Raw genomic sequence first — 492,190 nt, 5'->3', positions numbered from 1 at the left:
AAGAATGAGCTGGATTGAGCTAGGAGAAGATTCGGGTGAGAGGAAAGGGTGAGGGACAGACGGAAAGGGGGTAACTGAAAAGCTTGGTGTCAGTAAGGAAAGGTTTGGCTGAAGAAGAAACCCCGTGGCCAAATCATGAAGAGTTTGGATTTCACCCAGAAGAGAAGGAGCAACCATCGAACACTTTAAACATGAGAGTGCCAAGCTAAAATTTGTTTTTAGAAACAAGATGCCAGGAGAGTTGTTGGGGGCATTGTGGTAATCCAGGCAGGAAGTGAAGAGGCCAAGAAGAGCTGATCTAAAAACCTCCTTTCTGTTTTGAATTTATTCCCTCTATCAAGGCATCAGCAAGAAAGATAGGGAAGTAGAGGAAATCGCTTTGCAAAATGCTGAGGATTCCTTTATTACTAAGCAGATGATTTTTTTTTTTTTCCAGAATAGCCAAAGTCGACAGAGGAGACAAGTGCAGTTCTCTGAACCTACTCCTCCTGCTATAAATTCCCACAGGACTTTGGTCTCACAGGAGAATTATCCCTTTGAACAAACCAGTTTGCAATTTTATTGTTCTCTTCTCCCAAGAAAGGATTCAAAGGAGTTCGAAAGATGGGACCAGCCAAGAAAATAGGAAGATGATTCTAGAATCTCTTGGCCCTACCCTGAGTATATAAAGGATTCAGTAGTAATATAGATGAAGGTAACAGTCTTATACCATTTGTACCACCGGCTTTGACACTCATTCATTCACTTAATACCTACTGGTATTTAATCTGAACAAGATTCTGTGCTAGGTGCTATGATGATGGGGCAATATGAAACAGTGAATCAGAAATAGATCTGACCTGCAGGAGGCTATTGGTTCTCAAACAATAAGACATGTATTAAATTACTATGTTAGATTGAAAATGCCTAAAAATGGGTATAGATCAAATGCTGCGGAACTGAAAGAAGATGGGGGCTATCCCAGATAATGAGGAACAAAAAGTGGAGAAAAACTTTGCATTTAAAGTGTATAATAATTGATATATAAGATTTGGACTTGCAGAAATTTGGAAAAGAGCAATTTTAGGTCACCGTTTCCCAAAGTGGAGGACAAAGTTCTGAGGAATGTTACTGGGAATTCCACATGTAAAAAGCGTTCTTAGTTGTACTGGTAATTTGCCTATTTGTTCTTAGATTAATTTCCTTCTCTCCCTCTGCCCTATTCTGTATTGTGAGAGGTTGCTTCTTACAAATGACATTTCTCAGGCTCTCTTATGTTTGGTTTGGCCAATGGAGGCAGGGGTGGGGGATGGGGGGCCATGGAGGTCTTTCCTTCTCCCTGTGTTTGTGGCAGTATCTTCAGTAGTGGCTGCATCTTCTTTGTGCCTCCAGTCGTAGCCAGACAGCCCCTCTCTGCTAGGCAGTCCTGGCTCTTGGGGCTGGTATTATCTATTGCTGCATAATAAATTGCCTTGAAACTTCACAGCTTAAAACAACAAAATTTTTATTAACTCTCACAGTTGCTGAAGGTTAGTAATCTGAGAGTGACTTAGCCGGGTGGTTCTGGCTCAGGGTCTCTCATGAGGTTGCAGTCAAGATATTGGCTGGAGCTACTGTCATCTCAAGGCCAGAGTAGAGCTGAAGAATCCACTTCCAAGTTCACTAACATGGCTGTTGGCAGAGCACAGTTCCTAGCTGGTCATTGGTCTGAGGCTTAAGTATTCTGCCAGGTGCTCTTCTCCTTAGAGGTGTATTCAGCATGGCAGCTTGCTTCTCCAACAGGGAGTTATTCAAGAAACAGAGATGGGGATGGGGATGGAGACAGAGATGATAGGGATAGAGATAGAGATCATAGAGATAGATAGAGATGATAGATAGAGATACCAGAATGAAAGCTGGTATCTCACAAGTAACATACTGCCACTTCTGCCACATGCTGTTGGTCATACAGACCAACCATGATACAGTGTGGGAGGGACCTACACAAGGGTGTGAATGTTAGGATACAAGGACAATTGAGGGCTCTCTTAGAGGCTGGCTAACACAGTCCATCCTCTGATCCCCAATGATTCATGTCCCTCCCAAATGCAAAATACACTCATTTCCTCCCAAAGTCATCAAAAGTCTCATCTCATTACAGCACCTGCCTGAAGTCCAGCATCTCATCATCTGAATCAGGTTCAGGTGCAGTTGAGAGGCTCCTTGGGTGTAGTCCCTCTTTGAGTACAGTTTCACTCCCTGTGTGAAACTAAAACTTATCTGCCCACCCATGCACCCAACATACAATGGTGAGACAGTAACAGAGTAACTGTTACAGATACTCCTGTTCAAAAAGAGGAGAAATAGCAGACACAAAGGAGTCACTGGTCCTTTGTAATTCTGAAATTCAGCTGAGCAAACATTGAGAGTTTCTTGATTAAGTTGCAAAGCCTAGGAATAATTCTCCCTGGTTCTTAGCTCCATGTTCTTGCGTCTTGGTTCTGATTTCTGATTCATCCTCCCTCTTTCATGAAAGATAGCCCATGTTTACAACTGAGAAGTTCTCTTTCTACTTCTTGCCAGGGACCTTTGGGGATCCAAAGGCCTCTTTTCATTTTGTATTATCTCTCTCTCTTTTGGTCCAAGGAGGCAATGTTTATACATACATACTTCTTTTAAAAATTTTGTGCGTCTTCTGTGAATCTTATTGGGATTCACTCCAGCAGATGAAAGCCACACCTACACCTGTCTGTTAGATAAGCTCTTCTCTACCTTCAGCTTCTGATGAGATGGCTGAGGGACAACGCCTCTAAGCTTCCAAAATGCTTTATTGTTTTATTGAGAGACTATGTGAGACATACCTTACAGGACCTTTTGTCTAATCAAATAATACTTGGATGCACAACCTTAAATCTTCCTGAGGCATTAACAAAAGATTTTACAGTCACATGCTTGGCTTCATCTTTGGACCATATTTTACCGGCAGTACCCTGGATTTGATCTTTGCTCAGAAGCTGTATCTTAATTTTAGCATTGTTTGCCACTTGGAGAGGCTGAGAATTTTCAAACCCAGAAAATTATATCTCCATCTTGTTCTACAGTTTCTGCTTTAGTTTACCTCTCTCCTCTCACATTTTAGTATAAGCGACAAGAAATCTTTGCATGGAAATCTCCATAGCTAGATCACCCAATTCATTAGACACATTTTCTACCTTACAGTTACTGCAAGAAGCAATGTTGCTAAACTTTCTGCTACTGTATAATAAGGATCCCTTCCTCCACTTTTCAATAACATCGTGTCATTTTCTTAAAATCCTTCACCTGTAGCCATATCAAAGGTTAAGATGCTTCTATTAACAGTTTCTTCAAAATACTTTAGACTCTCACTAACACTCCTCTCAAAGCCCACTGCCCATTTTAGGATTTTTGTTACAGCAGAATCCCACTTCCAGGTACCAACATCTATATTAGTTATCTATTTCTGTGGAACACATTATTCTGAAGCTACCAGTTTACAACAACAAATATTTATTATCTCACACATTTTCTGAGGATTGGGAATCCAAGATCTGGCTTAGTGAGGACACTCTGGTTCAATGTTTCTCATAAATTGCAGTCAAGATGGCAACCAGGCCCTGGCCAGTTTTGCTCAGCGGTTAGAGTGTCGGCCTGTGGACCAGAGAGTCCCAGGTTTAGTTTATAGCATCTTAGTTTATAGATGCTATAAACTAAGGGCACATACCTTGGTTACAGTTTGTCCCCAGCCCCGGTTGGGGTCGTGTGGGTGGCAACCAGTTGATGTGTCTCTCTCACATCGATGTTTCTCCCCCCCACACACACACACTCTATCTGAAGATAAATGCAAAAAATGTCCTTGGGTGAGGATAAAAATTTTTTTAAAAATATGTCAACCAGGACTGCAGTTATCTCAAGGCTTAACTGGGGCTGGAGAATCTACCCCCAAAAAATCTGTTACCACATCTGAACAGCACTGCCTCCTTTAGTCCTAAAGCCCTAGGGCAGCATTTCCTTCATATTGCTCATCTCTGGGTTGTCCCACCATCCTCCTATTAACCCTTTTAATTCCTCAAAAAATTTTAAAACTAGTTTCTCACATTAGATTCCCTAGCATAGGTTCTGTTTTCTGTTCTGGATCCTGACCCATGTAAGTCTTGTGTAGAAAAAAATTTTTGTTTGAGTTGAACAGATTTCTTTACTTTAAGACTTCTCAGAGCTTCTCAGAGTACACTAATACGCACTATAAATGTCTCTGAGGAATCTACAGCATGCAGCATTTCCAAAGCTCTTTTGATCACAGACCTGTTTTTGTTTTGTTTTTACGTGCACCTAATAACTAGGGTACACAAGCCATGCACTAGAAACTATGAGTATATGAAGGAAAGCAGTAGAAAATATGGTAAAAAGAGGGTAGAGGCTGAATCTTATAGGGCAAGGTGATTGAACTGGATCCTGTAGGCACTGGGGAGTCATTGAATGTTGTCTTCTGCTGGGTGAAAAGTTAGAATGGTTGAGCTAAACTGTTTAATCATAGTAATACAGATTTAAATTACTAAAAGGACTTATATTTTTCTCACAAGAACAACCTTAACCTTTACATAGTTCTCCTTTTTTTAATCCTTACCCAAGGACATTTTTCCATTTTTTGTTCAGATAGAGTGGGAGGGAGAGAGAGAAACATCAACGTGAAAGGGACACATCGAGTGGCTGCCACCCGCATGACCAACCAGGGCCGGGGACAAACTGCAACCGAGGTACATGCCCTTAGTGGGAACCGAACCTGGATCTCTCTGGACCACAGGCTGACGCTCTAACCGCTGAGCCACACCAGCCAGGGCTACATAGTTCTCCTTTATGAGACTATTCCAAAGGTAAAGTACTGCCCTTTCCTTCAGTGATTTACCAAACAAAGGCAGTATGGTGCATAAGCTTTGGAATGAAAGATTTGTATCTTGAATTTGCTAGCTGTGTGAACTTGAGCAAGTTATCTAACTTTTCCAAGCCTCTGTTTACTAATCTGTAAAATGGGGATAGTAACTACAAACTGTCATGAGAATTTGATGCTATAATGTAGTTATAGTGCTTAGCACAGTGACTGTTAGAGCAAAGGCTTGATGAATGATAGTAATTAACAATTTGAGCAAGCAATGTACCCACGAGAAGTTCACCTTCCAGTCTTCAGTTCCTGTCTACTCCTAGTTCTACATAGCATCTGTGATTAGTGATCTTCAAATGTTGAAGCAAAGGAAATACAAAAGTAACAGTGATTAAAGACCTCAATTTGTGGGTGTGTTGTCCTTTACTTTTATATTTTCTCTGGATGCAATGCAGTCCATTCAATACCCAATTCAAATATGAACTAGAAAGCTTTTTTAAAATCTGCTTTTTCCTATAATAGTGACTTTCAAAAAATATATAAAATACTGCAACACCACGAAATGATCATTAGATGATCAATCTGGGCTTTATTTTCCCAAAGACTTTGGAAAATAAAATGCTATAAATCTTGAGACATTTTGAGAAGTATTAAAAGAACTTTGGAGGGCCCAGCCAGTGTGGCTCAGTGGCTGAACGTCGACACACGCACCAAGAGGAAGCCGTTTTGATTCATGGTCAGGGCACGTGCCCAAGTTGTGGGCCCAGTTCCCGGTGGAGGGCATGTAGGAGGCAGTCAATCGATGTTCTCTCTCATCATTGTTTCTCTCTCTCTCTCCCTCTCCCTTCCTCTCTCTCTAAAATTAATAAAGAAAGAAAAAATTTTTAAAAAAAGAACTCACCTTTGTAACACTTTCTCTATTTTCCAGATGGAAGAAGAAGGATACTATTTTCAAAAGCCCTTTTGTATATTCAAATGCATAATAGCCATGATCCAAGAGATGAATTATAAAGAATCATGAGGAATCTAAATGTGTACAAATTTTAAATCAGTAGTAAGAGAGTTAGACAGTTTTTGATGCAAACCTATTTCATACTTTGTATATGTTTATATATATATATATACATATATATATATATACATATATATATACATATATATATATGTATTTTTTATCCTCACCCGAGGACATTTTTCCATTTTTTGTTCAGATAGAGTGGGAGGGAGGGAGGGAGAGAGAAACATCGACGTGAAAGGGACACATCGAGTGGTTGCCACCTGCACGACCCAACCAGGGCCGGGAACAAACTGCAACCGAGGCACGTGCCCTTAGCAGGAACTGAACCCAGGTCTCTCTGGACCACAGGCCAGTGCTCTAACCGCTGAGCCAAACTGGCCAGGGCGTATATATTTATACTTTAACCTTTTAATATTCTTTACAAAATGAAAGAACAACACTTAGAAAACAGACAAAATGAGCAGGTCTACTTTTAGAAAAAAAAATATGACCCAGCTGGTGAGGCTCAGTGGTTGAGCGTCGACCCATGCACCAAGAGGTCACCCGTTCAATTCCTGGTCAGGTCACCTGCCCAAGTTGTGGGCCCAATCTCCCGGGGGGGGGGAGGCATGCAGAAGGTGGCCAATCAATGTTCTCTTTCATCGATATTTCTATCTCTCTCCCTCTTTCTCTCTAAAATCAATAAAGACAAAACATTTTTTTAAAAGAAAATATGAGTAACCAGATTAAGAATATATGACTTTTTAAACATAATTTACAAAGCAACTATAGATATTCTTATTATTTTATTATTAAAAACAGTTGACACAAAGAATTAGTGTTGGCTTGTTTTCTTTCTTTGTGCAACTGAAAATGATGATTCTTAAAGGAACATAACCTATGTGGATATGATAGAATGCCATGTAGCTATAAAAAATAACAAGAACTTGGCTTATGTCCATGGAAATGTGCATTTAGAGTAATGTAGGCAGAAAAGAAGAGACACAAAATAGCACATATAGTCTGATTAAACTATGTATATAAAGTAGCGCAGAGGAAAGAATAGTGGGATGAGGACAGCTGATCTAGTTGTGACCGAGCCTTCATTTGGCTGGGTTTCAATGTCCAAGCAATTTATCTACTTGCTCTTGGTTTCCTTATTTGTGAAATGAAGGAGTTGATTGAGACCGATTCCAAGAACATTCTTAGTGTTCAAGTTTACTGGTTCTATAGTTCAAAAGATTTGGAGTGACATAGTATAGTTTTACTGTTTATTACCTTCTTTCCTGTAAAGTTGTTCAAGTTAATAATGTTAAAAGGTCATCGCATGTCTTTAGTGAGACATAGGAGAGAAATTATATTAGTCAATAAACAAAGTTTAGAGACAGATATGCATGCTATTTTCTTTAAACTTTGCTTAGAAAAGAAAAAGGCAATCGGAAGTCACTGAAAGTTCTGGAGTAGAATAGTGACATGGTAAAAGCAGCATTTTGAATCAGGTAGTAGTCGCCCTCAGCGGTTAGGACCAATGAGTCAGGGTTCGATTCCAGTCAAGGGCATGTACCTCGGTTGCAGTTCAGTTCCCAGCCCTGGTCGGGGTCATGCGGGAGGCAACCAGTCGATGTGTCTCTCTCACATCAATATTTCTCTCTCTCTCTCTCTCTCTCTCTCTCTCTCTCTCTCTCTTCCTGCCTCCCTCCCACTCTATCTGAAAATATATAGAAAAATATCCTCAGGTGAGATTAAAAATAAATAAATAAATAAATAAATCAGGCAGTAGTATATATCACACCTGAAAACAAGAGAGAATGAACTCAGAATGATCTATTAGTGGGTGACTGACAATAAACTAGGCATGTAGTAGTGAGGGCTTTAACTTGGGAGGAGGCAGTTATTTCTTCATTTATTTATTTGTTATTTATGCCCCTCACTGTGCTAAGTGCAAGGGGGAAAGATATTGTGAGTACACAACCGTTCACCATCCCTTTCCCCAATTTAATATTCTTCATAGAATTTATCATTACCTGAAATTCATTTATTTTTGTTTATTTTTTTTTGTCTGTCTCACCTTCCAGAATATGTTTCATGAGGGCAGACAGTACCACATATCCAAGTACTCAACCAATACTTGTATACTTGCTGAATGAAAGAATAAATGAAAATTATATTGAATTTTATAGACACGGTCAAGCATCTTTTCTGATACATTTTTCTGGCTTTGTGGCTTCAGACTAATTTAACACCAAAAGCCTTTACAGGCCCTCCTGTCGTGTTCATGATCAAATTAACTAAAGAATTATTCATATGACTGCCTTCCTTTCAGCCTACTACCAAAGTATCTCCCCATAAATTTTGCTCCCCTTCTGTTCAGAAATCCTTCTGTCTCTGATACAAATAAAGGTAGAAGAGACAGATGATTATCTGTGCTTTACTCTCTGCTCTCCTTTCTGAATGATCTATATCTAGATATTTGTTTATTCGTTAAATACTTATTAGCTCTCTCCTTACAGATTCAGTTCACAAACTTGATTTGAAGGTAAATGACCTGTTGGGGGATAGGACAGAGGTGAGGGTCGGAGCCATGGTAGAGAGCTCACAAGGACAATAGTTAGCTTTAAAACTGCTCAACTCAGCCATGGGGCTCCAACACCCCTCCTTCTCTGGGTGACGCTTAAATCTGCTTTCCTTAAAAAAAAAAAAAAATAGCATTTCACATTTGTTGAGCACTTAAAAGTTTACAAAATGCTTTTGGCTCCCATGATCTTACTTACATCTTACTTAATCTCATTATTCTCAAACAGATCATTGCTTTTTAAAAATTATTATTCTAGGAGAACTAAGGGGAAAACTAGAGTAACAGATGTGGAAAAAAAAAGTTTATAGACAGTGAGTTATAAACTGACTACATGCTAACACCATAATTGTGATGAGGACAAAGTTGTTTTGATTGGCTTGGTTTCTTACTCTGGATAGAGTTGATTTATTACCGTCCAAGGGCTTTTTTTTCCCTTTGTCTGGATCATCCATAATTAGCTGTGCTGGAAGGTTCATACTACTTCAAAGGGAATGTAGGTCTCACTTATCTCTCAGTACAGTTGGTACCTGACTGTGTCTTCCTTGCAAGCTGGACCCTGGCAGCTCCTCATCACATTCCCCCCATCCAAGTAATCTCTCTGTTAGTTTGGCTTTATCGCCTATTACGGGCCTTTTGCTGACTAAGAAATAAATGACTTTTCCTTTTGTTCTAATATCATTCCTCCAAATTATCTTTCCTATTTACCCGACTTCAGACTATTTCTATTTTTTCTTGTTGTTGTTATTGTTTTTCTGATACTTCCCACAATTGCATCTGTTGATTCTCTTTTCATCTTGTATGTGGGTGGCTGATAATCTGTTCTGTCCCCATTATCTCAGGTTAAAAATTCCACCAACTTTCTTGGATATTAATCACTCAGGTGCCCTGGGGAATGTTGACTTCCCAAAGTCATCTCATTACATTTTTTTACCAAGGCCAGCCCAATACCTTAGGGACCTTGGTCACAATAAAATAATAACAATTGCCATTACTGAGCATTTACTAACATGTAGTGTCAGGCAATTTACAGAAGTGATTTTATTGAATCCTCCACACAACCCAGTGAGGTCAAATTGGAGCAGGTGGATCAACAGAGGCTTTATTTGCATGATTGTAAATTAAATCACATACTCGAGATAATTACTGGATATGTTGGCATATATGACTAGCCCTGTACACTAAGATCCCCCAAGCTCTCAGGAAACACTTTATAGAGATTGTACCATATGTAGAAAAAACTTACCCTGAGTGGGAAGAGAGGTAAGTCTTGGTGAACATTTACCAAATCTAGATATTGCAAATAAAACTCATAGTAATATTTCTTATGGAAATCAGTTCCATTGGTGGCCTTCAATCAACCAGCCCTCCTGGCATTTACACCCATATGCAATCCCTCCCCTGGAATCATGGCTGTGACTGGGTTTTTTTGTTTGTTTTTTTAATTGATTAGAGAGAGTGAGGAAGGGAGAGAGATAGAAACATCAGTGAGAGAGAACATCGATTGCCCACCTCCTGCACGCCTCCCACTGGGGATTGGGCCCACAGCCTGGGCATGTGTCCTGACTGGGAATCGAACTGGCAACCTCTTGGTGCATGGTCGATGCTCAACCACTGAGCCACACTAGCCAGGCTGGCTGTGACTTGTTTCAAGGAACAGAATATGGCAGAAGGAACACTGTGTCAGTTCCAGACATAAGCCTTAAGAATGTTTGGCAGTTTCCACTTTTAGGCTTTTGGGAGGCCTGATTCCCCATCTGATGGTTCACATGAGAGAGGAAAAGCCCTGGGAATACATGGTGAGAAAGAGGGACCTTGTCTTGCCAGTGCCCAGCTGAGTCTGGCCTTCCCGACATCCAGGGCGAAGTGTCTGACACATGCGTGAAACCATCCTGGAGACCCCAGCCCAGCTGCCATTGACTTGAATGTGAAAAAAAACAAATATGACCAGCAAAACTGACGAGCAGAGCACAAACCAATCAACCCACATAATCATGAGAAATTAAAAAAAAAAAAAAAAAAAGATTGTTTTAAGCCACTCAAATTTGGAGTGGTTGATTAAGCAGTAGTAGATAATCAAAACACTATTAATATTAACAATGCTAAAGGTTATGGTTGGTTTGGAGTCCATTAGATAATATTAAGAGGCTTAAGAATACCAGAATCCGCCCTGACCAGTTTGGCTCAGCGGTTAGAGCATCAGCCTGCGGTCCAGAGGGACCCTGGTTCGGTTCCCACTAAGGGCACATACCTCAGTTGCAGTTTGTCCCCGGTTCTGGTTGGTCGTGTGGGTGGCAGCCACTCGATGTGTCCCTTTCACTTCGATGTTTCTCTCTCTCTCTCTCTCTCTCTCTCTCTCTCTCTCTCTCTCTTCCTCTCTCTCCCTCCCACTCTATCTGAACAAAAAAATGGAAAAATGTCCCCAGGTGAGGATAAATAAATAAATAAGAATACCAGAATCCTCCCTTAAACCACAGCCATACCCCCACTTCAAGGTCTAGAGGGAAAAATATACACTGGAGACAGTGGCAAAGGAAAACAAATAACACTTGAACTTTGGCTAGGCTTGTGCTCTCTGATAAGGTGGTCTGAGGTCACATGCCCAGAGCTGGAGGCTTCCAGGGCCTTTTCCAGAGGTAAAATTAAAACTATTTAACCACCACGACAGCCAAGATTCCGCCCAATCAAAACGGACACGGACTGCACCAGGCTGTACCTTCACAGGGTAACTACAACCTGGCTGTTCCCTCTCTCTAAGCCTGAGAATCCGCCGGAGTTGGAGTGTCACTCAGTCCCACAGGGACAAAGAGAGAAGAACCCGGAGGGATCCACACTCTTGTGCGTGATCCAAGCACATCGTGCGTGACCCTGACTGCCGGGAAAAATGGACTGGCCAATGTGTTGGAATCTAACTAACCAGATTAGCTATTTCTCTCACAGGTCGTAGGGAAAACACAAAGGGTGATAAGGAAGAAACGGTGACATGTCCCCCTCCCTAGACCCTTTACATATTATTTCATTTCATCCTCACAGAAACTCTGAAAGGTAGGTATTTTTCTTCCCATTATTACCTACCCATGAGAAAATGAAATATTAGAGAGGTTGAGTAACTCGTTGAGGTCACAGTAATAACTATTAGGGATTACAGATATGGGGTGGGGGAGGTCAATGAGGAGAGTATGGCAAACTGTGAAGTCACTCACGTCGTCACCTCAGTTGTTTTTTGTTCAAGTGAAAAACAAAGTCAAATGAAAGTGTTGTACCGTTAGAGGCACACTAAAAAACAGGGACCAGAGTTACCCTTTTTTGTGGCTTGATTATGGAACAGGTGGGAGGAAGACATGTCTCTCCACTTCAGCAAAGAGGTTGCACGCCAGCTGTGGTGGGTGATATGAGTCAGTGAATAGCCACTCAGAAATGCATGAGACCTCCCCCCCACACACATCCTTGAGAGATACAGAAAGGACCTGAGGCTCCAGTGATCTCCTGTGGAGGCTACTACTGTCCATATCACACTGCCAAACTAGAGCGGCCTGGAGAAATGTGCTTCACAAATGTTACATCTCTGACAGAAACTCTACATTTGTTCCACCCCCATATTCTCCATTCAAGTTCCCAGAAGTTTGCAATTATCCACAACAGACTTTTCCAGGCAAGGCTTACTCAACTTTGGTTTTCAGTAGGACGAGATTAATTTTGTTTTATTTTGTTTCCATTTCTTTACACTTTTCATCCACCCCATGCTGGTATAGAAAGGCCAGTCATGAACCACACACCAGTTTCATTCACACTTCACCTGCTGCTTCTTGCTCTCCTCATCCTGGCTTCCCGGGCTTCTATGCCAATCTGATATCTGCACCTCCTTCTTTCTTCTTATCAACTCCACTTCTTTCTCCCCTGGCCCCACGTTCTCCTTCCGGCTGCTTGGACGCTGACCTCTCACTCAGTTCTCATTGTACTAACTCCGCTGGTTTGATGTCAGATATATATTTTAAATCCTCATTTGAGGATATGTTTCTGTTGATTTTAGAGAAAGAAGAAGGGAGAGAGAGAAACCTTGATGTGAGAGAGAAGCATGGATTGGTTACCTCCCACATGCTCCCTTACCGGGGATTGAACCCACAAACTAGGTTTTGTCCTGACTGGGAATTGAACCTACAACCTTTCGGTGCATGGGACGACACTCCAACCAACTGAGCCACCCGGCCAGGGCTTGGTATCTTACATTAATTTAGCTGAGACTCTTTCTACTAAGCCCCGATATTGCAGAATTTCCCAGCCAGCTGCACCTGCGTGGCATGCACTGTCCAAGCCTGGTGCCTTGGGAGAGAAAACTACCTGACAAAAACAATGGCACAGGAGAGGGAACAGTTGCTTAACCTGCACTTACTTTGCTGGTGCCGCCAGCCAAATTCCTATCCGCCTGCCTCTGCACCCCTTTCCTTCTGGCTCCAAGAGATTTAGGAAAGATAAAAAATCCTTGCTTACAACTTCAGAAAACTGTTTGGCAGTATCTACTAAAACTGAACATATGCACATACTTTTATCAAACCATTCAACTCCTAGATACATACCCAACAGAAATGCATACATATGTTCACCAAAAGACATGTACAAGGAGGTTCATAGCAGGACTAGTCATAATTGCTAAAAACTGGAAGCAATCCAAGTGTCCAACAGCAGCAGAACAGATAAAGGTTAGTATATTCATACAATACACTAGATAACAATGAAAAGCAGACTTCTGCTATGTGCAACAATGTGGATAAATCTTACAAATACAGTGTTGACCAAAAGAGAAAAAAAAAGGCACACACAAAAGAATACATAACATATATTCCATTTATATGAAATTCTAAAACAGGCAAAACTAATCAATGTTGTTAAAAGTCAGAATAGTGGTTACCATATGGGGAGTGGTAACCAGGTGGGGACATGAGAGGACTTGATACTGAGAATGTTTTGTTTCTTAATCTGGATACTGATTAAACTAGTGTGTTCACTTTGCAAAAAATTCATCCAGCTGTACACTTGTGATTCATGGATTTTCCTATATATGGTCCATGTGAATAAAGTGAATGACAGAACAAAAAAATTCCTTTCTTTCTCCTGAAAATGTAGTTATAAAGGACCCTCAAGGTTAGTGGCGGGATAAATAGGTTTTCTTGTGCTCCTACTTGTCCTTTTGGAAAACTTAGCAATTCCTATGGAACTATAAATGCTTCCTCTGCTATAAAGGAGATATATTCCTATCCCCCGCCTCCATCACAGGACATGATCAGTGGTATGGCACACAGCCAACACAATATAGATCTCCTTCTCCTGATTTCCAGGTGGAATGGAAGGAACATCACTGTGGGCCTAGCTCTGAGAAGGATTCAGGGGGTGTTCTAGGACGAGTTAACCAGATTGGCTGGATGAGACAGCTTGGAGGCTACAGAGCACGGCGCCATGGCAAATCTGGACACTGTCAAGTGTAAAAGCTGGAGTAGAGGGCCAAGGAGATATCTCAGTGAACTGCCTAGCAAAAGAGACTAGGCAGAGCAGCAGAGGCTAGGTACAGGACAGCGGGATGTCAACAGAGACCATCCGAACAGAGCAAGTGGTTCTGGTAGAAAAGGGAGCATGGGAATGAGTAGCCACAGACTTTCCATAGGACTTCGACAGCTCGATAGATTGGGAAAGAACTACGGAAGGGCTGAGCTGTTTTAGAAAAAAGAAATCTACGCTCTTTCGACTACTCTACCCAGCCTCTCTCTCTAGGCTGTTTGTTTTGGTGACATCCCCAACTCCAGACTCTTCTTCCAAATTCTAGGATTTTGGTTTCTATGGTTTGGGTATCTCCCATTGTATTGTGTGAGAAATTCCACACTTTAGCCAACAACTTCCTGCCCCCAACATTGACTTTCCCAACCCCTGACAGGTCAACCATACCCCTCTCTTTCAGTTGCCATAACCCACTGGGGAAGGGTGGTGGTGGGGGTGGTTCTCAGACAGAAGGGACAAGAGCAGCTGGAACCAAACAAGCCTATCACCTTAGAACTCAAGGTCATTTATTTGCTTCTGGAGCCACTATACCTTCTCTGATTCTCTCTCTCCGCTCCAGTCTGTTCACTTTCAGACTGTGTTACAGTATTGTGCTTGGCAAACCCATGCAAGTTGGCATGGGAATCTTACAACGAGGCCCACTCATAAGATTATAGTCTGTCTTCCACACTGGGAATTCCTCCAGGCTATAGTCCTTTATGTCCCCTTTGCTTCTACTTATTTATTGGCTCCCCTTGTTTTCCCACCCACACTAGTTCCACAGCTTGGCACCACTCTATGACAGTGAGGGTAATAGGTACTCTACCCTGGTCCCTCTAGGTTGCTACTCAACTTGGCCACCTTTAACCTGTTTTATCCTATCAGGAGCAAGTAATCAAAATTCCCTTTGTTCTAAAGTATTTCTTGCTGTTTACCTGGCTATTTAATAGTCTCTTTCCTAAAATGTTGCAAACTAAGATCTGAGCCAACGGCAGCAATAAAAGATAATGGAAGTCTGGATTTTGCAAACTGATAAAATGGGGTTGAATTCCTGGATCTTTCTATCGCCTGCTAGCTAGGAAATTTTGGACAAGTTATTTGACCTTTCTAAACCTCAGTTTCCTCATCTGTAAAATAGTGATCTAATCTAGGAGAGCTGTTGGAAGGATTGAGTAATGTTATGTAAGGATAATATCTGGCTTATATGAACTACTCAATAGATGTTGGTTGTTATTGTTAGAAGATTTGTTATAAAAAAAAAACAACCAGTCATTATCCACCTTCCTAGTTACTGAATGATGTGATGGAGCCCAGCTGATCTGAAAAAGAAAATGCATTTTCTGAGAAGTAGACACACAAATCCCTCTCTATGGAGTATCCATCAAAAGAGGCATAAACAACAAGCTCTGCAAATAAGCACATTCTGAGGGACAGAAGAATGCATTCCAAGAATACAAATTAAGCACCAAAATCACATTATCCATGAAAAACTCGAAAACATTAAAAGTCACAGTCCTAAGATGTTGCTGATCTCAACAAATGGCTGTTGACAGTGGAGGGGCCTAAGGGAAGCTGGCTCCAAAGTAGTAAATGTTCGGTAAATCCATTCAGAATTCCAGAAAGAAATGGCATTCATGTTGAATGTGGCCACAGGCTGGGGATATGAGAGAACAAGGCCATAACAAGAATTGCAAGGGTTTGGGCAGCAGTAAGACACAGGCCAATTAATCAACAGAAATCAAGGGTGAGTAAATAAATATCAGAGGGCAGAACAAGATAGGATGACCAAAGTACACGCAAACAGTCTGCAGGGAGGAGAGCTGTTGATCGAACAGCTGGCCAAGGAGAGTTTCACAGGAAATGTGGAAGAGGCGGAGTTGGAGGGAGAACAGACAGTACCCAGACCCAACAGCGAAGGATTCTCAACGGAGAAGGCACACGTGCTCTTGGCCTCCGCAGCCATTATAGTTCTCTCACCTGGTGAGGATGTGTCTTTAATGTACCTGGTCTGTAATCTTGCTGGAATAGTAACTGAAGGGTTAGGAGTGGGGATAAAACTTATTAAAAACGTAAAAGAATTTGTAACTACAGTGAGCAACTACGGAATAACTGCTCCCCCAAAATGATCATGTCCTGATCCCTGTTACCTGGGAACATGGTATCTTACTTGGCAAAAGAAATTTTGTAGATGTGATTAAGGTTAAGAACCATGAAGTGGCCTGGCCGGTTTCGCTCAGCTTTGGAGCATCAGTCTGCGATCCAGAGAGACCCGGGTTCGGTTCCCGCTAAGGGCACGTACCTCGGCTGCAGTTTGTCCCCGGCCCTGGTTGCTCATGCAGATGGCGGCCACTCGATGTGTCCCTTTCACGTCGATGTTTCTCTCTCTCTCTCTTCCTCTCTCTCCCTCCCACTCTATCTGAACAAAAAATGGAAAAAAATTGTCCTCGGGTGAGGATAAAAAAAAAAAAAAAAAGAACTATGAAGTGAGGAGATTATTCTGGATTACCCATGAGTCCTTAAAAGCAGTGAACTTTTTCCAGCTGAGGTCAATCAGAAGGAGATATGATATAAAGAGGGCTAAATTTGCCATTGCTGGTTTTGAAGATGGAAGAAGGATACCATGAGCTAAAGAATGCAGGCATCCTGTAGCAGCTGGAAAAGGCTAGAGAAGAGATTCTCCCCAGAGCCTCCAGAAGGGAAAAAAGCCCTGCTGATCTCTTGATTTTAGTCTCATGAGGCCCTTGTTGAACTTCTAACTTACAGCGCTTTAAGATAATAAACTTGTGTCATTTAAGCCACTAAAGATGTGGTAATTTGTTACAGTAGCAATAGAAAACTGATATATATAATCACCAATTAACTAACTTATAATTCATAATAATCAAGCAGTAATTACTGATGATGATATGATAAAATTGATCTTCATAACTCTTCATTAATATTATTAGAAAATACTTTTTCTTCTCTCTTTTTTAAAAATATGTTTGTTTTGTTTTGTTTTTTAAGAGAGAGGAAGGAAAAAGAGATAGAAACATCAATGTGAAAAAGAAACATCGATTGGCTGCCTCCTGCACGTCCCACACTGGGGACTGAGTCCACAACCCGGGCATGTGCCCTGAAGGAGAATGAACGGACCTCTCGGTCCATGAGATGACACTCAGTGCACTGAGCCACACTGGCCAGGCTTATTTTTTCTTTCTAATCTTCTATTTTAAAATGCAGATATGGCCAAGCAAATTTGATTGCCCTTGCTCAAGTGCGCTAAGAAAAATGTTTTTAAATGGGGGTGGGGCATGTATAGCAGTTCTAGATTGAGCCTAAGCTATGTCTCTGCTCTGAATTCAAGCATGTCAGGACATCTCCACATGGGCTGGCCACCATTCTATTCACAGAACAGAACAATGTGCTTCATGGGAAAAATAGTAACTGCATTCCTTGGAGCTCGTGTGCTGTCCTCAGGCTCCCCAAAGCTGAGATTCCATGAAGTGGCAAGTCACTTATGTCAGTAAGAAATGGTTTATTGCATTGACAGCTATTCATGGAAACTCAGAGAAGGATGAGCAATCAGGGTCAGGAAGAACAGGGATAGGAGGGTGGCTATGGATTCAAGGCAGTTCTAAGACGTCAGCCACAGATTCTCAGAATCTTTACTTGTGACTCAGCTACTCCCTGTGTGTCTGCCACGCTCTCCACGCTCTGCTGCTGGCTCTCTCACCATCTACTCTGTGTGTCTTTTCTGCATCATAGCTTCTGCTTACTCATAACTTGGCTTACTCCTAACTTGACTTAGTCAAATCTTTGACTCATTCAAGTCCTTCCTAACTTCCCCAACTTTATTCATGCATTTACTTATTAATTTTTTAAAAAATACCTATTGAGTACCTACTATGTGCCTCCATGCAGTTTATTGTCTAGTCAAAGAGAGCAACATTCATCAGATAACCATGAAAGTGCTGCAGGTGCATTCTGATTGCTTCAGTTTGTTTGTTCAAATCAGGCCTCGGGATCAGTTTCTGGACACACCATGAACTAGCTGCCTTCAGGAGCAGCAGCAACAGGCTGTCGTGTTTATTACCAAACGACCCTCCCCCGCCCCCAAAGTCCAGACAGAGCTGATTGGACTAATGGTTGGCATCTGACCAAGGATAATTAACACATTGGCTGGCCAGCAATCTGCAGTTTAACTCAAATTAATATGCTTCCCTTAGAAGGAAGAAATAACAGCACAGCGGACATTATATAGAATTGACATGTTTACCATAGAGGACAAACCCTACACTCCCCAGCAGTAATCTAAATGAGGAAGAGAGGATTGAGGGTGGGCGAAAATGGGGAAGGGAGTAAAATGTATGGTGATAATAACTAAATTTTGGGGAATGATCACTTTGTAGTGTATACAGATGTCAAATTAGGTTGTACACCTGAAACTTGCATAACAACAAAAGCAGTAAATGTAGAAGCACTTCATTTACAGGGATCTTTCTCATTCATGAGATGGAAAGTTAGAGGGTACTTGTTTGATTCAAGGACTCTGAGTGGGGAGCAGGACACAGAGCAGGGGTGGTTTGAATGTAGCATAGGGCTGTGTTCATCACTCAGATGATGGCCAGAGTGAAGCTTAGTGAAACTGCCAAGTTCCTTGCAGGAAGATAGCACAGCCTTAGATAAGGGTAAATCAGTTACAGTTTCCATGGGGTTTGCCTACCAGGCCTGGCTGGGAGAAAGTGGCGAGGGCAAGAGGATTCTCTGGGACAGTCCTTGGTCTGGGCCAAAGTGCGATAGGTTTCAACATAGTACTGGCTCTTATGCCAGGATCAGGGTCATAGTGCTTACCTTAAAAAATTCTCAATGAAGCATTTTAGACAAGCCATGGTATGCAAACACATCATGACACAACTAACGCATATGATCTTGAGTTTTCCTGCTACAACCGCAGAGAGGAGTTATGTGGAGAAAGTCACAATGAGAGACAGTCCCCTACAATACTGCTCTGGGTTGGGAATAATGGCATGTCTCAATTGGCTATGGGTGTTGTGTTGTGAGTATTACTGGTGTGGCTGGAAAGGAGATACGGCCGCAGGGATGTTGAATAGTAACAGCCTACTGTCCTGCGTTCTCTATGAGGCAGACTGACTAAAGGGCTGGTAGTTCCTGGAAGTTTGTGTATTTTGTTTTTTGGAACAGGATGTTGGCACATTTGCTCTGTTGTCTGAAGATAGGCTTTATTTTGAAATAAAAACACACAGAGAGCTAAGTTTCCTCTAGGGCCATCTGGTCGTGTGTCCGAAGCCTGACTTGGAGAGAAGTATCTGGTGTTGTTCCAGAGTTACTTGGGGTTATGGCGACTTGTACAGGCCCTAGTCACAACCCTGGAACACAGAAGTAGTGCAGGTCGGCCCGGAGCAGGAGAGCACTGACCAAGAATTTGGATGTGTTAGCATTTACTGTGAAAGCCCAAGGGTTGGGGAGGGGCAGGCATGAAAAGTACTTCAGTATCTGGAAGACTCCCCACTTTGTACTACCCTTTACAGGCCATCCGGTTCAGCTTTCTCACGTTACTGGGGTAAATACTAAGGCCCAAAAAAGCCAAGCAACCTTGTCCACTTCAATTAGCAATTGAAGCAAGCATAGGACTCATGGGATGACCTCCCATTCAAGCAAGGTCTGGCAGGGAATGATCACGGTCAGTGCCAAAAAGCAGGCAATAAAATGTCTCTCGTGTGAGCATCACATTTACTTGCATGCTAAGAATACGTGTATTCAATGGTATCTTAGCATGTATTGATAACATTGTCCTAGGGACTTGGCACCAAGTGATATTGAATCATCAAGGAGCAAGCTGAAAACCTCACTGGCCCTAGATTCCCCAAACCACATCTAGTCCATCACCATGTCTTGTCAGTACCACCTTCTATCCCCTGCTCCTTTTGCTCCATAGCCTCTCTGGTCTGAGCTACCATCGCCTCTTGCCTGGACTTCTGAGACAGCTCTCTAATGGTCTGCCCATATTTCCTCTTCCTCCCATCTACTTTGCTCACAGCAGCTAGTGGTCTTACCCCTTGCTCCCATTTTATTCATTAGTAGACTTTATTTATTTATTTTTTGGTATGTGCCCTTAGCGGTATTCGAACCTGGGACTCTGGTCCACAGGCCGACTCTCCAACCACTGAGCCAAACCGGCCAGGGCTAGACTTTATTTATTTATTTATTTTTCCATTTTTTTTTGTTCAGGTAGAGTGGGAGGGAGAGAGAGGAACAGAGAGAGAGAGAAACATCGATGTGAAAGGGACACATCGAGTGGCTGCCACCCGCACGACTGACCAGAGCCGGGGACAAACTGCAACCAAGGTACATGCCCTTAGCGGGAACCGAACCCGGGTCTCTCAGGACCGCAGGCCGACGCTCTAACCGCTGAGCCAAGCCGGCCAGGGCTAGACTTAATTTTTTATAGTAGTTTTAGGCTTACAAAAAGTTGAGCACATGGTAGAGTTCCCTTACGCCCCCTCTACGTGACTCCCAGTTTCCCGTTATTAATATCTCGCATTAGTGTGACACATTTGTTACCACTATTGAACCAATGTTAATACATTATTAGTATAGTTCATATTGGGGTTCACTCTTGGTGATGTTATACAGTCCTATGGGTTTTGACAAAGGTACGTTGTCATGTATCCACCATTACAGTGTCATGCAGAGTGGTTTCACTGCCCTAAAAAAAGCCTCTGGGGCCCAGCTGGTGTGGCTCAGCAGTTAGGGCATGGGTCCACGGACCAATGAGTCTCGGGTTTTTTTTTTTTTTTTTTTAATCTTTATTGTTGAATGCATTACAGATGTTCCTCATTTTGCCCCCCATTGACTCCCTCCTCCCCACTCCCGCCCCCCTCCTGCCTTTTCCCACACTGTTGTCTGTGTCCATTGGTTATGCATATAAGTTCTTTGGTTTATTTCTTCCCACCCTCCAACCCCCTTCTCTTTGAGGTTTGTCAGTCTAGCAACCAATTTGTACTTCTTAATCCCTTCACCTTTTTCACCCATTCCCCCAACCCCCCTCCCATCTGGCAACCAACAAAATGTTCTCTGTATCTATGAGAATGTTTCTGTTCTGCCTGTTCATTTTGTTTGTAGATTCCATTGTCGATAGATATGTATTCATTGCCATTTTGTTTGTTCATATGTTTTATCTTTTTCTTCAAAAAGACCCTTCAACATTTCATATAATAACAGCTTGGTGATGAACTCTTTTAACTTTTTTCTTGTCTGGGAAACTCTTTATATGGCCATCGATTCTAAATGATAGCTTTGCAGGATAGAGTAATCTTGATTGTAGGTTCTTGCTTTTCATCATTCTGAATATTTCTTGCCACTCCCTTCTGGCCTGCAAAGTTTCTTTTGAGAAATCAGCTGACAGTCTTATGGGAACTCCCTTGTGGGTAACTAACTGCTTTTCTCTTGTTGCTTTTAAGATTCTCTCTTCGTCTTGAACCTCTTGCATTTTGATAATGATGTGTCTTGGTGTGGGCCTCTTGGGGTTCATCTTGTTTGGGACTCTCTGCGCTTCTTGGATGTGTATGTCTGTTTCCTTCACCAAGTTAGGGAAGTTTTCTGCCATTATTGTTTCAAATAGGTTTTCGATTTCTTGTTCTCTCTCTTCTCCTTCCGGCACCCCCAAGATGTGAATGTTGGCACGCTTGAAGTTGTCCTAGAGGCTCCTTACACTATCCTCCTTTTTTTGGATTCTTTTCTTTTTGCTGTTCCGATTGGGTGTTTTTTGCTTCCTTAGATTCCAAATCGATGGTTTGCTTCTTGGCTTTACCTACTCTATTATTGAATCTGTGTAAATTATTCTTTATTTCAGTTAGTGCCTCCTTCATTTCTGACTGTGTATCTTTCATTTCTGGCTGGTCCTTTCTTATACTCTTGAGGCCCTCACTAAGTTTGCTGAGGTTCTCACTAAGTTCACTGAGCATCCTTATAAGCAGTATTTTGAACTCAGCATCTGTTAGGTTGCTTATCTCCATTTCGCTTAGTTCTTTTCCTGGGGTTTTGTTCTGTTCTTTCATTTGGGACCTGTTTCTTTGTCTCTTCATTTTGGCTGCCTCCCTGTGTTTGTTTCTATGTATTGCTTAAGAAAAGGTATGGGGCTAGCTGAGACCAGATGCTGCTTGTTTGAAAGAATTTAGGAAACCCTGAAGCAGGATCCAAGACAGGCCAATCCTATGGTTAAGCAACTGGCAACAGCTTGGGTGGGCCTGAAAGTTGGGTGGGGCAGGGCCTCAGGGAGTCACCAGGGCGGGGCAACCAGTGTGAGCCAGGTTGCTGGAGTCCCAGATATGGCGACTGTCTGCCGCCCCAGGGAAGGGCTCACCAAAGGAACAAAGGCCTCTGACAGCACGTTTGTCCCGGAGAAAGCCCCCTCTCCAGCCCTCACTCCAGTGCCAAACAGCTTAGTTCTTCCCTGTATGTCTCTGGCGCCCCTCGAGCTGCCTCCCCTCCAAGCTTAGAGGGAGAGAGTCCGATAAGTCAGTGCGCGGGCCCTTTAAGGAGCTGCCTGGGGCTCCAGCCGCCTCAGCCCCCCTGAGCCTCAGTTCCCGCTGATTTTCCAGCCAGAAGTTATGGGGATTCTCTTCCTGGCACTGGAACCCTGAGCGGGGCACCTGGTGTGGGACGGGGACCCCTCAGTCCTCAGGGAGGACCTTCCCAGCCGAGGTGTCCTCCTGACTTTTATCCGCCACACGTGGGTGTGGGACCAGCCCGTCCCCTCCGCCCCTCCTACCAGTCTCGATTTGGCTGCTGCTTTAATTCCGTAGTTGTAGGACTTCCATTCAGCTTGATTTCAGGTGGTTTTGAATGATGGTTGTTCTGTAGTTTAGTTGTAACTTTGATGTGGTTGTGGGAGGACGCGATACCGCGATTACCTACCCGCCATCTTGACCGGAAGTCGAGTCTCGGGTTTGATTCCGGTCAAGGGCATGTACCTCAGTTGCAGTTCGTCCCTGGTCCTGGTCAGGGTCCTGTGGGAGGCAACCAGTCGGTGTGTCTCTCTCACATCAATGTTTCTCTCTCTCCCTCCCTTCCACTCTAAAGATAAATGGAAAAATATCCTCATGTGAGGATTTAAAAAAAAAGCCCCTGGGCTCCACCTCCCTACTGAGCCCTTGCCTGTAGTCTTTCCAAAATGCAGATCTTACCCTGTTTCTCCCCCTCTCAGCCTCACCTTGCTCCACTCTCTAGTTCTCTGTCTTCAACTATATAGGTTTTTTGTTTCATTTCCTCAAACCACACTCCATTCTGCCTCAGTGTTTTGCTCATGCTGTTTCTTCTTTCTGAAGTGCCCTTTTCTACCTCCCAGCCCCACCCCCAGGTCTTATCATGGTTTGTAATTATGTTTATGTGACCTCCTTGACTGTGAGCTGCTCACTGGCCAAGCTGTGCACTGTATCCACAGTACCTGGGACATAGTAGGTGTGTAATAAATGTTTGTTGAATAATAATAATGAGTAACTTAATAACTGAACAGAGAGTTTCACCTGATTGTGTGGAGCTTGGAAAAAGTAGTGAACCATGCAATGACTTCAGAGGGTGCAAGGGAAAACGGATGGGAAACAAGTATAAATGTTTACCCAATGGGCTGAGAACACCACTGAAAATTTGTATAGGTCTCAAGCCATCAGACGGTGTCAACGCAGAGTCCTGGACAGGTAGTTATAGGAGTTGAGAATTTATGGTGTCTAGGGTGGAACTGTTCTGGTGATGACAAAGTACAGGGTACGGCCATAGGAGGACACTGGAGTGGAGGGAAGTGAAGATGCTGAATTCGAAAGGTCAAGGAACTACAAAGTTTGGCCATTGCGTGGGTGGTCCACAGAGTCAGTGAAACCCCCACAGGATGAACAAATGAGACAGGCATTTAATAAATGTGAGTGTATAAACGAGGTTGGTAAATGCCAGGAGAAAAGGTGACCAGTTTAATGGCATAGACCTCAGTGGGATAGAGGATTTTCATACTAGAATAAAGGAGAAATTGCTTAGAAGGGAGCTAAAGAATGTTGCTCGAGCCTCTCTGTATGTGGGGCATGGAGGAATAAATAGCTTCTACTTGAAAGGACTGCAGGGGAAGTGGTAACCTCAGGGGAAAGCAAGGTTTCAGTTCAGTGCAAGGAGGTGGGAGATTAGCTAGGTCTCTGGTTGCATGTAAGAGAAATCAACTCGAGCTATCTGTGGCCAGTAGGGAGTGGAGGGTTGGAGGAAGTATCCAAGAGTATCTCGGACACATTAAACAAGATAGTAGCCACAAGCCCACTATGGGTGAGGAGAGGTGCTATGGAGGTCTTTGTGAGCTGGGAAGATACTCTCAAAGTCATCTACCATAAATAGTTGTAGAAAGAAGTTGAGGAAGTAGAGGGATTTGTTCACCAACAGACGGGTTCGTTCCATAGGACACAAACAGAAATGTCTGGTGGGATAAAGAGAAGCATAAGTACAGAGAAGTATGAGGATTAGAGCAGCTTGTGGGTTCTAAGTGGTGATATCAGGAAGGTGGTATCTAGAATGGTATCGATAGGAAGACCTAGTGACAGTTGTCCCGCCTGTCCAGTGTCTGAACTCCTGTTCTACTTCAGGTATCTGTCTTCTCCCAGACTCATTTGCATCCACTGAATTGGAATTTTTGACCTTCCCCCTCTCATTCCCTTCCTTTGCCCCAGAACATCTCTTAGATCCTCACAGTGCCAACAAACCCTCTGCTAACCTTCCTCAGAAGCTGCATCCTGGATTATTATTATTTTGTTGTTGTTGCTAATCCTCACCTGAGGATATTTCCCCATTGATTTTCAGATACAGTAGAAGGGAGGGAGGGAGAGAGAGAAACATCTATGTGAGAGAGACACATCGATCGGTTGCCTCCTGCATGACCGTGACTGGGGCTGGGGATAGAACCTGCAACCCAGGTATGTGCCCTTGACCGGGAATCGAACCCATGATCCTCCAGTCTGCAGGTCAACACTCTAGCTGCTGAGCCAAACTGGCCAGGGCTACATCCTGGATTATTAAACTAACACCCAGTGTGTAGGACTAATGCTGACCCAGCCTGCATCCCGAGTCCTGCCAAGCCCCCTCTACTCTAACTCACCACATTATTTGTGAGTATTTTTATGCCCTCTCCTCTTCTAATCTGAGTTTCTTCAGAACAGGGCTCATTTTTTGTTCTTGTTTATATTCCATCCCACTACTGCTTAACACACTGCCTGTGCCCTAATTTGTTGGATGAATGACTGACTGAGTAAATGGACTTATTTCCCTGTTCCTGTAGCCCAGAAATGTTCCAAGAGATGGCCTCTCTGATGAGACTTTTCGATTCTTGCCACCCTTTTCTATGATTATCAATTTCCTGGCCTTTATTCCAGGCTTGGCAGACATAGACCATCTGCCAGGCTAGACAAATCCAGCTCACGAGACACCCTGTCCTGATTTTCCCTGGTCGGCCTTCCCCACATCCTTCCAGAACATGGCCTTGACACATACTGAGCGTTTTCTCCATTTCCTACAATGACATTTCTTCAACATGGGTTTAGTCTCCATCCCAAACCAGGGTCTGGGTCCATATCCCCAAACTGATTCTTTTCCCACCCTCTACATCTCTACCATTCTAGCAGAGGGGAAGCCCAGGGTGAGTATAGAGAACAGCAGAGCATTTACATGGCCATAATAATCACTGAATTCAGGAAAGTGATTACTTCTGGAATAGGAGGGAGGCTGGAGAGACTGGGGAGGGCTATGGGTGCTTCAATGTATAATTGATATTTTATTTCTGAAGATGAGTCCACAAGCATTAATTATTCTTTCTACCTTTGTGTAATTCTGAAATGTTTCTATTTAAACATTTAGAATTAGAGATCCTTAGCTTTTACCTTAGTGAAATGCCTGCAGGTGGATCTGGGGATAGAGGCAGCACTGATGGACTCTCGAGGCTAGGGGGTATTCAATCAAAATGTTCAGCAGGGAGAGGACAGAAGGGCAAAGGAGGGAGGAGGGTTTCTGGGCTCAGAGCCAATATCTTAGACCACAAGGCTGGAGGTTCGTTTGACTATGAAAGCCTATGAATCTATTGTGTTTACTGGTGAAAAGCCTCAAAATAGGCAATTCCCAGCTTATAAATTTATTTGCTGGTCTGTTGTCTGGAACTGGGAACAAGTTTTCCTATAGAAACAATATTACAAAGGGTGGCTCTGCCCAAAGGCCAGCCCACAAAAGCTTACAGAACACTAATGTATCTAAAATATTGCACTAATAATACTAAAGACCTTGACCACTATTTATAACAGTATTTCTGTGGGAAAGTGCATTTAGAGTTTTAATGCCAGTAACACATATTCCTCAGCCCTGTGAATCCTCTGGACTCTTGACCTTATTCCCACAGCAGCTGATTCTTATCAGAATGGCTCCATGTGTGGGGGAGGGCAGACCAGTTGCTTTCAGTTGCTACAGAATTCAAGCAGGAGTTCCAGGCAATTCATCTCCACTGAGATGATCCCAACCCCCACCTGTACCCTGATCTAAATTTAGCCTCCCAAGCACAATATGGAACCTCTTGTTTGTATGTGTTTTGCACACCTTATCACAAGCCAACACTTAAACTCCGTTGCATTAGGACCTCATTTGCATGCTTCTGGGATGTCAAAGGAGACCTCATTTCATAAGAGAAATGGTGGGATGCTCTGGCTGGTTTTCTCGGTGGTTAGAGCATTGGCCTGCAGACCAATGAGTCTGGGGTTCGATTCTGGTCAAGGGCACGTACCTCGGTGGCGGTTCCTCCCAGCCTTGGTTGGGTCGTGCGGAAGGCAACCAGTCGATGTCTCTCTCTCACATCAGTGTTTCTCTTGCTCAGGTCAGAATAAGATGAAAAATGTGCCTTGGGTTAGCACACGGGTGGCTTTAGCAGGGAGCAGTATCTTCAGTGTGATGCAGAGGAATGCACTCAAATCCTCTCACTTGCAGAGTTCACTTGTAGAACTGAAAACTGAAAGACCCACATGGCATTTTGGGGGCCAGAAAGCAAAACTATCATTTCTTCAGAGGCAAAATGTCTTGCCCGTTGGCTGTAAACATTGTGATTGTAGGAAACCTTCTCATTACATCCAGAGTCTCAGCCACAGTGGTGGAGGACAATGACATGGATGTGGTGGTCCTGATGGCATGGTAAGGATTCCATCCTGCTATGGTAAGGATTCAAATTCGGAGTTTAGGGAGGGCTGCAGAAGCCACTGGAGGAGTGAGAGTCGCTGGGATGCCCAGCACTAGAGCAGCTTTGGACACTTGGGACTTACCGCCCTGGTACCACACAAGGCTTACTTTGATAATAGCACTCTAACTGGGGAACTACTTTCCCCAACTGTGCACAGACTTGATGGGATTATGTATCAGCCAGCCTTGTTCTCCCATAGTCAAGGATCTCGGTGAACAGACTATCCTGGAATGTGAAGTGACGCGACCTAAACACTGAAAACCTGGTTGGCACCCACTGTCCTAGCAGCTGTGCCCTCAGACTGTCAAGGACTTCCTGCCACCTAGACCTCTAGAGATGTCCTGGTCCCTGCCCTCCTCTAGGAAGATCCCCCAGCTTTCCCATTAGTTCCGTGAGCTACCTGTTATCTTTCTAAATCATTTCTTTTCTACTCAAATTTCCCAGAGTCTGTTTCTGTTGTGTACAATTGAGGAACTCTAATTAATACAGACCCTAATGGCAGCATGTTGATAAATCAGGGCAAATCTGCCACTACAACTTGTAAAGTAACTCCAAGCATAAATCAACTGAAGGCATAGTTATAGCACACCACCCCCACATACCAAAATGATCGTTCATATCATTGAGATGCGGTGGGCTCTACTTTTACCAGAGAAAGCAAAAGTGGGTGGGTAGAGGAACGGTGAGTATAAACCTTATCCTGGGACCAGGTTACCAACTCCTAGCCCTGCACTATGTTATTTACCATGATGACATAATAAGTATGATGGTATATTCCATTGTTACCATGGTTTTATCTCATTTATTTAAAGAAATAAATATATTTACTTATATTAACAGAAAGATTTTTAGCCTTGGCCAGTGTGGCTCAGTTGGTTAAGCATCATCCCATGCACCAAAAGGTCACCAGTTCCAGTCCCAGTCAGGGCACATGCCTAGGCTGCAGGTTTAGTCCCTAGTTGGGGTGTGTATAGGAAGCAACCGATTAATGTTTTTCTCTCACATGGATGTTTCTCTCTCTCTCTCCCTAAAATCAACAAAAACCCATTTTAAAAAATATATTTTTTTAAATAAAACAGGGAAATTGCAATATTGAATTAAAACTCATTGTTAGATTAAAAATAACAACTGAGCCCTGGCCGGTTTGGCTTAGTGGTTAGAGCCTTGGCCTGCGGTCCAGAGAGACCCAGGTTCAGTTCCTGCTAAGAGCACGTATCTCGGTTGCAGTTTGTCCCTGGCCCCGGTTGGGTCATGCGGGAGGCAGCCACTCGATGTGTACCTTTCACGTTGATGTTTTGCTCTCTCTCTCTTCCTCTTTCACCCTCCCACTCTATCTGAACAAAAATTGAAACAAACAAACAAAAACAACTACGACAAATGTGTCTGGAAATGTGTCTGCTTAATTAAACAAAACAGTTGGCCAAATAAAGTGAGGTATGTTTCAACTCAACCAGTTGGCATTTCCTATTATCTCCATGATTAGCAGACTGGGTGGCTGGGCTTCTTTGAGAGAGAGCAGGCCAAAGGTGCCTGATCCAAAGAGGTCCTATCTACCCCAACAAATAGTCTGCTGGCCACAGCCCATGCAGTTGCCTGGTCCTCAGGCTCATGAAGGGATGTCCCACATCCCAGTGGAGCACAGGTTTGTGTTCCGGTCATCAAACTGAAGCAATGATGTGCTCAAGGAGTCAGGCAGCTTTCTCTGGTCTAGCAGGTCACTCTCTCACCTGATGTAAGGCCACTGCATTTAAATAAATTCATGCTAAAAACACTGTAATCTAAATTTAGAACAATGGGTAAAAGACAATTCAAAACAGATGAAATACAAATAGCTAAAAATATGACAAAGTCTATAGTATTATTTATCCAAGATGTTAACATTCACTTAAGTAGATAACATTCTATGCTGGTGAGAATACAGAAAGAAGTGTAGATCTGATCAAATTTTCTGTAAAACAATTTTACCTTATATATCAAGAATCTTATAACATTAAGGCTCTTTGATCCAATAACTTTATTTTCAGAAATAGCTTCTCAGGAAATATACAAAAATGTGAGCACAGTTTTATACACAAACAATATTTATCATAGTATAATTTAAAATTGAAAGCAAACTAAATATTCAATAATAATGAAAGTGTTAAAGTAACTTATGGTACATCCACATGAAATTCATGGTTCCCATATGCAGTCATTAAGAATAATTTTGTTACATAGAGATACCTGAGAAATGATGGTAGATGTAAAAGACAGAATACCGCCCAGCCAGTGTAGCTCAGTGGTTGAGCGTCGACCCATTCACCAAGAGGTTACCAGTTCAATTCCCAGTCAGGGCACATGCCCAGGTTGTGGGCCAAATCCCCAGTGGGGAGCATGCAGGAGGTGGCCAATCAATGTGTTCTCCCATCGATGTTTCTATCTCTTGCTCTCTTTCCCTTCCTCGTCTCTAAGACAAAAAAAAAAAAAAAAGACAGAATACCAAATTGATTACATTAATAAATTATACATTTAAAATAAGATTAAAAAGATCAATTAAAATTGTGGTAGTACAAATCATTTTTTGTTTTATTCTTTTTAAAAATTTTTTTTTCTTTTTCTTTTTTTATCCTCACCCGAGGACACTTTTTCGTTTTTTGCTCAGATAGAGTGGGAGGGAGAGAGAGGAACAGAGAGAGAGAGAAACATCGACGTGAAAGAGACACATCGAGTGGCTGCCACCCGCACGACCAACTAGGGCCGGGGACAAACTGCAACTGAGGTACGTGCCCTTGGCGGGAACCGAACCCGGGTCTCTTTGGACCGCAGGCCGATGCTCTAACCACTGAGCCAAACCAGCCAGGGCTGTTTTATTCTTTATATAATTTTATATTTTCCATATTATTGAAGCCCAATAAATTTTTTTAAAATGTTTTCATTGATTTTTTTTTTTTAGAGAAAGAGACAGAAATATCAATGTGAGAGAGAAACGTTGATCGGCTGCCTCCTGCATGTCTCCCACTGGGGATCGAGCCCACAACCCCAGATATGTGCCCCAACTGGGAATCGATCCAGGACCTCTCAGTCCATGGGATGACATTTAATCCACTGACCCACACTGGCCGGGCTAAATGCTGTTTTTTGGGTTTGCTTTTTTACTTCTCATTTGCAAAATAGTCCTGAATTAAATGCTGTTTTTTAAATGGACTCTAGACTTCTAACTAGTAGTGCTTTCATTTTTTTTCCTACAACTTTTATGCCATAATGAATTTTCTGGTGGTACACAAAGAATTGCAGTTTAGATAATAACTGGCTGAAACATTTTACATATTAGATAATTACATATTAAATAATTTTTAGCTTTACTATTAATTATCTTGAAGCATGATTGGATTAATCAGTAGAGTTTCCTTTAAGACTGAAATAATCATTTGACAGTTTATCTGAATGCCCTGGCAGAGTTGCAGATTTGATTCCGGTCAAGGGCATGTACCTTGGTTGCAGTTCTATCCCCAGCCCTGGTCCAGGTCATGTGGGAGGCAACCAATCCCTCCCTCACTCCCTTTCTACCTGAAAATCAATGGAAAAATGTCCTCAGGTGAGGATTTTAAAAAATGGCTCTGTGGATAGTTTATCTGAACTGGTTTAATACTTTCAGCAGATCCTTCCTAGGTGGCAGCCTAGATGCTGTCAAAGGCTCCTGCCCTCTGCCAACTTTGCTTTGGGTCTTATCTCCAGGCTTCATCTTTGTCTTGCTCATTTGGCCTGGCCAGACTTCTGTATAGGTTCTTCAACTCAAGTCTGACTCTTAATCTCTCCAGACCCTCTTGCCTTGATGTTTTAACAGTTCCCTGCTTCTCCAGCAGATTCCTTTGAGACATGGTTGAGCCTTCACACCAAACCAAACACACACAGAGATTTCTTGAAGCTCTCTGGGTTTTTTGTCTTAGGTTTCCAGGGTCCCCACCTGGCATGGCACCTCCAAACCAGTAACGGACACATTACTTAATTGGCCCTCTTTCTTTCCCCTCCCTCATCTGATTCTCCATGAACAGTTTCCCCAGCCAGTTCAGGTGCATGGGCCAGGTCCCCATCCTGTGCTGACAGTCTGGCACCCTCCGGTGGCCATGAATGGGTGTGCCTTGGCTAGCAATGAGTTTTCAGAGCTCTGTCCTACTGAACATCCCCAGGCCTGTTCGCGCCCTCCAGTGGCAGTTAATAGGAGCTGCTATCAAAATCTACTATCAGATCTTGGCAGGCCTTACTTCAGCCTGGTTCCTTGCAATTCACCTCCTTCAACTTACTGATGGAGAAATTCATCAAAGGCCCTGTCTCCCTTTTTTTTGGTAAATGTATTTGTATCAATATATGCTAAGATCTACATTCTCTAAGGAAAAGCCTTTTCTGGTCTTGCATTTGGCAGGGAAGTAATAATAAGTACTAACTTAATTGAGTGCCAGATGCTGAGCTAAATGCTTTACATACATTATCACATATAATCTTCACAACACTGGGAGGTAAGAACCTATTTTAAATCTCCATTTTACAGAGGAGGAAACAGGCTTACATTCAAGGTTAAGCTTAAAGGTCAAGATCTCCTGCTGGTGATGGCTAAATTTAGATTCAAAACCAGCCCACTAGCCTTGGGGTCCATGCTTCCTAATCACTAAGCCATACAGTCTCTGTAGAAAACTGGAATACCCAGAGGCCATGTATCCTATCATGTATACATTAGTCTTAAGCAAGAAGAAAGAATAAAAATTATACAGAGAGAAGCAGAGACAAGACACAGAGCCAGAGTTCTAACAGGGCTTGAGTCCTAGGTTCCCATAGTTCCTGAGGCCCAGGAGCATTCTTGCCCTTCTCCAGACATGGTTACTTCATCAAATACAAGTCCTTCTAATAAGCTCCTCCTTTCAAGTCAGTCTGATGTGGCTTCCTGCTGCTTGCAATGCAGGAGTCCTGCTCAGATAGTAAACAAGTGGGGAACATTTATTTATTTATTTATTTATTTATTTATTTATTTATTTATTTATTTATTTATTTATATCATCCTCACCCGAGGACATTTTTCCATTTTTTGTTCAGGTAGAGTGGGAGGGAGAGAGAGGAAGGGAGGGAGAGAGAGAAACATCGACGTGAAGGGACACATCGAGTGGTTGCCACCCGCACAACCAACCAGGGCCGGGGACAAACTGCAACCGATGTACGTGCCCTTAGCGGGAACCGAACCCAGGTCTCTCTGGACCACAGGGCGATGCTCTAACCGCTGAGCCAAACCGGCCAGGGCCAAGTGGGGAATTTTTAAAGATAGTCTAAGGTCCAGCCGGTGTGGCTCAGTGGTTGAGCGTCGACCCATGCACCAAGAGGTCGCCAGTCCAATTCCCAGTCAGGACATATGCCCAGGTTGTGGACCTGGTCCCCAGTGGGGGGCATGCAGGAGGTGGCCAATTGATATTCTCTCTCGTTGATGTTTCTCTCTCTCTCTCACCCTCTCATTTCCTCTCTCTGTAAAATCAATAAAGGAAAAAAAAATTTTTTTTAAATAAATAAATAAAGATAGTCTAGATATTAACACCCAGAGCAGCATTAGACAGAATCGTCATGAATTGTGGGATCCATACTGGGTTATTTTGGTTAAAAGAAACAGAGACTAAGTGAAGTTACTCATGACTCAGTGACAAGTCAAAAGGAGAGATTCTAGAAAAACATATGTGCACTAAAACCTGAGTACACTGAACCAGAAGGCCTCAGGAAGAGTTGGAAATGCAGCAGTAGCACTAGGGAACAGTCACGCCCTCCTCTCCCTTAGGGCTCTTTGACCTCTCAGTGAATCAGCACCTCTCTCTCTGGATCAGCCTTCTCAGCTTACTCATCTTGCAGCTGGCTGCAAAAGTGGCCATTCTAGCCCCTACACCTCTATTGCTTTCCAGTTCCAGCACATACTGAAATAGTAGCTTCCCTTTGTGTTTCTTCTTGCAGGTTCCCAAGAGAGAAGATTTGACTTCTGCTTTTGTTTTTAAACCAAAGCACATGAGCCCAGCTGGTGTGGCTCCGTGGATTGAGCATTGTCCCGTGGACTGGGAGGCCTCAGTTTGATTCCTGGTCAGGGCACATGCCCAGGTTGGGGGCTCGATCCCCAGTGAGGGGCAGGCAGGAGGCAGCCAATCAATGTTTCTTTCTCACATCGATGCTTCTATCTCTTCCTTCCTCTCTTTCTAAAAATTCAGTAAAAACAGATTTAAAACAAATAAACCAAAGCACACGAGACATAGGTCACTGGGTCTAATCTATGGCCACTCCCTTGGACCAGGTATCCAATTAATTACAGTGATGGTCACGTGGCCTATTGAGAAGTCAGTAAGGTCAGTGGGTAGGGATTTTACTAGAAAGGGGTGTGAGCAGGCCAGTAATAATTGGTATCACTAATCAAGCCCACTTAAATGTAATTTGAACTCTTGCCAGTAACAAAAATTAAACACATTGCAGACATGGGCAACCCATTCCCCAAAGACCCTCTCTAATTATCTCAAGTTGGCAAGAGAGTTCACCTTCTGGTGCTTGTAGGCTTGTGTGCTACCCTCTACCTCAAAGTGCATCTTTTCCAAGTTTCCAGTCCTGCCTGCACCTGCCCTAAACACTGCAGTGAGCCAGACCACTCCACTCACTCACTTGGGAGTCTATTAATTTTTTCTCTCCTTAACCACACTAAAGACTTTGCTTAGTAAAGCATTTTGAAGATTTAGAAAGTGACTGCTCAGTCTGCTTAGGATTTATATCCCAAGCAGATGTGCCAAGAAGTCATAGGAATCAAACTGCTGTTCTGTGAGTAGAATAATATATTAACATGCCTTTTAGTAGTTTCGATTACACAGCTATACAAATTGCAATGGAGTCTTCATAGCTAAAGCTGCTTTTATCAAAAACACATCACTTCCTCAGGGTAGATAGAGGTTTTAACATAGCAGGCATCTTGAGGGGCATTAATCCTTGTACAATATTTCTCATTACTTGAGAGAAAATCATCCAGGAAATTGAGATATTGTAGTACTTAACTTTGAGGAAACCTCTGCCCTTTATCATAATAACTGAACTGGGTCATTTCATGATAAAAATAAGGAGCTCCTAAATAATGGTACCATCATCTTAAACTTTTAGACTCTGCGAGCCTCAGTCCCTTCAACTGTTAAACTGAATATTAGTATCCATCTTACAGTGTTGTTGTAAGGAGCTAATGAGAGGTGTTTTTTTTCTACTTATTATCAGATAGAGTGGGAGGAGGGAGAGAGAGAGAGACAGAGAGAAACATCGATGTGATGGAACCACATCAACTGGTTACCTCCTGCACGACTGGATCAGGGCCAGGGACGAACTGCAACTGAAGTACGTGCCCTTGACTGGATCGAACCCAAGACTCATTGGTCTACGGGCCAATGCTCTAACCGCTGAGCAAAACCAGTCAGGGCAAAGCAAGTGAGAGTTTTATGAACAGCTTAACAGACTGCTAAACACAGTAAGTGCTCAATAAATGTTAGTTAATAGAATTACCATTACATTTTGTTTTTCACCTTCCTATTTTTTTTCTGTGATACATGCCCCTAGCAGGAACCGAACCTGGGACTCTCTGGTCCGCAGGCCGACACTCAACCGCTGAGCCAAACTGGCCAGGGCATCACCTTCCTATTTTTCAAGGTGTGTTTTACCACAATTTCTCATTTTATCCTTACAATTTGTGGGTAGGTATGGTGATAAGTATATCCTGATTTTATAGTACAACAAACAGAAACAGAGAGGTTAAATAACTTACCTGGGATAAGCAACTTTTCCAAGGTAACATAGACAATAAGTCACATCGCTGACTTCCACTGAATATTCTTTCTGCACAGAACTTAAGTTCTGCGACAGGGGCATTAGTGACAGGAGAAAGTTAATATTATACTAAAGGAAGAATCCTCCATAACTTTCGCCCAAGAATTGTTACTCAGCTAGCAACGCTGTGTGGACATCCATTTTTTGGCAGGATGGAAAGCTAGATAATCCGAAAGGCCTATCAGCTCTGAGATAATTAAATCCTGATTTGAATCAAAACTCACATGCATTTTAAAGTTTTTCTCTTGTTTCATGAGAGGAATCAAAGAGAAAAAAAAAAAAGTGAGCTCAACCTAGAACAGGAAGCAATAAGCAAACACAAAAGCTAGAGCTGGCCTGGGCATATGCCAGAGCCAGCCCGGGACGAGCCTGGAGGCACACTACAAGGTGTAGGGATTACACCGGAGACTCCTGCTTTGAGCCTAGTTCTGCCAAAAAAAAACAAAAAACAAAATAAAAAGCTTCAGAGACCTCTAATTAGTTCATCACATCTCAGACCTCCCCTCAGAATCAAATGAAAATACTCTCTGGAGAAAAGCAACTCCCAGTTTGGGTCCTGGGGATGTCTATAAATTAAACTCAATAAAATATCAGCTCACAATTTTAAAAAATCACCAACACATAAGCCACCATGAGTTAGGACCAACAGAAACAGAAAGTAATACATATATAAGAACTAAAGAACTGGAATTGGAATTGTCATTTACAGATTATTAAATAAGCTATCATGAACCTTGTTAAGAAATCAAATATGGAACAAAACAGATTTAAAAAACAAGAGACTATTAAAATAACAAGAAAGCCCTGGCCGGTTTGGCTCAGTGGTTAGAGTGTCGGCCCATGGACCAGAGAGTCCTGGGTTCGGTTCCCACTAGGGGCACGTACCTTGGTTGCAGTTTGTCCCCAGCCCCCGGTTGGGGTCGTGTGGGTGGCAACCACTTGATGTGTCTCTCTCACATCGATGTTTCTCTTTCTCTCTTCCTCCCTCTCTCCCTCCCACTCTATCTGAAGATGAATGCAAAAAATGTCCTCAGGTGAGGATAAAATGAATAAATAAATAAATAAAAATAATTAAAATAAAATAACAAGAAAGATTAGTAAAAGAACCAAAGAAACATTTTTGGCCCAATAGATGTTATAGATTTTGAAATTAACTCAGTGAATGTGTTAAAAACAGAAAAAGCCCACGCTGGCCGGTTTGGCTCAGCGGTTAGAGCGTCAGCCTGTGGTCCAGAGAGACCTGGGTTTGGTTCCCGCTAAGGGCACATACCTCGGTTGCAGTTTGTCCCCGGCCCTGGTTGGTCGTGCAGGTCACAGCCACTCAATGTGTCCCTTTCACATCGATGTTTCTCTCTCTTCCTCTCTCTCCCTCCCACTCTATCTGAACAAAAAATGGAAAAATGTCCTCTGGTGAGAATAAAAAAAAAAAAAACAGAATAAGCCTTGGCTGGTTTGGCTCAGCGGTGAGAGCATTGCTAGGGACCAATGAGTCGCGAGTTCAATTCTGGTCAAGTACCTCGGATGTGGTTTGTCCCTGGCTCTGGTCCGGTTGTGTGGAAGGCAACCAGTTGATGTGTCTCTACCATCAATGTTTCTCTCTGTCTCTCCTCTCCCTCCCTCCCACTCTATCTAATAATAAGTAAAAAAATATCCTCAGGTGAGGAATAAAAAGAAAAACAACAAAGTAAGCCCTGGCTGGTTTTCTCAGTGGTTAGAGCATCAGCCCGCAGACTGAGAGGTCTTGAGTTCGATTTCCAGTCAAGGGCATGTGCCTGGGTTGCAGGTTCAATCTCCAATCCCAGTCAGGGTCATGTGGAAGGCAACCAAATGATATGTCTCTCTCATATCAATGTTTCTCTTTCTCTCTCTTTCTCCTTTCCACTGTCTCTAAAAATCAATGGAAAAATACCAAAGTGAGGATTAACAATAACAAAAAAGAATAAAAACAGCCCAAGATAGGATTAATGTCCTGGAAGTTATATCTGAGGAAATTACCCAGAATGCAGTACAGAGTGTGCAGGAGATGGAAGATATGAAAGAGGGGTTAAAAGACACAGAGGGTAGAACAAAGTTTAATGTATGTCTAATCAGAATAAGAGAATAGCCCTGGCTGGTTTGGCTCAGCGGTTAGAGTGTTGGCCTGCGGTCCAGAGAGACCCGGGTTTGGTTCCTGCTAAGGGCATGTACCTCGGTTGCAGTTTGTCCCCGGCCCTGGTTGGTCGTGCAGGTGGCAGCCATTCGATGTGTCCTTTTCACATCAATGTTTCTCTCTCTCTCCCTCCCACTCTATCTGAACAAAAAATGGAAAAATGTCCTCAGGTGAGGATAAAAAAAAAAAAAGAATAAGAGAATAGGAAAAAGGCAATATTGAAAAAGATAATGGCCAATAATTTACCTGAACTGATTTAAAATAAATCCACAGGTAGAGAAAGCACAGCATTTGTCAACCACGATAAAGGGAAATCCGCACCTAGACATATGATGATGAAACAGCACAACACTAAAAGTGAAGGCCTTAAAAATCCCGGAGAAAAAAGAGGACACTTAAAAGAACAAACAATAAACTTCCAGAAGACTTTTTAAAAAAGGAAGTATAACAGTAATTTATTAATGCTCACTAGTTACTATTATTATTGTTGTTATTATTTTTTAATCCTCACCCAAGGAAATTTTTCCATATTTTGTTCAGATAGAGTGGGAGGGAGAGAGAGAGAGAAAGAAACATCAACGTGAAAGGGACACATCGAGTGGCTGCCACCCGCACGACCCAACCAGGGTCGGGAACAAACTGCAACCGAGGTACGTGCCCTTAGTGGGAACCGAACCCGGGTCTCTCTGGACCACAGGCCGACGCTCTAACCACTGAGAAAACTGGCCAGGGCACTATTATTATTTTTGTTATAAGGTAAGAAAACTCTGGCTGAGAGAGAAAGCCCACAGTCCTACAGATACACAGCAACAAGGATGTAGCTTAAAAACACAAGAATGAGTGGGGAAAGTAGGTCATAGAGCCCTGCTTCAGCCATATGCAAAACAACATATGACTCTCAGAACATAACCTTAGGATAAAGCTTAGAAACATAACAGTAAAAAAAGCAGGTAGTGGAAAACCATATACAGAAGATCGTTCGTATAAAGTTAACAAACAAAATTAAATAATGTTTTGCTTAGAAATGCATACTTATATGATTAAATTATTATTTTTTTTATAATCCTCACCCAAGGATATTTTTCTATTTATCTTCAGATAGAGTGGGAGGGAGGGAAAGAGAGGGACAGAGAGCGAAATATCGATGTGAGAGAGACACATCAACTGGTTGCCCTCACACAACCCTGACCAGGGCTGGGGATGAACTGCAGCTGAGGTAGGTGCCCTTGACTAGAATCGAACCTGCGACTCTTTGGTCCACAGGCCGACGCTCTAACTGCTGAGCCAAACCGGCCAGGGCTTAAATTACTTTTTTTTTTTTTTTTATCCTCACCCGAGGACATTTTTCCATATTTTTGTTCAGATAGAGTGGGAGGGGGAGAGGGAGAGAGAGAGAGAGAGAAACATCGACATGAAAGGGACACATCGAGTGGTTGCCACCCACACAACCCAACCAGGGCCGGGGACAAGCTGCAACTGAGGTACGTGCCCTTAGCGGGAACCGAACCCGGGTCTCTCCGGACCGCAGGCCGACGCTCTAACCGCTGAGCCAAACCGGCCAGGGCTTACTTTTTTAAAGCAAGAGAGTATTTGCTATAGGCTGAATGTTCGTGTACCCCTGAATTCGTATGTGGAAACACAATGTTCAGTTTGACAGTACTGGAAAGTGGTGCCCTTGAGAGGTGATTAGGTCACGAGGGCGGAGCCCTCACACGTGGGATTAGAACCTTCATCAGTACGTGGAGCTCCCACAGCCTTGGTACCACGTGAGGTTACCGTGAATTGACAGCTGTAACCGGGCAGCAGCTTCTCAACAGACTCGGAAGCTGACTACGTGGGCACCCTGCATGTAGACGTTCAGACGCCATTATTGTGAGAAAGAAACTTTTGTTGTTGATAAGCCATCCAGTCTGTGGTATTTTGTTATAACAGCCTGAGCAGACTGAGGCAGGAAACACAACATTCAGGGTAAAGGCCCCTCTTCAGAGGTGAGAGCAGAGAGGGAGAGGGAGGAGCGCATGCTGCAAAGACAAAGGCAGTGTCCTCGCTCTCGGACTGGGTGGTAGGTAACTGGTACCCATTTTACCATTATTTATTTACACATGTAATTTTTACCATTTTGTATGCATTAAAAATTACATAATAAAAATAAAATAAAATAAATTGCCAAAGGGCTCATCTTTAACTGGATTTTTACAATATATATTTAAAAGCCACTGCTTAATCCTTCTGACTGACTGGTGAGGAATATGATCAGCCTCTAAAGTTTAATTGCCAATTTTTTTTTAGTGAATCTCAACAAGACTTCCTACATAATTAGTGAAAGATAATGGTGGAAGTCATCTTGTCTTGGGATTTTAAATTCCTGGTCCTGTATGTTCTTCCAAGTGAAACAGTCTATTCACACAGCTCTAGTAAGAGGTGTGCTAGTCACATCATTTGTATGGGTATTTTAAACCTTTTATTTCAGATGGTAAATAAACATTTCTACATAGGAAAAATATGTTTATAGAATAACCATATTAGAAAACAAGTAATTTCATTTTGTGTTTGATGTTAGATGGTTAAGTTAGTAAATAAAAGAAAAGTGATGCTTTCTTTGGGGGGGGGAGGGTAGTAGAAATATAAAATAAATTCACTCTCTCATATCGAAAATTTTATAAACCAATTAGCTTAATTTTAAAGTAAATAAATACATCTGAATTTCTATTACAGCAAGGGAAATTTACTCAATCAACTCTATATAGATATATTTGTACCAGACTAAATTTGCTATATTAGTAAATTCCTAATTGCTTTTGTTTTAGCCAATTTTATGCAGATATATTTAGTGCTATTTCAACATTTTTCAGAATGTTTGGAAAGTGTATAATCCAAAATCACTAATTAACAATTAGAAAGTGAAATAAAAATTGTTTGATATTTTCATGTTACAGCTTAAGAGCCAGAAGACTTTGAAATGATATTGTCTTATTTTTCAATCCTTATAACAAATTCAAAATTACTATACCAATTTAAAATTATTTCTCCTGTTCTCTATAATTCTTGCATACTTTAATAGTTTGTAATTATCATTAAAATGTCTTCGAGTTGGATGAGTTACCTGGCACCAACATTGAGTTTTACTTGTTTTGTGTGTGTGTATGTTTGTGTCTAATGTTATAATAGAGGTCTATACTATCTTCCTCTAATCAAAGTCCATAAACTTGATCTTCCCTCAAAAATGTTACCAAAATTCTCAACATCTCATACTCTTTTAGTATGGTAGAGTGTTTACTAGACATAATACATGCAATTTTCCCTTCATGAAAAATAAAGATTGACTTCTTTTCATAGGGTAAACCAGCTTAGTGGTTTATTAGGTTTAATGCATTATAAATGGGAAGATGTGATTTAAAAGATTTCTGTATAATTTTTCATTATTTTGATTAGTTATATAGTCTGAAATTAATACTATAATTTCCTGGAACATAAACAAAGATTTTCCCATAAGTAATTAAGATAAGCTCTCAAAATCCATCCTTACTGAATTTGTATTTACTAATATGCCAGGTCTTACGCTCTCCTACAGTTTTTTAGTTAAAAAAAATTTTTTTTCTTTATTGGTTTTAAAGAGAGAGGAAGGGAGAGGGAGAGAGAGATAGAAATATCGATGAGAGCCCTGGCCGGTTTGGCTCAGCAGTTAGAGCACTGGCCTGTGGACCAGAGAGTCCTGGGTTCGGTTCCCACTAGGGGCACATACCTCGGTTGCAGTTTGTCCCGGTCCCCAGTTGGGGTTGTGTGGGTGGCGACCACTCGATGTGTCTCTCTCACGTCAATATTTCTCTCTCTCTCTTCCTCCCTCTTTCCCTCCTGCTCTGTCTGAGGATAAATGCAGAAATGTTCTCGAGTGATGATAAAAAAAAAAAAAAAAGAAATATGGACGAGAGAGAACAGCAACTGGTCACTTCCTGCATGCCCCCCACTGGGGATTCAGCCTGCAACCTGGGCATGTGCCCTGACTAGGAATCGAACCAGCGACCTCTTGGTGCAGGGGTCAATGCTCAACCACTGAGCCACACTGGCCAGACCAGTTGTTTTAGTTTTTAAAAGTTATATTCATTAGTCTAGATATGTTTGTGAGAGTAGAGTAGACTTTGGCATTTGCAAGGCATTTGTCCAGAAGCCTTTATGATTCCCCAAATTTAAAATAAACAAAACATCAGTTACAACAACAAAAAATAAAACTTTACAGCATAAAACTTGGTCTATGATGAAAAAAATCAAGTTGTAAGGAGAGAAGCAGAACACAATAATTTCCTGAAACCTGGCTGCTTCCCAGCCTGATAACCCTTTACCTATGTAATAAATTCCTTTTTTAGCTTCAAGCTACTTTAAGTTGGTTTCTGTTACCTTCATCAAGAGTCCTAATACACATAATTATGCTGAAATATCTGGTAATACATATAATTCATTCCATTGCATGGACCCTTTGACATTCAGCTAATCTTTTTGATATCTTACTGATGTCATGGAGTTAAGAATCCTTTTGTTAAAGAAAGGTACCTGACCCAATTTGATTCAATCTGACTCTGGCAAACAAGATTTCAGGGCTCAACAAGCATACTAAGTAGAAGCATTCTTTATAGAAGGCTGCCCATTCTTATTTGGGCAATCTACAGTTTACACTGTGCAACTAGATTTGTGATAAATGAAAAGAGTAAAATTATTTCAGTATACCAGTTATCTGCAATATAGGTAGTATTTCTTTCTTTGAAGCCTAATACTAAAACCAGATGCTTAGCTTTATGACTTCCTTCTCTCAAACAACAAGAGGAAAAACATACATAAGTCAGTTAACATTATAAGGATTATTAGTTTTGCTGAAAACATAATGCCTTTGGGGCTTTGAATGAAAATACTAATTTAAACCATTCCTAGAATAAATAAATATTCAAAAAGAGTACTACATAAACTTTGCTTGCCTCAGGCTAACAAGTCTTTATGACTCTTATCATGTGTGTTCTTCTTTGGAATTTTTCTTTCATCTGAAAAGTGATTCTTTCACCTGGATATCTTTTAGAAATCAAATTTAGATACAAAGCAGTGACAGCCTAGATATTGCCCTATGTAAAATAAATCAATTCATACAACTCCTTTCCATTAAGAACAGATCACTAATAGCCTAGTGGGCATGCTTTAAATTAACCTGATATACAAGAGTCCAGTCAAGTTTTATGTCTATGGATTATAATCTCACCATCTAATCATATGTTTTGAAAGAGTCCCTTAAAGGGTGTACACTTTGTAATTAACATTTTAGCAACATCAGAATTGAAATTACATATTGTGTCTCAAAATACTCTGTAAATTCCTCGGAGTTGTTTAGCAGAATGTGGAGCTGGGTTAATAACAGCAATGGGAGAGTTGGGCTAGAAAAGAGATGAAACAATATGGAAAGAATGTGGTACCAGACTTGGTCAGAGGCCAAGGATAAGGAAAAACCTGGAAAGGGCAGGAGAGCACACAGGTACCAAAATTTTGTTCATTCTGAAATACAGGTATACCTAGATATGGAAACTGGCAAATTGCCTGAGCCCCACTGTTTTGGGGGCTATGTGGATTTCAGGATTAGATTGGATCTACTCAATGAATCAGAATGGCAGTGAGGCGCCCAGGCCGGTTTTGCTCAGTGGTTAGAGCGTCAGCCTGCAGTCCAGAGAGACCGGGGTTTGGTTCCCGCTAAGGGCACGTACCTCGGTTGCAGTTTGTTCCCGGGCCCGGGTTGTGTGGGTGGCAGCCACTCGATGTGTCCCTTTCACACTGATGTTTCTCTCTCTCTCTCTCTCTCCCTCCCACTCTATCTGAACAAAAAATGAAAAAAATGTCCTCAGGTGAGGATAAAAAAACACAAATCAGAATGGCAGTAAGGGGAGACAGAGAAAGATGCATTGCTATTAGTTAAACAGCAAGGATTCCGCTGATTATGGCAAAGTATGTATGCATCGCAACCATAAATTCACATGTGCAGGGAATGTAAGTTTATTTTCCTATAATACTTAGTTTCTATTATAAATTTTCATTCCACTGGGTGTATCAATCAGGATATAATAAGAAAACGGAAACCACTGTAGGTGTTTCAGGCAGGAGGGGATTTAATATGGGGAATAAGATGCTTATAGCTCTTTGAAAAAGGCTGAGGAAGGAAAGGTCAGGGAAAACTACCAATAATCTGAGGAAATAAGAAGTTGCAGACATTGTAAAAGCTATCGGAGCTGCCTGCATGGCCAAGGCAGAGGGAATTCAAGAGGACACCTAGAAGCCACTGCAATACTTCATTTTGCTGTCTGCTGGGTCCCACGTGCCCTTGATGTTGGAGAAACAACAATGGCTTCTGCTTCTCTTCTACCTTCCAAATCTCATTTGAATGCCTCCCATTGACTGAATCTCAATAAGGCTATTAACAGGGGGGTTTGGCAAAAGTGGTTGCTAGGCTTCCTGCTCCTGCAATATGGAGAAGAGCTTACAAGAATAGGGAAGGTTTTGAAAACTAATAGACAATATCTGGCACATGGTGGAAATTTAATCTCAGCTAATTCAGGGATCCCCTTACTCTCTCCCCAGGATTAACAAGTGTCAAGGCTTTGGGTTAATGGTTGGGAGCAGCTTGAATAAGACCTAAAGTTTATACAGCTGGGAGGGAAGGCCATTAAAAAAAAGAATACAAAAAATAAATTAGGTGTTAATGTGAATTTTTATTTAGAATGAGAAATTAAGCTTAAAAAGCTTACAAATACACAAATATAACAAATATAATATAATTAAGGTAATTAACTAGCCAAGGTGGTGTTGCAGCTTCAATTCAATATTAATAATGTCATGTAAATTTTTAGAATTATCAACTTCCAGAAAACTTCTATCAAGTATCTTTCATATAGGAGCTATTTTGTTTTTTTGTTTGGGGGAGGTGGGGCAGGAAGGTTTGAGCTGTGAGTATAATTTATTCATATTCTTTTAAAAAAAATTTTTTTTTATCCTCACCTGAGGACTTTTTGCATTTATCTTCAAATACAGCAGGAGAAAGAGAGGGAGGAAGACAAAGAGAGAGAAACATCAATGTTGCCGAGGACATTTTTTTTCGATATTTTGTTCAGATAGAGTGGGAGGAAGAGAGAGAGCATCATCAACGTGAAAGGGACACATCGAGTGGCTGTCACCCACAAGGCCCCAACCAGGGCTGGGGACAAACTGCAACCGAGGTACGTGCCCTTAGCGGGAACCCAACCTGGGACTTTCTGGTCTGCGGGCTGACGCTCTAACCGCTGAGCCAAACCGGCCAGGGCTATTCATATTCTTACATAGAAATTTGTTACACAGAAAATAGGAAAAAATACAAGTGCTCCATAAGAAAACTCATAAAATACTCATATCAGGCTAATAGTAACAAAAATAGCTTGTTTAATTCTATTTATTTATGTATTTCTTTCTTTTTCTTTTCTTTTTTTTTTTTTTTATCCTCACTCGAGGACATTTTTTTTCGATATTTTGTTCAGATAGAGTGGGAGGAAGAGAGAGAGAATCATCAACGTGAAAGGGACACATGGAGTGGTTGCCACCCACATGACCCAACCAGGGCCGGGGACAAACTGCAACCGAGGTACGTGCCCTTAGCGGGAACCGAACCCAGGTCTCTCCAGACCGCAGGCCGACGTTCTAACCATTGAGCCAAACCGGCCAGGGCTCATTTTATTTTTTATTATTATTATTTTTATCCTCACCTGAGAACATTTTTGCATTTATCTTCAGATAGAGTGGGAGGGAGAGAGAGAAAAACATCGATGTGAGAGAGACGCATCCACTGGTTGCCACCCACATGACCTCAACCGGAGCTGGGGGCAAACTGCAATGGAGGTACGTGCCCTTAGCGGGAACCTAACCCAGGCCTCTCTGGTCCGTGGGCTGATGCTCTAACTGCTGAGCCAAACCGGCCAGGGCTTCATTTTATTTTTTAAATTAATTTTTTTATTACAGATATTTCCTCCTTTTTCCACATTGACACCCTCCTCCTGCTTCCAACTCCCCCTTCACAGTATTGTTGTCTATGTCCATTTGTTATGCATATATGTATATAAATTCTTTGGTTTATCTCTTCCGCCCCCTACTCCCCTTCCCTCTGAGGTCTGTCACTCTATTCCCTACCTCCATGTCTTTGGATCAGCTATTTTGTTCACTATATTCCACAAATAAGTGAGATCATGTAATACTTGTCTTTCTCTGATTGGCTTATTTCATTTAGCATAATACTCTCCAGGTCCATCCATGTCATCTCAAAGGGTAAGCAATCTTTCTTATAGCTGCATAGTATTCCATTGGGTAATGTACCACAGCTTTGGGGGGAGGCTTTATTGATTTTTAGAGAGAAAGGAAGAGAGAGGAATAGAAACATCAATGAGAGAGAACATCCATTGGCCACCTCCTGCATGCCCCAAACTGGAGATTGGGCCCACAACCTGGGCACATCTCTGACTGGGAATCGAACTGGCAACCTCTTGGTGCATGAGTCGACGCTGAACCACTGAGCCACACTGGCCAGGCAACCACAGCTTTTTTATCCACTCATCTACTGATGGACACTTGGGCTGGTTCCAGATCTTAGCTATTGTAAACAGTGCTGCTATGAACATAGGGGTGCATATATTCTTTCTGATTGATGATTCAGGCTTCTTAGGATGTATTCCTAGAAGTGGAATCACTGGGTCAAATGGCAGTTCCATTTTTAATTTTTTGAGGAAACACTATATTGTTTTCCATAGTGTCTACAGCAATCTGCATTCCCACCAGCAGTGCGCTAGAGTACCTTTTTCTCCATACCCTGACCAGCAGTTGTTGTTTGAGGATTTGTTGATTGCAGCCATTCTGGCAAGTGTGAAGTGATAACTAACAGTCGTTTTAATTTGCATCTCTCTGATGATTAGTGACTTTGAGCATTTTTTCATGTCTCTTGGTTATTTGTATGTCCTGTTTGGAGAAGTATCTATTCAGGCCCTCTACCCATTTTAATTGGATTATTTGTTTTCCTTTTGTTGAGTTGTATGAGTACTCTACATATTTTGGAAATTAACCCCTTAACCTATAGTAGCTATTTTGATTTTCAAATACAAAATGTGAAGTGTATTTCAAATAATTTTTGTTTGGGGCATCATTTTATTATTATTATTATTATTATTTTAATTCTATGTATTTTTTTTAATCCTCATCCTAGGATATTTTTCTATTTACAGTGATACCTCGGTTCTTGAACATAATTCGTTCCAGGAGGACGGTCGAGAACCGAATTGTTCGAGAACCGAAGCAATGAAACCAATAGGAAAGCGTGACTCCACAAAGCGTGACTCTCTCTTTGCACTCACACTGATGATGCAAGCAAGGCGCGCTGGGCCGAATGAACGCCATTCGGCTCAACTCGGCTCATCTCGGAAGTTCGAGTTCCAAATATTTGTTCGGATTCCGAGACAAAAGTTTCTCGAATCTCTGGTCGAATACCGATTTGGTCGAAAACCGAGGCGTTCGAGAACCGAGGTATCACAGTATCTTCCGATAGAGTGGGAGGGAGAGAGAGAGGGAGAGAAAAGGAGGGAGAGAGAAACATCAACATAAGAAGGACACATCGACTGGTTGTTTGCCTCCTGCACGACCCCGACTAGGGCCTGGGACAAACCGCAACCAAGGTAGGTCCCTTGGCCAGAATCAAACCCGCAATTCATTGGTCCGCGGGCTGATGCTCTACTGCTGAGTCAAACCAGCCAGGGCATTATTATTTTGTTTTTATTTTTCTAGCTTTATTCAGGTATGATTTACAAGTAAAAATTGCATATATTAGATTATACAATGTGGTCTTTATAAGGTGTATAATGTGATGGTTTAATGCTGTGTACACTGTAAAATGATTACCACAATCAAGTTAATTAACATATCCATCACCTCAACTAATTACTTTTTTACCCCCCTATGGTAAGAGCACTTAGCATATACTCTTAGCAAATTTCAAGTATATAATACCATAATATTAACTGTAATCACCATGCTGTACATTAGATCCCCAGAACTTATTCATCTTATAACCGAAGCTTGTCCCTTTGACTAACATTGTCTCATTCCCCCATCTCCATCCTCTGGCAACGCTCTTCTACTCTCTGGTTCTATGAGATGACTTTTTTAGATTCCACATTTAACTGAGATCAAACAGTATTTGTCTGTCTCTGGTTATTTCACTTAGCATAACGTCCTCCAGGTTAATCCCTATTGCCACAAATGGCAGGATTTCCTTATTTTTCAAAGATAAAAACATTTATGTATATAAATATATATGCAGGATGGGGCAAATTAGGTTTATAGTTGTTTGCATGAGAAATAATACAATAATTAGTAAATAATACAAGAATAAAATGTGCTTTGCATACTCACAACTGTACACCTTTTGTCCCACCTTGTATTTATATACACATGATCACATTTACTTTATTTATTTTTTTATTTTTATTTTTTTTATCCTCACCTGAGGACATTTTTCTATTTTTTGTTCAGGTAGAGTGGGAGGGAGAGAGAGGAACAGAGAGAGAGAGAGAAACGTCGATATGAAAGGAACACGACCAACCAGGGCCGGGGACAAACTGCAACCGAGGTACATGCCCTTAGTGGGAACCGAACCCGGGTCTCTCCGGACCGCAGGCCGACGCTCTAACCACTGAGCCAAACCGGCCAGGGCTGATCACATTTACTTTAATAGACACTTAAGTTGCTTCCATATCTTGGCTATTGTGAATAATGCTTCAATGAACATAGAGTGCAGATACCTCTTTGAGACACTGATATAATCTTTGAATACATACCCAGAAGTGTGATTGCTGGATCATATAGGACAGTGGTTCTCAACCTTCCTAATGCCGAGACCCTTTAATACAGTTCCTCATGTTGTATGTGGGTGTACCTGCATGTGGGCGGACCCACCTGGAGACGGATAGAGGAGCGGTGTCTCGGTTCCTAAGACCATCAGAAATATGTATTTTCTGATGTTCTTAAGCGACCCCTGTGAAAAGGTCGTTCGACCACCAAAGGGGTCACAACCCACAGGTTGAGAACCGCTGATATATGACCTTCCATACTGTTTTCTATAAAGGCTGTACCAGTTTCCATTCCCACCAACAGTGTATAAGGGTCCCTTTTCTCCACATCCTCCCCAACACTTGTTATCTATCCTCTCTTCGATAACAGCCATTCTAACAGGTATGAGGTGTTATCTCATTGTGGTTTTGATGTATCTCCCTGATGACTAGTGATGTTGAACATCTTTTCATACATCTGTTGGCCAATTTTATGTCTTCTTTGGAAAAATACCTATTCACATTCTTCACCCATTTTTTAATTGGTTTATTTTAAGAGATCATTGGTTTGATTCCCAGTCAGGGCACATTCCCAGATTATGGGCCAGATCCCCAGTGGGGGGCATGCAGGAGGCAGCTAATCAATGTTCTCTCTCATCAATGTTTCTATCTCTCTCTCCTGCTCCCTTCCTCTCTCTCTAAAATCAATGAAGAAAAAAAAACACACAAAAAACCTCTTAGCCCTGGCTGGTTTGGCTCAGCAGTTAGAGCGTCGGCCCACAGACCAATGAGACCCGGGTTCGATTTTGGCCAAAGGCACGTACCTTGGTTGCGATTCGTCCCTGGTTGGGGTGGTGTGGGAGGCAACCAGTTGATGCATCTCTTTCACGTCAATGTCTACCCCCCACACTCTCTTCTCTCTTCCCCCATCCCCTCTTTCTTACTCTATCTGAAGATAAATGGAAAAATATCCTCTGGTGAGGATTAACAAATAATAATAAAAAAAATAAAAAACCAATTCTTAGTTTCATCGATCTTTTATCTTTCTAGTCTTTATTTCATTTATGCTTGCTCTAATTTTTATTATTTACTTCCTTCTGCTAACTTTGAGCTGAGTTTGTTCTTTTCTGGTTCCTTGAGGTGTAAATTAGGTTGTTTATTTAAGATCTTTCTCCCTCTCTCTCTCTTTTTTAATGTAAGCATCTATTCAAAAGGTCTGAGCCAGCGGGAGATCACATCCACAACACAAGGCCAATGTAGAGCAAAAATGATTTCATGGCATGGGCCTGGGTGCAGGCAGGCTGAGCCTGAAAAGGGGTCATCCTTGAATAACAGTTGGGGTGTAGGTTATATACTCTACTTCTAGCTTCCAGCAGTTCCTGCTGAGGTACTCTGCCTGACCCATTGTCCACTTTGCAGGTAGACTGGTCTGGTATCACATCCTGCATCTGCTGGGTGATTCACTGTCTTGCGCATAATCCTATAATCCGTACTCAACAGAAGTCTGAGCAAAGGTCATGTAAGCAACGCATTTTCTCAGTTTCTGCCTTTTGCAAGCTTTTACCTTTACCCTTTAAAATGTTACTAACCCCGCCCTGGCCGGTTTGGCTCAGCGGTTAGAGCGTTGGCTTGCGGTCCAGAGAGAAACCCAGGTTCGGTTCCCGCTAAGGGCACGTACCTCGGTTGCAGTTTGTCCCCGGCCCTGGTTGGGTTGTGTGGGTGGCAACTACTCGATGTGTCCCTTTCACATCGATGTTTCTCTCTCTCTCTCTCTCTCCCTCCCACTCTATCTGAACAAAATATCGAAAAATGTCCTCGGGTGAGGATAATAAATAAATAAATAGAAATTGGAATTTATTTATAAAAAAATAAAACAAAATGTTACTAACCCTTTCACCATTGCTATGACTTTCCCTCTTAGAAGTGTTTTTGCTGCATCCCTTAAATTTTGGTATGCTGTGTTTTCATTCTCATTTGTCTCAAGATACTTTTTTATTTTTGTCAATCCTCACCTGAGGATATTCTTCCATTGATTTTTGGAGAGACTGGAAGGGACGGAGGGACGGAGGGAGAGGTGGAGGGGAGAGATGGGTTGGTCGCCCCACACACAACCTGACTTGGAGGCCAGGGATTTGAACCCACAACCCAGGTACACTTGGCAACCTGACTAAAATTAAACCATGGACCCTTTAGTCCATGGGCTGATGCTCCAACCACTGAGCCAAACCATCCAGGGTTCAAGATACTTTATTTATTTATTTTTAAAAATTTTTTTTTTTTATTCCTCACTCGAGGACATTTTTCCTTTTTTTTTTTTTTTTTTTGTTGTTGTTGTTCAGATAGAGTGGGAGAGAGAGAGAGGAAGAGAGAGAGAGAAGCATCGACGTGAAAGGGACACACCGAGCAGCTGCCACCCGCACGACCCACCAGGGCCGGGGACAAACTGCAACCGAGGTACGTGCCCTTAGCGGGAACCGAACCCGGGTCTCTCTGGACCGCAGGCCGACACTCTAACCGCTGAGCCAAACCAGCCAGGGCTCAAAATACTTTTTAAAAAAATATCTTTTTAGCCCTGGTCGGTTTGGCTCAGCAGTTAGAGTGTCGGCCTGCGGACCAGAGAGTCCCGGGTTCGGTTCCCCCTTAGGGCACGTACCTCAGTTGCAGTTTGTCCTCAGCCCTGATTGGGGTCATGTGGGTGGCAACCAGTCGATGTGTCTCTTTCACATCAATGTTTCTCTCTCTCTCTTCCTCCCCCCCCATCTGAAGATAAATGCAAAAATGTCTTCCAGTGAGGATAAATACACACACACACACACACACACACACACACACGTATATATATCTTTTTTAATTTATTTGAGAGAGAGAGGAGGAGCAAGAGAGAGAAACATCGATCAGCCACCTTCCACACACACTCCAGCTGAGGATCAAGCCTGCAACCCAGACATGTACCCTGACTGGGAATTGAAGTGCAACCCTTTGGTGCACAGGATGACTGATGTCCAACCAACTGAGCCACACTGTCCAGGGCAAGATACTTTTTGATTTCCCTTTTGATTCGCTGGTTGTTCAGGAGTATGTTTTTAATTTCCACCTATTTGTGAATTTTCAAATTTTCTTCCTATTTTTTTATTTCTAGTATCATATCACTATAGTCAGAAAATATACTTGATATGATTTTAAACTTTTAAAATTTGTTAAGACTTGTTTTGTGGCCCAACATATTATCTATCCTGGAGAATGTTTCATGTGCACTTGAGAAGAATGTGTATTCTATTGCCCTTTAAAGAAAATTATTCTCTCAGAAAGGATTTCAAGAAAGGATTTCAAAGGTACAAATCAAGAAAATCTTATAAATAAATCGACCAGGTTTATTATAAAGGGACAACTGGTGCATCCATTCTCTCTGTCTCTGTCTCTTCACCCATGTTTCCTAATCTATCCCACCGTCTCCAGCTGCCTCTGCAGCAACCACATCTAGGATGAAAAATTTCAGAGCAAAATGTTCCCTGAATCTCCTTACAATGATGGCAGCAGATGGAGATGGCAAAGTTGAGGTATGTCAGGGAAATTAGGAGAAGGAGAAACTCTAGACTGAGGGAGAGAACAGGTGTTTTTTGGGCTCTTCATTCAGAAGCTATTCTCCAGAGCAGAGTCTATATTATGAGGTCCTGGGTGCCCACCTATACGCTGTAGGACTATGAAATTTTGTCATCCTTCCATGCTTCTTAGCTCCATCTTCTTTATTTTTTTAAAATTTATTTCTTTTTTATTCCTCACCTGAGGATATTTTTCTATGTATCATTAGATAGAGTGGGAGGGAAAGAGAGAGAAAAAGAAACAGAAAGAAACATCGATGCGATAGAGCCACATCAACCAGCTGCCTCTGCATGCCCCACACTGGGGACTGGGCCCACAACCTGGGCGTGTGCCCTGACCGGGAATCGAACCGGTGGCCTCTTGGTGCAGGGTCAACACTCAGCCACTGAGCCACACCAGCCAGTGAGCCACACCAGCCAGGCCACTCTGTGTTTCTTTTTTTTTTTTATCCTCACCCAAGGACATTTTTCAATATTTTGTTCATATAGAGTGGGAGGGAGAGAGAGAGAAACATCGACGTGAAAGGGACACATCGAGTGGCTGCCACCCACATGACCCAACCAGGGCTGGGGACAAACTGCAACCGAGGTCCGTGCCCTCAGTGGGAACTGAACCCGGGTCTCTCCGGACCACAGGCCGACGCTCTAACCGCTGAGCCAAACCGGCCAGGGCTATTTTTTTTACTCCTTTTTCTTTATTGATTTAGAGAGACAGAGGAAGAGAAAGAAGCACTGATGAGAGAGAACATTGATTGACCGCCTCCTGCATGACCCCACTGGGGATCCGGCCCACAACCTGGGGTCCGGCCCACAACCTGGGCATGTGCCCTGACCGGAATCGAACCAGCAACCTCTTGGTGCATGGGTCAACACTCAACCAGTGAGCCACACCAGCCGGGCTATTTTGTGTCTCTTAAGACCCATCTGCCCTCCACTGCCTAAAACTCAATTCTTCTTACCCTTAGGACCCTATCCCTCTTGCTTAGCCTTCACAATCCAACTCAAAGGATATGTCCTTAAATCTTCTACAGTCCCCTCTCCCTACCTCACCTTACCTTCACCATTCTTTCAGCTGGACTATCCTCCTCCATGAATTTCTATAAAGTATCATTTACCCTTTTTTCATAGCACCAATCACCCTGGAACTTGTGATATACTTTAAGCCCATGCCTTTATCTCCCTTGATAGTCTGGTGACCATCAGCACTCTTTGGTCAGGGTTTACGCTGATTTACATCTGTATCCCCCATGGTACCCTAGCGCAGTGCCTTAGACATAGCAGGTGCTCAATCATTTTCACTGAATCAACCTTTGGCCCTTGCTCCACTACAACTGCCATTCCCCTCATGGTTGGGACCCTGTAAGTGCTAACTGCCACTCACTTGACTCCTTGGGAACCTCCCTCTGCCCCTTTCCTCCCTTTCTCTATTCCCTCAGTGATGATTCTCATCTCCCACAGTTGCTTCCCTTCCCATCTCCTAGTTAAAAGCAGACAATGCTCCTTTGGAGACATGCCCTTTTGACAGCTGCTGATCTCTCTTTATACCCCCTGCTCTTCCTGATGTTTGCATTCTTAGCTCTACTGATATAGACTGCCCAGGAGGCTCACTCTAACCAGATTTCACCTGTTTAAAAATGACAGGCAGGAAGACCTCAAAGAATAACTTGCTCCCAGTTTCACCCAGCCTTAGGGAGGGTTTTTCTTGGAACTGAGCCCAACATTAATAACAGTGAAAAGGGGAGACGACAGTAGCATCTGCTTTATAATCATGGTGCATTAGCCTTTTTATGTAAGTGGTTTTTCTTGTGGGAAGCAAGAGCTAACTTGTTCTAGATATAAATCCATATACTAAACCAGGTTCTAGTATAACATTTATCCATTTGCTGATTTCAAAATACTAAACTTGAAAGAAGAAAATATACTTGTGAGGACTTAATACTATCAGTTGAATTTTCCTAGCCAATTCCTAAAACACACACACACACAGCTTTTTAGAGAAATTTTCTACCATGACTTGCTATAATTAGAGGGGAGGTGAAGTTGCTACAATCTATCATTGAGATTCCTGGGCTTAGGGAGGTTTGCTGATTGGTTCCATGGCCTACAGCAAGAAATTGAACCTGTCTAGATCACTTTGTACAGTAAATGAGCTCTTTTTGAATTCTCATCTCTCACTTTCTTATATATAACATCTCTTTCTTTTTCTCTTAAACTTTTTTTTCTTTATTGATTTAGAGAGAGAGGAAAGAAGAGGAAGAGAGAGATAGAAACATCGATGAGAGAGAGAACATCGATTGGCCACCTCCTGCATGCCCCCCACTGGGGATCAGGCCCACAACCTGGGCATGTGCCCTGACCAGGAATTGAACTGGCGACCTCTTGGTGCATGGGTCGACGCTCAACCGGCCGGGCTATAACACCTTTCTTTGAACACTCATCTCTCAGTTCCTTATACATAACACCTAAATTTCCATGTTTTTCCCTTCCTAGGAAGAAAATTTTCATTAGACAATGTGATAGATGGTGAACAATTATAATGAAAATCAATATATCTGTAGCAGACGCTACTAGTTGCTTACCCCAAATATGTTCTTTCTTTCTTCCTTACTAATAGAACTCCTATACTACTGGGGACATCAACATACTAAGCCAAAAGATCAGCTTCCATTCATTCATTCATTTATTTTATCCTCACCTGAGTCTTCAGAGCAGGAGGGAGAGAGGGAGGAAGAGAGAGAGAAACATCTATGTGAGAGAGACACATTTCACATTGACTAGTCACCACCCACACGACCCCAACCAGGGCCAGGGACAAACTGCAACCGAGGCCCGTGCCCCTAGAGGGAACCAAACCCGGCCTCTCTGGTCTGCGGGCCAGCGCTCTATCCGCTGAGCCAACCTGTCAGGGCAGATCAGCTTCCCTTTAAAACCATATGGCCTCACCCTGGTGGGTTTGGCTCAGCGGTTAGAGCATCGGCCTGTGGTCGAGAGAGACCCGGTTTGGTTCCTGCTAAGGGCATGTATCTCGGTTGCAGTTTGTCCCCGGCCCTGGTTGGGTCGTGTGGGTGGCAACCACTCGATGTGTCCCTTTCACGTCGATGTTTCTCTCTCTCTCTCCCTCCCTCCCACTCTATCTGAACAAAAAATGGAAGAATGTCCTTTTTCCCATCTGGAATGTGCAGGTAATGGATGGATTTCCAATAGCCATTAGAGACCATCACTAGCTATGCCCTAGAATGGTTGATCTGTAAATAGAAGGAAACTGCATATCTGATAACTGTGGAGATGTCAAATCAGCCCTAAAGATCTCTTTCTAAACTTCTTTCATGTCAAAGGGAAATAAACTGTCTTAAGTATAAGCCATTGTTATTTTGAATTTTTGTTTATGTACAGCTGAATCTAATCATAACTGACAAAATAAACAAGCCTGGTAACACATTTTAGTGAGTCCTAAATGGACAATTTAGGATTTACTTAAATATCTTTCTTCTCTAATATATTATTAAATGACTGATACTCAACCTATTTTAATTTATAAACAATATTCTTTACCCCTGAGGTGTAGGAACTGTGAAAGACATGAGGACAGCTCTGGGATACTGGTAAAGTTTGTTTCTTGATCAAGTGTGTTGTTTGTACAAATGCATTGAGTTGGACTTGATATATGCATACATCTCTGTATATATTTTATACATCAATAAAAAGTTTAAAAATATATCCATTGTAAATTTGTCTTTCTTAGTGGAATTACTAACCAGTTTAGCTAGGATCAGAGATTTTAAAAGGTCTAAGGTCCCCAGAGAAGTGTGAAGATTAAAAGAAATAATAAATGTAAATTATTCACTTTTAACCTATTGAGTTATGCATCTTATGAATATTTTTGGAGAGCCTACTGTGCACCAGGCCGCCAGAGTCAGCTATTACTATTAGTCCTAGTGTAACTTGTTTGCCTATTTGTGTTCCTCCCATAGACTGTAAGCTTCATGGGGACAAGGACTATATCTGTTTTGTTCATGTTGTAAACACAGTTATTTAACACAGTGTCAAATAGTGGCTCTTGATGGAATAACTGAGTAAATATATTATAAGTTAAATAACCTCTTGTGGACCACTGGGGAAAACCATTTCAGTTTCAAACAACTGACTTAGAAGTGATCTTTCAGAATTCATTTGTAAATTAAGAGCAATCTAGTGTTTTTCAGCATCAGTATTAAATCAAGAATTACAGCCCTGCTGGTAGCTCAGTGGTTAGAGCATCAGCCCAATGAATCACGGGTTTGATTCTGGTCAAGGGCATGTATCTCAGTTGTGGTCTGTCCCCAGCCCTGGTCAGGGTCGTGAGGGAGGCAACCAGTCAATGTGTCCCTCTCACATCGATGTCTCTCTCTCACTCTCTTTCTCTCTCTCTCTCCCTACCTCCCTCCCTCTTTCTCCCTCCCTCCCACTCTATCTGAAGATTAAAAAAAAGAAAGAAAAAAAAGAATTACACATAAAATTTCAGGCACTTCTCTTAATACTCCAGAAATTATGTAGTCCAAAACATAAAAGAGTGAAAATTATAATGCAATTATCACAAGAAACTATCAAAAGCCCTTAACTATACTAGTTAAAAAGACTGAAACAGATTAACTTCTTGATATCATAATGAAAATGCAAACACTATGACTAACACATACCATATCAAAATAGAACATTTCATTGCATGGCAAGAAAGAAAAGATGTCTGTGTTTTAAGCAATCAAAGAACAAATTGAAATGCAAGCAACTGGAAAATGGCAGTCCATTTAACATTTCCCTGTTAAAATACAGAAAATGTATGACTATAAATTTTCCATGTAATTTAGAATATACTCCTGGTGGTTTAAAAAAAAAACTGCCTAGATTTCAAAAGGAAAGAAACATCAGTTTGACATCTGCAGGAGACCTATTTTGGGAGTGCATACCCAGTCTACAATCCTTTCTGTGAAAGCTGCTTCCTTGGCAAAAGAGCAAGCCTACACAGCCATTTCTGTTGAGTAACACTCTAGCCACTGCTTATTGGACAACTGGAGAACTCTTGGCCTAAGCTGAACCAGTCAGAATCTTTCTCTTAAAAACCTGAATTAGTAGGCACTGAGTCTGTGTGTAGTGACGAGCTCTAGAACTGGAAGGTCAATTAGAGTTGGCAGGAGGGCTATCCAAAGTTTCACAAAAGCCAAAATTATGAGGAAGTAGAAGCCATAAATAAGCAAAGAAGGCTGTATGGAAAAAAGGAAAGAAAAATGGAATATTTATGCAAAAAATTGCAGAAGCAAGATATTATGGTAGAATGCAGGATTGCGGAATAAGCTCTATTCCTGAATTTTCAGTTTCCATGAAGTACAACCAACTTTGTTTCTTGTTTTGTTTTGTTTTTCTCAGTGGTCTCTGAATTTTTATTGGCCTTCTGCCCTGTTTCTGCTGCCTTAACACCTCAGAACTTTGGTGTCATTGACCTCAGAGACCACTTTGCTACCCATAATCCTATGGGTGGTAGTCTTTTGGATGGATTGTATGGAGTTGCTGTTGTCCAGGTCATCACCAAGATCTACGTTCTCCCCTTCTTCCAGCAGGCAGTAGTGGGTGATGTTCTCAGCCTCCAGCTTGACCTTGATGTTCAGCAGGTCCTCACACTGTATGGCATAGTGTGTCTCTACCTCTCTCAGGCTGTTCTCCAAACTGGCCTTCACATTTCTCATGGAGTCCAGCTCAATCTCCAAGGACTGAACCATATGTCTCAGCTCTACTAGTGTCATTTCAGCAGCTCCTATCTCACTGGTTTGCGAAGTGACCACTGTGATGCTCTCCTCAGTCTCCTGGGACTAGTACTTGTCCAGCTCCTCTTGGTTCTTCCAAGTCAGCTCGTCATACTGGGCCTGGATACTCTGTGGTCCTGAGATTAGGGGCATTCAATTCCATGGTCAACCCAGAGTTGGCAATCTGGCTTTGTAGACCATTTACTTCCCCCTCATGGTTCTTCATGAAGAGCAGCTCCTCCTTGAGAGCCTTGATTTCTGTCTTCATCTGCAGCTGAGTGATATTGGTGTCATCAGTGACCTTTCGGAGCCCACTGTTGTCACTCTCCACAGACTGGTGCATTGCTAGCTCCCTCTCAAACCTGACTCTGAAGTTATCAGCAGCAAGACAGGCACTGTCAATCTGCAAATCGATGTTATTATCCACAGAACTGGCAAGAACCTGAGCCCTCAGGTCCTCCATGATCTTGAAGTAATGTCCCCAGCCTCTGACCTGGGGTTCCTTCTTCTCCAAGTGTTCCCAGATATTGCTCTCCAGTCTCAAATTATTGACCTCCAGGTGCCTCACCCTCTCCAGGCAGGAGGCCAGGCAGTCACTCAGGCACTGCATAGTCTCCTTCATGCTCTGGATGCCGTTATTTCCACCAGACCCCTGTCAATCCCCATGGCCAGGCCCCCAGACCTCTAGTCACCCCACAGGCTGGTGGAGTGGGACATGGAGATCTGGGAGCTCAAACCCCAGCACTTGCACTGATGCTGGCTGCTCTACTGGCAGGCCAGCCCACTCGCTGGGCAACTTCTTGGAGCCCAGGATTTGGTAGTTGATGGAAAAGCAGGTGCAAGTGCTGAAGCTGGTGTTATTCAGAGAGGAAGGTGAGAGACCAAAGGTCAGATTCCAGCTGCCCTTGCTTTTTGTTTTTTGCTTTATTGATTTTAGAGAGAGGGGAAGGGAGAGGAGAGAGAGATAGAAACATCCATGAGAAAGAACATCGATTGGCCGTCCCCTGCATGCCCCCCACTGGGGATCTGGCCCACAACCTGGGGATGTGCCCTAACCGGGAAACAAACCGTCGACCTCCTGGTGTATGGGTCGATGCTCAACCACTGAGCCACACCAGCTGTGTTGCCTACCCTTGCTTTTTTTTAAATCCTGACCGAGGATATTTTTCCATTTATCCTCAGATAGAGTGGGAGAGTGGGAGGGAGAAAGAGAGAGAGAGAGAGAGAGAGAGAGAGAGAGAGAGAGAGAGAGAGAGAGACACTGATGTGAGAGAGACACATCCACTGGTTGCCTCCCATACAACCCAACCAGGGACGGGGGCTGAATTGCAAGAGAGGTACATGCCCTTGACCGGAATTGAACCCACAACTCTTTGGTCTGCAGGCCGATGCTCTAACTGCTAAGCCAAACTGGCCGGGGCCGGGGCCGCCGCCCTTGCTTTTTTTAATCATTAAATTAATCGACTAATTAATTTAAAAAAATTAATCAACTAACATCCCTGTTCCTGTCCAGTGTCCTCAACCCTACTTTTTACTTGACAAATATTTCTTCAGCACCTACCATTTATCAGATACTTTTCTTTGTAGCAAGAATATAGTAGTAAATAAAAGAGAAAAAATTATGAAGTTAATGGTGTTAAGTGGGATAATTATAATGAACATATAAACAGATCATTATAACACAGGGTGGTAAATGCAACAGTAAATACAGTGACAGATAAGTGCAAATATTATATGAGAAGAATACCTTACTTGGCTTAGGGTGAGCCTCATCCAACATTTTATTTAAAATAGTTTGAGTGCCGCCCAGCCGGTGTGGGTCACTGGTTAAGCATCGATCCATGCACCAAGAGGTTGATGGTTCGATTCCCAGTCAGGGCACATGCCCAGGTTTTGGTCCCAATCCCCAGTGGGGGGCATGCAGGAGGCGGCCAATCGATGTTCTCTCTCATTGATGTTTCTATCTCTCTCTCCCTCCTCTCTCTTCCTCTCTAAAGTAAGTAAAGAAAAAATATTAAAAGAACATAAAATAGTTTGGTGCAGTTTTGTATCTTGCAACCAAAAGAACAAAGAACCCCTGCTTGGACATCTTCTTGAAATACAATTATATTGTTTCCCCTTATCTCCCACCCTCAGGGAGTGGTTAAGAATGCCAACACCCTGCCAAAGTTAGAATTTAGGCTCCACCACTCATTGGCATATGACCTAGCATTCATTCCAGAACCTCTAAGTGCATCAGTTTTTCTTTACCTCATGGGGTTGCTGTGAAGACTCAGTGGGTAATTCATATGTGTAAGAACGAGGTAGAACAAGGCGGTGCAGGGTCCCCAGAAGTGCAGGTTTATTGGGAATCAGCCTGCAGGACTACCTCTAAGGAGAAAGTAGCAACCGGCTGGTACAGACTAGCGATTTTTAAACTCAGGGCTGAGGGGTGGTCGTTCAGCCAAGGAGACGTGGTCATCTTTGATTGGTCGGGCCTGGGGTCTCCCCAGTTCTTGATTGGTCAGGGGCTGGGATCTCCTGAAACTTGTTTTTCTTGTCCAGCGACCGCTTGCAGTTTTGAATAGGTTAGGGTGATTCCATCATTCCGTTCTGCCTGACTGGAGTGATGGGTTTTGGTTTCTTGGAACGAGAGGTTTAGGGCAGTAATATGGAAGTTAAGAGCTAACAATATGTAAGCTTTAGAAGTATGCCTGACATTTGATAAGTGCTCAACAATTGTTAGTTGCCATTATTGTTGTTGTTACTGTTATGTTAATCTTGTGTTTGTTATAACCTGAAGAAGCGTCAGTTGGGAAAAGTTGGGTGGCAGTCCTTGTTTGTATGTAATTAACAGTTAAGAAATGATACTTAGCTTTGCTAAACTTAATTGTGTTAGTACACACAGGGACTAGCTCACATAGTCAGAAAGTTCTGGTGAAGGTATCGGCTCCACTAATTCAACTCTGCTAACAGAGAACCAAGCTGACCACTCTCCTCCATTAACATATTCTCTCTAGAAATAGAGGAAGAGGCTTTTTTCTTAGTAATTGCTTCAAATCAGGCCTGCTCCTTGAGGGTACTTGATTAGGTTTGGGGTGTGCCCAATTCTTCTTCAATCTTACTGTAACCGTAGATTTCTTAGATCTCTCTTTCCTGCTGATGGATGATCTAATTCATCAAAAGAACTTTTGAGATTTTTCTAATTTTATTTCTCAGAGAGAAACCTTAACTTCACTTTTAGGGGTACATTGTAGTCATCTCCAATGTGAAAGATCATGTCAACAATTTAAACATAATTGTATTCTATGTAAAATTTCCATGTGCAGCCCGGCTGGTGTGGCTTAGTGGCTGAGCATTGACCCATGCACCAAAAGGTCGCCGGTTCGATTCCTGGTCAGGTCAAGGGCACATGCCCAGGTTGTGGACCAAATTCCCAGTGGGGGGCATGCAAGGGGTGGCCAGTCAGTGTTCTCTCTCACTGATGTTTCTATCTCTCCCTCCCCCTTCTTCTCTCTAAAAAATCAATAAAGAAAAGAAATGTAAAAAAAAAAATTTCCATGTGCTACTGGCCATAATGAAATGAACTAGTATTCCTTAAGATGAGTTGAGTCTAAAATTGTCTTCCTCCTATCTCCTTGGAATCCCTGCTATTTAGAAATCTCCAGAGGGGTAACTGCTTAAAGGTTTGACTCGTCTATATGAGAGAGAACCTGGCACTTAAGTATGTTTTAATAGCTATAACTCTACAGAACAGATGTTTGTATGTTTCGTGGGCATTGTAAATATTAAGAATGATGTTATATTGCTTGGAAAGCCTTCCCATTAATTGTTAATGCTCACTATGTGGATAAGAGAGGGAGATTCCTTGGGGGGAAATCAAAGTATATTTTATATTACTATATTTCAATTTCAGGGCTGAGGCTGAAGAATTAGTCTCTGATTTCCTTTTTTTAATATGTTTTTATTGATTTTTTAGAGAGAGAGGAAAGGAGAGACAGATAGAAACATCGATGTGAGAGAGAAACATTGATCAGCTACCTCCTGCACGCCCCCTACCAGGAACAAGCCTGCAACCTGGGCATGTGTCCTGATTGGGAATTGAACCAGGACCTCTCAGTCCATGGGACGACACTCAATCAACTGAGCCACACCGGCCGGGCTAGTCTGTGATTTCTTGAATATCATATGAAAATTGTAATTAATATAATGCTTGAGTGTCCTTTGTTCCTTATAGCTCCATAGAGAGATATATAATGAATAACTAACAGAAGATATGGTGGAAGGAGAAGGCAGAAATGAATTCAAAGGCCACATCCATCTCTTCCAGGCTCAATGCTCATGGACTTACTTAGCCTTTATGAATTTAGTTATTTAACCTATAAAATAGAGGCTAATAACACCTACCACATAGGGCTGCAATAATTGAATGAGAAATATGTGTAAGATTCTAATTCAGTACCTGGATTACACTTGTTTCTGTTTTGTATAAAATTAGAGATGGGAGTTCTTGGTGTGGACGATACACAAAAAGAAACCAATGTGTGACTCAATTCTTTGAATTTTTGGCAACTTAAGATTGCTCAGGGTCGCCCTGGCCAGTTTGGCTCAGCAGTTAGAGCGTCGGCCTGCGGTCCAGAGAGACCCGGGTTCGGTTCCCGCTAAGGGCACGTACCTCGGTTGCAGTTTGTCCCCGGCCTTGGTTGGGTCGTGTGGGTGGCAGCCACTTGATGTGTCCCTTTCACGTCGATGTTTCTCTCTCTCTCTCTCTCCCTCCCGCTCTATCTGAACAAAAAATGGAAAAATGTCCTCGGGTGAGGATGAAAAAAAAAAAAGATTGCTCAGGGTTTCTGACCATCATATAGAAGGCTTTGCCCAGTGAGATTTCAGATTCTTCATTGATGTCCCACATGTAGGCCTAGTGCCAGTCATCTTTTCTAGCTGCCCATGACATTTATTCATTCATTTATCGAGGGCCCACTGGTCATCGTGAAGACACTATGACCTAAGCAACCTTATGGTTTGGCAGAGGACAGAGACACAACAATTAGAATATCATCTCCAATAGAGGGCTGTGGAAGGCCCGAGGGAGCACACGGCTGTTTTTCTGAGGGACACAGCTGTAGTAAGGAATGAGAAATCCAGGTGCCTATCACAGACACCAGTACATAAAGAACACCACGGAAACCACAAATGTGCTAGTTAACTAAGGTTTCTGTACAAAACTCCTCACCTTCCTGGTGAAGATAATTTGGTTTTGCTTCTACCAAAGAAGACAATGCTTTCACATGGAAGTTTTAACAAACAAAAACCTCCTCTAGAGCTGACCTATGTCTGTTGATTAGTTTTGTCATGAGCAGCTGCAGATAAAGTCAACTGAAATTCTGAAATCAAATCATGCATAGAGCCAAGCTGTTTTTTCTGGAATGAATTTCAAACTGTTGAACAAAGCCTTAATTTTAAATTCTTTGGTATGTCTCCCAAGTAGTCTGATTCAGTGAATTGCAAAAGAAAATAGAAATGAGGACAAGAATTACAGAAAATGAGTTTTCTTTTTTTCCAGAACCTTGACTCTACTTCGGCCAGTGGGAGTGGTTGAACCACTTTTTAAAATATAATAATAAAAATATTGGTTTTTCCCTAACCCCATCTAAAGTGTTGAATAAATATTTTAAGTATATTGTTTTGAGGCAGCACCTCAAATTATTAGTCTGTCTGGGACACTTTCATGTCTCAATCTTTCCCTGGATGCGGAATGAGATGGAAAAGGCATCAGAGAGGAGAAAACTTGTAGCCACCTCAAGGGATGAGGTTTGTCTGGGAGGAGAAAAAGAAATGCTCCCTCTTCCTCCAGATTCATCATACAAGATCTATGATTTATTTTTAATTTTTTTCTTTATTGATTTTTTTAGAAAGAGAGAGAGTGACAGAAACATTGATGAGAGAGAACATTGATTAGCTGCCTCCTGCACACCCCCACTGGGGATTTGGCCCACAACCTGGGCGTGTGCCCTGACCAGGAATCGAACCGGCAACCTCATAGCGCATCAGTCGATGCTCAACCACTGAGCCACACTGGCTGGGTGGTCTATGATTTCTGGCACATGCTTTTTTTCCTCTCTGGAATGGCCTCTCCTACCTCTGCCCATTTCACCACCATGCTAGTGAGGCATAACCATTTGGTTTATAAGCATTTCTTAGAAACTTTCCCAAATTGGCAAACCCACTGAGTTAAATACAAAGATATTTTTTGACACTCTTTTTTTAACCCTCACCCAAGGATATTTTTCCTTTTTTCTTCAGATAGAGTGGGAGGAAGGGAGAGAGAGAGAAAGAGAGAAACATCAATGCGAGAGACACACATCGAGACTGGTGGCCTCCCACACGACCCCAACCAGGGCCGGGGACAAACCGCAACCAAGGTACGTGCTCTTGACCGGAATCAAACCTGTGACTCATTGGTCTGTGGGCTGATGCTCTAACTGCTGAGCCAAACCACTCTTGACATAAGGTTATTAGTTAGGATTCCCATGAGGTAGTAGATGTTTATTAGGCTCAGGCATGTGTGGCTTTAGAATATCTGTATCCAGTGGACAAATGCAGAGGAAGAAGAGAATAGAGCCATTGGCACAAGAATTTAGTCATTCATCCTTCTATATAGCAGGGAGTAGAGTCCGGAATCCCCTTCCCTTGAGCTTCAGAGAGGTTCCCCGTAATCCTGAAGTGGGGAAAGTGCCCCCAGGCACCAGCGGCTCTACGCCCTTTGCTCCATGGAAAGGAGCCAATGCCAGTTGAGCGGGGCTTATGGTTTGAGTTGAGGTCCCCCAGCACCAGGGTCTGTCTCCCCCAAGTTCAGCTAAATGATGATGGTAAAAGCAAAGCTGAAATGTGACTGAATGATCTGGCTTCAAGACAAGAGCTGGAGGACAGCTTTCTCCCAGACATAAGTGCTGGAAGAGGCCATTGATCCGTTGCTGAACCCTCCCCCCACAGAGCCAGCTGGCAGGGGCCATATCTGAATCTCCATCACTCTGGCTAACACTGTTAATCCCGCCCCCCAATCCGGTGATTTCCTGAATCTCCATCCCATCCAACTTGTAGGCCCATTCAAGCCATTTCTGTGGCTTTTCCCTACAAATGGCCTCTCCTGGCTCATGCTTTGGACTTTCCTAAAATCTCTCAAACAAGCAGTATCTGGGCTCTGTGTACTCTGTACCTCTGCTAAGTGGCCCCGGGCCTGGCACTAGTGGGACCCAGCTTTGGTTCACAGTTTGGCCTCTCCCAGGCACCTCCAAGCCCAACACAAATAGCATCAATCTGCAGATTGCTCTGTAGCTCATGTTGGGTGGCCCCGCCCAGGGCACACATGGTGCATCTTACAATCACTGACATCTCAGAAGAAATCAACTTGCCATTAACTCGCTATCAACATTTTGTGTCATCAGAAAATTTGAAAGGTGTACATGTTAAGTCATTTAAATTGTGAAACAAGTAAAAGAAAAGACAGAAGAATCTAACAGGGATAAATATCAAATACTAAATTTGTTCCAAAAAATCAGAGGCATAGGTTGAAGATGAGGAATATATGGCTCAACAACACTACAAGGGCAACAGATTTAGGAGTTTCAATTAACCGCGAACTTGAAAAGAATGAATCATGTAATATAAGTAGGCAAAAATCAATCCACGTGAATAGCGTTTCCAGCTCAAGTTAGACTCCTGTCTTCTCCTCTTCTTTCTGCCCTCTAACAGTACTGAGCTACTTCTGCCCATACACTGAAAAAGTGAAGCCATGCTCACAAGCAAGCGATCAGAATGAAAAACATACTGAAACCCTTATCATACAAAAAGGAGTTGAAGGAATTTGGATTGCTTGTCCCTCTAATGACTGAAAGGGTAGCATGTCTCCACATAGTTGAGTGTCTTGTGGAAAAACATTTTGGGACTGAGTTAGAACTGATGTGTGGAAGTTATCAGTGATATTAACTCAGTGTAAGTTAAACCATATTACTCTTCAAAAATGGATTGAGCTGCCTCTCAAATTAGCTACTCATCTCTGGAGGTGTTTATGCAAAAATTAGGCGACATCTTGTAGGGAACTGTGGTAATCAGCCTCCTAGATGCCCCCCAAAATCCATACCTCCTGGTATTCATGCCTTTGTGCCATCCCCGCCTTGATTGAGGGCTGGACTGATGACCTACAATGAATAGAATGAGGCAGTACGCTGGGACAAGGTCGTAAAAAGCCATGTGTGACACCATTCTTTTTCTTGTATCACTTGCTCTGGGGGAAGTTAGCTGCTGTATATTGAGCCCTGTGGAGAAGCCCACATAACGAACTGAAAGTTTCTTGTCAACAGCCACATGATTGAACTTGAAGCGAGTCATCTAGACTCAATCAAACCTTAAGTTGATTGTATCCCCAGCCAACAGTTTGACTGCAACCTCATGAGAGATCCTGAGTTGGGACCACCCAGATAAGCTTCTCCAGGGTTCCTGACCCTCTGAAACAATTAAAAAATTGTTTTAAGTTGCTAAAGTTTAAGGTAATTTGTCATGCAACAATAGACAACAAATACAGAGATGTTATAGATGGTTCGGGCATCTTGTTGAACTATTTTGTCTTTTATGGTCCCTTTGGTTTTGAGGGTCCATGATCAGAAATGAGATGATTTGCCTACAAGATTATTCCTCTATGGGGAGTGCATGCTAAACAGATGAAAAGAAATTGCCACAGATATGCATTATTTTGGGGCTGCAGAAAAAGTTTTGAACCTTACTTTAGTTGTGGTAATAAATCCGTTCCTCTACAGAGTTGGCGCCACCTGGAAGGTGTGACAGGGAAGGCTCCAGTCTCTGAAGGCTCCGAGATTCTAGAAGTGAGAAGGAGCACTGACTAGAAAACTTGGACACATAAAAACCATTCAAAGAATCCTGGGCATCACTCCAGTTCCCTGCTTAACTTCTGTGCTCCTTGTTCTGTCTGAACCCATTTTTGATATTCTTTCAACAATCTATTGTGGTAGGTTTTATTATTATCATCCTTTAACAGAGTAACTGATCTTGACTTTGTCTTTGTTTATCCATCCTAACTCGCCTCTCATTTCAGGCTAGCAAGGTCTCTGCTCTTAGAATCCTTCTTACAAGTAGACTCATCACCCAGCTCAACTCTACTATTTCTTAACTCTTGGTTCCACCCTTGCATCTCCATCTACCTGCGTCCAACGGACTCATCTAGGTTTGCTCAGATGTAGGCTTTGTTCCACCTAGTACCTGTGCTGTCCACTTCTGATCTGCCAGATCTTGAGGGTCATTATCTACTCCTAACCTTGTTCTAGGCCTAGGAAGCTCCCCATTCAGCCAATATTCCATCCCATCCCCTCCCCCTTGCTGCCCTGGTCAATTAATTCTAGAATATGGACTCTGATAGGCACAAAGGAATTAGTAAATTTCAGAGTCTTTTTTGGCAGTTTCCAGAAGGATGTCTTATTTTGAAAGCCTGTACTTTCATGATTTCTACTCTACATCTTGTTGTATGCATTGGAGCTTTCCTTTACTTATCATTTTAAATGATTATCCAAGGTCTTCTCTCTGACAGGGAAACAGTAAAACAATCTTTGGAGATTCGCTTTAACCATTTTTATAAAATATTAAAGATGGTTTTTGAAATATGGCACTAGGAATTGCCCCTAAGGCTTTTGATACAAGTTTAATAGTAATTTTTTTTTCTCTTAGAGCATAGAGCAGGGCAGAGCCCAAATAAATAGTTACTGCTATAAACATGTTAATTATGATCTACTTGGAAGTAATGAATTCATGAATCTGTCTACCTTGGCAACATCTATAGGACTTATGATTTCACACCTGACATTTTTCTTTTGCACTCCAATATGGAGATAAACCAGACAAATGCATACTTGTTTTCCTAAAGACTTTTGAACCAACTTTTGTACAAACCAATGCCAACAGTTACATTAAAAGTAGGCAAGAAAGTTATTTTGGATGAGTTTAGCACCTATAAAATACTCAAGTAAATTGTGACTACTACTTTTCAGTCAAATAGATAATCAATGATCTTTTCTTCTTTTGATCCTGATTGTTCAAATTCTATTGCCTTCCTCATCAGTACAATTCACTGGGTCTGTAGATAAAATCTGTAGAAACCTCAACAATCAACAACAACTCCACAACCTTTTAACTATATTGCGCTACCTTATTTTAGCACCTTATATTTCCCTACCACTTTAAACCATGACAGTCCTACACTGAAACCATTATGTAAGACAAAATGTGGTAAACGAAAGCAGTTGTCAAACTTAGCAAGATCTGAGCATTTACACGCCTGGATCTTTCCAGTGGGCAGTTCAAAGGCAAACCAATCTAGTCACAGAGGGAAGAGAATTATACTGAAATTATGACTATTCAGTGTCTTTATTACTTTGAAGTCCAAAGTGTGTTGATCCTTGTTCTGATACCTGCTTCTTGCTAACACTGTAAGGAGTTCATTGGTGGTACATCTCAGCATCCACTTTAGCATTTAATTCTTGCTCATCCCACCTTCCCAAACAATCAGGAGGCACATAAAGAAAGAAAATATTCTACTTAATAAACACAATGAGAGTGTGGGAAATAAAGGCTTACTTTTAAAAATAGCTTTTAATTCACTCGGTCAACATAAAATAAATACATCCTCATTATAAAAGATTTTGAAAATGTCAAAAGCAAGAAAGAAATAAAAAATCATGTTTATAGCCCCAATCCAAAAGATCATCGTTAATAATACTTCAGTGAATTTCCTTTGGGGCTTTCAGTCACGCACAGATTAAAAAAAAAACATTGCAGTGATCATCCTATATAAAGAATATATATATACTTTTGTGTCCTATTTTCACTTCCAATTATAACACAAGCAAAAATGCACACTTTGAAAGTTGATGTGAGTACAAGGTTTAGTAAAAATATATGTTTCATTTGAATTGGAAGTCAAAATCCTATTACTTTGAGCTTAAAAAACATACTTCTTGCCCTGGCCGGTTTGGCTCAGTGGTTGGAACGTCGGCCTGCAGACCAGAGTCTTGGGTTTGGTTCCCACTAGGGGCACGTACCAAAAAAACCCCACAAACATACTTCTTCATCATTTACCACTTCCTTTTGCATTATTTAAGTTGAACCATTACATTTTTTCTAGATTTTGGAGAGTTTTATCTTTTTGAACAGTAATTATGATTGCTAGCAATTATTATATTTTATGACAAATTTTAAATATTGTTTTAAATCTGTTAGTGTGACTAGGTCTGACATTTATATCATGGAATATTTTACTCAATTCAGTAACATATTACCAAAGATCTAGCATTACCTTTGAAATAAAATAATTCTATTTCTTATAATAATATCCTTCTTCTGTGACTCAATGACTTAAAAACCACAAATTACAAATATTTATTAAACTCTTCAATGTTACATCGGTTTTCCTCCCATTCACCCATACTGCAGTCCTGGTATAAGACACCATAAGGAGTAGTAATCAAGAATTAAGTTTCTCTTTTTAAAAACTGTCAAAAGCTTGCTACACCAGGATCCAGCAACAGGAGGAGAAATGTCTCCAGTCTACTACACTCCCCTCCAAGCCCAGTTTTAATTTGTTGAGAACGGGGGGAAGCCTATAAAAATCTTGGCAAAATACAGAGCTGCTAATTTAATCAATTTTAGTAGTTAAGGCAGTGATTTCAAGTGCTAACGCAATCTGTTGAAAGAACTAATTTCCAAGGTAGAGGAGATACATTTATTTCTACTTTTTCTTCCCAGTTTTCCAATCTAAGGGAATGTGGGTAGCCATCATGCAACCACTGAAAGACACCCCCTGCCCCATACACACACACCAAGATTTAGAAGGCTTAGGCTCTAACTCAAACCCTAAAGTAGCAGAGAAATATATTCTCCTTTTCCCTGGAGAGGGTTTTCAAGATACAGATGAAGTAGACCTCAGCTGATGTAGAAATATACACCTGTCTGAGAGTGCTGTTAAGAATTAAAATTGTGCCCTGGCCAGTTCTGCTCAGTGGTTAGCGCCTCGGCCCACGGACCAGAGAGTCCCAGGTTCGGTTCCCGCTAAGGGCATGTACCTCGGTTGCAGTTTGTCCCCGGCCCCAGTTGGGGTCGTGTGGGTGGCAGTCAGTCGGTGTGTCTCTCTCACATCGATGTTTCTCTCTTTCTCTTCCCCCTCTCTCCCTCCTGCTTTATCTGAAGATAAATGCAAGAATGTCCTTGGGTGAGGATTAAAAAAAAAAGAAGAAGAAGAGTTAAAATTGTGCTGAAAACACACGAAAGACCTGGGTGCCTTCTACATGTGGAGAGGGAGAGGGAGAGGAGGAGGAGAGCAGAGGGAGGAGAAATGCTCTGCTCTCCTCTGGGACTGAAATCTTCTCTCTCACTGCCTCATCATTACATTTACTTTATACCAGTATAGTGGCACTCTGCTTGATATATTAACAAGTACGTTTCTAATTCCTGGTAGTTCCTTTATGCCCTATTTAAAGCTATACTATGAAGCCTTGATTACTTTGGGGAAGGGCTGTTGCAGTAGAAAAGGATTTTTGAGTATGTCAAGCCCGAACCCTAAAGCTCTCCACGTGTGGACAGTTTGGAAGATCTGTAGGTGCTACCTCTGAGGCTAAATATAGTTTACTCGGACTGGAAGATAAAGAGAGGAAAATCAGAAGGAAAGAAGATCTAGACATGAGTGGGTTCTTAGGGAAATATTCAAGGTCCTTCCCCAATTCATCCCATCTCGTATGAGTAATCCAGGGGTAGAGGAAACCTGCGATGCACCCCAGAGAGGGCCCAGGGAGGTTTCAGTATACCAGAGTCCTCTTCACCCATTACGGTGAGGGCCAAGAAGAATTGCTTGCTGTGCTGTAGTAAAGAACTTTGTTTCTGACCCAGGAGTCTCACATCCTACCAGCATTCATAAAACAAAACAGGCTAATTCACTAGTTTGTAAGGAAGGTAAAATCCTAGTCCCTGACAGCAATGTGGGGGTTCTTCTAACTCCCAAGTTTGCCCATTTCATTATACATGTGGAGACTGAGGCCATCAAATGGGCCTCTGAACCCACAGTAAACTACAGTGTGACCTATTCATTATCTAGCCCCAATATATTCCCACTCTAACGGCGAGACTATGATGACGCTTTGAGTCCCCAAGTATCAATATCAACTTACACTTTGTATGCACTGCCTTTTTCTGAGATGGCCATTGGTTCCTTTGAAGAGGACTGAGGGAGTCAACCATCTATACCTGCAGCGATGCTTCTTCCAGGAGATCTGGTCTCTCCCTCAGCCAATGGCTTGTGGGTTATTTGACTGTTCTCAAACTCTGAATCATCCATCCTTGATTTCTTTTAGTTGTAGAAATTGTACAATTCACTTTTTGACTGTCTAATCTATCCTGCTCCTGGAAATACCATGTTCTTGTTAACCTCCTTCATAGCTCTCCTTGGATCAGATCCTCCTGACTGTCTCCACAGTGCTGCCATTCACTATTACAATTTGGCCCTGTGCTTCTGAGGTTTAAACGCTACCACCTGGGATCCTATCAGCCCCAATGCTCTTAAGGAGCCCAGTTATGTAACAGCATTTCCTACCATCAACACGGGTCTATACATAACAACCACACTAATTCCCTCAGTGAATACATTTCTTATTACTTTGGTGAACAGTGTCCTCCAGGTTCACATGGGATTTAGTTGGCTAGTGGTTTTCTGGCATTACACAGAATATCCACTCTAACATACCCACTTCTCTCAGTCTTGGTCTCTTCCTCCATGATTTGCCATGATAGTTTTAGCGTTTCTACCCTATTTGGAGTGAACTATTGCTTTTCAAGCTTCTAAGAGGCAACCAAGCAGCTTAATAGCATCATTTCCCAGGATCCTTAACAGGAATGAATCTTGTATCATGGGACATTGTGTCCTATACTGATAAACTCTCTGTTATCCAACCTTATTCAGTGCACTTTGAATAAGCAACCTCAGAGTCTTTCTCCCAGGGAATTCTATCTATGGTCTACATGCTCTCCTGGCTCCTAAGGGTACATGCTAGCTAGGTGTGGAGACTTTCTCCTTCAGCAGGCCTAACCCTTCCCCTGGTGGACTATGGTGTGACTTACCCTAGTTATCAGATTTGTGGCAAGAAGAGGAAATGAGAAGAGATCCTATGGAGGACAGGCTCAGAGAATTCAGAGGAATTTTTATTGCATAGACCCAGAGGATTTTCAATTCAATGATCCAGAGGTTCTTATCCCAAATATCAGGGTCCCACTCCTTCCCTATCAGGGCCCAGACCTTGGTACAGGAGACGTAACATGACAGAGAATCCAATTTCCTTTGGAACTCTGCTACTCTTACAATTAAGTCCTGCTCCTGCTCCTCAGCGTTTTCTGCCCTCCAGCTAGAGGCAGTGAGAGTCTCTTCATGTGCTGCCAAGTAGGGCCTCTGGTTTCACACTTCACCTGATACAGGTGAGGTAGCTCTCTCTAACCCTCAGCCTTTCGTTGTCTTTCTCTAAACGCCATCAATAGCCAGGAGAAACACCCATTCAATTCCAAAGTTGTTATCTAATTATGTCCCTTTAAATTTTCAAATGATCCTCCAGTGCTTCCCCTTCCCTAGTCTTCTATCCCACGTCTGCACTCATGGAGTTTTAACAATTACACCACAACCACTTGCCAACGGTCCACGCTTGCACTTTACTTCAGAGTCTGCTTATCATGATATCTCCTGGTACCAACTCTCATGAAGTCTCCCCAGTTAGCCCCCACCAAAAACTCTGTCCTTCCACAGAGCTCTCTTCATGCCTCTATAATACAGCATTTGCCACATTCTTCTGTATTTCCTACCTGTCTTTCCAACCACCAATCAAGACTATGGGTTATGTAGCTTTCAATTGTTATTATTATTTTTTGTGCTGTTATGGTTAATTTTATGTGTCAACTTGGCTAGACTAGGACTCAATTATTTAGTTAAATACCAGTCTAGATGTTGATATGAAGTTATTTTTTAGATGTGATTAATGTTTACAACCAGCAGACTTTGAAAAAAAAGCAGATTACCCTCCAGAATGTGTGTGTGGCTCATCAAATCAGTTGAAGGCCTTCACAGCAGGTTTGGGAAACTGAGGTTTCCAAAAGAACAAGGCAGTTCACCCTCAAGACTGCAACATAGAAACACTGTCTGCATTTCCAGCCTGCTGGCCTTCCCTACAGGTTCTCAGACTTTCCAGCTACCCACAGTCACATGAGCCAATTCCTTAAAATAAATCAATCTCAATCTCTCAATTCCTGTGTGTGTGTGTGTGTGTGTGTGTGTGTGTGTGTGTATGCGCGCGCATGAGCGTACGTGTGTCTCCCCCTCTGGGTTTTTCATTTTCTTTCCTCACATATTTAATAAGGGCCCACTGTGTACCAATGTTTTAGGCCCTGAGGATACAGCAGTGCACAAATTGGACAAAAATTCCTGCACTTATGAGCTTATGTACTAGAGATAGAGGCAGATCATAAATACATAAAATACATAGCATGTAAGATTGTGGTACGTGCTGTTAAAAACAAAGCATTGGAAGGACACAGTGAATACCATGAGTGGAGGCAGCATACTGGAGTATTAAATAGAGATGTCAGGAAGGCTTTATTGAGAAGATGTCATCTAAATAAAGACAGGAAAGAAGTGAAGGATCGAGCCATAAAGGTGGATTTCTGGAAGGGGTGGGAGGATGCTCTAGGCAGAGAGTACAGCAAATTGCAAGACTCTGAGGTCGGAACATACATTATGCATTTGAGAAACATTAAGGTGTCCAATGTGACTGTAGTTCAGTGAACAAGGGAGAGAAGAAGATGAAGTCAGAAGGTCATGTAGAAGCTTGTAGGCCACTACAAATATTTTTATTTTTACCTTAAGTGATATGGGAAGCTATTGGAGCATTTTGAACACAGGAGAGAGAGCGAGAGCATGAGCGCTATTTTTCTCTTTGACGTTACATTTCTTTAATTGTGAGTTCAGGTGTTGTTCCCTAGTTAGAGTTGCCAGATTTAGCAAATATACAGAACACCCAGTTAAATTTGAATTAAAAAAAAGAATAATTTTTAATATAAGCATGTCCCAAATATTGCATTATTTGTTGTGCATCTGAAATTCAAACTTAACTGGACATCCCGTATCCCTATAGCACTCCTAAATAAACGTCCTGCAGTAAATCTCCAAATCTGTTCCCCAGGGAACCCAATTTATGACAGTTGGTGCCGGGAGATATCATGAAATGGGATAAATGGAATTCTGATAAAAGGAAAGGGCATTTTAAGACTAAAGAAACACAGAGGCCTGAAAATGCTTGGAAAATAGCCATGAAAGCCAATCCTTGCTACAACAGCATCTACCTCCTGTACCTTTAATTCAATGCTAATATTATGCTGCTTTAATTTGTTCATTGTATTTATTTTCACATATATAAGTCTTGTTTCTTCATTCTTGAGAGCAAGCAGGGCCATATATTATACTTCTTTTTTTATCCTTATAATTCTCACTAAGTTAGGCTTGCCTGTCCACCTTAAAAAGGTCTTATCTCCTGTTTTTTTGTTTTAATTTTTTAATTTAATTTAATTGATTTTAGAGAGAGAACATCAATTGGCCTGCACGCCCCCCACTGGGGATCGGGCCCACAACCTGGGCATGTGCGCCGACCAAGAATCAAACCGGCGACCTCTTGGTGCATGAGTTGACACTCAAATACTGAGCCACACCGGCCGGGCTTGTCTCCTGGTATTAATTTTTCTTTGAAAAACCACCTTTCCTCTCGTTAAGTATGTATAATTTAAGTGGTTCCTTCCTCCAGTACCAGAAGTGAGCACGTGGTCAGCCTTGGCCAATGTCTCTTAGGAACCCAAAGCCTGAATGTCCAGCTTTTCTTATGAATATATAAACTACCCCACATCTTCCCAATAATTTCTTCCTTGCTTAATTTAGCCAGAGAACCCTAACTAGTACAGTCTTATCATTCAGATCAGACCACATAACAAAACACAAATGTATATATGGTAGAAATTAAATGCATGTAGAAACAAGTGTCCAAGAAGAAATAAGCAGTTTAGTCTTAGCTTGTCAATTGAGGCATAGCATACAAAGTTATTCATTCATAGAACATATTACTGGTCTTATATTACGTAATTGATTGCCATTGTGCTGGGTGCTAGGAAGATACAAATATGAAAAAGGTGCAGTCTTTGCCAGCAGGAGCTTGTAATTATATTAATTATATATGGGGCAGGCTCTTTCTGTTTAAAGTAGCAGCAACTAATTCACTCTGGCTCAAGCAATAAAGGGGATTTATTGGCTCACACAACTGGGAAGAATGTAGTAAACTAAGGGACTCAAACAAAATTGTTGGCTACACACACACACACACACACACACACACACACACACACAAATATCTCTTAATACTATTTCAGTTTTTGACCCAGACAAAAGAGAGAATGTCCTTTTTCTCACTTCTGTAAACGTAGATCCCAGGGAAAGACCCATTGGTCTGCTTTGGTCACATGCCCTGAGCCCCCACTAATCTTTGAGGCCAAAGCAGTAGGATGTTATAATGCTGGGTATATGTTACCCCATGTCCAGCATAATGGGGTGCTATGATTTATATCTACACCAGAATTCAGTGGCTGGAGTGGAAAGGAGAAGAGGTGGAGGTAGATCCTGTTCCTGGAGACAGTGGAAAGGGATGCTGTGCAGACCAAACAAATGTCCGTTACAAGTGACAGGAAAGTGACTTAAAGCACTTAGGAGTTTAGAGCAGGAAGAGAGGTTCCTTCTATGGTGCTCAATAAAGGATTCTAGGAAGAGGAACCTTGGACCTTCACATTAAAAGATAGGACTTGAACCTGACCAGTGTGGCTCAGTGGTTGAGCGTCAACACATGCACCAGGAGGTCACCGGTTCAGTTCCCAGTCAGGGCACATGCCCAGGTTGTGGGCCAAATTCCAGGTTGGGGGCATGCAGGAGGCGGCCTATCGATGTTCTTTTTCATTAATGTTTCTCTCTCTCTCTCCCTCTCCCTTCCTCTCTCTCTAAAATCAATAAAGAAAAGAAAAAGATAGGACTTGAGGAGGGAGAGGTGTTAAGGATGTGTAGGTGAAGAAAGAGTCATGAAAAAGATGTTGCAAGAAAGCACAGGGCTGATTTGGGATATGTTTCTAATGACTTTTAAGCAGGGAGAGAAGCACTGTAAGGTAGAAAGACAGAAGGCAGCTCAGGGGCATAGTGTCTGTGGAATACCTCATCCTCAATGATGCATGGTGACATCAGAAGGTGTCCTCGTAGTGTGGTTAGTAGTTGAGAGCTAGACTTTTGAAGCTGGACTTCTGGGGCTTTATCCTGGCATTGCCAATTAAGAGTTCCTACTGGTACCTTCTGTACAGGAAATTGTGAGGCTTTGATCAGGTAAGATACATGAACAGTGTGATCCAGTGTCTGGTTCATAGTAATCTTTAGTGTTATTTTTTTTTCCTTTTAAAAAAATTGAGGTATAGCCCTGGCAGGTTTGGCTCAGCAGTTACAGCATCAGCCTGCAGACCAAAAAGAGTCGCAGGTTCAATTCTGGTCAAGGGCACATACCATGGTGGTGGTTTGGTCTCCAGCCCTTATCGGGGTCATGTGGGATGCAACTAGGCAATGTATCTCTCTCACATCGATGTTTCTCTCTCTCTCCCTCCCACTCTATCTGAAGATAAATAGAAAAAATATTCCCTTGGGTGAGGATTAAAAATTAATTAATTAATTTAAAAATTGAGGTATAATTGACATATAATATTAATTTCAAGTGTAGAACACAATGATTTGAGATTTGTACACACTGTGATGTGATCCATCTTTAGTGTTATTATTCTTTTTTTTTTTTATCCTCACCCGAGGACATTTTTGCATTCATCTTCAGACAGAGCAGGAGGGAGAGAGGGAGGAAGAGAGAGAGAGAAACATCGACGCAAGAGAGACACATGGAGTGGTCGCCACCCACACGGCCCCAACCAAGGCCGGGGACAAACCACAACCGAGGTACATGCCCCTAGCGGGAACCAAACCCAGCACTCTATGGTCCGCAGGCCAACTCTCCAACCATTGAGCCAAACCGGCCAGGGCTAGTGTTATTATTCTTATTAAGGCATTCATCAGGATGTGGATACCATAGCAGAAAACCCTGCTGGAAAACAGCAGAGCCAAAGAAAAAGGAAAAGGAACCTTGGAAATAATAGGGATCTTTGCTGCAGTGGGGATGGGGCTGAGCTAGGAGAATGCTGTTTATTTTTGTGAAGGTGAGTCTGTTATTTTTATTTCCAGGCCTCTGAGTCCTCAGGAGACATAAGTTATTCAGGCCAGACAGGGAGTGAGGCTAGAATTCACAGTGGGTTTTGAATGCTTACCTGAAAAGCTTGATTTCATTTAAGAGGTTATGAAGAGCCCTGGCCAGTGTGGCTCAGTTAGTTGCTAGTTTGATTCCCAGTCAGAGCACATGCCCAAGTTGCAAGGCTCCATTCTGGTGGGGGGCACGCAGGAGGCAGCCAATTGATGCTCCTCTCTCTCTCCTCTCCCTTCCTCTCCCTCTAAAATCAATAAAAATATATATTTTTAAAAAAATAGGTTAAGATGAGCAATTGAAAGGCTTATATTAAGATTAATCCAGAGATCTATACAAAGAAGTCAGAGGAGGGGAAGCTCCATGAAAGAGAGACAAATTAAACGATCATTATCATAGGCTGTGGGAGAAGACATAAGGAGCTGAAATAGGTTGGTAGCATTGAGAATGGAAATGAGGGGACAGATGTGAAAGAAACGCTTGGTGACAAGAACTATCCCAGGATACATAAGGCATCTGTTTGCCCAAGTTTTCAATGTGTTCCAGTCCACTATGCAAACCAGCACCTTGCCATATACAATCCAACAATCTATTGGAGTTTTTCCATTGCTTGCATATATTGTTTTAAATAATAAAATGTTTTTTCCAGACCAAACTTCTAATTATTTTATTGGACGCCACCTTAAGTGATGCTTCTCGAGCACAGATACCTTAAATAATTTTCTTTTCCCAGTTCATTTTACATTTGTAAATTTTAAACTATTTTACCATCTGCTAACCCATTATAAATTAAATTATCATTGAAGTTTATAGTAAGTGGTAAGTATGATATTTAACAAAACTATTTCTGTGCTGTTCCTAACAAATGTCTATTTCTAACATCAATGGTTTATTTCCTTTCATATTGATTTAAAATATTTATTCTCCATTTTGAGAAAAATAAATGAAAAAAACAAGAAGAAAATAACATGTCAAATAAATTTATTAACAAATTATAACCAGATCACCAAGATTTAAGAAAACATATTGACATTAATGACTTTATTTACTGTCATTACTTGCCACTATCTTCCTGGAAGTAGAATTTTGATATTAAATTCAGAACTAAGAGTTAGAAACATTTTTTTTTTTTTTTTATCCTCACCCGAGGACATTTTTCCATTTTTTGTTCAGGTAGAGTGGGAGGGAGAGAGAGAGAGAAACATCGACGTGAAAGGGACACATCGAGTGGCTGCCACCCGTACAACCGACCAGGGCCGGGGACAAACTGCAACCGAGGTACATGCCCTTAGCGGGAACCGAACCCGGGTCTCTCAGGACCGCAGGCCGACGCTCTAACCGCTGAGCCAAACCGGCCAGGGCGAAACATTTTTAAATTTATTTATTATTATTATTTTTTATCCTCACCTGAGGACATTTTTGCATTTTTATCTTCAGATAGAGCTGGAGGGAGAAAGGGGGGAAGAGAGAGAGAGAAACATCGATGCAAGAGAGATACATCGAGTGGCTGCCACCACACGACCCCAACCGGGGCCGGGGACAAACCGCAACTGATGCACCCGCCCTTAGCAGGAACTGAACTCGGGTCTCTCTGGACTGCAGACCAGTGCTTCAACCACTGAGCTAAACCGGCCAGGGCAGAGTTAGAAACATTTTAAAGTGATAGTAAATCATAGATGCAGAGAACAGACTGATGGTTGCTAGAAGGGAGGCTGGTTGGGTGACTGGGTGAAAAAGGTGAAGGGATTGAAAAGCACAGATTGGTAGTTATAAAATAATCATGGGATGTAAGGTACAGCATAGGGAATATAGTCAGTAATATTTTAATAATTATGCATGTTACCAGGTGGGTACTGAAATATCAGGGGGCACACTTTGTAAAGTATATGATTTTCTAACCACTACGTTGTACACCTGAAACTAATACAAAATAATATTGAATATAAACTATAATTGAAAAAAATCCTCAAAAAATTATAGTAAAACTGTACAAATTTAAGCCTATAATTTGTCCAGTTATCAAGGAATGAAACTCTTTAATACTATTATGTGATACTGTGATTTATAATAAAAAATATATATTTGGTCTTTGTCCCTGTGCCTGGCACAGGGCTTCTAAAACACTTGGAATTTCCTGATAAGAATGATAAAGGGCCCTGGCCGGTTTGGCTCAGCGGTTAGAGCGTCCACCTGCGGTCCGGAGAGACCCGGGTTCGGTTCCCGCTAAGGGCATGTACCTCGGTTGCAGTTTGTCCCCGGCCCTGGTTGGTCGTGCGGGTGGCAGCCACTCGATGTGTCCCTTTCACATCGATGTTTCCCTCTCTCTCTCTTCCTCTCTCTCCCTCCCACACTGTCTGTACAAAAAATGGAAAAATGTCCTCGGATGAGGATTAAAAAAAAAAAAGAATGATAAAGGGTTTTTTTTTGTTTTTTGTTTTTTTTCAATCCTCACCCGAGGATATGATCTGAGAGAGAGAGGATGGGAGTGAGAGAGAGAAACATGGATCAGTTGCCTCTCTTATGTGCCCTGACTGGGGACTGAACCCCTAACCTAGGTATGTGTCCTGACCAGGGATCAAACCCACAACCTTTTTGGTGTATGGAGTAATGCTCCCACCAACTGAGCCATCCGGCTGGAGCCATAATATATTTTCTTAAACAAATATCAAACTAAACATTTTTTTTCTCTAGTGTTTATTTTGCTACAATTTCAGACTTACAGAGAAATTGCAAAAAACAATACAAAGAACTCCCTTCTACCCTTTACCCAGATTCCTTAAATGTTAACATTTGCCTATCCTTGCTTTTTCCTTCTCTTTTACTTTCTCTCTCTCTCATTCATTCTCTCTCTCTGAATCTTTTGAGAGTAACTTATGAAGCCCCTTTACTCACCAGTTCATTGTGTATTTCCTAAAAGCAAGGAATTCTCTTGCAATAACCACAGTACAATGATCAAATCAGGAAATTAATATTGATACAATACTATATCTAATCTTGTTCATGATTTTCCAATTTTCCCAACAATGTCCTTTATAACGAAAGAAAATCCAGGGTCATGCTTTGCTTTTGGTTATGTCTTTTTAATTTTTAGTCTTTCATAGCGTTTCATGTCATTGACATTTTTGAATAATAAAGACCAGTTATTTTGTAGAATGTCCCTTAATTTAGAGTTGCCTGATGTTTTCTCATGATTAGATTCAAATTATGCTTTCTTGGCAAAAACACCATAGAAGTGGTGTTATGTTCTTAGTGTATCCTGTTAGGAGGCACATGATGTCAATTTGTCTGATTATTGATGTTGACCATGAACAGTTGTGCCTGTTATGTTTTCACTCACAATACAGAATTTCTCACATATTCAAAATTAATGGAACATTATTTCAGTGTCTATACAGTATTTCATTTACGGACCTGTCATAATTTTTTCACTGATCATATTTCTGTTTCATGTATCATTGCATTAGTAAGAACTTCTAGAATTATATAACAACAAAGTTAGTAGATGCCTCATTTTAATGGAAATATTTTTAATGTTTTGCCATTAAGTATTTTACTGGCTGTTGATTTGAAATGTTTTTCAAATTGTTAGATAAATAGATGTGATTAAAATTCCACAACCAAGCCCTGCCAGTGTGGCTCACTGGTTGAGTGTCGACCCATGTACCAAGAGGTTGCTGGTTCGATTCCCGGTCAGGGCACATGCCCAGGTTGTGGGCCCAGTCCCCAATGGGGGGCATACAGGAGGTGGCCAATCGATGTTCTTGCTCATTGATGTTTCTCTCTCTCTCTCCCTCTTCCTTCCTCCCTCTCTAAAATCAATACAGAAAAAAATATTTAAATAAATAAAATAAAACTCAACAACCAAGAAATATCTACTTGGCCCTGGCCAGTTTGGCTCAGAGGTTAGAGCATCAGTCCACAGACCAAAGAGTTGGGGGTTCGATTCCAGTCATGGGCACCTACCTTGGTTACGGTTTGGTCCTTGGCCCTGGTTGGGGTCGTGCAGGAGGCAACCAATTGATGTGTCTCTCTCACATCAATGTTTTTTTCTTTCTCTCACTCCTCCTGCCACTCTATCTGAAGATAAATGGAAAAATATTGAGTGAGGATTATTAAAAAAGAACTATCTACTTGTTCATTACTCATTCATTCATGACCATATACCTGTAATTGCCTGGCCCATACCCTGGATACATACATAGTGCAATACTTGTGTCCAAGCTATATTTCTTTATGATGCTATGTTCTCTTGCCCCCTGGAAACTGTCTATTGGTTTGGAACTTGACATTCAAAAACTATCACTCTCAGCTCCTTCTGAGTACAATTATATTTCATCAGCAATTTCAAGTTCTACTCTCTCCACTCTGGACTCTGTCTAGCTGCTGACCTTGGCAGAGGGGTGAGAGAAGAGGACTTGGTAGCTGTAGTAGGCAACAATGTCTAGAAGTTGATAGGATGAACTTGCTACCTGAGGTTAAAGGTTCAACAGTTTCAAGCAAGTATAGGACAAAAAGACAAAGTTCTTTTATCATGGACAAAGTTCTTTTACCTTCTTTTGGATAGCTCTAAGAATTTTGGTCATATAAGAGAGTTTTTCACACCCTTAGACTTATAAAAATGATGTTCCACTGGATTGTCTTTGAAAGCAGGGTTCACTAGAAGACACCAAGCTGTTGTTGCACTCTAGAAATTGTTACTAATCACAAACTTTGGAACTATGTGAAAGTTTTATTTATATATGCTTAACCAGTTTACGAAAGAGTTTCAACTCAAGGGGGTATAAACATGAAACTTTTTTCTCTCTTGGGTCCAATTGTACTATGTTGAATCTCTTCCTTCCCTTTAACACCTTGGGCAAATCCTGAAACTTGCTGATCCCTTTTTAATGTTAAATGTCTATCCCTTAAAAAATGACTGTTATACCCATCAAACTAAAATGTTGCCTTTAGAAACAAGCAATATTTGGGATATACTTATACTAAAAAATATTGTTTATCTGAAACTCAAATTTAATTGAGTGTTCTGTATTTTTATTTGCTAAATCTAGCAACCCTAAATTTAACTTTTCTTCCTCACCTACCTCAATTCCCAGAGCCGGCTTGACCTAGAGCTGAGAGGATGTGTAGTGGGGAAGAAGCATGGTCTACTTTGGTATACCTCCCTCCTCATCTTTCTGGTCCTGCTCCCCTAATGTTGGTGGAATTCAAAAATGTCAAGGGGGGGTGGAAAAAGAAAACATCTCTGTCTCCATTGGGTATGGAAGTAGGTTGACATTATTTCTCTGGTAAATGCTAACTGGTCAAGGATATTGCGTCAGTCAAAGTCCTCTAAGAAGTAGATGCAACAGAGTGAGGAGGACAAGAGTTTTATTGAGGAGTACTACCTGCAAAAGATAAAGGACAGGATGAAGGAAACTGAATCTGGCAGGGAGAACCTAAGACTGGAATGCAGATCTGACAAAGTCCCAGCTAACCAATCAGGAGCTCTGGAGCAAAGATTGCACATAGAGGAGACTTGCATTGGACAGAAGTGGCCAGGTCTTAGTACCCCTCTCTGTGCTCTGTCATTGACTAGGAGATAACCAGAAAAAAGCATAGCCCCCAGCTCAAATGCTGAAGCTGATCCTGAAGATGTAGTAGCTGGAGGCTTTCAGCTAACTGCACTCCATGCAGTTGAAAAGCAGTTCTTTTTAAAAAATTAATTTATTTTTATTTTTTTCTTTATTGATTTTAGAGAGAAAGGGAGGGGGAGAGATAGAAACATCGATGAGAGAGAACATCGATTGGCTGCCTCTTGCATGCCCCCCACTGGGGATCAGGCCCAAAACCTGGGCATGTGCCCTGACTGGGAATTGAACTGGTGACCTCTTGGTGCATGGGTCGATGCTCAACCACTGAGCCACACCAGCCAGGATCTTTTTTTTTTTTTTTTTTTTTTTAATATGGAATGCTTCATGAATTTGTGTGAAGGGGCCATGCTAATCTTCTCTGTATCATTCCAATTTTAGTATATGTGCTACCAAAGTGAGCATGAAAAGCAGTTCTTGAATGGAGATCTGGACAGCTCACCATCATGACTGCCACAGGTATCTTCTATGTGGCAGGTGTTCAACTGCCCACTCCCTCCTGAGGCCACTGTGTGGGTTCTTTGGAGAGCCTGATGGGGCCTCATCAGAACTCAGCTCCTGGTCTTGAGATACCTGGTTCCAGCTCCATTTCTGCCACCTCTGTTCCCATGTCCCTCAGCCCCTTGCTGTTGAAGTACCTTCAGCCAATGGGTAGCTTCTGCAGCTCCCCACCTTGAAAAATGGTCACATCCTTGTCCTGATACAGGGACATGCAGACTGCTCCATTTTCCCCGTCTCTCCATTTTTCTCTTATTTACTCTTCCCTTACTCTTACAGGTATAGGTGATAGATCAGCTGTCTAAGCAGATGTGTGGACATCTGGGATACCAAAATGCCAGTCACCCCTTCTTGCAGGCACTCCCCTCAAAACACAATTTACAAGTAATCGTCTAAGCATCTCCATTTTATGTAGCTTGCTATGGGGGAAGGACTCACCCTTCACCATGAACACTACATCAGGCTCATGGCTATCTTCTCCTATGATGCTCAAAAGACCACAGATGTGCTTTCTTGAGTGAGTGACAAAGTGTACAATTTGAGAACACACTTCAGGATTGTATGTAACCTATGAATAAACTCATATGAAAATCATTCTTTGGTATATTGTAGTAGGAAAAAAAGAACTGAAAACCACTGCTGCAGAGATAGGATATATAAATAGACCAGAGAAACACATAAGAGTCAGGATCATCTGGACCTCTTAAGCCTTTTGGGAACAAATAGATAAACAAATATAATCAGAATAGTGGACGTTTGTAATTTGCCTCTCTGACATTATTCCTTTGCCAAGTCACACCTAGGGTGACTGCATACAGCTACATAGATTATGCAAAACTTCAAGGGAGGGGACCAATCAATCACACTGCAGATTTTGTGAATGGTGACTCTAGGAGTTGTGCGGGCCACAACTTGCACAACACTCACAGAAGACCTGGCCATGGTCCTAATTTTCTTTTGTGATTCACTGCTCTTCCTGTCAGAGTCAACATGATCTTATAGGTTCCTACTCCTGGCCCTGAAGTTAGAGCACATGATGAGACCTAATGCACCCATTCCTCTAGCCCCCGGGTAGGTGGTGGGCAAATAAACTAAACTTCAACTAGTCTAATCAGAGTGGATCTGAGGACTATTGTTGGGAATGTACATCCTTATGACATAATTTTCCAAACAAAAACCCTGACTTTTATTTCACACTCACAGTACCTAATGAAAACAGCAACTAATCAATTAAATGTGTCTAAATGAAGAACTTATGTCTTTTCCCAAGCAATGATAATGGTATCTTCATTAACATAGAGACTTCCCTGTTTGGTCTCTCTTGTGCCCATTTGATCACTGAGACTGGGTTGAAAAGAGTCTGATAATATGGCCTTAGAAAAAAGGTTTTCTTTAACCAAAATGAAGACTCAACTGGCATTGCCACAATCTCTAAGTAATCGGTCAAAAATAGAACAAAATAGCCTGGCCGGTGTGGCTCAGTAGTTGAGCATCGACCCATGCACCAAGAGGTCACCAGTTCAATTCCTGGTCAGGGCTCATGCCCAGGTTGTAGGCCAAATCCCCATTGGGAGGCATGTAGGAGGTGGCCAATCAATGCTCTCTCTTATCGATGTTTCTATCTCTCTCTCCCTCTCCCTTTCTCTCTCTCTAAAATCAATTTAAAAAAAAAAAAAAAAAGAATAGAACAAATAGACCATAATATATCAGAGGTCCTACGTTCCCATCAATGCAGGTGATCAAGCCCAGGCTCCATGATTGCTTATAAAGTAAGCAGAGGAGGCTCAAACATCCACAGGGAACGTGGACTATTATGCTGCCAAGGTGATGTCTTCAATATAGTCTTTTCAATAGTAAAGATATTCAAACATATGCACACAAACAGAAACATGATATTTTAAAAATTAAATAGATCATGCTATTGATCTGCTCCCAAATTTTCTGGAAGCACAAGAATGTAAAGATGCTTTCCTTTGCAGGGTATCATTCAATTGAATTATGGTGCCAGAATGTCAAGATTATGAACTTGATTCTTGGATGTTTTCTTTACAATGTTGTTGAGATAGCCTACTTCTTTGTGCATTATTATTTTCACATTACTAACTTTACATTTTATGAAGCCTCTCCCATATATTTTCCCCATGTAGCTATCTAAAAAGCACATACACAAGAGAGTGACTAATTTTTCTTGTCATTTACGTCTTTTGCTTTACCAATTTCTTTATGGATTTATGGTTCATTGATTTTCACAGTTTGAAAATTAATGTTAAATCAATGCTTTGTATTAATTTATTATGATTTTACTGTAACCTATTTTGCAATAGATTATTTGACTGATGTGGCATAAAACTTATTGTATATAAATGAAAACATTGAGCAAGTTGAGGGTATAAAATCAGCTAGCACCCTAATATAGCAGCTTATGACTGAGAAACTATATAGCCTTTTTATACGGCATATGGGAAAACTGTGCAGCATGGGGGTTTTGAGTATTAATTCTATAGTTGTACTAAATCTAACGTCAGTCTCTATCTACAATCCAGCCAGATTTAAAGTGCTAAGTTTTGCTGCTGTACTGAATACTGAATTATCTAAGATGGTGGTGCTCCAGGAAGCCCATAATAAAGCAAATCTAGACCATTTAGCATCTATACATGAAACATGTATATTTCCCATGTACCAACAATATTCATTAACAAAGACAAATCAGAAAATGAGGTTCATTATATACTTTCTTTCCCACCACCTAGCCCCTTCAAGGAGATATCTTTTTCATTCAGAGCCCTGGGCTTTGTTCCACATTTTACTTTGTTTTGTTTTAGAAAAAAATAGTTCATTAAATAAATAAATAGTAAACCTTTTTTGAAAAAGTAGAAATTTGAAACTGGTCAAGCAAATCTTCCTGTGACAATGGCAGTACTTAAGCTGAAGAAAATTTGCCTATAAAACAAATATTGCCATATCCATATTAATTTGGAGAGGGGTATATCTACATTCTATATTCTCATCATAGCACCCATCTAATAAAATCTTTGTGGGTGTTTATAGGCCTTCCCCTGGAAAATCTGCAGGCAGCCTAGTAACTCTGTATGTATATAAAAGCCAAAGAGTCCTGGCCAGTTTGGCTCAGCAGTTAAGAGTGTTGGCCCACGGACCAGAGAGTCCCAGGTTCGGTTCCTGCTAAGAGCACGTACCTTGGTTGCAGTTTGTCCCTGGCCCTGGTTGGGGTCGTGTGGGTGGCAGCCGATCGATGTCTCTCTCTCACATCAACGATTCTCTGTCTCTTCCCCCCCCTCCCTCTTGCTCTATCTAAAGATAAATGCAAAAAATGTCCTTGGGTGAAGATGAAAAAAAAAAAAAGCCAAAGAACTAGGAGTATATCAGATGGGGAAAAGACTAAAGATCATATCCAAAAAAATCCACTAAGAATAAGCTTTAAGTATAAATAAAGTACAATTAACATTTTGTGGAGCAAAAATTCCTAGAAATTTTTAATATATTAATTATTTCTTCCTACATCTTAAAAATAAATTATATCATGCCATGGGTAAAGATTTTAAATAAAGAGTTGCCAAGATGAGAGTCAAAATTCTCCAGCATATATTCACTGACAAGGGACTACTGTACAGTCTTTTTTCAAATTATAATTTAATTTTGTTACAGATGTTTCTCCTTTTTCCCCCATTGACACCCTCCTCCCATTCCTGTCTCCCGCCCCCAGCATTGTTGTCTATGTCCATTGGTTATGCTCACGTGTACAATCTTTCAAAAATCTTAATACCCAATTTATTTACTCTAAAGAATAGGGCATATCGAGCCAAAATCACTTTAGGCCTTATTTTTAACATCAGTAAAATATAGTACGGTTGTTGACTTCTTAAAAATCTAATTCCTAGCAAGAAATATATACACACTTGCAATTTCTGACTGATTAGAGCGCCCTCATGTGTGTCTTTGTTGTAATGTTTAGAGATCTGAAAATGTACTAATCTCAGCAGCACTACAATTGTCTTTATTTTCCTATTTATAATAGTTGAAGTATCACTCTAAATTCTAAAAAGTGTGATAATTCTACTACATCTCATTAACTTTTCATAGGCCAAATTTTATTTAAAATTATTTTCTTTATCCTCACCTGAGGACATTTTTCCATTTTTTGTTCAGATAGAGTGGGAAGGAGAGAGAAAGAAAGAGAGAGAGAGAAACATTGATGTGAAAGGGACACATGGAGTGGCTGCCACCCATATGACCAACCAGGGCTAGGGACAAACTGCAACCAAGGTATGTGCCCTTAGCGGGAACCGAACCCGGGTCTCTCTGGACCGCGGGCCAACACTTTAACCGCTGAGCCAAACCGGTCAGGACCCAAATTTTATTTTAAAGTAATGAAGTTATTATTGTTTTGGTTTAAATTTTAATGAATTAAAGGGTTTTTTCCTTAAGGCTCCTAAGATAAGTTTCTCACTGTAATATTATTTTATTATCATGCCTGAAAGAAAATATGTAACCAATTAAGTTGTTAACTTTTTGTAATAGCTTGTCAGTACCTTTTTAGGGGTAGATAACAGCTCAAGAGGTCAATTCCAACTCAGTTTTTCCAAATGAAAATGTACTTGTCTAAATCATTGCAAAAATATTTCTTCCTACTCAAAAAGACAATATTGGAAGTAGCCAAGAGAATCTTTTTTTTTTTTGCCTTTTGCCTTTTGCCCCACCGGTGTGGCTCAGTGGTTCAGCATCAACCCATGCACCTAGAGGTCACCTGTTCGATTCCCGGTCACAGCACATGCCCAGGTTGTGGGCCAAATTCCCAGTGAGGGGCGTGCAGGAAGTGGCCAATCAATGTTCTCTCTCATCGATGTTTCTATCTCTCTCTCCCTCTCCCTTCCTCTCTCTCCTAAAATCAATAAAGAAAAAAAGCCCTGGCCGGTTTGGCTCAGCGGTTAGAGCATCGGCCTGTGGTCCAGAGAGACCCAGGTTTGGTTCCCGCTAGGGGCACGGACCTCGGTTGCAGTTTGTCCCCAGTCCTGGTTGGTTGTGTGGGTGGCAGCCACTCGATGTGTCCTTTTCACATCGATGTTTCTCTCTCTCTCTCTCTCTCTCTCTCTCTCTCTCTCTCTCTTCCTCTCTCTCCCTCCCACTGTATCTGAACAAATAATGGAAAAATGTCCTCTGGTGAGGATTAAAAAAAAGAAAGAAAAAAAAAATTTTTTTTTAAAGAATCATTTTTTAAAAAGCTACATAAAATAAAAATCCCAAATCCAATCACATTTAAAAATTTTTTTTATTAATTTATTTTTGTTATAGATGTTTCTCCTCCCCCATCCAATCATATATTTTTTTCAATCATATTTTAAATAACCTTTATCTGACAGATATTTATGAAGGGCCCATATTATGTGCTAGAAATGAGATATTAAATTAAAGGAAACCAAAGCTACTAAAGTAAGGCAAAAAAGTACTATTTTTTTCCTTTTATAAAATGATTTAGTAGTAACTGCCTCACCCAAGAGACATGCTATAAAGATCTAATAACATGACATATGTAACCACATTTTCTTTTTTTCTTTTTTTTAATTCTCACCTGAGGATATGTTCCATTTATTTTCAGAGTGGGAGGGAGAGAGAGATAGAGAGAAACATCAATGCAAGAGAGACACATCGATTGGTCACCTCCTGCACAACCCAGAACAGGGCCGGGGACTGATCCGCAACCGAGGTACATGCCCTTGACCGGAATCGAACCCACGACTCTTTGGTCCATGGGCCGACGCTCTAACCGATAAGCCAAACTGGCCAGGGCAGTACCACATTTTCTAAAGAGAGGACTGAAATGTGTACCAGAGAAACCTTGGTATTCCAAAGACATGTTTTAGGGGTTGCTTTGTATGTGGAAAATGCTGAGGCTCTGCTCTAATTTTTTTAGATAAAAATTTTCTTGAAATCTTCATTACAGAAGATAAAGTGGGAAGAAAGAATTATGTCTCCTAAGAAAAGAAGTCTGAACTATTCTTTTCTTCATTGCCTCTTACCCTCCTTTTCTTAGCAAAGCTGGGCATTGATTAGTTGCTGATGACACCAGTTAAGCCAAGAGGTCAGACTGGCTATACTAGGCTAACCAGAAAGGAGCAATGATGCTACCCAGGCAGAAGCCAGAGTTTTTACCTTCCCCCAAATCCCCAAAACCAAACACCATTCCAGGTCCTGTGGAAAACTGAGATACTGTTTTGGTGTCCTTCCACCAAAGGTTAGAACCATTTCCTACTTCCAACTTCCCCATTCTTTTCTCTCACATATCAAGAGCTTCCCTTCCTGCTGTCCTCCACCCATCCGAAATCCTCCACCACATGCCCCACAGTTCTGTCTTCTCCATGCCCCGGTTTAAATTCCCAAGTTCTCATACAGTCTGTTGTTCACCTGATTCCAACCTTTTAAGGTTTGATGATGTCCACGATTTTTAAATGTATGTATTGTGTAAATTATTTAACATATCAAAAGTAGCTAAAAATGTGTCATGAATCCCCCACATACCCATCCACCCAACTTTTTTTGTTTTACCAAGTATAAAGAGGTCTATTTCATAACAAAGGGGTCAAATAATCAAAAGGGAATTGTAATCCTAAACATTTATGCAAAAAAATAGGTAAATCCACAATTACTCTCACCAGAGATTTTAACACCACTCTCTTGAATCAGGAAAATGAGTTGAGAGAAAAGCATATGGGGAACATTACCAAGTACCTTGACAGAAGTGACATTTATAGAACAGTCTGTCCAATATCAAAAAAATATACATTCTTTTCATGTACAGAAGGAATATTTACCAAGATAGATCATATTCTGGGCTATAAAAAAATTGTAAAGGATTTTAAAGGACTCATCCATACCAAGTCCATTCCATGACCATGACAGAATTATATTTGAAATCAATTACAAAAAGATATAGGGAAATCCTCAATTATTTGGAAACTAAATAACACAATTTAAATAACCTATGGGTAAAAAAAAATGTTCATTCTCTTGATTGTGGTGATCACCCATCCAGCTTTAACAACTATCAACATATGGGAACTGCAAGCAGTTTGTCTTGGTTAAAATAGCATTAGGGTAGGTAGTAATCAGAGAATCAAACAGGATTTTGAAATGAAAAATATAACATCTGAAAGTACAAAATCAATGGAAAAAATAAACAGCTGAATAGCTCAACTGAATAATTTGTAATGTAAAAGACAACCTCAAAGAAGTTACCAAGAATGTAACACAGACACAAAGAAATACAAAAGATGAAAAAAGATCATGGGTCACAGACAATAAAGTACAAAGATCCAATTACATCTGGAGTTCTAGAAGGAGAAAATTGAGAGAACAGAGGAAGGGCCATATTTGAAAAATTATGACTGAGAATTTTCCAGAGATAATAATACTGAAATTTTTAGTTTGAAGAAACTAAATGATTCCCAACCTAAATAAATAAAAATAAATCCACATCAAGACACATCATAGTGAAACTACAGAAAACCAAAGATAAGAAAAAGATCCTAAAACAGCTAGAAATACACCTTACCTACAAAAGTGCAAATGAAAATGGCAGGACATTTCTCAATAGCAACAGTGGAAGCCAGAAGATAGTGAAATAATATTTTTCAAGTCTGAGAGAAAAATAGTTGGCAACCTAGAATTAGGTGCTAACAAAACTACCTGAAGAAAGATCTTGAAATAATATTTTCAGAGAGGCTACAGAAAATACCAAAAACAGTATGGCGTTTCCTCAAAAAATTAAAAATGGAACTGCCTTATGATCCAGCAATTTCACTTCTGAGAATATATCCAAAGAAACCAGAAACACTAATTCAAAAGAATATATACTCTTCTATGTTCACTGCAGTGTTATGTACAATAGCCAAGATTTGGACGCAGCCCAAGTGCCCATCAATAGATGGGTGGATAAAAAAGCTGTGGTACATTTACACAAATGGAATACTACTTGGCCGTAAAAAATAGAAGGAAATTTTACCTTTTCAAACAGTATAAATGGACCTGGAAAGTATTTTGCTAAGTAAAATAAGCCAGTCAGAGAAAGACAAGTACCACATGATTTCACTTATTTGTGGAATCTAATGAACAAAATAAACTAACAAACAAAATAGAAACAGACTCATAGATAACAGAGACCAGAGTGACAGCTGTCAGAGGGGAGGAGGGTTAGGGGGCTGGGTGAATAAGGTAAAGGGATTAAGCAAAAAAAAAAACCACTCATAGACACACACAACAGTATAGTGATTACCGGAGGGAAGGAGGTGGGGGTAGAAGAGGGTAAAGGGGGAATAAATGGTGATGTAAGGAGTCTTGATTTGGGGTGGTGAATACACAATACAATATACAGATGATGTATTATAGAATTGCAATCCTTAAACATATATAATTTTATTAAGCAATGTCACCCCAATAAATTCAATAAAAATTTTTTAAAAAGAAAGACAATACCAGCACCTAGGAGGTCAAATACCCTAAAGGTAATTCTTAAAGTCTCTAGTGAGAAATTCTGAAGTAGTGGGGTTTGTAAAAGTTGTGAAAATTCACAGACTGAGAAAACAAAAAGACTAAGGGAACAACAGCTCTAACCACAGCTACCAACAACCCCACCTCAACTTTAATCTGGAACACTTTGGTTACACTGCAGGTACATGAATCACTTTTTCAGATTCCGTTTCCTCAGGTTGCCAACTTAAAATGACTTTCCTGGGCCCCTGAGCTCTTAATATGATTGGTCAGAGCCCAAGGCATTCATTGGGCCTTATTTGCTTCTTATTCCTGACACAGGTCTCTCTTCTTTTCTGTCTCCTACTGACACCTCCTCTGCAGACTGAGCCATGTTAGTTACAGTTAGAAGGGTGAAAAGGTTCAACGAACTGAACTCCATAGTGAGAGTTACTGGATTCTCATTCCTTGTGTGTAGCTCCCTATAGCTCCCTCAGTCTGGAACATCAAATAGAGGAAGGGATCCAGGCAGTCTTTGGTCTCTATATTAAGACCATAAAAATACCTCAGAACCTCATCTGTGTCCTCTAATACAGATGGTCATCCTTACCCTAAGGCTGCTGTCTGTGAGTAAAGAATAAGAGGCTTACCTTATTCTTCACACTACCCAGAATGATGGGTGCACAATTTAAAACTTATGAATTGTTTATTTCTGGAGTTGTCTCTTTAATATTTTCCATCCACAGTTGTTCTCAGGTAACTGAAACCTCAGAAAGTGAAACCACAGTTAAGGGGGGATTACTGTACCCAGTTATGCTAGCACCCAGTTATGTTAGCCACATCCAAACACATAAGAAATAACCAATCTTCTCAAGGCTCATTTTCCTTATCTCAAAATGGAATAAAAACACTGAATTCACAGGGAATTGAAGGATAAACATCTTGGTGAAATCACTTAACACTCTGAAAAGGAGAAATGTTTATTGTTTTTTTTCTGTCCTCACTCAAGGACATTTTTGCATTTATCTTCAGATAGAGCAGGCGGGAGAGAGAGAGAGAGGGAGAGAGAGAGAAACATGGATGAGAGAGAGACACACTGAGTGGTTGCCACCCACATGACCCCAACCAGGGCAACCTAGGTATGTGCCCTTAGCGGGAACCGAACCTGGGACTCTCTGGTTTGCAGGCCGATGCTCTAACTGCTGAGCCAAACTGGCCAGGGCTAAATGTTTATTGTTTATATGATAAAACTAGCATTCCAGATCAGTCGGACAAAGATGGTTTATTCAATGAATATAATGAGACAACTGGTTAGCCTTTTTTTTTTTAATTCTCACCTGAGAATATTTTTCCATCTATTTTCAGACAGAGTGGAAGGGAGGGAGAGAAAGAGAGAAATTGATGTGAGAGAGACATATTGATTGGTTGCCTCCCACAGGACCCCGACCAGGGCTGGGGACGAAACCGCAACCAAGGTACATGCCCTTGACCAGAACTGAACCTACAACTCTTTGGTCTGCAGGCCGACACTCTAACTGCTGAGCAAAACCAGCCAGGGCTAGACAAAAAAAAGGTGAATGATTATTGTATGTCAAAACAAAGTCCATATGTATTAAAATTTAAAGCTAAAATATGATAAAATATGAAACCATGAAAGTACTAAGAGAAAAATGGATGAATATTTTTATAATATTCCAGTGGAAAGGACTATTTAAGTATATATTACTAAATTCAGAGCTATAAAGGAAAAATTTTTATAAATTTTGGGTACATAAAAATCAAGTTTATAACTTTAACAAAAAACATAAAAATGCTACCTTAAAAAAAGACACATACCATGCTCTTCATTAGGAAGAATTAAAATGATAAAGATGTCAAATCTTCCCAAATGAACATATAAATGCAATTCCAATGAAAATACATTGATTTTACATTACTAATGTATTGTTTGATACTCTGATTTTACTGGGCAGTAACTTTAACATTCATATAGAAGAATAAATGAGAATGGTCAAGAATATTTAGAAAATGAAGACCAATGAGGGAGACTTATCTTACTATAACAACTTAAAATGAAGCTATAGTAAACTAAACAGTCTTATATTGGCACAGGAACAGACAAAAAGAGATAAACAGAAAGAATGAAGAGTCCAGAAATTGACTAAACTATGTATGAGAATCTAACAAAGGATGAAGATGATTTATTATATTGTGCTAGCCTAACTGGGTACAGAAGTCCCCCCTTAACTGTGGTTTCACTTTCTAAGGTTTCAGTTACCTGAGAACAACTGTGGTTGGAAAATATTAGACAACTCCAGAAATAAACAATTCATAAGTTTTAAATTGTGCACCCACTGTTCTGGGTAGTGTGATGAAATCTCACACCATCCCCCTCTGTCCTACCAAGGACATGACTTATCCCTTTGTCTATTGTATCCATGCTGTATACCCTTTCGACCCATTAGTCACTTAGTTGCTATGTTGGTATCACAGTGCCTGTGTTCAAGTAACCCTTATTTTACTTAATAATGGCCCCAAAGCAGAAGAGTAGTGATGATGGCAATTTGGGTATGCAAAGAGAAATCATAAAATACTTCCTTTAAGTGAAAAAATATGTAAGTGTAGGGGAAAAAACATAGTATATTTAGAGGGTTTGGTACTATCCATGGTTTCGGGCACCCACTGGGGATCCTGGAACATATCCCCTGTGTATAAGGGAGGACTACTGTATACATCTAGGAAAAAATAAACCTCATTCTTATGGCAGACCCTGCTAGTTGCCTACCCAATTTCCATTCAGAACCCTGATTTCGTTTAGGGCAACAATGTGCTCAGTCAAAACTATTCACCTCCCTAGACTTTAGAAAATCAAGCTGGCCATGCCCTGCTCAATGAGACATAATTAGAAGTCTGATGAGTAGAGCTTCCAGCAAAGCTATTTTTTCTTGATAAGAAGGAATCTACCCCTTGGTCTTCACCCTGACATCTTTCTGTCTATAACATAAATGTGAAACTATCTTGCATGAAAAAGAAAATAATAATCAAGGCATGTAGAACAAAAAGAGAGAAGCCTGGTCTTTGGTGGAATGGTGGAGCCACCACACCAGCCCTGCTCTTTTACTTCTATTCTTTATATAATATAAAAACAAACAAACAAAAAATTCTATTTGGTTATGGCATTGTGGTAGAGATTCTTTGTATAGCTGATTACAAATTCTGATTCAAACTCTATCTCAGATCATGTACAAAAATAAACTTCAAATAAATTAGATATCTAAATATAAAACAATAAAAATATGGAGGTGTGAGGGAAACTTAGTTAAGAAGAATCATAGTTCTGGCTCATTTGGCTCAGCAGTCAGAGAGTGTCAGCCCTCGGACTGACGGGTCATGGGTTCCATTCCCAGTTAAGTGCACGTATTTGGGTTTCAGGTTCAATCCCTGGCCCTGGTTGGGGTTGTGCAGGAGGCAGTCAATCCATGTGTCTCTGCCTCTCTCTCTCTTCCTCCCTTCCACTCTATCTAAAATCAATGGAAAAGTATCCTCAGGTGGATTAACAACAATAACAACAAAAAGAATCATAAAGGGAAGTGTTTGATCACATGAAAGTTAATTTTTTTCTATGGTGAAAACAAAAATAAACTAAAAAGAAACAATAGATTGGGAAAAAATGAGTTACAGTCTCTAACATACAAAAAGGCCACATGTTGTATGATTCCATATATACAAAATGTCCAGAATAGGCAAATATACAGAGACAGAAGGTGACTGCTAGTAGCTGGGAGGATGGGGAAATGAAGTGTGACTATAAATGGGCATTGGGTTTCTTTTTAGAGTCAAGAAAATGTTCTAAATTTATAATGATGATGATTACACAACTCTGTGAATATACTGATACCCAGTGAATTGTATACTTTAAAAGGGTAAGCTTTTCACTATGTGAATAATATCTCAATAAAGCTGTTATTTAAAAACACACAGGGAATGTTGTCTGGTACACAGAGGTGACTTTTAGATTTGTTCTGGTAGCAAGAGGGGGACAGGAAAACTGTAAGTGCAGTAACTGCTGCTAAAGAAATACCAGTAGTATCTAATTTTATGCTATCCTATAGTCTGCTGTGACTTTCATAGCTTTCGATAATGCTACAGGAGAGGCCAAAACAGAAATGCCTTTTATGGGGATCATGGGTGCGGCTGAGCCAGCAATGGGCTTGGAGGCCATGTCTGTGGGAGTGAGCTGGCCTGGGCCTCTGCTTCAGATCTGAAAGCTGGGAGAAAACTGGAGGAAAGATGCCCCCGATTCTTCCGTTTGGCTGCCCAGCCTCGACTTGACTCCACATGGTTGAACACAGATATATAGCTTGCATTCACAAGAGATGGGCTCTGTGGTCTGTGGAATTAAATAGTTAAAATGTGGAGAAATTGTATATACCAGAAGAGAATTAACCTAGAATGGAGAGCTTCCTCCTAGAAAAGATCATAGTGTTGATACTCAAAAGTAGAACAAAGAAAGAAGATCTGAATAATAGAGAAAAAAAAGATGAAGAAGAAACTCCTGCACCTGCATATACAGCCAAATCAATCCTAGAGAACTGGGTATGGGGCAAGCAATCAGTCATACGCTGCATAACAAGGCTTTGGTCAACGATGGATTACATATACAATGGTGATCCCATAAGATTATAATGGAGCTGAAATATTCCTATTGCTTGATGATGTAGTAGCCATAGTCATGCGGTACAGCCCATTACTCACGTATTTGTTGTAATGCAGGTGTAAACAAACCTACTGTGCTGCCTGTTGTATGAGAGTATAGCATGTACAATTATGTATACATAATACTTCATAGTGATAATTGACTAAGTTATTAGTTTATGTATTTACCACACTATACTATACTTTTTTTTTTTAATCCTCACCCAAGGATATTTTTTTGTTGATATTTTTTAGATAGAGTGGAAGGGAGGGAGGGAGAGAAAGAAAGAAAAACATCGATGTGAGAATGACATATTGATTGGTTGCCTCCCAAAAGACCCAGATCGAGAACTTGCAACCCAGGTATGTGCCCTTGACCGGGAATTGAACCCTCAACCCTTACGTGCACAGGCCGATGTTCTAACCACTGAGCAAAACCGGCCAGGGCACCATACTATACTTTTTTTTTTCTTTATTGATTTGAGAGACAGAGAGGAAGGGAGAGGGAGAGAGATAGTAACATCGATGAGAGAGGACATTGATTGGCTACTTCCTACATGTCCCCCCCACTGGGGATCAGGCCCACAACCTGGGCATGTGCCCTGACTGGGAATCGAACTGGTGACCTCTTGGTGCACGAGTTGATGCTCAACCACTGAGCCACACCATCCGGCCATACTATACTTTTTATCATAGAGTGTACTCTTGTTAAATAAAAAAGTTTGCTGTAAAAAATAAAGAAATGCCCTTTATATTTTATTATAACAACTAAAATGGTAAATAAACTAACTTATTGCTTTTTTAAAAAGGAAATGAACTGAAAACAACATAGATATAAGTGGAGTTTAAATAAACCTTTGCTCAGTAAGATGAATGTTTTCACAGGGGAGAAAAGAGTTTGGTAGTAAAAATAGTTTGAAGTATTACATTATTTTAAAAAGAATTTTGTTTCATTTAATGTAGATGGTCAAACATCATTTTAAAACAGATGGTAAATCTGTTGGATAGTAAAAAGAAATTACATCTTGTTTCCATTTTCCTATTCCTTCCAGTTTATCTCTTTATTGTAAATCATTTTCCATTGTGGGAGGATATTAAATTTACATCACTGAAAGGAAAAAAAGCATGTGACTATGTTCATAAATTTATGTTTCTAAGCACTGCTACTACTTACAGCCATTTTATGAAAAACATTTCAAATTGATCTATTCTTTCTGGATCTGAACAAATTGAGAGTTACTTTTCTTGAATAAATAACTCTTTCTAGAAACCTATTTACAAAAAAAATTAAAAATTGATATAATTATATAAATATTTTAAATAGAATTTAATAGTCTTTCATGAGAAAAGATCTAGAATTGGAAAGCATTTGTAAAGATAAATAATAACTAAGATGTACAGTACTTACCATGTTCAGCCTGTTCTAAATGCTATATTTGAGAGTATGTGTATGCATACATGTATCTGAATGTTTATTTGTACATATGTTGCTCACAATTATGTAAATAAATAAATAAACGTTCCTTACACGATCCTATTAAGATGAAGCAACTGAGACAGAGCAAGGCTAAACAATTTTTCCAAGCTGAATCCAGGGATTTGGGCATCACAGCGCATGTTTTTAATAATTACTCTATGTAGCTTGGCCAGTGTGGTTTAGTGTTTAGAGTGTCAGCCCACGCACCTAAGGGTTGAGGGTTCAATTCCCGGTCAAGGGCACATACCTAGATTGCAGGTAGTAGCTTGTAAGCTATTAGCATGTGCATTTTCTGGAAAGCATGAATCTTGTCACACAACTCTGCTGCTTAAAACTCAATAGCTTCTGCCCTGGCCAGTTTGGCTCAGTGGTTAGAGCGTCAGCCTGCGGTCCACAGAGACCCGGGTTCGGTTCCCACTAAGGGCAGGTACCTTGGCTGCAGTTTGTCCCCGGCCCCGCTCTATCTGAATAAAAAATGGAAAAATGTCCTCGGGTGAGGATAAAAAAAAAAAGAACTCAATAGCTTCCTTTGGCTATTAGAATTAACTACAGAATAAATTCCTAAATAAGACCCATAAAATCTTCCATATTCTAGCCCCTACTTTCTCTTACTATTCCCTCATATGCACCCTACTCTTTTTTTTTTTTTTTTTAATCCTCACCCGAGGATATTTTTTTTTACATTTTTCTTCAGATAGAATAGAAGGTAGGGAGGGAGAGAAATAAATATCGATGTGAGAGAAACACATCGACTGGTTGCCTCTTGCATGACCTGACCAGGGTTGGGGATTGAACCGAAACCAAGGTACATGCCCTTGACCAGAATTGAACCCGTGACTGTTTGGTCCCAGGGCCGAAGCTCTAACCGCTGAGCAAAACCAACCACGGTGGCACCCTACTCTTTCAAAAACAAAAAACTAAGTCCTTCAAAGGGCCGTGGTGTTTCAACACCATGACTTCACACATAATGTTGTTTTTATCTGGAATGTCCTATTACTGCTTGTGTCCTGGCAAACTTCAATTTATTCTCCAAGACTTATCCTAAATGCCACAAATTTAATGAAGCATTTCTTACCTGACAAAGTTATATGCTCCCATTTCTTGCTTCTATTGCATCTGACACAACCTTCAATTACAGTGTTTATTCCGATGTACTATTATTGTTTGGAGACCTGTCTAACCACTATTTCACAGTGGGATGGAGATTATGTCTTTTTTAATGTCTACCTCTCCAACATCTAGTACAATTCTTGACATTTAGTAAGTACTCAGTAAATTTTAAAAAATTTATTTTTCCTTTATTGATTTTAGAGAGAGAGGAAGTGAAAGGGAGAGAGACATAGAAACATCCATGAGAGAGAATATCAACTGGCCGCCTCCCGCATGCCCCCCACTGGGGATCAGGCCCACAATCTGGGCATGTGTCCTGGCCAGGAATCGAACCAGCGACCTCTTGATGCATGGGTCAATGATCAACCACTGAGCCACACCGGCCTGACTCAGTAAATTTTTTAAATTAATCAATTAAAATATCCATTTCCAACATTTTAGATGCCAGTGGAAAGAAAATCTACCAGATAAATCTGTCACTGTTAAATCTTATCATCAGCCCTGGCTGGTTCGGCTCAGCGATTAGAGCACTGGCCCACAGACCAGAGAGTCCCAGGTTCGGTTCCTGCTAAGGGCATGTACCTCAGTTGCAGTTGGTCCCTGGCCCTGGTTGGGGTCATGTAGGTGGCAGCCAGTCAATGTGTCTCTCTCACATCAATGTTTCTCTCCCCCACCCCCACTCTATCTGAAAATAAATGCAAAAAAAAAAATCTTGTCATCACCTCAGTACTTTTTATGTCTTTAAATGTGACTTTCAATCAATCATGTTATCTGAATAGAATGCAGTTCCAAATGTACTAATGAACTTTCAATATGCACTAATATACCTTCAATGTGTTATGAATATGTTAAAACGAGAATTTAAACAATACATGATGGTGTATAAATGTACTAAATTTACAAATGTAACAAATATATTACAATTTTCAATGTACTAAAACATATTGATGCCCGATCATGACTATGGCTACATTATGTGAGATTGAGTCTTTTCTTCTGTTTCTTAAATTCTCACACATTTTAAAGTTAAAATAAAAATACCTGCCCTGGCCGGTTTGTCTCAGCGATTAGAGCGTTGGCCCACAGTCCAGAGACCCGGATTCGGTTCCCGCTAAGGGCACGTACCTCAGTTGCAGTTTGTCCCCGGCCCCGATTGGGGTCGTGTGGGAGGGTTGGGGTCGTGCGGGAGACAGCCACTCGATGCATCCCTTTCATGTAGATGTTTCTCTCTCTCTCTTCCTCTTTCTCCCTCCCACTCATCTGAACAAAAATGGGAAAATGTCCTTGGGTGAGGATAAAAAAATATATATATATATCCATCTAGTAGTTGACATGGTAGAAATGTACAAATAAGTGTCCTTAAAAAATTCACTGCAGTCCAGAGGTTGGCCCTCAGTTTGCTATAGACCAAATGTTTGTGTACCCCCCACACAATTCGTATCTTGAAACCCTAACCCACAATGTGGTGGTATTAGGAGGTGGGGATAGGTGATTAGGCCCTGAGGGCAGAGCCTCCATGAATGAAATTAGTGCATTTACAAAAATATTACAAAGAGCTCCCTCCACCCTTCCACCTTGTGTGAGGACAGAGCAAGAAGAACTCACTTTATGAACCAGGAAGCAGGTACTCACCAGACACCAAATCTGCTGGCACCTTGATCATGGACATCCCAGGCTCCTGAACTGTGAGAAATAAATTTGTTCTTTATAAGCTACCCAGTCTAAAATATTGAAGCCCAAAAGGACTAAGACTGCCTTACTGACCCAGAAACCTAATTTGTTGGGAAGACAAACATTGGCCAAAGCTTACATTCACAGAGGTGTATGAATACACACACACACACACACACACACACACACACAGCCATTCTCTCATTCTCTTAATCCATGGTGAGAAGGAGATCTAATACTGGTTGGGGCGGGGTGGGGGTGGAGGGGAATGTGCCTTTCTAACCAAGGGAAATGGTTTAGTAATAGAACTAATCTGATTTAAGTACAGTCACAAAGTGCATAATTGAGGTCAAACAGTGGATTCAGTTTTACTCTGATATAGGAGAAAATAAGGTACAATTTCATGATTCAGGAGCCTAAAAATCACACACCAGCAAATTAACTTGGGCAAAATTGTTGGGAATGGTTTTAAATCCTAAAGTAACTAATAAAAAGACAAAGTATCACTCTTTCCACTAGATATTCAACTCATAAAGTGTGTATATGTATGCAAATTTATCCTCTCCAGTGAGGAAAGACTGAAACCCCTACCCAAGTTAACTCACTCCACATGGCAGAAAATATTTAATTTCAAGAACTGTGGGAAGACTACCATAAGTTATTTACTTGATATGAATGTCTATAAATTAAAGGAATACAGTTTTCAGGGTTTGGAATGGAAAGGCTATTGGTGGTTGTGGATGGTGGGAAGATTCATGGAATAAATTTATTATCCTTTAAAATATATTCTGATGGGGGAACAAGAGGCAGGCTGTTTTGTTTAAGTTTTTTCTTAATAACCTTTTTACTTTATTATTATTTTTTAATCCGCACTCGAGGACATTTTTTTCCCATTGATCTTCAGATGGAGTGGGAAGAAGGGAGAGAGAGAGAGAGAGTAACATGGATAAGAGAGAGACACATGGACGTTTTGCCTCCCGAAGACCCGACCCCGGGACGAACTGCAACCGAGGAACATGCCCTTGGCCAGAATCGAACCCGCCACTGTTCCGCGAGCCCACACTCCAACTGCTGAGCCAAACAGGCCAGGGCAACCTTTTTATTTCAGAACACAATTACGTTCACAGAATTATAGAGAGGATAGTACAGAGCTCCCTATACCCCGTACAAGACACGTTTTAAACTGCCTCCTCTACTTCCGCCCCCCACACTCCCCGACTGCTCTCTGCTTCGGCTACTCTCGGGTTTGGGCAGGGACGCCTTCACACAGGCAGCTTCGGGATGGTAACAAAACCCAGCTCCGTTCAACCTGCCCACCGCCCAGCTCAACTAGGTCAGGAGCTGAGCTCCCGAATCGCGAACGCCCCCGCCCCGCCCGGACAGGCGCCGAAGGCCTCGCCAACGTGGCTCCTCCGACCGCAGTCCCCGCGGCGAGCGGGAGGCAGGACCGGGGAAGGGCAGCCTCCAGAGGGAGGTGCCTGGGCCCCTGGGGGACGAGCCTGGGATGGGGCGGGGCCAGGTCAGCCCCCGACTTCAGGCCCCTCCTCCGAGGGCAGGTTCTCGAAGCCAAATGTGTTTGACCTCAAAACGTCCAGATCTCAGAGGCGTGGCACGCACGCACGCACGCACGCACCTGTGCACAGACGTTTCGGCGGTTTTGTTTAACGCGCACGCCCGGCGGTCTTCGTGGCGCAGCCCCCGGCTCTCCACAGCCAACACGCCCCCGCGGCCTCGCGCCCGCCCAGCCAGCTCCTCCAGCCCCGCCCTCGGCGGGCGCGCAAGGGCGGGCGCGCGCGCGTGAGCACGTCCGGGAAGCGCGCGCCGCCGCCGCCGCCGCCGCCGCCGCCGCCTCCGCCTCCGAGCTGGGCCGGAGTCGCCGGGAGTGGGGTTTGAAGATGGCCCGGACTGAGGGCCGTGAGGCCGCGTCTCCCGCTGTTTCTGCAGTCGCTGCGGACGCCTCGGTCCGCTCGTCGTCATGAGAGGTCAGGCCTCGGGGAAGCGGGCGGAGGCCGCGGCGAAGGGGCTCTGGGGACAGTAACTGAGACACTCGAAGCTCGAACGTGGGTGGAAAATTCTGTCCTGGGGATTCCGGAAGAGTTGTTTGCGTTTACTTTTCGTTTTTCTCCCCTTTCTTGCTCTTGCATGGAGGACGGTGGGAGGGAAAAGACGCTGAAACGGTCGCGTCCAGTGTTGGTGTCCCGAGGTTTGAGGAAATAAATAGCACCGTGGCGGCGGAGCAGCGGTGAGCGCTTACTGCGAGGAGCTGAACGCAGACCTCCGTGCAGTCCTGAGAAAGCTGTACCCAAACCTCCGGGGGAATAGAACGACCCGCCGTAACCCCGGCATCTGCCACAGAGAAGGCACGCTGGGGTTCCCACGCTGGCATCCCCGGCGGCTGCCCACGCGGATCGTTCGGGGACTCTCCTGCCGGTGGCCCCTTCGTGACTCCCCACTCGCCAGGCACGCCGGTGGTGGCATTTTTAATGGGCAGACTATGTGACTCTTACTCAGACTAGAGTGACCTAGTGATTACATGGTGACTCCCCAAGTCTCCCCATTTTAAAGGTATTTGGGTATTTATTGGAAGCATTTTTATTAGCTTTGGGAAAGCCGTTTCAGCATAGAACAAATTTATAGGTCACCAAAGTTGAAATGTTTATTTTCCATGGTGTATTTAATAAGGCATTAAGATTTAATTTTCTTCCTAGCCTATCCAAGCATTAGCAAATACGATGATTCTTATGAAATGTAGTGTCTACATTGGAGATGAAACTGCTCCAGATGGGCAGAAAAAATGTACTTAAGTAATAAAATATGAATGAGAACGGGTGCCCACATTAGTCACATCTACGGAGCACCTATACTCTGACCATTTTTGCTGATTCCTTATTTGAGAACTGGAGGCATCTGAAGCTCAGCTTCTTTTGTAACAGATTTTCCCTAAAAGATTTTTTGTGTAGGGCAGCAGAGCCTTGTTATTAGTGGAGGAGTCTAGTAACAAGTGATAGATAACCTGAAAATAATTAACCGATTGTAATTATCAGCCTCTCCTTTAGTGAATAAGATTGCTAGTGAGCAGTATATTACCTGTATTTAACTGTTCACTTAGAATATTTTCTGCTCTTTGATTTTTAGAAGACAGAGACCCAAAGCAAAGAAATCTGCGTCACAAAAAGGATTCAAGGGTCATGCAAGCCAACTGTAGCCAATTGCACAGAGCTGCAGGTAGTGAGGATGCCTCAGCCTCCCAGTGTGTCCACACAAAATTGACAGGAGAAGGTTCTTGTCTTCATTCTGGAGATGTGCATATCCAGATTAACTCCATACCTAAAGAATGTGCTGAAAATCCAAGCTCCAGAAATATAAGGTCAGGTGTCCATAGCTGTACCCATGGATGTGTACACAGTCACTTACGGAGTCACTCCCATAACGAAGCAAGGCAGCCTGATGATACTTCCATGGAGTCTGAAGATCATGGTAGTAGCTCCTTTTCAGAATTCCGGTATCTCTTCAAGTGGCTGCAAAAGAGTCTTCCATATATTTTGATTCTGGGTGTTAAACTTGTTATGCAGCATGTAACAGGTAGGGTATAATAAAATATTGAATTGTTTTATTGCTAAATTCAGTAAATGTAATTCCTTGATTGGTAAATCTTTAACCTATGTATTTTTGTTACTTATTTTCTGCTAGCTTTTAAAATTGTAAATGTTTCCTTTAAATTCATGTCATTGTCTTGGCTCTTTGATTTTTTTTTTCTTCTTGCGATTAACTGGAACTTATTATCTAACAGGAATTTCTCTTGGAATTGGACTGCTTACAACTTTTATGTATGCAAACAAAAGCATTGTAAATCAGGTTTTTCTAAGAGTAAGTATAACAACTAAAAAAATTATTAAATGTTTCTCTGTGTAGATATACTCATTTTTTTGGTTTTGTTAACCCTTACCCGAGTGTTTTTTCTATTGGTTTTTAGAGAGAGGGGGAGGGAAGGAAGGTGGGAGGGAAAAAGAAACATCAATGTGAGAGAGAAACATCAGTTGGTTGCCTCCTACACATGCCCCAACTGGGCCAGGATCAAACCTGCAACCCAGGTATGTGCCCTTGACCAGGATTCAAGCCCAAACCTGATGCTCTAACCACTGTACAACACCAGCCAGGGCTATATACTAATTTTTGATAGAAATAGGAACTAAGATAGTTTCTTTGACAAATTTAAGTATATTGTAATATCTATTATTATATATTAAGTTTTGTTATTTAAATGACCTGGCATACAGCTGAAATGTTTCACATTATTTTCTTTGTAATTTTGGTTCCTGATAGAAAAAGAAAAACTGGACAGAAGGTTTGAAAGTTTAGAACAGTCAGCTAGTGTGTCTCAGTGATTGTCGACCCATGCACCAAGAGGTCGCCAGTTCATTCCTGGTCAGGGCACATGGCTGGGTTTCAGGCTCGATCCCCGGTGTGGGAGGTCACTGATGGATGTTTCTATCTCATCTATGTTTCTATCTCTCTCCCTTCCTCCTTCTCTAAAAATAAATTAAAAAAAATTTTTTTTTTAAGTTGAGATTACACTCACTATTTGATCTGATTTGTAAAGTGCTTTCATGTTTTATGAGTTAGTTTAACCACAGTAAGTAATATAATCATCATTAAAACTTTACCTGTTGCACTAAAAGTAATTAAACAAAATGTACATTGAATAAGTGGGTATTGAACTATTTAGGTCGCTCTTATTTTAAAAAATTAAACCCAAGAAGTTTTTCCATAACATAAGTTATAAAAGTATCCTAGAGTCCTATTCATATAAATTGGGAAAACTAGGATTAGTTTATAAAACTTCATATTTAAAGGGCAATATTTGTGTATGGATAATGCATTCTGACCTGGAAATTTTTAGTTAGAACCTAACCATGAAATTCAGGGTTTAAAACTAGTAAAACTTTTAATTGAATTAGTAATTAAAATTTAATTTTAAGAAACAAATTATCTTATTACATTCTTATTGAATGACTGAGAATTTTAAAATTATACTTGTAAACCCTGACAACTTAAATACATTTGTATTTTTTTGGTACGTGCCCCTAGTGGGAACCGAACCCAGGACTCTCTGGTCCACAGGCCAACGCTCCAACCACTGAGCCAAACCAGCCAGGGCTTAAATACATTTTTTAAACATTTTGTTTTGTCATGGAGGCAAAAATAGGGAGTTGCAGAGGTAAAGTCTGCATTTGGGTGGATCCTTTGTGTCAGCTTGTAGAAGATTTGACTTCTTTGAAACATAGGTAGTATTTTTATATATTGAAGAAATTTGCATTTAAAAAATTTGTTTAAAGCCCTGGCTGGTTTGGCTCAGCAGTTAGAGTGTCGGCCTGCAGTCCAGAGAGACCCGGGTTCCGTTCCCGCTAAGGGCACGTACCTCGGTTGAGTTTGTCCCCAGCCCTGGTTGGCAACCACTCGATGTGTCCCTTTCACGTTGATGTTTCTCTCTCTCTCTTTCTCCCTCCCACTCTATCTGAACAAAATATGGGAAAATGTCCTCGGGTGAGGATAAAAAATAAAGTATTTTTAAAATAAAATAAAATATGAGTTCTGTTTTGTTCACTAAAGATATATAAAATAGAATGTGATGATGTACAATTTAACAGATATTCTATATTTTCAGTAAGTTGAATCTATTAAAACATTCTAAAGTAATACATTAGTCATTAAAGTAGTTTAATGATAATTAAAATTCTGACATAATCCAAAGTAATAAATTATTAAATTGTTTATTTTTCAGGAAAGGTGCTCAAAGATTCAGTGTGCTTGGTTACTGGTATTCTTAGCAGGATCTTCTGTTCTTTTATATTACACCTTTCATTCTCAGTCACTTTATCACAGGTAATTAGAGGTCCAAGTACACAATCACATTTTTTATGTAATAATATATTCCTTAGCACTTTGCATATATTTTACTTGCACATACTTACTGTTAGAGTTCAGTTTTTACCTGTCCCCTTCCAAGATTGAAAGCTCTAGGTGACTTTTTCAGTTTTGCATACCCAGTGTCTTGGCTCTTAGCAGGTGTTTGATAAATATTTAAATTTTGATACTTAAATTTTTACTTATATAATCAATAGTTACTAAGTACCATTTAGTTAATATTGGTGGTGGTCTTTTAATTTTTATTTTTGACAAGTGTATTTATTTAAGTTGTACATGATGTTTTGATATGCGTATACATTGTATGATGAGAACATGATCTTTTGTTTCTAAAAGGAAGGAGAAGACCTGCTAAAGGATAGTAGTTAAGTTTCCATGTTAGGTGGAAGTGTTCTGAATTTTTGGCTTTAATCAGATTAGAAGTCCTAGTTTTCAGTAGAGTTGGAGAGGTGTGGACAATCTTAGATATAATTTGTAGGTAGATCCAATATCATTCAGATTGGACTGGGTGGGTAGGTAGAGGTGGGAAATTAAGGATAACACCTAGTATTTTAGTCTAAGCAACTGGCTGGATGGTGGTACTATTTACTGAGCTCAGGAAGACTGGGAAAGTAACTGGTTTTAAGGGGAAAATCAATAATTTTGTTTTGAACATATTAAGTTTGAAAGGTCACATAGAACTATTAAGAAAGTGAGTATAGATATATGTCATGGGTTCAGAGTAGAGGTTAGGGCTATAAATTTTAATGTTACCAGCATATGATTAATATTTTTAAAACCAAAACTAACCAGGGAAAGTGTAGTCAGAGAAGAGGGCCCAGGACTGGACATGCCCACAATTAGAGGAGGAGAAGCAAAGGAAACCAAGGAAAAAACATAAGTCACAAATGAGAACAATTAGGAAGGGTAGTGTGAGAAGTCTACGAAGAAAATAATTCAGGGAGGGAAATGGAAAAAGAAACCTGACCTTTGAATTTAGCAAGATGGAAGTAACTGGTGATCTTGACAAAAGCAATTCAGTGGAAAGGAGGGAATGAAATTCTGATCGGAACTGACTGAGAGAATGGCAGACATCTAGTTTTAGTGAATTTTTTTAGATTACAGGCTAGAAAGGTATCAACCATGACAAGTTAGGAAGACTGTTCTTTTCTTTATACTATGGAGGAAAGATCAGAAATTCATACATTGTAAAAGTCTCTTTAAAATAAGTAAAATGATCTGTTTATGTGAACTCTAACACTTGCCAAATTAATATATTTTACACATCAAAATAAATATTCACTAGCAAATTAAAAATCCCTAGGAATACTTTACCTTTGTATGTTGCTCTGGTAAGTTTTGATGTTTTTCTCTTGGTAGCTTAATTTTTTTAAATCCTACTTTGGATCATTCAAGCTTCTGGGAAGTACTTTGGGTTGTTGGAATTACAGACTTCATTCTGAAATTCTTCTGCATGGGCTTAAAATGCCTTATTTTATTGGTGCCTTCTTTCATCACGCCTTTTAAATCCAAGGTAAGAAACTAACATGTTTTGTTGGTATGATGTTAGCAAACCATGTTAATACTATTTAGTCTCAACCTAATTCTAATTCTATTATCTCAGACTAGCAATCATTTTCTCGAAGACTTGCACCAAAATATTAATCTGTTATAAAAAACTGAATTATATTTATTTCAGATTCATCTAAAAATCAGTTCCCACATCATATATAGAAAATTATTTAGATTTGTAATGTTGTTCTCCTCCAGGGCATTATCAATTAATTGATAACTAACTGTATACTGTTACTCAGTTTTCCCACATTCAATAAAAACTTCATTTTTTAAAAAAATTTTTTTCCTCAACTGAGGATATTTGTCTACTTATTATCAGATAGAGTGGGGGGGGGGGGAGAGAGAAGGAGACAGAAACATCAATGTGATAGAGTCACATGGACTGGTTGCCTCCCGCACAACCCAACCAGGGCTGGGGATTAACCGCAACCGAGGTACGTGCCCTCGACTGGAACTGAACCCGCGATTCATCGGTCCATGGGCCAACGCTCTAACTGCTGAGCCGAACCGGTCAGGGCTCAATAAAAATTTTTGTAATCAGCAAAAGCACACATACTTAAGTTTTACTTGTAGTATACATAAACCATTTTCACTGTCATTCTTTAAAAATTCTTTTAAAAAAACACTCCTCAGTGACTGCAACATGTGAGAAGCACTTTGAGTCAGTTGTAACCATTATGATTATGAAGATTAATTTTATAGTTATTTGTGATTAATCCATATATTCATGATGTTCTCAGTCCAATATGAAGTATTTGTGCAATGTATATAAATAAAAAGGGTAACTCTACTTGTTTTCTTTTTCTTTCCTTTTTAGGGTTACTGGTATATGCTTTTAGAAGAATTATGTCAGTATTACCGAACTTTTGTTCCCATACCAGTTTGGTTTCGTTACCTTATAAGCTATGGGGAGTTTGGTAATGTAACTAGAAGGAGTCTTGGGATATTGCTGGCTTTCCTCTACCTCATACTAAAAGTAGGTAACATTAATTTTGTCACTGTATGATTCATATGATTACAGATTTTATTTACTATTGCTTTTCTCTTTAACTGTTCTATAGTTTACTTTATCTTCCTATCACTAGTTTAACATAATAGATTCTATATGTAGTTAGATGGAGAAATGGAAATGAGATCTTTATTTTAATCCAGTGGTTCTCAGATTTTATTGGGGGAGTAGACTTCCACATAGCATGGCTTATCTAAGATGTGGAGAAGGGGGTAGTAAGTAGAATAGAACATACCCATCTCCAGCAGTAGCATGTCATACTGTAATTCTGAAACTATTGGAGTATCTTATCCTGTTTCTTCTATGCCTGTTCCCCTCAGCTTAACCATTTTATGAAACTTTAAAATCGAAATATGTTAAAAACATGTGAACCAGATAAAATGGCCTTTTCTTTTACATAGTTAACTTTATATTTGTCTTGACCAAATTGTACCTCTAGGTATTCAGATATACTATTTTTTTGTTGTTGTTAAGAATTGGCTGAAATCTGTAAATTGAGTAAAATATTTCATAATTGAACTTTAAATATTTTTAGATTGAAATGATTAGTTGTGATATGTGATGAACATTAAGTTATTTATCAGTATTTAGTATTATGGTGCTTTAGCTTTGATCTCTGGGTTTAGCAGATATAGCTCTATTAATGAAGACTCCCTTATTTCCTCTTTCAGCTTTTGGATTTTTTTGGACATCTAAGAAATTTCAGACGAGTTTTGCGAACATTTTTTACACGACCAGTAAGTACTTTTTAATATTTAAGAAAAAAACACTTTTAATTTTTCTTCACTACAAAAAAATTTTTTTTTTTTATCCTCACCCGAGGACATTTTTCCATTTTTTGTACAGATAGAGTGGGAGGGAGGGAGGGAGGGAGGGAGGGAGGGAGGGAGGGGGAGAGAGAGAGAGAGAGAGAGAAAAAGAAAGAAACATAGAAACATCGACATGAAAGGGATACATCGAGTGGCTGCCACCCATACAACCGACCAGGGCCGGGGACAAACTGCAACCGAGGTACATGCCCTTAGTGGGAATCGAACCCGGGTCTCTCTGGACCGCAGGCCGATGCTCTAACCGCTGAGCCAAACCGGCCAGGGCTACAAAAAATTTTTAATTCAGCAATTTTACAAATGTGGATTTCATAATTACATTTTTAAAACTTTTCTGGTACTTTGGCACTTAGGGCTATGAGAATGATTTAGGAGTTTTATCTATGACTAGTTTCTTGAGTTGCACACCGATCTGATATACCTGGTAGTTGATAGAGTGCTTATGTATTTGAATATGCTTCTCGCCCCTTCTAATCACTTGGCATTCTTAATGGTTTATAAATATTCCCTTAAAAACCTTGTCATGAATTTTGTTTCCCTTCCTTTTTTAATCAACAAATAGTGGCTTCATGTATTTCCATTAATTCTTTTTTTTTTCATTAATTAATTTTTGTTACAGATGTTTCTCCTTTTTCCCCCATTGATTCCCCCCTCCCCCTCCCATTAACTCTTTATTCAACTTCTATGACAGCACTTCCACTATAATTTATTGTGTATATGAAAAAAGGTCATTACCAAAAATGTGTGTTGAAATTTTACTGGAAAAATTTCTCTAATACTCAACTCTATAAACAAATAAGTTCAAGTCATGGAATTTAACAATAAATTGACACTCCAATGCCAATTATAAACTGGCATTATTATGTGATTCTACTGATGTTACAAATTTCAGACAAAGGATGACATAGACTCATTTCCTATTTTTGTTGGGGAAAAAAAAACAAAAAAAAGCATTGTATATGCAAAGTGGACCACACTATAACTAGTCAAGGCACCCTTTCTTTAAGATATAGTAATGTAGTAATAAGTTTTGCTGCATATTATTCAGATTTCATTCTTTAGACAAAGTACAAATATAATGGAGAGTTCAACTTTGGTCATATTTAATTCATTATGTATCAGCCATTTAACTCTAATCTAGTAACGTTTGTGCTGAATTAGTTTGACACTCTGTGAAGCATAGAGAGAATATCAGTCATCAACACTCTTGATTTAGTCTTGAGTCTCTTAAGAATATATACATAGACAACAATGCTGGGGGCGGGGTAAGGGTGGGAGGATCTGGAGGAGGGTATCTGTCAATGGGGGGAAAAGGAGAGACATCTATAACAAAAATAAATTAAAAATATTTTAGTCCTGGCCGGTTTGGCTCAAACTGGCCCTGGGAGCTTTGGCCTGCGGTCCAGAGAGACCCAGGTTCGGTTCCCGCTAAGGGCACGTACCTCGGTTGCAGTTTGTCCCCGGCCCTGGTTGGGTCATGCGGGTGACAGCCACTCGATGTGTCCCTTTCATGTCGATGTTTCTCATTCTCTCTCTCCTTCCCACTCTATCTGAACAAAAAATGGGAAAATGTCCTCGGGTGAGGATAAAAAATAAAAAAGTATTTTTAAAATAAAATAAATATAAAAATAATCCTCTATGAATTTGTTTGCTTATTTGTTTTGTTTTTTAGAGTCCACATATAATTGAAATCATATAGTTTTTGTCTTCCTCTGTCTTATTTTACTCAGAAACAAACTCATAGATACAGAGAACAAACTAATGATTACCAGATAGCAGGGTGTTGGGGAGATGAGTAAAAAAAGTGAAGGAAACTAAGATGTACAAACTGCCATTTATATAATAAATCATGGGGCATAGGGAATATAGTCAGTAACATCGTAATAACTACATGTGGTGTCAGATGGTGACTAGGCTTATAGTGATCACTTCATAAGGTTTATAAATGTCAAATCACTAATGTACATCTGAAACTAACATGTCAACTATAATTTAAAAATAAAATTAAAAAATAATCTAAATAGATTAATTTGTAATAAAATAAAAGCTTTTCAGCCCTGGCCAGTAAGACTCAGCATAACTGCTGACCAGAGTCACAGGTTCGATTCTGGTCAAGGACATGTACCTTGGTTACAGTTCAGTCCCTGGCCCCAGTTGGAGTTGTGCAGTAGACAGCCAATCAGTGTGTCTCTCTCACATCGATGTTTTTCTCTCTCTTTCCTTCCCCCTCCCACTCTATCTGAAGATAAATGGAAAAATATCCTTGGGTGAGGATTGTAAATAGACTAGATAGATAGATAGATAAATAGATAGATAGATTAGATAGCTTTTCAGCCTAGCCCAGCCAGTGTGGCTCAGTGGATTGAGCGTTGTCCCATGGACTGAGAGGTCCCAGTTCAATTCCCAGTCAGGGGCATTTGCCCAGGTTGCAGGCTTGATCCCCGGTGCGGGGTGTGCTGGAGGCAGTTTCTCTCTTCCTTCCTTTCTAAGAAAGCAATGAAAACAAAAAAAAATTTTAACTTTTCAGCCTAAGTATCTGTAATGTACTTGGCTAAATGACACCGAAGGGAAATTGGTTATCCATCAGTAACCTGAAAAAACTTGATTTTTAATATTTTTATCCTTTGTCTTAGGTTTGATTGTTAACCCTCAATATTTAGTACAAGAAGTTTAGATCAGAGCTTCAGATTGTTGAGTCAAGTCATGCTTTGCTCTCATTACCATGAATAACTGAACTTGGGTGTTCATACTTCCCTTTAGCCACCTTTTCCCCATCATTTCTATAGAAAGCTGATCTCATCTATAACATTTTGTCCCATCTAGTTAATAACTAAATTCTCCTGAATTTGGTGAGGAATTATTAAGATCTTAAAGAGATCAGAAAAACTACTGTAGGACCTTAGACGAAGAGGAAATTCAAAGAATTGCCTTACTTCAGATGGTTAATTTTGACAGTATAACTACCCAAGTGACATTTTGCAGTTAGTTATTTTATAAAATTTTATCATTCTTTGCTAGTACTAAATGCTCTGACTTTTGTGATAATTAAGGATAATAATTAAAATTATTTTTAGATTTAGTGGCAGGACACTGTTCAGTCGTCCCCAAATGTTCATATTGAACTCACCTGGAAAGCTTACAAAAATTAAAGATTATAGGTCCAGTATGTCTAGACTTATTGAGTCAATCTCCAGTATGGAGCACAGTATAAAGCTGTCTCTCCACATGAGTTACAGGTAGTCAGCCAAGCTCTGGATTGACTTTGTTGAACCACTGCCATAGATAATAAGTGGACTCAATTTAACAATATGGGGTCACCTAATACGTTAATATAGATACGGGTTTTGTAATACTTAGTTATATTTCAGATCACTTAGTCTCTTAAGCCAGTTGAATCCATGTTGAATTTGAAGCCCTATAATTTTTCGAGAATCCAGTGAATCTAAATATCTTTCAAGATCCTATTATGTATTTACTTAATGAGCACCTTGGTGCAGTCCATCAAGATGTGGTTCTACACATGTAGTTCAGCTCTGAAATGTTTGTATCTTTTGGGAGAGTTTTCAAGTGCCTAATTCCAGGGAGATTTAAGAAATACAGCATCACCTACATATTGGAAGAACAGGAAAGAAATTTGTAGATGAACATAACTTCTTACCTTTATAGAGTTATGGAGTGGCTGCCAGCAAGAGACAGTGTTCAGATGTGGATAATATTTGTTCAATATGTCAAGCTGAATTTCAAAAGCCAATTCTTCTCATCTGTCAGGTAATTATATTTTAAGCAACCTAAATACAACACTTCTTTGGGACTTGCAAGGCACATTTACGCTAAAAGGAAAAAAACTACAGTGTTTAGCAGAAAGTACCGTTTAGGGCACATACTAGTAGTAATTTCTTATTTGTGATTAAGGGTTTGGTAGATTTAGTAGTAAGTTCTTATTTGTGGTCAGGAGTTTGGTAGCTTAGCTCAGTTTTGTCCCTTATGTTCTAATGATTTTTATGCAGAAGAGTGTATGAAGGAGGAAAAGAATTCAAATGGAAAAATGTTTACCAATGTGATAAAAAAAAAAAAAAAAAAGGCTATTTTTAATAATGGATATTAGTATTTTAAAATACCAGCATTTATTATTGGATTGTGGAAGGCCCCTTCCTTTACTTTATGGCAGTTACTCTCAGACTTGATTAAGCCATTAAGTCATTTTATTTGATCTTAAAGTTACCACCTAGGGATAGCCTGTATTTGATTGAACAATGTAGTCAAAAGAACACTAGTGGCTCTTACCAGTTTCTCTGTTATCTCATTTGTAAAATGAAGGGATTAGTGTTCTCCAAAATCCCATTCAGCTCTATAGAGTATGATTGTCTACAATGTGATGCATTTAAAATAAAAATATTATCAAGTTTGAAATATAGTTCTTAATTCCCTTACAGCATATATTTTGTGAAGAGTGCATTACCTTATGGTTTAACAGAGAGAAAACATGTCCGCTGTGCAGAACTGTGATTTCAGACCATATAAACAAATGGAAAGATGGAACCACTTCATCACACCTTCAAATATATTAAGTTCTGTAAATTAATAAGGCTACAAAACACTTTATTGTAGTCCAGTTTATCAAAAGACTGAAAGAACTCCATGTTTTAAAGAATATATAATATTCAAACTAATGCATATACGTTTATTCTATCCTAATTATTTGACCGATGATTGCAGTGTTAAATTGTTTTTTTGTTGTTGTTGTTAATGTTACCAAAAAAGCAAATGGATAACCAGAACTAGTTCTTAGAGGATCTCAGGTATTCTTTCCTGACATTATTTTCAAAATAAAGAATATTTTTCTTGACATTTTAAGATATACATTATCTGAAAGTAGAATTTTCTTAGCATTGACTTTTATAATTGCCATTCTAAAAATTCTTAAGATTTTCATAAAAGTTGTATTTTTAAATGAAATTCTAAATGCAATATTTTATCTGTAACAGTCATATTTTCTCAGTGAAGATTTACTGAGGATAATATATTTTAATATTGTATTCTCTATAGTATGATTAATAATCAATGAGAATAGGTGATTTAAATGTATTGTTTGTGGACCTCATACATACAATCCTGCCATCATCATTTTTAATGTTTGTGATCTTGCTTTTTGTACAGTGCCATGAACTATCTTGAGGTAACTATTAAAATAATTCACATGGATTACAAATAGCTGGCTTCACTGATGATTTGAATTGAGTAACAAACAAGACCAACTCAAATCTTAGAAAAGAATTCCCCTCATTACTAATCTTCAGAAGTCTTGGAATTTAGCCCTGGCCGGTTTAGCTCAGTGGTTAGAGTGTTGGCCTGCGGTCCAGAGAGACCTGGGTTTGGTTCCCGTTAAGGCCACGTACCTTTGTTGTAGTTTGTCCCTGGCTCTGGTTGGGTTGTGCGGGTGGCAGCCATTCGATGTGTCCCTTTCACATCGATGTTTCTCTCCCTCTCCCTCCCTCCCTCCCTTCCACTCTATCTGAACAAAAAATGGAAACATGTCCTCGGGTGAGGATAAAAAAAAAAAAGTCTTGGAATTTAATACTTGAATCACCATTACTTGAGAGATTAAAGCTTGCAACCAGATGACTTTGGATTGTGTGGTTTGTTTGCCTCTAACTTGTTTGTGTAGTATGGTGGGAATAGGAATAAGGCACTCTCTCCCCTTGAAACCTCCAAGGGGGAACCAGGATCTATAACAGAAATCTGAAGTGGTAGTTATATCTAAGTTTAGAATACAGGGCCTCTGCCCATTTTCTCTATTATCATTTATCAGTTTGAAAACAAGGAAGACAGAGTGGAAAGAAGTTAGGAGGCAGAGGTAGAAAACAAATTCGCAGTGTTAATAAGACAAAGGCTAAACCAGCATATAGATTAAAGAACTTCAGAAAGCTTGTAACATTTTTCCTTGGGTAAATATTGCCAGGTTATAAGTGCACCTGTTTCTAGTCATTCAGTGATGATATATTTAACTATTACCTCCTTTAATAACACTGCAAATATTAAAACAAGCTTACTTGGTCTTATATAACCTTCCTGACTTTGTGGTAAAGCTAATCATTATTTAGGTGTTCAGCAAGGGATGCATAAGAAAGGCAATTTGGGCTTAGAATTTGAGTGTGAAGAAAGAAAATACTTGTTAAAAACACAAGAATAGCCCTGGCCGGGTTGGCTCAGCGGTTGGAGCGTCGGCCTGCGGTCCTGAGAGACCCGGGTTCGGTTCCCGCTAAGGGCGCGTACCTCGGTTGCAGTTTGTCCCCGGCCCTGGTCGGTTGTGCGGGTGGCAGCCACTCGATGTGTTCCTTTCACATCGATGTTTCTCTCTCTCTCTCTCTGTTCCTCTCCCTCCCTCCCACTCTACCTGAACAAAAAATGGAAAAATGTCCTCGGGTGAGGATTAAAAAAAACAAAAAACAAAAACAAAAACACCCCACAAGAATAGCATCTTACTACATGTGTTACTTCATCCCTATTATACCTACTTACCAATGGCTATATAGATAGCTTTGTTTCTTTTTACTTTTTTTTTTCTTTATTGATTTTAGAGAGGGAGAGAGAGAGAGAGATAGAAACATCAATGAGAACATCGACTGGCCACTCCCTGCACGCCCCCAACTGGGGATCAGACCCACAGCCTGGTCATGTGCCCTGCCTGGGATCGAACTGTCAACCTGGTGCATGGGTTGAAGCTCAACCACTGAGCCACACTGGCCAGGCTAGCTTTGTTTCTTAATATGATTTAACAATAAAGGAGGTCCCTGGTGGACAGTGGGTTTTTTTTTTCCAAACAAGAAAGCATTTCACATATGGATTTAAAAGGGGGAAATGTAATAGGAGAGCTATGCCACCCACTAACAATACTGATGAACTGGAACCATTTCTCTACTTCTATCCTATTCCTTCACCTCAAAAACGGAAATAGAGATTCAAAATCCCATGTTTTCTGTGAATTCAGACGACCCCTCTGAAAGACTGTTTTATCAGCATTAACAGTCACTACTTTGTCTTATAAAAAAAGTCAAATCAGTTTGAGAACTTCTGTAGAGAAATCATCTTGGCAAGTGTGATAGAATTGCCTCATAAATAAAAAGTGACTTAGCCCTGGCCGGTTTGGCTCAGCGGTTAAAGCGTCGGCCTGCGGTCCTGAGAGACCCGGGTTCGGTCCCCGCTAAGGGCACGTACCTCGGTTGCAGTTTGTCCCCGGCCCTGGTCGGTTGTGCGGGTGGCAACCGCTTGATGTGTCCCTTCACATCGATGTTTCTCTCTCTCTGTTCCTCTCTCTCCCTCCCACTCTACCTGAACAAAAAATGGAAAAATGTCCTCGGGTGAGGATAAAAAAAAATAATAATAAAAAAAAATAAAATAAAAAGTGACTTATACAAAACTTTACCCACTTTACACTAGATATATTAAGCCAGGTAAAATGGATTTGTACACTACATTATTTTGTGTATACACATCAAATAATCAAATGTAGCTGACAGGTGTGGCTGAACAAACTTGACTGTTAGCATAAAGTCTTTCTAGTGTTTTTATGTGAAACTAACTTTCATATAACATTTCACATTAACTTTTTAAAAAATAAGCAATCAATTCAATTTAGAAATCACAGACGTGTAATATATAAAATCAGTTCTAAAACTTGTTATATATTTAAGTAACTTCAATTTCTCAACAGAAATAGTTCTACAGCTGTCATTCCTCACATATATAGTCGAGTTGATCCTTGAACAATGTGAGGATTAGGGGCACCCACACTCCCAGTCAAAATCTACATATAACTTTTGACTCTACAGTTGGCCCTTCGAATCATGGATATGGAGGACCAAACGTATTTATTGAAAAAATGCTGCATATAAGTGGACACGTGCAGTTCAAACCCATACTTGATCAAGGGTCAACTGCAGTTTATTAAATATGAGAACCTGAACATGTCTGGCGTGTTAATGAAAAAAATTATTGAAACCATTTGTGCACCTGATATTTCTTCCTATCTTAGGATAATAAAAAAAAATCACTTCTATATTATGTTCATTCAAATTTGCATTTAATTTCTATTTACATTCATTCAATTCGAAATCAGATAATACAGTAAACTAAATACAAGATGAAAAGCAGAAAAGGTGTTACCCTCATAGCACTCCTAATAAGGCAGCTGAAGAATTTTACTCTGACAGATGCAAAGCCAACTTGGGATAGGAAAAAAAAAACCCTAGTTTAAAGAACAAAACAGATTAACCCATCTTTCAGATGTTACTTCAGATAATCCACTGAGATAATACTTGTGCTGTAGCGGTAAATTAAGAATCACACAAGAAAAGTTCTATATCAATCAGCAACAGACTATAGGTCACAGACTATAGGTCATAGTGTGACAAATAATTTTATGATTGGTTTGTCCAGCTTGCCTAGTGTCTACTCCTATGAAAAAAGGTAAATGTTTGGACACTGATGTTATTATTTGAGAAATTAACCATTTTCAAAGCCTCAAAATCCATTCTTCATAAATTCAACATTTCTCATGAGAATAATCTTAGATCTAGCCCTTGTAAGCTAGGAACCATATGACTCAGTTACCAAAATAGTTAGGTCCTATATTAAATATAAAATCCAAGGCTCAGTATATCAACACTATTGAAGATGCATCTTATTTATAATTATTTATTACTTAAAGAATGTTGAATTTATGGAGCATCATACATGCATTCTCCCCTCACCCCACCCTCATTATCTTCTATCTCAAAAAAATAGCATGGAATAATCCTTTTTGAAGGATTCAAAGTAGTTAAGACCATAAAGGGGAAAAGAATGTAATTTTCTAAAAAATATGATTCAAGTTCAATAATTAATACTTTACACATTGTTAATCACAGCTGGTTTATAAATCCCAGTTTATTCTGTAATGCTACAAACCTTATAAAATCAAAATTAGTAAACTTCAGTTCTCAGTGACTATATTTTAATTAAAAAACAGCATGTATAAAATATCCTGTAATAGTTGGTTTTAAAGAAAATAATTAAGTGATGAAAGAAAAGCAAGTAATCTCTTTTATACACTTACCTGGAAGAATCATAAAGAACCCTCTTAGAAACTCAAGACTAGTAATATTGATATCATATATTTTAAACTATGCTTGGATTTTTACAAATAAATATAGGGTAAGCCATATTGCATAGGTGTGTGCTTTCTGTCTGTGACACTAAAGTGGCACTTGACATGTTTTCACAGTCATAGCAGGGATATCCATTTATGAAACAATTTTCTCAATAAACCTGCCACAGCATAGGAAATTATGTTAACTTGGAAAACTGTATTTGTATGGATGATAGATGTGCAATTAATGCTTTTTATGCAGAAAAGTTGCAGTGTTTGCCACTATTGCTGGCAGTACTAATTATGAAAATGGTTTAACTACAGGGTGTTTATAGCCAGCCAATCACAGTGCAAATGTTAGTAGCAAGTAGGACTGAGGAGGAGTATTTTGGTGTAAAAATTTTGCTGGAATTTGGTCAGGCAGTCAACACTATAGTTAGTAAATATATTTGAAAACAAGTATCAGGGTATCACAAGTCATTTACTGTCTGAAATAGAGTCTATACATATCACCACAGCTTTTTGGGGTCTGTTTTTTTCAGATATCATAAACTGTCAGAGAACAAAGATCTGCACTTTAAATACAATTTCTGCCCTTATCATTATTGTAGCTTCTAATTTATTAGCTACAGTTATAAAATCCTCAATAGGCTGCTGCAATAATGGGGAAAGGGGGGTTAGAGGGAATGATTAAAAAAAAAAAAGTTTTCTGTTCAAAGATGAACTGTTATCAGTTCTTTCATTTATTGCCACAATTGAAAAGGTATATTCCCATTTTTCATGGATCTGTATTTGCTTAATGTCATAGAATTTCATCTCATCTCACTTGAATTTCCATTTAAATAAGCACAGCTTTGTTCTTTTCTGACTGAATTCAACATGCATAAAGAATTTTATGGCTTGGATCCTATGGCTCAAAAAAGTTTGGAGAACACAGCAAGCAGCATCTATTTAAAAAAAGGAATCATAGGGTTGCAAAATACTACAAATTGACTTTGCACACTCAGACTAAAGACATTATAAAAGACAAAAAGAGGTGATAAGACTCAACTGTAACTGCATGATCATCTATTTTACCAGTATGCACTGAAATATATCTTTATAAAGCTCTGCAGATATTAAACCCTTTCACCAGCTAAAGTCATGGAAACGCTCTCTTTAAGGCAGGAAGTATTTAAGAAAGGTAAAGTTACCTTAATTTTTATTCTTTGTACCAGTAAATCACTTACGTAGATTTTGTTTCAATTTCAAAAACATAGTGTCTTGTTAACATGTTTCCTAAATTAAGCCACTAAGTTTTCTTATTCACTGTGGAAGACATTCATCAAAAGGCCATCAAATATTTTTACAATAAAAAAATGTAGCCCCAGTATAGGAGAAAAGAATGTTTTTTCCTTTTAAAACTGTTGAGGAAAAAAATGTAAGGAAGGTAGACAGCAAAAATAGTAAAACTTAAAACCTTACCAATCTTCTGTAAAGAGATTAGACATAGAGAGTGGACTATGGCAACACCCTCTTTCCCTGGATCTCCCTATTGCCCTCACTTTACCGCCCTTACTATGCATTTTATCCTGACTCCCTTCTGTCCTTCAGCCACAGGCTGAACACATTAGGCATCTTGAACCAAATACTGGTATAAGAACAGGTGGTGATATGTTTCCAGTGCAATGCAGGCCCAGGACAAAGATGAAATGTGGAACATACAACTTATGCCCATTCCAAGGCTTCCAGTTAAGCTTAGCACATAGAAGTACTGCAAATAGAAATTAAATAGATTTTTTTTTCTATTATTACACAGATATTGCAGCTGGGTTACTGAAAATAAACCCCAGGTCCACCCCAATCCCTCAAACGAGCCACAGCTGTGGTTAACAATGATTCATTTGCATTTTTATTATTTCACCAAGAGAAGAAACAGAAGTTGTCTGGTTTTCTTCACACCAACCAATAATTTCAAATTTTATAGTTTGGGATGTTTTCCATGATGAGCTGAATCAAAAATCTATTTGAAAAATATATATTTATATAAAAAAAAGATTCAGGTTGTTTGCACGTAAAACATCAATTGATAAATTTTTGTCTTCGATTCCATGTTGCTGGAAAAAGTTTGACCAAGCTTGCATGCTAATTTGTCCTTGGTTGCAAGTATTATAGGCAATTTCATACTTTGCCTAATGAAAGGATAACCCTTCCTTGACACAATCAGAACTCAACAGTGATTCAAAAGCAACATCCTATCCTTAATACTGTCAGTTTTGAGCCATCAACATGAAATTCCTTGATAAGGTTGAGAAGATGTCGCTAGGAATCAATTAATTGATGTGCCTAAGAGTTCTGCAATACTATTTTAAGTTTTTTGTTGTTGTTGGTTTTTTTTTTTTGCACCATTGATTGATTTTTTAAATCCAGGTTTATTTTTCCTCTATCCAAAGTGTTCTATGTAATGACACTGACTCTTCAAGACTGTCATTTTCAGTCTTCTTGTTTCACCCTGAAGGATACTCATAAATCCTCTCCCCACCTTTTTTGCCTTAAATTCATTAAAAGCATTTTTCTGTCATAGATTCATACGCAGGTGCTCTGGTCGTTTGGAGATCATGGGAAAAGCTTGTTTTTTGTATGGCCCAGAGTTCGGCTGTCGTATTGGAAGTGGGGCTGAAGCTTCCCCACTCATCGTCACATCCATCTGCTCTATTCCACTTGTTTCCATTGGGTATTCCACAGGCGTCTGAGGATTTGCTGTGCTGGCTGAAGCACCTCTTCCCCAGAAATCCCCAGGAGAAAATTTGACCGGGCTTTAAGACAAGGAAGAGTTATCATTCATTTGTCTCAAGGATTATCTCAACAAAAAAACATTTCCTTTACATTTAAAGGGAGTGGGGTAATAAGACATTTATTTCCATTTTACTTTACTTTTGTGTGGATTAGCACAAAGGCAAAAGTTGAGTCATCTCTCCCCTAGACTGATAGTTTCCCAACTGGTCTCTTTATCTTTATACTTGCCCCAATAAAACCCTAATAATACTTAGTTTGGTTTGTTTTTATTAAAGCCATTTTACTTCCCCACTTAAGTAGCTTCTCATTGCATTTAAAATACAATATTTTTCTAAAACTTTGCCATTCTATTCCTCATTTACCACACGTCAGGAACAGTGACCTCCCTTGCATTTCCAAAAAAGGCCAAGTTTCTTCCTTTAAGGCTTTTGCACAAGCTATTCTATCTGTAACACCCTTGCACTTCTATTTTTTGTATGGCTGGCTCTTGCTCTTCATTCTTAGATGTTACTGCACCAGGAAAGCCTTTCTCTGAGCACCAGAAATACGAGCCCTCTTGTTATTCTTTGGTCTCTACTACCACATTTTCTTTTCCATATGGCACTTAGTACTACTTGCAATTGGATATTTCTTGTATTTCCTTCTTTGTTTATTGTGACTCCCTCTCACTAAACTGTAAGTTTCATAAGGACAAGGACAATTCCTTTGCTAATCATGTGCCCCAGTATGCAGTACAGCCCCTGGTACACAACTGATGTTGATTAAATGGGTAAAGAGGACAGCTACCACTGTAGTTGCTTAATTTTAGGAAGGAAGGTAAACTATGTAGCTTATTATCAGAGACTAGAAAAGACTAGTCACTTACAATATAAGAAGGTACAGATGCGCCCTGGCCGGTTTGGCTCAGCGGTTAGAGCGTTGGCCTGCGGTCCAGAGAGACCCGGGTTCGGTTCCCGCTAAGGGCACGTACTTCGGTTGCAGTTTGTCCCCGGCCCTGGTTGGTCGTGCGGGTGGCAGCCACTCGATGTGTCCCTTCACGTCGATGTTTCTCTCTCTCTCTCTCTCTCCCTCCCACTCTATCTATACAAAAATTGGAAGAATGTCCTCGGGTGAGGATAAAAAAAAAAAAAAAAGAAGGTACAGATGCTGTGCTTATGTCAACCAAAAAGAATATGATGTATGATGCCAGATCTTTCATTTATGTAACTTGGCATAAATTGCTTACGCAACGTTCTTCTAAGTTTAAAAAAAGGGGGAGGGGGTGAAAATAACAAAGTCCAAATACCTGACAGGTGTTCGTGGGCTGCCAATAAATCTTCGAGGTGATCGGATTTTTGGTTCAAAGGAAAACTTTTCTTTCACGCTTTCAAGTACAGATGGAGCCACATATGTAAAACCCTGAAAGATAGTTAACAGTGGACTACAGAAGGTCATTTGTCATACACATAAAGAAAATGTGGTGGTTCAGTCTCTAACACACCAACACTACAATTATGTACCCCTAAAATCATCTGTATACTCTCCCATCTCCTCAATCTCATTTCACACCTATTAACTTCTTTCCAACCATTTACTGAGACACAGGCCTCAAGAAAGCAGAATTCTATTGAGCCCATATGCCAGCAAACAAAATTCCACTCTACTGAAAGGAGCAGACCAAGACAGGTAAATGTAGGTTCCACATTAGGATGTTAAATACCAAGAGATATGCAAAGAAAACTAATGTTTCTAGCCACTTGCATATAAGCACCTAAGGTTATCACCCCCAAAACAGTTTCTCAGTATTAGGCCGAAGTAAAAATAGAACTCTCTAACTTGTGTGATTTTTCTCGTTTTACCCCAGTGATTGGATAGATTTGGTCTTTTCTTGATGAATAAGGGTCAGCATGGTGAAAACCCTCAATTGTAATAGGCAATATGCAGCTTTATTAGCTTAAGTTCTTTCCTGGACCTTGCTATTAGGCTACTAGCTATCATTTCTCTTGCTGTCAATGTTCATCTCTTTAACAATCAGTCCTCCACCTATCTTGCCTTCTATTTATTATTCTAGTCACCTATGAATAGGCATTATGAGTTACAGTGAAAAGATTCAACAAGGTTCTGGGTGAAGTACTGAAGAGTGAGATGCAATTCTGTAGAGCATACACTTTGTAACAGCCACATGTGGACTTCAGAGGACATTTCCCACATGTTCTAGGGTGACAAAGCTGTAACTACCAAGAGGACTAGGCTTACCTTTGAATTTCCTTTAATTCTGTGAAAGAAACTTAAATATTTATTGAACTGAAGTTGCTACAAATCCAATATCCAGGTAAGTGGATGTCTGTTTTTCATGCGGGAAAAAGTGTCAAACTAGTTGAAACTCTACAATGCCCAATTGAGAAAAAGTCTCCATGTTAAATCAAAAGTATAAGTTCCATGTCATATTGAAAATAAAGTAATGCCACAATTAAAATGAATCATGCCTACTTCCCTAACTGAACAGGAAAGATTTTACTAAGGGGGATACAAGGGCTTTGTATCATGCAGACATAAACTTAACATGCATTCATCTTTTATTTCTTATGTCATTAAAAATACTGTAGAATTATATTTACATATATGCTCTCCTTTCATATCACTATATAATGATACACTAATAGAATTATTTCTATTCAATGTTGTTTACTCAAAACCATACTGTATACTATGGTGATTTAAGAGTAATCTTGGGCCCTGGCCGGTTTGGCTCAGCGGTTAGAGCGTCGGCCTGCGGTCCGGAGAGACCCGGGTTCGGTTCCCGATAAGGGCATGTGCCTCGGTTGCAGTTTGTCCCCGGCCCTGGTCGGTCGTGTGGGTAGCAGCCACTCGATGTGTTCCTTTCATATCGATGTTTCTCTCTCTCTCTCTCTGTTCCTCTCTCTCCCTCCCACTCTACCTGAACAAAAAATGGAAAAAATGTCCTCAGGTGAGGATAAAAAAAAAAAAGAGTAATTTTGGCCTTGTACAATTTTTGCATTCCATGCTAACTTTAGAACTTAAATTCCACCCCAAAATATACAACATTATTTTGTATTATTTTGCAAGCAGTACAAAAAAAGTTTGGGAATTGATTGACAAATCCAGTGAACTTGGAAACAAACAGGCCCAAAAAAACCAACTTCCAAACGATTACTTTCCCTACATTCCATTCTCTCTAAAGGTGATGCAAAAAGAAATGAGAAAGGAAACAAAGTTTACAAAATGAGGTACATGTTCATGTAATACTTGAGTATAGTAATAAAATAAACATAAGCATATATGACATGTAGGCAAAATAATATGCAATGATGGCTATCAGATATAAATCTATCACTTTTGTTGATCAAAATCTAAAAGCTTTGTTTTTCCATTTGAGGATACAAGGTATAAAATCAATATAGATACTTCACCAGTATCTAATAAATAAAGATTAATTTATTAACTATCGCATATGAACCTACCTATACATTTTGATGTCAAATAGTCACAATTACCAGGTAAAAATCCCCTATAGGTTTAAAAGTACCAAAAATCTGTTTCAGGAATAAAATAGTTACAGTAAGCACTTTTCCTGCTGCTACTGCTGTGTGGCTCTTGGCTGAGATGCTGAGCCAAACATTATCTTAAGTCAGTGGCTCATTTAAAAAGGAATGATATTCTGTGCCCTGGCTGGTTTGGCTCAGCGGTTGGAGCGTCAGCCTGCGGACCAGAGAGTCCCGGGTTCGGTTCCCACTAGGGGCATATACCAAAAAAAATAAAAAAGGAATAACACTCTAAAGAACCATATTGCTAAAATAGAATGTAGTATTATGAGAATCATTTTCTAACATCAATAACTTAAGGGGATAACTTAAAAAAAAATAGCACTTCTAGTTATCTACATGAAACTGCAAAGCAAGCAAATTGAATTTTATTGAAAAGGGCCCTTCTTCATACTTAAATTTCCCATGCCTACATGGAAATTTTGTCACTTACCAGAAAGACCTGGTTGGCACTTTCACTGAGAGTTGAGTCATCTGGGCTGTCAACAGGTGTCTGACGTGTAAACTTTGAATCAAACTGACTCACATCCTCTTCAGATTGCTTTATAAAAAAATGATTATAAAATGATGAATAGTTTATATTATATATATCAAATACATAACATGCATTCATTAGAGAAGGCTCTAGAGAAGAGCTCCTTCACAGGGTTTGTACTAACAGAACAGTCTTAGCAGGCACAGCCTGAAGAATAAATACAGGTGGAAAGTATCAAAGGTCAAATTACATCCTCAAATTTTAAACATATATTAAAATAGATTTTAGTACACCGTTATCATTCCTATTAAAAATCTGAATATCAGCCTGGACGGTGTGGCTCAGTGGACTGAGTGTCATCCCATGAATTGAGAAGTCCTGGTTAGATTCCCAGTCGGGGCACATGCCCAGGTTTTGAGCTCGATCCCCAGTAGGAGATATGCAGGAGGCAGCCAATTGATGTTTCTCTCCCACATCCATGTTTCTTTTTTTCTTAATTTTTTTTTCTTTATTGATTTTAGAGAAAGGAAAGGAGAGGGAAAAAGAAATAGAAACATCAATTGATGGGAGAGAACACTGATTGGCCACCTCCTGCATGCCCCACACTGGGGATTTGGCCCACAACCTGGGCATGTTCCCTGACCGGGAATCGAACTGGTGACCTCTTGGTGCATGGGTTGATGCTCAACCACTGAGCCACACTAGCCAGGCACCCACATCCATGTTTCTATCGCTCTCTCCCTTCCTCTCTCTCTAGAAAAAAAACCAATAAAACACATATTTTTAAAAATCTGAATATCGCCCAGCCGGTGTGGTTCAGTGGTTCAGTGTTAACCCATGCACCACGAGGTTGGTGGTATGATTCCCAGTCAGGGCATATGCCCAGGTTGTGGGCCTGATCCCTAATGAGGGGCATGTAGGAGGCTGATGTTCTCTCTCATCGATGGTTATATCTCTCTCTGTCTCTTCCTTCCTCTTTCTTTCAAAATCAATGAAAAAAAAAATTTTTTTGCCCTGGCCGGTTTGGTTCAGCAGTTAGACCATTGGCCTGCGGTCTGGAGAGACCCGGGTTTGGTTCCCGCTAAGGGGACGTACTTCGGTTGCAGTTTGTCCCCGACCCTGGTTGGTCGTGCGGTGGCAGCCACTCGATGTGTCCCTTTCACATCGATGTTTCTCTCTCTCTGTCTCTTCCTCTCTCTCCCTCCCACTCTATCTGTACAAAAAATGAAAAAATGTCCTCGGGTGAGGATAAAAAAAAATTTTTTTCTCAAATCTGAGTATCAGTCTTCCCCTGTCACAAAGCTTCAGTGTTCCAAGCCCACTGGCTAAATCCCTTTTTAGAGATGATTTGCTCTGTTGTTTGCTGCAGGTTTGTAATAAACCTAAAAATGATTAAAGCATAGTTTAAACACAAAACACATTTACAAGATACTCTAGTTAAAGTTTCTTTCCATAACTTATTTCATTCCTTTAGATTTCTCGAGGAGTAAAAAATAATATGCTACCCTGCTTGAGTATATTTTCTTGTGAAAGAATATTTTTGACTAACTCGAACCACCAGATCTGTTTTGTTTGTTTTTTAAACCTTCACTCAGTACGTCAGAGTATGTGGTTGTCTCAAAAGAACTCAGGAACCAACATGATTAAGCACAGTGTCCAAAGATGGGAAAAGCTAAACATTTCAAAAAAATGCAATGAACTGAAACACAAATATATTAAAAGGCATGAGTTCATTATACTAAAAATCACATTAATTCATTGGTCAATTATGGAAGATGTTAGGAAATTAATTCATTTTGAAAACCGGGGAAAAAACAAACATATCCTGCCTTTCCTATATGAACTGTACCTCAGGCAACCAAACAACTGATGTAAACAGTTTCTTTCTATGGAAGAAGTCCAGCTAATTAATAAAGAATGAGCCTGCTGGTGTGGCTGTGGTTGAGCATCGACCCATGCACTAGGAAGTCACTGGTTCGATTCCTGGTCAGGGCGCATGCCCAGGTTGTGGGCCCAGTCCCCAGTGGGGGGCATGCAGGAGGTGGCCAATCGATGTTCTCTCTCATCGATGTTTCTATCTCGCTCTCCTTTTCCCTTACTCCTTCTCAAAATCAATAAAAGAAATATATATTTTAAAATAAATAAAAATAAAGAATGAATAGGGTTGCGGGCTCCATCCATAGTAGAGGGCGTGCAGGAGGCAAGTGATGAATGTTTCTCTCACACTGATGTTTCTATCTCTCTCCCCCTTTCTAAAAAAAATTAATAAAAACATGTTTTTAAAAAATGAATAACAGTATTATAAGAAGACAATCCTAGAAGTAGGCCAGAGTTTCTCAACTTCAGCACTACTGACATTTTGGGCCTGATAATTCTTGTAGGGGACTGTCCTGTGTATTATAGGATATTTAACAGCATCTCTGGCTTCTACCCCCACGTACCAGTGGCATCCCTTCCCAAGTTGTGATAACTTGTTCCAGATATTGCCATACTGACCCTGGCTGAAAACCACTGATGTAGACAATGACCACTAACACCAATAAAAGAAACACAATACACATTATTTTTCCTGATCAAAATATACATCAAAAGTTTAATCTGAATCAGATCAAGCATCTAAATCTAACCACTAGTTTTAAGAAATACAGGGAACAGATGAACATAGTCAATAACACCATGGGGTTAAAATCGGTAAAATCAGCCCAGGTGGTGTGGCTCAGTGAGTAGATTGAGTGTCATCCCATGGACACAGGTCTCCGTTCAATTCCTGGTCAGGACACATGCCAGCATTGTGGGCTCAATCCCCAGTAGGGGCACGCAGAAGGTAGCCAATCAATGTTTCTATCTCACACTGATGTTTCTCTCTCTCTCTTCTTCCCTCTCTCTCTCTCTTCTTCCCGTTTGGCTCAGCGGTTAGAGCATAAGCCTGCAGACCAGAGAGTCCTAGGTTTGGCTCCCACTAAGGGCATGTACTTCAGTTGGAGTTTGTCTCCGGCCCCAGTTGGGGTTGTGTGGTGGCAGCCACTCCATGTGTCTCTCTCACATTGATGTTTCTCTCTCTCTCTTCCTCCCACTGTCCCTCCTGCTGTCTGAAGATAGGTGCAAAAATGTCCTCAGGTGAGGATGGAAAAAAAAAAGTTAATAGTCATCAACTACTACTGGCAGGAGTTCTTAAAAAGACTACAGAATAACGATTCTGAAGAGAAGAGAGGGTAGACCAAAATTTATTAAACTGTTACTGATTGTTTCTGATTACTCTGAGATTTTCTTATTCTAAAAAAGTACCAGGTCCTGCGCTGGCCAGTTTGGCTCAGAGGTTAGAGCAACAGCCTACGGACCAGAGTCCCAGGTTCGGTTCCCGCTAAGGGCACGTACTTCAGTTGCAATTTGTCCCCGCCCTGGTTGGGGTTGTGTGGGTGGCAACCACTTGCTGTGTCTCTCTCACATGGATGTTTCTCTCTCTCTCTCTTCCTCCCTCTCTCCAGCCCACTCTATCTGAAGATAAATGCAAAAATGTCCTAGAGGCCCTGGCCGGTTTGGCTCAGTGACTGGAGCATTGGCCTGCAGACCAGAGAGTTTTGGGTTCGGTTCCTGCTAGGGGCACGTACCAAAAAAAAAAAAAAAAAGTGTCCTAGGGTGAAGATTAAAAAAAATAAATTAAAAAGTACCAGGTCCCAACTTCCGGTCAAGATGGCGGCATAGGTAAACGGTATCGCATCCTCCCACAACCATATCAAAGTTACAATTAAACTACAGAACAACCATCATTCAAAACTACCTGAAGTCAAGCTGAATGGAAGTCCTACAACTACGGAATTAAAGAAGCAGCTGCAGCCCTGGCCGGTTTGGCTCAGCGGTTAGAGCGTTGGCCTGTGGTCCAGAGAGACCCGGGTTCGGTTCCCGCTAAGGGCACGTACCTCAGTTGCAGTTTGTCCCCAGCCCTGGTGGGTCGTGAGGGTGGCAGCCACTGGATGTGTCCCTTCACATCAATGTTTCTCTCTCTCTCTCTCCCTCTTTCTCCCTCCTGCTCTATCTGAACAAAAAAATGGAAAAATGTCCTCAGGTGAGGATTAAAAAAAAAAAAAAGCAGCAGCTGCATCGAGACTGGTAGGAGGGGCGGAGGCGGACGGGCTGTTCCCACACCCACGTGTGGCGGATAAAAATCAGTAGGGTACCTCGGCTGAGAAGGTCTTCCCTGAGGACTGAGGGGTCCCTGTCCCACACCAGGTGCCCCGCTCAGGGTTCCAGTGCCAAGAAGAGAATCCCCATAACTTCTGGCTGGAAAAAACAGCAGGAACTGAGGCTCAGGGAGGCTGACGCAGCTGGAGCCCCAGGCAGCTCCTTAAAGGGCCTGCACACAGACTTATTGGACTCTCTCCCGCTAAGCTTGGAGGGGAGGCAGCTCGAGGGGCGCCAGAGACATACAGGGAAGAACTGAGCTGTTTGGCACTGGAGGGAGGGCTGGAGAGGAGGCTTTCTCCGGGACAAATGTGCTGTCAGAGGCCTTTGTTCCTTTGGTGAGCCCTTCCCTGGGGCAGCAGACAGCACCATATCTGGGACTCCAGCAACCTGGCTCACACTGGTAGCCCCGCCCTGGTGACTCCCTGAGGCCCCGCCCCACCCAACTTTCAGGCCCACCCAAGCTGTTGCCACTTGCTTAACCACAGGATTGGCCTGTCTTGGATCCTGCTTCAGGGTTTCCTAAATTCTTTCAAAGGAACAGCATCTGGTCTCAGATAGCCCCATCTCTCTCGTTAAGTAATACATAGAAACAAACACAGGGAAGCAGCCGTAATGAGGAAACAAAGAAATAGGTCCCAAATGAAAGAACAGAACAAATCTCTAGGAAAAGAACTAAGCGAAATGGAGATAAGCAACCTAACAGATGCTGAGTTCAAAATACTGCTTATAAGGATGCTCAGTGAACTCAGTGAGAACCTCAGTGAACTTAGTGAGGGCCTCAAGAGCATAAAAAGACCAGTCAGAAATGAAGGAAGCACAGTCAGAAATGAAGGAGGCATTAACTGAAATAAAGAGTAATTTACACAGATTCAACAGTAGAGAAGGTAAAGCCAAGAAGCAAACCATCAATTTGGAATATAAGGAAGCAAAAAACACCCAATCAGAACAGCAAAAAGAGAAAAGAATCCAAAAAAATGAGGATAGTGTAAGGAGCCTCTGGGACAACTTCAAGCACGCCAACATTCGCATCTTGGGGGTGCCAGAAGGAGAAGAGAGGAAACAAGAAATCGAAAACCTCTTTGAAACAATAATGGCAGAAAACCTCCCTAACTTGATGAAAGAAACAGACATACGAGTCCAGGAAGCACAAAGAGTCCCAAACAAGATGAACCCCAAGAGGCCCACACCAAGACACATTATCATCAAAATGCAAAAGGCTCAAGACAAAGAGAGAATCTTAAAAGCAGCAAGAGAAAAGTAGATAATTACCTACAAGGAGTTCCCATAAGGCTGTCAGCTGATTTCTCAAAAGAAACTTTGCAGGCCAGAAGGGAGTGGCAAGAAATATTCAGAATGATGAAAAGCAAGAACCTACAATCAAGATTACTCTATCCTGCAAAGCTGTCATTTAGAATCGATGGTCATATAAAGACTTTCCCAGACAAGAAAAAGCTAAAGGAGTTCATCACCACCAAACTGTTACTATATGAAATGCTGAAGGGTCTTTTTGAAGAAAAAGATAAAATATATGAACAAACAAAATGGCAATGAATACATATCTATCGACAATTGAATCTACAAACAAAATGAACAGGCAGAACAGAAACATTCTCATAGATAACAGAGAACATTTTGTTGGTTGCCAGATGGGAGGGGGGTTGGGGGGAATGGGTGAAAAAGGTAAAGGGATTAAGAAGAACAAATTGGTTGCTAGACTGATAAACCTCAAAGAGAAGGGGGTTGGGAGTGGGAGGAAATAAACCAAAGAACTTATATGCATAACCAATGGACAGACACAACAGTGGGAAAGGCAGGAGGGGGGCGGGAGTGGGGAGGAGGGAGTCAATGGGGGGAAAATGAGGAACATCTATAATACATTCAACAATAAAGATAAAATAAATAAATAAATAAAATGGGGAGAAAGCAAGGGCATAGACAAGAGTGCTGGGGGGGATGAAATGGGGTAGGAAGCGAGAGGAGGGTGTCAATGGGGGAAGAAGTAGATACATCTGTAACAAAAATAAATAATAATAAAATATATAGTTTAAATAAATAAATAAATTTTTAAAAAGTACCAGGTTCCTCTAATCATATGCTTTTCATGTATACATACCAACAGAGGTTTAAAGGGCGGTTCCACCTTCCGAGCCAGCAATTCTTCCCAGTTAATATGTCTGAAGAATGGATGAGCCTAGGAAAAAAAGAGCAGAAAGAACAGTCAAGGGGAACAGACTTCAGTGAACTGACAACTGCCTGCCTGAAGTTACCAATCACAAAATAAGCTATACTTATAAGCAACTATATACAACCTTCACAAATACATAAAATTAGCATTATCTTCCCCTCAAACCACCAAGCATGCCAATCCCTACTTGAACTTCTCCAGCATCCCCAGGACCAGCTCCAAGACGAGAAGCAGCATTTCTTTTCAGCAGCTTTAGGGAGAAGGAAAAAACACTGATTAACTTTACTTAGTCAAACTGATTATTTTTTCTTTATAGAATCTGCTTGTCTATTTTGCCTTGGAAAAATATGATTTATTTATTTATTTATTTTTTCTATCCTCACCTGAGGACATTTTTCCATTTTTTGTTCAGATAGAGTGGGAGGGAGAGAGAGGAACAGAGAGAGAGAGAGAAACATCAATGTGAAAGGAACACATCGAGCGGCTGCCACCCGCACGACCTACCAGGGCCGGGGACAAACTGCAACCGAGGTACGCGCCCTTAGCGGGAACCGAACCCGGGTCTCTCAGGACCGCAGGCCGACGCTCTAACCGCTGAGCCAAACCGGCCAGGGCAATATGATTTATTAATTACTACTAAACATTATTTGGAAATAAAAAGAAAGTCTTTAAACAAATGTGTACTTTCTCTACAAAAATTATAGGCTTTTTCATTCAATATCTGTGCATGATTCTTTATTCAAAATGTACGTTTAATTCTACTTAAATCCTAGTAGTTTAGGCTTATGGTTTCAGTGCCTATTTAAGAATCCTACCTTTTTAAGCAGATCTCTGGCTTCTTGTGTGAGGTAGGGAGGCAAATTGAGTTTACATTTGAGGATTTTGTCAATTGTTTTCTTTCTATTCTCCCCAGTGAATGGTGGCTAAGAGTAGAAGAGAATGAGAAAAATTAGCATATAATAAATCAAAATTATTCATTTCCTGAATTAGTTATGCATAGAGATCAGAAATGTATGCTGTGACATAGGTACTGCTAAAGACTAGTTCTGAAACAATGGGACAGAGGAAATAGTTATGTCCTGGAAGGAACTGAGTTTCTACCATTAACTTTGTATAATAATGGGTACCCTATGTAATTTTATGCTTCACTTTCTCCATTTATAATATAAGGGCAGTATCTATTTTATATCTATTTCACAGGACTGCCATGACATAGCTCATTTAAATGAAAAATTTTTTATTTTTATTTAAAAAATTTTTTTTGGTATGTGCCCTTAGCGGGAACCAAACCCAGGACTCTCTGGTCCTCAGGCCAACGCTCCAACTGCTGAGTCAAACCGGCCAGGGCTAAATGAAAATGTTTTTAAAAGTGCAGGGGTCCCCCCATGTTCATAGCAGCACTATTTACAATAGCTAAGATCTGGAAACAGCCCAAATGTCCATCAGTAGACGAATGGATAAAAAAGCTGTGGTACATATACACGATGGAGTACTATGCAGCTGTAAGAAAGATCTCTTAACCTTTGAGACAACATGGAGGGACCTGGAATGTATTATCCTAAGCTAAATAAGCCAAACAGAGGAAGACAAGTATCATATGATCTCACTTATTTGTGGAATATAATGAACATAACCGTCTGAGGAATTGGGTAGTCCCAGAGACATGGAAGTGGAGTTCAGACTGACAATCCCCAGAAGAGAGGATGGGGGAGGATAAACCACAGAACTTATATGCATATATGCATGAACAATGGACATGGACAACAAAGCTGGGGACAGGGCAGGGAGTGGGGGAAGGGGGAAATCAGTGGGGGAAAAAGGAGAAACATCTGTAACAAAAATTAATTAATTAATTAAAAAGAAAGTGCAGGGGTCATATTACTTACTACTAATAAAGCATTTTTTGTGCTAAATTAAAAAAAATAAATCCATTGGTAATTTCAAGAAGCACAGGAAAGGTCTCTTGCGACAGTGATTTAGCAGCTACTCAGCACAGACCATACATAATACATGCAGCTTTTAACTGTGCACCTACTGCTCCAGTCAGCATGTCATACATTAATGCTCCCAAACTCCACCAATCCACAGCACGATTGTGGCCACTTCTCATCAAGATTTCAGGGGCCCTACAATGAGAAAAATAATATGCCTAAAAAATCCACCCATTTGCATATCATCTGAATAAGAATTTTTAAAACAAAATATGAAGCAAAATGCTACAGAAAATTTAGTACTATTACTTTAACCAGGTAAAAGATAGCTATTACTCCCAAACCAATTATATTTCTTTCAACATGCAGCTCTCACATGTATTCAATTGTTCCACAAAATGTGTGTGTGACTGTTCCATCATGAATAGATTCTTTGCATAGTCCAAAGTCTGTTAGTTTCACATGACCTACAATGAAAGATTATAGCATGGTTAGTCTGAGATATCTAAGTATGTGCAGTGTTTAAACACATCATACAAGATAATAATCTATCCTTCCATTTAACTTTTTCTGTTTTAATTTCTTTTTAACATATCAAGAACTAGCGAAGTGTCAAGCATAAAATGGAATGTTATCTCTAAGGCTAGAACAGAGTCATTTTTGCCAATGATATTATCTATCTAGAAAAGGGAACGTAAAGATAAAAGAGTGAAACGGCGTGTCTAAGGCTCCAGTTTTACCTCTACCTAAAATCCTCTATAATCCTGAGAAAGTAATTTGTAGGAAAAATTGATGAAGTCTGGTTTAAATACAGACCCTGGACTGGCCAGTTTGGCTCAGCAGTTAAAGCATCAGCCTGAGGACCAATTTGGTCCCTAGGTTTGATTCCCAGTCAAGGACACATACCTGGGTTGCAGGTTTGATCCCTAGCCCAGGTTGGGGTCATGCAGGAGGCAACCAATCGATGTGTCTCTTTCATATCTATCTTTCTCTCCCTCCCTATCTAAAAAAAAAAAAAAAATCATTGGTAAAATATCCTCAGGTGAGGATTAACAACAACAAAAAAATACACAGACCCTAATAAAGACATTCTGCACCTTTTAAACAAAGGTGTGGCACCATACTTCAAATACGCAGCTTTTATCACAGTGAACTGTGACAATTCTTAAAAAGGTCTCACAAAGTGACTATAACAAGTTAGCTCATTCTGCCAATATACTAGCAGTTCAGAAAAAGAAATGAAATTGCTACATGGCATGGAACCATCATCTCAGATTCAAAAAAATGATAAACTCACCACCTTACACAAAGAACATTTCACTTCAAGTTCAGCTTTATTGGACTGTCACTAGATATCCAGTGGTTCAACAATCCCAGGGACCTTACTATTCCAAGTTTATTTCAGAAAAAAAGAAAAGGCAATGGCCTATTGTTTCAAATGTGAATATCTACTTTACCCTGACACAGAAGAAATATGACCTTTATTTTCAGAGAACCACTTGACACACTCAGCTTATGAATTAAAGAAGTTAACTAGTCACTTCCCTATTCTATCCTTTGCCTTATAATTCAGAATCAATATCCACATTCAGGGGATGTGTGCAAACCGGGAGGGAGGGAAATATACATACTTCCATGATGTACTTGGTTAAATGCAGTGTATCTCCTTAAAAAAAAAAGAAAGGAAAGGTGCCAGTGTGGCTCACTTTGTTGGAGCATTGTCCCGTAACTGAAAGGGGTTGAGGGTCTGATTCCCAGTCACGGTACATGCCCAGGTTTTGGGTCTGATCCCCACTGGGGGTGCATGTGGGAGGCAGCTGATCGATGTTTTTCTTTCTCCCCCCTCTCCCTTCTTCTCTCTCTAAAAATAGGTTTAAAAAAAAAGAAAAGGAGGGAAGCAGTTTGAAATATTTATACATGTGTCAGTTGTCCATATACCATTTTCTGCCCAAGAATTTAAAATTGTTAACGACCTTGTGCATTGTTTCATAGATATCTAAGGCTTAGCAGCTGCTACCAGCCCCCAGATATCCTGGTTACCTGGTTGCTCCTTTGGAGTGTGAGTGAACTGCCAAGTCTACCTAGCCCAGATTACTCTCACATAAACTGAACTGTCTGTAGCAGCATGTAATTATAATCAAGGCCCACTGTGCCGAACCTATAGCTGTATAAATATTAATGTCTTACTTTTTTTTGTTGTTTTTTTATCCTCACCCAAGGACATTTTTGCATTTATCTTCAGATAGAGCAGGAGGGAGAGAGGGTGGAAGAGAGAGAGAGAAACATCGATGTGAGAGAGACACAATGAGTGGTTGCCACCCACACGACCCCAATCGGGGCCGGGGACAAACTGCAATCGAGGTATGTGCCCTTAGCGGGAACCGAACCTGGGCCTCTCTGGTCCATGGGCCGAGGCTCTAACCGCTGAGCCAAACCGGCCAGGGCTTACTTTTATGTTTGTTGTCACAAACGAATAGCAAGAATAAACTGATGCCTACTAAATTATGTTATTTCCAAAGCTACATCAATTATTTTGGTTCAATTCTAAGCCTGTCCTTTTTTATAGCATTAATAATATCATAAAAGTACTGCTTCTAATAATTATATATTTTGCCCGGCCAGTGGGGCTCAGTGGTTGAGCATCAAACCATTCACCAAGAGGTCACAAGTTCAATTCCCGGTCAGAGCACACGCCCAGGTTGTGGGCCAAATCCCCACTGAGGGGCATGTAGGAGGTGCCCAATGGATGATTGTCTCTCTTCCTCTCTCTAAAATCAAAAAAGAAAAAAATTATGTATTTTCATCATTAAAGAAAACCCAATATGTAACATTAAGATTCATTTTCCCTCGCCCTGGCTGGTTTGGCTCAAGGGTTAGAGTACTGGTCTGTCGACCAAAGAGTCACGGGTTCGATTCCAGTCAAGGGCACGTACCTCGGTTGCGGTTTGGTCCCCAGCCCTGGTGGGGGTTGTGCGGGAGGCCACCAAAACAACATGTCTCTCCAGCATTGATGTTTCTCTCTCTGTCCCTCCCTCTCCTCCCCTCCTTCCCTCCCACACTATCTGAAGATAAATGGAAAAATATCCTCGGATGAGGATTAAAAAAAAAGATTCACCTTCCAATTTAATGAATAAACCAAAATTTGTGTTTGCACTGGCTTTGGCTCACCACATTTTATGTAAGGATTTCAAAAAATGATAAGCTATAAAAAGTAAGAATTAAATTTTAAAATGTAGTTGAGAGGACAGCTGCCCTCAAGGCCCTTTAATCTCATCAACCATAAATACCTAAATATTTAAATCTCAGCAAGTATCATGATGCCATAAATTTTGAGGGAGAAATGTATATAATAACAGGCATGTGAATATGGGGCTCCGAAAATGACCATGACCTGTGTGAAAGGGTTTTACGATGATTATTTACTATAGAATTGTTTACAGTATATCTCCACCTTGGTGATTAAGCATGATATTCTCCGGCTTCAGGTCTCTGTAGATGATCCCCTTTTGATGTAAATGCCCCAAAGCCATGGAGATTTCTGCCAAGTAAAAGCTGGAAACAAAAGTGATTTAATAAAAATTAAAAAGTCATCTACTCAAAGCAGTTTATGTATGGAGCAAAATACCTTGAAAGAAACAGACATGCACCAAAGAACAAATTAGTGGCAGGGGGAATAGTGGGGGAAGTGATGGCATAGGATCTGCCAAAAGGCAGGGAGACACATTTCACTCTTTAGTTAAAACTATAAAATATTTTATTTCATCATTAGAACATATTGCTAAAATTGCAAATAAGTCCAGAATATGCCAAACTGTTACTGGTCATGTTTTATTCTGTCTGTGTAGGATCTAGGCCAATAGTCATTCAGATCAAAACAAATTTCTTCCACCCACCCCCAATTTTAAAATCCCATAGGAAATAAGAATTTTGTTATCCTCAAAGAATAAATCTTAGTTTCAGAAGATACCTTATAACCTGACCCTTAGAAGCCCACTCATCCCTTACTTAAAGCTGCATATTTATATATAGTACATGCCCAAAGTACCTGCCCTCCCTCTTGCCAGACAGCCCAGAGCTATAAACTGTGTGACACTCAAATTTATCTACCTCAAAAGAATAAAGGGCTGAGTCAACCCTGTCTGGATTCGAAAAGCACAAGGCACTGCAATATTGGCTGCATAACAATGTTGCAATCCTGCAGATTACTCCAGGATGAGAGGGTGTGTCCTAGAACTGAGGCAGTTTCACAGCCAGCACAACCACAAACAGCCTCCAACATGGCTCAGAGAGCCTCCTCCAAAAAAGGGCACTTCATCCCTAAGGCTCTTAAATGCAGCTTCTCTGTTAGAAAAGGCCTGAAATTAAACAATGGAATGCAGTTTGGTAATTAAGGTAGAAAAAAACATTTAAGTGTTTTCTATTCAATTAATGTGTAGGATAAACTGACTTATTATTACCCAATACTATCATCTCACAAAAGGATGTGTATTTTTAATTTGAGGTAGATGTCATCTTAAGAAATAGGAGGGTAGATCCCATCCTGGCCATAGAATAAATCCACAGATGATATGTGCAGGCTTATTACCTGCACAAGACTGCACTTTGGGAACTGGGAAGTCTGAGAAAAAAGGAGACGATTGCTGATACTTTCCACTGTTCCGCACACAAAGTTTCACTGGAAAATCACACTCACCCACAGCCAAGGCAGGCAGCTTACCAATTCAAGGAAAGAAAGCCCCAGTGAGAATGGTTCTGTTAGGAACTGGCGTGATGAGCGGTCCACCCAAGGCCTGGAGGCAAAGGAATGATGTGACCTCCAATAGCTGCCCAGTCCCAAAGCTGCTTCTCTCCCCCTTTAAGTTCTGAGTGACTGACTGGCTCCAGAACAATTTATTGAATCATTTGGCTGCCCACAGTGGGAATAAGGCTTTGCTTTTAATGATATGAATCATTACCTGAATCCATGCAACCACAAAAATTTCACTTACCAGGCTGTGTCTTCCATAAATATTCCCTCTCTTTCTAACTGCATAAATAATTCTCCTCCTGTAAAGAAACAAAAAAGACATTAGAAATAATACAATCTTCCAACCCATTTCTAATGAGAGGGGTCTGTACTTTCCTTTTAACCATGATTAAAAGACATCAGTGCCTTAAAAATAAAAAACAGATCCTTAAAATTATAGGTATAAAACTAAGTCCTCAGGATTCTATTTTTAGCAGTATTCCCACTTTTATGTGAAATATAAACTTTGGAATTCTAGGTTTTATATCTATAAACTTAAAAATTTGTATAAATTCCAGCCCTGGCCAGTTTGGCTCAGCGGTTAGAGCGTCGGCCTGTGGTCCCGAGAGACCCGGGTTCGGTTCCCGCTAAGGGCACGTACTTCGGTTGCAGTTTGTCCCCGGCCCTGGTTGGTCGTGTGGGTGGCAGCCACTCGATGTGTCCCTTCACGTCGATGTTTCTCTCTCTCTCTCCCTTCCTCTCTCTCCCTCCCACTCTATCTGTACAAAAAATGGAAAAATATCCTCGGGTGAGGATAAAAAAAAAAAAAAAAAAAAAAAAAAAAAAAAATTTGTATAAATTCCAGACCTGAGTTAAAAAAGAAATTTTGGCCCTGGCCAGTTTGGTTCAGCGGTTAGAGCGTTGGCCTGCGGTCCGGAGAGACCCGGGTTCGGTTCCTGCTAAGGGCATGTACCTCGGTTGCAGTTTGTCCCCGGCCCTGGTTGGTCGTGCAGGTGGCAGCCACTCGATGTGTCCCTTTCACATCGATGTTTCTCTCTCTCTCTCTCTTCCTCTCTCTCCCTCCCACTCTATCTGTACAAAAAATAGAAAAATGTCCTCGGGTGAGAAAAAAAAAAAGAAATTTTGACCCTGGCCAGTTTGACTCCGTAGTTAGAGCGTCAACTCTAGGACCAAAGGGTTGCAAGTCTGATTTACAGTCAAGGGCATTTACCTGGGTTGCAGGTTCAATCCCCACCCAAGTCAGGATCATGCAGAAGGCAACCAATCGATGTTTCTCTCTCTTTCTCTCTCTCCTTCCCTTCCACTCTTATCAGAAAATCAATGGAAAAATATCCTCAGGTGAGGATTAACAAATAAAATCTTGATTAAAGCTTCTCTAACATTTTACCCATTGAGAAGAAAAATGTTAGTAAATAACTAAAATCACCCTTGAAAATTAGTGAATGCCCAGTCTCATAACTCTTAAACTGAAAGAACCTGGCAGCAGCCTTGTAAAAAGCATGGCACGATTTGAGTGTCAAGATAAATGATAATAAACGATTATATCCAACTGAATCATTTTAGAATCCATGAGTCCACGGTGATATAAATCAAGGAATAGATAAATAAATCTTAGATAAATTAATTTTTTTAATGGAGGAGATGGGAAAGCTCTTCATTACAGCTGAATGTCAAATAATAAATGAAGGAGGCATGATGGAATAAGAAAAATCACTTGGCAACCATCATAGTTAATTGTTTTAGGCAAGAATCGATGGATGCTAAAACCATATTTGAAAAGCTTGATGAGAGACGAGATATTTAAGTAATCTCAAAATATCTCCTCATGATACTTATTAATAACAAAACCTCACCAGGGTAAAAACCTTATACATGTGATCAAAGTTAACATCAACAATAATGGCACAAAGATATATATTTGTGTGTATACACACACACACACACACACACACACAATGCACCTCCTGATCTGATACACAAAGGAAACAATGTCACTTGGATGGTCCTCCCCAAAATGTATCACCTGAAACTAATCCTGAGGAAACATGGATAAGCACAAATTGATGGATTCTACAAAATAATTGGCCTATACTTGTCAAAAATGTCAAGGTCATGAAAGAGAAAGACTGAAGAACTGTTCCAGATTAAAGAAAACTAAGGAGATATTATTGTATCAATGTTAAGTTCCTATTTATAATAATTTTAGTATAGCTTTATAATAAATTTAGTATTTATAATAATTTTAGTATAGATACTGTTGATTTTAGAAAATATACACTAAAATATTTAGGGGCAAAGGAAAATCATGTCTGCAACACTCTTAAATAGTTCAGAAATAAATTATGTATATATGTATTCGTGTATACACACACACACACACACACACACACACAGAACACAAGGATAAAACAAAACAACTGTGGTAAAATGATAACACTTGGGGAATATAGGTTAAGGGTATGTGGGAGTTGTACTATTCTTGCAACTTTTTGTGAAAATATAAAATTATGTCAAAATTAAGTTACAAAAAAAAAACCTGGCGAATGTCACACAAAGTTACTAAATTCTGCAGCTTTCTCTTCCATGTTACATATTATTGGGAAATCTCTATTTTTCAGAAAACTCAAGTGTACTTGCGTGATCTAGAAAATGATATGTGGATTAACTAGTTCCTAGGAGGTGGTAAACTCTGGAAAATGTGGATGATTTCTAATGTAAACTGCATAATCTATCAATAAAGCTACATTAAACCAAAATACTTCTGTTTTGAGACCCATTTCCAAAAATATGCAATATCTTAAACAATACTGTAAGTTTTCTACTTCAGTTTAGAAATACCTTAATGATTCATTTGAATTATAGTATCTTACCCATGTGTAGTTAATTTGACGGCACCATCAACTAACTGGGTGTTAGTTATTCTGTTAAGTAACTGGTTACAAAGGAATTAAGATAAAATTTACAGATGGGAGAAAAAAAACTTAACCTTTAAAGTTTCCTTCATATTTGTCTGCAAAAAGAAACATCTGGTCACATCTGAATTCCTTATGTCAATGTATTCGTCAATTTTAAGAACTATTTGATCACATTGGGAAAAAGCATTTTTCCATTGGAAAATAATGTTTTGACCCAGTTTCTGGAGCAAATGCAAATAATTACACCAAACTGTGTACTGACCGCTGAGATACTCAAGGATGAGGTAGAGTTTTCCACCAGTCTGAAAGGCATAAATTAAATCCACAATGAAGGGATGCTTTACTTCCTCCAGAATATTCCGTTCTGCTTTTGTATGAGCTGTATCTTTAGCATTTCTTACTATCATTGCCTAAAGGAAAAGAGATGATCTATAAGAACAAAACAGTAGACATTTGATTCTATAGTAGCCAGAAAATCTAATTTGTGCTTTTCCCCCCAATATTAAACTATTAATTATAGTTAACACCAGAAATTGAGATAAGGGTAAATAGAAGACATGAGAGTATATATCTATATCTATATCTATATCTATATCTATATCTATATCTATATCTAATCTATATTTGCATCTATATCTATATCTGTGCTGTTTGGATTTTTTGCAGTGAATATATAAATGAAAACCTAAAGATACTTTTTAAAAAAATATAAGCAAATTATATTCATTAACTGTTGAATGTCTACTATGCTCTGGGCTCTGTAACAAGAAAGCAGAACTAACAGAAGGAGTCTCTAGACCACAGGAGCCCAAAGTCTCAGGGAAGAGAGATGTCAATGGAGGAAAGCATAAGGTGCTATGGATCAACAGGGGAACTGCATCTGACCTGGCAGGAAGTCTTCCTTGAGGCGGTAGTACCTAAGCTGTATCATGAGGTTACTAAGATGAAATGTGGAGGACATAAAAAAGCATTCCCAGTGCAAAAGAGGCTTGACAGAATAAGACATATCTAGCAACTCTGTAAGTAGTTCAGTATGGTTAGAAGTGGTTAGAGATTAGGAAGAAGATGTAGGTGGAGGCCAGAAAATAGAAGGCCTGGGTATCTGAGCCAAAGGTGTTTGAATCTTATCTTAGAGGCAGAGGAGAAATGCGGAGGTAAGGGAAATGAATAACACTTGCCTTCCAGAAAGACAGTTCTAGTAACAATGTGGAGTTCTAGGGAAGAGATGAAATGAGACCTGTTAGGAGGCCAGGTACAAAAAACTAAGCAAGAAGTCAGACCTGTAACTAAGAAAATGAAGATTAAAATTTTAAAAAAGAAAGGGTAAAGGTACATCATTAGCATTTTCTGACTAACTAGATACGAAAAGAAATGATGACATCATGGTGTCTGTTTAAGTAATAGAATAGATAATGGTGTCATTTAATAACAGGGAATGGAAGCGAAGAAAAAAGTTTTAGGGAAAAATTATGCATTGTTTTGGACACATTAAGTCTAAGTTCTAGGACTAAGTTCTGGTGCACGTCCAGCAACATGAAAAAGCATATATACAGGTTATTAGTTGCAGTATTATTTGTGAAAGTGAAACATCAGAAACACCCTAGATGACCACGCATAAAATATTGGCTGAAAACCTATGGACTAGCTACACGATGTGTAAAAAAAGCTTTACAAAGAATGAGAAACGCCCTGGCCGGTTTGGCTCAGCGGTTAGAGCACTGGCCTGCGGTCTGGAGAGACCCGGGTTCGGTTCCCGCTAAGGGCACGTACCTCGGTTGCAGTTTGTCCCCGGCCCTGGTTGGTCGTGCGGGTGGCAGCCACTCGATGTGTTCCTTTCACATCGATGTTTCTCTCTCTCTCTGTTCCTCTCTCTCCCTCCCGCTCTACCTGAACAAAAGATGGAAAAATGTCCTCGGGTGAGGGGAAAAAAAAAAGAATGAGAAACATCTCCATAAAATCAAGGTGCAAAAGAGCATATATGCCATGACAGTATACACAGTATGCTACTCTTTTGTGTAAGAAAGAGGAAATAATAATATATATACACGTATCTGCTTATAGCTATGATTATAAAATGCAACTAAGATAAACCAAAGCTAATGACAGTAAAAAGGTAGGAAAGGAAATGAGATATGCCTTCTAAGCAACACCTCAATGGTTTTCTCATTCTTTTTTTTTTTTTTTCTGGCCTAAATCAAGTACTACTATGATTATAAAATGGTGATTTTGAATTCCAAACCATGTTAATGTTTTATATATTCCAAAAATAAAATTAAATCAACAAGGATGGAGGAGGGAAATAAAACTGAATACAACAGAAATACATATACTTAAATGTTACATTGAGAATTTTACCACAGTATAAAAGATATTTAAATAACTTTACACTACACATGTAGTGACATACATATATAAGCATAGCATAACAAAAATTGCAAAGAAATATTTTTCTTTTTTTTTCAATTACAGTTTACATTCAATATTACTTGGTATTAGTTTCAGGTATACAGCATAGTAATTAGACAATCATGTACTTTACAAAGTGTTCCCCCTGATATTTCCAGTATCCACCTGGCATTATACATTGTTATTACAGTATTATTTACTATATTTCCTATGCTGTACTTAATCTTAAACCACATTTAGTAGGTTTGTAGCTACTAGTAGTATTGGTATTCTCAAACTATTATGTATATAACATACAAATGAGTAAATTTACTGATACTATCAGGCATCTCACTATGGAAAAACGGAGATGTAAATGTGGACTGAGGAAAGAACTCTATGAAATTAGATTGGAATTAGGGATATCAACATGAAGCCATGATTTAAAGCAAAAACAACCAATGACACCCCAATAAATTCAATAAATAAGAAAAAACAGAAACAAAAACAAAAACTCCCTAGCTCTCTGTCCACTGAAAGAGCCAAAAACGATGACATTTTAGTAGCAAGGAGCACAGGTGGCAACCATTATCTTGGTTTTTGTATCAAAAGTAACCAGGGCCACTCTGGCCAGTTTGGCTCAGCAGTTAGAGTGTTGGCCTGTGGACCAGAGAGTCCCGGGTTCGGTTCCCGCTAAGGGCACGTAACTCTGTTGCAGTTTGTCCCCGGCCCCGTTGGGGTCATGTGGGTGGCAACCACTCGGTGTGTCTCTCTCACATCAATGTTTCTCTCTCTCTCTCCCTTTCTCTCTCCTTCCCGCTCTATCTGAAGATAAATGCAAAAAAAAGTCCTTGGGTGAGAATAAAAAATAAAAGTAACCAGGGCCCTTGGAGAAACGATTGGTTCTGGGCCACGATCAGGGAAAGTGCAGGGTAAACCTAAAGCACTCTATTGAACCAAAAAATAAGAAAGTAGTCAAAAACTGAAAGGGATCTCTCTCTCTAGCAAAATTTAGGACAATTTGAGGACCAAATTGAGTAACAAAAGAAATGGATAATACTAAGGAAAAAAGTCCATACTGACTTTTTAAAAAATGTTTTGTTTTTTTTTAATCCTCATCCGAGGACATTTTTCCATTTTTTGTACAGACAGAGTGGGAGGGAGAGAGAGGAAGAGAGAGGGAAACATCGATGGGAAAGGGACACATCGAGTGGCTGCCACCCACACGACCAACCAGGGCCGGGGACAAACTGCAACCGAGGTACATGCCCTTAGCGGGAACCGAACCCGGGTCTCTCTGAACCGCAGGTGGACGCTCTAACTGCTGAGCCAAACCGGCCAGGGCTAAAAAATGTTTTAATTGAATTTTTAAATACAGGAAGGGTGAGGGAGGGAGGCAGGGATGGGGGAAGAGAGAGAAACACCAATGCAAGAGAGAAACATCAACCAGTTGCCTCCCACACACACCCTGACTTAGGATCATGCAGAAGGCGGCCAATCAATGTTTTGCTCTCACATGAGTGTTTCTCCTTCTCTCTCCCTGTCTCCCTTCCTCTCTAAGAAAATCAATAAAAAAAAAAAAAAATGAAAAGCTCTTACCTACAGAAGAATTACACTAATATAGGAAAAAATAATAAAAATAAAAAGGTCTTCACTTTATAACCACCACAGTAATTAATATTTGATTTGGACAAGAAACAATGGATGATAAAAACCCTGGGGAAAAAGATTATTAGGACAGCCCTGGCCAGGGTAGCTCAGTTGTTTGGGCATCATTCCATGCACTAGGAGGTATGCAGGTTTGATTCCCAGTCTAGGGTACATGCCTCAGTGGCAGACTTGATCATAGATGGAGAGTGTGCAGGAGGGAGCCAATCAATGTTGCGTTCTCGCATCAATATTTCTCTCTCTTTCCCTCTCCCTTTTTCTCTCTCTAAAAACCAATAAACTATTCTTTTTTTTAAAAAAGCCCATACGGTGTGGCTCAGTGGTTGAACGTCGACCCATGCACCAAGAAGTCACTGGTACGATTCCCCATCAGGGCACATGCCCAGGTTGTGGGCCAAATCCCCAGTGGGAGGTGGCCAATCGATGTTCTCTCTCATCGACGTTTCTATCTCTCTCCCCCTCTCCCTTCCTCTCTCTCTCTAAAATCAATGAAGAAAAAACATTTTATTAAAAAAAACTTATTACGACAGAATACTCAGTCTCTCACTATCATTCCATAAATACTTATCAATTACAAAGGTGAAAAGATATCTATACAATGGAAAGTCTAGTGGACACTACCTCAACTAAGTGCTCAAACTCAACCTTGTTGAAGAGTGGGACAGACTGAATTATTGTATTTCCTGAGCCTATGTACTGAGGACACAATACACCTGCAAAAAGTATTTTACATAAATTTAAAAGTAAGCATTTTCATGACGAAATAATGAAGCATATTCAAGTTAAGGGATACTCAGCAAAACAACTGGCCTGGACTCTTCTAAAAAATGTTAATGTCGTGAAAGGCAAAAAAATTTAAAAACATTTTTAAAATGCTAGGAAATGGCTCCAGAGTAAAGGAAACTAGAGAGACAGGACAACTAAAAGCAATGTGTGGTCCTTAATTAAATCCTGAATAGCAAAAACAAACAAAACAGCTATAAAAAACATTACTCACACAACTGGAGAAATTTGATAATGGACAATGTATTTGAAAAGAGCATTGTATATCAATGTTAAAGTTCCCAAGTGTGATAATTACACTGTGTTTATGTATAAAAAAGCCCTTCTTCTTAAGAGATACACACAGAAATACATACAAAGATAAAAAAAAAAATATTTAGGGGAAAGTGTCATATCTACAATTACCTTTAAAATTGTATAACAAAAATAAATAAAACAAAAAGTTTTAACATACATATACAGAGAACGGAGATGAAGAGAGGGAGAAGCAGCCCTGGCCGGTTTGGCTCAGCGCTTAGAGCGTCGGCCTGCGGTCCGGAGACCCGGGTTCGGTTCCCGCTAAGGGCACGTACTTCGGTTGCAGTTTGTCCCCGGCCCTGGTTGGTCGTGTGGGTGGCCACTCGATGTGTCCCTTCGCGTCGATGTTTCTCTCTCTCTCTCCCTTCCTCTCTCTCCCTCCCACTCTATCTGTACAAAAAATGGAAAAATATCCTCGGGTAAGGATAAAAAAAAAAAAAAAAAAAGAGAGAGGGAGAAGCAGACAAAGAAAATATGGCAAATTCAACAACTGCTGATCACTGTACTATTCTTACAACTCTTTAGAAAGCTCGAAAAGTTTCAAAGATATATTATTTGTAACTGCTCAGGAGGTTTAAATTTTTTAAATAATTCTGAGAAAGTCTGAGAAGCGAAGGACTGAGAGATAAGATAAAAAATCAGTAAAGTAAAATCACATAAGTCAAGGAAGCACTGTTTCAAATTGCTATGGTCAATAGCTTCAATGGAACAGAGAAGTAAAGAAATAAGACCATTGGGTTCAACAATTAGGATACTGGTGAGATAAGGGACAAGAGTTTCACTGAAATAGTAATCATTAAGTCAAAATATAGTAAGTGAAAAAAAGAAAGAATAAAACATGATTTCTCAAGAAATTCAGCAATGTGAAAAAAAAGAAATTAAAAAAAAAAAAGAAATTCAGCTATGAAAGGCGAAGAGGGTAAAGGCTACAGGGAGACCCGCAGTGAAGGAAGAATTTGTTTGGCTAAATACGGCAAAGGCATGAAGATATTTAAATTTAAAATGTCATGATAGAAGATTAAAAAAAGAGAGAGGAGTGGCAGAGAATAGACCCTTAAGAGGCAGAAAAGGATGGAATCCAAAACATAAAAGAACAAGCTTAGGCACACAGAGTACACATAAAATTCCAGAAAGCGCATGCTGCACACATACTCTGGATCAACAGGCTATCAGGTCCCCAGAGTGAGCATGTGTGAGGAGATGTGCTCGGAGTAGGGCAGGCAGCTTGGTGACCTCTGCTCTTCCAAGGGAGATGGTGTATCCTACCTTCGCTGCCCAGACATGGCCAAAGTGCACTGTCTATCCAGCAGGCTGAACGCAAGGAAAAAGAGAAATTCCAAGGAGGCTAGCCATCAGGAACCAGATAAGAAACCCAAGGATCACAAATGAGAAAACGGGTTGCACAGGAAAGATCCAAGACAGCGCCTGGCACTCCTTCCCAAGTGACCTATTCTTCACTGGCATACTAAAATCATACCCAGGGGTGGAGATTTAACATTAAAATGAGACATGTAATGTATGGCTAAGCATGTTCCAAGAATGTTTGGGAACTGCACATGCTTTCTTGGAAATCCAAGAACTCTCTACCCTTTCTTGGAAATCTCTGCCCATGAACCAGCCTAACCAACCCCCCTCCATCCCCTGCCCAATCCTTTAATACTTTCCTAATTTAGAGAGAGGTAATCTTCAGAGCAAGAGCTCGTACTTCTCCATTCTTTGATCAAAGAGTCAAGTTTCTGATCTGTTTTAACGAGGGGAAAAAAAAAACAAAAGAGAGGGAGTGGGGCTTAACCTTGGAAAGGAGGAACACATCTCCCACTATGACTGGAGAGAAGAAGTAGAGAGACAGATGAAAATGTAGATTAACGCGATACTGAGGGTAGACTTCAGAGCAGGAAGTCAACGGGAGTCACACCTGACAGCCTCAAGCAGGAAGAGAAGCAGTCTGCTAAAAGAAGTAGAGGGATGGATAGTCAAGGCTCTAACAGTTGAAGAGAATGGAATGAGTTGGCTAGGGACATGTAGAAAAATGTTTGGTGAGTACTGAGGGTCCAAATGAACTGGGACTATGAAATTTGATCCAGCACCAATGTACAAGTTTGTCTGATGTATGCTAGCAATGCTCAGTAGCTGAGATACAGGAATAAAGGTGCATTAACAACTAAACTCGCTGAGGACTTTTCTGACCATAAGGTCAATGGAGCTAGCAAGCAACTCAAGTGGTAGATGATGTTGACTAGGAGGTTGATTCAGAATAAAGTGAATTAACCAATGTCACCCAAAAAAATTCAATAAAAATTTGAAAAATTTAAAAATAGCTTATACATTGCCTGGCTGGAGTGGCTCAGTTGGTTGAGCATCATCCTGTGCACCAAAGGGTTGCCAGTTCGATTCCCAGTCAAGGCAAATGCCTGGGTTTTGGGTTCAATCCCCAGTCAGGGCATGAGTGAAAGACAACTGATCAATGTTTCTCTCTCACACTGATGTTTCTATCACTCTCTCTGTCTCTCCCCCTTCCTCTTTCTAAGCATATCCTCAGATGAGGATAAAAATAAAAATAGCCTGGCCCTTGTGGCTCGGTGGTTGAGTATCGACCCATGCAACAAGAGGTTGCCGGTTCGATTCCCAGTCAGGGCACATGCCCAGGTTGTGGGCCAAATCCCCAGTGGGGGGGCAGCCAATCATTGTTCTCTCTCATCGATGTTTCTATCTCTCTCTCCCCCTCTCTTCCTCTCTAAAATAAAAAATAATTTTTTAAATAAAAAATAGCTCAGCTAGTGTGGCTCAGCATTGAGTGTCAACTCACGGCACCAAAAGGTTGCTGGTTCGATTCCCAGTCAGGGCATATACCTGGGTTGCGGGCTCGATCTCCAGTAGGGGACATGCAGGAGGCAGCCAACTGATGTTGATCCTTCTCTCTCATCAATGTTTTTTATCTCTCCCTCTCCCCTTCCACTCTCTCTAAAATCAATAAAAACATTTAAAAAATTAAAATGAAAAAAATAACTTAGCCCTGGCTGGTTTTGTTCAGCGGTTAGAGGATCAGCCCACAGACCCAAGGGTCGCAGGTTTCATTCTAGGTCAAGGGCATGTACCTGGGTTGAAGATTCAATCCCTGGCCCCAGTCAAGGTGCATGTGGGAAGCAACCAATTGATGTGTCTCTTTCACATCAATGTTTTCTTTTTTTTTCTCTCTCTCCTTCCCCTCCCTTCCTTCTACTCTCTAAAAAAAATCAATGGAGCCCAGCCGGTGTGGCTCAGTGGATTGAATGTCATCCCATGGACTGAGAGGTCCCAATTCAATTCCCAGTCAGGGCACATGCCTGGGTTATGGGCTCCATCCTCAGTAGGGTGCGGGCTTGATCCCCAGTAGGGTATATGTAGGAGGTAGCCAATCCATGTTTCTCTTTCACATTGATGTTTTTATCTCTCTCTCTCTCTCCCTTCTCTCCCTAAAAAACCAACAAAAACATACTTTTTGAAAAAAATCAATGAAAAAAATATCCTCGGGTGAGGATTAACCCAAAAAGATTATACATTAAAAAAATAAAGTGAAATAAGAAAGAAGCTAAGAACTTGATTAAAAAACAAAACAAAACAAAACAGAAAGATTAAAAGACTAAAGGGCTTAGGGCCAAAGACCAGGCAGGTGAAGTGGAATGGAGGTGAAAGCTGGTATAATTGAGATCATAAAAAAATTAGAAGACTAGCCTATTGATTACTTAATACAAGAACAGTGAAGACACCCAGGATGACAAGACCTGGGAGTGGGGGAAAAAGACTGATAAAAGGTAAGAGTGTGCTATATGCTTAAACCTCAAATAGTAAGGGTTTTAACCACAGGATAGAAGAGTAATTTTAAGAATAAGCTTCTCACCCAGCCTGTGTGTGGCTCAGTGGTTGAGCGTCGACCCATGCACCAAGAGGTTGCCGGTTTGATTCCCAGTCAGGGCACATGCCTAGATTGTTAGCCTGATCCCCATGGGGGCATGCAGAAGGCAACCAAACAATGTTCTCTCTCATCAATATTCCTAACTCTCTTTCCCTATCCCTCTCTCTCTACAATCAATAAAGAAAAATATATAAAAAAACAAAACTAATTTATTTTTTTAAAAAAAGAAGAAAGAAAAAGAATAAGCTTCTCTTCCTGGCTGGTGTGGCTCAGTTGGTTGAGCATCATCCCATGCACTGAAAGGTCACTGGTTCGATTCCCAGTCAGGGCACACGCCCAGGTTGTGGGTTCAGTCCCTATTCAGGGCCCTTAAATGAGGCAACTGACCAATGTTTCTCTCTAAAATCAATAAAACCATATTTTTTTTAAAAAAGCCTCTCAGTTCTTCCCTTGAATTATACAGTAGGAGAGTGAGAGACAGAGACTACATTTGTTTCAAATGCTAAATCCTAGTATCTAGCATAATGCCTAGCACACTGCAGATTCTCAATTAGTTCAATAAAAGAAGGAATAGAGGAAGTATGACCAATCTGTGAGCCACTAGCCTTAAGTCAAAGGTTCTAAAATTTACAGTGCAGGCCAAACTAAATGCCATGGGCAATAGTAATTTGCTTCCAGCATACATTTTTGTTACAATGGTAGGGTAGAGAGATAGTTGTCAGAAATACTCTTTTCCTCAACATTCCACCATGAGCAAATACCAAATGAGACCATACCCATAAAGAGTAAACAATCCCAGGATACCTGATAAATCCAGACAGACTATCCAGATATAAACAACACAGTTAAGAAAAGGGGACACCTAGTTCTACTCTCATTTCCTCTTCAAGGCTGGAAAGAGGTATATTCTTATCACATACTCAAGTCAGGAGGGTTAGTATTCTCTGCTTCCAGGATAAAAAAAAAATCAGAAGGAAGAAACTCAAAGGGAGCATATATAGTCATCTTATCCAGGGATTTAGGAATTAAAACCCTAGGCTTAAAACAAACAAACAAACAACCCTAGGCTTAAACCTAGCAATCTCTTCCCTTTCATTATTTTTCCTGTGAGCTTTTTCAGGAACACCAAGTAAAGAATGGGACAGTATCTGATTCTCTAGCCCAGGCCTGGGGAAAGAAAAACCCCAAAAGTGGGAAGGAGTGTAGCTAAGTGAAAGGAGAGACAAGCAAGTTAGGTCTCAGAAGCCTGGGTCCAAAAAGGAAGCCTGACATTTAGTAATAATTAAAGTATATGAATTTCTCAATACACCACACACACCCACCACCAGTGAAAAAAACAACCACCTCTTTTTTTCATTATAGACAATGGAGCCAGAAACATACCTCACTCGAGATATAATTATGACTAATTACGATCATCTCTGATTATCAGGCATGAATAAGCAACATAAGCAACATATCAAAAGGAGTGGATTACTCCAAGAGTCTTGACCAGTACTTCTTTTAACATTTCTAGAACTGTCTCCAATTCTACAACCCTAGGCTTTTATCTGTAAACCTAATATGGTTTACAGATAAAAAAATAAAAAAAAATCATTAATCTCAAATTATTTCAATGGAAAAGCCAGATAGCAGATCCTGACTTGCTAATGCAGAATCTGATGTTCAGAATACTTAAATTGCTTCTTTAAAACAATCATAAATAAGGTGTGGCCACAGTATGTTCCTTGGTTTTTGAATTAAGAAGTTATTTATACTGCTTAAGTAAAAATCAAGAAGATAAATAAATATCAAAGCATTAAAAACCCTATATTTTTTTCCAAAAAGTCATTTTAATTACCTTTTTAAGTTTTCTACTAGTACTTATTTTAAGACAGTGTGATCTTTTCATAATTTAATCCCATACAAAAAGAACAAGAAACCAAACACATAATCCATCATCTTAAATAAAACTAAGAAACATGCATAACTCCACACCTCAAAAGTGAAGACAGAAAGGATAAAGTAATAGTACGTTATTTAGTATAGTGAGGTATGATCAAACTTAAATGCCTGCCAAGAGAAATAACTCAAAAGAAGTGGATGCCATCTACAGAACCCTACCAGGGTTCAAAAATTAGATGCAAAAATAAAAAGAAAGGGGGAAAAAATTAGAGTCATCAGGGACTAATGCCAGAGAGAGCATCTGAAAGTCTGTATAAGTAACAGATACACCAACAAGGTTCCCATCCTCACACTAACCAGCCAGTCAATTACCAGTGTACTCTCTAGAAAAAAAAAAAAAGAGTGAAGGATCAATACAGAGTAAAATGCTAAAGTAAAAATGACTTCAGTAAAAGTATGCATGTGGAAAGGTGAGATCTCCATCTCTCTTCTCTCTCATCTACCTCCAGAATGCTTTTTCTAGGCAAAAGAACAGAGGATCTTTCTCAGCACCAACTGATCCATACCAGAAAAAAGACCTATAGAGCCCTGGCTGGTTTTTCTCAGTGGTTAGAGCATCAGCCCGCAGACAAAAACAAAAGACCTACAGATACTGATATCTGGAAGACATGGGACCCAGGAAATAAAAAATCCCACATTGAAAAAGTCAAGAGAATTTCAAGGATTGTGGTAAAGGGAAAGTCCAGTAATGACATTTATGCCTAGAGAGCTATCAATACAGAAGATTCGTATGGGATGTCTCTAGGAAAATAAATGATAAACTGAGAAAAGGAATATCTAATAAGTGTGACCACAGAACATTGCCTGAAAGGTATTTAAAGAGTTGTTGGAAGGTATAGAAAAACAACAGTAGATTCAATGAAACTGAAGTAAGAGAGTGCAGGGTAAAGGGAGGAAGGGGGAAGGGGTGTGTCCAGCTTGGTTCAGTGGTTAGAGCACTGGCCTGAGGACTGTGCATTCAATTTCCGGTCAAGGGCAGGTTTGATCCCCAGCTGAGCAGGAGGCAACCAATCTGATGTCTCTCTCACATCAATGTTTCTCTCCCCCCGCCCAACTCCCTTCCCCCCATTCTATCTAAAAATCAATAGAAAAATATCCTCGGGTGAAGATTTAAAAAAAAAAAAAAGGGAGGACGGGGTAAAAGAAAGAAAAATAGAAAGTCAATACATAATTCTAAAACAGATGAATTAAGTGATAGCAGAATATGCTAATTAGTTAGAAACATGGAGACCAGAACAAAGAGATAAAAGTTACCGCATAGAAGAACTGAAAGAACTCTCCTTTCTACCCTCGCCAAGCAGAAAGAAAACAGGAATAATAATAATAATAAAACATATCCCACGTTCTAAGAGGACTTACAATTGTGTTAGAAATATATTTTGACTGAGAATTTTAGATCAAAATGTAGATTTTAATATAGTCTGGGGGGAAAGAGGAGAGAAGAAATCACCTTTTTAAGCACCTTCATGGCAAATATTTTCCCAGTATTTGCTCCTGTTACTTTTCGTACTTGAAAAACCTGTATAAAAAATAAAAGTGTTTGTGTGTTATTAAAAGCTAAATAAACTATGCTAGTCAACTCCCTTAATTCCTATTTATAAGAAAAAAAGATATAGTTTATATTTTTGTAAAAACTAGTACCAAGAAGGGCTGTGTGCAAAAAAGATAAAAACAGCAGACTATATCAAAGATTTAGTAGTGAAATCTGTTACACAACATGGGACTTTCCTATTTGGTCTGCTGACATCTGATGGCAAAGTTGGGCAATACCATCTAATGATAAACCCTCCATGTTTATACATAAAATATAAGTTTGCTTAGAAAAAGCTATAATCAGGGTTCCCAGAAGCATAATACCAAACTTAATAATTGTAAAATATTTCATGAAGTTCTTCCAAGGATGCCTTTGTTCTTGCTTCACATAAAACTAGTAATAGCTGACAGTAATTACTGTTTACCTATTCCTTAAAATAGCTATAAAACATTTTCATGCAACAGCTAATATATGTGAGACTCAAAGTGCATGTGTTACACATTCAAGATGATTAGAACATATTAGAATGTGTCCTTAGGCCTAAGAATATACTACAAAGTCATGCTTTGCAAAAAATGAACACTACACAATAGCATAAATAGTTCTCAAACTTTGAAAGAGAATGGATAGGAATAAACTGTCTTCAGCAGAACACATAAAGGTGAGCTCTTAAATTAAAAAGCCTTGGGCAAGCCCTGGCCAGTTTGGCTCAGCAGTTAGAGCATTGGCCCGTGGACCCAAGAGTCACAGGTTTGATTCCAGTCAAGGGCATGTACCTCAGTTGCGATTCGATCCCTGGGATCCCTGGCCCTGTTTGCAGTTGTATGGAAGGCAACCAGTCGATGTGTGTCTCTCTCATCAAAGTTTTTTTTTTCCCTCTCTTTCCTCCTCCCTGCCTCCCTCCGCTCTATCTGAAAATCAACGGAAGAGTATCCTCGGGTGAAGATTAAAAGAAAACCTTGGGCAAAACTATGGAACTAAGAAGTTCTATTCATTTTTCTTCTCCCCTCTTATATTCTTCAACTTCCCGAACTCTTGCTCTAGATACTGCAACTCAAAGAAAATCAATTCAGATGAACAGAAAACAATAATAGATATTAATGTAACAAGGCATCTTGAAAGTAAGGAATGATTTGTGTTATTTAACAGGATACCTATAGAGGGTACCATTTAAAACCAAGGAAGAAATGAATCATCTAATAACAGACTTTGCCTAGTACAGTTTCTATTTATTCAACAAATACTGATTGAGTGTCAATTACGTGCCAGGCTTTTACATGTATGGTGGTAGGAAGAGGAAAACTACTGTACATCTCTCAAATAATTCAGGGTAAGTGATTATATCCTTTGCTAATAGTTAGCAAACGAAGACTGAAGAGGACTGCTGAAACCAGGGTATACAATTATCTACCCAAGACAGACAACAGCTCTCATTTAAAAAATACTTCCTACCTTTCCATAACCCCCTTTACCAAGTACCCGAAGTAGCTCAAAACATTCTGGTCTGATTTTTTCTGGCCCTCTGTTCACACTAGTTTCTGAGATTTCAAATTTCTCACAATGTTCCATGCCACTGGGGAGAAAAGCAAAACCAAAATTACATTTGCAAAAAGTTAAATTATTTTCATCATATTGTTAAAAAGAGGAGCAGGAGAAATGTAATCCAATTTAGTAAACGGGAAAACGTACATGATAGTATCTGTGTTCTAAGTAAACATAATGATTCAATGACATGGTAGGTCAAGATTAGGGTGGCTTGATAAACTGCTTACTTCTCTGCTTATTTACATAATATGCTAGTGGGTATTTATTTTCACAAGCATCAAGCACCCACAAATTGAATAAATTAGAACAAGTTTATTAATTTGACAAAAGAAAAATGTCTTCCAGTTATTAAAATTTTTAGTTCATTCAAAACATCTATAAGATCAGTTAATATCTAACCTCATTTGGCAACTTCAGCAGAAAAACTGGGAGCTTTCTAAAAGTACCCAATTAGTTCAAGTCTTTATGCTACATAAATTTTTGCTAACAAGATATATTTACACATCTTTCCTTATCTGCTATGAACATGATTTAAAAACTCCTCAGTCTCCTCTCAACCCAAGGGTTGGGATACAGAGCAGATTAATCACCATACTCCCCTAATGGAGTGTGCCTAAATTGACTTTAGATTCCACAAATCTCGGTTTGAATGGTGTTATTACAAGCAAAACAAGAACCATTTGACTTTTGGGGACATTTCTAATAATTTGATTTTTCAGCAAGAAAAAGTGGTTCTCTATATTAAACTAATAAAAATTCCTAACCCACTCAGATTCATATTCATTATACTCTGAATCTGAATGGGTATCTTTTTTTCAAAATCCATACATGATCTTTAAACCCTGGATATGTTACTATACTGATGCCAATCTCAAAAAACTAAGTTTATATATATATGACTAGATATTTAAGAACAGTTTGCTAGAATCACATGATGGCTATGACCTGGAGCTGATAAACCTACTTGTAAGAAAGATAGCATAATAAAATATTTTCATATAAACTTACAGTTCATATGGTCCAACTCCCCCATGGTCCATGCTTTCATTTAACTGACCCTGAAAAATATGTTAAAGTTTTAAAGATTAATAATCTCATACACATAAAATAAAAATATTTAGTTTTACCCCATTTCTGAAGGAGTACAAATAAAATAATCCTGATTAAAATTTCTCTATACTTTAATGGCAAATGTGATGATAAACAAAATAAGGTACACAAAAAATACCTTGAGGACTTCACTTCGTAATTTAAATGACAACTGCTACTCATCAACGATCTACAAATAAAACCAGGTAACTTTTCCTTCAAATATTACATGTATTTTGTATATAATGAAACTGAAGGTAGTAAATTCTAAGTCTGAGTTACCAAATTAAATGTTTTATACAAAGTGCTATTCTCAAACATGAGGCTAAGATAATTCTATAAACCTTATGTAATTACAACCCAACTAAGCCTAAGGTAACTACAACCAGTGCAAGACACTGTAGTGTACAATGTGGCTAATTGAAGTAAATTAGGCAACACTCTCAAATTGTTAGGAGTCATGCTGGCCAAACATTTATTCTGACGATAGTATAAGCAAATGCAAAATTTAAGTAATGTATTGTACACTGGCAATGAACGATTCAAAAATAAAGATAACTCCATTCACAATAGCATCAACAAGAATCAAATACTTAAAATGTAACAAAAGAAGTGTAAGACTTGTACACTTGATGACGATAAAATATTACTGAAATTAAAGAAGACTTAAATAAATCAAAAGACATTCCATGTTCATAGATCAGATGGCTTAATATTGTTAAAATGGCAATACTACCCAAATTGGGCTACAGATTCAATTCAATCTTATAAAAATCCCAGGTTCTTTTCTTGCAGAAACTGAGAAGCTGCTGCTAAAATTCATACAAAAAAAAGCAAGGGACCCTAAAAAATCTTGAAAAAGGAACGAAATTGGAAGACTGGCACTTCCTGATTTCAAAATGTACCACAAAGTGGCAGCAATCAAGAGATGTGGTACTGGCATAACACAGATATACAGGTCAATTAACTAGAATTGAGAGCCCAGAAATAAACCCCTACATTTATGGTCAATTCATTTTTCACAGAAATGCCAAGAAAATTCAATGGAGAAAAAAACAGTCTTTCAATAAATGGTGCTGGAGGTAAACGCAGTATCGTGTCCTCCCACAACCACATCAAAGTTACAACTACAGAACAACTATCATTCAAAACCGCCTGAAATCAAGCTGAATGGAAATCCTACAACTACGGAATTAAAGAAGTAGCCACATTGAGACCGGTAGGAGGGGCGGAGGCGGACGGGCTGGTCCCACACCCACGAGGACTGAGGGGTCCCCGTCACACACCAGGCGCCCAGCTCAGGGTTTCAGTGCCAGGAAGAGAAGTCCCCATAACTTCTGGCTGGAAAAACCAGCAGGAACTGAGCCTCAGGCAGCTCCTTTTAAAGGGCCCGTGCACGGACTTATCGGACTCACTCCCTCTAATCTTGGAGGGGAGGCAGCTCGAGGGGCGTCAGAGACATACAGGGAAGAACCGAGTTGTTTGGCACTGGAGCGAGAGCTGGAGAGGGGGCTTTCTCCGGGACAAATGTGCTGTCAGAGGCCTTTGTTCCTTTGGTGAGCCCTGCCCTAGGGCAGGAGACAGCCGCCACGTCTGGGACTCCAGCAACCTGGCTCACACTGGTAGCCCCGCCCTGGTGATTCCCTGAGGCCCCGCCCCACCCAAGCTGTTGCCAGTTGCTTAACCATAGGATTGGCCTGTCTTGGATCCTTCCTCAGGGTTTGGATCCTTCTTCAGGTTTTCCTAAATTCTTTCAAACAAGCAGCATCTGGTCTCAGATAGCCCCATCTCTCTCGTTAAGTAATACATAGAAACAAACACAGGGAGGCAGCCGTAATGAGGAGACAAAGGAACACGTCCCAAATGAAAGAACAGAACAAATCGCCAGGAAAAGAACTAAGCGAAATGGAGATAAGCAACCTAACAGATGCTGAGTTCAAAATACTGCTTATAAGGATGCTCAATGAACTTAGTGAGGGCCTCAAGAGCATAAAAAAAGGACCAATCAGAAATGATGGATGCACAGTCAGAAATGAAGGAGGCACTAACTGAAATAAAGAATAATTTACATAGATTCAATAGTAGAGAAGGTAAAGCCAAGAAGCAAACCATCAATTTGGAATATAAGGAAGCAAAAAACACCCAATCAGAACAGCAAAAAGAGAAAAGAATCCAAAAAAAATGAGGATAGTGTAAGGAGCCTCTGGGACAACTTCAAGCGCGCCAACATTCGCATCTTGGGGGTGCCAGAAGGAGAAGAGAGGGAACAAGAAATCGAAAACCTCTTTGAAACAATAATGGCAGAAAACTTCCCTAACTTGGTGAAGGAAACAGACATACAAGTCCAGGAAGCACAAAGAGTCCCAAACAAGATGAACCCCAAGAGGCCCACACCAAGACACATCATCATCAAAATGCAAAAGGTTCAAAGAGAGAATCTTAAAAGCAGAGAGAGAAAAGCAGATAATTACCTACAAGGAGTTCCCATAAGGCTGTCAGCTGATTTCTCAAAAGAAACTTTGCAGGCCAGAAGGGAGTGGCAAGAAATATTCAGAGTGATGAAAAACAAGAACCTACAACCAAGATTACTCTATCCTGCAAAGCTATCACTTAGAATCGATGGCCATATAAAAACTTTCCCAGACAAGAAAACATTAAAGGAGTTCATCACCACCAAACTGTTATTATATGAAATGATGAAGGGTCTTTTTAAAGAAAAAGATAAAAAATATGAACAAATAAAATGGCAATGAATACGTATCTATCGACAATTGAATCTACAAACAAAATGAACAGGCAGAACAGAAACAATCTCATAGATACAGAGAACATTTTGTTGGTTGCCAAATGGGAGGGGGGTTGGGTGGAATGGGTGAAAAATGTGAAGGGATTAAGAACAACAAATTGGTTGCTAGACTGACAAACCTCAAAGAGAAGGGGGTTGGGGGGTGGGAGGAAATAAAACAAAGAACTTATATGCATAACCAATGGACACAGACAACAGTGGGAAAGGCAGGAGGGGGGCGGGAGTGGGGAGGAGGGGGAAAATGAGGAACATCTGTAATATATTCAACAATAAAGATGAAAAAAAAAAAGAAAAAAAAGAAAGATAAAAATAATAAAAATAAATAAATGGTGCTGGGACAATGGCTATCCACAAGCAAAATTACTTTTGACCCCTACTTCACATGATACACAAAAAATTAACTCAAAACAGATCATAGACCTAAAATGTAAGAGTTAAAACTGTAAAATTCTTAGAAGAAACTTAGGAGGGAGAAAATTTTCATGACCTTTGGGTAGACAATGATTTTTAAAAATATGTTTTTATTGTATTTTTAGACAGAGAGGAAGGGAGAGACAGAAACATTGATGTGAGAGAGAAACATCAATTCGCTGCCTCCTGCATGCCCCTGACTGGGGATCAAGCCCAAAAATCAGGCATGTGCCCCAACCAGAAATTGAACTGAGACCTCTCAGGCCATGGGACAAGGCTCAATACACTGAGCCACACCAGGCGGGCTAGACAATGATTACTTTAAGACACATCTCCAAAGGCATGAACAATTAAAGAGTAAAAGTCAATAAACTGGACTTGCTCAAAGTGTTAAACTCTTGTACTTCAAAAGACACTATCAAGAAAATGAAGCCCTGGCTGGTGTGGCTCAGCTGGTTGAACATTATCCTGTGCACCAAGGTCACTGGTTCGATTTCCTGGTCAGGGTACATGCCCAGGGTTTCAGGGCTTGATTCCTGTAGGGGGCATGCAGGAGGCAGCTGATGGGTGTTTCTCACATTAGTGTTTCTCTCTCTCCCTCTCGTTTCCTATCTGTCTAAAACCAATAAAAACATATTTTAAGGGGGAGGGGAGTGAAAGAAAACCCACTGAATAAGAATATATAGAGTACTTCTACAAGTCAATAAAAAACCAGATAGCCTAATTTAAAAAAAAAATGGGTTAAGATCTGAATAGATATTTCTCCAAAGAAGATATACAAATTGCTAATAAAAAGATGTTCAACATCATTAGCCATTATAAAAATGCCAACCAAAACCACACCCAGATACCAACTCATATCCATTAATTAAAAAGACAGAAAAATACTGCCCTGGCCGGTTTGGCTCAGCGGTTAGACCGTTGGTCCACAGACCAAAGAATTGCAGGTTCGACTCCAGTCAAGGGCACGTACCTCAGTTGCAGGTGGTCCCCAGCTGTGGTTGGAGTCATGCAAGAGGCAACCAGTCAATGTGTCTCTCTCACATCGATGCTTCTCTTTCTCCGTCTCTCTCTCCCCCTCCCTCCCACTTCATCTGAAGATAAATAGAAAAATATCCTCGGGTAAGGATTAAAAATAAAAAAGACAGAAAAATATCAACTATGGCAAAAATGTAGATAAACTGGAACCGTCATACACTGCTGTGGGTATGTAAAATCATATAATCACTCTGGAAAACAGGCAGTTTCTTCAAAAATTAAACATAGAGTTACCATATGATCCAGCAAATCTACCCCAAGGTATCTACTCAAGAGAAATGAAAATATATATTCCACAAAAACTTTGGCACAAATATTCACTGCAGTATTATTCACAATAGCCCAAAAAATGGACACGACTCAAATGAATATCAATTGGTAAACTAATAAGACATGTTAAGTGGCCCTGGCCAGTTTGGCTCAGCAGTTAGAGAGCACTGGCCCTCCAACCAAAAAACACGTTAAGTGAAAAAGCCAGACACAAAAGGCCACATATTATTGTATGATTGCGTTTACATGGAATGTACAGAAAAAGCAAATTTTTAGAAATGGAAAGTAGATTATTGGTTGCCTATCACTAAGGGTAGCAATGATGAGTGACTGTAAATGGGCCCAAAGTTTCTTTTCTTTTTAAGGTGACAGAATTGTTCTAAAACTAAATTGTTGTACAACTCTATAAACACACGAAAAGTCACTGAATTGTAAGAATGATAACAACTTGGCAGCAGAAATTCAGTTCTATTAATATGAAAAATATAGCTTTAAAATGAGTATTCTTGAATATAGTCTGATTTTGAATTATTTCAATTTATACAAAAGGATATTGCTTAATTGAAAATAGGCTCTATAAAATTAGAAGTTTTTATTGAAAATTTTAGGGTGATTCAAAAAAACTTTAAGTGAACACATCTCTCTTCGAAGGTACCAGTACACACACAGTCAAGAGTCACAAAGAAAACTGATAGTATTCTTACACAATTAATGCTGAAATGCTTCAAAACAACACAAGTTTTTAGTCATGTAACTTGCTCATGGTGTGAACAAGTCAAGATAACATCTGACACCCAAGATTTCATGATTAGACAGAAGTATATGGATGGGCCAGTACCAAGAAAAAAATTATTCTTGCAGTTTCAACTTGATATAGTTTCGGGGTGGGGTGGGAGGGGACAGGAGGAGTAGGAGTGGTTATGGCTAGAAGTTTTTTTTTCTTGTCTCTGGTGCTTCATATAATCACCTATAACGGCAACACTTTAAAGACAAAAGACTAACTTCTCTTAGCTATAATAATACTGATTATATTATACATATTTTTTCTTTAATGTTAGTTTTACTTAATACTAAATTAAAGACCACAGAGTAGTTAACACTGAACCATAACTTTGAAGCCACCTGGAAATATATGCCCTGTGGCTATGTTTCATTTCCGGAGCTGGCCAGGCCTGTATTACCACTTGCATCTGTGCTTATAACTTTCTACCGTTACCTTCTAGAGCAAAAGAATTTGAGGCATAATTCTTTTCTGCTACTTAAAGTTTCTTGTAGAAAAGTCTCACGTTAAATGAACATTATATAATACATACTGACAACTCTCTTTCACAAGCATCTCTTTATTCAGATTTTTCTCCTGCTGCAAGAGCTTTATGACTCAACCAATGCTTTTTTTGTATGCAGCTATGATTGACAAAGTAGAATCATAAGCATCTAAAGTACTATGCATGATACACTATTTCAACTAGCCAACCAGAATCACTATTTACAAAGTTTTAAATGAAAATTGCACATAAATCCAAGTTAATGTTTCAAGTCCCAATGAAAAAGAACGCACAGTTGCCTAGCCGGTGTGGCTCAGTGGTTGAGCGCTGACCCATGCACCAAGAGGTTGTGGTTCAATTGGTTGCTCCGGTTGTGGGCCAAATCCCCAGTGAGGGGTATGCAAGAGGCAGCCAATCGATGTTCTCTCTCATCAATGTTTCTATCTCTTTCTCCCTCTCCCTTCCCCTCTCTCTAAAAATTAATAAAGGAAAAATAAATAAAAAAGAAAGGTCTCCCTTATAGAAAAGAAAAAGAGCACAGTTTATAAAATTTTAAATAAATTATTACAGAATCAGTAAAATATTCTTAATCCAGATATTCTTTTTTTTTTTTTTTATCCTCACCCAAGGATACTTTTCCATTTTTTGTTCAGATAGAGCGGGAGGGAGAGAGAGGAAGAGAGAGAGAGAGAAACATCGATGTGAAAGGGACACATCGAGTGGCTGCCACCCGCACAACCAACCAGGGCCAGGGACAAACTGCAACCGAGGTACATGCCCTTAGTGGGAACTGAACCTGGGTCTCTCTGGACCGCAGGCCGATGCTCCAACCAATGAGCCAAACTGGCCAGGGCAATCCAGATATTCTTTACATCACTTATCTACTAGGCTGTTTATTTAGCTAGACTGTTCACAGATATTTCTTTATAGAATAAGATTCAGTAACTCAGATAAAATGGGAAAACCGGGTAAATTTTACCCCAAATCTTGAGTTATTTAAAAATGCACCCTGGCCCTGGCTGGTTTGGCTCAGAGGTTGGGGCATCGGCCTGCGGTCCGGGGAGACCCGGCTTCGGTTCCCGCTAGGGGCATGTACCTTGATTGCAGTTTGTCCCCGGCCCTGGTTGGGTCGTGCGGTGGCAGCCACTCGATGTGTCCCTTTCACATCAATGTTTCTCTCTCTCTCTCTCCCTCCCACTCTATCTGAACAAAATATCACAAAAAAATAAAAATAAAAAAAATAAAAATGCACCCAGGCCCTGGCCAGTTTGGCTCAGTGGTTGGAGCGTCGGCCTGCAGACCAGAGAGACCCAGGTTCGGTTCCTGCTAAGGGCATGTACCTTGGATGCAGTTTGTCCCTGGCCCCGGTTGGGGTCATGTGGGTGGTGGCCAGTCAATGTGTCTCTTTCACATTGATGTTTCTCTCTCTTCCTCCCTTTCTCCTTCCTGCTCTATCTGAAGATAAATGCAAAAATGTCCTCAGGTGAGGATTGAAAAAAAAACAACGCACCCTTGCCCAGCCAGTGTGGCTCAGTGGACTGAGTGTCAGCCCAAGGACTGAGAGGTCCCGGTTCAATTCCTGGTCAGGGCACATGTCCAGGTTGCAGGCTCGATCCCCTGTGGGAAGCGTGCAGGAGGCAGCCAATCAATGTTTCTCTCATCAGTGTTTCTATCTCTCTCTTCCTTTCTCTCTCTAAAAAAATCAATAAAAACATATTAAAAAAAAAAAAAAAAAGGCAACCTGGCCAGGTACCTCAGTTGCTTGGAGCACTGTCCCATTATGCCAACGTTGCAGGTTTGATCCTCAGTCAGGACATATACAAGAATCAACCAATGGATACATACATAAGTGAAAAAACAAACTGATGTGTGTGTGTGTGTCTCTCTCTCCCCCACCACCCTTTTCCTCTGTCTCTAAAATCAATGAATAAATTTTAAAATGCTTTATGGTAAATCCTAGAAGGAAACATAGGCAGTAAAATCTTGGACATTTCTCATAGCAATGTTTTTTTCTGATATATCGCCTCAGGCAAACAAAAGAAAACAAACAAATGGGACTACATCAATCTAAAAAGCTTTTGCACAGCAAAGGAAACTATCAACAAAATGAAAAGACAACCCACAGAATGAGAGAACATATTCATCAACAACACATCTGGTAGGGGGTTAATTTCCAAAATTTATAAAGAACTTATAAAACTCAACACCATGAAAACAAACAATAAAAAAATGGGCAAAGGACCTAAACAGACACTTCTCCAAAGAGGACATACACATAGCCAACAAACATGAAAAGATGCTCGAGGTCACTAATCATCACAGAAATAAAAATTAAAACCACAATTAGATATCACCTCAGCCTGTCAAAATGGCTATTATCAATAAATCAACAAAAAAAAACAGTTTTGGTGAGGATATGGAGAGAAGAGGACCTGGTGTGGAAAAAAGGGAACCCTTGTGCACTGTTGGTGGGAATTCAGATTGGTGCAACCACTGTGAAAAGCAGTATGGAGTTTCCTCAAAAAATTAAAAATGGGCCCAGCCAGCGTGGCTCAGTTGGTTGAGTGTCGCTCCATTGCACAAAAAGTGGAAGGTTCAATTCCCAGTCAGGGCACATGCCCAGGTTTTGGGCTCAATGCCCAGTAGGGGGCAAGCTGGAGGCAGCCAATGGATGTTTCTCTCATCAATGTGTCTTTCTCTCTCCCTTCCTTTCTCTCAAAAAATCAATTAAAAAATTAAAAATGGAACTGCCTTATGACCCAATATTCCACTTCTGGGAATATATCCAAACAAACCAGAAACACTAATTCAAGAGACTGATATATGCACCTTTATGTTCACTGCAGCGTGATTTACAATAGCCAAGACTTGGAAGCAGCTCAAGTGCCCATCAATAGATGAGTGTATAAAAAGGCTGTGGTAACTTCCAGTCAAGATGGCGGAGTAGGTAAACGCAGTATCGCGCCCTCCCACAATCACATCAAAGTTACAACTAAACTACAGAACAACCATCATTCAAAACCGCCTGAAATCAAGCTGAATGGAAGTCCTACAACTACAGAATTAAAGCAGCAGCCACATCCAGACTGGTAGGAGGGGCGGAGGCGCGAGGGGCGGAGGCGCGAAGGGCTGGTCCCACACCCACGTGTGGTGGATAAAAATCAGGAGGATACCTCGCTGGGAAGGTCCTTCCTGAGGACTGAGGGGTCCCCGTCCCACACCAGGTGCCCCACTCAGGGTTCCAGTGCCAGGAAGAGAATCCCCATAACTTCTGGCTGGAAAAACCAGCAGGAACTGAGGCTCAGGGAAGCTGACGTGGCTGGAGCCCCAGGCAGTTCCTTAAAGGGCCCGCGCACGAACTTATCGGACTCTCTCCCTCTAAGCTTGGAGGGGAGGCAGCTCGAGGGGCACCAGAGACATCCAGGGAAGAACTGAGCTATTTGGCACTGGAGCGAGGGCTGGAGAGGGGGCTTCCTCCGCGACAAACGTGCTGTCAGAGGCCTTTGTTCCTTTGGTGAGCCCTTCCCTGGGGCGGCAGACAGCCGCCATATCTGGGACTCCAGCAACCTGGCTCACACTGGTTGCCCCGCCCTGGTGACTCCCTGAGGCCCTGCCCCACCCAACTTTCACGCCCACCCAAGCTGTTGCCACTTGCTTAACCATAGGATTGGCCTGTCTTGGATCCTGCTTCAGGTTTTTCCTAAATTCTTTCAAACGAGCAGCATCTGGTCTCAGCGAGCCCCATACCTCTCATTAAGTAATACACAGAAACAAACAGAGGGAGGCAGCCAAAATGAGGAGACAAAGAAACAGGTCCCAAATGAAAGAACAGAACAAAACCCCAAGAAAAGAACTAAGCGAAATGGAGATAAGCAACCTAACAGATGCTGAGTTCAAAATATTGCTTATAAGGATGCTCAGTGAACTTAGTGAGAACCTCAGTGAACTTAGGGAGGGCCTCAAGAGCATAAAAAAGGACCAGTTAGAAATCATGGATGCACAGTTAGAATTGAAGGAGTCATTAACTGAAATAAACAATAATTTACACAGCTTCAATAATAGAGTATGTAAATCCAAGAAGCAAACCATCGATTTGGAATATAAGGAAGCAAAAAATGCCCAATCAGAACAGCAAAAAGAGAAAAGAATCCAAAAAAATGAGGATAGTGTAAGGAGCCTCTGGGACAACTTCAAGCGCGCCAACATTCGCATCTTGGGGGTGCCAGAAGGAGAAGAGAGGGAACAAGAAATCGAAAACCTCTTTGAAACAATAATGGCAGAAAACTTCCCTAACTTGGTGAAGGAAACAGACATACAAGTCCAGGAAGCACAAAGAGTCCCAAACAAGATGAACCCCAAGAGGCCCACACCAAGACACATCATCATCAAAATGCAAAAGGTTCAAGACAAAGAGAGAATCTTAAAAGCAGCAAGAGAAAGGCAGATAATTACCTACAAGGAGTTCCCATAAGGCTGTCAGCTGATTTCTCAAAAGAAACTTTGCAGGCCAGAAGGGAGTGGCAAGAAATATTCAGAGTGATGAAAAACAAGAACCTACAACCAAGATTACTCTATCCTGCAAAGCTATCACTTAGAATCGATGGCCATATAAAAACTTTCCCAGACAAGAAAACATTAAAGGAGTTCATCACCACCAAACCGTTATTATATGAAATGATGAAGGGTCTTTTTGAAGAAAAAGATAAAAAATATGAACAAACAAAATGGCAATGAATACATATCTATCAACAATGAAATCTACAAACAAAATGAACAGGTAGAACAGAAACATTCTCATAGATACAGAGAACATTTTGTTGGTTGCCAGTTGGGAGGGGGTTTGGGGGAATGGGTGAAAAAGGTGAAGAGATTAAGAAGTACAAATTCATTGCTAGACTGACAAACCTCAAAGGGAAAGGGGTTGGGGGGGTGGGAAGAAATAAACCAAATAACTTTTATGCATAACCAATGGATACAGACAATAGTGTGGGAAAAGGCAGGAGGGGGCCGGGAGTGGGGAGGAGGGGGTCAATGGGGGAAAAATGTGGAACATCTGTAATACATTTTACATCCAACAATAAAGATTAAAAAAAAAAAAAGGCTGTGGTACATATATACAATGGAATACTACTGGGCTAAAAAAAGAAATTCTTACTTTTTGCGACAGCGTGGATGGGAGAGTATGCTAAAATAAACCAGTCAGAGAAAGACAAATACCATATGATTTCACTTATATGTGGACTCTAATGAACAAAACAAACTAACAAAATAGAACAGACTCAGATACAGAGAACAGACTGACAGTTGTTAGAGGGGAAGAGGATTGGGAGGCTGGATGAAAAAGGTGAAGGGATTAAGCAAAAAATAACAACCCAACAACAAAAAAAAGACACAGACAACAGAATGGTAATTTCGAGGGAAATGGGGGGGGGGAGGCAAAGGGAGGATAAATGGTGGCAGAGACTTGACTTCGGGTGGTGAGCACACGATAGTGTGCAGATAATGTGTTACAGGATTGTGCACTTGAAACCTGCATGGTTTTACTGACCAATGTCACCCCAATAAATTCAATTAAAAATTTAAAAAATTGCCCTGGCCGGTTTGGCTCAGCGGTTAGAGCGTCGGCCTGCGGTCCTGAGAGACCTGGATTCGGTTCCCGCTAAGGGTGCGTACCTCGGTTGCAGTTTGTCCCCGGTCGGTTGTGCGGGTGGCAGCCACTCGATGTGTTCCTTTCACGTCGATGTTTCTCTCTCTCTCTCTCTGTTCCTCTCTCTCCCTCCCACTCTACCTGAACAGAAAATGGAAAAATGTCCTCGGGTGAGGATTAAAAAAAAAAATTTTTTTAAATTCTTTATGGTAAAGCATCTACTACAATGCAAGATTAAATAAGCATTGGTAATGAGCTTTTTTTTCCTATAATTTTTCACAATCATGAATATTTGAATGCATACATTGTTTTTCAAAGCACTAAAAATTTTTCAACATTTTGCTCAATAAAAAATCTGATATCCCAATCTGAAACTCATGCAATAAGCTCTGTGACGAATTCAAATTTTGAATTAGTAGAGTAAAAATTGAGGATTTTAAATATTGCACTATCATTTTCTATTACTCTTTTAACTTTGTGTCTCCACAGAAAGCAGAGGTTTCCAACATTTTCATAATCCAATGAAAATCTCTAGAGGAAAATTTTCCCTTAGTTTTCAACTCACTGTCCCCAAATTATACTATCACCAGCAAAACAAAACAAAACAAAACAAAACAAAACCCTACCCTTCCCCCCAAAAAAAACCACTTATCCACTGGTTTTATAATAGTCCTCTGAGGTATTCAATCAGGGTCTTTATTTTAGTTAGATAGCAGACATTCAACTTTACCTATAAATGTATTAAATCATTCTCATCTTTTACTCACTGAAGAATACATATATTTACTGATACAGAGTCATTCAGTGTAACATACCTAAAAATATATCTCTAGATAGGACCAATGATTTAATTTTAAAAAATAAAATAAAAAGATACTACAGCCCTAAAAATGCAGCCTCTAGTATAATTGCATTTATTATTAATTCTCTAGGCATAGATGAGGGTAAACTCGAATAATTGGGTCCTTGGCATATGAAACAATGACAAGCTCTATTTCTATGAATTAGCTAACTGCTTAATATGCCAACATGTTTTAAGAGTACTTTAGAGGCAGGGGAGGGAAGAGATAAACCACAGAACTTATACGCATGTATGTATAACCATGGCCATAAACAACAATGCTGGGGATGGGGCAGGTGTGGGGGATCGGGAGGAAGGTGTCAGTGGGGGAAAAAGGAGAAACATCTGTAACAAAAAGTAATTAATTAAAAAAAAATAGTACTTTAAATACTTGATCTCATGCAATCCTCGGAAAAAAAAGAACCACAGACCTTAAACAATTTATTCTAGGTCACACAGTCAGTGAGCATGGCTGGAAGGATTTGGATTCACTTTTGACACACCACAAAGAGGTATGTTATGAACAAGACTAGTAAATGCAATGAAGAAGCTGTGCAGTGAAGCTTGCTTAATTGAGTCAGAAGACACTACCACTAGTTATCTACATGGTCTTGAGCAATCATCTCTCTGGTCTATGCCTCAGTTTCCTTACTATAAAATGAAGAAGTGAGCCCTGGCCAGTTTGGCTCAGTGGTTGGAGTGTAGGCCCCTGACCAAAGAGTCTTGGGTTTGATTCCGGTCAAGGGCACGTACCTAGTTTTCGGTTCAGTCCCTGGCCCTGGTCAGGGTTGTGTGGGAGGCAATTAATCGATGTGTGTCTCTCACATTAATGTTTCTCTTTCTCTTTCTCTATCTCTTTATCTCTCTCTCCCTCCCTCCCTCCCTCCCTCTTTTCCTTCCTCCCACTCTATCTGAAGATAAATGGAAAAATATCCTTGGGTGAGGATTTAAAAAAAAAGATGTCCTGGCCTGCTTGGCTCAGCGGTTAGAATGTAGGCCTGCAGTCCAGGGAAACCCGGGTTTGGTTCCCACTAAGGGCGCGTACCTCAGTTGCAGTTTGTCCCTGGCCCTGGTTGGGTTGTGTGGGTGGCAGCCACTCAATGTGTTTCTTTCACGTCGATGTTTCTCTCTCTCTCTTCCTCTCTCTCCCTCCCACTCTATCTGAACAAAAAAATGGAAAAATGTCCTCAAGTGAGGATTAAAAAAAAAATGAAGTGAGGCTACTTTGATATGCACCAATGTTTAAAAATTTTGTGTACTAAAGATTATAAGTTCACAAATAGCCAGACTATTAATTATGTTATTATAAATTCACAATAGCCTGATTTTCTAAAAATCTAAACTTCTCTCATTTTTCAGAAAATTTAAATTTTATTTTAGAAAAACCTGGATATCACGGAATCTCCTTGGGTGGCCAACTCAGTCCCACTCCAACTGTTTTTGTTATTCCACCCTGAGGCACCTCTTAGAATGACACACTCAAGAGAAACATTTTCAACTCCAAAAGCATTGCTAAGTAAGATATATTTTGCTAAAAGCTCTTCCTCAAAATCTCTAATTACCTTTGCTCTTTCCCCAAAGTTTCTCTCCCCACGATACTGGGTACATTTCTTTCTCTTTCCTATTTCTACCAATTTCTCCGGCATCCTCTTCCCCACTCTCAAAATCCTATTTGCTTGTACCCAACAAATGTCCAGGACTGGCCAAAACCCAGTGAGGTTCCAGTTCATAACAGGTATTTTAATACAGTATTTTACTGCCAAGTCCTTTGGCCTGGAAATTCTATCAGTTCAACTAATAATTTTATTTATTTTCTTTATTAATTTTAGAGAGAGAGGAAGGGAGAGGGAGAGAGAGATAGAAACATCCATGAGAGAGAACATAGACTGGCTGCCTCCCACTGGGGTCTGGGCCCACAACGTGGGCATGTGCCCTGACCTGGAACCAAACCGGGGACCTCTTGGTGCATGGGCCATCGATCAACCACTGAGCCACACCTGCTGGGCCTAATGAAGACTTTATAAAGCACCTCTCCTATCACGTTTTCTTCCCTGCCCTACTCCAAAGCCACTACCAACATAACTGACAAGAGTATGCTATATGCAATGAAAGCAATCCCATTTTGTTCCAAGTTGTATTTAGTATATTACATAGTTCATTAAGAGGCTAACTGGAATTACATATGCAAACATATTAAAAAATACACATCTCTATATCCACCTTCCAAACAGTGTGATTTTGATTTAGACTCATTTGATCATGAAAAGAACAGTTTAATTTTAGCCTACTTAGTTTCTTAAAGTTTCAAAGTTCTTTATATATAGCATTCTAAATCTTCTGTCAACAAGCAGGGCACAACTTGCCAGAGGGGAAAAATTGGGTGAGGGAAAGAAAGGGAAACCCCTTATGTACTTAGAGCAAACATATGACATGTACTCATCTAGACAATGTAATTCTAAATTACCATAAGAATTTGCCCAGAATCAGTGATTTAGTATGACAACACCATTTTTGAACTTAAGGTATAAGTTATGATTTTTCAATAAATTTACCTTGAAAAAAGAGTGATATTCTACAAACAGTAACAAACTATTAAGACAGCAAAGGTAAAAAACCAAATTATGCATTAGGAATTCTAAATTTAACACCTAGATTACAGCAAGGAAAGCCCTCACAACACCATTCACAAGTCTCAGTTCAAGCTATTTATTTTTGGCAAGCCAAATCACAGCTGTCAACACTGGTTTTTTTTCCACCCCAAAATTACATAAAGTATTTTGAAAAAATGTAGACATCTTCAACTGGGGGAAAAGTAGGTTATAAATGCCGTGTGTTGTTATAACTGCTTTAAAAAAAAAAAAGTCACACGGAAGGGGTTTTAAAAAAAAAGCAAACAAACAAACCCTGGAAGATGCAGCAGAGCCCCCTTGCTCCCGAAATAAAACTCCTGGTGTCTGTAACAGCAGCGGCAGCGCTACTCCCGACAGAAGTTTTCAGCTGTCACTTCTAACAGCTGAGCGCTTCCTAGGAGAGAAGCGACAGGCCGAGAAGAGAAGTGGTTGTGGGAGGTCTGAAGATTTAATACTTGAAATTTTACACTCGAAGGGAAACCCTTCCGCACTTCACCTGCACTTAAGGGGACACCCAGCAAGCGCAGTCCCCCTCCCTCCCAACACACGCTACACCACTCGCGCCCCGCCACACTTGAGTCCAACAGCTAGAGGAATCGACCACGCGCCCTTTCTCGTTCCCCCCATAGACTGCTCCGGGCTGCGCTGATCTGGAGCTAGGGACGCAACCAGCACCTGCGAGCCCCGCAGCGGCCTCACACCTAGGGCCAGGTCCGCCCCGCCCCGCCCGCTCCCCTGTCTCGGGCCGCGCGGCGCTTCTGCTTCTCCTGGAGACTACGCACCCCCTGGGTCTCCGCGCTCTCGGACGCGCCGGGCTTCCAGGGCCCGCGCCGCCGCCCCAGCCCTGTCACCTCCGGCCCCCCCGGGACCCCGGGCCTCACCCCCTCCTCCAGCTCATCCTCAGAGCCCGCGTCCTCTGGCTGGTCCAGGTCTATGTCAAACACTCCTGCCATGTCCTCAGCCTCCCTGTCTCGGAAGTCCGGCGCTGGGTAAAAGCCGTCCCGCCTCCGTCGTCGCCTCATGGGCCCGGACCCGCCGCAGACACAGCCGCCGCTGCCGCCATGACTGGCTGCTTGGGCTCAGTGCGTCTGCGCCTAGGCCTTAGACTGGCTCCTCAAGTTCAGCGCTAGAGCATGCGTAAAGGGTTCTATGAAGCCCAACTGTGGGCAATGAACATGCGTAGAACTATCTCCAGGAGTCAGGTATTGGCACAAACATGCGCAGAACCCCTGTCGAAGCCGTTCTTGGAAGCTAGATCTTGCGCATTGTCAGCTAAAGCATTTGATGGACAGTGAGCATGCGTACAGTGTCTGAAGTTGATAACTTAAAATTGAACATGCGTAATTAACCTTTTTGAATAGGAAAAAAAAAACAACATTAAACAAAACTCTTAGTCTGTTGAACATGCGCATGCGTTCTCCCTAGCTTTTTGGGTGTTGAAAGTGCGCACGCGCATAATGGCCCTCCGAAGTTTGAACAAGACCGAAACGGATGGTTCTGGGGCTGTCAGTGAGTGGGATTAATGGGGAGCTCCTAGGATTAGAGGGGAAAGGGAGAATCTAAGCTTTGCTATTTACCAGTTAAGTGGCCTTGCGAAAATCACTTAACCTTTCAGAGCCTCAGTTTCCTTATCTATAAAACGAGAGTAATGATACCTAGTTTTCAGGGTAGTTTTATAAATACAGAGTATGGCTCACAAGCCACTGCCCTTTCCAGTGCGGCATAGACCTGGTGTAAGGTATTTACCAAAAAAATTTGTCTTTTTAGTTTTATAAAATAGTGAAGATTTGCTGTAATATTTCATCTGGTCCAATTTTTGCAACCTTGGTCTTCCTTGCTGTCCTATCTGAACTAAACACACAGTCTTTCTTACGAATGTTCTTGTAGTTACCAGGCCAGAAATGTGATTGATGGAGAGACAGTCATTATTTAGAAGAAAGTTAATGTTAATTAAATGTATGAATGTTGAGCTAACTTCTGCGTTCTCTGTGTCCCTGTGGTGGGAAGTGCATACTATTAATTCCTTCAACCAGCATTCATTTTGTTTTGTTTTAAATGCATGCACAGGAAAATAGTGAATACAAATCAAATTTTGGAAACTGTTGAGCTGTATATGACTGGATTTGGGTACAGTAAATCCCAAATCCCAAAACCATGTAAAAGAACAACTTCCTTACGTGATTGGCTCCTTAGATAACATAGCTAATTCATCTATAACACCATAGATATATATGGCATTTTAAAATTATGTAGTTTATTGATGTATATTAACACATGGCATTTTATTTGTTCTTTATTTATTGGTAATGTCGTGGTTCTCAATATATTTTCATTTTACAGGTTGCTCACCTTTTTGAGGAAATAGGCTTACTTTGTGTCTCAGCATGTCAATAATAACAGTGCAACTTGGTCAGTGTGGCAACCAGATTGGTTTTGAAGTGTTTGATACTTTATTTAGTGATTCACACTGTCCCCAGGGACTCTGCTCTAAAAGAGAGAATGAGGCATATCAAGCATCTTGTAAAGAACGGTTCTTCAGTGAAGAGGAAAATGGAGGTATGTGTGGTCCACAGTCCTCTCCTTTACTCTGACATAACCAACCACTTCAAGGCCACGCCATCCACATGGTCTCTGAACTCCATCCCTTCCCCTTTTACTAGGAAATGACTTTGCTTTTGATCCTTTGTTTCTGTGTTAACAACCTTTACCTTTATGGTGACATCTTCCCCCACAGCACAAGAGCCTGCCCACATCTTGCCAATCTAAAAACAAACAAGTAAATAAAACTTACCTTTTGACTATAGCTTTTTTCTTCTTTATTACCTCTTTGCCTTCTCATCTAAGAGTCTCAAAGGATAACCTTCTTTAACCAGTTATAATCTTGCTTCTGCCCTGTATCACTAAAGCCACTCTAAGAAGAGTTCCCAGCAATACCCTAATTACCAAATCCAGTAACTGTTTTCTTTTTGTAATTCACTTAACTTCTCTACTGGATTTGATAACATTAATTATAAAACTCCCTCCTTGAAACTCCTTCTCCTTAGGGTCTGAACCTTTCTTCTCCAGTGGTTGTATCTCAGGTTTTCCTCTGTCCTCACTTGTACAGTTCTCTCTGGGCAATTTCAATTTCTCTTGTAATTTGCTACATCTTTTACACAAATGACTCTCAAATCTCTAGCCTAGCCTCTATTCCAGGGTGCGATTAGACATCTCCACTTGCATCTTCCCTGTGTACCTCAAACTCAGCATCTCAATACCCAGGAGCATTCATTATTTTGCCTTTAAAACTTGGGTTCTTGCCCAGCCAATGTGGCTCCCATGGACTGAGAGGTCCCGGTTCGATTCCCTGTAAGGGCACATGCCCAAGTTTTGGGCTTGATCCCCAGAAGGGGGTGTGTGGGAGGCAGACGATCCATGTTTCTCTCTCACATTGATGTTTCTATCTCTCTTTCCCTTCCTCTCTAAAAAAAAAAAAAAAAAAAAAAATCAGTAAAACCATATTTAAAAAAAATATTCTATAAAACTTGGGTTCTTACTGCTCATATACTATCAAACATCAAGGTCTGCTTAATTTATCTCCTACGTATCTCTTGAAACTATTCTGCCCTTTCCATCTTCACTGTCATTGCCTTAGTTTTAGCTCTTGTCCTCTTTCACCTGGACTGTTTCAAGACACTCTTTCTGAGTTTGCCTGTCTAGACTCTTGTGACGGTCACATCTATCTTCCACACTGCTATATTAAAAAAGACATCTGGCCCTGGCCGGTTTGGCTCAGCAGTTGGAGCATTGGCCTGCGGACCAGAGAGTCCCGGGTTCGGTTCCCACTAGGGCACATACCAAAAAAAAAAAAAAAAAAAAGACATCTGATTGTTCCTCCCCTGCTTGAATATTTTCAGTGGTTTCATATTGCCTAGAAGATACATTTCAAGCTTTTTAGCAATGCATACAAGGACTTCCAAGATCTGAGCCCTGCCTGCTTTCCATCTCTATTCATCACTTCTTCTACCCCCTCCTAAACTGCTTGTTACGCTCATGGTATTTTGTACCTCTGAATATACTACTCGGTTAATGTGAATTTGTCATGGGTCATCGCATGATATAGTGATTAGGTGTTTCACCTCTCCAACTAGTCCTTCTAGGGCTGGATTGATACTGTCTTCATCTCTGTGTTCCCAGCACAGTACATGGCACACTGGAAGCACTCAATAGATATTTGTAGACCTGACCCAGTGATCATTTTAGCTCACACTGAATCATCTTGCTTAGCAGAATGCTACGTGTTATGAACCATCTGCATATACCTGCTGCTGCCCACCTCAGTTTCTAAGCAGTAGGACAGATCTTTCTATCCTCAAACTTTGGATTTGGGAGGTGGTTCTTAGAAGTTTATACTCTGTGTTAACCTGAATAAGACATGTGAAATATTATTCTTTTATTTTTGCCCCCTCTCTAGTTCCAATTGCCCGGGCTGTACTTGTTGATATGGAACCTAAAGTCATCAATCAAACACTATCAAAGGCTGCCCAGTCTGGCCGATGGAAATATGGCCAGCATTCATGCTTCTGTCAAAAACAAGGTTCTGGAAACAACTGGGCATATGGGTAAGAATAATTCATCACAATTCTTCAGTTTAGATACAGCTGCATAGTTGATTAATAGAGAGTGTAGTTACCACTGCACTGTTGATATACCAAGCACATTGTTGCTTTAAAATTTAGGGTGTGGCCTGGCCAGTGTGGATCAGTGGATTGAGAGTTGTCCCATGGACTGAGAGGTCCCGTTCCATTCCTGATCAGGGCACATACCTGGGTTTCGGGCTCGATCCCCTGTAGGGGGTGTGCAGGAGGCAGCTAATAGATATTTCTATCTCTCCTTTCCTCTCTCTCTCTCTAAAAAAATCAGCCTGGCCATGTGGCTCAGTGGTTGAGCAACAACCCATGCACTAAGAGGTCGTTGGTTTGATTCCCAGTCAGGGCATATTCCCAGGTTATGGGCCAAACCCTCAGTGGGGGACATGCAGGAGGCGGCCAGTTGATATTCTCTCTGATCAATGTTTCTATCCCTCTCTCCTTTCCTCTCTCTCTCAAATCAATAAAGAAAAAAAAAATACTTTTTAAATCAATAAAAGCATATTTTTAAAAATTCTGATTTAATTGGTATTGGTATTTAAAAATCCCAAATGTTGAGATTTTTCAGTGCTTTCCTAGGTGATTGTAATGTGCAAAAAAGTTCAAGACCACTGTTTTAAGAGTATCGTTATGAGTATTGACTATTATGTTGTACCATAAGCTTACAGAAGTAATTGAAGTCTCCAGCTAAAGAAATGGCCTTCAACAGAATTTCCTGTACCTAGTCAGTTCACTCTCCTAGAGTCCTACTCTAACTGTTAAATATGTTTAACTTGTGTATTTTTTTAAATACGTTTTTATTGATTTTTTTAAACATTTATTTTTATTTATTTTTTGGAGAGAGAGGAAGGAAGCGAGAGAGAGAAACATCCATGTGAGAGAGATACATCGATCAGCTGCTTCCTGTACACCCCGTTTGGGATCAAGCCTGCAACCCAGGCATGTGTCCTGACTGGGAATCGAACTGGGACCTCTCAGTCCATGGGATGAAGCTCAATCCACTGAGCCATCCGGTTGGGCTAACTTGCATACTTTAAATTTTGTGCCTTTCATAGGTTTAGAAAGACTTCTCTATCCTCTGTCTTTCTCTTTGCATTGCATATTTCTGGTTAAATTGTAAGGTGTTTGTGTTTGTTCCTTTTGAATTGCATAGCTATTCTGTTCACGGACCCAGGCATGAAGAATCTATAATGGACCTGATCCAGAAGGAAGTAGAGAAATGTGATTCTTTGAGTGGTTTTTTCATCATAATGAGTATGGCTGGAGGCACAGGATCTGGGCTAGGAGCCTTCATTACACAGAATTTACAAGATCAGTATTCCAACTTTTTGAAAATGAATCATATTATATGGCCTTATGGAACTGGTGAGGTATGAACACATTAACTGAAATGATTGTATTTTGTGTTCTTTGCAATTGAAATACATATAGGCAAAAAAGTGATTTGACCCTTTCTTTGGAAATGTTAAGTTATTGCATCAGGAGTTGACCCTACAATATGGTACTTGCATGAACAATTCATTTAACTTTGCTCAAACTTTTCCAAACAAATGAGGTGTCCTGGTTTTTAAAAATTGCCAAAGAAGACAATTGTGCATTTTCTCTCAGGAACCCATACCTGGGTTAGTCCCTCTGGCTACATATATAAAGCAGGGACTTTGAGAAATCATGAAATGGAGGTAAGATAAGTCACTACAGGAAACAAGGTAGGAAGAAAGTGTGATAGTAACGCTCATCGCTTATTGAATCCTTGCTATATACAGGGCACTGTTCTAAGTGCTTTACATGCATGCTGTCATCAACCTTTAAAACTCTAGGAGCCTGGTATAGTTATTATTCCCATTTACAAAGGAGGGAACTGAGGCATAGAGAGATTAACTAATTTGTCCAAGATCATATAGCCAGAAAGTGACAGGGCCAGGATTCGATCCCAGGCAGGATGCCCTGAGAATTCACCCTCTTAACCACTATTCTCTCCCGCCTTTCTTATTTCTGACATTTTTCTCTCCAGGTTATTGTTCAGAATTACAACTCCATTTTGACTCTTTCTCACTTGTACCGATCTTCAGACGCCCTCCTTGTTCATGAGAATGATGCTGTTCATAAGATCTGTGCAAAACTACTGAACATCAAGCAGATCTCCTTCAGCGATATAAATCAAGTCCTTGCCCATCAGCTGGGAAGTGTATTCCAGCCTACTTATTCTGAGGAAGGCTCATCTCGCTACAGAAGAAATCCACTAGGTATTTGTCCTTCTCCGTTACTGATAGGAAAGTCTTATGTTCTGAAAGCCTCGGAGTCATTCTTTCTTGGCTCCTCTCCTCTGCCTGAAGATACGTACACTCAGTCTCCCTCATCTCAAAACCTTTCTGAAGAGCTGCTTAGCTTTCTGAACTGTCTTACTGAAATGTTTTGGGAAGTTACTACATTGCTCAAAAGAATGGTGGATACCTACTAACTCTATTCCTTTTTTTTCCCCCCCTTTATTGAGTTTTAGAGAGAGAGGAAGGGAGAGGGAGAAATAGAAACATCGATGAGATAGAACATCGATTGGCCGCCTCCTGCATGCTCCCCACTGGGGATTTGGCCCACAACCTGGGCATGTGCCCGGACCAGGAATCAAACCAGCCACCTCTTGGTGCATGGGTCAATGCTTAACCACTGAGCCATACCAGCCAGGCCCACTAACTCTATTCTGCAAGCTTCTCTCTCTCTTTTTTTACAAAACCTTTGAGGTATAATTCACATACCATACAGTTCACCCATTTAAAATGTACAAGTCAGTGTTTTCTAGCATATCCACAAAGTTGTACAACCATCATTTTCATCACTCCATAAAGAAACCCACCATTCTTTTTTGAGCTTATTGGACAAATAGTGCCTTATCCATTCAAATTATATAGATGCAAATGACTTCATAATCAATACTGCCCTCCAGTCCTAATCTCAACGTTTTCTCTTTCCCTGTCCCAGTTTTCTTAGTTACCATCTGCTTCTTTAAATTTAGCATGTTCTGAATGGATTCATCACTTTTTTCCCTATCTCCTCTCTCTTGCCGCCTCTTCCTCAATTCCTGTCACCTGACTGCTCCCCCTGCCCTCATGTCTCCTCAGCATGCTCAGACCCGTAGGTGCCGTCTCTGTCATCTGTCTGCCTTCTTCCCCTACTTCCTTACCTCTCTGACATTGGTTCAGAGCGTCAGTATCTCTCAACTAATACTGCATACAAATATAAGGCAAACTGGCCTCTTTCTATTCTCTAATTATTATTATTTTGCATAAATAGAAAACTATAAATAAATGTAAAACAGAAGCTTACATCTATAAGGACATTCCTGTCTTAAGGTGGCCCTAATGCTGCTGTCCTTCCAGCTGCCTGCCTTTCCCCCTGCAGCCCGTCCGCACACTGACCCCAGCTGAGCCTCCCGATGCACAGACCTAACCCTGTGCTCCCTAGGCATTCCTTGCCCGTTTTGTCAGAGCTGGCAGCTCGACCTCCACATAATGTCCTGAAGACTTATTTTCCAGCTTCGTCGCCTATTGCCTCCTCTGCATGGATCCCCACCTACTTTTCATCCTGCCTCCACTGTTTTTCTTCAGTCTGGTATTTTCTTGCCCTGGTCCCTTTGCTCACTGCTCCTTCTCCTTAGAAATTGCTTCCTCCTTCCCTTCTTCACCCCTACTGAAACCTTACTGCCCTTCAGGGTCCAATTCAAGGGATCATTTTTTCATAAAGCTTTTCTACTGAGGCCTTTACCTAAAGTAACCCTCTTTTCCCTGAAGTCCTGTGGTATTCTTTTATGTCACTTAATAGCTTTTTTGCCTTTATTATTTCTTTAAGTGTGTTTGCTTATATTTAAAGTAGTACGCACACACATTGATCCAAGGAGTACAAAAGAATCAGAGGTACATCTCCCGCCCACCCCTTCTCAGATGAAACTAGCACCATGTGTTCCATTAGAGAAGGATTCTGTCATGTGCATATTTTGTTAATTTCTGTGAATTCCACAGTACTTACCATATTGCACATCTGCTCATTCAACTGATATTTATTGACTTCCTGCTATGTGCCAGGCACTATATTCAATGTTAAGGATCCAGTGGGGAGCCAAGGCAGACATTGTGTTCACTGTGAAAGAGAGACAGTTAAATAAATAATTACTCTAAGAGTGTATAAACAAAAGCTGAGTTGAATGTTAGGAAGGAAAGGGGTACAGTTTTAAGTGAACTAGACTTAGGCTGAAGGGGCAGAGAAGGCTGCCCTGAGAAAATAACACTTGAGCTAAGAGCTGGATAAGGACATGTAGTTGATTAACCAAAGGGAGGGAGAAGGGAAAAGCACATACAGAGGGAATAGCATGTGCAGAGCCCCTGTGGCCGAAAGAAGCATGGCACATCAAGGCCAGAGAGCAATCCAGTGCTACTGGAGCATAGAGAGTGATGTAGGAGACGACTGGAATCTGAAGCTAGAGTGGTGAGCAGGGGAGGACCTTGCAGGGTCTTTTCTTATTTTATTTTATTGATTTTTTTAGAGAGAGAGGAAGGGAGAGAGAAACATTGATAGGCTGCCTCCCACACACCCCCTACTGGGGATTGAACCTGCAACCCAGGCTTGTGCCCTGACCAGGAATTGAACTGGGACCTCTAAGTCCATGGGATGACTCTCAATCTACTGAGCCACACCGGCCAGGCACCTTGAAGGTTCTTGTAAGCCATTTGAAGATTTCCTCATTAACCTAAGAACAGTGGAAAGCCACAGAGATATTTTAAGCAGGTTGGTGAGATAATCACTTTCACTTTTGAAAAGGTCCATTGGACTGCCTGTGGAGAGCTGATTGGAGGTTGAGACTATAGGCTGGTCCAGTCATTCCCAGAGAGACTCTGATGGCTTGACCACACTGCACTGCACTGGGAAAATAAAGGCTGTTAGATATACAAGAGCTGTCTTGACTCCCACAACCATGTCTACAAACCTGACATCTACACTTCACCTTGTGTCACAGTAGGAGTATCCTGCTCCTATCGAAAGCCAACTTTTCACTTGGTTTCTGGGATACATTCTCTCCTCTTCTCAGGAACTTAATCCCTTACTCATCTCTCATCTTCCACATCATTAACTTGTGCCTTTTTCCTGGATTACTCCCATTACAACTACTTTCTGGCCTGTCTCATACTGGAAAAACCTTCCCTTGACATGATCACCAACAATTAATTGCCTCATTTCTCTGTTCTTCTTTACAACCATCCTTGCCCAGCCTGTGTGGCTTAGTGTGTTGAGCATGTTGTCCCATGGACTGAGAGGTCCTGGTTCGATTCCCAGTCAGGGCACATGCCCGGGTTACGGGCTCGATCCCCAGTAGGGGGCGTGCAGGAGGCAGCCAATCAGTTTCTCTCTCATCGATGTTTCTATCTCTCTCTCTCCCTCTTCCTTCCTCTCTCTCTAAAATCAATAAAGAAAAAAATATATTAAAAAAAAAAGAGAGAGAGAACAACTGTCCTTAACGGTCTGTCTCTCCATGCTGTGCTCATTTCCTCACCATCTAGTCACTCTTCAACACACCTTGATCCAGTTTCTCCCCGTCACTTTTCTGAAATTGCTTTGTATCAGTATAAGTCACAAACATGTCCACATTGCCAAAGCCAGTGGTACTTCACTGCCCTCGTCTCCATCCATCTCCCAGTAGAATTTGACAAGGCCGCCCCCTTATCTTCCAAGTTCTTCTTTGTCTTTTGTGACAGCCCCTCTCCTGACTTTTCTCCTGTCTCCATGACTATTCCTTTTACTCCCCTTTTTCTTCTCTTTTCCAGGCTCTGAATGCTAGTCTTGGACCTTCTCCCTAGTTCCACAGCTTTTAACACCATTTGTATTCTCTAACCTGTCAGTTTATCTCCAACTCTGACCAATTTCCTAAGCTTTCTATATCTAGCAGCCTTCCTGACATCTATACCTACACATTTCATGGACATTCCAAACATACTGTGTCTAAAACAGGCCTCTTAGCATTCCCCTAGGGGCCTGATTCTTCCTCAATCCCTCATTTGTTTAAAAAACTTAGGTCCACTAAAGACCTCAGAAACCCTCATGGTTCTGCTCACGTGTTTGAGGAGACTTCACCTTTTCAACAAAGCAATCGGGGACTGTGAATTCTGAGGGGTCCCAGTCTGCCATGTGGGTGACTTTCTGTAGCTATGCTCTGACAGGCACAGAGAATGAGGCATGGGGCTGATGCAAGACTGGATTTTTCACCAGAAAAATTTGATGAAGAGACAGAAGGGCAAGGAGCTTCAGGAGGAGGGAAGTGAAGAAAGGGAAAGACTGATAATTTGAGAAGGCAGGACATCCGTGGATTAATCTGTCTTAGCCCGCGTAGGCTGCTATAACCCATGGGCTGGATGGCATGTAAACAGCATGAATTTATTTGTCACAGTTCTGGTTCTCAGTTAACTAGAGAAAATAAATTAGTAATCTAGGAAGATTTTTAAAGGAATATTTAGTGAATACAGAATGATTATAAAAGCATATTAACTCTCACGTGTACTTTGTTTTCCTGGATTTCGCTAAATATTTCATTCATATATCCAGTTACTTGGCTTTTTCTTTTTTTATTCTCACCTGAGGACATTTTTGAATTTATCCTCAAATAGAGCAGGAGGGAGAAAGGGAGGAAGAGAAAGAGAGAAACATTGACGTGAGAGAGAGACATATCGAGTGGCTGCCACCCATCAAGAGACACATTGAGGGGCCAGGGACAAACTGCAACCGCGGTATGTGCCCTTAGCAGGAACTGAACCCGGGACTCTGGTCCACAGGCTGATGCTCTAACCACTGGGCAAAACTGGCCAGGGGCTCTCTCCCCAGTTACTTGGCTTTTAAACGCTTGCTTCTTTTTGGCAAAATGTTGTTTCTTACTCATGCTAAAATTGGTGCCAAAATGAAGCAAATATATAGTCTTTATAGACTGCCTCTGAAATTTTATTTACATTTTAAAGTTTAAGCAATTCTGGCCTTGGAGGAGAAAACACTCAAAAACCATCAAATCATGGTTATACATAGGCCAACGGGAATGATGTGGAATTTAAAATGTAGTTAGGCCCTGGCTGGTTTGGCTCAGCGGTTGGAGCGTCAGCCTGCGGTCCGGAGAGACCTGGGTTCGGTTCCCGCTAAGGGCATGTGCCTCGGTTGCAGTTTGTCCCCGGCCCTGGTTGGTCGTGCGGATGGCGGCCACTCGATGTGTCTCTTTCACGTCGATGTTTCTCTCTCTCTCTCTTCCTCTCTCTCCCTCCCACTCTATCTGTGCAAGAAATGGAAAAATGTCCTTGGGTGAGGATTAAAAATAAATAAATAAAATAAAATAAAATGTAGTTAGGATTTTTTTTTTCGTTACAGGCGACTTAATGGAGAATTTAGTTCCGCATCCTGAATTCAAGATGCTGGGGGTTCGTAACATTCCTCAGATGTCTGAGCACTCACTGGCATACAGCACGTTTACTTGGGCTGGCCTCCTCAAGCACTTGAGACAGATGCTCATTTCTAATGCGAAAATGGAAGAAGGTAAACGGTATTTTAAAAATATGTAGCCCACAAGCTGGGAAGAAGGCCTGTGCTGGAGTTCTCAATACAAACTGGCTTGGGCGAGTTGAAATGATGGTTCCTTCTTTTGGCCAGGGAGGTGCCTGCAAAAACTCACCGGGACATCCCAGGATAGCTTCTTAATCACTTCACAGTGTCATTTCCCCAAAAAATGTCAGAAAAGTGGGACATTTATTTTTATTTACATTTTATTTTTATCAAAGTAATATATGAACAGAGTGTTTAAAAAACAAGTAGTCGGCCCGGCTGGTGTGGCTCAGTGGTTGAGTGTGGCCCAGTGGTTGAGTGTGGCCCATGCACCAAAAGGTCATCAGTTCGATTCAGAGTCAGGGCACAAGCCCAGGTTGTGTCCAAATTCACAGTAGGGGGCATGCAGGAGGCAGCTAATCGATGTTCTCTCTCATTGATGTTTCTCTCTCTCCCTCTCCCTCTCTCTCTAAAATCAATAAAGGAAATAAATAAAAATAAATTAAAAAAAAAAAACAAGTAGTCAAAACTCACTTAAATGTATACTTAAACCCATTTTAATTTCTATAGATTTGTATTATAAACAAACAATGGCTTTTATGTTTACATACATTGCATTGTATGCATATTATATCTCAATTTTCAAAATTTTTAAAAATTTATTTGAGAGACAGAGAGAGAGGAAAGGAAAGGGAGAGAGAGAAAGAGAGAAACATTGACAAGAAAGAGAAGTATCAATTGGCTGCCTCCTGCACACCCCCTACTAAGGATTGAGCATAAAATCCAGGCATGTGCCCTGACCGGAAATCAAACACGCAACCTTTCAGTGCACAGGATGATGTCCAACCAACTGAGCCACACCAGCGAGGGCAATGTGTGGTCTTGTTTTAATTCTAAGCCTAGTATTTGCTTTTTAAAAATGTTCCAGTCTGCACTGGTTGCTCTCCTGGCTTGATAAGCAAGCACTGGCATCTCTGCCCCATTCTGTATTCTGCATCCTGTCTCCTGGTTTCTTCCCTCATATTAATAGACCATACCCTCCAGGAGCTACCTAAGAAAGAGTGCAGGGAAGGTAAAAATTTTAAGGCTGCAAATATCATTATTCTGCCCTTGCATGACATTGATAGTTTGGCCAAGTACAAGATTTGAGGTTGGGAATTATTTCTACTCAGTATTTTGAAGGCATTGCTCTGTTATCTTCCAGCTTCCATTGTTACTGTTCAGAAGTCGATGTGATTCCTAACCCTGTTTTGTTCTCTCCTTAATCTTTCAGGATTTCCTCTGTCTTTAGCATTCTGGAATTCCTTAGTGTGGACCTTTATCTCAGTAGAATATAAGGGGTTTTTTAAATCTATTTTGGCCCTGGCCAGTTTTGCTTAGTGGTTAGAGCGTCAGCCCGTGGACCAGAGAGACCTGGGTTCAGTTCTCGCTAAGGGCATGTACCTGGGTTGTGGTTGGGGTCTTGTGGGTGGCAACCAGTCGATGTGTCTCTCTCACATCAATGTTTCTCTCTCTCTCTCTTTCTCCCTCTCTCCCTCCCGCTCTGTCTGAAGATGAATGCAAAAATGTCCTCGGGTGAGGATAAAAAAAAATTTTTTTTTAATCTATTTTGGTTACTGCTATATTTTAGCCAAAGGCCTATTAGTCTTTCCTGAGAACAAACCTTCCAGGATGGAGTGGTGTACTCCTCCTGCCGCAGGGAGTGGGAAGGGTCTGGAGCTCTCATTGCTTCTCATGTAGATTTTTTTTTTTTTTATCCTCACCCGAGGATATTTTTCCATTTTTTGTACAGATAGAGTGGGAGGGAGAGAGAGGAAGGGAGAGAGAGAGAGAAACATCGATGTGAAGGGACACATCGAGTGGCTGCCACCCGCACGACCAACCAGGGCCGGGGACAAACTGCAACCGAGGTACGTGCCCTTAGCGGGAACCGAACCCGGGTCTCTCCGGACCGCAGGCCAACGCTCTAACCGCTGAGCCAAACTGGCCAGGGCTCATGTAGATTTTTAACTAATCCTCCTGTTTTTTCCTCTTTTATTTATTTACTTACTTATTTTATTTAATATGTTTTTATTGATTTTTTTAGAGTGAGAGGAAGGGAGAGAGAGATAGAAACATCGATGTGAGAGAGAAACACAGATCAGCTGCCTCTTGCATGCCCCCTTCTGGAAATCGAGCCCACAACCTGGGCATGTGCCCTGACTATGAATCGAACCAGGACCTCTCAGTCCGTGGGATGACACTTAATCCATTGAGCCACACTGGCCAGGTTTTTCTTCCTCGTTTAGAAGTGTCTGGCCTGCTTCCAGGACCCCCACTGTGGGCAGAAGTTTCAGCCTTCCCTGGTTGTTAAATTAATAACCACTGGTTCATTTGCTTTCCAGTTTCCAGAATGGTGTTGCTATTATCTCCTCTGCTGTTCCCTTTTTACTTGCTTATGCCTTTTTAGAAATCCCCGCATTGTCTTGTTAGTGAGATTTGGGGAAAGAGTGGCAGTAAACTGGTATGTTCAGTCTGTCATGTTTAATTGGAAATCAATCCTTACTAAGTATTATTTTTGTAGTATGTATTTTACCACAAATCACAATAACTTGGGTTTCAATACTATGAAAGTGGGTTTCTTCTACATTTAATTGTAATACCTTACGGATTTTAGATTGTAGTGCCTGAGGTTTGGAGATAAGTGGATAGTTTACATTTAAAGTAATGCTTCCCGAATTTTTTGGCCACAGTGCATACCTGTTTTTCTAGAAAAACCTGTTAACATCTCAAGGAACACAGTATTCTTAAGGATAGTGTACAGTGCGCTGCACTGAGCTCTTAGGTCAGTAAATCACAGTTGGCTTAGTCATCTTCCTGTGAGGGACTTTACGGTGTTAACTTTTTTTTCCAGTTATAGATAGAGCTTTCTTTTAAAATTGAATTTATTGGGGTGACATTGGTTAATAAAATGATACAACTTTCAGGTATATAATTCTATAATAGAGCTTTGAACATATAGATGTTTACGTATATAAATATATTAATAAATAAAAATACATATATCACTAACAAGGTTGAAGAATACAGTTTTAAAACTCTTCATATGGCCCTGGCCAATTTTGCTCAGCGGTTAGAGCGTCAGCCTGCGGTCCAGAGAGACCCAGGTTCAGTTCCCGCTAAGGGCATGTACCTCGGTTGCAGTTTATCCCCGGCCCTGGTCGGGTCGTGCGGGTGGCAACCACTCAATGTGTCCCTTTCACATCGATGTTTCTCTCTCTCTCTCTCTCCCTCCCACTCTATCTGAACAAAATATCGAAAAATGCCCTCGGGTGAGGATTAAAAAAAAAAAAACTCTTCATATGTTATCAGACTACTCTGTATAAAGATTGACCCCATTAATATTGCCATCAGCAATATATCTGTTTCCACCTGTCCTGGCAACAGGAGCAATGGGTGATCCGAGAGGGAGCGAGGCAGAAGTTACGATGTCTTTTATGACCTAGCTTTGGAAGTCACACGCCATCGTTTCTGCACCATCCTTTTGGTCATTAAGGTCAGCCCTATCCCATGTGGAAGGGGACCACACAAGGGTCTGAATTCCAGGAGGCAAGGATCCCTGGGGTTCATCTTGGAGACTGGCTACCACCCTCTGCCCTCTGTCCCCTAATGAGTCACATCCTCCCGTATGCAGAATATACTGAACCTCTTCCACGGCCCTCAAAAGCTATATCCTGTTAGCACATCATCCTAAAAAGTTCAGAATCTTGTCATCTAAAAGCAGGTCTGGGTGTGGATTTATACTCCTCAGGTGAGATTTCTTGAGTATAGTTCTTTGAACATAGTTCCTCCCCCCGACCCCAACAGACCGTGTTAGAACAGGCACAGGATAACTGGTAGATACTCCCTTTCAAATATGGGTAAGTGGAAAGCACACAGGAGTCATTGGTCTATAACAGGATTTTCAACCGGTGTGCCATGGCACAATGCTATGCCGCAAGAATGTTTAAAACATGCAATACCTGCCCTGGTGTGACTCGGTTGGTTGGAGCGTCATCCTGTGCACCAAAAGTTTGCCAACTTGATTCGTGGTCGGTCAGGGAACATGCCCAGGTTGCAGTTTCCATCTCTGGTCAGGGTGCATGCGGGAGGCAACTGATTGATGTTTCTCTCTCTTTCCCCCTCTTCCCTCCTCTCTGTTTAAAAACAAACAAAAAATGACAAACAAAGGAAAATACCACGTGCAGTATCTGACTATTTAGTCAGAGGCATTGACCTCTTTTCCCTTAGATTGTAAAATTAAAAAATGACAGCGGCCAACACAATGATAGCTGTAAGTGAATCAAAATAATACCTATTTTGTGTCAGAATGGCAAAAATATAATATATTTTTAGGTGTGCCATAGAATTTTAGTAATTAGTTTATATGTGCCATGAGATGCAAAAGGTTGAAAATCACTGGTCCATAATAATTTATCAGGGCAAATGTTGGCAGTTTCTTGGTTACTATGTAAAGCCTGGGAATAATTTTCCATGGCTTTTGGCTTGGCCCTCTGAACCAAGCTAAATTATAATTTTACTTGTTTATTTATTTTTAAGTTTTATTTAAATCATTTTATTTTTAAATTTTATTGTATTAGGTGATTTATCTTTGCTAGTTTGGATTAATTTGTGCATGTGAGAACTAGAGAGAGCTCTGAGGGTATCTATAAACAGACTTTTAAAAAAATAAAACACATCACATTATATGTATTCATATATATTCAGCACAGTTACATAGTTTTCTACTATTTGTACCCTAATTTGTTATATGCACATAGATTAAAAAGTCAAGTAATTCTAGCCCTGGCCGGTTTGGCTCAGCGGTTGGAGCATTGGCCTGCAGACCAGAGTCCAGGTTCGGTGCCCACTAGGGGCACATACAAAAAAAAAAAAGTCAAGTCATTCTACAAAGCTGGTTGTTAAAACTATCAGTCCATAATCTTCCTCTATTTTCTCCCTCCCAGAGGCTACCATTTTTTCAAAATTCTTTTACTGGTTCTTCTACTGTTTTTATCTATTCATTGCCATTTATTGCTTTTCATTTAGGTATTACCTATTTACTTCCCACTGTGGCGGTTAGGATTTAGCTTTTTTTTGTTTGTTTTTAATCCTCACTCAAGGATAATTTTTCATTGAATTTTTTAGCTAGAATGGACAGGAGGGAGGGAGAGAGAGAAACATTGATGTGAGAGAGACACATCAAACACATCAGTTGGCTGCCTCCTGCATGACCTGGACCAGGGCTGGGGATTGAACCTGTGACCCTTCAGTCCTCGGGGAACACTCTAACTGATGAGCCAAACCTGCCGGGGCAGGATTTAGCCCCACATGCCCCGTCCCTGCCACACTGGCCCTTAAGCCCTACAGACACTCTCCCATCTTGTCCATCCATCCAGTATTGTAGTGTTATCACTAGATTAAAGCCATCTTAAGCTCTACAGGATCAAGACCAAGTCAGGTAGTCACAGCTGAGCCACATCGTATCCTGTGATTACCTGACCTTTCCTGTATAAGTTTTTAAACATTCTCTGGAGTTCATAATCGCCTTGTTTTCTTGTTTTGTTTTATACTCACCCGAGGACATTTTTGCATTTATCTTCAGATAGAGAGGGAGGAAGAGAGAGAAACATTGATGTAAGAGAGACACATCGAGTGGTCGCCACCTACACGACCCCAGCTGGGGCCGGGCACAATCTGCAACCGAGGTACGTGCCCTTAGTGGGAACCAAACCCTGGGCGCTCTGGTCTGCGGGCCAACGCTCTAACCGCTGAGCCAAATGGGCCAGGGCTTATTTTCTTGTTTGCTTAGTTTTTCCTTATTATTATTATTTTTAATATGGAACACTTCACAGATTTGCATGTCATCCTTGCACAGGGGCCTTGCCAATCTCTGTTCCGTTCCAATTTTAGTGTATGTGCTGCCGAAGCCAGCACCTTCGCTTAGTTTTTCTAGGTGCCATCAGTTACTCAGCTCAAAGTGTTTTTCCACTTGTTTAAATTTCTTCTTGATATACTCAAGTATTCTATCAGGTTCATCTTCTTTAAATCTCTCCTAGAGCCTTCTGACCTGCTCTTGTGGTGGGATGTGGAGAGTGGGGGCGGGGGGGAGAGAATGCGCCATGAACATTTGTGTGCAAGTCTTTGTGGGGACATATATTTTCAGTCTTTTGGGTATGTGCCTAGGAGTGGCACTGCTGAGTCAAAGGATAAGTCTGTCCTTAAAAACTGCGAAACTCTTTTCCAAAGTGGCTGTATCGTTTTACACCCTGACAAGCAGTTTAAGAGGATTTCACTTTTCCACATCCTTTCCAACATCTATCTTTTGGGTTATAGGGATTCTAACAGGTGTGAACTAGTGTCTCCTTGTGGTTCAATTTGCATTTTCCTAATGACAATGATATTGAATATCTTTTCATGGGCTTATTAGCCATTTGTTAATTTTCTTTGGTGCAATTTCTATTCAGTCATCTTTCCAATTTTTAAATTGGTTTGTTTGCCTTATTGAGTTCAGCATGCCAACATTTTTGATTTGTTGTATTTCTACTTTTGCTGAAAATCAATCTGTTACTATGCACTGAATCCCTATCTTTGATATAATTTAAGAGTATTTTCTCAATATTTCCACATGGCTAGTCAATTTGCAGTCCTATTTTGGTTTTGAGTTTCTACATCCCTTAATAATTTGTTTTTTAGCCCTGGCCGGTTTGGCTCAGCGGTTAGAGCGTCCATCTGCGGTCCGGAGAGACCCGGGTTCGGTTCCCGCTAAGGGCAAGTACCTCGGTTGCAGTTTGTCCCCGGCGGGTGGCAGCCACTCGATGTGTCCCTTTTACATCGATGTTTCCCTCTCTCTCTCTTCCTCTCTCCCTCCCACTCTATCTGTACAAAAATGGAAAAATGTCTTTGGGTGAGGATAAAAAAAATAAATAAATAATAAAAATAATAATAATTTGTTTTTTATTTTTTATTTAAAAAATTTTGTTTTCTTTATTGATTTGAGAGAGAAGGGAAGGAAGAGGGAGAGAGTGCTAGAAACATTGAGGAGAGAGAACATCGATTGGCCACTTCCTGCATGCCCCCCACTGGGGATTTGGCCCACAACCTGGGCATGTGCCCTGACCAGGAATTGAACTGGCGACCTCTTGGTGCATGGGTGGATGCTCAACCACTGAGCCACACAGGCTGGGCAATAGTTTGTATGTATTTTATTTGTTCATAACCATATGTAGAGTGAAGTTTGCCCTTTTTAAGTGTATAGTTCTATAAATTCCGACAAATTTATACAGTGTGTAACCACTACCACAGTTGAGATAGAGTATTATCATCATCCCCCAAAAGTTCCCTCATATCCCTTTTTGTAGATAGTCTCTTTTCCCTCTACCCCTAGCCCCCAACAATTACTGATCTAAATTTTGTTCTTATGGTTTTGCCTTTTCCAGAATGTCCTATAAATGGAATTTTACAGTATGTAATCTTTTGCAGTCCTATTTGACTACATATCGATTTGAGATGTATCCATGTTGTTATGTGTACTGTATCGGGAGTTAGTTTCTTTTTTGTTTTAATCCTTACCCAAAGATATTTTTCCATTGCCTTTTATTTTATCCTCACCCGAGGACATTTTTGCATTTATCTTCAGATAGAGTGGGAAGGAGAGAGGAAGAGAGAGAGAGAGAGAAACATCGATGCGGTTGCCACGCACACAACCCCAACCAGGGCCGGGGACAAACTGCAACTAAGGTATGTGCCCTTAGCGGGAACCAAACCGGGGCCTCTCTGGTCCACAGGCCAATGCTCTAACTGCTGAGCCAAACTGGCCAGGGCTCCATTGCTTTTTAGATAGAGTGGAAGGGAGAGAGGAGGAGAGAGAGAGAAACATCAATGTGAAAGAGACACATCGATTGGTTGCCTCCCACATGACCCCCACTGGGGCTGGGGATCAAACCTGCAACCCAGGTACATGCTCTCAACTGGGAATTGAACCTGCAACCCTCTGGTCCACAGGCCAATGCTCAAACCACTGAGCCAAACCAGCCAGAGCAGGAGTTCGTTTCTTCATTGCTGAATAGATTCCATCATATGCACCCACCACTATCCTTTAGTAGTTAGTGAAGAATATTTCATGCTTTTCTTAGGACTGAGTAGTTTGGGTCACTTTAGGTCAACCAGATAAGAATTTTTAAACATGTGGCAGGAAAAAAAATTCTCACATTTAGTTATTAAATTAAAAATCATGTAAACTACACATTCCATAATACATTTTTCTCTTCTTGTTCAAAGCCATTTGTAAAATCTCATTCTTTTTTCCTTTGGGTAGGTATCGATTGGCAGGTACGGCCTCCTTTACCAGGACTTCCTACTCGTGGTAAAATGTCTCTCAACAAGGAGCTTCACTTTAACACTTCCATCGCTAATACGGTCGTCCTGCGTGGGAAAGATGTGCACAGTGCAGATCTGGGTAAGCAGAAGTTAAGGTGAAAATTAAGAGTATTTTCTACACATGCGCATGGTACACATAGCTTTTTTTTTTTTTTTTTAAGTCCTGTTCTAGCCAGTGTGGCTCAGTTGGTTGAGCATCATCCCATACATACATCAAGAGTTTGTAGGTTCAATTCCCAGGCAGGGCACATGCCCAGGTTGTGGGCTCAATCCCCAGTAGGGGGCGTGCAGGAGACAGCCAATCCGTGTTTCTCTTTCATTGATGTTTCTCTCTCCCTCTCCCTTTCTCTCTCTCTAAAATCAATACAAACATTAAAAAATAATAATAATAAAATAAAAATTCCCTGAATTTATTCTTTTAGAGGAAGGAAAATAATAACTATGGGTATTTATAGCAAAATGTAACCATTGTATCAGTTACTATGTGTTTGAACACCAAAATAGAAGTGGTTTAAATAAGATGCAGGTTTAATTCTTTCTTCCTGAATCTGGTTGTGCCTGTTGTCTTTACCTTGTGGCTTCCTCCTTTAGTCCAAGATATCTGTTAGAGCTTCAGCCATCACATCATGGAACGAGCAACGAAGGGCACACCTCCTTCTCCTAGGATTGCACACCACACTGGCGTTACATCCCTTTGACTGGGACTGAATCGCATGCCGCACCTAGCTGCAAGGGTCACCACGATCACAGTTAAAATCCGGGGGTTCTCTTACTAAAGAAGGGAGAACAGGTATTGTGGGACAGCTAGTGGACTCTGTGCCAAGAATTTTGCTACAGATTTTTCAGGAAGTTGAAAGAGCAGTTCTCTTATTAGTTTTGTGTTTCTATGGCAAGTCTCTAGGTTTATATTATCCTTATTTGATGGTTTCAGCAGTGTCAAATTGGTTGCTTCTGGCTGTGATATAAAGAACACTGAACAATCTTGGCACATGTGGCTCAGTTGGTTGAGCTTTGTCCCATCACCAAAAAGTCTCTGGTTTGATTCCCAGTCAGGGCACATGCCTGGGATGTGGGCTCGATCCCCAGTAGGGGAGTGCCGGAGGCAGCCGATTGATGTTAATGCTTCTCTCTCTCATTGATGTTTCCATCTCTCTCCCTCCCCCTTCCTCTCTCTCTCAAAAAATCAACGAAAACATACTAAAAACAAAAAAAAGAAACACCAATCTAGTTCTTGTAATACCCCTTAGATAAAAAACTAGTAGCAATGACAAAAAGAACATTTCAAGTCAATCATAGGGTATGCTTTCTTCACAGTCTTATTTTAGATTTTAAAATAAGAGAATTAATAAGAGGATATATAAAGTCAGTGCATGCCCATCTGGTGTGGCTCAGTGATTGAGCATCAACCCATGCACCAAGAAGTTGCTGGTTCAATTCCTGGTCAGGGCACATGCCCAGGTTGTGGGCTGAATCCCCAGTGGGGGGCATGCAGGAGGCAGCCGATAGATGTTAATGCTTCTCTCTCTCATCCATGTTTCTCTCTCTGTCTCTCTTTCCCTTCTTCTCTCTCTAAAATCAATAAGGAAAAAAAAATTAAACAAAAATAAATAAATAAAAGTAAAGTCAGTGTTAGCATGTATGCAGTGAAACCCTTAACTGTTGCCCCCCCAGCTAGATTCTTACTTACTTACATGAAAAGATGTTTAGAATTTTATGCCCCACCAGAATTCTTCTCTTCAGTGCGAAGATCCTTATTTATCTCGTGTGTGTGTTTCACCCTGGCAGGTTCTTGCTCTAGCGGTCGTCTTAGCATTTGTCTCCGAGCATTCCTTTTTGGCCACACACTTAGGATTTAGCTATTTTTTATGCTGACAGTATAAGGTTCCATTCAGCTGATCTCTTTTACCTTTTGACTTAATAAATGTGTTGTAATGCCACAATGGTTTTCTTATGTATCTTCATAAATGTAAAGTTTAAACTAACCAAAGAAAAGGATATATGAGGTAATCTAACTTCTAAAAAGTTATGCACAACAAATGACACAGGTGCATAGAGGTATTCTTGAAAAGATAATCATTGCAGTATTTTTCAGACTAACAAAACTGTAGAAACAATCTACATGTTCAAACAGTAGGAAATGTGTTAACTTACGGTATATTCATTTAAATATGAGTGGTATTTATTGAAATGGCAAAGTGGGTCACAACATATTGGTGAATGAAAAATGCAGATTATAGCCCCAGCCAGGTGGCTTAGTTGGTTGGAGCATCATCCCATACACTAAAAGGTGGCAGGTTTGATTCCCGGTCAAGGCACATACCTAGGTTGCAGGTTCGATCCCCATTTGGGGCATGTACGGAAGGCAACCTACCGATGTCCTCTCATGTCGATGTTTCTCTCTCTCTCCCTTCTCCTGTCTCTAAAATCAAGAAGTATAGCATTGGGTGAGGATTTTTCTTTTTTTAATGCAGACAATAGAAGAGCATATGTATAAAATTACATACACAGGGTCAGCAAAATGCCCATAGTCATCTCTGGGTGGTGGCATTTCAGCTGTTCAGTTTACGTAAACATTTTCTTCATACTTTTCTGAATGGTGTGAATTATTTATTTTTTTTATGATGAGTATAAATCATTGATCCAAAAGCAATATAAAGCTAGTTTTATTTTTTTAATTTTTAAAAATTTATTTATTTTATTTTATTATTATTATTTTTTCCTCACCCGAGGACTTTTTTTTTTTTTTCCATTTTTTGTTCAGGTAGAGTGGGAGGGAGAGAGAGGAACAGAGAGAGAGAGAGAAACATCGATGTGAAAGGGACACATCGAGTGGCTGCCACCTGCACAACCGACCAGGGCCGGGGACAAACTGCAACCGAGGTACGTGCCCTTAGCGGGAACCGAACCCGGGTCTCTCTGGACCGCAGGCCGACGCTCTAACCACTGAGCCAAACCGGCCAGGGCTAAAAATTTATTTTTTAATATAAATCTCGTTTTTAAAGGCAAAACAAACCAAGATTTTGAGTGAAATGAATAAGAAAATACTCCTCTATTAATTAGTTTTCAAAAGTAACGATCTACCATGTGCACAGTGCTTATGTTGTGTTTCTCTAGGGGGATTTAAAGATCCGGCTCTCTACACTTCCTGGTTGGAGCCTGGTGAGGCCCTCAGTGTGTGGAGAACCCAGCGAGCCTTTAGCAAGTACGAGAAGTCTGCAGCGTTGGTCAGCAACAGCCAGTTCTTAGTACAACCACTTGATATGATTGTGGGAAAAGCATGGAATATGTTTGCTTCAAAGTAAGTAAAAGATACATTTACAAACCTTCCTAACCTAGGCAGAAAATAAAATGTTAAGACACAAGGCAGGATCTAGAGCGTCTTAGTGTCTTTGAGCTGCTTTAACAAAAAATAGCATAGACTGGGTAGCCTATAAAGAACCAGGATTTATTTCTCACAGTTCTGGAGGCTGGGAAGTCCGAGATTAAGGTGCTGGCAAATGGGATTTCTGGTTCACAGGTGGTGTCCTTTCTCTGTATCCTCAACTGACAGAACCGCAAAGGCACTTATCCCTTTCATGAGGGCTCCATCCTCATGACCTAATCAGCTCCCGAAGGCCTCACTTCCTAATACCATCTCCTTGGGGGAACACAAACATTCAATCCAAAGTGTGGAGTGAGCATGGCTACCACTTTGTAGGTGTGAAACTTGAGGCATGTTACTTCAGGCTTCTTTTCCTTATCTGTACAATGGGTCCAAACTGAGAGGATCTGGGGTAAGGATTAAATGAGATAATCATGTAAAACACCTAGTAGTGCCTGACTAGTAGTAAATGCTCAATAATTGTTTTATACTATTATTGTTGTTGTTGACTAAATTCGTTTCTAAATGCAATGAAAGTAGAAATTTTACAATAAGACAGGGACAATAAGATAGTTTTCTAAAATAAGATCCTCGAGCCCGGTTGGTGTGGCTCAGTGGACTGAGTGTCGTCCCATGGACTGAGAGGTCCCAGTTTGATTCCTGGTTGGGGCACATGCCTGAGTTGCGGGCTCAATCCCCAGTCAGGGCTGTGCAGGAGGCAGCCCATCGATGTTGCTATCTTTCTTTCCCTTCCTCTCTCTCTAAAAATATCAATTTTAAAAAATATTAAAATAAGATTCTTGCTCGGCTGATGTGACTCAGTGGTTGAGCGTCGACCCATGCACCAAAAGGTTGCTGATTTGATTCCCAGTCAGGGCACATGCCCAGGTATTGGGCCCAATCCCCAGTGGGGGACATGCAGGAGGTGGCCAATTGATGTTTCTGTCTCTCTCTCCCTCTCCCTTCCTCTCTTGAAAAAAAAAAATTAAATAAGATATTTGAAAGAATGGAAGAGGTCCTCGTCTTGCTCAGTAAGAACTATTGCAAGTTCAACTCCACTTGATACTAAGAAGTGTCTACTGTGTACTAAGAAATGTACTATCAGGTTTCCTGACTTCTGCCACAATGACTGAATGTTAAAGCAAAATTCCTCAAATGACTGGACAAGGCCTCTACTTTGATTAGCTAGGATTTCCAAGTGCCCCCATCCCCTTTCCTGCACATGGTCATGGTCATTCCATAGACCCTCACTCCTCAGGACTGCGAACTCTGTCCTCTTCCGGCATCCTTCTCTTCCACTCAGTAAACAGTAGCAGCCAGTACTTTGTAGCATGATTTCTCCTGCCTCAACATTCTGGGGAACGGGCATTAAGGGGACCCGGCATAACTGTAAACTAAGAGTTGTCTGAAAAATACTTGGGAGGCTTCACTTCATTCCTACAACTGGGTTGTCTTTCTACCATTTCAAGCCTTTGATAAAACTTCTCCGGCACTTTTTAGAATTTATAGTGAACCCCGTCGTCTCCTGTAGGTTGTTCAATATGTGCAGGGTAGACAACCAATTCTGAACCTACTTCTTTTTCCCGTGTGCTCTTATTGTTGCTCTCTTGGACACCAAAAAGGCCGGGAACCTGCATAAACTTTGAAAGTTTGCTAATCTTCGGAGCCAACATTGAAGCAAATGTAAGGCGTTTAAGAGATTCTGCCATCTTTAAATGTTCACAAGCTAGGAAAGGTCTATTTATTGCTTGATTTTAAGACTTTTTTAATCTGGGATTTTTTATTTTACATCTTCTGTTTCTTTTTACCAGAGCCTACATTCATCAGTACACAAAATTTGGAATTGAAGAAGAGGACTTTTTGGACAGTTTCACATTGTTAGAACAGGTTGTTGCCAGTTACCGAAACCTCTGATCTTGAACAAGTACCTTGTGTCATTTTGAACTAAAATATTTCCAACACTATTTTCACTGTACATTTTCAAATTCTGATCTTTTAAACCAGTTATATCAGCCCGGCCGGTGTAGCTCAGTGGTTGAGCATTGACCCATGTACCAAGAGGTTGCCAGTTTAATTCCTAGTCAGGGCACATGCCCAGGTTGTGGGCCAAATCTCCAGTGGGGGGCATGCAGGAGGCAACTAATCGATGTCCTCTCTCATCAATGTTTCTATATATCTCTTCCTCTATCTACCTCTCTCTCTAAAAAAATCAATAAAGAAAAAAAAATAAAAAAATAAAAAGCAGCCATGTCAGATGCTGATTTCTTCTTCATACAATGCCCACAGAACAGGAGGGAAACCTTTTAAATGGGCAATAGTATGTTTTCAATGAAAACATCTACTTGATATTTTCATTTGTAAGGCAAAAAAATTGGTGTTTCTATAAAGAACTTTGGAAACATTTTGCTGAGATGTTAGAGCTCTGGAACTATCCAAAAAAGGGAATATTCTGTTTTATCCCTTTATGCCTAACTCTTCCCTCTTTATTTCAAAAAGGATTTATTAAATATGAGCTAAACTTTCACAGCACAATTTTAAGAAATTGCAATTCTGTATTTGAAAGTATTTATCTTTGAAGTGAATGCTCTGAACCACAAGAGGGAGCTGTTGTTAAATGTTGCAGGGTGAACACGTATCGAGTATTTTCTGTAACAGGTAAGATTTTCCACTTTAAGAAGCTATTTAAAAATAAATGTCAGAATTTTGTTAATAAATATACATCATACTTAAATACAGAAGTATATGAGTAAATATACTTTATTGCTTTTCTTAAATGTTTCGGGCATCAGATACTTGAGTTGGTTTTTCTTTTAGAACTTGGAATGTCAGAAACTGATTTTATTCGACTAGTACTTTAAAATTACTTACAGGTGCCCAGCTGGTGTGGCTCAGTGGCTGAGCATCGACCCATGCTCCAAGAGGTTGCTGGTTCGATTCCCAGTCAGGGCACATGCCTGGGTCGCAGGCTTGATCTGCAGTAGGGGGCGTGCCAGAGGCAGCCGATTGATGTTAATGCTTCTCTCTCTCATCAGTATTTCTACCTCTCACTCCTCCCTTCCTCTCTCTCTAATAAAATCAAAATAAATAAAATTACAGGTATTTAGAAGATGGTTATATGCTTTTCAGTAAAAGGGGTAAGAGCTTTCACCAAAATTTCACTAAGATAAAAAGTTATCACCAAGGGGTGGTAAACACCGCCCAACATACGTGGATAATGTGTTGTGGAATTGTATACCTGAAACCTGTGCAATTTTATTAACCAGTGCCACCCCAATAAATTCGATTGAAAAAGAAAAAAAAGTTATCACCAAGGAAACACTGTGCTTGAAGCAGTTGTCACATCCAGATGTGGGTTTCACTCAGAAGGACAAAACAATTGAAAATTGGCAACTGAGTTTGCGGGCAGTGGTGTATTTCAATAAAACACAACACATGATGCCCTGGCCGGTCTGGCTCAGAGGTTAGAGCGTTGGCCTGTGGACCAGAGAGGCCCGGGTTCAGTTCCCGCTGAGGGCACGTACCTGGGTTGCAGTTTGTCCCCAGCCCCTGTTGGGGTCGTGTGGGTGGCGGCCACTTGATGTGTCTGTCTCACATTGATGTTTCCCTTTCTCCCTCTCTCCCTCCCCTTCTATCTGAAGACAAATGCAAAAATGTCCTTGTGTGAGGATAAAAAAAATAATAATAATAAAATAAAACACATCACATGCAATGCATTAACAAATGCAAAATGGGAAACAAATAGGAACATTTGCCCTTTCTGCTAACTCTACCAGTGATGGTTTCTTTTTATTTGGAAAAATGACAGTTCACAGCTTCCCTGGTTCTTCCTCTTCTTTCCATATGGAAATGATTACCTTCTTGCTGTTATTCTTATCAACTGTTGCTATGATGTAAAATACTGAGCGTATCTTATTTCTAAGGAATGTAGAAGCTGGTCTGCCTGCTCAGCTAAAAGCCCCACCCCCACCGCTGCATTTTGTTAACCCGAGGACACCTGAAAAATAATCAGATCATACTTTTTACAAAATAAAATTCAAAGTAGTCGTTTGGCATTGAAGAGATCCAAAGACTAAAACAATTTCCCAAACTAAACTAGCATTAATAAAGATCCGTAACTCACTGATCTCACCAGGGGTTAAGCTGACCTTGCCGAAAGTTTAGCTTAAAGAAAGTCCTAAGTTGAAACCATTTTATGTTTAAGAAAAGTTACCGTGAGTTACCACGGGGACAAGTATATTTCCAATTTGGTAGCTCATGGAAGCAGTGGCAAGTGAATGTTAAAAGTAAACCCCAATGGCCCTGGCCAGTTTGGCTCAGCGGTTAGAGTGTCGGCCCGTGGACCCGAGAGACCCGGGTTCGGTTCCCGCTAAGGGCACGTACCTCGGTTGCAGTTTGTCCCCGGCCCTGGTTGGTCGTGCGGGTGAAAGCCACTCCATGTGTCCTTTTCATGTTGATGTTTATCTCTCTCTCCCTCCTGCTCTATCTGAACAAAAAATGAAAAAATGCCCTCGAATGAGGATTAAAAAAAAAATTTTTTTTTTTTAAATAAAAATCAATAAAGGAAAAAAAAGTGTGTGGTCTTCATCTGTTTTTGTTTTGTTTTTTTTTAAATGTCCTCGGGTGAGGATAAAAAAAAAAAGTCAACCCCAAAAAAAGTCAAGCAGAGCTCCACAACTGCACTATTTGATATGTGTGGACACCAAAATATTTGCAAACTTGTTTTAAACATTTACCTGGAAAATTTTTTTTCTTGTCTGTTTGGAATAAGATAAAATCTTCACTATTAGAGTTGGGATTTTAACTTAAAAATTAACACAACCCTGGCTGGTTTGGCTCAGTGGTTAGAGTGTCAGCCTGTGGACCAAAGAGTCTTGGGTTTGATTCTCAGTCAAGGGCACGTATCTCAGTTGCAGGTTTGATCCCTGCCCCCTTGGGGAACAGCCAATCAATGTGTCTCTCTCACATTTATGTTTCTTCTCTCTCTCCCTCCCTCCTTCCCTCTCTATCTAAAAAAAAAAAAGAAAGAAAAAAAAAAATCAATGAAAAAATATCCTCGGGTGAAGATTAAAAGGAAAAAATTGACACCAAGAAGCTGACCCCAAACCTCAAGATAAGGGGTGACATTGCAAATACAGTTTGATTTGTGCACAAAATGACCAATCAGCCAGGACAACATTAGACTCAAACTTCCTGGGCAGACAGATCCAGAAGCTTTGAACATGATGGGCCCCTGGGGCACTGTTTTCACTCAGACATCATCCCAGTCAGCATGCAGCCCTGTAGACAGTGAGGACTGTGTAATTCAAACTACTGCTTGTTTTCAACCCTTTTCACTGTCCCCCGTGAGTGCTTTTCTTGAGAGCTCTTCAAATAGTAAAACCCGGTTTTTTCCCCATTTCCTCTTGCTGCTGGGGATCATTGGGTGCTCCCCACCTAATACTATGCAGTCAATCTGCAACATCTTTCTCCTTTATTTAACCCATCACTTAGAACTCAGTCCGTGTGCCCACCATTCACTGTTCTCAGACATTCATTCAACCAGTATCTGTGCAGTGTCAGGCATTGAACAAGATGGGAGGGATTCAGAGATCAGTTCTACATAGTCCAAATGAAGAAGCTTACAATGTACCTTTCTCTGGTGTTACAATTCTAGCTTCCTTATTGTTGCTTATTATCTGGCCCATGTCCATCTTCAACTTTTTTACAGGAGCGATGTGGTACACAGGAAAGAAGGCCCCGGGGGCTTGGGCTTTCGCGTTGTCTGAAATGTCTCCTCACTGGCTCTGCGGAATCGCCTCCTCAGGGTGCATACCAGTGATTCTTCTGCTGACCACCATGTTTATCACACTTGAATTCCTGCCCCAAAATTTAAAAAACATGCTCCATATGTTCCGATTCCATTATTCTCTCCCCGTGAGCCCAAGGTGCTCAGCCAGCCCGTTCTTGTTCTCACACCTACCTACCAATATGGTGTTACCACTACCTTGCCGCTTTGGGCAACTAACCAGTTATTTAAGAGATACTTGCTTCTCTGTATCAATCACACTATTTCCTGTGAGTTTTAGGAATGTGAACTAAAGAAATCTGGCTTTGCATTTTTAACTAAGTAATTTCCTACTCCTGTACTCGGAAATGTCTCAGAGGATGCGCTGTCAGCCTTATGAATAAACAGAATTCCATGTCCTCTAGCCGGAATGCTGCCACCTGAAGTTAAGATAAACAATAGAAATATTTCAAGTTTCTGGGGAACACCGTGTGGGGTCAGTGTTGGAGAAGGTATGACATTTAGGGGCAAGGGGGGAAAAGAGACAACTATCATTGAGACGCTAGGGAGCCAGTGCAGCAGGAAGGGATGAGAAAGAGGGCCCAGGAAGCCGGTGATGCCCCAAAGAACTGCTAATAACTTAGAAACATTTCCCAAAAAGACTTGATGGTTTTTAAATTATGGACTTCACCTAATGATGATAAATCTGAGAGTTCACAAAAATAGTTTTAAAAGAAACAGTAAGCTAAATTACGCGTCACTTAGCAAATAATTCTATTTCATCTAAATTTATCTCCTTGCCCTGGCCGGTTTGGCTCAGTGGTTAGAGCGTCCGCCTGCGGTCCAGAGAGACCCGGGTTCGGTTCCCGCTAAGGGCATGTACTTCGGCTGCAGTTTGTCCCCGGCCCTGGTTGGGTCATGCAGGTGGCAGCCACTCGATGTGTCCCTTTCACGTCAATGTTTCTCTCTCTTTCTTCCTCTCTTTCCCTCCCACTCTATCTGTACAAAAAATGGAAAAATGTCCTCGGGTGAGGATAAAAATAAATAAATAAATAAATTTATCTCCTTTGCCAATGATGTAGCCAAGAAGGTGGATACTTTTATGGCTCTCTTGTGCTATTTGCATTTAATTATTTACATGCTGAGTACACAAAAACTCAGATTCTGTGCCCATGCTGCCCAATAAGGTAGCCAGTGGCCACATGTGGCTAGTTCTGTTTACGTGTAAACTACACAGGGGATATTGAAGACAATATAAATAAAAGAATATAAAATACTAATATTTTTAAGTGATTGTTGAAATGAGATTTTGGACATATTAGGTTAAATAAATTATTCAAATTGATATATCTGTTTCTTTTTAGATTTTAAAATGTTGCTACTAAAATATTTTTAAATTAGATACATGGCTTGCATTGGACAGGGCTGGCTATTCGACATTTCAGGAGCAAAGTCCTGGGAATTGTGGAAATAGGTTGAACAAAGCTTATCCTTGCTAGGTGAGAGAGGTCATAGGTACTTGATAGTAAGAATCATGACATAAGGCAAAGATGGGTGTTTCCTTTTTGAAAAAAAGAGGCCTTTTCTTAAGCTGGGCTCTTGTGAACAGTGTGAAAGAGGCGATATGTGAGCTCATACAACAAACATCCATTGAACACCTGCAAGGAAAAACCCTGTGCTAGGATAGGCGGATTTTTTTAAAAAATGAGTGATGCGCCCTGGCAGATTTGCCTCAGCGGTTAGAGCGTCGGCCTGCGGTCCAGAGAGACCCGGGTTTGGTTCCCGCTAAGGGCGCGTACCTCGGTTGCAGTTTGTCCCCAGCCCTGGATGGGTCATGCAGGAGGCAGCCACTCGATGTGTCCCTATCACATCGATGTTTCTCTCTCTCTCTCTCTCCTACTCTATCTGAACAAAAAATGGAAAAATGTCCTTGGGTGAGGATAAAAAAAAAAAAAAGAGTTGTGTCCGGCTGATGTGGCTCAGTGGTTGAGCATCGACTCATACACCAAGAGGTTGCCAGTTCGATTCCTGGTCAGGGCACATGCCCAGGTTGTGGGCCTGATCCCCAGTGGGGGGCATGCAGGAGGCAGCTAATTGATACTCTCTCTCTCATCCATGTTTCTATCTCCCTCTCCCTTCCTCTCTCTAGAAAAAAAAAAAAGATCTAAATTCCTTGTTCTGAACTGCAGGCCTTCTACCTTTGGCCATGCCCTGTCTCCACTGTTCCCATCACTGTACTGTAGTAGCTGAAGCAGCCAGATTTAGCCATTAAATGTAGTTAAGAAAAACACATGGACTTGTCTATATGGTAATGTTTAATCTTGTTCAGTAGGGACAGGATGGAGCCATTTATAATCTATCACTGACCTGAAGATACAGATGGGAGACATGTCCCAGTGATCCTGTCTGCCCCGTCCCCTGCCAGGCCCCAAGACCACGAAGAGGAGGCTCAGAGCATTTTGAGCAGGACTGACAGGGCGCACACCACAGCAATTTCCTCGGAGGAATGTCTTTCTCAGGGGTTTACTTTTTCTTTGTATTATGTACTTCCTTTGCTTGCATTTAAAAAAAACAAACCTTAAAAACACAATATAAAAATAACTCAAATGATTTTTTAAAGGATGTTAACACCTGGAGACAGTCTGAAGCATGGAGGAAGAAGTCAAATGAATCAAAAGGCAGTGCCCTGGCCAGTTTGGCTCAGCGGTTAGAGCATCGGCCTGCGGTCCAGAGAGACCCGGGTTTGGTTCCCGCTAAGGGCACGTACCTCGGTTGCAGTTTGTCCCCGGCCTGGATGGGTTGTGTGGGTGGCGACCACTCGATGTGTCCCTTTCATGTCGATGTTTCTTTCTCTCTCTCCCTCCCTCCTACTCTATCTGAACAAAATATCGAAGGGGTGTCCTCGGGTGAGGATAAAAAAAAAAAAAAAAGAAATGTATAAAGTAGGAAAGCTTCTGTGAATGAAAGAACTTTTTTACTTCCTCCTTGCAGACTGGGGATGTGTTTTATGCTCAGATTTTTTTTTTATCCTCCCCCAAGGACATTTTTCCATTTTTTGTTCAGATAGAATGGGAGGGAAAGAGAGGAAGAAAGAGAGAGAGAGAAACATCGACGTGAAAGGGACACATCGAGTGGCCGCCACCCGCACGACCCAACCAGGGCCGGGGACAAACTGCAACCGAGGTACATGCCCTTAGCGGGAACCGAACCCTGGTCTCTCTGGACCTCAGGCCGACGCTCTAACCGCTGAGCCAAACCGGCCAGGGCTCGGACAGATTTCTTTACGTCTGAAGAAAATGCAGCACGTTTGAAAAGTTCTTGATCTCTATATTTTTCTAAAAGCACTCTTTTTCAGCCTCCTTTGCTCCCCTGACCTTGTGCAAAGCACTCCCACCCACATCATGTATCAGACAGGCGCGGCTCCACCAGAAAGCCAAGAATAGTGACACCCCACTGCTCACAGGCTTCGGAAACTGCGCCTACCCAAGGGTGGAATGCTCAAGTTCTGGACCTCTCTTTCCCACCAAGGGGTTGTTGCACAACTCTACTTTTTTCTGAACTCTGGTGCTCCTGGTGAGTGGTATAATTGTGGTCATATGCCATTTATTCTGAACTCCCGTCCAGCCAACCTTAATAAGGACAACTCATCTACTGACACATGTAAACAGCCCCAGCACCAGAGCAGCCAGATGGAAAGCCGCCTCGACCACATGCTCGAGAAGGTGTAATGAAACTGTGACTCTGCCCTTTGGCTTGGCGAAGGCAGCTGGGAGGACGCCCTTGGACTTCACAGGGATTACTGACGACATCTGGGTCCTAGGTGGCGGCCACTGCTGTCTAGGCCGGCACTACCGGAATCTTGGACTCGGGCAGAAATATACAGGAAATCACACTGCCAAACTTTTCTCCTTATAAAGACAGACAATCTGTCCAGGAATCACCATCCTCCCAGGCCTCAGAGGGAGGAGCCACTGGTGGAGCAAGCAGGATGCGACAGCGGAGAGGAAATGCGGAGCCGTTTCCTCTGGCCGAGGTCTCGTCACAGTGCTGAGATGATGGCTTATGGAGAAGTCTGGAGGACGTGTCACTCTAGAGCAGCGGTTCTCAACCTGGGGGTCGTGACCCCTTTGGGGGGCGAACGACCCTTTCACAGGGGTCGCCTAAGACATAACAGTAGCTAAATTACAGTTATGAAGTAGCAACAAAAATAATTTCATGGTCACAACATGAGGAACCGTACTACAGGGCGGCGGCATCAGGAAGGTTGGGAAGCACGGCTAGGGCATTCTCTAGGGAAGTCGTCTCTCCTCTGACAGGGAGGGTCAGGGTGGCCTAGTGGACAGCACGTGCATGAGCTTAGAGTCAGGACACCTGGGGTGCAGACCCACAGGACACCCCACCATTCCACTGCTCAGGATCTGCCCGCAGGATGTTCAAAACACAGCACTGTCTCCCCCTCAAACTCGCTCCTTCTCCTGTGTTCCTGGCTCGGGGATCCCCTGGTTTTACTCTCATTCAGGGGTCTCTTGTTCCTTCTTTTTTTTTCATTCTCACCCAAGAATATGTTTTGATTTCTTGAGAGACAGGGAGGGAGGGAGAGAAACATCAATTGTTTCCCAGAGGCACCTGGCTGGGGATCGAACCCGAAACCTAAGTATGTGCTCTGACCAGGAATCGAATCTGCAACCTTCTGGTGCAAGGGAGACGCTCCAACCCACTGAGCCACCCGGCCAGGGCTCCGGTACCTTCCTCACCTACACCCCACCTCCTCCACTCCAGCTTCGCTGACAACCCCAGGTCCACTGAGGGAGCACCTCCTGGCTGCCTGAATCCCCTCTGCTGCGTCACCCGGACCACTGCCGTTCTGCACACTCTGAGCCTCCCAAGTGCCAGGCCCGCGCTTGGCTCTGGGCACACAGAGGACAGCACGGCAGTGTCTGCCCTTCGGGGCTTTTATGTTCTTGTAGAGGAAACAGAACAAACACAAGAAAACACACAACACAGTTACGAGTTACGCAGTTACTTTAAAGGAAACAAAACGGGGCCAAGGCCAAGAATAACAGGAGGCAGATGACTCACTGGTCTTGTCCCTTCTACCCACCCCCACGGTCCCCGGTCCCCGGCCTGTGCTTCCCAGTGTCTGTCATAGGGCTTTCTCTAAGTAGAACACCTTCCCTCGCTCCACTCCCACCTGGCAACTCAGACACCACATCCTCAAGAAGCCTTCGGACCCTCCGCATCCAGCAATTCTCTTCCTCTTCTCAGTTCTTTTTTTTTTTTCTTTTTTTCTTTATTGATTTTAGGGAGAGAGGAAGGGAGAGGGAAAGAAAGAAACATCGATGAGAGAGGACATCGACTGGCCGCCCCATGCATGCCCCCCATTGGGGATCGGGCCCACAACCTGGGCATGTGCCCTGACTGGGAATGGAACCGGCGACCTCTTGGTGCAGGGGTCGGCGCTCAACCACTGAGCACGCTGGCCGGGCTCTCAGTTCCTTTCCTAGGGCATTCATCTCGCTGCATGTGGTTATCTGCGCATATGCGTAATGCCCCCAAGACTGTAAGCCCCTGGAGGAACACCAGTTTTCAACACCTTTGTCTCTTCCCCACAGCCCCTGAAACCAGTGAGATTTAAAAAGTGAATAAAAAATTATTTTCTTCCCCAGTGTAGCTAACGCCACTACTGGCCCTAACTGTTTCGAAGGGTTATTATGAAGCTAAAAAAAAAAAAAAAATTCAAGATGTGTAAGTGCTTTGAAAAAGAAAAAAAGCCTGTACAGATAGCAATTGCTTTGTAATCATAGTTCTAGCAAGCACCACCCTGGAACCTGCCCACACAGGAGCTGGCTTTCCCAGGCCTGGGCACGGGACAGCACAGAAGCTGCTTGTCTCTTTAACAGCAGAACTTCGTAGGCTGCGGCCCTGACTTCTGTTGTCTCTCTTTGCCTGTTTGTGATCACAAGATAAAGCAAGTACACGGAGCCTGGGCTTTTCTGTGGAACTGAGTGGCTAGGAGCCAGGATGCCTCGGTTTGAATGCTAACTCTGCTACTTCCTTGCTTCTGCCAGGGAATTACTGAACCTCTCTGCTTAATTTCCTCATGGGGTTGTTTATAAGGATTTAATGATTAAGTACAATACACGTAAAACAGCACTGAATACAGTGCCTGGTACAACGTAAGCAAACAATCATCAAGTTACAGCGTCCGCCGTGCTTCCTGGTACAGAACCTCAGAGGAGGTTCCAGGGACCTAATCTTTTTTAATTGATTTGAGACAGAGAGAGAGAAACCAACTTGTTATTCCACTTACTTATGCATTTATTGGTTGCTCCTTGTATGTGGCCTGAGCAGGGATTGAACCCCCAACCTTGGTGTATCAGGACAAAGCTCTAACAGAGGTACTGGCCTGGGCCTGGGGGGTAATCTTGATTGCTGGTGTTGTGTGGATGTGAACAAAGACAATACCACGGAGGGGGAGGGGAGGCTGGTGGCAGGGAAGGGAGCAGAGGTGCCTGAAGGGCCTGGGGTATGGCAGAACAGTGGGAGGTGAGGTAGCCAGTTTGGCGGTTTAGGAGGTTTATTAGGACTTTCATTCAAGTGAAAGTGACTACCAAGAGGCTGTGAACTGCACTGAAAAAATGAAACAGAGAAAGGCGTCCTCTCATCATTGTTGGCTTTCATCTCTGTAACTGATGAAAACAGGTTGAGAGCAGGGTTCTGGGTGCCGGGCGGAGCGAGGCCACGTTGCTCCGTGTCCAGCACACCCCGGTGAGAAGCCAAGCCAGACGGCAGCGGGGACCAGTCATTCCTTCCTTCAGAGAGACAGAACCAACCCTCTTCTCCAAACCGCCTCGCTCCACACTGGTCCCCACAGAAAACTGGGACACAATCACGCAATGCTGTCCGGCTGGGTCAGTCCAAAGTGGCCTGAAGGTAAAAGCTGCTCATGCTGTTCCTCAAAGGGGACAGATGGCAACACAGGGAAATGGCGTATCTGGCATTGGCTGGGGGAAGGGAAGTGGCCTACAGAGGCCTCTGAACGAACAAGGCTTTTCCTCAGCTTTGGTGGGGCCATCGAAGCAAGTTGTAGATACTCCTCCCTGGAAGCTGTCAGCGTGGATAGGTGGCGGGTGGCTCCTGGATGCCCAGAAGCAGGAGCCTTCCCCCGAGATTCCAGGAATGTGCTCGCCAAGGCAAATAGACCACACTGCAGGAACAGCGCTGGCCCGTGTCCAAACCCTTCCTCCGTGTCCTTTGAGTCATTTGGAAATGGTTAACAAACGGGCTGAACACCTGGGCTGATCACCCCTGAAGGGGATTTCCAAACCCTCTCCATTGCGGAACGTCTCCCCTGCCCAGGCGGCCCGCGGCCCTCGGCGGCGCCCTGGACTCCGAGCTTCCTGACTGGCCCTGGGCCTCCTAAGCGAGTGCTCCCCTGCTGACGCCAAGAAGCCAGGAGCCAAGCAACCTTGTGTTTTTTCAAGTTTGTTTTGAATTAAGAGGAACAGATGTCCAATGTTTCAGAAAGCCACACATTTGTGGATTTGGCTGACAAACCCTCTACACTGCATTTCATCCCTGTTCCCAGAGTCAGCCAGCCACTGACAACGGACTCCCTCTCTCTGGGCCGCAGTTTGGGCCAGTCTCCCACTAAGAACTCGAATCTCAGATCGCAAACGACTCCAGGGTGTTTGGGTGGAGAGCGGGGACCATCTAAAACAAGGTTTTTTTTTTTTGGTTTAACTTCGCAGTATCGACACCCACACAGCAGAAGGCAAGGCCAGTAGGTCGAAGAGAATGAGCAAACGGTTGGCACCTGCCTGTCCCAGCACCACGCAAGTCGAAAGGCAATGAGTAAGCAGCTGCCCAGAACAGGTTTTTGTTACAATCCCGCTCATGAGCACTGGTCAAATATGCAAATACATGTAGGTTATTTGCTGCAGTCCAAGGCCTCACCCCTACAGCAAACACATTACCTTAGCTGAACTCTTAGCCTTGTTGGGAAGGGAGGGACAGGAACCCAAGCCCCTGACTACCAGACACAAATGACTCAACTGCTTCTAGCATTTAAAGTACATTATGTGCTTTCTTGTTGTCTTCCCCAACAAAGGAACAAAACACTCCAGATGCGTTCGGTACAACACTTCATTTACCATCTTCTGTGAAAGCCCGAGACACTCTGACCAGTGGGAGTCAGATGGAAAGCTTGGCTTTCAAAAATGGCTATTAAATTCCTGATTAATATTAATGAATAAAATAAACCTTTTTTTTGGTGTTTTTCTAAGAGGAATGAAGCTTTCAGACCAAATCAAATTTAAAAAATTTTTTCTTTAAAAACATTTTTTTTCTTTATTGATGTTAGAGAGAGGAAAGGAGAGGGAGAGATAGAAACAATGATGAGAGAGGACATCGACTGGCCGCCTCCTGCACGCCCCCCACCGGGGATTTGGCCCACAACCTGGGCATTTGCCCTGACCGGGAATGGAACTGGTGACCTCTTGGTGCATGGGTCGATGCTCAACCAGAGCCACACCAGTCGGGCACATTCAAATTTTAAATCAAATTTAAAAAAAAAGTTTAAAACCTCTTTACACCCATCAAATCTCCCTAGATAACCTAGATGGAGTTTATAACAAGAAATTAAAAGCGGATAGTCCCTTTTCCCCTGCTACCTTCCAGATTTTTTTAGTATTAACCATCTTTATAATAAAGTGGGAAGGTTAGAAAAGTTATTTTCACTTATTTCACAGTAAATTTGTGTATTGGTGCTTTGTACCTTAAGTAGGCTGGCTGGGGGTTTGTTTTCAGATTTAAAAAGGTTTTTGTCTTCGTGTCATTAGTTCATTATTTTGTTTTTCTCTTTATTTTTACCTTGGATTTAACTTCTTCTTTTTTTTTTTTAATCCTCACCTGAGGACATTTTTCCATTTTTTGTACAGACAGAGTGGGAGGGAGAGAGAGAAACATCGATGTGAAAGGGACACATCAAGTGGCTGCCACCCGCACGACCAACCAGGGCCGGGGACAAACTGCAACCAAGGTACATGCCCTTAGCGGGAACCGAACCCGGGTCTCTCTGGACCGCAGGCCGACGCTCTAACCACTGAGCCAAACCGGCCAGGGCGGATTTAACTTCTTTAGACATAGTTTACTCCAAAGCAAGGGCGTATATACTGGGAACACTTAAAAATGTTTTTAGAGTAAATGAACTGTAAAATTCTTGCCTGTGTGTCTAATACTGTCTTTGATAAACTAACTGGAAACATACAAATATTTACGACGATATTTTACATCTTATCCAATTCAATCCTCCAGACAACTCGACTATATGTTATCTTTTTTTTTTTTTTAACCTTCACTCGAGGACATTTTTCCATTTTTGTTCAGATAGAGTGGGAAGGAGAAACATCGACGTGTAAGAGACACGAGTGGCTGCCACCCACACGACTCCAACCAGGGCCGGGGATGAATCGCAACCAAGGTACGTGCCCTTGATCCGAATCGAACCCGAGACTCATTGGTCCCCAGGCTGACGCTCTAACTGCTGAGTCAAACCAGCCAGGGTATATGTACCTATTTTTATAGATGAAATCTAGGCTCAGAGTTAAAAACTTCCTCAAGGTCACTTACACGAGAGGCAGAAATCTAAACCACCAAGAGACTATGGAAAGACACGATGCTAAAATGTTGAGCATGTCTTTGGGCTTTTTACACATGGGTTAGCCAAACAATTCACCTCCGGGTAGAAGAGGGCAGTGGAGTATTTAGCTTAATGGTTACTTTGCTCAAGGAGTCAGTGTTGACAGTGAAAGCAGACCGGTCTCATGCTGTCCTCCTGAAACTAGACAGCACAGAGCACACCGGGAACATGGGCTGAGCTGGTCCAGACATAAGCACGTGCTCCGACGCCCACGGGATTGACCAAAGTATTCCAGAAACGTCCCCAGCCTGTGTTTCCCCGGATTTCTACAGAATGGAAACAGTGGTCATTATTCAAATGAAAGCAAAAGCCACCCGTTCTTCCAAGCCCCACTCCAGATGTCCAGAGACACAGACAACACGCACACTGCAGACCGAGGGCAGGTGCCCTCAGCACCTGCGTGAACCCCGAGGCGCAGCACTGCACTGACAGTCACTGAGTTGAGAAGTGATTAAATACTGCAGATATGTACGGCACGAAATGAGGCCTGAACAAAGTAGAGGTGGAATCAGAAATCCCGGACCCTTTTTATTTGCAGTAACATCAAACCATCCATTTAGTTTCTGGTCTCCCATCAGCTGGTGTTAACTAGGGCTGTCTCTGGGACCATGCAGTTGCTTGTGTCCACTTGGGATCTGAGAAAGGAACTGAGCACCAGGGCAGCACCTTCTCCAGCTGGCCCAGGAGGTCGGGGAGGTGGGGACACCGGGGAGGTGGGGACGCCACACCTGAACACTCAGAGAGGGAGGGAGGGGAGCTGCTCTCCCTTTGTTCTCAAAGCAAATTCAGTGAACAAACTGTCACCAGGAAGTCAAATGTATTCATCACTTAGACCTTCAGGCTAAGACACCTACCCTGAAATAAACTTACCAACGAAGCCCAAAGATTTAGTACAAATAGTACAATTTGTACCCAGTTTCCTCTCTCTTTTTTTTAGACAAACACCAAATAAAATGCAGGTGAAACAGATGAAACACAACCAGCTGACTTGGAGACTTACACTAACCCTAAAGAATCTAAAAATCTGTTTGTTTTTTTTAAAAATATATTTTATTTATTTATTTATTTTATCCTCAATCGAGGACACTTTTCCATTTTTTGTTCAGATAGAGTAGGAGGGAGAGAGAGAGAGAGAGAGAGAGAGAGAAACATCGACACGAAAGGGACACATCGAATGGCTGCCACCCGAATGACCCAACCAGGGCCGGGGACAAACTGCAACCGAGGCACGTGCCCTTAGCGGGAACCGAACCCGGGTCTCTCTGGACCGCAGGCCAACGCTCTAACCGCTGAGCCAAACCGGCCAGGGCTAAAAATCTGTTTTAATGTGAATTTAAAATAAAGCACTCGGGCACTGCTCTGTAAGTTAGGTAACAGTCGTTCTGCTAGAAATCCCTGGGTGGAAAAAAAAAAGATTAAGAAAACCCTTTCCAAAACCCACCAGGCAGGTTGCTCCATTCACTTGGCTGAGGCCATGGAGACCACCCCAGTTTCCCACAGAACCCTCTCGACTGTGCTGTGATATCATGGCCTAGAAGATCCAAAGTGCCACTGGACAAAAGGACAGCGCTGTTGTTGTTGTTTTATCATTAACCATGGTTTGGGGTAATGTCTGAATGGGAACATTTGATATGGATGGTCAGATGAAAGATACCAAAATGTCAGACAGCCCATCGACTGCTGTTGCCATGAGATTCAACAGTCAACATCAGTCTGATAAGCTATCCGACAAGGTGGTACGGCCATGGAGATGTCACCACAGGAGGCAAGACAAGCAGACATTCAGGCGGGATTTGACCAGGCAAATCAGCCATTTCTGGCCTGTTGAGATTTAAACCCAATTCTACTCTCAATGTAAAGTCTGTACCAACTTTCCTAAAGGAAAAAAGTGAAATTGTTTATTTCCCTCTCAAGCAAAACAAAACGACCCAGTTCAACTTGAAACATCACAAAGGAAACATCACAGAAGAACAAAACTGAAAAGGGCAAGAAAATTAAGTTACATATGAAAAAGTAAATTTCTGTTAAAACCAGAGTACAAGCTGAGCTAAAATTAACACATGAGAAAGTGCAGATTTCTTCAAAGTGATTTCTCTCTCCAGTGTTCTTTGATTTGTATACTCCCATCTCTCCTGTTACCACAAACCACGAACCCCTCCCGGCACTGTCCTTATGGGGTTGTCGGGTGCAGCCAGCCTAACAACAACGCCTGGGCGGGGTCTCTTTTCAGGCAAATAAATGACGACTTAAGAAATTACGATTGTAGGTGGATTTGGCAAGACTGACATTCAGTTGGTAGAAGCTAAAAGGAAGTAAAAAAATCAAAACGCTCAAGAAAACGAACACAATTTTGGAATGATCAAAGAGGTCTTTATAAAGTTTTTTTCATGACTTCATTCTAAATATACAGAATAAAAAATGGTGTCAGCTCTTTCGCGAGACACCAATCAGATTTTCCTTATACTGTCTCAAAATTTAAAGATCAATTTCCCAAGAGGGTGTGCAATGCATCATAAAATGGCCTTTTTTTGTAGGTGGGAGGAAGGGCTGGGCAGGATGGCTTATTAAATTGTTTCATGATAAGACATGCAAAACTGTTATCCCAACTAATATCTATATACATTTTGATGATTTAGAAAAACAGAGCAGTCATTTGTGACAAGCCTAAAATGCTGGACATACTTAACATACTCAGGAACTTTTTTTGTGGTGTCCAGAATTCTTTAATTATAGTACGTGGGCCTTTTGCAAGAAACAAATAGAAGGCCAGTTTCCATGAAATTTGCTGCTGACCATCCCCAGTCCACCCTAATAAATACAGCTTGAACGGAATTGAGGGTGGATACCTTACCTTAACACACAAAGGAAAAAGTATGTCAGTGCAAAATATGGGCTAAATTGCTTTCAGGAAAAAAAAAGTAAATCGATAGAGGATGGAAAAGGGGAGTTTTCTTTCCCGGTTTGGAGTCCCCCCAAGTAAGGCAGAATCCATCCACTCTAATTTCTGCTGGTGAAACTTTTCCTGCTTATTTAGTTTTCTCCTCTGCGTTAAACCGCTGCTGGATTCTTTTGGCATAACTCTGTGCCATGGAGTTAATGATGGACAGGATGAAGTAACACACCATTGCAACGACCAACTTCTCAAACATCCAGGACAACCAGTTTTCTCCCTGCAGGAAGAAATGCAGAACAACCCAGGAGAAACACTTCATCATTTCAGTAGTAAAACAGGGATCATGTACAACGTCTTAAGGAAAATAATGAGACCATGGGAGCCTAAACTTATAAAGCCTGAACAATTAAAGAAGAGAAGCCTTGTGTCTCTAGCTACCCCGAAATGCACAATCGGACCCATTCACTCCCAGTCATTAAGATCTCACTTTGTTGGCTATAAAGTCAATGTTGATTCATACAGTGTAGAACGGGGCAGTGTGAGGCCATCCGTTGTCTTTTGCTGAATAAGAATAAAGTTTGCAGACACTTTATTGGGTAGTGTACAGGGTAGTGTCAAGATAGTTATATGTTCTTGTTCCAGTAATGGGAGCAGCTTTTAAAATATAATTGTTATCTATTTCTGAAATCATGTTTGGTCAACGGAGGGCAGCAAAGGGCCACCTAAGAGTATGAGGCCATCCAAAACAAACAAAACCACCCAGCTCTGCTTCCTTCAAGTTTCCCAGCTCGGGGTATTGCTTACTCATCCTCTCCTAGTCATTTCCCTTTGTCACAGAACAGGTTACAGAAAAGGCGGGCTTAGTTTAAGTTCAAGTCTTTATGCTCAGCTATATTAAGAGCTTTGTTTTATTAAAAAATGATTATTTTCCCACCTCTGAAAAGACAAATAGTGCAAAAATGAAGGGAGATGTTCAAGAGAACTCAGAAAGTCCCATACCTTGTTATGCAATACATTTCAACTTTTTAATCCATTCCGGAAGTATACTTGCTAATAAATCACTCAAGATCAAGGCAATAACTCATTTGACATAACAGATCTATTATTTTCCACTAGCCCTACCCTTGATTTGCAGAGAAGATGTACAAAACAGAAGTAACATTTTCTGATTTAGACAAATTTCCCAGTAGCCTGAACTTTTGTTGGGGAAGACTGGCAAACAACCCCACTCCATCTGTGCATCGTGCGGGTGAGCGCGCAGGCCCTGCGCTGTGGGCGGGAGAGGGCAGTCTCACCTGCGGTGTGCCCATTTCTCTCCGGTGGTGAAGCTTCTGCCGCTGGGCCTCCAGGTATTCCTGGAATGGCTTCTGCAGAGATGGACCTATGCCGGGGACAGCACTGGAAGCAGGGACAACACCCCAAGGAAAAAAGCACATTTGGGAAGAAAAGAAGGAAAGATGTTAAAGAAATATCCACTTACCGCCTGGATTCAAAAAGCAGGGATTGGTAGAGAGAAAAAAAAGAAAAACTATCAGCAGAGCTGGCAAAATCTTATGAACTTTTTTGGGGGGATAAAAATCCACCCTTTAAAAACCCCTTGAAGGAGAGAAATCTCTCCCACCAACATGGTTTGGGAGAGAGCAGAAGAGTTCTAGCAGAAGAGTTCGTCCTCAGAGGGAGGCGAGCTCAGCTGAGGCTGCACACTGGTGTGGTACAAAGGATAAAATGAATGACTTCTGAGAAGTCCCACATTTATCACCCCCAGTTCCTGTAAGAACTGGTTTGAACCGATTAATAAGGAAATGACTTATGCTTGTGTCATCCCTAGTTGAAAAAGAAACTGCCCGCCCTCTCTCCGACTTGTCCCATCTCTTTAGAGGGGGCGGTACTTTCTCAATCTAAGTCCTTATTAGGACAATCTGTGCGTCATCCCTTTCCAAAAAGAATGCATTAGCAAATTTGGGAGGCCCCTCCCACTAGTCAGAAGTCAGTGATTAACAAAGGAACAAAGAAGGACTATGAACCTTGAATCACTTCATGGTTTATGGTAGATGGTTTGCACAGAAACTACAGGACATTACTAAACAACTTGTTCCCAGATGACTGGGATAGCAGTCTCTGATAAGCTCCCTCTCACCCAGAGTAAGTGGAGACAGTGCCGTTAAACCGGTTTGGCAACTGGAGCTACCGGACTCCAGCTTCAGAAATGCTTGCGGGCGTTTTTTAAAATGGTAACTTGGGGCAGTTTAGGAAACCAAACATCTCTATTTTCTGTCCCCTTTATTTTCCAATCTGTCACAACAGGGCTAAGAGGTAAATGCGCCCAATCTCTTTCCTGGGGCCAGCAACCTGTATTTCAACATATGCCTAGTGCTCTCCCTAAAAGTCACTATTAGATGAACTGCGCCTCATTTCTAGAACAATCCAGTTGCTGTTTTCTGCAAGAAAAAGCAAAGGAAGAGAATTTTTTTGCTATTATATTTACCAGAAGCTAACAAATACATAACTGCTGGCTGATACATTTCTTTAATCCTTTTAATTATCAACCACCTAACTCTTTTTAAACATTTTAAATTTATTTTTTATTTTTATTGATTTTTTTAGAGAGAGAGGCAGAGAGAAGGAGAGCGACAACTAGAAACATTGATGAGAGAGAACATCAACTGGCCGCCTCCTGCATGCCCCCCACTGGGGTTCGGGCCCACAACCTGGGCATGTGCCCTGACCGGGAATGGAACCGGCAACCTCTTGCTGCATGGGTCGATGCTCAACCAGTGAGCCACGCCGGGTGGGCTCAACCACCAAACTCTTAATGAAGTCCTTATTTTGTGTCCAACACTGTAATCAGTGCTGTGGGGGAAAAACCAGCCCACGCCCACAACAGACTTAAAATCATTATGGGGATTCAACACACACACACACACATACCCCTGAGCTAATTTGGGAACAAAAGAATTTACAAATCAATATTTAACTTTCTGGTACAGAGATATATTGCAAAGGAACTGGAAAGAGAGCTCAGTGCGGGGTGCAGCTGTCCTTGAATGAACACTGAAGGGTATGTTAAGGAGCCTGAATGCACATGTGCAGTAGAGGTTATGGCTGCACGGGTTAGACCACTCCGGAGACCCTGACAACAGACACTGAGATGGAGGAGGGAGAAGTCCTACAGTCTCAGTCTCTTTCTCTCCTTGACTTTTTGAAATGGAATGTATTGGGGTGACACTGGTGAATACAATGATATAAGTTTAAGGGGCACAATTCTATAATACAGTATCTGTATATTGTATCGTGTGTTCATTCTCACTGACTTTTATCAGGACTGGTTCTGACTAGAAAGGGGCAACAACAGTACTACAGACTTCCTCTCCAGAAGAAAGATTTTCCTTGTGTAGTTCTTTATATAATGCATAAGGGAGTGCAAATACCTCATCCACTGACATTTGAAACAAACCACATGAATATAAAAAAAATTCTAGCGAAATACATAAAAAGATCGGCTTTGAAGACTACAGATTTATAAGAACTTTCCTTCGGAAATCAATTCATTCACACTTAATACCTATTATTTTAAATTCCCAAGGATAGCCCTAATCAAGCCATTATTTACTTTATTATTATTATTTATTAAATATATTTTTTCTGTATTGATTTTAAAGATAGAGGAAGGGAGAGGGAGAGAAACATTGATGAGAGAGAACATCAACTGGCTGCCTCCTGCATGCCCCCCACTGGGGATCGGGCCCACAACCTGGGCACGTGCCCACAACCTGGGCACGTGCCCTGACCAGGAATCAAACAGGCAACCTCTTGGTGCATGGGTCAGCGCTCAACCACTTAGCCACACAGGCCAGGCTATTTATTATTTATTTTTTTAAGACACACAAAAAATCCTTCCATTTAGAAAGGCTGAAATGATGGTATGCTAATCAATAATGGCTTTATTAAACAGCTAGGCTATAAAAGAAATGCTTCAAAAGCGTCTGGTGTGATGTCCTCCAGGAGCTGGATTCCATTTACGCGTCTTGGTCTTTGTTCAGACCTCTGCCTTCAGAATGGAGGTGAGCAGAAATACAGTTTCCCTCAAATCGTTCTTGGGCTCTAGGGTCAAGTAATTATTTAAGGAGACAATGCCCTGGCCTGATTGGCTAAGTGGTCAGAGTGTCAGCCCTCGAACCAAAGAGTCATGGGTTCAATCCCAGTCAAGGGCACGTACCTCAGTTGCGGTTCGTCCCTGGCCCTGGTAGGGATTGTGCGGGAGAAGTCAATGTCTCTCTTGAACTGATGTTTCTCTCTCTCTCTCTTTCTCTCCCCCTCCCCCCATCTGAAGATAAATAGAAAAATATCCTTGGCTGAGGATTAAAAAAATAATAATGAAAATTAAGAGCCAAGACTCAAATGCTAGGAATATTCTGATTTTTGTTGTTGCTGTTGAGGGAAATGAGGGAGGGACTGGCAATAATCATTCTGGATGCTCTTCAAAATAATTTGAAAAAATAAATGATTTGCCATTGGAAGTCCACTTTGATTGACAGAGAATACATGTCATTATATATTTACATGATGGGCTTCTATTTTTTTTTTTATTCTCACCCGAGGAGATTTTTTTGTTCAGATAGAGTGGAAGGAAAAGAGAGGAAGAGAGAGAGAAACATCGATGTGAAAGGGACACATCGAGGGGCTGCCACACACACCATCCAACCAGGGCCGGGGACAAACTGCAACCGAGGTATGTGTCCTTAGCGGGAACCAAACTCAGGTCTCTAGGGACCGCAGGCCGATGCTCTAACCACTGAGCAAAACCGGCCAAGGCCAGGATGGGCAACTTTCAAAGAATTATTTTTTTTTTTTTTTTTTTTTTATTCTCACCCGAGGACATTTTTCCATTTTTTGTACAGATAGAGTGGGAGGGAGAGAGAGGAAGGGAGAGAGAGAGAGAAACATCGACGTGAAGGGACACATCAAGTGGCTGCCACCCGCACGACCAACCAGGGCCGGGGACAAACTGCAACCGAAGTACGTGCCCTTAGCGGGAACCGAACCCGGGTCTCTGCGGACCGCAGGCCGACGCTCTAACCGCTGAGCCAAACTGGCCAGGGCTCAAAGAATTATTTTGGGCTAATGCTGAGGTTAATTTTTCAAGGTGCTATGGTGTTACATGCTTTGGAGAGTTTTTGGTGGTGGGTAGGAGCTGCAGTTTCTCATAAGAGACTAGTAAAATAGTTCAAAATAGGGAAGTTAAAAGGTTTTATAGCAACATATTAACACTATCATAAACAAATGCCACATGACCTGAATAAATCTAAAAAGGTTAACATATCTGAAATTTAGGTATTAAGTTCTATATAAACAATGATCAGATCCTCTTAATCCATTTTATACATTCATCAAGATTTTAGTTTTATTTTCATTTCTTTATCTCTACAAACCGTGGTTCAGAGAAGATGCCTCACCTTTTACAAAGCACTCTTACACTCGCGTTTTCTTAACACTAGTTTTCTTAACTTTCTTAACACTACAACTAGTTTTATAATGGACTACATGAAAATCGAAACTACAGCTCAGCTGGTGTGGCTCAGTAGATTGAGCGTCATCCCATGGACTGAGAGGTCCAGGTTTGATTCCCACGTCAGGGCACACACATGGGTTGTACGCTTGATCCCCAGTAGGAGGTGTGCAGGAGGCAGCCGATGGATGTTTCTTTCTCACATCAATGTTTCTATCTCTCCCTCCCTTCCTCTCTCTCTAAAAATCAATGAAAACATAAAAATTTTTTTGAAAAAAAACAAAACAAAATCAAAAACCAGATTGAAACTACAGCTTTCATTATTTTAAAAAATATCTTTTTTTCTTTATTTATTTTAGAGAGAGAGGAAGGGAGAGGGAGAGAGATAGAAACACTGATGAGAGAGCATCGGCTGGCCGCCTCCTGCATGCCTCCCACTGGGGATTGGGCCCACAACCTGGGCATGTGTCCTGACCAGGAATCGAACTGGCAACCTCTTGGTGCATGGGGTCAAAGTTCAACCACTGAGCCACACCACCTGGGCACAGCATTCACTATTAACATGCATTTAAGGCAAATAATGCCAACCCATAGCCCCATCCTTCCAGTTATTTTCAAGCAGCAGACAAAAGAAAGAGTCCATTCTGACATTTAAGGTTAATTTAAAGTATATATATACCTGGGGGATGGGGTGGGGCTAGAGAAACCTGCATCACAGTTTGGTGGCTTTTCCTAGTCAGCTGAGGAAGTAGCTTAAATGGCACTCTCTGAAAGCCGTTAAATCAGAGACCCTGTGCACCTGGCTAAGGACTCTTGTCTCAGCCCACAGTGAGCGGGCGAAGTCCTCCGTGTGTCACTTAGCGCTGAGTGAGTTCAAAGTCTGACAGTCTTGTGATATAGAAGAATATAAAGTAGGAGGAGAACAAACACACAGAACTATTTTTCAGTCAACTGCTGACTTAAATATGCTTCAACTACCCTTGTAAATAGCCACTTTCTCTCAATTAGAAAGCTGTAACTAAAGAAAAAAAATCGAGAAGAAACAGAAATTGATCTCATCTACTTTTCCTTCCTTCAACATGATGCGTAGGAAAAGGTTTTGGGTAATAGTGTCTTTTTTTTTTTTTTAATCCTCACCCGAGGATATTTTTTTTTTCCATTTTTTGTACAGATAGAGTGGGAGGGAGAGAGAGGAAGGGAGAGAGAGAGAGAAACATCGACGTGAAGGGACACATCGAGTGGCTGCCACCTGCACGACCAACCAGGGCCGGGGACAAACTGCAACCGAGGTACGCGCCCTTAGCGGGAACCGAACCCGGGTCTCTCCAGACCGCAGGCCGACGCTCTAACCGCTGAGCCAAACTGGCCAGGGCGGTAATAGTGTCTTTTTAAAAATATATATTTTTATTGATTTTAGAGAGAGAGGAAGGGGGAACAAAACATTGATGTGAGAGAGAAACATGGATCAGCTGCCTGCTGCACACCCTCTACTGAGGATGGAGCCTGTAACCAGGGCATGTGTCCTGACCGGGAATCGAACCAGCAACCTTTTGGAGCATGGGACACCGCTCTACCAACTAAGCCGCACCGGCCAGGGCTATGATTATTTAAGATAATATAAAAAACAAAATTTCAACAAATTATTCTGATGGTAACTTTTTTTTTTTTTTTTAATCCTCACCTGAGGACATTTTTCCATTTTTTATTCAGATGGAGCAGGAGGGAGAGAGAGGAAGAGAGAGAAAGAAACATCGACGTGAAAGGGACACATTGAGTGGCCACCACCTGCACAACCCAACCAGGGCCGGGGACAAACTGCAGCCAAGGTACATGCCCTTAGCGGGAACCGAACCCGGGTCTCTGTGGACTGCAGGCCGACACTCTAACCACTGAGCAAAACTGGCCAGAGCTTGTTACTGATTTTAATAAAGTGGGGAAAAGAAACCCTCAGATAACACAAACAAAAGAGCAGGAAAAAGGTAAAGGGTAAAACCACAGAAGTCCAAACCCATCCAGAGCTCAAAAGCAGTTTCATGGGAACAACATTTGCTGTGCTTACATACCTGAGTATGTTGTAAAACAGAAACAAGACGAACTTCTTTGCAAAATTCTGTCAAGGGACCCTGACCAATTTGCAAACAAAATCTATTATTATTTTTTCATAGTTTTTAATACATATGTGGCTCTGCTTCTGGAAATAACTTATCTGGTAAGGAATGTGTATTTTAAATCCTCCCCATATCGATCCATTACAAAGGTCTGCATTATTCTCCGGGTAACCCTTCCAGGAAGCCTGCGAGAGGAGTGTCACAATTTGCAGAGGTGCATGGAGTATGTGGGTGGTGTGATGACCCCGTTTCTGACGATGCTTACATTTTCATTTGTTGGTTAGTCCTGAGCACAAACCTATTCCAAAAATTCATTGGTCATTATTCCTCCAGTTTTCAAGGGACTCCTTTCAAATTGTGTAATTCTCAAAATGGTTCACCATATACAAGAAACACACCATGTGATTTACTTTTTTTTTTTGCATTTATCTTCAGATAGAGTGGGAAGAAGAGAGGAAGGGAGAGAGAGAGAGAAACATTGTCGTGAGAGAGACACACCAATGGCTGCCACCCACACAACCCCAATGGGGCTGGGGACAAACTGCAACTGAGGTACATGACCTTAGCGGGAACCAAACCCAGGACTCTCTGGTCCGCAGGCTGATGCTTTAACTGTTGAGCCAAACCGGCCAGGGCTCATGTGATTTACTTTTTAAAAAATAAAAATGTTACCCTGGCCGGTTTGGCTCAGTGGTTAGAGCGTTGACCTGCAGTCCAGAGAGACCTGGGTTCGGTTCCCGCTAAGGGCATGTACCTTGGTTGCAGTTTGTCCCCAGCCCTGGTTGGGTCGTGTGGGAGGCAGCCCCTTGATGTTTGTCTCTCTCTCTCTCTCCCACTCTACCTGAACAAAAAATGGAAAAATGTTCTCGGGTGAGGATAAAAAATAAATAAATAAAAATGTTTTTATTGATTTTAGAGAGGGGGAGAGAGAGAGAGACAGAGAGAAACAGAGAGAGACACTGCTGTGAAAGAGGAACATCGATCCATTGCCTCCTATACACACCTGCAACCTGGGCATGGACCCTGACCAGGAATCAAACCGGTGCATTGCCACACCAGCCGGGGCGTGATTTACTTTGACTCTCTTTTCTATCACAGAGATAGTCATCAAACTAGGACTTGTTATTAGAAAACCTGAAATTTTCCTGTTCATGATTCTGTTTGGATTTTTCCACCCAGGTGTGTGTGTTTTGTTACTATATGCCATCATAAAACTGGGGCACAGTGCTTAATAACAGAAAAATAACATGAACTTAAAAAAAAATTGATTCGGCCCTGGCCGGTTTGGTTCAGTGATTAGAGTGTCGGCCTGTGGTCCAGAGAGACCCGGGTTCAGTTCCCGCTAAGGGCACATACCTCGGTTGCAGTTTGTCCCCGGCCCTGGTTGGGTCGTGCGGGTGGCAACCACTCGATGTGTCCCTTTCACGTCAATGTTTCTCTCTCTCCCTCCCACTCTGTCTGAACAAAATAAATAAATAAATTAATTAATTTAAAAAAATGGATTCATCTTGCTGTTTAGCTCTATTTACACAGGGCCTATAGAAAGGTTAAGCAGTTGGAATGCCTAAGGGAATTAAATGGGTGTTAATAAATAAATTTTTATTTACTATAGGCTTTGTTACTTTCTTAACCACTTTTTTTAGGATCTTAGAATTAATGTGATCATGTAAGTTATACTGGCTTTACAGAAAACTTACTGTCTGACATGGATTCCTAGTAAGGTTATGTGCGCACAATGGTTTTTTACTTTTGTTTCACTGTTTGTGAAGTACTTTGAGGGTTGATTTATGTAACAAACCTCTGATGTTAATTAATTAAAAACAAGTAATACCTGATTATTTAGTCAGAGGCAAATTCCTCTTTTTCTTCAGATTGTCAAATAAAAAAATGACAACAGCTAAAACAACAATAGCTGTCCAGTGTGAACAAATCAATATTATAACTAATTTTTGTCAGATTGGCAAAAAAATATTTTTTGGTGTTTCGCAGAATTTTAGTAATCAGTTTATGTGTGCCATGAGATAAAAAAGATTGAAAATCGCTGGTCTAGGGTGTGATTAGTTAAATTTTTGAAAATTTATAAATGTGAGAAAATGTTGTTAGAATAAGATTCAAGTCAGGAGTAGTATAGAAAGGGAGAAGAAGGATTTAGTCAATTCTACTGCTGCTATAATTCAGAAAGCATAATAGAGATCTTTTGAATATACTGCTGATGATGACTGGTACTTTCTGATAGTGGCTTTTAAGGGCAAAGGGGCCTAGATTAACAAAAACTGATGTATGTATATAATACTTAAGCAAATAGGGATATGCACAAAAACAAATTTATTAAAGAAAAATTATAATTGATTTTAGAGAGAGAGGAAGGAAGAGGGATAGAGATAGAAACATCGATGAGCCTTTCCAGCTCCGGCCTCGGACGCAGCAGCCGTCGCGATGTTGATGCCCAAGTAGAACCGGATTGCCATTTATGAACTCCTTTTTAAGGAGGGGGTGATGGTGGCCAGGAAGGACGTGCACATGCCTAAACACCCCGAGCTGGCAGACAAGAACGTGCCTAATCTTCACGTCATGAAGGCCATGCAGGTTCTCAAATCCTGAGGCAACGTGAAGGAACAGTTTGCCTGGAGACACTTCTACTGGTACCTTACCAACGAGGGCATCCAGTATCGCCGAGATTACCTCCACCTGCCCCATGAGATTGTGATTGTGCCTGCCACTTTGCGCCGCAGCCGGCCTGAGACTGGCAGGTCAAGGCCCAAAGGTCTGGAGGGCAAGCGACCTGCAAGACTCACACGAGGGGAAGCTGACAGAGACACCTACAGGCGGAGCGCTGTGCCCCCTGGTGCCAACAAGAAAGCCTAGGCTGGGGCTGGGTCAGCAACTGAATTCCAGTTTAGAGGCGGATTTGGTCGTGGACGTGGTCAACCACCTCAGTAAAGTTGGAAGGATTATTTTGTGTTGAATAAACTTGTGATCAGAAATTGAAAAAAAGAAAAGAAACATCGATGAGAGAGAACAATGTTTGGCCGCCTCCTGCATGCCCCGCACTGGGATCGGGCCCACAACTTAGGCATGTGCCCTGACCGGGAATCAAACTGGCAACCTCTTAGTGCGTGGGTCGATGCTCGACCATTGAGCCACACCAGCCGGGCTCTATTACTTATTTATAGGGAACTCTTTTTTTTTTTTTTTTTATCCTCACCCGAGGATATTTTTGCAATTTTTGTACAGATAGAGTGGGAGGGAGAGAGAGAGAGAGAAACATCGACGTGAAAGGGACACATCGAGTGGCTGCCACCCACACGACCGACCAGGGTCAGGGACAAACTGCAACCGAAGTACGTGCCCTTAGCGGGAACCGAACCTGGGTCTCTCCAGACTGCAGGCCAACGCTCTAAACGCTGAGCCAAACCGGCCAGGGCTATAGGGAACTCTTTAATCCACTTGTCTGTTTGTGACAGTTAAGTTTAGTTAAAACTAGAAATTATACTGAAGATAGAAAAAACATCAAATTGCAACACACTTATTGTAAGCCTCCTTTGTATTGTTACTTCTCACTTTTCTCCAGGCCTATTTTTGCAATCCATGACATTCGATCTTCTGGAGTGTGGACTGAAGGCGTGTCAATCAGATGATGGTAAGCTATATATATACTCCATGTATGTATAGCCCAATACATTTTATATATGTGTGCCATCATAATAATGTTATATAGAATATATATAAAAAGATACAAAATATACAAAAATATACAAAAAGAAAATAACAAAGATTAAAATAAACATAAATAGAAGTTCTATAATTTTAGTTCTACTGGTTTAGACCACGAAGCTAAACTGTGAGGGGTACAAATATCACACCTATTTCCAAAAGATAAAAAATATCTTAAGGCTTAATTAGTAGACCAACTCAATGCAAGATTGTTAGGTAATATATTAGGAAAAAAAATATGTATTTCTACAACGGTGTGGACTAGATGTCTCTTTTTCACTCATCCCTCTAAGAGGCCACTATGAAGAGGGTCTTTAAGAATCTGGAAAGACAAACCTCAAGGGACTGAAACACCATGACCACAGTTATAACCTATTTTTCAAATGAATTATCAGGATCTTTATAATATTCTGGATTAAATAGGATTATTGTATGTAAATCAATTTATCCTCTGACTCCAGAGAAATCTTCTATCAACTGAGATCTGGCCCAGATGCACAGGGGTAGAGCCCTAAATAGAAAAGGGTCCTCTTCTAGACTCAAGCCAACAGCCACTTCTCCTAAAGAGACGAAATAGTACTGTTATAGTACCACTAGGATATATTTTCAGGGATGTAATAAAAGCCCCTCCCCACCCCACCCCAACTCCATCTTTTGTACAAAATAGGCAGTGACAGTATGATAGAAGTTCAGTTACAAGATAGACTAGAAATTTCCTTTCTAGATAACAGTCTTATAAATAATTCTTTGTTTTCAGAAATGTACATATTTTAGTCAAACACTATAGAGTTAAATTTTCCTCCCCACCCCCCAGGCAGTGATCTAAATAGGCTTAACGGTTAGTATTTTAATGAGTTGTCATTTCCTGCCTGATAAAGATTCTCACAGTATTTAACCACCAGTTCCCCTGTGGCCCAACCAATACTAGAGTTCTATTCATGGTGACTCAGAGTGGATCTTAGACTCCTGGCTTGATTCAACAATGATTGATTGCCCTGCACATGAGAAGCTTTCCTCCTAAGGTAGAATGCTCTGGAGAGGGGGAGGGTGAACTGATGATGCAATCTTTCTGAAGAAGCCAAAGGTCATCATGCAGATTTCCATTAATATTTATAGTGTTTTAGTCCCCAGAGATTAGAGAAAGAAAATAGAAAAAAAGAGAAACAAATTGATAGATAATAAACCCAGGAACATGACAAGTAAATGAACTGGTGCTAACTGAAAATTATCTTATATTTAACCTAGTAAAAATGGGATCCAGTAACCCTATGCGACTTGAATGAAAGTTATTAATTTTCCCATTTAATTGAATGGAGAATTTCAACCTTTGAGGCTGAGAAGAAAAATTGGTAACTGGTATTCTACTTGCATTTGGATCTGAAATGTGGTAGCTCACCCAAACCAAGTTTCTTTACATCTCATGATCTTGGAAGAGTACTTCAATAACATAAATTCAGAATAAAAATTATGCAGTAAATAAACAACCTAGGGTTTTCTCATCTATACAAGTTTGGGCTGATAGTCTCTGGCACCGTTTAAAATACGTTGTGGTTCAACCTCAGGATTTGGAATTAAAACATCTTGAATTTCATTCACATCTGTGCCCCTTTCAAATGATTAAAACCTCTTTTATACTCAAGTTAGTCCATTGTGTGTTAAAGTAGTATTATAAACACATGACACCTTCCCTTTCTTAGAGGCTGTGCAGAAAAAAGACCACTGCTTTATCTAGAAGCACATGTTGTTGCTACTGCCTCACAACATATTTCTATTACAGGCATTAAAAAAAAAAAAAAAAAGGAATTTGCAATTGCCCTTGCTTTTGAACATTTGGAATTGTTTTCTGTAAGATTCACAATGAAGGTAAGACCTCCCTATAATTAGCAGCTACTCTATAAAATATACTATCATAAAAGGGAAGCTATTGAAAACAAAACCTCATTTCAGACTTTATTTAGACTTGAGTAGTGGGAGACAGGCAGGCATTTATGTTAATGAATGAGGCCAGAGCTACACGAGTGGTCTATAGGAACCAAGTAAAAATGACTGGTTACCAAAACAAAATGTAGTAAAATATCTGACAAAATAGACTTTAAATAAAGGCAATAACAAGAAACAAAGAGGGACCCAGAAATCCCACTTCTGGGCACTTATCTGAAGAAAATGACACACTAATTCAAAAACACATACACACAGAGGAATATTATTCAGCCATGAAAAAGAATCAAGTCTTGCCATTTGTGACAACATGGACAGACTTAGAGGGTATTATGCTAAGTGAAATAAGTCAGAGAAAGACAAGTACTTTATAATTTTACTTACATGTGGAATGTAAAAAACCTAAACAAATGAACAAACAAAACAGATTCATAGATTCAGAAAAATGGTTAGTTGCCAGAGGGTTGAGTGGTGGGGTATGGGCAAAAAAGGTGAAAGGGTAAGAGGTATAAACTTATAATTAAGTCATGGGGATGTGAAGTACAGCATAGGGAATACAGTCAATAATATCACAATAACTCTACAGTGACAGATAGACACTGGACTTTTTGTGTGATTACTTTGTAAGGTGTATAAATGTGAACTCTATGTTATACATTTGAAACTAATACTATTGTATGTCAGCTATACTTTAATTAAAAAGTGCTTTACATTTCAGAAAATCAACTGATTTCAGTTATAGAAAATGACAGACTGGAGGAAGCTTTATATGGTGACAAATCAATCTGTGACTGGCTTGAAGACCCAGTGCGTTATAAGAATACAATCAGCAATAGGGACCCAGGGACCAATAGACCTGAATAAAGAACAGTTTGCAGAATTTTAATTTAAGGTGACATGGCACGGAAGCTTATTGACTTTTAGGTCAAAGTGGTATGATGATGAATGGATTAAAAATGGATTATTGATTAGAATCCAATGTCATCTAAAAACAATCCAATTATTCTAACCATTACTCAGGCAGAAATCACCAAATACAGTAGGTAACAACAACAACAAAAAATCAGGACTTCCGGTCAAGATGGCGGCATAGGTAAACACGGTATCGCGTCCTCTGACAACCACATCAAAGTTACAACTAAACTACAAAACAACCATCATTCAAAACCGCCTGAAATCGAGCTGAATGGAAGTCCTACAGCTACGGAATTAAAGCAGCAACCACATCCAGACTGGTAGGAGGGGCAGAGGCATGAGGGGTGGAGGTACGACAGGCTGGTCCCACACCCACGTGTGGCGGATAAAAATCAGGAGGCTCCCTCGGCTGGGAAGGTCCTTCCTGAGGACTGAGGGGTCCCTGTCCCACACCACGTGCCCCACTCAGGGTTCCGGTGCCAGGAAGAGAGTCCCCATAACTTCTGGCTGGAAAAACCAGCGGGAACTGAGGCTCAGGGAGGCTGAGGCGGCTGGAGCCCCAGGCAGCTCCTTAAAGGGCCCGCGCACAAACTTATCGGACTCTCTCCCTCTAAGCTTGGAGGGGAGGCAGCTCGAGGGGCGCCAGAGACATACAGGGAAGAACTGAGCTGTCTGGCACTGGAGCGGGGGCTGGAGAGGGGGCTTTCTCCGGGACAAACGTATTGTCAGAGGCCTTTGTTCCTTTGGTGAGCCCTTCCCTGGGGCGGCAGACAGACGCCATACCTGGGACTCCAGCAACCTGGCCACACTGGTAGCCCCGCCCTTGTGACTCCCTGAGGCCCCGCCCTGCCCCACCCAACTTTCAAGCCCACCCAACTTTCAAGCCCACCCAAGCTGTTGCCACTTGCTTAACCATAGGATTGGCCTGTCTTGGATCCTGCTTCAGGTTTTTCCTAAATTCTTTCAAACGAGCAGCATCTGGTCTCAGCGAGCCCCATACTGCTCATTAAGTAATACACAGAAACTAACAAAGGGAGGCAGGCAGCCAAAATGAGGAGACAAAGAAACAGGTCCCAAATGAAAGAACAGAACAAAACCCCAAGAAAAGAACTAAGTGAAACGGAGATAAGCAACCTAACAGATACCGAGTTCAAAATACTGTTTATAAGGATGCTCAGTGAACTTAGTGAGAACCTCAGTGAACTTAGGGAGGGCCTCAAGAGCATAAAACAGGACAAGTTAGAAATTATGGATACACAGTTAGAATTGAAGGAGGCATTAACTAAAATAAAAAATAATTTACACAGCTTCAATAGTAGAGTACGTAAATCCAAGGAGCAAACCATCGATTTGGAATATAAGGAAGCAAAAAACGCCCAATCAGAACAGCAAAAAGAAAAAAGAATCCAACAAAATGAGAATAGTGTAAGGAGCCTCTGGGACAACTTCAAGCGTGCCAACATTCGCATCTTGGGGGTGCCAGAAGGAGAAGAGCGCGAATAAGAAATCGAAAACCTGTTTGAAACAATAATGGCAGAAAACTTTCCTAACTTGGTGAAGGAAACAGATATACAAGTCCAGGAAGCACAGAGAGTCCCAAACAAGATGAACCCCAAGAGGCCCACACCAAGACACATCATCATCAAAATGCAAAAGGTTCAAGACAAAGAGAGAATCTTAAAAGCAGCAAGAGAAAGGCAGATAATTACCTACAAGGAGTTCCCATTAGGCTGTCAGCTGATTTCTCAAAAGAAACTTTGCAGGCCAGAAAGGAGTGGCAAGAAATATTCAGAGTGATGAAAAGCAAGAACCTACAACCAAGATTACTCTATCCTGCAAAGTTGTCATTTAGAATCGATGGCCATATAAAAACTTTCCCAGACAAGAAAAAGTTAAAGGAGTTCATCACTACCAAACCGTTATTATATGAAATGATGGTCTTTTTGAAGAAAAAGATAAAATGTATGAACAAACAAAATGGCAATGAATACATATCTATCAACAATGGAATCTACAAACAAAATGAACAGGTAGAACAGAAACATTCTCATAGATACAGAGAACATTTTGTTGGTTGCCAGTTGGGAGGGGGTTTGGGGGAATGGGTGAAAAAGGTGAAGAGATTAAGAAGTACAAATTGGTTGCTAGACTGACAAACCTCAAAGGGAAAGGGGTTGGGAGGGTGGGAAGAAATAAACCAAAGAACTTATATGCATAACCAATGGATACAGACAATAGTGTGGGAAAAGGCAGGAGGGGGGCGGGAGTGGGGAAGAAGGGGTCAATGGGGGAAAAATGTGGAACATTTATAATACATTTTACATCCAACAACAAAGATTTAAAAAATAAAAATTAAAAAATTAATAAATAAAAAATAAAAAGAAGTATCATGATTTCTGCCCTCAAATAACTTAATCTGATGACAGAATAAGATACATTTAAACCTACAGTACAAAAACCAGTAGGTTTCTCACTCAAAGTAACACCAGTAGAAACTAGTTTCAGCTGTGCCAGGTACACACATGTATGAATGAGAGGGTGGACAGAAGAATTCATGCTGACTCCCTATTAAATTCACAAAGCAGCCGCTTGAAACTGACACTCTTGCACACATGTTCAACTTCAAGCAGATTACCTCACTGCCTTCTATAGTGCTCTCTCAATGTCCCTCTTTCTCCACCTCTGGAACAGTGGGTGCTCACTAAATGCTAATTTCCAACCCAAACCCTTCCTTTTATAAAAATGCTCAAATTATGGTTAATAGTAACCTCTTAATGAGGAGATATAGGCAGGTTATGTCGTAAGGGATGGGACCATCGGAAGGGAAGGCGGAGCCACGTGGGGAGGTTTATGAAGACTTGGAGCTCAACACAGGGACAGCGCACTTTAACCCAGTGCACAGTATATCTGGAAGTTTATTTGGATTTTACAGATCTCAACATTAAACTAAAATCAACATGGGAAATTGTGTCTCCAAAGCTAGAAAATCCCAGCCCCCATTAACACTCCTGACTTATAGAAATGAAAAGTTTATCTTGATTTCAGATTAGAAGCTCCTGGAAGGAACACAGGTCAATTATATAACAAAAACCTCGAAAAGGCTGGTTTCAAGCAAGAGGGGACCGGTGATTATGCAATTCCTTTCTGTGGGACTTTGACGGGTTTGCAAATGAATTTTATTTACTGTTAAAGAATGTAGTGTTGGCGATTCTGATCTATTCCAATTAATATATCTACTGGTTTCTGGAAGCAAAGCAACAGGATTGCTGAATGAGTTCTGCTGCAAAACTATAGAGTGTGTTTCTATTGCAGAAAGCCAGGTCACCTTAAAAAGATTACAGAAAATCAAAATTGGATTTAGAAAAGAAACCAAAAGCAAGCATAAGGTTGCTCCAAGAGCATCCCCCACTACCACCACTAATAATCTAAGAGAAGTTGAAATTATCATAAAAAGGGAAGTCACTAATGCCCCTATAAATAACTGGTGCTACTTTATTTGTTCTTAACCACACCCAACTAAGTTGTTCCCTCCCTGGAAGTAAAGCTTCTGTATAAATGTCAGAATAGCTAATCAATGTCTGTTTTTAAATCAGAACCTGTCCACTTCCAACTAGGGAATGCTATGGGACAATATATATATCTTTGCTAATAAAATCTGCCCCAGTTCACCTGATAGGGCAAGCTTTTTTAAAATTTTAATTTTTTATTAAAAAAAAATTTTCCCCTTTATTAATTTTTAAACAGAGAGGAATGGAGACAAAGATAGAGACATTTATGAGCGAGAACACCATGTGGCCACCTCCTGCATGCCCCCTACTGGGGACTGGACCCACAACCCGGCATGTGCCCTGATGGGAGAACTGAACTGGTGACCTCTTGGTGTATGGGTCAATGCTCAACCAGTGAGCCACACCAGCCAGGTGAAAACTTTAAAAAAAAAATCAGTGATGCCCACATACGCTTTTTCTAGAAGGGTAATATGAATTTAAAGCTAGATGACCTATGGCTAAACCCAGTTAGGTGGGAAACACAAGCTTTAAAATGTATGGATGTTGCTAAGGCAGAATTCCTTGAAAGGACAAATCGGAGGCTAGTAAAACATATATCTACCCCCTAGAAAAAGGAGCCTCACCGGCAACCCACATGGGTCCCCTCCCCGCTGCGGGGAGTCTGTCTATTTTTCAAATAAATCTTTGCTTTCGCTTGTCCCTTTGTCCGTGAACTCATTTCAATCTTGCAAGATAACAAACCCAGATCCGATCTCTGACGCTTGGTTTCACTAATCCAATGTCAATTTCTCATCCAACAGTTTAACTCCAGAATTCCTCTTTAACCTTTAACTATGCTGCCTCCCAATATCAGTAACAAAAAAAAATCGAAGAGTTAAGTCAAAAGAGTAAAACTACATGAAGACGACATGAAAAAGAAAGTTTTCTATTGTTACAAAACAAATATCAACTGAGTCAATTTTAAATATATTTTTTAAAATTGAGTTTTTATAGCGAGAGAAAGGGAGAGAGAGATAGAAACATCGATCAGCTGCCTTCTGCATGGCCCCCACTGGGGACCGAGCCCACAACCTGGGCATGTGCCCTAATCGGGAATCGAACTGAGACCTCTCAGTCCATGGGATGACACTCACCCACTGAGCCACAGTAGCTGGGACAACTGAGTCAATTTTAAAGATATTACTGTCTTTATTCTACAAGTCATATGTCAGGCAGCATCCCATCTAGCAGATAGAGAGGGGTTTTGAACAGCTGTATAAAATGAAAGAAGTCTTTTATAGGCAGAAGGATGGGCCAAGGAAGTTACTAGCAAAGAGTGGATAGTTTCAGGCAAGGTCACCTTCTTTTGAGGGATGACAGGGGTCCATAAGGCAGATTACTTACTACTGCTGACCAGGTAATTACAGATTCATTGGTTTAAGATTCTACTCCTGGGAAAGGTTGAAACTGTAATTAAGTTAGGTATTAAGTCTCAGTTTGTATTGTGGACTTAACACAGGTGACTCCATTTTAGGTGTGTGGTCTGCTTTTTTCTTTTTTATCCTCATCCGTGGACATTTTCCCATTTTTTGTTCAGATAGAGTGGGAGGAAGAGAGAGAGAGAGAGAGAGAGAGAGACATCGACATGAAAGGGGCACATAGAGTGGTTGCCACCCTCACAACCCAACCAGGGCGGGGACAAACTGCAACCGAGGTATGTGCCCTTAGCAGGAACCAAACCCGGGTCTCTGTGGACTGCAGGCCGATGCTCTAACCGCTGAGCCAAACTGGCCAGGGCATGCTTTTTAACACTAAATTACAGACAATTATAAAATCAATAAAATCAGTGTGTACAACTGAATCTCAGCAGCTGGGGTCTTAAAACCCATGTATCCTTTTTCAGTTAATACAAATATTTGTGTTCCACACTCCCATAACTTTTCCTGATTATTCTACAATGATCAAAGTAAGAAAATCAAGTATATGAACCATTTTATATTTTAAAATGAAAGAACAGATTTTCTTTCTGTAGAGGAAAATGTCCAGGACAACACAGGTCATTCTGACCACTTGTTATGGAGTGAGGAACAAGAAACAGTATTAAGATTCAAACATTAATTACTCACTGGTTAAAATGATTTTTCTTACCACAGGCAAGTCTAACTCTGAGGTCAAACATTAAGTTAACTCAGAAATAGGAGACAGCAAAGAAGAGCGTGGAACATTTTGAATCTGGTAAAAGTCCCTGCTTCAGCCAATCCCATCCCCCAAGTTCAATGATTGAGTTATGGAAACTTTCTTCTCAGGTAAAACTGGGGACTTTGTCTTCTATTAAGACCCTGGCAACTTGACAATGAGCCAATGTTCTGCATATGGTTTGTTATGGGTCATATGCTTAATGTTATTTTCTGGAAATTCTCATCTCTCTTTGGTGAGAAGACCAGACATGTCATTTTAATCAGGATGTTAAAGTTATACTTGGTCCTCTTTAAGAAACATGTTTAGGTCTCTCTCATTAGAGAAAGTCTAAATAAAAATCATTTAAATCTTAGTGAAAAAAAGAGAGAGAGAGAGAGAAGACAGCAGCAAATATGCCACTGAAGCTCTAAAGTTCCCTGGTTCTTGGTTCTGTCCCTTGACTTATTTCAACCCAGGATACCAAAGAGTGAAAAACTCCATTACATGCCAAAACTTTTTTCAGAATCTTCTTTCTGTCCTCCTACCAAACATACCATAAACCAAAAAGCTTTTTCTCAATGCCATTATTTGTATTCTAACCTCTCAGAATATCTAGTTGATTCATTACATCTGTTCAGGTTTCCATACATAACTAGACAAACCTTTGGTTTAGGAATAGGTAACAGGAATACCTTTCCCTAAACCTAATGACACTGGCAATTACTTTCCAGAACTGTCCAAGAAATAAATCCTCTAATTATTATTTCCAAGGAGAATCATTTACTTTTAAAATTACAGTAAAATTTGGAATGTCAAATGCATAAAAGAAGCTGCAAAACTGTTATTCTCCGGAGCATTTGCGATCTTGCTCCAGGTATATGTCATCAGCTTGGCTCAAATAAACGCTTATACAAATTTTTTAAAATAAAACAAAATTACAGTACATTTTGAAGGTAGGGCTTATATCCTCTCTGGGACCTTAGGACTATTGCACAATGACACACTGTACTAAAAATTTCAGAGACCAAAAGCATACTTATGGTATCATATTTAGCTGGGCCTTTCCATACTTACATTGAGACTAGAAGCCCTTTGGGGAAGGAATATTTCCATCAGTCATCAGTGTAGCATTCAAGCCTGTATAAAATTAATACTACACCTCACCACTACAGATGTAATTGGCCAACACTAACTCTTTCCCTGCCACCTCGGGGGAGGTGAGCATCCTTCGCATCCTGGCCTGGCAGGCCACAGGCACACCAGTAGTGAGATTTTGCCCGAATTTGGCCCTAGACAAAACTAAGTTATCTTAACTTATCAAAACTAAGGGTTATCTTGCTTTTATGTCCAATCTCTCTTTGCTTTACCTTACTGTTCATCTGTGTTTTCATCATACCGTTAGGCTCCTTACTATGTGCTCACCTATCTTACACTATGAAATGCTCATATTTGTTCAAAACAACAAAAAACATGAAAACATTAGAAACGCTTATCAAGGGAGAGTGGATGACTAATTACTCAATAGACTATATAGCAGTCAAAATTAATAATTTTCAGCAACACACAAAAATATTAGCAATATGATGAGTGAAAAGTTCTAAAAGATTACATATTGTATGAACCCCTTTTTATGAATGAAAAAAAAACTACAATAAAGAATTATATAAGTGAGTTATTTTTAACCACTCAGAGCCCACTTCCTTAACAATAAAAGGGAGATAAACACTCATCATACATGGCTGCAATTAGAAGTAGATAGTCATGATAATAATTGTATGTAGAATGCTCAGTGTTCAAAAAACAGTATCTTCAAGAATTATTTATGTAATCTTTGATTAAAAAAAAAACTTTGTCTTGGTTAAAGGCACTTTACGGATCAGAGAAGAAAGTACAGAAATGGGTACTTTTTTTAAGGAAAAGTAGGCCTTCCCTCAATCTTTCCTGAGAGCACACAAAACAGTCACCTAGTAGTCTACCTTTCCACCCACAGTCAGTAGATATTTTTGAAAATGAGACCCTGAGAACACAGGTAACATAAAACTCAAGAGGAAAGGCATTTTAAAAATCCATATGCCTTGGAATGTTAAATCACTGATATGATTATGTTTCAACTAAACTACATAATATTTTGATGCAGGACCTGTCACATTTTGATGAGAAGTTGAAAAGGGTATCAGTAGCCTCCTACACTGGAAAAATAAATGCTACTCAAAAGAATGCTACTCAACTCATGCTGTTTGAAAGAACAGGGGACACGACATTAAGTAATTGGGCAGAGTTTCTTTTCAAATTGGGTTTGTTTTGTCCAAAGCTGTGTGCTCTTTTCATCTTCCACTGCACAGCTGTCTGTCCTTACTTCTGAGAGCATTTTTCATTCTTCTTTGCCTTGGTATCTCATCATTTTATTTTACATTTGAACTGTTGCTGACTTTTTTTCTTGTCTTTTGATTTGTTTTTCTCTACATGGCAATTCATTACTCCCTTAATTGTGGACACATAGTTTTAAATATCCTTAGCAAGGCTGTTTCCCAAACTTCAGTAGTTCAGTTTGATGATTTGTTATAGCATTTAGAGTTTTAGCAGTGTCATGAGGGAGAACCACTAATCAGAGGGGAATGCCTCTACAAAGGGCAGTACTTTGAGTTCAACTCAACAATGGGTCTGGGGAATCAATCTGACTATCTTCCTTCTCTTTTCTGAAATAAACTGATAAGCTACTTATTATGATATAAAATAAATTTAAGTCTACTAAGAATTCTTTCTCTGGTGTTTAACTTAATTATCAGTCTATTTATTAACTATCATTTGAATACTTATCACATATACTATTTAATATACTGTCTAGAAAAGAAGTTGATGTGGTAATCCCTGTAGGCACTACTGGGGAAAAGATGAAGATATCAGAACATTCCAACATCTGTTTCCTGAAAACAATTTTAAAAACATGACACCACCCATCTAATTCAATAAAAATTGAAATTCAGTAGGTCATAAATACGTTAGAATAACTTTATGTAAAACCATCTTCAAGGAGAAAGGATCACTGAATTTTTTTGAAGGGCTGTGCTAGAGGAGATGGTAAAGGGAAGAAACTTCTGATTATAAAGATTAGAGGAAAGTCTAACTTTAAAAATCTTGGTTTAGCCCCGGCTGGTTTGGCTCAGCAGTTAGAGCATAGGCCCATGGACTCAAGGGTCAAGGGCTTGATTCCTAGTCAAGGGCCCGTACCTGGGTTACAGGTTAGATCCCTGGCCCCAGTTGGGGTTGTGCGGCAGGCAACCAATCGATGTGTCCCTTTCCCACTGATGTCTGTCTGTCTGTCTCTGTCCCTCCCTCCTTCCCTCCCTCCCTCCTCTTCACTCTATCTAAAAAATCAGTGGAAAAATATCCTTGGGTGAGGATTAACAACAACAACAACAACAACAAAAATTGTTGGTTTAAACTTAAGGATACCTTTATTTCTATTTACTATAAATAAGTAACTTCTTAGAAACTCCAAAGGCCAGAGAAACAGAAAAATCTGGGCTATACACATAATTTGCTAATTTTTATTGGCCAGATCTTTAAATTTAGACACCACATGTTCATTTACTCACCAGATATTTATCTAGCACCTGCTATGTGTCAATCAAGATGCCAGTTACAATGAATATAATAGTGAATAAAAATAGGCACAGTCTCTGGCACTATACAGGTTAGTGGTAGAAGGATAATAATCATATACTCTCAAACATAAATGTAAAAATACAACCGTCAGTGCATGTAGTACATGCTGCTGTGAATACAGGTCCCTAGGAAAGAAGGTATTTGACCATGTCAGAGAAAGTGTTTTGTGAATGTAATAGCTGAAATCTAAAGAACAATATCTAGACCAGGGGTTCTCAATAGGCTGTTGGTGGTAGGAGTTTACTTGTCATTGGACATTTGGCAATGTCTGGGAACATTTTTGATGGTCACAATAGCGAAATACTATGGGTATCTAGTGAGTAGAGAAAAAGGATGCAGCTAAATATCTTAAAATGCACAAGAAAGTTCCTCACAACAGAGAATTATCTGGCTTAAAATGTCAACAGTGTCAAGGTTGAAAAATTCTGAACTAGGTAAAGGAAAAAACACAACTCAAGACCAGTGGTGAGAGACTCAGCAGAGAAAATGGATCATTGAGGCAGAACATGTTGAGGAGTTTTAGCATTACTTAAGAATTAAGGGGAAGCCCTGGCCAGTTTGGCTTGGTGGTTAGAGCATTGTCCCATGGACCAATGAGTCTCAGGTTTGATTACGGTCAAGGGCATGTACCTCAGTTGCGGTTCGTTCCCGGCCCTGGTCAGGGTCGTGCGGGAGGCAGCCGTCGATGTGTCCCTCTCACGTTGATGCTTCTCTCTCCCTTTCTCTCCTTCCCACTCTATCAGAAGATAAATAGAAAAATATCCTTGGGTGAGGATTAAAAAAAAAAAAAAAAAACAATAAAGGGGAAAAAAGTAAAAGGTTTCGAGAAGCTGGGGGTGAGGACAGTGGTGGTGATTTGCTCAGATAAAGATTATTTTAAAGTTACTAACTGCAGTGTGATGAATAGATCAAAAGGGAATGAAACTGGATGTAGATGATGAGACAGGCAGCTAACTAATCTAACTTCTTAGAAACTCCAAAGGCTGGGGAAACAAAGATGGTAATGGTGAGGATGTAACAGTGGCCAAGAAACTTCTTTCTATAAATGTTCAGTTTGGGAAAAGGAGAAAGGAGGAATGGAGGGTATTGTGAGCACAGTCACTCCTACAATGTGGATTTATGTGCCCATTAGCCAGATGCATGTCCTTCAGAAGTCTCTCAAGGTGGAACAAATCTCTAAGAACAGAGGAAATGTCTCTGTATTTACAACTAAGGAACAAGAGTATTCCTTCTTTCTTTGTGAATGTGACATATGGTTACTTTTTTTTAAAATTGATTTTTAGAGAGAAAGAAAGGGACAGGGAGAGATTGAGACATCGATGAGAGAGAACATCGATTGGCTGCCTCCTGCATGCCCCCACACTGGGGATTTGGCCCACAACCTGGGCATGTGCCCTGCCTGGGAAATGAACCAGCGACCTCCTGGTGCAGGGGTCGATGATCAACCACTGAGCCACACTGGCTGGGTGACATATGGTTATTTTATTTGTAAGGATTCAAGCAACAAAAAACTCGAGTAATTAAATTATAACGCATCAGCTGCAATCCACATTTATAATCAGCAGCTTAGAAAGTGATAAAACCAATGACTGGCTTCACTGAGTATATTCTCAAGAATATGTTTTTCCTCAATTATTACATTAAAAACTAAATAAAAAATATTAAAAACTACTTTGAATAAAACATATATAGAAAAGAGAAAATATAATATACAATGCATGGTTTAAAGAATAATAAAACTAATACACATGAACTCACCCTGAAGTAGCAATTTTTTTAAATAGCAGAAATTTTCATAAATGTTTTGTTTCATAAATGGCTTTTAAGATAAAAATTTATGTTAAAACTACATAAAGGACACTTCAGGGCAACACTTGCCCACCACAGATCAGTAATACTATTAAATGAAAGAAAACCTCTGTCCTGTGCACACTGAATAAAAATTCATGTATTTAAAATTTTTCATTTAATATCTGATAGTGTTCACATTCCAGTTGACAGTTAAATTGATTAACCAAACAAAATGAGTCTTTCTTCACTGTTTTATCAAAATCAACTCCACAAATCTGTAACATTATTATTTAAAGGATATGTTAAAACTGGTCTTACATCTTTCTATATACACAAAAATAAAAGCTTTGGATAGAAGTCTTTTAAAATGGCCCGATTTTCCTCTAGGGAAGTAACAAGTTCATAACTGACATATTTTGGTAATAGTATGCCATCTTATCATGTCTTATATAATAAAATATTAATTAATATTTTATGTGAGGTTTATATCTAAATTAAATGCAACTGTATACATGGCTAAAAGACATAGCACTGGACTAAAGTATTATCAAACTGTAATGACACACATGTCTTCAAATAAAGAGAATTTCTTATTTCTCTGGAGGGGCAACAGCCTCTAACTCCAAAGCTTCTTTTAAATCAGGAATTGCATGACTTGATATATATTTGGTTTAAAATTAAACCAGGACAATCTGAGCCTCATCCTTCCCAGCTGCTGTTCAAGAAAGTTTTCTTCAATTTAACTAATAACAGGGCAAAAGAGACTTCCTCAGAAAATGAAGAACTATTACAACAACTCTATCCCAATAAAGTTTTTAATACATTTCCTCCCATTCAAAAAGTGATATTAATATTAGTCCTTAAAGAATTACTCACCCAATGAAAGCCACCATCTGTTCCACTATGTGTTTGCTGAACGTTATTATAACAAAGATTTTCTGTAAAGAAAATACCAGTTTAAATGTTAAAAGTTATTTAATAAAATTAAGATACATATTTCTCTCATTAAAAAAAACAATATAAATTCACAATTCTGACAATAGTCTGAAAGGGTGAGCTGCTGCCCATAATTACAATTTAAAAAATTCTTTATAAAAAACATAAACACCATTTGCTACCTACTTTGTATTTTAAAGATGTTTTTCCTTAAGCACAGTTCTAGTCTTTTTAGGATATGTGACCATATCCGAGGGAAAAATATGAGTCATGAAACCGAAGATGGGGTGGACATTCCACATGTTTTATGTATCTTAGAATGGTGTGCACAGTCAGTCTGATGACAGGGGTCTAGGCTAAATCTAATCCAGAGGATCTTGAAAAGACTGTATATCTTTCATGGAAAGTTTTCATAGAAGGAAGTATCACGGAAATTCTGTTCTCAGATCCTGAAGGCGCTTGGCTGTTCAGGGTTAAGGTACAAACAAAGGCATGAACCGATTATTGAGGATCTTTACCAGACCTGGGTCATTTTCAATTTGGTGATATTGAGGTAGTCTCCATTAATTAAAGATGTTGATAGCTTACCTCACTTACAAGAAAAGATGCTTTTAGGGCTAACGGGTAGTGAATATTCTCAACTTAATTCAATAAATGTCACAAAAAGTACTTATTATGGGTATTATTAATAGTTTCCAGGGAACACAAAAATGAGAATACTTCTTCAATGCCCTAAATATATTCACAAAATTTTCTATACACAGTAGAAAGATGGTAAATACCCTGTATATGTATATGTATGTATAAAGACGAACTATAAATGCCATTAGTGGTAAAAGCAATATGATATAAAAGTTCAGAGAAAGGCCCCGGCCAGTGTGGCTGAGCATCGATCGTCCTGTGCACCATAGGTCACAGGTTTGATCCTGGGTCAGAGCACATGCCTGGGTTGTGAGCTGGATCCCCAGCAGGGGACATTTAGGAGGCAACAGTTCGATGTTTCTCTCAAATCAGTAAAAACTTGTGTGTGTGTGTGTGTGTGTGTGCATATATATATATATATATATATGTATTTTATCCTCACCTGAGGACATTTTTCCATTTTTGTTCAGACAGAGTGGGAGTGGGGGTGGGGGGAAGAAAAAGAAAGAAAGAAACATCGACTTGAAAGGAACACAATGAGTGGCTGCCTCCTGCACGACCCCAACCAGGGCCAGGGATGAATCGCAATTGCGGTATGTGCCCTTGACCAGAATTGAACCTGCGACTCATTATTGGTCCTCAGACCGACATTCTAACTGCTGGGCCAAACCAGGCAGGGTAGTAAAAACATATTTAAAAAAAAAAGTTCAGAGAAAGGAAAAGTCACATAAGTAAAATTAGATTCAAGAAGGTGACATTAAAGTTTAGCTTTAAAGGATTGATAATAACCAATTAAATATGAGAAATTCTAGATTCTCTCAATTAAAAAAACTCTTTAGTGTTTTGTTATTCTTTGTTACATAATAGAGCCTATGTAACAAAAGGGGAGGGTAGGCAAATAAATAACAATAACAATACTTTTTTTTTTTTTGGTTACTTTTCACCTGAGGATATTTTTTCATTGATTTTTAGATAGAGTGGAAGGGAGGGAGGGAGCAAGGGAGGGAGGGAGTGGAGTAGGGGGAGAAACATCAATGTGAGAGAGACACAACAATTGGTTGCCTCCCATATGAGTCTGACCAGGCCTAGGGATCAAACCTGCAACCCAGGTACATGCCCTTGTCCTGGAATCAAACTTGAGACACTTCGGTCCTCAAGCTAAGGCTCAAACCACTGAGCCAAACTGGCCAGGGCCGATATTTTTTAAACATCTATCCATTATAAATCTCAGAAAAGTAGCTGTTTTAGACTAAAGCTTATTATTTTAGGTAGAAGACAATAAGGCAATGACATTTTCTTTTTTCTTTTTCTGTCCTTTTATTTATTTATTAATTTTTAATTTTTATTATTTTTTATCCTCACCCAAGGACATTTTTCCATTTTTTGTTCAGGTAGAGTGGGAGGGAGAGAGAGGAACAGAGAGAGAGAGAAACATTGACGTGAAAGGGACACATCGAGTGGCTGCCACCCACATGACCAACCAGGGCCGGGGACAAACTGCAACCGAGGCATGCGCCCTTAGCGGGAACCGAACCCGGGTCTCTTGGGACCATAGACCGATGCTCCAACCGCTAAGCCAAACTGGCCAGGGCTTTCTGTACTTTTAAATATGTTTTTAATTGATTTTTTTTATAGAGATAAGAAGTGAGAGAGAGATAGAAACATCGATTGGCTGCCTCCTGCATGCTCCCCACTGGGGATCGAGCCCACAATCTGGGCATGTGCCCTGACTGGGAATTGAACTGGGACCTCTCAGTCCATGGGACGATACTCAATCCACTTAGCCACACTGGCTGGGCCAGGGTGCATTGTTTTTTAAATCCTCACCAGAGGACATTTTTTCCTTTTTTGTTCAGATAAAGTGGGAGGGAGTGAGAGGAAGAGAGAGAGAGAAACATCGATGTGAAAGGAACACATCGAGTGGTCGCCACCCACACGACCCAACCAGGGCCGGGGACAAACTGCAACCAAGGTACGTGCTCTTAGCAGGAACCAAACCCGGGTCTCTCTGGACCGCAGGCCACGCTCTAACCACTGAGAGAAACTGGCAAGGGTGCAATGACATTTTCTTAATCAACGTCCTAGTATTAATAGATATCAGCAGTTGCAGTGTAAGGATATGTGTAAGAAAATGAGACTAAAACAAAGTTCATGGTCCTTTTTGGTGCTTGTTTATACATCTATTAATTTGAAAAAGTACCTATCTCATTAAAAAAGAAGCACATATAGATTGTAAACATTTATAAGAAGGATGATGACTTTATAAACAATGTTACACAAATGATGTATGAAGATTAGGAAGCTATTAAGACTATTATAGATCAGTTAGGGAGAAAAGCATTAATACATGGGGGGCCTTCTAGTATCCATACTAAAAGCCAGTTATTTGGAGCTATAAATCTTTTCCTAGGAGACAGAGCCAATGGCTTTGTCTTAGTGATCTCACCGACATGAGCTTTCCCTACTGCCATTTCCTAACATTCAGAATAAGCCAATGCCCAGATAATTGCACAATTTCATTGCTTAAAAACAAACCAAGACTGTTTTTATATGTAACAACTTGAAAATCCACTGTTCTCAGTAAGACATAAATGTGTCAGACATTTAAGGACATAAATCTCAGCATCATTCAGGCTGGAGGTCTGAGTGGGGGGATCCTACCAAAGAAATAAAAGGCATAGACCACTAATTGGATCACTCCACCATGTGCAAAAAGGAAACAAGGGGAAGGGGAGAGTAGGAGGAAAACAGACATAGGCATAGGAACTACTGGAGGCAGAATGAACAAAGAAGAACCTATCTGTAAAAGTCCTTATTGTAAGAAGAACCACATTCAGATTCATGCATTAAATATTTACAGAGTACCTACTACATCCACATGCTATTCTAGGCAGTAGAATACCTCAGTGAGGTGGTGGGTGGGAAACAATACACATAATAAGTAAATTGTATAGTTTATAAAGTATTATATGTGAGCATGTTGACTTCTCACCTTCTTCACTATTTATGTTTCTAAGGGTCCTTCTATAAGGCAGAGGACTTCAACTTATCCAGTGGAAGGGGAAATCCTGATTTAACCTTAGGTGGGCTGATTTGAAATTTTTAGGGGAGGTTTAACAGGTAGCAAAATATCAATAAAAATAACCATATTTCTCAAGGAAAGCTGTCTAGTTTAAGCTGAGGAAAGAAAAGAACAAGAGGAGGAGACAGTTTTACTATTAGATTACAGAAAAATCTGTGTGGTGTCTCCCGTTATTTCAGGAATAGTTATAATGTTTATAATACTCATTAATATTGCTTACCAAGGAATGAGAAATATTTGTTGCCCTGAGTTACATCTGGATGTACATCAAGTGACATGCCTTTAGAAAGTACGTCTCTCTGATACAATGGAACATAGCAAACATACCCCATGTTCTCAGTTTAGTGAAGGAACTCAGATTCTTTCCTTTCAGAAACATAGGTGGATTTTAGCTTTCTTTTTGTTCTTCCACCCAGAAGCAGGGAATGAGCTTTAAATCTAGAGTTTGGTTTAAATTTCTGGGCCTTAGGCATGCATTTTATCTTCTCTAATACTTAGTTCTTCCACCTGTGAAATATGGATAATAAGCACCTCACAGGATTGTTCTGAGATAACCAACGCCAACTGCTGGGTATAAGTTCTGATAAATAGCAGGCATCCGACAATTCATTTTCCTTAATTTATAGTTAAGAAGAAAATGCAAAAGACTGAAAAAAACACGGAACTTGAAGCCAAAAGACTAGGGTTCAAACTCCAGCTGTTACTCTCTTAGGCACCTATTACTTATTAACCTCTGTAAGTTTGATAATTGCACAATGGGAGTAATAATTTCTCTATCCCAGTATTATAATGATTCAATCAGATGACATACACTAAGTGCTTTAAAGTGTGAAGTACAATATATTTACAAAAAGCATTATCATAACTTGAAAAAAAATCTACTGAGAATGTTTTAAAAATATACTACTTTTGACTATTCTGCAATGATATTCCCTACCACTATAGGGTACTTTTAGCATCACAAATTTAAAGCAGGATGCATAAGTTTATGGATTCCTAGAGAAGTTGCTGTTATAAAGGGAATTAAACAAACCTGTTACTTTCAAAGGACTCCCAAAGCTAAATGATAGCTTCTTTCTTTCCCCAGAGAGAACCGAAAAGATTACAGAAAACATTTCTTCATGTACACTGCAAAATAATTTATTATTCACCACAATATTTTATTATTTGAAAAATCCTGTTATGGTTTTTTTGTGTTTTTTTTAAAATCCTCACTCAAGGACATTTCTTGCATTTATTTTCAGATGGAGCGGGAGGGAGAGAGGGGTGAAGAGAGAGAGAGAGAAACATCAACACAAGAGACACTTACTGAGTGGTCACCACCCACACGGCCCCAACCGGGGCCAGGGGACAAACCGCAACCAAGGTACGTGTCCCCAGTGGGAACCAAACCTGAGACTCTCTGGTCTGCAGGCTGACACTCCAACTGCTGAGCCAAACAGGCCAGGGCCTGTTATGGTATTTTAATGTATATATATATTTTTTCCTCTAATTTTTTTTTGTATTGATTTTAGAGAGAGAGGAAGGGCGAGGGAGAGAAAGATGGAAACATTGATGAGAGAGAACACTGACTGACTGCCTCCTGCATGCCCCACACTGGGGGTTTGACCCACAACCTGGGCATGTGCCCTGATCAGGAATTGAACTGGCGACCTCCTGGTGTATGGGTGAACGCTGTTATGGTATTTTAAATCCTTACTAAAGAAATTAGCATTCCAATATTAAAGAACCTATATTAATTGTACAATATATGTAATATAAATGGAATAAATATATTCCTTGAAGAAGGAAAAACATATCTTTGAAATTCTGAGTGATTATAATGGCAGGAGAGAGTAGAGGGCAGGTTCCATAAACTCATTTAAAATGCCAAAATCTGCCCTGGCCAGTTTGGCTCAGCGGTTGGAGCATTGGCCTGCAGTCCAGAGAGACCTGGGTTTGGTTTGGTTCCCGCTAAAGGCAAATACCTCGGTTGCAGTTTGTCCCCGGCCCTGGTTGGGTCATGCGGGTGGCAGCCATTTGATGTGTCCCTTTCACGTCAATGTTTTTCTCTGTCTCTCTCTCTTCGTTTCTCTCCCTCCCACTCTATCTGAACAAAAAATGAAAAAAACATCCTCGGGTGAGGATTAAAAAAAAAAAAAGCCAAAATTGAATATTAGAGACTGGGCAGGAAGAGAACAGCTGACATGTTTCTGTTTCATTCTCCTGTTCTAAGAACCAGAGGTAGAGAGATGTTGAAAAGACACTTGGGGGCTAGACGTGTTTTTAATTATTAAGGAATCACACGCAGCACAGACATTACTCATTGTTCTTTCCTTTCTTTTGGTGAATGACTCTTTGTTGCAAACTTCATTGATTAAGAAATTCTTTCCAGGTTAATTTTATTTTATTCTGGTGAGATTTGCCCTTAGAAGGAAACAATTCATATCACAGCCCTAGAAGCACATATCCATTTCCCCGCATTTAAGTTTCTTTAGTGTCTTTTCTCTCCTTTATTCATGTAATGAATACTAAAAATTCTGTTAAGAGTGGCTTTGAAGACTAGCGGACTTTCACTTCTCTAACCACAACCCACAGCTTCTTGCCTCTTCGGAGACCCCTTTCTTCCCCATTCTCTCCAACACCAACATCTGTCAGGTTTTCTGTAAAGAATACTGGTATCTTGAGAGGAAGTGTTATATACAGTGTGTGAAAGAAAAGTAGAATTAGTGAAAGGCAATATTCTCTCAGCTCATGGTCAGTAAAGATACTGTTTTTTGGACTATGCATATAAAAATTATATGCATTTTCCTACATGGGAACACTGTTTGCTTGGTAAAAGTCCTGGATAACAGTTTCACAAGGCAAAAAGTGAGATAAATAAAGAAAGAGATAAGTAACAAAGGCAGAAAGAAAGAAATCCAGGAGAAAAATAATAAAGGGGCATGGTTTTCCAACAGTGACAACTCACTAACCTCTAAATGACATGGTTAAACACCTCAGCAAGCTACCAACCAAAAGAAGCAGAACTAAAATCTTAACAATTCACCTTGGAATGAGCAAGGGAAATATGATTCAGTGCCTTTTAATGGGCCCATCATCATTAGGTAAGGGATAAGAGGATACAATTACCTGAATATGCATTTTAATTATTGCTTTTCCAATCAAGGTTGCACCAAAGAAAGTCCAAAAAGGTACAAGAAAGTGTCCACATGTTATTCCAGCCAGATCAAACAGAGGATTTGGAATCTGTAAAATAAATAATTAAATAAATAAATAAAAAGGAACTTCTACATACAATCCAAAGAACAGGTTCATTTCAGCACCTATAAGTAAATCCTTACTCACACTGCAAAGAAGGTATGGTTCCTTGATCAGTATGAGACTGTTTAGAAGGTTAGGTAAGTATTCTAATGTGTCCATAAACTGGGTCTTATATTTGTCTCAGGCTGCTCAGTCTGTTCAATGCAAACCAGCTGTCCCTTGCTTGTATTACTTATAAATGTCCAATAAATATACTTTTTTCTACCACATTAGAATTGGACAAAGCCAATGGATCCACAGGAATTTAATACCATTCAGTAGATACTTGGCTATTTGGTAGCTGTTTTCTAAGGTGAGGTATAAATGAGAAAAAGTCTTAAGAATATTTCAGTAGTTACTAGAGTTAGAAAATCTTTAGCCTGAAATAAGAATATTATCTAGAAAGTGCTCATATCTATATATAGCACACACTGTTGTAAATTCACAAATACATTTATGGGTAGGTAGATGTGCTTTAGAGCCCAAGGCCATGTGGTTGTGTGATACATTTTAGAAAAAAAAATCAAGTGTGGAAATACAAGAGCACTGATTCAGATGTTTTGAATACTCAGTCCCAGACAAAGAAGTGATTCACAACAAATACCTTTTCCAAACATTCCCACATTTCAAGAATGCTAAAAGGCAATTTCATGTAAAAATGCAGAGACCACCAGCTGCTTCATCCTTTTTTCTCACATAGAAGTACTCTGTCCTTGTGGCTGTTGGCCGAACCATTTATTTATAAGTCAATTAATTTACGTAATTTCATTTCTAAACTTCCAAAGAAAAGCCCAGGTATTTAAAAGATATTTGTCATATATGTCCTTTTAAAAACAGTTCCATGACTAAATTAGAATTCAAGTATTCTTTTGTAACACTTGGAGTCAATAACTCAGTTTTGTTTTTCCCATCCGAATTCAAAGCTTTTATGCAATTTCATCTGACTTATGACCATGCAATAACAATCATTTCACAGGCTTACAACTGTCATTTCTTAAATTTTTTCATGTGACCCTCACACCTCTGAATTACAATTTTAATTGTTTTCCTTTTTTATCAGGCTCTATCTCACTCAAGAGTGTAAACACCCCAATAATCACACTTATGAGCTATAAAAGGATCCACATATATAATCTTAAATCCTCACATCAGCCTTTGCAATGAATGTCTTATTGCCCCATTTTGACAATTAAAACCCTAGGGTTCAAAGAGTGTAATGACTGAGGTTACAAAGCTGGTAAGAGTCATAGCTAGGAGTCTAAGTAAGCCTGCCTTCAAAGCCAGTTCTTTCCTCTATATCATACTACAACATACCTATAAATTGCTCAAATAGTTAAGATCAATATTGTAATGAGCTTTAAAAAGAAAAGTTAGATTATGAAAATTTCTAGTATTGCCAAAGTCAAAATATAGTAATTTAGGCACATGCATGTTTTAGAATAGCTCTAGAATGTTGATATCAGATTAGAAATTTTGGCATCAAATTATATCCTTTTTGGCCATTTGCTTTTTTCCTAAGGGGTGGAAGAGGGATACTCAAAGATGTACTAATGTTCCAGTACATAATGGATAAAAGAGCTGGTATCAGTAGTTTTGTGAATTTTATTTATAATGGCAGCTTTTATCGTATCAACCAGGTGTACCTAGTTATTCTGGCCAAATCCACCACTGTGATACGAACAACTGCATCCAGGAGACCAAGGAAAACGTGGATCAAAATGCTCCATTTTACATTAATTGTGTGTATATTAGAAAAGGACCAGAATAAACACTATCTAAGAAGGTCGGTTTTACAAAAATGCATTTTGAGAATTAACTCAGTTAAAAAAATTTTTAAAAATTACAGTTTATATTCAGTATTATTTTGTATTAGTTTCAGGTACAGCATAGTGGGGACATTAAGTTTGTTGCTGTTGTTGTTGTTAAATCCTCACCCAAAGCCCTGGCCAGTTTGGCTCAGCGGTTAGAGCGTCAGCCCGTGGACCAGTGAGTCCTGGGTTCGGTTCCCGCTAGGGGAATGTACCTAGGTTGCGGTTTGTCCCCAGCACTGGTTGGGGTCATATGGGTGGCAACCAGTCGATGTCCTCCCCCCCCCTGCCCCCACCTGCTCTATCTGAGGATAAATGCAAAACTATCCTCAGGTGAGGACAAAAAAAAAATCCTCACCCAAGGATATTTTCCCATTTATCTTCAGATAGAGTGGGAGGGAGAGAGAGAGAGAGAGAAACACTGATGTGAGAAAACTACATAGACTGGTTGCCTCCCACATGATCTCAACCAGAGCCAGGGACGAACCACAACCGAGGTACATGCCCTTGACCAGAATTGGACCACAGACTCTCTGGTCCTCCAGCCGATGCTCTAAACGCTGAGCCAAATCAGCCAGGGCTGACGCTGTAAGTATTTTACATAAAGGGCTTCTTAGTTCATTATAGTCAAAGACGCCCTTTCTTTGCCACAGATGTTCCAATGATCTAACTAGGTGTTAACGTCACTTAAGACAGGTTTTATACAAATTCTTATAACTAATGCTTGAAACTTTGGAAAAAGATGACTTATCTATAACTCTTAAAAGAATGAAGTCATTGTTATTTGGTTTAAATGCACTTCATTATAAATTCTTTATGGGAAGGATGGATTTTGTCTCTTTTGTTCTTACTGAATCAAGCCATTTAGGTCTGAAGTCATCATAGCACGATGAAATGCTTATAAGTCAATAAACAAAGTATGAACACATCCAACAGAAAACAGCTCATTTGATGAGTAAGATGAATGATTAATAAATGTACAGACCCATTAAAAGTGATAGCATTAATGCTCATTCAGGCATGTATCTTTAAAAACAAACTGGATCAAAATATAAATCTACTATTTATTAGAATTCCTCACTTTTAATACAATTCACTTACTGAAGCACAGGCCAAAATTCCAAAAAATCCAACCTTCTGTACTAGGTTTTGAACTGCCAACTTAGCCCGGGAGGCAAAGTCCTGTATAAAAGAAGGACATCAAAACATTAATGAAAAGTACAAGGAAGAAAGAAGGAAAGATGACTGTTTATAGAGTTTATGTCTCATGATCTTAAAGCATTGATTCATTTAATGAGCAAGATGAATTATTTTTGAAAATTACAGGTTATACTGGAAAACATGCAAATAAAATCTTGATAGAACATTAATTACATCCTTAATGATAAACTTGTACCAGATTTCAAGAATAAGCCAAAACATTGTGACTTTAGTTTCTGGATCCTCCCTGGATTATCTAGATATGAACAAAACACTATAAACTAACCATGAACCAACTCATCCTTTTGGAAATACTGGCCTATCACATGTATCTGTTTCTCTTTCTTTCTACATCTCACCAGACTCACTCCCTGATTAATATCAGGGTAAGAAATCATGGGATTTTTCAAGACAGCAAGTAAAGACACCTGTGCTGATCACTAGCCAGAAGATGGAAAAAAAAAACGTTATGTGGGAATAACTAAGCATTCATTACACCCAAAAGCAAAATAACATCCTACATTTGCAAGTCTGCGCTAGTTTTCATAAACATTTTTCTTGAGCCTTTCAACAATCCTAGGGTGTAGATAGAGCAGATTCTTCAGACTCTGAAATAAGTGCTCTTTTTATTTCTTTTCTTTTTTTCTTTATCCTCACCCAAGGACATTTTCCCATTTTTTTGTTCAGATAGAGTGGGAGAGAGAGAAAGGAAGAGAGAGAGGGAGAGAAACATCGACGTGAAAGGGACAGATTGAGTGGCTGCCACCCGCATGACCCAACCAGGGCAGGGGACAAACTGCAACCGAGGTCATGCCCTCAGCGGGAACCGAACCCGGGTCCCTCTGGACCGCAGGCCAACGCTCTAACCGCTGAGCCAAACTGGCCAGGGCTCTTTTTATTTCTTTATTGCCACTTCTAATGCTGAAACACACATGTGGCAGGCTAGTTTATTCCTACAATTTTCTTCTTCCACCATGTGGATGCTACAATTATATGTATATATTTTTCTTAAAAATATCAATCTGAAATTTGACTATAATTCTCTTGTCATTTTAAAATGGCATATACTCCAATGGAAATAACTGATATGATAAAAAATATTAGTTAATGTGTAAATGTGTTTTTAAAAAGTGTTCACATTACAGAATTTCTTCTTCTCTCTTTAGTTCAATATTCTAATAGGCAACAATCTTATAGAAAGGTCAGAATATAAGAAATAGAAGGTCCCTTCACCGAACAGGAACAGGATTTAAAGCACTTCTCTAATCCACAATGGAAGCTGTGTATTTCTACTAAAACAAACAAACAAAAAAACCCTTTAACAAATAATATGTAGAATAACCCTATCAAATTACTACAATATTAAATATTAAAAATTAAAAAAAAATACCTTCCTCCTACTTAAATCAATAAGTATATGTATTTTAAAAGATATTAAGTCAATATAACCACTTTCAAGTTCAAGTATATAGGCTCTCAAAGTGAATCATTAACTACTTTCTACAATGCAATTTTGTAATTTTACAAATTATTTCCAAAGAGAGAATTTTTCTTTTGGGAATAAGCCTTATTTTTTCAGTAGGTCATTATATCAGATTTAAGATTTTTAAACAACTGAACTAGTGCAGTAAAGGGTGCTTTCCATTTCATTCAGATTTCTGACTGAAGATTTAGTTTCTTTCTTAAATCAACAACTACTGCATTAAGAATGAAATATTGATTTAAAAACTGTTCAAGAATATATAATAAAATCAGTTTTCTAAAATGACATATTTTAGAACAAATTACTTCTATTTATTTTGAATAATTACACTGGCCAAATTACTAATTTTGTCATTTATTAGAAGCACAAAATAAAAACTGGTAAGCCATAATGAAATGTTTTGATATTTTAAAATATCAAACAATACTATTAAATTATGAATTAGTTATGAAAATTTCATTAATATAGCCTATGAATTAAAAATATAAATAGAGGAAAAATGCCTTCTTTTATAGCCCTTAATATCTTTATAGCAAATACACTCTAATATGGAGCAAGTTGGTACTCAATTGCTAAGAAAAAGTAAAAACAGAAAAAAAAAACTATACAAATTTTATTTTAAAGACAATGTACTTTTTATGAATGTATTTTCTAAGTCAGACGTGGGAACATTTTTCTATCACAGAATTTATATACTCTTCAATATATAAAATTATAGAAAATTAAATTTTTGCATAAAATTGTATAAACAAGATGAGTAGTATTTAGAATGTTTGGTGTCCTGTTTCCTTTTCTGTAATTTTCAATTATAGCTGACATAATATTATAGGTGTCCCTTTTCTTTTTATCTTAATTTCAAGACTTTAGAATCTTATATTTATTTAAACCAGGTGACTATGTAGTGCCATCATGTTAAATTGATGGTATTTTTCTACTAGAGATACACACATAAACACATTTAAATAGAAAAAATAGGTATAATTATACCAAATGGTTTATATAAAAATGATTAAACATTATGCAGATCACCTAATATACAAAATAATAAAAAATTTAAGCCTACAGAAATTCAAGGAATCATGTTTTTAAAAACATCCTGAAAGTAAGGAGACATTTTATCCCTTTGAGGCAGAATCTCTTTACTCAACAGAAATTAGACAAGAACAAAGGAAAATAGACTCCTTGTTCTTTCAGATGCCTGGGTGCCCATCATCAATTATTCTTAAGAGGGCTTCAAGAATTTTTATTTGAGGGAAAAGAATTACTCTATCCAAATAAGTGAAGTAGAAACCCTTTTCTTTTTTAAAATTAATTTTTAGCTGGCACATCTTACAAGGAAAACAAGTTAAATGCCTTTTTAATGGGAAATTTTTACTTTTTGAAGTCTGAAAGTCATATACTGAAAATGGATTTCATAAATCTCACTATGTGCTTCACACACACGTACACAATGACCATGCTACTTTCGGTTCCTATAATTTATTTTCCAGGACTTTCACAATATCTTAAAATTAAAATTACATTTCTACTTTAAACTACCCACAAACATTTATTTCAATTAAACTAATATGAAGTCTGCACAGTTGTTTTCATTACGAGAAATCAATAGAAGAATATATAGCTCAAGGAAGTACTTTCTTGATGTTTTTCCTTGCCAGTGTAATTCAAACAAACTCAGGGAATCATTGTATTAGTATTTTCACCAAATCTAAAATATCTTACAATAGTAAAAGAACTCATGTTTAGATTTCATAAACACAACCATATTTTGTTTTTATTTTAAACTTATTTCACTTTAAAGCCATATATTCAAAACTTACTGATATAGCTTTAGAGGCTTACTAGTATAATTTTATTGAAAACATCATTCCTTTATTATCTAAAATATTCTACATTTAGTTGTACTTTCCTTGTTTGTTGCTCTGTAGTTTTAAAACTTCTTAATTTTTTAAAAAATAACTTGGTATTTTTTCATTATTTGTATAATTTGATGGTTCTTTCTTAACATGTTGATTTTACAGTAATATTGTCTAGGCATTAAAAGAATTATATTTCTAGCTGCTTTAAAATAGAATTGTACTTTGGATATATTATTTGATAATAAACTCAAATAAACACACACACCCCTCCAAAACCAGCAAAAAACTGCTTTTACTAAAATGTAAAAGAATCATTTCAAACAAAATCTGCTATTCTTTTTAGGCCATCAAATAAGATAAATTAGCCAAGGAAAAGTTTGCACTGATAATAAATAACAATGTTTTAAATAAAGAGTTTAACAAAATTAGTATGTTAGGTATTCAAAATTCAAATAAAATATAAAAGGAAATTAATATTTCGTTTGAATGGTCTTGGTGTATTTGTGGGAACAAAGTAGTAAGCTTAATTTGATTACTTCCTCAATTGTTATTCTTTACTTAGAAAAAATCCGTACAACTAAAACCAAATTCCTTTAAGTAGTTTCATTTCTCTGGATTCACATTTCACAACATATACCCATTTCACAATTTAAGTGCCTGAGATAAAAGTTTTATTCTCTAGCTCTACCTAAATAAATAGCATGCATTTACAATTAGTTATCACATATCACTTTTCACTTTTTAAAAATAAACAAAATGCAAGTAAATAAAATTATCTTTCCTACTCCCACTGATAGTGATTGTGTATGTGACCATTCATGCTTCTGAAAGGCAGAGTGAGAGACACTAGCAATATTTACCATTGACTTCAAGAAGACAGATGAAGAAAAGTTAAGTCTTACTGCTGAGATTTCAAGAAATAATAACCATGCAAAACCTTCAAGTATGAATATTCTGCACTACTTTTGCTTCACATTTCTTTTTCCTAAGAAATATATTTATGATTAAGGGAGAAGAGAAACTGTATTGCTAATCATAGTAGCTTGCAAAATGTTAATCTTTGAATCTAAAGATGTCAAATTGGATGTAAATATACAAAATAACATTTATCTTCAAATGGCAACAGTAATCTATTTTATTTCCATAAGTGACCACATAAAATTTCAAGATCTCTTTAAAAGTAACAGAAAAATCCCTATACATGTTAAATGAATGTAGTATTACTGGAGATAAATATGTATTTGGTTAATAAGCTTATGTTAGTCTGAGTTGACCTATTACCATCAATGTACTGGTAATTGTTCAGTAATTTTGTGAATTATCTTCCTTCTTAACCCATCATATGTTAAAACTGCTGAAATGCTCTTCTTGGGGTTGGTATTAAAAGTGGTTCCACAGCCAATATTAAAAACCACAGACCAACTGCTGCAATAATAATTCCTTGTGTAAAAGGGGAATTTATATTAAAATACATTGTATTTGTGAAGTTCTTTTGCTATCTAAAACAACTTGTTAGTGTGTCCTTGTCAATTATGTTGTGGCAAGCAAGTTAAAATCTATTAACCAGAAATGGAGCTAAATAGTAACAATGACTTAATGTTAAAAGCTGATTCAGCATCACTGACAATCACTGTGAAACATTAACTTGTTATTAAGATCCCAATAACCATGCAATTATTTTCTACAATGAAATCATATTCCATACAGTAAACAATACAAGTAAAGGGTACAATAATTCTTAACTTCATGGAAAATACAATGAAATATAACTCATCATCTTTAAATCTTTCTCCTCTTAAAAACTGATTAAAATGTATCTTAATTGCAATTTTCTACCTATTATTGGGGCTCATTATGAGTTATTTTCATATAAAAATACAGAGCATTAATTCACTCAGTTCAAAGTGAACAAAATACTTTTGAAGTATATTTTCAAAAGAGTTACACATCATCTATTCTGTTTTAATTACAATGAACTCAAACACACTTATGAGATGAAAATTTTTAGGAAATACACTTTAGGATAAACAGAAAAAATACGGATATTAACTTGATAAGATAAAGTGATTATGAGAGTAGGAAGTAGTTAATAAATTTTAAATTTAGTACTGACAGGATGCTGGATTACAAAATGCACACACATTTACTAAGAAATAGTAATCATGACAGGATTGTGTAACTTTTTCTGAAAATGAAATGTTTTAATATCCAACTTATGGGTTTTACATTATTAAATCAGAGATGATCACTGGAATTTTTTTTAAGTTAAAAATTAGGGCAAAATTCTATAATAGTGTAAATAGAATACATCACATAAATACATTTCCAAAAAGCAATCTACTGAAAATAACAGAGATTTAGAAGTTTTTTAAAATATTTTTTTTATTAATTTTTTTCTTTATTGATTTTAGAGAAAGAGGAAGGGAGAGGGAGAGAGAGACAGAAACATCAATGAGAGAGAACATCGACTGGCTGCCTCCTGCATGTCCCCCCACTGGGGATTTGGCCCACAACCTGGGCATGTGCCCCTACTGGGAATGGAACCTGTAACTTCTTGATGGGTGCATTGAAGCTCAACCACTGAGCCACACCAGCCAGGCAAGATTTAGATGTTTTGCCCTGGCCGGTTTGGCTCAGCGGCTGGAGCGTTGGCCTGCGGTCCAGAGAGACCCGGGTTTGGTTCCCACTAAGGGCATGTACCTCGGTTGTAGTTTGTCCCCGGCCCTGGTTGGTCGTGCGGGTGGCAGCCACTCGATGTGTCCCTTTCACATCGATGTTTCTCTCTCTCTCTCTTCCTCTCTCTCCCTCCCACTCTACCTGAACAAAAAATGGAAAAATGTCCTCGGGTGAGGATAAAAAAAAAAAAAAAAAAAGATTTAGATGTTTTAAGAAGAGATTACAGAGTTCTGAATCAGGATGGTGACATCTGAGGATTATGAACTCACTTTCTCCCACGAACAAACCGAATCTACAGCTGAATATTGAATAATTACCTCTGAAAGAAATCCAGAAACCAGCTGAGTTATTTCTAGTCTGGTGGCCAGTGGGGCTTGTGTTCACAGGTTCAAGGGATGGTAGTGAACAGAGAAATGGTTATTAGCTGGCTACTCCCCTAGGGCTCAGTGCTGAGAGAACAAACAGAAATATTCTAGTCTTGCCCTGAAAAAAGTATACTTGCATACTCTAAAATTTGCTACCTGAAGGTCCAACTTCCAATCTGACTATCTAGATGCTAAGTCAGCTACTTCCATTTGGGACACTGACCAGTCTCAGCACATCAACTATTGGGAGACACTAAGAACAAAGACAATAGACAACAGACAATCACAAAGGATTGAGAGAAAACCAAGAGCTAGGGAAGGGATGATGGATAAGGCTCATCTCCTTAAGAGCAGGAGAGGTCGCTGTTTTATCTAATGCATAGAAACCAACACAGAGAGTGAGTCATGGAAAATGAAGAAACAAAGGAATGTGTTCCAAAGGAAAAAACATGATCAAGCCACAGATAAGGACCTTAATAAAATGAAGATAAGTGATTTACCTTAGAGTTCAAAATAATGGTCATAAGCATGGCCATAGAAGTCAGGAGAGCAAAGCATGAACAAAGTATTTCAACAGATATAGAAAATATAAGTCCCATACAGAAGTCACAGAGGTGAAGACTACAGTGAATGAACTGGAAAACTCAATAAAGGGGTTCAAAAGTAGATAAAATAGAAGAAAGACTCAGCAGTACAAATCTTCCCATCAGAGGAGCAAAAAGAAAAAAGAATGAAAATGAGTGAAGATAGCTTAGAAACTTATGAGACAACATCAAAGGAACATATACTGTATTTACGTTACGGGTATCCCTGAAAAAAAGAGAATAGGGAAGAAAAATTATTTGAAGAAATAATGGCTGATGAAGAAGAGAGACACTCAGATTTGGGAAGCCCAGAATTCCAAAAAAGATTAATCTAAAGAGGCTCAAAACAAGACACATTATACTTAGCCTTGGCTGGTTTGGCTCAGCGGTAGAGCATGGGCTCTCAGACCAATGAGTCTAGGGTTCGATTCTGGTCAAGGGCACGTACCTCAGTTGTGGGAAGCAACCAGTCAATGTGTCTCTCTCATACTGATGTTTCTCTCTGTCTCTCTCCCTCTGACTCTATTGAAATATAAATAGAAAAATATCCTTGGGTGAGGATTTAAAAAAAAAGTAAAAAAAAAACAAAAACAGACACATTATACTTAAATTGAAAATCTTAAAAGCAGAAAGAGAAAAACAACATGTTACAAAGCTACATACCAGGGACCCCCATAAGATGATAAGCAAAAAAAAAAATTTTTTTTAATCCTCACCTGAGGATATTTTTCCATTTATCTTCAGAGAGAGTGGGAGGGGAGGAGGGAGGGAAAAAGAGAGAGAGGGAGAGAAACACTGATGTGAGAGACACACATCAATTGGTTGCCTCCTGCATGACCCGACCAGGGTCAGGGACGAACTACAACAGAGATACGTGCCCTTGACCAGAATCAAACCCACGACTCTTTGGTCCTCGGGCCGGCGCTCTAAACTGCTGAGCCAAACAGGAAGGGCCAATAAGTAAAAATTTTATTTTTTTATCCTCACCCAAGGACATTTTTCCATTCTCTGTTCAGGCAGAGTGGGAGGGAGAGAGAGGAAGAGAGAGAGAGAGAGAGAGAGAGAGAGAGAGAAACATCGACGTGAAAGGGACACATTGAGTGGCTGCCACCCGCACGACCAACCAGGGCCGGGGACAAACTGCAACCGAGGTACACCCTTAGTGGGAACCGAACCCAGGTCTCTCTGGGCCACAGGCTGATGCTCTAACCACTAAGCAAAACCGGCCAGGGCCGATAAGTAAATTTTTTAACAGAAATTTTGAAGGTCAGGAGGGAGTGGCACAAATATATTCAAAGTACTGAAAGAAAATAACTTCTAACCAAAAAATGTTCTATACAGCACAGATGTCCTTAAAAATGTAGATTTAGAATGTATTTGGCCATGGCCAGGTAGCTCATCTGGTTAGAGCACTGTCTTATATGCCAAGGTTGTAGGTTTGGACCCTGGCCAGGGCACACACAAGAATCAACCAATGAATGCATAAATAAATGGAACAACAAATTGATGTCCCTTCCTCCTTCTCTTTCCTTCCACCCCGGTCCTTCCCCCCACCTCTCAAAATCAATAAATAGCCCGGCCAGTGTGGCCTAGTTGGTTGAGCATTACCCCATGCACCAAGAGGTCACTGGTTTGATTTTTGGTCAGGGCTCATGCCTGGGTTGTAGGCTCAATCCCCCACTAAGGGTTATGTAGGAGGCAGCCAATCAATGTTTCTCTCTCACTTTATCTTTCTCTCTCTTTAAAATCAATGAAAATATATTAAAAAAATAAATAAATAAATAAAAATCAATAAATAACCCTGACTGGGTGGCTCAGTTGATTGGAGCATTGAAAAAAATCTGATTAGCCCTGGCCAGTTTGGTTCCACGGTACAGAAAGACCCGGTTTGGTTCCCACTAAGGGTATATACCTCAGTCACAGTTTGTCCCTGGCCCCGATTGGAGTTGTGTGGGTGACAACCACTGGATGTGTCTCTCTCACGTTGATGTTTCTCTATCTCTCTTCCTCCCTTTCTCTCTCCTGCTCTGTCTGAAGATAAACGCAAAAATGTCCTCTGGTGAGGATAAAAAAAAAAAATCTGATTAGAAAAATGAGCAGAGGATCTGAATAGGCAATTTTGCAAAGAAGACATACATGTGGTCAATAGGTACATGAAAAGGTGCTCAGCCCTGGCCAGTTTGGCTCAGTGGTTGGAGCATCTGCCTGCGGACCAGAGAGTCCCGGGTTCGGTTCCTGCTAGGGACACATACCAAAAAAAAAGAAAAGGTTCTCAGCATCACTAATCAACAGGGAAATACAAATCAAAACCACAATAAGATATCACCTCACAAATGTTAGAATGGTCATCATTAAAAAGAAAAGAGATAACAAGTGTTGGTGAGTATATAAAGAAAGGAGAACCTCTGTGCACTGTTGGCAAAAATAAAAAATATAACCACCTTCTGATCCAGCCATTCCATTTCTGGGTATTGATCCAAAGGAAATAAAATCATTATCTCAAAAACACGTGGGTGAATACTATTCAACTATAAAAAAAAGAATATCCTGCCATTTGCAATAACATGGATGAAACTTGAGGGTATTATTCTGTTAAGTGAAATAAGCCAGAGAAAGACAACACTACATGTAAAGTATAACCAACGTCTTTTGCATCATGGGGCACAGTGAAACAAAGGCCCTGAAGTAACGGACCTAATGGCAGCTGTGCCTGCAGTAGGTTCCATGGCACTTCTTTCACACTGACACTTTAAAAAAGTATGTAATAATGATCAGTAAGATTTTTCACATAAAAATATACATAAGGAATATATAATCTGTGAACAACACACATTTATTTCCAAGAGTTGTGCTCAAAATGTGAGGCTATCAGCTACCTCTGGGTCTAAATCAGAACTAAATGGATGTCTGAATGTACTGATATATTTGTTATCAAATTTACTCTGGGTCGGGGAGGGCAGTAAAAGTATTCTTTTAACCGAGGCACAAGGAATATACAGTACGGCATACAAATCTAAAATATACATCTTGATGAAATTTTACAGTGAACACACACCCATGGAACTACCACCAAGATCCAGATATAGAACATAACCAGAACTCCAGAAACCCCACTGGTGCACTCCTAGTAATTACTCCTTCCCCCAAGATACACACTATCACTGACTTGTGTTACCACAGATGGAGCTTGCCTATTTTTGAACTTTACATAAATGAGATTAAACAGGAGGTCCTCTTTTATGTCAGTCTTCTGTAGCTCCACATGATGGCCATGTGCTTCATCCATGCTTACTGCATGTAGCAATAATTCTTGCTGTTGCTGTCTAGTATTCCGTTGTATGAATATACCACAATTTACTTTCTCTGCTGTCAGTGAACATTAGAGTTGCTTCCAATTTGGGGCTATTATGAACAATGCTGCTATGAACACTCTTGTCAAGTCTTTTGGCACATCTTTCTGTTGGGCATGAATTTTCATAGCGAATTGCTACATCATAGAGTATATGTATGTTTAACTTTAGTCGACAATGCCAAACAGTTTTCAAAAGTGGTTGTAACACATATTACTCTTAATATTGTTTCCCTGTTGCCAATTCATTATAAATCTCAATTGAAAAAAAATCTAAAGGATTTTCCTCTGCTACAGATGGTTCTGAGTGTGTTTGTGGTAATAAGCAGCTTTGATAACTCGAACATATGAAGATTAAATAAATTCAAACTTACAAACAAGAGGAAAGAAAATCTTTAAGTATTTTAAATGCTAAGTTACAGGGGAAAAACTATCTATATGTTTTTTGGTTCACAGAATTTTAGAAGACAAAATTAGAATCTTTTCCAAAACCCAGAATTTTTATTTAAAAGCTATCAAATTTGACAAAATAAAACAGGTAACTACGATACGCAAGATAATAAAAATACAAAGATGAGGACATGGTGCTCCAATCATCCATTCAATAAGTATTTATACATGCCGGACACTCCCGAAGGGGCAGGGCCTACAACACGGAATCAAACTGATAACTACCCAGACCCTCACATTTTAGTGTGAGGAGAGAACAACTATAGAATGCGGTGGTAGGGAAGGTGTAATTTTAAATAGGATGGTCAGAGAAGGCCTGACAGAAAAGGTGACATTTGATCAAAATCCTAAAGGAGGTGAGGGAATAGGCCAGGCTAAGAATCTAGTGATAACAAGTTCCAGCAAGTTTTTCCCCTTGAGAGAAAATTAATAATCTAGTGTGTGTAGTTACGATTGGTAAAGAAAAGGGGAAAGAGATGATGAACAACTCATGAAACCTACAATGCAAGAGAGACCATGAAAAACAAAAAAGATGAAAAGTGCTTACAGAAACAACACAAACACCAATCTCACAGAGTTCCTGAGACATCAAAATGATAGAGCACCGATTACACTGTCTTCACACTCTTCTGAGCCACACTTTCTTCATCTTTCCTGTAAGATGGTGATAAGAACACCTATCACCATGATTCATAAGAGACAAAACTGTTTAGAGTGAAGTTATATTACTCACTAACTGTCAAAAGATGAAAAAGCCTGAGAGCCAATGAAATAAAGTACCTTGCTGGAATTCTTAGTCAGACATTAAGATGAGCTCAGTCAGTTCTAGTGCAACCTCATAGCTCAGGGGTAAAAGGTGTCTGTTTTTGTTTAATATCAAAAAGAGAAAAGCACATATTAATATCAAGGCAGGAAGAGGGCTACAAAGCAGGAAGGAGAAGGAAGGAAATGCATTAAGAATTGAATATTTATCAAATCTGCCTGGCCATACCACCAACTGGTTTACTAAACCCTCCATCACAAGAGGGAAGAAATGAATGTGATTACTACTGAATATTAGTTCTTTCTTTTTTAATTTTCTTTTTCTTTTCTTTTTTTTGCATTTATCTTCAGATAGAGTGGGAGGGAGAGACAGAGAAAGAGAGGGAGGGAGAGAGAGAGAGAAACATCAATGTGAGAGAGACACATCGAGTGGCTGCCACCTACACGACCCCAACCCGGCCGGGGGCAAACTGCAACCTAGGTACGTGCCCTTAGTGGGAACCGAACCCGGGACTCACCGGTCCGCGGGCCAACGTTCTAACCGCTGAGCCAAACCGGCCAGGGCTTAATTTTATTTTTCAATTATAGTTTACATTCAATATTATTTTGTATTAGTTTCACGTGTACAGCATAATGGTCAGCTATTCATTAACTTTACAAAGTGTTCCTAAATTCTACTTTTTTTTTGTAAACCCTCACCCGAGGATACCTTTTTTTTTTTTTTAATCCTCATCCGAGGACATTTTTCCATTTTTTGTACAGACAGAGTGGGAGGGAGAGAAAGGAAGAGAGAGAGAGGGAAACATCGATGTGAAAGGGACACATCGAGTGGCTGCCACCTGCATGACCAACCAGGGCCGGGGACAAAGTGCAACCGAGGTACATGCCCTTAGTGGGAACCGAACCTGGGTCTCTCCGGACCGCAGGCGGACGCTCCAACCACTGAGCCAAACCGGCCAGGGCGAGGATACCTTTTTATTTAGCTTCAGACAGAGTGGGAGGTAGAGAGAGAGAGAAACATCGACATGAGAGAGACACATCGACTGGTTGCCTCCCGCAAGACCCTGACCAGGGCTGGGGCCCAAATCGCAACTGAGGCATGTGCCCTTGACCTGCATTGAACCCGCAACTCTTTGGTCCGAGGGTCGATGCTCTAACCACTGAGAAAAACCAGCTAGGGCTTGAATCCTACTTCTTAATCAACATATTCTTGTCTCCGGAAAATGATAAGAACTTTTTAGTTATTTAGATCTGTAATGGTCATATCTGTACTAATATTTTTTTTTTTTCAAATCTTCACCAGAGGATACACCTCCATTTATCTTAAGGTAGAGTGGGAGGGAGAGAGAGGGAAAGAGAGAGAAAGAGAGAGAGAAAGATGAATGCGAGAGAGACACATCAACTGGTTGCCTCCTGCATGACCCCAACTAGGGTTGGGGACCAAACTGCAACCAAGGTACGTGCCCTTGACTGGAATCGAACATGTGACTCTTTGGTCTGTGGGCTGACACTCTAACTGCTGAGCCAAACTGGCCAGGGCTCACCACTAATCTTACAATTTATAAATAATCTAGTACACATAAAATATCTCTTGGGTAGTCTAGAAGGAACGAAGGTATAAAAGAGGTAAGGTTTTAGGAGGCTTTCTCAGGGCTGACCATCACAATTTGTTAACATTTTCAGATAAAAAAAAATAGAGAAGTAATTTTGAAAGTACATATAAGCATACAGTGTTTTCTTTCTTCTTTTTATAGTCCAGTCGAATTAAAATTAAAGTCCAAGTTACCAGCATTAAAATTGGCCAGTATCTGCTGCTTCCTTTGCGTCTGCCTGTCTCCCTATCTTTTTTTTTTTTTGGTTCAGATAGAGTGGAGGGGGGGGGAGAGAGAGAGAGAGAAACATCGATGTGAAGGGGACATATCGAGTGGCTGCCACCCACACAACCAACCAGGGCCGGGGACAAACTGCAACCAAGGTACGTGCCCTTAGCGGAAACCGAACCCGGGTCTCTCTGGACCGCAGGCCGACGCTCTAACCGCTGAGCCAAACCGGCCAGGGCCTGCCTGTCTCCCTATCTGCTGAAAAGAAACCTAGTGGTAATTCTGAGGCAGGCAGGACCCAACTATCAGTGCCTGCCTAGCCTCCAACTTGAAAATGAGTCCGGGCTCTGAAGCCCAAGAATAACAGTGCTCTAGACACTCAGGGAAAATGTCTGAGTATGCAAGATTTATTAGAAATGACACATACAAGTGAGGAAATGTTCTTTTCTTCTCTCGTCTTTTTCCTGTCTGAAGCCAGTTATCTCCTCATGTGATCTCCTCATGTCTCATTAGGAAGGGCATTTACCAAATCTCAGTTGACGATGGGGGTGGTGGGAAATCACCTCTCATTTTTAGCACTTTATAACTGATTGCGTTTTGGTTATGAGTAAGTAATAAATGACATTAATTAATTCAGACTGGAATCTAAAAAACAAAAAGCATATGACAATCTGCTATCTATGTAAGACAATAATAATAGTCCAAAGCTATGAAAACTAAGACAGTATGGAATTTATAAAACTGTCAGGGACAGGAAACTTAAGAGACTGAAAACAAAGGCTAAAGATAAATGGGATCTTCTCTATTATGAGAAATATAAATAGTGGACTTCTTTCCCAGGATAGAACCAATTCTATTAATAAATTTATAAATAGCCTGGCCAGGCGGGTGTGGCTCAGGGGATTGAGTGTCGTTCCATGGACTGAGAGATCCCAGTTCAATTCTTGGTCAGGGCACATGCCTGGGTTGTGGGTTTGATCCTCAGTGGGGGGCGTGCAGGAGGCAGTCGATCGATGTTTCTCTCTCACATCAAATTCTCTCTCTTACCTGGTCAGTGTGGTTCACTGGTTGAACATCAACCTTTATACCAAGAGGTCACCAGTTCGATTCCTGATCAGGGCACATGCCCAGGTTGTGGGTCAAACCCCCGGTGGGGGGCATGAAGGAGGCAGCCAATCGATGTTCTCTCTCATCAGTGTTTCTATCTCTCCCTCTTCCTTCCTCTCTCTCTAAAAATCAATAAAGAAGAATAAACAATTATCTCTCTCCCTTCCTCTCTCTACAAAAAATCAATAAAAACATATTTAAAAAAATTATAAATAGCCTTGAAAAAAGGAGCAGAGAGTTTAAGTTCCAAATCTACAGCTGAAATTAGAATTGCCAAATTTATGACAAATTGAAAAATCATGGAAACTTAAATGTGTAAGAAGAAATGGCAGGTAAATTTCAAAGTGGACAAGAGTAAGATAACACATTAGGAAAAATTTAGTTAAACATAAAATGATGAGTTATAAAAGTTTTATATGAACAAAGAAAAAGGAAATAAGGGTAGTTTCCCAAGTAAACAACTTATTAAAAACATTAGCAAAACCGAACTGTAATTGTAGAAATCTGAAAAACACGAGTCTAGTGATGGAGCGGCCCCTGGAAAATCATATGCAGTTTTGATAACTTCATGGTAGGAAAGATGTAAGAGTTAGATAAAAATTTCTGGAAAAAAACACACAAAAAAACAAAAAAACCCAAAACAATGAAGTGCTCAGAGTGTTTAGGGGCTGTTAAATATACACAATACATAGCTACTTTCTGTAGAAAGGCTGAAAAGGCAACTAATTGAAATTCATAGTTACAAAAGGAGGAAAGGGGAAGTGTTGCAAATCTATAATACTAGAATGAGGCAAATTTAAACAAATGGAAGCACTGCTTTAAGTAATAGGCTACGAATTTTCTGAAGTTGTTACCTCAAGAAATAGTGAAAATACAAATGTTGACACATTTTAACTAAGTAACTGAAGCAGATCCATACCAGGGAAAGGGACAAGGAATCCAGGGCGCAGGCCAGCCCCCGAAGGGAGCACTGGGTTAACGCCCCGCCCCCGTCCTGACACCTACATAACGCTTCAGTTTAAAACCACTGGCCGCGTTCACCTTGCAAGGACCAAGACAGGAAAATGGAAAGAACACTCTACCAAGAAAAATTTCTTTAACTATTCAGCAAGAGAACTACAGATCTATTATGACAAACCACACACCCTGGCTAATTGGAAACAAAAACACCTTTTGTAATATGAAATGAGCGTAATTGTAATACTGCCATCCATGTCTTACATTAAACTCTGATCTTGGGCCAGGACCCCTGGGAGCACCCAGCAGTTATAAGAGAATGTGGGTTTGTAGTTAGTGTGTGAACTGATTTGCAAACTCATGGGCAAAAATCACAGCATACATAGCCTGTTGGTCCAAATTTCAATGAAAGGGGCCTTTCTAAAGGCATTTTACAAAAGGTGTTTGAAACATAAACCCGAAGAAAACTTTAAATTAGTTTAACAAAGGTAACCTAATCCTTACCCTCTGCTTATTTTTTTCCCATATCTGTAACCAGGTGTGCAAATCAAAAGAAAAAAGCGACGTAAACCACAACTATATTCTACTCCAATGCCAAAGCAGACCAACAAGAAAAACAAACATTAATTATTTACTGTGCTTTGTTAAAGACTGGGCTATATTAACCTCTCTTATTTTCTTTCATTTTAAAATCATCTAATTTCAGTTAGAATTGCTTCTTCATCAAAATAATATTTTTCCATTTTAATGTGATCACTGATAGCATTGCTAGAATATAAACAATTTTAAACTTCTATGACTCTGTATTCTTTCCTGTGAGGAATAACTAGCTCAAAATTGTTACCATGTTCTTTCATCTAAATTTATTTTGCTACAAAAAATTTAAGCAGAAAAATGATTTTTTAGGAGGTTGGATTTGAAAGTACTCATTATATATATATATATATATTTTTAATCCTCACCCGAGAATATTTTTCCATTTTTTGTACAGATAGAGTGGGAGGGAGAGAGAGAGAGAGAAACATCGACGTGAAGGGACACATCGAGTGGTTGCCACCCGCACGACCAACCAAGGCCGGGGAAAAACTGCAACCGAAGTACGTGCCCTTAGCGGGAACCGAACCCGGGTCTCTCCGGACCGCAGGCCGATGCTCTAACCGCTGAGCCAAACTGGCCAGGACTCATTACATTTTTAAAAAAGTAAAAGTCTGCCGACAAAAGAAAGATAATACAATTAAAAAATGGGCAAAAGACCTTAATAGATACTTCTCCAAAGAGGATATACAGATGGTCAAGAGATACATGAAAAAATGTTCAGCATCACTAAATCATCAGAGAGATGCAAATTAAAATGACAATGAGGTATCACCTCTCACCTGCCAGATTGGCTACCAACAGGTTGTGGAGAAAAGTGAACCCTCATGCTTTGCTGGTGGGAATAAAGACTGGTGCAGCCACTGTGGAAGACAGTATGGAGGTTTGACCCAACAAACCTCTAATCGCTGAGCCAAACCGGCCAGGGCTCTATGTGCCCCTTTCACATCGATGTTTCTCTCTCTCTCTCTTTCTAACATTCTACCTGAACAAAAATGGAAAAATGTCCTTGGGTGAGGATAAAAAAAAAAAATTTCTTTAAGCAGTGGAAAAATATTCTCAAGTAAGGATTGACAAACAAACACAGTCTGCTGAGATGACATGGTTTAATATAGAAATGCACATATAAAAACAAATGGCTTCAGGAATGCACAATGAATAGACAATTTCCTAGAGACCCTTCATTCAGTGGCTTGCATTAAGTTATAGCTCTCTTTTCTTTTCAGTTGGTTAATACTATTATAAGAATGAGTTCAAGTGTAGAGAAGAGTCAAAAAACAAAGAAAGGAGAAAAGTTTGGGAGTGAGGCAGTGAGAAGAGTTTAAATTAAATAAAAGTTTCCTGATAAAACAAATAAAATGAGGCACCGAGAATTCCACCATAAATCATGCTAAGTGTGTTTAGAGATTACAACTGTGTGTTATGTGCGATTGAGTTGCCTCTGACTCCTGGTGACCCTGTGAATGAATGATGTTCACCATGTCCTGTCCTCAACAGCCCTGCTCAGCTCCTGCAGACTCATGCCTATGGCTTCTCTTATGGACTACCACTACAGAACTACTTTAAGAGATACCCTTTCTTCTGGAACCAAATGCAAGTAAGTGACTTTTATGTACCAAAGCTAACTCTGCTAGTCAGTCGCATCATCCCACTATAGAGTCCTTCAAAAGAGACCACTTAAAATTGCTTAATCTTGATGGTGTTTTGTGGTAAAATCATGAGCCAGCTCTGAAAGAAAAGGCCTGCCTTTTCAAAACTAAATGTTGTTGGGTGTGGTTGGTTGATTGTGAAAAGAGAAACTACAGTAAGCCTTGGCCTTTAAATGATAAAGAAATGTGTTTAATGTGTCTCTAAAGTTCACTATGGCAAAGTTTATCAGTTTAACCCTTTGCAAACAAGCAAGAGATCATGAGAGCAGGAAGCTCTTCTGTGGAACTCCTGACGCAACACAAACCATAGCAGAGCTTAATGCAAACCCTCTAGAGTCCACGTTGACAAATTCTTTAACAAGCCCTGTGGTTACAGGGAAGCTGGTTTCACTCTGACTCACTCCTACTCAAATAGTTTACTGGAAATGAAGGGGAGGGGGAATTTTCAGAGAAGTCATGTGATGGCCAGACAAACCACAGGCAGTAAAGGTTCAACAGAGTCAAAAACAGGTCCCAGCAACAACTGACACCCAGAATGTTCAAATGGCACTAAATTATATGAGAATGTTGGGTTTCAAATCATCCACACCATGAACTCTTTCATAAATCTCTGCATGTAAAGGAACAGACACTTCACAAGGGGAAAAACCAGCAGGCACTGACACGGTGTGGGTAGCTACAAACACTTCATAGGAAAATGTGCTTAACAGAGAAGAGCATCAAAGGAACGTAAAGCACTTCAGTGAGTGTATAAATAATCATTATTAAATGCTTTCCCATAGTCTCTAAACTCAAATGATCAAACACATATTCTACCATCAAAAGAATGTCAAAAAAACCTTTAATTATCCCCTTGTACTAGGGGAATGCTCACTGGGTAATGAATAAAAAGAAAAGGCACTAGCCATAAGTATGAGAACTACCATGACAATGGATGGACTTTTTGGTGTTATGTGTTTTCACTAATACATTAATGTCAATAACTTGAAATTTCTAAACATGATAAAAATTCTATTAAGCTAAAAAAAATCTTACAGCCTTAAATATATTTAATACAACTAGTAAGCTACAAGACATTAGTATTTATTTATTGATATATTAAATCTTCCTTGTTCATTTTTTAAATCCTCTCCTGTGGTATTTTCCTACTTACCTTTAGATGGAGTGGGAGGGAGAGACTGATGTGAGAGAGACACACTGACTGGTTGCCTCTGGCATGACCCCAACCAGGGCTGGGGACGAACTGCCATTGAGGTACGTACGTGCCCTTGACCAGATTTGAACCCGCAACTCTTTGGTCCATGGGCCGACGCTCTAACCACTGAACCAAACCAGCCAGGACCAAGACATTAGTATTTAAACTTAATTTGGGGATTTAGTTTCAATAAATCAGACAAGTGACAAGTTTTAATTATTATTATTTTTAATCTTCACTTATGGATATATTTTTATTGATTTTTAAAGAGAAAGAGAGAGAGAGAGAACACTGATGTGAGAGAGAAACATCCATCGGTTGCCTCCCATACATGCCTGGATGGGGAATTGAACCTGCAACCTTTTGGTGAATGGGATGACGCTTCAACCAACTTAGCCACCCACCCAGGGCACAAGTTTTAATTAGTTTAAATACTGCAGCCCTAAGCAGAAGCTAAAAAAAAGGTTCCTTTAACATAAGATAAAATCCAGTCCGGCCATCATGGCTCAGTGGTTGAGCATGGACCCATGCACCAAGAGGTCGCCAGTTCGATTCCCGGTCAGGACACATGCCCAGGTTGTGGGCCCGATCCCCTGTGGAGGGCGTGCAGGAGGCGGCCAATTGATGTTCTCTCTCATCGATGTTTCCATCTCTCTCTCCCTTTCCCTTTCTCTCTCTCTAAAATTAATTAAAAAAATAAAAATTTTTAAAATAAGATAAAATCCAGAAACTATAAAATAACCTTTGAGGAGATAACCTAACAGAGTCATGAATTACACTCAAGGGAAAGACAGCTAGTCAATATAAACATGGAGGGAAAAAATTGCATTCTTTTAAAAAATGAAGTTTTACAAGCCAAGCAGAAAAAGACAAATACCACATGATCTCACTTATTTGTGGAATATAATGATCATAACAGTCTAAGAAATAGGGTAGACCCAGAGACGTGGAAGTAGGGTATAGACTGACAACCCTCAGAAGAGGGAGTGGTGGGGAGAGGGAAGAGATAAACCACAGAACTTATATGCATGTACGCATAACCAATGGACATGGACAACAAAGCCGGGGACGGGGTGGGGACGGGGTGGGAGGGATGGGGAGGAGGGTGTCAATGGGGTTAAAAAAAAGGAGAAACATCTGTAACAAAACAAAACAAACAAACAAAAAAATGAAGTTTTAAAAAATTTCAATTTCTTATTTCTGACTTAATTCTCAATTTCCTACATTAAGAGGAATATTATTAACCAAAATGGCATGGTACTGTTACTGGAAAGGGGACCTGGCCCTGAGCGGGTCTGCCTAGGGCCAGCCTCGTAGCATGTGGGTTGTCTTTGTGCAGGAAACATTTCATAACGTGAGTCCAGGTGAATTTTAGAGGACGTTTGGTACAGCTGCAGACAGTGAAACAGGAAAGGCCTGGGGAAATGAGCCTAGAATGGGCTGCTTTGGCTCACTAAGAAGTCAGAGAAAAGGGGGCCTTGGGGACAGGTTCAGGGTGTTTGCAGGGGACAAACTGCCACTGTCCTTTGCTGCCCTGGTTGTAAGTCTTGTGGAGTCTCTCAGAATTTAGGAGATGCATGCCTGTTGGGGAAGAAGGGGGGGGGGAGGGGAAGGTGTGGATATGCTCCTGGGAGAGCGAGAGCTCTGGGCCCTGGGACCTTTGTTTTTTTGAGGGGTTTTAAAGGCTGGCAACAAGAAGTCACCGTTTGATTCCCTGTCAGGGCACATGGCCCAGGTTGTGGTCCCAATCCCCAGTGGGGCACATGCAGGAGACAGCCAATTGATGTTCTCTCATCGATGATTCTCTCTCTCTCTCTCTCTCTCTCTCATCAACAAAGAAAATAAAAAGACTGGGCACTTAGGGGAAGTTTTAGGGGAGGTTCTCAATAGAATATTCATCAGCTTTATGCTTATGTACCAAAATGAGCTTAATTCTCTTAAGTTTATCTGCCCTTGGGTATGGTTGGCAAATGGCACTAATTTGATTTCTGCTGCCTCCCTGAGTAGGGTGATTTAAGCTATTTACCCTCTAGTTGGGGAAGAGAAGTGCAAACCATTTACTCTTTTTCTCCCCATTTACTCTTACGTGTCCCTGGTTTAGTGAAGACAGAATTTTCTAGATGGCTGCCAACTACTGTTTAACTATCTGTCTCAGCTTCTCAGTTTCCCTATTCCGCTTGTCCAGGCATACTAGCCTGTCCTATTACTGACTGGCATACAGACAGACATATGGATCAATGGAACAGAATAGAGTTCAGAAATAAACCCACGTCTATATGGTCAATTCATCTACAACAAAGGAGGCAAGAACATACAATGGGGTAAAGATAATCTATTCAATAAATAGTATTGGGAAAATTGGACAGATATATACAAAAAAAATGACACTAGAATACTTTCTTACACCATACACAAGAATAAACTCCAAATGGATTAAAAACTTAAATGTTAGACTGAAAACCACAAAAATCCTAGAAGAAAACACAGGCAGTAAAATCTCAGACATTTCTTGTAGCAATATTTTTTCTGATACATCTTAGGCAAGGGAAACAAAAGAAAAAATAAACAAATGGGTCTACATCAAAACAAAAAGTCTTTGCACAGCAAAGGAAACCATCAACATAATGAAAAGATAACACACTGAGTGGGAGAACATATTCACCAATGATACATCTGATAAGAAGTTAATATCCAAAATGTATAAAGAACTTATACAACTCAACACCAAGAAAACAAATAAAAATGGGTAAAGGACCTAAACAGACACTTCTCCAAAGAGGACACACAGATGGCAAACAGACATATGAAAAGATGCTTGAGGTCACTAATCATCAGAGAAATAAAAATTAAAACCACAATGAGATTAGCACCTCATGCCTGTCAAAATGGCTATGATCAATGAATCAAAAATCAAGTGTTGGCAAAGATGTAGAGAAAAGGGAATCCTTGTGCTCTGTTGGTGGGAATGCAGATTGGCGTAGCCACTGTGGAAAGCAGTATGAAGTTACTTCAAAAAATTAAAATGGAACTGCCTTACGATCCAGCGATTCCACTTCTGGGAATAGATCCAAAGAAACCTGAAACACTAATTCGAAAGATTATATGTGTTCACTGCAGCAATATTTACAATAGCCAAGATTTGGAAGTAGCCCAAGTGCCCATCAGTAGATGAGTGGATAAAAAAGCTGTGGTACATTTACACAATGGTATACTATTTGGCTGTAAAAAGAAAGAAATCTTACCTTTTGCAATAGCATAGATGGACCTGGAGAGTATTATGCTACATAAAATAAGCCAGTCAGAGAAAGACAAGTACCATATGATTTCACTTATATGTGGAATCTAATGAACAAAATAAACTAACAAACAAAATAGAAAGACTCATAGATACAGAGAATAGACTAACAGCTGTCAGAGAGGAAGAGGGCTGGGGGGCTGAGTAAAAAAGGTTAAAGGATTAAGCAAAAAACAAACTCAGTCACAGACAACAGTATGGTGATTACCAGAGGGAAAAGGAGGTTGGGGGAGGTAGAAAAAGGTAAAGGGGGGATAAATGATGATGGAAGGAGACCTGACTTGGGGTGGTGAACACACAATACAATATACAGATGATATATTATAGAACTGTACACCTGAAACCTATATAATTTTATTAACCAATGTCACACCAATGAATTCAATAAAAAAATAAATCCAGAAACTATAAAATAGCCTTTGAGGAAATACTTAACCTAACAGATGCATGAATTATACTCAAGAGAAAGACAAACTAAGTCAATATAAATATGAAGGAAACATTTGCATTTTAAAAAAGATGAAGTCTTTTTAAAAATTTCGATTTCCTTTCTTTTTTTATCCTTACCTAAGGATATGTTTATTGAGTTTTACAAAGAGTGAGAGCCCGGCCAGTGTGGCTCAGTGGTTGAGCACCAACCCATGTACCAAGAGGTTGCTGGTTCGATTCCCAGTCAGGGCACATGCCCAGGTTCTGGGCCTGATCCCCAGTGGGGGGCTTGCAGGAGGCGGCCAATTGATGTTCTCTCTCATTGATGTTTCTAACTCTCTGTCTAAAAATCAATCAAGAAAAAAAATTTTTTAAAAGAGAGAGGGAGCCCTGGCTGGTTTGGCTCAGCGGTTAGAGCGTCGGCCTGCGGTCCAGAGACCCGGGTTCGGTTCCTGCTAAGGGTGCATGCCTCGGCTGCAGTTTGTCCTTGGCCCTGGTTGGTCATGCGGATGGTAACCACTTGATGTGTCCCTTTCACGTTGATGTTTCTTTCTTTCTCTCTCTTTCTCTCCCCCCCCCCCCCCCCCATCTGAACAAAAAATGGAAAAATGTCCTCGGGTGAGGATAAAAAAAAAGAGAGAGGGAAACAATGATTGGTTGCATCCCATACTGACTAGGGATGAAATCGCAACAGTTTGGCATACGGGATGATGGCAACTGAGCCATATGGCCAGGGCTCAATTTATTATTTGGCTTAATTCTTAATTTCCTATATTGATAGAGATAATAAGAAACAGTTCCACAGTCAGCAGCCTAACATTTTGAAAAAAGAATCCAAGTAGCGAGGTCACTTAGACAGAAAGCATTTAGGAAAGCAAACTTATTCAAACCATCTTCTTCCAAGTAAATATGTACAACATTCCTACTCTATTGTGTAAGCTTTAAACACAGAAAAACCACAATCACCCCCATGATCCCATTCCCCATTACTTCATAATACTGACTGCCCTAATCTTTTAGGATACATCAAGCAAATAAGTTACTTTATTTTTCAAACTCTTATTCCTAATGCCTTTAATTTTTCTTTTTCTTTGGTTATACAGCTTAAAGAATAAACAAGTTGCCACAAGAACCTTCATTTGTTCTAAAGTATAGAATTTTACAAATGTTGTTTTTCTTAATGTGTACTGAAAATTAGAAGTCATTTAATATGTCTTCTATATTTTCTTTAACCCTTGCTGTCAAATGACCATTAAACTCCAAGATGCAAAACTGTTCAATCTTTCTTAATGATTTGAAATCTCAATGATTTGTGTTCACTGCACTTTTACATTTTATTTTGCAGTACAGTAATATTGAGTGAACATGTTTCAAGTAATCCAACTTTTTCTCTTACTTACTATTTCTTAGTTTATTAAAGTATCTACCTCACAAGCAGTGTGTGCAAGACCCGGGAGGCACTGGTAAAAATGCACATTTTTGCATCCTCCCCTTAAGGAGCTTACAGACTCCTGGAGAGATAAGAAGAGCTCATAAATAGTTTTAAAAGATAGAAAGTGATTAAGTACATAAGAAAGATAAAATAAGAGACAATTTCCAGAGATTGGGAAGATTTTTTTTTTTAATCCTCAACTGAGGACATTCTTTCATTTTTTTGTTCAGGTAGAGTGGGAGGGAGAGAGAGGAAGAGAGAGAGAGTGAAACATTGACGTGAAAGGGACACATCGAGTGGCTGCCACCCGCACGACCCAACCAGGGCTGGGGACAAATTGCAACCGAGGTACGTGCCCTTAGTGGGAACCAAACCCGGGTCTCTCTGGACCGCAGGCCGACGCTCTAACCGCTGAGCCAAACCAGCCAGGGCAGGGCAGATTTTTGACCAGCAAAGTTCTATGACCAGAGGTATTTTTCAGTAAGAAAGAAAAAAAGACTAGTAAAGAGGAGACCTATTAGGAAATCAATGGAAATGTTCAGGGAACTAGTGATTAAGGTCTGAACCGGTAGTGGGAAGGGAAAGGAGAGGGCATCTCACTCACATCGATGTTTCTCCTCTCTCTCCCCCTTCCTCTCTCTCTAAAATCCTCCGGTGAATATTAAAAAAAAAGAAAAAAAGAATGACTAGATAAGGGAGGCAAGGAGGGAGTCACATGACCTAACTTTTACAAATGATGCTAGAATTGCTCAAGGTCATAGGAAGCTACATTCATTCATGTCTACCTCCCACAGACATTTAGTAAAAACACAACAGAAAGCCAAGAGCAAAAGGAAGCAGCTTGGTGGAAAAATACTGCCTAATCTCATTACTGGACTCGTGAAAATAAGTTAGGTAACATAGGAATCAGAATTCAAATAAATGTGTTTAATAATCTTTCCATGCCCCCTTCTCCCCCCAATACCCATAGTACAAAATTCAACCAACAGTCAAAACTGGAATTTAAACAAATACTCAGCTTTAAAATTGGTACCTAGTAACAACTTCCTAGTAAAAGCATATATACCCTTTAACCTAGTTGGAGAGAACATGGAAGGAATGAGAGCCAAGTATTTTTTTCACTCTTCCTGCTGATAAACTTCTACCAAAGGGATAAAAAACACATTTTCTACCTAAGTCTCAGGCAATCTTAAAATTCAAATATCCACTCATAATTATTATTTTAACTTAATTTACTGTTTTAGCTACAGCTGACCCAACTTCTCTATATTTTATCGCTCCCATCAAATTCGGGGTTTTACAGAATACATGTATCTATAAGGAAATTCCAACACCAAAGTCAGATAAACTTTTGGATCCCTGTGAAAAACTGATTACTGTAAAAACTTAAATCACAATCAATATTATATAACTAAAAAGATGCCAGTAAAGTTACAGCTTGCAAATAAATAAAAACTTAATATCTTTTAAAATATCATTAATAATTATTTTCAAAGATATAATATACAATTTATAACAATAAAATGTAAATCAAAACTAAATTACAATCACTAGGAAAACAGTGTTGGAATTTACAAATAGCTAATTACCTGAAAAAGAGAAAGATTTCTATATAATATGATGAATAAAATATTTTAACAAATATTTAACAATAAAATAATATAATCATAAAAATACTAAAAGAAAATACAGCTTAATATTTATTAAATAATTGTAAGGGTTCAGAGACGATAATTTTAGGTATTACTCCAAAAGATAAAGTCTAAGATATTGATATAAAGAAAAAATATAAACTTCTTTACTCAAAAAGTAAAACAAAACACACCATAAACAATAAGGAAAAAAATATTGGCAGCATATGTCAACATCTCCTTAAAAATGTCAATTAATAAGAAAATGAAAAACATACTAAATATAAAAAATTGGTAAACGAACCAATGAAATTTTTTTTTGGTGTATCTGTATTTTCAACATTTTATACAAAAATCATGTTGTAATCAGAAAGTTATAAAAAGCAAAGATGTAGAAAATATTTGATGACACTGAAAAAATGTTTACGGTATTTTATATTCAAAACAAGTCACAAAACAATACATAGAATATAACTCACTCAAAAATATTTATAGAGAAGACTGAAGGATGGAGGGATTATTTTTAAGTATATATATTTACCAGTTGTCTACAATGAGCTGTGTCACTTCATAATAAGAGCACAATGTTAAAAATCAATATCAAATGTCTATTTCATGTGGGGGAAAACTTGAGCCTAATATGTATAGTATAATCCTAGTTTTTATCTTAAAAGTATATATGCAAAGAAAACAGCTTAGAATTAGAAGATTATTATCTTTAGGGAGTAGGTGTGTGGGTTTTCACTTTTTACTTTTAATACTTCTAGAATGTTTCATTCTTATTACTACAAGCACTTATGTAATTAAAAATATGCAAATCTGGAAAATATAACAGAAGCAAAGAGGGTAAGACAAATTTGTTAGTGAAAACATTAAAAAAATGTTTTTAAGATATCTGGTTTGAAAATAAAATTACAAAATACCCTCTTAAATTGCTATAAGTTTATTTGCATTGTGAAAACCTTAAAAACAAAACCAAACATGTATCACAACAGTGTATCAAAACAGCTGAGGTGTAGTAGATCTTATTTGAATATAGTAGCAGTCCAGTGTTAGCAAGAACAAACAAAACAAAAACTTATTTTGTCAAGCCACAGCAAGGAACTCTACTTTGAATAAGGAATTAAAACATTAGTATTCTCGTATTCTCTGAGATAATTTATTACATGAAAAACTGCAATGGTCCCCTCCCCAATTATTCTTCCTCTACCCACTCCACCTGCAAAATAAATAAAGTTAACCCCTTTACAAAACCTGAGGCAGAGTGTGCAGGAATTACCATACGCATATACACAAATCTATAAGCCACAAAATTGATAGAAACTGGTAAAAAATATTGATAAAAGGCAATTAAAAAAGGAAAATCAGGAGACTTCCGGTCAAGATGGCGAGTAGGTAAACGCGGTATCGCGTCCTCCCACAACCACATCAAAGTTACAACTAAACTACAGAACAACCATCATTCAAAACCGCCTGAAATCAAGCTGCATGGAAGTCCTACAACTATGAAATTATATCAGCAGCTACATCCAGACTGGTAGGAGGGGCGGTGGTGTGAGGGGCAGCGGTGGTGGCGGCGGCACGACGGGCTGGTCCCACACCCAAGTGTGGCGGATAAAAATCAGGAGGACACCTCGGCTGGGAAGGTCCTCCCTGAGGAGTGAGGAGTGAGGGGTCCCCGTCCCACACCACGTGCCCCGCTCAGGGTTCCAGTGCCAGGAAGAGAAGTCCCCATAACTTCTGGCTGGAAAAACCAGCGGGAACTGAGGCTCAGGGAGGCTGAGGTGGCTGGAGCCCCCGGCAGCTCCTTAAAGGGCCCGCGCACAAACTTATCGGACTCTCTCCCTCTAAGCTTGGAGGGGAGAAAGCTCGAGGGGCGCCAGAGACATACAGGGAAGAACTGAGCTGTTTGGCACTGGAGCGGGGGCTGGAGAGGGGGCTTTCTCCGGGACAAACGTGTTGTCAGAGGCCTTTGTTCCTTTGGTGAGCCCTTCCCTGGGGCGGCAGACAGTCGCCATATCTGGGACTCCAGCAACCTGGCTCACACTGGTAGCCCCGCCCTGCTGACTCCCTGAGGCCCTGCCCCACCCAACTTTCACGCCCACCCAAGCTGTTGCCACTTGCTTAACCAAAGGATTGGTCTCTCTTGGACCCTGCTTCAGGTTTTTCCTAAATTCTTTCAAACGAGCAGCATCTGGTCTCAGCTAGCCCCATACTGCTCATTAAGTAATACACAGAAACAAACAGAGGGAGGCAGGCAGTCAAAATGAGGAGACAAAGAAACAGGTCCCAAATGAAAGAACAGAACAAAACCCCAAGAAAAGAACTAAGCGAAATGGAGATAAGCAACCTAACAGATACTGAGTTCAAAATACTGCTTATAAGGATGCTCAATGAACTTAGTGAGAACCTCAATGAACTTAGTGAGGGCCTCAAGAGCATAAAAAAGGGCCAGTCAGAACTGAAGGAGGCATTAACTGAAATAAAGAATAATTTACACAGATTCAATAGTAAAGTATGTAAATCCAAGCAGCAAACCATCGATTTGGAATATAAGGAAGCAAAAAACGCCCAATCAGAACAGCAAAAAGAAAAAAGAATCCAAAAAAATGAGGATAGTGTAAGGAGCCTCTGGGACAACTTCAAGCGTGCCAACATTCGCATCTTGGGGGTGCCAGAAGGAGAAGAGCGAGAATAAGAAATCGAAAACCTGTTTGAAACAATAATGGCAGAAAACTTTCCTAACTTGGTGAAGGAAACAGATATACAAGTCCAGGAAGCAGAGAGTCCCAAACAAGATGAACCCCAAGAGGCCCACACCAAGACACATCATCATCAAAATGCAAAAGGTTCAAGACAAAGAGAGAATCTTAAAAGCAGCAAGAGAAAGGCAGCTAGTTACCTACAAGGGAGTTCCCATTAGGCTGTCAGCTGATTTCTCAAAAGAAACTTTGCAGGCCAGAAGGGAGTGGCAAGAAATATTCAGAATGATGAAAAGCAAGAACCTACAACCAAGATTACTCTATCCTGCAAAGCTGTCATTTAGAATCGATGGCCATATAAAGAGTTTCCCAGACAAGGAAACGTTAAAGGAGTTCATCACCACCAAACCGTTATTATATGAAATGATGAAGGGTCTTTTTGAAGAAAAAGATAAAATATATGAACAAACAAAATGGCAATGAATACATACCTATCAACAATGGAATCTACAAACAAAATGAACAGGCAGAACAGAAACACTCTCATAGATAACAGGGAACATTTTGTTGGTTGCCAGATGGGAAGGGGGTTGGGGGAATGGGTGAAAAAGGTGAAGGAATTAAGAAGTACAAATTCATTGCTAGACTGACAAATCTCAAAGGGAAAGGGGTTGGGGGGGGGGGGGTGAAGAAATAAACCAAAGAACTTATATGCATAACCAATGGACACAGACAATAGTGTGGGAAAAGGCAGGAGGGGCGGCGGGAGTGGGGAGGATGGGGTCAATGGGGGAAAAATGAGGAACATCTGTAATACATTCTACATTCAACAATAAAGATTAAAAAAAAAAAAGGAAAATCAGATGAAATATAGACGAAAGAAAAGAATTTTAAGTTATTATTTTTTTATTGCATTTACCTGCATGAAAATATTGCTATGTTTTGGTATGGTAAGCAGAGCACTAATCTTGAAGTCAGAAAACTGGAGTGAGGGTTGAGTATACTCTGAGATTCCATAGGTGTACCCTCCTGAGTGTGTTCCTGTTCACATCAGGAAAAATATCTTCTACAGCACAGCTGTACTAAGGCACTTCATTAAAGTGCCTCATACATAGATTTTTATTAATCTTAGAAAGAAAATTAATAGGAAAGATCACAAAACTGTCAGGGATGAGTTATTATATTATTTCAGTTATTTTCTAGTTTGTGTAATCAGTGTGTTGAAAGTACATATAACTGCCCTGGCCAGTTTGGCTCAGTGGTTAAAGCATCGGCCTGCGGTCCGGAGAGACCCGGGTTCGGTTCCCACTAAGGGCACGTACTTCGGTTGCAGTTTGTCCCCGGCCCTGGTTGGTCGTGCGGGTGGCAGCCACTCGATGTGTCCCTTTCACGTCGATGTTTCTCTCTCTCTCTTTCACTTCCTCTCTCTCCCTCCCACTCTATCTGTACAAAAAATGGAAAAATATCCTCGGGTGAGGATAAAAAAAAAAAAAAGAAAGTACATATAACTGTAATTTTGGATAAAAATTTTATTTTTTAATTTTTTTTTTTATTAATTTTATGGAGAGAGGAAAGGAGAGGGAGAGAGAGATAGAAACATCGATGAGAGAGAACATCGATTGGCCGCCTTCTGCATGCCCCCCACTGGGGATTTGGCCCACAAGCTAGGTATGTGCCCTGACCAGGAATTGAACCGGTGACCTCTTGGTGCATCGGCTGACTCTCGACTAGTGAGCCACACCAGCTGGGCTTGGATAAAAATTTTAAATACAATGTTCATAAAGAATATAAAATTTCTGACTAAATGACATGAAACAACATGCATACTTTGCTTACTTGATTTTTCAATATAAGCAAATATAAAATTAGAGAATAAGAAATATATAGTTTATCCTAGAGTACTGATTATAATTATTGGCTTTATAGGATGAAAACAGCCAAACCTCATAACCTTCAGAGAGTAGAACTAGAAAAGTTTCAGTCAAAAAGTAACTAAAATAATCAGGGTCGTAACAGATGAACGAAAAAGATCATAGATTATGATCCCAGGAAACTACTCAGAATGTGCTCAACCAAACTGAGAGTAAATCATGAAGGAGTAAGACAAGGGATCCAAACCAAGAGACAAGCAACTGTTCAAAGGGCCAAGAGGAAACCAAGTCCAGACTGGAATGGGAGCATGGGGACTCCAGAGTGAAGATGCCAAGAAAAAAGACATAATGGACACTATTTTATAGGTTTTACCAAATGTTAAGGTGATATTGAGAGGTGTTTTACAGAGGTGGTAGAAGGGAGAAAAGAAATGGAAACTATGCAAATGAAACAATGTTAATTCCAAAACAAAAAGGGTTAAAAAAGGAAAATAATCATCGTCCATTAGCTGGCTCGACAGAGAACAATACTTAATACCTGTGTGGTATCCAGGCCATAGCATAAAAATTAAATGCTACAAGCCATCTTAGACCTTCAATTTGTTGATTGTATATAGATGCAAAGGCAAAAAAAGTTTTTAGGATGTTAAATGACATACATTAATTAGTACCACAAATGGCAGAGGTATCAGTTGTCACAAGTGGGGGCACTCAGCCATCTATGTCTATGGATGGTCATGGTTTCAAGCATTTCGAATATACCAGTGACGCTGCCATTCTGAGTTCTGGTTCTAACTCTGCTTCTAAGCATGTAAAATTAGGGAGCTAACAACTTCCAGATCTGTAGTTTTCTGTAAGATTTGAAGAATTTGAAGATTTTTCATACTACGTCAGAATAAACACAGGGTCAAATTTGATACTCGAATTTAAAAGCATAAAAAAAAATTGGAAGTTGTTTATATTAGAAATAACTTTTAGCCTTAATATTAGCATTACAATGTGAGAAGGCTGAATATGTTGTTGATGGATAAGGCAAAGCAGACACAGGACAACTTGCCATGCAGAGCAGATGTCCCTAGCTCTGATTCATCTGCTTTATATTTAGATATTCTACAGTCATATTTGAAAATTTGTTTTCATTTAAAAACTGTAAGTATTCTTGGTTGATTTCCACTTAATAAAGCTTTTTAAAAAGTCCATCTTTCATTAAGTTTTTTTTCCTCCTTGGTAATGTGGTTTTTGGGTTTCAGATTCTACTAAGAATAAAACTATGAACTCATTCCTCCTCAAAAAAATTTATGCACACTTATGGGGGCATATGTACTTACAAACACATGACAATAAAACAAATTTTCAAACAACTTCATAGATTAATAAACAAATCTGGGGAGGGAGATATATTTTACACAGTCTTTAAAAAAGTCTTTCTTTTATATATTTTTATTTCTGTCTATGTTGATTTCTGCTGTCATACCTAAGACGGAGACTCAATTAATAATATTCTTAGGAATTTTCCTGCAAAGGATAACTTTCTCTTAATTGCTCTTTCTTAACAGTGAGTTTCTAAATAATTTCATCTAAACACGGTAAACTATGTTGATCTTAGGTTCAAAATATTAATTCGGAAGTCCTACTATTTTGGACTTAGCCTATTTGGCCCCCTCATTTATTCAGTGGTTCACCTGGTAAAACAGCAGGTCCTTGAATAACATCATCTCCCTCAATATCATTTCATTATTTGCGTTTGTTCAACTCACAGGCCTACTGACCATGTTACATGAGGACTTACTATACTTATAAACACATAATGGACAAAGACTATTTCATCTCCTTAACCTCACTGGCAATATGAATTTACCCTGGTTTTCTGGGAAGGTGTTTTAGCTGAGTCTGAGTTGTTTTGTTGATGCTTTCTACATTTCCCTATTACAAGATCAAAATTATAATCACTTGTGCCCTGGCTAGTGTTGCTCAGTTGGTTCAGCATCGTCCCATGCACCAAAAGGTCACAGGTTTGATTCCCAGACAGGGCACATGCCCAGATTTTGAGCTTAATCCTCGGTAGGGGTGCATGGGGGAGGTAACAGATTGATGTTTCGCTCTCACATTGATGTTTTTCTCTCTCTCTCAAAATCTATAAAAATATATTTTAAAAATATTAAAATCACTTGTATATTTCATCTTTTCTGAATATTCTATCCCAAACCATCTATTATTTTGTTTTTACACTGGCAGTTTTCTTCTTCAGAATAACTATGCACGATTTCACCTTAATCGTAAGCTCTTTAGGGATAACTATTCTATTCCTTTTCCCCCACTGTCCTTACCTGTGCAGCCTCTGCATGTTCCAGCATCTCTTCGAATTCCTGATACTCTTCATCATCTGGTTCTGCACCTGAGAGTCGAGCTGCTCTGGCCATGAAATACGGAGGCAGCTCTCCGATCGCTGTACCAACACCCTATGTGAAAAACCGAAACAGGCACATGAGGTTCTTTTCTCAACACAGTGACACTGAACACATCAAATCTATATTTCTCTGTATCACCAAAAGCATATAAAGATGTGTGTAGTAGGGAGAAAAGTATATATTAGTACATAATCGGGAGAATGTGAGTTCTAATCTTGACTCTAATACTGACCTATGCAATGCCAGGCAGGATACTATACATAAACCTGCCAGACAATCCGTGGTGTGTTGCAGACACAAAATTAAAGTCAGTTCTCTAGCATTTTTTACTTATACTCTTTTTTTTTTAAATCCTCAGCCAAGGATAGTTTCCCATTGATTTTTAGAGAGAATGGAAGGGAGGAAGGGAGGAAGGGAGAAAGGGGAAGAAGGGAGAGAGGGGGAGAAGGGGGAGAGAGTGAGAGAAACATCATCAGTTGCCTCCTGTACACCCCCGACGGGGGATGGGGCCTGCAACATTTTGGTGTGTGGGATGACACTCCAACCAATTGAGCCACCTAATCAGGGCTCTACTTATACTCTATTATTTTTGTCAGTTTTCCCCCATTTTCAAATACTCAAATAATTTGGTAATGGGCATTCAGTAGTATTAGTTATTAGACAAATATTTTCTAGGAAATCTAGTATTTAGGATGTTGCTTTAATCCCAACAGAACTTTTTTGTACAGAGTTAAAACTTTCAACAAATTGTGGTCAGGAAGTCCCTTGAAAACTCAACATTAGGATGGATACATTTTCACCACAGGAAAAATGTTTGTATTTCCTCAGGACATTGAGTGACTCATGTTTTAGTCTCTTTGTGGATTCTTGCTTTTGAAGAGATTTTTTTTTTCCAACCAACTCAGGATATAAGGATGAAAACAAAGGTAAAAGATTCAGGACCTTCGTCTGATCTTATATGGCTCAAATGCAGCACAGGTACAGTGCAGGAGGCATAGGGTCTCCAGGACAATTCTCATTTTGAGCCACCCTCCTCTGCTTGAGTCACAGTGAATGACAAAGGCATTTGCTCGTTCTCAGAAGCAACTTCAGGCCTTTCTGTTTGCTCTGTCCTATAGCTCTGCCTACAAATGCCTTGAAAAGACTCCCCAAGGTACATCATCAAATTCAAACAGTTTGTGTTCACAGTGTTATATTCCCATGTGTGGAAGCAATGATCTCCAAGTGAAAGTGCATCACCCACATGTGAAACAAGCTCTGAAGCAAGAATAAGGCTATAGTTAGTTAAACAAAGAGAAGGGAGGGAGAAGAGACATATACAGAGAAAAACAAAGGAACAGAACATAAATCATACTTTGCTGAACAGGAAAAGTTCAAGTTAGTGAACTTTGGAGGATGTTAGAAGACCAACTTACTATTTTAAAAATTGGTAACAAAAAGATCAATTATTTATCCTGTCTTGCCTATATGAAAGATATCTCAGTAATCAAATTGCTGATTAGGAGAAGGTTCTCTTTATAAAAGTATATCAGTCAATAACTAAAGAAAAAAAAATGATATAACTGGAACACCCCCATTCTATAACCCTTAATAATGAACTTATTTTTTTTTATTTTATTTATTTTTTATTTTTTTATCCTCACCCAAGGATATTTTTCCATTTTTTTGTTCAGATAGAGTGGGAGGGAGAGAGAGGAAGACAGAGAAAAACATCGATGTGAAAGGGACACATCGAGTGGCCGCCACCCTCACGACCAACCAGGGCCGGGGACAAACTGCAACTGAGGTACGTGCCCTTAGCGGGAACCGAACCCGGGTCTCTCTGGACCGCAGGCCGACGCTCTAACCTCTGAGCCAAACCGGCCAGGGCAATATTGAACTTATTAATAATGGTGCTAATACCACACACAAAATAGACAACCAGACACTATTGCACCTTGCGATAGAAATGCACAAGACTTTGTAGTTCACTCTTGCCAAAAAGAAATTTTTTCAAGCCTCTCAATTTATCAACTCACAGGAAACATAGGGAACATAGAAACATATTGAAACTATACCTACTGGAATACAATTAATAAAATCAGGGCTGTGGGGAACTATACTTGACAAACAATCCAGTTTCAATAACAATACATTTAGCCTGGCTGGTGTGGCTCAGTGGATTGAGTGCTGTCCCATGGACTGAGAGGTCCCAGTTCAACTCCCGATCAGGGCACATGCCTGGGTTGTGGGCTTGGTCACCAGTAGGAGGCATGCAGGAGGCAGCCGATCAATGTTTCTCCTCACATCAATGTTTCTCTCCCTCCCTTCCTCTCTCTAAAAAAAAAAACCAATTAAAACCTATTTAACAAAACAAAACAAAACAAAATACATTTGAAAAGAAACAAAGAAATAAATACAACCAAAAAATTTGAACACTAACTGTTTAATTAATTTGAATAGACTATTCCTAATTTCACTTAGGCATGATGTTTTTAAAATTCTAAGGTTGATGTATTCACTGATGAAATGTGATTATTTTATCTAGGATATGATTCAAGATAATTGAGAGCAGAGTGTAGGGGTATATATAAAACAATATTAGCCAGGAGTTAATATTAGCTGAAGTTGAGTAACAATATTTTGAATTCATTATGTAATTCTTTGTACTTAAATTTTTTCCATAACAAAAAGTAGGAAGAAAAGTTAACTGCAACATTTTATTTAAAACATGAACTTTCTCTTGACGCCTGTTAAGTCAAATGTTCAATAGTTCTGAAAGCAATCATATGATTCAAACTCATGACAAGTTTCCTTAAAGTTAAAAAGGAAGTAACAGTGGATTGAAGTGAAATCAAAAGCTACACAATGTCTTATACTTAACTGACCACACATTTTATATATATTTTGTTTTTTGTCACTTTTTTTTTTGTTCTCACCCAAGGATATTTTTCCATTGATTTTTAGATGGAGTAGAAGGGGGGGGGGGTGAGAGAGAGAAAGAGAGAGAGAGAGAGACACTGATGTGAGAGAGATACATCGATTGATTGGTTGCCGCCTGCATGACCTGGACCCGGACTGAGGACTGAACCTGAAACCAGGTTTGTGTCCTTGACCGGAAATCAAACCCATAACCCTTTGGTCCAAGGGCCAACGCTCTAACTGCTGAGCCAAACCAGCCAGGGCACACACACATTATATTTTAATTCTGTTCATGGTTTCCCATATTAGCAAGGTATAAGAATGGTGATCACAAGTCAGTATTCTATTTTTATGCAAATAAATAAAAAGAAAATATAATCATTCTGGCAGGTCCCCCAAAACACATTATATTCCAGACAAGGAAGTTTATTTAGCCAATTATCTCAAATTAGATACTAAAGTATCAAAACTTCATGATTCTTACAAAACAAGTTTATAATTCTTCACAATCAAAACAAAAAACAAAAAACAAAACAAAACTACAGAACACTAAAAGCCTGGGCTTAATAAGGGGAAGAAATGATTGGCTTCTTTACTGCAAAAGAAAGACAAGTAGTATTTAGTCAAGCAGAAGTTCAGAAAGCTCTTCAAAAAACCATCTACTACATACCAATGTACTACCCTGTAGTCCCTACTTCTTGAACTGGAGATTTGAATATGTACAAAAAATGCAACACCAAGAGAGAACACTGGAGTCTTCATTTAATTCAAAGATTTTTGGAAGTAGAAAAGTTCTAAATTTTTGTGCTTTTAAAAAGTTTTGTCCCAAGGTTTCAGGTTTGATCTCTAGTCAGGGCACATATGAGAATCAACCAATGAATATATAAATAAGTGAAACAACAAATCAATGTCTCTCTCTCTCTCTCTCTCTCTCTCTCTCTCTCTCTCTCCCCCTCTTTCTCTCCCCCTCCTTCCCTCGCTCCTCCCTTTTCCTCCCTTTCACCTTTCTCTGCCTAAAATCAATAAATAAAAATTAACAAAAAAAGTTTTATCAAGTGGATTCACAAGCAAATCAATAGCATCTTGTTTTCTATGTAGGGAATCATAAGTTTAATGGTAAGAATCTGGAGAGTAGAATTTTTTTTTTGTATCCTCACCTGAGGACACTTTTTTTCTATTTTTTGTTCAGATAGAGTGGGAGGCAGAGAGAGAAAGAGATAGAGAGAGAAACATCGACGTGAAAGAGACACACTGAGTGGCTGCCACCCGCAGACCAACCAGGGCCAGGGACAAACTGCAACTGAGGCACGTGCCCCCAGTGGGAACCGAACCCGGGTCTCTCCAGACCGCAGGCCAACGCTCTAACCGCTGAGCCAAACCGGCCAGGGCTGGAGAGTAGAATTTTTTTTATACATAAATGCTGACTACTAAGAAATAGTGGTAGTTTTGTATTATCAGTGTGTTAATAATCTTTAAAAACAAAATACTTTTTTGATTAAATATTCCAACTATAAACATGAGTCAGAGGTGAAAGGCATAAGTTTGGAGGTAAACTTAAAACCACTGAGAAATCCAGGGCTCTTCCACAAATGTTTAAAAAACAATTACGTCAATTCTAGTAAAATTATCAGATTGTTTTACAAACAAAAAAGAGAAAAATTTGCTTCCAGTTTTCCTTGAGTTCAATTTTAAAACAGGCTTTGAAGGAAGGCAGTTTTGACACAGGGTACGACATGGATGAAACTTGAAGACATTATACTAAGTGAACTAAGCCAGATGCAGAAAAGACAGATATTTCTGAGTCCATTTATATGGGGTATCTAGAACAGGCAAATTCACAGACAGAAAGCAGAACAGAGGTTAGTTACCAAGGGCCGGAGAGAGGAGGGAATGAGGAGTTATTGTTTAAAGGGTACAGAGTTTCTGTTTGGGACGACAGAAAAGTTCTGGAAGTCGATGTTGCTGATGGGTAGGCAACACTGTGAATGTACTTAATGTCAGAAAGTTGTGCACTTACAAATGGTTAAAATGGTGCCCTGGCTAGTTTGGCTCAGCAGTTAGATCGTTGACCCGTGGACCAAAGAATCACAGGTTTGATTCTGGTCAAGTGCACATAATGTACCTCAGTTGCAGTTGGCCCCCAGCCCATGCGGGAGGCAACCGGTCCATGTGTCCCTCTCACGTAGATGTTTCTCTCTCCCTCCCTTCCTCCCACTCTATCTGAAGGTAAACAGAAAAACATCCTCGGGTAAGGATTAAAAGAACAAACAAAAAACCCACAATGGTTAAAATGGTAAGCTTCATACATATTTTACTACAATAAAAACAAAACCATGAAGTTAACAAATATGTAAATGCCCTTAAAAGGTGATGCTCTCTATCTGAACTCACACAATGCTCTTCTCCCCTGCCCTGTTGAAATTCCCTTTACTCCCCTGCACTCCTTATTTTCCGTAGATCTTAACTGAATCACAGAAGAGGGAACATTTCTGTGCTACATAGATTTCTCCTTCATAGCACTGATCACATTTTGTTTAATATTTACATATATAATTTTCTCGTGATACTTAGATATACATTTTCCCATGATAATCATTCCCCTCACTAGAGTATAAAGCTCCATGAGGGTAGAGACTGCTAAGTGTTGCTCACTCTGACTCTCCAGTACTTGGATATATAATAACTATTATTGGAATTCTGAAAGAAAATTTATGAAGACTTGCTATGGTGATACAGCCAAACTGTAGATAAAAAATACAAACTGAGAAGAGGTAACCTACTGATCAACAATACAAAACAATTTATTTTAATGTGCTCCAAATACCTATATGAACAAGTTGACCCTGCTCTTTATCTTATAATTAGAAGTACTATGTATTTTAATGATTTCACTGACTCAGTATATGTATATTGATACATATACTGTAAAGATACATATACTGTGGAGTCTGTAAAGATATTTTAATTTATAAAGTACAAATTAAATAAAAATTTTAAACAAGTTATCAGTTTTCAATCAAGACATTAGCCTGAAAAATAACATATGGGATCAAATTTGTGAAAGGATTAAGTCCAACACACCCTAAATCAGGTTTCTCAACCTCAGTAGTACTGACATTTTATGTGTCCCATTTAGCCTTTTTTTTTTAAATCCTCACCCAAGGACATTTTTCCATTTTTTGTTCAGACAGAGAGGGGGGAAGAGAGAGAAAGAAAAACATCTATGTGAAAGGGACACATTGAGTGGTTGCCACCCGCATGACCCAACCAGCGCAGGGGACAAACTGCAACGGAGGTATGTGCCCTTAGTGGGAACTGAACCTGGGTCTCTCTGGACCGCAGGCTGACACTCTAACCACTGGGCCAAACTGGCCAGGGCAGCCTTTTTTATTTTTTTAAGACCAGAAGAAACTGAGGGAAGACTCAGTTTTTCAGATTATTTTTTAATATGCTTTTAATTGATTTTTTTTCTTTTTTAGAGAGAGGAAGGAAGAGAGAGAAACATCAATGAGAGAGAGAGAGGGAGAGACATTGATTGGCTGCCTCCTGCAAGACCCCCTACTGGGGATTGAGCCAGCAACCCAGGTGTGTGTTCCGACTGGGAATATAATGGGGATCTCTCAGTACATGGAAACATGCTCAATACACTGATCCCCACCAGCTGGCCATAATCTTTTATTTTATTTATTTATTTTATCCTCACCCGAGGACATTTTTTGATATTTTGTTCAGATAGAGTGGGAGGGGGAGAGAGAGAGAGAGAGAGAAACATCGATGTGAAAGGGACACATCGAATGGTTGCTACCCACACGACCCAACCAGGGCCGGGGACAAACTGCAACTGAGGTACGTGCCCTTAGCGGGAACTGAACCCGGGTCTCTCCAGACTGCAGGACGACGCTCTAACCACTGAGCCAAACTGGCCAGGGCTGGGCATACTCATTTTAAATATAAAACTCAATGGTATTAACTTCATTCACAATGTTGTACAACCATCATCACTATCTATTTCCAATATTTCTCATCACCCAAATGGAAACTGTATCCATTAAATATTATTTCCCACACCCTTGGAATCCTCTAATCTACTTTTTGTCTCTATGAATTTATCTCTTCTAGATAGTTCATATAAGTGGAATCATACAATATTTGTGTTTCTATGTCTTACTTATTTCATTTAACAATGTTTTCATAAGGTTATTCATATTGTTGCATGTATCAGAACTTCATTCATATATGGCTGAGTAATATCACACTGCATGCATTTACCACTGTTTTTAATCCATTTATCTGTTTAGGGACACTTGGGTTGTTTCCACCTTTCTGACAATATGAATAATGCTGCTGAAGAGTAAAGTACACATATTTGTACTTATATTTGAAGACCAATTTTCAATTCTTTTGGATATTTACTAAGGAGTGAAATCAGAGGAGGGTCACAAGGAAATTCTGTTTTAAGTTTTTGGAAAACCACCAAACTTTTTTCCACAGCAGCTGAATCACTTTACATTCCCACCAGCAATGCATAAGGGTTCCAATTTCTCCACATCCTCACCAATACTTATTTTCCTTAAAAAGAAAAAAAAAAAAAAAAAAGCCATCCTAATGTGCATAAAGGGGTATTTCCTTATGATTTTCATTTTCATTTTCTCAATGATTAATGATGTTGAGAATCTTTCCATGGGCTTATTGGCCATTTGTATATCTTCTCTGGTGAAATGTCTATTCAAGTCCTTTGCTCATTTTCTAATTGGGTTGTTTGTGATTTTGTTGTAGGGTCATAGGAATTCTTTAAACATTTTCTCCCATTCTGTGGGTTGTCTTTTCACTCTCTTGATAGTGCCCTTGATGCACAAGGTTTTAATGTTAGTGAAGTTCAATTAATCAATTTTCCTTTTGTTACCTAACCTACATTTTGGTGTTACATTCAAGGAACAATTGCCAAATTCAACATCATGCAGATTTTTTCTGTATTTCTTCTAAGAGTTTTATAGTTTTAGCTCTTAAGTTTATATATATCATGTATTTTGAGTTAATTTTTGTATATGGTGTAAGGTAATAGTCTAACTTTATTTTTTTGCATGTAGATATTCAATTTTTCCAGTGCCCTTTGTTGAAAGGACTGTCCTTATAAATGTTCAGAACAAAACAAATTTAAACATAACTTGATATGTGCTACATTTTTTACATGACAAAAGACATTTGTCCACAAAAAAGAAATGTGAAGAGCAAACAAACATTCAGCCAATTAGTATTTATTTATTTATTTACTTATTTATTTTGTATCCTAACCCGAGGACATTTTTCCATTTTTTGTTCAGATAGAGTGGGAGGGAGAGAGAGAAACATCGACGTGAAAAGTACACATTGAGTGGCTGCCACCTGCACAACCCAACCAGGGCTGGGGACAAACTGCAACCGAGATAGATACGTGCCCTTAGCGGGAACTGAACCCGGGTCTCTCTGGACCACAGGATGATGCTCTAACCGCTGAGCCAAACTGGCCAGGGCTATTTACTTATTTTTTTAAAAGATTTTTTTCACTGATTTTTTTTAGAGAGGAAGGGAGAGGGAGAGAAAGAAAGACATCAATGTGAGAGCAGAACATCAATTGGCTGCCTCCTATACGCCCCCCACCAGGCATGTGCCCTGACCAGAACCAGCAACCTTTCAGTGCACGGGATGACACCCAACTGAGCCACACCAGCCAGGACTGCCAGTATTTATTGACATTCTTATACTATGAGCAAAGTCCAATGCTGAGTGCTGTAGGGGTAATACATTTAATGCAGTCTGTATTTCTGAGGCGCTTAAAATTTATTTGGGGAAGTGAGTTGCTACACCAAGTTGACTAATTTAAGGCATGCATAACACCAGGCCAAATGAGCACTTCAGACAATGTGCACTATGGGATTTTAGAGGAGGCAGTTGTCACTGCCAGCTGGGATGGAAATTTCTTTATTGGCTATGGTGTTAATCCAGCTTCGTAAATCATTTTTGAAAGAACAAAAGAAAAATAAAAAACTAAAGTCTATGTACATAGCCCCTTTCTAGCATGTTCCAAGTATCTTCTGTTATTTTAATAAAATTTTTTCATCAAAAAACTAATGTGGTCAAATTTTAAAAACATAGGCAACTAGTACAATGAATCTGTTTCCAGTGTTTATAAAAGAGTAACAGGAAACATGACAATTTTTCCTGTCTTTCATATTCAGCAAGTTCAATGTATGGCATTTCCCTTATAATTCTTTTAAAACACAACATAACTGCTACCACTTAAATGTGTTTCAAAACTCTGCCTCTCCTGTGGGCATAGTATTCACATTCACCTTCATTTTAGTTAAGGTTTTTAAGTAATCTGTTCCGTATTTTTTATTTTATAAGAAACTGTTAGAGAAAAAAGTTACAGGTAATATATAATTTCGTAAATGCAAAAGATGAAGTAAAAAATAATCCAGCCCTGGTTGGTTTGGCTCAGAGGTTAGAGCGTAGGCCCATGGACCAAAGGGTCGTGGGTTCGATTCCGGTCAAAGGCATGTATCTTGGTTGCAGGTTCAATCCCCAGCCCTGGTCAGGGTCATGAGGGAGGCAACCAATCAATGTTCTCTTTGACAACAGTGTTTCTCTCTCCCTTTCTCTCCCTCCCTCCCATTTTCTCTAAAAATCAATGAAAAAATATCCTTGGGTGAGAATTAACAAAAAAGAAAAAGAAATCCAAATGGTAATAGGAACTTTTGAGCAAATGAACTATTCCTCAATGACAGACACCTGGATGAATTTAAGCATATAGGAAAAAAATGTTTTGTATGAGTTAAAATACATTTGCCACTGAACATGTAGTCCAAAAATTTTCCAAAACATACTTAAGCAAATCATTGGAAAAAAAAAAGAATCGGTATAACTGAAAGGAAGATCAAAATGTACAACCATAGTAAAGCTTGGTTTATGAGGAAATGTCTCACCTTACTTAGTATTGTAACAATTCAGAAAATAAAATGAGTCCTCTAAGAATAACCACTGAGTATTTAAATTTAGGAGAGAGACATAACATTTACCAATCTGAGACTGATATTTAAGCACATGCTGTGTGTTTATCAAATATATAAACATTGGTGAAGTTGTACAAAATAGTATAGTTGTATCATCCATACTCCTTTTCCCTGCTGTTGTCTACTTGGCATCAATTGCTCCATGGTACTATGGCTTCATGCCTTCCTTCTGAATGTCATTAATGAACAGAAAAAGCTCTAAAGGGTTTGTTTTACTTGGAAGTAGGCAGCTGATGACTTCATGAATTAATTATCTACTGACTTGGTATATGTTTGGATTCAATTTTAATGAGGTACAACAAAATATACAGACAGGTTACTTTTAGACAAATATGAGAACGGACATCTTACCCACATGCAGGCCTCAATCCTAACTTTTGAGATGATGCTCCACAAAGAAACAGATCCTTCAATGCCCTCTTCATCTGGACAAATAATCTGATCTGGATAGGGCGGTTCAGGGAAATTAACTGAATTGCACTCATAAGCAGCTAATGTAACTGAAGCTATATGTGGACCCTATAAAACAAATACGAGAAACTTGATTAGAAATATTAATGTAAAAGGAAAAATCAATATAAATGCTATTTTAATGGTACTTTAATTGACATATTAATAGAAAAATCTTAGCTTTTAAAGAACAAGAATCTATTTAACTAAATATTTCAAGATACAGATGGTAATTTGAAAAATTCCTTCCCAGAATTTCTTCCTAGCTTGCTTAAAAAAAAAAAAAAAAAAATCAGATTGATAATTTACATATTGTAAGAGTCACTTTTTAAGGTCTATATTAAGAGTTTTGACAAATATGTGTAACAACGAATCAAGATACAAGACATTTTCATCACTGCAAAAAGTTTCCTGTGTCCTTTTGTATTCAATTTCCCTCTCACAATACTCGTCCCAAGAAAGCATATGATTTCTGGCTTGATTCTGATTTTATCTGTATCTCTCATTTGTAAGAAGGTTATAGTTCCTTTGATAAAAACTTCCAGTGCTGCTTTTTTTTTTTTTGCATAATTTGAGAATATAATTTTTTGTCCTTAAAAATAGTTGGTGAAATAACTACCTCACTTATATTTTATTATTATTATTTTTATCCTCATCCGAGGACATTTTTCCATTTTTGTTCAGATAGAGCAGAAAGGAGAGAGAGAAAGAGAGAGAGAGAAATATCGACGTAAAAGGGACACATCGAGTGGCTGCCACCCGCACAACCCAACCAGGGCCGGGGACAAACTGCAACCGAGGTACCTACCCCTAGCGGGAACCGAACCCAGGTCTCTCTGGACCGCAGGCTGATGCTCTTACCGCTGAGCCAAACCGGCTAGGGCCTCACTTATATTTTAATCATATAGATTAAAATGGGTTAATAATGCAATCAAGGCTTAAACAAGGGTTCCCAAATATACATGTCGGCCAAGGTGAGGTTTCTGCATAAGAATCAACTAGGGAGTTTTTTAAAAATATGAACTCCTGGGTCTCCTAAGCATAGATTGATCCAAAAGAAAGGAGTGGGAACCTGTATGTTATCACCAAGCTCCTTTAGAGTTTCAAATAACTTAGGTTCTAATAGGCTAAGTTTAAGAATCATAGGGAAAATAGTAAATTAAAAGTCAGTTTATTCTTCTGCAAGGCAAGAGAATTAGATTCATTTTATGGTGTTATCCAGCTCCAAATCACAAAACTCCAAATATAATCAAACATGTCAATAAAATCCAATGATAATTTCTAAAGTTCTCATAAAACGTAAGATCTAAAAGTTGTACATTCTTAACGTGGTGCTCTAACACCCAGGGTATGAGTATTCACTTTAAAGCATACTGTAGACAAAGTTTATAGCATAGTGCTCATAAGCATAATTTCTAGAGCCAGATGTTCTGGTTTAGGTTCTGGCCTCTGCCACTTATCTTCTAAGCCTTGCTTTCCTCATCTATACAATGGAAATAATAAAATACCTTCAGGATCTATATTCTGGGGAGGTTGTAAAGTTTAAATTTGTTAATTCATATAAAGTGTTCATCTTAGAACAGGACTGGGCATATAGTAAGCCCTCAAAAAGTACCAGCTATTAGCTGTTCTGAAGAAAAACACTGTAACCCTGGCCAGTTGGGCTTACTGGTTAGAGGATCGGCCCGTGGACAAAGAGTCGTGGGTTTGACTCAGGTCAAGGGCACGTACCTCGGTTGTGGTTCGGCCCCGGCCCTGGTCAGGGTCGTATGGGAGGCAACCAGTGGATGTGTCCCTCTCAAGTAGATTTTCTCTCTCTCTCTCTCTCTCTCTCACTCACTCTCTTTCTCCCTCCCTCCCTCCCATTCTGTCTGAAGATAAATAGAAAAATATCTTTGGGTGAGGATTATACACATACACACACACACACACACACACACACACACACTAAGTGATCTCTGTATATGAGAGAGTCTTATAAAATTAAATAGTGAAAGAATTTGTGGTTCAAAGACCATGTATAAGATGCAGTGATAAAAATAAGACACCAAAGAACTCCTACTGCTGTTAAGGTAAAAGGCAATATAAAACAAAAATTTTTGTTGCATGTTAATATGTAAAAGGATATTCATAAATCTCAGCTACATTTCTTTCTAAATGCAATAAGTATCTTTGTTCAAATAAAATATAAAGAATGAAGTTCTACACTTAGCACTGAATCAATTAGTTATTAGGTTTTTCTGAACCAAAAAAAGCTATGTGAATTTTTAGTTGGTTCCTCTTTTTCTTGAGTTTTAATTCAGAGAAATCCATAAATAGTAATATATACGTTTTAAAAATAATTATTGTATGTTTTTGAAAGAATGCTTTTGAGTATTCAGGTCTTTAAAAAAAAAAAGTTATTAGCCAGGAAATCTACAATGGTCTCTTTGAATACTATGTGCATAAGAGATTTCACAAATGGGGAGGGGAGAAGATTACTGTATAATCCTAAAAAAAAAAAAAAAAAAAAAGTTTAAAATTTGGGGAATTCAGAATAACTGAATAATCAGTGAAAAATTTCTCACTGTGTAGTTAAGCATCAGATGCAATTTAAAGAAAAAATTATAACTTTCACCTTTATTGTTTAAAAAAGTTCAAGAGTTTGTCTATGATATTGGCGTATGACTGTCCCCTATAGACCGCAGAAACAGTCTACCCCTCAACATTAGAACAAAAATTGAACTTTCCTGGAATATAAAATGAGATTTCTGGGATATTTATGAAGAAAAAAAGTACATTTCTATTTTAAAAGTACAGATAAACTATGCACCCCATCAAATTAAACACATTATCCAAAAAGATACAAGACTTTATTCATAGTTTTAATTTTGAGTGACTCTAAAAAGGGAAATTTTCAGCAATCTGATGAGAATTTTTTCCCTAAAGAAAGGACAGTTCATTCACACAACTAAACTGATATATACTTTCCATAACCACACTAATAAGTCATGATTACTCAGCCTTACAGGCACATGTGGTGATTCCCAGACAAAATGAACACAAATAACTCAGCTTCTTGTCCTTTGCTCATTCTCAAGAGTCCATTTAGCCTGTACCTTGACATTTTAGTTTAAACTATGTTAACTGATAGGAAACCTCACAAATTCTTTTCAACATTATAGGTCAGTTGTTCCTAGATATAATTCACTTGACTGAAAGAAATAGTTTACATGAAAAAAAAAATCAAACAAAAACAATAAAAAATCATTTTGATTAAAATTTTAAAAGCTACATATTCAAACTAACCTTTAAGTGTATGTTCTAAAAACTACAAGTCCTATTACTATGTATCAAACACAAAAACATCACATTTTTAAAAAATATATTTTTATTGATTTTTAGAAAGAGAGGAAGGGAGAAGGAGAAAGAGATAGAAACATCAATATGAGAGAGAATACAACCATTGATTAACTGCCTCCTGCACTCCCCTCACTGGGGATCGAGCCCGAAACCAGGGCATGTGCCCTGACTGGGAATCAAACCAGTAACCTCTTGGTGCATGGGTTGACGCTCAACCACTGAGCCACACTGGTCGGGCGAAAGAATCACATTTTAACCATACCAAATGGAGAAACATGGGATAAAGACAACTGCTATAGTATAAGTAGAAAAGACTACCTGGAAAGAACAAGCATGAAATATAAAGATAACAATGTTCCAGCTCTCAGGGAGCATGCAGGTACTGAAATGTACTGGCTAGAGATTCTGGTCTGTGGCTGAGGGTTTCCCAACTCAGACCATGAAGGAACTGATACAGACTTTCACTCCTACAGCAAATAACTAGAAAACTGGACAAAACATACAGAACAATCCCTTTCAGACACTGCACCACAGGCAGTACAGAACTTCTGACTGCTGAGAGAAGGGATACAAACAAGGAAACCCTATGATGGTTCTGGCTCTTGATTGGTAGATGCGCCTTGTCTACAGCAAAATTCACGGTCCACGAGGGGGAGCTAAAGCACAGCATGGTGGTCTTGCTGAGGTGAGAAGGAATCGGAGTTCAGGGGGGTTGAACAGTTGAAATTTGTGGGGCAGAATCCTAGTGAAGAGGGAACTATGTAGAGAAAGACTCTGTAAACATGCATGAAGGTCCCGCTGAGACTTTGGCATGCAAAGCTGTGTTGCATGCTAGGGTGAGATTCCACGAGGCCACGCAAAGTATGACTGGTGGGAAAAGAACAACTAACAGAACTGTAAGCTGAACAACTCAAGTCTGTACAGGGCTGGCAGACACTTGAGCTTCAACCAGCTAGAGAGAAGAGACTTAACATTCAGGGAAGATCCTCGAAACAGCCTACAGGAAAAGCTACTCCAGATAGGCCACAAAAGGATTTTTATTCCTTATTTTATTATTTTTAATAGATTTTTTAGAGAGATAGGGGAAGGGCAAGGGAGAGGAGAGAAACACCAATCACTTGCCTTCAGTACACTCCCAGACTGGGGACCAAACCTGCAACTTGGGTATGTCCCCTGACAGCAAATTAAACTTGTGACCTTTCAGTGTGTGGGACAATGCTCCAATCGAGCCACACTGGTCAGGGCCATAACAGGATTTTTAAAAAGCCTTCCAGAGTACTGGATGGTCTGGCTCAGCATTACTGGGTCACTGTAACTAAAGGGTCATGGGTTCAATTCCCAGTCAAGGGCACGTAGCTGGGTTGCAGGTTTTATCCCTGGCCCTGGTTGGGGTCGTGCAGGAGGCAGCCAATTGATGTCTCTCTCTCTCTCTGTCTCTTTCCTCCCCTCCTTCCCTCCCTTCTACTCTTTCTATAAAATCAATGGAAAAGTATCCTTGGGTTAGGATTAACAAAAAAATTAAAAATAAAATATAAAAGACTTAAAGAGATCAAGCTGATCCAAAGATAACTGCCCACCAAAACAAAAAATGAACACTCTATAAAGACAACAAAATCCATACAATCGACTATTTAACGCCACATATCCAGCACTCAATAAGAAATAACTAGATAGGTTAAGCAGAAAAATGTCAGAGATAAATGCAATTTGTAGATAACAATGTAAAAACAGTGAATATAAATATGTTCAAGGACTGCCCAGTCAGTGTGACTCAGTGGACTGAGTGTCGTCCCCTGGTCTGAGAGGTCCTGGTTTGATTCTCAGTCACAGCACATGCCCGGTTTCAGGCTCGATCCTCAGTAGGGGGCATGCAGGAGGCAGTCAATCGATGTTTCTCTCTTACATGGATGTTTCTCTCTCTCTCCCCCTTCCTCTCTAAGAAATCAATAAAAACATACTAAAAAGAAATATGTTCAAGGATTTATTTTTTTAAATTCTCTCCCAAGAATATTTTTCCATTTATCTTTAGATAGAATGGGAGGGAGGAAGGGAGAGTAACATTGATGTGAAAGAGACACACTGATAGGTCGCCTCCCACATGACCCCAACCAAGGCCAGGGACTGAACTTTATAACCGAGGTATGTGCCCTTGACTGGAATTGAACCCTTGACTCTGGTCGGCAGACTGACACTCTAACCACTGAGCCAAACTGGCCAGGGAGTATGTTCAAGGATTTAAAGCAGCAGTTGGCAACTTCAGCCCATCGGCCAAATTCGACCCTCCACCAGTTTCATAAATATAGCCATGTGCATTAATTTACATATTGTCTCTGGCTAATTTTGTGCTACGATGGCAAAACTGAGTAGCTGTGACCGAGACTCTATGGGGTACGAGGTCTTAAATACAATGAGGAAAGTATAAAAAAACCCAAAATGGAACTTCTAGTGCTAAAAGTATATTATTTGAATAGAAAAATTCATTAGATAATCAACAGATTAGATACTACAGAAGAAAATATTAAATAACGTGCAGACAGGACAATAGAAAGTATTCAAACATGCCCAGCCAGTGTGGCTCAGTGGTTGAGCATTGAGCCATGCACCAAAATGTCGCCAGTTCGATTCCCAGTCAGGGGACATGCCCAGGTTGTGGGCCTGATCCCCAGTGGGGGGCATGCAGAAGGCGGCCAATCAATGTTCTCTCTCTTCGATGTTTCTATCTCTCTCTCCCCCTCTCCCTTCCTCTCTCTAAAATCAATTAAAAAAGAAAGTATTCAAACAGAGAGTGAAGGCTATTAAAGAAGTGAACCTCTGCCCTGGCCGGTTTTGCTCAGTGGTTAGAGCGTTGGCCCGCAGTCCAGAGAGACCCAGGTTCGGTTCTTGCTAAGAGCACATACCTCAGATATAGTTTGTCCCCGGCCCTAGTTGGGTCGTGCGGGAGGCAGCCATTCAATGTGTCCCTTTCATGTCAATGTTTCTCTCTCTCTCTTTTTTCCTCTCTCTCCCTCCCACTCTTTCTGAACAAAATATGGAAAAATGTCCTCGGGTGAGGATAAAAGAAGTGAATCTCTAAAACCTGTGAATTAACACCAATCAGTGTAATAATACATGTGGAGGGAAAGGTGTATATGTGAGTGGGGGAGGGTTGTGTGAAAAAAACAAACGTACTTGAAGGAAGAATAGTCAAATATTTTCAAGATTTGATGAAAAACTCCAATCCATCAACTAATACATCTAAGAAACTCAACCAACCTTAGGATCAAGACAAAGAAAATAAAACACATCAACTGCTGAAAATCATAATCAAATTGCTGGAACTCAGTAATAACAAGAAATATTAAAAGCAATCAGAGGGGATAAAAATAACACATCACCTTTGGAAAATATAGATAAGACTTCTTATCAGACATAACGCAAACCAAACTACAATGGAAAAACTTATCTAAAATGCTTAAAGGAAAAGAAGAATCTGCCAATTTAGAATCCATGGAAAATCTATTTAAAAAATAAAGATGAAATAAAAATATTTTCAGATAAACAAAAGCAAAAGAATTTATTCCAGCAGATTTGCACTATAATGAATGTTAAAGAAAATTCTCAGAAGAAAAGTGATACTGGATGGAAACTTTAATGTACACAAAGGAGTGAAGAGCACTGGAAATATAGAATGCCCTTACTCATTTTAAAATCTCTTTAAAAAAATAACTCGTTGGCCCTGGCCAGTCTGGCCCAGCAGTTAGAGCGTTGGCCTGTGGTCCAGAGAGACCCGGGTTTGGTTCCCGCTAAGGGCATGTACCTCAGTTGCAGTTTGTCCCCAGCCCTGGATGGGTCGTGTGGGAGGCAGCCCACACATAAAATGAGTCTCAGCTTATTTAAAATAATGTGTTATGTGTAAACATCAATAAAAGGAGTATGTACTCCTTAAAGAAAAATGGCAAATAAAGGTCCTCAAAGATTAATTTCTTGATGTGTCCCTTTCACGTCAATGTTTCTCTCTCTCTCTCTCTCTCTCCTTCCCTCCCTCCCACTCTACCTGAACAAAAAATGAAAAAATGTCCTTGGGTGAGGATTAAAAAAAAAAAAAATTAAAAAAAAACAACTGGTTGTTTAGAGCAAAAAAGATATATGCAAAAGTATGGGAGGGATAAAATGGAGTATATTATTATAAGGTGGTTACATCATATATACTTAAAATGCTTAATCCAAAAGAAGGCAGGAAAAAAAAAATAGGTGGAAAAATAGTTTGAGGGTAGAGAAATGTACACATAAAAACCAGAGTGTCAGACTGAATTAAAAAGCAAGACCCCAATACATGCTGCGCGTAAGTCATTTTAAATATCTAGACCCAAAAGTAACACTAAAAAAATAAAAAATTTAAACTATTTAAAAATAATCATAAGAAAGATGAAGTGACTACATTAATATCAGATAAAGTAGACTTCAGGATAGGGAATTACTAGAGATGAATAAGGAAATTTCATAATGATAAAAGAGCTAATTCTCAGGAAGACAAAAACAATTCCAAATGTGTAGACATTCTATTAACATACTGTCAAAATATATAAAGCAAAAATGATAAAATTAAAAGGAGAAATAAATAAATCTACAATTATAGTTGGAAATTCTTAGTTGACAGAACAAGCAAACTGACAACCAGTATGGATATGAAAGACTTGAACAATATATAACATTCTACCCAGCAATAGCCAAATACATATTCTTTTCAGGTAGCCAAAGAACATTCACAAAGATAGACCATATGCTGGGGTATAAAATGAGTCTCAGCTCATTTAAAATAATGTGTTATGTGTAAACATCAATAAAAGGAGTATGTACTCCTTAAGGAAAAATGGCAAATAAAGGTCCTCAAAGATTAATTTCTCCAGTTAAGGACAGTGCCCTTTAATCTCTGCGATGGTAATAAAAGGAAGTCAAACAGCCATGTACATCCCAGACTGTTATTCCTCAGGACAGGAAACTCTAAATTCCCTAGTTAGCAATCAGTTCATAAGTAACATTCGATAATTGCACACATAGCTCCTGAGAGTTCCTAATTACTATCAATGGAAGTTCACTTTAGTGATAAGGAGTTGAACTTTATGATTGTGATGAAATGTTATACTCTCATCAGAAGGACAGGTTTTGGGGTCTTTTACTGGGGTTAGGAATAATTCAATATAGTCATTCTAAGTGAAGTCACCTCAACAAGATATTCCAGTTATTTGTGACATATCAAACATCTGGTTTTGCTTCAGTTCAAAGTCTCATGAGCTGTATTACATTATATTTTCCAAAGTTTTCCTAATGGAATAATTCTGCCTGTCCAGGATAAAAGATGTAGTGCTTGGCCAGGCAAGAATACGTCTGGGTGAGAGTAAATCTGTAGTTAGACCAGGGGTAAGATTTCTAATAAGAGCAGATATAGGTATTGGTAGAAAAAGTATTTTAACTTTTAAAATATTATTTTATTTTTTTATCCTCACCCGAGGACATTTTTTCGTTTTTTTGTTCAGATAGAGTGGGAGGGAGAGGAAGAGAGAGAGAGAGAAACATAGATGTGAAAGGGACACATCAAGTGGCTGCCACCCGCACGACCCAACCAGGGCCGGGGATAAACCGCAACCGAGTTACATGCCCTCAGCGGCAACCGAACCAGGGTCTCTCTGGACTGTAGGCCAACGCTCTATCTGCTGAGCCAAACCAACCAGGGCTAAAATATTATTTTAAGATAAATTTTAAGCCACATTTCTACAGTTTATATTCTTGCATGAGCAGTGTAAAAGAGGAAGTTTTAGTGATTGACTGAAAAAAATTAACAGACAACTATATAGGATTACTTTTTACTCTAACTTCAGGAATAATAATATACCACTAGTCCAATGAAGAAAAATTTAGAATTAAAAACTATCCTAAAGATATAAAATTATCATTTCTAACATCATATCACACACAAATAATCTAATCTGCTAGTTAAGAGAAGTTCTAAGTAGTGCCTTGATAATAATGTAGCACCTCTATAAGCCCTGAGAAAAAAGTCCTGGTGTCACAAACACAAATTAGGATCTTTGTAAGATGACAAACTAGTGTGTGCATTGCTGCTTCTTGAAAAAAAAAAAAAAAAAGTTTTCTGTTTTTTGAACTTTTCTGTTGGGTTTATTTTAGGGTCCTTTCTTAGAGACATTTCTTAACAACAAAAAACCTAAAATGGTCATATTAGTTAATTACGAGCCTATTTTAGCCAAGCATCTTTATCAATCAAGATGAAGACTATGATATCACACAGAGTACAGTATATGTAGGTGTGTTTTTGTATGGAAGACGAGCAGACAGACCTTCTTCCATCCTAGGCAGCTCCCTCAGAACTGATAAAACATTCCTAAAGACTGGAGTTGTTTGCATAACATCTGTAATGTTAATTCATAACCTAATCCATCATCCATACACAGAAGTCGAGTGAGATCCCAAAGGCAAAATTTCCAATTAGTTTTGTCTGGAAAGTTTAGGGCAAAGGTAATAAAATCAAGACTCCTGTGATGATTCACTGGGAAAACATTTGTTTGCCATACTCCTTCACTAAAGGAACAAAAGGAGTCAGTGGTTAGTCTGGAATGTGATTCATTAGGAATATCTTGGTGATAAATAAATGAAAGATGACAAATGGTTGTGTGTATGACTTGCAAAACCTTTGTTTTCTTTAAGTCCGACTTTAGAAATGCTTTTGCAAACAGGAATTCTACTCAAAATTTTTAATTCATTGCTTTTCTCATTATAGTCAGAAAACATACCTAACATTAGGGTGAACAGCAAATTCTAGAAGGCCAGAGAATAATTACTGATTCCAAATAGGCACTGACAAGTTTAACTAGTGCTTATACTCTTTTTTTGTGAAAAAGGTCTCAAGTTTATAAATTAAGCCTCTAGTCCCTCTCTATAAAATGCAGTAAAATATGTCAAAAAGCAGTTATCTGGGCATTAGTTAATGTGGGTTTTCGTTCTCTAAAGCTGTTAGTAACTTACTGGAAGTAATCAGACTTCTATTTCACATTCCTCATTTGATGAGAAGTATTATAATAATCATGATAATAATGCCTGCACAACTCAGGTAACAGGGCAGGAATATATGAGATTACATACTGAAAGTATTATAAGTATAAAATTGCTAACCAAAAAAATGTATAAACTCTATCATTCACGGTCCAAGTTATAAGGACCTGCCTTTGAAGTAATTTTTTTTTCTTATCCTCACCCGAGGACATTTTTCCATTTTTTGTTGATAGAGCGGGAGGGAGAGAGAGAGAGAGAAACATCGATGTGAAGGGACACATGGAGTGGCTGCACGACCAACCAGGGTCGGGGACAAACTGCAACCAAGGTATGTGCCCTTAGCAGGAACCGAACCTGGGTCTCTCTGGACCGCAGGACGACACTCTTACTGCTGAGCCAAACCGGCCAGGGCTGAAGTAATTTTTTTATATTGAATCAGTCTATAAATAAAAATACATTTGAGTGTTCCTCTCTAAACCTAAACAACTTTTTGTTTTTTAAGATTTATGACCCAGTTTAGAGGGAGGAAAGATTTTTTTAATCGGTTTTTAGAGAGAGAAGGGAGAGGGAGAGAGAGAAACATTCATGTGAGAGTGAAACATTGATTGGCTGCCTCCCACACTCCCCCAACTGGGGATCAAGCCTGCAACCTGGTCATGTGCCCTGACTGGGAATTGAACTGGCAACCTTTCGGGACAACGCCCAACCAACTGAGCCACACTTGCCAGGGCACTAAGCAACTTTTTATCATAAAGCTGATTTAAGTGTTCAGGCGATATGGACCACATAGTTGCAGAGAGAGCTTTTAAAAAGGTTATAAATTATTTCAAATATACAGTCAACAGAACAGATTTCAGCTAAACTGTATCTTCTTAGCTTTCATTGAAGCACATATTAATTAATAGTGACTTAAAGGCAGGAAGTTATCCAGTCTGTGCATATCCCCTTTGTTTGGTCAAAACCCAGCCCCATGTCTTGGAGACCTTGGTTTCTTCTTTGATGTGGTGATGTTCATGAGAGTTAATACATGAGTCATTCCTTGGGGAAAGACAGGGTGAAGAGCAGATCATGTACTCATCAAAAAAGGGCACAGAGACCTTTTCTAAGAAAGGCTTGTTGGTCTTCCGGGAAGAGGCCTGAGTCATTGCATGCTTATAGCCAGAGTCATTATACCTATACAGAGCAAGATAAAGTCACACCAGAAACTTAATTTTGGCAATCTCTTCCCTTTTGTGTCTTACAGAGGCATAGACAGGTGAGCAATAAAGCAATAACTAAAGCAGAAAAAAAGGTCAAGAGGTTGGCTAACAATTTTTAAAAACAGTTTATTCCACCTCATGACATTAAACAACTACAATATTTCTTTTACTGAAACTACTGCGCTATTTCATTTCAATTCATATACATGCAGTTTTCCAAATAACAATTACTTTAGGCAATAAATAGCCACAAATCAAAAAGTATATGTCTATGCCCAAGGAAAAAAACCAGCTTTATAATAGTCTACAAAGTACTATACACATACTGTAAAGTAAGGAAATGGGGTGCTATCTACAGAGGTGCCCTAAAAATATTTGAGAGTAATCAAGATGTCAGATTTTTTAAACGTACAATTTTTACCCTCTTTTTTAGTAATGAAAACACTCCTAAATTTTAAAGCAGAAACTGCCTCTGAATCTTACACAAGGGAAAATATCTCACAACTTTCTTTGTATTTACTTTGTAACAAAGAGCCAAATATTGTTTCTATTAAAACGGCCATATTAAACAAGATGATAATGCCCTGATGTTACAGCTTCTAATAAAACCTGATCAATTCTACAATGTAATTAAATAGTTCTATACCCCAAATGCATGAAGATAGGACAACTCTAATGCTGTGAAATCCCTATTTGATTCCCAAAGGTGATGAAAATCAATGGTTAAAATATATGACAAAGAGAAGAGTTACCTGTAAAATATATCCAGCCTTCTATTTATAGCTTAATACTTGGGTACTTTTTAAAATTAAAAAATGATTGTTGACAGGATTTTTTTTTTCTCAGAGTTCTTTGTCTAGGAGCTGGGCTTATTTGAAAGGAATATAGGGCTTGTTAAGCCTTTCTCCGGGAAACTGCTCCACCTAGTGTCAAAACATGTTCATGTATCACATTATTTGGGACAAATTCTTGTGGGATTCATTCTCTTTGTTATTGTTAAACGGAACTTTATAAATCATTAATGGCACACAGTTTACAAATGGCTCCTTAATTTCCTGCTTGTCTTGTAAACTGATGAGTAATAATATACGTGCCCATAAGGAGCATGTCTGAGATACATTCCTCATTATCAAGTACCAAAGTTCTTGTTTTTGTTCCTATTCTGATTGTTTACAGAATTATGAATCATATCTTTCTAATACTGGAAATAATTCTACGGTGGCTACGGAAATAATCCCATTACTCCTCCCAACTGTTTATAACAATCTAAACTTAATCCATAAATTATTTCTCAAAAGAAATGCAATGTGGTAAAACAAGTATTTAATAACTGCACATATCAAGGGTTAAAATGCAAAATTGGGGGTCAAGAGTGGAGGCTGGGTGGAGGTGGGCAAAGGGGGGTGGGGTGGGGACATATGTAATAGTGTCTACAATACAAATAAAAAAAGATCCCATAATATTAGAACTAAATTTTTCTGCCATCAGGAAGCTCATTTGGAAAAATTCTTCCATTTTATTCTTCATGAAACGTTTCTTTTCCTTGTTGGTTTTCTAGACCATTCAAGTACTTGCACAACTATAGTCTCTTCTACAATATCATGTTAAGTCTAATGTTATGATCCAGAAAAAAGAAGAGATAATCCTTTCTTGGTAAATGAAAGGATCAAATGTACCACGTGTTATGTACAAGTCCTTAGAAAGTGACTAGTTCACTAAGGCTCCCAAACTCAATGTTTCTTCCGGTTTACTACTGTCAGGAGCAAGGATTAGCAAACTATAGCCTGCGGATCAAGTCCAGGCTGCCACCCGTTCTTGTGAATAAAGATTGACCTGCAAATAGTCACATCATTCCTTTACACAACGTTCTTCAATGCTTTCTCATTACAATGACAGATCTGAGGAGTTGCAAGAGATCATGGCCTGCAACATCCAAAATATTTACTATCTGGCCCTTTACAGAAAAAGTGCCGACCCCTGGGCTGTGTAGCTCTGGGTCAGGTCATTATTAAGTGGAAATTTTGACTGATTCAAACACAAAAATGCATAAAAGAGGAAAAGAGTAGCCATGTTCCTTTCATTAACTTATTGTCTTTACACTGAGCATAATTTCCTCTAGTAAATAAGCATTTCTGGATTACTTATGTTCTGAATCCTCTGAGATGAAACCTGCTCCCACATTTGCTAAGACTGAAATAAATGTGGGTTTATCAGGGTATATCCTTGGCCAGGCTCCTCTCTGGGTTTCCTCTTTAACATAGATGTAAACCTTGTAATTCTTTGCTCTTTTCTTATCTCTATGATGCTTTTGAACAGATGCTTTTAAATTTTATCAACCTTTTTATGATACTTTAATGAGAGAGTTGATCCAAATTGCCTAATCTATCGTCACTGGAAATGATAATGATCAGTGATTTTCAACTACGCTATGACATACTGCTTACATTAAAATCAACTGTGGGAAATGTTGCTTATAATTTTTTAAGAATAATAGCTAAGCATGCAAAGTAAAAAATGTTGCTTTTAAAATATAAAATCAGCTCTAGCCAGTATGGTTTAGCAGAGCGATGGCCTGTGGACCTATGGGTCATGGTTTTGATTCGCAGTCAAGGGCACATACCTGGGTTGCAAGTTTGATACCCAGCCCGTTAGGGTCCTGTGGGAGGCAACCAATCGATGTGCCTCTCTCACATTGATGTTTTTCTCTCTCTCTCTTTCCCTCCCTCCCTCACTCCCTCCATTCTTCTCTATTTAAAAATCAATGGGAAAAATATATATTCTGCTTTCCTGTTAAATAAATAAATAAAATAAAATGTAAAATAAAACCAGAGTAAGAATAATAATAATCATAATAGCAGCTATCATTTTTTTCTTTATTGATTTTAGAGAAGAAGGGAGAGGGAGAGAGAGATAGAAACATCGATGAGCCACCTCCTGCATGCTCCCTACTGGGGATCGGCCCAGTGCCCTGACCAGGAATTGAACCTGTGACCTCTTGGTGCATAGGTCGAGGATCAACCACTGAGCCACGTGGGCCAGATATAGACATTCTTAAATATTAAAGAAAATGATGGAATTATACTATTATATCTGAAACTGGGCGTGCCATGGGAGTATATTCTACATATAAATACATACGTCAAGCCCTGGCTGGTTTGGCTTAGCGATTAGAGCGCTGGCCTGCGGTCTGGAGAGACCCGGGTTTGGTTCCCACTAAGGGCATGTACCTCGGTTGCAGTTTGTCCCCGGCCCTGGTTGGTTCGTGTGGGTGGCGACCACTCGATGTGTCCCTTTCACATTGATGTTCCTTTCTTTCTCTCTCCCTCCCACTCTATCTGAACAAAATATCAAAAATAAATAAATAAATAAATAAATAAATAAATAAGTTAAAATGGAAAGAAAGGCTGTTAAACTAAATAATGAATGTAGAAAACTATTAAGAAAGTTACTTTCAGCCCTGGCCGGTTTGTCTCAGTGGTTAGAATGTCAGCCCAAGGACCAATGAGTCGTGGGTTCGATTTCAGTCAAGGGCACGTACCTTGGTTGCAGTTAGTCCTCGGCCCTGGTTGGGGTCATATAGGAGGCAACCAGTTGATGTGTCCCTCTCAGGTCGATATTTCTCTCTCACGTTGCTGTTTCTCTCTCTCCCTCCCTCCCACTCTATCTGAAGATAAATAGAAAAATATTCTTAGGTGAGGATTAAAAAAAAAATTACTTTCACTTAGAAGCATTAACTGGTATTACATAGGCATAAATATAGATAAATAATAGAATATCCCTCTAATTTAAATAGTTTTTTTTTTTTTGAGGGTTTCATCTTCATTCAAAATAGAACCTGCAAATATAGTACAGTGTATTGGTTGTATTAGCAATGCCACCTAGTGGCAGCCAAATATAGACAACTTAGAAAAAAAAGTTCGAGAAGAATGGTTAGTGCTTAACCTTTTATGGATTATGGAGTCTTTGGAGAATCTAATACTATAGGTCTTTTTTTTTTTTTTTTTTTGCCAGAAAGATGCATATTTGCAAAGACACATAGCAACATGTATAGTATTTTAGGGAATTAACAGACTTCCTGAAGCTCATTTCTATTAAAACTAATTTTTAAGAATACATGCATCCCCATGTTCATTGTAGCTTATTTCCAATAGCCAAAAAATGGAAGCAACCCAAGCCCCATTAGCAGACAAATGGATAAAAAGTTGTGGTACATATACACAATGAAATACTACTCAGCCATAAAAAATGATGAAATCATACCTTTTGTATCATTAAATTTAATGTGGCTCAAACACCTATTATTACTTCTAATGTTTAAAAAAGTGATGAGGACTTCCAGGACCTAGAGGGAATTATGCTAAGTGAAATAAGTCAGACAGAGAAAGACAAATACCATATGATTTCACTTACATATGGAATCTAAAGAACAGAATAAACAAAATAGAAACAGACTCATAGATATAGAGAATTGACTGATGGTTGCCAGAGGAAAGTAGGTTTGGGGATCTAGGTTAAAAGTGTGAAAGGATTAAGATGTACAAATTGGTAGTTAAAAACAGCCATGGGAATGTAAAGTACAGCATAGGGAATACAGTCAGTAATATTGTAATAACTTAATATGCTGCCAGGAGAGTACTGGAAATATCTAGGGAATACTTTGTAAAGTATATGACTGTCTAATCACTATGTTGCACACCTGAAACTAATATATAATAACATTGAATGTAAACTGTAATAGAAATATATAAATGAATAAATAATTAAATAAATTAGTTAATGGAACAAGCCAACTAACCTAGAGGCCCAAATAACTCCCTTTGAGCCTACAGAAGGAATCCATTCATTTCCCTCTTCACCTCTTTTCCTCTTTGGTTAGCAATCACTATTCCTGCATAGACAGTACCTAACTCTTTCTTTGTGGCTATGTATTCTCTGAAAACTACTAGCTTACCACTATTTTCAAATCAACATATAAAAGTTGATGGTAGCCCAAACTAGTAATTTTTCCATGTTGACTGTCATTAAATTTAATGTGGTTCAAACACCTACTCTTACTTCTAATGTTTAAAGAAGTGATGAGGACTTCCAGGACATCTGAATATTATATAACTTTTCAATTATATCTAAAAAAATGAATAAAATTGTGTATTAATAAACTTAAAAATCAAGACAAACTTTCCATTTTAAAGACAGATATATAGGTATCTAATATTAGAGGAAATAAAGTGACACTTTCAAATCAGCATTTAGTTGTACTCCCCTCACGCAGTCACGTGTCTTCCTGACAAGTTACATGAGCACATGGAAAAGGTGCCAGCTTCATCAGCTCAACAACGTTATGGCATAAGGATGTTAACATCACAGCTCCCTAAGTGAGGATTACGTAACGCCTCATAAATGAAGAAGATATAATTAGGACTTTCCAAACACAATCACATTTCATAAATAATATAAAACAAAAGGAGTGGTGATCTATAAGGATAAAACTGTCAACCACCTATCATCAATAAAGTGTTTTTAAAATCTAACCAAAGATTATTTAAAATAACTTCTTAAATAACAACACAGATCAAGCTTTTAAACCTATATTTGATTCTGCTTTGCTTCTGGTTTCCTGGCTATATTTCTCTATTCTGTAATTGCCAGAGTTCACAAGTAGACACTATATTTACTGATAAAATTCTTTTATTACACATTTGCTATCGGTTATTGACTACCTTGGCTCTTGGGAGAGCTACATTAGATAATTCATGTAAAGTACTGAGCAGAGAGCCTAGCTAATTCAATAAATGTTAACCAGTCTATCAGTCAGGATAGGGTACAATAACAAACAACCCTTAAATCTCAGTAGCTTACTCTACATATCCATCACAGGTTGGCAAAGGGAATCTGTTCATTACAGTCAGAGACTCAAGCTCCATCTTGACATAATATGTAGGTGAAATAGAATATGATAAACCTTGAAGCTCCTGCCAGGAAGCAACATCTATCCCTTATACTCACATTTCATTGGTCAAAGTAAATCATATGGCGGGAGTTCAATACAATGGGAATGCAAAATCTTCCCACAGGTATGTATACCACAAAAATGAACACTAAATATGGGTAAAAAAATAATAGAATGGACTTCAGCTATTATTACTCTGATGACAATGAGGAAGATAATGTTTGTCGTCGTCGTTAGTGGAAGTAACAGCAGTACTTAATTTCCTGCAATCTAATTTGCAACCAGGCAATTTAAAAATAAATAAAGATCAGTGATATCTTTTATTTTCCTTTTGCTTAACTTCTCTGAAAATTTTTTGTAAATGCTCATTTTTCTTCATTCTCCCTTTACACCTAGGGAATCCTGGAAGGAAAGCCTGTGTCCAAATAAAAAGATCTAAGAAATAAAGATAAACTGGTCAAATGGAAATGGCATATGCTAGGTGTCTATATTTCTTTCCAACATTAACACATTGCTCCCCAAGCTTTTACATACTGAATGGGTTTGTTATATTGGCCTTTTCATCCATTTCTGATTACTATTGTCTAAAGAAGTATTATTTTAATAAAATCAAACTGATTCATGATAAAAAAAAACTTTCAGCAAACTAGGAATAGAGATGAGCTTCATCAATTTCATAAAGAACATCTGCAATAAACCTATAGCTAACACAATATATATATATATTTTTTTATCCTCACCCGAGGACATTTTTCCATTCTTTGCTCAGATAGAGTGGGAGGGAGAGAGAGGAACGGAGAGAGAGAGAGAGAGAGAGAAACATCGATGTGAAAGGAACACATCGAGTGGCTGCCACCCGCACAACCGACCAGGGCCGGGGACAAACTGCAACCAAGGTACATGCCCTTAGCGGGAACCGAACCCGGGTCTCTCAGGACCGCAGGCCGACGCTCTAACCGCTGAGCCAAACCGGCCAGGGCCTAACACAATATTTAATGGTGAGAAACTACAGGCTTTCCCACTAAGACTGGGAACAAGGCAGGATGGACCTCTCATGATTTCTATTCAACATCATACTCTAAGATCTAGCTAATGCAGTAAGACAAGAAAAGGAAATGAAAGGGTAGACAGAGTGAGAAAGAAGCAATGAAACTGTCTTTATTTGCATATGAGATGATTAATCTACGAAGAAAATTCTAAAAAATTAACAAAAAAAGTCCTGAAACTATTACGTGATTATAGCAAGGTTGCAAGATAAAAGGATAATACACAGAAGTGAACGGCTTTCCTGTATACCAGCAATTAATATACACAATCCAAAAATCATGCCCCTAAGTATTTACCCAAAAAAGCTGAAAACTTATAAACACACAAAAACTTGTACACAAAAGTTTATAGCAGCGTTATTAATAATTTTCATAACCTGGAAACAACAATGATGTCATTCGGTAAGTGAAGGGATAAACAAATTGTGGTGGCACACCCAGGAAATGAAATATTATTCAGCAAAAAAAAAAATCAGGTATCAAGCAATGAAAAGAAATAGAGGAGCTTTAAATGCATATTGTTAAGTGAGGGAAGTCAGGCAGAAAAAAGTACATACCATATAATTCCAGTTATATGACATTCTGGAAAAGCTAAAATGTATCCAGTAAAAGGATCAGTAGTTGCTACATGTTCATGGTGAAGGGGCAAGAATAAGGCAGGAATAAATAAGTGGAGCAAAGGGTATTTTTAGGGCAGTGAAACTATTCTGTATGATATAGTAATGGTGGGTATATAATATTATATATTTGTCAAAACCTGTAGAACTATAGAACACAAAGAGTGAACTCTAACGTAAATAATGAGTTTTAGTTAATAATGTATCAATATTCATTCCTCAACTGTAATAAATGGACTGTACTTAAGCAAGATTGTTCATAATAGGAGAAACTATCATTAGGTTGTGCACCTGAAATTAATACAATGTTATATGTCAAATGTACCACAATAAAAAGAAAGGAAGGAAGGAAGGAAGGGAGGGAGGAAGGGAATGAATGAATTTGAAAAATAGGGGAAACTGTGTACATGTACGTGAGCGTCTGTGTAAAGGTATACAGGAATTCTGTCATTTCTGCTCAATTTTTCTCTAAACCTAAAACTGATCTAAAACAATAAAGCCTAATCGTTTTTTTAAAAGTGTCATTAGTCCTTTATAAATTTTCCTTTTTGTTCTATCCAGCCACTGGCACCAGCAACCCACCTGGATCAGGTGAAGATTTAATCTACCTTGCAATATAATTACAACATCTCTTTAAATTTCACTTTTCAGCCCTGGCCAGTTTGGCTCAGTGGACCGGGGTTTGGTTCCCGCTAAGGGTACGTACCTCGGTTGCAGTTTGTCCCTGGCCCTGGTTGGTCGTGTGGGTGGCAACCACACAATGTGTCCCTTTCACGTCAATGTTTCTCTCTCTCTCTCTCTCTCTCTCTCTCTCTCCCTCCCTCCCTCCCTCCCTCCCTCCCACTCTATTTGAACAAAAAATGGAAAAATGTCCTCAGGTGAGGATAAAAATAAATTTCACTTTTCAGATACTTATATCATGTACTTAGTGAACAACTGAACAGATAATTGTTTCTATTCAATAAAATCAACATCTACTCACTCAAAGTGAAAAACCAAGTTATCTTTGGCTCCTTCTTCCCCCATAATAAACCATGACACCTCTTTGATTGTCTCAATAAAAATTTCTCTAAGATTTTCTTATTCCATTACAATGCCACTGTCACTCCAACTATTCTTTTGAAATAGTAAAGATTTATATCCTCTTTTTTTACCCCATTCTGCTTGACTTCTATATGCAAATTCTTTTTCAGAAATACCCCTTCCTGCCACCTCCACAGAAGCCCATGTCTCTCAGGATTATTGTAACTACCCATCTTCTCTCCTACCTTCAATCTATCTCCCATTCTATAGCCAGAATTAATTATATATTCATAAAATGCAGATCTGGTTATTTCATTTGTATGTAATTTTAGAGCATTTAAAATAATTCTAAATGCTATTTACTCACAAACAAAAATCAAATTTACCTAATGTTGAAAAAAGTGGCACTTGACCCTGAACCCCAGTTCATTATCAGCAGTGATAATGCCATAAAGCTTTTGTATAGCTTTTATGTATAATGCAACACAGTTTCAGATGTTCCTTGATTATATGTTCATACTTGCTGAACAAGGATAATTATATATAGCCTGGCTGGTGTGGTTCAGTGACTGAGCGTTGACCCATGCACCAGGAGGCTGCCAGTTCAATTCCTGGTCAGGGCACATGCCCAGGTTGTGGGCACAATCCCCAGTGGAGAACATGCAGGAGGTGGCCAATCGATGTTCTCACTTATTGATGTTTCTATCTCTCTCCCTCTCCCTTCCTATCTCTAAAATCAATAAAGAAAAAAAATTTTTAAATAATAATTATATATAGTACTGAGAATAATGACCTTCCTTCAAATAGCTCTTGAAGAATTCCTTCTGAACTTGTGAAAAGTTTAATCACATTCCATTAAAAATCCTATACTCTGATCAAGCGTAGTAATAACTACTTAATTTATGGAAGCAAAGACTTGATTTTTTCCCCCACTAAAATGATTTTTGTAACAAATGCTTATTTGTATGTTTCTAAATCCTTTCCTGGATACACGGAGCAATGGAACTAAACCAGTAACATTTTCTTTTTTTTTTTTTAATCCTCACCCGAGGATATTTTTTCCATTTTTTTGTACAGATGGAGTGGGAGGGAGGGAGAGGAAGGGAGAGAGAGAGAGAAACATCGACGTGAAGGGACACATCGAGTGGCTGCCACCCGCACGACCAACCAAGGCCGGGGACAAACTGCAACCAAAGTACGTGCCCTTAGCGGGAACCGAACCTGGGTCTCTCCGGACCGCAGGCTGACGCTCTAACCGCTGAGCCAAACTGGCCAGGGCTAAACCAGTAACATTTTCACATCAAGACATTTTATAAATGTTATAAAGGTTTGTCATGGATATGAAAATGAAATTTCTATGTTTCCAATTTCTTTATTCTAACTTATTGTATAATTTATAAGCTTCACTAGAACCCTTTTTAAGGTACAGCAGAATCTATTATCTGGGTTGCTTTTTAGATACTTTCAAATTAATCCAGTGCTATAAATGAGTTCCTTAATCTGGGTTACCCAAGGAAACTCAGAGGGCAGGTCTAGAAAATAACAGAAAGGTAACCTGTGTCCTATAATTTCTTCCTCTTTTCCTCTGTCTTAATCTCTACTGTAGCATTATACTTCTAAGAATATAATTATCAAAGAAACACTCATATGGGTTACTTCCCTAGGATCTGTATCTCTTTGAGATAAAATCAGCAATCAATCATGAACAGAATTCTAAAATTCAAGGTTTTAAACTCCCATAAAAGTGGAGAAGTTATTTATTATAAATTAATTCTCATATTATTCTTTAGACTTAATTCAACAGCACTCAGAACAATAATTCCTTAACACTTATCATACCTGCCTCAGAAGTGAATTCACAGAAGCACAGAGATTGGAAGAGTTTGCAGAATTAAACATTTTTCAGCAATCAGTACTGCTGTGACAACTTTTCACCTGTTTTTCCCCAATCAAGATCAAGCTGTTTTCAAATGTAGAATTGCTGTCAGTATATCCAAGGACAGAAATAGAATAAAACAACAGAGGCATCTAGGGCACAAAATTTAATGAGGCCCTCACTCATCAATCCCACACTTGGACACGCTGAAAGTGCCTATTTAAATTCTGTGCCCTCGCCCAGCTGGTGTGGCTCAGTGGATTGAGAGTTATCCCATGGACTGGGTCCCGGTTTGATTCCACCAGGGCACATGCCTGGATTGTGGGCTCAATCCCCAGGGTGGGGCAGCCAACTCATGTTTCTCTTTCACATCAAGGTTTCTGTCTCTCTAAAAAATCAATAAAAACATATTTTAAGTCGGTCTGTGGTCCAGAGAGACCCTGGTTCGGTTTCCGCTAAGGGCACGTACCTCGGTTGCAGTTTGTCCCCGGCCCTGGTTGGGTCGTGCAGGAGGCAGCCACTCGATGTGTCCCTTTCACGTCGATGTTTTTCTCTCTCTCTCTCCCTTCCACTCTATCTAAACAAAACATCAAAAAATGTCCTCGGGTGAAGATAAAAAACAAGTGGCTGCCTCCTGCACAACCCAACCAGGGCTGGCGACAAACTGCAACCAAGGTACGTGCCCTTAGCGGGAACCGAACCCGGGTCTCTCTGGACCACAGGCCAACGCTCTAACCGCTGAGCCAAATTGGCCAGGGAAAAACAAAAAACATATTTTTTAAAAAAAATCTTTGCCCTAGATATCTTGCTCATCACTCCCTGGTCTTGGTTCTGCTATTATTCTAGTATATTTGTCAATGTTCAAAGAAAAACTAATTTTTTTATCTGTCTAATTTCAACTAAGCTTAAAAAAAATACATATTTTTAAGGAGGGGTTACATTTTATACTTTGGTTTAAAAGGGTTTAAGAAAGCACTTAGTACTACTTATGTAATACTTCATCAACTACACTCAATAAGAACGCCCAAGTAAATAGTTAGGTGTGTACACAGTGTTTGAGGATGTGAGAGAAAGCACTGTTTCTCATTTGGTGATTAACAGAGAAAGTAAACTGTTCAAATTAATTCTAAGCCTTACATGAAATGTTGTGCTTTTAAATAACTTCAGTTATTAAAACAACAATTGTACAACTAAAAGAACCATTATTCCAAAATCTGGAAAGAAAAAAAAACATTTCCAGGCTAAATTAATTTAAGAAAACAATCTCATTTGCTTAAGGGGTTCCCCCCTTCTCTTTTTAAATCCCCAGCCCAAAAGGAAAAACAAAAGAGAATTCTAAATCAAACTCAAAGCACTGATTTGAGGATTAGAATACTCATAAAACACAAAGGTAATTAAATTAAAATCTTAGAATTGTAACTTCTGAAGTAAAAATACCAATTAAAATATAATCTCTTTTCATCTTGCTTACTAAAAGTTATTCTTACCAGATAAAGCAGAAAGGTGTGCAGCCCTGTTCCAAGCCCAACAGAAGACAAAATTCCTAAGCCTATCCAGTAGGCATACAAAAGAAACTGTTTCTCTATACGTTGCACATACTAAAAAACAAAAAGGATGAGATGAGAAACCAAAATCAGAATTTTTAAACCATAATGTATTTATCAATTACAGTCAAAATAAGATAAACCAACTAAATAAGTTTCCAGTAGAAAGTATTAATATTAAAAACCCTTTGAAGGAGACTAATTCCTTTAATATGCAATAGCAGATATAGCAAAAAATTCATCTAATTGGAATAAAGCTCTTGTTTCTAGACCCTTAAAACTCTACTATCGCAGTGACATTTATAGCAAAAATGCTAGTTACTAGTAAGATAACTATAGGAATACAAATTTTCGCCCTGTAGGTGTAGTTCAGTGGGTTGGGCGATGTCCCATGGACTGAGAGGTCCCAGTTCAGTTCCCAGGCAGGGCACATGTCAGGGTTGGGGGCTCGATCCCCACTAGGGGGCGTGCAGGAGGTAGCCGATCAATGTTTCTCTCTCACATCGCTGTTTTTATCTCTCTCCTTTCTTCTTTTCTCTAAAAAAATCAATAAAAACATATTTAAAAAAAGAATAACAATTTTCAAGATATTTATAAGTTACAAAAACTTAAAGTATGATAATATACTGTGGTAAGAGATGGATATTTATATAGTATTTATGAATAGAATACAGGATTCTTGTTTATTCAAGTAAAAACTTGATAATAAATGATAATAAAATTATTTTATGTATATTTAAGGCCAAGATGCTTTTCAAACAGGAGCAAACTGAAGTCCCCTGGAATATGGACTTACTGGAAGAATAGTAGACTACAGTCTCTCACACTGGCAAGTAAAATTTATCAAGACAGTTCCCTGCAAATTCTTAATAGCACACAGATTTCTACAAAATATTTTTAAAAATATATTTAAAACTATAATAATTGGCCCAGCCGGTGTGGCTCAGTGGTTGAGCATTGACCTATGCACCAAGAAGTTGCCAGTTCGATTCCCGGTCAGGGCACAAGCCCAGGTTGTGGGTCAAACACCCAGTGGGGCATGCAGGAGGAAGCCAATTGATGTTCTCTCTCATCGATGTTTCTCTCTCTCTAAAAGCAAAACAAAACAAAAAAACCATAGGCAAAGGAACTTCCCTTTATATATATATATAAAACCTAACCTTCAATCTAGGATGAGTATATGTGTTTGGATGGATCACAGGAATGTGTTAAAGAAAATATGAAGACTTTGGTAGTGAGGAAAGGATCATGCTGGTTTGACTAAAAACTATCAGGAAAGTTACATTTAAATCCTAAAAGCTCAAAAAGGATGATATATACCAAATATAAATGCTGAGCAGCCATGAACTGCCACAACAGTATTTTAAATATCTGGCCTTAAAAGTACATTATGAAACCAGTTATGAGATCAGTTGAAAAAACAAAACCAAGCCTAAAAATGCTGAGGGTAGAAATTCTATGAAACCCACAGAGTTCCATTTGGAAACTGTCTGGGATTAGGAAAGGTACAAGAACAGCATCAGAGTTACTGCATCTCTTACCTGTTGATGTGCTCCTTCAACATAATACGTAGCTATAAGCACAGCAAGCAGCAGTAAACAAGAGACCACAATGTTCTGACGATGCCATAATCTTAAAAACATATTTAAAAAAATAAATGAAATATCTCAGTTTCATTTTCAGGATTCATCATTTTCAAAACAATGTCTTGCTGAAGCAGTTAGGTTATTTAGTTCAGCTACAGTATCAGTTCTTTCTGGGATGAGCTCTTTTGTCCTTAAACACTATAGTCTCTTGGTGTATAGAAGGGGGTCAAGGGAAGATACATGGGTATAGAACTCAATTTCTTTCCTTTGTCCAGACTGATCTTGTTTACACCAAACTCCTAATTGGGAAAAGCATTATAATATAATGGAAAGAGTATTGGCCTTCAAGTAAGAAGACTTGGGAGTCCTAAGTCTCTTACTGTGCTTTGAGTAAGACACTTAACCCATCTGATTGTTTATTTACCTTCTTGTTCTACCCTCTTTGTGGAGTTGTTTTAAGGATCAAATGAACTAAAAAAAAGCTACAAAATGTTTTATAAACTATAAGTACAACAAAAATGCAGGATAATATCACAGATAATAACTCGGAAAGGCAAACCAAAAAATGATAAGGCATGTAAAAGTTTAACTTGCTCTTTTTGATATCTGAAATAGGGCTTGTAAGCACTAAGTTTAAAGACAGAACACATTTCCTTGACTGAGTCCTTTCTCATTGGCTCAAACTATCCGTAACAGTGCCACATATCCTGAACCTTGTCCTACTAAAGAATCAGTGTATCCAACGTACAGAGGCCTTTCACCTGAAGGTAAAGCCAGAAGGAACAGAAATCTCATTTTCGAGATTCTACTTTGCATAAAAGAGTCAACATGAGACAGTGGTCAACTGTAAATAATCCAGTGAGCAAATAGCAGTATGTTTTCTTAACCTATTTTTCTTCAAACTATAGAAAGAAAAATAAATGTTCCTGTAACATTCTAAATTTAATTAATTCATTTGATAAAGCAGGTGGTAGGAACTAGGAGATTACTGAAGATTTCTAAAATTAGTAAATAAGGTTTATACAAAAGGTAATGGAAGACTCTTTACTTTGAGGTCCATTCCTTCAAGATTTCTAGGGTTTCCAGAGAAAAATACTGCAAGGTAATGAGTGGCTGTCTCCACAGGACAATATTCTGCCTTTCTTCCCGATCCCTCTTCTTCTTTTCATTCATTGAAGAGGGGTCTGAAAAACATTAGTGCAGCAGTTAAAACAAAATGCTAGCTTTTTCATTCACTTTTAAAATCCATCTGTCTTCCCACCCCACATTTGCAGGACTGTGTATAAACCTCAAGGAACAATGTAGTTCACACTGTGACAATGGGCTAGGTGCTTCTGCTCTACTCTTTTTTTATCCTCACCCGAGGACATTTTTCCATTTTTTGTTCAGAAAGAGTGGGAGGGAGGGAGGGAGAAAAGAAGAGAGAGAGAGAAACATCGACGTGAAAGGGACACATCGAGTGGCTGCCACCCACACGACCACCCAGGGCCAGGGACAAACTGCAACCAAGGTATGTGCCCTTAGCGGGCACTGAACCCGGGTCTCTCTGGACCATAGGCCGATGCTTTAACCGCTGAGCCAAACCATCCAGGGCTACTCTTAACGTTATTATGCAATTATTTTATTGTCAGAACACAAGTTTCTCTTTTGTACATTATAAAATACTAAATCATCACACCTCTATAAAGGGCAATTTAGCATCATATCACGGAGTAAAGTGGTTTAGAGCTCAAAACTGAAGGCAAACCACATAGTTCCAAATCTTTGTTTTGCCACTTACTAGTCACTTGACCTTGGGCATGTGGGTTAACTTCTCTATGCTTTGGTTTTCTCTTCTTTGAAATGAAGATTAAAATATTACTTACTTTAGCCCTGCCTTGTGGCTCAGCGGTTAGAGCATCGGCCCATGGACCAAAGGGTCACACGTTCAATTCCAGTCAAGGGCACATACCTGGGTTGCAGGTTTAATCCCAGGATGCCATAGGTGTTGTGCAAGAGGCAACCAATTGATGTGTCTCTCTCACACTGATGTTTCTCTGTCTCGTTCTCCTTCTCTCCCTTCCTTCCACTCTATTTAAAAATCAATGGAAAAATATCCTCCAGTGAGTATTAACAACAACGACAACAAAAAAGTCCTTACTCTGTAGGGTTATTATAAAGATTAAATGAATTAATATATGTAAAGCCCTCAGAAGTTTGACACTTAGTAAGCGCACAATTAAAGTTAGTTATTATTGTTATCATCTTTCAAAATTACAAATGCTTGTAAGTAGTCTAGTCCCTCCCTTATATGTGGTTTCACTTTCTTCACTTTTAGTACCCATGGTCAATCCTGGTCTTTTTCATACAAAAAGATTAACAAATAATAATCTTATGCCTAGAATACTCAATGTGACTGTGGCCAGGCTGCTTCTGCTATCACTGTGAAAAATCACCTTATAGGCTCTGACCCATAATTTAATTAATTAATTAATTTAAAATATTTTACTTTATTAATTTTAGAGAGAGGGGAAAGGAGAAGGAGAGAGATGGAAACACCAATGAGAGAGAACATTGACTGGCTGCCTCCTGCATGCCCCCACTAGGGATTGGGCTGACAACCTGGGCACGTGCCCTGACCAGGAATTGAACTGGCAACATCTTGGTGCATGGGTCAATGCTCAACCAGTGAGTCACACCAGCTGGGCCATAATTTAATTTATTATGAAGAATAAACAAAAGATGCCCAGGCCAGTTTGGTTCAGTGGTTAAGAGTTACAGGTTGGATTCTAGTCAAGGGCTTGTACCTTGGTTGTGAGTTCGATCCTCAGCCCTGGTCAGGGTCCTGCAGAAGACAACCAATTGATGTGCCTCTCTCACATTGATATTTCTTTCTCTCTCTCTCTCTCTCTCTCTCTCTCTCCCCCTCCCTCCCTCCCTCCCTATCTAAAAATCAATGGAAAAATGTTGTTGGGTGAGGATTTAAAAAGAAACTTGTATTATTAAAAAGAGTATTATTCTATTAACAAGATAACAAGTAATAGATATATTACATTTTATTCTGATGAAAAAGATATTATTTAAACACATAGATCCTCTCCCGCCAAACCAGCCTACAAAACACCATACGTTACCTGTGAAGTTTCCATTATATTGTTCCTTGTTCATTGCTACACGTCTCTGGTCACAATTTTTTCCATTCTCTGCCATTTCATAGATCAATAACTCTTGAGGAGCTAATAAAGCAAAATAAAATCCAGTGATACATTACATAATTCTGCTTTGCACCTATAACTAAATAAAACAATACAGAAACAACATGGAGGTAATACCACAAATGCTATTTGAACAATGTGTTTACTGTTTTTATAGTTGGGGTAAAGTTAAAAGAGATCATAAGAACGGGACCCTAATCCAATAGAACTGGTGTCCTTATAAAGGTGAAAAGAGTCTGGCTGGTGTGGCTCAGTGGTTGAACATCGACCCATGCACCAAGAGGTTGCCAGTTTGATTCCCTGTCAGGACACATGCCCAGGTTGTGGGCCAAATCCCCAGTGGGGAGCATGCAGGAGGCAGCCAGTCAATGTTCTCGCTCATCGATGTTTCACTCTCTCTCTAAAATCAATAAAGGAAAAAAAAAAAAAAAGGCACTGGCTAGATAGCTCAGTTGGTTAGAACATCAACCCGATACACCAAAGTTTTGGGTTTGATCCCTGGTCAGGGCACATACAAGAATCAACCAATGAATGCATAAATAAGTGGAACAACAATCAATGTTTCTATCTTTCTCTCTAAAAATTTAAAAAGAGGTGAAAAGAGACACCAGACACCTCTCTCTGTCTCTCAGCATGCACACAAAAAAAAGACCTGCTGGGGACTCAAGAAAGCTGCCGTCTACAAGCCAGAAAGAGAGGACTCATCTGAAACCAACCCTGCCAGCACCTCAATTTTGGACTTTGACTCCAGAACTGCGAGAAAACAAATTTCTGTTGTTTAAGTCAACCAGTCTATAGTATTCTGTTATGGTAGGCCCTAGCAGACTGATACAATGCTGATTAGTATAAACAAGGGAACCACATTACAGGATAGTAGTATTTTCCTTGGTAATATTAATACATTGGTATTCTAGCTTGTGAATTTGACTAGAATAATTCCATCCTCTGCAGTCAATTCAAATATATTTACTACTTCAAATTTATAAACTAAAAAGCTGAGAATCAGACATGGAAATTTATACCAAGATCCAGGTGCCCCAAGTGGACTTAACTGTATAAGCTTGACTCTACCCAGGAAAACACCCTAAGCACTTTATTGCATGTGTCTTCAAACCGCAACAGCGACTACTCAATCTAGTGTTAACATATCCTATTAATCTTACTCATCATCATTTTCCATCATCATAAAAGGAATAATTTTACAGGGAAACACCAAAACGTGGTTCCCCAAAGGTGCCAAAATGTCTGACTGACTTGACACCATATTAGGGCAAGCAGCCTTTGGACTAGGTACTTCACATGTACTCCACACACTGGGGCCTATTCCAATTCTTTTCTCATTCTCAATTGAAAGTAGTTTTATTTCTCAGAGCTTAAAGAATCCTACCAGCATCATGTACTTACTAGCTGCATGACTTGGGTAAATAATTTAAGCCTTTGCATTTGAGTTCATTTGTACACTATCTCCATTTCTATTTTCATGTCTTCCTTAATTAAAGTTTTTTTGTGTTGATTTGGGGGACTCTCAGGAATTTAGTTTCTCTACTTCAAGAAACATTATACTATAATTTTTCTGCAGTGACTGGCACATAGGAGGCATGTAATGTAAGTTTATTCATGTTCTTTTCACGAATGTCACAATTTTCCAAAATAATCATAGTGAATTCTACCCTGAGCATTCACTTACAGACACTTGTTTTCCATATTTCTATACTATACATGAACCTGCATAACTGGTTTCCACAGAAGCATCCACAGAATCAGAAAAACCTTAATTTGTTATGATGGATAACAAAAAATGAATTACTTATCTCATTAATCCAAACATTTTGAAAAGCACTAAAAGGACAATTTGTTAAAATGTATTATGGAATTAAAAAGGCCCTAGCATATCTATGCAGCTAGGGTAAGATGAAGTAATTTTTAAGGAGAGCCACTTTTCACAGTTGAAGGCAGTAGCATTAATTTTGGAAATCTGTGATGAAACAATATCAATCAGACTCGTGTATGTGGGAATAAATCCAAAAAATTCCTAACCTGTTTAAAGGATTGAAATCTTCTCAAATAGGAATCTAGCATATCTTCCTGATATTCAATAGCGCTTACTTTGCAATGAAAGTGTAATATCAATTTTAACAGCATGTATCAAGAATTAAGTTATTGAAATAAAGATTTAAAAAAAGAATCAAGTTATTGAAATAAACTAGAGATTTGTGGATGGAATGAGAAGAAAGAAATAGGAAAGAAGCCTAACTCAAACATTAAATATAATTTTCATTGTGAAGATATATCTAGATGCAAGAAATGCTTAAAAAGTTGTAAAATACAGATTTTAAACACAGCTGAAGCATTCAAAATAAAAGGTTTGTATTAAAATATGTGGGCTTTTTTGTTTGTTTCTGGTAGAAATCCTTAGAAAATAGTGCTGAGTAGGCTATATACCCAGTGCCAAGACTATAATACTTCATTCATTTTAAACATTAGCTACACTTGTAACTAAAACAATGTGAAACTAAATTACTGAGTTCCTCAAAGCAACACAAAACACATTTAAAAATTAAATAAAAAGAGCAACTCCTTGGGTAATATAAGAGTTATTGGAGCCCTCGCTGTTTTGGCTCAGCAGTTAGAGCATTGGCCCATAGACCAAAGGGTTTCAGGTTCAATTCCTGATCAAGAGCACATATCTGGATTGCAGGTTTGATCCCAGGTCCCAGTCGGGGTCATTCTGGAGGCAAGCAGTTGATGTGTCTCTCTCACATAGACGTTTCTTTCTCTCTCTCTCTCTCTCTCTCTGTCTCTCTCATTCTGGAGGCAAGCAGTTGATGTGTCTCTCTCACATAGACGTTTCTTTCTCTCTCTCTCTCTCTCTCTCTCTCTCTCTCTGTCTCTCTCATTCTGGAGGCAAGCAGTTGATGTGTCTCTCTCACATAGACGTTTCTCTCTCTCTCTCTCTCTCTCTTCCCCTCCCTCCATCCACTCTGACTAAAAATCAATGGAAAAATATCCTCAGGTAAGGATAAACAACAAAAAGAGGATTAACAACAAAGAGTTACTGGAGAATTTAACAAGATGAAAAGGACAAGCAAATAAGATCAGTGAAACCATTGATTCTAATTTTCCTGGCCACTGTGTTCCAAATGAAATGAACACACTTCTTACAAAAATAATCTATCCAAATGATTCTACTTTTTCACAAGAATATTAAGTTGGCTTTCTCAATAAAACACATTGCTTTTCATACAAGGCATAAAAGGCAGCCAGCAAACCTGATTATTATATGTTTCTTGCTTTCAGAAGTGCCTTTCCTTATTAACAGGATTATTTGGTATATTTAGTCACAGACTATTCCAAAATAGCTGTAGATTTCTCTAAAACTATTAAGATTAAGAAACTGCAATTTAGCCCTGGCCGGTTTGGGTCAGCAGTTAGAGTGAAGGCCCTCGGACCAAAGAGTGCTGGTTTGATTCTGGTCGAGGGCACATACCCTGGTTGCTGTTCGGTCCCCGGCCATGGTTGGGGTCGTGTGGGAGGCAACCAATCAATGTGTCTCTCTCACACAGATGCTTTTCTTTCTCCCTCCCCATCATACTCTGTCGGAAGATAAATGGAAAAATATCCTCAGGTGAGAATTTTTAAAAAAAAGAAAGAAAAGAAATTGCAATTGATTCTTGGTAACTTAACAAATAATCTAGGTGAAGAGTAATATATCTTGACTAGTGAGGTTTTGATACAGCATTCCACCTATACAAAGCTAAAAAACTAAAGATAATTCAAACACCATGCACAATATCAAAGTAACTATCAGATGATCTGATTCTGAGAGCCAGATTGTATCTAGCACATGGTTGTGATGGTTAAAAAATGTATTCCTGGAAAATTCATTATTTGAATGAGAATATATGAAAAAAGTTCATTAAATCTTTTCTTTCCCAATCTTCACCCGAGAATATTTTTCCATTTATCTTAAAATGGTGGGTGGGGTGGGGGAGAAACATTGATGTGAGAGAGACACATCGACTGCTTGCCTCCTGCATGACCCTGACCAGGGCCAGGGATGAACTGTGACTGAGGTACGTGCCCTTGGCCAAAATCAAACCCTCAACTCTGGTCCACGGGCCAACACTCTAACAGCTGATCCAAACTAGCCAGGGCTCTTTGAATCTTTTTAAACTTTCTAAATGTTGGGGAATTTGACAAATTAAAACTCCAAGGTAGAATATAATTTAAAAGCATTCAAAAATCTCAATAAATCTCCCAATAATGGCTTAGCAGGTTACGAGGGTATAAATTTCTGGTCTAAACTGTTCCTCAACTTAATTTAACGAAGTGTAAAATACATTCAACTTCGCTTGCAGTTTGGCCCCGGCCCTGGTCGGGTCATGCAGGAGGCAACCAGTTGATGTGTCTCTCTCACATCAATGTTTTTCTCTTTCCTTCCCTTTCCCACCCTCCCATTCTATCTGATAATAAAACAGAAAAATATCCTTGAGTGAGGATTTTTTAAAAAGCAAATTTTGAACCATGCAAAAAATTCAATTCCAAAAAGATTAAAGACTTTACAGTCAAAAAGCAAAATTTTTAGAAGAAACCATAAATATATTTCTGCCTTGGGGTAGGAAAAGATTCCTCAAGATATGCAAAAGAGCTATCTATAAAGAAAAAGACTAATAAATGGACAATATTATAAAGAAAACAAATTCACCACGCACTATCTTTTTCAAAAAATTATTTATTTTTAGAGAGGAAGGGAGAAGGAAAGACAGAAAAACATTGATGTGAGAGCAAAACATCGATTAGCTGCCTCTTGCATGTCCCCTAGCAGGGATGGTGCCAACAACTCAGGCATGTTCCCTGACTGGGAATCGAACCAGCAACCTTTTGGTGTATGGGACTAACTGGGCCACACCAGCCAGGGCCATCATAAGCTATCTTAAGTGAAAAGATAAATGACAAAAATACATAATTGAAAAAGACTAATAGGAAGATTATAGTAAAAATTTTAAATATTAAGAAAAAGATAACCCCACAAAGCTAAAATATACAAAGAACATGAAGAGGTATTTCATAGCACAGGAAACATATATGACCAATACTGAAACATCTACTTGACCTCACTGACCATAAAAAACATAAATCATCCTTGGACGGTTTGGCTCAGTGGTTAGAGTGTCAGCCTGTGGATCAACGAGTCGTGGGTTCAATTCCGGTCCAGGGCACGTACCTCAGTTGCGGTTTGTCCCCGGCCCTGGTCAGGGTCGTGTGGGAGGCAACCAGTTCATGTGTCCCTCTCACATTGATGTTTCTCTCTCTCTCTCCCTCTCTCTGAAGATGAATAGAAAAAAAATGTCCTTGGGTGAGGATTGGAGAAAAAATAAATCAGATCACAAGAGATACCATCTTTATCAATTATATTTTGCTGTGTGACAACTTAGCTCCAAAACTTCATAATTTAAAAATCATTTAATACTTCTCATGAGTTTGTGAATTAGGTTGGGCAGTTCTGGTCTGGGCTAGCTTGGCTCTTTAGCTAGGTAGGTCTCAGCTGGGATGCCTTGTCTTTGCTCTGCCTCAGTAGGTTAGCCTGGGCTTTTTTCGCAAGGGCTAAGGGTTCCAAAGAGCGGTAAGAGAAGACTGGTCCCAATGTGCAAATGCTTTTCAAGCCTGTGCTACAGAGCTGACTTCAGCGGAACCTAATCCACCATCTTGATGAGCCCCACTCCTCACATGTTCACAAGAACTCTGGGCTGTGTCTCTGGAACTAGAAGCCCTTGGCTATCTGTCTCTCAACCAGCTCCGGCACCACAGCCTCTCGGCACCTGATGGTTTTCCTTCCCTTAGATTAAACACACATTCCTTTCCCCACAGGCAGACTCACCGCTTTTAGCTATAAAACACAGAGTCTGGGAGATGGAAGGCACAGAGGATATCCATGTCATCTTGCTGCCATTTGCATGTACGTTCCATTAATAAACTCTTAATGTAATGACGGAGTTATCAGCCTCTGTCTCTGGGTTCTCTGGCTGAAAAATCTTACATTGCAAAGCCTCTGTTTGTGTTGCACTTGCTAATGTCCCCTTAGCCAAAGTAAATCACATATCCAAGTACAAAGTCAAGGGGTGAAATAACAGACTCTAGAAATAAAATCATATTGCGAAGAGGTATGCATATAGTGAGAATTTGTGACGATTTCACAATCTAATATTCCATTTTACAATCCATCACAGCATTCTTTTTTTTTATCCTCACCCGAGGACATTTTTCCATTTTTTGTTCAGATAGAGTGGGAGGGAGAGAGAGGAAGAGAGAGAGAGAGAAACATCGACGTGAAAGGGACATATCGAGTGGCTGCCACCCGCACGACCGACCAGGGCCGGGGACAAACTGCAACCGAGGTACATGCCCCTAGCGGGAACCGAACCCGGGTCTCTCTGGACCGCAGGCCAACACTCTAACTGCTGAGCCAAACCGGCCAGGGCCCATTATAGCATTCTTTTTTTTTTAATCCTCACCCAAGGACATTTTTCTATTTTCTGTTCAGGTAGAGTGGGAGGAAGAGAGAGGAACGGAGACAGAGAGAAACATCGATGTGAAAGGAACACATCGAGTGGCTGCCACCCGCACGACCGACCAGGGCCGGGGACAAACTGCAACCGAGGTACATGCCCTTAGCGGGAACCGAACGCGGGTCTCTCTGGACCGCAGGTCGACACTTTAACGGCTGAGCCAAACCGGCCAGGGCCATTATAGCATTCTTTTTTTTTTAATCCTCACCCAAGGACATTTTTCTATTTTCTGTTCAGGTAGAGTGGGAGGAAGAGAGAGGAACGGAGACAGAGAGAAACATCGATGTGAAAGGAACACATCGAGTGGCTGCCACCCGCACGACCGACCAGGGCCGGGGACAAACTGCAACCGAGGTACATGCCCCTAGCGGGAACCGAACCCGGGTCTCTCTGGACCGCAGGCCAACACTCTAACTGCTGAGCCAAACCGGCCAGGGCCCATTATAGCATTCTTTACATGCATTCCTTTGACAAAAATTAGGAAGGATAACAATAGCACTTGTAAAGCTGAATGTTGGCATACTGGGACTCCGGTCAAGACAGCAGCATAGGTAAATAAGGTCCTTGCTTCTTCCCACAACCACATCAAAATTACAACTAAACTGCAGAACAACCACCATTCACAACCATCTGAAATGGAGCTGAATGGAAATTCTACAACTATGAAATTAAAGAAGCCACATCCAGACTGGTAGGAATGGGGGAGGCACCGACAACCTGGTCCCAAACCCCCGTGTGGCGGGGATGGGGGAGAACTGAGCTGTTTGGCCTCCAGACAAGGGCTACAAAAGCGGCTTTCTCTCAGACAGACATGCTGCGGGAGGCTGATGTTCCTTTGGTGAGCCTTTCCCTGGGGCAGCAGACAGCCGCCATATCTGGGACTCCAATAACCGGGCTCACACTGGTAGCCCCGCCCTGGTGATTCCCTGAGGCCCCGACCCACCCAACTTTCAGGCCCACCCAAGCTGCTTCCAATGGCTTTACTATAGGATTGGCCTGTCTTGGATCTTGCTTCAGATTTTCCTAAAATCTCTTAAACAAGCAGCATCTGGTCTCAGCGAGCCCCATACCTTTCATTAAGTGGTCCAGGCCTGGCACTAGAAGCAGCCAGCCTTGGTTCACAACTTGGCTTTTCCTGGGCACCTCCAAGCCCAGCACAAGAAGCAGCCAGTGGCTGACCTTGTCCCAGAGCCAGCACACCCTAGTGGACAGCTTCAGACCACATCGAAGCACCACCACCCAACTACCTCCACAAGTGACACACTCAATGTGTGGACTCAGTGGATACCAGAACCCTGCTAAACTAAGTCTTGCACTGTGTGGTGGGCCCCTACACAGCTGATCCTCCAAGGTAGTCTGAGGTTGGTGGTTAGTGGGCACAGCCAGTCCTTGCAGCTGATCAGTCTGAGTAAATCCCTCCCACTGACGTGCCAACAGAATCAAGACTCAATTACCACAGAAGAGTGTACAGTCCACACTAGGGGTGCCCTTGAGGGCTAAGCTGGGTGATCAGGGAGGCTGTGCCACTGGATCCCACAGAACACCTACAACAACAGGCCACCCTAGGAAGCCTAGGAGACACAGCAAATCTATCTAGTACATAGAAACAAACACAGGGAAGCAGTCAAAATGAGGAGACAAAGAAACATATCCCAAATGAAAGAAAAGAACAAAATACCAGGAAAAGAACTAAACAAAATAAAGATACGCAATCAATCTGATGCAGAGTTCAAAATACTGGTTGATGCCCAAGGAACTTAGTAAGAACTTCAAGGAACTTAAAAAGAACTCCAAGGAACTTAGTAAGAACATTAACAACATGAAAAAGAACCAGTCAGAAATGATGCACTAACTGAAACAAAGAATAATTTAGAGAATCAATAGTAGAGTAGGTAAAGCCAAGAGGCAAATCATCGATTTGGAATATAAGGAAGCAAAAAAACAGCCTATCAGAACAGCAAAAAGAAAAAGAATCCAAAAAATTAGGATAGTGTAAGGAGCCTCTGGGACAACTTCAAGTGTGTCAACATTCGCATCTTGGGGGTGCCAGAAGGAGAAGAGAGAGAGCAAGAAATTGAAAACCTATTTGAAAAAATGACAGAAAACTCCCCTAACTTCGTGACAGAAACAGACACACAAGTCTAGGAAGCACAGAGAGTCCCAAACAAGATGAACCCAATAAGGGCCACACCAAGACACATCATCATCAAAATGCCAAAGGTTAAAGATAGACAGACTCTTAAAAGCAGCAAGAGGAAAGCAGTTTGTTACTTACAAAGGAGCTCCCATAAGACTGTCAGCTCATTTCTAAAAAGAAACTTTGCAGGCCAGAAATGAGTAGCAAGAGATATTCAAGGTGATGAAAAGCAACGACCTATAACCATTATTACTCTATCCTGCAAAGCTATCATTTAGAATTGATGGACATATCAAGAGTTTCCCAGACAAGAAAAAGCTAAAGGAGTTCATCACCACCAAACCAGTATTATATGAAATGTTGCAGGGTCTTCTTGAAGAACAAAAAAAAAAAATGAACAATAAAATGGCAATTAATACATATCTATCTACAACTGAATCTACAAACAACATGAGTAAGCAGAACAGAAACAGATTCATAGATACAGAGAACTTTTTGTTGCTTGCCAGATGGGAGGGGGCAGGGGGAAAGGGTGAAAAAGATGAAGGAATTAAAAAGTATAAATGGGTTGTTTGTTAGACTGATGAACCTCAAATGGAAGTGGGGAAGGAAGGCCAGATGAGATAAACCAAAGAACTTCTATGCATATATGCATAACCAATGGACACAGACAATATTGTGGAGAAGGCAGGAGGGAGGTGGGACTGGGGAGGAGGAGGGTCAATGGGGAAAAAAAGGTGGGACATCTGTAATACATTCAACAATAAAGATACATTAAAAAAATATTGGCATACTCTTGCTAGCTATTCTATACTTAGTCATATAGCCAATAGAATCTCTTGTACATGTGAAATATTGTATGTACAATGATATTTTTAGCAACATTGGTCTTAACAGCAAAAGCTATAAACAATTCAAATGTTCATTGTCATGAGAACAGATCAATAAATTGGGGTAGACTTACATAATAAAATATATTACACAGCAGTGAAAAGGAATTTTCCATTTACTCATTTAACAAATACTTACTTATATACCAGGCTTAGTTTGAGATACTAGAGACAGCAGTGAACAAAAAAAATTCAAACATATATCAGACTGTGGTAAGTGCCACAGTGAAAAATAAAGAAATTGGGTATGTGTGCATATGTATGTGTTTGTGTACAATTTTTAACAAGGTGGATAAAGAAACTTTCACTGAGAATTTGACATCAGACAAGAGCTATAAAAAAAATATGGGAAGAGAACTGTAGGGAAAGAGAAAAATAAGTACAAAGACTTTGAGGTAGGAGTCCACCAGCATATTTTACTTACCAATAGTTATTATGGTTACTGATAAATTCAAATATTTGAATTTCTAAAAATTAGAGTTTTGTAGATACAGAGGTCCTAGTGATATCTATGATTATTTAGTATAAATTAAAGAAAATTCCTCTGCCCATAGTGCAGTGCTAAAATCTCCATAGTTCTTAAAAATGTATAAGGGGTAGGAAAATCTTGCATACACTCTCTTGATTACATGGCTTTTGCAATGTGGAGACCTGAATGTTTCTGGATGGAAACAGACTCGATAATGAGGGAAGAAGTGACTTGATTCTATCTTCTTCTAGACCACAGAGCGACATCTGACAGCCGAACATCTCTTTTCTTTTCTTTCTGAGTTTTTAAAAGAGTTTATCTGAGCCAAACTGACAACAATGTTGGGAAGCAAGATATCATATACTCAAGAGCTGAATATTTCTTAAAAGAATTCTGAATAAGTCACATGCTTTAAAAGATACATGCAAAAAAAAAAAAAAAAAGTGAAAAATTTTGCTTCCCTTTTGTGCCTCATCTGTCTAGTATGCTCCATGCTAGATGTAACCACTTTTTATTAGTGTTATATAGCTGATCATTCTTTCTTCAAACACTCATTAGTCAGTGTCCTTTGCTGGCTCTGTTTTACCTGACCTGGCTCATTGTCCGGTTTCCCCACGTGACTTATCTGGTTCCATAATTTAAAAAACTATACACAAACACACACACACACACACACACACACACACACACGTGCGCACACGCACGGCCTGGCCAGTTTTGCTCAGTGGTTAGAGCGTCGGCCTGAGGACCAGAGAGACCCAGGTTTCATTCCCGCTAAGGGCATGTACTTCGGTTGCAGTTTGTTCCCAGCCTGGTTGGGATCGTGTGGGTAGCAACCATTTGATGTGTCTCTCTCATATCGATGTTTCTCTCTCACTCTCTCTTCCTTCCTCTCCCTCCCGTTCTATCTGTCGATAAATGCAAAAAAAAAAATACACACACACACACACAGTTTTATTGATTTTTTAGAAAGAGAGGGAGGGAGAGGTAGGAACACTAATGAGAAAAAAACATCGATCGGCTGCCCCTGCACACCACCTACTGGGGATTGAGCCTGCAACATGGGCATGTGCACTGACTGGAAATAGAACTGGGAACTCTTGGTCCATGGGACGTCGCTCAATTCACTGAGCCACACCAGCCTGGCTGGTTCCATAGTTTAACATACTAGCCTGAAATTGTATTTCTGGTCCTGACCTCTAGATTTATAGTTCTAGAAGTACCATTTGGATGATTCCTAAGCATCTCAAATTCAACATGTCCTTTTTTACCTCACCTCATCCCTCTTCCTGTAACAACCCTGGTCCTCCCCAAACACTCCCTCTCCCAGTACTTGGCACAACCATCCACCCTGTTACTAAATCCAGAAGTACAGCCATCTTTGACTCTTCTCATTTCCTTGCTCCTCACATATAATCCAAGACCCAGACCTACTCCAAATATATTTAGTATCCACCCACTCACTCTTCTCCACGTTTGCCATCGCTCTGGATCAGGCCATCTTCATCTCTCACTTGGACTACTGCAATGAACTACTAACTTCTCTCTCCATTTCTACTCACACCTCCTTCAAGTCATCCTTCACATGTAAGCAATAGTGAATTTCATATAAATTATATTACTCCCTACTTGAAATTGTAGAATGGCTTCCTACTGCACTCAAATCAAATCCAAACTTATTTCCATGGCCTGCAAAGCTCTGCATAACCTGAACCATGCCTGTTTCCTCCTTCATTTCATATCACTGATTATAGGTGTACTGTGCTGGTCTCAAACAGGCAGAAATCCACCTCAACTCTCGCAGACCCTTTCATGTTTCCTTTATAACATGTATTACACTGTGTAGTCTTTCACTTCTGTATTTTTGTTTTTCTCTATCAAGCTCACTAAAGTGTCTGTTTGTCTTTGTTTCCCACTGTTTCCCCCAAAACCTGGGACCCAAAGTACTTTTTGTTCACTGACTGGATGAATGAACAGTTATGGCAATAGATGTCACTGCAACATGATCTTCCCATGCAAAGAAAGTAAGTGCTGGAAGACATCCCTAAACACCAAATTTCAATTCCCAAATTCCAAGTTAGGGCTTACACAGATAATGTTGTGGGAGGAAAAGAAAAATTCTCCCTTCTCTCCTCTGGTTCTTTTTGGCTGGTTGAATAATCAAATCAGCCCGGCTGGTGTGGTTGAGTGGACTGAGCATCGTCCCATGGACTGAGAGGTCCCGATTCGATTCCCGGTCGGGGCATGTGCCCAGATTGTGGGCTCGATCCCCAGTAGGGGACGTGCTGGAGGCAGCCAGTCAATATTTCTCTCTCACATTGATGTTTCTATCTCTCTCTCTCACTTTCACTCTCTCTCTCTAAAAAAAATCAATTCAAACATATTAAAAAAAACACCACCAAATAATCAAATCAGTATGAGACAGATTGACAAAAGAAAATCAAATTTAATTTCATGCACATGGGAAGCCCATATACAGCAGAGAGTGAGTCCCCACATACATAAGAGGTTCAGAGACAGAAAGGAAAAATGAGGTATATATGACATTCTGGTCTTAGGATGAGGTAAGGTACCTTGGATCTTGAATGTCACTGTAAGGTGGTTACAGCAGATATTCAGTAATTAGTAGTTTGCCCTGCCATATAGATAGGCCAAAAGAGGTTATTTCTGATAATATCCTGTTCAAGCTCAAATTTCAAATTCTTCTAGGTAGTTTAGGGGAACTGGGTGGAAGAAGTTTCGGGGTCCTGCAGGGTCTGTCATCTTTAGCTCAAAACAATCCGCATACCACAGAGGCACACCTTGGGGTGGACTCGTTCTGAATCCCTACAATGTAAACTGTTAACAATAATACAAAAAGGTGAAAGAAAATGACCTACAAGAATGCCTCATTTTGTTAAGAATCCCACATGTTGTAAAATATTCACAAAATGAAATTGTTATTTACTGACACTTCATTAATCATAAGCAAATAATAATCAAGTAAGCAACAACATAAAGACATACCTTCAGAAGAGGATTGGGAAAGAGTTCTTGGCAACTGCTCAGTAGACCACATGATGACGCTACTGATAATAATCACAGTTAACGATATGGCAGGCACTATTCTAAATGCTTTACTTAAATCTATTAATTTAACCCTAACAAGAAAGGCACTGACTACCTTATCAAGGAGGAAATTGAGACAGCAAGAGACTAAGTAGCCCAAGGGTTGCACAGTAGTGGAGCTGGAATTTGAACCAAGGCAATTTAGCTTCATAGCCTTGACTCTTATCACTACCTGCCCAGTCCTTTCAGAAAAATTTATAAAGACCAAGGTTATTGTTATTATTTATGAACCTGAAGAACAAGAGAAAACATCATAAAGAACTACTAAAAAATATGGATTTCTGGAATACTACTGACAAACTCCACAGCAATTATAGTTACACCAGCTAGGATAGGATTACTTGATAGGTTGCTCTTGCTTAATTTAAAAATGCCTTAAGCTTTAAGTATCATCTTTTATCTAACACAGAAAAGTATCACCTGTTCAAATTTCCAAAACTTTCAAAAAGCATATATTTTTAAAAAATCTTCACCCAAGGATATTTTCCCATTTATCTTCAGATAGAGTGGGTGGAATTGGGGGGTGAGGGGGAAGACATCGATCTGAGAGAAACACATCGATTGGTTATCTCCCGCATGACCTGGACCAGAGCCAGGGACCGAACTGAAACCGAGGTACGTGCCCTTGACCAGTCGAACCTATGACTCTTTGGTCCACAGACCTACGTTCTAACCGCTGAGCCAAACCAGCCAGGGCAGGAAGCATATTTTTAAATTAGCTTTAAATAAGGGTTTACATTTCCCAGACAAGAAAAAGTTAAAGGAGTTCATCACTACCAAACCGTTATTATATGAAATGATGAAGGGTCTTTTTAAAGAAAAAGATAAAATGTATGAACAAACAAAATGGCAATGAGTACATATCTATCAACAATGGAATCTACAAACAAAATGAACAGGAAGAACAGGAACATTCTCATAGATACAGAGAACATTTTGTTGGTTGCCAGTTGGGAAAGGGGTTGGGGGAATGGATGAAAAAGGTGAAGGAATTAAGAAGCACAAATTCATTGCTAGACTGACAAACCTCAAAGGGAAAGGGGTTGGGGGGGTGGGAAGAAATAAACCAAAGAACTTATATGCATAACCAATGGACACGGACAATAGTTTGGGAAAAGGTGGGAGGGGGGCGGGAGGGGGGAAGAGGGGGTCAATGGGGGAAAAATGTGGAACATCTGTAATACATTTTACATCCAACAATAAAGATGTGGAAAAAAAAAATAATAAAAAAATAAATAAGGGTTTACATAAGACATAACATCAGTTCAGTACACTCTATACAAAGTTGCTTTCTCAGTCCTGGCCGGTTTGGCTCAGCGGTTGGAGCGTTGGCCTGCGGTCCTGAGAGACCCGGGTTCGGTTCCCGCTAAGGGCGTGTACCTCGGTTGCAGTTTGTCCCTGGCCCTGGTTGGTTGTGCGGGTGGCAGCCACTCGATGTGTTCCTTTCACGTCGATGTTTCTCTCTCTCTCTCTGTTCCTCTCTCTCCCTCCCACTCTACCTGAACAAAAAATGGGAAAGTGTCCTCGGGTGAGGGTTAAAAAAAAAAAAAATCAAAGTTGCTTTCTCAGAAAGATAAGGAGTTTCTTTAAGTAATAAACTCCTTAAAACTTTACCTCCAAAATATTTGTAAGTCTCTGTGAAAGCAGATTATTAACTAATACAACAACAAACAAGTTATCATTTCAATTCATTCAGTTTGTTTCTGAGGTTAGTCAGGAGTCTCTAATCTGGAGTTTATTTCTGTACCAAAGAGAGAGAGAGAGACCAACATAGACTATGTGGGCAAGAAAGCAGTGAAAATTAGTACCTGGCACGACAATCTCCAAGAAAGGGAAGAGACTAAATAGTTGCATGAAAACAATGGAGGCAAAAAGAGTTCCCAACAAGACATAGAATGAACTCTTCTACAGTGGCTATTTACCCAGAATGAAATAATTACAGAAATGATGCCATTGATTAAGAGATAACTAATATAATAGGATGATGAAATTACAAACAGCTGAGAGAAATTCTTTTAGCAGGAGCAAAGTAATTAACACAGCTCCCTCATACTGATTAGCAACAATATTCACTTGGTGAGACATAAGTTACAAAGATCCTGTCTTTTCCACCTGCCAGAAAGAAGACACCTTGATACCTGATAGTAACAAAGCATGAACTCAGAATAACTGTTCTAAAGAATAGAACTAATTTTCTTTCCTTATAACATTTCACTGCAAATCTTGCCAAGCACAGTGCTTTTATTTTCAAAGAATTTACAAGACTCAATCAGCTAAAGAAGGGTGTGTGTGGGGGTGTATACACACATACAGATCTCTTTACTACATAATAGAAATCATTTCCATGCAAACCAGGAAATATTACCAAACCATATAAAGATGCCTGGAGACAACCTGAGCAGAACAGAAAGAACACTTGGGATCTCATTTCCAGTTCAGGTCTGGCACTACCTAAGCCATAGGACCTCAGGCGAGCCAATTACTGATCGTTTCTGGGGCCTCAATTTTCTCCTGTTAAGTGAGAAGAATTTAATCATATGTTCACAGAGGTTGCTTCTACTTCTAAATGCTGTGTTCAGTAGGTATTTAACCATATGTAAGCACCAAAAACCTCAGTTTCCTCTGCACTTGTAAATTCTTAAGTGACAATACATGATGACCAAAATATCAGACTTAGACTCTCAAACACAAAGCTACACTCATTTTCCGGTCACCTACTTACTAATCAAGGTGACTAACTCAATAGATTACAGTATCAAACTACTCCTGGCTAGCTTTTACTATGTTCAAAAGTAGGGCAAAGATCATCTCAGAAAAACATATGATAATATTTTCAGATAAATAGCACACAATATAAAACATCAAATTTTGAAATGATGCAAAGCAACAGTATTCTACACTGATACACATCCAGATTTCAGAGTAAAATGACATCATCATATTTTCATTTATATAGTTATTTCACATTTTCTATCTCAGTCACTGTGACAATCCTATGAAATAAAGTGAGCAGTACTTTTATCAATATACTCCAGCTTAGAAAGTTAGGTAACCTGTCAACCTTCACTCAATAAATGCTGGAGCCCAGACTTCAAGCCAGGTCTTCTGATTTCAAGTTTGATGATCTTTTACAATTCTAAAAAGTGATTATTCATGCCCTCGTCGGTTTGGCTCAACGGTTAGAGCATTAGCCCATGGACCAGAGAGTCTGGGGTTCAGTTCCCGCTTAGGGCACATACCTCGGTTGTTCCCAGCCCCAGTTGGGGTCATGTGGGTGGCAACCAATAGATGTGTCTCTCTCACATCAATGTTTCTCTCTCTCTTCCTTCCTCTCTCCCTCCCGCTCTATCTCAAGATAAATGCAAAAACAAAAAAATGTACTTGGGTGAGAATAAAAAAAAAAAAAAGTGGTTATTCATACCAAAGGCAGGAAGAAGGTGGAAAAGTGAGATGATTTGAATAATCAGTTTCTCGACAAATGAATTGAACAAAAACAATATAAGATCAACCCTGGCCAGTGTGGCTCAGTTGGTTGGAGCATCCTCTCATACATAGAAAGGTGGGGGTTCGATTCCGAGTCAGGGCACATACCCAGGTTGTGGGTTTTATCCCTGTTCAGGGCACACATGGGAGGCAACTGATCAATGTTTCTCTCTAACATCTGTCTCTCTCTGTCCCCCTTCCTCTCTCTGAAATCAATTTTTGAAAAAGAATGTAAGATCAAGTTTGGCAGTTATAGTGTCAATAAGAAAATTTACTAGACATTAAAACCAACAATAACCTCTAATTTACACAATTCCACATCTCAAAAACCTTGTCATCTCGTTTCAGAAAAGTGTGAAATTTTTTTCTAAATTAAAAATAAGAACAACATGTAAATTAAACAACAAACAATCATTTCACCTACACAAATTGGCCACATTTGTCTGGATACCAGCACTTATCTTTCAAAGGTCTATAAAAACATAATCTAGAATGCATTAAATGTTGCCTAGTAAATAATAATTTCTTATCTTCATTTATGCTAAGAATATACAACTAAAATCAGAACTAATGATAATACAATGAATAGGTAGCAGTCGGAACATCAAATTTCCTATCATTAGTCTAGAAACACTTGCACAAGCTTCGCCAAAGATCAGTGCAGTCTGTTCACAAAATATCTGACAAGCTCCAAAGGAGAACTGAAAGGCATTAAAGTTAGGAAAAGGAGCAATGTTGCCAAGATAGGTATAAACAGTGCCAGAGCCTATACACTATGAGATTTTCTAATGATTTTGCAGGAAAATAAAAGATAATAGCGTAAAACCCAATGGAGGTCATAAGTAATCTTAGCAGTGTGGTACAGGGCCACATACGGCTTCTTGGAATTTTAGCGATTCAGCCGACCTTCACGTTTTATGGCAAATCCTTCCACTGTAATGCCAAACAGGGGTCGAAGGGATAAGGGATTTGGAAAAGGTAAAGCACCCTATTCTTCATGAAAGTAGTGGGAGATATGTGAAGGTCCTCTGCAAGAGATCTACGGAGCGAAGGCTCCACCCTCTTGGCTAGCAGGGCTTTAGATGGCATTTACACGTCTGAATCTTGTTTAGAATCGGGTACTTCTAAACAGCTTGGTCATCAGCTGGGAAAATCTCCATTTACTCTAAAGTCCCAGACACCCCGGGAGGAAGAAGAGATGGGTACTCTCTGGAAGCTTAGAACCGCTTCCAATTCAGTGGCGGTCAGAGCGAAAGGTCGGGAATCCAGTGTATGGGTTCCATGTACCGTCGGCCAACCATGGAGAGGCGTCCCACACAACCTGGCTACCGGCTCACGGAGACATCCCGAGTCAGCAGCACCCGCAAACACTGCTTGAAGTCGAACTCACGGTGCCCCAGATGTGCACAGTCTAAGTGGGAGAGCTCTAGAAGAAGCCGAGCTCCGAGGACAGTCTCAGGCTCCCGTCCCCAATTCCCCGCGCTCGTTTACCTACCCGCTCTGACCCCGGCTTCTCTGGATCTCAGGATCCTGGAAGCGGCACCTGACCGACACTCACACCCGCCGCAGGGGGTCCGTCCAACCGGAACTCTCCGCGTCACTTCCGGTCCGTGTTCCCCCGGGAGACCGCCTCCTGAAGAGAAACGTTCCCACTTCTTTCCGGCAACCTCGGTCGACGGTCGCAGGATTTGGGTTCGGGACCTGTGGGCGGGGCGAGAGGAAGGATGACTGTTCCCTTCGCAGTTCTTGATCCGGAACTTGTTATCAAGGGACCGCGGAAGAGGTACCTCGTGCGGTAGCGGCGTGCTCGCTGCTCTGAAGTGGGGAACGCGAAGACGCGAGTGAGGCGACGAGAGGCGCTCTAGGTAGGTCGGGCCTCCCGGGGCGAAGGAGAGGCGTGTCGCGCTCCATTCTCTCCAGTCGGGATGTGTCTTCCCACCTCTTTCTGTAACCCCACCCCACCCTTTCATTTTCTGAAGTTGTCTTCCGCCCAGTGGCTGCCGGAGCCACCGGCCCGGTTCTGCCAGTGGTCCTTTGGTAGAGGGGACCAAGGTGCTGGGGACGAGAAGGACCCAGGATTTTCATTTCCCAGACGAAGCCCCCATTCAGGCAGCAGCGTTGTGCTCGCTCCGAATGTGAGACAATACGAGCAGGCCTCGCGCTCTGCTGAGTCTTTTTTGAATACCCCCTAACGTATCAAGTGGTTCCCACGAGGGGAAAAAGGTTTCTAAAAATATGATCGAAGATTTGGTTCTCAGACATAATACCTAGAGAAGCATTTAATTCCTTAATACTATACCCCAGGCACTGCCCTAGATGCCGAGACAATGATCCACAGTATGTGTAAATGTTACAGCATCTCTGAAGAATAAATAATCAAGACTGGGGGATGGTAAGGATTTCAGAGACTGGCATTTTAACGACGTCTTCACGGGTGAAGAGGATGTTTTTGTCTGTGTTTGTGCGTTTCGGTGGAGAAAACGAAATAATTGCAAGGAAGGATTGCTGCTTGAAGGGACCTAGTGATTTGGTGTGGCTGGACAGTACAGCAGGAGACTAGGTTAGACGGATAAAGGAGGTTGTAACCAAATTGTGTGGTGCTGTAAATTCGTGCAAAGGGATTTATGTTTTATGGAGGCATTTATCCAGTGATTTTTGAGCAGGGAGATTACAGACTCAGGTTTGTGTTTTTGAAGTATAATTTTAATTGCAGATGGACTAGGATGAACTAGGGCATGAGTGAAGGAAATGTGGAAAGATTAGAGGCAGTGAATTTTGGAGGCTTTTGGCCAGGAGATAATTAGGGCACTGCTAGTAAAGATGAGATGGTTCAAGACAGATAAGACTGGTAGTAGGACAGAAGAGAAAAAAATCCAAGGTTACACAGAAATCAGGAATACAGAAAAAGGAAGTTTGAGAGGGAAGGGGAGATACTGCATTCCGTTTCAGACACAATTTAGAGTACTTCATAGGTATCTGCGTGGTGAAATCTAGCAGAAGCTGGAAAATCAAGGTTAGAGCCCAAGAGAGGTTTTCGGAGTCCTCAGCATTTGATGATTTGGGAATAAGTGAAATTCTCCGTCTGACAAACTATTTATTGTCTGTCTCTTTTTGCTAGAATGTTAGTTTCAGGAAGAGTGGGACTTTGTTTTGTTCTGTGCTCTATCTCCAGAGTCCAGAGCAGTGCCTGGTGCACAGTTGGCCCTCAATAAACATTGATTTAATGGAAAGAGAGTATATAAATCAGCACTGTCCAATAGAACTTTCTTTGGTCATGGAAATGTTATATATTTTTGTCTGATAAAGTGTCCACTAGCCACTTTTAAGTTGTTGAGATACTGAGCATTTGAAATGTGGTTAAATGCAACTGAAGAACCGAATTTTTATTTAGTTTTGATTAATTTAAATAATTACATTTGGCTAATGGCTACTGTATTGGACAATGTAGGTATAGCCTGAAAAGAGAGCCAAATGTGTAAATTTGTATTATATATACATCAGGGGAAAACAGAGCCAGAGGGGGAAACTGGAAAAAAGCTATCAGAAAGGTAGGTTGGTAATGGGGTAATAATTGGGTTAAAGAATATAAGGGAGGAAAGTTAAAAAAAAATAGTTATCAGTGACTAGTGCAGAAAACTCAACTATATTTGGCAGTTAGCAACTGTCTGATTCCTTAGCAATTTCAGTTGACTGGGAAGGGAGGCAGGTAACTGAAAAAGTTTAGAGGATGACAGAAGAGGAAACATGAGGCAGGGATTTAAAGTCCAATGGGAAAGGTTTTTAGGTTGGAAAAGGCCAAGGGGCAGTAGCCAGTGTAGTGGGATTGATGGATGGAGCATGGTTCAGGAGGTAACGGGATCAAAAGCATTGGTGAAAGGAGTTTAGTCTGGCAGAGGAAGAGAAGGCACCAAGAGGAGGGTTTTATAGGACATGTCTATTTGCAATGCCATCATTGCCCAGGGTCATCTGTGAGATTAAAATTAGTTATTTTTACCTTAGTTTTGAGCACTGGGTTTATTGATATGTTTATAATAGATACACAGAAAAGGGGACAGGCTGAAACACCTTTTAGTGGAGTTAGACAATAATCTGATTGGGTTGATATAAGATTAGAACATTCTAAAGAACAAAGATGTTGCCCTGGCCGGTTTGGCTCAGCGGTTAGAGTGTCGGCCTGCGGTCCTGAGAGACCCGGGTTCGGTTCCCGCTAAGGGCATGTACTTCGGTTGCAGTTTGTCCCTGGCCCTGGTTGGTCGTGCGGGTGGCAGCCACTCGATGTGTCCCTTTCACATCGATGTTTCTCTCTTCCTCTCTCCCTCCCACTCTACCTGAACAAAAAATAGAAAAATGTCCTCAGGTGAGGAAGAAAAAAAAAGAACAAAGATGTTAGTATTAATTTTAACATTTTAGAGTTAGAGACCTCATGAAATATGGAAGAGATTAAACTTGGTCATTACTGAAACTTTTTCTACTTTGTTTTTGTTGACTCTCATTGATATATCTGGTTTCGGATAAAGCTGAGAAGCTTTTTATCATTACCTTGAAATTGAGTACATTTTATACTACTCCTATTAGTTATGTTACCGTGGATAAACAGCTTCTCTGATTCTTATTTGTCTTATCTTTAAAATGAGGCTACTAATATCTTCCCTTTATTTTCATATCAACAGTAATGGAAGTAAAAGGTTTAGAATGTTACTCAACATCCAATAGGTCTTCTGTATATACAGGGTGGGGCAAAAGTCGGTTTATAGTTGCTTTAATAGAAAATACAATAATTAATAAATAATAATATAAGAATCAAATCTGTTTTACATACTCACAACTGTAAACTTACTTTTTGCCCAACCCTGTAGTTCCCTTCTACAGATAATATCTGAATCTCATATATGGGATGTTTAGTTGCTTTGCAACCTAGAAATTGGTGTAGATAATCTGTGTAATTGTCAAGATATTGTTCATTTTGGAGCCTGGTCATTAGATTATGAGAGAGAAGTCCCAATGTGGGTTGTAATAATTTACTTTTCTGGCTGCTAAGACATCTAGAGCCATAAAGTCCTATGTCTGTACACCAGTTGAGAACTAAAACCAGGTGCTGACAACTTACCATATCTGACCCTTTTACCTCTGGCCACTCCATGTCAATCACTCTTTTGAACCGTAAATGTTTGTTTCCTCGGGATTCTTGTTTTAGCCCTTTTTCACTCTATTTACTTTTCCCAGTGGCCTCATTCACTTTCATCACTTTGATAACTTCAGTTGTATGTAAGTTCTCTTAAATCTGTATTTCTAGGCTTATCTTGTGGATATATTAAAAACCACTGACCTGGCCAGGTGGCTCAGTTGAAATGTGGTTAAATGCAACTGAAGAACTGTCATCTGGTGTACCAAAAGGTTGCAGGTTTGATCCCCAGTCAGGGCCCGTACAGGAAGCAATGGATAAATGTTTCTCTCACATCGATATTTCTCTTTCCCCCTTCCTCTCTCTGAATGTCAATAAACATATCCTTGAGTGAGGATTTTTAAAAAATTCCTGGCCGGGGTTGATTCTCCCATACACCAAAAGGTTGTGAGTTAGATTACAGGTCAGGGCACATAGTTAGGTTGCGGGTTTAATCCCCAGTCAGGGCACATACTGAAGGCAAGCGATCGATGTTTCTCTCTCCCTTTTTCTCTTCTCTTAAAAAAAAAAAATCAATGAAAACATATCCTTAGGTGAGGATTAAACAAAATGATCCCTATTGAAAACAAAACACTGAATTGTACATGTTAAAAGTGTGAATTTTAGTGCTTGCTTCGGCAGCACATACACTAAAATTGGAATGCTACAGAGATTAGCATGGCCCGTGCAAAAGGATGACACACAAATTCGTGAAGCATTCCTTTTTTTTTTTTTTTTGTTCAGATAGAGCGGGAGAGAGAGAGAGAGAAACATCGATGTGAAGGGACACATCGAGTGGCTGCCACCCGCACGACCAACCAGGGCCAGGGACAAACTGCAACCGAGGTACGTGCCCCTAGCGGGAACCGAACCCAGGTCTCTCTGTACCGCAGGCCGACGCTCCAACCGCTGAGCCAAACCGGCCAGGGCCATTTTTTTTTTTTTTTTTTAAGAAAGTGTGAATTTTAACCTTGGCTGGTTTGGCTCAGCAGTTAGAGCGTGGGCCCACAGACTGAAGGGTTGCAGGTTCAATCCCCAGCCCCATGCGGGAGGCAACCAATCAGTGTGTCTCTTTCACCTTGATGTTTCTCTTTCTCCCTTCCTCCCTCCCTTCCATTCTGTCTAAAAATCAATGGAAAAATATCCTTGGGTGTGGCTTAACAACAAAAAACTGTGAATTTTATAGTGTGTAAATTTATTTTATAAAGTTTAACATCCCTTCCCCTGTACTAGCCTCATATTAAAATATTTTATAATACTGTATATAATCTACCATATACTTTTAAAAATATCACTATTTCCTAATTTTGACATGAGAAAGGGACATTTATGGTAAAATATGTATTTCCAGGACTTACGCTACAGAATCATATGACTCCAACAGCCTCAAATGTAAACTGGTATGTTTTATTGGTGACGCAAATACCATGAACAGCTTTGCTGGGGTAACAAGAATATCTAAAATAATGAAGGATAAAGGGTGATCTTCCTTTATTTTATATAATGCACTTCTGGTAAATTCAATGTATATTAAAACTATGCAAAAATACTTTGTGTTCCTGTGTAAAATAAAATTGGGTTCATCTTGCGTATTAATAGTTTTGCTCCTACAATAATGTCCAATGGGACAAATCTTCACTTGCAAGACTTTTAGTATTCCATACTCAGGTCTAGTGAATGTCAGCAAGGTACCTCACCCCAGACCCATTATATAGACAGCCAGGAACTTCTCTGAGGGGCTGGTACCATCCCCATTAAGAACCACTGCATTATGAAGACACAACTAAATAAGCAATGTATGTCAGAAAAGGGGATGGAGAAATTATCCTTGGTTTCTTTAGCTACCTTTGGGCATCTTGGTAAAACAGAACATTTCCTTTCTCCACAAGAATTAGAGAAGACTGAGGAACAGAGCTTTTTTGTATCCAAGAACAAGAGAGATACTCCATATTGAGATTCAAAATGACCTAAATTGCTTCATCTGTATTCTTGAATTTTTCCTGGTACAAAGAAAAGAAAAAGTGGTACATGCATGAAATCCAAAATATATTTTGCCTTTTTTCTGGATGACCTCGTATAGTTTTAAATATTGTTGCTTATATACTATCAAGGTGTTTTATCTGATAAGCCTATAACTTTTTACTGCTACATAATAACCTTTTTCTTTTCCTTGAAGATGCTCTCCAAATCCTTGGTTATGGAATATTTGGCTCATCCTGGTGCACTCAGCTTGGCTGCTGGAGTAGCTTGTGGCATGTGTCTGGGCTGGGGTCTCCGTGTACGCTTTGGTACAATCCCCAAAAGCTCAGTGAATGCGACAGACACAGAGACTGGAACCGAAACAAGCATCTTAGGAGAGAGTGGGGAATACAAAATGATTCTTGTGGTTCGAAATGACTTAAAGATGGGGAAAGGGAAAGTGGCTGCCCAGTGTTCTCATGCTGCTGTTTCTGCCTACAAGCAAATTCAAAGGAGAAACCCTGAACTGCTCAAAGAATGGGAATACTGCGGTCAGCCCAAAGTGGTGGTCAAAGCCCCTGATGAAGAAACTCTGATTGCATTATTGACCCATGCGAAGATGTTGGGACTGACTGTAAGTTTAATCCAAGATGCTGGACGCACTCAGATTGCACCAGGCTCTCAAACTGTCCTGGGAATTGGGCCAGGACCAGCAGACCTAATTGACAAAGTCTCTGGTCACCTAAAACTTTACTAGGTAGAATTTTGTATGATGATTGTCCCACCACCACAAGTGTTTGAAACTGTCAAATTCTAACAATAAAAGCTGAATTTCTTCCCCCAATTTAAGTATTCTTGAGGTGAAAATCTGTTCCCGTGTTCTTCTGTCATGTACTTGGCAGAGTTACACAGTTATCTTGGGCTAAAAAGAAAAAAAAAGTTGGTTAAATTGTCCCCTGGTGGTTTAAGTCCTGAAACAGAAAATATTTAGGAGAAACAGGTCACGACAAAGTTGGATTACAAGGAGGGAAACAGCATTTCCTATGCATGGTTAGGTCTCTCTGCGTGTTAATAGCTCTCCTTCAAGACTATGTTGCTGTCACCCTTGGAGAGGATCAGGGGTTCAAGGTAGTCCCATGTAACTTTTTGGATGACTGAGAGCCTACTTCATTAATAGATGGTATAGCCACCCACAATGGGTATAGACTCCAACCTGCTGGATTTTTTAATTTACATCTCAAATTTGAGGTTTAATAGCATTGATATAACCCACCCGTGCAGTGTTTTATGTTCATCTCCCTGACCCACAGTGGCCAAAGTTTCTCAACATTTACTCCCCCCATTTCCTAACAGTGAAGGCATTAAAACTTAAGTGACTTGTGTGGACCTCGAAGATGGTAATGGGCACACACAGGCATTTATGGTCACTGAAGTGAAAGTAGTGTGTCATCCCAACATCCCACTGTTTACTTAAAGAACTACAGAATTCAATTATTTATGGGCACCTTTATTTCCCTTTTGATCTTTATACACTTAGCATAATTCCAGCAATTACTATGTTATACCAGCTGCCCATAATATAAAGTCCCAGCACACAAAGCTATATGTTTCCATCTTTTTTGCAGTCTATTCTTGCAAAAAGCCATTTTTCCTGAAAGCCTTTTAGGAGGATCCTGGCAGTATTTATACATTCAGTATATACCTAAGAACTATGATGTTGCCAGGGAGAAATTTTGTACTAGGCACCATGTCAAGTGGCTCCAACTCTCCATGTAAACTTCAACAGTTAGTATTAGCAGTTAACTTCAACATAAGCAGCATGATAGCACAACTAAGGTGTAAGTTCAGTAGAGTCTGCAGGCAGAACTCAAAAGACTACTGCAGCCAGTCTTCAAGGTTCTAATATTTGGTTGGTTTTATACTATTTACACTGGCAGATGACAGCACAGAAGAAATTGCAACTGTGAATGATGCCACAGTAGCAACTGTTTCTAAAGAGAATGTTTATACTACTAGATTCAAAAGTGATGCAACAGCATGTAACTGAGTTGAAGAGAACTCAATCCTAAATGCATGATTCTGGCGTAATTTCTGAGGCATGCCTTAGAGACTGATGGTTCCACGTTCAAACAGTGCATCCCCACAGAACGGCCTGCTGTGGCTGATTCAAGTAATCATAATAAGTTGTGGCAAATCTACTTGGATGAATAGTAAACAAATTCTGGTGATTCTGAAAATACATCTTGTTTTTAGCCACCTATATTAGTATTTGTTTTAGAGGATTCGTAATCTTACAGATCTCCAAGTATGGGCAGAGCTCATGGGTTCTCTAAGACACTTTCAGGAGGTCAAAACGATTTTCATAATATTAAGACATTTTTCTTTTTAACCATGCTGACACAAAAGAAATGGTGAATAAAACTGCTGGCACCTTTCACAAATTAAGGCAGGGACACCTACCTGTACAAGTAGTTTTCACTGCCCTCCACCCACAGTAAAAAAAAAAAAGTTTCACTTAATGTCATTGATAAAGCAGTAACAATATCATTAAATTTGACTATTTGTCTTAATATTCTGTGTAGCATTAAACACTTCTGGTGCACACCAAAGTATGAGTAAACAACTTGTGAGGCTGAGTGGTGAGCTGAACTAGTTGTTTTTGTATTGGAATAATTTTTTTTCTGGCAAGAAAACCGACAAACTGGTTATCCAGATCTGAGTGTTTGGCAGAAATTTCCTCATAAATAACAATTGACAGAATTTTTGAAAACATGCATCTGCGCCCTGGCTGGTTTGGCTCAGCAGGTAGAGCGTTGGCCTGTGGTCCGGAGAGACCCAGGGTTCGGTTCCCCCTGGGGGCACGTGCTTCAGTTGTGGTTTGTCCCCACCCCTGGTTGGGTCGTGTGGGTGGCAGCCACTCGATGTGTCCCTTTCACATCGATGTTTCTCTCTCTCTCTCTCTCTCCCCCTCCCACTCTATCTGAACAAAATATGGAAAAATGTCCTCAGGTGAGGATAAAACAAAACAAAAAAAACATGCATCTGCCTCTCCTCCAAGCTTCCTCAAACTTAAGACTTTTCTGGTAAGATCAGTGTTCCTCACAAATATGACCTTAAAATATATAATGTGTCAACACTTAGAAGAACTATATTACTTAGTAAATCAGTCTTTTACACATAACCAATGCATGAGGGTGCGAATCATGCATGGGTAAAAGATCCATTCAACGTAAAGAAAGATCAATGGATTTTAATATAACAGTATAAAAAAATTCACTTTTATGGTTTCAGATTCCACATTTCAACTAACCCCAAATATCTAAAAAGGCTATTAAAATACTTTCCTAATTACAAATCTATGAGGCCATTATTTTCTTCATATACTTAAACAAAAACAGCATATAACAGATAGAATGTAGAAGCAGATGAGAATCCAGCAGTATTCTGTTAAGACAAACTTTGAAGAGAATTTTATAAAAAATAGTACAGTGCCATTCTTATCACTTGACTTCTGTTTTGGGAAATATGGTTAATTCATAATTCATGTTAACATGGAATGAGTTTATTACTGTTACATTTAAATGATTAATAATTTTATAAAATTGTTTTAACTAATACAGTAAATATCAGTAGATACAACTCCACATAAACTAAATCTCTTTGGGATCTTCAATGATTTAAGAGTATAAAGGGATCCTAAGAAAAAGCTTGAGAACCACTAGAGTAGTGGTTTTCAACCTTCCTATTGCCGCAACCCTTTAATACAGTTCATGTTGTGGTGACCCCCCAACCATAAAATTATTTTCGTTGCTACTTCCTAACTGTAATTTTGCTACTGTTATGTCTTAGGCAACCCATAGGTTGAGTGACTAGAGCAAGAATGTCTGCACAACTAAATCAATTTACAGCATAGATAGGCAGCCCTACTTGGAGATCACCAGTTTAGTCTCCTGCTACTGTACTAATGTATGTCTATGTTGAAATAGTTGTCAACAAGTAGCACAGGTTTTGTACAAAGGCTGTATTTGGATATTAGGGAAGATCACTGAAAGCATGTTTACCTTCGGAAAAGTATCCCAGTAATGTCTCCTCTTTCTCTGTCCTGTTTCGGTTACATTTATAGAGCTAAGGTCTCTTAGTACCCTTGATTATGGTTTTTAATTTTTTCTCCAAGACCATCATCCTATTCAGAGTAATGTTAGGCAAGATCCCTTAAAATACAGATTACTTATTAATTCATTCTACTACTTACTATACAACACTTACTACTTATTGTCCAGTCTTGAGCTAGGAATTTTGTGATTTAAACATACTCCTGGCAAATAATTCTGAAAATTACTCATACTGTGTATCCACATGAGGGAACAAGCTCAGAAGTTCATTTTGTTCAGGATTTGAACCTAAGTCAAAGCAGTTCCAAGAGCAGTTTCTTTTCCTACTATAGTACACTATAGATGGGGTAAGTGGCAACTCGGTATTACAGGACAAGGCTTTTTTGCTGTTCTTACAAAAAAAATTTTCAAGTACGATATAAGAAAATCTTTACTGAAGTTTTTTTAACTTGTTTCTATTAGGGAAGAGAGGGAAAAGAGAGAAAAATTCCATTCATTAAAAACCATTTGACTCAGCCCAGCTGGTGTGGCTCAGTGGTTGAGTGTTGACCCATAACCTAAAGAGGTCAGGGGTTTGAGTCCCAGTCAGGGCACACGCCCAGGTTGTGGACCAAATTCCCAGTGGGGGGCATGCAGGAGGTGGCCAATCAATGTTCTCTCTCATTGATGTTTCTATCTCTCCCTCTTCCTTTCTCTCTCTCTCTAAAAAAATAAAGAAAATAAAAACCATTTGACTCAAAGTATGGGAAAGTTCTACAATACCTTTTGACTGAAAATGAGCTCACTGGGACCATTACTATTCTTGATTTTGATGATGATGAAGAAAGGGAGCAGAGATACAACTAAAACAAAAGTATAATTAGGGCCCGGCTGGAGGCAGCCAATAGATGTTTTCTCTCATCCATGTTTCTGTCTCTCCCTCTCCCTTCCTCTCTCTTTAAAATCAATACAGAAAAAAAAATTTTTTTTTTAGTAAGTACAGCTAGGGCCTGAACAGTAAGATGCCTTCATTATGACAAACAAAAATAAAGGGGATTAAAGATGGGAAAAGAAAGGAGGTTCTAAGCAATATAAGGCTAGTTAGGGGGCTCTCTAACTCTACTGATGATTAATAGTGAAATGAACTTTAACATTCTTAGCCATCAGCAAAGAGTTGGATTCAAACACTTGTTTTAAAAAAAAAAAAGATCACCTTAAACTACCCATAATTTGAGGACACTTACAATTTCATGGTGAGGAATAGCATGAACTACGTGTTTCTATACTTTTATTTCCAGTTAATATAATTTAACATTCACGACTTGTTCATTTCATTGAAATGCTTACATAAAACTTAAAAGTGCCACTTGGTTAAAATGATGGAGATAGCTGAAATGTAGCCCACTTGTAGTACTGACTGGTTCTTCAAACTACCGCATGTCCCTTATTAACTACAGTTATGCACACGATGTGTGATACATGTGTTTTCACATGTCTCAATCCTCATTCTACTTCGACTCTCATTCCTCCCTACCCTTGGAATCCAATATGAAACTACCAAAACCATGGTTCTTTCTGGTTTAAGTTTGAGAGGTATTTAATTAAAACTGCCATTCTACATGTTATTTCCACAGTCCAGTAATTTATTTTAAATTTGAGTATTTTCAAATTCCACAAACAAAACTGAAGAACAGCAATATTTTGTTTGAATTCTCTCTTCTGTACACTCAGTGATCTAAAACACCACAATATCCAACATACACAAACCTCAGGGAAGGGTTAGTAAATACACACAGATTGGAATCATGGTGCTCTTTGTTCTTGATGGAATGGTCCCACAGAAAAAGCACAGGATACAGCACAACATAAGGGCACCTGTTACATATGGAGTGAGCAAAAACACACTAGCATTTTCTATATGCGTAATGAGGAAACCTGCATAGGTTAGAGGGCCTCTTATGCTCATTGAAAAGTCAGGCAAGTTGTCTGTAATGCATTTTCCCAATACTTTGGAGAGCACTGTAGTCCAGTGTAGGATGTGCTGATTAGTGTTGTCTTTGTTGCACTGACAGTCTCGCAGGGTCACATACCAATATTTTTGCTTTAGCTTTTCTTTGAATAAAAGAGATTTAAATGCATTTAGACAATACATATTGTAAGCTGTTTACATACACTAAATTTAAGAGCTTCAATATTAGAGTTTTCTTTAAACACTACAGAGTGCAAATCAGGTTCTTCACAACAGATTGAATATTAGGCAGTTTTTCAAAGAACAAAAGGGAAGAAAAAAGCCAAAGTGAATAAAACATTGAAACTATTCCCCTTTGAAAATAAATTCTAAAATGATGCGGAATGTGAAATAAGCTTTTAACATAGGTGATCCAAGTTTATAGTTAGAAACAAAAGTAGTCCTTCATGAAATAAAGGTTACAACATGTGCCTGTTTTCCTCTGTTATAAACTGAGAAGCGGGTAGAGACGATGTTTCGGTACGAAAATAGGCGACTACAGGATCAGCTTTCCGTCTCACATGCTGTACCCAAAGCCAGGCTGTGGCTGCCCATAGGGTGGTGCAGTATAACCATAGCCAAAAGGTGCCTGGGGAGGGACTGCAACACTGGGTCCTGCTGTCAGCATCAACTGGGGCTGACCTAAAGATGGAAAACAAAAAGGAGCAAGGGCCGGGCAAGGAGGCAGTAAAATTGTTAGTATTGTAGGATTAGCACACTCCAATCTCCCCTACTCTAACAGCATAATCACAACTTTTGAGTTTTGAGGGGGCACTTGTGACTGCCACCATTTTGGCACATGACAGTCACCCTAAGAAGGGTCATGCCTGAAAAACCAACAAACAGTGCAGAGCCACAGGCCAGAACTGTAACAGTAACTATGTTACTTCATATAATCTAAAGCAATATGCACATGCATGCTTGACATGATCAGGCAAGACATCTGCTAATAAGCCTTTTACATGGTATTTGCACAATATATTTGGTGACAATATAATTAGCATAGGAAAACAATTTTTTAAAAGACATAGTTTTAACATAACTGAACTTTTAAAGCTATATTTAAACTTCTGATTTAAACACATCTAAATGATAATAAAACTTAATGCATTTTGAACAAAGAATCTAATGCTAATTTAGAGAAAGCAATTAAAAATAGCAAGACATATTCAAATATACATTAGGAATGAAATACATTATAGAGTATACAACATCTTTCAAATACTTTGTTACCACTCTTAGAAAGTTTAAATAGTTGTTGACCACATACAGAAAATGACCTATAGAGAACCTGGCTTATTTAGAAGGAGAAAACATGTAACACCTCTTCCCAACCACCACAAAAATACTTAACCTCCCACTAGAATGTAATCCTAGAACAAGATTTCTCCTAGCCCAAGCAGCCTCATGTCTCTGAGTAACAATGAAAACTGTCTTAAGTGAGCAAATTCTTTTTGGAAACTAGCAGTTTATAAAAATCACTTCTAACCTTGATATTGACCTCTATCTTGAAATTTCAACCTGTCAACTGCCTACAAGGCCTGTCCATTTAAACACCCTAAAGGCAAACCAAATTTAGTAGGCACCCCCAAATTATTACACTCGCCCTGGTTTTCTGCTGTTTCCTATCTCAAATACCACACTTTGAAACACCTTGCTCAAATCTCTAACCATCTACTTAACCTTCTCCAACTTAATCAAAACTATCCTGGTTCTCTAAATTCCCAAAGTCCTTTATATTGACAATATAAAGGAGATAATGCCACAACAGATTTGAATATTATAATTTCCTTTAACAGCATGAGATACAATGGTCATAATTTCATGCCTTCCTTCAAAGAACACCTGGTTATAATGCAATAACCTATACCCTTCAAATTCATTGTTCAGATGAATCTGTTCACCAAGACTGAAGTGGAAAAAAGTAGTTCAGATGTAAATGTGTAAGAAGAAACTAAATTGCCTTAAATATTCATTGAGAGTTTGAAGATCCTCGCTCTTTGGAAAGTTCTCAAATGGAAACTCTAGCCAAGTTCTCTGTCCCAGTTAGAATTTAAAGAGAGGATGTCCTCTATGTAAAGCATACTAAAGACAGCCTTGGGCCTGGCTGGTGTGGCTCAGTGGTCACACCATGCACCAAGAGGTTGCTGTTTCCATTCCCGGTCAGGACACATGCCCAGGTTGTGGGCTGGGTCCCCAGTGGAGGGCATGCAGGAGGCCGCCAATCGATGTTCTCTCTCATCGATGTTTCTATCTCTCTCTCTCCCTCTCTAAAAATCGATAAAGAAAAAAAAAAATTTTTTAAAAACAGCCTTGGCAATTCTGAAAATTAATTCATCAATACTTCTTTCTTAGTAATTTATGAAGAAATCAATCAGTGACCAGCACCCTGGCCAGTGCTGTTCAGTGATTAGAATGTCAGCCTGTGCACCGAAGGGTCGCGGGTTTGATTTCTGGTCAAGAGCACGCACCAGGTTGCAGTTTCGATCCCCAGCCCCAGATGGGGCACATGCAGGAGGCAACCAGTTGCTGTGTCTGTCTCACATCAATGTTTCTCTCTCTTTCCCTTCCACTCTCTAAAATCAATGGAAAAATATCACTGGGTAAGGATTAACCAAAAAAGAAAAAAAAAAAAACACAAAAAACAGTAACCAGGCAATAGAAAAACTGAAGTTATGATCTTAAGTTTTTTGAGATTGTGTTAGCATTTAAGATTACCTTGGTGAATAATGTCAATGCCTGCTTTAGGCTGTTTTCAGGTTGGGGTGGGGAATTAGAGTAGAGAGAATGATTTCATAACAGCAAGCATTTTGCAGTTTAGAAGCTTATTATATTTCTATTTGAAGTAGAATCCCTAAAGAATAAAACACTTATCTACAATGTTTCTGTGAGGTTAAAAAGAGATAGAGATTACCATAAACAATAGGTTGCGTCTCTGTAGCTTGTTCTTCTTCTTTTCTCAGTGATTCTGAAGCATCTAATTTATCCACCTGGAGAAAAACAGGTAATGTTAATTAGCACCTCAAAAGTATTATAAACCTAGGTTTATGGCAGAAAGTGGAAAAGCCTTAGTATGTTAAATTTTGTCAAACAGACTAGAAAGAACATTCTCAGGCCCCCTCAAATTCAATGGCAATGTTCATACTTCAGTCAAGGTGATTTTTAGCACTGTCATTATAAACCCTCAGGAAGGAGGGATTTATAAATGCCATAAAAGCACACGCCAGGCTAAAACTGGGCATGCTAGGTTGCAGCCAGCCTGAGGGAGGGAGCTCATGAGAAGGAACCACTTTTTCAAATAAAGATTAAACCCTATCAATGATAATGAATTCATGACCTGGCAAGACTTCTTCCCCAAAGGAAATGGTATTCAAAAAAGTAAAATTAGTCTAATGACTGGACAAATACTTGTGCAAAATAAACTATCTTTGCCCAGTGTGTACAACTTTTGCTGATATTGGTTATAGGTATGGAGTGAAGTTTAAGACTCAAGTGGCTCCATATTTGATTATTTTAATATAAAGACAGGCTGCATGTTTTATGTCCTATTTTCTAAGAAGTAACTCTTCAATAAATCTGTTGCTTTTAATTAAACCAAAGTAAATGGCTATTATATGCTAACTCCTCTAAATAAAAGTGGGTACTATCTGACAGAAATAAGACTGTAGAGGAGTCCAAATGTATTAGTGAAAGAAAGGAGCTAGAATACATAGGTCCTTCCACTAACTAGTTGTGTGACTTTGGCAAACCACTGCACTGCCCCTCAAAAAAGTTCCTTGTCTATATAATGAGAGTTGAATGAGATAATCTGCAAAGTTCCTTTTAGGACTGACATAATTAAATTCTGTAATTCTGTGAAGACTTAGGAACAAGGCACCAGGAACACCGGGATTAGGGAATCTCCACTGCACACTTCCACTTGCCTTCTGAACTACACTGTATTTGTCTTTTAAACTTTACTTAAAAGTTGGTATCTTGACCAAAGCATAGCTACATTATACTTAAAGTAAAACTACACTTCAAATCTCAAGGTTATTACTGCTAGTGGTTTCGAAGCCATGAGTGTGCTGAGTGAGATGGGGGCAGTGCAGAAAGGAACTTTGTATGAAATGTTCACTGCAAGTTCTTCAAAAAGGCAAATAGTGAAAAAAATCACTCACAAAAGAAGACATGCAAACATCAGTGAAAAAGCTATAAAGATAGGGTCCTAAAAAAGTTAGAGCAGCCTCTAGTTTCTTTTTGAAACTATTTAAAATAGTGTGTTGGAGTCTTCAGATAGGCCCTTAAGGTTAGGACAGTACTTTATATATATATATATTAACTATTTCATATTAAATATCACAAATATGGGTCTAATACATCCTAATATGTCCAGGAACAAAATATGAGAAAAGTAAGCTGAAGCAGAATCTAGACACCTTCAGATAAAATGTGGTTTTCCCACTCTAGGAAGATGGGGTAATTTCCTTTTGCATACATTTTCCCATTTTTAGCCTAAGTGTTCATCTGTTATAAATTACCCAGTGTCAAACTAAAGACCACTATCAAGTATAAGTACAATGAAAAATACCCACTATTTGGTATCCAAACTTAAAACAAAAATTATTATAGTTATACCCTCTTTAAAGCACGGTATGTGCCATCAAGGGTCAGATGGAGTTCTGCTAACCTAAACAGTATTTGAGAGTGAGCTAAAGAGATTGTACAAAAAAATACATGGGAGTGTACATTAATAACTTCTAAGAAGAAAAACAAAACAACTAAAAAGACCAAAACCCACCACTACACAATACATTTCCAGACTTTGAAGGAAAAGAATCTAAAGTGAACACGTGTTTAAAAGTTAATGTATGAGTCAGATGTTGAAGACCAAAGTCCCTGTTACAGAAGTACATGTAAGACTTAGAAGAACTAGCAATACCACAATGCCCAGGCACAGACATAGGCAGGTTGGGCATAGGAAAAAACAAAAATTAGAACTCTGAAGGAATAGCACCAAGCTAAGCAAAAAATATTTGGTTTTTCTATATAATGGGACAGCCTCTGGCACAGCAACATTGAATTTTTGAAATCACTGACCCAATTTAGATTGCTCAAAAACAGAAAAGCAGAGAAGGCTGTTATGAACACAAGCTTTTGTTAAGAGCTGTAACAAAAGTTTCTGATCCTTGGATTTAAAAAGAAAAATCAGAGGTAAGCATATCACTGCATTCCACCTGTACTATTGAAAATTCACTATAATGTAAAAGGCTTTTCCACAAAGACTGCAATATGCTGCAGAGAAAAGTCAACATGCAGTCAAGTTATTTTGGTGTATGTGTGCATGAAAAAAAGGCAAAAGTACTGAAGCAAGAAGTGAGATCTGAAGATGACCGCTGCTATACAGGCTCTCAAGAAACACACACAGCCCACAGCAATGCTTTAAGAGTTTCAATAGTATGATGTAATTGCAATGACTGTTGTACATGCTTGATTTAAAACAATGCATAACACTGCAGTTCAATTACCTGTTTTTCACACACACGCTTTCTAACTGCCTTGCTTACTAGCTGCTGAAGGGCCTCACACAATGCATTTTACTCAGGTTTGCCCTAAGTTCCAATGGTGACTCCGGTTTGGTTCAACTTAATTCCAGGACACTGCCCCCCCACCCAAATTCTTTTAAATTTATTTCAGCTCTCTTTTATCTTCCCACCCTTTTCTTACCACAATTTGATACCAGACACAAGTTTGTAAATTGGTTTCATTTATATAGGGATGGAGACAAGCCAATTAAGGAAGCAGCAACCAAAAGGTGCCTAAATTTACACTGGATAAGCCAACAGATAATTAAGAAAGCAAATTTTAGGTGTCTTCAGAGGTGTGCCTTATTACAAAACACAGAAGTGAATATTGCTTCATTATATATAGAAATAATCTATGTTGCTTAGCAACAATTACAGCAAGCTACTCTCATGATTGAAAAACTTTTGATTCTTTTTGAAAATGGACTAGCACCATAAGAACTGGACACCTGGAGAAGAAACATGAGGAAAGTCTCTTCGAAAGCAGCTAGTATTTCTTGTATCTACTTTCAGCAAAAAATTAGTAAGAATCAAGAGATCAGAAACTGGATCACAGTCCTTCAATACAAAAAAAAAACCCCAAAAAGCCTTTTAGGGCATGTATATACATATATAAATTCAACAACTGTCAGGCAAGCTCACAAAATAAAACCAGAGGCTGTTTAAATTTATTTAGAGTATTGAGAAAATCCTATTATGGTCCAGATACCCTGACAGGGAAGAGAAATTTCCTGAAACTTTGGAATTAATATGGAAACTCACCATGCTCGATTTTTAATAATATAGTTAAGAGAGACTGTGAACCAACTACTGATTAGCCTCCTGCCCTTCCTAAAGCCTATTAGCTGATTAGTACCAAACATCTACTAATGTCCTACAGCTCTATTATAGTTATGTTTCAAGGGACTTGCAGAGGCTTTAGTGAAAATTTATTGGGGGGAAAAAGCAGCAGCAGCAGTGTAGAAAAGGAAGGAAAAAAATCATGCAAATTCCTTAGACTTAGTCCTCCAGACTTAAAGATGGAAAAGAATCAACTTTCACCTTTTCCTTTATTGCATCAACCTGCAAAGGAATTCAGAAGGTGCAGCTTAGAAAAAAATCAAATTCCATATTGAGCATAAAAAGGTAGAATCAGCAACAAAGGTTTAGGGGAGAAACATCTAACCACTAAAAAAGGTATGAGAAAAGAGAAAATAAAGGGCATACTGTAAGCAAAATTTAGAATATAAATATATATATTTTTTTAACTTCAGAGCTCAATGCAGAAGAATTTATGCTAGAGTCAGTGTGAAAGAAAGCAGCTTAATCGCTAGTAAAATTTACAGCACTTCGGTTAACAGCAGCTCAGAGCCAGGTCTCACAAGTTGGCATTATGCATAAGAAAAGAAGCTATTCTCATCTATGCCTAAGATACACTGGACTTTAAGCAGTTTATACACAGAAAGTGTTAATTCTTAAAAAATCATTACTGAACACAATGTTATCTACTCAGATGGTAGCCTAAGAAAATATTCAGTATCCTGGGGGTTGTTAGTAGTGTGCTATTTATCCCACTTTAAACAGGCATGCTGAAGAGAACAGATGTGAAACATATTTTAATAAGCATGTTTTGCTGTGATGAAATGGATCCTTCAGGGTAATTTTTAAATGTTCTACAGCAAGAAAACTAGTAACTGTTGAAGATAGGGTGAATAAAACATATTCTAACATCAAAAAGGGACACTAAGATGAATAAGTGACTTTTATAAGATTGTATCACCAGCTTGTTTAATGCACTTTTGGGAAATGTGTCATTACTTGTTAACCTCCTATGATATTTTAAAATTAGGGGTTAAACTATCAAAATATTAAAAAGATTAACACAATGTTAAGAATAGAGATGTAGCTTCCCCCGGGGGGAAACAGGCATACATATTATATAAAAGTCAAGAACCAATTAAATAAAGGGAATCTACACTACTAAGTTATAGACATCTGAGTTATAAGAACTGATCTGAATAAGATATTATTTTGGAAAAAAAAAAAAAAAAAATTTTTTGTTTTTGGTGGTACGTGTCCCTAGCGGGAACCGAACCCAGGACTCTCTGGTCCGTAGGCCGACACTCAACCGCAGAGCCAAACTGGCCAGGGCGAAAAAAAATATTTTTAATGAAATGCTTAAAAAACAAATAAACATACAATGTAGAAGTAATACTATTCATCCTCAGAAATACACTGAGAATAATAAACATTCTGGCAAGTTATGTTTGAGTTTCCTTTTCTATGTAATGTAATTTGTCAAATATTAAAATTTTCTGGTGAACAGGAATATTTTTTAATCACCTAAATAACTTACTTTTTCTAGAGCAAAAACATTTGGAAAAAAATAAGTCTGCACATGAAGTTTTAGATATTCAAAATAATTAGTTCTGAATATACCCAGAGGTGCCATTACCTTTGTCAAGTACTCCTTCATGACCTGGATGAAATAGGGCATGGCAAAATCCATGATATTGTGCCTCCAGGCTGTTTCCAGGACAACATCTGGCCTTAAAAGATCGTAACAGGTAAAGAGACAAGCTCCAAAGCATTCTCTTTTTTCTTCCTGCAAAAACCACTGTAGGAGTTCTTCAGCCAACTCAGTATCTTTAGATTCAGAGGCATACTGCATTGCATCCTATTCAAAGGAAAGGGTGAAAGTCAAACATTAAACTCAAATATACTGAAACTGGTAAACCAAGTAATACAATCGGGGAAAAACTCCCAGGTATATCATTAAAAGATTTGTTGAAAGAAAAGGGGCAGGGCAAAGCATTTTTTTTTAAAAAATAAAGGTTTGGAATAAACATAAGATAGCCCTTAAAGTCAAGAAAATCATCTTAACTATGATTCCCTCAAATGGGGGCTTAAGGGCAATTCTCATATTCATAAAACCAATACTTTTATAGACCATAATCACTTGTAGTATGCCACTTCAGGGTTAAAACAGATCATCCAGTAGTGGGTTTCATGGCCCTGTCCCCACCAACTTCACCCACCTTGTACAGGCTATCTTTCTTGCACAGCTCTACACTCTGTTTCCAGCGATTGTTGCCTTTGAAGAGATAAGCAGCAATTCTTCTGAACTCAATGAGTTCATGTTTTTCCAAACGCTGAGCAAGTGAGATATTGTCAAAGTTGTCATAAGCGTCTATTGATGTTCGCAGGGCCTAAAAAAAAGCCATCCATATAGTATTTATGTTCCATCAATGAGCCATTAGTGTACATAACTGATTGTATATGACTTGATCAATATACTGTATATGTATAATATGACCAATGAACCATTATTGTAATTACAGCCTACATTCAAGCATCAAACCACAAAGTTGTAATCTAAACAAGTACCAAGTTTCTTCAATCTAAGTCCTTCATGGTACTACAAGATTTCTAAAGGTACAATTTTCTCCAAGGTTTTCCTATCAAGGACTGACATAAATGGTTACAAAATTGAGAAAATTTATGATTTGAAGGATAAGATTTCATGCTGTAGGGAAACTGCTGGTACAACTCAATATGATATTCAATCATACAAATGGCAATGGATCTGAGCCTAAAAGAAAATGCTGACATCAACAGAAAGAGAAAACAACAACCCGCTGAATCTTAACTCTAATTTGTTCTTGTGAATTCTTTCACAAGGGAAAGTTTATTAAAAGACAGATACTGGGCAAGAAAAGCAGTGAATAAATGTAGTTAATACCAAATAAGTTTTATGGACTACTTAAGAGATCACAGATTTTTTTCAACCCTGCCTATAATCCAGATGTTTCAGGATGAAGTAACCATTTTTTGTTCTACAGTGAGACAAGATCTAAGCAAAATTCTGCAAACTTGGCACTTAATTAGGGGAAAAGTCAGATTTATCAATTGTGAAAACCTCATTAAATTTAGATCCTAGGTATACAAATACCCACTGTTTATAATTCTAAGGATAATATCAACTTTACATCCTAATTATAATCTGAGTTTTGAGGATATATGCAAGAACCAAAAGATTATTTTACCTGATAGTCTTCTTCTGTAATAAAGAGGTTGTTCAGTGATTCATTCACAGATTTATTGTTGTGGTTCTGAACTGAACGCAAATAAGGTTTCACCAGTGGTAGCTGTTTAACCTTTTTTAAAATAAATAGTTTGTTATAAATGTAGCACATGTTTTATGCTCCACAGACAAAAGTTATTCAAATATGTCTTAAGATTCCTGTTATAACTTTTTGAAGTTTTAAAAAATCATTACCTTGCTGAAATAATTGACTGCACGAGTATGATCCAACCGTGGAGACAGCACCATCAGCAAATCATTTAACAACAGAGGCTTGAATTCTAGGTAGAACTGTATTGCTCTGTAGTATAGTTCCACATTGGCAACCTAAAATGGGAAAAATCCACACATAAGTCAGAGTTATTTTCTAATGAGCTTACTTATACTGAAGCCTTTGTTTTGTCTTCTGAAGACGGTACAAACCTTGGTAATTATATCTTTGAACTGCCCTTCTTTCCATGCATCAGTGGGATGATTCATCATGGTAATTATGGCATTATCATATTCTTCATATTTGTCATACAAAAACACCAATTCTGCCCAAAGATGAGCTTGTTCTGCAGCTCTTAGCACCTATGTAACAAAGATTTGATTGCTTTAGATCTGAGTCTTTAATTCTAGCCAGTAGCCTAAAAAAGGATAGTTTAAAGTATTAGTTTTAGTTATAGAGTTGCCTCACAATGTTAAAGGTTGGTTACCTTAGGTATATTCACTCTGGACCAGAACAGCTCCAGGTGCTCCCTCATTTTCTGTGGCTTGAATTTAGAATATAGAATGGCTAATTCGGTAAACATTCCCATATGAGCTCGTTCAAGTCCCAGTGCTGCTTCCAACATAGTTATCAGTTCTTCAAAATATCCACGATCCTAAATAAGAAAGACATGAAGTTAAAGATAGGAATATCTGTGGCACATCTCAATATAAAAGTCTCTTTTTCATTACCTGATAGTAGTTGATAAGTTCCTCTAATTCATCTGCATGTACTACAATATGGAGCCCACACATCTGAGCAAGACGGAATTCTTTCCCATCTACACAGGCAAAGCAGACCTACAATAAAAATTTCAAGTATGTGAACTCAAATGCAAACATGGCTGGTTAATTCAATTTCTAAATAATATCTTAATTCTTCACTCAAATGGGTGTTGAAATTACCTCTTTCCATGTTCGAGTACTGTTAGCTTTCCTAGCTCCATCAACAGCTGCCTGATATTCACCCAGGTGAACCAGGGTAGATGCCAAGCGTCCAAAATTGGACACATTATTGTACAACAACTTAGCAGCATCATACATTTTTTCATCATAACAACGGTCACCAACCTGAAAAAAAGACAATCCATTTTCAGTGAGCCTAAACTCAATCCTCTCTCCGAAGTTGCAACTCAGTTTAATACTGAGAAATAGTATTATTCCTGTAAGATTTTGCCCTGAAAATCTTCAGCTGTGATGTGTTGATTCTATTAAGCTAATGACATTGATCAACTATTTTTTACATTCTTCAAAAAGTTCTGAGCAAGAAACCTACTTGTTGAATATGAGCATTATTTGGCCCATTGATGAACTCTTCTAACTCTGCAAGGCGGTTTGTTTTAGCCAGTGCGAATATCAATTCTGTCTCCACATAGGACTCACGAGCCTTCTTACGGGCCATCTGCAAGTACTTTACCAGTTCTTCCCAGTTTCCTAGGTATAGAAAAAGAAAAAAATTAATACTAGAATAGCAAAACTTCTATTATGCTTCTGTATTTTCCATAACCAAATGAATAGTGCACATTTCTTTCCCTTAAACTTGTAAGATTAGGGCTCCATCAGAATTTTATGAGACTTCAAAACAGAAAATTAATCTTCCCCATGGACCTTACAAACTCACAAAATGCAGCCTCTCTTTATATGGACTAAAACAGAGGGCTACATGTTTTACAAGTAATCTTGCAGTATCTAACTCTTACTTAATCCAGAATACATAATTATCTTAATGCTTAGCTTAAACATATATTTCGGTACATTTTCTGAGGTCACAAACATAACAGTAAGAAGTCGCACCACTAGTATTGGCAGCCTGAACTACTTCCATGTAGGATGAAGGATCATCTGCTTTGATGTAAGAATCAATGGCTTCTTTCACCATTCCTTTCTGCAACTGGGCTTTCGCAAGCTGACTCCAGACCGCAGGTTCATTGCAGCGTTCAGCAAATTCATAGGCCCGATCCAAGTTTCCAATATGTTCAATTAAAACCTAGGCAACCAATTTTTGAATTAGTGTTACAGTAAAATGAATCTTCTCACGTAGCTGTTACATTTAAACGGTTAGGATTTTATTGCTCTTCTATGACATAGCAATTGATTATGCCCATCCTCAAAGGACAATCCATATATTGCATCACGAGAAGTCATCACATTTAGTAAATCAACTTTGGTAATCTGATATTTTATTTACCTGTACTGCTGAAGTATTGACATCAAATTTCCGGAAAATGGCAAATGCTTCTTCAAACAGCTCATTGCTGATGGCGATATTGGCAATATCTGGGGCATCATAATTATCTAGGCGGTTAATATACTCCATAACACGTGTACGATCAGCCTTGATTGCAGTGAGGATGAGGAGGTTTTGCAGATTCCTTCAAGAAAAAAAATATTCAAATGCAGTATTTTAAAAGCTCATTAGTTTTAAAGAATTAACACTGTGGCTATAAAGTCTTTTGTCTCAGGAGGTAGGGTGAGAAGAAGAGATAGTATTAAATAATAAGAAATCAGACAACATTCTCAAATCTGTCTCTTTGTTCCTTCCCAAAACTGACAGGCCATAATGAAATACTGCATTTAAATAGATAATGGACCCCTCTCATGGCATACCTGTGTTCACTGAATACAGAGTTATCAAGGACAATTTTCTCCAGCAGTTCAATGAGTTCATTAGGAAGGTCTGCGGTCATAAAAGCCTTGACAGTTACTGACACTTCTTCAGGGTCCTGAGTCTCAGACAAGGCTGTCTGTACAACCTACAGGAGATATATAGGGGAAAAGTACCGAGAATCAAGGTGATTTTATTATTATTTTTTAAATCCTCACCAGAGGATATTTCTCTATTTATTTTCAGATAGAGTGGGAGGGAGGGGGAGAGAGAGAAACATTGATGAGAAAGAGAGACATCAACTGGTTGTGTCCTACACAAACCAGAACAGAGCCAGAACGTACTGCAACCGAGGTACATGCCCTTGACCAGATAGAACCTGTTGACTCTGATCTGTGGCTGATGCTCTACCTCTGAGCCAAACTGGTCAGGACTCAAGGTGATTTTAAAAGATGATATCCAATAAAAGAAAGTTGGCCTCTTAGAAAACTTAAAATAGGCAAAAAAAATATACCTTTAAATTTACCACTCAAAGGTCTTTGTACACAAGTTGACATGTACTTCCATTCTTCTGAAAAATTACCGATTATGTAATTTCTATCTTTTCCCTGATTAAAACATTACTCATAACCATTCCTCATTATTATTTTAATGGCTACATGTAATTCATGTAACTCAACTACATAGATGTGGCATTATATACTCAGTAATTCCTGTTTTTGGCTATTTGCATGGTTCCCAGATGCTGCGATATTTTTTCTGGGAAACTCTGTATCTACTTAAATATTTTCCTTAGAAAGCTTTTATTCTCTTCCATATTTATAATTCTATAAGAATTTAAGAACTATTATAATAAACCTTTAATTTTTAGGGTTTTAAAAATGTTTTCAACGCTGGCCAGTTTGGCTTAGCGGTTGAGCATCGACATGCAGACCAGATAGAGTCCTGGGTTTGGTTCCCACTAGGGGCATATACCACACACACACACAAAAAGTTTTCAGTTCTATTTAGTTATAAGCCTGCATCTCTTTTGTAGTTCCATGCTTACTAGGGATATTTAACATGATTTCCTATCAAGTCTTATCTTTGGCTAACTTACCATTGTCTTAAATACTTCCAATCAATTTAGTCACTTCTCAGTTATTAATAATAGCAATTTTTACTCATTTTATTAAATGTTTAATTTGTTGTTTTCCTTTTAATAATGATGAATTGAGAATTTTATATAATTAAACATGTGCCTTTGGGATGCATTTTCTTTTTGTTAACATTTATGAAATATATATATATATGTGTGTGTGTGTGTGTGTGTATATATATATATATTTTTATATATATATATATAAAATATATTTTTTTATCCTCACCCGAGGACATTTTTCCATTTTTTGTACAGATAGAGTGGGAGGGAGAGAGAGGAAGGGAGAGAGAGAAACATCGACGTGAAGAGACACATCGAGTGGCCGCCACCCGCACGACCAACCAGGGCCGGGGACAAACTGCAACCGAAGTACGCGCCCCTAGCGGGAACCGAACCCGGGTCTCTCCGGAGCGCAGGCCGACGCTCTAACCACTGAGCCAAACTGGCCAGGGTTATGATATATTTTTAATAATTAAACATTTCCTTCTGCCTTTTCTCATATTTAAATATGACCCATTTGGGTGTATGATGCAGGAAAAGAAAAGGTTTCTTTCTTTTTTTTAACTAAGAGAATTCTGTCAATAAACTTTTTGTGCAAACTGGAAAAAAGGCTATCATTATAAGTTATTTGATTTTAACAGAACATTCCAGTTAGGCTTATAAGTGCTTCTTGTCTGGTTGGAGGAAATTTGAAAAGTTTTGACACTCTGGAAAGAGCAGGGCCTGGGTGTGGGTCCTCGCAGGGCCTCTCCCTCCTCTCATATGATCCTGCAGAAGTTATGAAAGCAGTTTTAACCCCTATTTGCTTATCTGTAAAAGAGGTATGTCATGAAAAATGCCTCACAGAGCTGCTAGAGGGTTAAACAGAACAGTGACTATAAACCATGTAATATGTGCTCAATAAATCACCCTCCTCCTCCACTGTGCGTGGTATTTGTTGTGGACGTAGCTGTTTAAGGGTAGAGTTATTGTTAGGTAATTATCAATTAATTAATTAATTTTTAGCCTTTTTAAGAAAAGGTTTTATTCATAGTGAAAAGATGACCCTTAATGCACCTACCACCCTTACCTGGTCGATTAGAGGTCTCCTATAAGGATTGCTTTCCAGCAGCACACTGCCCCACAATTCTGGATCCTTCCGGCGTACCAGATATCGAGAAAGACTTTTGAAGAGGGAATTTTCATTGCAAACCTAAATAAGAGATTAAAAATTAATTTCAAGAAAAGACGTGAAGACTTTTTATAAGTTTTAAAGGTTATTTCCTATCATGTATACCGTTTATTGTTTTGTAGGAGGAAAAAAAACTTTTTTTTTTTTTAATCCTCACCAAAGATTTTTTTTTATTGATTTTTAGATAGAGTGGTGGGGGTGGAGAAGAGAAAGAAACATCAATGTGAGAGAAACCCATCAGTTGGTTGCCTCTCGCACGATCCTGACCAGGGCAGGGGATTGAACTGCAACTGAGGCACATGCCCTTGACCTGAATCGAACCCGTAACACTTTGGTCCACAAGCTGACACTCTAACTGCTGAGTCAAACTGGCCAAGGCAAAAAAAAAAAAAAAAAATCCACTATTTTTACATACAGCCTTGAAGATGTCACTAGCAAGTTTTTATTTATTTATTTTTATCCTCACCAAAAGACATTTTTGCATTTATCTTCAGATAGAGTGGGAGGGAGAGAGAGAGAGAAACATCGATGTGAGAGAGACACATTGACTGTCTGCCAGCCACATGACCCCAAATGGGACTGGGGACAAACTGCAACCGAGGTACATGCCTTTAGTGGGAACTGAACCTGTGTCTCTCTGGTCCATGGGCCAACACTCTAACTGCTGAGCAAAACTGGCCAGGGTGTAAATAAAATTTATTTAAAATCACATGTCTTCCAAAAATGCTCTGTAGTTATTAAAACCACTCTGAAACTCTTAAAATTCACTAACCTAACATTATTTAACAAGTTTTAAAATATTTTTATATCATTATTGATTTTTTGAGAGAGAGAAAGCGAGATAGAAACAAAGATGAGAGAGAGAAGTATCAATCAGCTGCCTCCTTTACACCCCCGACTGCGGATTGAGTTTGAAACCTGGGCATGTGCCCAGATTAGGAATCAAACTGGGACCTCTCAGTTCATGGGACGATGTTCAATCCACTAAGCCACACCAGCTGGGCAATAACAGGAGTTTTTAAATGCAGCCTTCTCTACACATTCAGCTAGTGGTACTCACATTAATAAGTTCCAGATCACACTGGCCACGTTCATAAGCAACGCAGGCCAGATGTGGATCTCTCTTCTCACAATACTTTCCAACAACACGACTGTCATAATAAGGATTTTCACGAAGAAATCTCTCTGGGTTGTTATTACTGTCTATGTAGATTTTGGCTAACGCATTGTGAGTAGCAGGTTCCTCACAGCCCTCATGAATTCTGGCCTCTAGCCAAGGCAGAAGCAGTTTCAACCTATTAAAAGCAAACAAAAACAAACAAACAAAAAAACATGCACACACATCCTGTATTATAAATAACACACTCTTGACATGCTAACTATTTAAGTACTTTAGAGTCTATAATGTGTTTTCCCATATATAATTTTGAATTCTCACAACTCTATTACAAATTGGGAAATTAAGTCAGAGATGGTTAAATGATTTGCCCAAGAACACAAAAGACTATCATTATACTCTCCAAGGCCTATCTTTACCTATGTAGATAGGATGTAGAAAAAAGAGATTACTGACTTATAAACTGTTATTTTTTTATACTGGACAAAATATCTAGATTTTCGATCAGTCTTGTTTAGGGGTGGACTGGGATGTGGTATGAGAAAATAGGCCAGATTATCTGAGGTTTCTTTCCATTTTAACACAATTACCTACAGTCCAAGGAGGCAGTATCCTAAATATACACTGGGAACAAAACCTGGTATCTTTAGAAGCTCTGGGTTTAATAATTCTAGTAGTCATATGATCACTCCACCAACCCAGGTTAAAATTAAATCCCATAAGGCTTTCTTGATATTTTTCACAGCTAGAGAAACTTCCCACTGCTATACCAACCCATAAACCTCATTTACTACATCAACACTTTCTGAACACTAGTTCATTAAAATGTCCCAGCTAAAATAAGACTCCATTGTATAAGTATTAGAAGCACTTACATGATCATGTTCTCCTCTACTGGAAATTCATAATTAGTATTATCATATTAAGGTTCAAAGGAAAAAAAACAACAACACAATTTAACCCAGTTACTTAGGGAACTCTTTACTCATTATACTTTAGAATAATTTATCTAACAACTAGTTAGTAAATACAGGGATATCATACCTAACTAAAAGGAGACTTTTCACATAGTTTACATTAGAAACACATACAAAGTCAACTCATGTAGTTGTTAATTATAAATATGCAAAACAAGTGATCAATCAGGTTAACAGATTTTCTGTATGACACCTATGATGTTCCAGACAATAGGGAAAAAAAAAAAAAAAATCAATGCTACAGGTAGCTTATTATTTCTAAATTAGGTGTTTTCAAGGAATTATGGTCCACTTATTTCTGAGTAGCTTTTAGGCAACTAACAGCTTATATTTTTAATCTATTACCATGCTGAGAGACTAATCTGTCCCAGTTATGAAGGTTAAACAGTACTACACCTGTTTCTTTTTTCAACCTCAGCGACAAGCTCATCAGTAGAAAATTGACCTCTTACAACAAGAATCAAGTTTTTAATGACATCTTCAGAGCAATCAACATCAAGTAATCCTCCAATAACCACAGGAAGTCGACTTGGATTCACCTAAGGGTTAAAAAAAAAAAGAACAATGCCATTACATTATTAATAAACAAAGCAAAAAGGAGTTTTTAAAAATAAAACATTTCTGCCCTGGCTGTTTTGCTCAGCAGTTAGAGCACTGACCCTCAGACCAAAGAGTCATGGGTTTGATTCCAGTCAAGAGCAAGTACCTTGGTTGTGGTTTGATTCCCCAGCCCTGGTTAGGGTCATGTGGGAGGCTACCAACAGATGTCTCTCTCTGTCCGTCTGTCTGTCTGTCTCTGCCTCCCTCTCTCCCACTCTATCTGAAAATCAATGGAAAAGTATCCTCAGGTGAGGATTAATAAAATTAAAATATAAACAAATAGCCTGGCTGGTGTGGCTCAGTAGTTGAGCATCAACCCATGTACCAAGAGGTCGCTGGTTCAATTCCCAGTCAGGGCACAAGCCCAGGTTGTGGGCCAAATCCCCAAGAGCATGTAGGAGGTGGCCAATCAGTGTTCTCTCTCATCCATGTTTCTATCTCTCTCTCCCTCTCCCTTCCTCTGTCTCTAAAATCAATAAAGAAAAAAAACAAAAACAAAAAAAGCCCCACAAATGAATAGCTAAAATAAAAAATAAAACATTCCCCCCTTTCAGGCTCAGCTTTAAAATTCAATAATAGCCCTGGCTGGTTTGGCTCAGCTGTAGAGGGTCGACCCACAAAATGACTCTTGGGTTCAATTCCAGCCAAGGGCACGTACCTCGGTTGTGCTATCTCCAGCCCTGGTCGGGATTGTGCGGGACGCAACCAGTTAATGTGTCCCTCTCACATTGATGTTTCTCTCTCTCTTTCTTTCCCTCCCACTTTATCTGAAGATAAATAGAAAAATATCCTCAGGTGTCGTGGCCGGTTTGGCTCAGCGGTTAGAGCATCGGCCTGCAATCCCGAGAGACCCGAGCTCGGTTCCCGCTAAGGGCATGTACCTCGGTTGCAGTTTGTCCCCAGCCCTGGTTGAGTCATGTGGGTGGCAACCACTCGACGTGTCCCTTTCGCGTCGATGTTTCTCTCTCTCTCCCTCCCTCCCACTCTATCTGAACAAAATATAGAAAAATGTCCTCGGATGAGGATTAAAAAAAAAATTAATTTTTAAGTTATCTCAGTATTACTTACCTTTTGTACATATATCTCTATATACTTTTGAAGATTATTCCTATATAAGTAGAGCACCAAATCATGGACAAAGTCAAATCGATCACACACAATGATGAGTGGTAACTGATCTGTTAGCTTCGCTTCCTGAAAAAAAGAAAAGAATCTTTCATTTTCTCTTCTGTGAGTTATCAAATCTATGTAAAATATGACAATCTGCTTTATACTGATGGGAGAGGCTGTTCTCTTAAAGAAAGAAATGTCCCAATTGCTGGAAAGTGCCCATCACAATTTCAGTAAAATTTCCCTTATCAATGCTTAGAGTCACAACAAAATACCAGATCCTTTCCTCACATACCCTTTACAAAAAAAAAGTAACATATAAGGTTTGTATGCCACCACTGGTATTCAGGATATAAAATAATCACAGCAGGACTTTCATTAATAGTAATAAAATACAACTGAGTTGATTTAAGACCAATAGCCACTTTGTCAAAATGATGGCACAAATGGTTCGTACTTATTTTAAACTGATGACTTATTTTCACCCCTTCCCAATTCCATTCTATATGGCCAGCCTCTAACATTCTATTATAATAAAGCCTACAAGGAGCAGCCTGATGGTGACAGCCATAATTTAAACACACCACATGTTACTATAATAAGAAAAACGTTAAGAAAAAGAAAGCACTTAAAGAAAAGACAGCTTTAAATTGCCTACTGCTTTTACCATGACAAATATGAAGCTATACTCCTACTTTATAGATTGACATAGATGTTACAGACAGGAGGTAAGACCTGTACTGGGCATTTACCTGATACATGTCCTGTTACATCCCACAGACATAAGGTAAAGCACAAAAAACAACAGTTTCCATCAGGAATTCATTTACATACAGTGACACATTCCTCAATAAATGATTCATCTTTGACAATCTACGAAGAAGTAGAACTAAGCAGGCTAGGACTTTCCCCCAAGGACAGCCACTAAGAACATTACTTGCAAGGTTGGAATAAAATAGTACCTAAGTCTAGCACATCAGTCACCCAAGTATAAATAATTTGAAGGTATGTCTATGAAGTGCTGGGAGAACACAAAATTAAATCTGAGAGTCATGAGAAATCCTGAATAAAAAAGATCAAAATGGCACACACAGGTTTGAATTTTTGGCAGGCCCCTTGAGTCTCATAGTGCCCCATGCCACAGCAAACTGTGGCCTTCAACCACTGCCTGGCCTCTGCCCATAGTCTGTAGGCACTGAAGCACAAGAGAGAGAGAGAGAGAGAGAGAGAGAGAGAGAGAATATGAATGTGTGTGTGGCAGAGGGGTGGGGGAGGTAAGGAAACTGTAAATCTAAATTGCAAGTCCAGCTGCAGATTTTTCACATTAAGGAAAGTCTAAAGCCAAGTATTTAAGCCAAGTATTAGTACAGCATGGAAACTCTGTACTAAACAGCTGCTACAATCATTTCTAGAAAGAATATTTCATCTACCTATGCAAAAGATTTCAGTAAGCCAAGAATTTCCTACTAAATAAACATAAAAAAGTTAGTGGGTCACACTAATCTTCTTTGTCCTGCTTAATATAAATATAAAGCATTACATACTTTTATTTCACCATTTAGGCAGAAAACACACTTGCAAGTAATTTAAGATAACTTAGGCATTCTATTCTCATGCATGGGTGTTTAAGATTTCTGCTGACAAAACAAACATACTGTATTCCCCACTAAAATTTAAAATTGAAAAGGTAGACAAAAACTAGAACAAATACTTTCTTGATTGCCCAAATTTGCACATGATTTCATACATGTAAGTAATGCTATTAATATTTTAAATTATTTAAAAGGTTAGCTTCTAGCCATTATGGTTAAAGATTTTAATATCAAAATTAAAATTACATAAAATATTCAGGTTTTCATAAACATGGAGTTATTCATTTAACTAATATTTACTGAATGCTCACATACCAGACACTGTACTTATGCACTAGAGATATAGCAGGGAACAAAGTAAGTATCCCCTCAAAGAACTTACACTGTAGTGGGAAGAAACAATGACTCATAGTGTTAGGTGTTATTCTTAAAAAAGTAGAATATGGCGGAGGTAAGGATGGAATAAGGATAGGTTAGTAGCCCAGCTGGTGTGGCGCAGTGGATTGAGTGTTGTCCCATGGACTACGAGGTCCCAGTTCGATTCTCAGATTGTCGGCTCAGTCCCCAGTAGAGGGCATGCAGGATGCAGCTGATCAGTGTTTCTCCCTCTCTCCCTTCCTCTATCTCTAAAAAACCAGTAAAACATATTTTAAAAAAACAAAAACTCTCAACTTAAAAAAAAGAAAGGATAGGTTAGGATAACCTGAGAGGAAAGGGGCACAAGCAAAGACCCTGAGGTAGGAGAGGGTTTGGGGAGTTCCAGAAATAGCAAGCAGGCCAGTGTGGTTAAAGTAAAACCAGGAAAAGAAAAATGACAGAAAAGAAGATTAAAGGTAGCAAGAAGCAAATCATGGAGAGCTATAATTCTACGATAACTTAGGCCATGAGCCAAATGATGCTAATGTCATCATTTTTTCCTGCTCCCAGGGTACCAGAGATGGGAAGTCATATTCTATCAATCTCTGCATTCCTGGTGGCTAGCACATAATTGGCACCTGAATGTTCAAGATCAGTTTCAGAGAAGTATTCTTCTTATCACCAAAGAGTTTACATATAACACCAGTCAATTATGATACAGCTAGTAACTCCAAAATAAAGTTTAGTGATAGTGATGATGAGATGTAACATTATAGCTGCCATACTATTTCCCAATAAGAAAAAGGGAGTAAATGGTCTGGTATGTTCATTCTTACTACTGGGGTGAAAGGCTGGATATAATAGTAGCATCTTAGTTTGAGGTCCCATCTCACATTATTTACAGATAAGACACCAGGTTTACCTCTAACTCAGACTGTAATTAAAATTCCTTCAAGGAGTCAGGAATAACTCAAAACCAAAAAGAAACAAAACTTGCCTAATGGAATTCACATGTAGGCTGACTCTACCTTATTTCTAAGGCCTACCAACAAAGCTTATTGACAACTGTTATCACTTGAACATCTATGGCACATAAAGGACTTAGAAAACAAAACTCGTGGCTGAAGAAACCAAGGCTGAGTTAATTTGCTTTAGGTAACAGGTAGACATACTGAATGAACAAACAATAGCTAATAACAGAAAGAAATGGAATTTGAAACAGGTTTGAATGGTTCAAAAACCCATAATCCATATCCATGCCCCTACTCTATCAGGCTTGCACCCAATTCACAAGTGCGGAGGGGGAATCCTCATCTAATTAAATCTCATGCACTAAGCAACTTAAGGCTGCACAATCCTAGTACCCAGATCATTTTTTTTTAAGTTTAAGAACAGCATAATTAAGTAAAAATAATTTAGTCCTGCTTTACAAATATATGTGTGTGTGTGTATCATAATTAAAATATTAAAACCCAATGTTAAAAAAATTATGACTGAAGCATAAAAGCTACAAACTTCATTAAAAAAATAAATCAGTTTAAGAACCTGGCAGTATTTTTTTAAAAAAGAAACAGTACTGATACTCAAAGGAGGAACTGAACTGGTTGGTGTTAGGGGTACATTAGCCAAGCATAAAGCATCTTCATTTGGAGAATTTTTTTTGACACCAGCAAAGTCTTGAGTTCAAACACATCATACTAGCCAGGCCACTTAGAATATTTATAATGGTCAAGACATTATAAAGCTATACTTTTTGGGAAAGTTTATCTTTTAATCTATAATACAGGGCTACTTTAGCACTTTGACTACCTCATTACACTGACATCCCTAAGGTTTTACCTATTCTAGAGCCCAGGTAGCAAGTGTTTTGTTTTTTTTTTAATATGTTTTTATTGATTTTTTTTTTGGGAGAGAGGAAGGGTGGGGGGGGGGGGAGAGAGAGAAACATTGATGTGAGAGAAAAACATCGATTGGCTGCCTCTTGAACATCCCCTACTGGAGATCCAGCCAGAAACCCAGGCATGTGCCCTGACCGATAAAATCGAACCCAGACCTCTAAGTCCATGAGATGAGCTCAATCCACTGAGCCACACCAGCCAGGTGCAGGTAGCAAGTTCTTTAAGAGAACAATCAGTTAATACAACTATAGATTAACTAAAAATGATGACAGTGTACGCATAGGAAAAACATTTTTTTCTACTGAATAACACATTAAACATTTTGGTGTTAGTTTCAATATCAAATTCTTTAAAAAAACAAACAAAAAATGCTTAACAACTTTATATTCAGTCTCTGGAATAGTTTCATATATATGTTTGGGGGATAAACTGAGTGTTCTATAGATTTCCTGAGTTTTAGAGGCAATTGACAATTTTAAAGTTTCATTTTCCTCACAAAGTAACTATTAGGAATGAGAATAAAGCCAACGTTAAGTTAAACATTAAGCAAAATTAACTGCCCTTAGTTATATTTTAAAGAGCTAAGAATCTTTAAACCATTACTATTCACTCCAACAAAGGCAGTTCTTACTTCTCTATAACTAAATGTGTCACAAATCTGAGGTTTTTTGGTTTGATCTTACCCTCAATTTATGAATTATATATGATTAATATTTAGTTTCTAGAGTCAGGCTAATTTGATGACAGAGATAAACCTATGTCCTTTAGAAAACAGAGGCTCCTTAAAATGACAGGCCAAACTGATCTTAATATTCAGGAAACTAAGTAATATTCTAAAATAACACTGAGAGTCTAAAACCACTTTCAAAATTTTTCTAACAAAATTGAAGTGAAAGAAAGGAAATTTCTTTGAGATAGTGCTATTTTTTTCTTCTTTTAAACAGATGGTCATTCTTAAGTATTACTTACCAATTTCCTTCCCTATTTCAAAGGAAACCACAGAGTATTAAATTTGGAAGAAATAATTCAGCATACAATTTCAGAATGTTAAGAATTTCACATCTAGGGGGAAAACTTTCTTAAACTAACCAAACCCTTGTAGAACTGCCGATTTTCAACCCAATCAGAAACAGCATTACTTAAAATCACTTACCTTGAGAAAATTCTTGACTCGCTCAGGATCATAGCAGTTGCTTTCTCTGCAGATTCTTTCTACTTCTTTGATTTGCCCAGTCTTGCAAGCTGCCTGAATATATTTAAAGTGCACATCTGGATCCTGACTAAAGTTAACAATGGATCCCAGAAAATAAAAGAGACCTTAAAAGAACAAATAATTAAAATTAAGTATAGGTATACTTTTGAAAATAACAGAACTGTATAATATTTAAACAATTAAAAAACATTGTTACGTCAATTATACCTCAATTTAACAAAATACAATAAACACAAACTGAATACTCCCATATAAAAACCGCTTGCTTGCCAAGCCAGTGTGGCTCAGTGGATTTAGCATCATCCCATGGACTGAGAGTTCCTGTTTTGATTCCTGGTCAGGGCACATGCCTGGGTTGTGGGCTTTATCCCTAGTAGGGGGTGTGCAGGAAGCAGCCGATCCGTGTTTCTCTCTCTCATCGATTTCTCTCTCTCTCCCCCTTCCTCTCGCTCTCTCTAAGAAAATCAATTAAAGCCCTGGCCGGTTTGGCTCAGCGGTTAGAGCGTCGGCCTGCGGTCCGGAGAGACCCGGGTTCGGTTCCCGCTAAGGGCGCGTACCTCGGTTGCAGTTTGTCCCCGGCCCTGGTTGGTCGTACGGGTGGCAGCCACTCGATGTGTTCCTTTCACATCGATGTTTCTCTCTCTCTCTCTGTTCCTCTCTCTCCTCCTCTCTCTCCCTCCCACTCTACCTGAACAAAAAATGGAAAAATGTCCTCGGGTGAGGATAAAAAAAAAAAGAAAATCAATTAAAAATAAAACAAAACAAAACAGCACTGGCTGGTTTGGCTCAGCGGTTAAAATGTAGGCCTGCAGACCAGAGTCCCAGGTTCAGTTCCGGCTAAGGGCACATACCTAGGTTGCAGTTTGTCCCCAACCCCAGTTGGGGTTGTCTGGGTGGCAACCACTTGATGTGTCTTTCTCACATTGATGTTTCTCTCTATCTCTTCCTCCCTCTCTCCCCCTGTGCTATCTGAAGATAAATGCAAAAATGTCCTCAGTTGAGAATAAAAAATAAAAAAACAAATTAAAAAAACAAACCAAAACAAACAAACAAAAAGATTGCTCAAAAAGCTCCACAAGAATACTAATTAATCCAGTATTCAGTTCAAAAAATGGATGTGCACTTTAATCCCTACGAAACAGAAAATTCAATCCAATGTTTTCTAGTAGTTGAAAAATAGGCAGCTACTTAATACCAAAACTAAGTATCACACCATATTCCATATGAAAAATTTTAAATGAAGTCCTTTATAGCAGGTGTTTTTCCATATGCAGTTAACAGGAAACATACAAAAGCAGTTTGAAAAGAATTTAGTGCAGTACTGTCCGATACAGTAGCCACAAACCACATGTGGCTATCAAGCACCTGAAATGTGGCTAGTGTGAATGAGAATTAAATTTGTTTTGATTTGTTAATCCTCATTGAGGATATTTTTTCCATTGATTTCTAGAGAGTGCAAGGGGTGGCGGGAATGGGGGATGGAAGAAAGAAAGAGAGACACATCGAATGGTTGCTTCCCTCATGCACACAGACCAGATCTGGGGATCAAACCTGCAACCTAGGTACGTGCCCTTGACTGGAAATCAAACCCAAGACCCTTGGGTGTACATCTGTGGGCCAGTGCTCTAACCAATGAACCACACTGACCAGGGCAAGAACTAAAGTTTTAATTGTATTCCATTTTAATTACTTTAGATTTAAATAGCTACATGTGGCCAGTAATTACTATACTCAATGAATAATATACATTTAGTGCATAGTTAACATACAGAAACTGAGAAAACTCATAGAAATCTTATTCCCTCTGTCTAGAGCAATATTACAAAAAGAGGAAGAAAAAGTGATTGGAACTAGAAGTTTAGCTAATGAAATAACAGCCACCCAACAGTGATTATAGCAATACTCAGTACAACAGGGGTTCTCAACTGGGGTGATTTTCTTCCCAGGAGACATCTGACAATGTCTGGAGACATTTTTTGTGGTCACAACTGGTGGCGGTGAACCACTAGCCATCTAGTGACTAGAAGCCAGAGGTGGTGATAAAAATTCTGCATGCACCCTGCTCCCCAACATATTATCCAGCACAAAATGTCTATAGTATAAAGTTATGAAATACCTGCTATAGAGTTAATGGTTAGAAACATAAGAATCACACAAAATAGCTTGAAATTTTAATATACCTGATCACTAAACATTAATATTTTCATCTTATACAATTATGACAAAGCCACTACATATTTGTATCTTAAAATTCTGCCTTTATTTCAATTATAAAATATCCAGTCTTATTCCATGCATACCCCTAGAATCTGATGTAAAAGATGCTTGACAACATTAATAAATGTTAAAATTAAACTTATAGACAAAATTTCTAACAGCTTGTGATCATAACAATACCCCTCTTGCTATCTTAATTAAAAAACAACTCAGAAACTACTAATTACCTTCAAAACTCTTGAAAGATTCAAAAAGTTCAATCAGAGACTGAGTTGACAGTTGTTCATGATACTTAGAAGCCACTTGAACACAGATCTGCAGGTTCTGGCGAATATTGGCAGATAGCATGGCCCTGAGGCATTCCAGGGAGTCTTCTACTGATAAGGATCCAAAGTAATTCACTAACCACTAGAGGATGAAATAAATAAGTAAATAAATAAATGAAATAACAATAAACCTAATGGTGATATGAAATTGTCTTTCAGTACCACACATTTTAGTATACCAATTAATCATAACTAAGACCATCTGTTAGGTGAGAAAATGAAATACCTCGGGGTTAAGAAGATGGGTATGAACAACTGCACGCTTAATGTCATATAAATCAGTGAAGTGTTCTAAAGCACGTTGCAGCAGACCAGCCTTTTCACACAGCTGAGCAATATGAGCCCGGTCATAATGCGTGAACATCTGATTCCCTAGAATAGCATCTGCAACCTATAACACCACAAACAAGATGAGTTGATTCTATTAGTCCATTTATATAAGTAATTCCATATCCAGGTTACATATAAAGATTCAATATCAAATTGATAAAGGAGAGAAAACACAAAGGAATGTTACTAAATTTTCTTAAATAAAGAATTGCTATCTCAACAGCTTCAAATAACTTAATCTAAAAAGCTCTGAGTAAATACTAAAACAGTGTCAGAAACATATCTCTAAAGCATGAAAACATGTACCTGAGGTGCATGCATAAGGTTCATCTCAAGCAACCTAGTCTGTAGAGGACCTTCAGATGGGCGATTATTCTTCAGGGCATCAAGCAAGAATGCAGTACACTGCTGAATTAGATTGTATTCCATAAAGACATCAACAATCTGCAAAAAGATTTTTAAAATATTGTTTTAAGATGTTTAAAAACTGCTTTATAATACTGTTGATAATATGTAAATAAAAAGGAATTAAACATTCTCATTTTTTTACATATAAAAAATTGCCAGACCAAACGCCAGACTTAAAAAATATTATTTGAACAACATAACTTCATAATTTAAGAATAAATTTTTGGCCCTGGCCAGGTAGCTCAGTTGGTCAGATAAAAAGCATTATCCTGATAAGACAAGGTTGTGGGTTCGATCCCTGCTTAGGGCACATATAATAATCAACCAATGAACAAATAAGTGGAACAACAAATCGATGTCTCTCTGTTTCTGTCTCTCTAAAATCAATTAAATTAAAAACACAAAAATTTTTGTCTTCTAGAGAACTAGTAAAAACAAGATATTTCAAAATATTATATAATAGCAGAATACAAAGAATAGATTTAAAATTTGTTTTTATATAACTTTTAAATTTTTACTTATTGTTATCATTCTTTTAGTTAATCCTCATCCGAGGATATTTTTTCCATTGTTTTTTAGAGAGAGTGGAAGGAAAGGGGGAGAGGAGAAGGGAGGAGAGCGAGACAGAGAGAGACACATCGATTGGCTGCCTCCCGCACAGACTCCAATATGGGCTGGAGATCAAACCTATAACTCAGGCACATGTCCTTGATCAGTAATCAAACCCTTGACCCTTTGATGCGAAGGCCAATGCTCCAACCACTAAGCCACACCAAACAGGACTAGATTAAAAATTTTGATGAACTATTTAAAATATACAGAAGCACAAATATGGACTCTGATACTCCCACTTTCTATACATACCGCCCCCCCCCCCAGTGGCAACAACTATCCTTTGTGTTTTATTATTCCCATACATTTTTTTCATGTTTTTAATACATATACATCTCTAAACAAGGAGTCCATTTTGTATATTTTAAAGTTGTATACAGCCCTGACCAGATGTGGTTCAGTTGATTGGAGCATTATCCCATGCACTGAAAGGGTTGTGAGTTTGATTCCTAGTCAGGGCACATGTCTGGACTGTGGATTTGATCCACGGTTGGATTGCATATGGGAGGCAGCCGATCAGTGTTTCTCTTTCTCTCCCATTTCCTCTCTCTTTAAAAAATCAATAAAAGCGCCCTGGCCAGTTTGGCTCAGCAGTTAGAGCGTGGGCCTGTAGTCCAGAGAGACCCGGGTTCGGTTCCCATTAAGGGCACGTACCTCGGTTGCAGTTTGTCCCCGGCCCTGGTTGAGTTGTACGGGTGGCAGCCACTCGATGTGTCCCTTTCACATTGATGTTTCTCTCTCTCTCTCTCTCTCTCTCTTCTTCTCTCTCCCTCCCACTCTATCTGAACAAAAAATGGAAAAGAAGTCCTCAGCTGAGGATTAAAAAAACAACAACAAAAAGCATATCCTTGGGTGATGATTAAAAACAAACAAAAACTGTATATAGATGGTATCTTACTGTCCATTCTTGTACAATTTGCTTCGTTGTCTATGTAGACAGACAAAGCTCTGATTTCTACAAATTGAAAGGTTAACCCATTCTTCTCCAAGCTGTTTAAACTCAGATCCCCCCATTCTCCATTTAAATCACCTTCTACAGAATACATTTTAATGTCTTTACCTGTGTGATATCAGCAAGAGGTTCTTCATCCTGAACTAACATTTGAGCAAACTGCTGTCCCTGATCTGGACTGATACGCATGACATTTCTCAGCAGAAAGATCCAGTCTGGAGTATATCCAACCTACAAATAGACAAAAATTTAAACCCCACTGAAAAGTTCACTTTTATATCATTTAAAGTTTTTTTTCTACAACAGACTCTTACTAATATAGAACTACGAGTGAAAGTACAAATTCAGTTTTAATTTAAGATGTTCAATTTCACCTTTGTTTATATTAGGCAAATAGATACCTTGGTGATAACATATTTGAAAAAATAGCTGTACATATTTATAATTGGCTTATTCATTTTTGATGAATGACTATTTTAAAAAGCTTATTCTACCAGATTAAACATGCCCCTGCCATCTTAAGTTTTGATAAGCCATATAAGAGTAACTTTAACAGAGTTACTTAAAAAGAGAACTAAAATAGGGTTTTTATACTTTTTCCAGTAATTCAAAATTTAAGGAAATATACTATTAAAGTCACTTAGAGTTTCTACAGGCTAATTTCTCCTTTATGTTTTAATAAATTTTTGTTGAGAATTTGTTTCATTAAACTCACTTTTTTAGCATACAAAACAATCTTCTGAACCTGACCGGTTTCTGCAAAACACTGAATGACTTTATTTGGGACATTAGCCCTTAGGTAGACACTAAGTGCCAATGTAGGATCCACAGATTTCACAAGGTCACCCAGTTCTTCAGAACATTCCAGCTGTCCAAAGGAAAAAGAGATTGTTTAGTAATTCAGGAGTTATTTTATAAATGAGTAGTTAATACTACTTCCACTATAAATAATAAGGTAAGCACTCAGTTACTCAATTGTCCCAGAATATATTCATAGCAATGTCTCAGTAGAATTTTCCACACATCCTACCTAAAGATAAAAAGCTGAACATGATTTCACGTACTTAAAAAGCAGAATCTTATGGCAGTAAGAATATTCAGTTATCAGATGCACATGACCCCCTAATTTAAAAAAAAAAAAAAAAAAAAAGTAACTTTAAATATAATGTTATCAAATGAAAAGTTGGTATTAAAGAACCAGCCCTGGCCAGTTTGGCTCAGCGGTTGGAGCGTCAGTCTGCAGACCAGAGAATCCCGGTTTCGGTTCCTGCTAGGAGCACGTACCAAAAAAATTAAAAAAAAAAAAAAGAACCAGATGAGGCTTACCATAAGGATCATTACTAAAATTAGGGTATAATTTGTACGTCTTAAGAATCTAAGCTCCATTTTCTTAACTTTGGGATTTAAGGTTGTAAAGCAAGACACCAATTTCACAAGATGAAACAGATGAAAAAATTTGCATTTTTAGGTGGTACACAGGTAGATTTCCTGCTCTACATATTCAACTTGCTTTAGTCGGCTGCCCAATCTGGAAAGCAGCTTCCCTAAAAGGAGTTTTGCTTTGCATATTAAGAGTTGAGTTTTGCCCTGGCTGGTTTGGCTCAGTGTTTGGAGTGTTGGCCTGTGGACCGGAGAATCCCAGGTTCAGTTCCCACTAGAGGCACGTACCTTGGTTGCAGTTTGTCTCTGGCCAACTGGGGTTGTGTGGGTGGCAGCCACTCGATGTGTCTCTCTCGCATCGATGTTTCTCTCTCTCTTCCTCCCTCTCTCCCTCCCACTCTATCTGAAGATAAATGCAAAAATGTTCTTAGGTGAGGATTTAAAAAAAAAAAAAAAAAGAGTTGATTTTGTATTTTTAACGGTTATGTCAGAGAACGGCCCTTATCATTGATTTTCAGTACTGAGAAGTAAGAAGGATATCTCTTAACTAAACATGCTAACTAATGAGCTGAACATATCCCTTTTACTATACATGGATCCCATATGACCATTCACCAAAAAAAGGTAGTAATATCCAAAAAGCTGTCATACTGTTATATAGGTCAACTCAGTTACCTTGGCTGTTACAATCCTCCCTTATCTTAAACAACTAAGATGGACCTCAAATACTCGCTATTGTGGCTATTAACTATTCTTCAGCAGAGACTCCTGTCCAAGCACCCAACTCTGAAGTATTATTCTCTAGTATCTTGTAAGATTGTCAGATGCTGGGTCAAGAAACAAGGACTTAGAATTAGTAACATAAAGATATCACCAACATACACTAAAGTTGAAAGGTATGATAGCATTAAGTTATTTACTAAGAATGATTTAAACAGCACCACCGCATTCTTGATAATAGCATAAGAAATGGCAATTCAATACTGCCACTTTATCGAGAAAGGCTTTTTCATGGTGGCATGAAAGGAGTAACAACACTGATACACTGTTCAAACTTGTTAGTTGCCTTGCAAATAAGCAACATTTTTCATATTGTGTTCTAGAAAATAAAGTGCTATTAGATGCTTTATGTAAAGATAAATTAGTTAAGTATGAGTAAATATAAAAGGCATGAAAAATCCTATAGTAAAGAAAGCTGGTTAACATTTTTTAAAGGTTCATATTTAAATAAATTTCAAGAAACTATGTTAAATATTTTCCCATGTAATGCCAATTTACATACTGTAAAAATCTCTATGGGAATTTTTATCACAGTTAATTAGACAGCCCTGCTGTCTTGTTAACATATCTATGGTCCAACATTTTACGTTTCCCTCTCACACCCAAACATAGTTACCAGTAACAAATCCCACAATTTTGATAATGCTTGGCAAGTTCTCAAAGAAAAGATATATTTGTATGGTTGAAAACTACTGTGCATATTAAATGTAAGATATGGAAGATAGTAATATATTCTTATCCAAATGAGTGTTACATATGTTGACAAATATGAATGCATACTAAAGTAAGCATCTCACACTAAGCTTTTCCTCAATCAAAAGGATAGAAATTTGCTTCCAGGTTAGTAGTTCTAATCACCCAGTACAAATCCTGGACTCTACATAAAATACTAAACACAGATATCCTACCTTAACATGTTATGAAAATAAGTTTATGCATCTCATGCAATGTCTACCCTTATTCTATTCCTACAAGCATTAACTAATAGATACAGTTGTTTTGGGGCAGCCTAGATGTTTTTAACTTGCTAAGGTGGTATTTAATACAATCAAAGCAAAAGTATGTTAACTGAAGCTAATGTACCTTATCTTCTTTTAACCATTTCTCCAAAAGCTGTTTCCGTCCTTGCTGAAGAACAGGCCTACACAGTTCTAAAGATTCATATTTGTTTAGCTGGCCTTGGTCCAAAAGGATTCCAAAATACTGAAGTAGAGGAGAAGTTTGACCTGGCTGGGCTGGGACACTCTGGAACCGACGAATAGTGTCTGGGGTACGGAGGATTCCCTTTAAGAAAGAGAAATGATAAAGACTCCTTTTAAAGGTGATCGATCCAACATCACACTAATAATTCCATGAGTCCTTTAGTTCAATCTTAAAAGCATGATTCCATTTATTAACACCAAATTTCAAATCTTCAACATGTTGAATAACAAAGATTTAGTCAACATCTGTCACACCCCAGTTCAATGTGAAGAGGTCATTCAGAATCAGAAATACACTAACCGAATTACAATGCCAATATGTAACAGAATAAGTGTAAGGTAGTTATAGCTAGCTATTATTATTCCAGGTTCACATTAAGTGAAAATTTCATAATACTGATCAGGATGTAAGGTGTTAATTTATTCCAACATAATACAAAGGTGATGAGAATAAACTCAGCTCAATTAGAGACAACTCTTTTTACTATAAATTTAACAATCTGTCCAATCTTCAACTTCTGGAAATAAAATCAGTACTACCAGACAGTGCGCCCTGTGCACCTGTCTCTTGCATCAACAGTGTTTGGACAGAAAAGACCCATGGACGCCCCTTCTTCCAGCCTTCGACCACCCTGTAACCTTTTTACCAGTGGCAACTTTAAAAACCATCTTCTCAGCCATCCTTTGCCTCCAGGACCAGCCAATACCTTTTTTTGAACTTAGCTCCTTATTTCTTATGAACTGTGAGCTCCAAGATTTGTCTAAATTGTTCCACAGAGATGGAAGCCACTGTTAATTGCCTGAATAACCTTCATCTACAAGCCTCCTACTTACCTCTCTTCTGGGCTTCTATTTCAAATGCGAAGATGTGGCTCTGGAAGGCATGGGCCACTTTTTCTATGAGTTGGCTGAGAAGAAGCGGAGGGCACCAAGCGTCTCTTGAATATGCAAAGCCAGCACAGTGCCCATGCCCTCTTCCAGGACATGCAAAAGATATCCCACGATGAGTGTGATAAAACCATGGTCCTGGAGAAGAACCTGAACCAGGCCTATTGGATCTGCATGCCCTGGATTCAGCCCACACAGACGCCCATATCTCTGTGACTTCCTGGAGAGCCACTTCCTAGATGAGGAGGTGAAACTCATCAAGATGGGTGACCACCTGACCTCTGCAGGCTGGCTGGCCTCCAAACTGAGCTGAGTCCACCCTCTAGCAAGAGCCCAGTGGCCTCTCAGGGGCGCTACTGGTATCTCCTTGGTGTCAGGGCTTCTGCCTGAGCCTCTCCCTGCAGCTACTAGACAGCTTTTTAACTACCCTGGAGCCCAAGCTGCGGACCAAATGGAAACAAAGCTTTTTACAGGGGAAAAAAAATGGGTGGCTATCATTGATAAGGTCAAACAGTATTACAACTAAGTAACTAATCATTACAACATCTAAGTACATCATACCTTGCTAGATCTACATATCCTTCTAACATTCTGACTTTTAAAAAGCTAACCAAAGCTAGAGCACAGAAAAATTAACCAAATCTAAAGGCACTGATAAGTAACTCATATTCCACTTCAGAAAAACACAACCTAAAGATTAGTTTCTCCATGGAGAGCTGCCTCCAATTCTAGCAGTACTAGAAATATGGCATATGAATGTTAATCCAATCATGGCAACTTCATTTCATGGCTACTTACCTTTGGTGCATTAGCAGCCACTTTTGCTGCCTCTGAGTAATTTCCTTGGGCGAAAAGAGCATTAAATTTACGGGCAAAGAGTTCTTCAGCACCGGCTAAGTTGTTACGTACAGCCATTCTCAGAGCCAAATCAGGATTTTGTAGGACATTAGTGATATAAGGAATTATGTTTTCTTCTTCCACACATACTGATAGAACCTGCAATTTAAAGATTAATGAATAGTTGTAATATGTTCATCTGGATACTAATGATACTAAATCTGTTTAGAGCTGATTACTACCGAGTTGCAAAGGTATTAAAATTGTGACAGCTGCTTTTTTGTTGCCATTAAAAAATAAAAATTAAATAAAAAGAAAAAAAGAGGCAAGAAGAGAAAACTAAAGGGTGCTAACTCATTTGGGGGCGCCTAAAATATGGCCATTCTGTAATATAAATAACTCCCTACTTTATACTGTCCAAACTTACAAAATGTCCATTTAATTGAGCTCTGAAAAAGAATTCAATATGATTTATAGATTCTTGAGAAACGCAATCTTGACAACCTACAGAAAGTGAATAAAGCTATAAAATTGTCTTCTGACAATAAACACACATAAACACAATCCTAGCTATATGCCAGTTTCTCTCTCTGAGACAGAATTAAAGAGACTGCATCATATGCTTCTGTATTTTTAGGTATATATTATTTTTGGACATCCAAAGTTACTATTTACTTAAAAAAAAAAAAAAAAAAAAAGCTAAGTAAGTGTTATTTTGTTGCTTAATTTAAGTTTCAAGGTTTCCTTACTTGTCCCTTTCTGTTTACTCCAATTATTCCAGCTGTGGCTTCATGAGGTGCAGTAACAAAAATTGTTTCTCCACTGATTCTATTCATGTAGATGCAGGTACCAGTCTCAAGGTCATAGAGGTGGATATAACCATACTTAGTAATCAAGAACACTACATCATGCTTTTCACTGATCTGTATAAAAAAAATTTTTTTTAAATCAACACTTAAAATAATTAATCCACAAACAGCAAATTTAGACCAATTCCAATTTAGAGATGGTGAAATTCTAGAATTCTGACAAGAGGTTTATATGAAAAATTAAAAGCTAATATTTATGGTTTCCTCATTTTTACAGCACATTTAAATATGGTATATCAAGGTTTTTAATACATAAAACACAAGAATATGAATAAAATGTGTAAGATAAAAGAGAAAGCAATTTTGAATAATTTAGGATAATCCAAGTTTATATATTAGAGTATTTATAAAGTTTCACTAATAAATTTTATTTTAAAATAAAAGGTATTCTTTTAAGCCCCACTTAAATTATATTGACTTTAGTAATAATAGTTTTTGAATTAATTTTGTTGAGAGGAGAGATTTCAAAAGTCCCTTTGTTTTGCTTAAAATACCTGCATTGCAACAGGAAAGTCATTTTGTGCTTCTGGAGGAAAGAAAACATCCACTGCCTTCTTTGGAAAGGGCTGGTTCCCTGTAGGTGGGGTGCCAACTTCAATGATATGTAACTGTTCAAAAGAAAATAAAACTTATAGGAACTTAGAGATTTTAGTAGTTATAACAGCAGCTTTATTTGTGACCTCAAACTTGCAAAATGTCCTCCAACAAGTTTAATATTCACCATTCTTTCCATGGTAGGTAATACTCCTCAGCAATAAAAACTACTCTCATGAACATTATGCTGAGTAGGGGAAAAAGCCAATTTCAAATGGTCACACACTATATAATTCTATTTATACAGAATTCTTTTTTTTTTAAATTTTTTTGTTAATCCTCACCCAAGGATATTTTCCCATTAATTTTTTAGATACAATGGAAGTGGGGAGATGCGAGGTAGGAGGAGAGAGAAACATTGATGTGAGAGAGATACATCAATTGGTTGCCTCTGCCACCGAGCCCAAACCAGGGCCAGGAATCAAACCTGCAACCCAGGTATGTGCCTTTGACCGGGAATCCAACTGAGACCCTTTGATCTGTGGGTCAATGCTCTAACCACTGAGCAAAACCAGTCAGGATTACAGCATTCTTGAAGTGACAAAATTACAGAAATGGACAGTAATTTAGTGGTTGTCAGTGGTTAGAGATGGTAGGGAAATGGGTGGGATTATAATGGAGTAGCATCAGTATGAAATCCTTGAGGTGACAGAATATTATGTATCTTGAATCTACTTGTGACAAAGAATCATACAATTGTACTAACTTTAATTTGTTGTGTTTTTTTTTTAATATATTTAAGATATAACAACTGAGGGATAGTAGGTCAAAGATACTTGTACTGCCCTGGCCTGTCTGGCTCAGCAGTTAGAGTCTACTTGCAGACCAATGAATCGCGGGTTCGATTCTGGTCAAGGGCACGTATCTCGGTTGCAGTTCGTCCTAGGCCCTGGTTAGGGTCATGTGGAAAGCAACCAGTCGATGCGTCTCTCTCACATCAATGTTTCTCTCTCTTTCTCTCCCTCCCTCCCTTCCACTCTGTCTGAAAATGGAAAAATATCCTTGGGTAAGGATTGAAAAAAAAGGGATCCTTGTACTGTCTTTGTAGCTTCCTATGACTGTGCATTATTTCAAAATAAAAACTTTAAAAGTCAGTTGAATAGCTGAAACAATCACGCCACAATCTCCCTTGAATTAATGGCATAAAATGGTAATACATTACCAGAGGTGCTTTCTCATGGCTTTCCATTACAACTTAGCATTTCCAAATAGAGATCTAGTTGTTAAATTATTTTCTGCTTGTACATCTACTCTAACACAGATGGAAAGTATGCATCAAAGCTGAGCTGTCACTCTAATCACACAGACATCATAAACTGGATGAGAACATTTTGGTTGAAAATGTCTAATGCTGCACATCAGCCAGGCAAGAGAAAGTAAATAATATCAATAAAAGAGTAAGTAGTATATATTTTCCTTAGTCATGTCAGAAATGGACTTAGACAAAAAATAATTCAGTTTTCAAGATACATACCGTATAAAAGTTACAGGCTTTCATCCTTAATTAGAATGACTAGCAATATTGAAAAAAAAAAAATGGCCCTGGCTGGTTTGGCTCAGCGGTTGGAGCGTCGGCCTACGGACCAGAGTCCCGGGTTCAGTTCCCGCTAGGCCCTAGCAGCTAGGGGCACGAACCAAAATATAAGTAAATTTTAAAAATGGTCTTTCAAAAGCCATGGCAGACTACAAAAGCAATAGCACAATGAATCAAATAGGCTCAAGAACCTATAAACATGTTTTCAGAAACTATAAAAATTATATTGATTTTTTTTCTTTACAGTAGGACTTTTCAAAAACTATCAGCCTCATGTCTTAAAGATACTATGATATGTCAGCCCTGGCTGGGTGGCTCAGTTTGTGAGCACTGTCCCGTGCACCAAAAGGTTTTGGGTTAAATTCCCCAGTCAGGGCACATACCTGGGTTGTAGGTTTAATCCCTAGTTGGGGCATGTACAGGAGGCAACCAAATGATGTCTCTCTCCTCTCTCTCTCTCTCTCTCTCAAAAAAAAAAAAAAAAAAAATCAATAAAAAACATATTTGGGTGATTAAAAAATAATAAAATAACAACCACCAAAAAACCTACAATGTGTGTTTGTTTGTAACACATCAATTCAGATTTATACATCAATGTTTTCGATCTTTGTCACATTGAGAAGTTGGTAGGATCATTCCTTGGTTCACGGATTCTTACTCTGAAATTTTAGGAAGAATTATAACTCTGTGCATATGTTCTCTTCCTACTGAGAAGCCATAGATGATCATATTTTAAGCAATCACTATCTTAATGTTTTTAAGCATGGAAAAATATGAAGACTTGAGAGAGTTTAGTCTGCAGTGAAGGCAGCAGTGCTGTGTCATCCAGCACCGCAGTCAGGGCAGCAACAGAGTTCTCAGGGTTCTGTGGCAGGTCTTTTGGCTTCGGCCTTGGCGACTGCCCATTTTCCCAGATTCCTTCTTCATCTTCCAAGCTTGGTTCTAAACATTCCTAGCTATTGTAAACTATCCATTATCCTTTCAGTAAATTTTCTATGCTCTAATCAACCAGACCTGTTCCTACTGTCTGAATCATAACTACAAAGTACTTCAGTTTGCCAGGCAATTCCAACACAGAGCCAAGGTTAACAAGCTCTGACTTAGAGACATGTTACTCAAATTGAAGGCCACATTCTACCTAATCACTTACGGTCTTTAAAATGCAGAATATGAGCTCCACCTACTGAATCTGATTCGCTAGATTTTAAGGCACACAAATGTATACTTAAGCAACCCTAATAATTCTTATGCATGGTAGGTTGAAAAACAGAATTAAGGCCTTGGTAGAGGAAATCAAAATAAAGTCTTACTAGCCCTGGCTGGTTTGGCTCAATGGTCAGAGCACTGGCCCTCAGACTCAGCCCCATCAAGAGCATATACCTGGGTTGAAGGTTCAAATCCCTGGCCATGGTCAGGGTCATTTGGAAGGCAATCAATCAATGGGTCTCTCTCACATCAATGTTTTCCTCTCTCTCCCTTCCACTTTCTCTAAGAATCAATGGAAAAATATCCTCAGGTGAGGATTAACAAAAATAAATAGATAGATAAATAAATAATAAAAATAAACAAAATCTTACTACAAACAGCTGATTTGAAACGGTTGTTAAAGAATATTATTTATATTAGCTCTGGCCAGTTTGGCTCAGCAGTTAGAGCACTGGCCTACGGTCCAGAGAGACTTGGGTTCGGTTCCCGCTAAGGGCACATGCCTTGGTTGCAATTTGTCCCTGGCCCTGGTTGGGTCGTGAGGGTAGCAACCACTCAACGTGTCCCTTTCACATCAATGTTTTTCTCTCTCTCTCCTTCCCACTTCCTCCCATTCTATCTGAACAAAAAATGTCCTCGGGTGAAGATAAAAAAGAAAAAAAAAGAATATTATTTATTTTAGACAAGTATCACTAGAAGCAGAATTTAAACAAAGTCACCACAAATTTGAATGTTAGAAACAAATTAACAAGGAAGAGAAAAGACCATTTTGAAACTAGGTGACTAATTAGTAGCAGAAAAACAAAGAAATCCTCACTAAAATACCTTCCAAAGCCAAAACTTACCTTCCCTCCAGCTTGACCACGTACTGCAAAACAAAATAATGTTGATTCTTCTGCATTTCCTTCCATCTTAAACTGTGCGAAGCTAGCCGCATGTCCTTCAATGGGCTGAGATACTTTCCTATCTACAGAATACAACTGCATAGCTCCCACCACACGGTTTTGCTACAAAAGATCAAACAATAAAGTTTGGGGACCCAATGAACCAATAACTCTCAGATTCATCAACTAGTGAAATAATTAGAATTGCTTTATCATCTTTAACAGGATTTATAATTCTTTGTTAGTCTTTCAGTGTAGATTTGATACCTCTTCATTTAAAATTTAGCTCTAAACATTATCTTATTAAAGCTTGACAAGAATGTTTAAAATGTGCCTTATATACAACCATCTCTTCATGCTATCTTTAAAAAATATATGTATAGAAGTACTCATTCTGCAGTAAATACCTATAATAAATAACAAATCATTCATAGAGGAACTCAACATATCCACTTAATCTGCAAGACAGATCTAAAAACACTTGGTAAGAGTACATAACTCTACAACTATGTCATTATAAAGGCATTAAGCCAGCTCTTTTTATTTCTTAAAAAAGGTCTTCCAGAATAAGTCAGATTCAACATGACTAAGCATAAACCAAATTTCAAAATAAACTACATTCTGGGCATATTAGTTCTCTAGATCTTTCTTTATTAAAAATTGGAAAAAAATATTACCTGTGCAGATATGCCAGTCAGAAGTAACCACTTTTGCTTTGCATCTGTACGGTAATTGATAATCTGGCAACCTGCAAGGCTAGAATGGCGATCAAACATTTTCACTGGCTGAGACTCTCCTTCCATACTCCAATGGTAAACTGCATTATCCGTAACAAGCGCAACCGTATTCAAAGAGATCCACTTCCAGAAGGTGACATCATCAGTCATGGTATGGGCCTTCATTTTACTTTTCATTTCAATGTTAAATATCTGAAGAGTTTTCCCAGCTAAAAACAAAAATTAAGAATTATGAATCACTAAGGAAGCAAAGTTCAGGATAAATTAATATCTAGCTAGACTAGCTCTGTAACAAGATCTATAACTTCCCAATAAATGGTACTATCGGGAGACTATTCAATAACCAACTACAGAAGTCAAATTGATAGAGCAGCAACTGCTGAAAAGATAGCTGAGACCGGGCAAACAATCTATATCTACATCTGAAGTAAAAATTATATTAGCTCTATTAAAGACATTTTAAACAGATAGCATAAAATTCTGTGGAATTCTAAATCCCCACTAAAAACGAGTCTAAATAATAGCTTGCTTACCAATGATGGAAAACAAGGTTGAAATTTTATGATTTACAATTAAGAATGTTTACATATTAAATAAGTTAGCTGTAGGCAAACAGAACAAAGCAAATCTGATACAAGGGAAAATGATTACTTTGTTAAAGGCAGTCATCCCCCACCCAACTAAATCTCGTGGAAACTGCTTTTTGGAAGAGGATCTACTTCAACTCTGCCTTGCACCAGGAGCACATAAGAGAAGTGCATGCTACATTTAATAGGTTTAAGATACAAAGGGAAAGGTAGTAGAGGTGCTAGAGGAAAGAAGAGGGAGACAAAGGAGGACAGTTTCAGACACTGTTAATATACTGGAGATAGGAACAAAGTTCAAGCTTCAGACATCCAGTGAAGACAGCAAATATTTAGTAAAAGAAGGATGAAATTTGTCTTGAGTGTTAAGAGTTCACTGAATCAGATGCAAAGGCACTGTATTTGTAATCTGAATTCCATCATGGTCCACAAAGTAATTTGGTTTAAATTAATAAAGGTCAAAGCCCACAGATATCACTAGGCTATCTAATCCAGATTAGTCCTTAGAGACTAAGGAAAACTCCATTCCTGAGCCACAGAGAATCTGGATCCTGAAGAACAAAAATTATAATAGTATGGGGAAGGAGAGAGGCGATGGGACACGACAGAAAACACACAGCTTTGTACCAGGACCCTTCTTACCACACGTGTAAGAACTTCTTCCATAAAACAAAGAATGTTATTCCCATCCCACACAATATGTAAACCACAACCAGACTCGAAAAGTTGTGAGAGTTATAGTCCTGTTTATAAAAAGAAACCAAGGGCTTTAAAACTGGCTTCAAAGGGAAGCGGCACAGTATGCCCTCGATAGGTTCTATGCCTTTAAGCGGAATGACAAATAACAAAACCAATTTTACCACAGGCTAACTGATATAAACGAGTTAAATTCCTATGGCATCTCACCAACCTTATATCCAAACATTATTCGAGGACCTGCTGTATCTGAAAATTAGTTACTTTACTTTGCTGCCTTCCACAACCCCTAATTAAGACTTTTATTCTTTTTGACATGAAAGGGGTTGGAGTATATGTTACTAAGAGGTTTGGGGAGAAAGGCAAAGGATGACGGCTTAACTCCATAGTGTACACATATGTGTACAAATCTATAATGCTATTATTGTACAATGCTCTGAAAAATCTTTTCATTCTTTTTATAAAACAGGACAATAACTAATACAATCTTATTTAAGATAACTCACCATCTGCACACATAAGAAAGCATTAAGAAATGTGATAAGATAACAACAACATTAAAAATAGAAAAGAATATTGAGAAAATTAAAACGATGGCCTTTTAACAGAGGTGTGAGAGCTGCTAAGCTTTATTTAAATTCTTTAAGGAGGCTGAAGGGAGCTTAATATCTTAAAGTATAATATGTATTGTTTAACAGAAGCAAAAAGCTTATTGCTGCAGAGCATGTGGTCCCAGGTGAAAGCTGGATGGATCATCTTTCCTTGAAATGAGATCAACTCTAATCTTAGATATGTAGTGATGATATTTGTTTGAATATGCTTGGCCATCTCCCTGCCCGGCCCCTCCACCACCACCCTATTTAATCTCCAACAATATTACTACTAAATATAAAGTTTAAATAATGTGAAAACAAGTCTGTTTAAAAACTTCAGCACTTCCTACAACTCATCCACAAAATATTACTACGATTTTGAGCTAAAAAGAACTAGAAAATTACCTAACCTAACACTCTCATTTTACAAATGAATGAAAAATAGACTTCCTGCATATTACTATGTCTTATCCAAGGTCAACCTGCTAGAGACAGGGTTGAAAGCATGCTTGCACACCATTTAGCAAAGAATGTCTCTATCTATAAACACAGGTCCCCAGTCATTAGCTATGTGATTTAAAAGAAAATTCACTGAATTTACTGGGGTGATTTTGAACAAGGTCTCAGTTTTCTTATGTAAAGACAATTGTATTTATGCTATAAAGTTCAAGTACTCTTCATAAAAGTTACATGTATGCTTCAAAGACACTTTAAAATATCTGGTATGTAATAAATGTCCAAAAAAAAAAAAATTACTAGGAATCTGAACTCTTCCTACTACACCAACAAGAAAAACAGGCAGTTAAATGCCTTTGTTAGCCAATTTGTCACCAAGCCCTCTTAGAAACTTGTGTTTTTTTTAAAGAGTAAATTAGATTCTTACTCTAAAGTTCAAAGGAAAAAATTAATATAGGATACCAGACAGTATGAGGTTCTCTGAACTCTGTTTAGACTAACACGTTGTTTAGTTCCCTATGATAATTAAAAAGTTAGCCTGAATAAACTCTTAACAGCCGAGTTTTCAAAACTTTAACACCCACCTATATATAGACACACTTTTAACAATCAGCGTAAACTCAAGCCATTTTTAAAACTTAATAACCGAAGTGAAATACAAGACAGAAGTATAAAAAGGGTACAGCCTAAGCAGTAAGTTTATAATCATAACAAAATTCTGTAACGTTTAGGTGCTAATATTAGCAAAGTATATTTTATTCCAGAATATGAATCACTAATCCCTTATATCTTCTGTGTGTGGTGCTCTTCTTTTTAAAGCACAGTCTTATCACTGTAGGAATAAAATTTAAATTCATTTAATCTAAAACTTAAAGTTTTCCAAGTAGATCTATGCTGAATAGAAAGTAAGACATTTTATAGAAACATGCCAATTAAAAGCCATGAAAGTCAAAATCAAAATCAGTAATAGCTTTAACTTTGCAGATTTAACTACATTTAATTAAAATACTAAAAGAACTCCTAATTATTATATTTGGAAAAAGTATACATAAGAACTGTAAGAAAAAGAAACCCACAATCTTTTATACCTTTCAATGCAATTACTTTGCTAGCTGGATTCATGATGGCGCTGTCTGCTGAAATTGGTCTTCGAATTGGATTACTTGGGTCATTCATATCAATGATTACCACTTGAGCCTGCTCTCCTACTTTCTCTCTAATGCAGATGAATTTGTCTGACTCCATAGTCAGGGTACTAAAGCCAATGTTTGCTGGGTTTATACCCAGGTTCTGGAGCTGTAGGAAAAACAAACAAACAAACAAACAAACATACATTAATAAACCACGTTACAAAGTGAATTAGACTTGATATTCATGTATCACCATCACTACAAATCCTTATTTAACCATTAATGCTTCAAAGTCAACAGTGAAAACTCCATTACACTGATTCAAGTGAGGCAACTGGTAGTCAAATAATGGACCTTCTGTTCTTCCAACAAATATGGCATTCAATTGTTTTGTTATAACCTTGTAGTTATAACTAGAGATGTATAACCTTGTGGTTATACCTAAGAGGCAAAATAAATAGTAAAGGAAAGAGTTATAACCAAGAGCTAGCCTTTATGGTTCAAGGGATTTGAGGTCAGTGTTTCTTAGTTTAGTATCTTTGAACTGTCCTCTCTTTCCCTCTTTACCATTTAGTAATTGTTCACTTGCATTAGATTTCAGAATCTGAAAAATTAAGTCACAGCACAAAAGAAGAGAAATTTAAAATCTTACAAAGTTTTCGATCTAAAGGAACTTAGATCAGCAAGAGCAGACAGACAAGTAAACAAAGTTATAATACTTTGCAAAAAGTGCCAAAACAAAGATATGTAAGAGGGACCTTGTCAAAGAAGACCCACAGCTAAGGGAATGTGTTCAAGGGAGACTACAGAATGCTTGACAGAACAAAGCTAAAATTCAGCGATGTGAAAGTATGGTCAGCTAGAGAACTACAAGTACTTTTGTAACTCTAGGAGTATAAACTAGAAACATGGTTATAAATTAAGGCTATAAAGATAAGCAAGGGCCAAGCTGATAAGTTAAATGTACCCCACTAAATATCCTAAATTTATTTTTTAGGTAAAGGAAGCTACTTAAGGGGTTTTAATGAGGAAAATAATGGAATCAGATTTGCTGTGTATACTCAGGAGATAGTCAAGTATTTGCTAAACAAATATAGAGGATCTAAGGATGGTAGGTCTTTGAAAACCAATTAAGTGTATAAGAACAAAAGGCACCTATTTATTAGAAGGAGAGCTCTAGCCTCCGCTGGTGTGGTTCAGTGGTTGAATGTCGACCCATGTACCAGAGGTCGCCGGTTCAATTCCCACTCATGGCACATGCCCAGGTTGTGGGCCAAATCCCTGGTGGGGGGCATGCAGGAGGCAGCCAGTCGATGTTCTCTCTCATCGATGTCTCTCTCTCTCTCCCTTTCCCTTCCTCTCTCTCAAAAAAAAAGGGAGAGCTCTATCAGAGTCAGCCATTAACACTCTGGGTGATTAAATGTGGTATAACAGGTTAAGTCCCACTAAAAGGCTGCTTGAAGGCTCTATTAGCCTTAGCCAGACTAGTTCCCCCCTCCCACAATAGATAATAAATTCACATGGAACAAAATACAAACAAAAATATCACAGGGAAAAAAAAAACCAAGTCTTTCTTCTCTTGTTCCCCAGATATCCAATTTCCCTCCCCAGAGATCATCACTATCACTATTCTCTAAGGATTGGCTGACCCAAGTTAACATATTCTATCTAAATTCTTTTGTCAAACTCTTCTGCTAATAATGCTTAATTATAACCAAGTTAGGATCTGAAACTTAAGATTAAGAGACTCCATTTTACTTTCACTTCCCTCCCATACTTCAATGACTGCAAACACAGCCAATTACAAAGCAGTTACAGGAACTCAGTCACTGAACACCAGGGCAAGGAGTCAAGCAATTGTCTAACTATTAATACAAACATGGTAATAAAGAAGAAGATTAGCTTTACAAGCTCAAGTATATGCTGCCATGCAAGGCATGTATATAAGCTGTGAGATATATAACTTACAATGAATTTGGTTACAATAAAACTTTATGAGTTACTAGTTTTCATTTCTTCCTGACTCTAGTTTTACAGTGACTTTTAATTTGAAACCAAGGGAGGAAGTGCCCTGGCCAGTTTGGCTCAGCAATTGGAGCATTGGCCCAAAGACTGAAGGGTCTCAGGTCCGATTCCTGGTAAAGGGCATGTACCTGGGTTGCAGGTATGATTCCCAGCCCCAGTCTGGGTCATGCAGGAGGCAATCAGTCAATGGTGTCTCTCTCACATTGATGCTTCTCTCTCTCTCCTTCCCTCCCTTTCACTCTGAGAATCGGTGGAAAAATATCCTCGAGTGAGGATTAACAATAACAAAAAAAGAACAAAATAGTGTTAGTCAAATATTAAAAGTAAAACAAGGACGCAAACCACAAACACTGCTAACTGAACCCATGAATTATTCTAATAGATTCCTTTTACCCCTCCACTTCAGAGACAGGTGCAAGACAATGCTAAGAAAAAAGAAAACACTATTAGTAAAGTGGAGGGAAAAAAGGAAAGTTGAGAAACCCATGTTTCCTATTTCCAGATAAATGCACTACAAAAAGCATGTTGTCAGCAGTTAGCACTGACCCTCAGCCTCAGAGATGTTTTATTCGCAGAAAAAGCAAAGAATTGGTTAAAAATGGGTGGGGTTCCCACACTGCTTACAATCCATGTTAATTGTTACAGTCTTTTCTCAAACACATTCTATCAAGAAAGCTTTGCATATATATTTTTTATCTTCTCTATCAAGAATGGACTAGTACTGTTAAAAATACTCCATATGGCCCAGCCAGTATGGCTCAGTGGATTGAGCATCATCCCCTGGACTGAGAGATCGTGGTTCGATTCCCAGTGGGAGCACTTGTGCAGGTTTCAGGCCCCAGAGGGGGGCGTGTAGGAGGCAGTTGATTGATGTTTCTCTCACATCGATGTTTCTCTCTCTCTAAAAAAAAACAAAACAAAACAAGCCCTGGCCAATTTTGCTCAGTGGTTAGAGCATTGGCGGTCCAGAAAGACCCGGGGTTCGGTTCCCGTTAAAGGGCACGTACCTCGGTTGCAGTTTGTCCCCAGCCCTGGTTGAGTCCTGCGGGTGGCAACCACTCGCACGTGTCCATTTCACGTGAATGTTTCTCTCTCTCTCCCTCCCTCTCTCCCTCCCTCCCTCCCTCTCCTACTCTTTCTAAACAAAATATGGAAAAATGTCCTCGGGTGAGGATAAAAAAAAATAAAAACATATTTGAAAAAGTATTTAAAGCCAGCCAGTGTGGCTCAGTGGCTGAACGTAGACCCATGCACCAAGAGGTCGCCGGTTCGATTCCCAGTCAGGGCACGTACAGAGGTTGTGGGCTAAATCCCCAGTGGGGGGCGTGCAGGAGGTGGACAATCAATGTTCTCTCTCATGGATGTTTTTATCTCCCTCTCCCTTCCTCTCTCTCTCTAAAACTGATAGAGAAAAAAAAAATTTTTTTTTAAGATTAAAAAAAAAAGGATCATATAAAAGGCTTATTATGCTAGATAACTATGTCTAGTAATATTTATATAGATCAAAACTTTTTTTTTTTTTTTTTTTAATCATCCTCACCCGAGGACATTTTTCCATCTTTTGTTCAGGTAGAGTGGGAGGGAGAGAGGGGAACAGAGAGAGAGAGAGAGAGAAACATCGACGTGAAAGGGACACATCGAGTGGTTGCCACCCACACATCCAACCAGGGCCGGGGACAAACTGCAACCGAGGTATGTGCCCTTAGTGGGAACTGAACCCGGGTCTCTACGGACCACAGGCCGATGCTCTAACCACTGAGCAAAACCGGCCAGGGCTAGATCAAAACTTTCAAAATGCAATATAACTGTTTTAAATAAAATTTGTTTTCAAAACAGCACATGCTAACCATAAAATATATTTAGTCAGTTATGAAATATGATGATATAGGAGCTATTTATCACAGAAAATGAATTACAGACTGTGGATCAGACCACTAATAAATTCAGAGGATATTAACAGTTTCCAAACCTGCAGATATTTTCAAAGAATACAATAATATCCAAATATAGCCACATTTTATATCCTCTCAATTGGTAAATGTTCCCTTTGCTGATGCTGGGAATACTCTTGTGATATGGTTGGACGTTTCTATGATAAAAACTGTTTTAACTTTAAAGAACTTGTATTTAGCTGATATAAGACTATAAGTCAGTAAATTTAAGTCCAAAAAAAGTGGTTACTTATTTTTTGTTATTTTATGTATACAGCAAAGTATTCAAACTATTCAAAAGAGTATATACTATGAAAAGTCACCCAACTCCACGTTTTCAGTAGTACCTCCCCATCCCAGCAATTCCATCTAGTAGACAACCTATGCATATTTCCATCCTTCCTTTAAAAAATAACACTAATGGCACATACACAAAATTATACAAATTATTATCTGCTCTCTTGTTAAAGAAAACCACCCAAACACTGTTAACCCATTTGGTTTCCAGACTAGATTTTGACACTGGCCTACAAGTGGGCACAACTTTAGGGCTGAACACTTAATGTCTAGTTTAGATTCCAAAAAGCAAGTAACAGATTTACTGTTAATCTGCCAACCCAAAACTCTGAAGTGCCCTACAGTTATGGTTATAAATGATATAAAAGTGTTTCCTTTTTCCTCTTCTCCCTTCCTCACCCCAATTTAGATTAGCATGCCTGGGGATAAAAGTAAGACACTAACTACAGTCTTAGATATTAGTGAGAGATATTATTTCAGATTCCACATAATCTAGACAACAAAGAAAGTTCTTCATTCAAGTAAACAATTACTGTATAACTTTTGATTATAAAATACAAGTGCCATCCAGAATTATTAGCTGGTTCTGTGGACTGCATAAGAACCAAAAGTTCTGGCCTGGCCAGTGTGGCTCAGTGGTTGAGCGCTGATCCATGCACCAAGAGGTCGCTGGTTCGAGTCCTAGTCAGGGCACATGCCCAGGTTGTGGGTCGAATCCCCAGTGGGGGGCATGCAAGAGGTGGCCAATCGATGTTCTCTCTCATTGATGTTTCTAGTTCTCTACCCTTCTCCCTTCTTCTCTCTCTTAAAAAAAAAAAAAAAAGAGCCCAAAGGTCTGGGTTTAGTCCGTTTTGCCATGTAATAGAGCATAGGCAAATCAGTTATCTCTGTGGACCTGTTTCCTCATCTGAAACATCTGAAATGACAGTACCTATCCCAGAGTTGTGAGGATTTAATGTGAAGTGCTCAGAACAATGCTTGACACATAGTAAAGGCTCAATAGATACTATTATCACATACAACACAGCTCAAGGTTAGTTTCTTTTGTATCTTCATTTTATTTATTTAAAATGTTTTTATTTATTTTTTAGAGAGAGAAGGGAGAGTGAGATGGAAATATCATTGGCTGCCTCCTGCATGTCCCCTACTGGGGACTGAGCCCGAAACCTGGGTATGTGCCCTGATCAGGAATCAAACCAGGACCTCTCAGTCCACTGAGCCACACAGGCCGGGCTATATTTTCATTTTATTATCTGCTTAATTCAGGTGTCCTAAACGTTGGTTAAACTTTGGGTGTGAATTTCTCTTGACTACTGATAATAGATAAGTGGTCTCTGAGTGCTTAACTCAGATACAGAAATGCCCTTTATTTTGACAAAAGGAAATTATACTTAAAAACTTCCAATTCTGCCCTTTAATTTACCTAACTAAAGTTAGGTAGAAACCAGAATTTTCCATACCATGTAACATGGAACCATGTAACACATTAATCCTAAGTAACCCTATTTTAATTCCTATTTTTAGGGGCATCATGGACATAATGGTATTGCTAAGGCTTTCTAACAAACCTGACAAACATGTCTTCAACAGTATGCTGAGTGAGCGAGCTGAGAACACTAATACAAACAGATGGCACACAGCCAGTATCATCAAAAATTCTCTTTACCCTAAAGAGAAACAGAAGGAAAAATGGAAAGCAGGCACAGCATTTCTCTCCTCAATGTGCAGAAGAGTTAAAGCCACCTGGTTCAAAGACTCTCTCATTCCTGTACCACACCTTTCCAAAAGCAAAGCATCTCAATGATTCCTAATCTGCCCATGGTCCACACTTCCACGTCAGTTTATCCAACTAAACTTTTAAGCTCCTCAAATGAAAGAACTTGCTTAAAGAATGAAAACCTCTTCCATCTATGCTCTTTAATAAGCCTAACTAAGGTTATTAAAGCCAGAATCTTCTTACACATAAGAACATTCCCAGCCTTGGCCAGGTAGCTCAGATATGCCAAGGTTGGAGGTTCGATCCCCAGTCAGAGCACACACAAGAATCAAGCCATGAATGCATAAATAAGTGGGAAACAAAGCATTGTTTTTGTTTCTCTCTCTCTCTAAAATAACATTAAATTTAAATAAGAGAACATCATCAGAACAAGTGATGAAATCTGAATTAAACCTGAATTTGATAACAGTATTCTGTAAAAGTCAATTTCCTGTTTGATCATTTTAGTGTCTATATAAGACAAATTTTGTTATTCTTACTAAATACATAATAGAGCATGTAGTGGTAAAGAGGTATTACATCTACAAATTACTTTCAAACAGTTTAGTAAAATAATATGTACAGAGACAAAAGAGGACAGATAAATCAGATATAGTAAAAACAATGTTGAGAACTAAAGAATCTAGGTAAGGGTGTATATGGGAATTCTTTGCACCTTTCTAACTTTCCTATAAATCTCGAACTCAGTAAAAAAATGTATTTTAAAAGAATTTTAAGAGATGCAATTAAAAGCAACATGCAGATCTTGCTTAGATCCGGATTTAAACAAACCAGTAATATTTGGAGATAATCAGACAAATCTGAATTTGGACTGATTTTTTGATATTGAGAGATTGTTATATTAGGTATATTAGGAGGCTATAATGATTCCATGATTATAAAAATTTTTCCTTATTTTCTAAAGATGCATGCTGGAGTATTTAGAGGTGAAATGTCATGATAGCCTGAATTTCTTTTAAATATTTAAGTAAAACAACAAAAGCAAATATAGCAAAAATAGTATTAAAATTCTAGATGATTGGGTACATGATTCTCCTCAGTTTTATGAAAGCTTGTAAATTTCTTTTTAAAGTTTTTAAAAAGAGAGTAATCTCTACTTTTCTATAGGTTACAGAACTTGAAATTTAAATTGGAAGGAGTAGACTTCTATCAGGCAACTTACCTGTAGGGCAGGAAAGAAGACTACAACTTTAAAAGGTAAACATGAAAATCAGTCACAGAATGAAATAACTCAAGCTCTATAAAGGAGCTGTATACACTGGATATCTGCCCAATCTGGATGGAAAGGTTTGCTACTCTGTCCAACATGGCAGCCAGAGGTTATATGCAGGTATTTAATTTTGTTAATAAAATTTAAATTCAGTCCCTCAGTCACACTGGTCACATTTCAAGTACTCAGCAGCCACATATGACTACCATACTGGAAAGCACAGAATATAGAACATTTCCATCAGTGCACAATTCGATTAGAGAGCCCTGTTTTCAGGAGCTTTTCTTGAGAGTCCAACAATGAGAAAAGAAAAACTTTAACATTAAACTCTGGAAAAATATAAAGAACAGTTGGTATAGAGACACACTCATCTTATACAAGAATTTCAGACAAGCCAAGAAGAAACAGAAAAAAGCAGAACTTTCAGGTTTCAGAGTCCAGATATTTGTAGAGGCTTGGGGGGAGCGGGGAATGTGGACGGGGTGTGTTTATGTGTGTGTGTCAAAGTTCAGTGCTAGCAAAAGAGCCGTGTGTGTGTGTATTTGTGTGTCAAAGTTCAGTGCTAGCAAAAGAGCCCAAGGAGAAACTCCTCAGTATGGGTGCCTCTTTACTCTCAATAAATCACTAAATATTCAAATGTCAGAGGTCCAGGAACTGAGCCAGACTGAGAATGTGCAGGTGTAGTTAAGATGCAATTTCTTCAAAGGACATGAGAAAAAGAGAGGCCTGATTCTGTGCTTGGTAAACTGCCTCAATTTCTAAAATGTTCATCAATATCATAAAGCTTTTGGGGAAAGAGTATACAACTAACTGTAAGATGAATCCCCTATTTCAAAAAATGGTTAGTATGAAAGAGACTATATAGCCCTGGCCAGTTTGGCTCAGCAGTTGGAGCCTCGGCCCACAGACCAATGAGTCGTGGGTTCAGTTGCAGTCAAGGGCATGTACCTCAGTTGGTCAGGGCCATGTGGGAGGCCACCAGTCTGATGTGTCTCTCTCTCACATCAATGTCTCCTCTCTCTCTTTCTCCCTCTCTCCCACTCTATATGAACACAAACAGAAAAATATCCTCAGATAATGATTAAAAAAAAGAGAGAGACTGTATTAAGATCAAAGAAATATGATTAAAAAATTTATTTTACATTCAGCAATATTATATTCAGAAATCTAAGTTAAATGCTCATCAGTTTTTAACACATTAAGCTTTGTCTTTCCTGTCTTGATTCTGAAGCTATACTTACTTGATTTGATTGTCAATATGGCAAACACAAAAGAGAAGGCATCCATCCTTGCTTGAGGAGGACCAAGGAATGCCTAGGTGCTGCAACAAAGTGACTAAACATACAGCAAACACTTAGAACAGTTGGGGGGGGGGGCACAGAAGGACTCTCTATTTTAAGACTCTCTATTTTAGGGATTTCTGTCCTTTTACAGTCATCTAGCTCTGGGACTATGGTGTCATGACATAACCTTTTTCTAAAACAGGTTGGCTCTGATGTCATGCTTCTAACAATATACAGTCATTGGGCAGGCCAATCTGCTTTGTTCAAAACATGTTATTAAAGACAGCTAGAAAAATGTTCATACATCAAGGAATCAGGAAACCTAGAGATGGTGAGTCAGAACATTAGAATATATTAGTGATCAAATTATGAAAATAATGTTAAAAGTACTGAACTATGAGTATTATCTAATCCAAATACTATATACATTTATTAAAAGTGCAGAAAATGCTAGCATAAGACAATCCAACCAAGTATAACCACAGTATTTTTCAATGCCCAATTCTTTGACTAAAGACAAGAATCTCCGTTAGCACAAAGTCTGTCTCAGCAATCAATCACAATTGTGTTTATGCCTACAAACATCACATAATTAAAGGAGTGAGAGGTTTTCTTTAAGCCTACTAATTTCAACCAATAGGTCTTACATTTGATGAGATAGGAACACTCATGGGAAACAGGCTTTTTTATAAGCATATCTGGGCAGTTTGCCTCCTAATGAATGACTGGTAAACGCAGAACAGAACTCATATACCAGCTGTATCAGCTGAAAATCAAAATACATTAAAACTTGTGTTTATGCCAGCATTACTAAGAACTTATGTTTCACAATTAGTGCTTGGCTTTACACTTTACAGATCCTTCCTCCTTCTTTCATCTGAGGTTAGGATGAAAAGGAAGTATGTATGAGCTACTTTATTTCAGATGAAGCTATCCTGTAAATGCTCTACGTACAGTCCTATTTCTTTTACGTATGTAAATGAATCTTGTATCTTGATAAAGACTTGATAGGTGTTACCACTACAAAGTTAAGAAGTCAACAATTTTAGCGAGACCTGCTGATACTTTGATGTCACTCAGTACAGATATTTTTAAGTTAAGGGCCTGAAGATTTGGTTAATTTCTTATCCCAGGTATTTCACTCAGCATTATTTCTTTTACAAGTTCCAAACATCCTGTACCTTAACTAGTATCAATCACAGTGAAAAAATATGCTGACAGAAGCTACTTCATTAAGCCCTTCCAGGAAACTAGCAGAATGTCACATAAAAACTGCAGTTGCTGTCTTCTACAGGAAATAAAGAAAAATGCTGAAAATGCAGCATTCCTTTAGTTCTTCTATCCACAGGATACCAGCCATTGTTTTCTGTGTGCTCCACATTTCAAGTAACAAATAAAAATGCCTTTAATCCTATAGATTTGCTTATATTCCCTGTTAGCCTCTGAGGCTATTACTGTTTCTTGGGAGAATTCCTGACTCTGGTCACTTACTCTAAATTGTTTTATTCTTTTTTTTTTTTTTTATCCTCACCGGAGGACATTTTTCAATTTCTTGTTCAGATAGAGTGGGAGGGAAAGAGAGGAAGAGAGAGAGAGAGAGAAACATTGACGTGAAAGGGACACATGGAGTGGCTGCCATCCGCATGACCAACCAGGGCCGGGGACAAACTACAACCGAGGTACATGCCCTTAGCAGGAACCGAACCCAGGTCTTTCTGGACCGCAGGCTGACGCTCTAACCACTGAGCCAAACTGGCCAGGGCTGTTTTATTCTTTTTATTGTTACTATTATTATTGATTTTAAAGAAAGAGAAGAAAGGAGAGAAAGAGAGAAATGCTGATTTGTTGTTCCATTTATTTATGCATTCATTGGTTGGTTCTTGTATGTGCCCTGACTGGGGATAAGAACCCGCATCCTTGACATATCAGGACAGATTTTAGGCTCAGAGGGATTTGAGGGCACAATTTGTAGCTCTAACCAACTGATCTACCCCACCAGGGTCAAACTGTTAAGTAATATATTCAGGAAGAACCACAGTTGGAGACAGGAACTGAAGACTAATAGCTTTGGTAAACTATCAGAAAACTCAAGGAGAATTTTTCCTACTTGTAGCCTAGTATTGACTAGAAAATTTAAAAACTTTAAATCTGATTCAGTCTTTAAAAATATTAATTCATAAGTAGACAAAATATATATTAATTTTAGCCAAGCTGCAAGGGACAGGGAAGTTTTTATGCCCCAAATCTTACAGATACAGTATGACTTTCCAAGATAATACCCTTTCCTGTATAAATGGCATTCAGCTGGTGCATAGCACCTGCATGCTACCAAAGCTATGTGATTATAGGTGTGTCTGTGTGTTCACAGTAGGGGATGGGGGTTTGGGGCAGAGTTTACCCAAACGTTCCTTTCAAAGAACCAGAATGAGGCTTACTTTGAGGGTTCAAGATTAGAATAAATACTTAGTACTGACCTAACACAAAGATCTTTAAAGGATGGTCTGAATGTCCTGGTCAGATAACAAGGGCTTGGTATTCTGGTATGAATAACCAAAACATCTGGTCAGTTTCCTTACTGTTAAAAATGTAAAGGTCCCAAAGAAACTTCATTCTGTGACACAACCTCCCAACAACTTCATAAAACATTATTTCAAGTGGGAGCCCAGTGATTCAGCTCAACCTCATCACTGATACTCAAGAATTTTTCTACCCTGTAATGACAAATCTGCTAGGAAATTAGACATTACACTGTGTTGCGCACTTTTCTAGTTGGTTCAATCATTTAAAGCATGATCAGATCCCAGGTGCTCCAAGTTACAAGACCAGAACTATTTTATTTTACATTTGAGTCACTGCAATATTTCCTTGTGAACCTAAATGCCAAAAAATTCAACTTCAATTGAGTGAATGAAATGACATTCAACAATAAACACTTATCAAAATCATTTAATATTAACCAATTCAGGGAGTTCAAAACAACATTAAAATGATTAAATGACTGTTTTATTTTCTATTAACACTAATGAGCATTATTTGGCAACTAACTATCAATTCAGTATTTTATAACCTGTTACTGAAGTACAAGTTTTATGTTAAATGTCTTCTTTGTTTACTTTGTGTTAAACTATAAGTTTGTCATTACTACTTAGGTTAACAACCTATAGGGTGAAAAACAGGTTTTAGGCTCAGAGGTATTTGAGGGCACAATTTGTAGCTCATCCTCTAAAAAGAAAAAAGAAAAAAAACAACTTTCCATCATCTCAAAACCCTCTACTGTTTCACTGTGTGAAATTCAGTGTTAAAAACTAAGATTGGTTTGCTTTTTTGATCACAGAAAGGGTGTGCCCTGGATGCCTGTAAATTTTTTCTTTAATTCATTCCCCTGGCCTGTCTCAAACACCAAACCCTTTAACCTTCCCTCTTTCATATCAGGAAAGTTTTCTTCCATTGTCTGAAAAGAGCACCCACTCCAATTATTTTGGTTTTTATAACCTATTATGCCACACCTCCATTTGTATTTAATTCTGTAATTTCCATCTAAATTTAAAATCTTAAAAAAGAAAAATCAAGTTAATCTTTCACACTGCAGATTTCCACAAGGGCAATTCTACTAATTGCCTTCAGGATCAACTGTTTCTGTACATGTTCTGTTATTTCTATCCATGGGTTTTTCTGCTTGTATTATATCCAGTGGTTTTTTGCATGTCACAGATGATGCTAACAGTTCTCTAAAGATTTTTCCTGGTTCTGGTAGAAAGAAACCTTTAAGGTATTTCCTCCATTCTCTTCCTAGTTCTGAAGCACTTTTTCTAATCACACATTTAAACAATTACTGGACAGCCACTGTATGCTAGACACTATACTAATACAGAGAAATCTACAGTAAATGATATGATCTCTTCTACTCATTGCATAACAGGTATGCAGCAATAACAACAGGGCCATGAGGTTACAGGGACCCATGCTTAGCCCAGATGTATGTAGAGATATGTGTGGTACCTCCAAAGAAATGGAAATTCAATCTGAAGCAGAGCACACAATGTAAAGAAAGGCAGGGCTACAAAGCTTGGGAGAGAACATGTAGAACTAAAAATACTGTATATGCCCAAATAGGGTATTCATTTCCCAAGTAGTCTATTCCCCAGAAAGAAAGAAAAAAAACTATTGACAAGTGTTGGAGAGAATGCGAAAATAACTGGAACTCTCATAAACTGCTGATGGAGATATAAACGGTGCAGCTGCTATGAAACACAGTTGGCCAATCCCTCAAAAAGTTAAAACATACAATTACCACATGATCCAGGAATTCCACTCCTACGTATATATCCAAAAGAACTGAAAAACAGGTATTCAAACGAAAACTTGTACATTCATGTTCATAGCAGTACTATTCATAATAACCAATAGGTGGAAAAGACCCAAGTATCTACCAACTGATGAAATAACAAATAAATTGTGGTATATCCATTCAAAGAAGTACTACTCAGCCATAAAGGAATGAAGTATTGGTACACAGTCCGACATTGATGAACCTCAAACATTATCCCTAGTGACAGAAGTTAGATACATATTGTATGATTTCATTTATAGGAACAAGTAAATCCACAGAGACAGAAAGCACATTAGTGGCTTTCAGGGGACAGGAGGAGTGAGAAGGAAAGACTGCTTAATGGCCCTGGCCGGTTTTGCTCAGCGGTTAGAGCCTCAGCCCTTGGTTAGAGCTTAAGCCCTCAGACCAAAGAGTCACGGGTGGTGGGTTTAATGCCAGTCAAGCGAACGTACCTTAGTTGCGGTTTGATCCCTGGCCCTGGTGGGTGTTGTGCAGAAGGCAACCAATCGATGTGTCTCTCTCACATCAATATGTCTTTCTCTCTCTCTCTTTCCTCCTCCCTCCCACTCTACCTGGTGGATGGGGGAGTCAATGGAAAAATTTCCTCAGGTGAGGATAAAAAAAGGAAAGACTGCTTAATGGATATAGGGTCTTCTGGGGAGGTGAAAACATTTTGGAACTAGATACAGGTGACGGCTGTACAACACTGTGAATGTACGAAATATCCCTAATTTGTTCACTTTAAAATGGTTAATTTTTTTTTTTTTAATCCTCACCCGAGGATATTTTTCCATTTTTTGTTCAGATAGAGTGGGAGGGAGAGAGAGAGAAAAAAAAAACATCGACGTGAAAGGGACACATCAAGTGGTTGCCACCCGCACAACCCAACCAGGGCCGGACACAAACTGCAACCGAGGTACGTGCCTTTAGCGGAAACTGAACCCAGGTCTCTGGACTGCAGGCCGACGCTCTAACCACTGAGCCAAACCGGGCAGGGCTAAAATTATTCATTTTAAGTCATGTGAATTTTACCTCAATTTAAAAAGGCTTTTGGTCCTAGTAGAGTATAAACTCCTAGAAATTATACATGCTTAATATATAATTCAAGTAATCATCTGACTTAGTTATACAGATATTTAGAATTATGAAATATTTAACTTGGAATTATTTTTCTCTTCACATTTCAGAAACCATTTTATTTAAACTCTTCATAAACATTTTTTACATCAGTGCCTTCATGAGCACTGAAAAGTCATCTCTACTCCATCAAACATTTTTTAAAATCCATTATGACACAATCACTGGAATGTTTTTACATGCCTCGAATTTCTATTTGCATATATGAGAGTTGTTTTCACTTGTATGGATTATGATCTCTAGGAACATACCCCTAAGGGATTGCTTTTTGAGGAATATTCAGCTCTTTGCCAAGGTGAGGGTATATGAATAGTCTCTGGCTTTACTCTGTCCACTTTGGTGATTTGGGGGTTTTTTAAATTGATTTTTAGAGAGAGAGGGGGGAAGAAACAGAGAGAAACACTGATTTGTTGTTCCACTCACACATTCATTGGTTGACTCTTTTCAACTGAAAATTTTTTTAATTTAGAGAGAGAGGAAGGGGAAGAAAGAGAAACACTGATTTGCTGCTCTACTTATGTATGCATTCACTGGTTGATTCTTGTATGTGCCCTGACCAGAGATTAAACCCACAACCTTTGGTGTATGGGGACGACGCTCTAACCAACTAAGCTACCCAGCCAGAGCCATCGATGACAGAGAACATCAACTGGCTGCCTCCTGCACGCCCCCCACTGGGGACTGGGCCCACAACCTGGGCATATACCCTGACTGGAATCGAACCGTCAACCTCTTGGTGCATGGGTCGATGCTCAACCACTGAGCCATACCAGCCAGGCTTTAAGCCCTCTTAGATGAGCAGCTAGTCAGAAATAGACAAAAGCAACTCTCAACCCAATTTCTATTTTTCATCTACTAAGATCCCCACAATTTCAATTGATGGGGTCATCAAAAACTGCAATGCCGGTCTGGCTGGTTTGGCTCAGCAGACCAGAGACCCAGGCTCAGTTCCCGCAGTTTGTCCCCTGCTCTGGTTGGGTCGTGCGGGTGGTGCGGGTGGTGCAGGTGGTAGCCACTCGATGTGTTCCTTTCACGTCCATGTTTCTCTCTCTCTCTCTCTCTCTCTCTTCCTCCCACTCAATCTGAACAAAAATGGAAAAATGTACTTGGGTGAGGATTAAAAAACAACAACAACAACAAAACCCTGCAATGCCCAGGACCTCAGTGTGTATCACTGAGAGTTCTTCCCTATGACTCCAGAAATGGACTAGAAATAGGAAATGAGGAGGGAAGAGTCTGGTATAAGTTCAAGATATTGACTTCCGTAACTAGGTAGATGGTGGTTTTGTTCCTTTAGCATGGCACATATGTTCAACTCAAATGGATGAAGAGACTCCCATCCAGCACACAAAGTTTTATTTTAATTTAATAAATGAGGTAGTTGAGAAAAGCTCAAAAGACATAGCTTGAATTAAATATTTGATATATTTTCCACAATAACACACTACAGAATTTAAATGTTTTAATATGATGAAATGGTTTTAATGGACTCATTTTCTATCCTTTCAGAAATAAGCTTTAAAATCTGCTTTACTTAACTAGGACTTAAAGAAATATCCTTATTTACCCAGTTATTCAGAACAGGAAGTACTAATATTACTTGGAAGTTCTCCTTCCCAAGCACAAGTTCGTAATCATTTTCTCCTCTGTGGTTATGCTAGTTATAAACTGAGCAAGCATGTCCTACTCACACTTTCCTCCTCCCGAAGCACAATCATCTTTCTACAGCTCTACTCAACTTTACATTAGTATATAAAAAATAATGCATAATTTAGTAAAACAGAAAGCAGAAGTTTCCTGCTTTCACAAGTGGCTTCAGATTGGAACATGTTCACCCTCTTGTCATCAAGGAAACGTCTATAGAAGTTTAAGAAGTTCAGTCTTATGAGAGTGATTTGATAATTCTGGTTACAAGTTAATACGATCCAATCATTCCACACAATTTTCTATTAGAAACTTGTATAAAACCCTATAAAAACATCACCTAAATAACTGTTTAAGGCATAGAAAAATCAAATGTGCGTTCACTGGCCCCTAGTTCTCAAATATAAAAACTACCAACCTAAAAACAAACTACTAATAGAATGTGTACATCAAAGAACACCACAGTATACATATAAACTGTCATATATTTTGCAGTTTAAATTATTCAGATCACTCACCAAATGAGGCAATGTGCCACACTGAAAGAAGAGCACGTATTAGTCTGACCATCCACTCATTAACTGTGTGACTCTACTAGGTAACTACTATGAACTTGTTCCCGTCTGTGAAATAAGTCTAACCCTACCTACCCGAAGGGACTATCTTGCTAATAAAATGAGATCATGAACATAAAGTGTTTAGTAGAGTTCTTGGCACACAGTAGGTGCTCAAATAGCTATTTATTTTTATTTTATAGACTTCAGAGCACTTAAGATTTGATGGACAGTTATACCCTCTAAAACTAGGATAAAATATCTTAAATTTTATCTTTCATAATACAAAAGAGACACAAAAATCCAAGTCTGACAGATGGGTTTTGCATAATACATTCAGCTCCAAACCTCCTGCCATCCCATTGAGTTAAGAGCATTAGCCACAGGCATGTGGCCAAAAGAGGGGGGAGAAAAGATACCTAGAGCAGTAAACTTTGCCATGATTTACAAATTGATTTCATAAAGTAGCTTTAGCGTGGCATGTATGTAAATCAATTAGAGAAATAGTCTCATTCTAATATACAAAACTAAAAGATCTATCAGCAATGAACTCTTTTCCATCTAAGTGAGAACATTTACTTCAATACTACTACCTTAGAGAAGGACATATAAAACAACACAAAGGTCTTGACTTGCATTCCACGTGGGTATTTTATCAGATATGATTAGGTCTCTCAAGTATTTGACCAAGGAACACTACTTGAAAAAATACCAGTGGTACACAATGAGTGGTCATAATAAAAGACTTAAAATTCTTTCTTTTGGGCACAGTCTCTGAGCACGATCTATTTTGTATCATTAATATTTGCATTAAATTCCACACAATATCAAACATTTAATAACATCCATGGCTGCCAATTGTGTGGACAATCTTTGTAAACTAATCAATGCAAGCATGAATACGAACTGCAGTCAGTTTTGTTCACCATGTTTTCCTCAGGCTAACACAATTGCTGCTATGTGATAAATACTCAAATCTTAGGTGGATACCAAATATTTATGAACCATAAAAATCTAGGTATGCAAATTAAACATTGTGTCATTGGTTCAAAGATACCTGAAAAAAATGTACTGGACACAAATTATCTAACATTCAATGCTCTGAAAGTGCTACACCAAGATTCAAGATCTCAGACCTTCACAGTGACTTTGTGAGGCACTTATGCCTATTTTACAAAGCAGCAGCAGCAAGAGGTCAGTCTTAACCTGCGTTCTCCAACTACATTTCACAAGCCATATGTGATACAGAGCATTGAAATGTAGTTACTGTGACTGAATTTATTTTTAAATTTAAATAGTTACACCCTGGTCGGTTTGGTTCAGCAGTTAGAGCGTCAGCCTGAGGACCAAAGAGTTGCAGGTTCGATTCTGATCAAGGGCACGTACCTCAGTTGTGGTTCGGTCCCTGGCCCTGGTCAGGGTTGTGCAGGAGGCAACCAATTGATGTGTCTCTCACATAGATCTTTCTCTCCCCCTTTCTCTTTCTCCCTCTCTCCTACTCTATCTAAAGATAAATGGAAAAATATCCTCGAGTGAGGAGCTAAAAAAAAAAAATTAAGTTACTAATGACAGGCTATTTGTGGAAAATGTAAGTATGCTTGAAATAATCTAGGTATCCAAATCCGCTCTTCCAACTGTAAATTTTATAAAAGCTAATACAGATCAAATATTTCCAATAAAAACAGAGCATGAATTGGGATGTGCTGTAAATGTAAAACATCAGATTTTGAAATTTCAGTACACCCCCAAAAAGGAATGTAAAATATCTCATTTGAAAATTTTATACTGATTACAGATTAAAAATTGTAACATTTTGGGTATACTGAGTTACATAAAAATACCAAAATAAATTTCACCTGTTTATTTTCATATGGCCACTAGAAAAAGCAGAATTACATATATGGTTCTTATTACTTTTCTATTGGACAGCACTGGTCCTGACAACCCCCAAATCCCTAATCTGTCTATTATACTACATTATTAAACACATGTTAAACCAGTAAAGAAATCATTTCTTGGAGCAAAGTCCAACAACCAAAAAAGCATACCAGGACACTGCATCACTTCTCTCTCTTAAAAAAACAAAAACAAAAACAAAAACAAAAACAAAAACTTGCTGATTTTTAGAGGATGAGAGATAGAGATAGAAACGGATTTGTTGTTCCACTTATGTGCCCTGACCAGGGGTCTACCTGCAACCTTGGCATATGGGGAGAATGCTCTAATAACTCTAATTATAGCCAGAGCTGTGTAACTTCTCTTGAGGCCAACCACTCTACTTCTTTGAAAGAGTCTGTGTCAGAGACCTAGGTTGACACTGTGTTTGAGTCTCACTTTCTTCAACTGTTTAAGGATGTCTAGGGATTAAGTGAAGTACTGAAAGCACCCAGCCATGTTCATAGGATACAAGAGGCTCTCACAAGAAGTCTGCTGCTGCCTCCATTCATTAGTCATTGTTCATCAACACCACTTCCCCAAGAGACAGTATTCAACTAACACTTTCAAACAATGTTTTAATTTTAGCTAACAAAATGTTCTCAACAAATAAATATGAGTGGTAAGATAAATCTTTACTCTCACAAAGCACATCAGTATGGCCTATAATTGTGCAGTCCAATGTCATAGTCAATAGCCTCATGTGGCTATTTACATTTAAATTCATTTAAAATAAAAATAAAACTAGTTCCTCAGTCATACTAACCACATTTCAAGTGCTCAACAGCCCTGTGTAGCTAGTACAGATTTTCATCATGGGAAGAAAGTTCTGTTGGAGAGTATCTCTCAAAAAGCAAAAACCACATCAGTAACAGTGACAGAAAAAAAAACATCTTTTGAAATATAATTCAGGTAACATGGGTTGAGGTTCCTGAAATCATGTAGTTTTCTGCACACTAAAATGAAAATGACTGTGGTTCTACACACACACACACACACACACACACACACACTTCCATGTCTTAAATTATTTCCTAGAGAGTGAAAGCACAGTCACTAGAATTAGCCATACTACTTCAAGCTGAGTAAATTGACCATTAGGAAAATTCTAAAAAACATGATACATCTTAGAGCTGGAAGCTATTCTCAGGGTAGAATGCAGCATAATTCCAGGCAGCTGCCTCTTTTGGGCAGAACAGTTAAGCATATAGCATACCCTAGCAATACTTAGCATTTTTTCTTTGAAAACCAAAACAACCATAGCAAGAACCCCTACCATTCAACTCACAACATAGTCCAGGTCTGCATTTATGGATTAAAGGGAAAGAACAGGGTTGGGAGATTTTTCATTGCAGACCAAGGAACCTGGGACACAGTGGTAATGTGTCAATTGGCATAAACATACTTAAAGTGCCAAGAATTGAGAAGTGGAGGCAAATTTTACATGTACAGCTTAGGATCCTCCCCCACCCCCACCCCAAATCTGCAACTCTAACCATGTCTTCCTTCCTCAACTAGGCATTCATCAATTGACTGCTATCAGCCAAAATATCCTAAAAAAGAAAGGAAAAAACCTTCATAACTTAAAATATTAACATTCATTTGCTATATAGTTCCAAACCCTAATGACAGATCCCTAATGACAGATCCTTCAGCTGGCCAAGGTAGTTACATATTATAAAAATAAATTCATTTCCAGTTCATTTTTTGAAACTTTCAAAAGCTAACTCTACATTCAAGTTCCTCAATTCCTATTCCTAATTTTTATCCTAAGTATTTCATAGTGTTTTTTGCTACTTAGTAAACTGGTAGGGACTCAGATGTCAAAGACCTAAAATGCCAATTAAAATAATCCTCATTAATTTTTAAAAAGGGAAGAGATAAAAATGAGAAGTCAGGAGATAGATATCCTTCCTGGAAGAGGCTGGCAACTGGGGCTTTTCACAATTATTATCAGCTGAAGCATACAGTCAAAATAGCAAGCTTAAGTTTAGGCATGGAATAATACTCCAAAAAAATGGATGACTGAATTCAAATGTAATTGAAAAGCTACTTTACATTCAAATCTTCAAATTATTTGAAAAGGAAATGGCTTCACTCAAATACTTGCATACATTCTGAATCCCTTAGAAAACACACCCATATTAAATCTGTCTTCAATTAGTGACAAGGTTGGATTCCAATCTTTGGGATTACTTAACAATTCTTATTACCTCATTAATAGAAATTAAAAACTATTGCCCAAACCACCACTAGTGAAGAAATGAGATTTGTTTGACTCAGCCACTGGGCATCATCCTGCACACCAAAGGGTTGCCAGTTCAATTCCCAGTCATGGCGCGTGAAGGAGGCAGCCGACTGATGTGTTCTCACATGGATGTTTCGCTGGCTCTCTCCTTTTCCTTTCCTCTCTCTCTCTCTCTAAAAGTCAATAACATTATTTTTAAAAAAGAAAAAAAAATGAGATTTACTAGTGGGCTATTCCTCCACTTTATAAACAGTAATTGTACCTGCTTCTCTGTGTGTGATCTTACAAATATTGGTCTGCAGAAAGATTATGCATCAGATGTTAGATTGAACATACAGTTTCCCTGTGTCCATTCTGTCACTTAATGTTTTTAACTTATTGTAAAATAATATTCCATTACTTCAGATGAATGAGCTGACAACCACAGATGACTTAAGAAAGTGCACTGCTTAACTCATTTTTTGAGTAAAGATTATTGTTCTGGCTGGGCTGCTCAGTTGGTTAGAGCGCTGCCCGATATACCAAGGTTGCAGGTTTGATCCCCAGGCAGGGCACATACAAAAATCAACCAATGAGCCCTGGCTGGTTTGGCTCAGCGGTTGGAGCGTCAGCCTGCGGACCTGAGAGGCCTGGGTTTGGTTCCTGCTAGGGGCATGTACCAAAAAAAAAAAAAGAAAAAAATTCAAAAATCAACCAATGAATGCATAAATAAGTGGAATAACAATCAATGTTTCTCTCTCTAAAATCAATAAATTAAAAAAAAATTAAATATATTCATTACATTTCAAGACTTAAAAGAATTTCTTGCTGATTTAAGCAAAGATCATAATATCTGTAAAGAAATATGAAATTATGTTACTGATATCCTGAATATGAAACCTTTTTATTAACAAGAATCCTTTATGTACATAATACCAATGGGAGAAAGTAAATAAAATTGGCCTTCGGTGGTAAAGTGTCCGAAAGGTCACTAATATTAGTGTCATGTCAAGCCATGGTATCTTTTATCAAGAAATTAGCCCTTCAGAAGATAGAGCTGAGGCAGGCCTCTTTAAGGGATATTTGGGAAGAAAGAAAATTAACATGAATAAATTATTTCAGCCAAAGTGAAACCAGGATTGGTGAACCAGGAAACTCAGAAGCTCAGAAAAGGTTTAATTCATCAAGCCCTCCAACGAATACCTGCCTGGGCCCTCTATGGGCATGCTGCCAGATAAGACAGTATGTTGCCTACAGGATAATGCACCATGGGGAAGAATTCTAGAACCTACTAAAAGGAAACCAATTGCAGGCGAGATAACATTGCATATCTCAGAGTAGGTGTGCTCTTTCCACAGGGCTTGGTTCAATTCCACGCAATCGTGAGGGAGGGAGGTACTCACCCCCACAACTACCTGCTAAACTCCAGCAGACTCCAACATTACCTCTGAATAACTCTTTCCTACCGTCTAGAACCAAAGTGGGGATAAGAGGCACACTATCTCAGAGAAATCAAGAAAAGGAAAAAAAGGCGAGTTCCCCTAGGGACCTTGACCCCACACACTCTGAGACTGATACGGCCCTGAGAAATACGTTCCCCATTTTATCCTCATTCGGTTCCTTCAGTGACCTTCTGTCCCTGCTGCCTCGGTGAAGGCAAGAGGCGAGCACCGCCGTCTCCCCCACCCCCCGGGGAAGGTGTCTTTCCCAGTTGAGAGCCGCAAAGGGAGGAAGAAAAAAGGTTGCTCCTCCCCAACCACCCGCCCCACAACTCCTGGGTGCAGGCACGAGGGGGAAAAAGGAAGAGAAAAGCAATGGGAGGTGACAGCCCTCCACTGGCCTAGGCGAGGAGATCCTCGCTCCGGAAGAAACGCGGGAGAATTCTCCCCCCTCCACCCCCAGCCTACCCAAATGAATGAACTGAATAAAATTGGGAGGGGGGGTGTTGTTAGTATGCGCAGTTCTTGCCACCCAGGAAGCGAAGATATAAAGGCCCTCGAACCCAGGACTGGCCTCGCTGTCCTTCGCACCCCGACTCTCACCCTTTCCATCCAAACCTCACACAATTTAACCCTTTCTTTCCAAGACAGCGCCCCCATCCTCCATCTACCCCAGACACCAACACCGCCCCCCCACCTCCGATCCTGCTTTCTGCTTGGGCCCAGACTCCAGCTTTTTCCTTCTCACCACCCTCTCCACAGCCCTCACCAGCCCCGGCCGAGCCGCACCTGGAGATGCTCCTGAAAACGAATTGGCAGAATCTGGGCCATGGCGCTGTCGGGGGTATGGTCTCCTGTCACTGGGGCTGCGGGGCAGTGGCTGCCCGGGCTCTCCAAGGGAGAGGAGGAGAAAGGGGAGGGGGTAGGCTGGGCTCAGCAAGATACTCTCCGGGGACGCAGGAAACTGGCAGGCAGACGAAAGAGCTCGGGTCGGGGGCGGAGGCTCCAGGGTCCGGGAGAGCCGCAATGGCGGAACCGGGCGCAGCGCAGACTCCGGAAACGGCTGAGCCCTGCGGAGGGATCCCGGAGACAGAACTCCGCCCAGGTCACCTCACGCCCTCCGTCTTATGTACCCCTCCACGGAGCGCCGCGGTGCAACGGGCGCAAGAATCCGGGACGCAGTGCGTTCGAGACTTCGCTTATTGCTGCGACAAGAGGGTAACAGGAGGCAGCGGAGGGACTACTTTTTTGGACTCATCACTTTTCCTAGTCTCCTGCTTTTCCCTCCCTCCTCCCCCCCTTTTTTTTTGCATTTTGCCACATCATGCGACTAGGGGCGGACGACGTCACTTCCGTTGGCGCTTTAGGTCCCACCCACGTACTTCCGGGCGCACGTGATGCTGGTTGGGAAGGTCGGCTGGTTGCTCTCGGAATTCAGGACGAGTTCTAGGGAAATGTGGAGTCTCCTGGGAATGCGGTGTCTGTTGGGCCGCCTGGAGGAATGGTGGTGCTGCTCCCTTTCCCTGTGGGCCCTGCCTATCTAAACTGACTCCTTTAGGAAGAGGACGTAGCGTGGGCAGATGGGCCCAGCCTCCCGCCGCCTCGGTGACTCAGGGAAACGGCCTCCCTGCAGAGCGCGCTCCCAGCAGCTGGCTGCGGCGCTCCTCCCCCGCCTAGTTTCATCTAGTGGGTGTTTTCTTACAGCCCAGGGAGGGGGACTGAACTGGGTTTAAAAAGCCTCCCTGCCCTCATGAACGCCCTTCTGACGGTTGGAAAGCTGACGCTTGGATTCTTACGCGAACTAGCAGCCTCTTCGGGTGTTCCTTAAATCATTGGCTCGCCCTCCAGCTGGCCTTGTGATAGCTTTGAACGTTTCTGCGGACATTTTGGAGGACATGTATGTCGGTCTACCTTACTCCTGACTTTGGTGTAAAAGAACTTGAGTATCATAAATACGCGAAAGAACTGGACCAAAATTGCAGCAGGAGGATTTTTTTGGCCACATCAAGTAATGAGTCTCAGATTAAGATAATTAGGTTAAGGGAGGTTGGTAAAACCTTAAGGTTCTTCTCGGTGTGACTAATGTACACTGTTGGAGAAAGGGGTTCACTGTGTGTGGGACCACCTCCTCATTCCTCGTAAATTAGCAGTGTTTGGGAATGTATGCGTTTAAAAGCTGGAGTGTCTGTCGTGCCTTTTAACAGCATTAATGTATCTAAGGTATTCATTATCGATTAATAACCTTCCCAGTACCTTCTTGCTAAAATGTAAGCTGTAATATTTCATAATAGCACAAATACAATAAAAGACAAGAGTTTAGTTCTGTGCCTTTCATCTTTATAAGAGGTGATTATTTTTCCAAAAAATAAAAAGGCCTAAAGGAAAAACTCAAGTATACAAAGATTATTTGTAGTGCCCTTTCCAGTTAAACATAAACCCCTATTAGGTAGACAGTAATTTTGTTTGTTAAGCAATTTTGCCTGGAGAAGTTTGTTTAATCATTTAAGTTGCTTTTAGTATCTTCCCCAAAATATATCTCACACACTAAAAATGAGAGAATCTTTGGCAGGTAAGAAAACAAAGAGAGAACGTTCTGACAAGACTTGCTGCTATGTCATGAGTGAATATTTTTATGTTTGGTAAAATTTCATTTTGTTTTGTTAAGCTAAATACTTGAAGATGTTCTGTATCCTCCAACATTTGAAATAACCTTTCTTATACCAACTTTAATAGTAGCTGCTTTCAGTCGTTTCTGGAAGTACACAAAATCTAAATTAAAAATCTAAAGGAGTTACTGTTTTACTACAGTAAAAGTACTAGCTTAAGTAACATTTCCAATCTCGGAATCTGGGATACAAGAGATATCATGAACGAGCCACAGAAATGTTCTTTATTAATTAATAACTGTCTTGCGTTTTCATACAGATCTGTAATTTTAAGTATATTTAGGATCCCCAAAGCAATTGATTTTAGCTTGGATATTTGTTGTGGAATATCTAACCAAAAGTGTGGTGAGGTTCTATTCAAGTGACTTGCTGTGTCATCACACACAGAAATCTACTAAATACATTGTTTTCAGAAATCATTTAGAGATTACAATATACAAGCTCATTTTGAACACTATATCCTTCAAATCAATAAATCCAAAATTGTTTGAGATAAAAAAACTGGTCCAAATGATAAAAATTACACCAAGCCTGCGGCTTTAAAGATCAATAATTTTGGCTGAGGTAATAAGAGATTTTTATGGTGGTACGCTGTTGTTGCTAATGGTGTAAAGGCAGGGCCAAAAAAAAAAAGATTGTCAATCCTTGGTTTAGAAGCCCCCAAAGGCTGAGTCGCTGTTAACAGTTACCTGAGCAGTAACTGAATGACTCTGTTTTAAGGTACTGCCTGCTTTAAGTTAGAGAAGAAAAAATCAGGAAACAAATGCTGGGTTTTGTCCCCCACCCCACCCCCATGATAAAATCTTTTAATAAGACTACTGCTATAAATGTATCATCATCCTGGCTTTGGGTTTCAGAAAATAGTAAGGTAGCCATGTTTTCCAAATAAATGGTTAAGTTCTTTAATTTGAAGGGTTTTTTTTTTTTAGCAGAATGTTCAATAGTAGGGTCACAGAAAGTGCCTTTAATAAAAACTGCATTGGTCATATGCTATTTTGAGGAGTACCAGTTTCTCCAAAACCTTTATTGTGCCCCGGCTTTATATTTTATGCCAGTAACTATAGTATATACATGAATACCTCCAGAAAAACTTTTCATTGTAGAAGATTCCTCTGTAGTTGTTCATCTTCAAGCAGCCCCAGAATTAAGGCCCCTCCCTTTAACTTGACCTTTTAAAAATAGCATGAGCTAGTTGCTTTGCAAAAGCCACAAAGTAAAGGCAGTTCTCAAACATTAAGAGATTAATTTTAAAGCAGACTTTAAACCTAACCCACGGTACCTAACAAATATTTAAAATTTAAATTTAGTGAAACCAAACAGGGTATACTTTAGCATTACCCAGGTAAGCTAAGTGGTTTTGACATTTAAACAGAACCTTTGAAACATCTCGGCCCCCTAGGGCCACTGATAAGAATCCCAGCAGGATTAGATAAAAGAGCAGCACACATCAAACACCCAGTAAGTGGCTCAGGTATGTCAATATACAGTGCCCACTTTATTTTGGACCTGTACAAAGAACTGATTATAGGCAAAGCTCACCCAAAAAGAAACACAAGGCAAGAAAAGAATTTTTCATAGCCTTTTTTGGAATGAAATGGACCTGAACTTAATCATTCACTCAAGCTTGTCCTAAACCTCATTTATATAGACACGTTTTATAATGTATCATGGATGGCAATAAGATCAAGTGAATCTTTATTCTGTGTCAGAATTGAGCATATTCCGAGTGACTAGCCCTGTGGGAATACAGTCTGGAGTCTAGTCATACTATAGTCCCTCCCCATATTTTCTAAAGGTTAAATCAGATCCTGGCAGAGGAATGAAGTGGCTTATAACAGTATCTTAAAAAGTCATCTCAGGAAAGTTGGTCCAAATATAGTGATACACAGGGCATTGTGGATAGAAAAATCCAGTTATTACCCTACTAATCAATGAGTCAGATGCCACATCACAACATCCCTTTCATATCCAAAAGCAAAAGCAAAAGAAACTTTAAAGTGAAGGGGCAATGGGAGCTAATTTTCTCCTTTCTAAATATGTAGAACTAACTCTTTTCACTTCCTAGAGATTTTACTGTCTCCAATCCAAAGCATGGCATGACCTGCAAACATGTTCTCTAAGCAATCTTAAAATTCTGTCACACTTCAGGGGTGGTTCTACCAGGAGCAATGTACACAGGCAGACTTGTTACTGTAGTAAACTCTTCCATAGAACAGAATGGTTAAGGACTCAAATTTGGTAAACAAAGTTTTGGTTAACTCAATACAGAGTTTCAAGGAAGGATAATCTAATTCACTTGGTCAACAAACACTTTTCAATGTATCCAACGAAAAAATTACTCAATATTAAAAATTTTTGAAAAGGCTTTCTAAAAAAATATTTTATATAGAGAAAGCAATTCTGAATCTTAAAAGGGCCTAAGGCCCTGGCCGGTGGCTCACTAAGTTGGAGCATCGTCCTGGATGCCAAAAAGGTTATAGGGTCGATTCCCAGACTGGCACATACTAGGTTTTGGGTTCGTTCCCTGGTTGGGGTGCATGCTGGAGGCAACCAATCCATGTTTCTCTCATGTCAAGGTTTGTCTCGCTTGCTTTCAAATCAATAAAAATATCCTCGAGTGAGGATTTAAAAAAAAAGCCTTCCCTGGCTGGTTTTGCTCAATGGTTAGAACGTCGGCCTGCAGTCTGGAGAGACCAGGGTTCGGTTCCCGCTAAGGGCACGTACCTCTGTTGCAGTTTGTCCCCGGCCCTGGTTGGGTCGTGTGGGTGGCAACCGCTCGATGTGTCCCTTTCACGTCGATGTTTCTCTCCCTCTCTCTTTCCCCCTCCCAATCTATCTAAACAAAAAATGGAAAAATGTCCTCGGGTGAGGATAAAAAAAAAAGTCTCAGGTTCATCACTGAAGTTTTTGTATAGTTCTGCAAATGTGGTGTGATCTGAGTAGGTACCAAATGTAGGGAACACTAGAAATTACTTTTTTTTTTTTATCCTCACCGGAGGACATTTCTCCATTTTTTGTTCAGATAGAGTGGGAGGGAGAGGAAGAGAGAGAGAGAGAGAGAGAAACATCGACGTGAAAGGGACACATCGAGTGGCTGCCACCCACACTACCAACCAGGGCTGGGGACAAACTGCAATCAAGGTACACGCCCTTAGCGGGAACCAAACCTGGGTCTCTCTAGACCACAGGCTGATGCTCTAACCGCTGAGCCAAACCGGCCAGGGCTAGAAATTACTTTTTTTAAAAAAATGCTTTACCCCAATGTGACATGACTGATAAAAGTGGGTTATGTGAACCAAAATAACCAAAAACCTGGTTATTTCTTTTTCGTGATCGCTCATATTCCAAGTAACTGCGACTTTAATGTTGTACAGTATACAACCATACAACTACTGCTCTGTCCGTTACACTCCAGTAATGAAAAATATGTAGTATTCATATGAGCCTACCTCATATTTACTGATTTAAATTTTATTTTTCTTTGCTGAGCCAACTGTGTTAGCACCAAAAAGCATGAAAAGGTCTTTGCAAGTTAGATACACCAGCCACTCAAATATAAAGCTTTCACTGGGTGAAAATAAAAACCTGACAAAGACAGCCTTTTACCATCTCTGTATTTTCAGACTAGCTAGCTAACTAACCATCAGATCAGATATAGAGGTGAGATACTCCTCATTATTGAGGAGGGCTTTAAAACCCCTTTTCTTGAAGGGGAACTAGATGGAGTAGCAGATTGGCACACAATGACAGTCTCCAAGTGCTGCACGTTATAAAAGGAAAACCCCAGTCCAAGCTAATTTTCAAATTTATTATCTGCAAGAATGAGTGGCACTCAAATTATTCTTCATTTGACCTACTGAGTGTTAACCCAAGTTACAGACTAAAAATTGCAAAACCCTTCATAAAAGCCCTTCTCAAGGCGACAATCTTTCCACTGTTTAACTGATTCCTTTCCCCAGACAGACTAATTGTCTCTTTTGTTGTAGTCCAAGTCCTACTTTTCCTTAAAATCTGTTTGAAATCTATTTACCCTACTTCTTAAGCTAATAACATTTACTAACTATACCACCTACTTATTTTGAAGCCTAGGCTAACTATATCTAACTAATAATCACACCTGGAGTTAGCACAACAATCATTTATAAATACAAGTATATACAAAAAGCACCAAACCGGCCCTGGCCTGTTTGGCTCAGCGTTTAGAACATCAGCCCTCAGACCAAGGGGTCACAGGATCAATTCCTAGTCAAGGGTACATACCTGGGTTCCAGGCTGGATCCCCAGCCCTGACCAGAACCACACAGGAAGCAACAAACCTCCTTCTCTCCCTCCCTCCCTCCTTCCCTCCCTCCCTCCCTCCCTCCCTTCCACTCTAAGAATCAATGAGAAAATGTCCTCAGGGGAGGATTAACAAAAAACAAAACACCAAACTGGGTGCCAGGTTATATTTTGGGTTCACCTACCACATTTTCTATGTTTTAGCTGAGGAACAAATAAAATCAGGTTAAGAAACATATGGAGATTTTATCTGAACAGTAATAGGATTCTTTTCTTTGAAAAATTTTCAAATAGCTTCATAAGAGACTTTTGTATTATTCACATTTTAAGGTTAAAGGAACAGCTAACAAGCAATACAGATTAATTTGAAAATTTTTGGGAGAATAAAGATTAAAATTTTAATTTACTGATTTACATTATGTAATCCATCAGCTCTATGAAGAAAAAGTAAAAGAAGTCTGATATTTCACAAAATTAAGATCTTTTCTTGTAAATTGTAATTGAAATATTTTAAAGTCTTTTCTTGCAAATGAAATCACTTTAATTAGAATAGGTAGGTGAAAAGTTGCTTCCCTGGATTAGAGTGCAAGTGGTAAAAAAATTATATGAAATTAAAATTTTATTGTCCACAAATAAAGTTTTATTAGAACATAGACATATCCATTTGTTTATGTATTATCCATGACTGCTTTTATACTATAACAGCAGAGTAGTTGCAACAAAGAATGTATGGCCTGAAAGCTTAAAATATTTATTATCTGGCCTTATCAAATTCAGATCAGCTGATTTTATTTCCTGTACACAATTTGAATATAAGGAAAAAGTTGAATATTTAAATATGTAAATTAACACAATAATGAGGCACCTGTTTTGATCTATCACTAAAAGAGTATTTCTGAGGAACTACAAGGCTGCAATAAAACAGGCACTTTATTACTTTGCTGTTAGGAATGTAAACAGGTTCATCTGTTCTGCAAAGCAGTTTAGGAACAGGCATCAGTAGTCTCAAAGATCACTCTCACTGCTGTAAAGAATTCAACCGTAAGAACCTATCACAGTTTATTCAACCGTTTCCCTAATGATAGCTATATGCATTGTTTATAATATTTTACTATTAGAAACAATGGCATATATAACATTTTTATGAATGCTGTATTTAAGATTTTATGTATTTAACATAAATCATCAACTTATGCTAAATCTATGGGAGTCACATCCTATGAGGAATAGAGTATTTTATATGATTTCTGAGTTCCTAGGATATAAATCTAAAGGTGGGCTTTCACGGCCAGTGTGACTCAGTGGTTGAGCGTCAGCCTCTGCACCAGGAGGTTGCTGGTTCAGTTCCCGGTCAGGGCACATGCCCAGGTTGTGGGCCAAATCCCCAGTGGGGAGCATGCAGGAGGCGGCTAGTCAATGTTCTCTCTCATCATTGTTTCTTGAGAGCTTGTTTGGAGGTTGTAGCAGGGGAGCGCAGCTACTCATATACCCTTGACCAAAAAGACTGGTCCTCTCCTCTGGGGGGAAGGTCAGGAGGGACGCACATGGATTGGTTGAGGGAGGAGGGGGACACCCGCCTAGCCAGCCAGATCAGCCGAATCAACCCTGGCGATCAATGAATGGGGTGACAGATGACACGGCCAGATTGCCCTCACATCCTCTCATCAATGTTTTTTTTTTTTTAATCCTCACCCGAGGATATTTTTTCATTTTTTGTTCAGACAGAGTGGGAGGTAGAGAGAGGAAGAGAGAGAGAGAGAGAAAGAGAGAGAGAAACATCGATGTGAAAGGGACACATCGAGTGGCTGCCACCCGCACAACCCAACCAGGGCCGGGGACAAACTGCAACCGAGGTACGTGCCCTTAGCGGGAACTGAACCCGGGTCTCTCCAGACCACAGGCCAACGCTCTAACCGCTGAGCCAAACTGGCCAGGGCTCATCAGTGTTTCTATCTCGCTCTCCCTCTCTCTAAAATTAATAAATAAAATAAATAAAGGTAGGTTTTCTGGGTCTCAGGTTATGCACATCTTCTACTTGACTAGATATTGCCCGAAATGTTCCCTAAAATATAAACAATTTATTCTATGTCAACACTTTTCAGGCATATTATTGTTGCCAATCTGATGGAAAAGAATGGCATCTCACTGTTATTTTCAACTGCATTTCCCTAATTGCTAGTAAGATTCAGTATCTTATTTATTGACCATTCATATTTCTTCTTTTATGAAATGTCTGACCGGATCTTTTGCCCAATTTTCTATGATAACACTTGTCTTCATTTGTTTCTTTTTGTTTTGTTTCATTGAGTAATTTAAAGGTGAATCCTCATTCTTTTAAAGAACAAATTTCTTCATAATCCCCACCTTTCTTCCAAGGCTCCTTCCATTTCTTAACTAGATCCAGTATTATTACTTTTACACTACTACTCTCTCACCCTCTCAATGGGAATAATTTTCTCTTATCGACACCACTGCCACAGTTATGCCTTAACACTGAAATTATGTCATTCTCCTCCAATAAATTCATATGTAGTACAAAAACATCCAAATTCTACAGGGTGGCTTTCAAAGTCTTCCATAATCTCTCCTCGACCAACATTTTCAGCCTCTTATTCTCCTAATATGTACTCTATGCACCAAATAAACTGGACTGTTTGCCATCTCTCAAATATTCCCTGGGCTTTCTAATCTCTGTCTTGATCTATGCTCTTCCTAGCATCCATCTGTTTATCAGAAATTCTTCTTCAAGGAATGCTCTTCCTTACAATATAACAACAAATAAATATAGGAAAGAATTAAAGGGGGAAAATCATTTTATAACCATAAAAATAAAACTGATTCAGGCAAGAAACATCAGTTGATGATAAATCCAGAGGGTAATAAGTTATGAGGAATAGGCTATTTCACATAATCTCAAAGTATCCTTCCTCCAAATTACTTATTAATTATAAGAGTAACTTTACTGAAGAAATAAAATTTTAAAAACCCCTAACCAAGTAATCAAAATTAATATCAATATGGGGTAAATAACACGTGCTTCCAAATTTGATGTCTGAAGAGAAATACAAATTGAGAACATTCTATAAAATAACTAGCCTGTATAATTTTAAAATGTCAAAAATGTTAAATGTAAAAGACAAAGAAAGACTAAGGACTTTTTCCAGATTAAAAGAGATTAAATATAATATGATTCTTGCCCAGCCAGTGTGGCTCAATGGTTGAGCATGGACCCCTAGACCAATGGGTTACTGGTTCGATTCCTGGTCGGGACAGATGCCAGGTTGTGGGCTCGGTCCCTGGCATGGGGCATGCAGGAGGCAGTCAATCTGTTGATGTTTCTCTCCCTCTCCCTTCCTCTCTCTCTAAAATCAATACAAACATTTTCTTTTTAAATACGTGATTCTTGACTAAGTCCTGAACTGGGAAAAACATTATAAAGGACTTTATTAGGAGAACTAATAAAATTTGAGGATGGACTATAGATTTAGAACGTTTGCTTAAATTACTGAATGTGTGCTTAGTTTATGGAAATAAAAGAGCTTTCATTCCAAGAATCCACATACACCCCTGCCACATCAAAGGAATGCACTGATACATATACCTGAGAGGAGGAACTGATAGGACTAATGTGCTGAAACTGTCTGGAGCACTGCAGATGAAAATGAACATTTAACAATGCTAGGAATGCTCAGAGAAACCATCACCACTCACCTTACTTCAAGAATAAACACATGGATATGGATCCTCATGTAATTTTTCAATAAAGATTTCAAGTATCTAATATTGAACAGAAAACTATTTAGATGCCAAAGGAAATAATTGCAAAAGTGTTAGTTACCTATAAAAAAATTAGATTCTTAATTTTTACAAAAAATTCTAAAAACACACATTATACTGCCTTTTGCATTTTAAATACACTAATAGCTTTATTTAACAAACACTGAGTGACTACTATGTGCAAAGCACTGTGCTAGGTGCCATGAAAGATACAAAGATGAAAAAGACATAGTCCCTGCCCACAAGGAGCGTATAATCTAGTAGGAGAGAAAGACAAATACACAAATAACTAGAATACAAGGCAGTAAACAACAGAGTGGGCAAGTGTTGAATGTGGCCTGAGTGTGATACTAATTAGCCTCGAGGTTCCAATTTGAAACACTGGTCATGTAATGTTGGCTGCTTTAAAAATCCCATCTCAAGATCTGCATAATAGATGTTTAAATGGTCCTACCCAAGCAGCTGGAGGCAAGAGAGTAGGCCAGGTGGAAGGGCTGTTTGAAACACCGTCACACCTACATACATGGCGCTGATACAAGTATGTAGGGACAGCTACAAAAAGAACATATACATATCATCTGTCCTTTGGTTAATGGCTATAGCTACTGTTTTAAACAATATACTTTTATATAAAAAAGGAATTTGTATAATACCAGAAAAATCAATTTAAGGATTAATATTAATTCAACAAAGAACCTTGCCATAGGCAATTTTCTTATTTACTAATTACGCCTTTTTTCTAAATATCTATAAAGCTCTTTAGCAATTAAACAGACATCTAAGTATTGCTGAGTAAAAACTTCTTATGTTCAAGCCTTCTGAAGGAAATGGTCACATACCTGATAATCTGATATAATACTATTCTAATAGCAACAAGAAGGCCTTAAAGAGATTTAAGGAAAATAATTTTTAATGCTTCAATGCAAATGGAATACACGCTGATTACATAAAATTCAATGTTCTTTGAAAATATCTCCACAACAGCATTTGATACCAGTTAAGGCCAGCAAAATTGAAGTGAGAAAAATATCACATGTATTGTCTTTCATTGGTTTCATGTATCATTGCCTATGACTATGGCAACCCAATGTTTTCTTTGAAAATTCCATTCATTGGTATTAATGAGCTTTGATTTGCTTTTAGCTGGTATGCTAATAACAGCTGCTGACCACTTCCTCTTGGTAGTGCGGTCTTACATAAATGGCAAAGTAGAAGCACATTTCTTGGCTGCTTTTCCTACTTCCTGAATTGGAGGGGTTACTGCTTAGCCTGATTCCTTCAGTGTGTCACTGTGATCCTGGGACCTCTGCTGCTTTCTCTCCAGGAAACGAGCACGTGCATCAGATATAGATTTATCGTCATTTCTCCTTTGCATCTTCTTTAGGACTTCTTTTGATATTCCATCTGAAAACATTACAAATTAAACCATTAAAACTTTAGTTTTGAGATTCAGTGCTAGAAATGTTAAGAGAAAGAGATACTCTGATTTTTCAATGTTCAGGGTAAAATGAAATTAAATTCTGCCCTTTCAAAAGAAACGATGTGCCCTGGCCGGTTTGGCTCAGAGGTTAGAGCGTCGGCCCATGGATCAATGAGTCACGGGTTCAATTCCGGCCAAGGGCACATACCTCCGTTGCAATTCATCCCCAGCCCTGGTTTGGGTCATGCAAGAGGCAGCCACTCAATGTGTCCTTTTCACGTCGATGTTTCTCTCTCTCTCTCTCTCTCCCTCCCACTCTATCTGAACAAAAATGGGGAAAAAAAAAGTCCTCCGGTGAGGATAAAAAAAAAAAAAGAGCCCTGGCCAGTTTGGCTCAGCGGTTAGAGCATCAGCCTGCAGTCCAGAGAGACCCGGGTTCAGTTCCCGCTAAGGGCACGTACCTCAGTTGCAGTTTGTCCCCGGCCCTGGTTGGGTCGTGTGGGCAGCAGCGACTCGATGTGTCCCTTTCACATCAATGTTTCTCTCTCTCTCTCTCTCTCTCTCCCCCTCCCACTCTATCTGAACAAAAATGGAAAAAATGTCCTCGGGTGAGGATTTAAAAAAAAAAGAAAACGATGTAGTCTACGGTTAAAAAACAAGAGCATGGAGGCCTAAGTAATCAAAAAAACTGACCCTATTCAAGCATTTATACACTACAGTTATACACTGCAACAAAACACCTAGTGTCTAACATTACTAAAAGACTCTTCTATCATCTTGGACAAAATTCCTCCCCATTCCATTTCTCAGTGATGTTAAATAAGGATAATAACTTGCTTCATCAATCAGCCTCAAATAGCTTTACTGAAATGAAAAACTTTTTGTATGTGAGCTAAGAATTAAGCTTTCTGTCCTAATTCAGTACCACAACAGTTTATTCCCAACTAAGGACCTAACATATCATGGGAAAAAAGATATTCTGAGGTAATTTACAAAATTTTATAAACCAACTAAAAATAGTAAAGCACTACTGGGAAGCAGTATGGCATAATAGAACATAGGTCACAGAATCAGGTTTTTGGATTCAGAATCCAGATTCACCAATTATGAGCTATGGGATTCTCAGCAAATTATTGTACACTGCTAAGTACTTCTTTATGTATAAAGTGGGGACATATACTTACCTTATAGGGTTATTATGAAAATTCAGTGGGGTAATATAACTTTTTAGCATACGGTAAAAGCTCAGTATATGTTCTTATTAGTAATGTTGTTAGACAGAGGGGTTAAGAAAAACAAGATTTACTGGAAGGAAAGAAGGAAGTCAAAGTAAACTAAGTCTGAAACTCATAATTCTTTGCTTTCTGGGTAGATAAAGCCAGAATCTAAGTCCTATAACAATATTTCTATAATTATATAAGAATTTGGACATTTGTGTTTCCTGGACTTACATCACTAGAACAAGTGTTACACTCACCCTTCAGATGTTTTACATTTTCCTTATTCGTCCATCTCCTTCTTGCATCTTCTCTTGCCTCACGTCGGGCCACACTGCTCAGATCATGTGCATTAAATTCATGCAACTTGGGTAACAAGTCTCTCACCCACTCATAACGAATTGGACACACAATTCTTGCGTAGACTTTGGTGGTAACTAATACCTCATGAAAAATGATCCATTCAAGTTTGGTTTCCTGTTCGTGAAGCTGTACAAAAGAATTCATTTAAGGATGATAACTCAATAAACTGCCTTGTTCCACATTAGACCAACCAAATACTGTTAGCCCAAACTCTTCTGAATTAATCTCTATGTTTCAAACAGGATGCAGAGACCCAAGACTCAATAACTTTACAGCCTTATGTAATATAGATAAACTGTAAACTTAACCTCAAAGCGAAAAGTAGAAGACATCTGTATATCACTTAATCCTACATCTTTACAAATGTCTTCTCTTTATTAAAAATAAGGTACTTACTGCTGAGGAAGGATGAATGTGAACTGGGCTTCCACGCCCATCCATTGTGCAAAACGTTCTTCCAACAGATCTAAACAGCGCCCCCCCCAAAAAAAACAACAAACAAAAAACAAAGAATAAAGACACCATCAGCAAAACAAAGACATAGAGAGAGACCTAAGTCAAACAAACAATTATTATATGTTCTGCTACAAAGAGCACCATAAACAGAGGTTTAAGTTTATTCAAGTGTCACTAGTACTTTTCTACCAATTCAAATTAAACTATTGATACAACTTAAACAGTCATTTAAGTATAAACATTTTTGGTTAATAAGTAGTAATATTAACAATAATATTGGCCTGGCTGGTTTGGCTAAGCAGTACAGCATCAGCCCACTGACAAATGAGTCACGGGTTCTATTCCCGTCAAGGGTACGTACGTACCTGGGTTGCAATTTGTCCCTGCCCTGGTTGGGGTTGTGTGGGAGGCAGCCAGTCAATGTGTCCCTCTCATGTCAATGTTTCTTTCTCTCTCCCTTTCTCCCTCTATCTCCCTCCCACTCTATCTGTAGATACATAAAAAAAATCCTCGGGCCCTAGCCAGTTTGGCTCAGCAGTTAGAGCATCATCCTGCGGTCCAGAGAAACCCGGGTTCGGTTCCTGCTAAGGGCATGTACCTTGGTTGCAGTTTGTCCCCATCCCTGGTTGGGTCGTGCGGTGGTAGCCACTCAATGTGTCCCTTTCACGTCGATGTTTCTCTCTCTCTCTTCCTCTCTCTCCCTCCTGCTCTATCTGAACAAAAAATGAAAAATTGTCCTCGGGTAAGGATAAAAAAAAAAAAAATCCTCAGGTGAGGATTAAAAAAAAACAAACCAATAATATTGTTTGTGCTTTAGAATTTCCAAAATTTCCAAAATACTTTCCTAATAAAGGCTCAAAACAATGGAGGAGTTTTGAGAGCCAGGCACCTTAAGGTCAAAAGTGAGATTTCAAACAAATTAGCTAGCCTTCTAAAGGTCACAGAGCCAATGTATGCTAAAAGCAAATCCCAATCATAGGTCTTCTGACTTAAACATGGTGTTATTTATATCTCTTTTTAAAGGTATAAGTGATTTTCACTATTCTAAAATCTGACAATTAGAATATTGCATGAATTTTTCTAATTCATGTCAATTTCAAATTCTTACCTTCTTCTACACTTCCCTACATAATGTTATTCCAAACATTTGTTAAAATAATAGCCCTAGTTCAATCATCAAAATTGATTTCCTCGCCCTGGCTGGTTTGGCTCAGCGGTTGGAACGTCGGCCTGTGGTACAGAGAGACCCGGGTTTGGTTCCCGCTAAGGGCACGTACCTCGGTTGCAGTTTGCCCCCGGTCCTGGTTGGTCGTGCGGGTGGCAGCCACTCAATGTGTCCCTTCACATCGATGTTTCTCTCTCTCTCTCCTGCTCTATCTGAACAAAAAAATGGAAAAATGTCCTCCGGTGAGGATTAAAAAAAAAAAAATTGATTTCCTCTAGTACATTATATATATTCCTATTATAACCCAGATCAGACAGGATTATAATTGTTAATATATCTGTACAGTACAAAAATATTTTTTACTTGAATCATTTGAGAGTTAGTTGCCAACCTTATACCCCCATCATTCCCAAATACCCGAGTGTGCATTTCCTACAACCAAGGACCTTCTTCTACATAATCATAACACATACAACAAAACCAGAAAATTAACACTGATATATTACTAACATTTAATCCTCAGACCCCACCAAAGTTTTATCAAATATTCTAATAATATCCTTTTTAAAAAAAATCCTCACCCAAGGATATTTTTCCATTTATCCTCAGATTGAGTGGAAGGAGGGACAGAGAGAGAGAGAGAAACATCAATGTGAGAGAAACACATCTACTGGTTGCCTCCCACATGACCCCAACCAGGGCTGGAACCAAACCACAACCAAAGTACATGCCCTTGACCAGAATTGAACCCGAGACTCTTTGGTCGGAGGGCCAATGCTCTAACCACTGAGCAACCAGCCAGGGCTAATAATATCCTTTATGGCAAAAGGATCCAGTTCAAAAATCATGTATTGCTTTTACTTTTCATGTCCCCTTAGTCTCCTTCATCCTGGAATACTTCCCCAGTCTTTCTTTGACCTTCATAATCCTGACACTTTAAAAACAATTTTTTTAAATTGATTTTAGAGAGAGAGGAAGGGAGAGGGAGAGAGAGACAGAAACATCAATGTGAGAGAACATTGAATGCATGCCCCCCTCTGGGGACTGGACCCACAAACTGGGCACGTGACCTGACTGAGAATTGAACTGGAGACCGCTTGGTACATAGTTGATGCTCAACCACTGAGCCACACCAGCCAGCCATTCTGACATTTTTAAAGATTATAGACTAGTTATATTGTAGTATGTCCCTCAATGTGAGTTTGTCTGTTTCAGAATGGTTAGATTCAGGTTATGCATCTTTGGCAGGAATATCACAGAAGTGATGCTGTAAAGTTTTCATTATATCCTATCAGGAAAAACATGACTTTGATTTGTTTCACAACTGATAATATTCACTTTGATTATCTGACATAGGTAGCATCTGCCAGGCCTTTACACTGAAAAGTTACTTCTCTCTTTGTAATTAACAAGAATTTTGTAGAGAGATGCTCAACTATGTAAATAATTATATTTGTCATTAAACTTTTAACTTATTCATTGACTAATTTTTATACTTACTGACACGACTTCACATTTTATTCAGTGATTATATAATCCATTACTATCATTTATTTTGATTCTCAAAATGTTCCATATTTGATCAGTGGGCACCTATTCAAACTGGCTCTTATGAACTTCTGACATGGCCTCAACAAACTTCTGTGCTCGCTGGCAAAATAAGATGTTCTGGGCTCATCTTGTACTTTCCCAGAGGCATGAATCCTTCAAGTGGCAGATGATTTTTCCAAGTCAAAATTGGGGCATTAAGTATCTTCCTTGCTATTATGGTGTCATTGCTCCTAGTCGATCTTAGAGTTAGGGTATGTATGTATATAAATATTTGCACACATACAAATACATGTTTTATATATATTCACAGTAACATCTGTTTTTATTACCATATTGATCTATCCATCCATCTAACTATATTAAAAAACTAAGTTTGCCCTGGCCGGTCTGGCTCAGCAGTTAGAGCGTTGTTGGCCTACGGACCAAGAAGTCCCTGTCAAGGGCACATACCGCAGTTTTGAGTTGGATCCCCAGCCCTGGTTGGGGTCATGTGGTAGACAACCAAACGAGTCTCTCTCTCTCTCTCTCTCTCTCTCTCTCTCTCTCTCTCTCCCCCTCTCCCCCTCCCTCCCCTTCATTCTCAACCAATCGATGTGTCTCTCTCACATCAACGAGTCTCTCTCTCTGTCTCTCTCCCTCCCTCCCTCCCTCCCTCCCCTTCTTCCTCCTACTCTAAAAAAAAAAGTCAATGGAAAAATATCCTCAAGTGAGGATTAAAATACAAAACAAAACCATAAATTCACAATGACACCCCAAAGTTCCAATCCAACACCACAGAGCTCATTCGTGTTTTCTCCCTTTTAGTGTTTCCAACTCCTTTACTATTATCCTTAATATATTTAATTATGTGATCAATTCCTCTGTATATAATGACTCTCCCATCATGAACCTGACAAAGATGCCCTCCTCACTCTGACACTCACTACTGAACAACTCCCATGTGAGTGTTTTCTCCATCCTGCTCAAGCCCTGCCACTCCACATCAACCTTCAGGGATGCCATCCTCAACCTTTGGCTTTCACACCCCAAGCAGAGCCACCCTCTTCTGCAAGAAAAGCTCTGTCACTCAACTTAGGCACTGATACCCATGCTGGAAATCTGGCCTTCAGACCCCTCCTGCCACACTTGAGCTCTAATATTCCACTCTGAGCCACTGCAGCTCTCCCTGCACAAGTCACAGCTATGAAAAGGATCAATGTAACACATGTCATCATAATCACAGAGCTTAAATCAAGTCACCAATCTTTTGGTTTTTATTAATCCTCACCCGAGGATACTTTTCCATTTATCTTCAGATAGAGTGGGAGGGAGAAAGAGAGAGAGAAACATCAATGTGAGAGAGTCATCAATTGGTTGCCTCCTACATGACCCCAACCAGGGCCAGGGCCTGAACTGCAACTGAGGTATGTGCCCTTGACCGGAATTGAACCCGCGACTCTTTGGTCTACAGGCTGATGCTCTAACAACTGAACCAAACCAGCCAGAGTCAAATCATCAATCTTTAATACTAAACAGTTCAATAGTATAGTCAAATAAAGTAGCATTTCTTTACCCATCTCTCAAGCTCATATTCCTTACCTTCGAGCTACATTTTTGAAATAGCCTGCACAAAGACATCTTCGCAGTACTTCATGCTTAGGGCCTTCAAAGGTCTCTCTTGGGAAATCACTTTGCTACAGAAAGAATATATATATATATATATATACACACAATGGTAAATCTCACAGAACATTTTAAAATATTCTTTTTTTTGTGAAAAATCCACATTTCTAGATTATATTTCTGGCCAATATGAAGTAAGAGGGATCAGATTTCCCTTGTGCTTGAAACAACCAAAATATAGACAAAACTTATGAAATAATGATTTCTAAAATATTGTATATATATCAAGCAATAAGGAATAATGATCTCTAAGAAATAAATAAAGCAAGGGAGAGTCCCAAACAAGATGAACCCAAATAGGCCCCATACCAAGACGTATCACAATTAAAATGGCAAAGGTTAAAGACAAAGAGAGAATCTTAAAAGCAGCAAGAGAAAGACAGTTACCTACAAGGGAGCTCCCTCTCATAAGACTATCAGCTGATTTCTCAGCAAAAACATTTTAGGCCAGAAGGGATTGGCATGAAATAGTCAAAATGATGAAAAGTAAGGACCTACAACTAAGACTGCTTTACTCAGCAAGGCTATCATTTTATTTTATTTTATTTTATTTTATTTTATTTTTATTATTATTTTTTTTTATCCTCACCTGAGGACATTTTTCTATTTTTTGTTCAGGTAGAGTGGGAGGGAGAGAGAGGAAGAGAGAGAGAAACATCGATGTGAAAGGGACACATCGAGTGGCTGCCACCCACCCAACCAGGGCCGGGGACAAACTGCAACCGAGGTACATGCCCTTAGCGGGAACCGAACCCGGGTCTCTCGGGACAGCAGGCCGACGCTCTAACCGCTGAGCCAAACCGGCCAGGGCAAGGCTATCATTTTAAATTGAGGGGGAAATAAAGAGCTTCCCAAAACCGCCCCCACCCCCCACCAAAAAAAAAAAAAAGGCCAAAAGAATTTGTTACCACCAAACCAGTGTTACAGGAAATGTTAAAGGGCCCTGGCCTGGTAGCTCAGTTGGTTGGAGCATTGTTCCATACACCAAAATGTTGCGGGTTTGATTCCCTGCCAGGGCACATACCTAGATTGCAAGTCTGACCCCTGGTCAGGGTGTATATGGGAGGCAACGGATCACTGTTTCTCTCTCACATTGATGTTTCTCTCTCCCTTCCTCTCTCTAAAGTCAATTAGTTAAAAAAAATCCTCAGGTGAAGATTTAAAAAAGTAAATAAATGTTAAAGGGACTTCTTTAAGAAGAAAAATAAAAAGAGAAACACAATTAAAAGAAAAAAATGGCAATAAATACATACCTATTAATAATCACTTTAAATGTAAATGGCTTAAATGCTCTAATCAAAAGACATAGGGTAGTTGAATGGATAAGAAAACAAACTCATATATGCTATCTACAAGAACTCCACCTCAGAACAAAAGATCTCACAGAGTAAAGGTAAAGGAATGGTAAAAGATATTTCTTACAAATGGAAATGAAAACCAAAAAAAAAAAAGCTGGGATAGCAATACTTCGTGTATGACAAAATAGACTTTAAAACAAAGGCTATAGTAAGAGACAAAGAAGGATATTTCATAACAATAAAGGGAGCAATACAACAACAGGATATACCCCTTGCAAACATTTATGCACCCAACATAGGAGCACCTAAATATATAAAGCATATCTTGATGGACAAAAATGGAGAGATTGATAGCAATACAGTCATAGTAGAGGATTTTAACACTCCACTGACATCAATGGATAGATCTTCCAGACAGAGATCGACAAGGAAACAGTGGCTTTTAATGACATACTAGATCAGATGGGTTTAACTGATATCTTCAGAGTATTTCACCCCAAAGCAGAATATACATTCTTTTCAAGTACACGTGGAACATTTTCTAGGACAAACCACATGTTAGGCTGCAAAACAAGTCTCAATAAATTTGAGAAAACTGAAATCGTATCAAGCATCTTCTCTGACCATGATAGTATGAAACTAGAAATCAATCATGATTAAAAACAAACAAAAACTGAAAAACACACAAAGACATGGAGGTTAAATAGCATGTTATTAAACAATGAATGGGTTAACAATGACATCAAGGAAGAAATCAAAAGATACTTTGAAACAAATGAAAATGAGAACACAACAACCCAAAATCTATGGGAAAGCATCCCTAAGAGGGAAATTCATAGCATTATAGGCTTACCTCAAGAAACAAGAAAACTCTCAAATAAACCATCTAACTTTACACTAAAGAAACTAGAAAAACAACAACAAATAAAGCCCAAATTAGAAGGGGGGAAATAATAAAGATCGGAGCAGAAATAAACAAAACAGAGTCTAAAAACAGTACAAAAGATCAATGAAATAAAGAGCTGGTTCTTTGAAAAGATAAACAAGATAGACAAACCTTTAACCAGACTCATCAAGGAAAAATAAAGAAGAGGACCCAAATGAATAAAATCAGAAATAAAAGGGGAGAAGTAATATAGACACCAAAGAAATACAAAGAACTGTTAAGAGAATATTACCAACAATTACATGTCAACAAATTGGACAACCTGGAAGAAATGGATAAATTTCTAGAAACATACAATTTTCTAAAACTGAATCAAGAAAAAACAGAAAACCTGAACAAAAAGAATACAACTAATGAAATTGAAGCAGTAATAAAAAATAAAAAAATAAAAAACTCCCAACAAACAAAAGTCCTGGACCAAATAACTTCACAGTCATAAAAGAACACCTATCCTTCTCAAACTATTCCAAAAAATTCAAGAGGAGGGAAGTCTCCCAAGCTCATTTTACAAAGCCAGCCTTATCCTAATTCCAAAACCAGGCAAAGACACTACAAATTTAAAAAATTATAGGCAAATATCCCTGATGACCATAGATGCTAAAATCCTCAACAAAATATTAGCAAATCAGATCCAGCAATACATTAAAAAGATCATACACCATGATCAAGTGGGATTTATCCTGGGGATGCAAGGTTGGTACAATATCTGCAAATCAGTAAGTGTAATACATCACATAAATAAAATGAAGGATGGCCCTGGCCGGTTTGGCTCAGCGGTTAGAGCATCGGCTTGCGGTCCAGAGAGACCCAGGTTTGGTTCCTGCAAAAGACACGTACCTCGGATGCAGTTTGTCCCCAGCCCCGGTTGGGTTGTGTGGGTGGCAGCTACTCGATGTGTCCCTTTCACGTCGATGTTTCTTTCTTTCTCTCTCTCTCTCTCTCTCCCTCCCTCCCTCCCTCTTTCTCCCTCCCACTCTATCTTACTAAAAAAGTGAAAAAATGTATTGTGTGTTCATCACCCGAAATCAAGTCTCCTTCCTCACCATTTATCCCCCCTTTACCCTCTTCTACCTCCCCCCACCTCCCTTTCCCTCTGGTAATCACCATACTGTAGACTGAGTCTATGAGGGGTTTTTTTCTTTTCTTAATCCTTTCACCTTTTATTGTTTTTATTTTTTCATTCTTTTAGAGAGAGAGGAAGGGAGAGAGAGATGGAAACATCAATGTGAAAGAAAAACATCAATTGGCTGCCTCCTGCACGCCCCCTACTGGTGATCTAGCCAGCAACCCCGGCATGTGCCCTGACCGGGAATCAAACTGGGACCTCTCTCAGTCCATGGGACAATGCTCAATATTGGACATATAAATGGCCAATAGACATATGAAAAAATGCTCAATGTCACTAATCATCAGAGAAATGAAAATTAAAACCATAATGAGACATCACTTCACACCTGTCAGAATGGCTATCATCAATAAATCAGCAGACAAGTGTTATCAAGGATGTGGAGAAAGGGGAACCCTCATGCAGGGTTGGTGGGAATGTAGATTGGTGGTGCAGCTACTGTGAAAAGCAGTATGGTGTTAATACAAAAAAAATTAAAAATGGAAATGCCTCATGACCCAGCAATTCCACTTCTGAGAATATAACCGAAGAAACCCGAAACACTAATTGAAAAGAATATATAGACCCCTATGTTCATGGCAGTTTTATTTATAATAGCCAATATTTGGAAACAGCTAAAGCACCCATCAGTAGATGAGTGGATAAAAAAGCTGTGGTACATTTACACAAGAGAACACTACTCAGCTGTAATAAACAAGGAAATCTTACCCTTTTTTGATAGCATGGATGGGCCTGTAGACTATTATGCTAAGTAAAATAAGCCAATCAGAGAAAGACAAGTACCATATGATTTCGCTTACATATGGAATCTAATGTACAAAATAAACTAACAAACAAAATAGAAACAAATACATATAGATACAGAGAACAAACTGACAGGTATCAGAGGGGAGGGGGAAGTTCAGGGCTGGGTAAAAAAGGTGAAAGGAGCCCAGCCAGTGTGGCTCAGAGGATTGAGCATTGTCCCATGGACTGAGAGGTCCCAGTTTGATTCCCGGTCAGGGCACATGCCGGGGTTGCTGGCTAGATCACCAGTAGGGGGCGTGCAGGAGGCAGCCAATTGATGTTTTTCTTTCACATTGATGTTTCCATCTCTCTCTCCCTTCCTCTCTCTCTAAAAGAATGAAAAAATAAAAACAATAAAAGGTGAAAGGATTAAGAAAAGAAAAAAACCCCTCATAGACTCAGTCTACAGTATGGTGATTACCAGAGGGAAAGGGAGGTGGGGGGAGGTAGAAGAGGGTAAAGGGGGGATAAATGGTGAGGAAGGAGACTTGATTTCGGGTGATGAACACACAATACAATATAGAGATGTATTATAGAATTGTATAACTGAAACCTATACAATTTTGTTAACCAATGTCACCCCAATAAATTCATTAAAAATAAAATAAATAGCCCTGGCTGGTTTGGCTTAGCAGTTAGAGTGTCAGCCCTAGCAAGGTCATGTATCTGGGTTGCAGGTTTGATCCCCAGCCCTGGTTGGGGCACATGCAGGAGACAACCAGTCAATATGCCCCTCTTGCATGGATGTTTCTCTCTCTCCGCCCCCCCCCCAACTCCCTCCCTTCCACTATCTAAACATCAATGGAAAGATATCCTCAGTGAGGATTAACAAAAATAAATAAATAAGGGGAAATAAATGAAGTAAACCCAACAACCGCCCCAGCTTAGTCAACCTTGAAAGAAATTCTGGATCAAGGCAAAGAAAAGGAAAAACCCAAGTGGAATCCAGAGAACTCCCAGAGTTAAAGAAACAGAGCTGAGAGTCCAGGAAAACCAACTAGAGTTCACAGGCAGAGTTCAGGAGAGAAGAGACCAGCATAGAGAACTCCAGTGATCAGTCTTCAGCTGAAAACTGATTAGCATATGAATGTGAGGAAACTACCAACACAAGGTAAAGGACCTCCTAGAACAGTGGTTCTCAACCTTTCTAATGCCGCGACCCTTTAATACAGTTCCTCATGTTGTGGTGACCCCCAATCATAAAATTATTTTCATTGCTACTCCATAACTATAATTTTGCTATTGTTATGAATCGCCATCAGAAATATGTGTTTTCCGATGGTCTTAGGTGACCTCTGTGTAAGGGTCATTAGACCCCCAAAGGGGTCACGACCCACAGGTTGAGAACTGCTGTCCTAGAAGGATAAGAGGTTACAATGCTTGGTGTTCACACAAGGTTAGGAATGACACCTGTTACTACAAGCCAGACTAGAACATCTCATAATTGACTACATGGTTTTGGTACTCAGAGGGTCTTGCCCAAATGATACTCAAGAAAAGAGCCATTATAGCAATTACCTGTTTAAGCTTCCTGATTAGTTCTCGAAGTTGAGCTTCAACACGAAATGCAGAAAATAAGCACCTCCAATGAATCCAATGGTTTTGGCACCAGGAAGCTGGAGCTCCACTGTAAAACAAAAATACCTGTATCTTGAAAATACCTTCTGTAAGTGAAAGAGAGTCTAACATCCTCATTTTTATCATAAAACTAGAAACCCAAAAGTAACTGTCAGCTCTTTTTTTTTCTTTTGGTGCCCCTGACTGGAATCGAAGCCAAGACTCTTTGGTCCATGGGCTGACGTGCAAACCACTGAACAAATCAGCCAGGGCTAACTGTCAGCTCTTTTATGAGACCTGTCCAATGACTGAAAAAGCACTTGAAGGAATTTGAAAAAACAACTAAATTAATGTGGTTGCCTCTGAATGAATTAAAAATTATTTGTAACCCTGGCCGGTTTGGCTCAGGGGTTAGAGCGTCGGCCTGCGGTCCAGAGACCCGGGTTCAGTTCCTGCTAAGGGCATGTACCTCGGTTGTAGTTTGTCCCCGGCCCTGGTTGGGTTGTGTGGGTGGCAACCACTCGATGTGTCTCGCTCACATCGATGTTTCTCTCTCTCTCTCTCTCCCACTCCATCTGAACAAAAAATAGAAAAACGTCAAAAAAAAATTATTCGTAAGTGGATCAATAAAATATTTTTATTGATTTCTAGAGAAACAAGAAAGGAGAGGGAGAGAGAGAGAGAGAGAGAGAGAGAGAAAATATTGACATGAGAGAGAGAGAGAGAGAAAATATTGACATGAGAGAAAGACATCTATCAGCTGCCTCCTACAAACCCCCTACGGGGGATTGAGCCTGCAAGCTGGGCATGTGCCCTAACCAGGAATTGAATCAGCAACCTTTTGATGCACAGATCAGGGCTGCAAATTTGCAAATTGATTTTTTATACACATATGTTTTAACAAATATCCAATCATTTTCTCATCTAAGCTACTTACACAGAACCAAAATTCTATAAGGTAATTTTCAGGAAAGGTTTAGGGAGAGAAGAAAAAACTAACATTATAAATGCCTACTAATTAACAGTCACATGACATAGATATATCTCACTAATGTTCATAAAAACACCTGAAGGTCAATATCATCCCAACTGAACCTAATTGTCTAAAGTCATATAGTTAAGTACATAGTGGAGCTATATTTCAAACTGATAATTTCCAGTATATACAACTCACATACCTTGATTTGCACTGCTCAAATATGACAGCTAAAGTTGCAAAGTCATTAAATCCTCCAGCTTTAGCTGCCAATTCTCGATGTCTCTGTTCTGCTTCCTTCTGGTACTCTGGATCAACTAAAATGACAAGTTGCAGAGGCAATTTAGTTCTACTTTACATCAAGTACCTACATTCACTTTGTTTATTCAAGCTCATTAAAATTTGTCTCACCCTCTGGGGTAGAATAAGGTGGAACTATATTAACTTTGCAGGGTCGGGGGTACTCTAATTACTCCCACAGCTCCTTTTCTTCTTTTAACCACACTTTGGAGATTTTATCAGATATAGCAACATTACTTCTCCCAATCCATTTGCCTTTAAAGTAGTATTTAATATTTTTTCAATGCATTTTTATCATGAGTAATCCATGCTCAAAGTAAAATTATGTAAAAGTTCAATGTTCTCTACTTTGTCACATTACCCATAAACTAACCCTCAAGGCTAACCACTGTTATTTTTCTATTTATTTTTATTTTTATATCCTCACCCAAGAACATTTTTTCATTTTTTGTTCAGACAGAGTGGGAAGGAGATAGAGGAAGAGAGAGAGAGAGAGAGAGAAAACTAAACATGGACATGAAAGGGACACATCGAGTGGCTGCCACCCACACGACCAACCAGGGCCGGGGACAAACCGCAACCGAGGCACACGCCCTTAGCGGGAACTGAACCCGGGTCTCCCTGGACCACAGGCTGACGCTCTAACCACTGAGCCAAACTGGCCAGGGCAATTATTTATTTTTTTTAAATATGTTTTTATTGGTTTTTTAAAAGAGAGAGGAAGGGAGAGGGAGAGAGAGAAACAGACATCAGCTGCCTCCTGTATGCCCCCTTACTGGGGATTGATCCTGCAACCCAGGCATGTGTCCTGACCGGGAATTGAACCAGTGACCTCCTGGTGCATGGGATGATGCTCAACAAACTAAGCCACACCGTCCAGGCACCGCTGTTAATTATTTAGTGTGTGTTCTTTAAGAATTTTCTATGTGTATACAAACATAAGTATAGTGACTTATTTTAACATAAATGGGATATATGTGCGGAAACTTGCTTTATTTAATAACTTCATGTCAGTACAGATAAAATTATTCATTATCAAAAATAGCTACCTTGTATTCCCCAGGAATATAAGAAACATAACACAATTTAAGCAGTCCTATTTATTCAATTTCGAATCATGGGCAATTAGGACGGCCAAATATGCAGAACTAAACCACTACAAACTTAAAAAAATTTTTTTATTCCTCACTGGAGGATATTTTTCCATTTATCATTAGATAGAGTGGAAGGGAGGGTGGGAGGAAGGGAGGGACAGTGCAAGAGAGAGAAACATCGACGTGATAGAGACACATTGACCGGTTGCCATCTGCACAACCCGACCAGGGCAGGGGTCGAACCACAACCAAGGTACACGACCTTGACTGGAATCAAACCCGAGACTCACTGGTCCGCGGGCCGACGCTCTAACCGCTGAGCAAAAGTGGCCAGGGCACCACTACAAACTTTTTACTTTTCTAACTTTATGTGGAAGTATGACACAGGTCTGCGAACGTTCACAAACATACCATACTAATGTACCCAACACCCAGATTAACAAACAGAATCACCAACATTCCAGAAGCCCTCCTTTTGCTCTTTTTCTAATAGCAACCTATATCCCGCTACAAGGATAACCAATCTGACTTCTAACCTCAAAGAAGGGTTTTGCCTGTTTTTATTTATTTATTTTTTTATCCTCACCCGAGGACATTTTTCCATTTTTTGTTCAGGTAGAGTGGGGGGAAAGAGAGGAACAGAGAGAGAGAGAGAAACATCGATGTGAAAGGGACACATCAAGTGGCTGCCACCCGCACAACCTACCAGGGCTGGGGACAAATTGCAACCGAGGTACGCGCCCCTAACGGGAACCGAACCCGGGTCTCTCAGGACCGCAGGCCGACGCTCTAACCGCTGAGCCAAACCGGCCAGAGCTGCCTGTTTTTAAATGTATAAATATATTTTGTGTGTCTTGTTTCTTTAGCTCAATTATTTTGTTGTTGTTGTTGTTAACCCTCACCCGAGGATATTTTTTTCCACTGATTTTTAGAGAGAATGGAAGACTGGAAAGAGGGGGAGAAAGAGAAACATCAACGTGAGAGAGATACACACCCGCACACACCCTGACCAGGACTGGGACCGAACCTGTAACCCAGATACGTACCCTTGACCAGGAATTGAACCCATGACCCTTTGGTCCTCAGGCCAGCACTCTAACTGCTGAGCCACACCAGCCAAGTCTCAAGATTTTGTTTTTGAGATTTATCTGTTACTGACTGATGTGTTTTCTGATAGCCCAAGTTCTCCACGTAACACTTAACCCAGGCTAATTTTCTTTCAGAGTCCCATTTTCCAAAATTTCTGAGGGCTCCTCCCTTCACTGTACCACATCATACCACAATTCCTATTGCTTCAGTATACCCGTCACCCCTAGATTTACCAGAGGCACCACATTCCTGGTTCCAGGAAACAGCTGCATTGTGAATCTCCAAACAGCAGTTCCTGGTATTAGGAGGAAAACAATCTGATTAAAGAAAACGCTCAGGTCCTGGCCGGTTTGGCACCACAGTTAAGAGCGTAGGCCTGAGGACCAAAGAGATGAAAGGTCTTGGGTTTGATTTCTAGTCAAAGGCATGTACCTGGGTTGCTGGTTCAATTCCCTCAGGGCCTTTTGGGAGGCAACCAATCAATGTGTCTCTCTCACATCAGTGTTTCTCTCTCCCTCTCTCCCACTCTATCTGAAAAATCAATGGAAAAATATCCTTGGGTGAGGATTTTTTTCAAAAAAAGAGAAAAAGCTCCAGAATATATAGTCTTCCATCCCAGGCATTAAGTAGCTTCCACCTGTTATCTAGGTAGCAACTGAAGGAAGCAGCTAGAGACAACAGGGGAAAGAATCTGGTCAAGTTGAAGTCCGTATCACACACAGTTCGCAGTCTCAGCAAGTTTATTCTCTGACTAAACAATAGTTTGACTATCCATCTTTAATTACTTAACCAGTAGATTATTCATTTCTTATCCTTCCTCAGGTGAAATTCTATTATCAGTTTTACCTCATGCAAATAGGTAGATGCGACTGAGGCAAAAACTATAAATAAAAAGCTAAAGCAGAAAAATAAGGCTTTACAGCTAAACTGGGAAGATAATTCAAAATTTTTCTTTATGGCAATAAATAAACAAAACAATGACACAGAAACGGTTTCAACAATGGACCTCAGAACTGAACTGCGGGAATAAGACTATAGTGTCACATGCAAATAAAGTTTCTCCCTCCCTCCCTCCCTCCCTCCCTCCCTCCCTCCCTCCCTCCCTCCTTTCTCTTCCCTACCTTCCCTCCTTTCTCTTCCCTACCTTCCTTCTCTCTCTCTCTCTCTCTCTCTTTCCTTTCTTCCTTCCCTCCCTCCCTTCCTTCTCTCTCCTTCCTTCCTTCCTTCCTTCCTTCCTTCCTTCCTTCCTTCCTTCCTTCCTTCCTTCCTTCGTTAATCCTTACCTGAGAATATTTTTCCATTGACTTTTAGATAGAGTGGAAGAGAAGGAGGGAGAGAGAAACACTGATGTGATTGTTTGGTTGCCTCCCAAACAACCCCAACTGGGGCTGGGGATTGAACCTGCAACCCAGGTATGTGTCCTTGACCAGGAATCGAATCTTGAGACCCTCTGGTCTTTGAGTTGACATTCTAATGGCCGAGCCAAACCAGCCAGGGCAAAGTACCTCTTATTTCTAAAAATAGCACAGTTAAAGTAATTAAAATAAAAACTTTAAAACCAACCCAATGTTATATTAAATTTGTTCCATTTTAAGGCAAAGCTGTTTACCACCTAAAAATTATTTAACAGTCCTCTCTCCATTGTCTGACTTCTAAAGTAATATATATATAACATATTGTATACAGTTTACTACAGCAAAAAAAAAACCACAAAAAACGTTTACTAAAAATGTTGACAGTATCATTTTGACATTTAAAATCTTTATTCATTCAATGTTAGATCTGAGAATACTAGCTAGTTTTACCAATAAGTATATAATTAACTAAATCTACAATGACTAAGAACCAAGTCAAAAAGGATTGCTTAACCTATGAAGACTATAAATACACTTAGAAGCAGCTGGAAAGCCAATACACACTTTGAATGTAAACAAGAGTTGGGAAGCCACACGCTCCAAAACTGAAGATGCTGCCCTAGCCAGTTTTGCTCAGTGGTTAGAGTGTCGGCCCGACAACTGAGGAGTTTCAGATTCCATTTCTGGTCAAGGGTACCTACCTGGGTTGCAGGTTCAATCCCCGGGATGTGTGGGAGGCAACCAAATGATGTGTCTCTCTCACATGGATGTTTCTCTCTCTCTGTCCCTCCCTCCCTTCCACTCTATCTATAAAAAAAAAAAAAAAACTATGGAAAAATATCCTTGGGTGAAGATTAACAACAAGAGTATTTCTTTAGCCCTGGTCGGTTTGGCTCAGCGGTTAGAGTGTTGGCCTGCAGTTCAGAGAGACCCGGGTTTGGTTCCCGCTAAGGGCATGTACCTCGGTTGCAGTTTGTCCCCGGCCCTGGTTGGTCGTGCGGGTGGCAGCCACTCGATGTGTCCCTTTCACATCGATGTTTCTCTCTCTCTCTCTTCCTCCCACTCTACCTGAACAAAAAAAAAAAAAAGGAAAAATGTCCTCGGGTGAGGATAAAAAAAAAAGACTATTTCTTTAAATTTTAATAAGAAACTGGTAGTAATTGTTGCCTCTAGAAATCAGAGCTGGGGGCATATTTAGGAGAAGATGACTTACTTTTCATTTAATTTCTTTTGTAGAGTTTGAATTTTTAACTATACAATATATTGGGAATGGTGGTGTGAAGAGATAGGCAGAACCTCCCTCCCAGAGAACATCTATTAAATTAGTCGGAATGGTCAAAGTCTCTGGAAATAAACGTAATCTATGGAATTCAGTAAGAGTAGGAAGCGTCGCATTCAAACAGGTAATACAGTCATTACCCCACAACTCCGTGTGAAGAATTAATTCAGAGGGCTTGGCAGCCTTCAAGTGTTAGTGTTGCTCCCACCCCGTCTCTACTCTGTACTTTTCCTCTGTGCGGGGGATCAAGGCTGCACAGCTAGTGAACAGGGTGCAGCTAATGACAGTGCAGTCCGCCATTTCCTGACAGCTCTGTATTGTAGAAGATATTCCAGTGAGTTCAGTGGCTGAGTGGTAGCTCCCACAACTCCATTTTCTAGAGCTGTTTAGGTATTTTAGAATTTTTTAATTTTTTTGGCAGCCAGTATATATCCACAGATCCCATCTTGCCAGCCTTTGTACTTAGGAAGATATATACTGGTCAGGGCTGGTACCAGAAGTTCCCACCACCTCCCACCCCAACCTTCTGTCCTATGGGGAGGATCCAGGCAGGGCAGTCAGTGAAAATCAGGTCCCTTCCATCCCCGCAAAAAGCCTGTAACTAAATATTGAACTCTAGTTATATAGGGTTGCCTTTCACAATGGTGTATAGCTTTGCAGTTGTGAAACTACTTTGCATACTCTAGGGACAATGGTCAAGTTATATATGGACTCTGGACCAGAGAATAGTATTGTATCTAAGTTAAATTTCCTAATTTTGATCTCTTTGGTAAAATAAGAGATGACCCTTGTTCTTAGTAAATATGCATGTAAATATTTTATAGTAAAGGAGCACAGTATTTCCAATTTACTCTCAAATAATTCAGAAGAAAATATATATTTATAAATACAGACGTATATATATAGAGAGAATAGTTAAACAAATGCAGCAAAGTGTTAAAAACTGCTGAAACCGCCCTGGCCAGTTTGGCTCAGCGGTTAGAGCGTCGGCCTGCGGTCCGGAGAGACCCGGGTTCGGTTCCCGCTAAGGGCACGTACTTCGGTTGCAGTTTGTCCCCGGCCCTGGTTGGTCGTGCGGGTGGCAGCCACTCGATGTGTCCCTTCACGTCGATGTTTCTCTCTCTCTCTCCCTTCCTCTCTCTCCCTCCCACTCTATCTGTACAAAAAATGAAAAAATATCCTCGGGTGAGGATAAAAAAAAATAAAATAAAATAAAATAAAAAACTGCTGAAACTAAATAAAAGATATAAAGGAGTTCAATTATAATTATTGCTTTTTATTTTTATTTTTTTCAGGTAGAGAGGGAGGGAGAGAGAGGAACAGAGAGAGAGAGAGAAACATCGATGTGAAAGGGACACATCGAGTGGCTGCCACCCGCACGACTGACCAGAGCCAGGGACAAATTGAAACCTAGGTACATGCCCTTAGCGGGAACCGAACCCGGGTCTCTCAGGACCACAGGCCGACACTCTAACCACTCAGCCAAACCGGCCAGGGCTAATTATTGCTTTTTAGAGGTAGAAAAAAACATTGATTTGCTATTCCACTTATTTATGCATTCATTGGTTGATTCTTTTTATAATTTTTTTTTCTTTATTGAGTTTTAGAGAGAGAGGAAGAGAAAGGAAGAGAGAGAGAAACATCGATGAGAGAGAAACTTCGATGAGACAGAACATCGACTGGCCGCCTCCTGCATGCTCCCCACTGGGGATTGGGCCCACAACCTGGGCATGTGCCTTGACTGGGAATCAAACCAGCAACCTCTTGGTATATGGGTCAATGCTCAACAACTGAGCCACACCGGCTAGGCCATTGGTTGATTCTTGTATGTGCCCTGACCGGAGATCGAACCCGAAACTTTGGCACATCAGGATGACACTCTAAACAACTGAGCCACTTGACCTGGGCCTGTCATATTCTTTCAACAGTTCTGTAAGTTTAAAATTGTATTACAAAACGTTACCCAAGAAAAGTAGGTTAACACCAAACTGGTTTCACCTATTTAAATATTCCAACAAGGAAAAACATTTCCTTTTTCCGGCTTTACAAGACTATTAGAATTTGACCACCTTAATCCAACTCCCTGGTTTTACAAATAAAAAATGGTGACCCACCCCTCTAGGAGAGCAAAGCTGACACGTGACAAACTAAGCTGTGTCCCATACTGACACACTAAGAAAAGAAAGCAGCAGATGTTTAAAGACATGAAAACTTCAAAACAATTCTCTAAGGGTACAAAGGCTGAACTACCATTTCTTTTGATTCTTGGGGAAAAAAAAAGTTAATATATCACTAATGTACTATAACAAGGCAAAGTTTCACCATACCATCTTCCGTTACCAGTGAAAGAAAATTAACTCTCAGCCAGGAATATTATATTCCCTAGATCAAACAAGTAAGTTAAAGGATAACAGAATGTAAAACCATTTGTCCTCAGTTTCATGTTCCACAGGGCTAGGTTTATGGTAATCAAAACATGCTCAATGCCCTGGCCAGATTTGCACTCAGCGGTTAGAGCATCAGCCCACAGACCAAAGAGTTGCGGGTTCGATTCCGGTTAAGAGTACATTCTCTCGGTTGTGGTTCAGTCCCCGGCCCTGGTTGGGGTTGTGCAGGAGGCAACTAGTGATGTGTCTCTCTCACACTGATGTCTCTCCCCGCCTCACTTCACTCTATCTGAAGACAAATACAAAAATATCCTCGGGGCCCAACCAGTGTGGCTCAGTGGTTGAGCGTGGACCCATGCAACAAGAGGTCTCCGGTTAGATTCCCAGTCAGGGCATACACCCAGGTTGTGGGCCAGATCCCCAGTGGGGGCCGTGCTGGAGGCAGCCAATCGATATTCTCTCTCACCAATGTTTCTGTCTCTTTCTCACTCTTCCTTCCTCTCTCTCTAAAAATCAATAATAATAAAAAAAAACACAACAATAATCAAGACAGTGTGGTATTGACAGTAGAAGACCAATGAAAGAATACAGGGCGTGGAAATAGATCCACACAAATATAGTAAAATGATCTTTAACAAAGAACAGAAGCATTTCAACAGAGAAAGGATAGTCTTTTGAACAAATGGGGTGGGACAAATGGACATCCAACTCCAAGAAGATAACATAGGAGAAAATCTAGATGACCTTGGGTATGGTGATGACTTTGCAGATAAAACACCAAAGGCATGGCCCATGTAAGAAATAATTCATAACCTGAACATCATTAAAATTAAAAACTTCTGCTCTGCAAAAGACAGTGTCAAGGAAATAAGAAGACAAGCCACAGACTGGGAGAAATATTTGCCAAAAAATACCCGATTAAGGACAGTTATCCAAATTATACAAAGAACTCCTAAAACTCAACAATAAGAGGCATCCAGGAGGGATAGCTCAGTTGGTTAGAGTGTCAGCCCCAGGTTGCAGGTTTGATCCCTGGTCAGGGCATATTATAAGAATCAACCAACGAATGCATAAGTAAAGGGAACAACAAATCGATCTCTCTCTCTCTAAAATCAATAAATAAAAAAAATTTTAAAGCCCACAACAATAAAAGCCCAAAATAAAAAGATCTCAACAGACACCAAGATTACAAATGGCAAATAAGCATATGAAAAGATGGTTGACATCAGAAATCAGGGAACAACAAATTAAAACAACAATAGGATACCGCTACACACTTACTAGGATGATCAAAATCCAAAACACAAGTAACACCAAATGCTGGTGAGGCTGTGGAACATCAGGAATTCTCAGATTCATTGCTGGAAGGAATGCAAAATGATGCAGACCTTTAGAAGGTCTGGAAGATAGTTTGCCTGTTTCTTACAAATCTAAACATATATATATATATATATATTTTAATCCTCACCTGAGGTCATTTTTCCATTTTTTGTTCAGATAGAGTGGGAGGGAGAGAGGGAGAGAAACACTGATGTAAAAGGGACACATCAAGTGGCTGCCACCCGCACGACCCAATCAGGGCCAGGGACAAACTGCAACCGAGGTACATGCCCTTAGCAGGAACCAAACCCGGGTCTCTCTGGACTGCAGGCTAACGCTCTAACCACTGAGCCAAACCAGCCAGGGCTAAACATATTTTTATACTATTCAGCAATGAGTTGAAAACCTATGTGTACACAAACACCTGCATATAGATATTTATAGCAGGTTTATTCATAATTACCAAAACTTGAAATCAACCAAGATGCTGATGCTCTTCAATAGGTGAATAGAGCCCTGGCCAGTTTGGCTCAGCGGTTAGAGAGTTGGCCTGTGGTCCGGAGAGACCCGGATTTGGTTCCCGCTAAGGGCACGCACCTCGGTTGTGGTTAGTCCCCAGCCCTGTTTGGGTTGTACGGGTGGTAGCCACTCAATGTGTTTGTTACACATTGATGTTTATCTCTTTCTCTTCCTCTCTCTCCCTCCTACTATCTGAATAAAAAATGGAAAAATGTCCTCGGGTGAGGATAAAAAAAAAAAAGGTGAATAGATAAACAAATTCCATATGAAATATTATTCAGCAATAAAAAGAAATGAGGGCCCTGGTCAGTTTTGCTCAGTGGTTAGAGCATTGGCCTGCGGGCCAATGAACTGCAGGTTCGATTCCAGTCAAGAGCACATACCGCGGTTGCAGTTCGTCCCCGGCCCTGGTCGGGTTGTGCGAGAGGCAACCAGTCGATATGGCTCTATCACATTGATGTTTTTCTCTCTCTCTCTCTCTCCTTCCCTCTCACTCTATCTGATGATAACTAGAAAAATATCCTTGGGTGAGGAATAAAAAAGAAAGGAAGGAAGGAAGGGAGGGAGGGAGGGAGGGAGGGAGGGAGGGAGGAAGGAAGGAAGGAAGGAAGGAAGGAAGGAAGAAATGAGCTATCATGCCACAAAAGATATGGATAATCCTTAAATATACATTGCTAGGTTAAAGAAGCCAATCTGAAAAGGCTACCTATTACACAATTCCAACAATATGGCATTTTGGAAAAGGCAAAGCTATGGAGATAGTAAAAAGATCTGTGGTTGTTAGGGGCTTGGGGGAAGAGACGTAGGGATGAATAGGTGGATCACAGGAAATGTTTAGGGCAGTGAAACTCTGCTGTGTAATACTGTGATGGTGGATAGGTGCCACTACATATTTGTCAAAACCCACAGAACATACAACACAAACAGTGATCCCTTTAAGTAATAATCATGTATCACCCTGGCCAGTTTGGCTCAGTTATTAGAGCACTGGCCCAAGGACCAAAAGGTCTCAGGTTCAATTCTCAGTCAACGGCTCATACCTGGGTTGCAGGTTCAATCCCCAGCCCTGTTCAGGGTCATGCAGGAGGCAACCAATTGATGTGTCTTTCTCACATTAATGTTTCTCTCTCCCTCCCTTCCACCCTATCTAAAAAACTCAATGAAAAAATGTCCACAGGTGAGAATTAACAAAATAATGACAATAATAATAATAGTAATGTATCAATATTGGCTCATCAATTGTAACAAATGCACCACAGTAATGAAAGATGTTAATAATAAGGGGAACTGTGTGTATCTGTACTTTTCCTTCAATTTTTGTATAAACCAAAAACTTCTAAAAAATAAAACCTATTAATTATTTTTTACTAATTTTTAGATAGAGAGGAAGGGAGGAGAGGGGGGAGAGTTTGAGAAACATCAATTTGTTGTTTTACTTATGCATTCATGGTTGATTATTTTTTTAAGATTTTTTTACTGATTTTTAGAGAAAGAAGAAGGGAGAGGGAGAAACACCAATGTGAGAGTGAAACATCAATTGGCTGCCTCCTGCACGTCCCCTATCGGGGATGGAATCCACAATCCGGGCATGTGCCCTGAACAGGAATCGAACCAGCAACCTTTTGGTGCATAGGACAACAACTAACCAACTGAGCCATACCGACCAAGGCTTTTGGTTGATTCTCATATATGCCCTGACTGGGGATCAAATCCAAAACCTTGGCATAGCAGGACAATGCTCTAACCCAGTAGTTCTCAACCTGTGGGTCATGACCCCTTTGGGGGTCGAATGACTCTTTCACAGGGGTCACCTAAGACGTAACAGTAGCAAAATTACAGTTATGAAGTAGCAACAAAAATAATTTTATGGTTGGGGGTCACCACAATATGAGGAACTATATTAAAGGGTCGCAGCATCAGGAAGGTTGAGAACCACTGGTTAGAGTCTAACCAATTGAGCTACTCAGCCAAGATTATAGTCTATTAATTAAAAAGTAAACCTCTTCTAAAAATTTCTTACCAGGTCTAATGAAGACATTTTCTACAGACAACATTGCTGCTATTGGAAGTAGTAGATCTTCACAGTCCAGAGAAGCAGCCTTTATTACTGCACATGTCAGATGTGGAGGGAGAGGAAATTCCACCATAGACAAACCCATTCTGGTCACATGGCCACTCCTTAATAGAAAGAAAAAGTTCTTTAGTCTTTCTACCTTGGGAGAGCACAAATAAAATGTTCATCATTCAGAGTAACTCAGACATAATTTAGATTACCTCCAATGACCCCCAGAAATTCAATTCAATGTAAGAAAGATGGTAACACTGTGGTCATTGGTAAGAGAACCATAAAGATAATAAATTCCACCTAGCCAGTGTGGCTCAGTGAACTGAGTGTCATCCCATGGACTGAGCGGTCCTGGTTCGATTCCCAGTCAGGGCACATGCCCAGGGTTGTGGGCATGTAGGGGGTGTACAGAAGGCAGCCGATCCATGTCTCTCTCTTACAAGGATATTTCTATCTCTCTCTTAAAAAAATCAAAAACATATTTTATTTTTTTAATCTTCATCTGAGGATATTTTTCTATTTATCTTCAGATAGAAGAGGAGGGAGGAGGAGGGAAGGAGAAAGAGGGTGAAAGAGGGAGAGTGAGAGAAACATCAACTGGCTGCCTCCCACACGACCCAACCAGGGCCTGGAACGAACCACAATGGAGTATGTGCCCCTAACCGGAATCAAATCCATGAGTCATTGGTCCATAGGCCAATGCTCTAACTACTAGCCAAACTGACCAGCGCAATAAAACTTATTTTAAACAAATTAATATCCTTAAAAAAATAAATATCCTTAAAAAAAAGAAGATAATAAATTCCTTGCTATCAAGAGCCAATACATCCAAAAAACTAAACGATGATGCAGAATAAAGTAGCACAATAAAAGACACAGATGCTACAGAAACAGTTCTCTTGAACTAATGAGAAAACAATAATTACCAAATCTTTCCCCATCACACCATCATGAGAACAAGGACTATGGCTCTCTTATCATTTTGACATACTCAGCATAATGCCTGGCACTGAAATAGTACTCAAAAATTACTTGTTAAATAGTATCAATATTAAACAAAATTAGTTTATGGTATAATTTGTAAATTCAGAATTGTGATAAAGAAAGATTGAGCACAATTTCTAATTTCAGGTAAAACAATCCATTCAATTCAAACAAATAATTTTCTACTTATAAAGGAAAGTATTAAGAACCCTATTTTAAAAAGAGATTAACATCATTGTGGTTGGGTTTTGGGGGAGGGGTTTTATTTGTTTGTTTACCTGTCAATAGCATCACACTGATAAAGTTGTTTAAGGGCTTCCAAAATAAGTCTCTCATTAGGTGGATCCAAATAGGGAAACCTGTGTTTACATGAGATATAAAATGAGATTCCCTTTCTTGAACACAGTAAGATTTTAGACTTGAAACTTTCTTTACAAGGTTTAGCTCTCTTATTTTTCAAACTCTCTTCTTTTTTCAGGCATTCTATGATCATAATCAGCATCAGCAAAGGAGGAAATACTTTTTTTCTGAATCATACCCTTCTATTAATTCAAGAAGCACCTCTTTGATCTCAACTGGAACACTACTCTCGCCGTTCCTCTTTGCTCATCTTAACCCTTCCCCATTTTCACAGCCCGGGTCAACTCTACTCTGTTCTTTAAGCCACACTTTTTATTACAATTTTATAAAACAATGGAGAAAAATTCATTGGAAGTGGCAAAAATTACAAAATGTTTAATAGTATTTCAAAATGGCTTTTGATAAAAAGGCAAGTATATTCAATTAATTGCATATTTGCTTTCTATTTCTGTATGTATTTAATTTCTCCTGAACTCTGAAGGCAAGTTGCAAATACAATGCTAATTCACCCCCGAAATGCCCCATGGAAAATAAGGACACTCTCTTACATTATCACAATATCATTAATGATCATAGGACAATTAATAATATTTACCAAGGGTAACAGTAGCATATAACCAAGCATGAATGTGTGTGTGTGTGTGTGTGTGTGTGTGTGTATACTTTTAAATAGGAATATAGTTATTGAATATTTTCTGCACTGGATTATTTTTTACACCATAAATCTTGAGATAATAAATCATCTATTTCAATTTTTCAGAACCTTGAAAAAGGTTCAACAAAGGACAAAAGGTCTAAGACCTTACATAAAAGTCCATTCCAAGATTAACAGCTCTATTTAACAATAAATAAAAATCTCACAGACTGGTCTGAGTCCGCAACACTTTTTGTAAAAGGGCACATAGTAAATATTTTGGTTTTGCAGGCCATATATTTTCTGTCACAATTACTCAACCCTGCTTTGTAGCGAAAGTAGCCATGCATGAATGGGTATGGCTATGTTCCAATAAAATTTTATTTAGAAAAACGGTCAGTGAGCCCAGATCATAGTTCGGGACCCTTGCCCTAGGGAAATACCAAACTAAGCAGCTTCCTCTTCTATATAAGACCCGTTTCAGAGCTGTAAAAACTACAATTAGTTTTCTCCCAATTACTATATTTTCCAAGCACTCCTTATTGCTGCCTATTAATATAACCAAAGTCTATGTCAGTGGAATTTTTTAAAATTGGTAATCTGATAATTTCAGATATTTTCCACGTGAATTTTTTTAATGTGCAACCAAAACACAGCATTTAAGATGTAGCCTTTTAGACTTTAATCTTGTGACTTTTGTCCAAGGTTCTGACCTGTTGAGATCATTCTAAATCTTGGTTTTAATCATCTACCAGTTAGATATCAAGACATTTTTCAGAAATCTGATAATCAAGATTTCAAACTCTTTAATATTTTCATTAAAAATGCTTATTAGGAGCCCAGTGAGGCTCAGTTGGCTGGGCATCGTCCCGTGCACCAGCCATTTAGGTTTCTTTAAATGGTTCTTCACAGATATCATTTATGATTACAATTAGAATTTCACATATTACATGCTTTCCTCATTCTAGGATCTATATTCATATTTAGAAAATCTCTAGTCTTATGGTAACTATCCAAAGATTTTTTCAATTGACTTTCCAAGAGTATACAATATATATTTGGATGCATCTAGTAATTACTTCCCCTCTTATTACGAATCTAAAGAATGCATGGCCACCTTCTACCAAGTTCCTAACATTTTTACATTCCCAGACAAGACCAAAACTAAGAGTAAGACAGTACCTGCCTTCATTACTTCCTCTACCATGTATATGCAATATGAAATTTCAAGCCTCTACAATAATATTGTCCTATAACAATTATATAGTTTAACATTAGATTAATTTAATAGTTCTATTCGTGTTTCATGTATCTGAATCTTGTTTTTCCAAGACAACTTAAGTTTAGCGAAAGCAAAAAACTACTAGAGTATGACCCTTCTCTCACAGTGCGTGGTACAAAGCTGGCCATACAAAAGATATTACCAAAAGAACAAAAAGAAAACAAAAAATATTTTATCTGGAATTAGGGTCATTTTATACCTTTCATAACAGATAAATCGTGGTCACTAAATGACCCAACTAATATCAGCATGAGGCACACCATTAAACCAAGGTTAAAATATGAGAAAGGGATCGAATTCAAATAAAGCAACATAAAGATGCTTTTTATATTGGTTTAGTTGAACCCTGAGATGTAGGGATGTCTGAGCCAAATACATCAAAAGAATTTCTGAAAAATAACCTGGCTCCACCCTGACACATTTTCCTTTTTTTAAAAGCTGTCTACATACCTTATAACATCGTGTATCGCAAGGCACTTTAAGGTCAGAACTACAGAAGTCAAACTAGTTCTCTTAATCTCTGGGATCACATGGTCGGGCATACATTGGTTCCAAAAATCTTTACTATAGATTCGAAAACATTTTCCTGAGGAAGTCCTACCAGCTCGGCCACTTCGCTGTAACGCCTCACTCCTTTAGAAGAAAAAAAACAAAACAAAAGTCCCCATAATGTTCTGTGGGTTTCCTAAGCAACTCACTTCCCACCCCTGAACCAACAACAAATGATCTAATCAACTGTTCTTGAAACAAAAAGGTATGAGAGAGATACTTACTTTGAAATTGGAACCACCTCCAGGATGTCCAACCCTAATCTGGGATTGTGATTTAACTGCTTCACAAAGCCACCATCTACCACATATCTAAGGAGAATGGAAACAAGTTAAGTTTCTAGAAAATAAGGAAAGACTTGTTAATTTTCAACCACTCTAGATCCTCCTTTTCCACCAAACTAACTACTATACAATGACTTTGATGTTAACTGTAAAACTTGAAAGTCAAGAAATTGCAGGCCTCATACACTGTTGCTGGAAACGTAAAATGGTCAGCCATTGTGGAAAACGGTTTGAAGGTTCCTCAAAACGTTCACACACAGAATTACCACATGACCCAGAAATTCCTCCCTAAATATGTACCCCAAAGAACTGAAAACAGTATTCAACAAATACCTGTAGAGGTACATTCATAGTGGCACTATTTCTTTCTTTTTTGTTTTGTTTTTTAATCCTCACCCGAGGATATTTTTCTATTTATCTTCAGATAGAGTGGGAGGGAGGGAGGGAGAGAGAGAGAGAGAGAGAGAGAGAGAGAGAGAGAGAGAGAGAGAGAAACATCGATTGGCTGCTTCCCACATGACCCCAACCAGGGCCAGGGACGAACCATAACCAAACCGTAACTGAGGTATGGGCCCTTGACCAGAATCAAACCTGCGACTCATTGGTCCGCAGTCTGACGCTCTAATCACGCCAAACCAGCCAGGGCCATAGTGGCACTATTTGCAAGACCCAAAAGGTAGAAACAACCTAAATGTCCATGGCCCATTAAGGATAAACAGATGCACAAATTATGGTATATATATATATATATAATGGAATATATACCATATTCTGGGTTACTGCTTAAAGGTACAGAGTTTAATTTTGGGGTGATAAAAATGTTTTAACATGAGACAGACTTGGTGGTTGCACAACACTGTAAATGCTAAACACTACCTATTGTTCACTTTAAAATGTTAATTTTATATGAATTTCTTCTCTAAAAAAAACAAACTTGAGCCCTGGCTGGTTTGGCTCAGCGGTTGAAGCATCGGCCTGTGGACCAGAAAGTCCCAGGTTCAGTTCCCACTCGGGGCATGTACCAAAAAAATAAAATAAAATAAATATTTAAAAAAAAAAACAAAAAACTTGAAAGTCAGCTCTAGACTATTATAACAGGTTCAGAATCTAATTCCAGCTAGCCTTTAACAATACCATTGTAAGTAAATTAAATGGAGAACAAGTTAGGTAAAAAACTACATTAGAAATAGCAGTGAGTCTATACTAAGGGAACATTCTGAAACACACTATTTAAAAACTTTGCCTTCGCTAGAAACAGGAAATTGCAGAGGTTAATTTATTCAGGAGGGCTGCTCCCCTAAGCCCTAGTGCAACCATTGTTTTTAAAGGAAAGAGAAAAGCAGAAGTTAAACTTCCTCTCAGATCTGGATGATCACTTTACCCAGAATAAATATGTAGGATTTGGGGGATTCAGGTCCAGCCTTCCTGTGGCAGACAGACTTAGCTAAGGACATAAAAAAAATAGGAAAAAGATAATATCCAGCCCAGCCAGTGTGGCTCAGTGGAGGGAGCATCATCCCATGGACTGAGAGGTTCAGGTTCAATTCCGGTCAGGGCACATGCTTTGGTTGCAGGCTTGATCCCCAGTCAGGGGTATGCAGACCGCAGCCAATCAATGTCCCTCTCTCACACCGATGTTTCTCTCTCTCTCTCCCTTCCTCTCTAAAAGATCAATAAAAACATATTTAAAAACAAATAAACAAAAAAAGATAATATCCGAAAGGGATGTGGTTCAACAGTCTAAAAGAACTTTATAAAGTACTTCATTCACATTAGCTATCAGTCTAGACTTACTTTCCAAGTGTTTCTCCACTATATCTACCCAAAAATTTCATGGCATCGATTACATTAAAATAAGAGACTTGCACCATAGTTCATATCACGAAAAGGTGTAAAGTGAGAAACAGTATCTTCAGATAAACAGTTGGGCATACAAAGCATACTCTACCAAGTAGAGCTGCCAAGTGAGAAAGGAACAGATCATTGTGGGTATATGCTGGTAATAGAAGTACAAAAAAACAGATTTGGCTTCCTATTTAGTGAAACCCATGAAATAGTATGCATACTCTTAAATTTGGGAAGAGAAAGCTACAAGTTGCCATGTACGAGTAGTTCAAAAATGTGAACAGAAACATTATGCGTACTTCTTACTCCAATTCCTATTCACTGCAATCGATAATTACAAAGATGACAGGTCATTACAAGTTAAGCAGGTGAGAAGAGAATTAGTGGAGAGCAAAAAGAAGCAAATTCAATGTTTTACGATTACTGAAGTGTCTTTCTTGGCTTTAAATTTTTAAATTGTACCTGATTCCATCTATTGTCAAAGATGTTGCAGAAATATTAGTGGATATGACACATTTTCTAATTCCAGGTGGAGGTGGCAAAAATATTCTTCTCTGTTGATCTAAAATATACATAAAGGGAAAATACCAATTTATAACATCCATTTGTCAAAGTCAAGTTCTGAAATCCAATTTCTTTCCATTAAAAGTAGTATTTTCTTCACCTCTTTAATTATCCAAAATATAATAGCAAAACTATTTTTCCTCACCTTCCACTGTTAAAGTTTCTAGATGCATGGAATCACAGATTACTATTGCTAAACTAAACCCTATAGCAGACTCCTCTATGTAGGTCATAGCTCCCTTTGAGAATATTTTAAAACCGTGGACCTCTTCTCCATTATAAGACACACACACACACAAATTTCCAACACTTTCTATCCAAGGACAACTGATTAAGGACCTCTTTCTGACAAAGACTGATTAGCTAAGTGGTTTTTACTTCTTCGATGTCTGCCCAACTCATGACTACATCTCTAAACAAGTAACACCACACACACTTCCACTACCCCCACATTCTGAAAGGTGGGTCCCAGCAGCAATGCTTGTAGTATGGTACCTTGCTCGGGCCACAGTTTGTAGCACCAAAGATAAACATCTCCCCCCAAGCTGGGCCAATCTGATTCTCCTGTGAATTTGGAAGAGATCCAAGAGATGCTTAATTTGATTAGGCTAGTCTCTTGCAAAGAAGAAAATAAACTTGTGAACCATAGAAAAATGACTAATGTAAATGAAGGAGAGATAGCTAGTCTAAAGAGAGAAAAAAATGAATCAGCCATGAGAGTTGACGAGAATATTTCTGGGTTCCTGACACTTCCCAGGCCTGGGTGTAAATTAAATAAAAAAGATTAATGTGGCCAGACTTCTCCTGCCAAGTTACGCAGAGAACTGGATAAAAGAGTTAAGAATTTCTGCAAGGACATGATTACAGTATGGGCAAGAGGAGACAGGTAAAGGCTGATAAAGGACAAGTCTCGATGCGTTTTCAAAATTGATGACTTAGGAACAGTAGAGTCAGTTGGCAAAACAGGAAGTAATCACCAGGCAGATGTTTAAAACTCATCAGAAATGATGGTAATGACAAAGGCCAGGACATAAACTTCTGAATCGGTGGCTGAAGTGGGATGAAGGTAGAAATCACTTAAACTAAAGAAGTCAAAGAACTTCCAAGCAAGGGGTTTGGGTAGATCTATTTCAATGATCTCTCGCCCTGGCCGGTTTGGCTCAGCGGTTAAAGCGTCGACCTGCGGCCCTGAGAGACCCGGGTTCGGTTCCCGCTAAGGGCATGTACCTCGGTTGCAGTTTGTCCCCGGCTCTGGTCAGCCGTGTGGGTGGCAGCCACTCGATGTGTTCCTTTCACATCGATGTTTCTCTCTCTCTCTGTTCCTCTCTCTCCCTCCCACTCTACCTGAACAAAAAATGGAAAAATGTCCTCGGGTGAGGATAAAAAAAAAAAGATCTCTGAAAACTAGGAATCATCATTCCAGGGAGTACACAAATCCACCCATTGGGGCATGAAAAGTAATTATGAGCATTTCTATTTATATTTTTCATAATATTCTTTAAAACTTTATTTTATATGTACATTATATATTAGAACAGCAAGTACATATATATATTATAAAAAGGAAAACATTTTACTGGTGTGGCTCAGTTGTTGAGCATCGACCCCATGCACCAAGAGGTTGCTGGTTCGATTCCCGGTCAGGGCACATGCTCAGGTTGTGGGCCCGATCCCCAGTGGGGGCATGCAGGAGGCAGCCAATCGATGTTCTCTCTCATCGATGTTTCTATCTCGCACTCTCACTCTTCCTTCCTCTCTCTCTAAAATTAATAAAGAAAAAAATTAAAAAGGAAAACATTTTAAATGCCTGGCTGCATTTTATTTCCACAGATGAGCCTATATTTCTGTAGAAAATTCACTTTTTCTCCTTGAGCAACCTCAAGTTGTTTTCTTTTCAGCAGCCAAGGAAACCTTAACAAAACCTGTTTTCAAATAAAGTACAAAGCTTGTTTTCAAATAAAATGTTACAAAGATCCATATGTTCACAATATATAATACAGACAAAAGCTGAACTATTACAAGAGAAAAGGAGAGGCACAGATGAGCAGTGTTAAAATAACGGAACTAGCCCTGGCCGGTTTGGCTCAGCAGTTAGAGCGTCAGCCTGCGGTCCGGAGAGACCCGGGTTCAGTTCCCGCTAAGGGCACGTACCTCGGTTGCAGTTTGTTCCCGGCCCTGGTTGGTCGTGCGGGTGGCAGCCACTCGATGTGTCCCTTCATGTCGATGTTTCTCTCTCTCTCTCTCTTCCTCTCTCTCCCTCCTACTCTATCTGTACAAAAAAATGGAAAAATATCCTTGGGTGAGGATAAAAAAAAAAAAAATCACGGAACTAGGCCAACCATCTCACTTCACAAATGAGAAAACTAAAACCCAGAGGTCAAGTGGCTTGCCCACATAGACAGGATAATTTAAAACCAAGCTGTGGCCAGGTTGGTGTGGCTCAGTGGTTAAGCATCGACCCATGCACCAAGAGGTCGCTGGTTTGATTCCCAGTCAGGGCACATGCCCAGGTTGTGGGACCACTCCCCAGTGGGGGGCATGCAAGAGATGGCCAACTGATGTTCTCTCTCATCGATTTTTCTATCTCTCTCTCCCTCTCTGTTCCTATATCTCTAAAAAATCAATGAAGGAAAAAATAAATATACAAAGCCAAGCTGTTACCCTGGCCAAGTAGCTCCGTTGGATATGTCCAGGTTGCAGGTTTGGTCCCCAGTCAGAGTACATACAAGAAGCAATAAATAAATGCATAAATAAGTGGAACAACAAATTGATGTTTCTCTCCCTTCCCCCTCCTCTCTCCCTCTCTCTCTCTCTCTCAAATCAATCAAAAAATAAAATAAAACCAAGTTGAGCAATGTTGCTATTCTCTGAAATTAATATCAAAGTAAAAATGTGCTAGAAAGGCAGATTTTCAAAACCACCTGTAGAGCAGTTTTGATATAAATATAAAATAATAATTAAAAAAAGACCCATTTCTTTCAGAGTTGAAGAATCTGGTGAAAAACATAAGTGTTAAAAATTACTTTTTTAGTAGGTCTTAGATTTAGGTAGCTTGTATCTTCCAGATGATTCAAAGGAGTAGTTCAAATTATGTTTATACATTTACTTATTAATACACTGTAATAGTGTAAATCGATAATTCTATGAGAATAAGAACTTTTTTTATACAAGACATATCCCCAGCTCCTAGAACATACAAGGTGCTAAATAAAGCTGAATGAATAGATAAATTAGAAATGCATTATACAAATAATAAATTAAGATTCTTTTACTTTAAAAATTCATATTACCCTAAAATTTTACATTAGAAATATCCTTTCTGAACATACTGATCTATAATCAAGTCTATTTTTCAATCAACCCATTTTCTAAAAGTACCTAATTTGCTTTTCTTCAGCAAAATTTAAGTTTCTTCACCATGATGTTTACTATAATCAATTAAAAAGTCCTGAAACTGCTCTTTTGACAAAACTCATATTTGTTTCACCTTTACATTTTATCCACACACTTTAACACCATATTCCACAAGCATAAACAAATACCAGTTTTACGTTTTTTATAAAGGTTTGGAAATATTCAATACATACATATTAAAGCACATTCTCATCCTCCAGGAAGGAAAGGGGAAAGTGAATTCTTTCATTAAGATGTAGTAATTCTCCTATTACTTTCATTCCCTGATTTTCCTACCTAAGAAAGATTCTGATATCCCACCCATATCAGAACATAGTAAGATACTTGGATGTTACTAATCAGGGGTTGGGGATGGGTGGGTGGAATGGACGCAGAGGCAGAGGCAGAAAGGTGTTCCAAAGCCTACCAAGAAATAAGGATATTGAGGAAAGACCGTTTAAAACTCCTACGATACCCTGGCCAGTTTGGCTCGGCGGTTAGAGCGTCGGCCTGCGGTCCGGAGAGACCCGGGTTCGGTTCCCGCTAAGGGCATGTACCTCGGTTGCAGTTTGTCCCCGGCCCTGGTTGGTCGTGCAGGTGGCAGCCACTCGATGTGTCCCTTCACGTCGATGTTTCTCTCTCTCTCTCCCTTCCTCTCTCTCCCTCCCACTCTATCTGTACAAAAAATGGAAAAATATCCTCGGGTGAGGATAAAAACAAAACAAAACAAAAAAACTCCTACGATATATATGTATATGACATATACTTAAGGCCAAATGAAGCTTTCTTATAGAATTTCTTTTCCCAAATTACGCCCAAAGATCCCAAAGCTGAAATATGTCTGAGAGACAAAGAGAATAAAAGGATCATAACTGAAAACAATAAATAGAAACTGTCATTCAAAGGAGGAAAAAGGGTGAGGATTCTGGAACAGAACAAAGAGTTAAAATTGCTCAACTCAAACTACCACTGCCTAAGACGTCACTTTTGCATAAGTCAAAAATATTCTGAGAATCCTTGCTAACACAGCCAAAAATGAAATTCCAGACACAGAAAAGATTTGAGATAATCATTAAATGAAGCTGAAAAAGATGAAGTAACTAAAAAGAAAGCTAAGAAACAGGGAAGGTAGGCAATCCAAAATAAGAATAATTGGTATCCCTGATGTAGAGAAACCAATAAATAGATAAAAATTATATTTAAAGACAAAATTCAACTTGTTTGTGGTTGTGGTTACACAGGTATGTACATCTGTCAAAACCCATTAACTATATAATACTTAAAACGGGCATAGTTTATTGTATGTAAATACAATACAAAACTTTATACCTCAATAAAGTTTATTTTTTTTAAAAACCACTCCAATTTCAGAAAACACTCAACACCAAAAAAATCCTGAAACTATTGTACTTTAAGGATAAAAAGCAAAATTTTCAGACAATCAGACAGAAAAAGCAAAGCACTTACAAGGAGGGGGAAAAAAATCAGGCTGGCCTCAGACTCCTCCGCTGCAATATTCAAAGCCAGAAGACACTGGACAACGCCTACCAAGTTCTGAGAAAAAGAAAGTGGGACCCAAGAACATAAAACCCAGCCAAGATGTAGTTCAAATATAAAGGCAAAAACCAGACATTCTCAAACATGAGAGAGCAACAGAAAATAACACTCAAGAGCCCTTCTATTAAAAAAAAGTTAACAAAATCCAGCCAATCTAAAAGTAATTGGGAATAACATAGGAATGGAAAACCCACAGTTAAAAAAAATTGCTGAACCTCAAATACATCTAAATAATGTAAAAATAACTAGCAAAAATTAGCCCTGGCCGGTTTGGTTCAGCGGTTGGAGCGTCGGCCTGCGGTCCTGAGAGACCCGGGTTCGGTTCCCGCTAAGGGCATGTACCTCAGTTGCAGTTTGTCCCCAGCTCTGGTCAGTCGTGCGGGTGGCAGCCACTTGATGTGTTCCTTTCACATTGATGTTTCTCTCTCTCTCTCTGTTCCTCTCTCTCCCTCCCACTCTACCTGAACAAAAAATGGAAAAATGTCCTCAGGTGAGGATAAAAAAAAATAAAAACAAAAAATAAAAATAACTAGCAAAAATTAGAAGGGAAGGATATAGATGAGTAAAGTACTTAAGTCCTCATCAGAATAAGTTAACAGATAACATCTCCAATCAAATATGGTCTAAAAACACATTAATTTCAGTTTGTTTGTTTTTTTTAAGAGAGGGGAAGGGAGAAGGAGAGAAACATCTATCAGCTTCCTCCTGAACACTCCCTACTGGGGATTGAGCCAGAAACCTGGGCAGGTGCCCTGACTGGGAATTGAACTGGTGACCTCTTGGTGCATGGGACGATGCTTAATCCACTGAACTCACTGGCCTGGCAATTTTACCTTCTTAATATTTTTCATCTTTTTAAACTTTAAAGCAATCTTTTATAAAATATCTCATTTAGTAAAGATTTACTTGAAGTTTAACAATTCCTCCCAGTAAATTCAAGTAAAATTAAATACCTTTTAAAAATGCAATAGTACCCTAGCTGGGTAGCTTCATTGCTTAGAGAGTCATCCTGATACACCAAGGTTTTGGGTTTGATCCCCAGTCAGGGCACATACAAGAATTAATCAATGAATGAATAAATAAGTGGACCAACAAATCGATGTTTCTCCCTCTTTCGTGTGCAGAAAAATCAATAAATAAAATATTAAAAAGCAATAGTATAATCTCACTTTCAAATAGCATTTCTAGCCCTGGCCAGTGTGGCTCAGTTGGTTGGCATGTTGTCCCATACACCAAAAGGTGACAGGTTCAATTCTCAGTCAGGGCACATACTCAGATTGCGGGTTCGATCCACGGTTTGGGCGTGTGTGGGAGGCAACTGAACAATGTTTTTGTCACATTGAGGTTTCTCACTCTTGCTAGAATCAATAAAAATAAAAAGCATTTCTATTAACCTACCTATTTAGTTATCCTTCTATGTGTGTACACACACACACTTGAATAATGGTTTTCCTAACATTACAGATGGTTATTTCTGGATGGAGGAATGTGAGGTGATTTCTTTACTTTACCTTTGTAATTTTGTACACTGCTCCAATTCTTTATAATGAAACTGTAATTTTTCCTCCACTAAGTAATTTTTCTTTAAAGAAAATTGATGCAAATATGCTGAGACACTAACAGTGCTAATTCTACATAGTAGGAAATGAATTTTTTTTGTACTTTTCTATAATTTTAAATTTTCTACAAAGGGCAAAAAAGAAAAACATAAAAGAACACATATAGTTTCATCTATTGTTTAAAAAACTGAACAATAAAAATTCATTTAAATGAATAAAGAAATGTCCAGAATATACTTCAAAAGATTAATAATGATATTACTTAACCATATTGGTGGGATCTAAGTTTAAACTTTTCTTACTTTGATTTTTTTTTTTTTTTTTTGGTATGTGCCCTTAGTGGGAACTGAACCCGGGGCTCTCTGGTCTGCAGGTCGACACTCCAACTGCTGAACCAAACCGGCCAGGGCTTTTTTTTTTAAAGTATGTATTTCTTATTGATTTTTTTTTTTTATATTTTATTCAGATAGAGTGGGAGGGGGGGAGAGAGAGAGAGAAACATCGATGTGAAAGGGACACATCGAGAGGTTGCCACCCACACGACCCAACCAGGGCCGGGGACAAACTGCAACCAAAGTATGTGCCCCTAGCAGGAGCAGAACCCGGGTCTCTCTGGACCGCAAACCAACGCTCTAACCGCTGAGCCAAACCGGCCAGGGCTAAAGTATGTATTTCTTTATAAGACAAAAATATTTTTCCCATTTGGGGAGGCTCCACATAGAGTAAAAATTTTTATGTGAAGCTCATTAACCTTATTCCCCCTACACCTTTAATCTTCACATTTAAAGAAACTATTATAGCCCTGGCCAGTTTGGCTCAGAGGTTAGAGCGTCGGCCTGCGGTCCAGAGAGACCCAGGTTCGGTTCCCGTTAAGGGCATGTACCTCGGTTGCAGTTTGTCCCCGGCCCTGGTTGGGTTGTGCGGGTGGCAGCCAATCGATGTGTCCCTTTCACGTCGATGTTTCTCTCTCTTTCTCTTCCTCTCTCTCCCTCTATCTGAACAAAAAATGGAAAAATGTCCTCAGGTGAGGATAAAAAAAAAAATGAAAGAAAGAAAGAAACTATTGTAAGCAAAGTAAATTCTAGGTACCCACCACAATGAGGTAATGTCTTTGTTTTGCAGGAAGAAAGAAAACTATTTTGGGATTTATGCAATAATCTAAGTGAGCAGTTTTCCACTTTTAAAATGTTACACACTAATTCAGGTAAAACTCCTTTAATTTTCTTCATGTATTCTGGAAGCAAGTTCTGCTTTATCACATACTACTGAATAAATACCAGTTATCAAATATAGATGGACCATGTGACCTCAGGAACACCACTTATCCTCTATCTGTAAAATAAAGTAATCCAATTATGCAAGAACATATATATGTGTGTGTGGGTATATGTGCACTTTTCTAGAGAAACAAGCCATGACTTTCGATACCTTTTTTAAAAGAATCTGAAGATCCTACCCTCCAAAAGAGGCTAAGGAGCACTGAATCAGATATTACTTTTAGTGCTAAAATTGTCTAATTCCATGCAAATTATTTGTCACTTATATAAAAATAGGTATATTTCCATTCATAAATTTTTATGGAGTTCAGCTTTCCCTAGATGCATAACAAACATGAGGAACTGCTATACCTCAAACCAAAAAAGGAAGTCGGAAGAGCAAAAAAATTTGAGAGAAACAAGAAAAAATTTCTAGACATAGCATTTGATCTAACACATTCAAAGAAGGTCCTGCAGAAAGTAAAAAATCTTGAACTCAGTCTAACAAATATTTAATCAGGACTTTTTGAACATATTGTACATGCCTTCAAGTTCACAATCTTGCCCTGGCCGGTGTGGTTCGGTCGGTTAAGTGTCATCCTGTGCACCCAGGGGCCACTGGTTTCATTCCCAGTCAGGGCACATGCCTGGGTTGCAAGCTCAGTTCCCAGGGGTGTGCAGGAGGCAGCCGATCCATGTTTCTCTCTCTCACCGATGTTTCTCTCTCTCTTTCCCTTTCCCTTTCTCTCTCTAAAATCAATAAAATATATTTTGAATAAAAAGAAGTTCACAATCTCTTAGGATGAGACAACCACAACACAAGGCAGAATGTGTTAAGTGTCACATGAGGTAAGGCGAAGCACGAAGTTCATCAAAATGAAGAAGAGATGAAAGGTAGTTATGAGGAGGAAAATCAGGAAAAGTTATATGGAACTGGTGAAACAAAACTGTAGCATTTCAGCCAGTGAGAGGGAAGAATAAAAGAGAAAGGAAGAATTCAAGTTAAGAAAATAGCAGTCACAAAAAAAGATGCAGGAGGAAAAGGAATAAAAAATTCCACCAGCATTTCTAGATTGCGAGAACATCACAAAGGGTGGAGGCTGGGGGAGTTCAGCCCAGGGAGCAAGATCATGTAACCTAGGCAACAGAAAGGACACCACGGCACCTCTTCATTTGACAGATAACTTTTATGCAAATTAGGATCATTTTACAATATCTCTTTAAAACAGTCAGCCACCCACCCTTATGACTAGCCAAAAATAGGCAAATATAATATATCCATGTTATAATTTTTACCTACACACTAAACCTAGATATGGATCATTTCTGAACCCCCTTCACGACAGGCCAGAAGCAAGAAACCCTTCTTCCCTTTCCTTACTCCCAAGTGCAAGTTTTCTGTTCCTGAAGCATAATAGGAAATAAAGGAAATAACATGATAACAGTGTCTCTCCCTACCACCCAAAGTAGCAATAATAAAATAAATACATAAATACTGTATTGTATTAAGCAGGCTTGTAAAGAAAGCCTAAGGTCCCAGGAACCCGACACTCTCTCCCTACTTCATCTAACTCCCTCTCACCCATTACTTAGTACCTCATCAGCACCATCTGAATGCCATTTTGTACTGTTGTAAACTGCTGTAATAAATACTATTATGCTTATAATGGATCACCAGCAGCTCACCCTTATAGTGCCCTTGGAACCAGAAAGGAAACTGAAATAAACAAAACCCATCGGTAATGCCTCTACTCACACATCTTTACCGTTTACATACACACTGGCAATTAAGACTGAAAGCAGGTAGAAGTCATGCTGGAAGGATACTGAATGCCAAGTTATTAGGTTGGCATTTTAATTCAGCTGGTAATAAGGAATGGCTGAAGGTACCCAACAGGAGACTGACACTATGAGTGCTGTGCTGTTGGAAGATTATGCTTACCACTGCATGTAGGACGGTAAATGAAATCAGGGAAAACAGGCTAGCAGGCTATGTTAACAACTCAGAAAAGCAAACTCAGGATCCCAGTTCTAACAATGATAAAGAAAAAGAATGAATGATCTAGATAAGACAAGGGCAAAAGAAACCTGCAGAAATTGCACCTTGTTTGGATTGAATGATCTAGATGATAGATGCACAGTGAGGAGACCCAGGAGGTCTAGACTACAGGAGTGAGTCTGAACTAGAGAGAGCTGCCAGGAATTGTCCAAAGAGAAGTGACAGGTGTGTCCTAGGAGCCAACTTCACTGAAAATGAGAATTTTAAGAAAACAGCAAGCTAAGAATGAAACCTTAGAAAACAGTCACATTTAGAAGGGAACAAAGGCTTAGAGGGTGGGAAGGCAGAGGCCTTAGAGAAAGATTGGTCAGGAGAACCAGATAATTAAACAGTATCCCAAAAGAGCATTTCAAAGAGACTTATTATTATCACAAAATCAAAATACATTATTGCCATGAGATTTGAGAAATAAGTCACTTAGTAGCCTTTATAAAAACTGGATTTCAGGATATTAAACAAGAAGCAATAGCAGATATAGAACATTATTTTCAATGTGGTAATAAGAAGGAAAGAATAAAATTATTTACTTTATATGGAAAAAATATAGTTAGTTAATGGTTAACAATAAAGCTACCATAATTGTTTTTAATTACCTTATCAGTTATAAAGTAAACTTTAAGAGCCATTAGATCAAATCCCCAGAAAACAATAAGAACCTTAAATATCCAATAATGACCTTAAGAATTCCCTTTAAGATGTAAAAATCTAAAAACAGATTTTAATATTGAGAGCAGGGGCCAAATATCATCACAAAAAAATTTCCATAATAGCATATGGTCTATGGTTATCTACCAACCCATACATTCCTGAACTTATTTTGTTAATATGAGAACCACCTATTCAATAAAAACAAAAATACACATAAAATATAAAAACATATAAATGCTACATTAAATGCTAATTCCAATCAAACTCTAGGCAGCTAAGGTTAATTTCCCTTTAGTTTTACATATCAAATCCCTAATAAAGTAAGTTTTATACTAAATCTCTATCTCTCTTTTTTTTTAATTCCTCACCTGAGGATATTTTTCTACTTATCACCAGATAGAGTGGGAGGCAGGGAGAGAGACAGAGAAAAACATTGATGTGATAGAGCCACATTGACTTGTTGCCTCCCACACTACCCAACCAGGGCCGGGGACAAACGGCAACCAAGGTATGTACCCTTGACCGGAATCAAACCCGCAACTCATTGGTCCACGGGCTGAAGCTTTAACCGCTGAGCCAAACCAGCCAGGGCTATACTAAATCTCTAAACCTCATTTAATATTTATCATGAACAAGTATCAGAATAAGCGTTTGCATTTGCTCTTTGAATTTATATCATTCTTGAAAAGTAGGCTAATGTGTGGATACTTTAAAAACCCACTGTGCTGCCCTGGCTGGGTAGCTCAGTTGGTTACAGCATCATCCTATGATGCCAAGGTTGTGGGTTCGATCCTTGGTCAGGGCACATATAAGAATCAACCAATGAATGCATAAATAAGTGGAACAACAAATCAATGTTTCTCCCTTCCCCTCTCCCTCTCTAAAACAAAACTCCAATGTGTTTAGTCTCAGATATATCGGGATATGTATGATTTCTAGAAACTATGGCTGCGGTAAATAAAGTTTTACTTATGGTACCACTATCAAGAAATTATGTCAAAAATTACCAACAATATTTTTGTTCTGGTGGGAGAAGACATAGGTCACTCTTGATAATACTAAGAGGCTCTTGAAAATGTAAAAAGACTTCAAGAAAAAAATTACTTCTCTTAAGGGATGCTGATTCTGTTTCATGTTCTGGGTGTTAATTACCAAGGTGAATTCAGTACATGAAATCATTGACTTGAAAATAAACATTTAGTATCTGTGCACTTTTCTCCATAAATGTGATGGTTCAATAAAACATTTTTTAAAAATCAGTCAAATTTTCGATTCTACTGAGGATTTACCTGTTGTCATGGATCCATAACATGGCAATATTAACAAGCCATCTAGAGTGGTATCTTGAACATCATAATCATAATCAACAGACTCTGCCATCTGAAAAAGTAACTCACAACTTTTTTCTATTTCAAATTGACCTGAAACGAGGGAGGAAAACACTTTTAGCAACTGAATAGTAAAATTAATTTAAGAGTTAAAAAAAAAGGCCCTCTAAATTAAAATCACTTTTGCATAATAATTATTTTAAACCTCTCATTTGATCTAAAGGCAATGGACACATAAGTTATACCAAATCTCAACAGTAAGATAAAATACAGAAGAAACACTAGTTTCCAAGGAATATAAACCTCTAAAGGAAAAAATGTTTATAATCTTCAGTAGATACTGAATTTAGGTATATTTCAAAATAGTTAAGTAACCTCAAAAAGGAAAAAACAGTTACAATGTCTCACTTCTGACATCAGCACAAGACAGAGTAGGAGGTGAGTGATTAAATGATTCATTTCTGTTAATAGGATGCTACTTGAAGAATCAGATTAATCTGGGATTTAACTATTCTATTTCTGACTTCCAAAAAAGGTTCATCTATGAGACATGGATTCTACACCATATGTACTGCTATAATGCAGTACCGTCCCACCTGTCAAAGAAGAAAGGAGCTGGTAGACTGTCTTTTGAAATAATGGAATTAATCATATTAGGACTGTTTAGTGTGGTGATACCTCTATAGAAGATAGACCTAATAAAAATATTAATGTTTTACCATTTAATACCTTTCTACTAAAAGGTCAGTGTGTTTCACATGTTTACTAATGAGACTGGCATTTTTAATGTAAGTGTAGAATTATGTAAGATACAAAAATCTAAACTATTTAGATTATAAAAAGCTATGGCAATGTTAGTGCCCAGATTTCCTAAGGATAATACTGTATCGTGGCGCTACATACCCTCTTATAACTAGTAATTTTAAACCTGATACTGAATACCCACCAGTCAGAAAAACCAAGATGTCTCCAGCCATTTCATTCAAATGGATATCCATGGTCACTTTCACAATCTAAAGCATAAAACACAAGCATAATATGTTAGTGGAAATACAGCTCCCCTACCCCACCTCACCCTTGTTCCACAGAAAAATTAAATTTGGTTCTCAAAAGTCCTAGAACCTATAAGGGCTGCCATTAAAATAATAGAAAGCTACTCTGGCTGGGTGGCTCAATTGGTTGGAGCATCGTCCCATATACCAAAAGGTTTCAGGTTTGATCTTGGTCGGGGTCCTCATTAGCGGAGGCAGCCAATCGGTGTTTCTCTCTCACATTGATGTTTTTCTCTCTTCCTTCCTCTCTATCTAAAAACCAATAAAAACATATCCTTGGGTGAGGATTAAAAATAATAATAATAATAAGGAACAAAAAATTATTAAACTATTCAATCAACTAGAATCACAGATATAAAAAAGATGCCAAGTAATACCGCTTGAATATATGCAGTATTTTCTCTGTCTCGTGGGCCAATCAAATTGCAGAATTTTTCTCTGACTGGATAAAGCCTTCCAGGTATATCAAATATTGGACAATTTCCAAAGAATGCAGAGAGCTTGGCTAATTCCATAGTTGCTGACATCACCACGACCTTTAAATGCTCCTTTCTGTTGGGAGACTTCTCCTGAAATAGTTTCTTCAATAAACCAAATAAGATGTCCTGAAAGAAAAGTAAATTTCTAATAAGTCACAAGTATACATAACAACCAACTCTTTTTAAATATTTTGCTTTCCTAACCAATGAATCCTTATTTCAATAGATTAAAATGTAAGAGAAAGCAGCCCAGCCTGTGTGGTTCAGTGGCTGAGCATCAACTCATGCACCTAGAGGTTGCCAGTTAGATTCATGGTCAGGGCACATGCCCAGGATGTGGGCCTGATCCCCAGTGAGGGGCATGCAGGAGGCAGCCAATCGATGGTCTCTCTCATCAATGTTTCTATTTCTCTCTCCCTCTCTCTTCCTCCCTCTCTACAAAATTAATAAAGAAAAAAAATTTTTTAAACAAAAACAAAAAAAAATTATGAGGAGGCAATTCTCTGTACAGTAAAAAGTAAACTAATAGATAACCAATATATTAAAATACTCACTGTAGTCAGAGTTCTCTCATGGGCTTCATCTAAAATTATGACACTGAACTTGGTAAGATTTGGATCTCCCAGAATATGTTTCAGTAAACATCCATCAGTCATATATTTGATTGCTGTTTCCTAATGTTCAAAACACAAAGTATATCAACTCATACATATATACACATATAGTATCACAAAAATTCACCCGTTTTGCAAACTAAATTTTCCTCCAAAATGTACAAACATTAAGACTTAATGATTAAGTGATCAAATTAATCTAACTAAACAAAAGAGCACATAAAATAGTCTAATTACAAGGATGGTAAATTATGAAACTTATGATCTATACAGAGACAGAGATAAGGAACTAAGGTGCATATTCTGGGATAAAGCAATAAAAGTGACCAATTAAGGAGATACAATGAAGTCAGTGAAAAGTGGTAAATGAAATAAGCCAGATACAAAGGACAAAATATTGTATGATTCGACTTATATGGGACAAGCAAATGCATAGAGACAGAAAGGAAAACAGGAAGTCACCTGGGCTGGGGCGGGAGGAGGGAATGGGGAGTTAACTATTTAACAGATACAGAGTTTCTATTTGGATGATGAAAAGTTTTGAAAAAGATAGTGGTGATGGTGACAAATATTGTGAATGTATTTAATTCCAGAGAACTGTACATCTAAACATAGTTAAAATGGTAAATTTCATGTTATGTATTATTTTACAAAAAAGGTCTTTAAAAGAATACAAATGTAAGTTACTGTATACAAATGTAATTTAGCTGTAAGGATCCTTGCAGCTAAATATAATTAAAGAATCCTAAGAAAAATCAACATAACTTATAAAGCAATTGAAAAGAGAGAAAACTGGTTAAATATTACACATTACAGAGCTAAAGCATTAACATTGGGCAACAAAAATTAATTGTAATCTGAGGCTCTGTTTCATTAAAATATAAATAGAATTTCAAGGTTAAAATCCTTCATAATTTTCTTCACTCTTTCCATAACTTTACAGTATTTAAACAAATACCAACAAAACTTTTGTACCTTAGAGCTGCAATCATCAAAACGCACTTGGTATCCTACTTTGGATCCCAAAGTACATTTCATTTCTTCAGCAACCCTCTGAGCAACTGATATGGCAGCTACTTTTCGTGGCTGAGTCACACCGATCATACCATGTTGTGAAAACCCTATCAAAACCAGAGGTTAAAAAAACATAAAAATGTTAACAGTTGCTTCCTATTAGAGCTAAATTGTTTCTGGCCAATCAATACAAACTATTCGAGTATTTCTAAAACTCTGCAAATTAACAACATACTATATTACATCATGGAAATTTAAGAATTAAAAATAAGAATACATATTAATAATCATTCAAAATGTATATACTTTACTTAGGCTTGATTTTTTTTTAAATCCAATATAAAGATTTACTCTAAAGAGTAAGCCAAAAATTTTTAATCTCTAGGAATCCATAACATTCCACATACTTCCTAAAATAGATTTACCTGTCACAGAAGTTTAAATATATCACCTTACATAGATTCTAAAGGCATTTTTAAAAAATAATTTTAAATATCTTTGAAAGGGAGATGAATCTTACATTTGATAACAGTTTTACCTTATTAATGGAACGTAAAAGGGTGGTATGTCTTAACTGATGGTATCTTAGGTTTGATGCATAAGAATACATTAATATATAAGCTAATAAATTTGTTTTTTTATATGAATAATATCCAATATAATTTTGTTCTATATTAACCTTATGCTAGAAAGTTTTACCACAATAAAGTGAAGACACTTTCAGGGTAATTTGTTATCTGGCTTAGTGTTGGCATGTTATCTGGCTTAGTGTTAGCAGAGACAGGAAATAAATCCTTACCTGATAATGCTCTGGAGAAAGAACCAAGAAATATTGTCAGCAACAGATATCAATATATCTCTTCCCCCCAAAATAATTTCAATACCCAATGGTTAATAGTGTCCTGCAAGACAACCTTATTCTATGGCAGAGAATCAGTATCTACCTATAATTCTATTTGGGATTATGGTAATTAAAAACAGAAAACCTGTGCCCAGCAGGTGTGACTCAGTGGATTCAGCATCCACCCATTAACTGAGAGGTCCTGGTTTGATTCCCGGTCAAGGCACATGCCAGGGTTTCCGGTTTGATCCCCAGTAAGGGGCGTGCAGGAGGCAGCTGATCCATGTCTGTCTCTCTCTCTCTTTCCCTAAAAATCAATAAAAACTTTTTTTTTTTAATGGAAAACTTGCCACCTCAACTAATACCATCTGAAATAAAACCACAAAGAAGCAAGGAAGATGTAGGGAGGGTGTGCCAAAAGAAGAATTAGGACTGTAAAACAAATGTTGGGGATTTGTGCTACACAGAAGTCATATTAGCCTTTAAGAAGATATATTTAAAATACTCCCAATATTATCCGTGAATACCATTACCTGCTTCATATAGATATTTTGGAAGTTGAGTTGTTTTACCACTTCCTGTATTTCCAGTAACAATAAGGAATGAATTGTCCCTCACAGCCTGAATAAGTTTTTTTCTTTGTTTTTGAATAGGAAAAGTTGGAGTAGTTCCTCCCTCCTGTGATGTGCATCCTTTCTCTTCTGTAATGAGAGAAAAACAATTGTGCAATTAAAAGATGTGTAAAGATATCAATGACTCAATTTCCCAGGACTGAAAAGAGAAAGACAGTAAAATTTTAAGGTTGGAAAACATCAGCCAATGACTTATCAACCAAATCACCTAAGTCTAATTTGTAACTGAGGGTTTATAAGCCCAGAACAACTTTTTAGTGAAATCTAACAACTTGAGCATTCGCTAATGCGTGACTCAAAAGGACTCGACAAAGTAAGCCTAGAACAAGGCAATGTATATGCCAGCATACCTGTACAGAAGCACAAAACCCAGTTTTATTAAACAATTGACCAAAAACTGGAACACAGCAGAGAACTGTCAGCTGAATTAAAAGCCAACTGTGTTCGCTTCTGATTCATGGTTCAAGTTAGGTCCCTGCTCGGAGTGACATATCCCAGAAGGCCAAGTGGTGGGTAACCATGGAAACTGGCTCCTGGAAACTGGCTCGCTCTATACCGTACCCAAAGGCAGGCTGGCGCCCGACCGAGGGCGGGGGAGGGAGGATAGACGGGTAGAGAACAAAGGCTTTATGAGGCTGTTTAACAGCAGAGCGCGTCTCAGCATCGGGGTTCACTTTTTTGTACCCCAGAAAGGTTTTCGCTCAACTTGGGTCCGGGACCGCCCTCCCCACACCGAAGTGTTCGCTGGACGCAAAGTTCGCCTCCGGCTTGGAGGGCGAGGAGAACGCTGCGGCCTCCTTCCCGCTCTCCTCGGCTGCCCCAGGCAGACTTTTATGCCCGCCCCAGCGCCCCAGCCCCCCAGCCCCAACTCTCGCCGGCAGCGCGGCGTCCCGCGGACCGCACCTCTCTCAGCGCTGGAAACAGCCGAAGGCCGCTCTTCCTGGGGCTCTCTGGACCGCTCGCCCTCCTCTTGCCGCCGTGGCGCCCTGCCCGCGACGGCGGGAAACCGGGACATAGACGTGGCCCCGAGCGGAGGTGAGCACGTCCACCGATGTGGGGAGATGGGAGGGATGGGCGGGGAAAGGCGGAGACGCGCCCTGATGACGTGCCGGTGTTTACTTCCGCGCGTGCGACTGGAGGCGAGGGGAGGGCAGCTGTTCGATGACGTGCGCGCGGCCCGGGAAAGTTTTCACTCCCGCAACGCTGTCTGCCGCTGTGCCGCAGCCTTCCCCAGGGTCTGGAAGGGCTCCTCCCGTCCCTCCTCTTTGCGCAGAAGAGCCAGGCGACACTGCCTGGCTCAGGCACAGTGGTCACTGCACGCCTGCTCGGCGGCACGCACCCAGCGCGACGTGACAGTTGGCTGGCCGCTGGAACCGTCCTGGAGTGCGGGCTCCACGCGCCTGGCCCCTCCTGAGATAGCCTGGTCCAGGTGTCCGGCGGCAGAGCTGCCGGTTTGGTTGTGTCCAAAACCGAGGTCCCCTACGCTGATCATTTCCTTCAGAGGACCCAAGCAGTTTCATTTACTGACATGTTTATTTTCTTCCCCTTTTCCTCAGGTAGACAGAGGGCGGGAACTTGAGAAAATCATAGGACACTCAGAGCCCAGCAGCAAAGTCATTAATGCAAAGAGGACTATCAAGGTGTGTTGGATTTGCTGGATGGATGGATGAATGATTGGGTTACAGAGGAGTTAACTTTCAATAGGCGTGGATTCCTTGGAAACCGTAAGATCTGAAAAGCTAAAAATATACAACAATCAGCCATGGCCAGTGCTCAATGGTTAGAGCGTTGGTCCACAGACCGAGGGGGTCGCGGGTTTGATTCGGGTCAAGGGCAGGTACCTGGGTTGCAGGTTCTATCCCCAGCCTGGTTGGGGTAGTGCAGGAGGCAACCAATTGATGTCTCTCATACTAATATTTCTTTCCCTTTCTCTCTCTCACCCTCCCTCCCACTTTATCTGATGATAAATGGAAAAACATCCTCCCGTGAGGATTTTTTTAAAAAGTAGAAAAGAATAGCCAGAAAAAGAGACCGCTGCTACAGTGTACGTATGATGATTTAAAAGGACTTGATCACTGAGATTATTGGAGTACAATTAGAAGGTGTGTTTAGGAGAGTAGAAACACAAAGGTACTGATGAGGGAGAAAAAGCAAGTTCACATTTTGAGAAAGGACTCAGGACTAGAGAAGAGAACAAACTTTTAGTCAATGTAGTTATAAATATACATTTGTGGCAGATTTGTGTTTCAAAATATGAATCTAATTGTTTCTCTGTATTTCCTTCCCCTATTTCTATCTTACTTGTAAACCAAGGGCCTTTCTTCCCAGCCCTCACCAAAGCAGAAACAAAGATCCAGGGACATGATGACCTGAGGGCTAAATCCTCCTGCTTGTGCTTGAAGAACTGGTTGTTTACTAAGATGGATAAGACTGGCCAGAGAAAAGGGAGAAGGTAATGAGAAAGGAAGAAGTGATAGAAGGAACAAAGAGCCTCAATGTGGACAGGAGAAAGAGGATTTTTCATTAGAAAGTTCCAATGGAATGATTTTAAGAAGACCAGCCATCCTCAAGTATGGACCATTCATCCTTTAAAAATAAATTTTAAATAAACCACAAACAACCTATGACCCATTTGTTGTTTAGCAGTCCTGGATACATGTGGGCCTAGAAGGAGGGGAAGGGGAGATTGAACATTCAGGAGGGAACAGGAGCATGAAGAAGAACCTCACTTCCTAAACCAGGTAGAACTAGACAGAAACGTCTGGGAACTTTTCTGAATGAAGTGGTGGTGGGCCCCATGCCACTGTTATATATTCTATTGACATGCTATGGGATGTTAGCGATTTGGAAATCTGGAGAAAAATAGAGCTTAGAGAAGTATCCACCTTTCAGTCCAAAAGCAAAAGACATCATCATCACCACACTTTCTTCTCTTTCTTTTTTGTCTTAGGTTTCAAGTGTCCAGACATTAAGATTTAAATTAGTATCACAGGAATAGTCACCAAACAGTCATTTCACTCATCAAGAATATAATTTAATTGAGAGGTTAGTAAAGATTGAGACACTTCTAGCCATTGTCGATGAAAATTGATGCTTTAGACATGTGCATATGAACTTGAATAAGTGTGTGGGATTCTTATTACTAAAATAGGGCCTCTTTCAAATGAAGCTCAACGATTAACTTTTTATTCATTTAATCATTCATTCATGTATTTTTTTTTTCAGTATTAGAATGCACCCTTTTTAATAGCCATACAGAAGCATAAAAATATATGTAAGACACGATCACTACTTTCTATGGCATTACATGTATTCAAGGAGATAAAATATTTACAGGAGGAAAAATGAGCTCGAGTGATCAGAGAAGGCTTCTTGGAGTTAGTGGCATTTGAACTGAGCTTGGAAAGTTGGGAAGATTCCAAGAAATACCAGGGAAAGATTCTGGATAAAGGAAACCTCACAAAGGCACGAACAGAGTGATCAAGATGTTATTAATTATGGATTATTGAAAAATCTGCAAAATTAAAGTTCTATCTCTGGTGATGGTCTGTAAATCTTTCACTTGCCTGAAGGTGGCAAGCTGGGTTTATTTGAGAAACGTCAGCATCAACATTATTTGAAAGAAAAAGAAAAACAGTACTACTCCCCTGGAAAAAAAACAAACTTTCATTAACATTTAACTCATAAAATCAAAAAGTGAAAAAGATTAAAACTTACACAATCATTTAACTAATAGACATATTTAGTATTATCTATTTTAAGGCACATAGATTTTATGTTACAAATATTTTTCATGTTATTGTGGGTTTTTGTTTCTACTGATTTCTCAGTTATGACATAATTTTTTCATTACAGAAAAAGGAGCTTATACTTATAAGTATTATTAAAATCTATAATAAGCATTATTTATAAGTCTATTGGGGTGGTTAGGCTTATTGAGGCATGGTAAACTCACCCTTTTTAGTGTATAGTTGTGAGTTTTATGAATATTGATTAGTGCATATGGTTTGTAATCACCACTATAATAAAGATGTAAAACAGTTTTATAACTCTAACAAATTCCTTTATGCTGCTTTGTGGGCAATCCCTTCCTTCACCTCTACACCCTGACAACCACTGATTTGCTTTCTATCTGTACAGTTTGACCTCCTCCAAAATGTCATATAGTATGTACTCTTTTTTGGTCTGGCTTCCTTCATTCAGCATAGTTGCTTTGAGATTCATCTATATTTGAATATAGTTGTAGTATGTATAAACAATTTAATCCTTTTTATTACTGAATAGTATTTCATTATATGAATGTACCACAGTTTGTTTATCAATTCCTTAGCTGAAGGACATTTATGTTGTTTCCAGTTTTTGGTGATTATGCATAAAGTCACTATAAACATTCACACACAGGTTTTTAGGTGACCATACATTTTGGTTTCTCTAGAAGTGGAAGTACAGGGTTGAGTGATAAATGTATGTTCATAAGAAACTGCTGGGAGACTCCAAAATAGCAGCAGAGTGAATGGAGCCACACAGACCATCTCCCAGGACCAATTGGAATTACAACTAAAATAAAGACAAATCATTGGGGAAAAACAACAGAAAAGCAGCTGGAAAAGACCCATATAACCATGGTCAGAAAGAGGACACGAAATTGAGCCTGGCAGGAACTGCAGAGGCACAAGAGGGAGGGCTGGGAGCCCACAGACAGCAGCTGTTCTGGCTGTGAGCAGCTCCCTCTGGGTTAAAATCCCCCTGGCTCCACAGCACAGAGGGCCAGGACAGAGCACTAAATTAGCTACAGCCACTCACCTTGGGCTCCAGCAGAGGGAGGGTAGACTGGTTTGGAACTGTGTGGAGAGACTCGAGAGGTGGGAGAGCTGGGGCAGCAGTGGGAGTTTTGTTGCTGAATCACTCCCTCACCGGACAGTAGCTATCTTGCTGGAAGAGCCCCACGGAAGAGCAACAGCCCCTCCCTCAAGAATTTAATACCACCTACCCAAGCCAGGGAAATGCAAATTGAGGCTTATTAACAGCCAGCAAGCACCTGCCCCACCCTCTGGAAATCCTCTTACCCTGAACACCTGAGGGATTTTTTCATTCAGCAAAGGGCTACAACAGAAGGCTCATCAAGTACCTGAGACTAATAGCCTCCAGGCAAAAAGCTAGAGGATAACTGGACCTTTTCTGGGCTTGCAAATCTACCCAGGAAAGTAAGACTTGACAGTGGTGTTTAACATGGGTCCTGCCACACTCATTCAAACCCAGTAGAGGAAGCCACAACCAGCAGAACACCAACACCCACAGGGAAAATTCGGCAGGTTCCAAAATCGACTGAGACCACCAAAATGGTGAAACAAAGAAACAAATCCCAAATGAAAGAACAAGATCATTGGAGAGAAGATTAAATAAATTAAAGGGATTTGAGCAAGATATCAGAGGGTGAGTTAAGAGTAATAATCATGAGGAAGCTAAACAGCATGAATAAAGAAATAGAAGCATTGAAAACCAACCAATTGGAAATGAACGACATATCAGCAATAAAGAACACATTGGAAGGAATAACCAGCACAGTAGAGGAGGCTGAGGATTGGATCAGTGAATTAGAAGCCAGGGTAGAAAAAAATCATCCAATCAGAGAATCAAAAAGAAAAAAACAATTAAAAAACAGGAAGACAGCCTAAGAGAACTGTGGGGCAATATGAAACAACAACATCCACATCATAGGAGTTACAGAAGAAAAAGAAAATGAGCAAGGGAGAGAATATATTTGAAGAAATAGTGACAGCGAACTTCCCTAACTTGGTAAAGGAAAAAGGCATGCAAGTACAAGAAGCACAGAGAGTCCCAAGTAAGAAGAACCCAAACAGGCCCACACCAAGACACAAAATAATTAAAATGCCAAAAATTAAAGACAGAGAGAGAATCCTAAAGGCAGCAAGAGATAAGCAACATAAGGCTATCAGCTGACTTCTCAACAGAAATACTACAGGGAAGAAGGGAGTGGCATGAAGTAATCAAGGTCATGAAAAACAAGGATCTGAATCCAAGACTACTCTATCTGGCAAGGCTATCATTCAAAACAGAAGGTGAAATAAAGAACTTCCCAGACAAAAAAAAAAGGCTGAGGAAATATATTAGCACCAAACCAGCACTGCAAGAAATATTAAAAGGACTGCTGGCCCTGGCTGGTTTCGCTCAGCGGTTAGAGTGTCGGCCTGCAGTCCAGAAAGGCCCGGGTTCAGTTCCTGCTAAGGGCACGTACCTCGGTTGCAGTTTGTCCCCGGCCCTGGTTGGGTCGTGCAGTAGGCAGCCATTCATGTGTCCCTTTCATGTTGATGTTTTTCTCTCTCTCTCTCTCTTTCTCTCTCTCCCTCCCACTCTGTCTGAACAAAAAAATGAAAAATGTCCTCAGGTGAGGATAAAAAAAGAAAGAAAGAAAAAAAGGACTGCTGTAATCAATAGAAGAAATAGGAAGAACAATACAACCACAATAAACAAAAATGGCAATAAATAAGTACATAACAACTTTAGATGTAAATGGATTAAATGCCATGATCAAAAAACAGAGTAGCTGATTGGATAAGAAAGCATGACTCATATATGTGTTGTTTACAAGAGATCCACCTCACAACAAAAGACTCACTTAGGTTGAAAGTGAAGGAATGGAAAAAAAAATCTTCCAAGCAAACAGAAAGGAAAATAAAGCTGGGGTAGCAATACTAATACCTGATAAAATAGATTTCAAAATGAAGGCCATAACTAGAGACAAAGAAGAGGACTACATAATATTGAAAGGATCTATCCAACAGGAAGATATAACCTTGGTAAACATATATGCACCCAACACAGAAACGCCAAAATATATTTTAAAACTTCTAGAGGACTTCAAAGGAGAAATTGACAGCAATACAATCATAGCAGGGGACTTCAACACCCCCACTGACATCACTGGATAGATCCTCTAGACAAAAAATTAACAAGAATGCAGAGACTCTACATGATGCACTACATCAAATGGATTTAATAGATATCTACAGAGAATTATACCCCAAAACTACAGAATTCACATTCTTCTCAAGTGCACATGGGACATTCCCAAAGGTAGACCACATGTTAGGGCACAGGCTAAGTCTCTACAAGTTCAAGAAGATTGAAATCATATCAAGCATCTTCTCAGATCACAATGGCATGAAGCTAGAAATCAATCACAACAAAAGCATTTCAATACATGGAGGCTAAATAGCATGTTATTAAACAATGAATGGGTTACCGAGGAGATCAAGGAAGAAATCTAAAACTTCCTGGAAACCAATGAAAATGAACACACAATATAAAGTCTATGGGATGCAACGAAAGCAGTCCTGAGAGGGAAGTTCATAGCACTACAGACCTACCTCAGGAAACAAGAAAAATTTCTAATAGACTATCTCACTTCACGACTTAAAGAACTAGAAAGCAAACAAAAAGAAAAACCCAGAGCAAGTAGAAGGAAAGATCAGAGCTGAAATAAACGACATAGAGACTAGAAAAATAAATCAAAAGATCAATGAAACAAGAGCTGGTTCTTTGAAAAGATAAACAAGATTGACGGACCCTTAGCTAGACTCACCAAGAAACAAAGAGAGAGAACCCAAATACACAAAATCAGAAATGAAAGAGGAGAAGTAACAACTGCCACCACAGAAACACAAAGGATTGTTAACAAATACTATGAACAATTATATGCCAACAAATTGGACAAGCTAGGCAAAACGGACAAATTTCTAGAAACACATATTCTCCCAAAACTGAACTGGGAAGAGATAGAAAACTTGAACAGACCAATAACAACTATGGAAATTGAAGACGTAATCAAGAATCTCCCAGCAAACAAAAGCCTGGGCCCAAACAGCTTCATGGGGGAGTTTTACCGAATATTCTAAGAAGAACAACCGTTCTCGGTAGTCCCAGAGACATGGAAGTGGGGTACAGACTGACAATCCCCAGACGAGGGGGTGGGGGGGGAAGAGATAAACCACAGAACTTATATGCATGTATGCATGAACAATGGACATGGACAACAAAGCTGGAGACAGGGTGGGGAGGGAGGGGGAGGGGGAATCAGTGGGGGGGAAAACATCTGTAAAAAAATTAATTAATTAATTAATTAATTAAAATAAAATAAAATGAAAAAAAACACCTGTTCTCCTCAAACTATTCCAAAAGTTCAATAAGGAAGACTTCCAAACTCATTTTATGAAGCCAGCATAATTCTAATTCCAAAACCAGATAAAAACACTACAAAGAAAGAAAAATACAGGCCAATATCCCTGATGAACATAGATGCCAAAATCCTTAACAAAATATCAGCAAATCAGATCCAGCAATACATTAAAAAGAGTTATTCACACTCTGGCTGGTTTGACTCAGCGGTTAGAGCATCGGCCCACAGACCAGAGAGTCCTGGGTTCGTTCCCACTAAGGACAAGTACCTCGGTGTTAGTTTGTCACTGGCCCTGGTTGGGGTCATGTGAGTGGCAACCAGTCGATGTGTCTCTCTCACATCGATGTTTCTCTCTCTCTCTTCCTCCCTTTCTTCCTCTCATTCTATCTGAAGATAAATGCAAAAGTGTTCTCAGGTGAGGATAAAAAAAGTTATTCACCATGACCAAGTGGGATTCATCCCAGGGATGCAAGGGTGGTACAATATTTGCAAATCAATAAATGTGATACATCACATAAACAAAATGAAAGATAAAAACCATATAATCATATCAATAGATGCTGAAAAAGCATTCAACAAAATCCAGTACCCATTTCTGATAAAAACACTCAGCAATGTGAGAATAGAGGGATCATATCTTGTTATAATAAAAGCCATATACGAAAGACCTACAGAAAGACCTACTGGTTGCCACTCACAGACCAACATCATACTCAAAGGGCAAACTGAAAGTATTTCCCTTAAGAACAGGAACAAGACAGGGATACCACTTTCGCCACTCTTATTTAACATAGTACTGGAAGTCTTAGCTACAGCAATCAGACGTAAAGAAAAAATAAAAGGGATCCAAATTGGAAAGGAGGAAATAAAGCTGTCATTATTTGCAGATGGCATGATATTATACATAGAAAACCCTAACTAAAGACTCCATCAAAAATCTACTAGATTTAATAAACGAATTTGGCAAGTTAGCAGGATACAGAATTAACATAAGAAAATCAACAGCATTCTTTTTTTTTTTTTTATCTTCACCCAAGGACACTTCTTAATATTTTGTTCAGATAGAGTGGGAGGGAGAGAGAGCGAGAGAGAGAGAAACATCGACGTGAAAGGGACACATCAACTGGTTGCCACCCACATGACCCAACCAGGGCCGGGGACAAACGGCAACTGAGGTACGTGCCCTTAGTGGGAACCAAACCTGGGTCTCTCTAGACTGCAGGCCGACACTCTAACCGCTAAGCCAAACCGGCCAGGGCTCAATGGCATTCTTATACACCAATAATGAACTCACAGGAAGAGAAACTAAAAAAAAAAATCCCATTTACCATTGCAGCAAGAAAATTAAGATACCTAGGAATAAACTTAACCAAAGAAGTAAAGGTCCTATTTGCAGAAAACTACAGGACATTGAAAAAAGAAATAGAGGAAGATATAAAAAAGTGGAAGCATATACCTTGTTCATGGGTTAGAAGAATTAACATCATTAAAATGGCCATATTACCCAAAGCAGGCTATAGATTCAATGCAATTCCCATTAAAATACCAACAACAGCCCTGGCCGGTTTAGTTCAGTGGTTAGAGCATCGGCCCATGGACCGGAGAGTTGTGGGTTTGGTTCCTGCTAAGAGCACGTGCCTCGGTTGCAGTTTGTCCCTGACCCTGGTTGGGGTTGTGTGGGTGGCGACCACTCAATGGGTGTCTCTCTCTCACATCATTGTTTCTCTCTCTTTCTTCCTCCCTCTCTTCCTCCTGCTCTGTCTGAAGATGAATGCAAGAATGTCCCTAAGTGAGGATAAAAAAAAAATACAAACAACATATTTCACAGAACTAGAACAAATACTTCAAAAGTTTATATGGAACCAAAAAAGACCCTGAATAGCCACAACAATCTTGAAATGAAGAACAAAGTAGGAGGGATCACAATACCGGATATCAGGTTATGCTACAGAGCCATTGTAATCAACGCAGCCTGGTACTGGCAGAAGAACAGGCATATAGATCAATGGAACAGAGCAGAGAATCTGGAAATAGACTCAAGACATCATGCTTAATTAATACTTGACAAAGGTGGCAAGAACATACAATGAAGTAAAGACAGCTGCTTTTGACCTGGCCGGTTTGGCTCAGCGGTTAGAGCGTGGGTCCGCAGACCAATGGGTGGTGGGTTCAATTGTGGTCAAGGGCACAAACTTCTGTTGCTCGTCCCTGGCCCTGGTTGGGTCGTGTGGGAGGCAACCAGTCGATGTGGCTCTATGACATCGATGTTCCTGTCTGTCTCTCTCTCTCTCCCTCCCTCCTACTCTATCTGATAATAAGTAGAAAAATATCCTAAGGTGAGGAATTAAAATACTAATACTACTACTACTAATAATAATAAACTTTAACATTTTAAAATTATATATATATTCACTGAAAGTAAAAACTCTGGACAGTTTAAATAAATCAAGAGAAAATAATCCCAATATTTTCTTTGTATATTGGAATTATAAGTGTGGGTACATTTTTGACACACACTCCCATACAAATGTTTCTAGGATTATTTTTCCGGGTTGCTTTTTCTGATGTTTATACCTTTCTAAAGTCACATGTTTTACCCCTTTTGAAATTAGCTGCCCTCTCCCCCCCTTTCCGCTCCAAATGCAAATACATTTTGTTTACTCCGGAATTGTCAGGTGCAAAGCATGAAGCAAGGGCCAGTTGGGTGAAGAATAGACTTAGTTCTTTGTAGTCACAAGAAAATGCACCCCCAGTCATTCTGCCCTTTTTAAAAATTTGTTCCTTTTCTCTGGTCTAAATGCACTTACAATTAGAACCATAGAAAGCCACATGGACCGAAATCACCATTCCTTACCACTGTGACCGTTCCCCTGGGTCGCACAAAACATTTAATAGGCCTGTTCCAATATCTAATAACAAAGGAAAAACACATGGCAGATCATGATAATGATTTTGTCTTTCTATAATGATGAAAAAAAAAATCTGATCCTGCATAATAATCTCTTTGTTATTCACATTTCCTCATGAATTTTAATGTGCCATCCATTTTCTCATGATTCATCCCCACAGTTCTGTGTGAGCCGTTGCAGAACATTATTCTCTTATCTCTTTCTTTCGGTAATTATTCTAGCTAAACCGAAAGGCTTTAGGATGTTGCCTTTTTTACTGTATTGGTCAAAGAACTGGTCTAGGTTGACATTAAATAACCTAAAAAGATTAAGCTGTGCACTTGTGATTTCTGCACTTTTTCCTATAAGGATGTTACTTAATTTGAAAAAAAAAATTACTTTATAATAATTGTCTGAAACAATTATAAACTTGTGCCTTTTTAAAGAAATCACAATTTGTTGCATTCAGGAAGGTATATGATTTTGTTCTATGTTCTAAAAGTTAGGGAAGCATTTGCAATATATTTTCTTCCTATTCCTATTTTGAAGGCATAATTCATAAATTCAGTTCATATTATTTCTAGACAAGTAATCTCAAAATTACATATAACTAGGCTAGATTTTAGGTATTTAAGGATACAAAATGTCTTACTTATCTTTGTATTCTATGAAGTATCTAGTTGAAGGACTTCCAAATAGAAGGTGCTCATAAATATTTGTTTAATAAATAAAAAGTATCTTGCAGAAAACAAATTGGTGGGTACCAGGTTTGGGGGTGGAAGGGTGGAATTACTGCTGAGGGGAACTTTTTACAGTGATGTTAATATTCTACAGTTTAATTGTGGTGGTGATTACACATACAACTGTATGCATTTGTCAAAAATTGTACACTGAGCCCTGGCCGGTTTGGCTCAACGGTTAGAGCATTGGCCTGTGGTCCAGAGAGACCTGGGTTCAGTTCCCGCTAGGGGTGTGTACCTCAGTTGTAGTTTGTCCCTGGCCCTGGTTGAGTCATGTGAGTGGCAGCCACTCGATGTGTCCCTTTCGCGTCGATGTTTCTCTCTCTCTCTCTCCCTCTCTCTCCCTCTCTCTCCCTCCCACTCTATCTGAACAAAAAAATTAAAAAAACAAACAAACAGTTCACTGAGCTCTGGCTGGTTTGGCTCATCAGTTGGAGCATCATCCTGGGTTCGGTTCCCGCTAAGGGCACATACCTCAGTTGCAGTTCGTCTCCGGCCCCCGTTGGGGTTGTGTGGGTGGCAACCACTCGATGTGTCTCTCTCACATCAATGTTTCTTTCTCTTCCTCCCTCTCTTCCTCTTGCTCTATCTTAAGATAAATGAAAAAATGTCCTTGGGTGAGGATAAAAAAAAATGTACACTGAAAATTGATCCATTTTATTATATGTAAATTACCTCAAGAGAGCTGATTAAAGAAAGGATCTTATGCCCTGGCCAGTTTGACTCAGCGGTTAGAGCATCAGCCTGCGGTCCAGAGAGACCCGGGTTCAGTTCCGGCTAAGGGCACGTACCTCGGTTGCAATCTGTCCCCGGCCCTGCTTGGGTTGTGTGGGTGGCAACCACTCAATGTGTCCCTTTCACGTCGCTATTTCTCTCTCTCTCTCTCTCTGTCCTTCCCACTCTATCTAAACAAAAAATGTAAAAATGTCCTCGGGTGAGGATTAAAATAAATAAATAAATAAATAAATAAATAAATAAATAAATATTCTTTTTAAAAATCTTGCTTTATATTCAGTCATATACAGTATATGGTAAGCGTCTGTTTACTATGGATACTATAAGAACTGGGATGCAGTGGGGAAAATTCTGAGTTCCTGCTCTCACGGAACTTATATTCTAGAAGGGGAGGCAACTGGAGTAAAATGTAATAAATACTATAACATCGTAGTACAAGAGACTGAAGAGACATGATAACTAAATATAATACAGTATCCTAGATAGAATCCTGGAACAGAAAAAGGACCTTAGTGGAAAAAAAAAAAATCAATAAAATCCAAATAAAGTCTATAGTTTAGTTAATAGCATCACAGCTATGTTCATGTTTTAGTTTTGACAAATGTACCACAGTTGTGTAAGACTTGAACATTAGGGGATGCTTGGTGAAGGGTATATGGAAATTCTATAGTATCTTTGCAGCTCTTCTGTAAATCTCAAATTACCCTAAAATAAAAACTTTACTTAGGGGGAGGAGGAGGAAGAGGACAGAATGAGTTGGGAGCTTCTGGCAGGGGCACCCAACCTAATTTTTTTTTTGTTCAGGTAGAGTGGGAGGGAGAGAAAGGAACAGAGAGAGAGAGAGAAACATCGATGTGAAAGGAACACATCGAGTGGCTGCCACCCACACAACCGACCAGGGCTGGGGACAAACTGCAACCGAGGTACGCGCCCTTAGCGGGAACCGAACCCGGGTCTCTCAGGACCGCAGGCCGACGCTCTAACCGCCGAGCCAAACCGGCCAGGGCCCAACCTAATTTGAGAGTCAAGGAAGGCTTTCAGGGAAAAGAATCTTTAAGCTGAGAACCGAAAGACAAACAGAAGAGAACCAAAGAGGTGTCCCGAAAGAGTACATAAAATACTTAAAGGGCCGAAGCAACAGAAAGCATGACGCCTGGGAAACGAATAAAATACAATAATTTGGAGCTTAGCCTGGAGCAGGGAGATGCGGAGAAGAATGGTGGAAGATAAAGCTAGAGCGGTGGGCACAAGGCCCTTCAAAATCATGTTGAGAAGTTTGCCTTCTAGGGCAGTTCCAAGTGAAATTAAAACAAGTAAGTAAGTAAATAAATACAATGAGTATTTAACAGCACTGCGGCCTCAGTGCTAGCCGGGCTGGGGTGCAGAGAGTCCAGGCCACATCCAGGGCCAGTGCTCCCGATTGTGACATCGCATCCATCCCCTTGGTGATGGAGCTAAACGCGGGGAAGGAAGACTTCAGACGGAGAAGAGCCAGCAAGATCCTGGAGCGCTTCCTGACCGGCACTGAGTGCGGGCATCAGGGTTTGGAGCCTTTTGAACAGGGAACCTGCGCCCCAACACTTGGAAGGGCCTGGATTTCAGTGATAAGACTTGGGGTATGATGTAACCCGCTTCCAGGGGGATGTTGACGGAGATCTTATCTGTCCTATTTGCAGTGGAGTCTTGAAGGACCCAGTCAAGGCACCTCATTGTGTGCATGCTTTCTGCAATGCCTGCATCACCCAGTGATTCTCTCAGCAGCAGACCTGTCTGGTGGACCGTAGCGTCATGACAGTCGCCCACCTGAGCCCAGTACCCGAATCATGCAGAGCGTGTTGTCAAAGCTGCAGGTTGCCTGCGACAATGCTGTATTTGGCTGCGCTGCTGTTGTCTGGCTTGACAACCTCATGTCTCACCTCAGCGACTGTGAGTACAACCCGAAACGGCCGGTGACCTGTGAACAGGACTACGGCCTGGAGATGCCCCAGGACGAGCTGCCACACCACAGCTGCCTTACACACCTGCGCTCAGTGGCACAGCAGCAGCAGACACGCATCGCACAGCTGGAAAGGACCTCAGCTGAACAGGAGCACCAGCTGGCGGAGCAGACGCATCATCCAGCAGCTGAGGGCGTGCATGGCTGCAGTTTGCAGTGTCAACCTCGATCTTCAAAACCCGGAGGAGACAACTGGAGACGACGAGATCCTAGCATGGGTGAACTCCCTGCAGCCAGCCAGAGTGACCCGCTGGGGAGTGATCTCCACCCCAGATGCTGTACTCCAGGCTGTAATCACATGCTCCCTGGTGGAGAGTGGCTGTCCTGCCTCTGTTGTCAACGAGCTGATAGAAAATGCCCACGAGCGAAGCTGGCCCCAGGGCCTGGCCACACTAGACACGACAGATGAACCGGCAGTACTAAAAGAACTATGTGGCCAGATGCATCCCTGGCAATCAGGCTGTTGTTGTGATGGCCTTTGAGAACCGGCATATGGGCGATGACATGGTGCAGGAGCCAGGGCTTGTCATGATATTGTCGCATGATGTGGAAGCGATCTAGATCTCGGTGCGCTGTCAGGAACGCTTGCTCTGCCTTTCAGGTGGGAAACCTAGATTCCCTTCTTTTGCCTAATTTCTTCCCCTAAGACGCCTGTAAATTTTCAGTCTGGTTGGGAAAGTCCCCACTTCTTTATCTATTTTCCTGCCTAGGGTCCCTGGTTCCAGATATTTTCAGAAATATACATTCACAAACATACTCATTTTCTCTAGCAGTGGTTCTTAACCTTCCTAATAGCGCAACCTTTTTTAAAAAAAATCTTTATTGTTGAATGTATTACAGATGTTTCTCATTTCCCCCCAATGACCCCCTCCTCCCCACTCCCGCCCCCCTCCCGCCTTTTCCCACACTATTGTCTGTGTCCATTGGTTATGCATATAAGTTCTCTGGTTTATTTCTTCCCACCCCCCAACCCCTTTCCCTTTGAGGTTTGTCAGTCTAGCAATGAATTTGTACTTCTTAATCCCTTCACCTTTTTCACCCATTCCCCCAACCCCCCTCCCATCTGGCAGCCAACAAAATGTTCTCTGTATCTATGAGAATGTTTCTGTTCTGCCTGTTCATTTTGTTTGTAGACTCCATTGTCGATAGATATGTATTCATTGCCATTTTGTTTGTTCATATATTTTATCTTTTTCTTCAAAAAGACCCTTCATCATTTCATATAATAACGGTTTGGTGGTGATGAACTCCTTTAACTTTTTCTTGTCTGGGAAAGTCTTTATATGGCCATCGATTCTAAATGACAGCTTTGCAGGATAGAGTAATCTTGGTTGTAGGTTCTTGCTTTTCATCATTCTGAATATTTCTTGCCACTCCCTTCTGGCCTGCAAAGTTTCTTTTGAGAAATCAGCTGACAGCCTTATGGGAACTCCTTGTAGGTAATTATCTGCTTTTCTCTTGCTGCATTTAAGATTCTCTCTTTGTCTTGAACCTTTTGCATTTTGATGATGATGTGTCTTGGTGTGGGCCTCTTGGGGTTCATCTTGTTTGGGACTCTCTGTGCTTCCTGGACTTGTATGTCTGTTTCCTTCACCAAGTTAGGAAAGTTTTCTGCCATTATTGTTTCAAACAGGTTTTCAATTTCTTGTTCTCTCTCTTCTCCTTCTGGCACCCCCAAGATGCGAATGTTGGCACACTTGAAGTTGTCCCAGAGGCTCCTTACACTGTCCTCATTTTTTTGGATTCTTTTTTCTTTTTGCTGTTCTGATTGGGCGTTTTTTGCTTCCTTATATTCCAAATCAATGGTTTGCTTCTTGGATTTACGAACGCTACTATTGAATCTGTGTAAATTATTCTTTATTTCAGTTAATGCCTCCTTCATTTCTGACTGTGCATTCATCATTTATGACTGGTCCTTTTTTATGTGCTTGAGGC

General features: G+C 39.5%; 7 protein-coding genes, 1 long non-coding RNA gene, 2 other non-coding genes and 4 pseudogenes across 26 annotated transcripts; 7 read left to right on the top strand and 7 right to left on the bottom strand.

The window, feature by feature from the left end:
• Window positions 1–57,083: 57,083 nt before the first annotated feature.
• LOC118634056 lies at window positions 57,084–102,328 on the bottom strand (annotated as a pseudogene).
• LOC118635110 lies at window positions 82,732–82,827 on the bottom strand (annotated as a pseudogene).
• Window positions 102,197–114,567, top strand: RNFT1 (ring finger protein, transmembrane 1). 5 transcript variants are annotated; one of them, XM_036269767.1, is made up of 10 exons: window positions 102,197–102,333; window positions 102,500–102,916; window positions 103,487–103,933; window positions 104,142–104,218; window positions 106,134–106,234; window positions 107,636–107,789; window positions 108,648–108,806; window positions 109,511–109,576; window positions 113,333–113,434; window positions 114,100–114,567. In XM_036269767.1, exons 3-10 carry the CDS (start codon window positions 103,540–103,542, stop codon window positions 114,232–114,234), a joined length of 1,188 nt encoding a protein of 395 aa, XP_036125660.1. In that variant the 5' UTR covers window positions 102,197–102,333; window positions 102,500–102,916; window positions 103,487–103,539; the 3' UTR covers window positions 114,235–114,567. The 5 variants fall into 5 exon arrangements, with proteins under 5 accessions (XP_036125660.1, XP_036125658.1, XP_036125662.1 ...); XM_036269765.1 differs by lacking the exon at window positions 102,500–102,916; XM_036269769.1 differs by lacking the exon at window positions 102,500–102,916 and having other exon boundaries at window positions 102,327–102,411.
• A 3,162-nt stretch (window positions 114,568–117,729) lies between these two features.
• RPS6KB1 (ribosomal protein S6 kinase B1) lies at window positions 117,730–172,676 on the bottom strand. Of its 4 annotated transcripts, none has more exons than XM_036268634.1 (15): window positions 172,472–172,676; window positions 156,602–156,651; window positions 155,501–155,621; window positions 153,965–154,033; window positions 141,808–141,955; window positions 138,872–138,929; window positions 137,335–137,435; window positions 134,260–134,350; window positions 133,988–134,078; window positions 132,768–132,875; window positions 132,140–132,202; window positions 131,881–131,958; window positions 125,544–125,651; window positions 122,854–122,966; window positions 117,730–121,588 (listed from the first exon to the last, which is right to left on the bottom strand). In XM_036268634.1, the coding sequence occupies exons 1-15, from the start codon at window positions 172,610–172,612 to the stop codon at window positions 121,351–121,353; spliced, it is 1,578 nt and encodes a 525-aa protein (XP_036124527.1). In that variant the 5' UTR covers window positions 172,613–172,676; the 3' UTR covers window positions 117,730–121,350. The 4 variants fall into 4 exon arrangements, 2 of the variants coding, with proteins under 2 accessions (XP_036124527.1, XP_036124528.1); XR_004960334.1 differs by having other exon boundaries at window positions 121,478–121,588; window positions 122,854–122,988; window positions 172,472–172,627; XR_004960335.1 differs by lacking the exon at window positions 137,335–137,435.
• Window positions 172,677–173,053: 377 nt separating this feature from the next.
• TUBD1 (tubulin delta 1) lies at window positions 173,054–197,552 on the top strand. Of its 2 annotated transcripts, XM_036268636.1 has the most exons (9): window positions 173,054–173,328; window positions 173,931–174,146; window positions 176,044–176,191; window positions 177,372–177,588; window positions 178,230–178,461; window positions 183,605–183,769; window positions 192,111–192,251; window positions 195,287–195,470; window positions 197,345–197,552. In XM_036268636.1, exons 2-9 carry the CDS (start codon window positions 173,975–173,977, stop codon window positions 197,445–197,447), a joined length of 1,362 nt encoding a protein of 453 aa, XP_036124529.1. In that variant the 5' UTR covers window positions 173,054–173,328; window positions 173,931–173,974; the 3' UTR covers window positions 197,448–197,552. The 2 variants fall into 2 exon arrangements, with proteins under 2 accessions (XP_036124529.1, XP_036124530.1); XM_036268637.1 differs by lacking the exons at window positions 195,287–195,470; window positions 197,345–197,552 and adding an exon at window positions 192,764–192,960.
• Window positions 189,627–189,730, bottom strand: LOC118635104. The gene has a single exon (XR_004960448.1). It is a non-coding gene; the product is annotated as a U6 spliceosomal RNA (small nuclear RNA).
• A 15,793-nt stretch (window positions 197,553–213,345) lies between the features above and the next one.
• VMP1 (vacuole membrane protein 1) lies at window positions 213,346–339,844 on the bottom strand. 4 transcript variants are annotated; one of them, XM_036268642.1, is made up of 12 exons: window positions 339,729–339,844; window positions 321,500–321,601; window positions 319,435–319,570; window positions 318,342–318,432; window positions 316,744–316,854; window positions 293,064–293,231; window positions 282,682–282,813; window positions 250,046–250,126; window positions 246,966–247,082; window positions 240,071–240,132; window positions 215,186–215,288; window positions 213,346–214,167 (listed from the first exon to the last, which is right to left on the bottom strand). In XM_036268642.1, the coding sequence occupies exons 2-12, from the start codon at window positions 321,573–321,575 to the stop codon at window positions 214,024–214,026; spliced, it is 1,221 nt and encodes a 406-aa protein (XP_036124535.1). In that variant the 5' UTR covers window positions 321,576–321,601; window positions 339,729–339,844; the 3' UTR covers window positions 213,346–214,023. The 4 variants fall into 4 exon arrangements, with proteins under 4 accessions (XP_036124535.1, XP_036124532.1, XP_036124534.1 ...); XM_036268639.1 differs by lacking the exon at window positions 339,729–339,844 and adding an exon at window positions 334,649–334,699; XM_036268641.1 differs by lacking the exon at window positions 213,346–214,167 and having other exon boundaries at window positions 214,179–215,288.
• On the top strand, window positions 223,941–224,470 carry LOC118634243 (annotated as a pseudogene).
• A 37-nt stretch (window positions 339,845–339,881) lies between the features above and the next one.
• Window positions 339,882–346,235, top strand: PTRH2 (peptidyl-tRNA hydrolase 2). Its single transcript, XM_036268643.1, has 2 exons — window positions 339,882–340,098; window positions 345,571–346,235. Exon 2 carries the CDS (start codon window positions 345,571–345,573, stop codon window positions 346,108–346,110), a length of 540 nt encoding a protein of 179 aa, XP_036124536.1. The 5' UTR covers window positions 339,882–340,098; the 3' UTR covers window positions 346,111–346,235.
• On the top strand, window positions 344,021–344,124 carry LOC118635092. The gene has a single exon (XR_004960439.1). It is a non-coding gene; the product is annotated as a U6 spliceosomal RNA (small nuclear RNA).
• Window positions 346,236–350,715: 4,480 nt separating the features above from the next.
• CLTC (clathrin heavy chain) lies at window positions 350,716–417,180 on the bottom strand. 3 transcript variants are annotated; one of them, XM_036269948.1, is made up of 33 exons: window positions 416,903–417,180; window positions 394,283–394,490; window positions 390,806–391,074; window positions 390,090–390,251; window positions 386,405–386,518; window positions 385,791–385,964; window positions 385,003–385,200; window positions 383,198–383,398; window positions 380,670–380,822; window positions 380,063–380,185; window positions 378,289–378,426; window positions 377,879–378,043; window positions 377,554–377,734; window positions 375,050–375,213; window positions 370,008–370,133; window positions 368,736–368,878; window positions 367,306–367,540; window positions 366,144–366,266; window positions 363,936–364,081; window positions 363,517–363,700; window positions 363,123–363,315; window positions 362,605–362,762; window positions 362,235–362,399; window positions 362,022–362,129; window positions 361,778–361,945; window positions 361,503–361,652; window positions 361,275–361,406; window positions 361,042–361,152; window positions 360,034–360,204; window positions 359,451–359,672; window positions 358,058–358,078; window positions 354,367–354,442; window positions 350,716–352,094 (listed from the first exon to the last, which is right to left on the bottom strand). In XM_036269948.1, exons 1-33 carry the CDS (start codon window positions 416,942–416,944, stop codon window positions 351,970–351,972), a joined length of 5,049 nt encoding a protein of 1,682 aa, XP_036125841.1. In that variant the 5' UTR covers window positions 416,945–417,180; the 3' UTR covers window positions 350,716–351,969. The 3 variants fall into 3 exon arrangements, with proteins under 3 accessions (XP_036125841.1, XP_036125843.1, XP_036125842.1); XM_036269950.1 differs by lacking the exon at window positions 416,903–417,180 and adding an exon at window positions 405,322–405,346; XM_036269949.1 differs by lacking the exon at window positions 358,058–358,078.
• Window positions 417,181–426,962: 9,782 nt separating this feature from the next.
• Window positions 426,963–476,862, bottom strand: DHX40 (DEAH-box helicase 40). 3 transcript variants are annotated; one of them, XM_036268287.1, is made up of 19 exons: window positions 476,603–476,762; window positions 475,601–475,768; window positions 474,188–474,333; window positions 473,153–473,272; window positions 472,497–472,724; window positions 472,014–472,080; window positions 471,029–471,160; window positions 459,763–459,831; window positions 459,166–459,265; window positions 456,799–456,885; window positions 456,476–456,658; window positions 454,028–454,108; window positions 452,721–452,878; window positions 441,560–441,674; window positions 440,343–440,451; window positions 434,585–434,679; window positions 430,231–430,300; window positions 429,732–429,960; window positions 426,963–428,238 (listed from the first exon to the last, which is right to left on the bottom strand). In XM_036268287.1, exons 1-19 carry the CDS (start codon window positions 476,712–476,714, stop codon window positions 428,099–428,101), a joined length of 2,409 nt encoding a protein of 802 aa, XP_036124180.1. In that variant the 5' UTR covers window positions 476,715–476,762; the 3' UTR covers window positions 426,963–428,098. The 3 variants fall into 3 exon arrangements, with proteins under 3 accessions (XP_036124180.1, XP_036124181.1, XP_036124182.1); XM_036268288.1 differs by lacking the exon at window positions 459,763–459,831 and having other exon boundaries at window positions 476,603–476,862; XM_036268289.1 differs by lacking the exon at window positions 456,476–456,658 and having other exon boundaries at window positions 476,603–476,764.
• Window positions 476,863–476,876: 14 nt separating this feature from the next.
• Window positions 476,877–478,727, top strand: LOC118633970. Of its 2 annotated transcripts, XR_004960319.1 has the most exons (4): window positions 476,877–477,155; window positions 477,256–477,339; window positions 478,013–478,151; window positions 478,650–478,727. It is a non-coding gene; the product is annotated as an uncharacterized LOC118633970 (long non-coding RNA). The 2 variants fall into 2 exon arrangements; XR_004960318.1 differs by having other exon boundaries at window positions 476,877–477,339.
• Window positions 478,728–489,707: 10,980 nt separating this feature from the next.
• On the top strand, window positions 489,708–490,816 carry LOC118634055 (annotated as a pseudogene).
• Window positions 490,817–492,190: the final 1,374 nt, after the last annotated feature.

The sequence above is a fragment of the Molossus molossus genome, unplaced genomic scaffold (assembly GCF_014108415.1).
Source record: "Molossus molossus isolate mMolMol1 unplaced genomic scaffold, mMolMol1.p scaffold_m16_p_19, whole genome shotgun sequence".
Taxonomy (NCBI): domain Eukaryota; kingdom Metazoa; phylum Chordata; class Mammalia; order Chiroptera; family Molossidae; genus Molossus; species Molossus molossus.
The sequence above is the reverse complement of the archived record's forward strand: the minus strand, read 5'-3'. Positions and strand labels throughout refer to the sequence as shown.

Bases quoted from the DNA above. Each gene is read 5' to 3' on its own strand.
- RNFT1 (XM_036269765.1), top strand. The intron at 104,219-106,133 runs GTAAGTATAACA...TTTATTTTTCAG, and splicing joins TAAATCAGGTTTTTCTAAGA to GAAAGGTGCTCAAAGATTCA. The intron at 106,235-107,635 runs GTAATTAGAGGT...TTCTCTTGGTAG, and splicing joins TCTCAGTCACTTTATCACAG to CTTAATTTTTTTAAATCCTA.
- RPS6KB1 (XM_036268634.1), bottom strand. From the start codon at position 172,612: ATGAGGCGACGACGGAGGCGGGACGGCTTTTACCCAGCGCCGGACTTC. The intron at 138,930-141,807 runs GTCAGTACACAG...GTTTCTTTACAG, and splicing joins CATCCTTGAGTATCTCAGCG to GAGGAGAATTATTTATGCAG. The intron at 122,967-125,543 runs GTAAGTGACAAA...ACTATCTTTCAG, and splicing joins GTGCCAACCAGGTCTTTCTG to GGTTTTACATATGTGGCTCC.
- TUBD1 (XM_036268636.1), top strand. From the start codon at position 173,975: ATGTCAATAATAACAGTGCAACTTGGTCAGTGTGGCAACCAGATTGGT. The intron at 183,770-192,110 runs GTAAACGGTATT...TCCTTTGGGTAG, and splicing joins TAATGCGAAAATGGAAGAAG to GTATCGATTGGCAGGTACGG. The intron at 192,252-195,286 runs GTAAGCAGAAGT...GTGTTTCTCTAG, and splicing joins TGTGCACAGTGCAGATCTGG to GGGGATTTAAAGATCCGGCT.
- VMP1 (XM_036268638.1), bottom strand. From the start codon at position 334,700: ATGTGGTCTACTGAGCAGTTGCCAAGAACTCTTTCCCAATCCTCTTCT. The intron at 293,232-316,743 runs GTAAGAATAACT...TTTGTTTTATAG, and splicing joins ACACCTTTCTGCTTTATCTG to GGTCCACATATAGCTTCAGT. The intron at 282,814-293,063 runs GTAAGATGTCCG...TTTTTCACATAG, and splicing joins GGATTGAGGCCTGCATGTGG to GGTGTTGGTACAGCGATCGG.
- PTRH2 (XM_036268643.1), top strand. From the start codon at position 345,571: ATGCTCTCCAAATCCTTGGTTATGGAATATTTGGCTCATCCTGGTGCA.
- CLTC (XM_036269948.1), bottom strand. From the start codon at position 416,944: ATGGCCCAGATTCTGCCAATTCGTTTTCAGGAGCATCTCCAG. The intron at 383,399-385,002 runs GTAAGTAGCCAT...TCTTTCTTAAAG, and splicing joins TGGCTGCTAATGCACCAAAG to GGAATCCTCCGTACCCCAGA. The intron at 380,186-380,669 runs GTGAGTTTAATG...GTCTATTTGTAG, and splicing joins TTGTTTTGTATGCTAAAAAA to GTTGGATATACTCCAGACTG.
- DHX40 (XM_036268287.1), bottom strand. From the start codon at position 476,714: ATGTCCCGGTTTCCCGCCGTCGCGGGCAGGGCGCCACGGCGGCAAGAG. The intron at 474,334-475,600 runs GTAATGGTATTC...TGGTTTTGATAG, and splicing joins AAAATATCTATATGAAGCAG to GGTTTTCACAACATGGTATG. The intron at 440,452-441,559 runs GTATGTGAGTTG...TTTGTTTTACAG, and splicing joins TTTGAGCAGTGCAAATCAAG to TGGAGCTCCAGCTTCCTGGT.